Source organism: Colletes gigas, unplaced genomic scaffold, assembly GCF_013123115.1.
Source record: "Colletes gigas isolate AHSC1104 unplaced genomic scaffold, ASM1312311v1 Colletes_gigas_Sc00047, whole genome shotgun sequence".
NCBI classification, from domain to species: Eukaryota; Metazoa; Arthropoda; class Insecta; order Hymenoptera; family Colletidae; genus Colletes; species Colletes gigas.
In genome coordinates this window covers 453,591-1,026,207 of record NW_025106676.1, presented here as the reverse complement: position 1 = coordinate 1,026,207, position 572,617 = coordinate 453,591, and the positions used below count along the sequence as shown (strand labels likewise).

The 572,617-nt window shown below is 35.9% G+C and overlaps 25 protein-coding genes, 1 long non-coding RNA gene and 1 pseudogene across 65 annotated transcripts; 14 read left to right on the top strand and 13 right to left on the bottom strand.

Annotated features, from left to right (window-relative positions):
• The first annotated feature begins 25,902 nt into the window (after positions 1-25,902).
• Positions 25,903-27,945, top strand: LOC122403202 (CWF19-like protein 1). The gene is made up of 3 exons (XM_043406565.1): positions 25,903-26,715; positions 26,806-27,460; positions 27,530-27,945. The coding sequence occupies exons 1-3, from the start codon at positions 26,102-26,104 to the stop codon at positions 27,827-27,829; spliced, it is 1,569 nt and encodes a 522-aa protein (XP_043262500.1). The 5' UTR covers positions 25,903-26,101; the 3' UTR covers positions 27,830-27,945.
• Positions 27,859-29,152, bottom strand: LOC122403203 (probable methylthioribulose-1-phosphate dehydratase). The gene is made up of 5 exons (XM_043406566.1): positions 29,011-29,152; positions 28,760-28,854; positions 28,418-28,686; positions 28,157-28,358; positions 27,859-28,080 (listed from the first exon to the last, which is right to left on the bottom strand). Exons 1-5 carry the CDS (start codon positions 29,035-29,037, stop codon positions 27,960-27,962), a joined length of 714 nt encoding a protein of 237 aa, XP_043262501.1. The 5' UTR covers positions 29,038-29,152; the 3' UTR covers positions 27,859-27,959.
• Positions 28,768-30,334, top strand: LOC122403205 (COMM domain-containing protein 10). 2 transcript variants are annotated; one of them, XM_043406569.1, is made up of 3 exons: positions 28,768-28,866; positions 29,634-29,997; positions 30,072-30,334. In XM_043406569.1, the coding sequence occupies exons 1-3, from the start codon at positions 28,862-28,864 to the stop codon at positions 30,270-30,272; spliced, it is 570 nt and encodes a 189-aa protein (XP_043262504.1). In that variant the 5' UTR covers positions 28,768-28,861; the 3' UTR covers positions 30,273-30,334. The 2 variants fall into 2 exon arrangements, with proteins under 2 accessions (XP_043262504.1, XP_043262503.1); XM_043406568.1 differs by lacking the exon at positions 28,768-28,866 and adding an exon at positions 29,396-29,526.
• A 173-nt stretch (positions 30,335-30,507) lies between these two features.
• Positions 30,508-56,606, bottom strand: LOC122403235. 2 transcript variants are annotated; one of them, XM_043406621.1, is made up of 11 exons: positions 56,475-56,606; positions 52,755-53,160; positions 41,427-41,738; positions 39,874-40,098; positions 39,325-39,633; positions 38,832-39,131; positions 38,033-38,338; positions 37,643-37,945; positions 32,536-32,680; positions 32,307-32,467; positions 30,508-30,842 (listed from the first exon to the last, which is right to left on the bottom strand). In XM_043406621.1, the coding sequence occupies exons 2-11, from the start codon at positions 52,822-52,824 to the stop codon at positions 30,508-30,510; spliced, it is 2,466 nt and encodes an 821-aa protein (XP_043262556.1). In that variant the 5' UTR covers positions 52,825-53,160; positions 56,475-56,606. The 2 variants fall into 2 exon arrangements, with proteins under 2 accessions (XP_043262556.1, XP_043262555.1); XM_043406620.1 differs by lacking the exon at positions 56,475-56,606 and adding an exon at positions 56,192-56,324.
• A 9,376-nt stretch (positions 56,607-65,982) lies between these two features.
• Positions 65,983-68,489, top strand: LOC122403225 (NAD kinase 2, mitochondrial). Its single transcript, XM_043406595.1, has 6 exons — positions 65,983-66,114; positions 66,545-66,842; positions 66,952-67,275; positions 67,509-67,590; positions 67,674-67,938; positions 67,997-68,489. The coding sequence occupies exons 1-6, from the start codon at positions 66,009-66,011 to the stop codon at positions 68,227-68,229; spliced, it is 1,308 nt and encodes a 435-aa protein (XP_043262530.1). The 5' UTR covers positions 65,983-66,008; the 3' UTR covers positions 68,230-68,489.
• Positions 68,490-69,939: 1,450 nt separating this feature from the next.
• On the top strand, positions 69,940-78,327 carry LOC122403207 (steroidogenic acute regulatory protein-like). The gene is made up of 11 exons (XM_043406570.1): positions 69,940-70,249; positions 72,603-72,880; positions 73,065-73,145; positions 76,164-76,241; positions 76,322-76,375; positions 76,446-76,578; positions 76,652-76,875; positions 77,075-77,230; positions 77,305-77,409; positions 77,485-77,660; positions 77,745-78,327. The coding sequence occupies exons 2-11, from the start codon at positions 72,638-72,640 to the stop codon at positions 77,944-77,946; spliced, it is 1,452 nt and encodes a 483-aa protein (XP_043262505.1). The 5' UTR covers positions 69,940-70,249; positions 72,603-72,637; the 3' UTR covers positions 77,947-78,327.
• A 3,583-nt stretch (positions 78,328-81,910) lies between these two features.
• LOC122403240 lies at positions 81,911-85,560 on the top strand. Its single transcript, XM_043406630.1, has 2 exons — positions 81,911-82,426; positions 83,617-85,560. The coding sequence occupies exons 1-2, from the start codon at positions 82,258-82,260 to the stop codon at positions 85,551-85,553; spliced, it is 2,106 nt and encodes a 701-aa protein (XP_043262565.1). The 5' UTR covers positions 81,911-82,257; the 3' UTR covers positions 85,554-85,560.
• Positions 85,561-85,668: 108 nt separating this feature from the next.
• On the bottom strand, positions 85,669-89,647 carry LOC122403220. The gene is made up of 3 exons (XM_043406592.1): positions 87,500-89,647; positions 86,409-86,606; positions 85,669-86,028 (listed from the first exon to the last, which is right to left on the bottom strand). Exons 1-3 carry the CDS (start codon positions 89,645-89,647, stop codon positions 85,669-85,671), a joined length of 2,706 nt encoding a protein of 901 aa, XP_043262527.1.
• An 11,282-nt stretch (positions 89,648-100,929) lies between these two features.
• LOC122403242 lies at positions 100,930-102,493 on the bottom strand. Its single transcript, XR_006259599.1, has 4 exons — positions 102,077-102,493; positions 101,911-101,971; positions 101,478-101,720; positions 100,930-101,243 (listed from the first exon to the last, which is right to left on the bottom strand). It is a non-coding gene; the product is annotated as an uncharacterized LOC122403242 (long non-coding RNA).
• Positions 102,494-105,518: 3,025 nt separating this feature from the next.
• LOC122403241 (hrp65 protein-like) lies at positions 105,519-117,196 on the bottom strand. The gene is made up of 9 exons (XM_043406631.1): positions 116,866-117,196; positions 114,528-114,689; positions 114,187-114,405; positions 113,694-113,995; positions 113,156-113,451; positions 112,885-113,075; positions 112,488-112,608; positions 111,462-111,481; positions 105,519-108,318 (listed from the first exon to the last, which is right to left on the bottom strand). The coding sequence occupies exons 1-9, from the start codon at positions 117,058-117,060 to the stop codon at positions 108,097-108,099; spliced, it is 1,728 nt and encodes a 575-aa protein (XP_043262566.1). The 5' UTR covers positions 117,061-117,196; the 3' UTR covers positions 105,519-108,096.
• Positions 117,197-118,368: 1,172 nt separating this feature from the next.
• On the bottom strand, positions 118,369-136,186 carry LOC122403248 (WD repeat-containing protein 7). 10 transcript variants are annotated; one of them, XM_043406639.1, is made up of 27 exons: positions 136,080-136,176; positions 135,769-135,933; positions 135,034-135,212; positions 134,721-134,953; positions 134,497-134,639; positions 132,641-132,831; positions 132,422-132,567; positions 132,165-132,185; positions 131,029-131,055; positions 129,717-129,807; positions 129,213-129,627; positions 128,904-129,124; positions 128,360-128,579; positions 128,120-128,234; positions 127,802-128,007; positions 127,586-127,723; positions 127,403-127,471; positions 126,656-126,757; positions 125,737-125,949; positions 125,394-125,658; positions 125,108-125,327; positions 124,795-125,020; positions 124,174-124,499; positions 123,698-124,021; positions 123,528-123,620; positions 123,115-123,312; positions 118,369-122,738 (listed from the first exon to the last, which is right to left on the bottom strand). In XM_043406639.1, the coding sequence occupies exons 3-27, from the start codon at positions 135,196-135,198 to the stop codon at positions 122,553-122,555; spliced, it is 4,554 nt and encodes a 1,517-aa protein (XP_043262574.1). In that variant the 5' UTR covers positions 135,199-135,212; positions 135,769-135,933; positions 136,080-136,176; the 3' UTR covers positions 118,369-122,552. The 10 variants fall into 10 exon arrangements, with proteins under 10 accessions (XP_043262574.1, XP_043262576.1, XP_043262577.1 ...); XM_043406641.1 differs by having other exon boundaries at positions 126,662-126,757; XM_043406642.1 differs by having other exon boundaries at positions 134,518-134,639.
• A 167-nt stretch (positions 136,187-136,353) lies between these two features.
• LOC122403244 (methyltransferase-like 26) lies at positions 136,354-140,617 on the top strand. Of its 5 annotated transcripts, none has more exons than XM_043406636.1 (5): positions 136,354-136,414; positions 136,656-136,851; positions 136,914-137,029; positions 139,666-139,727; positions 139,863-140,617. In XM_043406636.1, exons 4-5 carry the CDS (start codon positions 139,693-139,695, stop codon positions 140,506-140,508), a joined length of 681 nt encoding a protein of 226 aa, XP_043262571.1. In that variant the 5' UTR covers positions 136,354-136,414; positions 136,656-136,851; positions 136,914-137,029; positions 139,666-139,692; the 3' UTR covers positions 140,509-140,617. The 5 variants fall into 5 exon arrangements, with proteins under 5 accessions (XP_043262571.1, XP_043262570.1, XP_043262572.1 ...); XM_043406635.1 differs by having other exon boundaries at positions 139,662-139,727; XM_043406637.1 differs by lacking the exon at positions 136,914-137,029 and having other exon boundaries at positions 139,662-139,727.
• A 69-nt stretch (positions 140,618-140,686) lies between these two features.
• LOC122403247 (ATPase WRNIP1-like) lies at positions 140,687-143,000 on the bottom strand. Its single transcript, XM_043406638.1, has 6 exons — positions 142,865-143,000; positions 142,425-142,715; positions 142,152-142,336; positions 141,282-142,089; positions 140,990-141,211; positions 140,687-140,903 (listed from the first exon to the last, which is right to left on the bottom strand). The coding sequence occupies exons 2-6, from the start codon at positions 142,705-142,707 to the stop codon at positions 140,791-140,793; spliced, it is 1,611 nt and encodes a 536-aa protein (XP_043262573.1). The 5' UTR covers positions 142,708-142,715; positions 142,865-143,000; the 3' UTR covers positions 140,687-140,790.
• LOC122403243 (protein O-mannosyltransferase 1) lies at positions 142,991-146,707 on the top strand. The gene is made up of 7 exons (XM_043406632.1): positions 142,991-143,215; positions 143,441-143,619; positions 143,735-144,036; positions 144,607-144,781; positions 144,856-145,942; positions 146,028-146,329; positions 146,417-146,707. The coding sequence occupies exons 1-7, from the start codon at positions 143,096-143,098 to the stop codon at positions 146,601-146,603; spliced, it is 2,352 nt and encodes a 783-aa protein (XP_043262567.1). The 5' UTR covers positions 142,991-143,095; the 3' UTR covers positions 146,604-146,707.
• A 484-nt stretch (positions 146,708-147,191) lies between these two features.
• Positions 147,192-150,197, bottom strand: LOC122403239 (BTB/POZ domain-containing protein 2-like). Its single transcript, XM_043406628.1, has 5 exons — positions 149,835-150,197; positions 148,729-149,719; positions 148,071-148,238; positions 147,816-147,992; positions 147,192-147,729 (listed from the first exon to the last, which is right to left on the bottom strand). The coding sequence occupies exons 2-5, from the start codon at positions 149,620-149,622 to the stop codon at positions 147,565-147,567; spliced, it is 1,404 nt and encodes a 467-aa protein (XP_043262563.1). The 5' UTR covers positions 149,623-149,719; positions 149,835-150,197; the 3' UTR covers positions 147,192-147,564.
• A 306-nt stretch (positions 150,198-150,503) lies between these two features.
• Positions 150,504-159,866, top strand: LOC122403237 (rho-associated protein kinase 2). 5 transcript variants are annotated; one of them, XM_043406625.1, is made up of 14 exons: positions 150,504-150,651; positions 151,525-151,850; positions 152,064-152,224; positions 152,308-152,646; positions 152,719-153,852; positions 153,937-154,237; positions 154,322-154,345; positions 154,770-154,930; positions 154,988-155,185; positions 155,272-155,913; positions 155,984-156,394; positions 156,520-156,736; positions 156,879-157,101; positions 158,695-158,828. In XM_043406625.1, the coding sequence occupies exons 2-14, from the start codon at positions 151,670-151,672 to the stop codon at positions 158,780-158,782; spliced, it is 4,080 nt and encodes a 1,359-aa protein (XP_043262560.1). In that variant the 5' UTR covers positions 150,504-150,651; positions 151,525-151,669; the 3' UTR covers positions 158,783-158,828. The 5 variants fall into 5 exon arrangements, 2 of the variants coding, with proteins under 2 accessions (XP_043262560.1, XP_043262559.1); XR_006259596.1 differs by adding an exon at positions 159,792-159,866 and having other exon boundaries at positions 150,505-150,651; positions 154,770-155,185; positions 158,695-158,845; XR_006259597.1 differs by having other exon boundaries at positions 150,505-150,651; positions 154,770-155,185; positions 156,879-157,183; positions 158,695-158,829.
• Positions 159,867-164,713: 4,847 nt separating this feature from the next.
• LOC122403238 (ras guanine nucleotide exchange factor B) lies at positions 164,714-197,826 on the bottom strand. 2 transcript variants are annotated; one of them, XM_043406626.1, is made up of 12 exons: positions 197,582-197,826; positions 191,433-191,504; positions 188,198-188,487; positions 187,428-187,765; positions 186,331-186,681; positions 184,032-184,569; positions 183,224-183,321; positions 176,458-176,569; positions 175,258-175,607; positions 174,746-174,957; positions 172,221-172,362; positions 164,714-164,783 (listed from the first exon to the last, which is right to left on the bottom strand). In XM_043406626.1, exons 2-12 carry the CDS (start codon positions 191,489-191,491, stop codon positions 164,721-164,723), a joined length of 2,553 nt encoding a protein of 850 aa, XP_043262561.1. In that variant the 5' UTR covers positions 191,492-191,504; positions 197,582-197,826; the 3' UTR covers positions 164,714-164,720. The 2 variants fall into 2 exon arrangements, with proteins under 2 accessions (XP_043262561.1, XP_043262562.1); XM_043406627.1 differs by lacking the exon at positions 164,714-164,783 and having other exon boundaries at positions 166,177-172,362.
• A 2,313-nt stretch (positions 197,827-200,139) lies between these two features.
• Positions 200,140-203,126, top strand: LOC122403251 (cysteine protease ATG4B). Of its 2 annotated transcripts, none has more exons than XM_043406656.1 (10): positions 200,140-200,281; positions 200,390-200,566; positions 200,632-200,802; positions 201,046-201,223; positions 201,293-201,372; positions 201,468-201,619; positions 201,716-201,794; positions 201,878-202,032; positions 202,114-202,279; positions 202,838-203,126. In XM_043406656.1, the coding sequence occupies exons 2-10, from the start codon at positions 200,464-200,466 to the stop codon at positions 202,903-202,905; spliced, it is 1,152 nt and encodes a 383-aa protein (XP_043262591.1). In that variant the 5' UTR covers positions 200,140-200,281; positions 200,390-200,463; the 3' UTR covers positions 202,906-203,126. The 2 variants fall into 2 exon arrangements, with proteins under 2 accessions (XP_043262591.1, XP_043262590.1); XM_043406655.1 differs by having other exon boundaries at positions 200,141-200,281; positions 200,358-200,566.
• Positions 203,127-204,804: 1,678 nt separating this feature from the next.
• LOC122403250 (protein phosphatase 1L) lies at positions 204,805-210,686 on the bottom strand. Its single transcript, XM_043406654.1, has 8 exons — positions 210,458-210,686; positions 209,861-210,106; positions 209,580-209,777; positions 207,188-207,478; positions 206,965-207,121; positions 206,761-206,891; positions 206,355-206,662; positions 204,805-206,269 (listed from the first exon to the last, which is right to left on the bottom strand). The coding sequence occupies exons 1-8, from the start codon at positions 210,491-210,493 to the stop codon at positions 206,185-206,187; spliced, it is 1,452 nt and encodes a 483-aa protein (XP_043262589.1). The 5' UTR covers positions 210,494-210,686; the 3' UTR covers positions 204,805-206,184.
• A 959-nt stretch (positions 210,687-211,645) lies between these two features.
• Positions 211,646-223,196, top strand: LOC122403249 (dedicator of cytokinesis protein 9). Of its 4 annotated transcripts, none has more exons than XM_043406651.1 (29): positions 211,646-211,884; positions 212,422-212,538; positions 212,825-213,003; positions 213,328-213,397; positions 213,891-214,334; positions 214,411-214,905; positions 214,990-215,156; positions 215,246-215,407; positions 215,474-215,553; positions 215,635-215,888; positions 216,013-216,254; positions 216,564-216,663; positions 216,739-217,110; positions 217,280-217,477; positions 217,559-217,705; positions 217,780-217,966; positions 218,043-218,072; positions 218,750-218,928; positions 219,204-219,409; positions 219,494-219,901; positions 219,978-220,278; positions 220,347-220,506; positions 220,629-220,789; positions 220,916-221,245; positions 221,343-221,484; positions 221,771-222,033; positions 222,113-222,470; positions 222,546-222,837; positions 222,895-223,196. In XM_043406651.1, the coding sequence occupies exons 1-29, from the start codon at positions 211,786-211,788 to the stop codon at positions 223,127-223,129; spliced, it is 6,378 nt and encodes a 2,125-aa protein (XP_043262586.1). In that variant the 5' UTR covers positions 211,646-211,785; the 3' UTR covers positions 223,130-223,196. The 4 variants fall into 4 exon arrangements, with proteins under 4 accessions (XP_043262586.1, XP_043262585.1, XP_043262587.1 ...); XM_043406650.1 differs by having other exon boundaries at positions 221,343-221,493; XM_043406652.1 differs by lacking the exon at positions 218,043-218,072 and having other exon boundaries at positions 221,343-221,493.
• Positions 223,197-228,523: 5,327 nt separating this feature from the next.
• Positions 228,524-231,545, top strand: LOC122403213 (spliceosome-associated protein CWC15 homolog). 2 transcript variants are annotated; one of them, XR_006259595.1, is made up of 4 exons: positions 228,524-228,752; positions 228,903-229,215; positions 229,762-230,647; positions 230,893-230,904. XR_006259595.1 is itself a non-coding variant. In XM_043406580.1 (3 exons), exons 1-3 carry the CDS (start codon positions 228,622-228,624, stop codon positions 230,002-230,004), a joined length of 687 nt encoding a protein of 228 aa, XP_043262515.1. In that variant the 5' UTR covers positions 228,524-228,621; the 3' UTR covers positions 230,005-231,545. The 2 variants fall into 2 exon arrangements, 1 of the variants encoding a protein (XP_043262515.1); XM_043406580.1 differs by having other exon boundaries at positions 229,762-231,545.
• A 7,738-nt stretch (positions 231,546-239,283) lies between these two features.
• Positions 239,284-282,023, top strand: LOC122403228 (protein 60A). Its single transcript, XM_043406613.1, has 6 exons — positions 239,284-239,734; positions 257,838-258,024; positions 264,409-264,563; positions 278,621-278,809; positions 278,997-279,073; positions 279,586-282,023. The coding sequence occupies exons 1-6, from the start codon at positions 239,284-239,286 to the stop codon at positions 279,844-279,846; spliced, it is 1,320 nt and encodes a 439-aa protein (XP_043262548.1). The 3' UTR covers positions 279,847-282,023.
• A 3,821-nt stretch (positions 282,024-285,844) lies between these two features.
• Positions 285,845-357,757, top strand: LOC122403226 (patronin). Of its 15 annotated transcripts, none has more exons than XM_043406605.1 (26): positions 285,845-287,225; positions 325,570-325,665; positions 332,015-332,230; positions 332,860-333,314; positions 337,040-337,155; positions 338,323-338,433; positions 340,302-340,383; positions 341,224-341,443; positions 341,522-342,026; positions 342,105-342,271; positions 345,333-345,509; positions 346,504-346,637; positions 346,727-346,880; positions 346,955-347,153; positions 347,231-347,463; positions 348,170-348,344; positions 348,437-348,717; positions 348,828-349,112; positions 349,173-349,409; positions 349,470-349,647; positions 350,157-350,276; positions 351,102-351,197; positions 351,626-351,724; positions 353,378-353,569; positions 353,723-354,005; positions 354,171-357,757. In XM_043406605.1, the coding sequence occupies exons 1-26, from the start codon at positions 287,004-287,006 to the stop codon at positions 354,313-354,315; spliced, it is 5,178 nt and encodes a 1,725-aa protein (XP_043262540.1). In that variant the 5' UTR covers positions 285,845-287,003; the 3' UTR covers positions 354,316-357,757. The 15 variants fall into 15 exon arrangements, with proteins under 15 accessions (XP_043262540.1, XP_043262536.1, XP_043262534.1 ...); XM_043406601.1 differs by having other exon boundaries at positions 353,336-353,569; XM_043406599.1 differs by having other exon boundaries at positions 341,152-341,443; positions 346,739-346,880; positions 353,336-353,569.
• On the bottom strand, positions 354,752-570,006 carry LOC122403219 (laminin subunit alpha-1). Its single transcript, XM_043406591.1, has 45 exons — positions 567,951-570,006; positions 567,617-567,896; positions 567,129-567,532; positions 538,508-538,815; positions 506,117-506,359; positions 501,682-501,912; positions 495,183-495,419; positions 494,500-494,661; positions 491,642-491,938; positions 489,452-489,712; positions 488,328-488,575; positions 488,011-488,245; positions 478,098-478,324; positions 477,756-477,943; positions 476,204-476,485; positions 381,302-381,408; positions 380,796-380,979; positions 379,957-380,312; positions 377,478-377,675; positions 376,938-377,108; positions 376,647-376,810; positions 376,400-376,552; positions 375,613-375,868; positions 374,167-374,338; positions 373,353-373,574; positions 371,931-372,184; positions 371,575-371,686; positions 371,319-371,463; positions 370,736-371,048; positions 370,459-370,619; positions 370,081-370,219; positions 369,493-369,733; positions 369,091-369,264; positions 368,850-369,016; positions 368,304-368,462; positions 368,087-368,235; positions 365,655-365,942; positions 365,395-365,563; positions 364,596-365,015; positions 363,502-363,690; positions 362,874-363,208; positions 362,176-362,482; positions 361,332-361,770; positions 360,383-360,751; positions 354,752-359,282 (listed from the first exon to the last, which is right to left on the bottom strand). Exons 1-45 carry the CDS (start codon positions 570,004-570,006, stop codon positions 359,140-359,142), a joined length of 12,315 nt encoding a protein of 4,104 aa, XP_043262526.1. The 3' UTR covers positions 354,752-359,139.
• Positions 417,556-420,937, bottom strand: LOC122403229 (dentin sialophosphoprotein-like). Its single transcript, XM_043406614.1, has 2 exons — positions 419,170-420,937; positions 417,556-417,652 (listed from the first exon to the last, which is right to left on the bottom strand). Exons 1-2 carry the CDS (start codon positions 420,374-420,376, stop codon positions 417,633-417,635), a joined length of 1,227 nt encoding a protein of 408 aa, XP_043262549.1. The 5' UTR covers positions 420,377-420,937; the 3' UTR covers positions 417,556-417,632.
• LOC122403230 (histone-lysine N-methyltransferase SETMAR-like) lies at positions 465,980-466,911 on the bottom strand. Its single transcript, XM_043406615.1, has 2 exons — positions 466,338-466,911; positions 465,980-466,303 (listed from the first exon to the last, which is right to left on the bottom strand). Exons 1-2 carry the CDS (start codon positions 466,798-466,800, stop codon positions 466,272-466,274), a joined length of 495 nt encoding a protein of 164 aa, XP_043262550.1. The 5' UTR covers positions 466,801-466,911; the 3' UTR covers positions 465,980-466,271.
• LOC122403231 lies at positions 506,605-507,133 on the top strand (annotated as a pseudogene).
• Positions 570,007-572,617: the final 2,611 nt, after the last annotated feature.

The following is a 572,617-nucleotide window of genomic DNA, read 5'->3' as shown; positions in this document are numbered from 1 at the left end:
ACAAACGATTTACAACCTGAAATTTAGGTTAATCGGAATGGAAGTTCTTTGTAACGGTTTCGATCGGAACTTTTCTGTTCGAAAGTATTATTTTTCGGAAGCTTTTTAAGCCCTGCTTCCAGTGTTTCAACGCTCGTTCGAGCGCCATTGAACGAGCTTCGACGTAAATTAGGTATTCTTGTGTACAGTATTTTTGAGAATAATAATAATGAAACAAAGCATCTTTCATCTTAGAATTAGGATCAGCGGTAGGCTCGTCGATCGTCGCGCTTTGAGAGGCCGATCACCTTACACGAGATAAAATTTTGATGGTTTTTGTATTCATAGAAACGGTCACCGACAATCTTCTGTTACCAAACTTGAGTCTACCGCTTTACGCGCGCGCAAGTATAGTTAATTGGAACAAATATAGCGAGGTACTCGAAGGCACGAGAGGTTTGTTAAGCGATAACATTAACAAACTACTAGTCGCAAACCCTCGAATGTGTTTTTCCCTGTAATTGTTCGCTCGGGCGCGAATGCGTGATAAACGAATTAAATTACAAGAAGCAAATTACGAGTCACTGTTAATACAAGTAACGATAACGCAACGTGAAATTAAAATAAAACTAATGCGATCAAAGAAACGCTTGTCGCATTCTCGACTGAACGAATAATTTTGCGACTCACTGTACTTAATGTATGTAAATTAATCTCACTTTTATTTTTCGTCTGAGAACTACGGCTCTTTAAAATTGATATGCCCTTGCTATGTTTCTTCCATTAGGTATACAAACCTGTACTATCGCGATCGGTCGTACCAACACGACGGATCAATACGGTATCATGCAAAAGAGAATAATCTCGTAGATGATGCTACCTATAGTAGCTGATATAACGATGACTACTTTAATCATTGTTTTTCTTCGTACAATACGTAGAAATGTCGTTAGTGTTTCGTTTCTCCGTCGACATAAAATTACGTTAGGATAACTCGAGGATGAACAGATCGTTCTCTTTAGATAAATAGAATTTTGTTGCGGAGACAAGGTGTGCAAAGTTGGTTAAACGTTTAAATGTGTACCAATATTATACAGGGTATTCGTCCACCCCTGGGAAAAATTTTAATGGGAGATCCTAGAGGCCATAATAAGACGAAAATCAAGGATACTAATTTGTTGATTGAGGCTTCGTTAAAAAGTTGTAGAAACATTTCCGGCCACACATTAGATTTTCGGTAAGGAATTTTTTTCTCAAAAGTGCGTACGATTTCGGGGGTAATTGACCCCGCAAACGATAATAATTTTTCCAGAACGATTTGAAATTTTTTAATTTTGTCGACTGTCCACCTTCCTAAATTTTTTTTTCGAAAGTACAAAGGATTTCGAGGGTATGTATATTCACCGAAAATGATTGTAATTGACCCCCGCAACCGAAAATAATTTTGCCAGAATGATTTGAAATTTTTTAATTTTGTCGACTGTCCACCTTCCTAAATTTTTTTTTCGAAAGTACAAAAGATTTCGAGGGTATGTATATTCACCAAAAATGATTGTAATTGACCCCCGCAACCGAAAATAATTTTGCCAGAATGATTTGAAACATTTTGAAGTTTCAGGGGAATCGGAATGTCAGGATCAGATATTGTATTTACGGTATAGAATTTTTTTCTTGATACTACGTAGGATTTCGGGGGTATGTCTATTCACCATAAATGATTGTAATTGACCCCCGCAACCGAAAATAATTTTTCCAGAATGATTTGAAATTTTGTAATTTAATTTTTTAATAACTTCTTAACCCAGGCTCAATCAACAAATTGATATTCTTGATTTTCATTTTATTTTGGCCTCTAGAATCTCTCATTAACATTATTCCCAGGAGTGGCTGAACACCCTGTATAGTGTTTATTTATTTTACATTCGTTAGTCACGATGGACTGTACATCCTCGATACCTTGTCACCGTTTTAGTTTCACTAAGAGTCTGTTCGTGGGGATTGAAAACTTGTCGATTTCCGGTCTCGACACGGAAGAACCGAAACAGTGTCGCGACTGTCATTGAAACAACGGTCCATTTCGGTTTCAGTTATAGTTCCCATCGGATTTACTTTGATTCTACGTATAATAATCACGCGACGAGTTAGAGTGAAAGTTATAATGGCATTCATATTTAAAAAAACGGAAATAGTTTGTTAATTTTATATATTTTTGTTGTCTTTACTTTATTATAGATCCACTTGGTAACCCAACATCGCTGTACACTATATTTGTTTAACGTGGGTATTTTAAATTAAATATAATAAATTTGGAAAGACGAGAGTATACGAAAACGACCGAAAATTAATTATAATATTGAGATTGATGTATGGATACGATAAAAGTACTAACGAAGAATATTCATTATGATGGAATATAATTATAGCAATAACATTAATAATAAAATTGTAGCTAAACTTTTAATTTTTTATTAATTGTAATTAATTTTTGTTAGAATTTAAACGAATTAATAACCATTCCCGCCTTTTGATTCCAATAATCTCGCTTAACTAAAATTTGTATGTATTTAGAAATGTATATTATTATAGCCTTCGACTCAATCCTTCATCTATTATATGTAAAATTAATAGTAAACCGATATAGAGATTAATACTATTGTAACCGCGCCTAAAACTGAAATGGAACCGAAGTAGAACCGTGATCGACGACAGTTATGGCATTATTTCGATCGTTTACGACTGTTTCGCTTAGAACCAACGTATGACAGTTATTTCCAGTACCTTTTCGATCTCTGGTCTACCGAAAGGCACACGAAACGATTTCAGATCGCTCCTCTTTTTTGCACGACTCCGTCCAACAATCAAAGATCTTCTACTTTCCTCTCTTAAGATTAGGATTTTTGTACGAAAGCTTAGTCGTAAATGCTTAGATGTAAATCGTGATCGATTAATTTATTTATTTATTTATTTGTCAGACGTATTTATTTATCCGACGGCCCCCGCCGGCCCAAACAATATATCGTGAGCATATCAGCAAGATAGTGCGCGCGTACGAACTATGATTCAGTTGTTCAGTGTTTCTCCCGCGCATCGAATCGCGAAGACGCGCGTCAAAACGAAACTTGACCGTGCATTCTCGACTCGATGCAGTTTGTAAGTGCAACAACAGTTGCACGCAGTTACGTTTAGACATTTAAATTTCCTTTTGTTTTATTATTTATCAGAGTTGGGCAAATTTTACTCAATTTGTAAATTCGTTCATAAATTAACGAATATTTTAAACCAATACCGAGATAAACAAACTCCACGAACGAATCTGACATTTTTATTCGTTATTAATCATAATAAAATTTTCTCAACTCTGCTTGCAATTACTTTTTACACGTTGGCCGCCCTTAACGACGTCTGTGTCTTAACGAGACAAAGTGTAAATATTCACAACCAAATCTTGACATTCATACTTCTTGGAAGATATAAATTTTTTAAGACGTTTATTAAAATTAATGCATTTGTTCTAGAAATGTATATAACTTTACATTTTCCAGTAAAGTGTATTACCAAAGGAAAAGTTTATTTTGGTTACTGAAAGGGTTAAGACACAGAAGTCGGATCACTTAATACATACCACGTATTGTTAGATTGTAGAGACAAGGTATTACCGAATTTAATTAAAATCGAATCGGCCAGCGTATTAGATTATAATCAATATTGCAAATTTCGAGTTCACAAAGATTTTTCATACGATTCTTCAGTTAATATAAACACGCATTTTCTCATTATACGTTTGAAAAGGCTTTCCTGAAGTTTACAGTTTCCTCACGGCGGGGTTAGGCAAATTTTATCAAGCGACCAACGAATAAAAATTTTAATTCGCCAACTACGATCGTGCGTAAATTCATTTTCAAACTACAGCTCAGTAATGGATTTTCCATGTCGATATTTATTTTATTCGTTATTAGTAAATAAAATTTGCCCAACGCGGCCTCGTTAATCGTGCATCGTTCACACGGGTGCTCTGAAATTAACATAACTTTGTCTCCGTTTCCTTTTATGTGCCTATTATTATATGTATTTATTATACGCACTGTACAAGATTTTTCCTTGTATAACTCGAATAATATATGATAACACGTTTGAAACGATTATTGTCTCGTCGACTTTTATTTTCTTCGATTCATCGTACAGGAAAAGTTTTTTAAAAATAAATAGTAATTTATTCGTTTCGGAGCACTCGTGAGGCACGTTTGTTTACGCGCTCTGAAGTGTCAATTTTTAAGAGAGATCGTAACGAATATGTATTTTGACAAATCATCGTAGCAATATCGAATAGCGCGCTTCGATCATTTTGCAAATACGAATTTGTAAATGAAGTAAGTGTAAATCCATTTATACCGTTAAGGGGGTATTCCTTTATATCTCCATTCGGGGACGTCGATTTTAAACAACGTTTAAAATAAAGTATTACTACACAATTGTATAGCAAGAATTTTAACATTTATCTCGCGCGTTTAGTTACTTTTCGAAGTAACACGGTATAATTTTCACGCAACAATCTTTATTATTACTCAAGTTACTGCATGTTTCCAGCAATCTATCGTTTCGAATGACGGTTCCTTCGTCCTGTGAATCAAAATTAGTTAAGAAAACTATTTTTCTTTACTTAGATTTGGTTCGAACGATCCTGACTTGAGTAACAATAAGGACAATCGGTACAAAAATTTATCTGCGTCATCTCTAAACACGACCAAAGATGCACTGTTACGAGATTATTCGTGTATAATTATAATAAATATTTTGTACCGAATATCGCTCCGAAAACGATAGCTCCTAATGGGAATATATACCCCCTTAAAGTGTCTACTTCGCTCGCGTACGTCACAGACGTGTCTCATGCTTTTATATAAAACGAAAAAGAGTATAATAAACGAGTACTCTAATTAACATCCCGCAGGGACCATCTCATCGTTGAGATTCATTTAACGATTCAGAATATGTAATTCTAAATTATATCTCCTAGCTGCGACGACCATGTATTCGCCTTCTGTAACGTTTCGATTCAGCGATTTAGATTCTACCGTATAAAGTAAACCTTATACAGGGTGTTCGGCCACCCCTGGGAAAAATTTTAATGGAAGATTCTAGAGGGCAAAATAAGACGAAAGTCAAGAATAGCAATTTGTTGATCGAGGCTTCGTTAAAAAGTTATTAAAGTTTAAAGTTCCGCCTATAGAACGGCAATCTGCGAACAGCTGCGTGCGCGCGATAGTGGTTCGTCGTTCTACAGGCGTAACTTTAAAAGTTAATAACTTCTTAAAAAAGACTCAATCAACAAATTGGTATTCCTGATTTTCGTCTTATTTTTGCCTCTAGAATCTCCCATTAAAATGTTTCCCATGGGCGACCGAACACCCTGTATACCTTAAGTTGACACGTTTTTGTCCTTCGTTCGCGAATTTTTGCGAAACGCGTTCTATTCTAGACATTCTATTTCCGTAGAAGTTCGCGTACAATCTCTTCGTCGCATAATAATTATCGCCTTCATCCTCTCTACGATCGTTCTGCAGAATGTTCGGTTGCTAACAGTGATCCTTAATGGAAAATAATGGTTCGAGCAAACGTTATTCAGTTCGATGAGAGAAAACTAATGTCGCTTTACATTTTAAAAGATCTGGGGGCCCCCGTTTTCATCCGAAAGATTGGTTCCCGTGGCCCCCAATCAATTTAAAAAAACGAGAGGAAGTCAAAATATGCTAATAAAAGAAAATTAAAAGCTACCAACAATTGTCTTTGCTTCGCGTAGTTCGTCGCAAAATAAACGGTCGTTGAAAAACAATTGTCTTGAGACTGGAATACTCTTGAAGATGTTTCTCTTATCGATCAAGAAGACTTTTAAAGAAAATCTTAAACTCTTTTTATTTTGTTATTCTTTTCTGTAGAATCGCCATCCCCTAAAAGGATTTCCGTTAACAGCCGAGCCCCTGTGTATATATAGTTACTCTCGTTAGACGAATCGAAATATTACGCTTACGTATAATGATACGATCATTAAGGTCTTAATCGTTAAGTCGTTATTCATTAGCGAGAAATTTTTGACGAAGGAGAACGACGACGATCCACGTGAATCAATCGATAATAATAATAACAATAATAACTTCGTCGTGCCCCCTCGTCGCGAATCTGTGAATACTATCGGCACAATAATTAAAAATATTGTTTTTCTATCGGATCGGCGCGGTGTCTCGGTGTGCTTGTCGTTGTATAATGTTATGGTATAAAGAGAAGACCCAGAAAGAAAGAAGAACAGGTGAAAAATGTATAAATACAGGCGGCAATGAAGAACCGTTAAACGACTGAGGACGGAAATAAAATTTTTTTTTTCCAAACCTAATACAAAGATTTCCAAAATGAACGACCCCTTATTTATTATATCAATTGCTCGCCGGAATTTAACAACTGTTGGAGTATGCATTTTTCATTGGAACGCGGACGCGGAATATTCGCGGTTGAGAGATTTTAAGAACGATTCAGGGTCGTTTTACTTATTTTTAATGGCACTTGGCGTATTTTTCAACCCCGATATTACAATCGTTGTACGTACTTGTAATTGTAAGCACTTATAATTTATTGAAAATTATATTATTTAATATCAGCCCTTTGCGAAGACCGTATTCGACGTCGATGCTTCTATAGTTCTAATAGTTCAATAGTTTAAAAAGTGTATTTTATACTCGTATCGCCCTCTAATGTATACAATGAAAATTTTATTATTTACTATTAACCCTTTGCGGTATCTAGATATACTGAACGATGCTTCTATTGTTCTAACAGTTCTAATAGTTTAATAAGTATATTTTGTACTTGTATCCTCCCCTAATTATACAATGACACTCTTATTAAAATTTCGTGCCAAGAATCTTCTCTAATACAAATAGAGTGCAGCAGCTTATCTAGCGATGATTCATTTCCGTACACTGTAGGAATTTTTTGCAAATTTTTCTACCGTAACGTCCAAACAGATACTGCAATGTCGAAAACTGGAGCGGACGACGAATTTCACATTGAAAAGCACGAAAAAGTATGTTAATAAAATTTATTTCTGTATAACTAATAAAACGAATATCTAGAATGTTTAGAAGTAATCTTTAGATGCATGTTATTCCCGTCCGCAAAGGGTTAAATAAATAATATATCTCGATTCCGTTCTAAAATTTTCCATAGTGCCATGTTTTTCTTTGTAATGAAAAGTGCGATGTAACGTGCATTGAGATTGACAATAATGCTCGTCAATTATCTCTCACTTTTTCTTTTCTTATTATACGCGATTAGGTAAGTAACAAATAAGCGGACATCGTTGTTACTTTCAGTGAAGAAATAAAAATATCTTTGTAACCAAAGAAACGTTTGACAATTAAAAACGCGATTAATACTTCGACTTCGAGGGAAAGATTATGGTGATTCGATCAACATATTCGAATTAAGTGAATTTACTGCCACTCTTCTTGGGTCTATGTATGCTTAAGCACTACTGCCATTTTCCAAGTATGGGGAAAGATAGCCTGTCTATTATAGTGTAATATACAAAATAAAGTGTAAATTACGATATATAATTTCCTATAGGTTCTCGATTAAATAGGGCGTTCTCTATTTAATCTTTTTTCAACTGAATAATTGTTTTCGTCTGATTGAACTTTTGGACAGTAACTTACTAAAAAAAATTACATTATTCTCCTCTCCATCATCCCATTTACTATATTAGCATCTACTATCCTTCCTACCATCCTACCCCTTTACCTATTCAAACAAATGCCAACAGTTGATAATAATTCTCTCACATATTTTTAAGAACTATTATGAATTCGAAGACATTAACAGCTGTGCTCGGACAAGCGAAACGAAAATCACTGTGCTCAGCCAAGAGATGACTCGAGATTATATTGGTCGGTATACATACTTACAATAACTAGTATCGTGGGGCATTTCTCTACTGCAAAGTATACTATTTCAAATATGCACGATACTAGTTAAGGGTTGTTGCTTATTACTTGTAGCTTACACATCTACGAGTAGACCTTACACCTTATGGACTTTCGTGGACCAATCTGACTGCCATACCGACCTGAAAATTCGGAGCTGATTTTAGCACAGACGAGATATATGAATAGACGTTTCACCTTATGGACTTTCGCGGCCGAATCTGACTGTCATACCGACCTGAAAATTCGTAACTGATTTTAGCGGCCTCTTCTCATGGATGGCGGTTAGTTGAGAAACTAGGCACTGAATTAGTATTGATGGGCAGCCAGCTGAGTGAGTACGTAAATACATGTGAGTTGATTATGGGAGGGATTGGAAAAGACAGTGGAGTATTATCAGACGGCAGACCCGTGCCGAAAGGGAACTGCCCCACCACTCACACACACTAATGCCAACCACCTTGTATATGAGTTCTGGCGTTTCGTATAGCTTCGTAGATTCGAGAAAGGCGGCGAATGTCAGTCTATCCTTCTTGCTCTCAACACAGCTGAAATTCCATCTCGCATATTCTCGAGCCGAGATTCTCGACTGCCTAGGCATTTTTGACTTTCCGACCTGTGTAGGCATATACAATGTATAAGCAATATACCATAATGAAGAAAAAATTACAAAAATTTGTTTTTACGGAAATACACGTTTTAAAACGATAATATTTTATGAACATATTTTAACCCTTTGCACTCGGTTGTCCCCTCTGAGGGGACATGAAAGTTTATTAGTGATTAAGGAGAATGAACTGATTTCACCGCAATTTTTTAAGAAACACATGTTTTCCTGTACTTTCCTATTAAAATGGGAAATATTCTATTAAAATGAGAAATATATCAGCCGTTTTTACGTTGGAAGTGGAAGGATTGTCGAGGATGGTCAGAGGCGTATGGTCGGATTCAAACACGTGGACAATAAACGTAACTATATAAACTATATTATTTAATGTTTACTAAAATTATTTAACATAAAGAACATAAAACGTAAACGTAAAAAACTATAAACGTAAAATCGAAACTTCATTCAAAGTCGAACCATTCCTATTGCTATCTTCGTTATAATCTAAATAAATTAACGTTCTTTGTCGGACAATAGAATGAATAATAAGCTACATATTCCAAATGTAGGCCAAAGAAACCGGGACTGCATTATTTGTTCCGACAGGAAAACACCAGGAGAAAGACGTCAAACAACATTTTATTGTGAAACATGTATAAATCAACCTGCTATGTATATTGGGAATTGTTTCAGAATTTACCATACCATAGAAAATTATGAGAAATAAATTTTTATTTTGTATTGTAAATATGTGTTCTTCAATGTCCATAAATACATATAAACCAAATTTCAACACAATGCCTTACTTGGTTCCAAAGTTGTACCATATAATATCACAAATATCGCTGTTACTACAATGAATTCTATCTACACTTACGTGCCTGTTATATATATACGACTCGCCGATTGTTGACAAAAAATCTGCAGTATGTATACGACTCGCCGATTGTTTATTGTTTCTATAGATACATCGAGGCGGCCGGCAATGAATGCGTATAACAGCTGTGCTTAAAAACTCGATTTGTGTAGCCGGCCGCCTAACGGCGGCCACGCATTCATTTTCTATTTCAATTTTCTTTATTGATATTATCAGAAGTGGGAAAGATTTCAGCCATTATTTCGACAAATTTAATTATTAGATCATTAGCATGATATTGTCGACGGAAGAAGAATTCAACTAAATACCCTACATAATGTATTTGGCGAGTTCCATACGTCAGAATATTCGAACCTTTGACAACAATGCAGAACTAGATTTAGCTCGACACATTATACATTATTTGTCGTCGGTTGTCATGCCGACTAATACAAACAAGAGAAAAAAGCAACGATCGTGGACTGATGCAATACAGAGCCACAGATATGTACATATAGACAGAATTCATTGTAGTAGTAGCGATATTTTGAAGAAAAATCTCGGAAACTAAGGCCGAGCGACGGTTATATGTATAGGAAAAAGTTGCTCAAAATGTTGATTTCTACAACATATTCAAAAATCATCGAAATCGGTGAGACCCGGCCTTTTCTAAATAATTACCTCATTTTCTTTCAATAATTCTCCATTGCAAAAATTCTACAGTATTCTTACATTTTTTTATATTTTAAAATTTTCCCATGTTATTAGAAAGTAGATATACAACGAAAGTTATACAATTTATAGTTCCTAGCATGTATAACATGTATATGTATATAACGCATGGTCGCTTCGTATGGAAAGTCAATGAATCTTCAAAAAGCGCCCAGGTCCGATTTCGAGAAATGTAAGGTCTGTCAGTCACGATGGCTTTTGTCGTTTACTGACGATTCGAACGGTTGGCGATGCCAGGCTTGCTTTCGAGAAATGTAAACGACGTCAGCGATGCAAGAGCGAGAAGGAAAGCGAGTATCAGCCTGTTCTTCTCGGCTCTTCCGAAACTCAACGAGCTCACGTACACGCAATTGAGCATAGTGTGCGAAAGCGAGGAATGAGGAGTTTCCGGGGCCCCGATGCACAGTCTGATTAAACTGATTTCGAGTCGCAAATACGTTTCTGCCGAGTAATTTTTTTAATAAATGATGTATTACAATTTAAAATAAAAAATAGAGAATTTGCGGTGTACGTATCAATGAAATACATCCTTATGAAGTTTAATAATCTTGAAATTTTTAAATACTCTTAATCGATTGATTTCTCCAATGAAATTAATCGATTAATGTCCAATGATGGACCCTACAGCTTTAATTCCGTTAAAAAATAATAAAATTTATGTAATTTTATTTTCTGTCTCACTTCCTCTTGTGTTAATTTCTGAATCTGTTGATAACGTAGCGAGTGACACGAAAATGGTAATGGGGTCCCGGGACCCCAGAAACTCCGGCCGAAAAATTACATTACGTGAAACGTCTATTCATATATCTCGTCTGTGATTTTAGTATCCTCTTCACATGGATGGCGATCGGTTGACAAACTGTTCATTAAATTAGTATTGATGGGCAGACAGCTGTACTATGTGCGTAAATACATGTGAGTTGACTATGGAAGCATAGACGAGATATACCTCGTCTGTGGTAGAATTTAGAGTTTGACATGTTAGAAGAATTGGAGTTAACATTTTGTTTATTGCTAAGATACGTTTAACGGAAATTGTTTAAACATTGAATCAGCATAATAAAAACTTCTCGAGACACAAGTTGAGTTCTCCCGTATTTTCTAAGATCCGCGCTTATAAGCATAACGGCTAAAAGGTAGAAAAATGGTTGCCATCTAGCGTCGAAGACAGCGAACTATTTCACGACAAACTTGGACGTTTTCCCACCAGGTTTTTTTACATTGTATTTTCAAGAAAAGAATTTGTTTCTCGAAAATACGTAGAATTTCAAGAGTATGTGTATTCATAAAAAATGATTGCAATCGACCCTCGCAACTAAAAATAATTTTTCAAAATGATTTGAAATTTGTTAATTTCGTCGGTAAAGTCCACCTACTAATTTTTTTCTCGAAAGTTTGATTGTCCAGGCGGTAGGGGAGGTGAACCTACGTAGCGCGTCCCCAAGTAGTGGATAGGGGCAGCCGCTGAGACAGGATGCGGGGATGAGGTCATCAGCCTGAGGTTGGAGGTTGGAGCGAAAGCACAGACGAGATATATGAATAGACCTTTCACGTAATGTAATTTTTCGGCCGGAGTTTCTGGGGTCCCGGGACCTCATTACCATTTTCGTGTCACTCGCAATGTTATCAACAGATTCAGAAATTAACACAAGAGGAAGTGAGACAGAAAATAAAATTACATAAATTTTATTATTTTTTAACGGAATTAAAGCTGTAGGGTCCACCATTGGACATTAATCGATTAATTTCATTGGAGAAATCAATCGATTAAGAGTATTTAAAAATTTCAAGATTATTAAAATTCATAAGGATGTATTTCATTGATACGTACACCGCAAATTCTCTATTTTTTATTTTAAATTGTAATACATCATTTATTAAAAAAATTACTCGGCAGAAACGTATTTGCGACTCGAAATCAGTTTAATCAGACTGTGCATCGGGGCCCCGGAAACTTCTCAGTCCTCACTTTCGCACACTATGCCCAATTGCGTGTACGTGAGCTCGTTGAGTTTCGGAAGAGCCGAGAAGAACAGGCTGATACTCGCTTTCCTTCTCGCTCTTGCATCGCTGACGTCGTTTACATTTCTCGAAAGCAAGCGCCTGGCATCGTCAACCGTTCGAATCGTCAGTAAACGACAAAAGCCATCGTGACTGACAGACCTTACATTTCTCGAAATCGGACCTGGGCGCTTTTTGAAGATTCATTGACTTTCCATACGAAGCGACCATGCGTTATATACATATACATGTTATACATGCTAGGAACTATAAATTGTATAACTTTCGTTGTATATCTACTTTCTAATAACATGAGAAAATTTTAAAATATAAAAAAATGTAAGAATACTGTAGAATTTTTGCAATGGAGAATTATTGAAAGAAAATGAGGTAATTATTTAGAAAAGGCCGGGTCTCACCGATTTCGATGATTTTTGAATATGTTGTAGAAATCAACATTTTGAACAACTTTTTCCTATACATATAACCGCCGCTCGGCCTTAGTTTCTGAGATTTTTCTTCAAAAAGATCGCTACTACTACAATGAATTCTGTCTATATGTACATATCTGTGGCTCTGTATTGCATCAGTCCACGATCGTTGCTTTTTTCTCTTGTTTGTATTAGTCGGCATGACAACCGACGACAAATAATGTATAATGTGTCGAGCTAAATCTAGTTCTGCATTGTTGTCAAAGGTTCGAATATTCTGACGTATGGAACTCGCCAAATACATTATGTGGGCTATTTAGTTGAATTCTTCTTCCGTCGACAATATCATGCTAATGATCTAATAATTAAATTTGTCGAAATAATGGCTGAAATCTTTCCCACTTCTGATAATATCAATAAAGAAAATTGAAATAGAAAATGAATGCGTGGCCGCCGTTAGGCGGCCGGCTACACAAATCGAGTTTTTAAGCACAGCTGTTATACGCATTCATTGCCGGCCGCCTCGATGTATCTATAGAAACAATAAACAATCGGCGAGTCGTATACATACTGCAGATTTTTTGTCAACAATCGGCGAGTCGTATACATATATATGTATAACAGGCACGTAAGTGTAGATAGAATTCATTGTAGTAACAGCGATATTTGTGAAGAAAAATCTCGGAAACTAAGGCCGAGCGGTGGTTATATGTATAGGAAAAAGTTGCTCAAGATGTTGATTTCTACAACATATTCAAAAATCATCGAAATCTTTGAGACCCGACCTTTCCTAAATAATTACCGAAAATGAATTGATTATAGTATACATACAGTTACTCACAAAATTGAGCGTACACCTATGTAGTTAATAAAAACTGGTGGGAAAATGAACATAAACGGACATATTTAAAAGTAAAAATATAATATTTATTTTGTTCATATATTTTGACGGACAATTAGTGGAAAAAGTCTTAAATAAAATTAATTATTCATTTCTATTTAGCAAAAGCAACAAAACTGTTCTTGTTTTAGTGTCACAAAATTGAGCATACAGCAGATCAAATTAAACAAAAATAACTAACAGATTTTATTTTAATATTTTGTTGCAAATCCTTTTGCATCTATAACTGCTCTCAAACGTTTTGGGATAGACTCGACTAACGTTTCTGTAGTCGAACACGGAATACTATTCCATATTTCTACTATTTTGCGTTTAGCATCTGTTTTATTACTATAACTACATTTATTTAATTGTAATTTTAATTCTCGCCACAAATTCTCAATGGGATTAATATCCGGCGATTGTGGTGAAGTGTGTAATAATTTTGGCACGTTATATAGCAGTCACTCTTTAACAATATACGATGTATGTTTAGGATCATTGTCCTGTTGGAAATAATATATGGCTGGCATGTTTAATTTTAGAGCTGACGATTTCAAATTTTTTTTCAAAATATCAAGATATTTTAGTTTGTCCATAGTTGTTTCAATAAATTCGTTATTACCAACTCCACTTGCTGCCATACATCCCCACAGCATTATTGAACCTCCGCCGTGTTTTACAGTAGGAACCGTATTCTTTTGATTGAACTCTGAATTCAGTTGTCTCTATACTATTATTTTTCCATCCGAATTAAATAAATTAATTTTAACTTTGTCGGAAAATATTACGTTCTTTCAAAAATTTATATCACAACTTACATATTTTTTTGCAAATTCCAAACGCTTGATTCTATTCACCTTAGAAATATAAGGCTTCTTCCTTGCTACCCTACCGTGATAGCCTTTATCGCATAGCACCCTACGAACAGTTTCTGTCGATATCGATTTTCTAATCCTCGATGAAACATCTGTTGTTAATTTTGGTACACTACTTTTTGGATTAATTTTAATTTGTCGTATTATGTACCGTTCGTCAGTTCCAGTCAGAATTTTTTTCCTTCCGCGTCCTGGCTGATTATGCAGTGTACCATTGTATTTGTAATTGTTAATAATTTTTTGTACAGTAGAGTGGGCTCTACCTATTGTTTTTCCAATTTGCCTTAGAGATTTACCTTGACAATACAATTTGACAACTAATTTTCACACAGAAATATCAGTTTCTGAGCTTTGTGAAGCCATAGTGCAAATTTTCGCTAATAAACAATGACAAATAAAAATCAAACGTATCATAGCAACGGAACTATGTTATTAGATACAAACGAATGAATTGTAAACCATGAGAAGTTTTACAAAAGTTAGTCTTCTAGTTACTAATAAACTGTACGCTCAATTTTGTGACGATAAAATAAGCATACTTTTACAGTTTTTGTTAAACATAGATGAACAATCAATATTGTTTAAAAATTTCTTCACGCATTATCTGCTGAAATGTACAAGTAAAATGTATAATGCGTTTTTACTTTTAAATATGTCTGTTTATGTTCATTTTCCCACGAGTTTTTATTAACTACATAGGTGTACGCTCAATTTTATGAGTAACTGTATGTTTATATCGGACACATCCCTCGTCATTCGATAGCTTATCCAAAACAAACTCTGTATGCAAATTTTTAACTTGAAATCTCGACCGTGGGGGCAATAATGTCGTGAAAACGAAAATCATGTTTTTGTACAATTTCTGTTGACCTATTAAGTAAAAAAATGTAAAACAATACAGAGACATTTCTTGTACCGGGGCACATATTTTGGGAGATTTTCAGATTTTTTGATTGAAGAACTAGGTAGTAAAAAATAAAAAACTGTAAAAAATGTCGAAAAATGCCGATTACGTATTGAAGAAGGTTCGGAATTACTTTTATACTTTTATAGTAAACAGGTATTGTTGTTACTATTATTCTCAATTTTTTTCAGATTTTTCATTCTGGTGCGCCGCAGTGAAAAAAAATAAAAACCGATTTTTTCCTCATTTTCTGCGTATTGGAATAACTTACACGTTGAATTTTTATGAATTCTTCAATATATGAGTGTTTTCTAGACTGTTTAATGTTTGTACACTAGGCAGAATTATATAAGAAATGAAACACAATTTTTTTTCTGCATTATTTTTTTCCAAAATCTAACTACATAACAATGCTTTATATTTATTTGCAAATGTTCTAAAAGCAATTTACAAATATTTTAACGTGAAATGTATATAAATATAATTTTAGAGCGTTTTTATTTTTTTTTGTCAACAACAGTTATTGTAAGGGGATGGCCGGGATTCAGGGTAAGTGCAGAAGGCAGAGTTGAAATATATATGTATGCGGTTCGGGGGTAATGGGGGTCCGGACGAGACTGACCGTTGGTCGTCCGAATTTGGTCATCGCCGGTAAATCGGCATGTCTTCAAAGAATTGCGTCGCGATCGCGCGGCGCGACATAAAAGCCCTTTTGGCGGCTCGCGGGCGCCTTTGACCTAAGGCCACGTCCATGCCACGTGTCCAAACGCTGAACGGCTAATATCTTACATTATTGTTTAACATCTCTTACACTGAAATTAATGTGAAATGTTAGTTTTCAAATCTCTTACCTTTGACTATTGTAAATGGAGGAAAAATGATTACTTGTCCTACCTGCGCTACGAAGGAAGTGAAGGGGTGAGGTCTGGGCCTTCATTGGGTGAAGGCCCAGACCGTTCAGGTTAATGAGTGATTGTCGCGTTCTGGTTCCATACTGTATTTATGATACGGCAATGGCTATTGAGCATGAAGGAGCAAAGCACTGAAAACATGTAATGAGGATTAGTTATCCACAATAACGTTTTTTAAAAATAGCGGTGTAGACGTACTCGTACCGTAAACTTTAGTGCTGAAAATTCCCAATTGAGGATTTTAGATATATCTAGAATTGATGGCTTCACTGATTGTAGTTCTTTATAACTGCTACGGGCAATAATAGTAGCAGTTTTCAATCTCTGTAAAAGAGTCACAATAGATTTATTTTTTAATTACTCTGTTCAGGCTACTATATGCGATAGGATTTATACATAATTACTTGGCATGGTCCGTAGAGGGTGGTCCTACAAATGTTTCCATTACCTTTAAAACCAGCCAGTAAGGAAAAGATAATGACCCTTACATGTCTACGTTAGATACTAAAGCCGTAGCAAACATTCATATTTATCAAAAAAAGAGAAAAAGAAGGAAAGATCTGCTTGATCGAAGGGGGAGAAGACGTGATAATGAGCCAGTATACAATCTTCTGCTCCGATTCATTCACAGTAGTCAAAGATGAGAGATTTGAAAAGTAACATTTCACATTGTTGTTGAAAAAAATAACTATCACCCTGGGTCGAGAATTTAAAATTAAAGAGGTCGAAGGACCGGTGGAGGTAGAATTCGAAAAAGAAATTCTCCAAATAGATTATTCAGATAATTCTACGAACGCCACAACCGAGTTAAGAATCGGGGTAGAATGTTCAAGCACGATTAAAAAATTAGAAACATTATATAATCAAGAATATGTAAACGCTGATGCCGCTCCCGAAACAAGTTGTCCGATAGAATTAGAAATCAAATTAAAAACGGAAGATCCAATCAGTTTCCGCCCGCGGAGACTGGCCTTTAGCGATAAGGAAAAATTGCGATCGATTCTGGACAATTTGTTAAAGGAAGGCATAGTAACGCCTAGCAATTCGCCGCTTGCGAGTCCAATTGTTTTAGTTCGGAAAAAAACGGGCGATATACGCTTATGTGTAGAATATCGCGAGATCAATAAAGTAACAGTAAATGAAAATTTCCCTACACCGCTAATTGACGATCATTTAGATCAATTGAGTGTGGAAAAATATTTTTCAAAGCTTGATCTTCGAAACTGTTTTCACCATGTCAAAGTGTCCAAAAATTCAGTAAAATATACGTCTTTTATCACCCCTCTAGGGCAATTTGAATACACAAAAATGCCTTTTGTTTTAAGAAATGCATCCCGAGTATTGCAACGTTATTTGAACGAAATTTTTCAAAAATTGATTAGAGAGAATCGTATTCTCTTATACTTAGATGATATATTGGTAGCTACGGTAACAATAGATGAACATTTAGAAATATTACGCGATATTTTTTGTTTAGCTAAAAGATTTAAATTACAATTTCGACTGGATAAATGTTTCTTTTTGAACACAGAGATTACATATTTAGGATATATAATTAATCATAGTGGCCTTCAGCCATGTAAAGAAAACGTAGAATTAGTCTTGAAATATCCTATCCCGCGAAACGTTAAAGAAGTTCATAGGTTTCTAGGATTAGCAAATTATTTTCGCTGATTTATTAAAGGGTTTTCTGTCATTGCTAAACCCCTATACGATCTATTGAGAAAGGACGTTAATTTTCGATTTGGACCGGAAGCAAACCAAGCATTCGAATGCTTAAAAAATTGTTTATCAGATAGTCCGGTGTTAGCGATATACAATCCAAGTTTTTATGACTTTCTTTCTCTGTAGCTATATTTTCCGTACGCTACGTATTTCCCAGTTTCGTTTTTTCCGTCTTTCTGTCCTGTCTCTTTTTCTCTCCCTTTACTATTAGGCTTTGGAAATGTATACAGGGTGTCCCGTAAATAGTGCTTTTTCAGTATAGTTTTTAATAACAAACGGTTACAAATGGTTCTTACCGTATTTATTTTAATTTTCTGATAATAATTATTATTTTAATTTTAAAACACTATGGCGAGAAGCGTCACTCGGTTGCGCAGGGTTAATTTCCTAAAAATTCCGAGATTTTATTCCTTCTTTCTCGGAAACAGCAAATACAAATAATTAATAAATTCGATTTAGTAATTTACGTACTAATTACGTATTTATTAACGAATTCGGTAACAATTGCAGTGGCAGTATTTTTAATTATTTGTATTCGTTCCTCGATGTATCTTCAACGTGCATCATGCTACCTACCCGGCGCGGTAGCTCTCCGATTTCGGACGGCCCTCAGCGCGCGGAAGGCGAGCGCCGATTTTTGCAAAGGAAATTGTTGATTAGAATCATCTCACATACCGCCCATTTCCGGATCTTACACTATTTACGGGACACCCTGTATATTGAAGGGAGGTTTTAAGAAAGCCACTCAGTGTGTTATAGTCCTATTAGGGACGCGTTATGCTGAGTTTTATAAAGACGTTGTCGTGGTAAGCGGAACAATATTCTATAAATCGGGCCGTCCGCAACCGATTAATAGGAATCGGGCCGGGTGCAAAAATCAATAGCGGGCACGTGTCGCGGAATAACATTCTCGAAAAATCGAGAAGATTCCGCGGCACGCGCGCGCGAGAGTTTTGCATCTGACTCGACAAAAAGTAAAGACGATCGGCAAGCACCTATAAAAAGACAGGACCGCGATCGCCCGGAGGTCAATCTAAACACAACAAGACAATCGGAACGTCAATCACTCAAATCGAACTAGTTATTTAAAAATCCGTGCGATCACGAGTGGTGAGGTCGCGAACACAGTCGGGTCGCGACACCGGAGTTTATATTAACCTACGTGTGGGTACGTGTACCCAGCCTGCGTAAGTAGAAAAACTTAATAATTGTTGGGGGTTGATAGTCGAATCGTTAATTGAACCACCAGCCCCCTCATTACTATAATATAATTGTATAATGGAACATCATAAAGACGCTAGACTACATTATAAGAAGTGTTCTTATTATAATTGTAATAATAATAATCGTCACAATGTTCAGAATACTCGGTTTTTTTCTTTCCCAATAAATGACAATGAACGCTGTATAACGTGGTTGACAAATGGCGGTTTGGACGACTGGGTGGAAATGACAAACACTGAATTACGAAAAAAATTTATATGTAGTCACCATTTTTCTGTACATAATTTCCATAATTCTGGAAGATTAAAAAAGGATGCTGTTCCTTATTTATATTCAATAGCTAGCAATACTAGTAACGAGCCGGTCGTTGTACCTCCAATAGAAAATGCCATTTCTACAATAGAAAAACGCGATGAAATACAGAAACTTGAGAATGAGTTAATGCAAGAGAGGAATAAGTCTAAGATTCTTTACTCGCAATTACGGGCAAAGTGTAAAGTAGTGGACAGATTAACAGAAAGAATTTCTTCAGGCAATATCAGTGATGCATGTCTGAAGAAAGCAATCGCACGTAGAGTTCGAGGTTTTATTTTAACATTTATTTTAATGCAATTATTCCCCTTAAGAAGGAAAGCATATAGTGAAAGCGAACATCGTTTATGTTTAACACTGCATTATACTTCGCCCTCGCTGTATAAAAAAATGCGCGACGTTCTCAAGTTTCACCTTCCAAGTCCGGCCACAATCATTCGTTGGTTCGGTAAAATCGACATTTGGCCTGGAATTTGTCCAAATTTATTTAATGTCTTAGCGATTAAAGCAGCCAACATGGATGCTTTTGATCGGAATTGTGTTCTATTATTTGACGAAATGGCAATTAAAAAGTGTTTCAGTTTCCATCCCAGTAAACAAATCATTGAGGGTTTCGAAGATTTAGGTTTCTTGGGTAGAAGCACGAACGTGGGAACACAGGTACTCGTTTTTATGATAAGAGGTTTATTCGGGAATTGGAAACAACCGCTTGCATTCTTTGTTACAAAGAATGGTATCAAATCGAAAGAATTGTCACAATTATTAGATGCTATTTTAGACTCTTTACATAGTGTCGGTTTGATAGTCAGAGCTGTTGTTTCTGATCAAGCAGCAAGCAACCAAAGTACAGCAGGAGAAAGAGTAAATGTAGAAAATCCTTTTTTTATTCGAAATGGCCGTAAAATTTATTTCTTATTTGATTATTTACATTTATTTAAGAGCATCAGAAATAATTTTTTAAAGCATGATTTTTTAATTGAAGGCCAAAGAGTATCTTGGTGCGATGTTATATCGTTATGGAATCTAGAACGCGATAAAGGCACAAGAGCGGCTTATAAATTAAGTGATCAACATGTTAGGCCAAATTCTTTTGAAAAAATTAAATGTAAGCTCGCTTTACAAGTATTTAGTAAAAGAGTTTCTTCTGCTTTATTTACTGCTTGCGCTACAAAATGCATAAAATCGAGTACCGTACAGAATACAGCATGCTTCTTTGAAACTCTAAATGATTTGTTTGATAATTTGAACAGCAGATGTGCTCACGATCCTAATCCAAACAAGTGCGCTATTTCTGATTTATTTCCTAATATTGAAAGCAATTTGCAAATCCAATCAAATAACATATCCAATTGGTATGTTATCGTGGGTAATAATGAACTTAAAACTCCGCCTTGTTTCTTAGGATTGCAACAGTCAGTAAATGCTACTGTGCAACTTTGGCACGATTTACAGAGAGAGGGTACCGTGTTTTTGATGACCTCTCGATTGAATACGGATGTTGTAGAAAATTTCTTTTCAATTCTTCGAATGCACGGTGGCACTTACAACCGAAATCCATCTGTAAAAGCGGTGCGTCTTGCTATTAGGAAGAATATAATATTAAATTTGACCAGTAATTCTTTAAATAGTAATTGTCTACCTGATGAAGACACAACGCTTTTAGAAGAAGATGTTGCTATAGCACAATATGCTGCAGCATCATCAAGCAATGATGTTTCATTTAACAATGTAGAAATAGAGGACAATGATGTTGAGAATGATGACATACAGTTAGGAATTCATTATGAATTGGAATCATTGTCGACATCAGTGTACTCTTTAGAATCTTGTGCAATAGAATACTTTGCAGGATATATTGCCAAAAAAAGTAGGGAAAAATCGCGATGCGACATGTGTTATAATGATTTAACAGACAATAGCAGAGAATTTCAGCGAAACGATCAACTGCTAATATCCTTTCGCGCGTTTATTGTAAGTGAAAATGTCGACTTTGGTCATTTATTAGTGCCGTCACTCGAATTTTCAAATATTTTCAAAATTATTAATGTTGTATTTGATCACTTTTATCCGGCCTTGCGCAGCGAAACATTCATTTTGGATAAACTATTTCGGATTATATCTGATGCTGTACATAAAAAATATCCGAAGTGGTTTATAGAAACTGAATGTGCTACACATCGAAAAGATTTAGTTTATTTCACAATGATCACGAAGATACATAAAGATACAGTGTGGTTAGGTCAAGAACTGAGATTCTCTGTTAATAGAAATTCTCGTATTTCCAGACTGCGTACTTTGCAAAATTTGTAAACGTGCTTTTTTTATATAAATTTATTCCATTATTTAATGTATACATATAATATATTTGGACATATTTTGAATACATTCAAGGTTTCGTGTTTTGCAAGGGAATTTGTGGGATGTCATGTATAATAGTAGAATCACATTATAATTTGTACAGCCTATTGGCATGGTTCCTACTTTCAGAAACGTTGAGTGTATTCCGGGATTGTAAAGTCCTTTCTTCACGCCTTCACGTGGCCAATCCTGTTAACATTACTACACATATTAATATTACATTAATATTATTGTATACATACATAGTAGTAATGGAACTAAGATGAAAGAAAGGCACTTATAATTATAATGGTAATTTCTCATGGATTCTATTTTTTAGGCCTTTATATATGAGCAAGTCAGTCGGAGAAATCATTCACCGAAGAAGAAAATTTATGCGATGCATCTAGGAAATTACGAAACTTACGTTCTACATTATTGATCTCGTTTAGAAATCTTGTGTATAGTATACTGTAATTTGTATATTTTTTGTTATAGTTATATTGTATAAGTTGCTCGTCTGTATGCACGCTTCCTTTTTGTACATGTATGACTTTTGAACCCATTTATAAATAAATAAATAAATAAATTTTAATTTATTGGTTATTACCTAATCATTTTTTATAATTATAATTTTATTACTTTACATTTTTTAAATTTCTTACAAATAACGTGTATCAAACCTTGAAATGAGAACACAAAACTTAATGTAAAATTACATTGAAATTCATTTGGTTGTTTAGACTCAATCGTATTAATAGTATAAATATATGAACGCACGTCCATAAGCGTAGTAAAAAAATGTCTTTTTTAATAGTTAACCCTTTGCACTCGGCACCTTTTCGGACGTTAGCTATCAGCAACTCGACGCTACTTTCTCGCGAAAACGAAAACCCTTGAGTCGTGATATTATATGGTACAACTTTGGAACCAAGTAAGGCATTGTGTTGAAATTTGGTTTATATGTATTTATGGACATTGAAGAACACATATTTACAATACAAAATAAAAATTTATTTCTCATAATTTTCTATGGTATGGTAAATTCTGAAACAATTCCCAATATACATAGCAGGTTGATTTATACATGTTTCACAATAAAATGTTGTTTGACGTCTTTCTCCTGGTGTTTTCCTGTCGGAACAAATAATGCAGTCCCGGTTTCTTTGGCCTACATTTGGAATATGTAGCTTATTATTCATTCTATTGTCCGACAAAGAACGTTAATTTATTTAGATTATAACGAAGATAGCAATAGGAATGGTTCGACTTTGAATGAAGTTTCGATTTTACGTTTATAGTTTTTTACGTTTACGTTTTATGTTCTTTATGTTAAATAATTTTAGTAAACATTAAATAATATAGTTTATATAGTTACGTTTATTGTCCACGTGTTTGAATCCGACCATACGCCTCTGACCATCATCGACAATCCTTCCACTCCCAACGTAAAAACGGCTGATATATTTCTCATTTTAATAGAATACTTCCCATTTTAATAGGAAAGTACAGGAAAACATGTGTTTCTTAAAAAATTGCGGTGAAATCAGTTCATTCTCCTTAATCACTAATAAACTTTCATGTCCCCTCAGAGGGGACGACCGAGTGCAAAGGGTTAAAATATGTTCATAAAATATTATCGTTTTAAAACGTGTATTTCCGTAAAAACAAATTTTTGTAATTTTTTCTTCATTATGGTATATTGCTTATACATTGTATATGCCTACACAGGTCGGAAAGTCAAAAATGCCTAGGCAGTCGAGAATCTCGGCTCGAGAAATGCGAGATCGAATTTCAGCTGTGTTGAGAGCAAGAAGGATAGACTGACATTCGCCGCCTTTCTCGAATCTACGAAGCTATACGAAACGCCAGAACTCATATACAAGGTGGTTGGCATTAGTGTGTGTGAGTGGTGGGGCAGTTCCCTTTGGGCACGGGTCTGCCGTCTGATAATACTCCACTGTCTTTTCCAATCCCTCCCATAATCAACTCACATGTATTTACGTACTCACTCAGCTGGCTGCCCATCAATACTAATTCAGTGCCTAGTTTCTCAACTAACCGCCATCCATGAGAAGAGGCCGCTAAAATCAGCTCCGAATTTTCAGGTCGGTATGGCAGTCAGATTCGGCCGCGAAAGTCCATAAGGTGAAAGGTCTATTCATATATCTCGTCTGTGGCGAAAGCTTCCGCGGACCAAACACCGGTATAAATGTGTTGTATTCAGTTCCGAACGTTCATGCATTCGGAAAAACATTATTCTAATATTCGAAATACACGTTTTAAGACCCCCTGATCATATTTTAACTATTGATAAAAGAAATTTTTTTTTTATTATTTCTATGTATGAGCGTACATATGTATATTATTAATACGATTTTTCAAAATGAAAATACTTTAAGATGAGATGATGAAAAAGGATATTGTTCAAGAATTAATTCATCAGATAACCATGGCCGAGAAATCACTCATGCTTTGGCCACCACGACGCTCATTGGCAGCACCTCTCGGGCACGCTTTGTGCACGAGCAGGATAGCTGGCCCAGCTACCTGCGCGATGCGCCCTATGTCGATTTTGGGCATTTGCACATAATTGATGTGCGCGAGCAACGATCTCCCCAAAGAGGCGGGAGGGAGTCTTTCGAAGATTTTCCCTACGACAAAAAAAAAGTGCCCTGAACATTTCCAAAATGCTCGTGACCTTGACCCACTTTTGAAACTGGGTCAAGGCCAAATCCGGATTCCCAAAATGTCCAGAACATTATCTGAAATACCGATGACCTTAACCCACTTTCGAAATTGGGCTAAGGTCGTCCGGATTTCCAAAGTGTCCGGAATTTTTCCAAAATGTTGACGGCTTTGCGAATAGGTGGCACGTATCTTATATTTATTGCTATAGATTTACATTATACAAAGCTTTAATACATATATATGATGTCAGAAGTTGTCAACAAAGGTCAGCAGTGGTCAGCAGGAGCCAGCAGAGGCTAGCAGAGGCAGGCAGAGGCCCGCATATGCTGGTAGAGGTTAGCAGAGGCCAGGAGAAGCCAGCAGAGGCTGGGAGAGGCTGGCAGTAGCCAGTAGTAATGGTTATACGTTGCCAGATATATCAGAAGTGATATCTAAAATAATATACATACATATGTAGCTCATATATAGGAATAATAAAAAAAAATTCTTTTTTTTCAATAATTAAAATATAATCAGGCAGTTTTAAAACGTGTATTTTCGTAAAAAAAATTTCACAAAATTTTGTTTTCATTATGGGTATTTTGCTTATGTGCGACTTCATATGTACATAGATTGGAAAGTAAAAATGCCTGGGCAGTCGAGAATCACGACTGAAGATTCCAAATCGTATGCCGTTGGCGGGAGGTCGAATTTTAGTTGTTCAAGAGCGAGAAAGCAAATGTGATCGTTTCTCTCTCGACTCCCACGAGGCGGTCCGAAATTACTTCGGGTAGCTTCGGAGAATCGAGAAAGAGAGCATGTGACTGTTTACCTTTGTCGACTTTCCAAACTCTACGAGCTCACGTACGCGTGATCTGGCATAGTGTGAGTAGTGCACCCGGTGCTCAATCTGGCATCTCTGATTGGTTGTAATGTCTACTTATGTATCCCGCCTGTGTTATGCCTGTTCTGTAACTACAGACAAGTATGGTGACAAAATAGTACATAGCAGGAATGGCATACTCATCCTCATCCGAAGATGAATATGAACAACCATTTGTTGCAGCCCACTCTTGAATCTGGCCTACCAATATTTCATCTTTAAGAGATCCATAGTGGATACACAAAATATTAGCAAATCATAATTCCTACTATAATCTGTTTAACTACCAAGCATTTATTTGTGACACAGAAATTACATTATTATTCGAAAAATAAAATATTTTTAGAGGAGATATACGATATGTTGGAACAAATACTTGAACTTTCATTAAATAACATCTATTATTCATAGAAATGTATTAAGCGAGTGAAATATTAAAGCATCGAATATCAGTTTCCACTGTTTTTGAAATTAAACTTGAGCAAAGATTGTTTTACATAATTTCTAATCTTGTTGCTAATAAAATTTATCACAAAAATCACCACAGTATTTAGGAGGTTTATAGCACCCGATAAATGAAACTAGTTATCTAGTAACGATTCTAAACGTTTCGTGGAATTGTTTACGTTGAAAGCGGTAACATAATGATATCATAAAATCTAACATAACTATACATCTATTTTAATATCGAGAACGGAAAATTATTATAATTATACGATTAATACGGTTTTAAAGTAAGTTTGGAATTGTATCGGTTACGTATATTTTCCGTTGATCGAAGTGTAGGTTATATTATTATAAATGAGTGAGAAACAAAAGGTGTTAATTTGTGGAGATGTGGAGGGACACTTCAAATTTTTGTTTAACAAAGTTGAGGCTATCAATAAGAAAAGCGGCCCGTTCGACTTTCTGTTATGCGTCGGAAACTTTTTCGGTGAAAATAATATAGAACTCGAGGTGTATAAAAATGGCGCAAAAAATATTCCTGTTCCGACGTACATTATTGGCGCCAATAGTGAAATTGACTTGGAGAATTATCCAGACGAAGATGGTTGTGAAATATGTCAAAATCTGACTTATCTTGGGAAACGTGGAGTTTATACTGCCAGTTCTGGGCTGAAAATAGCTTATGTCAGTGGTACAGAAAGCAATTCATCCGAATCAAAACCCACTTGTTTCAGTGAAAGCGATGTTATATCGATTAAGAATTCTTGCTTAAGAGGTCAACCCAGTTTTCGTGGTATTGATATATTGTTGACTTCTCCTTGGCCCATGGGCATTACAAATTTAGACCCTAATAAACCAAATTTTACATATCGGGGTTCTAAATTGATTGCATGGCTGGCTGTACAAGTAAAGCCAAGATATCACGTGTCTGCATTAGAAAGAATTCATTATGAAAGACCACCTTATAGGTGATTGAACGTTTTATTAATATTAGAAAACTTGTATGGTTGTAGCTCGATGGAAAATTTTATTTATGAATTTAATTTCTTAACTTTTAGGAATCAAGGTCAACAAGAAGGTAACATTGAAATAGCAACAAGATTTATAGCACTTGCCCCTGTAATGAATAGTCAAAAAAAGAAGTGGTTATATGCATTGAATTTGACACCTGTTGATAGAACACGTCTATCTGATTTAGTTATGAAAACTACAGATGAGACGGATAGTCCTTATCCAAAGTCAATGTTATTTAACCAGCCTTCATCACAGAAGGCAGAACCAAAACGTACACAGTTCTTTTATGACATGGATTCTAAGGAAGTCACAAAAAGGTCAAGACATGCAGATGGTCCTATTAAGAGACCAAAACCAGAATTTGATCAAGCAAAATGCTGGTTTTGTTTATCAAGTCCAGAAGTTTCAAAGCACTTAGTAATATCTGTTGGATCAGAAGTTTATGTTGCTCTTGCTAGAGGAGGATTAGTAGAAGATCACTTTTTAATTCTACCAATAACACACCACCAGAGCCTTTCTATTTTACCAAAAGAGGTGAACGAAGAAATGGATCTGTACAAAAATGCTATAACAAAATACTATGCTACTATGGATAAAGTACCTGTATTCTTTGAACGCAATTACAAAACGTCTCATTGTCAACTACAAGTTATACCTGTTCACAAAAATCTAACACCTGCTCTGAAAGAAATGTTTGAGGTAAATTTTTCTACTATTAAAACGCGATAAATGTAGATTAATAATTAATTTTTAATGTTTTCATTTCAGGAAATGGCAGAGTGTAATAATTTTAAAATAACCGAACTGCCGATGCATACGGATTTGCAACAAATTGCAAAACCGGGTATTTTATATTTCTATGTGGAACTGCCGGCCGGAATAAAATTGTATTACAGAATTAAAAAAGATTTCCCGCTCCAATTTGGAAGAGAAGTATTAGCGTCTGATAGAATCTTAGATATCAATGACAGGGTTGATTGGAAAGATTGTCAAATGGATAAAGAAGAGGAAATTGAATTAGCAAACAGAATTAGAAAAGAGTTCCAACCGTTCGATTTAGATACGTGAAAATGTATGAAATTGCAACAAATTGGTACTGTAATATATGTAAATACATTTATATGCGGTCGATTTTGTGAAATATACAAAAAGAGTAATTTATTACAATTTATAAAAGAACAGAATAAGAATAGTGTTGTTAATTCACTGTTCCATTCGTTTGGTACTTTAATTCATGGTCTTCTGGAGTTGCAAGAGGATCTAATCCACTTAATTTCATTTGTAATGCGATATCAAACAAATAATCATAACATTCCGTCCTGCACAAAAAAATATTCAGCAGATAAAAACAATAAAATTATACTTAATGGTTAAAGTAAAATAGAAAATGCGTACATAGTTTTTGCCTTCTGCCATGATTCGCCCCAAACATAAACACCATGTCTTCGTACTAATACCGCGCACGCTTCCGGATAAGCTATAATAGTTTTATCCAATTCATCCCTTAAGTCTTTCTCGAACGGAGTATTCTCGATTATCGGCACTATTAATTCTTCGTCGTAACGATATGATCGTTTTAGTTTCTGATTCCATATACCTGTGTATACATTATTTTTATAAACGATAGCAACAATTCTATATTTTTTAAATTTATACCTTTTATCATTTCAAGATGAGTAACACGAAATTCTTTCCCAGGCCAATGTAATGTCACCATTACAGCAAATTTTGAATGAGTATGAATCACAGCCCCAGCATTTCTTCTTAAATATGCGCACATGAATAATGGTGTACACTGTGATTTTTTTAACTTTTTCTCAGCTGGTGGTAATTCTAAGTCTTTGCCATCAATATCCTGGACAAACAATTCATTCGGACAGATACGTTCTTTTTGAACACCGGATGGGGCAATGTAAATTTTATCTCTACAAAGATACAAAAATATTAATGATACATGAATATATATTAAATACAATAAATTGGTAAAACAGTACAAACTTGTGTTTGATGGATATACCACCACCTGTACCAGTGACCCAGCCAAGATCATAAAATTGTTTGCACAGTTCAGGAATCAAATTTTTTGGGTGTTCCTATAAAATGAAGTAATTTTCATTTAAATGTCCACACGGAAATACATCATATTTTTAAGTACATTATTAAGGATTAAAGCGGAGAACAATTAGAAATTAAAATGAAATAATATCCTGTTTGTGAATTGAAATTAAAATTGTGATAATAAATAATACCTTATCATACTCTTCGTACGAAGCCATTTTTAATACTTATGATCAACTTCTAATTGTACGAGACGTTTTGTATACGAGTATAAAAAAATTCTTATCAATTTCAATTCAATAATCACGGCTGTGAACAGTTTTTGCGCACGTGCGTTACCTTCGTACAATAAATCTGGTTGACACGCAAATTGTTGTAATCAGGAAAGATAAGACTGAATAAGATCCGCCTCTTTTAATCGTCATATGCATTGGCATATATTATAAATATAATACTACTTTAATTGTTGTAAATAATTCAAGTGTAAAATTCTATGGGTGGCACGTCCATATATACATACATATGTACATAATTCGTGATGTAAAACCGAATGTGACTTATTGTTGAAAAATTAAGTGTTGATTAATGAAATTCACACTAGTCATGATATTTATGTTTTTTAATTTTATCAACGATTCATGTTAAAATCGCGCTTAACCTATAAATGTATTGAGTAACATGGCTACTTGGATATCCGTAACACCGCGGTAATATTTAAATTTTATCATTTTTGTTGACCCAACTAGAATTAATTCGTTTAGGAGATGTTAGATATTTCGTAAACGTAAGCGAATATTTGCATTGTTTGTTTTAGGCTTGAACGTGGCCTAAAAATAGCAAATCAAATAGATAACAGTAAATTTCGATTACTCATAAATCGTATTTGTCAAACACTACAGTCTAACGTAAATCCGAAAATATTCAGTGAAGAAGAGGAAGAAAAGTTATTGATTTCTCTGGACTTAAATAAGGATGATTTAGTTTCACTTTTAGATGCAATAATATCAATTTATAAGCAAGCAGCATGCAACATAGTAAAATCACAAACTTTGGAAAACACTTTAAAGGATACCTTTAAAACCAATGAAGATAAAGTTCAAATATTTCTGAATGCATGGATTACTTATGGCAAATGCATAATTGATAACTTTAGACAGCAGTCTATATTTCCTGTTCAGGTACAATATAAAGATAAACACTTGTAATTTCATGAAATGTAAAGAATATGACTCTTTTTTATATTTTGTTTCAGGTTAAAGATATTGATTGGTGTCTAAATATTCAAGCTGCATCTTCCACTATTAAAAAGGATGTGCGTCCAATGACATTGTTGCAACTGAATTTAACAGGAGAACAAGAATCTAAATTAACTGTTGAATTTGATAAAAAAGAACTAACAGAGTTGTATCAGAATTTGGAAAAGTTGCAATCTCAATTAGATGCTCTTAAATAGGCCTTGAATAGTTAGCATTATTTATAATTGTCACTAAACTTTGTATATTACAAATAAATATATTTCTTAATTTTGCCTATTTATTACAATTGCATTTCTGTATTGTTTTTAATATTTGTAGGTTAAATAAGTATTATGTCTAATTGGAAGTTACAAATATTACATATATTTCGCTAAAATTCTATTTACATTTATAACTTTATTTTTATGATAAAATTTCTAAATAAAAGTGCTTTCACATTCGAATATTTTCATATACTTTCGACGACCTATATTTTTCTACCCGTTCGTATAAATGCGGACTTCTGTTAGGTAGAATGTTATCAATATTTAATGCAATTTGATTATCTTGTGCAGAAATTTGTATATCTGCTTTTCTCGGATTCTCGGAGTACCGATTGCCGTTTAGCCGTGCATTTTGTTTCTTTTCCGACGGACTTGCAGTTTCCAGAATTCGTGACGACTTTCTGACAAACAGACGCGCCTTGCAAACTACCAAAACAACTACAATAATCATCAGGAACAAAATCATAGCCGTCAAAGCGCCTACTATCCATCCCAGCTTCTCGTCTATAATATACAAATAAATATAAGGAACACTGTACAGGGAATTCTTATACATATATTCACCTATAATTACAAGCGAATAATCACGTTTGCTAGTTACAGTGAAAATTCGATAAATGTCACTACTGAAACATTTATGGAATAATAGTAGTAGCTAAAGAAGAAAGAGGAACTGAAAACCGGATTTATTGCTCCAGTCTAAATATCCGTTACACATTACATTTCTGAAAATATTTCAATTTACACAAAATCTGAAATTGTGTGTCAAAACGTGTTCAATTTAGAGTGAAATGTCTCAGTGGAGTTAGGGAAAGGTATTTTAATGACACCTCCAAAACATGTATGTACTCGTATATTCGCAAAGTCAGTGCATAGTACATTTATCGAACAGAGGTAGCTAACGAAACCTCCTATCTCATAAGTGTTGCAGTTTCTGGTCATTTACGGAACAGTGGAAGCGTTCCGTTTGAAAATAGCTACCTCCTATTCGATAAATGTACCCAGCACCTCGATACGTCGTTCTTTGATGTTTCCGAATATAGAAAAGGACAACACATATCGTGTTTAGTCTCATTTTAATCAGAAAAATCTCCTCCACATGATAATGAAATTTTTATTAACAAAATGTAAAAAATAAAAAACTTTCTTCTGTGCAGTAGTGTGGTCACATTGACAGGGGCATTTAAACGAAGGTGACGAAGGCAATAAAAATTTTTAGAGAAAGCCACTACGTCTCCGGTTACACTTTGCCTCACTGGTTCAAGGGGAATCCCTCTAGTGGTGGGGATAAAAATGTATCATTTAAGGAACAGCTCTTGAGGATATTTATCGAGTTGTCACTGTACTTCTTTTTATTGGGTTGAACGGAAATTTTGTGCGTTTTGTTGTGAGACGTTGTCCAGAGTATTTTTTGTCAGTAGCACAACAATTTTATGGACTAATGTAAATTATATGATCGATTGAATAAATTTTGTGAGAACAATATAGTCGAATTTATTTAGAATAAAAACGCAGAAACTTTCCATGCAATCCGGAATATTATACATATTGTACAGGGTGTTAGGCCACCCCTGGGAAAAATTTTAATGGGGAATTCTAGGAGTAAAAATAAGACGAAAATCAAGAATTCCAATTTGTTGATCGAGACTTTGTTAAAAAGTTATTAACGTTTAAAGTTCTGCTGCGTGCGCGTGATAATGGTTCTCATTCAGTATGACTCTACTTACTGACGTATCGACAGTCTTACAGTTTTGTAAGTGAGATTCACTATCACGCGTATGCAGCTGTTCGCAGATTGCTGTTCTACAGGCGGAACTTTAAACGTTAATAACTTTTTAACGAAGCCTCGATCAACAAATTGGTATTTTTGATTTTCGTCTTATTTTTGCCCCAAGAAGCTCCTATTAAAATTTTTCCCAGGGATGCCCGAACACCCTCTTGTATGTGCCCAAATTTAATAATACACACCGCCTAAGCTATTCAATAGAACGAGAGTCGCACTTCCCAGTTCTTCGTCAACGTATCCGTTGGCGACGATGAATTTACACGTCCATTGTCCTAAATCTGAATGATCGGGTTTGAATTGTAACGTACATATCCCCGTACCATAGTCCATCTGTATATTATGCCTGGAATATCGAATAACATGAAGAAACATTTAAATAAGCTTCAGGCAGTTTCGCCGGAAGTTAGTTACCTTTTGTTGCCGGTCATATTTTGATAAACATGGATCTTCGACGCATGGAACCAGTGGCATTGCACTTCCGATAATACAGTTTCCACTTTACACGCTAGCGTAACCATTTGGTGGGGCGTAGCCCACAGTGCCATAGTCACTGATTCTAAAAATGATCAATCCATTCTGTAATCAATGAGATCTCTTCCATCTTTTTTTACCCAATCACCGAAAGCGTCGATGATTATCTTCTTCGGTGCAGGTCCTTAAGAAAAACCGACTGTGCATTCGAATGTGCTTGAATTGTGCGCAAGCAATGTGACACATTGTTTGCCAGGAGAAAAGTGTGTATTTAATGTATGGCAAATGTTCAGTGTGTGTCTCTTGCAGCATTTTACATTTTTTAGAGATCGGAAGAAACGTTACGAGGCAATTTGGTGTCAGAGCGAATAGCGTGAAAGATGTGGTGTTAATAATCATACTTAGGAATATATGTAGAATGTTCAATGTCTAATGACTGCCATGATTTCCAGAAACGTGAAAGTTCTTCGACTCTAGTCGGATAGAACTTAATCGACTGTCGATTTAAAGAACGCGACATTTTTTAAATATTTTGAGACAGTCGTGGAAAGATATTTAACAATTTCAGCTCTGTTATCGCTTGTATTGTTTTAGTTAATTAGGATGTTCCCAAGTGATTCAGACACGGAATGTATGCGAAGCAGAGCGTAGTCAAACGATATGGTAGGGGTTATTCGGTGGCCTTGAGCAGCCAATTCATTTCGTCCAGACTACGGTAAAGCAGCGTTCACACTTTTCTGCATTTTCGTCACATTCAGCTCTCGAGCGTATTAGTTAACCGATTCACCGTGGTGTGTACAAACATTTATATTCACGTTTCATTAATAGTTTTTACTGTCTTGTCTAATACCATATACACCGCTGGCTAAAATTATAATTTCAGTTCATGTTTAGCTCGTTAATCGGGTTAATCATGGTCAGAACCATTGTACTTTTGTCATCTACGTGATAATACATGATAAATAAAATCGTAACATTCAGATATACACTGAATTATTAGTGCTTTTTAGAAAAATGCCGTTACAAAAAATTATTTATCTGCGGACTAATGACAATATACATGGTTTTATATACTCGACAGCAAATTCGTGAATTAATTTCGTAAAAATGCTCGTTTTTCTAGCAACGTGTCGAAGACGGTGACAATGAGAGAGGTCGCAGTTTTCGTATTATCATTTATTCAAAGAAATCGTTTACAATGCCGGAGACTGACGCTGAAACGCACGATCCGTCCCGATGCAGATTCACGAATTGCTTGCTCACTTTGGAAACTTAACAGTAATTCAATGGCACATGAAGATATTAATTAACTTCGAACGAAGCGTTCTAACGTTTGATTTATTGCACGCATTGTGTGCCCGAGTTTCCCTGTTCCGTCGCGACCGGAAATCGCCTCCAGAGATGGTCAAAATTCTTGTCTGTACGCAAAACTCCAAATAACGAAAACATTTTATCCATCGTTATTAGAATGAAAATTAGAATTTTTACGGTACACGGTTCGAATGGAAATTTTGTCCATCTTTGGTCATCCTGTGGAAATGGCGGGAGGTCACTTGTGCCTTGCCTAATTGCGATGATTCGCTTCGAATGCGATTATTATTACTTCGTAAATAATATCCGACCGATTAACGACACCGCCGTGTCGTCTACTTTTTTGTAAACGAGAAGCTTAACAGTAAAAATTGTCTACTTAGCGTTAATTTTAGCATGTAGTTGGATATAATGAGTATGTATATAGTAATAAGTGCGTATCGTAATATTCTAAAATCCTGCTTTATTATGGGCCATCATGTGATCATGCATGACAGAAATTTTTCGTAATATCGTCGGTTGGGTCTGGATTCGATTCGAACCTAACTGGTACTCAACCCCGAAACGGGGTACAAGTTATTTCTAGCACACTGGAGTCTCTTAAAGGACCTACTTCGCTTAACAAATAAATATTCTTAATCTTAACACTTTGATGGCCGGCATGTTATTCATAAAAATAAATTCTGAGGGTATTATTCCCCGATGGGAGTAAATTTAACGTTTTTGGTAGACTTGGACGTAATATATGTATAACGGTGGATAATTAGTTTGTGGCTGCAACCTTGTGTTATTTCAAACGAATAGCTTGATACGACTGTTTGGAGTAATAAACATTTAATATATCACATCGGGTATGCTAAGAATATTATTACGATGAACTATGGATGCAGAGATACCATATTGAACATCGCGAGACTGATAAAATTACAACCGAAACAGTGAAATGATGTACACATACATATACGTGACAGCGGCCGGTTAACGGTTGCCTGATGAAGTCACGTACGCGTGACAATGGCCGTCAAAGTATTAATGCTAAAGTTCCTTGCGTAGTCCTTTAAATAATTATTAGCTAATACGCTCCGAATTACGTACGAGAACGTACGAATCGATTTTCCCGGTCGTTTAACTGGAAAATCGTACTGCTGAAATATCTCTCGGGCTCCCGATTCGACGAGGAAACGTCGCTAAGGCTATTGGATTCCTCGATTGCGTCGATCGCCGAGTTCGGATCTCAGAATTAACGCAGACCAGCCGCGAGCGAGTATTCTCGAAGCAAGGCCACGCGAAAACTTTCCCTGTCAACAGCGGCTTTCGACAATAAATAATACGAAGGAATGACATCTGACTGCAGCCAGAGCGCTCGCGATCGGACTTAATACATACAATACGTTTCGCGTGCCTAACGCGGCTACTAACTATTCTAAATGCGAAATCATTTGAGCGTAGACCTGCCGTTGAGCATATAAATAAGAAAGGGTGAATGACATTTAGCGATAGATGTTATTTGACGAGAGGTGCGCGATTTTCAAAGCGTATCCGACGAAATACGCTCGAAACATTTTTTTTTTTTCTTCTTCTTATATAGGAAGTACAGAATTAGAAACACGTATGCTCGAGGGACGATAAACGAGCGAATCGTACAAGGAAAATAATTGTGGTATCGCTGGTAGCGTTATTAAGCGTTCCCCCTAACGATACGATTTCTAAAGAAGACGGTCGGGGAATTGTTTATCGCTCGTTAACGATCAGATAAATCGTCGACGCGACAAAAACAATAATACGAACGGCAAAACAATGGTGGAATCGAGACGATCTGATAATGTTAATAAATGCAAATGCGAACGAGTAGCAGATGCGCCGTAACGCGGAAGGCATCTCAGGTACTTTCCTTTTTTTTCCTTCTAAACATAGCGGATTCTTGGACGTATAGCTAATCGTATCGAAGACTAAACGCTGAATTCTACTGTCGGATTGATCGATAGATTTTTGCGAGTCACAGGATATCGATTTTATCGTTTTATTAATGGAATATTAAATATATTTCTGGCCTCAGTGTGTATTTTATATGTCATATGATATAAAAAATTTATGCAGCGGACCATTTAAAAAAGTGGCCGCCTTCGTTTCTCTAAAAATATTGTAAATAAACAAAATTGGAAAATACAATCTCTTCCATTTCCATTTTCTCTAATGTTCACTTTTAAATCGACTTTTAGTACTTCAATGTGGGGCATAATAACTTGCAGTGAATAACGTATTAAAAAATATTCTTCATTAGTAATTGCAATGCATAAAAGTTAATTTTTCTTAATCATTGTATTTTAAATAAAAATTTCTAGAATTTTTCTTTTAAAATTTAATGACGACTATGTGATTAAAAAAATTCTCAAACTCTGTCGAGGAATGTTCTACATATAAAAAAATACTCTGCCCTGGACGCATAACCTTCACTTTTGGATCCCAAACCTTCTGATCGATAAACCTAATAAAAAAATAATAACATCCAGAATGAAAGTACAATTCTCGGTTGATCGTCCCTCGATAAACATTGAACAGCAAGCTTTGTGAAATGTTAAAACGAACGTATTTCTTGTACGTCCTTTTACACATACGTGCACACGTGGCTGATGACTGATTCTCAAGAGACAGGCGTTCTGCATAGATGCACACGATCGATACGAAAGTTTTAAATGGCATGCAGATTCCATCACCATCGCGATGCCATCACCCACAACAGTCTTCGAGGAACCTAGACGCGATATACTCCGGAGTCCTACGACGTCGAGATCCGTGATCGATCCTCTCGTCCTTGCAACGAGTATTCTCTTACCGATTCCGTCCATTTGTCCACACTCGGTCATCGAATTTCTGTCGACGGCTCGGTAACGTCCGATACCGATCGTAAATGTTAATATTCGTTGCACGACACGAATCATGTATACGTCGGACAGGCTGAGTCCTCGCTGGAATCGAAATATTTTGCGAAACGTAAATGTCACAGAGCATCGAAGTTCACCGTCCATTTTCCAAACTGTAACTTCTGCTAATTGCAGTACTCGAGATACAAAAAAAAGAATTCTTGCCTCCTGACAACAAATTAAAAGAAACATATTTTTGGTTCTTCATATTTTCTATATTTATTACTCACTAAATTTGTAATAAGCTTCTCTACCAATCAACTATACAATTTCGTATAGTGCTTAGCCAGTGTATCGTTACATTTTCTACAGACACTCCTCGATTAATGAATTTAATAGACTTCGGTGTTACGAAGATCTTCGACGTGGAAAAACAAGACGACGCTTAGAGATATGCATCGACGAATAATCGCAGAGGTTATAAATATTATGACTCCGTAGGAGATAATCGTTGTTAACGGATGCGACCTTCGACGAAGAATGCAACGATTCTATTAAAAAGAAGAAAAAAAAACGAAGGTGACCTTCGCGACGAAGAGTATCCTTCGACGCTATTTTCTGTAACATCGACGGTTGGCGAAATGATTCAGATCCCGCTGCTGAGTGTGACTCATCCCGTACAGTAACGATATATACATAACACACGCACACTCTTTAGGATCTATGGCCGATCTATGGGCCCTCGTAATAAACAAACACTCGACGATATCGCGACCGTTGCGTCGTCGACCACAGATCGATGATCGATCGGATAATGCTTTACACCCTCACCGTGGGAAGGAATGTCGCGAATCCGTCTCAAGATTTGATGATACCTGGTTCCAGGAGGCTGAGCTTGGCCGGCGGAGCGTCCGTGTAGTTCTGTTTACCGCGTATCCTGGCGCCGCAGGTCCAGAGTCCTTCCTGTTCCGCGAGCGCGTAGCTCAGCCTGACGCTGCAGTCCCTGGCCTCGCTTCCGGCTGCTGGAAACTGCTTCACCACCACCGTGGTGTTCGAGTTCACCGGGGTCAGGGACCATCGACACTGCTCCACGGCCGAGGAGGTCACGCATCGAAGGAGAACGGTCGCACCGGATGCGATTTGGAAGTCCTGCGACAGCTCCGAGAACTTCACCTCGTCTGAAAGACGGGAGAATTCGGAAATCGTTGGTAGATTTTAATCGAAAAAAATTCAGGAACGATTCGAGGCACCGAAAACGAAGTTACCTTGTTCGAAGACGGTCAGCTTGGCGTAGGGAGAGGTCTGCACCGTGTTGAGGGAGCTAATCGACACCTGGCAGGCCCACTGACCCTGTTTTTCGGCGTACACGCGCGAGAGAGTGAGGGAACAATCTCTGCCAAGGTCACCGTTGCTTGGGAATTCCTGAGCAACGACTTCTGGATCGTTTCCGTGAAACGGTTTCCACGTCCACGTACATTTCTCCACGCGGCTGCTCGTTATACATTTCAACGTGGCCTCGGTACCGACTGGCACGGAAGTGTCCGTCGGCGTTTCAACGATGCTGACTTTGGCTGAAATAATGGAATAATGTATCCATCGATTGATCACTAGATAAATGTTTCTAATAAGAAAATTGTAGTTCTGCTTGTAACACACTTTCCGTTAATTATAATTAATTTTTCGCTGCCACGTCTAAATTATACGAAATTATTCCTAATGCCATCTCTCTGTTTCGAGCGTTAGTGTTTATCAAAGTTCCATTATTTCTTTGTAAGTACACATGTTTGTATAATTGTTTAAATTTCCAGCCATTCTAAACATTTCGTTATTACCACCTCGTAATTTTACTTAAAGAGGGAACTCTGTTCAATAATCCGTAGTTCGCACAATTTTGATTACGTTCGGTTGAAAAAAATTCTGTGTACGCCCGAAACATCGGTAAATAAATGCATCGAAATCTCAATACAAAGCAGTTGACGGATTTCTTTTTAAAAAATCACAAAGAAGACCTAAAATTTCGTGTGTAGATAAAAGATATCCTCTTCAAACAGTCGAGTCTGTTACCTGTGGGCAAGAGACTGACGGTTGCAGGAGGTGCCTCGTGAAGAATTCCTTCCGGCGATAATCGAACGCCGCACGTCCACAGGCCTTCCTCTTCGTACAAAATATTCTTGAATCGCACCGAACAGTCGTGGTCGGCGTCTTTGTTCGGATTAAACTTCTTTACCAACAATGGCTCCTGGCTGGAGTTCGAGGACCTCCAGGACCATTCGCACTGAACCACCGGTTTGTTCACCAGGCATCTGAGCAGCACGGATTCTCCGGGCGCCACTTGAATGCCTCTGGACAATTGTACGAACTCGACTGTGAAATAAGAACGGCAATATTTTAATTCGTTGCCTGGAGACATCAGAAATTCATTCTCCTAAGCTATCATTGATTTCAACTTAAGTACTTAAAAACAACTCCTTGCTAATGATTCTTTCCACAACAATTTTTAGAATATTATTTTTGGTTCCTGATTCGATAGGAAAAAATAAGCTTTTGGCTCCCTAACCTTCCGATATCAGAAACCGAATGGGATTCGACTGCGTGAACGAGGAGTTGGGGTCGATTCTGGCGCCGCAGGTCCAATAGCCTTCTTGCTCTGGCAATACGTTTTTAAATTTAATGCTGCAGTCCGTGGTGTCGTTCCCGAAAGCTGGGAATCGCTTCACCTCGAGGTTCCAGGGCTGCGATTGGTTCAGCTGCCGCCATGACCATTGACACTCGCGAACAGGCGACCTCAGCTGGCACATTATTTGCGCCGATGATCCCGCTGGCACCTCAACGACGCTATCGTGTTTTGCAAACGCGACCAGAAGACCTAGAACCACGCGTTTTCTCACAATCTTTAATTAAAAGCCAACTTTTCATAGCATGGCTTTTATTTGAACGAAAATAAAAAGCGACAAAGCGAGAATTTCTATCGGGATCGAAAACAATTTAGCGCTACTTTCTTGTCCGTTGCGATCATCGATCATTAATTTAATCGTTCGATCGAGTCGAATGGTACTTGATCTTGAATCGTAAGAATGAGAAGAGACAATGGGGGAACATTCCATACCCTTATTCTCATTGACGATGCTCAGCTTAGCAGGTTCCGTACTGGTGAAAGGATCGTTCGTGGAAGTTCTCGCGGCGCAGGTCCAGTATCCGGTCTGCTCGTGCTTCGTACTCGAGAATCTTACGGAACAGTCGTTGCTATTGTTCCCGAAGGCAGGAAACAGTCGTACCGGCAACGGATTGGTAGTCGGCGCGGTTGTCGTCTGAATCACCGAGACTGTGGTGGCTATAAATTACAAATTTCTATTGCTTATAGAATTTTCGAATCATAAAACAACGTCATACGAATTCTATTTACTATTTCTAGAGCTACAGTTCCGCTTCGAAACTCGTAAAACTATACTCGTGACGTACAGTCGTTCTTAATGGATTTTTTAATAACGAGAAAAAAAAACGAAACGTTGAAATTGAATTAGTAGTTAAGACAAAAGATGGAAGAACAATTAAGGGCCACTGTAAACCGCCAAAAAATTCGATTTTTCTTTTTTTTACATTTTTTTAAAGGATATATGTAATCCTAGAAATATGTATATGTGCAAAAGCATATCACCGAACTCCTAAAATGAATGAAATTATATGTATACAAGTTTGAACGGTCTGACCCTTCTGTTTAAATGCGTTTTTCTGAAAACTGTCTTTTCTGAACTGGCTTCCATGATATTTCAAGATCAACTTGACCGATTTCGTTCAAATTTTGCATGTACCTTCAGTACATGTGTCGCTATAGTCCGCAGTACAATGCAATCAACAACATTATTTTTTCTATTTTTATTTAGCCTGCTAAAATTAAACACAACAACAAAAGTCGATATTTCAACTTCAAAACGTTGCCATCTTTGTAATCATTAATTTTGTTCTGCTCTTCTGTTGTAGAACGATATAGTATTCTGATTGAGAATCTCTTTCGTTTTTTTCGTTTTAAACAAACAAAACGGCTGAAATCGTGGAAGCCATTAAAACACATTTTACTACGAATTTTCGATCGAATAATTAGTTTTGACGTGGTGTTAAAAGAAATATTGATTTTGTCACAGTTTTTAGAGATTCTTCCTTCAAAGTTCCACCATTTTATAATAAAAATCCGTACGTACAACTGAACCTACTGTCTTCTAGTCTAAGAAAATTGCATGATTTCTTGTTTAACAAATTACACTTTCTCACGCTGATTCCTATTATGGCTGTAATAATTAATATTTTTATATGAAATTTTTACAAGAAGTAGTTCAAGTAATGTACTTTCGAAAACATTAAACATTTATAAGAAAAAGTTCCATAGTTAGGCTCAAAAAATCCTTGAAAATTGCCTTTATTTTCAGCCGTCACAGTGGTTTCCCCCCTTAGGGCTATGAAAACGAATAACTAAAAATTAATTTAGCAGAAGGATATAAAGACGTCTCGTTAAAAGCATACTTTTCTGTGTGGGTGGGGGGTAATTCGAAACGGTCCTATCGAGAGAGAGGACTGTACAACGAAGGTTACTAGTTTATGGTGCGATTCGACCTTCGACGCGCTATGAATTTGTAATAAAAAGAGCGATCGTGATCGATAACTGACACGTCGAAGTTGCTGGGTTTTCACTGATGTCCGGAAGCGGCAGATGAACAGGCGGCAATGGCTGCCAGGACCATTGGCACTCGGCCACAGGATTGGCGGTTCTGCACGCCAGCAGCACCGACGAGCCGAGTTCCGTTTCCGTGTGGACCGGAACATCCACGAATGTCACTGGATTTGACGGCGGTGCCTTCGTTCCAGGAAGTATGTCGTCCATCGAGTGACCCTGAATTTCAGGATCGACGACGACCGTCGAATTGGTACCAACTGTTTTGACCGTGGCCGTTTCATCGGGTTCCTCTGTAACCGGTACACCTGTAAACACATCACCGCAGTAGAATTATTAGTTAAACAATTTCTTTCAACTCAAGAAACATATTTTTTACTTAAACGTTTGCTTTTCACTCGATTCTTAAATTCCTTAACGCATTGCACCGTTTTAATCGTTAATTCTTCTTTTTCCTGTAATTAGATCAAGTCTCAACAATCTATTCTAGATCGAAATTACGATCAGATAACATTGATAATCAGAAACGAGTCGAAAGAAGGCGGAGACTACTCTTAAAGCATAATAATTTTAAGTTACATTAAGAGGGCGAAAGTTATGCCAATATAGGACAAATAATTGGCATAAGTATATCAAACGAACGTGTTTCAAGATCAAAAACTTTACTTATTTAAGAAAACAAATAACTCGATCGCTGCTGTTCGTTAAAAGTTAAAGAAAATACAAAGAATCCTGTAGATTAGGATATGTATTATAGAAGTCTGGTTTCAAAAAATTCCTAATAGGGAAATCGCTCGGAATGTGGTCTGTTTGAGCAACGATGAGAGGCTTCGTAACTTGTCGGACACGTTTGACAATTCAAGAACTATTCTGAATTACTCGACAGTAATCCGTAATTAGGATCACGTTCCCCTAAATTGCCAACTGGCCATCCATAAAGAAGCTTTTCAAGATATCTCTGAATCGAAGGATTCATCGGGGATTGAAATGCGAGGAGTGTGACAACGAGAGCCGTTAAATAACATTTTTTGTTTGGCATTTAAATTTAAAAGCTTGCGACTTCGAACAGTCCGCATATTCGATTATCAATTTTTTACTTCCATTTTTGTTGTAACTCGTTCCAGTCTAGGTTCTAGTATTCTCATTCTCATATTTTATTTTGATCCTAGATATATGTATATAATGATTTGGTGAGCAGTTGGGGCCAAGGTTATATTGATATTTATTATATTATTCGGTGTAATATCATTATACTGTTCCAATTTTATAATGATGTGTAAGCATTGCAGCGTCACGAAAGGTCTAACAGAGAATTCACGTTGGTACCAAAAATAAAAAGAACATGGCGTATACTCTAATCGAATTCGAGACATGAAAGTCCCCTATTCGTTGCTTAACGTTAGATTCATGAACCTAGTCAATTTGACGAGTTTCACATTCCCCATACTTCAAGTCACAGAACTCACAAATATTATTCGCTAACAATTTATAATAAGGTATGAATATATTTCTTAATTCTACTTAAAAGGAGAACAACATTTCAATGTAACTGCCGATGTAACGGATTTCGATAAAAATATGTGCAATCTATGTTCGTTAATCTAGTGTTAAAATCAGTGTTCCGTTCACAGTTCTGCTACAATGTGGATATGCTTTGAACTATAACCATGATTCGAGGGAACTCAGCTGAACATATATGTAGGACACATCGGGCAGGAAGCTACGACAGTCACGTAGACAATCGCCTTGCGTCGCGCGTCACTGTGTGCAAATAGACACAGGGACGGATCTGTAATGTAATGAAATATTTCTGAAAAAAGGGGAACCACAGGAAATTCGCGAGCACCATGATTCAAAGTGAGCAAAGTGATTCGCTTATCGCACTTTTTACAATTTTAGCGTCAAAGGCACGGATACAAAGAATTTCTAAAAACGTTTTGCGTCGGTTAACCATATTTAAAAAACAATAAAATTCATATAATCCTAAGAAAGATGTTCACACTTTTTGTATTGAATTTCAGACAAATTTAGAAAACAGATGTATTTTCCATAATTACCTAAGTGGAAAGTGAAACAAAACTAGCTCAGCTTTCCACGCGTTGAATAATCTTTCATATTCCTTGTTTAGTTAAATTTAAAAAACGAATGTATCCAAATAAATGAAAATAGGTTAATATTAAAATTAATTAAATTGGAACGTGACATGAACGGAACAGGAAGCATTTTTCGTATATTAATTTTTGGATGTAGAAATTTCTAGTTTGAAAATAACCACTCGCGGTGTGACTTAAATTTATAATATATAATTTACTAAATTCGTTAACAACTTTTGTTGTTAATCACCTTTTTTCTAGGTAAACAGGACATACTGCATAACACGCACGATGTATAATGTATAACATCTGCTATAGTGTTGAAGATGTGTGGTTTGCGTAACGCCATCGAGTCTTTCATCTTATACAATAGGTCGCATCGCATTCTGCTGCGTTGTTCCGTAATTGGATTCTTTCATTTGTTTTCATATTCCGTTGTGGAAGGAATTCTTAGTAGATATCCATACTTTACTAGCATTTTGTCGGAGAATTTCACTTTCTTTAGATGATCCGAACTTTCGACACGCGCCGTGAGCAGAAATCCAGCGATCGCATTCATTAATCGTATTCATTGGACGCGTAAAAGCCAATCCATTTAGAGCCGTCGTTTTTATAGCGATATTTAGCGTAAAGTACTTTCAAGTTATAAAAAAGAACTTGTAGATGTTGACATAATTTCGGTTTCCAATATAATATTTGAAATCGCGTACGAAAAATATTTCTTTAATCGATTACAAATATTGATTTCTGGTTTCTAAACTTTTAGGGGAGCGATCCCTTCAAAAATAGATAAATTTTGCATTTGAAATTCACGGAAAAAGAATTCCAGTTGTTTTCAATTCAATTTTTACTTACTTTCATCGGTTCAAATTTTGAATGTAATCGAAACATCAATATACTAATTTCCTTTCTTATTGTATATGGTTTCGAATAAATATTGATTTTTTTTCGAGAAAGGAGGTCGAGAATCGAGGATACCAGCCGTTGAAGAGACTTGCATCTGGCAATTAGTGCCGTAAGCTGTTAATTGGCCGGAAAGACGGTCGTTTTTGTTCCGACGAACAATCACGGTCGAATTTCTCTCGACGAATGACCGTCCATGCACGTTGTTCCATACTTTCTACGCGACCAGTATGTAATACGCGTCCACCGAACTTGGTCCTTGGTATTGTCTCGTAACGTTCACCATCTGTCCGCGTGGTGCTCGTCCTCAAGACGAGCAAAGTGGTCGCTGACACTGGAAGGTCGTTTCCACTTTGCATTGACACACTCATCGACTCGCAGTTTATGGCAATACGTGCCTGGCTCGGATACACCGGTAGCTGGGCACATACAATGGCGGCCATTTATTTACGTACAAGCAGGACTTAAGGGGTATTCTACTCCGGAGACATAGCTTTTATACGGTTTATGATATAACAAATCATCGGTTTTTAACAGGTTAAGAAGTTTAATATTTTTCATGCACGTTGAAATATATTTTAAGAAAGGGAAGTATCATTTTTATGTACTTATATTTCCTACTTCTTACAGTATTACACGTTTAAATGAGTAATCAATCGCAAAAAAATAGTAAAAATAATCGTTACTCGTGAGTCATTAAATTTTTGTTTATTTTGGATTCGATTATCAAAGTTTACTTTACAAATTTATGGTTTACCACTGCAAATAATAGAATTTTTGGCCCAAGTCACTGATGACCAGTAACAATGATGGAAAACGAATAAAAGAAATCCACCAAAGTATACAATGTTTAGGTGAAATCGGTGACCCTGAAAGTTCTTGCACCCACCCTCTTCGTTAGTCTTTCTAAGGATTAAACGACTGTGACTTGTTTGCAGGAAATTACCAAGTTTCTCAGCTACCTGGAGCAGTAGATAATAGAAAATCCTGCTTCCTTGTCTCCCCGTTTCTTCCAGGTACGGAATACTCTTTTCGTAAGAATCTCGTCGTCATATTTATGGACACCATAAACATGACCAGCATTTTAAAACGTTGCTCGGAAGTGTGACACGACTAACCGGCATCCTTCGACGCTCGACTTCGCGGCAGTCAGCCGTGAGAATTATTGCATAAGATGATATCGTGTGTGCAGGTGTTACCATCGAATATATTAATAGACAAGCCGTAGAACGAACTATCGTGCGTGAATTTTTCTCTAGATCTTCTAAACATGCCTAGTTACGAAAACAAAGAGACCATTCACCTCATTTCGCTCGATATAAATCTCAATTAAATGAAAAACTCTTGACATCAACATGAAATTTAGAGTAACAATGATCTATTATTCGTTTTATTTCTTTTCCGAGCAAAATATATTCCCTGTCCCCTATCCGCCACAACTGGTTTTATATTTTCGAATAAAAATTCCGCGTTTTCCGTTACCGTTCTTCCTCGTTGGACTTTACGATTTCTATATTTTCGGAACAAATATGGCGTCGTCCAGGCGTCTGGCGGAACGACAGTCGCTGATGGACCAGACTCGATCGAAACTTCGGTATTTCGAGTATTCGACCTGGCTCGACCACATCCCGGATGTATCTTCGTGGGCCTCGGCGTGACTAATTCCACAACAATGGAATCCTATGCCTGAGATTATCGACCGTGAGACAAGGCCAGCGGTTTCTCGTGACTCGTGGCGGCTGAGGACGGAAAAAAGGAGGATTCGACGGCACCAGGGAGGATTTCGTTCCCGTAATTAACAACGGGCCGATACGGGCGTGCACGACGGTCGTTAACCCCACGATGTCTCCGGGAGGACAATTAGAGACAACGGCCGATTTCTTTTCCCACGTAGAGACGTTGTGAAATTCAAAATACGCCGGCTGGGCGTCGCCTCTTTGGCCATGGAGGCGGAAGGAACGTCCAGATCTCCGCCATTTTCGTTTCGTTTCGATCAATCAAGGAATTAATCCGTTCGCAACGACGAGAATAGATAGGCAGTAATTAAATAATTAGAAAATACAATCTGTAAATGTAATGTTTTCTATCTACATAATTTACAGCATTTTCTAACAATCATATTTAACCCTTTGCACTTGTACGACGCCATATAGTCGCCATTTTGCATTATATTGTTATACATATATTTACATTAGTATTTCACTCTAGGGACCCTGGTTACAATATTTTCTTTTAGTTTCTGCTTAAATGTGTGTATACAGGACTTTCCCAACCCTGGGAAAAATTTTAATGGAAGATTCTAGGGGCCAAAATAAGACGAAAATGAAGAATACCAATTTCTTGATTGAGGTTTCGTTAAAAAGTTATTAAAAATTAAATTAAAAAATTTTAAATTATTCTGGAAAAAATTATTTTCGGTTGCTACTTCGGGGGATACTTACAATCATATTTGGTGAATAGACACACCTCCGAAAACTTACGCACTTCCGAGAAAAAAAAATTCAAGTAGGTGACTTTTTTGACAAAATTGAAAAATTTCAAATCGTTCTAAAAAAAATATTTTTAACTGCAAGGTTCAATTGCAATCATTTTTGGAGAATACACATAACCCCGAAATCCTACGCACTTTCGAGAAAAAAATTCCTCACCGAAAATCTAATCTGAAGCCAGAAATGGTTCCCCGAAATTTCATGAGTATCTTTAAAATGTCGTAACACCTGAACGGACTGAAGGATTTTAATGTCTCAAAAGGCAAATAACGCGTATTTTGGTGGAGAATATGTAGAAATTCTAACAATGTTGGAAAAGTTGTTCCTTGACTCCGTAAAGTGAGAAAAACACCATAAAAATGGTCCAATCCTCAAACAGCCATAACTCCTACAATAGTGAATATATTTCAATGAAACTTTTTCCTAAAGTAGAGTTCATGAGTACCTATAAAAAAAGTATTATTATACAGTTTTTCTGTAGGGCGTCAAACAATTTTACTAAAAATCAAAAACGAATTTAAAAAAAAAATCGACAATTCGGTGCCTACATTTTTTGGCGAAAAAAAAAAATTTCAAATCGTTCTGGAAAAATTAATTTTGGTTGCAAGGATCAATTACAATTATTTATCGTGTATACACATACCCCCGAAATCCTACGTACTTTCGGGAAAAAAATTCTTTGGGGTGAAATGCAGATTAAATTTATGTATTTTTCTAATTTTTTCTACTAAACCGACAAGTGAAATATGTTCCCATAAAAATGTTTTCATTTTGATCGCATATGAAAAAAAATTCCGAGTTGATTGGGAGCCTTCTCAAACATGAATACAAGTGCAAAGGGTTAATGTACAATACATACATATATAATCTCGCTTCATACGTGATTATTACAAACAGTACATCTGTTTTTTAATTTTGAGGGCTTACTTTTTTAGAGAAGTTTATGTGATTTTTTAGATAGACCAAAGTTTCAGATACTTCCTGTTTCTTCGTTGTTATCGAGAATTAAAAATATAAAATTTTATTCGTTCCCATTGTCAATAGCAATATTTTATGCGTCTCAAACAAATTAATATCCCAAGTACGTTGGAATCCTCGGCCGCAAACTTAACTTCCGATAATATTAGAAGATAAAATATTCGAGAAATTGTAAACTTGCGTTTGAAAATGATCGACCGTGCTTGGGACGGAATAGGAAATCTACGGAAGCGATTAAAAAGCGAAACAAATTATTCGACAACGAACACAAGCGTTACGTAAAATTAAAAGAAAAAGTTTTTACGTGAACTAGATGGAGACGGTTGCATCTCGAGGAATATATAAAATTCAGCGTCGTGGATCGTAACCCAGGACGATATGTAGTTCCCATGCAAGAATCTACCCTTCCCCACGTGTTTGCATTCCAGAGCGATGTTTCACTAAACGCACGCATTGCATCGAGTTTAACCACCCTCCGCAGAAGAACCAGTTCTTTCGGGCAGCCAAAGCACGCCGTTCCCCTGCCATACTACGAATTCTTTACGGGAAGACATCGAAAAAGAATCGACAAAACTCCAAACCCGCCGAAACCCAACGATACGAGTCTCTATCATCGTTTCACGATCGATCCTCCTCAGGATAATTGACGTTCCTGCACGCGAAGCCCGATCCAAATTATTGACAATCTCATGTCGTTCTTAAATTTCTAACAAAACGTTTAATACAAATATAGAATGACAGTGGAGTCACAAGATATTAATAATTATTAATTTCATCAAGTATATTGAGTCTGCAACGTCTCGTTTATTTAAAGTCAATCGCGGTGTAAAACCAATTGCATTCAAAAAATTTGTATTAAGCAAAATAATAATAATTATACGACCTTGGGTTATATACTCAAACATTGAAAAAACTATTATTTGTGTTAAAATTCCATCTGTTCAGATTTGTTTCTTATTGTATGTTTCACCATTAGGTCCAAAAGTGCTTAACTGCATTTAAATGTGAAAAGAAAACATTGTAAAAAGTGGTAGCGTAAGCGTTAGTCGGTTCACTGTCCTTTACGTTACGAGTTCTCGGGATTTATTACCAGCGATCTCCAGTTTTTGTAATGTGAGAATGCGGCGACCGGTGAGAGAAAGATTTGACATTGAACTGGTTTCGATCGCAGCGATATTATTACACTTATGTGCAAGATTCCTTCGAGTTCAAGTATGATCAATTTTACAGGAAGCGTACGATGTTTATTTCAGCGATAATAGTTGAAAGTTAACAGTACATATACGAAGAACAAACCTTCGCGAATCGACATCCTTTCCTTTCCATGATTCACGGTTCATGGTCCAAGATCGTCTCGAATTCTTTACGCTCGATCGTTTCGATTTCCATCGTTCTAAGATGCAAACTCTATTCAACGTATGAACGTTCTCGTGTCGTTTTAAAATCCTACTTATTTTTCTTTGTACGTTCCTCTCGATCTTGCCCCGTTTTACGTTTAAAATCTTCCGAATTTTGAAACAAGAGAATATTCTGCAAACATCAAGTTAAAAATTTTGAAGAAAGAAAAGAAAATATTAAAATTCTCGGTCCTATTAATATTTTCTTTAGGCATTTCTCTAAATTGTGCCTAGAGCTCGATTTTACTGCGATGCCTCGGCGTTTCGCTCTGATTCCGTTCGAGATCGCCGTGATTTCGCTCTGCCGTCGCGTTCCCTTTGCCGTTCGCGATGACAAATCGTCGGGAATTTGTTATTCTAACGACACACGCTCCCGACGAAAGTGAATTCAACGGTCGACATAAATTTTTCGCGCGGGCGGACGCTACGGGACACAATATTTTCGATCGTACTTTCATAATCTATCAAGACACCGAAATTTCAAAAATACCTTTTATATTTACCCGTAATTTTTCCGGTTTATAAATTTGTATTTGTAAGAATATACAGGTAATCCAAAAATGACCGAAAAACATCGTCGACAATGGGAACAATAGCAAAAGAATTGAAAAGATCAGCATAACTTGACAATTACGAGGCGCGAGTTTAATGCGTTTCTACGGTTCGAAAGTTCTGTAAATCCACCGAATTTATATTTCATTTCATCCAGGGACGGTAAGCGGAAAGTTTCTAGAACGACTGCGGACGAAGTTTTGACAAGTTAAACTATTAGGTGGTAGTAACAGCGAAAAGTCCCTCGTCGCAAGTCATTTCGAATGCAATATGTGTAAAGACATTTAAAGGCTACGTGGCCCTTGTCGAGGTTAAGGCCTTCGAAGACGTAAAAATGATGGTTCGTAGCATATTAATTCGATACCGTATCGCGCCGGGCCAATTTATTACGCCCTGCGATTCGCGGCGAATTGCTAAGGTTACTAGAGGCTACGGACAACGTACGAAACTGAACCGAGAGCTTCCGGCGTGACACGATCGAGGATCGGAAACGAGTTTCTTACTTTAACAACATTGCAATTGAGTGGAAGCAGAGTTATACATACATACATACAAATATTAACTGACATTGTGTACCAAAGGAATATTGTTGTAAGAAATTATAAATGTTAGGGTACCGTAATAAGCACTTGAGATCAAATTTGAATCTCGAGTAACGCAATCACGTACACGTGACTGCGGCCAATGATGGCTGTTTGGCAAAGTCAAGTATACGTGCTGTTAATATTATTAAAAAAAGACGTTTTGCGCTAGAATAACTCTATAATGGAGTGGAATATAATTAATAATAAAATACGTAATTACTCTAGTGCGGACAAACCTGATTTTCAAATAGGATTGAAAGAGAAACGGTAGAATGTCAAAAACTATTCGAAACACGGATATCCAGCAGAATGTTAACTATAATAAAACATTTCTTTTCCGTGCAGTTATCATATTTTTGCCTGTGCCAATAATTTTCTGATCCTTCGTTTAATACCGGTATGGTGTTTAGAAAGTAAACGATACATCTAATAAAATGTTAAATAAAAACTGTCTGCCTTTAGAGGAATGTCGAGCTCGAAGAATTGCGACAAGTAATTATGACTCTGACTGCATTTAATCGACAATCTTACGTGGACATTATCGGTGGACCACTTATCAATTGTAATTCCATTGTTCTTCGATAAGAGCAGCGTGCGTTATTTCTCCATTCTCGTTCCAGGCATTTCTGGCACGTAAATAATCGGTTTCAATACCCGTCGTGGAAATCGCAGAATTTACACGGTTCACCGTTTGGAGTAATCATCAAGTAATTTCGGCGAAATTTTGAATAACAAAGGTCGAAGGGAAGCCTATCGAAAATGATATAAAAATGAATTGCATCGTTCAAACTTTTCAACTAATTGCTGATTATCTTAATGATATCCCTCTTTACAGATTTCGTTAATTTTTAACAGTAGACCTACCGGAAGTGGTCAAAATGATTTGTAATTTCTAATAAAAATTATAAAAGTTTACTCGACTGGTTTTTGCAAATTTATCGCAGTTTTCTATAAAGAGAACAGGTAAACATTTATTTCTATGGTATTATATATTTCTTCGAGTTTCTATCGTTTTAATTTCTTTGGTGCAAATAAATACACTATAATTTCGAGCAACTTTTTCCGTTGAAATAATTGGAGATCGGGTTCAGTTTCCAAGATACTTGCAAAAAATTATTGCCACTACTACATTGAATTCAGAACCACATTTTAATATACTATGTTCCCAAAGTCTAATCCTAACTCTTGTGGACCTCTTTTAGTTTCCAATCATCGACAACTTTAAAAGAAAAGGAATACAAAATGTATAAAATTTGTTAACCACTGGTAAGAGACATATTATTGTTTTGCTCGAAGTACAGGTTTCATCGCGTAATTATATGAAGTTCCAATTGCCATTACTGTTTTGAGTGTTATCGTTTATCCACGTTCTATTATTTCTTGATAAGTACACACATTTCAATAATTGTTTATACACATAAAATCACACACGAGTATACTCCTGGTTGGCAGTGGGAACACTTACATATTTATGTCCGTGGCCATAAAAGGTTTGCAAATTCAAAAGGCTTTATGTGATTTAATGGTACAGTCAAGATTTTTTGACTCATTTTCGTTTTTATAGCGATAAAAACAGTCGAAAAAATAGTTTAGCAGAATTATTCTTTTTGCAGCTTTTGAAGATCAACGATAAGGTGTTTAAAAATAAATTTTTAAATAATTTACTATTTCTCAAATAAAAACTATTCAAAAAAAAACTATAAAAATAACAGAAATACAAGTACTTTGACATTTTTAGGGGTAAAATTTTGTCGGGGAATTTGAGGAAGCATCTTGTTTTGTAATTATAGTTTTTTTGTATCTCAATGACTTCAAGATAAAATAAAGAATCGAGTGATAAGAATATTCGCCGCGCAATTGCTGCGGAAACAGATGTCGGTACTGATTCGGATGAAGATGATGCTATTGATAATGATTATCATTATTATTATATTTTCTTACTATTGCAGAATCGAGGAAATAATAAACTATGTATTACAAAAATTTAAAGTATTTAAAAATTTTTATTCCCAACTGTTTTAGTACGATTTCAAATGACGAGTCTTTTCCAGTCTTCTATACGTTCGTGTCACAAAAGTGTAGTATCTCGTTAAAGGTTAAAGTACCCCGAGTATATCGATGCGCCACTAAAAGAAAACTTGGACGAAGACGAGATCAACAACCTCGTCCCTAATGGAAACCAAGTTGCTGACCGCAATAATATAATCGAACAACAGACAGTCGCTGATAACTGAGAAGTAGTCGAGGCGACTTAAAGGCAGTAGGGGGGGGGAAAAAAGGAATAATTATAGCCAAGCCTTCGAGGGGTACGAGAAAGAATGTACTCACCGTGGCACGCGACGACGAGGCACACCAGGACCAGCCGGGTGACCATTTTGGAGAACGCGGAGGGCGTCATCTCCGGCACCGCATTTATCACTGTGCGTCCTTGAAAGAGGATCTAAGCCCCGTGTTCCGCAGGACCGATCGAGCGCGTCGTCACGCACGTGTACTGCCGTCGAAACGTTTCGTCGCGTGCGATTTGTACCCGCACGACGATGACGCATGTAAAACCCCCTCCGTGTCACCGTTTCACGAAGCGTGTAAACGTAGATCGTTCCACCGTTGCAAGAACGGGCTTCTCCACCCTTCTCTCTCAACGAAACGCCGAATTCTCTAGTCCTCTCTTCTCGATCCTCGCGATCGTTAAATCCGCTGCTCTCCCCTCGAGCTCTCCTCGGTCCGGTTTCTTTCTCTACACCGAAGAACGAAGGATTTCATTAACGCGAGGAGAAGCTCCTGTCACCGAGATCGCGAACGAGCAACGTTAGATCGACGACGGAAGAAGGATCGTTCTAAAAGCACTTGACCTTCTCGGATCGCGTGGAAGGGAACGCGGCGAATCACGGTTAGAGAAACCGGTGCGACGCGAGACGGCCAGGAAATTTTTATCGGCCCACCTGGTCACGGAGCTCGCTCGCCAATTTATGACGTAGTTCCGTTATTGCAACGTGACGTTGATCCGAGCAATCTCCAACCGGCACTGAGATTACCCACGAACTTACAATACTGTTCCCCCCGAATTACCGGACGAAAACTGAGCTCGAGAACCGATTCTCCGACCGAGTCGCCGACGACTGTTTACGACTACCACCGAAAAACGGGCCTATCGATCGCGACGAATTTAAGGGCACGTTTCGATTTATGACTGTACTTAACATCGGTTACAAAATAGTTGTACAGGCTGAGTCGTTTAACTCTTTCGCCTTAATTTTTCTCGTAAACAACATGTAGTATAAAAAAAAGAGTTTTCGTTTTTTATCAAAATATTTATAGCGATATTTATAACAAATATTTCAATTATAATGTATCTCGATTACATGGTTCAAAATCTGACCAACGAATGAATTTGTCAGATACCCCTCTTTTTGTTCATTTTTAACAGTAGAACTACCGGAAGTGGTCAAAATCATTTGTAATTTCTAATAAAAATGATAAAAAATTTACTCGACTGGATTTTTGCGAATTTATCACAGTTTTCTATAAAGAGAACAGATAGAAACATTCATTTCTATTGCATTATACATACATTTCTTCGAGTTTCTATCATTTTAATTTCTTTGGTAGAAATAAATACACTATAATTGTCGGTAATTCTGGTGTTAAATATGTTATAACAGACGATATTTCGAGCAATTTTTCCTCTAGAACAAATTGGAGGTTTGAAAATTTATATTTTTTATCAAAATATGAAGAATACCTTGAGCTTTATAACTATGATGTGCAACATTTAATCATGCCATTCGAAAGTCTATTGAATACAGAATACAAAATTATTAAGGTGCAAGGGGTTAGAAATTTGTTTTTTAGTTGATTTTTAACGCAAGAAATATTCAAAATGTTATCCATTACAATCAATGCAAGCATGTAGGCGATTAAGCAATGTGAATAATGCATGTACAAGTGTTTCTGCAGTTATAACACCACATGCGCCTTAATAATTTGTTATTCTATATTGAATAGACTTTCAAATAGCATGATTAAATGTGTCCTTCATATTTTGAGAAAAAAGGAAAACGGCAAAAAATTAATTGTTGCCGAGTATACCCCTCTTTATACCGAACAACTTTCGTTCAAAACATTTTTTTGTACAACATGTAGTTTATAAGAAAAATTAAGGTGAAAGAGTTAAATTACTCACCTTGCATATTCCAATCGTTTCGCGTTTAACTCATACGTTATTAATAATACACTAAATACGGGATTGAGTTATAATAAACAACGAGTACATTTGCAATTATAAAATAAACAAATTAATAAATGCTACGGAATTATTCTTTTATTAACAAGAGGAAAGTTTCTTTCTTCGGTCAAGTAAAAACAAAATACTTATACGTCGCGCTTGAAAATGTTTACACATGCATATTAAGAATTATGTATGTATTATATATGACCGATATTATATCTCAAGTTCAGCGCGAATGTAAACTCAAGATGTTAACTTAAGCGCGAACGTCAGAGACGTAATTATGATTCACCAGGCTTATCAGGAACATTCGTTTATATATTATCTGTAATTTGTTATTTGTCATCGAAAGTGACGTTCTTCGAACATTAATGTGACTTTGAAGACCAGACGTAAGCTAAAACTAGGACGAACGTCGAGGCTACCTCCACGAAAGCCTCGTCGAAAGGAATTAATATTTCGTATCTCGAGAATTAAAACTCTGCAGAAACCAATTTGTCAAGAGACTCATCCATTAGCGTCAAATGTGGGGAATTGTATACTACGACTAATTTCAGCGTATATTGCACTCGGAATATTCGAAATTTAATTCAATATGATAAATGCACGGTAAACCGTTGGTTACAAAATGAAACACAATGAAATCTGTATTTGTCACGCGGATATTAAACGTAATCACATAATTTAAATTACGCGGTTATACTGTGAATAACAAAAGAAAAGGGTGCTGGAATCGAAACAGAAATTTTGGAGACAAGATGTGTTTCAAAAATCTCGTGTTATTAATCCCTATATTCTAGAAGTTATAGAAGTTTAAGTTTCTTCGTATAATTTATAACAAATCTGCAGTTGATAAAACATTAAACATAATTATTCATGGAATAAATGGACTGTTGACAGTAAATCGTGGTCCTCTAATAGAAATTTCACGTTCGCGTGCACCAACGTTGAAATAAAATAACATTTACTCGGAATAAAAGTTTCTCGTAACCGTCTGGAGAACCGAAATCGACATCATAACAGTTTTCAACCCCCGTTTGGAAGGCCAGCGTGAAAGTTGGACGGCCGAATCGGAATCGCGCCGCGTTCGGGCCAATTATGTTCTCGATATGTCAAACTTACTCGACCGTGAAGGAACACGGCTTGTCAAATATGCATTTACCATATAATGGTCCCGCGATCGCGCTAAAAATACCGATTTAAGAAAGCGGACTCCTTGAACTTTCCGCGAACGCGCGTAACGGAACCCCGCGCGAAGGTACCGGAAGCGGGGCCGACGAAAATCTTCGAAAATATTTCGAAAGTCGAACGGGAACACCGCGCAGAGAATATATCGCTTTCCCTCGGAATTATTCGGACTACGGCGAATAGAAAACAAACTCGAAAGCGATGCCCTCTGACGCTAGCGATTCCAAAAATTCCCCCTCCCGCGACTGTCGAACACATACATCCCGTTGATCATCACAGACATCGCCAGATATCCTGAGCACGGATACCCTACTTCCTGCTCGCGCAAGAATTCACGGGCAATGTTACTCACTGTCACTTCTCGATACCCCCACCCCTCTCCTTCCGCAGTTAACCTCACTGTCTTCACACGAGAAGTCACTCTTAAGGGTCACGGGGCGAGACGAGAACTGGCAGGAGATATACATATAAACAAACGACCGAGGATATTCGCGAATCGATGAATGAAGACGGATCCTGCCAATTCTCGTCGACACTGTAGTTCTATCCCCCCCTCCTTCCCACACCTTCTCTCGCGGGGAAGCACTAATCCCGACGTTGGATTTAGCCTGCACAGCATGGCACCTGTGACTCACCGTCTACGTGCCCTGGCGCGGCCGAGTGGCTCGCGAACGACGAGAAAACGCGTCTAGAGACCAAAAGGGAAACGCCGGGAATCCCCCGCGAGCCGGAATGTCGCGTGCTTGATCGTAAGCACACCGTGGCTGACTGCAACTGCAGACGGTGGGACGTACTATGGTCGCCGGTCGGCGTCGACGTCGCGTCGGTGTCAGGTCGTCGTCGTATGCGTCTTCGACTTCGGTAGCCGCAAGTGGGGGTCCAATGTTACCAGGGTACGCACCGGTAACCCCCCTACTCACGGACAGAGCCCCACCGAGTCTCGTCACCGGTAACTCCACCTTCCACCTCCCACCTGATTTCCACCGTTCGGTGGGAAACCGGCTACCTGGGGGAATCAGGTGTATCCGGGGAATTGTCTCGATGCACCCGTTTGATCCCCGACCCACGCTGGGGATTTTCTGGCCCGAAATCCAATTTTTTCACTGTATTTAGGAAAATATTTCGTTGCTACCAGAGATGATATTCGATCAGAATCTCGAAACGCTATTGTTTAAAAGTTTGGGTACGCTTGAGTTTTTGTGAAAATCTGGACATCGTATTGAAATCAGAATTTCTTTTCCGTGTATTTTTCTACGAAATACCGCTTTTCAGGTCACCGTGCGACACCGAGAGAACCCGGTTGCGTCGCGACGGCCTGGAATGCTGCAGCGTCTGGCGCGGAGCAGGATTTTGCGGCTCACTTGAAGCTGCTTTACTCGGGGAATTTGACGACGGTGAACGTTCGCGAGAACAATAGTACACGATACCCATAGTGGTGGGATAAGAATTACCTATTTAAAATCTTAATTCTAAGTCAATGTCCGGAACTTAAAATGTAGCTCTTAGCAAGTTTCTTTTTATCAAATATAATGTTTATTATTCAAAGCAGGATCCATTGTGATTAATAAAAAAGCTGTGTTTTTAGAGATTTCATATACTAATAGAAATTTTATTTGGCAAAAGATACGACTTTCTATAGATTGTGTACATAATGGGTTCCCCAATAAAAGCGATAGTAGTACTTTCTTTTTAGTTAAATCTACTCTGGGGGAAAAAACTTAAAAAATATAATATTTTGCTTATAAATTGTATTTTAAGTTTTTTCTGTGTTAAACCTCGATTATCCATATTGTCTGAATCCCGACGAAGCCGGTTAATCGAGGTTGGACTGTATAAGCTTCCGAAGACCTCGGACGTGTCAATCGGTTGGTCTGTGAGGAATCCTTCGAATCATTGGCGGCGTTACTATAATATAAGCGCCGGCAATTGTATCTCTCGAAGCCCCTCTCCGGTGTTTGGTAATTCCCCGAAGGTATTGCTCAATGGAAATAACAGAATTAATCATCGACCGGGTATTACTCATTCGACCCCAAAATATCTTGCACGAGCGAGAGAAACAGACTATGGCGATAAGATTCTTCCATTCATAAACCGCGAAACTAGCAATCTAGGTGCGCAATACCGGTTTTCGATCACCTAAACTTTCTCGATCTTTATTTTCCTTTTTCTTTGATAGACTTTTACACGAACTTCGATGACCACTTCTCGCAGGTTATTTGGGTTTTCCCCGTCAGGGACTTTTAAACTTTTTAAATTAGATTGCCTGGAAGAATTTTAACAATTGCAAACCTTGCAGCAAAAGGTATGCACCTCCATTCTTACCAGCTTTTTCCATATTTGATTAAAAAGCAAGAATAAATCAATAGATTGTGTTCTTGTAATATGCGAACAGCTGCGCGCAATAGTAGTTTTCATCACAGACGAAATATACGAGCAGACCGTATACCCAGTGTATTTTTACGGCCAACTTTTCTGAGACTCTAGGGCTCTATTAATAAGTATTGTTTGACTTTTGATCCATTAAAATCCGTCAATCTGTACAGGAAACATTTCTGGCCACACCGTATATTTTCAGTAAAGAATTTTTTTCTCGAAAGTACGAAGGATTTCGAGGGTATGTCCATTCACCAAAAATGATTATCATTGACCCTCGCAACCAAAATTAATTTTTCCAGAACGATTTGAAATTTTTTTTTTCGCCAAAAAATGTAGGCACCGAATTGTCGATTTTTTTTTTAAATTCATTTTTGATTTTTAGTAAAATCGTTTGACGCCCTACAGAAAAACTGTATAATAATACTTTTTTTATAGGTACTCATGAACTCTACTTTAGGAAAAAGTTTCATTGAAATATATTCACTATTGTAGGAGTTATGGCTGTTTGAGAATTGGACCATTTTTATGGTGTTTTTCTCACTTTACGGAGTCAAGGAACAACTTTTCCAACATTGTTAGAATTTCTACATATTCTCCACCAAAATACGCGTTATTTGCCTTTTGAGACATTAAAATCCTTCAGTCCGTTCAGGTGTTACGACATTTTAAAGATACGCATGAAATTTCGAGGAACCATTTCTCAGATTAGATTTTCGGTGAGGAATTTTTTTCTCGAAAGTGCGTAGGAATTCGGGGGTATGTGTAATGACCAAAAATTATTGTAATTCAACCTTGCATCCAAAAATAATTTTTTTAGAACGAATTGAAATTTTTTAATTTTATCGAAAAATTTGTCACCTACTTCATTTTTTTTCTCGAAAGTGCGTAGATTTTCGGGGTGATCTATTTATAAAAAATGATTGTAATGGTCCCTCCGAAACCAAAAATAATTTTTTTCAGAATGATTTGAAATTTTCTAATTTAATTTTTTAACGAAGCCTTAACCAAGAAATTGATATTCTTGATTTTTGTCTTATTTTGGTCTCTAGAATCTCCCATTAAAATTTTTTCTATAGGTGGCCGAACACCCTGCACACCGCGTACTGATATCGCCATTTTAAATTTGAAATGTTTGATTTCAGAGTCGATATCAGCAACTTCAATCCCCCTAAATTACCGAGTTTTAAAAAGATTCGATGAAATCTTGAATTTTAGCCACGTTTCCGACGCTTTCGACCCACTGTACATTGTGGGGTGTATAAAATTTCTAAAAATGAATGAAAACCGCGATGGCGAAAGAGTGAAACAATTATTTCGAGGTCATGGTCGGATCGCGCGATGAGGAAAATGTATGCCGCATCGATTGTCTTCGACTCATCGTAATGGACGGGGGAACATCGACAATAAACCATCGTGTCCGATGACGCCGATAAGCCGGATAGAAATATCGACCAGAGTGGTACCGCGTGTAATTATGCGGACTATTCGTTTCGCGGGTTCCGGTACCATCGCGTATCACTTTGCAACTATTCGACCCGCCACGGGTTCCCTATTGTTCAAACGGTATCGCAGCCATTTGTAAACGTCCCCTTACGCTCGTTAGTAACTGAATTTCGTGTTGATTCTCTCTACACGAAAGACGCCATGTTAATTGCCCAGCACCGAATCACGGAAATTCTCCGCGAACTTAGCACACGAGCCTAATCTTGAATCCAACTTTAGTCCTGGGTTGAAACTTTAACCATTGGTATACTTATCATTGCATAAATTTACTGCATCGGAACACGATCGTCTTCGCGTTTCGTTTTGTATGGATCGAATTCCCCGGACGAATAGAATTCGTCGCGAACTACGATACTATTTTAAGCTGGAAGCTCAATCGCGTCGATATTTTAACAGAAATATTTTCTGTTTAAAATCTTTTGACTTTTTCTAAAGTAACTGTTACGTAATGTTATGGAACGCTTAAGGGGGTGACTAATAAAATGTTCGAACGTCCATGATGGAATGTTTGAACACCTGGATTAAAGTAATATCCTAAAATAAAGTATGAACTATCTCAGTTAATCGTCTTTAACACTTGTATACGCAGAATGACGGGGAGTATTGATTTATGTGAAAGAAATGCATAGTTTCTTTTAAAGAACAAGCGCGAATGCGTATTCAAGAAAAAAAGTTAATAAAAGGGCCGTCGGTTTAAATTGTTATTAACGAAAATCCGTGTGGATGATTTTAATGGAGCCCTTGTTCTGGGAAGCGATTTTCGCGTAGAGATTCGGCATCGGATCGAACGCGCCGTTTACGTCAGCCAGCCTCATCTGCCGACAATGAGAAAGCTGCTGCACCTGTACGCGGCTATAATCACGGTATTTGCACACTCGGTGACCTTGCAGGTATCCGTATCGCTCGCGGAGCCTTGAACTTGTACGCTGAAGAATCTCGCACGAACTTGCTGGAGGATCGAGTCGATCTTGCTCCGGCGTCTCGGCGAAGGGCGACGCGCTTCGAGATTTTCGATCGCGATAATGGTGTCTCTCAGCATTGCATAATTCCGTTCGAATATTCGATCACTCTCATTGACCGTTCTACGATCCATCCAAGTGCGATACAAGGCTCTAGTAGATTTAAAAGATCTATTCTTACATTTCAGACATCTAATGAAAAAATATTGATTTAACAATAATTTTAAAATGACATTTTAATGTTATTAAATTTAACTAATTTTTTAAAAAATTTATAAATATAAATAAAATTTTTATAATATTATATTATAAATATAATATTTCTATTAAAATTTAATTAATATTTATTTATTTTTATTAAATTAAAAATTAATATTAAATTTATTATAATATAAAAAATTATATAATTATATATTTATAGAATATAATCAAGATATAAAATTTTTATGATTAGTTCTTTCAATTGAAATTGGTATAAAACTATGATTTGTTCCACAAATTTCTGAACATTGACCAAAAAATAACCCTGATCGTATTGAAATTAATGTTATTTGATTAATTCGTCCTGGAATTGAATCTATTTTTACACCCAAAGAAGGTACTGTTCAAGAATGAATTACATCTGAAGATGTAGTTAATAATCGAATTGGAATATAAAAAGGAATAATTATTCGATTATCTACATCTAATAAACGAAATAAATTTATATTATCTAAATCTTTAATTATATATGAATCATAATTTAAATTTTTAAATTCAGGATATTCATATCTTCAATATCATTGATATATTGATATATAGACTTGCATAGAATTGCAATTTAATTACTTCAGGAATTATAACTTTATCGTAAAATAAGTTACGAACAATTTTTTACTTTAAAAACGAAGAAAATGGCATTACGGTGTTCTCCACGCAAATTTTTTTCAGTAATATTGTTATCGTTCTTTACGAAAAATTAGAAAGATAGATATTTTTTTTATATCTATTATTTAACTCTTAAGTGGATTATTGGGGCCTCTGCGACCCTCTGCAAGTTAATAGTATATGTAAATGTAATTCTTTCAAAATTTATGTTATCCTTCATTAGTTTATTATTTTTTAAATGCTTTAAAGGAAAATTGATTTTTATTTATCAATTTGATCAAAATCAACATTAAATAAAATAATTTGCGTCGACAATAAAATAAAATTCAGCGGATTAGAGTTTGTGGATAACGTGTCCTTTACGTAGTTCGCGACTCTGGTCAGCGTTAACGTTTTGACCTCCGAGTTCAGACTTTCGCAAGGTGAAGAGCAAAATCGAGGCGATTGTCGCCTGACGCCAAACAGGGTTTTTCTACTTGGCCGCTGTTGCGTCGCGAGCACCGACTCGAAACCGATTATCCGTAATGGCGCTTCTGCGAAGCAACAATTGCAGAGCCGAAGACGGTGATCAACGCTTATCGTTGCTTAATTCGTATGAAATCGTGTATTACGCAATGTGGATCGCCACGATACGATGGGCGCCGAGCTACGAGCTCTTCCGATTCTTTTTCTCATATTAAACGGAAAAGGATGAAGGAATCTACGTTCGAAAACGTCATCGAGATAAAAATAATTGTTTCTAAAAGAAATTGTTAACAAATTTTAAATCTCAATACCGTCTTTAAAAAAAATACTCCTGTCTAAAAAGATCTCTGTCTCTATCTATCCAGCAGCTTAAATAAGAAAGTTTATAATTTCTCTCTGTATGCCCTAATTGTGGGTCCAGAACATTGAAATGAAAATTTATTCTAGTCTAATGGTGCACAAGAATTCTTGAGGAACAATTTGTTTGTAAGTTCATATTTTTTCGAAATTTCAAGGTCAGCGATGTTTTTTTTAAATCGAATTACATATATTTATTATTATATCATGATGGTAGAGGTTGAGGCAAGTCTAACATCGTAAAATACTGAACCTTAAAAATTAAGAACATTTTGGAAATTACGCGAACAATGAAATAACTACTATATGTAGAGAGAACATTGACAAGAATAGTTAAATCATTGAATCTAACAAAACTAGAAATAGCGCAGGACGAAAATAAAGAACGTAATAAAGGAAACGTAAGGCCATGATCCGGGCAAGAAAAATATCAAGAAAGACAAGAACAGGGAGCTCAGGCTCCGACTCGTTCGCGATTTTCTTGTTTTCCGACTGGCGCCAGCCGGGAACGTCTTTGTATGGGATTTGTGCAATTAAAGATTCAATTCCCGCACGAAATTATAGTTATCGTGTCTGTGGAAAATGACGTGTTATTATAGGTCTGCGAGTGTTCCCGTCGTCGACGAGTTCCTTCGTTCTTCGTGGTGCTTGCAAAAAATTCCGACGATCATTGTCGGAACGTGGAAGAGTAAAATTTAATCGGAAACTTCTTTTTTTTCTTGATTATTATTTTTTTTTTTTTTTAATTGTGGCACGCGAACTTTTTCCTGACATCCACAGATTTATTTGTACTATGCGATATATGAGTTCGTAATGTATTTCGAACGGAACATCCGTTAAGTCTGCGTTAAAATCGTGATTAACGAGTTCTAATAACATTGTCCGAAATAGGAGGCTTCAAATAGACCAACGCGAGACATTAATCTTCGCGCCTTGCATAAATTAACTTTGTAGAACGATTGAATGCAATGCGGGTCGAAAGAAGATTCGTCGTATGCAAATTGACGATCGATTGTGGAGCCTGCGGGATAAATTATGCCCATGTTGGACGATGTTATGGCTGACAAAGGCACGTTTGGTATACGTCGTCATCCGAATGTTTTACAAGCCAACGTGGTAATTAAATGATTCAAAGTTTACGATACGCCTGCGACCGTTCGAGACCACTGATTAGATTGTTCTATTCGCGCAGAAATACAGTGATTAACGACGCAGTATTTTGATGTTTTTGTGATTATCAGGTTGTTTCTAGATCGTCGATATTTATGAGATCAAGACCACGAAGGTCAAGAACGATAAAAAAAAGAACGCGGATCTCTTCGTTTCGGTTATTATACCAAAGCGAAAGGTGGATGTTTTTGATCGAACCTTGAGTAGTTCATACAAAACAATTTTCTCACACACTCGGTTACACAACCTGCCCGGAAACGCCTTATTGGTGCTTAATTATTTGCATTGTTATCTCGCGCCGACATAACGGTTATGGAAATTCCGTGAAAAAAAAATAAAGTCGTATTTCTAGCACTAATAATCCGCAATTAAATAGAATGGTAGATAAAGAGCATTTGTTTCGTTACAGAATTTTTATTTAATTTATATTGAAGCAGAATTATGAATTTAATAAATTATATCATCTTTACGGGCTTGGAACTACGAAATAAAATGGCCACCAAAATTAATTGGCATTCCATTCTCTCGACAATAATTAAATATCGGGTGGTTACTAATAATTCGTGCAGCTTTATTCGAAATTACGCCTGGCAACTTCGATCGACTGGACTATTTCATTAAATCGTTAACGTTGATTGCTGATTAGGTGTTACGAGTATTCGCATTCATTGAAACCAATCTAATCGAGAGGCACGCGCGACAGGCGTTAATAATCGCTTTATGATTGCTTTTGCACGTTAATTGCTTTAATTCCCGACAAAAACTGCACGCGTGAATTATTCTGTAATTTCTTTTCCCCGATATGCACGGTCGACGAGCAACAGAAAGGATTTCGTTTCGTGGAAACGCGCTCCCTATGATTCAATTATGACGTTATAATTGCGAGATCCTTATGACTCACGTGCGAGGATAGGTTTCGCACGATTAATTTCACTTTCAAAACGGTTCTACGCACGGCTGTTTTAGCGTTTGCAAAGATAATCAAAACTATAAAGAGTTTTCCAATAAAAGCGATACAACTTTCAATTGATATAACAACCATTGCAACATTATTTTAATACATAGGTTAATCCTTTTTTGAGCTATACCACCAGTTCGGAAATACCCTGTATAATACTGTTACTCACAATTCACGATCACATTAAAATTTTATCGAAAATTTTTACGTAAAAAAAATGTTTTTTAAACTTAATTTCTAACAAATTGTTTTATAAATACTTTTACTATAAAAGTAAGTATAAACAAGATATCGTACATTTTATAATTTACATTTGCCTTAATTATTTTTCGACCTGATATTTTTCAATTAAAAATTTTATAAATATTCAAATATTAATTCTATTGATTTACAGCTGTTCGAATTGCAGATCACAACGTTAATGGGCTGAGTTTAATTTGTTTATATGATATCTTACGAATGTATGCTTGTTTCTTGTCTAAACAAATTCATTTTCGGCCTTTTTACGGTAATTCTAATGTACATTTATAAATAGTCAAATAAAATTTTAAGTATCAAAATAATCTTCATTAGCATCTAGTAATTGTACCAATTCTGAGATAATGTTATACTCAATCTCTAAGTAATTATTCCCTCTCTAAAACAAAATGGAGGTTTCGCGCCAACAGAGCCAAGAATGTTTTTTTTTTATTTTTCGGATGATCGAGAATGTGAATCGATTTGGTGGTGTCATAGCGATCGGGAAAAATAATCCTAAGGGGAAAAGGTCCTAGGAATAAGCTCTATAAGGAAGAACTTTCAAACCTAATGAAAAAATAGCAGTTTTACCCAGGATCCAAAATGTTACTTGTCAAAAATATTGAAATTTCTTTTAAAAAATCTTTAGTATATACTTTTAATATGCGTGTACTAAAGATTACTATACATATATATTGCTTTTTGAAGTTATGTCGGTTGCAGAGTTGGGTATTATGCTTCTAAAGTTGGTATTTCTACTCAATGACACCGCTATGGCGGGAAAAGAAGTTAAATATGAACAAGTATTATACATGATTTAATTCAAGAATTAATTTATAGACCTAGTATTTAATTTTATTTATATATCGATTTTGTTAAATGAGTCGCATCAGAAAATTGCTGTTATTTTCCCCTGTAATATATATTACAACCTAGATAAAATAGGGACGTATTGTATTCTGGTCATTTTTCATTTTTGCAATAATTATCTTTGAATTTAGGGAAAATACAATATAGACTTTATTTCTGTTACGATATTAGACATTTATAATACCCTATACGTCACTTACAATAATTGCGATCTATTTGTAATTCTGCACAACTCGAACTCGTACAAAGGACTGTTATGAGATTGTCCCTGAGTAACACCCATTTATCTGTCAGCCGATCACGTGAACTTTTTGTTTATTTTTTCTGACTCTTCTTCGTTTGTACAGAGTATAGACTACAGAGTCGAATGTGACTCAAGCATTGACGGAGAGGTTAGGAACATTTTAATGCTATCTCATGTCTTTTTTTATATTGTTGCTAGTATCCATTTATCGCATAAATTATTCGAACAGTATGCAATGACGACGTTCAGTCATTTTCGAAGATCTGTCAGTAAGTAAATTTTAACCGTTTGATTCCTTCGATGACAGCATAATGTCAACAGATTTCTACATATGAAAACACGCGAAACAAAAGACAATTTGCCGCAATAATTTTTGGTGTGCATTTTAGTTTTAACAGCTTTTCGTATCGGTCAGTCTCAATTGTCAATCATTCGTCAATAGATGTATTATAAACGAAGTATCAAAGTACAATGTTTCGGTTATTTATTCATTTATGGAACTTTAGAATCGAAAAATTGGACGATTGTTTATATTTCTAAACACATGAACAAATAATAAATTATAGAATAATTCGAACGTTTCTAAATAAAATCAAAATAAAAAGATCTAAAATTATTTTGTTAATCTGTACAATATTTTTTACTATAATTTTTAAAATAGGTTTTAGTAATTTATATTAATATTTTGTACAATTTCAGGATCCTTTCAATTTTTGCAACCATGCAAATACAATGTTTGCACTGGTCTTCGATCATTCCTACGAAATGAATCAAGCTTTGTACCAAAGCATGTACTTATTGTGGCAAAATTGTCACGATACTATTTTGAAAAATTGAGAGAGCCTGACTTAACTGAAGCACAGTTAAAACAAAAGCTATTGGAAAGAGGTTCTAATTATGATGCTATGTTGGCCAGTCATATTGCAACAAAAAATGTGCAACATCAAGTGATTGAAACCTTGAGAAAGTTAAACATAGAATATAAATTAATAAACAGGTAGATATCAGGTTTACAAATATTTTAAATCAAATCTTGTACAATGAAAAATAAACTAATACGATTAATACATTATTCATTCATACATTTGACTAGCAATGTGTTACAGACAAAATCTTGACCAATCAAACTTTAATTGGGCTGATTTAATCCTCCCAATTGGTGGTGATGGTACATTTTTGTTAGCATCAAATTTGATATTTGATAGCCAAAAACCAATAATAGGTATTAATTCGTATCCAGAATGGTCAGAAGGATTTCTTATGTTACCACCAAAATATACAACAAGAGCACCTGAAATTTTCGAGAAGTTAAAAGCCGGCCATTATCGTGTAATAATGAGGAGAAGAATTCGAACAACTTTATGTGGAGATGCCATCTGGGAAGCCCCTTTTCACACACATGAAAAAGGTCGTGTTTCGGGTGGTGAAAAGTAATAAAACCAAACTTTTTTTTTTTTGTATAAGTACATTCCGTGCGAAATCGAATACCTTTTAAAATATCGTTAAAATTATAGTAATTAATAATTAATAATAATAATTATCGTTAAAATTATAATATCGTGTAAAATTAATAATTTTCAAAATTCGTAATGTTATGTTCGATTTCTCATGGAATGACTCTGTAACATAAATCGAACATATTTCAATTATTTCTTATTTATAGATTCTACATGCAGGACATGAACAAAGGACCACCCAATAATTTACCAAAAGAGAGGCGTCTGCCCTGGTTGGCATTAAATGAAGTAAGTTTTAGTTTTCGTCAGTTCTTATTTTTAATTTACGAATCGTTAAACACTAACAGAATTTAATTCTTTTTTATAACTAGGTCTTTATAGCAGAAACGTTGTCAGCTAGGACAAGTGACTTGCTCGTTAAAATAGATGACGAGGAGAAGTTTCATATGTTAAAAAGCTCTGGATTATGTGTTAGCACTGGAACAGGATCAACATCCTGGCACAAATCGATAAATAGTGTCAATTCGCAAATTGTACGACAGATATTGAATCTCGTAGGAGAAAAACAAGATATTAGTAAAGAAGAAATTAACAAAATTTGTAACACCTTCAATAGCAGCCTACATTTTGATGCTGGTAAGTGTATTGGGTAATAGCATGATCATAGAATGTTAATTTCTGGTTCGTATTTCAGAGGAATTTAAACTGTGTTATGCTGTGAGAGATATGATAGTAACCGATCACTGGCCTATACCAAAGTGTTTTCATTCCCGCGGATTTTGTCGTACATTAACAGTCAGATCACAGTGTTTCGATGGCGGACTAGTTCTCGACGGTGGCATAGCTGTTCCTTTTAATTTTGGAGCAACGGCAGTAATGGAAATTCATGCTGAAGACTCATTGAGATCTTTGGTCCTTCAAGATTGAAGGTTATTAATTACTCACAAGGTGTTAAGAGGTCATGAATGTAGATGACTGAAATGAAGAAATCAACGAAAACCAAAGTATACAATAGTACTTTTGTACCTTAAACAAAGAAAAAAAGATGAACGTTTTTCTGTATTTTAAATGGGCGTTTAATTAAGTAAAATTAAAAGATTATTAACGACTTTTAAATGTCCATAATAAATAAGCAACACTATCGAATATACGATTTTTTCGTACTGCATTTTATCAGAACAGTAACAGAACCAATGTAATAGTTGTATATAATATAAATAAATGATTATACTTTTTTCTTTAACGTAGTCTTGTCGTTTTCGAAATTCTTAATAACCATTTACATATCGGTTGTTTTCAAAATATGTTTATGAATAATTAACCTTTAATAAAACGTGATTTCTAAAAGGATCGTGTCTTTCATAAATCGATACTGATGTCGAAGTGCGTCTTTGATGATCGATACGAACATATATGTAGAATGTAGATACATATACAGTCCAAAGGAATATCGATTGCAAGATCCTTTGCCATCTTACAATTTAAAAAAAAATAAAAATAAATTATTAGTCACATGTTGCTACAATAAATTAGATTTTATCAATACCCTAATAACCTTATATGAATTTCTTGGATTCCGAAATAATTTCCCCAATATCTAGTTTCAATTTTAAACGCTTGGAGAGTGGAAATGCTATTCCGAATAATGCTAGAAGTGACACGGAAATGATAAGGATTCTCACAATCTCTTAATCTTTATGACAACAAATCCCTCTAAATTGTCTAATCTACTTTTTCAAAATGATCACTCTTAAACGAAGAGATCTATCAAAAACTATCGATTTTTATGATGTCGGTATTTCAGTTCAATACCAACTACACAGACGAGATATATGAATAGACCTTTCACCACAGACGAGATATATGAATAGACGTTTCACGTAATGTAATTTTTCGGCCGGAGTTTCTGGGGTCCCGGGACCCCATTACCATTTTCGTGTCACTCGCTACGTTATCAACAGATTCAGAAATTAACACAAGAGGAAATGAGACAAAAAATAAAATTACATAAATTTTATTATTTTTTAACGGAATTAAAGCTGTAGGGTCCATCATTGGACATTAATCGATTAATTTCATTGGAGAAATCAATCGATTAAGAGTATTTAAAAATTTCAAGATTATTAAAATTCATAAGGATGTATTTCATTGATACGTACACCGCAAATTCTCTATTTTTTATTTTAAATTGTAATACATCATTTATTAAAAAAATAACTCGCAGAAACGTATTTGCGACTCGAAATCAGTTTAATCAGACTGTGCATCGGGGCCCCGGAAACTCCTCATTCCTCGCTTTCGCACACTATGCTCAATTGCGTGTACGTGAGCTCGTTGAGTTTCGGAAGAGCCGAGAAGAACAGGCTGATACTCGCTTTCCTTCTCGCTCTTGCATCGCAGACGTCGTTTACATTTCTCGAAAGCAAGCCTGGCATCGCCAACCGTTCGAATCGTCAGTAAACGACAAAAGCCATCGTGACTGACAGACCTTACATTTCTCGAAATCGGACCTGGGCGTTTTTTGAAGATTCATTGACTTTCCATACGAAGCGACTCTGACTGAAATGATAATGGGTCTCTAGATCTAGAGTCTACTTGTGTATTTCGTCTATGGTGTGTCAGAAAATGCACTATTGATATAAATTGAATAAAAGCATGTTAACATTTGTTGATAGGAACCTAACCGAGTGATGTTAGTTTGCTTCACGTATCTCGTAGCGTCGCCCTCGTCTAAGTAAAGAATTTACAGATGACTCGAGTACCTAGATAAATTACTACTATTGCTTGTGTTTACCCCTGCTACAACAAAAGTGACATTGGTGGTGCTAATTAAAATTTTTTAAATCCCTTTAAGAACTGTGTTTAACGAAATAATGCGCGAGTGTAACATATTGACTGTTGGGTTTTCGCTACTGGATTCGGATTTATGACTTACAGGAATTGAACGGTAAACAATAGTCCAGCGGTCGCACAAAATTTTTGTAAAGCAATCGTAATATCATGATTCATGAGTTTCGTCCTTGTTAAACAAATGGATCCTTTTTTTTTTAATTTAATCGTACAAGAGTAGCACGATGGCAAGAGGAAAACCGACAGTCTCAATCGTCTGAATGTCGTTAATTTTGAGGTTAGGATGTATCATTATGAACCAACTACAAAAGTTTTTTCGTTATCAAAATGTTATCGATGATTTTTCCGATTTTGAATCATTAATATAAATACCGATATGAGAACATTGACGCAAGACAAGGAAATATATAATGTTTCTTACTTTATCAGCTATCATGTATTTCACGTTTTTAATGCTTAAAATTTGAATAGTCTCTCAATTAATGCAAAATGTTTTCTTTTTCTTTCAGTATAAATTTGTATTTTAAATTTACAAAAAGATTAATATGTATCTTTTATTATTTGTTTATAACGTGACTTATAATCGAAAATAAGCAAGATCAAGTATTCAGTGAATTGTTTGCATATTAATAGTCTTGATTAACAAATTACCGATCGATCAATATTAATTATTATAAAAACCAAAAGAGTAAAGATTTCGTTCGAACTTTTTTTACCATCGCGGAACGTAAAAAATGTCGAGACTTAAAGGTTTAGACAAGGAACGTTTACGATAAATAATTATTTGTATTCATTATTAGTATTATCGTAAACACAATCTACTCGATATAATTCATAGTTTATCGCAGTATTCATTATTTATTTCCTGTATTTAGTTTATCACCATATATTCAAAATGTAAGTATCTTTTTATTATTATTCGATTGAAGAAAATTCTTGTAAATTATGCTGAGAATCGTAACTTTCGTTGTACGCGAAAACTAAAATGCTCGCAGTTATAAAAAGAAAAAAAATCAATAATTATAATTATAATTCTTGATAAACAATTTTTTTTTTATACGAATAAGCAAATGTAATTCAAAAGAGTTCATTTTATTGTTGAAATAAAATGTCTGTAAAATGTAAATATGCAAAAGTAAAAAGTATTGTGAGCTGTTATCTTACATTGAAGCTAAACGAAAGCCATCAAATAAATCGCTTGTTCACAATAAGTGTAATTGATTAAATTGTAGGCTTAATGTACTGCGAAGCAGTTTTTTTTTTATCACTAAACACAACCCGTTCGAAATATTTAATCAGTTTATTTCATTGTTATTGTTTCATTATACAATATGTTTCTAAACAAAAATTCTGCTTTTTCGAATTGTACCACCCTTATCGTGAACTCTTATCCAATATTACGCGTTGGGACGAAAATATTGTCGTAATATTGCGTCAACTTTCGTTTCATGAATAATTCAGATTTATCGTTTCAGCAAAAAATTGAACTTTCAATTTATTAATACGGTCGACCCACAGTTGAAGTTAAAGGGAAATGAAACATGTTTCGAGTCGTAGTTGCAACTATAAATGTATTAAACTTGAAAATTACTTTTTTTAATCGCAATGAAAATTAATTTACAACTTATTAGTGATTTTGCTAATTAATTTCCGGTCATAAATAATAATATAGATGTAAAACTTCTCTGCAAATATTGTAATGATATTTTAGACAGGAAACTTTATAAAACATTTAAAAACTGAATCATTTAGTGACATCTATCAAGATTGTCCACGATCGTATTACGGCAAAATATTCTTAAAATGGTCTGTTTTTAATACAAGAAGCATAAATTGTCAAATTAATCTATAGAAATGCAATTTTCATTGAAGAATCTCGATTATGGTATCTATTTAAAGCAATTTTGTTATAGTATACAAAAAATTATCAGACAGTATTTTGAATAGAACTACACATTTTTATCACCGTGACGTAATAGTGGAGGTCAAGACTAATTTAATGATGTAGCTTAACGTGACCTTCAAACGACCTTGGATACGGAAAATTCGTCCTCCAGCATCTTAACACTTTGATGGCCGCTGTCACGTATACGTGACTTTGCGAGCTAGTAAACGTTGGCCACTGTCACGTGTACGTGATCTACTGTATCAGTCACCATTTCATCATACATTTAACTTATTACATTTGTTAAGGTTACATTTATAATTCCTTGTTAATAATATTCCTAACATCTTCATGTATCTTACTTTGGTCTACAATATTAGTGCGGCCATTAAAGTATTAAGTATCTCTATTGCTTTTGATGGTAGAAAGAGATGGAGGAAATCTGGTTTGAGAAATATAAAGCACAATTTATTTAATTCAAGTGCAATTAAAGTATATATAAGTTTGGTCAACGCGTGAAACCGTTCGTGGTATTACTAATCCGTGTTTTAATTGTTACTGTCAGGCCATTGTTGGGGATATCGAAGGTACACTGGTAGAATGGCAGAGGATGAGCGGCAAATTAGAGTGGCCGCAGAGTTATTGTTAAAGAGTTCTATTAACTCTCAAAGGAGTTCGATCACTCAGCGGAGCATAAACCGAACGCCAGATTTCATAGTGAGCGAGGATCTTATCGCTGGTGTGATGCAAAACGGGAGGATGTCGAGCATTAGGCGATTCTTCTGCCTTTTCGTCACCTTTGACTTTCTGTTCATTTTTCTCATGTGGCTCATTTGCACCATGGTAAATCCAATATTCTGATTGATAGAGATTGTTTTCACGGTCGTTTGAGTTACGACTATAAAATCAGTGGTTGAAACGGTTCCGAAAATAACTATTTCAAAAAATTTAAACCGATATTATAACCGTTTTTACCCCCTCTGTAAATGCATACAGCGCGTATTTACGCTCGAAACGTTTTTTTCAGATCGCCGGCGAGAGTTTGAAGTCCGCCTTCATGAATCAAATTGTTCATTATCACATTAAAACTTCGCTTTTCGACATTGTGGTGAGTACTCGTGGCTGTTGCTATGTTCGATCAAATAACACTTTGACGTGGCGCATCTCTCCATTCTACTGAACACACATACAGTCAGCGAAATTCGTACAAACGCACTTACAGAAATATGATTTTTGGGACTATATTCGTTGGTAGATAACAGCTTTAGAAGACTAAAAGTTCATTCACAATTTCGGAATCGTACCAAATATCAAGTTGTTATTTCTCATATTCCCAAAAATGAACTGGAACTAGAAGAGGAAGTAATAAATGGTTACTAGTGCATCTGTCAATCCGGTTTTAAGGTTTTTAGGATTTGCTCGTCATCAAAGGCATGTCAAATATTCGGATGGCAATCTTCTAAATATGACCAGAGATGCCGCTAATAGAGATCAACAAGACAGTATGAATGTTGAGATTCTTATGGTCGAATACATAGAAAGAACTATAGAAACGGCCCTCTTCAGGGCCACATGGTGTGGAAAATCCGATTGAGCAACCTTCTTGTGGTGCACACTGGGTAATGCTAATGTCGACGGTGCTTCATGTTTGTACAATGAAAAAGAGAACCATTTTTTACCTTTTTGGCGTTTTTTTATTTTGACTCCCGAATGGGAGTCAGAGGGTCAGGGGGTCAAAGGATAATATTGGATTGCCGCGTTGTCTTGTTGAAATATAAATTCACGTTCGCCAACTGTATCTTCCAAAAATGGAATTAACGCTGCATCTAACATGTCGACGTACTTTTCTGAATTTATTTTGCTCTCAATAAAACAAAGTTTTAGTTTTCCGTATGAAGAAAATGCTCCCCAAATCATTACACTTCCATCATGGAAATTTCTAGATAATTTAGGGTCATTTTTTTGACGTAAATCGTGTCAGTAGGAATTGTATCCATCTGGACCGTCTAAATTGAATTTCTTCTCGACCGAAAAAATAATTTTCTTCCATTCATCAATTCAGTGCATATGGTTTTTTGCATATTCCAGTCGAGCAACCTTATGATGCGCTTTCAACATCGGCTTTTTCTGTGGTTTCTTAAAAACTACGTTCGGCTTATTATGTAAAGTTTGTTGAACACGGCGCTTTGTGATTGATAATTGCATTTTCGCAACAATTTGACTTGCAACTAATCCATTTTTTGTAGCTTCATAGAAAATAATATTCTTCTCCCGTTTCGTTATTTTAGAATTTTCTGTCGTAACACATTTATTTCCATAATTTTCTTTCAGTTTTAAGAAATTTCGTACTACACACTCTGAACGATGAATTTCCTTTGCTATTTTTCTATTTGATTCGCCTCTTTTATTTAAAATTGCTATTGTAGCTTTTTTGCCTTCGCTAAGGAAATTTCCTCTTGGCATTCTTCTCCTTCTTATTAAAACAAATGTATTATTAAATGTATTACTAAATACAATTTAATACTACGCAATTCAACAATATAAAGTACTTACCACTTTTATTTCTTTCAATATTAATCGAAACAAAGCACTGCGTTTATACGAATTCCACGCTTGCAAACACTATTATGAACGTTTTACTCAGCTTCTTGACTATAGTATAAGTAAGTTAAACAAATTGAAACATAGGAACGTTGACAATCGAAGCTATGTAAACAAAATAAAGCTTTCTGACAACGTTGTCAGTTTTCTACTTTCAAATAAGAGGAACAATTCGTAAAATTTGAAGTGCGTTTATATGAATTTCGCTTACTGTACCTCTCAGAAACGAAAGGCGATCTTATTCATTCGAATACGAACGACTTTCACACTTGTTTGTAAATTATGTAGCCTTTGTAGATAAGGCATAACTTTTCCGTTCGTGCGTTGTTGCTTTTTCTTTTGCCTTTTATAATATATTATAATATGATGAGAGTTTGGAAGCTGTTAAACTGTTATGTTTATAATAACACAATAGTCGTTGTTTATATCGTGCTGCGGATCTGGGTTAGGTCATGACGAGCATTTCGGGCTTCGTAGAAAACGCGTTCAAAATACCTTTGACGCTCAAAGTGTTAAAAGACCTTATTCGAAATCTATATGTAGCTTTTATCAATTTCCCCCTAAATCAAAATCAAATTAAATTTATAACTTTTCTACGATTAACACTATTTCTACGGCGGTTTTATTAATACCAATTTAATACCAAATATTTTTCTTTACATTTGGATGCAAATAACTGTGGAAATATAATTATCATGTTAGCGGGAAAAAATTATTAAACTTCGAATATAACTTCATGCTAAAATTTTAAATAGTGTCAAAGATAATTTAATGCATCTTGTGCAGAGCTGTATAAGATTTTTAAGGTCCCTAAGGCTGGGAAAAAATTGAGCTGTGCAATTTTGATACTGGTCATGTCCGTACTAAAATATTTTCAGACATTCCACGATTTTAGTTTTTGAATATACAGGGTGTTCGGCCACCTGGGAAAAATTTTAATGGGAGTTTCTAGAGGCCAAAATAAGACGAAAATCAAGAATACCAATTTGTTGATGGAGGTTTCGTTAAAAAGTTGTTAACAATTAAATTCAAAAATTTCAAATCGTTCTGGAAAAATTATTTTCGGTTGCGGGGGTCAATTATAATCATTTTTGGTGAATAGACATACCCCCGAAATCCTGCGCATTTTCAAGACAAAAATTCAGTACGGGCGGAACTTTAAACGTTAATAACTTTTTAACGAAACCTCAATCAACAAATTGGTATTCTTGATTTTCGTCTTATTTTGGTCTAGAATCCCCCATTAAAATTTTTTCCAGGGGTGGCCGAACACCCTGTATATGTATATAGCAAAAATTTAAAGAAGAAGCATTCAAATTATAGTACAAAATTTGTTAATTACTACGAGATAAATTAATAAATTTGTGATGGTTAAATAGATCTATAAACGCTCAAAAGATAAAGTGAATCCATAGAAGATTTTATCGACTTCGAACAAGGTCTTTTGTCGAAGATCATATTCAGTTCGTCATAATGTTTCATTGTTTGTCAAGGATCAAAGGTTTTATAGATTTTGTCTCCTCAGATGGCAGCGATTTGCAGGTTTACGATCTTATTGATGTCCTACTCGCTGCTCCATTTGAATCATTGGATCATCGTAGCTGTAAGTGCGACGATTTTATTAAAAATTGCATTCCTGTTAGTCGTGCAACAATATACAATGTATTATATCGTTTGTTATAGTTAACCACCGCTATCACATGTGCTTTCTTAATTGTCAAAGTGTTCCTTTTTGATGTAAGTTGTGAGATATGTAAAATATAAATGTAAGACGATGAAATTGTTATTTCACGGCTCTTATTTTCAGTGGTCAACGAGCAATCAGCCAGTATTTCAAGTTCTTCTCATCCTCACATCTTTTGTATTGCCTTGGGTGGAAGCTTGGTTTCTCGATATCCGCGTTTTACCCCAAGAAACGCAAGCTAGAAATTGGTTTAGCAGTACGCCACTTTCTTAATTTGTTATTATGAAAGTTCCTAAAAATATTAAACGATCGTTACTATTTATTTTCAGATTTTTCAGAAAATGAAAGACAACCGCTTCTACGTGGCGTTACTTCAGAGACACAGTACAGTAGCATCGAACCCCCTACTGGTACATTTTTTACGCCTATGGACTCCCCAAATCATTCTGATGATGAGGATGAAGGCTCAAGAAGACAAGGGGTTTCTAGAAATATGTTAAAATCGAATGACATGCTAGTGTCTAAGACGTTAACGCCACTTACACCTGCAATGGTAAGTGAAAATTATTTCTAGACACAAATTTAACATATTGACTGCCAACTATATACAAGTTATTTAGTAATAAGTGGTGGCCATTTTCTTGTTACAAGTCTTATTTTCATTTTTAAACTCTGTATATTGATCTGGGAAGCTTGTGTAAATATTTAAACTATATTATTAAACAGCTTGAACTTTCCCCTATTATCTACAGATAGAAAACTACAAGAGAAAAGTATTTGTATTAGTGCAAAATTGTCACGATTTATTGCAATCTAAAAATTGGCAAATTGAAAGTATAATGCCAAACAGTGACATTATTTTTTACATGGACCGTCCCAAGCCAGAAGGAAAAATTTTAAAAATAGTGGTGAGCCTCGTTGAAACATTAAATTTCAAATTTCTATATTGTATTTAACTAATTTGATTAAATATCACTTTTAGGGAGAGGTCGATGCCTCTGCCACTGTACTTGTAGATCAATTATTCGATGAGATTGAATCGCTACCGTCGTGGAATAAGCTCGTCACAGAGTCGAAAAAGATACAAGTAATATGGATTTAATTTTGATCTTCTATTTCCCATTGCAGCTACATTGTTTTATTTTACTTGTTTGTTGATTAGCATATTGATAATAACACGGATATTGTTTACCAAGCTACGAGTCCTCAAGGTGGTGGTATTATTGGTGCTCGAGATTTTGTTATTCTGAGACACCGTGTTCAGTATGGTAACTACTATATCAACACTGGTACATCGGTACCATTTTCATCGTTACCAAGTCGCAGTAATGTTGTTAGGTAAATTACATAAAATAAAATAAATATTAACGATAAAATACTACTTTCTTACATCGTAATTGATCATCGAATATTTTGTCACAGAGCTGAGAACAATATAAGCTGTTGGGCCGCAGAAGAATTGCCTAATGAACAAAATAAATGTCGGTTCACGTGGATTATCAATACAAATTTGAAAGGATGGCTACCACAGAAAATAGTAGATAAATCAATGTCTACTGCATTAGTGGATTTCATGACTTATGTAAGAAAGTACGCGGATGAACTGCAAAGACCGTCCGCTTAGCGTAAAATTCACTTCGTTGCCGATCAGAAAAGGAAAGTCTTTTATGATCATTCTTTGTATTTGTGTGATCGAAGAAATTTCGAATTTGTATAGCATTTCTGATGTGTTGAGAAATACACAAAATTCTAACAAAATTCAAGCACAGTCTCTGCAATGTTTCCACATGCGGTATGTATATTAGAGAAAATTAAGTGACAAAAGTAGAAAGAGTCTGTGAGTGTTTTATGTTGGAAAACCGAGAGACTGACGGAAGGAAGGCAAAAGACTTTTTTTACACGCTCTGTATTTAATAAGCAAGAATTCTTGAAGTTAAGACACGAGCGCTATGTATAAAGTATGCAAAAAAATTAATGTTTTTGTTGCAATTATATAAAATGATGAGAAACAAACTAATTCTTTATGCAAGGGAGAATCACAAAGTTCTGTTCCATTTTGTGATCGGGGACTTTGTTACCGAGGTATAAGTGGTTTAAATTTACGCCAAAAAAACACATACTTTTAATCATTCTTTGCACACTAAAACTACGTACTGTAATTGAAAATGATTTCTACTACGATTACTTAGAATGTGATTATACAATGAATATGTTTACAATTACAAGGTACAAAAAATATGCGGTTTCAATGTACGAAGAATTGTTGAAATTAGTATAAAACCGTATTAAAGTCTACATGCCTGTAAATTTGAAACGTTTATATGTATCTGAACAAACAAGTCCCAGTGCACAAAATGGTATAATTTTTCAATTTCCCTTCACGTGAAAGTCCCATCATTTAAAAATATCTCGTATATTGAATTAATGCAAACATTTAAACATTCTAATGGAATCGAAACAAAGTGGTAGATGTATTATGTTTCCCAATCACCTTGAAGACGTGATTTAATACATTCTTTTATTGTTCATTTATATATCGTTCACATATAATTTTATCGTAATAAAATCAATATATATTTTACAATTAGCCCGAATTATTCATGATACTTATGGCATTTGAATGTTTTATTATTTTATATAGCCTAGTTTCGTAATACGTGGATGCATTTGTATACAATATACTTGTATACAAATTCCCTATATTCTCTGTTTACTTAGTAAACTTATCTGAAATAAAAATATTCTAAATGTAAACGTAAAATGATACTGTGCAAAATTATCTTTGTTAAAATAATTGATAAATGTTATTTTGAAATATTCGACTTAATTAAGGACTATGTAGCTAAGAAACTATTACATAACAGTGTACATATACACAAACGTATATTGATGTATAAATGCTTCGTGATTAATACAAATTCACATATCTAGAGAATTTCCAAAATTCAACTATATGTTCATAATCTACATTTAATCGCGATTTATACTCAAACGTAATTAACTCTGATTTCTTTTATTATAGTTTCGACCGTAAAATCATTACACTGATGCGTATAGAAAATATAGCAATTCCATGAAATGTATTACATCATAAAAGCAAGAAACTTTGCTAAACGAATAGATAATTATAAAAATAATTAGAGAGGCCTTTATATTGTTTTATATTATTGAAACGAATAAATAAAAGTTACTATCTACATTATTAGAAAAAAGGAAATATATATTAAACTAATAACATTTGTTTTCATTTTTTATCAATGTACCAAGCTTTATTAAATTTGATAAAATATATTGTAATGACTCTTTTATTAGAATCTTTCTTCCGACTTCTTTTATAATGCGCGCCCGAAAATAACGGGCACGTATTATAAAAGAACTCGCACAACCCTATGACGAAAACGTTATTATTAAAGAAAAATTGTTCTGATTAAAATGTAATTATTTAAGAAAAAAGACTTTAATCAAAACTTCACGATATAATAATTTACTTTGAAAATTTAAGATAAATTGAAATAAGTTCATTAAATTATTAATTTAAATGTTTTAACTACTCTTGGGCGATCATTTATTTATCGTATTAAAAACGTGGACTATAAGAGTACTACAGTCTGAATTAAACAAATAAAACAATGTAAATTACTACTCACGCAAACGTTGCATGCAGCTCGCCCATCCTCGAGCATGATGAGGTATGTAGTACCATCAATAATGATGCAGTTTTCCAGAGAAAGACTGTGGAAGTCATCAGCAGAGTTATTATGGTTCTTCTCGATTCGTGGAGGATGAGATCCAAAGAGTCTGTAAAGAAATAAAAAAAGAATTATTATCTGTTCTTCTAAACGTATATAGAATAAAACACGATGATACTTATATATTTTTTTTCTTTTTTTTTCTAATTTTGTATTTTTCATAGAAAATATTCGATTTCCAATTCGGCTGATTCGAAATTTCGCGGGATCAGGACATCGATTGCGTGCCGGTAGCGTTATTTTCATTCGAATTCCACTCAAAGTCTGTAACAGAAATAAAACACAAATGTCGATCGAATGCATTAAAATAAATGTACCTATATTGTAATTAAATGATAATTAAACACGAAATATGTTCTATGAGACTTTAATTTCGTTTTGAGATATGATAATCGATACCGATTAGACACGAAAGGGAAGACGTGAAACTGATTCAACTTTTTTCGCAATCCTGACTGAATTTATAATAGAAACATATGTACTAATATCCAATAACGGCACCGATAGAGAGTCAGGGACAGTGCTAATAACGCTTTAAAACATTTAGATAACAACAAGTAAAAAGTACGTAACTCATTAGAAGCGGAACTATCAACGGCGTCTTACCACGCTTATTTCCAGGGAACGAATGACTACCCTCCCCGCACATCAGCCGTTGTCGTTACGAATTATTGAGAGAGGCGGGCGGGCGGGGGGTGATCATGGCTTCGTACTCCCGAAGGAAAGGTTAAATCTTGTATCTCGAATAATATTATTAAATGTAGTCAAAGGTGACCTAAGTGAAAACTGTGGCTGTATATATGTATAAAGATTTAAGACAAACGATTAATTATTTAATAATTTATTATCATTGTACTTTTGTAAGCTCACAGAGCGAAATGCGATAGCATAGCTTTCCATTCTGTTTCAATTCTTGAGGCGTGAATTGGTAATTTATGTACACTGAGTGTACTACACTTGCTAAGATAAATGTCACCAAACGTTTTTAATTATATTTATTCGGGTTATTCCAGTACTGATGGTACAACCGAGAAGGGGATGATTTTACATGGAAAAACAAATCAAAAATAAAAAATAAATTTTTTCATTCAAGGCTTTGTTTCCCAGAAAATCGATTATGAAAATTTATTGTACAGCTTCGATTTCAACAAAAGTATTTAGAAATAATAGTGATGGCCTCCTTCGATTTACTTTAATTGTTTATTTTGATTAATATGTATAATCTAAACTTACCTGATTTCGGAACTTTGTTTTCGCTCGCAGCAAAAAAGTTCTTCATGGGTAACACCGAGCTTATGGCTACGAATTTAGAATTGTTCCATAAGATTCCTATGAGAGAAAATTGTTCATTCATTTTTGAAAGATTCAAAAATGTATTTAGCTTAGAATATTTTAAGAACTAAAATCTCTATAAATATGTTTAAATGTTTAGCAAACTTATGTTCAGTAACACGTGTCTTATTTTTATTCCTTCCTTTCCCTACTACTGAAAATAAGATTTCATTTTAATGTGTTGTTTAAAATTAAAGTTACAAAACAGCGTGTTAAAGCTCTCTTTGGGAAGAAACTTAGGCCACGAAAAAGTATAACTTGCGAACTAACTACCAGACATCAATTCGCAAAACGATACCAGACTCTAAAATGGCCTGTTAAAGATATACATAATGCTTCTCTTCCCTCTGTTTCTATGTCTGTGTCAGTCTGTGTGTGTGAGTAGAGTGGATGAGTGGTGTCACCTATGAAGAAAAAAAGACAGAAGACGCTCGAACAGAAGCGACGGAAAAAGAACGAATGTAAGGAAAAATTATAGAGAGAACAGAGAAAAGTGTGTTAAGATAAGACAAGAAGTTTAGAAACAAATATATGTATAATTAATATCTGACAGAGATATAGTCTTGCTATAAACCAAAGTAACAACAGGTTATGGGCCCAGTCTGCCCGATTTGAGTGGATGGAAATTGAGGTTAACCGCGTGGCGACGCAAAAGTAAAAGACGGGTGGAAAGTTTCTTTCAAGCCGGGGAAATGGCTGTGAACATTAAAAATTATTTTAATATTGATCCGTTGCACAGTGGTCCCAAATCGTGAAATCGTGGCCAAAACCCCAAAAAATAATTTTACGGTATGGAGGTTTTACCTGTTGGAATCGGCAGTTTAAGGATGTCTCTTTAGGGTAGGGAAAATGAAATGAGTCATATTTTTATACCTGGATGGCAATTGCGATCCAAACTTCGGCTTCGTAAGTCAGTCATTTGTCGAGAGCGTAAGCGTCAATTCGTACCACAGAGTGAAAAGTGCATAAGTTTTTTTAGAAGACATCAATTTCAATTCTGCAAAATGGATGCTGTTCCTGGAAGTAAGTAGAACATTTCTGAGTACTAACATATTAAAAATTGTTATCCATTAATTTTTTAAACCGGTACATTCATTACTGAAAATAAAATGTAAAATTTCATGCATGCATCGCAAACAAGTAGGCAAAAAGTTGCTCATCCTTCAAGATCCCACTGCAAGTTTTTGCAAGTAACGTCGTACCACCCTATTTTATAATGGAGGGTGACCGAGTTACTAAATCACGCGGTTTTTTCTTGGAAACTGTGGCAGATACAACAAATTTTTTAAAATAAATAATGTATAATTTTGGGTGGACTTATTATTAGATTTAATAAATTTTTAAATTAATGCATAAATAATTTTTCATTATTAAATATTGTATATTTTTCAATGAACCAGTTGATCTACTTCATTATTGACTATAAATCTGCATTAAACTATTTACATGAAAAATTATTTATTTCGAAAATAGTTAATAAAATTTGAGAATTCCAAACTAAAACATTTTTTCGCATTTGCCATGTAAAAGCACTAAGAATCAAATAATATGAAGGCACTGCTGTAAGCTGTAAATTGTGCCTTATACCTGCCTGACTTTATGACAGACATAAAACATTTGTGCGGTATTGCCTTTCGTTTTCTCTTCCTTTTGTTTTCATTTAGATTTTTTACTTATACAGGGTATTCGGCCACCCCTGGGAAAAATTTTAATGGGAGATTCTAGAGGCCAAAATAAGACGAAAATCAAGAGTATCAATTTCTTCACTGAGGCTTCATTAAAAAGTTATTAAAAAATTAAATTAAAGAATTTCAAATCATTCTGAAAAAATTATTTTTGGTTGCGGGGCTCAATTATAATCACTTTTGGTGAATACACATACCTCCGAAATCCGACGTGTTTTCGTGAAAAAAATTCTTTACCGAAAATATACTGTGTGGCCGGAAATGTTTCTATAACTTTTTAACGAAACCTCAATCAACAAATTAGTATTCTTGATTTTCGTCTTATTTTGGCCTCTAGAATCTCCCATTAAAATTTTTGACCAGGGATGGCCGAACACCCTATATAGCAAACCAATAGAGAGCAAGCAAAAAATAGCCTACAATGAATAATCTTAAAGCTTTTGCTTTAATTCTTGAACAGTGTGTTTTAAATATATTGTAATTTATGTATAATTATGTATAATATATTGTAATTTTATTTATTTACAGCATCTTCCAATAGTGAAATAATTTTGACCAGAAAAGAAATTTATTTCATGGTAAAAGGCCATTTAAATCACCCAACGAGGGATATTCTTCAATGTTTAGAGGAGCAGCTAAGTCAGAAAACGTTACACATGATCAAAATAATCGAAAAGGAAAGAATTTCTTTCTTTGCCAAACTATTTTCTATCATGAAGAAGAAATGGATCAAATCAAGTAGATGCGAGAAATTTTTTTTGGAGAAAAACACAGAATGGCTCAGTGTTTCACTAGCGATCCGCATACCAGCCGCAATTACAGAATCATCTGAAAAGAGACCTGGTCGACCTTTTTCACAATTCGACGGCTTAAGTGAAAGGTCTAAACGAAGAAAAACCGAGGAAATTCGAAGAAACTTTTCTCCCGAACAATTGTCTTACGCTATACAGATGAGTCTTCGAAGTGCAGGAGAAGTAGACGCTTCGAAAGTTATAAAAGATATAACTTCACCGAATACATCAAGAGCTACAGTTTACAGAAGATCTGTGGAGAAAGTTGTTGAAACAACACTGTCCGGTGATGCTGCTCTGTCACTGATAATTGAAAATAAATTATCTAAGAGGCAATATCTAGGATTGCGGACTACAAGTAAGGAAAATAATTGCAATTTATATCCGCCATACAACATGGTATTAGAAGCCAAAAGAAAATGTTATCCGTCCGCAGTGGATATTACAATTACAGAATATAGTGCAGAGGTAAAACTGCAAGCTTTATTGGATCATTCAATTCAACGGATTTTGTTAATTCAGAATGACATTATTAAAATTTTGACCCCATCAAAGGTACGACAAATGACTTTGATTTGCAAGTGGGGATGTGATGGAAGTTCCAGTCAAAGTATGTACAAACAAATATTTACTGTTGATGGAAAATCCGATTCAGATATTTTTCTGACATCACTTGTGCCACTACAACTTACATCTGGAGATAAAACCATTGTATGGAAGAATGCAAAGCCATCATCCCCTCGATTTTGTAGGCCCATCAAGATTCAGTTTACTCAAGAAAGCACGGAAGTAAATATAAACGAAACAAAATATATTGAAGAACAAATAAAAAAACTTGTTCCCTTCGATACGATAATAGATGGGAAAGAAATTTCAATTTCGTATAAACTTGCGTTAACCATGATTGATCGTAAGGTATGCAACGCGATCTCATCCACCTTGTCCACTCAACGCTGCTATTTGTGCGGAGCAACAGCAAAACAATTCAATGATGTTAATAAAATGCTGCAACAAGAAATTAATGAATGTTATCTTCGCTTTGGATTGTCAACGCTACATGCATGGATACGCTTTTTTGAATGTTGTCTGCACTTATCATACAAGCTACCAACAAAGAAGTGGCAAGCTCGCAGCACCGAAGAAAAACAGATAGTGAAAGACCGTAAAGAAATTATTCAACGAGGTTTTCAACTACAACTGGGGCTATTAGTAGACCGTCCGAAACCTGGATTTGGTAGCACCAATGATGGTAATACGGCTCGCCGTTTCTTTGAAAACTACCAAATATCGGCATCAATAACTGGAGTTGATGAAGATTTAATTAAAAGTTTTTTCGCAATACTGCAAGCAATTTCAAGTGGCCACGATGTAAATTTGGTCGAATTTAAAAAGTACGCTGTTGAAGTGGCAACAAGATTCGTCGAACTATATCCGTGGTATTACATGCCAACTTCGGTGCACAAAATTTTAATACACGGCCCAGAAATAATAAGTTACGCATTGTTACCGATTGGACAAATGTCTGAAGAAGCACAAGAACACAGCCACAAATATATTAAAAGCTTTCGGAGAGATTTTCCACGAAAATGTTCTCGTACAAAAACAATGGAAGATGTATTCTTGCGGCTCTTACTATCATCAGATCCATATATATCAAATTTAAAAAAAGAATAAAAAAAAAATGCAAGAAATTCACGCCGGACGCTCTGCAGCTATTACTTCTACCAATTACCTCTGAAGAAAGTACCGATGATGACACTGATGTGTCATCAAGTTCAGATGATACTTTTTAATAGTTTTGTTTTATTTGTAAGTGGATTTGTGGCAATTTTCTTAAGCTGGAGATATATGGATCGGATGCAATTAACAGCCGAAAGAACACATCTTCCACAGTTTTCATTCTCGACATTTTTCGTGAAAAGTCTTCACGAAAACGTTTTATGTATTTGTTTAATGTTTCTTGGGCGTCCTCAGATAACTGTCCGATGTGTAATAATGTAGAAGCTATGATGGCTGGTCCATGGATTAAAATTTTGTCAATTAAAATAGGCATACAATACCATGGATATAATTCAACAAATTTTCTTGCTATTTGTATGGCATATTTTTTAAACTTCTCAACGTTAATTTCATGTCCACGTGATATTACCTGCAATAATACGTGAAACCGTTGAATTAAATTTTTGGCCGACACCTTGCACTCGTCGATGAATTTTCAAAAAAACGCCGGAGTGTGTTGCCATCATTGGAGCTTCCAAACTCAACTTTTGGTTGGCCAACAAGAAGTCCCAATTGTAAACGAAATTCCTTTTGGATTATTTTTTTTCTGGTTTCAAAATCCTTCTTTTCTTCTTCGAAGCTAACTTGCCACTTTTTAATTTCTAACTTCTATGATAAATGTAAGAGGCATTCCAAACTGCAAATCCATGCGTGTAATGTGGATAGCCCAAAACATAAATTTTCCTCATCAATTTCCATTTGTAACATTTTATCTATTTCATTAAATTGTTTTCATGTTGCTCTACATACAAAACAACGCTGAGCTGATGAAGTAGCGGTAACAGCATTGCAATCTTTGCCATCTGCCTTTGTAAAGGCAAGTGTCGGCGTTATTGAAATTTCCTTTCCATCTATAAGTGTGTCGAAAGGAACAAGCTTTTCTTCTTGCTGTTTGATATTTTCAACTTGTAACACGGTGTTCTCTGTACTTTCTTGTAAATTAATGGCCTACAAAATTGTCGAGATGAAAATCTCGCATTTTTCCAAACAATAATCTCCACCTTTGTCTCTGGATGAACAGATATAAGTTGTAATGGCACCAATGACGTAACGAAGATGTTCGCATCTGGTTCATCATCAGCATGAAATTTTTGTTTATAAATGCTTTATCCAGAAATTCCAACACAACCCCATTTGCAAATCAGGCTCATCTGTTTAACTGCCGTAGAGGGCAAATTCTTAATTATATCATTCTGCGTGTGCAAAATTCGTTTTGCGGTGTGGTCAAATAAAGCCTGCAATTTCATTTCGGCAGAACATTCTGTTATTGCAATACTACTTCTATCTGGATACTACTTCTTAGCTTGTAACACAGCTTTGTATGGTGGATACAACTTGCAGTTATTTTCTTTAATTAGAGATCGCAGTCCTTGATATTGTCTCTTTGACAATTTTTGTTCAATGAGAAGTGATAGAGCTGAATCGCTTGAAAGAGTCGTTTCCTCAATGAATGATACACATCTTCTGTATTTAGAACTTTTCATTTGATTTCCTAAAGTTATTTCTTTTATTGAGCGTTTTAGGTCACATGCACCTTTTAGGTTATTAGTGACCACAGTTGGGTTACTTAGTGGGGCTAATCATATTTAGAGCAATTGGTATACATTGATGTCTTTTAAGAAGTTTAAAACTTTTCTGCAGGAATCTGTTTCTCGTAAGATCGTTAGTGAGTTTTGTAACTTGTGTTGGATCCTCTTCATATTGTATTTAGGGCAGATTGTCAAGATGTGTTCAATACTATTTCGTACGTTACAGGTGTCGCAGGAATTTGGTTCGGTTTTTGTGATAAGGTATGAGTGTGTCCAGTTCGAGTGTCCTATTCTTAGTCGGGTTATTTTCACTTGGTCTTTTCTATTTAGTAGTAGCGCCGGATTGAAGTCATGTATATTATTTCGAACTTTATGTAGCTTAGTTGGTCTGCTATTTCTCCATTCTTCATTCCACACTTCCGTTTGCGCCTTGGTGCAATGCTTTTGGATGTCTTGATGAGTTGCCTGTTCACATTTCGTTATAGCTGTACTGGAGCTAGCCAGTTTTGCTGCTGTATCAGCCTTTTCATTACCTTCAATACCAATATGGGAGGGGATCCAGGAATATAACACTTCTCTTTTGTCTCGCTTAAGTGTTTCATTTAATTCAATAATGTTTTGGATTACAGTGTTGTTTGTTTCCAAATTTTGTAGGGCGAGTAGGACGCTTTTAGAATCAGTTAGAATGATGGATTTATTGTGTGTTGTTTCTTCTATGTACTTCAAGGCTTGTAGAACAGCTAACGCTTCACTAGTGAATATTGTGAATGTTTCCGGGAGCCTGAATAGGATCTCATGTTCGGGAGTGCATACCGCACATCCAGTCCCCTGTCCTGATTTTGAAGCATCAGTGAAAATTTGCGTATGGTACGGGTATTCATTCGATAATTCAGTATATAGACTTTTGAGAACGTTTGGGTTAATTTGTTTGCCTGCTTTCAGAATTTTATCGAGTATGGAAGGAGGATCTATCGTCCATGGTGGAATTTGATACTGTATTCTTGATATGATTTTTGGTGTATCCATATTTAGTTCTTGCCAGTATGTTTTGACTCTACTATTTAACGGTTCCGGAAGTTTGGGTTTTTCCTTAAATTCATTGAAATGGGCGATGTTAGTTAATTTCTCGTAGATAGGATTTGAAGGCGTTGATAATCTGGTTGCTGCATACGATAAGCTCAGTTGTTTTCTTCGAGTTTCCAGTGGTATTAGACCAGCTTCACATAGAATTGCATTTACCGGACTCGTTCGGAAAGCTCCAGTGACTATTCTAGCTCCGGCATTATGTATAGGTGCTAATAATTTTAGAACGCGTGGTTTTGCAGAATCGTAGACGATTGATCCATAATCTAGTTTAGACAGAACTAAGGCCTTATATGTATTAATTAGAATTTGGAATTCAGCCCCCCAGTTTTTCGAAGCGATGACCTTCAATATATTTAATCTCTTGACACATTTTTCTTTGAGCTTTTTAAGGAATGGCGTCCAAGTGTATTTGTTATCAAAAATTAGACCGAGGATTTTTGGAGTGCTTGTTATCAAGAGTTGGTGCTGGCCTAAGTGTAGCTGTAGTTGGTGGTTTTGTGTTGTTCTTTGTTTTGAAAAAACTGTAACGGTGGTTTTGTTTTTTGAGAATTTAAATCCAGTTTGTAGGGCGTATTTTTGGAGTCTATCTAAATTGTCTTGAAGGATTTGCTGACTGGTGCTTAGACTTTTCCCGGTTATAAAGAAGGTACAGTCGTCAGCGAATATGGTGTATTTAACTGGTTTAGAGAAGACTTCAGCGATATCGTTTATTGCAATCAAGAATAAAATTACGCTTAGTACAGATCCCTGCGGTACCCCATTTAAGATTTCAACTTTCTTGGATAAATTGCCGTTGACACGGACATATATAGATCTGCTTTTTAGGAAATTGTATATAAATTGTATCATGCTTCCACTTATGTTCCACTTTATAAGTTGTTGTATTATTCGGTGTCTCCAAAGCATGTCGTAAGCCTTCTCAATGTCTAAGCATATTGCTATTAGATGTTGTTTTCTAAGGAAGGCTTCGCAAATGTTTATATCTAACATTGCAAGGTTGTCCATCGTCGAACGATACTGTCTAAACCCATTTTGATTTTTTCCTAGTAGGTTATTGGTCTCCAAATACCATCGCAGTCTTTTGCAGATTACTTTCTCTAGCAGTTTGCATAGGCAACATGTCAGGGCGATAGGTCTGTAGCTGTCGATTCGAAGCTTGTTTTTTCCAGGTTTTAGAATGGGCACTACTATTGCTTCTTGCCACTTGGTAGGGAAGACACCATTCAGCCATATGCAGTTGTAGATATCTAATAAATAATTTATTCCTGCTTTTGGTAGTTGTTGTATAAAAATATTTGGAATGTTGTCGGGTCCTGGACTGGAATTTTTAACAGATTTTAGCGCCGATTTTAATTCTGTAGGCAGAATTTTCATGTTAAGGGGGGTGGTTTCTCGTCTGAGAGATGATATGCTCGTGTCTTGAATTCTCTTCAACTCTAGCTTTAATTTTGAGAAAGTTTGGGTCGAAATTTTTATTACTCGAATTATTTGCAAAAGTAGTAGCTAGAAGGTTGGCAATTTCTTTAGCGTCTATGGTAATTGAGTTTTCAGAACTCTTGATTGCAGTAATTTGGGAACTTACTTTCTGGCCATTAATTTTCTTCAGTTTATTCCATATTCGTTCACATGGAGTGGTCTTTGTTAAGGATGCGATGTAATTTATCCACGAATTCTTTTTTGCTTGTTTAAGGACTTTTCTTGCTTTGGCCCTTGCCCGCTTGAACTCTATTAAATTGAAATCGGTTTTATGTTTTTTGTATACGTTGAAGGCATGTTTCTTTTCTTTAATTACATTGCAGCATTCATCATTCCACCAAGGGATATTTTTTTTCTCTGTATTATTTGATGTTTTAGGTATGGATTTTGTGGCAGCATGGATGATTAATTCTTCAAACTCTTTTAATATTTGGTTTATTTCCGTACAGTTTGAGGCATCAGGCGTTTGTAATGATGGAAGGTTTTGATTTATTTCGTGGCGGTATAGCGGCCAGTCGGCTTTTTTGAATTTCCATCTAGGTTGTATTATATGGTTATCAGCATTATTGTCTATTAGTTCAATGATAATGGGAAAGTGGTCGCTGTTATATAACTCGGTTGAAATTTCGTATTTAGTGCTGTTGAAAATGTTGGGGCTGCAAAAGGTTAGGTCTATTGAGCTGTAAGAGCCATTTGACATGTTGAAATGAGTGGGTTCGGAATTATTCAACAAGATGATATCTGATTTGAGTATTATATTTCCAATTAGTTTTCCTCTAGTGTCTGTGTTTGCAGATCCCCACATTGTATTATGGCTGTTGAAATCTCCCATTAATAAGAAAGGTTTGGGGAGTTGCTTTATAATGTTGATTAATTCGGCTTCTTGAAATTGGTGGTTATTTGGAATATAGACGTTGCATATACATATTTCTTTTTGATATAGAATGATTGAGACCGCAATTGCTTCAATATTAGTGTTTAGCGGTATTTCTGTGTAATTTAGGCTTTGTTTCATGTAGATTGCTACTCCGCCGCTCGCGATCAAGGCATTCCTTCTATTTTTTTGGACTACTTTAAAACCTTTAATACTGATAGTTTCATTTGCTTTGAAATTGGTTTCCTGCAGGCATAATACACATGGCCGATGATCCTGGAGCAATTTTTGTAAGAATTCAAAACGTGCTTTGAAACTATTAAGATTCCATTGTATAATCTTCCTTAGCATTTATACTTATTGAACGGTATTTTTTTGTTTGATATTTAATTGGTGTGTTCGTCTTCGGAGCACTGAGGAGTATCTGAGCAATCCGAAGGAGTAGGAGAGCTCATTGAGTGATCAGCCTTGGTAGATTTAACTAGCTTTCTCGTGATTCTTGTGAATCTGTTTTTGATGCAACGGTCTGTGAGGTAAGGGTATATCTCTTTCATAAAATTCGCTAGAGCTTCTACGTCGTCTGTGTATTCTGTTGCAATCTCTCTAGTGTTGGGAGATCCAAGTGTGTTTTCAATAAAGCTTTTAAGTTGGTAGAAGTTTAACATTTTACCAGGTTCTTCTAGTACGTGTTTAACTGGTTGCAACATGTCATCTATGCTTTTATCGCTCTTTGTTGCAACATTTGGTTTTTTCTTTGGCTGCTTGCATTTCGATTCAGTTTCCAGGATTTGTTGAAGACTGATTGATTTTTCTGTGGCATGGTTTGAATCGTTGGTTCCTTCTGTGGTGAGGCTTGAATCGTCGGTCATTTCGGATCTTGTGCGTTTTGAGGTTCTGATCAATGGATCTATGTCCATGGTTTCTGTTGCCGTATTGTCCCTAGGGTTTTCTGATTCTTTTGCCATGTTTGTACTATCAATATTTGATACTATTGGCGCTATTTTGGGGTCTTGAGGTTTTATAAAGACACTTGTTTGTGGAGATTCAGATAGCAAGGGTTGGTTTTTTTCGGTTTTGCAGTTTTTTGCGACGTGACCCTCTTTATTACATATGAAGCATTTTAATGTATCTGTGGAAGGATAAATCCAGTATGTGGTTTGTTCATATTCAATTTTGATTGAGTCTGGGATTTTGTGTGTGTCATCTGGATGGACATATAATTGACGACGAAAACTGAGGATGTGCGTAAAACCCTCTTCTGCCATGCCAACTCTTAGGAATGATACAGCTGATTCTCTTTTTACTCCAATTTCATCAAGTATTCCTTCAATTATTGAGTGAGGGATTGTTGGGCAAACGTTTGAAAGTATTATACGTTGAGCTTTGCTGATTAACAGCCTTATGGTTACATCGATACCGTTAACTTTAATGTGTTTATATTTATCGGTGAGGTCGTCCGCGATTTTCTTACTCGCCAAAAAGACACAAATTCTACCGTTGGATACTCTTGACATAAATCTAATATTCGCTGGATTGGTAATTCTGCCTAATGCATGAGCGTAATCTCTTAGTTGAATTCCATCTTTGGCTTCGATTATGATCGCTTGATCTTTTTTGGGGAAGCAATCACTTTGTACTACCTTATTGTAGCTTCGTCGTGGTGCGTTAGAATCATTATTAACAGTTTGGGGTACCAAATTTCCGTGGTCAGAAGCCATTTCGGTGAATAGGTTGCACCGAGAATGGCGTAGAAATGGGTTAAGAAGTTGGTTTATAACAATTTAGTAATATTCACTAATCAACAGTAACACAGACTATCATGAATACCTATAAGATTTGATTGGCACTGTACTTGGCACTCGCGTTCACAGCACGCTCGGTGTTGACAAACACGTCAGCTCAGTATCACGGTTCCAACCGAACTCCTTATTTCTTTTATAACAGCTGCAGCGTCCACTTTCCCTAAAGCACGGAGGCTCATTTGAGTAGCGTAGGATAATTCTTCTACGGTTGAAGATGAACAAATTTCTGCTGTTCTTCTTCGCTTAGACCTAAAATATAAGGGAAAATCAAGAATTGAAATAATAGAGGAAGGAGAATAATAAATGATTACGCAACTATACGTATCTGTCACTGCAAAATGCGAAATTCTGTTCAGGGATGACCACTTTAACTGTATATATCATCCTGAGGTGGTTGTGACGGGAAACAAAAAAGAACGTGAAGCACAATTCATTACCGGACTTTCTTTATTCACGATAGACGGTCGTACACCCGCGTAGCCCGCGTGACCGCTCTCGACCAAATCCCTGACTGAACTCTTTACCAAACTCATCGTTCGCACGCTCACGCATTCTCACGAAAATCATTCTTTCTCACTCACAGTTCGCCTTCACTCGAAATCAAACCAAACACACTCACCCTACGCGACACTCGACCCAATCGTCCAAACATCCTCTCGACGCTGGCGCACAGCACGCAACCCGATCCATTCATTCAAACATACCTTAGACTAAAACTAAACACATGGCGGAGACGTGGCGCCAGCTTGTCGCCGCCACAATCCTAAATTATTTTTTACCCCAGTTTAATCTTTCCAGCAACAACGTAATGTACACGCACGTACAAACGTATCAACATATCTTGTATTCATAATGTTACATTTCATAGGCCGATATATATTATATTTTTTTAATAATATTTATAGTAATTGTGTGACGCCTATTTCAATGTTCATAAAAAGTTATGAAAAAACTATTGCTGGATATTCGTAAACAGAACGTTTATTTGCTTAACTGTACTTCGGAATTAGTGTTTGGGTGTCAGGTATACCTGCATATTGACCTCTCCCCGACTTGTAATTTGTAAGCAGGTATGAAAAAGGGAAACAAAAATGGCGAGTGAAAGGGAGAGAAGAATTGAGAGACAGAGAGAGAGAGGCGAACACACAGGAATCAACGACAAACACGAGCATTTACATTTTTAAACATTTATTAAAACTCGAGAGGCAGACATGGGCAGCATTTCTTTGCTAATTCTGTTGCATAGCAGTGTCAAATATTTACTCCAATTGGTTTTTTTAGCTCAGCTCCACTTAACTCATAAACTTTTTCCATTTATTGTAAATTCCGACGTCATTCTTTACTTGAATTTTTATAAAAAAGCGTTACTAAATTATTATATGTATTTTGTATGTATTGTATGTATTATTGTATGTGCTTTGTAAGCATTAATCTTTGCAATGTATCTGTGAATTCTACTTACCTTCAGCTGTATTTTACATTTTGCCGAATCGAAATTGATGCACTACGAACTAAGTTACAGGTTTTTTTAATGAAGTCTTTCTTCGCTGGGTTTGCGAGCTAGGTATTGCTGAAACGAAAGTCAATTTTCTATTGACATACCAATGCAGGTAGATGCGCTCGGCCCTCTACCCTTTGTAATTAAACGTATAAACTATCAGTAATAAAATTCGATACTCTTTTGGCCAACTTTACGGGATTTGGGACCACTGTGCAAAGGCGTTAAATTTATTAGTTCAACCGGCAATGTTAATAACAGAATCCAGCACAGAAAGCGACATATCTGATAATGAATATGATTCCGATGATTCTGCTTGAAACTTAGCAGTATATGTATATGTAATTGGCGTACGATGTTTTGGAGTCATTTCATTTAATAAATGCAATTGATTATTTATTTGTAATTTTTCCTTTAATTCGTAATCAGCAACCTCTATAGTAACTATGCATCAAATTTCAGGTGATTCCGACATTTCTTTCGCATATGTGTGAGCTATATCGGAGCCGCCATTTTGTTTTTTTAAATTATGACTTTTGATTCGTAATCAGCGACCTCGATAACCCCTACCTACAAATTTTTAGCTAAATTGAAGAACTCCTTCATATTTTGGCCAACTTTTCGGCATTTGGGACCACTGTGCGTTGGTGGGAAATAATTACCACACGTGGAAATTCAGAGTACTGATAATTCTCACCGAACAAGAGGTAGTCGAAATGATAAAAAAGGAATTCGACGAGAGGGACTACACGTCGACCCCGGAAAGGGAAGAGGCGAGAAAGAAAAACAATAAGTGCAAATCAATTATTGTTCAATGCATTGATAATAGCCAGATTGATATTATTCGAGATAAGGAGACTGCATATGGAATGTGGCAAAGTCTGAGAGAAATGTATGAGAAAAAAGGTCTGCCAGGGCAGTTGTTCCTAAAAAGGAAACTCATGGGAATGAAGTTGAATGAGGGTGAGGAATTGGATGAATTTATTCTAAAATTTGAAAACACTTTGCAACAGTTGAAGGCTGCAGGAGCAGAAGTGAATGATGAAGACGCAATATGTAATCTACTTCTCACACTACCCAAATCATATGAAACGGTTGTAACAGTACTGGAGAATATGCCGACTGAGGATCTTACATTCAATATGGTCAAATCAAGACTAAGAGCAGATGCGGAGAAATGGGCTGGAGGACACGGAAGTAATGTAAGGGGGACACCAGAATCAACTGCATTTATATCAAATAGACAGAGTGTGTGCTATGGCTGCGGAGAACGAGGACACTTCAAGAGAGACTGCAAGCGACAGCATGCAGAGGAGCCGAGGAGGTACGAACACTATGGAAGAATGACAACAACCAGAAATGGCCACTCAAGAGGTCAGTTTAGGGGATCAAGCCATCGGGGGAGCAGTGCAAATAGATATCAGCATAACTATCCAAGGAATCTGAGAGGAAGGTTCAGAGGTTATCAAAATATAAGAAGGGGAAACTACACCGAACAGATCCAAGGGAATGAAGAACAAGAGAATAACAGCATATGTTTTATGAGTAATGTTAAAGATTGGAAGGAGACTGTAAGTTATAACAAAATTACATTTTTTATTGATTCAGGCTGCACCGATCATCTAGTGAATAGGAAGGAGTGTTTTTCAAACTTAGTTATGTTAAAAGAACCTATAAAAATAGCAATTGCAAAAGATGAGAATTATTTGGAGGTGATAGGTAGAGAGAATATTCATGTACTGAGCCAGGTGAATGGAAGGTATTTTAAATGTACTATTCAAAATGTTTTATATGTACCTGTTGTGGTTAGGATATTAAATAAATGAACCGAAAGGTAAAAGGTTTGATTTAATTATATAAAGAAAATAAAGACCGTGATCATTACACATTCGAGGCTCTGGAAGGACTGCCGGCGCGTGCCACGCTGCAGCCGCCCGGTAACCTTATTTGGAAAACAAAAACCTAACGGGGACTTTCCGTCTGCATGGTTCCCCGATCGATATATCGACGAGAACGTTCCAGCACACACATACATAAGAAAACTATAACGGTCGAGGATAGACATTGTAATATCTCAACAGTACCTAATTTGCGGAAAAACTTATTATCGGTAAAGAAGTTAGAGATGTCTAATGTGAAAACTATATTTGAGAAAGGACAAGTGCGGCTAGTGAATGATAAGGGACTGATCGATGTAGGCTATAGAGACAACCTATATAATATTACCTTTGAGTTGACAGAGAATGAGTGTTTGAGTATAGAAAAAGAGAGCGCAGCAGCAATTTTGTGGCACAGAAGATATGGTCATATTGGATACTCAAGCCCAAGTAAATTAGTTAAGGGGAATATGGTCGATGGTATGCCAAATGTGGAGATAAGTAGTATTGAGGTTTGTGAGTCTTGTATAAAGGGAAGGATGACGAGATCGAGCTTTTCCCAAAGAACCAGGAGTAAGGGAGTACTAGAGATTGTGCACTCGGATGTGTGTGGCCCAATCAGTCCAGAGTCGCACGATGGCTGTAAATACTTTGTAACATTTATTGATGGATACTCCGGGTTTATATGTATACATATATCTAATTAGATTTAAAAGCGAAGTAGTTGATAAGTTTAAAGAGTTTTCAAGGATGGCGCAGGCGAAATTTAATAGGAAAATATCCGTGCTGAGATGTGATAATGGAAGGGAATACATTTCGGAAGAGTTTAAAAGATACTGTATGGAAAATGGAACAAGTATGGAGTACACTGTTCCATATACACCTCAGCAAAACGGTAAGGCTGAGCGATTTAATAGGAGTCTACTTGATAAAGCTAGGTCAATGATAAACGATGCGAATATTTGTAAAACCTTTTGGAGTGAAGCTGTCAGGGCAGCTGCGTATATTATTAACCGAAGTCCCAGCGCAAACTTGTCAGATGTAACACCAGCAGAAGTATGGTATGGAAATAAACCAAATGTGAAGAACTTGAGAATCTTTGGATCAGTAACGTACTCTCATGTACCGAAAGAGTTGAGAGGGAAGTTTGATTCAAAGGCAAATAAATGTATTCTTGTAGGTTATGCTCAAAACGGGTATAGATTGTGGGATCTAAGCAAAAGGAAGATAATTATATCTAGGGACGTAGTAGTGCAGGAAGCACCAATGAGTATAACAGAAGATTACATACAAGTGCTGAATGAAATCGAGTCAGGAACAGGATTAGAATCTAGAAATGTAGATGAGGTTGTAGAACAACAGATAGAAAATGTAGATAAATGTATAACAGAGAGTGAGACTAAAGGTATAAGTAGAAGGGGGAAAAGAGATAGGAAGTTACCTGAAAAACTGAATGATTATGAAATGTACATGGCTTTCGATGCGGTATCGTTCGTTGAGAAAACCCCAGAAAGCTTTGAAGAAATAAAGCAAAGGGATGATAAGGGTTTTTGGTTAAGTGCAATAGAGAGGGAATTAGCTTCAATAAATGAGAATGACACGTGGAAGCAGGTGAGAATGCCTAATGATAGTATAGTTTTAGATACAAAGTGGGTATTTACGTTTAAACCATTTAAGGAAATTAAAGAAGATCGATATAAAGCTAGATTAGTGGCGAGGGGGTTTGCTCAACGAGATACATTTGATTATAGTAAGATATACTCTCCAGTGGCTAGGATGAGCACTATAAGAACTTTGCTATCAGTGGGAAACCAATATGATTATTATTTTGAGCAGTTAGATGTAAGAACCGCATTTCTAAATGGTAAGCTTAAGGAAAATGTATATATATATCCACCTGATGGAGTAGAATGTAAAAAGGGTCATGTGCTAAAATTAAACAGATCTCTCTATGGACTAAAACAAGCCTCTAAGTGCTGGAATGAGAGGATAAATAACTTCTTGGAAGATTTAGGGTTTAAGAGATCGGTGAATGACTACTGTCTATATTGTGGGATTTTTAAATTAATTCAACAGAGGTAAATTATAAGTAACAGTAGTTTAATGTTATAAATTATTATATATACATATATACTTTACTTGCACTCACTGACTCATATATTTTACTCACACTCGCTGTCTTGCTTGTACGTAATAATCTCTCGTTCTTCGTAGCGCTTCGATTTATATACAAAATCTCACACACGCTTGCCGATACACCGATTTTTGCGGCTGTTGGCCTTTTCGTGGGTTTTCTCTCTCGCACACATGGTCTCTCTCTCGCACTCGTTTTTCGCGGTCGCTCGCCTTTCGGTCATGTTTACGACTACGGTCGTTGACAATAGGCGAGCGACTTTCACATGCGTCCTAACAGCTGATTTTGTACGCGTTCTTACGCTGCTCCTAACCGTCAGCGTTCGGCAACGCTTCCTCGAAGCCCTTTTTTGCCTCCTACAATATACAAAATTGACAGAGAGGGAAGGAATATATTTACTATTGTATGTCGACGATATGATATTAGCGGGTCCAACATTAGAAAGTATTCATAAATATAAAAGTCACCTGACCAAGGAATTTAAAGTAAAAGACAAAGGGAGATTAAAATATTTCCTTGGTTTAGAGATAAAGCACGATCGTGACAAGGGCTCATTAAATATTAGTCAGGAAAGGTATGCAATGGAACTGCTGAAAAAGTTTAATGCCGAAAAGGTAAAACCATGTCCAACACCGATAGATCCGAAAGTTAAATTGTGTCTTGAGAGAGAAGACGTAGAGTCATGTAAACCGGTACGGGAGCTAATAGGGTGTTTCATGTACCTGATGTTGGGGACGAGACCTGATTTAAGTTTCGCCATTAACTATTTCAGCAGATATCAAGACAAAGCTAATAATGAGGTATGGATCTATCTTAAAAGGGTATTAAAGTATTTGAAAGGAACTGTCAGTCTGAGTTTGATGTATAGGAAAGAAAGAGACAAGGGAAGTCCATTAAAGTGTTACGTGGACTCTGACTGGGGAGGAGACCCTACCGATAGAAAATCGGTCTCTGGATGTCTAATCAAAGTATTCGGAAACACAGTAGCATGGAGTACTAGGAAACAGAATTACTTCAGGATTTAAATACAAAAATTGATAATTTCATCATCCTTGAAGATAATCAAGGCTGTATAGCTTTGATTAGAAACCCAGAGAAAAATCGTCGTGTGAAGCACATAGATGTTAAGTACAATTTTGTATGCGAGTATTTAAAAGCAGGCGTTGTTCAAGTCAAGTATGTCTGTAGCGAAGATCAGGAGGTTGATATTCTTACCAAAGGTTTACCTAAACTAACATATTATAAACTGCGAAAGGAATTAGGATTAGACTTGTACGAAACTACGAATGTGTGATGATAAGAACTCATATATGTACCTTAGAGTATTAATTGAAACCTGTGATTCAGAGAGGGAGAAGAGTACAAATGTTCATTATGTTTTATTGGAAAGTTTTATTTTTTTTTGTTAGACTGCTGAGAGAAGAAAAGCATTAAGAGAGGGTGTTAAAGATATAATGCTTCTCTTCCCTCTGTTTCTATGGCTGTGTCAGTCTGTGTGTGTGAGTAGAGTGGATGAGTGGTGCCACCTATGAAGAAAAAAAAGACAGAAGACGCTCGAACAGAAGCGACGGAAAAAGAACGAATGTAAGGAAAAATTATAGAGAGAACAGAGAAAAGTGTGTTAAGATAAGACAAGAAGTTTAGAAACAAATATATGTATAATTAATATCCGACAGAGATATAGTCTTGTTATAAACCAAAGTAACAACATGGCCAAATCTCATAAGGAATACAAACGGGTAATTTACGAAATTCGTTCGATTTTTATTGTTTTTTAGCTGATTACCAAAAACAAATTATGATTATCTATTTATGTCTTCTTTCCGCCTCACCATGTCAAACATAGTACGGGATCGAGGGGTAGGTCACTCAAAAAAAACGTTTTTAAATGGTTTCAAAATTCGAAGTGATTTCGAATAGTGTTATGTAATCGATTTCATGCACAAAATTGTTAATTTTAATTCTTGAATTATACTATTAGCAATAAATTAGTAAATGCTAGACAATCTAAATGAATTTTTGTTGTCCTACAGCTTAAATCTTATAATTCTAAACATAATTTAGAAAAGTCATTAAATCTCTAACTTCAATTATAGTTCCTGTTGTTCTATTAGCGCTGTTATCTTGTTCTTTTCTAGACTTATCAGTATCAGTCAAACGCACGTTGTTATTTATGTTAACAGCAACTTTCAGTAAGGTGATCCAATAAAATTGTACCCTTTCAAAATGATTTATCGAATATTTATTTTACTAGGCGCGCAAACATGTGTTATGCATATTCTAAATTTTTACATTCCTCGGATCATCGAATGTCTCTGTGTCTACCGTAAGGCCTACTAGGTTGCTTATTGACGAGCCCACTAGTAGATCCCACAGCGAAACCCTCCACTTTCCTTTCCAAATGGAGCGATTTGCAAAAATGTTGTCCGCACTAATTTCGCAGTGTTGATAAAATGAAAACGAATTTAAACAAGCTAGTTTCGAGTCAGATTTAACTAATTTGAGTCAGTCTCGTATTGTTGGATACTAAGGAGACTTATTAACTATGAATTATTTTTGAAGAGAACTCATTGATCGATTTGATATGAACAGCTCGACATAATTTTCTATATCAACATTGTAGATACATGAAGCACGTGAGGATAGTGCGATTATTATAAAGAATTGTATGTGCACAGATACCATAATAAGGGCACAACATAAGATCTGAATAAACAAACATTACAAGTTGATAACATTGAAACTGAAAAATAAATTTTTCAAAAAAGAATAAAAATTAAACAATTTTTGTATCATTTAATTTAATTAACAGTGTTTCACATTAAAATTTAAATTTTTTGTTCTTTATTATTAAATTTAATTAATGCATGCAGTAATATTTTTTATTATAAATATATACTAGAACAATTATAAACAATATATTATAAAATAAACGAAGAAACTTATTTGTATACACAGATTAAATTATGTGTAATTTGATATCTGTATTCAGCACGCACTATAACAAAGAAAATGTTATTTTTTTTTTTTATAAAATTCCGTTCATGTTACTTTCTGTATTATTTAATTCAAAATATCAGCATATATATAAACAGAAGTTGTCATCTCTTTATTCAGGACTCTAGCCGAAAAATCATCATAAAAAAGTTGTGTAAAGTATTGAACTATTTTTTAAATTTCAGCTTTTAGTTTATTCTGATGTTAAGAGTAAAATATGTTAATATTATCATAATGAATTTTATTTGTCAATCACCTTGAAATTATAATTTGAAATTAAAGTGACTCCTCTTCGCATTGATTCTTGAAGTTCTGAAAGAAGAATTATATCTATTTACTAAGAGAATACACATCAATGAAAGTTATAACAGTGATCGTTGTGTGTGTATCAGTTAAAGGTACGTTGGAATTTTTAAGCTTCGTCACTAAGTACTCAGCCCCGAAAGAGAATCATCATTAAATATTTTATGTATTTAAAAAATGTTTAATCAGATATGTGAACATTTAGTTTATATTAAATAAGAAACAATTTAAAAAATTGCTTACCTTAAATGAAGAAGATCCAATAGCAGTAGTATATTGTAAAAGTGCAAAATTGAATATCTGATTTTATATTTTTATATTCAATTGGCTGTTTAAAATTTTAAGAATTTAAAGTCAAACCATCGTTAGTGAATTAATTACTAATTTATGATTTTCGTTTAATTTTAAATCAAATATTCACGCATGCATAACTTCATGTATCTCTTCGGGAAAACTGGTTTCTCTTTATCCTCGAAATTGCTCCGTCTACGGATCAAACAAATTTTCTGTAAGTATTATATGCAAATATCGAACGTGCACACATTCTTTAAATAATATGTTCAGAACACGTTGGGTCTATCATCGAGAACTCATATTATTATTAGTTATCATCGTATAAAGAAATATATTAAAATGTATTAATATTTACTATTTAAAAAAGGTAAATGAAACAAACCTTTATTACTCCAAGGTTCACACGTGATTATGTCTCAGTTCATACAGGTGGAAGTTCAAAGCTATAAAAAGAAACTATTGTCAAAAAGGTGAAAGTTCTTGCAATTGTATTAAATATTTTGTTACAGTTTTGCAAAACGAGTACGATAATGTTTATTAAAACTAACCATTTCATTTTCCAATGAGTTTCATTAGTTTTCTCAGCCCCCAACTGCTATCAGTATCTGTAATCACAAAAAACGATTTAAGTATTTCATTTAATAACATTGTATTGATTCTTCAACTTTTAATGTGAAAATCAATAAAGTGACGATCGATAAAAACTGCAAACGTATTGAGGTTTGCTAAATAAAATCAATTTGGGAACTATTATTAGTAACGTATTTTATTAGAATTTTAAACTCCAAGAGTATGTTTGTTCAATATAAAATATCGCAATTTTAGTTACGTCATAAAAAACCAAACTTTTATCCCTCGAAAAACGCTGGTCAACGAATTATAAGTAATAGTTTGTATTCTTTACGATTAAGCTATCTTCCTATTTATTTATGTATATGTAGGAAATAAAAAAAAACTTATTTGACTCTGGTTTGAAATTTGTAAAGCACTAATAAATAATACAATTTTTAAATTTCTTACGGAGTTTTGAGAACATTAAAAAATTAGCGAAATTATATTATTTTCATGACTGTTAACCTATCACAGATTATAAAATTATAAATTTACCAAAATAATGCAGCTAAAAATACTACGTTTGCAATAATCTGCTAAAATTGTAGATCAGGTAAAAGACTGACGGATATAAAACGCAAGTCTTCAGTTATTACAAAATTTCTACTTTTAGATTGTGTATTAGAGAAACTAGAGTTAATATTTAAATTTTGTTCTCATGATTAAAGTAATAATATAAATTAAAATTGATTGCTTAAATAAAGAATATGTATTTACTGTTGACCAGTGTAATTAACACTGTGCAAGTAAAAATTAGTAAAAAATATACCCCAAAGAAGCAAAAGGCCTGTGGACAAAATATTAAGATCTGAATAAACGGGTGCAAAACTGAGTACAATATATATCTGTGGTAATTACATCATAAGAAATATAATAAACCATCAACTGGTTTCATCAAACTATCAATTATCTATGTTACAATGTAATTTTTATATTACAATGTAATCATTAACAATGTTACAGTTTCAAAATTATATTTACAAAAATGCATAAAGTGTGTCCAGTTTTGCTCATCACTGTACATATTTTTCGACAAATGAATGAAGTCCGGAAGAAACTGTTCGTAACTTGCTTAAATAATTATAATGGTTCTTAGGAGTGAAAAATTGCTTGTAAGAGCATTTGTGGCCTACCGAATTTTAGGTGTTCAATATTCTAGTAGATCATTTTTTTTAATATATATATATATATATTATATATATATTGTAGCAATTTTAATAAATTGTTATGCGTATAAAAATGCTTAGAAGATTCAGGTATCCCAAATATATTACCACCCAGAGATCAAGTAAAATTAATAAAGAATTCCAAGGTTTTGTTGTTAAGGTAGTAATTAGTTATAACAGCCTAGATATCAATAGCGAACCTAGACAACCTTTTGCTAAAGTTGATACATAAATACATTTGGTTGTCGTAGGTAAAAAACAGTCTAGGCTGGTAAATTTGCACACAAGTATTTAGTTCTTGTAGAACTGTGTAATATAACGATTAGGTTCGTATAATTACGCAGAAATATCAAATCCCAGGATGGAGTCAAAGTACATCAAATTCAGTCAACGAAATAAACCATTGTGGATTATAGCTCCGTTATTGTGCACTTTTCTTTTGCTAATAGCCTGAAGCTTTGCAACGTTACATATTCAAATTCGATGGTAAAGATTACAAATTAGAATGTCTGCGAAACAACAAATTGAAAAAGCACAGAGTTCTTCAAAATTGATGCGAAGTTACCCATTATATAAATGGTACAAAAAGAAAAATAACTGGAACTGTATAAAATGTATATGGTCAAAGTAATTCACAAATACTATTGTAAATTATTGAAATAACATTTTTTCGTCTATCGGAAATGAAATTGCGACTCGGTATTAACCAAAATGAATTTATGCTTTTTTTATAATCTTTACCAAATGCTTGTATAAACGTCCCACCCGAAGATTAAAATAGAATTACGCATAATAACAGTTTTACAAAATCTACTCACCTCGTACCAGTAGATTCATTGACTAGTAGTTTTCAAGTAAGTAAGCCTATATCTTGTCATTGCTGTCTCTCCTCCGTTAAAAGACTCTTGATTAATAAACGTTTAGTTTATATTGTGCATTATTTCGCGATCGCAGGCAATCGCGTACACTCGAACGTAGTTGTTTTCTTCAAGAAAGAAGATTTTGTGAGAAATGCACGTATGCAACGGTATCTGCGATGAATGGTCCACATAGAAATTCTTGAAAACGATTATGGTCAGACCATAACGTTTTCATAATCAATTTAGTAGCTCGTGCCGATATATATTTATATTGTTCGCTCACTCGCCAGGAAAAATCCATTTAAAGAAGTAAAGATTCCTGTTTATTAGAACTCTTTTTGGGCACACGCAAACCGTATGCGTTAAATATAATGCACACACATATTTTTGTAATGTGTGTGCAGGGTATTATAAGTGTTCGCTGAATGAATGTTCTATCACATCCTATCAAAAGGATCGATTTTCATTCGACGAATACAAAATCTTCTTGTAAGTACCTAATGATAAATATAATGTAATACATATTATACACCATTATAAAATAGTGATCGTCACAATTATCTACACTACAGACACACAGTTGTAGGTGAAGTTAATTTGGAATTCGTTGGGAGATTTTCATAGAATTGTATGAAAAAGAGAAATTAAGTTTAGACAATTGATAGAATAAAATTGGATAGGCAAGATACGTTGAAGAGTAATGCGAGTTATTAAAAGAGAACTTTGTTAAAAATGTTCCGCGATTTGATTTACTTTAAGCTTTCAAGCGAAATATTAACATTTCTTTGACGAAAAGAAAGTAACTATTAGTTGTATTGAACTAATACCCGATACTATATATTTAATCAAGTACTTTTCACCCAATTTCTATAGATATAGAATTCTTAAAATTGCAAAAATAATAAAACGTATTTAGGTCTGTTATTATGTTTAATACTCCCTGAAAAATGTTGCGATTCTTGACAATTATAGATGTGCAATATAAAACATTGAATAGAACACCTTTTCAAATTTTAATATTCAAGCCTTGAAAGAACTAATTAATTTATTATACTGCATTATTTCAAGATTTTTAATTAAAATTATATTTTAGTTTTTTGATTTATAGCATGAAATTATATTTAACTTTGCAATAATTTTGCAAATATTACTTTTCTTAACGCATTACAAATTTCAGTTCATCTAAAGATGTTCTTTAAATATTTTAAGCACTTGCCATTTGCTAGAAAGAAGTATAAAGTATTAAGTATTATAAAAATAATTAAAAAAGAAAGAAGTTCTCTTATGAAGTATGTTCTATTTTACAATAATATTATATAAAAATTAACTTAGTAATGTTAAAAGTAACTCTCTGTAAATTTTGATAATTATGCTTTGTCTTTAAACATAAAGTTATACTATTCATAAGCATAGATATTCATTTGACAAATATGTCAACGTAAGTATATTTTCGTTTAGTTTATACCAACGGTGACCAAATCGTGGCTTCTAAATAATTATTGCATCTCTCGTATACTTATTCAATTTATGAAATCTGGACAATTATTTATATAAAAAACAAACAAAAATTATGCATTACTAACCCCTTCGTCTACAAGAATATATGAGACTCGGAGTAAAGAAATCGGGCCAAACATAAAAATTATGGGCGAGAATAGTAATATGTCGATCAGGCCAAATGTAAAACAGTATGTACCAAGTTTGCAATTTTGAAAACGATAAAATATGACTGCATCATTAAAAAATACATCGTAAAACGTGTGCAATTGGCGCAACTTTGAACACTCGGCTAAACTATAAAACAAATGACTCGACGCGTGATCAATCTTGGTATTAACTATGGCTGGGGCATCAGAACTTAAATCGTAGGGTAAGAGGTAAATATAAACAATGGAATCTAATATAGCATTATATATATTCTAACAGATGATGCAACTTCTAAAATATTTCTGATAGACTGTATATAGAAGGTTTGGCCACCATTGGTTTAATACCCACAATACGTATCACGAGAGAATGTTTTTTAAACCCCTATCTATTGTTTTAATTTAATATGTTAAACTTTTGCATGCTTAAAAATACAATCATCAGAAATTCGGAATGTTTCTGTCAATATGTTCAATGTTCCCCAATAAACCAGTTTTAAGTAGTTTGTCAACATATTTCTATAATTTTCAGTCTATAGTTTTTGTTAAGTAGAAAAGCTTAAACTTTCTCTGCTTAAAAACTATACAAAGAAAATAGCAGAAATTATATTGTATGTAAATCACAAACTCATTGGTTGAGTGTTCATTTCAACCAACGTTACATTGCATCATGAATGATCAACAAGAAAAGGCCTTCCTAAAAAAAATTAATATGTAATTGCTGCAGAAATATAAACTGTCTATATGCGAAGAATAATTTGATTCCACGCAATAAGCAACTTGAAACCCCTAAGAATAATGTTTCAGTAAATGTATGACAGATATTGGATTCAAACTTCCGATTGGTTTTCAGTGGATATAATTTACACGCTGAAGCGCTAAAAAAACTTCATAAATTTTCGCATTATCCTTCAAGCACACATATTTGGAATGCTTCCACAACCATGAATATTAATTATTTAAATAAATAGTTCCTCTACATATAGATGCGTGTATGTATATATATATATACATATACATATACATATACATATACATATATATATAGACCTTTATTCATAAAATTACTTTTTGTCAATGAAGTTCCTTCACAAAGTTTCAGTAACACAATTGCAGATTATTCTGCTGATATACGTCTTATTCTAGCATAATTACTTTTATGAAGTTTCAAGTAATGAGGAAATTGTATATATTCTTCAATGGTGAAATTGTTACACCATTTATTAGCGTAAAAACACGAATGTACGAATACCGATAATGCACTAGCTAAAATTGTCTTTAATACAGGCGTATCTGCGTAACTTTTCCTATAGAAGGGTAAATTGCCGAGTGAATGATACTGATTTCATTCAGAGTAACGCAATCTCACTTATAAACTAATGTTCTAATTTTTTTTTTGTATTTGTGAAATACAAAGCGAAAGGTACGATTAGAGTATAATATTATTACTTTCATCTTGGAAAACTATTGATTCAAATGAACGATAAGCTAAGCTATGAATAGTATACTATGACAATACAATAAATGACAAATACTAATATATTACCGTCGTTTTGAATATTTACAGTTATTCACGAAATCAAACTCCCACATGATGTTTTTTCATTAAATAGTAATTGACAATGAATATACTTCGCATCTACATTATGATATATTATCATGACAGCGTTCATAGAAGAGATACCGTGAATTCGAAGTTCATTTCTATTTCTTTAGAAAAGAACAGACTCTGAGAAATAAAAAAAAATGATATACGATTTGAATGTAATATTTCTTATGCTAAAAGAAAATGATTGAAAAACGATATATGATTGGATTCTTAGTGGCCAACATTAACTGTACTTCAAGTATCGATTTCTGGTTCATATTTCACCAGGGAAAGTTTCACCAAAGCCCGAAGAGAATTCTCGTCAATGTATAATTAGTATTATAATCCATCCGAAGCAATATCTCTTTGCACTTAATTGCGCTCGCAAGTTCGGTAATATTCTGATAACTTAAAAACTGTATAAAAACACAGCAGTCTCGTATCCGCAAACGGTGCACGATGGTTACGATGTCAGATCTAACACGGAAGATATCAAATCACTACTAACCCCTTCCCATTTCTGCCCATTCAATTTTTGTCAATATTCGCCCCCTATATGATATAAAACGTGAGAGACGATCGATAGCAGAAGTTGTGGAAAAATGACTGAAGAATACAATGCGAACTATCAGGAAATATAAATTTTCATCTTGATCGATTAAAAAAAAAAAGGCTGTTTTAATACTGCGATATTTTTTAATAGCGTCTCCTCTTGTTAGGATAATCGTCCTGACGATTTCGATCATTTCCACCTTGCCAACGTCCACTACCACCACCACTACCACCGCGACCGCCACCCATGTTGCCCATGTCGACCCTCATGTCCATCAAATCCATTATTTGACCACGATCATCATTGTAACCCCCACGGCTACCACGATCCATACTGTTATAAGCATCCATGAAAGATTTTGGGTCCTATTCATCACAAAAGGTAGAGCCGTTATATCGCGCATAAAGTAACACGGTATTTCAAGTCAGAACAGTCGGGAGTGTGTTCGATAATCATTGAAGTAAATGCCACGATATTCCCGTTTAACACGGTGACCACACACATACACACACACACACGGTGTTTTTGTAGATTTTGGATGTACCATAAATACATTTCACGGTTCAGGGCGACCATCCATGTTTGACAGCAGCACAGGTCATCGTCAATTTTCGTCAAATCACATAGAAAAGAAAGGGGAAAACACAATGTTAGATGTTGTTTGCATTGAACAACATTAGAATGGATTTTGCGTGTATACACGCGCTAAAACAAACTTTATACGAATAAAATGTCATAGTGGCTTGAGAATACGCAGATTTCTCGAGATCGATTAATAACGTTATTTAACCAAGCAAATGCCCAACATATAGATTGTCGAAGATAAATCACCATCGGATATCAGTACACCTGTTACAGAATATTAGAACGTGTTTTTTAATATGCAAAATTGTTGCACACAGTCCGCCCTTCTTAAATCAGTCGTCATTTCCCGTTACATTATATATTTGGGTTAAATCAAAGATTCAAAATTATATAGCATAGTGGTACTTTCGGAATTTTAATTCGGAACCAATTTATAAACGCGAACATACAAATAGGTTCCTGTTGAAATGATTTAAATAGAACGGGGTGTTTCATTCGATGCTGTCAAGTTCTCAGAAATTCTTTCAAACTATTTCCTTGAAAAGTCTTCAGCGTACGAACCGACATCAAGCTTGATATCGTGAAAATATTTCATTGCTAATATTGCTAAGTATGTCAAATTTTGTTATATACAAAATGTATAGAGTACGTGTAGAAGCAATTGAGAAGCTTCTCATATTATTTTCTCATAACCTATATATGCCTAATATTCTCATAAAATCCTATAAATGTATAATGTATTTTTGTCATATAACGACAAATAAATACTTCAAATTAGTCGTATTCATAACTTTTTAATGACAATATTATTCAACATATTTTGTAGTCGAGTATCGAGGTAATGTTAGAATTTTGTATGACTTTGAAGTATAAATATTGCGATACAAGCAGCAAAGAGGCGTGATCAAGGTCTCTGAGCAAACTTTACACAATACTCGTACTGCAGAATTATATACATACTAGATAAATATATTTGGATGTTTCGAAGAATAATGCATATAGAAAGGTTCACCATAAATGCTATTATGTTACTTCCCCCAAATTTGATGCATAGAATAAAAATCACTTTAAGCTCGGATGTTTATATAAATCATTCATAAATTCGAACGGATGTTGCTGTATTCAGAAACTATACTTCAACTGACGTTTCGTTTCAAAATGAACTCCAACATATAAAATAATATCGCATTTACAAATAAAAGCAGTTTCTGAATACAGCTGATTATGTATGAGTAATATTTAATAGTTGGGCATTTCTTGGTCAATAAATATCAAATTATTACCATGGAACTATCTAATGAGAAGTTAAAAATCTACTACTGAAGTAAGAATATAACATCCATATAGAAAATGTTCGGAATCGTAACATTCTTATAAATATGTATGAATATGTTAGTTCCATAATAAATAATACTCCTAATCCTTAATGAAACTAGAGAAAATAGAAGACAGAGCCTCCTGTCTGCAAGCACATGGAGAAATCAATGTGGCAAAGTATTAATATAGTTTTGGTTATAACCACTTCGTATGTTAATGCCCACAGAAAATAATCTGTACAGTACATAAACAACTTTTTCAGTTCCTTATAATTTATAAAGACTATTCAAATTGAATAACCAAGTTATTCTTGTTTTATTGTGTGTTTAATGAATTTACGATATTCGCTTTCCTCTACAGTTAAAGCATATCGTTGATAAAAGCAATAAGAGAGTTCTTAAGGTAACCATGAAAACTTTGTACTATTGTTGAATAGATAAATTAAGGGTATAAATGAACAATGAACGATAAGTATACGTAGAGTAATTTTGCAAGATTCCTCTCCCCAAAGATTTGCTCTAAAATTTCGGATATTCCTTACAAATGGAAAGTTCAAATGCATGAAGACGAATTTATCAAATTAAATCAACCTACCTACGTATTTTCTTATATTAAAATCCCTACACAGTGTACGAATTGTAAGAAAGTTCATTATTCGAAATTTCTCGTTGACAGAGCACAATTTAAACTAACACTTTTAGTTCAATTTGCATTGTTATTCCTCAATCATCCGAGGATAATTCCAGAAATTTTAAACAATATTGAAGATAGTCAATATGACGAGATCCTCCAACAGATGTATGTTTTGAAGGAATCTCAAACTTATGGCACCACTTTCGATCGAGTAGAATGCTCATTCAGAGATAGTTTTATGAAATATCAGATCAAGTCTGAGAAATAAATAAAATAATACCTTAATAATTGCTTGTAGAAGTAGATATCATGTATGTGTACGGTTGCAATTAATTTAAAACGAAGACAACATGACAATGGATGAAAACTCATGGCAATATTTCATTTCAATACGTGTGAAAAATTTGCAACCAAAGATCTGATACAAACATCCTCTCAGTGACTAAAATACCTTATTTCAGTTATGGCAGCGTAAGCCACAAATTTATATTGTAACATTTGTCCATGCCATAAAGTATCACTAAAAGATAACTAAGGACAAACAGAATGTTTCGATATATGCCCATTGACACCTCCATATGTTATAGCCAAATGAATAAAACTGAATCGTTTGATTAATGTATAGATATAAAATTAAATATATAATTAAAAGTTGGCATTATTGCAGACATAAGAACTCTGCTACATTGGAAAGCATGCTGCATGGGAATATTTGTAAAAAAAAGCCCTTTCGCGCATTTTTCGCAAAATTGTTCACTGACATTGGTTCTTTCGACATGCAAGAACACAATTCGATTCATCTAGTAAAAATTTTCGTATATGGACCCAATAGTTTCGGAGTACCACCACATAGAAATATGTATACAAATGAAAGGTCCAAATTAAATATTTTGGAAAAGAATATGTAACTGTTTTTGTTGTGAAAAATTAAAATTAAAATTAAATAAAATAATAATTAAAAGGGATACATTACCACTGGCATGCCGCTTCCACCTGTAACGAAGCACAATTCTGAAATTAAAAACTGTCACTGGATAAATAATTTTATATCAAACTAAATATGGAAGATCTGTATCCATTTAATATTTGTAATATGTGTAAGTTTTTCTTAATACAGTGTTGTCTTTAGAACTAGCAGTTCGTACTACTCTAGAATTGACCGATTGTTATCCCACTCAACAGAATGAGCACAGCGATAAGAGATGGAAGCAGTCAATAAATATCTCAGTCACTCTTATTTCCTTCGGTTCACCCTTATTCTTTTTCATTCGTCCTCACTCAGTCTTACACTTTCTTTCCTTGTCATCAACGATAAAACATGAGAGTCAACGTTCGAGTCGTCGAAGTCGAGCGAACTCTAAAAGGTAGATTGCTCCCACGAAAAGAATCGCGTGTTTTCATAATTGGCACTCAGCGGTCCAAAACTACTGCTAATTCTAGAAACACCACAGTATTACAAATCAACATATTTAAAATAAATAAATTTACTAACGTTTAAAAAACACAATTAATAGATTAATAGTATGTTGGGTAAGTGTTTACGAAAGAGTATTATCCGCCGATTACTATTGTTTTGATAAACATCTTGGAGGAAGTACATTTTTTTCTAATGTAAAAACTAATTGAAGAGTCTGCTGCAATAAGGCACCCCTTTCCTTTTGAACGTAAAACTAACTATTGAAATCGGCGGATAGACTTGTTTTGTAAATAATTATCGTACTTTTGTGGATACAGAATAGATATATCTTAATTATTTAGTACATTACGCACAAACGGATTGTCTTTTTAAAGTCAAAACTGTGAAATTTAGGGAACCAAAAATATAAAAAAATACAGAAAAATTTTGCTAAATATTGTGAGGTATGATTTCCACTGGTAGTGGTATTAACATGTTCTTTACAGTATACAGTTTTCGGTACAAAAACACGAATGAATTTTGTATAAACGTCAATAAAAGCTAAATAATTAATATGCAATTATTTAAATATATTGAACTTACCATCAGGTTGACCATATCCATCGCGATCACTATTACTAACGGAATCGTAATTCTTCCCTCCCATTCCACCTCCACCGCCTCCACCTCCGCCGCCACCACCACCTCCTCTCATTGCCTGCTCCTTAAATATAAAAGGAACATGGCCCTAGATATTATTAAGAAACGATGAATATAAAGTAATTATTAAATATTATTAAGATGTGCAGTATTGTTATCTAAAATTATAAATAGAAAAAAAAAAGAATAATTTATACAAAACATAAATACGCTAACTATTATACAAGAAACAATTGTATGGAAAAGAATTAAATTATTGAAAAACGATTGTTGCAAAAAATCCCTTAAAACACTAAAGGTTGGTTATTCTTTTCAAAACGTATTTTTTTAAGTTAATTACCTGCATAAATAGATTATTTTCTTGTTGACGCCTGTGAAGTTCTTCTTCTTGCCTTCTGATGCGTATTGCCATTTCTTCCTGTTGCCTTCTTCGTAATTCTTCTTCTCGTGTTCTTTGCTCTTCTGCTTGTCTTTCCTTCATTTCCCATTCTCTTTTTTGCCTCTCTCGGTCTGCTTCACGCATACGCAGTTCTGGAACAAACCGAAACTTGTTTATAAGTAAATTGTTTTTACCTCATAAGTTTTAAAATTAAGCATAATCAAATAATTACGTTCTCTTAACAATTCCGTTTCGTGTTCGTAACGTGCAAATTCCATCTGAGCTTCTAACTTTTCCTCCTCCATTGCCATTTCTCTCTTTAGTGCCTCTTCTTTTTGTTTGTACAATTCATGCAGTTGCTTCCATCTTGTTCCATACTCGTGTTCAAAGCTTCCTATCTGTGCAAATCTGGGACCAATATCGCGAGCTTTGAAAAATTCAGGATTTTTTCTAGGTAAATTCTTATCCGGATAACCATCAACGTCGTCTTGTTGTTCGAATGGTTCAACAACGACTGGACGCAAAGAACTGTAAACAAATACATTTCACATAAATTTTACTTACTCGACACGATTATGTTTTACATAAAATTAAATTGTATTCCTCTGTTCGGCACACAGTACAAATAATTATTGCACCATGCTTCCATTGGGAACTAATTTCTTTCCCCCAGTCATATTAAATTGGCACTTGTTGATTATTTAAATGCATCGAACAAGCGTGGCGTATTTTCGGGGTAAATGGTATTTATGTTCACTATAAGAACTTACGCGGTCAAAAAATAACATCCTTCAGTGCATTTTCGTAAAGCAAGTTGGGCTGATGGTTTCCTGCAGAATTCTACGATTCCTTCACCGGTAGTTTTTCCTCTGTCATCCACTATAACTATCGCGCGTTCAATTTCACCGAAAACACTGAATGATCTCTCAAGCAATTCATTTGAAATCCAAGGTGTAAGATTTTTAATTTTAATTGTGGACGAATGTGGAGCAAAACGCACTTTAAGCGCGCGTCCTTTACGCATTGTGCCATCCAATTCGTGCTTTGCTTTCTCAGCATTTACCCTGTAATCCTATGAAATAAGAAATTTACTAAGTTTGCAAATCAATATTATATCAATATTATACGTATGAAATAGTTTATCATTACTAAAAAAAATAGCAGCCAATAATTAGTATCATTATCTATCAAACGGTAATTGTTTTAATCATTTATTTGATACGAATAAAATATTAAACTTAATAAATGTAAATTTCAATTTACCATTCTGAGAAATGCGAAATTCTTCTCTTTATTGACAAAAAGTTCTGATATTTCTCCATATTGTTGAAACATCTGTTGGATTTCTTCTTCTGTAACATCATTTGTCAAATTTCCAATATATAAACGATTTCGACCACTGAACTTCTTTTCTGTAGTTTCTTGAACTGGCAAATCATGAGTTGGTCCACTAATAGCCATAATACGTTCCATTAAACGATCCTAATTACATGAAAATAATAATAATAGTAATTTAAATAAATACAACTCGTATTTTAGTATACTAAATGGAACATGTCAATGGATATAGTTATATATGTTTGTATCAGATAAATATTGCTTACATCTTGAGAACGATTTCCCATGTTTCTATCACCACCTCCTCGGCCACCTCTACCTCGCATTCCGCCCCCGCGCCCCATACCCATTCCTCCCCCCATACCACCGCCCATTCCTTCAGACATTGTGTTATCCATTCCACCATCCATGGAATCGCTCATCTTCATCTGTAAAAATATTTATTCGTTTTTTGAAATGTTGAAATCTATAGAATTTGGAAAAAGTATTTTATAAAAATGAGTTAAATGATTTAAATTACTACGTATTGAAAAAAGCAAGTTATTCCGCGTATTTCATTTCCGATCACACAAGATGTATGTACCTGGATCACAGAGTACTTTTCACTTCACTTAGTTAAAATTTTAATTTTTCTACGTAAAATAATGGAAACAGATATTTCCCGTTTTACGTATATCATCTACTATCGACTGACCTCTGTTTCTCCCACGTTTATTAGTAAAAGATATCCGAATGATGTATTAATTGTTGTCGACTTTATGCTAAAACTGACCGTGATTTCTGTTTCTACCATTACGTGATAATTATACTTTAACATAAACAATATATGCATAAGTAGTCAAAGCTATATCATGTGATATATCCTGGTTAGTAATGTATAAAATTTAGAATTTTCACAAATCTCTAAATTCTTTTTAAATTGTTCATAAATTCACAAATTGAAAAAAAAATTATAAATTTTAAATTAATGATTTAGAAATCAGAATTTAGAAGCTTTTAAATTTGTGAATTTTTGTTGCAAGTGTATCTTTTATAAGTTTCTGGTGCATTTTTCTGTTTCCTTATAAATACTGATAAATGTTCAATAAATAATGGAACTGATATAATCCTATATGAAATCCATATAAAATTGATAAATTTATAAATAAATCATTATTTCAATGAATTGAGAAAAAACGTATAACAAAAATGGGAAGAACTGATTAATCTACAAATCGTTCATAAATATTAAAATTTGTAAATTCAGATTCTTTTTCAATCATTTCTAACTATACAATTACAAGTATAAATGAATGGGCACACAACAATCTTTTTTAACATTCTATTTTCGAATTAAGAATAAAAAAAGAGGGAAAAATTAATACAGGCATGATTTTCATTGCATTATAAGCCTAAAATATAAATCGCTGGCAAACATTGCAGGACTCAATACTTTAAATACAACAAATTTGTTTTAAACTCAAATATAAAAGATATATAACAAGACAAATTAACCATTAAAAAAAAATTTCAGTTTAATGTACTCAGTAATGTAGTTTAATTAATAGAAAAAAATATATGCTTGGCAGTTTCAATTAAAAATGATTATCAATATACGTATATATACACAATTTGTAGATGCTACATTTAAAATCAAAAAGTCCAATAATACTTAGAAATTACAAGAACTTAATTTCCCTCAAAATCGCAGACAAAAAATAATAAATTTGTATTTTTTATCAAATATTATTATTATGATGGTTTACGATAGGTTATCGTTAATAAATTTTATTATATATTAGTATTTCATCAAACATTTTTTGAACGCCACGTGTTCCTACGTTCGATAATACGCGTTAGCCATTTTACTTTCCGTATACGCCATTTTGTAATACTTTGTAGGGAAAATCGATACGTTTACTAAAACCTTTTACAGTGCGGTTCATGTTAAAATAAAACTCCATGCAATATAACTCTTAATACGTGTGGAATTCTAGGAATTTACACTAAAAAGCAAGTATCATATTTATTCATGATGAATATACATACATGAAAATATATATTATATACCTTTGAATCTTATACTACGCGTATTAAACATTTTTGTGGCTTTTAATAAACCCAACGAAATATAAACTTAAACTTTATTCTACTCCTTCGAAAAACATCAGTTAATTTCATATTTGCTAGTAACAGATATTAAATCGTTTAATGCACAATGCCAATAAATATGCTATGAAATAGCCACGAAATAGCATATTTAAAAATTCTAATAATAAATACATTGGCCTATTTTACAACACTAAAATTTTTCCTTTACAGCATAGTAAAATTGCTACTTTGTATAGTTTAATTCTATCGAAAAACAATACATATTGCGAGAGTACAATATGATGAATCATAAAGATATTGAAAATTATGTTTGCTTCGTTTGTAATAGGGGAATAAATTAAAGCTTCAAAGCTTGGATTTTTTTATGGGAAAAAACTGTACGAGGACGGAAAATGAAAATTTAAAACTACTTCGAGGTATTACGCATCAGTTTGAAGAAAAAATGGCGGACAAAGACAAAGCGTGTTTAAATGTATTACAATTTCTACAAAGATAATATGGGAAAATTCTCACCGGTCCATCATTATTTCTGTTTCCACCGCCCATTCCGCCACCGCGTCCACCAGAAAATCGTGTGCCGCCTTTTCGACCACGCGGACCACGGTTTCCGCCACCCGGTGGATTTCGTTCTCGTGCATTTTCGTTACTATTTTCTACTGTCGGATTTTGCTGCTCCTGTTTTACATTTGGCGAATCGGCTCCTGCCATCGTTCGCTTAAAATGTACGTATACTCGTTTCTACCACTGCGTACAAAGACCACAAGCTTTTCGCAGACAACGAGTCTGGCTCACTTTCGACCGTCCTCTGCAACGAGGCGTCCACTATGGCGTTCGACAACGAAGAGAACGAAACCGCCAAGTAGGAGACCTTCTAGAGAAATTGCCCCCACTATGTGTCGTCATATCCGGTAAATCTTTCAAAGTCTATAATTGGTTGAAGCGGTTAGTGACAAAATCTCGTGATTGGTTGGTGCATACTAATGCAATGTTGCCATGTTTAACCAAAAAATTACATAGAAGAGATTCATATTAACATTTTATAAGTATAAACTAAATTTGACAATACTTGTGATATTTACTGTTTAATACATTTATACCACATTAAAAAATGTTTTATATTTACGTTAATCATGATATCTCAATTATAAATATTATATCTTGAAATAAGAAAGCAATTCCACAGAGTTGGAGTCCTTCACAGTCAGAATTTGAACTATTTATTTTTTATTAAATTTTGTAAAAGAAAAGGCAACTTCAAAAATATTTGTAATTTAAAACGATAATTAATCAAAATTATATTAATAGAATATTAAAAAATACTCTATAATAATTTAAAAAGCACAATATGTAAATTGAGAAGCATATGCATAGATTAGGTACAGCATAGATCCATCATTGAATGCATTGCCGTGTCACATGCGACGTTACCCACTGATCTTTATAGTCTATATATACATCAGTGACGTTTTATCACAACTGACTTATGGGCCATGCTGAGCAAGAGGCAATAAAGCTATGAGAATCCGATTTTGTACTAAATAGACAGAGATGCACAAATACCGCGTACTTTTTCTATCAAATGCAAAATCAGATTCTCACGGTTTTATTGTTTCTCGTTTAACATGGCTAGTACTGGAGTCGGCTGTAGCTATATTTTAAACAAAATTGCATGAAAAGATAAAACCTGAAAAAGTTTTGTCATTGCATTAATAATGTAGTTTATCTCCTTACCCAGGTAGTTCCTTTATATGTATATGTTTATGAACAATTCCTACAAACACGACATTGAATATTTATTATTTAAATATCGTGTATCATGTTTTATCTATAAGAATTTCCACCATTAAGGCTTTAATCAAGTTTACAATTTATATCTGTGTCATTTGTCTTCTGATACTAATAAAAAATATCTAATTTATTGTATAATTCTTGGTATAACAAATAAAAATTTTGATATTTTCTCTAATACAAATGATTGAGTTAGTAAAATTTGTCAAGGTAGAAACGATTTTCGTCTTCATTGTGTATATATTATCGGATTTTCAACGCAACGCGTTTGACATTGATTACATTTAAATACATTCGATTATTGCATAACGATTAACAACACGTGCGGTATACTTTCCTTTGCATTAAACATTACTGTTAGTGATGGAATCTAGAATTACTCGAAATGTTTCGAGTGAACAATGGAAAACATCGAGAGATCAATTAGTCGAAACAATTAGAACGCTATGTAGTTCTTAAGAAATCAAGCACTTACGAGTAGGCTTTCTTGGTTGCCTTCGTACGAGAGAAATATAGGAAATTTAGCTTATTATCATTTTCAAAAAGAAATAAATTTTTTATAACAATTTTTATTCCAAAAGTACATTTATCATATTCGTTGAACTTTGAAAATGTTACTTGATTTAAGAAGATAGAATTATTCGAAGTTTTCCAAAAATTGATTCACTTCGAAGACTGAAATATCGAGTATCCATCATTGACCATTTTCTCGATCGAGTTTCGTGTAGTTCAATCCTGTCCATGGGTGGAGTCCTTTACGAGATGTTATCTTTGTTTACGCGTCGTATCGTTACTGTGCTTAATTAGGCACGTATACATAACACAGAATATTGACTTATGTGATGTTCATATTGGTAACTGATCGGAGAGAGATACGATTGCTCTTAAGAGTATGTTTCGGACAGGATTGATTTAACCATAAGCAGGGCACGATAAAGTACATAATGTACACATAAATAATTACATAGATACAATTAGGCATAGTTTGGTTTTATATACAAGATACAAGTAACGCATAGTAATCGTTCGATTCGCCACGATGAGATGCTATGTCGGGGAGCAGATCCGTCGTCTTATACTTCTTTTCTGCGTTTACTAGTATTTCGTTTCGATACCGGCCGTAGACACGCCTGCGTGACATATTCTTGCGGTACTAATATTTCTTCCTTCTCACGATAATCGAAACAATAATATCACTTAAATTTTGTTATCAATAAGATTTGATTTCGCATTTTCCAATCCATTCGCCTACCTACACCCGTACACGAAAATATTATAACATTCAACTAACGGAATACGTACGTGAAACTGATATTTGATATAATATAATACAAGGAATGGGCTCTAAGATCACATAAACGAAATTAGAAAATAATTCAACAGTATATCATGTTCATATACTTTTGTAAGCTACTTTTGGTACATGTTTACAATAAATGAATATTATAAATATAAGCATTCGAATACTTTCGTGTATAGGTGTGTATCTGGTTTATTTATTATTTATTTGTCGAACGTTTTCAAGGGTAACTTGAAAATCTATATTTTTATTTACAGATTCGTATTCTACGCAAAAAAGGACAAACTTTTGTATGGAAGTTCTTTTACTTATAAAATTTCTATCCTTTTGAAGTATCATGTGGTAAATTTGCACCATTCCTTTTTAGAAAAATTTCTCTGCTACAGTTATCACGTTTCGAGCAATTACTGCAAGAGGCAGAAGGAATAACAGCGAATGAATTCGATGAACATGTCGAAGTATCGATAATAAAAATTATTTTGGCATTAACGTTTGTTATATTCTGCTCGATTAACGCAACTCGTCGTCCCTGATATGAGAACTGCATAACATTCGTGCTACTGATTTGGCTTAACTATTGCACAGAGTGTACATTTCTGTATAAATTATTTAAACTATTGTTAATCACTGATATTTTAATTGTCAAAAAAAAAATGTATGCTTAAGAAAAGTCGCATGACTAAATTTAAGTCCATAGCACTGTTTATGTTTTCACTGTATTCGATCAAATTTGAGCCAATTCGTTGACCTGCATGTTGCACAATCCCCTTGTAAGATCTTTTGTTTTTGACTCTAAACACATGGTATTTAATTACATCCAAAAATTTGTCATGTGTTGGAAGATACACTCGTGATTTTGTGCGATCCATGATAGACGTAACTAAACTGCAATGTTTAAACACACAATTGCATACTTCCGTTAACGCGTCTGTAAGAATCTGGACAACGAAGTCGTCATTTCTCTAACCAAAACAGTACACACATACGCGTATATGTTTACCATGCTTATATAAAACATTGCACTAAATTTCCAAGAGGGAATAACGATAATAAATTAAGCTAAATGAACTTGATATCATCTACAAATCTTTATCGCGTTATCCGTTTGCTTTACAAATGGAGACATCTTAATTCTTCGAAATCGAAAATAACAAAGGAATTACATTTTACGTTTGGACGACTACAGATTAAATTCAATCCCTCACTTTTCGGAGTCTAAACAATGAAATAAATATTATTACATAATTGTTTTCGCGTGGCATATTTATAAAAACCATTAGGTAACTACAGAGCGTATTGAAATCTCGGACAACTGTCACAAAAGTTACACACTTTCGATTCTTTCACTAAAGAATTTAACCATTCATCTTCACTGTCATTTCGTTTTTAGCCATAAACAGGGATTGAAAATTGTTGCAATTTCGATTTCTGTTTCGTAAACAGTTAAGAAGAACCGAAATAATCTTATAACTGTTACTGAAATAGCGGTTCTGATGTAATAGTAATGAAACTAAGCCTGCAAGATAATTATTATTTTCAATAAGATAATAATCCAAAAAATACTGTTTACAATCATTTATCATATTCTCAATTATTTATCTACACCTCAGAATGAAAAATATGCAAAATCGATTAAAGCATCAAGGTAGACTGACGAAATATTAAGTAATAAAACTATTGTAATATACGTTTTTTTTTTTATAATCATCCAAATGCAAAATCATCGAAGGATATAAAATCCGCGCAACGGCACAAGGTGTTAAAAGAGTCACCCAAGAACTTAGCTTTTGTTCTATTTAAATTAAAATTAATATATTTTTGCTATTAATTACTCAATCTTGTTAAAATTTAGTATACATAATCTTTATATGTGTCCATTTATATTAAAAAAATTCATTGCAAAATCTTACACGCCTGGTTTTTCAACAAATTTTTTTTATAAATGATGAGAGTACAAATATCTATAAAATACTTCAACCGAAACTGATATTACATCAGAACCGTTTTCCCAATATAGTTATGGTATTATATAAACTATATAACAGTTATTTTCAGAACTTTTTCAATCCCCGGTCATAAATACTAAACATGTGCGATCGAGTGGTGATTATGAACGGATCTCGATACACAGTTCCTTTTATAGAGAGTGTCTTACAAGACACGGGAATATTTAACTTGCTAAATGGTAAAAATCACGTGGCAGATAAACACGTGTAAAATTCGTAAAACAGGAATTCATTTGAAGCGTTTAACTATACATAAACCGATTAAACATAAGACGATTCGTATAAATTGTTACACTGACCTATGGGTTCGCCACTGTATTATGTATGTACAAATCCTTGGGCGACAATTCATATTTTTTTTCTTCTTTTTTTGGTATGTATATATACACATGTATGTACTTTCAACGCGAGATTCCGTAAGGTAACCTTTCAACTATTATATTGGGGTTTTAGGAATAATGAAAACGTGGCTTAAATAGCACACGCGGTTGCGTAACATTGCATAAATGTACAGTACGGCATACAAATCCTTTTCTGTAGAAACATTTTCATTACAAAATTCCATTTTATATATTTAACTGCGACCTAGACTCGCAAAATTTGAATGAAATCAGATTAGATAGCTACGTAGTTAATAATCAAATGATAGTGCAATTAAATTACTGAGTAAAAAGAATACTTTTTTCTTAATGCGTTACGACATTCAACTATCTCTGAGTGCTATAGCAACGCAAATAATCGAGCGTGTCCGTGCGGAACCAAGAAACGAAAAAATTTCAATTACATAAATGGAAAGAAAAAAGATGAGATAGATTGAAAAGGAACAAATTTTCGTACCATACTCGACGATAATCGCTATGCCATATCCTGCGTCGTAGAACGATGAAATTCATCACTCAAACATATTCCGTACGATACGGTATCCGATTATTTAGCACTAGCACTATGAAGTACCAATAAACGCACCAACATTCACGACGGCACTTTCGGTTATTTTTTTTGCCTACGATGATTCCACGTTTTTTGCTTATACTGATCCCACTTGCTGTACTGTTCAGTTTTATCATTGTTTGCCCAGTACTGGAATAGGAGAGGTCATCTGCGGTTTAGACGTTGAATCGTGTTTCAGATCCATCGGCAAGCATTAACGTAACCGTTCGATTGTTTATCCATATCAATCGAGCTAATCGCATTGGGTTTAATCGTGCCACGTCGTTAATCGGCGCGGTACTGTACGACTTAACGCAACGCGTTTGCGAATTACCTAGGCCGAACATACCGCTATTTGTTTGCTGAAAATTTTTAAAGTTCCCAATTAATATTATCGAAATAGTCAAACTGCAAAGGAGGATGTTAAAAAAGTGCCAAATTTGTACCCCACCAGGCACATAAAATAACTATAAGGCATCATTTTACAAGCTTTCTACAGCGATAGAATGGTTATGTAGAAATACAGTAGACTCCTAGTTATCCGGTCCTGTTTGATAATTTCGGATTAATTGGTCATTCGTTTATCTGGCCAGAGGCCCAGCCCCATAGAGGCCGGTTAAGAGAGAGTCTACTGTACAGTTAATAGTTTAGAAGATGCTTGAGACATTATACAATATTTTTAAAAACATGTTGATATCTATAAAGGTTTCAGCGTTAACGAGGTAAAAAATCTCTTACCTGCCAGAAACACAATTTGTTTTCCGCACAAGAATAACTAACCAGGAACTTGCCCTCGGGTGAAAATGCTAACGCGGTCACAGGTGCTGTATGCGCAGGTACTGTCTGGCATTTAACGTTTCCTCGCAATTCATAAAGAGCGAGTTGACCGCTACGACTACCTACTGCTATCCTGCGCGTTGCTGGACAATGACTTACCTGAAGAAATAATCTATTTATTACGAGCTAATACTTAACACTAACGACACTTTTACTTGCTCATTTATGGACGGATAGCCCCTGTATACATATATGTAGCTAAACCTTTCTTATTAATATACAAGAGCAAGTAAAAATACCTTCTTCGTTTACTGAAGAACAATCAATCCTATTAGATACTAATTTTGATTAACTACCAGTATACATTGACTTACTTGATTGAATCTGCATACTGCTGGAAATACATCGTTCAATGATTTAGTTTTAAGATGACCTGGGTCCAGACAATGTAAAATAATATCCATGACCTGTAAATACTTATTACATTATACGTGCAAAAGTGTTTCAGATTTTCTCAGATCTCTATGAATACTGTTATTTTTACCTCGACTAAAAGATCGTTCATTTCACTCTGCATTTTATCAATTAATTGTTCAACGATTCTGAGTATTTCTGGTTTTGCCCTAGCAAGAACACTTGCACCTATGTTTACATTTAGTGTTTGCGCGTTTTGTTGCAGTGTGTTGAATCTGGCCACCTCTCGTGCCATTGTAGTAATGAATGCCGCGGGTCTGACAGTTGCTATCAAAGTTAATGCATGACGAGCTGTACGACATGTGTCGGCTTGAGGCGTAAGTGGAAGGCCGTACGTCATGCTTGGTACTAATTTATCAGCATCACAACACATTTCCAGTAGTCTCAATAATACCTACATTATAATATCACGAAATTAATAAATATTTTTTTTTAACTAAATCAGTTCAATATAACTTAGATAAGAGATCAATAATTTATATGATGCAAGAAAATACCACAAAGGGTAATGAAGATCAGTTCATTAAGATAGTAATTTTCTCTTACTTTTGATACGTCGAGATAGGGTTCCCAAACGGTGAAACCTCTACCAATGAGATCAATTGCCGCTCTTCGTAATGCTGTGTGTAAAGGCAATTTTGGAGAGTGTGGCGCATGTAGTAGATGTGTAAGCGCCATACTAGTATGCCTGGCAACATTATTATTTCCTATTCCAAAACCTTCTACAATCGAACTCTTTCGTCTCTGTTCATTATCCCTTTTTTGATTCATCGTAGTAACGTCTTGCCCAAATTCGGCTCCTATCACGCCTAATAATACGACTGCTGTCGTTTGTTTCTGTTTCAATTCCGCTACGCTCGATGGTTTCCTGGCTACATTTATTTTTGTCGATAGAAATTATGTACAATTTCTTTTTATCCTAAAATTATTAGGTGTGCAAATTAATTCAGATGCTTTTTCATGAAATTCAAAGTTTATGAACATAATGTTATAATTTCCTTATTGAAAGACATTTTTTTGCTGCTATTATGAAGAATTATGTCGCGTTATCGATTCTTTTAATATTCCTTAGAGTCTACTGTTGCTATTTCCAAATCACCATAAAAGCAACGAATTAATTTCCACACCTAATATACATATACGAGTATAATTGTATACATAAATTACCTTCCACTAATTCCTCCTCTTCATCTTCTTCTTCCGGATGTGATTCGGTTGGTGGAATTGGACTATTGGACGCTGGAGGACTTTGGTTTTGTACTTGTGGTGCAATAGGCTCTTGAACGCTGTACATCGGTAGATATTGCGACCAACTATCTACTAATGCTTTCCTTCCTTTTGGACCCATTCTACCCAATTCAGCGAGTAATAAAGCTTGCGCCGCTTCGCGGATCTAAAAGTCACCGAACAATAATGTTAACCCCCCGTGTCCGTATGTGTCTTTAACTACAGTTATGTATGTTTGCATGCTATTGCTAACCTCAAGACATTGATGTTGCCATCGCCGTGCCATCATTTCGACTAAAGGTCGTTTGAATGTTTTTGCACCACCTTGTACAGCTACTTTATCAGGGAGAAGCACACAATGCAATGTTGCCAGGAGGGACCAACCTTGTTTAATCTGTGCTTGCTGTACTGTATAAATCTCTTCGTTTTCTTCTTCCGCTTTGTTCCAATTAACCGCCGATCTGTTACCCGGCCTGCATTAAATATATTAATAAGATCTATCCTACGTCCTAACTTTTTCTACAAGATAGCTGACTGACCTATGCAGTTTTCGATTTCGTTCTTGTTCAGGTACAAATGTTGCATTGTTCATTGACATTAACGTGTTCGCCAAAGCGACTACTGCCAATAAATGATTACTGGTTAATGTGGTAGACAACTCCCAATGTGCTCTTGCCGTGAACGCTCTGGTGAGTCTTTCTTGCCTAACTAATTCGACTGGCAAACGTTGTTCCAATTGTGTTATAGGTTCGCCGGCTGGTTCCAATTGCGTTTGCCAAGTTGGTAATAACAACGACATATAACCTATGGTAAATAATGTTGATTTAACAATACTGATACAATGAACAGTAGAATTGGTCTTCTGATATTTTCTATTTATACCTCCTTTCGACAATACGCCAAAAGAAACGGGAACCATGGGCCTTAATAAACCCAGTTTTCCTTCGCAAACACGATCTAAATCTGGGTCCATGCCCCAGGCATGCAATAGACTCAATATAAGCTGAGCAACTTCCATAGTTGCATTCGGTTCGTTAAAAGTTCCGTTCCGTTTTAAATTGTTTTTTGCAGCATCGCTGTTATTCCAGTGGTCCCCTGTGAAGGGTTAAAACTTCTTGAGTAACTATAACTAGGAGAATTTTTAATTTACACAAATGTGCGTCAGAGAAATGAAACTATAACATCAATGTTTGAAATGTTTCATATTTGTACAAGAATTTTCTAAAATAAAAATATGAAAAATGTTTCAATAATCAGATGCTAATACATTTCTTAAATATTCATTGTGTAAGATATGTGGAAAGTCTTACAATAACATACACAGATAAGGAATCTATAAATAAGAACATGAATATATAAAGCAAAAACCTGAAATGTATAAAATGTATGTACATAACATACAAAATAAACGAAAGAAATTAATTAGGAGAAACACGAATGATTCCCTAAAATATGATTTACATTTCCTATACTAAAATTTTTCATTTATAACTCGCTTTTGTACATAAAAGTACCACATTATATAGTGTATTTATAGAATAATAGCCTGAAATAAATTTGTATAAAAATGAACGATTGTTCAAACTGTAAATCGATGTGTAAGTGCATCAAAAGAAAAGTTAGCGATCACACTTGTATCGTAAAAATTGAAATAAAAAATAAATGCATTTTATATACAAAATGAAGAAACTGAGAAGCGGAACGACAAATCTGAACTAACAAAAGAAAAAAAAACCATGCGATGTGATTATAGCAACAGAAAATACAATGACTCAGCCATCCTCCTTAAATCGTGGCTAACCTTTACCGTCGAGAGTCGACGGCTTGAGGCCAACGCTTTCCACCTTGGCCTGAATTTTAGTGTGTACGTTCTCTGCTCCCTCCTTCATTTTAGCCAATATACCTACAGAAAGAAATCTGCTTTAGACGATGTCAATAAACGAATACGTTCTCAACACGAGTCTTCTAACTAACGACTACAGCTGAAGTATGGATTACAGGCACTATGAAATCTGTGATGAGTATTATATGAAATAAACATTCCAAGAAAGAGCGTACTTGAGTTATATCCGTGAAACAATGTATCCAGTATAACAGAAATGTAATCAAGCGTTAGGAGAATTAAGAACACAAAACATCGATTCACTATACCAAGCTTCTCTCTCAAACGTGTTTAACGAATGAACATGAATGAAGTAAATTTCGATTGATCAAACAGGTGTATAGGAATACTAATTAAATCGAATTAACACTGCCTAAAACTTTCCGAACGCTCAGTATAGACTTTGAGCTGTACATTGTATCTCACAAATATACATAAAACCACCTACGTTTGTGCACATGCAATCACACGAGAAGAATTTTATATGTGCATTGATTGAATAATGAATAGCTTGTGCAATAAGTAATATATGTATAAAGAAAATCTAATGATCTTGCATGAGATCCTTATTAAACCTTCACTCTACAAGGTGTATAAAAAATAAACAAATAAATAACCAGAAACAAACTACAATTTATAAAATGAAGCAATAACAGAGAACAATACCGTGACGATCCTTTTCCTTTAAAATTCGTTCAACGTCGCCTGCCTTATCCTTGACGCGACCGAAAAAGTCTATAAAGTGGCATGTTAGTATATATTTTCTTTTTTAATTAATTCGAATCATATTAAAATGTTCAAAAGCAATATTTTTATTTATATTACGGAAAAAATAAAATTGGTCTTAACCTGCAATTTTTTTATGTGCATCTGGACTAGCAGACTGCGTCAGTGCTGCAACTTTTTGATACTCCGAAGCTGAAATCAGACCTTGTGATTCCAAAGAACCTGGTGACATAGCTCCATACTCGTCGCTAAGTAATTGTACTATATAAAAGAAAAAGAGAAACGCCTCTATCAATTTGTTATTACATACGTTGTAAACAAAACAGAAGTAACAAGTACCTATTAATGCTTCTATGTCAAAAAATAAAATATGACTTTCTGGGTCTTTAGGATTACTTCTGAAGCCTTGAATTAATAAAGGGGCGCCCTTCGCTTTTATTTGACTTCCGTGATCTGGTCCCTGTCCACCATGAAGTTGTTGCAGCTGATGCAACCCTCTTTGCGTCGCGTGTCTTATAGCAGAGAGATTTCTATGCCTTAAACCTCTGAAGAAATAAAATACAACAAATATGATCAAGAAGAAGAATTGCTTTTCAGGAACCTTTCCCTAAAATTCACACAAGTTTCTCACCATCCATGTTGCAAGATTTCATTTACCTAAAGAAATGTACAGCAGGATTAGCTAAGCCCAGTTCGCCACCAGCGACCGATCCTCCAGCTGCAGCTATAGTGTTTTCATCACATGCGTAAAGTACCTCCTCTGCAATAATACCTGTAATTATTTTAATTAGGTTTAATAAAAAAACATGCTGTTTTTAGTCTTTGTCTGGGACACCTTGCATAATAGACTTTAAACGAATACATAAAAGAATATGAAAACTGAAAAATTATGCATACCATGTAATACACGATCTAGATGACCAGTTTCCATTTGCCATACGTACACAGCTCCATCCGAACATCCAACTATCATAAAATCATCTAATGGCCTCCACTTTATCGTGACAACTGGAAACAGGTGTCGCGACGCAAGAACAACACACTTCCTTTCTGTTAGCGACAATAAAGTAACACTATGATCTGATGCAACACTGCAAACACACTTTTGTATTCTAGGCTGAAAAGAGACGAGATTACAAATGCATGGATAATGAGAAAGTATAAAATTATGAAAAATATATTATGAAATAACTGTTACAAAATTGTATTAAATGGTAATGTATTAGGTTGTATGGAAAATTTGTTTCAAATCTTTTATATGAATGAAACACTTCAGAATTGTTTCGTCAACCAGCTAAGATCGGCCAGACTGAGTGAAACGAACTTTCGAAACAATCTAACACTCAGAAAGAAACTATTTTTTCATTGAAACTTGAAGTAGTATAACAGTTGTTTCGCAAAACATTCTGTTTGCTGTAAACGATTAAAAAATGTAGCGTACACTGCAATTATCAGGTGGCACCATCAATTGTGTAATTTCACCAGCATGGACACAGAATCTATGAATTAGTGTACCGGCATAAAGATCCCACAAACATACAGCAAAATCAACAGAACCAGAAACAAGATGTATTCGGTCATAACGCGGTGCCGCTCCGTGTGGATACAACAGGCAATTCACTCGGCCAGAGTGACCCAAAAGTACTTGGTGCGGAGGCCAATCTATGGAACCACATAATAAAATAGAGAGAAAAATGTAGTATAAGTTTGTTATTCGATAGAAAAGTTCCGAGGTATAAATTTATTGTACCATCGTATTGTTGGTGATGGCCATGAAGTAACTGAAGCATGACTGTTTGCGTTGCAGGAACAATAATAATACTGCCGTCTTCACGACCAACAACTAGGCGACTTTGTTGTGGTAAATAAATACTAGCTGTTAACTTTATACCATGTCCGTCCCCACTGTCCAACTGATCTAATATTCCAACCGGCGGTGGTTTCATTTGTGCCCAAGCAGCCATAAGACTTACTTTTACTGCCGGCGACAATGAAACAGGCATTGAGTGCTCATTCTGACAGATTTGAGACAATTGTTGAGTAGTTACTTCTGGTACTGTCCAAAGAACAACAACACCTTCGCTGTCACCGCGTAGTAAATATTTTAACGTTTCATTTTGTCGTTGAACTGTAACTAATCGCATTGCTGGGGGACACGACAGAGGCTACAATAAAAAGTAAAATAGTACTTGATAATTTTGATTTGTTCAATGTATTTAAAACTAGTTTTATTGATTAGAAACTTTAAAATTACCTTGTCTCCAGGTTGCGTTAAAGTGCAGTATAAGTAAGGTTGATCGTATTCAGCACCCGCGGTATGAAAACTTTTATTGTCTGCTACACTACTATATAATCAAAACAAACAAGAATAATATATCATGTTAGTATTTTCAATTTCTTGCCCTACCATAACACCATTTATGGACATTAATCCACGACAGATTCAAATATAACATATTGTAAACTATGAAATTGAAATGTTCTATAATATAGTCCATAAATAGTATGTAATTATCATATTTGGTGGAGGCTCACATGTATTTATTAATTTTAACAGCTTAATTGATTGTTTATTTAATAAGATATGTATAACTAAGCAGTAAAGCATTGCACAATTTGTTTAAATCAATCTGTATAATCATATATCTTTTATAGTAATTTGTTATAGTATAGTAAATTTGTTAAGTCAGATGTAAATCTAGTACAAAATCTTTAATTACAAAGATTTACTTGCATGATGAGTGCAAACAACAAAATTTAGCATGAGTAACTAAAACTACATAAGCTGGCATAACACTACTATTTTTTATTTAAATAATTATTTTCACCATTCACCTAATCCAGAAACTATTGATACATGTAAAGCAACTGAAATGCATATTGCCCTTATTTGTAATGTCCTCATTCAATATGTTTTTGTATGATACTTTTCATAATTATGTTATGTAGAAAATAAAATATGATGTATATACTGATAAGTAGACAGTACACGAAAATTGAATAAATTGTTGTTCTTTTTAATATCTATTACTACTAGAGAAGTACAATTTTTATCAGAAACATAAAATTTGGAGTAGAATATTTCCTTTTTATTAAATCTTTGTTTTGTGTTTAATATTCTAGTCTAGAAACTTTTCAATTATAGTCTAATCCTTGATCATAAACTACACTATTCATGCCTATTTGCCAGAAACTGAATACAGTGAAATTCTTATACTGTGCTGTTCGTGTTAATTAATTCGTGATTTATAAACGGTCTGTGACTCATTTAGAAAATGTATAGGAGATAACGTACAAAATGATCAACCACTGAGGAGTTACTGCATTTTTAAAGTATATTTCACTGTATTTACCTTTCATTTACACACGTATATAAAAATATGTAAAACGGCACCTGATTTATGACATTCAGTAGGAAGAGGAACAATTGACGATGAAAACTAAATCAGTAGAAGAGCAATATGATTAACAAAACGAATACATGAGAAAACGCAGGTAAGGAGACAGAGAAATTACAGTGGAGAACACAAGAACAAGAGTGTGTAATAAAGATAATGCAGTGTTACCTGCTGAGAGCCTTGCCCTTCAGCTTGCTAGAAGAACACCAGATCCACCGTAGAATGAAGTAGATGTGTATTATATGAAAAAGACACATCACCGTAAAAACAAGTTGCAGTGTTAATTATATGTTAATTGTTCTCGAATATAAGAATTTTCACACTTTTAATAACAATTTTACTTAGATCATAGATACACTGCTTTTGGTGTTCTCTTCTCATTTATTAAGAAAACTCATTAAATTCGATCTCATCAATGGAATGATTAAAACAATTAAACATGAACTTTGTTTATCGACAACGTAACAAATATATGTTAAAATTTCACGTATTCATACTAGAAGTATAAAATTGTTAGAAACAAAATGTACTAAATATTTTACAAAAATCAATATTATAACAATTCATAAAGTGTGTACTATGAATATAGTAAATAATATATATTTCTTTATAAATGTTAAAACTTTGTTAATATAGTTTCTGTGTAAAATAGGTAGATTAAAATTTCTATTTTCAACATAATGATCAAATATGAATGTTCATGAAAAATGGAATAAAGAAACATAAGGAGAACAAATATTAAATGTGTGCATTGCCAGCAAGTGCCTCTACAGAATAGCATTCAGACTTAAAAATTAAAGCCTTTGCTTAATTTAAAGATTGGTGCTTCTGACTGATATGAATTTACCTATGTATGTATTTAAATAAAATGTATCGAAAAAAGAACATTAAACAACTGCAATTGCATTTGTAAAGATACAGTAATTACATTAGGTGTATTCTATGTTACATTTCAGGTCAGATACACTTGTAATGATATCTCGTTTTTAATTTGAAGTTATTTAGCAAATGCTATATATTGAACTATTACAAACATATTTCTAGCATGTATTTAAAATGATATGTTATTGAATATATTGTATGCTACTTTATTAAACTATGTAATTAACAAATTCTTATTATATTCTTAGTTTTAGATTTGTTAAATTAGCATAACAATTGATTACAACAAATTAGAGCAAACAAATATATGTATATTAGTATTGTTTGCTATGCCATAAAAATAAGCAACTCTTAATTAAATATCACAAATTTTTTTCTTAGAAATCTGAAAAAATTTACAATACTAATTTTCAAAAAACTACCTGTCAAGGTGTACCAGAATTCTATAAGCAACAAATGAATAATCTATTTAATAAATTTATAAGTAAGATGTATTGGATAATATGATTACGAATGTTTTGTCTTAAAAATATTTGATGTTATGAATTATTTACAAGCTCTTCTACTATATAATGAAATAATAAAATTGGAATATTTCGTAAGACTTCTAAAGTGTAAAATATCCATGATTAAAAAAATAGAGTAACAAGAAGGAATAGCGTTTTATTTAAAAACGTACTTAGCTGGTAATTTATAGAGATAACCATGACCTTTGTCATTCCATAAAATGACTCTGTCTGCAGCTAGAAAGTCTCCAGCCATCCAACGTTCCCCGCGCGGCGCAGAAATAGAACACAGGACCGAGAAATCACCAGCATCGTATATCTGATTTAAATAATGCATTAATAAAAGCAAACTTAAACAACATCAGAAAGATGATAGTAATAAGAAAATTTACCTGCCAATCTTTGGAACACACAATTAATACTGTCCTTAGATTATATGGACAACAAGTCATTGCAAGTGCATTTAGACATCGTATCTGTTTGCTTTCATGTTCATAAAGGGGTTCACAATGACGATTTTCATATCCGAGAAGAGTCCACACCTTGACCGTGCCGGTTGTTGTTAGTGCCAGTACAACATCGTCTTTAAATGAATGGAAGCGCCTGTTGCGCGTTAACTACATCCAAGTAAGTGTCATAGCATTTTAAGCAAAAAAATTTTCAGTAAAAGAGTAAAGTAACGCTTCACAAGTATTATAAATGCACTCGAAATTATAATTTCTTTGCAAGTAATACTGTCAAATAAATACACTAATATAAGGGGGAAAAAATATTCGAAATAATTATAGCTGTAATTAATAAACCCATGTAACATAGTACATATTATAATTTCATGCAAAATGAGACCTTTCATATTATAATAATGAAATAATTATATCCACGTGGAGAGCTCGATTCATGCTTACTTGAATCATGCACAAGTTATCTTGAAAGTTTAGAGAATAATTGTTAATATTCCAAATATAGACATATTGAATTTTGTACTAAACTTAAAAGATTCCACATATTAAAAATTAACATACCTAAGATTTCTATATATGTCTTCACTCAAGCTACAATTATACCTATTATATAAATAAAACTATTTTTAAAATTTAAATTCTAAAAAGGAAAAGAAAATTTCTCATCGCAAATATGATATGTAATTTGATTAAATAACATATAGTTTAAAATGCAACACTGAAAATGAAAGTTTTCTACATGTTGATTAAAACATAAAACATCGAACACACTGCTATAACAATAAATAAACACAAAACTGAACAATATTCCTTTTGAAATCATAAAAAAACACTATCAATTGCATTCATTACATTCAAATATTGAACACATTTTAAACATTCATGAGTTTACAGTAATATGGTATGAATGTGATTAATGAATGTAGGCAAATGCAATGTATGCTTTAATGATTGAGTTTTGTGATATGAAAAGCAAGTGTAGGGAATTAGTATAAAAAGGAAGATTAATTAAAATATTAACAATGGCTGTTCATTTGATTTGACTTATTGTTCAAAAAAATAAAAACTTAAAAGACCAAGAGGAAGAAGGTATGAAAGAAATGATACAGCCTTGACTACTAGTGAAATAATTCTGATGTACCTTCACATGTAATTCATTAACATGCTGCAACAATGTAACTTTTATTAAGATTTCAATAATGTATAAATTATTATCATTAGAGAGTAAAGTATATTATTATTATTAGTACTACTACCAAATTACATTATTATCAAAAAATACCTTTACAGAGAGAATTAATTAGATGTAAAGTCCCTAATATACCCAAACCACAAAGCTTTTTTAAGTTAATTGCTTAAAAAATGACTAGCAGACAATTCAAAACCCTGAAACAATATAAAATCTATATACATAGACCTTCCTGTTAAATACTTTACCAAAAGGCGAGAAGAAAATCTATAAACGTTATAACTACAAGTACCCCAAGAAAACATACTACATTAATGACTTTAATATTTGAAAAAAGACGTTCCGAACAACAAGGTTGTTTACAAAACATTGGTAAACCAGGAAATACCAAACATATTGTGCGATTAAATGTCAGTTGAAATTTAAATTGAGTAAATTATACTATGACAAATATTATTTTATTACAGTAGTAAATTTTTGCACAATATAGATTGGTAGAGAAATCAGAGAGTGAGAGAAAGAGAGGGAGAGAGAGAGAGAAAAAAGAGAGAGTGGTAGCTTATGGTATAAAGTGTAGGTGTGATGGAGTGTAACTAACTTGTATACACGTAGAACCGACCTTTCCGTTTGGTCGGCCGCAAAACGTGCAAAGCACTGATCCAATCAGGATTCACGCGCGAACTTAAGGTGAACAAAACTTCTAAGCTGAAAGGGTCCATCACTAAAACCTCAGGGTAGTACCTAAAATTATAAAGCAAATATTCTTTTATGTGAAACTATGTATATATTTGTTCAAAAGAATATTATGTAATTTTGATATACCCAGAACAAAAAAGTCTAACATCTTCTGCATCAGCTGAGACATAAGGCAACATCTGTGTATGAACACTGCTAAGTTTTACAGCTTCTCTGCATTTTCCATCGACTAAATCCCAAGTGCACATCTCTCCGCTTTCACTGCTGCTGACAATATAATTCTGTTCCATAATGACGCTTGCTCGACTTAGGCACAGTATTGGAGCAGTATGGCCAACAAGCAAACATCTTGGTGTCATCTTAATATATAATTGACAGATAAATTATTTAAATTTAATATAATTTAAAACATTCCCTACTTTACATTTAATATATTTACATTTAGTGTTTCAGGATCCACTTGCCACAAACATATCTGCCCATCGTAACATCCTGTTACCAAAGTTTTTTGATCTCGAGATAAATAAATACAAGAAATGCAATGAGTTGGAGCTATACGACCCCATAGCACTATGGGTACTACCAGGCTTGTACCTGCTGTCATTTTTAAAATTCAACCTATAATTTATTTTATAAACCTTGTAAATACACATTAATCCTAAAAGATTTATATTAATTCATTTATTTTATATTATTAATAAATGCATCTAATGGCTAATTAATTCAATAAATGCCAAACCATTTAAACATTGTTAATACAAGCAATTATTATATGTATTACAAATACATACAATACTATACATAATATTATTATCACATTTCAATATCTCTTTAACATAAAAACATTTCTATATGTAATTATTGTTCTTATTATATAATGTTCATTTATTCTCATTTTAGAACAACATATTACTTTTAGTTTACAATGTGATTGAAATATTTGTTCTCGATTTATCGATTTGTTAACAAATTGTTTGTTTTGACAATACAGCAATACATATACAGGCTAAGCACATGTTTCATTTGTGAAGATATACAGATGGAAATTGCAGCTACAATATACGTTTCTCTTACGACACATGAAATAACAATAATTCAACAAAATATATAATCCAACATAAACTGTTAATTAACAATGCAATAAAATAATCCCGTAATAAATAAATGACAAAACCTTGTTATAGAGTAGTCGAAGAATAATCAGCGTTACATCGATATTAACAGCAGGTATTTTCGTTGATAATAAATCAATTCTTCATCCGTAGTAAAAAGGGCTTGACAAGCATCTACCACAAAGTCCATCGCAACAACGCGATACACTAAGGCTCTCGAAGAAAACCTATTAAAAGCAATTAGAGGCGTCTGCTACATCACATTCACGAGATGTCACTGACAATCTGCAGTATTTTGATTTTATCGCATTTATATGCAATTACTTCAGCAAATCAACGCGTGTCCTATCTAACAAAACAAAGAAATATTTACCGAAAATACTGAATATTAATGACAATGGCCCCAAACGTCGTAACTGGCGATCTATGCCAAAAATCATACAATCCTTACTGCACTCTCACGATCGTAGCCATCTTGATGTTGAGAATAGATGAATACACATACAATCAGCTGTTCCACGTCAAAAGGTTCCTAGATAGTTAAATTCTGTTTAATATGGCAGTATGGCACATGGGCAAAAAGTAACAACTGTTACTCTGATCATGGCCCTCGCTAAGTAACTAGAATCTTAGAATTAGAGATGGCTGGAACTGCTAACTGCTACTTGTGAATTACTCGTGATTTGATCATGTTCGTCCCCAATCACGGTGATTTTTCATTATTAGCGAAAGAGTATAACTATTCTTTGCACACGTCATCAAAATCATCATTTTAAATACAAATACACCCTTAATTTGTATATTTTATGCACAGAGAGTTTCTATTTTGGATGACTCATTTAAATTTATTCAATCAAATATTTTCGAAACTGTTGATTATACCAAAAACTGTTTCAAATAAAAGTTGAATAGTTTCAGGGGGCACGTAATCTAAGTAAGATTTTTCTAGATGGACAAATGGAGGTCAACTTAATTTTGTTAATCCACCAATCGATTCAACTTATTATTTTCTTTTGCAATCACTGATGTTACTATGAAACTGTTATGAATTACATTGACCAAGTCTTGATTTTTGAAAGAAAGAATGCGATTGATGATTCGTATTCTACCAATCGGAAACCTTTTGATGCATTTGAGTAATATAGGTAAGTCTCTTTACATTACATCAATTATAAATTATACCTATTTAAATATTTTTTAAATATAGGTCAAAAGTTTCTAAATAAATGCGACAAGTGTATGGTAGTTAACTTATCTATGAGTGACACCTTACGTGTGGCATAACCTGAAAGTTAAAGTTTCACTTTGTAAAATGTACCTCTGGTAGGTAAATCATTTATAAGAATTGTTAAGATTGAATGTACTGACACTACAGATTATAATAAGTAATAGTTGCTAAGTGACTTTTGGTAAGATAAATATGCAACTTACTTATTTAAACAAGTTTTAGATTATGTGCGATTTGAGAAAATTTAGAAAAAAATTTTTTTTGTACGCGCATATAACATTCGTGCTTGAAACATAAACGTTTCTCGTTATTCACGTGTTAATTTTATTTTTTGTAGCACCTGACTTATATTACTTTGTATTACGTGAGTTTACACGAGAATTTAAACGTCGTGAGTAAAAAGTACTATTCATCACAATGAAATGTCATTATGAGGTATTAGGTGTATCAAGAAATGCGTCTGACGATGATTTGAAAAAAGCTTATAGAAAACTAGCACTGAAATGGCATCCTGACAAAAATTTGGACACTGCAGAACAAGCAAAAGAACAATTTCAAATTGTTCAACAAGCTTGGGAAGTGCTAAGTGATCCTCATGAACGTGCTTGGTATGATAATCATTATGAGGCCATCTTAAAAGGTGGCATTGGTGAAGATTACAAAGATGATTCTATCGATCTCTTCCAATATTTCTCAACCACTTGCTTCAAAGGGTATGGAGACAATGAAAAAGGATTTTATACTGTTTATCGCACTGTTTTTGAAAAACTGACAGCTGAAGATGCAGAATTTGCAAAAGATGGAAATTCGGATGAAATTCCAGGATTTGGAGATTCTCAAAGTTCATACACCAATGTTGTACATAATTTTTATGCATATTGGCAAAGTTATAGTACGAAGAGATCGTTTGCTTGGTTAGATTCTTACGATGTAAGGAATGCTTCTAATAGAAAAGTTGCACGATTTATTGAAAAGAAAAATAAAATAATTAGGGATAAAGCTAAAAGAGAAAGGAATGAACAAGTAAGAAATTTAGTAGCTTTTGTACGTAAACGCGATGAACGTGTACAAGCTCATGCAAAAAAACTTGCTGAACGTGCAAGAGATAATTTAAAGAAAGTAGAAGAACGGAAAAAACAACAATTACTAGAAAGACAAAAACAACTGAGAGAACATACAGAATCCGAATGGTCGAAATTTTCGAACATAGAGGCTGAACTTAAAAATATAGAAGCTAATCTCGCTCGTGAATTTGGTGAAAATTTATCTTCAGAAACAGACATAGAAGATGAAAACACTGTACATGATAATACTCTTTACTGTGTAGCTTGTAATAAAATATTTAAAACACATAAAGCATATACAAATCATGAAAACTCCAAAAAACATAAAGATAATATTGTTACAATGAAGGCTTCTATGATAAAAGATGATAAAGAATTTGAAAGTTCTCAAGACAGTGATATTAGCTCACAATCAGCATCAGAAAGTAACAAAAAATTAGCAACAGATTCACAAATGCCTGACTTTCTACTAAATCCTGTTCAAAACAGTTCGTCATATAATGAAGACAATACCAAGGAAGAAACTTCGGAAGAAGAGTTAATATCGGATGACGATGATGATGAGCATTCTGAAAACCCAGCAAAAATTAAACAAAAAAAATATTACGCGGAAAGCACTAATGCTGCAGTAGATTCTCAAATGGATAGTGCTATTTATATCCCACATAAGGTAACTGAAAATGACAATGAATGTGTAACTTCTGAAGATGAGCTTATTTCTGATCAAGAAGATGAAGAAGTTCCTCAACCTAAGAAACAGAAGAAGAAAAAACGAAAGAAGAACATTCAGAATTCATTAACAGAGCAGGCTAGTGAAGAAGAAGATACAAGTATTAATGAAGATGCAATGTTATCAAAGAAACAACGTAAAAAACAACAGCAGAAAAAGGCACTATTAAGCAAAGTTATAGAAAATAATCAGCAAGTGTTTAATGACAAAAAAGAGATTGAAGATCAGACAAAGAAAGAAAATTTAAAAGAAAATAACGTAATTGATGAAAAAAATAAAAGCAAAAAATCTAAAAATGTAAAAAACCTAGGTACACCAACAGAAAAAACCAGCAAAAGTAAAAGCAAAAATATTTGTATTAGGTGTAAAGTTGAATTTCCTAGTCAAAATAAATTATTTGAACACTTGAAAAAAACTAACCACTATAAATTCCGCGGAGCACAGTGAAAATGAAAATAAATCAAGAAAGATCAAGTAAATGCAAAGTAAATAATGTCAAACAAACTCGTTAATCCTTAAAGAACTTATCTATTGTAGTTTCATTTATTTGTTAAAGAAATGTGAAGGATATTTGATCAATAAACGTATCCTACAAATCAATGTGTTTTCTTGTACCATAAATACAAAATGTGTTATACATTGTCTAAATTAAATATTTAGAAAAAGAAATTATTAAATGAGCAAATATTATTTGTAATGCTGTTAGTATCTAGTAAATAAACAATAGCTGTACAAGTTTTGATTAAAATTAATTTGTATTTTATGCAAAGACCTTTTTTTGCATTGTATTAAATTAGAAATATTATTTAGAATTATGCTAGATTTAATACTAAAGCATATAATACATGCAAATTTAATTTGTATGGAAGTTATATTTGTTTCTTAATAATATACACTTTAAGATTGCAAAATGTTCATATTTGAATTTTTCAGGTAGAAACCAAAATCAAAGTAACAATTAAGCATGAATACAATTATCCAATGTGCTAATACTCACAGGTAAGATTTGTACTGTTTTTTCTTTTTATCCTTAAAAGTTTTCTAAACAAATATATGTAACAAAACAAAGCTCATTTTAAAGTAAATAAAAAATTTCGGTATACATAATTTAAATATATTTGACTTCAATTTAAGGTCTAAAATTATGGCTGCCAAAAAACTTATTTATCCTGCAGCTGATCGTAACAAGGATCCAATACTCTCGGTTCTTCAAAAATATATTCAACGTGGTTCAAACCAAATATTTTTGGAGATTGCATCTGGTTCTGGACAACATATAGCCCATTTTGCCCCCCATTTTCCAGATATTACATTTTATCCTTCGGAATATGAGCGAAGATTGCTAGAAAGTATCGCGATGTATGCACATGGTTTAATAAATATAAATCATGCATTGAAAATAGATATTACCACAAATTTTCTTACTTGGGGTAATGGTATTTTTAAAGAATCAAGTATTGATTATATCTACAATGCAAATATGATGCACATTTCACCTTATCAATGTACTATTGGTTTATTTCAAAATGCGGGTAAATTATTAAAGAACAATGGTTACCTGTTTACATATGGACCATATGCTGTAGATGGGAAAATAACGCCAGAAAGTAATATTAATTTTGATAAATCTTTGAAGCTTCAAGATCCAAGTTGGGGTCTTAGAGACATTAAAGATTTAAAAGAATTGGCACAAGAAAATGGTATTCAATTAATAGACATTGTTGATATGCCTGCTAATAATAAAACTATTATATGGAAAAAAGTGCTAAATCAAGAATAAGACTGCACCAACATGAACAAAATGCACATGTAACCGAAGTATTAATTAATATTTGACTATACCTGACTTACTAAGTACATTAGGTGTTGTTTTAAAATATTTAAATTTCACATTATTAAATATTATATTACATATAGTATAAAAACTATACTTATATTTATATGTATTTTTTGTTTAGGTTTGATAACTAGTACAGTTTATACACTATGTTTTCCATTTCTTAAGTAATACTGTATATGTAATATAACAAAAACTTACATATTCTCATTCAAATGAAAATATTCATACAATACAGCTTTCATCAAAGTCAAAAAAGTTTACATTTTCTAATCCTTCTGGTAAATAATTTAATCCTGATTCATCTTTATGTCTCATGTTATAACCCTTACTGTATCCTAAAATAAAATTTATATGAAATACATACATTTCTATAGTGTAATATTTGTCCTTTTAATGTTAATGAACAACATAAATCAATTACCAAGATTTTTCATCAGTTTTGTTGGAGCATTTCTTAAATGTAAGGGTACTGCTGGTTGAGAACCTTTGTGTTCGGCTACTACTCTCTGAGCAGCTCTAAGAGCATCTTCCATTAATCGTGATTTTGGTGCTCTTGCCAAGTATATTGTACATTGTGTTAAAAGAACATCACACTCGGGCATTCCTACCATTTTACAACCATGCATTGTATGTACAGCAATTCCTGGAAATAATTTAATGTATTAAACAATTTTTTACATAACAATCAGTGTCATATTAAAATTTTATACTACCAAGTGCTTTCGGGTCTGCTAAACCAATATCTTCACATGCCATTCGCACTAATCTTCGTGCAATATAAACCGGATTTTCGCCGCCTAATATCATTCTGGTCAGCCAATAAAGGGAAGCGTTTTCATCACTTGCTCTAACAGATTTGTGTAGAGCAGAAATCATATCATAATGTTGTTCACCTTTCTTATCATATAACATGTGAGTCTTCTTAAGACCTTCCTTAATGTCATTCAATGTGATTGTCACAGGACCAGTTTTTAAAAAATCTTCTCCTGATACTTTACATTGTATTGCTAATTCAAGACCACCTAAAGCTATTCGAGCATCGCCATCGCATGTTCCTGCCAACCATTCTATAGTTGGTTCATCTATAATAAATTTTGGTATTTTTGAAGCATTTTCTAATGGTTCTGATGATTTGTATACTATTCCATCTACTGAGGATACAGCTCGATTTAATATAGATATTAAATTAAGTACAGTTAGTTTTTCCAAAACGATGACTCTACAACGACTTAAAAGTGCAGAATTTAGACTGAATGAAGGATTTTCTGTTGTAGCACCAATTAATGTAATGGTTCCAGATTCAACATGAGGTAAAAATACATCTTGTTGGGCTTTATTAAAACGATGTATTTCATCCATAAATATTACTGTCCTTCTGTTAAATTTTAATTCATTAGATGCTATGGTGATCATTTCTTTTATTTCACTGACACCAGCCATTGCTGCAGACAATTTAACATATCTCATTTTACCATTTGATTTATTTTTGCATATATGAGCTATGACATTTGCCAGAGATGTCTAGAAATAAATGAATTTGTACATATATTTGTGTAAATAAAGTTATAGCATTTTCTAAGTACCTTTCCACAACCAGGTGGGCCCCATAAAATTATATTTGGTACTTCAGATTTATGTAATAATTGAAAAAGTATAGTGGATGGCCCAAGAATATGCGTTTGTCCAACATAACCTGTAAGTGTTGTAGGTCTCATCCGTTCGGCAAGTGGTACATGATCGTTTCCAAATGACTTTTTAATTTCTGTATCTATCTAGTAATTATTATTGTTGTTAATGACTATTACAGATTCAAATATCATAATTCTTTATTTTGTGAAACGAAAAAATGTAATTACTTATACTGCTATTAGACGAAATTTTTGAACTTTCATCATTTGTGCTTATTGAAGTTGATTCTATTAAATTGCTTTTCCTTTTCATTGTTCCTAAATTAATCCTTTTTGCTTTTGTGTCATCTAATTTTATTAATTTCCCAATAGGACTACCATCTTTAAAGGATGTTGAAGATTCATTGCTTGTTGATTCGTTTAAAAATAAACATTTACTAACATGACCTTCTATCGTTGAAGAAGAAAATTCTTTAAAGCATATAGGACAAGCAATTTTATCACTGCTCATGTTTAAATCTGTAACAGACGCAATTCGTATAAACACAATTATATTTAATAATTATGAGACTAAGCCACAAACATCAAAAAGAAGGATTTGGAGTCTTTTGGCGTATGAAAACATTTAAATGATTTTTAATATAATTTAACTTAGAAAAGCTTCTTACTTTGTGAAAGGATATGTTGTAAGTACAAGATAGCTACACGTGTTGCGCAAGAAGGACGATAAAGATGGACTTTCGGTAACGGTACCGTTATACAATATTTTCTCTATAGAAGCGACGAATCCCTATCATTCCGTTAGATGCTAAGGAAGTTCGTCATTACTAGTGTCGCCGTCGATGCACTCAATTATGCCAACTCTGGTCGCACTACTTTAATAACTGTTGATTCTCGCGATGGAAGTTCGACGCAGGCGAACAAAGATTGAAGATAATAAACAGTCGCAAGCTCAAAGCGCCAAGTTTGATTATGACCGTACTTTTGCCAAATCTGCCGAAAACATTCAACGAGACAAGGTGAAAGTTTAATTAAAAAACTAACATGAGGACATGTTATATTTATCATTTTATAGCTTCTCCAAAGTTTACATTTTCACATTTTGTTCGATATTTCGATACAAAATGAATTGATTTAACTAATACCTACTACAATTTAATAATGATTATTTGGTGTTTATGTCTTTTTTTTTTAATTTCACTATATTTACATCGCCATTAATGTATTAATTATTTTTTTAATAGAAAAATGGAGAAATTGCTTCGAACACGTTCGACAAATCTAAGCTGGAGGAACAGTCGGAAAATATAGGAGCACGAACCCGGATTAAAATAAGCTTCGAGATTGATATAATTTCAGTTATTTTACTGTTGGCTGGAGTTATCACTCGCCTTTATCGTTTAGAGGAACCACGAAGTATAGTGTAAGCAATTTCCGACATTTATGAAAATAACAAAAGTTAAAAACAATTTTGTAGTAAATATAACTTTTTATAAAATGAATTAAAAGAAAATATTAATCGGTTTTACTTGAAACAGATTTGATGAATTGCATTATGGAAAATATGTGGGACTCTACATGAAGAAGACGTTTTTTTTCGATTCACATCCTCCTCTAGGAAAGCAGATTCTTTCCGCAGCTGCATATTTTGCGGATTTTGATGGACAATTCAAATTTGATAGAATAGGAAGTCCGTATACGGATGCTGTTCCTTTGTTCGCATTACGATTAGTACCTGCGTTATGTGGCAGCCTTCTAATTCCAACAGCTTATTACTTGATTTCAGAATTAGGTCTAAAACAATGGACCGCTGCATTAGCTGGAATATTACTACTATTTGGTAATCCATTATATTATATATTACACTTGAGGATGAAAAGATAGCACATCCTATATTTTGTTGCTTGATTTGAATGGATCTAATGATTTTAGTTACGAACGTTCTTTTGTTTTTCTATCTTCTCTGTTGGAATCTCGCTCATTGGACATAGTTGGTTTTTTGTCCTTTTGCTTGAATTTTCTTTGAAATTTTTATTCTAATTTTCGAGGATTCACTGTACTTTTCTTCTAAAACATTCATGTGTTAGAATAGCCAACAGAATCTCCCAATCATAACTTTATCAATAATAATTAAAAAATATTAATGATTTTAAACAGTACATTTAGGATGTGTGGTGAAATCTAAAGCAAAAAAAATATTGTAAAATTATATAAATCTTTGTGAAAAAGATTAAATGTGTGCAGTTATTAAATGTAGAGGCACTATAAAATATTAAGCTTTGAGTATTATTAATTAATTGTTTTATACTTCAAGCTTTTAGTTAAGTGTGCTATCATTTTGTCCCTGAGTGTATCAGTAGAGTTATCAGCATGCTTGAACAAGCTAAGTTTGTTTATTATTATATTTTAGATAATGCACTTTTAACACAATCAAGATTTATCTTGATGGAAAGTATTCTAATGCAATTTTCATTATTTGGATTTATGTGTATTATAAAATTCAGAAAAGTAATGGATCGACCAACAACTTTATCCTGGTGGATATGGTTAATTTTGGGCATTGTAAACTTAACATGTGCATTATGGTACAGTTTTAAAAATGTTATGCAATTTTGATACTTGGGTTTATTATAGTAAACATTAAAAGATTTTTTTTCAGTGTAAAATATGTTGGATTATATTCATTAATCCTTGCTGTATTTCTAATCAGTTATGATTATTGGACTCTAATACCAAGGAAGACTTTATCTAGCACAGTATTATATATTCATCTCATATTGAGAATTTTTGTAATATTGGGTGTTATTTGTACCATTTATTTGTCAGTATTTTATATTCATTTATCAATACTCTCTAAAGCTGGACCACATGATGCAATAATGACAAGTGCTTTTCAAGCAAGTTTGGATGGAGGTCTTGCTAGCATTACAAAAGGCCAACCTTTAGAAGTAACACATGGGTCACAAATTACTTTAAGACATACATATGGGAGAGCTTGCTGGCTTCATAGTCATAATCATATCTATCCATTAAAATATGCAGATAATAGGGGTAGTTCACATCAGCAACAAGTTACATGTTACTCTTTTAAAGATGTCAACAATTGGTGGATTGTAAAAAGGCCAGATAGAAATGATTTAGTTGTTACAAAACCTAGTGAACCAATAAAACACGGAGATGTGATACAACTGGTGCATGGAATTACAAGTAGAGCATTAAATTCGCATGATGTTGCAGCCCCAATGACACCTCAGAGTCAAGAGGTGTCTTGTTACATTGATTATAATGTGTCCATGAGTGTTCAAAATCTTTGGAGAGTAGAAATTACTAATAAAGATAATGTTGGCAATGTCTGGTATGCAATACAAAGTCAAGTGCGTTTAATACACGTAAATACAGATTATGCATTAAAATTTAGTGGAAGACAATTACCTGATTGGGGTTTTAATCAACATGAAGTAGTGGCAGATAAATTTGTGGGTCAAGTAGACTCTATATGGAATGTTGAAGAACATAGGTACACTAGAAGCGAAGATCAGAAACAAAGAGAAAGAGAATTGATCAATGCTGAAATGATTCCATTGCAAGCTACTACTTTAAGTTTTTGGGAAAAGTTTGTAGAATTGCAGATAAAAATGCTTTTCAGTGGTCAAGAAGGGCAAAATAGTCACATGTATTCTAGCAGTCCTTTAGATTGGCCACTAATGTCTAGAGGAATTGCATACTGGGTTTCAAATGATAGTAATGTAAGTAGAAATTTAATTACATTTATATAAGTTTTTCAAATTCCGTAATATTCGTTAGTATTAGTATGTTTCGTTTTTATTACAGGCACAAGTACACCTTTTAGGAAATATAGTAATCTGGTATTCTGGAACAGTCTGTATAGTCATATACACACTTCTATTAATATTTTACATGTTACGAAGGAGACGAATGTATTTTGATATCTCACATGTAGAATGGAACAGATTTTCTAATATTGGAAGAACCTTATTAGCTGGATACTTGTTACATTTCTTACCCTTCAATTTCGTCGAAAGAACTCTTTTTCTTCATCATTATTTACCGGCATTCATTTTTAAACTATTACTAACAGCTGCAACAATAGAACATCTGTACTACTTAATTGCGTACGTCGAAAAATCATTACATACAATTCTCGTTATTAAATAAGGTTATAAAGATTAGTTCACTAATTCATTTCTTTCAACTTTCAGAATTCGATACCAACAAAAGTTTTTATCATATGCATTCAAGTGCAGTATTTTTATATGGATATTTTGTATTATTTATGTATTTAATAAGTTTGCTGTACTCAGTTATGGGACAACACCATTAAGTGCTAAGGAAGTTTTAAAGTTAAGATGGCGAGATACATGGGACTTCATTGTACATAAAACGTAAGAAATTATTTAAATTTAAAATATTTTAAATATTGTTATTTATTTGTATCGAAAAGTTTGATTTAAAGTGTATCAATCATATTATAGCAATAAGATATATGTATTTTTGTCTATGTAGTATATGATGCACAAATTTTAATTATTATTGGATATACTTTACATTATCAAGATACAAGTATAGGTGACATAGATTTATTATTTTTTGTACTGTAAAGTAGGTACTTAATCACATAGACTGGTTACATTTTTTAATCTATTTGTTAATTAATATATGTCTTTATATGAATAATACATAAAGTTAAGCACAAAATCTGTAACATTTATGATAGTTATATATTAATGTTTAATACAAAATGTATATAATTTGGTAAAAATTTGTACGTTCAGAATTTATATTTAAAAGTCCAATAAATCAAATATGATAAAATCATAAATATAATAAAAATTTTGTATCTTACACCTGTGTTTTTATATATTGAATGAAATATTACAGATGAATAGTAAATAGTATATGATATGTGATAAATAGATAATTACATTTTTGTAAAATAATAAAATTGTTAGAAGTTTATAAATAATTTTAGAGGGAGAAACAGAAGTAGATACATATGATATTAATGTGCAATGTTAGTTTTAATAAAGACACTTAATTGTTAAAATCCAGGTTTCTTATTTGTTTTTCAAACCTTAATACTTTTATATAAATTAAGAACTTCGTTTTTTACAGGGCTGACTTTCATTATAACTAGAACCAATGAGTATAATTTTGTACAGTTGTTTAGTTTAAATTTGTTATAAAGGATAGCACCAATATAATTTGAAAAATAAAATAATGCACTAATAATATAATATACAATAGTAATAATGCATATTGCAGACTTCTGTCTTATCACAAATTCAAAATACGTATTTAAAATTCTTTTATGTAAGACAATTTTATTGTTGGTATGTAATACCAACAATTAATGATGAATAAATACTATAGATCGAATAAGACCATCTCGCACACTATTTACATTGTCGCCGATACCAAACGAGAAATATACATTATCACAGGTTACATTTTGAGCACAGACTCCCATTGGGTACCAACCGATTTTGTTAAAAACGACACCAACTCGATAAACCTATAGTTGAAAAAAGAACAGAAACAACTTCAGAAACAATTTTTAAATTAATAGTCTTCTATAAGATTTAATTTTTGAACATGTACCGTATTTTCCCGAATGTAAACAGGTCGATTAAACGTAATTTCCACGAGAGTATTAATATTTACTTTTGTCGATAAATGTGTATAAGTTAAACGAGTACCATCAGAATCAAGTAGGTGAGCATACAAAATTTCAGTATATGATGTATCACGATTAACAACATGATTCATATTACTAGCCTGTAACGGGTAGATAATATATAGCAATTAATACCAAATAAAATCTAATAAAATTTAATTTTTATACATGGAACTTACTGCACCCATAATTTGCGTTGGTACTTGTACACCCAGTATACAAATACTTTTATCTACAATAAAAGTAACAGATGAATCTAATGTATCTGCATTGGCACAATCTGTTTGTTGAAGTATACTTCTCATACAGTACTTTGGTCCTTCCATCCTACATCCTACATGTACATTCTATACAGGAAAATTCTGTACAGAATATCGAAAATGCAAAGTCTAAACCAATGATGGGCAAACTATTTTAGGGATAGATCAAAAAAAGAAAAGAAAAATTTTGGTGGGCCAATATAATTTAGTATAAAAAGCAATACATTTTTCTTCCAAAATCTTGTTTCTATTTTTTTTTTTTTTAATTTAAACATAAAAGCAAATAAGTATATTTTAATAATTTTATGCATGTTTCTTAGGCCCGATTTCTATATAAATATTCACAGCTATATTTTGTATATACAAAAAATATTCAAATTTCTATGGAAATTTCTACATATGCAAAAAATGGAACGTCCTTAAATGAATTTGTTTAAAACATTGAAATTGAAAATTTCTATACAATTGTTTTAAAATCTGCAGTGAGCTGGATAGAACCTTGAGGCAGACCACATCTGGCCCATGAGCCTTAGTTTGCCCATCATTAGACTAATCAAGGAATATTTCAGTAACTTACCAATGCATACTCTTTATTTGTAGTTGGCATTTTTAATGGTTTAATTCTACTGTGTGCATTAGTAGAAAATCCTTCAGGCATAGGTGCTTTATTACTAGTACACAGTATATTCATAAGAATTGCAAAAGATTCATCTTTAGTAAGCAATAATGACATTCCTGGCCCTTCTGCAAATTCCTGAGGACTTAAACTTAAAAATCTAATCTCGAATAAAGCATTACCAATTACAGATCTTAAAAATTTTCCATCATTGGCATCAAGAGATTTCCTTACGCATTCTGCTTTTGCCCAAGATTCCATAGCATAAAATAATTCTATTTCAGAATTTATTTGTAAATTTTCTTGTTCTAATACGGTTAAGACAGTTCCTAATTCAACATCTTTCCAACTAGATTCTTTTAAAACTTCACATGTCTTTGTGCAAATAATTTGGAGGCATTTTTCCATAAGCACAGGTTCCTCAAACAACTTAGCAAATTCATAAGCTCTGCAGGCTTTTTTTGGTGATAAATCAGACCATAGATACTTTGTACATTCTTCTACCAATGAAGGAAGCATATATTTCTTGCCACAATAGCATAATTCGCAAGCCAACTCAAAAGAACCCAAATCAACTCGGTCTGTGTATATATATTCTAGCAGAGCCTTAAATGCTTCTGGTTGAATATCTGGTATCGGTATCGGATCATTTTTTTCTGCCATGCCTCCAAAAAACATCACTTCGAACACAGGACTAGACATAGCCAAAAATAATTTATGTCCTTTTAGTGTTTGTTGATGAGGTTCTTCCCCAACAATAAAATTGCAGTCTGACCATTGTCCTGTCTCCAATAAATATTGGATGCGTTCTGATATCTTTTGTTTATTTATCTGCCAATCATAAGGCAGACCCATTTTCACAGAATTTGGAACACAAAATTAATTTAGATTCGTAAACTTCACGCAGAATAAAATTATAATGATGCAGGCAAGGAACAGAAGAAGCCAAACCCTTAAAATACAAAACTTTCATGGGAAAAGGTGTAAAAGAACAATATATTAGAAACGAAGGTTTAAATATCTCTAAAGCAATAAACTGACGTATTTAGCTTAATAACCATACATACCTATCTCTCTACGATACGTATTATCGCTATAAATACAAAATATGACATAAACGGTGCCAAAAAAATTCGTAGAATGGTCCAATGAACATCAAAATACGCGCGGGAAACTAAGGATTTTACTATGTTACAGAACCATGTAGCATTCCGTGTGTATTTCAATTGTGTAGCTCACTCAGAATTTCACTTCTGGTAATGATTTTTCTGTTAATTAAAGAAATAACGAACAACAAGCAGATTGCACAAGTGTAGAAACACGCATCTCGTTCGGTGCGTGAAATGCTACGCCATCTTGGTTATTCCCGCACTCCATTACATCGTTTTTTCTGAAGTCGTTGATACTCCGTCTCAACAACTTTAACGTAGTTTTCGATTATACGCGCGGTACTTTCTAAGGTTGATCTGATTCAAATAAATGTATATTCATGTAGAGAAGGGTGACTTGTATGTTGTTAATTTCGAAATAGCGAACATTCGAACGGTGTAGGGTACAGTGCAAATAACCAAAATATCCTCGAAGATGCTAGTAGATTTTAAAATCGAATAACGTGAGAGTTCGCGTCTGGTATAGACATCAATTTTCTTCAACAAAAACTGAAGATTCTTCATCGTCATTTTACACGAATCGAAAGACGTGTCGAATGATTTAAGTTTTCCGCGGATTTTTCATTGGCTTTGATGACCGTTGTAAATTTTCCTAATGGCGCATGCACGGCTCAGCTGTGTGCAATCGCGACCAGTTTACGTAGAAAAATAATGTATTTTATAGTATTTTTATCTAATTAGACGGAGTACTGGGGCATGGTATTCGTGATATTAGGTACGTTAAAGTGGATTTTTTTTGACATTAATTAACCGATCCTGGAAAATACGGGATTCGTAGAGAATCTTTTGTGACGGGTTCAGAAGCACCTGCATGGGATCCACCTTAGCTCTACGAGCTTCCTGACAGACTTCTTCACCTTGTCAGTTTATAAATTTGTCACTTTCCACTTAAATACTAAGACGCAGAAATACTATTCAGCTTTGATTTTGTTTAATAGTTTCTGTGACTGGCATTCTTCATATAAAAATGCTTTCAACAAAAGTGACAAGAAAACAGTAAATTTTTGTTTGCGTTTTAATATTCGATTTGAAATGAAAACTAGATATATAAGAATTACTTGGAACATTCCACTTTTTAAAATAGTTCAGTAATTGTTTCTTAACGATCGTTTCCTATATATAAATCGTTTTTAATAATTATATATTTCATGTATTCTAGTGTTCAACAAATTTTTTTATACTTATTGAGTACAACTTTGTTTTGTTTTATTTATACCTATTTTTTTTCTTTTAGTAAAAGGTGAGAGACAATTTTATTTTGAGCTTTCACTGTGAGCTTTTTAATTTAATGTTCTTTTATTTATTTCTATGATATTTTGAATTTGTTCTTATATTTATAATGCATAAAGTAATACAAACATATGCTATAAATTAGTAATTAAATTATTTTAAACATACAATAAATTATGTACATGTACATTGTTTTCTGTAATTACTATCTATTAAAGTACTTGTGTATTTTATTTTAACTTATACAAAAATAATCGTACTGTTATTTCTATGCAATAGTCTTTTAGTATTTAAATATATGAATGTAAATATTTTTATGGAAAAAGTTAATGTGATTAATATACTTTTGTCATTTTAGGAAACATGGACTACCCATCCAGTATTGCAACAGTGCATAAATTGTGCTTACATTGCATGTAGCCTTTTGTTTTGCATTACTTTTGATGCATGAAGAGGAACAATACATTTTTGAGGCAAATTATTCCTAGCTTCTAATAGGAGAAATGGATGCAGTACGAGATGAGGACAGGCGCAGGCGCCTAAGAGGGCTGGAGGAACGTATAAAAGATCCAAGGAGCGTTACAAATATTGATTGCCTATTGGATACAGTCCAAGCTTTGGTGGCTGATTGCGAGCATCCCAGTGTAAAACGTATGAAAAATATAGAAGCGTATATGAATAGATGTAAGTATTTAATCAATTGTTAATGAAAATATGTATAAAAAAAGGTACATAATACTATAAAAGTAATGTTTTAAATATCAGTCCACCAGTCTTTGGAAAGTATTTTGTATTACTAATATAAAACAAAAATTTGAATACATTTGTTATGCTAATGTGATGACAGCATTGATTTTCTAAGAACAAGTACTTAGATAAAACTGTTTATAATTTCAGATGACTCAGTGGCTCAAGATATTAGTAAAATGCGAATGCGTACAGATGACTTCACTCTAATAAAAGTGATAGGTCGTGGGGCATTTGGGGAAGTACAGTTGGTACGTCATAAGTCTACCCAAAAAGTGTATGCTATGAAATTACTCAGTAAATTTGAAATGGTAAGAAGTATATGTAATTTTTAACAACCAATTACACTTTTGTATATTTCCTTCCTCCTGTTTATCTTTTTTTTTTTATGTAGATTAAACGATCAGATTCTGCTTTTTTCTGGGAAGAACGTGATATAATGGCACATGCCAATTCCCAATGGATAGTTCAACTTCATTTTGCATTTCAAGATCAAAAATATCTTTATATGGTGATGGATTATATGCCAGGTGGTGATTTAGTAAACTTAATGTCAAATTATGATGTGCCAGAAAAATGGGCGAAGTTTTATTGCGCTGAAGTGGTGCTTGCATTAGATGCAATACACCTTATGGGATTTGTTCATAGAGACGTAAAACCGGATAATATGTTACTTGATAAGCACGGTCATTTAAAACTTGCAGATTTTGGCACTTGTATGAGAATGGATGTTGTACGTATATTTATATATTTTTCGGTCAAATTTATTTAGTAAAATATTCAATCATTATGTTGTATTTTTTAGGACGGACTTGTTCGATCTGATACTGCAGTGGGTACACCTGATTATATATCGCCGGAAGTACTACAGTCTCAAGGCGGTGAAGGTGTATATGGAAGGGAATGCGATTGGTGGTCAGTTGGTGTGTTCTTGTATGAAATGCTCGTCGGTGATACTCCTTTTTATGCAGATTCATTAGTCGGAACATATTCAAAGATCATGGATCATAGAAATTCATTACACTTTCCTCAAGAAGTTGATATTTCTCACTCTGCCAAGAATTTGATATGCGGTTTTCTTACGGATAGAACTAAACGTTTAGGAAGAAACGGTGTAGACGAAATAAAAAGTCACCCTTTCTTTAAAAATGATCAGTGGACTTTTGAAAATTTACGAGAATGTGTGCCGCCAGTAGTACCAGAACTTTCTGGCGATGATGATACCAGTAATTTTGATGACGTTGATAAGGAGGATGGGCCAGAAGAGAGTTTTCCGGTACCAAAAGCATTTTCTGGCAATCATCTACCATTTATTGGTTTTACGTATTCGGGAGATTATCAATTAATGGCTTCTAATGGTAAAGAATCGGTAGATGGATTAGAAAATCATATCAATAATGGTACAAGCGATGATATTAAAATTTCTCAATTGGAAAATTTATTGGACCGAGAGAAAAGACAAGTAGAATCCTTGGAATCGAGGCAAAAAGCTTTGACGACACAGTTAGAAGCTATGACGCGTCGAGAAACTGAATTGCGCGAAGAGATAGGTAGAGCGGATAAAGAATTGACTTTGCTGAGACACAACTACAAAGAAGCACAACGTAGGGTAGAACATGAGACAGAATCGCGCAGAAAAGCAGAGTCGTTGTTTGTGGAGTTAAAAAAAAAGTTTGACGAAGAACAAACAAAAAGAGCGCGCGATGCAAGCAATTCGCAACAAACTTCTGAACGCGTCACAACATTAGAAAAACAAATTAAAGAAATGCAATCAAAATTAGAAAGAGAAACGGAAGCCGTAACGAGGTTACGAAAACAAGCTACAGAGATTACTGTGGCTCGTCAAGCTGCAGAACAAATGGCAAACGAGTTGCAAGTAGCAAGAGCACAGCTACAGGCGCAACGAGATAACTTACAGCAAGAAGTGGCAACGTTACAAGTGTGTATTTAAGTTTCAAATTGATCATTATACATATTCAATATTATAGGTTTCATCGACTAAATCTACCTTTTCTGAATATAGGGGCAATTATCGAAGGAGCGTAGTTCACGATCACAGGCGTCATCTTTAACCGTTGAATTGGAAACCCGTCTTTCTGCTCTTCATCTTGAACTCGAACATAGTCGCGAAAAAGAGGAAAAAGTGATCATGGACAACAGGCAATTGACTGAAAGAATTTCGGCGTTGGAAAAAGAAGCTGCTAGTTTGACTCTTGAATTAAAGGCTGCGCAAGCTAGGTATAATCAGGAAGTGGTGGCGCATCAAGAAACGGAACGTTCGCGTATATTATCAAAAGAGGAAGCTAATTTGGAAGTTGTTAAAGGTAATTTAATTTAATTTTAAATTAAGTAGCCGCAATAACATAATTTTGATAAGTTATACATTTTTATTCCAATATGCATAACAGAGCGAAAGAATAAAATATTTGAAGGTAATGTACACTAATTTTTACAAATTCATAGTTTTGTTATGCCATTTTTATACATTTACTCTAAATAACTGTCAAAAGATATTTTAACTGTTGTTTTATATAAAGTAAATTATGTTACATCATGCGTATATGTGATATCATAATATGTTCGAATACTGTTAAATAACAACATAAACCTCACGTGTTACCGAGACCCTGATTTTTGCAAATTATGTTGCACTCATGTACGTACATATTATACAGTTACATTACATTTTTATTTCTATATTGTTTTACTACTAATTGCAATTCTTTAAATTTTCCGCTTACCGTGCTAAATGGTATTTCTGTTTACGTATGTACACTACTGTACTTGAATTTGTACACTTGTAATTGATTGTTTAGGAGGCAAAGTTATACTTATACGTTGATGTAATATTAACAGCGCTACAAGCAAAACTAAACGAGGAAAAAAGTGGAAGACAACGTGCTGAATTGCTCGCGCAGGAGAAGGAGCGGCAAACCTCTATGCTCTCCGTGGATTATCGTCAGATACAACAACGATTACAGAAACTGGAGGGTGAGCATAGGCAAGAGGTAGAAAAGGTAAAAGTATTACAGGGTCAGGTAGAACAGGAACAGCAGAAAAGAAACGTTCTGCAGACTGAATTGGCACAGCAGTCATCCGAAGCAGGACGGTTACGTGCCAGGGAACAGCAGTTAGTTGGCGAGGTTGCTCAGCTCAGAGAAGCTAAACGGCAAATAGAAGAAGAGCTACATCACTTGAAAACTCAAAGAAATGTGGACCAGTTGCAAACCAAGGAATTACAAGAACAGTTGGAAGCAGAAGCGTACTTTTCGGTAAGTTTGCATTTTAACTCTGATGTTCTATTTGGGGCTATTTGACCGTTTCATGACTTTGTTCTATATCGTTTTTTTATTTACAGACTCTTTATAAAACACAGACACAAGAACTTCGAGAAGAGCTGGAAGAAAAAATTCGGTTGCAACAAGAGTTAGAAGAAGAACGTAGTTCTTTAGTTCATCAGTTACAATTGTCGTTAGCTAGAGGAGACAGTGAAGCTTTAGCAAGATCAATAGCCGAAGAAACTGTGGCAGATCTCGAAAAAGAACGAACAATGAAGGAGTTGGAATATAAAGACGGAGTAGCCAAACATCACCAAGAACTAAATGCAAAAGAACAAATTATAAATCGACTTAAAGACAGTGAAGGTGATCTTAAGAAGAATGTTGATCAATACTTTAAAGAAAAGGAAGATTTAAGTAAGCGGTTTAAAGAGTTGCAAGATCAACTTACTAAAGCACAATCTAATGCCGAAGAAATAGAAAAACTCAGTAGTAAACTGAAAACTGAGCAATTATTGAAACAGCAGGCGGTTAATAAGCTAGCAGAGATCATGAACAGGAAAGATTTATCTTCAAGCGGTAAGACTAAGAACAAAGCATCTGCAGCGGATCTAAGGAAGAAAGAGAAAGATTGCAGACGTTTACAACAGGAGCTTACTCAAGAGAGGGAAAAATACGGACAACTGGCAGCTAAATGGCAAAAGGATTTGCAAGATTTACAAGTAAATAAAATGTTAACATCATTAATTTTTACAAATAGTTATAGTTTTTTATGTTAATTTATTCGTACAGGCACAATTGGTAGAAGAAAATCAAGCGAAATTGAGGTTACAAATGGAACTAGATTCAAAAGATTCAGAGATAGAAACGTTGCAAATGAAGATCGCGTCGTTGAACTCGGAAACTGCTAGCGTCTCATCCGTAGAAAATGATGGGGAAGATTCTGTTTTGTCGGAACATGGTACGAGGAGATTGGAAGGCTGGTTAAATGTGCCAAATAAACAAAACATTAAGAGGCACGGCTGGAAGAAGCAATACGTTGTTGTCTCTTCGAAGAAGATAATATTTTACAATAGCGAAAACGATAAACTAAACGCGGATCCAGTTTTGATATTGGATTTAAATAAAGTCTTCCACGTTAGATCTGTTACTCAGGGTGATGTCATCCGAGCCGATGCCAAAGATATTCCGAGAATTTTTCAGGTAAATAAAATGCCCAGTAATAAATACAGCAACGCTTCTTTAACATTCACCGTTAGGTTAGGTTAATTCTGCATCACTCTACTTATAGAATGGCTAACTCAGTTGCATGCTTTCTTTGTTTACAGTTATTATACGCTGGTGAAGGCGAAGCAAGGCGTCCGGGCGATGAAGGAAACACACTGCCTGGAGTGGAACTGCCACAACTTACGGATAAACCAGGAACACAATCGTTAAAAGGCCACGAATTCGTTTCAATATCGTATCACATGCCCACAACTTGCGAGGTATGCTCAAAACAACTGTGGCATATGTTCCGACCACCACCTGCTCTCGAGTGTCGAAGTAAGTATTGAACAATAACACGAATAGTACTATTCTCAAGAAATAAATAAATTTAAGATTCCTGTAAGAAATTAAAGACTCTAGCTTTTTTCAGTGGCCGTGACAACGTAGTCACATTATTAAATTGTCATGTTTTGTTCAGGGTGTCGTATAAAAGTGCATAAGGAGCATTTGGACAAGAAGGAAGATACCATAGCGCCGTGTAAATTGCACTATGATCCGAACAGCGCTCGTGAACTTTTAATCTTGGCTGGTAGTCCTGACGAGCAGAAGTACTGGGTTGCAAGACTGTCTAGACGTGTACAAAAATGTGGCTACAAGGCGAACTCGCATGTCGACGGCACGGGGCAGCGTGTCTCGCCAAGGTAGCGTAGCCATGCGACTCAACCTAACCAGAGACTAAGTAGATCTCTTGTATTGTGGCATCGCATGATTGGGTGTAGCGAGGTTAGAGCCGTTTGATTTTTTTTGCTCTTCCATTTTCCCACATAAAATCGACGCTCGATTCTCTTATCGAACATTAGAACACAAAACGTGATACCGATCTGTAGTAGTGACTGGGGATGGCAGTAACACTTTGATTTTAGAATACGATCATACAAAAGCTATCGCATTCACAACAACAATTTCTAGGCGAACATGTTACATACTTATTTGATGTTATCGAGTCACAGCCATTTTTCTGCGCATGAAACAGTATCCAAGTTATTAATAAAAAATGGAAAGCTGAGAAACTATTACAATCGTTTTAGATTCCGGGTCGGTTGTAACAACGTATGGGGGTCGATAGTAACACAAATTTAATTTTAAGAAATCATATTTGTTAAATTAAAGTGTAATAACGCACAGAGAAAAGTAAAATTATTGTGTGCGATCTTTCTTAATTGAAATGTTTTCTGTAATAAAATATAGTTATTTATAGTCATTTTTTTTTTTTCTTAAAAAGACGATTATCTTACATAATGAGAACAAAGAAGAAATGGTTTCAAATTGTTTATAACTAAATATAGGCAACATGTTTTCAATTCACACTTCCTTTCTATATACGTATAACCTTATATTGTTACTATAATGTTATTTACTTTTTCAGAAAGTTCAAGTTAGTCCATCAAGCGATGATTTATAGTTATTAATTGCTTTGGTTTAATCTTAACAAAATTAGAAAGTTTTAAAAATGAAATCGATAGTACAAGTAATAATTAATTGATATCTGTTGTTTCCTCTATTTAAAATGCATTTCGTAATGTGCTATACTACTAAGTGATTTTGCATAGCTTTTTGTGTGATGTTTTTGTATCGGCAGATTATATGTTAATGATTGTGGAATGCAACGTGTTGAACAATAAGATGTGTGTTTAGTATGCACGGTAAAATATCGGATTTCATAGTGATTTCAATTCATTTACGAGGATTACTTTTTAATTAAAGAACCTTTTAGTCTAATTATCACAGATCAACAAATTTTAAATCATATTCTGTTAAAAAAGAACTGAAAAATTGTTATACTTGCACGAGTATTATAAATATTTGTCCATCCGAACAGTTCCGAAAGTAATCCCTGTAAACTAATCTAGAAATCAACAAAGAAGAGCGATAAAAATAGGTCGATTTTTGATCATAGTGCCAACGAAAAGTTTTCGTTTTAGCTTGTGATACATGATTGGAAATTTGTTTGCAAGGGGTTGTAGAATTATGATAAACTTTTTCATTGACAATATGGCATAAGATCTGTCCATTTTCATCATCCTCCTTTCGGCGCTTTTTTTATTGAAATGGGGCTTTCATAATTTTATTCCTACACCTTTCATAAATTAAAAAACCCGCTGTTGCGCTTTCGGAGCTTTATATTTTTTGCATTAATTCACACACTTGATGTTTTGATATTATTTGCATTCAGACGAGTTGTACAATTATTTTGCATCGCGTGGCCGTGTTTTATCGATAGCGTTATTTTTCAGGGAGTCTACGAGATCTACCTTGAAGCCATACTCATCGGTGCAACAACGATCCGCGACTCTGCCAGCGAATGCCAGCATGGGCAAGTGACCTTAGCTAGCATTGACAATACCTGGTTGGAATTCGTTACTTCGACGTCCTTCCTAACGATCAGTTGAGCGAGTACATTATATTAGTTACTTGAATTTCGATTTCGTGCGTTTTGAAAGCATCTAATCCGCTTTCAAATAAGACAGGCGCGAATCAATCGAGCGAAAACGCTAATACTATTCGTATCGATCGTTATTTGCAGTTAGTTCCTTAGCAGCATCGTGCACGAATGTCGTGTACAGGATTTTTGTATTATTATAGTTACTCGTCGCCATCAACAAGGAAAACGCAACGAGATTAGTCATTTTAACGATACTTTGTACAGTGGTAGATTTGATCCACCTGTTTGCGAAGACAGGAGAGCGAATAGCATCATAAGAACGGAAACTCAACAGCTCTTTTTAGATAATTATAATTAATTTTAATCGCTATATTAAAATTTAATTACAATGTTGAGCGTGATACGATTATATAAAATCGTACACTATACATAATAAATTCATATTTCATTAAAGAAGTCTAGAAATAATTTGGAAAACAAAATCATAACGAATATATATATTGTAATGTCAAAAGGAATGAAATTGAAAGACATGTACAATATTAATAATACGAACATCCAGTACACAATGATGAAACGTGATCGCTAGGATGTTGTAAAAGTTCTGAATGCTATAGACGAGAACGTTAGGAAGGAAGACAGGCGATTTTATTGAGCGAAAGCGCGCAGCTGTTATTTACAAGTCGTTGATAATAATGTTTACAAACGAGCATAGGGGTCGTAATAAATTAAGAACGTGGCCCGTGTTCCTCGGACTTGCCGGACTCTGTACGGAGTCGTGTTCGACGCGCGTGTCCGTCGATAATCCGTGTAGCGTTCCCAGGATCACCGTGTTATTTTTTAAATGTCTTTTTCCACGAGAGATCGAATCGAGTTTTTATAGTGACTTTTTCCGTAGACGCTTAAATATGATTTCCACCCTTTGTACATACACTAAACTGTTTTCAGTCGATAGCAGTTCGTTCGTTACTTTTGAAACGATTGCGTAGAGGAGATAAGACACCGCGAAGCTCTTAACCCCTCAGGTATGGCACAACTTTTTACCTTAATCGATTAAATTTTTTATTTAAATTCTAGCGATTTTTCAAGGAGCTATGGCACGGGAAAGATTTTGAAAAATAGGACCCCATTGAAATCATCAACTCTGTTTTGTTTAATTCGGTTCTTTTCTTTTTGTCTATCTAACAATTTTGGGACAGATTTAGATTTTAATGAGTACTTACCGTTGTAGATGAACCAGACGGAAGTTCTAACGTTACTTTCCCGGCAATAATAAATTCAAAATTTAACTACTGTTTGTACTTCTTAAAAAACTGATTGATTTGTCGACCAGAAGAGGACCACTTTGATAACAAATTATTATTAAATCTGAATTTTTCAAACGAATCACTTCATTTTTCCTACACCATATCATAATTGTTAAAATCACTCACTTTGGAAAAGTCACGATTTCACTAAATATTCATGATCGTTCTTACAATCAGAATGAAGACCGGAATCGACCTCGAAAATACAACACCGTGAACGACGCTGGACGCGATACTAATCCGCGACGACTTCTTGATTGGGAACGGACCCAACCGAACAAGTCTAACATCCCCTCCCCTAAATACTCGAGTACCCGCTTGAAATAAGGAAAGCATACCTGTCGATGAGACCACTTATTTTTTTGGTGGGTCTGGAAAATGTTTAACACTAGAACTACCGACAAATATAGTGCACTTATTTATATCAAAGTGATTAAAACGATAGATACGTGAAAAAATATATAATGCAATGGAACTAAGCGTTTATTCATTCTCTTATAGAAAATTACAGTAAATTTTCAAAAATTTAGTCGAATAAATTTTGTACAAATTTTATTAGAAATTATGAATGGGTCATTTTGACTGCTTTGGTAGTTCTAGTGTTAATAAATTGAACAAAATATAACAATCATCTGTTTTATTAGAGTTGAAACAATTATGATTCGGTAATTAATGCGACGATAATAAATTCAGTTTCTGGCGAGAAAACAAAAAGTACTTTGGTTTAGGCTAACCTTTTAAATAATGTTAAACAATTTTTGTAATTGAAAATAGTGTCGATTTTAATGGGGCCCGAAAAAAGATAGACGTCCTTGAGCGATCAAATTTAATTTGTAAAAATAGATCAACGAAGATTTGTGGATTGGTATATAGTATTTGAAATCGCTATACATGAAGGGTTAACCCATTTGCATCCGGAAACAAACTGCGTCGAATCACCGGTATCGCCGAATGCAGAATAATTCTATTTAAAATGGTGTCAGTAATTAAAATATCCGCCCTTATTACTGACAATTTTACTTTCTCCGAACCGTTGTTTTTTGTCAATTATTTCGCATTCGGTGATATAGTTATGGACGTTTTTTGAACATAACGATAGACTCGGGCAAATTGTATTCAAGAATAAAACGAGTAAAGATTGCAGATTCGTTCGTGAAATATCCATTTACGTTTTGTTCATGAAATTATTCGTAAATTATAATTCGTTGACAGGATTCCTTGTAAAAATTAATTTACGAACGAGTCTAAAATTTGTTATCCGTTTTTCATTGATCAAATTTGCCCGACTCTGATCGACGATGTGTTGCTCGGCTCTTTGCGGTTATTTAAAAGTGCGCTTTGGAAATACGTAATACTGTGTATTTACTACGCCAGATCGATAGTATTATTATTTTTATACGTTTCGAGATTAAAGTATTTAAAGTACCGCCTTAAGAGGAGGATCGACCGCGTAGGACGCTGAATATTGAAAGTATTTTACCAAGAATTTACCAATGGGAGATATTAATTGAGCTTTGAGACTCGTGAAAGTCTGAAAAAAGCTTCCGAACAAAGGAACTCTGTGCTCCACGTTCTTATCTTCTATACTTTTCGGCAATTCTTTCTTCTCTTTCATTTTCATTCTCGAACGTCTTGTTCGTTTACATTGGAAGACTTTCAGAACGTTTCGAAGGTTCAACCGGTGTTTTTGTACATTGTAAATTCTCCTCCCCATTGCCATGTATTTGTAAAATGTAAATGCGGTGAACGAAACCGTGTGGACGGGACGTAGATGGATGAGTCGTAGAACGGTGAACACTAAGGAACAGCGCCACGAATGAGCTTGATTGTATAGTAGAGATAATATTTACAGTTGTAATTTAAGAATTTTTAATACGATGTACGATATTCGCTATTATCTTGAAAAGAGGAAACGCGCATAATCGAGAGGCTTAAGGTGTTTTGTTGTCGGTGCCGAGTGAGAGAATTCGCAAGCGAAAGGCATTGATCGAAAGTAAAGAAAACAAACTGTAACGAGCGTAGAGAACGTATTATTAATCGTCGTCGCCGTTTGTGTTCTTACCATGGTACCTCAGTGACGTGTATCGGCCACGTCGCTTCGGGACGAACGGGAAACGAAATTTCAGGGATCGAAAACAGTTATCAGTTCTGGTTATAAGAACCCGAAATCATGTTGTAACGGTTACGAGTAAAAAAGGTTCTGGTCCATATCGGTTATAATTGCATTTTGTATCGATTCTAAAACGGTTCTATATCAGTTCTATAGATTTTGGTCTCCAAATTAATCCTTTTGCAAAAGTCAAGTTTTTCTATAGATTCGGTTACTTAAAAGGGTATTCTAGTCTACGTCAATCTTTTATGCGTTCTATAGAATTTAATAACAAGGAAACTATGATATTTTTGTCTCGGATTCTCGTCGCATGGTTTTGTTCTATATTTAAGAAGTACATATATACAATTTTTTTCATATAAAAATATTTAAAATTGTTGAAGATACCAGCTGTTACAATGGAGACTTGTTGAACATGCTTTCTGGCTGGAAACCATTTTATTCAGTACAAATATATGGGTGGCTATAATCGGTATTAAAATTGTGCAAAAATATCGATAAATAAAATTTTAGCATCACTTTAAAACCGCTTTATCTATTATGTGTTAAAAAAACATCGGATTTTGAAAGTTCTAGACTAGAATACTCGCTTAAACCATTGTAATAAAAATAAAAAGACAAAGAATACTTATTTAATACCGAAACCGATATACTACCGAATACCAAAATAAATACCGATATTATTTAAAAGTAATATTCCGTATATTGGTTCCAAAGTGTTTCTATGTCAATTGTGTACCGTTTCCGCAGGTTCTTGAAATTATGTATATAAATTCTGTCAAAGTTTTGTGTCTTGGGGGTATCAATATTAAATCGGCATCCGCTGGGTCTTTTTAATTTATAATTACTTTATTAATTACTTTATAAATTACTAAATGTACAGCATCTTATCTTATTCTAATACTAATCACTGAGTTTTTATTTTAGTCTTATTATAATTCAATCGAATGAATAATTGACAATAATTTTAGAGGATAAATTATACCATTGCGGAAAATAATTCCACAGTGACCTACGTAGGTAGAACGCCCAAAAGCACCAAAACTATTTTATGCAATTCGATATCCCAAAATGATAAAATATTTGTTTTAAACGTGGTTGTCTTAAAAAATTACGTCTCTATGGAACTATCATTTAGCAATTTTTGGTAATGATTTTTCCCATTTCCACTTGTTTCAGCATTTTTTATTGCAATGTTATAATTACGATTGAAAAATTGAAATGTAGATTTGTAAATAGCAAATTAGAGTTTAGAATTTTCTTCTCATATACATGCATGTATCATTATTTATACTTTGTCCGATATGAAGTGCTTCAATTGTCGTGATAGACTTAATTTTAGAATTGATATGATCCCGATATAGAACTGATACACAACCATTTTAAAACCAACAGAGAAAAACGTTGTAGAGTAGAGATGCGCTGCTATCGATATTCCAATGATTAAAGAAAAAATGAGGAATCTTTTGTCATCAGCAATAGATAAATAAAGAAAATTGATAGATCCAAGTGATCGTTTAGCAAAATGAAACATACAGGTACTTCTACCATATTAATATATTTATTCTTGTTTAAATTTGTCTTATCGATATCTTAACGATATTATCGATAGCAGCACCTCTATTATTGAGCCCATGACCGATTTGGACCAGAACTTTTTCGCATTCGTAACTATTATAGCATAATTATGGTTCTTATAAAGGTTCCAAGCGGAACCTTCATGTATGGTGTCCCGTACCATGTGGTAAACGCTTCAGCAATAAATTCTACATATGAGAAAACACAAAACGTTCACAAAACATTCTTATAAACGTGTGTTTTATTTGAACTTGTTTTCGAGTTATGGCGAGTTCATCTTCACGAATGATGCTTTAAAAAGGCCTCTTTCAATAGAATGGCCCCAACATAAAACTTACAACTCGAAAGCAAGGTGCAATAGGGTATATGTTTATACGAACTTTTTTTATTTGTTTTCATTGCTGAAGCGGATCTCACGTGTTACGGGGCACCCTGTATGACTTTTTCAATCTCTGTTCGTCCCATACCCTCTGTGTGTAGGTCGCTACGTGTTCCCGCGTGAGACGTCTTTTTAAATGGTGCTCCCTCCCCCATCCTACTTTGCCCCTAGAGTTGGACATATTTTATACTTAAATATCGAATAAAAATATTAGATTCGTTCGTGAAAATCATCTGAACATTGGTTCAAAAAATTCGTTATTAGATTTTAATTTATAAATGAAACCATAGAAGTTAGGTGAACAAAATCTGCCCAACTCTGTCCACCCCCCCACCCCCCCCCCCACACTTTCCTGCCCATCATTCTTTTCTTTGGTTCTCGAGGAAAGGGAGCTTTCATAAGCTGAAAGGAAGCTCGTGACGTCGTCGTTCATCGATTTAACAGACGAAGCTTGCGAGAGTTAGATGCACGAATCGATCATGAAAATAGGAACATCGTTTCGACTATTGCCCCGTGCCTTCTTCCCCGTTCTGGCTTCCTCCGTCTGGATTTTTCCCGGCGGCGGGCTGGAAAATAAATTGACAATGCAAGATAACGAAAGAGACAGAAGCAAGAAGCGGAAGAACTTGTTAGAGCATATTTTATTATTGTTTAGTTATTTACAATCTGTATATTATTAATTAATATTACGATTAAAGTATTTTGTAGATAATAACGCGAGTCTAGACGTTTCCATCATTGCCGAATGATGAATTTTCGTCGCCGGATACCACAGATATCGTCGCGATCTCTTTTTATCCGGCGACCTCTCTCCTTCGCGAAGGGGCCCCGATCGATATTTTATCGTCTCTATATAGTATATATACAGGGTGTTCGGCCAATCCTGGGACAAATTTTAATGGGAGATTCCAGAGTCCAAATTAACACGAAAATCAAAAATACCAATTTGTTGATTAAGGCTTCGTTAAAAAGTTATTAACGTTTAAAGTTCCGTCTGTAGAGCGGCAATCTGCGAACAGCTATAGTGGTTCTCACTCATAAAATTATAAGTTTGTCTATACATCACTAACTAGTGTTTCTCATGCTGAGTGAGAACCATTATTGCATGCACACAGCTGTTCGCAGATTGCCGTTCTACAAGCGAAACTTTAAACGTTAATAACTTTTTAACGAAACCTCAATCAACAAATTGGTATTCTTGATTTTCATCTTATTTTAGCCTCCAGAATATCCCATTAAAATTTTTTCCAGGAATGGCCGAATACCCTGTATACATACATATATTATAAATATATATATATATGTATATGTATATTTATAATACTAACGGTAAGACAATACACAAAACAGAGTCAACGCTCGACTGCCATTTTCTTTTTTTATGCAACGAACGCACCAATCTCGTGGACCTGTTACAGATTATGTAGAAGTACAAAGGCTCTATGCGATGATTTTGATTAAATGTTTTATTGTTAGATATATATATATGTATATATATATATATATAGATATACATATATATATATATATGTATCTATACATATACCGTACGTTCTACTCAACCTATACACGCATCTAGCGAATACTGAATACAGTGATATTTTCTCCTCTATTTTATAATTCTCGTTTTTTTTTCTTTTTCTTTTTCTTTTACTCTATCTTTCGTTTCTTCGTAATCGATTTAAGTACAAAATGATACCCCGTACGATTTACATTTTTCTACGTTCGAATCTAATGTTTAGTTTCGTCTGTAATCAAAGTCCTGAGATAAAATGTTTCGCAATCGAATGTTTTATTTCTTTTTTTCGGCAGAAGGTGCGAACAACCAACATCGAGACCGAGCCTGAGTGAATCCCACGATTGTAGATATTGTAATAAACATTGGAAAAATTGTTTCTGAAGATCTTGAACTTCCGACGAACCGACTTTAACGGCAGCTTCTGTTCTATGCAAATTACCTGCATTGTTTACGAAAGAAATCACCCTTGCGAACGTTGTCTATTTTTCTTCGAACTTTCGAGAACACGATCTCTAATTAGAATACGATCGATGGTTAATTAGCGGCTCTTGCTCGTTTACAATGCATCAACGAGCCGTGGCGATGTCTCGAATTAATGAAAGGGTCCTCCGTTGCTACGCGTCGACGACCTTTTAATTATTTCCTGACTGTGAGATCGACGATCTAATCACCGTTCTCTTCCTCTTCACGAACGATTGTGCGACGTGGATGAATACGACGCTTTATTTTGTACAAATGTAAACATGAAAGGGGGTATTCTAATCTAGAACCTTCAAAAAAGCGATATCTCTTTTTATTTCATTTTCTAAAACTATTGGATCGGTACAAAAGTTTTGATAGATCCTCGATAAATATCTGTAAATAAATTTGTTTAAAACAATAGACAATCTATTAAAATTCCTTGTGGGCGTGGCAACTGTTGTCAATTGTTGTTTAATACTGAAGAGACATCATTTGCGTGTTAAGGTAAATGTCCCAGTATTTAAACCTGTAAAAAAGCTGTTTAAATTAAACAAATTATACTCTAATCATTTAACTTTCATTGGTATTTATTGGTATTTGTTTAAAAGGGCCTAAAAGTATATATATACATATATACTTTTGATTACTTTGCTAAGTCTTGGTTGTTTTAATGGGCAGTTGACAAAGGAATTTTACTCAAAATCGTCTAATCAGTCCGTTTCCTTTACTTGAATCTCGAATACATTTTTAAGGCTAGTTCGTGTACTGATCGTTATTTTTTCTTTTCCTTTTGCGTATTTGTTCTCTTCCATCTCTGGAATTTACGTTGATGCATTTACAGAGGAGCGAGTAAGAACTGTTTCATCTGAAATTTATCAATTAAATAGACGAAACACTCAAACGATCGTAAATACTTTACTAAACGAATAATGAAATAAGATCACAAGGATTGAACGATCATCGGTACAATATAAATAGAGTATTTAAATAAGACGTACTCGTTTGCGTTGTTTTAAGATATAAAAGGAATGTACTCGTTTCTTTGGTAATATTAGGTGAGCAGGTATCGATAAATCTATGTATTGATTTCCGTAAGTATAAATAGAACGATAATATTAGATAGATTTCCGTTGTTTCTAAAACAATTCGATTTGTTTTTAAATACATTTCATTACTATACGATTAGTAACTAATATTCGATGCCGATAGTTCCTCACTACTGTATGTTTTGTACAGAGCGGAGTTCATGAAACACAATTGACAAAATGTGAGATCTGCAGGAAACGCTGTTTGGTTCGCGAGTGGGAAATTCTGTGAAAAAACGCATGAAATGATCGAACGACACTGTTCCCCGACGCGTAGAGGTTTTTACAAAATAATACGTGTATATACAAACGATCGAAGCTGCTTTTTTTCGTAACAGTAATTTCTACGCAAAACTGGCATTTTTCACAATGTCGTTTAACTTCCATTCGTTTACGCTTTTCATTGATCTTTAGACGACCACGTGGTTTTCATATGCCGGGTCTCATTTTGACAAACGTCAATATTAATCTGTTTATTACTTAGACGACGGATCAATACAAATTGGTCATTAGAAAAAGTAATATCACAAATGCTCGAGAATAAAGATATTTATAAAAGCGAAAACTGAATTCTTATGTGTGCTTCGTAAACGAGTGACTAGAAACATACGTATTTATTAATTTATTCTCTACAACTATTATTTGTAATTATCCTTAATCGACCCCAGCTCTGAATTATTTCGTTTCAATCGGTTTAAGATTATTTATTTTGAAATGGTATAACGTTACAAAGGTTAAACGAAAGGATTAATTAAAGTGGAATTAATTCACTTCGTCAATTAGTTATTAACGAAATAATGCGACTGGGGACCCCCGTGGTCGTCTAAGGGTGAAATTTACAAGAAGAGGTCGCACCTGTGGGGTCGTTGATTTTTCTGGTGTTTCTACAGCAAAAATGAGCAGACACGTATCCAAGCTTTTTCCCCAGTGCTCATTATTTACAAAGATATTTAACATTTAATTTCTAGATTTCTGTATATATGTATACACAGCATGAGTCCGTAATTCATGGTACAAATTGAATCAGACAGATTTTATGGTTCAGAATAAGAACGAAATAGCGTGGGAGGCTTCGTTTTCGAACTTTGAATATCATTCAAGTACACGTGTACTTAATTAATTAACCCATATCGCGGATTTCATTACATAGTTGCGTCTGTTTTTAGTCAAGATATTGTTCAAAATGTACGTTTTCTCGTATGCAAAGTAAGTATTCTTTTAAATAAGTTTTGCGTTATGCTTGCTTACTGCGTGTCTGGTTTTTATTTGTCCCTTGTTCTAAATGTTCCAGACTTGTGATATTTTCAGAATAAACTATACTTTCATGTTTCCCCACAGATTAAAAATATTTAAGAAAATCAAATATTTTCTTTATTTTTGTACTTACAAGGAAGGTTTTTTAGGTGTCCGCCTTCGATTGTTCTGAATTTTGGATATGTTTTAAAGGACCGAAAAATAAGATATACGTATTTTTTTATATCGGCCCGTTTTCATATTTAGGGGGTGAAACGACCCCCTAAAATTTCAGCTACGATAGGCTATCTCAAGAACAATAGCAGTGTATCAAATTATGAGTTATTTTTTGCGAAGCTGTGCTCTATACATACATATACATATACCTCGATGATTGGTTAGTTGTAAAGTCATATACGAGCGTTCGACGTGATCACTCACAGCATTCATTTTGTAATACAGTGATTAAAAATGATTATCAATCCGATGAATGTGATTAATTTGCTATTAGCAACATTTCAAACAATGTATTTAATGGATACTCCTGTAACAAGAGAGGAAGTACAACTCAAGGAAATCATTTAAAAATGTTGCTCGATAGCATATTTGAATATAATGAAATTGAAGTTTCTGAATTGTCATTGGACTTTTTGGATCAATTTAAAGAATGTGAGGTTGAGGCTATTGATGAAGATGATGCAGACGAAAATTGGTCTGGGGAGACATATATTGGAGTTTGTTCGCAGCGTGACGAAAACGTTGATGTTGTTTATAAACGGAATGCAGTTGCGTTTTGGAAAGGTGGAGAAAAAAGACGTAGACATGCTACCGTTCATCATAATTTTAAACTTGTTTCATCTGAACGACAATTACGAAGATGGATTCATCAAATTGAAGCAAGAGGAACTAGAAAAGAAAGATTGGCTCAAATTTCCGAGTTCGTGATAACAAATTTGAAGAGAGCTATTGATTCCGGTTATATTTTGCATGATAGAGATATTCGACGATGGGCTTTACAAGCATATAAGGAACAAGGTAACGATTATATGACATTTAAAGCTTCCAAAACATGGCTGTATAATTTTAAAAAAGCTCATCGTATTGTTTCTCGAAAAGTAACAAAATTTGTAACACGAAAGAAAATAGAAGACGATGAAGTATTGGAAGTTAAAGCTACGGATTTTGTCAATGAAGTAAAACCTTTGATTACGAGATACGGACATGAAAATTTGTACAATTCAGACCAAAGTCTGAGAGAGAGAGACTGCATCAAAATCTGGGAAACTCACTTCTGGTAACCAGTATCTAAAAATTATCTTTGATTGAAATCATTTAAAATCTGGTTGGAAGAGGTCTTTTTCACCAATACTAAAACAACGTCTGTTTTGCTATTAGACTCCTGGAGTGGACACTGTAAGCAAGATGTACGTAATGCGAAACCAACTGGTAAAGAAATTATAATTAAGACGATATCAAAGGGTACCATTGGACGAATCCGACCTCTAGATGTTTATATATTTAGGGTGTGGAAAAATTATGTTCGACGTTTTTCCGATGATGTACTGTTACGTGATTACGACGTTAATCTTCATTTAAGGAATAATGTAATTAAATTACAATCACTTGTACACAGTCAACTGTCTTCACCAAGATATAAAAATCTATTCCAGTATGCTTGGTACAAAAGTGGGTATACAGAAGAAAAATCAGATTTTGTGAATCCTATAAACTTTGCTTTCGAACAGAACACAAAAATGAAATGTGCACTCTGTGATGAAATACCGATAGTTAGATGTTCTTGGTGTAACAAAGCATTTTGTTTAAAACATTTTTTTCATGAATATTACTTCTGAGACAAATTTGAATATTAAGTGAATCATTTTATAAATTTCATACATTATGTAAAAAATTCAGGTGATAAATGTATACTATGTATACATACATTTGAAATATAATTGCACCAATCATGTTAGTAGTACCGGAAATTAATTTATATTAATTATATTCCTTACCATATGTACGTATCGCATATTAATACGTAAATACTAAAGTAATTTTTATTAATATTGTAAGCTATAAATAATTTTACTAGTGCCTAGTATACATAGTAAACACCAGATATTATAATGAACATTAACCATACATTATATCTGGTATGACCGCCATCCGATGTTTGTGCGCATCACTGTATAATATTGAAATACGCAAAATTGTAAGAGGCAAACATACTATGTGATATATCAATGGATTCAGAAAAGAAATTGTGTTCTTTTTTGTTATTATGTAAATTGTGATTTCTTTTAAAATAATGTTATAAACAAATTATTTTTTACAAAATTGATGACCAGCATTTATATGTACATAAAAAACCATGAAACTTTTCCTTAAGAAGTTTTCTTCTATCTATGATAGTTTTTGATATAGCCTATTGTAGCTGAAACTTTAGTATATTTTATTTTTCGGTCCTTTAAAACATATCCAAAATTCAGAACAATCGGAGGCGGACACCTAAAAAACCTTCCTTATTAGTCTTGTTTTATCTTCAAAACGATGCGTTGAAGAGTTTGTATTAAATTAGTAAACGAATTTCACCCGACTAGGAGAGAAACCAAAGTAAAAATTAATATAAATTATTCTCGAAAATATCAGAAATCAGATACCCCTTCAACTAAATCAAACGGAGTATGATTTAAAGGGCTGTTTTCCGCCATGACTGAAATTTTTTAATTGTTTTTTAGAAATTTTTGTTAAAAAACAATTTTACCTCTATGTTTCAAGAGTATTCACAAATTTTTTCGTGCAGAAATATTAAAAATTATAGGAGTTACAACGAATCCAATCGGTCAATTGTATTTTTTAAGGCCTTCACTGGATTCGTTGTAACTTTTGCAATTTTGTATATTTTTGTACGAAAAGAAAATTGTAGACACTCTTGAAATGTAGAATTAAAGCTTTCCGTTCCCAAAAATTTCCAAGAAATCGGCGATAATCCCTTAATCCGATTAATAATTTTAAGAACCCGAATTCTGTCGGCGACGGAAGAACGCGTGTTGCAGACTCGCTGGTCTAACCGCGTTCGTTTATTTACAACATAGAGAAGAGATCTGCCTACCGTTTAAACGCTATCATAGAAAGGCGATACACTCGGGAAACACATGCATGCATGGTCGCAGGATATTACCAGAACGGAAGGGATTCGTCCCGTTTAGGACTTACAGGAAAAGGTTATTGGCTCGTTGCTACTTGTCCGGCTATCTATATATGCACGTACGTATATTATACTTTCACTTGGTAACGACGAAGCTGTAAAAACATTGGAAATTCTGGGAAAGCCTCTGTCCCTTCTTTGACTGTTGCCTGGAGAAAAGAAAGAGGATCCGCGGTATCCTTTTTTGTTCGAACCTTCTGGCAAAACCGAAAACGACTCTATCATACTCTCGTTTATTTTTCCAGGCGAACGAAAAGAACTCGTTTTCATTCTCAAGAGAATCGCGCTCGTCTACCACGAGATAGAAATTTTTAAACGGGCCGACTCAATTGAGAGAAAATCCGAGTCATCGACGCCCGATGCGTTTCCCGTCGAGTCTGGCGTCGACCTTGGCTTCGATGTGATCTACCCTACTAATCGCGTCTTCTCGGTGCTTCCTGCTCGTTTAATTTCCGACGAGACCACGCAGTCTCGTGGCCAGGCATTATTTTCTCACCAGGGAGACTAGACCGCGGTGCGTTAGCTTCGGCTTCATGGTCAACTTGTTCTGGGCGGCTGTCGTTTGCTGATGATTTCTGCTGGCCGTCTGTTGCTCTCTCGTGTTCTGCTTCTTCTTCATGGACTCCTGCTTGGCACCTCTGGGTATGGGAACATTGTGTTATTACTACGACAGACCGTGAAATATAATGGCCATAAAAATTGCACAACTCCTTTAAAATGCTGTTTATCGAATATGTAGACACACTGTAAACTTATCAGTTTCTCTATAGTGTTTTACCATTGTTTTAATAGGATTACATAATCTGAAGCGAAACAGAGTCAGCCGTGAGTTATATCATATGTTTTAACAGTTAGTTTTTAATAAGCAGCTCGCGCCTTGAAAGAAGAGTGTAATTGTTACACTAAATAAGTAAAATTTATCTAACCGTGATATAGCAAGCAGAAACTGTGTCCTGGCTTCGTCATAAAAATTGAGAAACCGGAAATATTGATAAAAAACAAGGAACTGGTTACCAAAGGATCAATGACCATTCTGGATCAAAAGCAAGTACTAAAACAATAAAGAGGTGGTTTCAAAATTTTGGACTAAATGCACGTGGATTTGTTAAGAAGTCTCTGCTGACCGCAATAATAAAGAAACATCTAGAATGAGCAAAACAATATGTGAATTAGTCAGTAATATTTTTGGATGAGTCCAAATTTAATTTACATTACTTTTAAGGCGGTGCGATTTCTATGGCCACTTCTGTAACATTTGTCATAGTTTGTAGGGGGATACTGGTAAAGAGAAACAGCTTACGAAAAACGACGGTAATTTACAATTACCGAAGAGAGATTCCATACACTGCAATACGTTCAGTTTAAACAATTCTAATTTTTGTTATGGGAGACTAGTTGGCTGTGAAAGGAACGTAGAAAATTAGGAAATTAACTCAGGTTTCTGATAAGGTTGAAGACTTGATACTGGGACGTTTAAGGTGTTGGCAAAACACCATATCTCTATTTTTGGAGTATATAAGTCAAATTAAAATGATTAATAAATGAAAAAAAAGTGAAAAGACGTCTTCACATTCTAGGCAAGCTGGAAAATATTGGATTAGTAGATAGAATTTAGAAGTAGAAGACACATGAATACTATAAAATAAAATTTTAAAACAAGAAACAGTAAATAAAAGTAGCGATTAAAATAATTTCGCATTGAACGAATAACAGCTTATCTAAACGAACAAAAGTATTGGCACAGTCTGTGTTTTATAATATAATCGCGTGTAAATTGGAAACGAAAAACGATATTTTATTAGACCTTGTTTTAAAATACTGTCTCGAATCTCTAAGTTATTTGTATGTTACCGTGAATGACCGAAATTGGAGAATGTCAACTTTCACCGGTGAATGTCAACAGATACCAAATACGTCGGTGAAAGATCGAATATTTCATTACATTGTTGTACATTCGGACCCTCTCCGGTGTGTGTCGACAATCACAGATATGCTCTGGTGGAGGTCCAAAATAGAAGAGTCAACAAACAAGCGACTGGCTCTCTCCCGCCAAATCCTTTGTTCTGCTCGGAGTCAATCAGCTTTGTCAGTCTTATGCAAGCTTTGATAACGCGAGCAACGTTTTCTTAATTTTTTTTCCGATACCCTAATTTATACTAAATGGATACTGCAGTAAATCGTGATCTTTTTCTAACCCAGACCTAACCCAGACCTAACCCAGACCTGGTATACAATAAAATTCTTATGAAATAATTTTATATGACTCAAAAATCCTATTTAATAATAGAGTGGTCTGGGTTAGGTCTGGGTTAGCTCTGGGTTAGATCCTTTCAGAAAGAGAGGCGAAAAAGTTACGTCACCCTTGTGACGTTTTATAGCGACTGAATTACGGAGAAGAAAATATAAATCTCCAACATGTTCAACACTCACCATTAGTGCATGGTGAATGTCAACATTTACCGGTGTAAGTCAGAAATAAGGGTGTTTAGCAAATATTTCGGACATACACTAAGCGACTATGTGAATGTTGACATTCACCGGTGAAAGTCAACATTCTCCAGATTTCGGTGTTTCACTGTAACATGTACAAAAGAACCTGAAAAATTGAACAATTGCACGATTAGTAATAATAGAAAATATGTACAATAAGCCGTATCTATTAAAATAATAATAATAAAAAGACTCCAGAACCACAGTGTTTACCGCAATAAGCTTCCAGAATTTTGGTCGAGAAAAAAATGTGCACTTTCGACAGGGGTAATTCACGTGGAACGTAATTCGTCGAACAAAGGGGTTAAATGGTAGAAAAAACGAAGTATGGTTGCTCAAGCTCGGAAAAACATCGATTTTTGTGTCGAGAGTCCTCGTTCTACTTTACATTCAGTAAAATGGGGCCATACGTCTTTTTGTGAACATTCACCTTTTTTTTTTTAAATTTTAATTAGCTGGGAGCCGCGCGAACAGGGGCAATAATAAAAGGAACCCAGTTGAATGATATCGCTTCGAACGAGCGGAACTTACAGGTATCGGGTGAGATCTTCGACATCGACGAGCATGGAATCTTGTTCCATGTGCAAGTCGTCCCTTCTCAGGAGCCCCTCGACGAGAGCCTCGTTTAGGGCTGCGATTCTGGCGTGCAAGTCATTTGCTACTACTTGAAGCTGTGCGACGTTTAGTTCTGTTAAAAGCACTCGGGACAATCTGCGTCTGTCCTCACCTAACTGAACACCGACCTGGAAAAAATAATACAAGTGTTCCTTTAGTTTCGAATAATTTTCTGGGTATTCCAATTTTATTCATTAATCTTTAAAAGACAGTTATTTTATGGTGATTATGTAGACTAAGATCCATTTATCAGATTTGAAAGAAAATATTTTGTCAAATCCATGCAACCTGAATATGTATAACTCTTTCCCAAGGTATTCGGAAAAACATGTTGCAAGTTATATTTTTAAGATTTGGAACAGGTTTTGGCTAAGCCAGAGATTTAACGTAGATTTGAAACAGTTATTTTCACAACATTAAGGGCTCACTTTTTCAAGGCTGGATCGCACCATCTCCGTGATGGGACTTTGTTTCAGCCTTTGCCTCTCGACTTCCATTTGCATGTGCGCCATTTCTTTGGCCTGTGCCAGGGCCATTCTTGCCTCAGTTTGCAACCTGGCCTGCCTGGCGAAAAAGTCGGCCTCGTCGATCGGTGCTGAATTCGAGCCTGTATCGAGCCTCAAAGGAGGAAGACTGAGCACCTGAGGTCTAATGGGCGTTTGTTGTTTCTGTTGTTGCTTCGAGATTGGCGTTGATCCAGGCGAGGCGTCGTTCTCCGAGCACGGAGACTCCGTGTCCGAGGGTGTTTCGTTCATGAAGCAGATCTGAAGATTCATTCCTAAACAGATACGAGACTTCTATTAGAATTTTTAACTATTTTATTCCTTTAACACTTTGTCAACTGTTCAAACTGTACACAGAAACATGGCTTTATTGGAACCTCTATAACCTTTGGAATATGGGGACTAATAGAAATTTTTGAAAAGGTATCTTGGAAAACCAATCATAGAGTAAGGTTTTTGAAACATTAGATTATAATTAGTTCCTGATTGTTAAACGACTATTTTCTGCGTATGAAATTATCATGAAAATATATTGAACTTTTTATTCTTTCCTTTTAAGATTTCACCCTGGTAAACTGATTGCAAAAATAAGTGATTATTATGAATTTTTCTAAATCCGCTTAGACTCAAACATCGATTAAGAGTGCACTTCTTGATACTTCCTAATTAAAATAATATTTTTAATCAGAAGGATATTAGTTCTCGTAAAAATTAAATGTCGCAAGACCGAATGCAAAGAGATCGATAGTAAAAACTACTGTTTTAATAAATTTCCAATTAATTAATATTCACAGAATTTGCGTCGTCGTCGCACTGTATTTCTGTGTTCACCAGAAAATTTTTAGTTTCACGATTACACACCAATAAGTCATCTTTTCTAATATTCCTATTAAATTATTATTTTCGTAGTTTACTATGTTTCTGTATTTTGTTTTCTTTTAAAATTTCACTCTGATAAACTAATCGCAAACTGTTATTGTCCATACTGCCCGTCGTACCTTTCCAACGTTAAACGATAACTGTTGCAATGGGATCGCGAGTGGGTATTTTTACGAGTTAGAGGAAGGAGGCATGGTTTTGCGGGCGCAGTGTGCTTAGTGTGTTAAGGGTTGGAGCGATACCAACCGCTTTGTAGCCGCGACTGAAGGCTCGGCTTTCTTCCGCGTTCAGCGCGCAAGTCTTCAGCGTCTGGACCCATCGCCAACCTCCTTCTGATCTCTTCGCGGTCGTTTCGTCGCTGTGGACAGAGAAATCTGGTGTGTGATCGTCCGTTACACGTGGAGAGGGGGGAGGGGAAGGGGTTGGAAACCCCCTCGGTGCATTAATCCCCCTGCAAGTTCGTCTCTCCTCAAGTTCTACCGGAATCGCGTGGGAGTGATATCATTAATGAGATTGACAACGTCTGCGTAATGTGCTACGAATTATGACGTGGGTGCTAATGGATTTCGTTTTAATTCAACGACAACAGGATTTCCATTCTGAAAAATTTACTTTTCAGCACTTAGAGCTACCCCAGAGAAGTATTTGAATATTCAGTTTTTTGGAAATAACTGCCCCTTAAAAAGTAGGACCACGATACAAACAAAACAGTCACGTTGCCACTATAATAAACGCTGTATAATTAACATGTATTTCTTCGATTATAGTTTGTGCTGATCTAGACCTAATTGAATAATATACATATGCTCATAAATATACTGTTTTTTCTTTCGCTGTTCAGATTAATAGATTTTTGAAATATTTGTGTTAAAGATCGGCTGATGTCACACCTGGAGAGTATCATCCGGATTTCCCCGCACGACTCTATCGAATCGCGCGACCAGATCTTCCCTTACAAGTTCCTCCGTTTCGTCGGATTTCTGGAGCAACGCAAGCATGGTCGCTCCTGACTTTGACTGTTCCTTGGCCGGCTCTTTATCGTCGTCCTAATGCCCCAGAAATGAAAGCAAGGTAATCGATACACTCGATTACATTGCTCGAATGGCGACAGAGATATTATTTTTTAAATGACAGAACTATTATGTGGCGTTCGCAACACGTTCCATTATACAACTTTCTTTCATCTTCTTTCAGCAAACTGTGAATGCGAAGAAAGACGATCCGTAACTCGAATTTTCACGATACACTCCTGGTCATTACGTTTAACTATGCGATAAAAGTTTTTACGTATTCCGGGATCCGTACCGGGTGCTTTTTCGTGACATTATCTTTCCAACGAATATTTTATTGAAACATTGTCCGGACGTTCTTTCCTTGAATGTTTTTTATACAATTTAGTGTTGTAAATAATAAGGATATAAAAATGCTAAAAAAGATATCCTTCAGAGCCACTGTTATCATTTAGTTCTGACAAACGAACTCATAGTTCATCGAAGAAACGATTGTTGAACGAGATAAAGGAACAAGATTCGAGCTTCTTCGATCATTTTTTACAATCGAGTCTCGCGAATTTCTCGAAACTTTCTTCTACCTTTGGTGCAATTAACTAGCGCGTGAATGTCAAAATTAACTTTCCGGCACCTGTACAGCCACGACCCACTTTTCCCGTTCTATGTATCGAATCATCGTTGGGTCGTTAACCTTCCATGGAACATCGAGCATAGGAAACAATTTGTCGGACAGAGTCAACGAAGGGTCACGCTTTCATTGCCGATATCTTATCATAAAAACAGACTCCCTGTCGAAAAGACGCGTTGTGCATACTTCCAATGTTCCACAATACGAGGGTCGTTTGGGAAGGTTCACGGCCTCACCGATGTTGACATTGTCTAACTTTTGTTCACGCGCATTGGAGTGTCATTTGTTTCATAGGGAATATATAAAATTTGGTATTGATGCGTGAGTTGCCGAAGAAGTTAATTTTAAGAAAGCAACTAGATTTCTTAGTTTTTACAAAATATATATATATGTATATTGATGAAACTCGATAAAAGAAATGAACAAATATTGAATAAACACTCTGTCGCCATTTGTCTGTTGGTGAAAACCTAATCTTACGAGATCGAAGTCATCGTATGTGAATGTGTAAAGGTCCGTGAGAAATCGGGAATCCTTTTTATAATGCCTTTTCGCCTTGTTCCTGCTGCCCATATTTCTTGGATTCGCTACAGTTCGTCCACTTTCTAGGATCTCGACGTTTGTTTCGCCAATTTCTTTAATACTACGAACAACGTACACTTTCCTTTCACTTCATTTGCACAGTATCTTCTCTCCAAGTCTCCTTAAAGTTACTCCTGGCGATGGCAACACACACGTGAAAGGAAAACCGTGTAGTTATTTATACGATATTTATTATGTGGTTGGCTAAAATTACAAGTAGCACATAGTAGCAGCCAAAACTTGTATGCTTCTTCCAGCAATCCTCAAAGCTTTCACACGAAACAAACCTGTTGTCTAACATATTCTACCATTTTTGTAAAATCCTTCTTAATCCCTAATATTTTTTTAAAGAGAATTAAAACTCTATAATTATATTTAATTATAGTTATTTAGCAGATACGATATCTCGGTTTTAAAAGCTTTCAAAGGTTATCGGTACGTGGAACAAATTTTCTCCAAATTCAAAAATGTACTTTTCGCAAAAAATTGCCATGTTCCAGGCCTCTGTGTCTCTTCAGTTAATAAAATACACGAGGAAGATGTCTCGAGAGGTCGTGTCCGTGACGCAAATGAAGCGGAAGTATGATTTAATTACGCCTGCCTTTGGTGCGAGGTACTTCTCGAAGTGGAAGTCAAGTCTTTCAGAGACTCCAGTCTCTACCATATTCTGTTGTAAATCAATTATTTCCATGGGAAGGAAAGCGTAAATTCTAAATTATAGCATTTCCAACGAAAACGCTAAATTGCTGGCGATCCGAGATATCTTCGCCACAACGTCGTTATACGAGATTCCCTGTATCGCCATAGGGATATCGATGTCTCCTCTGACCCTGATAAAACTGACCGCAACGATGACGAAACATCGATTCGCCAACAATGGACTTAGCTTACATTCGGAAGCCGCAAAGGATGGAATTACCGGAGCGTTTCGAGCAAGATTCTATAATAGTAAATCGATCAACGTGTTTCTTTGATCGATAAACGAAAAACTGAAAGGATTCTCGATCCGGCAATCACTTTCTCAAAGAATATCTTCACTTTTTATGCGATTCACTGTCGTTGACGAACGGGGGCTTCCTCCTTTTCACGCCGCGGTACACCGAAAGCGCCTCGATTACTTGCGTTTTTGCCAACGGACTCGCGCGAGACGAGAACAACACGAGACTGGCGTAAAGCGAGTCAAGTGAGCGGCGAACCGATCTTCCGGTATAGTTTGCTGCTCGAAGGAGGTGGTGGAGCTGGTGCTATTAACCGTCTACGGAGGCTGGACTAGCTCAGGTTTTCGCAGTCCCCGGTGAAAGTGGCTGGCCACCTTTTGACGCGCGTTTATCGATTTGAGGTACGCGATCATTCTGTTAAATTTAAACAAATTGGCGGGTAAACAGTTGTTTATCTACCGGTCATTTTATTATAAAAAGAAAAATATACTAACGCTATGTCCAGAACTTTTTGATTCTTATTGTATCTATCTTCTTGTATTACTGTGACTCAAATATTTCATAACTATTGAATCAATATTTACCCTACAGGGTGTTCAGCCACCCCTGGGAGAAATTTCAATGGGAGATTCTAGAGGCCAAAATAAGACGAAAATCAAGGATACTAATTTGTTGATTGAGGCTTCGTTAAAAAGTTATACATAGAAACATTTTTGGTCACACAGTAAATTTTCGGTAAAGAATTTTTCTCTCGAAAGTACGTAGGATTTCGGGGGTATGTGTATTCGCCAAAAATAATTGTAATTGAACCCCATAACCGAAAATAATTTTTCCGTGAATGATCTGAAATTTTTTAATTTAATTTTTTAATAACTTTTTAACGAACAACCTTAATCAACAAATTGATACTCTTGATTTTCGTCTTATTTTGGCCTGTAGAATCTTATTTTGGCCTGTAGTCTTCGAACAGTACAGTTGTTGGTCATCTGTCAGTGATTGACCATTTTATTTTAAAGAGAAACGAATATTAAGCTGATAAACTCGGTACTGTATTTCGTTCTAGCCGGTCTTCTATTTTATCTCTGAAAATTTGCATTCAGCAGACAATCGATCAGCTTAGAAAAAATAGTTTAAACACAGTATTTCATGTTATTTCATAGAATATTTAAGATACGCAATTTTTTATCTTGTACCTAAGCAATTTAAATAAAGCAATAAAATTGCTAAAGATCGAAGGGTGTTCTAAATTTCCGAGTGACAGTGCAGGTTTAATTTTAAACGTTTATCGGGGAATATCGGCTCTGACGTAACGCGTGTGAGAGAAAATTGGCGAACTCTAATTAAAATTGGAACGGTATAGCGTCGCTTAAAAAAATTGTTATGTCTTACTTTTTAGTCAGACTTCAGAAAACTTGATCAAGTTTGCCCCCCGTCGCTCTCGGCGCTGCAATTACGTTCGCCTCTTTCGTTCGGAATCGTTTCTAAAATACTTCTTCGAAACTCGTTTTCGAACTGCTGCGGCTGGAGATGTTGTATCTCTCGTAAGTTGTACGCAAAGTGTTTCACTTGGCCGCCCATGCAAATCGTTTGACCTACGGCTGCTTTGGCTTTTAAGGTGCAGTGATACGTAATCTCAAGATGTTACAAGCGTCAGCCGTGCTCTTTCAAAACTGTATCTTTCCATAAATATAACGACATTCTGTATATTAATATTCTCCGTAAGCAAAGCTAGAATAAATTGACAAAGAAACGTGAATAAAAAAATTAAACTGCCGTGGAACTTTGAAGTCGGTCCAATTGTTAATATAACCCGAATTGATAAACAATTAATTTTATATTCAGATTCCATACTCACGGTTACAGAACCTATAAGTACTGTTTATTAGCAATTTGAATTCTGCTACAAAAACAAATTTACTTTCTGACCAAGTCCAATAGATTTCCTTTTCATTTTCTGCAGCCCAATACCATGTGTATAGATCGTAGAATTGAGAAAAAAAAAAGTGTGCCTCTTCGTTAGCGATTATTATTGTTCGACGTTAAGCCCCCTTCGAATCTTACGCGTCGAAATGTGTCACACTATATCTGACAGTTGCATTGATCGTCTCCGTGCCGGCATCCGTTTCCTGTTCCCCTATTTCCATACAATGGCTACTGCACTGGCAAATATAGATCGTATGTACAACTTAATGAGACTCTCGCTATCGGGATCCCGAAACGGGGTCGTAAACCTCGTCGACCTTATTTTCTGCGTCAATAATCCAGAAAACACTCGCGCGAAACATCTCGTCGTCATTACAAGGAGTGCTGTTTCTCTTCTCTGCCCGCCGTGGAAATTAAAATTCGCGAGCTGGGAATTTTCTCCATCTTTCCTACCACAACCGGGCAAAGTGCATTAAGATATCTGCCTGCTTTGGGTATGAAAACAATAAATTACTTTCTTTACACGGTTCTTTCAAGCTTCAAATTTAAAATTTGAAACGCTGGCAATACTACAGGTTTTTAAACTGCATTATACAATACAATTTTATTGTATGATAAACGGCAAGAGGTCTGTCTAATTTGAAAGCAAAATAAATGTCTTTTGTTTACATTTTCTTAATGCTATAATCTTAAAAATGTTATATTAAAAGAACTATAGTAAAATTCGAAAACTTGATAATACTATAGAACTTGTTAGAACTGAATTCTCCATTGTAAGTACTTGATGTTGTATGAAAAACTTTAAGATGTCTGCATAGTTTGAAGGTGAATATGAGAACTGATATAGAAACCATAACTTAAACAGATACAGTCTGGAATTTCAATTTTTCCTGACATTCAGTCAAAGTAAAGATTCTTAACTATTTCAAAAACCGAAATCGTTATACCCTAACAGTTTTCAAACCCTGGAAAATGCAAAAAGAGAAATTAATTTTAATTGAACGTAACGTATTGTATAGTATACATATTACTTAATATTTTTATTTACGTTCCCTTATCAATTAGCCCTTGGTAATTGGACTTTTCATGCATTCTCCTTCTATCTTCGAATACGCCCACTGTATCCTTTGCAGCTTAATTTAGAGCGTTCGAGGCAGAGTTTATCAGCCGTGCAACATTTATGATTATGAGCCTGCGTATACGATAGCCTTCGACGAAAGCGATTCAATCTCGTCGCGTGGCTATTCATTCAGTTTTATCGTATCGTTTTATCCGTGAGAACATTGGCCAGGTGGATGGGAAATTGTTATTTCTCCTTGCTTCGCTTATTACGATACTTTTTCTTTTCGAGTGCCACCATTATGCTTTCCACCTTCCGTTCGCGCGCGTTTCTACGGAACACTCGTTTGAGTAATGATAACGTTTATCAAACCGGTGTCCAGCAATAGTTTATGAGTATTTATTAATCCACCGAGTGGCAAGGTTAAGAAAAAACTTGATTGAATAACGGGTTTTCCTAGGAATCTAACGAATCCGTTAAAACTTACTACTACTACCACTACTACTAATAATAATTCTTTAAAATTCTATCGTGGTGATATTTTACCGTTTCGTAGTCCCAACAAAAACATACATTCGTGAAACAGAAATTAATAAACAAAAAATTTCATTTCTTAAAAACACTTCTGTAACTTTGCCTATTAAAACGTTTGAAAACATAGTGGTGTAATCTAATTTTAATTGAATAATTCGCTTCGGAATTGTATGTAACATTTTTTCGTACTTCAACTTTCACAGACGGACATTTTTTAATAGTGAATATTTACAACTTCAATATTGTATATGGAATATTTTTAAAACATTATTGTACTCTTTCCCACATTAGTTTAACCACCGTAACATGCAATTACACATGAATGATTTTCACTTACCCGTCGTTCCTCTTCGCGAGCTGCTCTCAGGTGAGACTCGATCGCGTCCAAGTCGATCTTCGGCATCGCAGTTTCGATATTGTAGACGTCGAAGCCACCTTTAACAAGAAGAAAACGATACAAGATTTTAAAAGCGAAACTAATAAAAATTAATTAGTAGTGTTCGATGCATTTTTTCAATTATATTTGGTTTCAAACGTTTTCCATAAAGGTGAATTCGATTAAATGTTTTATAAATAACTGTTTTGGCAAGTTTGACCAATATTAGGCGTATCACAGTTGCATCGAAATCGAGCCATGTACGGTTAGGTTCGTATGCGCTATTGTCTTCCATGTTCTTGCACCGTAAAATTTCACTTCTATTAAGCAACAGTAAATTAAATGCAATCGCGTTTCTGCGGTGCAAAGTGTAACGAGAGTTTCTTCTTTAACTTCCGTTTCTGTCCAAAGAAAATTTACAACAGATATGTATGTAGCTCGTACACGGTTAATTGTAAATCTATGTACAACGGATTTAGTTACAATGTTTTTGCATATAAATATAAGACAGTTACTTTGCAAAGTTAATTCCAGCAAAAGATTGGTTCCAGTACAATTTCTTTGTTCCTTATAATAACAAAATTTCGTTCAACATTTTCGACTTGTTTTCGCATCAACAACCACCTACTTCCCGGTTTTACTACAACATTGGAACATCCTTGTATATCCTAACGTTGGTAGTTCTAGCGTTAAGCGAGTCAGCTTTAATATTTCAACACTTGGACGAAAACGATCCAAAAATAAATTGTTTTCGATCAGAAAAACGTACCTGGTCCAATGTCCGCATCGGCCCTTCTCTTATCAGGGCGTCTATGCACGTTCGAGGCTCTCAACTGTTGCTGTTGCTGTTGCTGCTGTTGCTGCTGCCTCCTCTTAGCCTGATTTCTAGCCATCTTCTCTTTTTTTCTCGCGTCGGCGCTCGATGCCTCCGGAAGATCGCGATCGAGCAATTTGTTGGTGTCCTCGATGGCGTCTTTCATCATGTTCATGGCGCACGAGGATCGCGTGGAGACATGCAGGGGATCCAGTGCCTCCATGGCAACCACGTCGGGCACCGGTTGTACGTATTTTTCAAGATCGACGCCGATATCCCGGCCGATGCTTGAAAGCAAATCGATCTCCTCGAGCTTTGTGTAGGTGGGCTGCTCCTCCGGATAACTGTCTGTGTCCGTGTTACTTTCCGAATCGTCGTCGGCGGAGCCGTTCGACGTGACGGTCTGACGGTTGCCTATTTTGGAACGAGCTTGGCGAGGCAACTCCTTTGCCTCGCGTATTAGGTCGATGTGCTCCACCACGATATCCTCTGTCTGGAAAGAAACAATGATGATTAGTTCATTCCTTGATGCTGCTTGGAAATCGCGAATACCGCATCGTTGTGTTTCAAAAATCAGTTCTTTATATTGTGTACAGAAATTCCTACTCGACCATGACTACAGCGAGGCGCAAGAAAGACTAAACGTTTGATTTGATTTTTAAGGTGCTAAATAGCAAAATAATATTTTCTGAGTGGCATGTAGGCCAACTTTTACGGAACACAATATTCTCATTCGTCAAGAGGCTCATAATACTGCCCACTATAAGTGTGTACAATATGTTTCACGAAAAAATAATAAGTATTTTTAAAAAATTCAAAAATATGTTTGAAGTAAACATATAATATCTACATATATACACCTTATTCGACGGTATAATTGCTTCAATGAAAATATGTATACTTTCCACGTAATTTTAACTTTATAATAGCCCATGCGTTTGCTATAGGGTTTGCATCAGGCGATTGTGAAGGTCAATCTATAATATTGGACAACGCTCTTGTGAAACATACTGTTAAGAGGGATCCTTTTTAAATTAAAATGACACAGTTTTTTTACCTTCTTGGACTCTAAATTTGGACTCTTTTATGCGTTTACGTCATTTTCTGAACAGAAGCTGATTCGTATTCCTCATAGTTTGACATTAAGTGACTAACTGTTAGTAAGACCGTGGCCAAAGGTCCAGGAAATTTATGATTAACCGTGCCGAGTAACTACACGACGTGAAACAGTCGAGAGTTGCGCTGTTTCAAAACGAGGAACGTACCGTGAACATCGTTGAATACATTAATACGTCATACGAGCGTGTGCGTCTACTATGCAGTCGTTAGCCTTTTGTGTGCATTAGAAGTACTATAGTCGATGCAAAGCAAATTCTCGTTAATCTCGATCGTCCGTGCTTCACCGAAGATACGTTTACATTGCAGATGCTCTCTAATCCGCGTGAAAAATTGTTGCCGTTAAACACGCTTTGAAAATGAATGCAGTTCACACTTGATGTAATTCGCTGCAAAAATAAAATAAAATCCACGCAACACGTTTTACTTTCACTCTGAAGTTTATTAATAGCCTATTAACTTCTCCTTAACTGAAATATTGAAATTGTAATTTTTATAACAATAATAATATGTTCTATTTATGGGATTCCCCTTGTGTGCAAATAATACAACATACAATATATAAACTATATGTATAATTAACGTGCTGATTAATCGACGAAGTTTTAGAGAAGAATTTATTAATAATCATGGAATATTACCGATTACCAATTACGACCAGAGTGGGGCAAAGTGTAATCTCGTTACATTTTTCATGATGAAAATACATGCAATCGCACTGTAATTACGCTATAATAAATAAGACTATAGCCACTTAACATTCATTTAATTCTTGAATGTAAGATGCTAAATAATAGAATAATATCTCCTGAGTGATACGTAGGCCAACTTCTAGAAAACACAATATACTATAATTGTATAAATCTCACAATAATGTAAACAAGTTTTGTAAACAATTAAATTTATTTTCGCCATACATCACATTTATAAAACAAGTTCATATTTAAGAGTATACAAAGGGAAATCAGCTTGTTAAATAAAGAATTATTATTATTGTTTCATCAGGTTTTAAAGATTTATAATTATGATTAAACGATAATTACCGCGTGACACACTTTGCTCAGCTCTGATTATGAAAACTTGGCTCATTTATTAATTAAAAACATAGGTGTAAGGAAGAACCAATGATGATACCTACCTCACCGACTTCGCTGGTCTTCCCCGAGTCCGGAATCTCCTCGATTTGCGGAAACTGGAGGATTTCCTTGACGCTGGTGGTCAGTTCGACGATCTCGACCTCGACCGAGACCTCCCGTTCCTGTTTCTCTTTCACGATTGGCTCTGAAAATGGTGGCTCGGACACCGAGTCGGCGAGCGCTTCTTCCGGTTCCAACACCGTCAGATGCGTCTCCGCCTCGACGACGCCGTTGACGATCTCCGATTCGGGCGAGAGAATCTTTTCCTCCGTCCTCGAATCCTTCACGCTCTTCACGTAGTTTATACACTTCTCCGACGGCGGCACCACTGACTCGTATAATGATGTTACGGTCTAGAAACAGAGCACACGCCAACGATTAGCTTCACCGGCCTTTTCGCCTAGTTTAAGATAAGATTTTGGCTCGTTTAAATAAAATATCGATTTTATAAACAACATTTTCTAAATTTTGGCTCCTTACAATTACTTCCTACAAATTTTATGCCGATATCTCAAAATTTGTTAATTGGAAATCATTCCTTGCAAGTAATGCAAAAATAATGGAGATAATTGTCTACATTATAATTTGCCGCCATTAACACTAGAACTATCCATTTGGTCAAAATTCGTAATTTCTAATCAAAATTGGTACAAATTTACTCGATTGGATTTTTGCAAAGTTACCGTGGCTTTCTATACAAGAACGAATAAACATTTATTGTCGTTGCATTATAGATTTTTTCAAATATCTGTCGTCTTAATTTCTTTGATACAAATAAATGCACTATAATTGTCGGTAGTTCTAGTGTTAAGGCATAAAGATGCTTTATGTAGAAATTGGCCTGGTATCATCCATTTTTTACAAAACGCGTTAAATGGTAAAACATTCGTTGAAGAAAATATCAATTTGTTCTTGGAACTGCTATTTCTCCGAACAAGATAAAGATTCTATCGATTGCGGAATCATGAATGGCGCCTGAAAGATGGTAAAATGTAGTCGAACAGAATGGGCTATATAGATCATTGGTTAAACTTTTTGTTTTCCATGAAAAATTCGTCTTTTCTTTTTCGAAAAATGAGTAAATCTTGCGTGCGTTTACCTGTATATTAAATTTTGGCTTCTCGTAGAAGGATTTCCTCAGGTTCTTCTGCCCGCAAAGATGATTGATGCTGTCCTCGATGTTATTATTGTACTCGTTGTCGTTCTCGACAGGCCGTGCGTCGATCTCGTTGAGTCTGATGTAATCGGGACAGCTCTCTTGCTCGTCCTCCGTCAGATCGGTGTCCGACAGAAGAGAAGGCGCCAGGTGTTGAAAACCCGGATAGTTGGGGTTGACGATACCGCGACAACCTGCCGGTATATTTCCTTCCTCGGACCAGTCGGACCACTCGGACGGTGTCAACTCGTGGGACGAGTCGTCGTGAGAGGAGTTACGCCCTGCGGAATTTCATGCTCGTTGCACATTGCCGGAATACTGAATAATCCGGGCATCGTAACGCCAACACTGACTCATCGCAGCTGCCCAGACACTTAACTCCAAGGGGATCTCATGATCGTTTCATCGAAATACATGAATTGATCGATACGTTGAATCAGTCCCGTACAGATCACGTGCTTCGACACGCGACAGAATACAACAATTTAAATTAATAAATTAACGAAAGTATCATCGTGTGAAATTCTTATTTGAATCGAATGAAATGTACAAAATGGAGCTTCGACACTGACAGATACATTTACAATTTAAACTTTTTTTCTTTGCAATATGCAACTGATGCTTGTCGTAGTTATGAATATCCCTTTGTAAATAGTTATAATCAAAAGTCAAATAAAGCTTTTCGATTATGAAACATGGACGCTACATATTACCTTCGTAATCGGCCAAACTCTCGATGGAGCTATTCCTGCGGATCCTCGGTATCGATAGATTGTTATTCAAATTTCCAGTCTCGTTGTTCGAGCTATCGATCTGCACGTTGTCGCGTGTAATGGCGAGCGAGGACCACGTGGTGGTGTCCTCGGCGACATGGAAATCATCGGAGTCCTCGTGGAAGTCGGTGGACGTCGGGCTTCTGGTCACCGAGACGGTGTTCGTTGGGGAAGTCTCGTTGCAATTCCCGATTTCCTCTGTGTTTGGCTGGTCGCTCCTACGAAGTTGACTACGAGCGAGACAGAGAAATGAGTCCAAGTGGATCGATACGTTCCGTTAGCCGCGGCCCGAACGACCTACGACGATGCAAATATAGGCAACACACCTACGTAAGACGTCTGCGAAATAGCATGAGCTACTCCGATCACCCACACCACTGCTCCGCGAGGGAACTCTTTCATTCCGGGAGTTTACGTTTTCTTATCGCGAACCGAACCGATTCAGCGTTCCTGCTGATACATTGATCCCTGGGGATTTTCTTTTTTTTTTTAATCGAAGACGACTGTCGAATAACTCTTTTTCTTCAGACGAGCACGAAGAATACTTAATTTAACACTTTTGCGGCTGGTGATTAGGGGAGAAGGTGGAAGTATGGACCAAATCTGTAGAACTCCATTTATATGAATCCAATGGGGGAACAAGCAGTTCTTATAACTGGGCACATTCATATAATAGGAGTCTTTTTAATTACCAATTCTGAAACTCTTGGTTGAGCTTAAGCATTCCTATAGAGGATTGATTCACTACTGATAGGTGTTCCAAGAACTCTTGTGAGAATCATAAGCGCAGCATCCAAAAGAGTGTTGTCTGTGGTTAACGTAGTTATCTTGTTGCTTTCAGTTTTTTCCCATTTATTGCTACTCCAATTTTGTGGTTTGTTATTTTAGATTTGTTATTTGCTAGACTGAATACTTTAGAAAACAAAATTTCACCACTTTTCAATGTCCTAGATTATTTCAGGTTTTACTGTTATTATAACTGAGAGTACATTAACAACGACGATAATAAAAAAAGTGGTCGGTATTCCCTCCTTCTCCCCTATTTATTACTTCGACACCTTTGTTCGAATATTACTATTTGGATTTCTGATATTACTATTCTAACATCATTATTCCAATATTGCTGCTCAAATGTCATAACGTATACATTTTTGTTTGGAACAGTGCATTCATTCAAAGAGACATACATATCTAACTGTACAGTATCAGTGCAAAAGAACGAAGTCTTTCTACGAGAAAAAGCAGGCGTTCGTTAAACTTGACTCTCGCAATCGAAACATCCAGCAAACATAGTCAAGCTTGCGAGATCGAGGTCGACGATCGGTACTCGGTAGTGCATGAATGTGCAATTTCGTCGATGGATTTATTAAAATGGCCATATGACGCGTACAAAAGTTTGCAAATGCGATAATTTCGATTTTCGCACACATTGCGATCTGTTGCCAGTTTAGCTGGATAAAAGACACTTTTGATGATCTTCGAAGAATCTTTTTATTGTAATTTTTATTGCACGACGTTGAAGAAGATTTGGGAATGCCCAGAACCCGTGAATTCCTGTCCCAATAACTTGTAATAAAAATTAGAAGATTCTGAGACGGTTCCCAAAAATAACTTTCGTACAGCTTTCGACGCGTCGCATGGCCAAAAACACGCATGACGTCGTGCAGACAGAGCATCATGTATTAAAACACTCGAAAGTAAAATTGTAAATCTATTGTAAAGCTATTTGTGTCTAGTGAAACAAAACGTAACACCACACTAAGAATTTTTAACAACAAGAATCTCGTGTAAACGCTTTCTAAGGGAAATCGTTTCGTTTCAGAAAATAAAAATAACATGAACGTTGAGTTCGGTGAGAAAAGAAATCTGAGTATCGCTAACGAGATAAATCTACCTGTACAATGATCGTATGTTCGATAAACTTGTGTCTTGAAGAGAGGTGGTCGTAGGGTGGCAAGAAGTTTCATGCTACAATCACTTGTTGCGATGTGTGTGCGGCTGTTTGATGCGTTCGACAAAGGATAGATATAAATATTTACAAATGGAATACATCAAGAAAGAAAATGTAGATTTGGGGATTGGTTTTCGATAAACAACATAAGAAGCACGTATACCTAGAATGCATGATGAAACAATAACAATTAGTGTAAACGGCATATTGTATCAAAAAAGGGGACCGTTTAGAGTCAACACTAACCTTCTGGTTTTCCTTTTCAGTTAAATGCCTTGGCATTGCTAATAATAAGGTTTGGAATAAATATTCTACAATTTACACTAGATAAGTAACATCTAAAGCAACTCAATGCTAGATCTCAGTGAAACTACGCGACTGAACGTGAACTAATAGCTAATTCTACCAGTACGGTACTCCTGTTAACTTCGTCAAAGAAAACACTGCTGTAGAACTATCGTTGAACGTAGTGTTTACAAAATGACTTATGACGTTGATCGTGAAAATAAATGCAAAGGGTGATCTGGAAAAATTGTCCAAGATTTTGGAACCGTATGGCGATTCAAAAGTAAGCGAAAAGAATGTCCAATAAATCAACCTTCGTGTAATTATTTTCTGGTTCGCGATAATAAATGTTGGGCAAACGTTATTCGCGAATAACGAATACAAATTTTAGATCCATTTGTAAATTTGTTCGCAAAATTATAATATATTAATCGACATAAGCGAAGACATGATAAAAAATTAGCTTACAAACGAATCTAAATTATTCATTCGTTATTCGTAGATGGAGTTTGTAATTTAAAGTCCCCTTCGTTTCTCGAAACTTATTGCAGATATAAAAATTTGATGTACACTATTATGTTCGTCACAAAAAGACAAAACTTTACGAGAAAAAAAAAGAATACTGGCTAACGCGAACACCTTAAATATGAAACTCGGAGGAAAGCTTGGCACACCTTTCTTGCGTCGAACTAAAAGTAAACAGAAAGATTTCACGGCAGCCACGTCATTCACAGAAAAACGGGGTTCTCGGAACACAGCACGTTCACGAAAATCGCGATCAAAGCCCAACATCCCGTAGGATCGCGCTGTTCGCGGAAAAGTCGCTCGCAAAAAAAGCTCGAGGATGAAAGCGACGAAGAAACAAATCGTCTACGGGACAAGAAAGCAGAACGTAGGCTCGCGATGACTTGATCAGGACTATGATCAATGTGCACTTACTTGTTGTTCAGTCCCCCAGGGTGCAACAGTACCGAGACGACGTCCTCCCTGAGCCGCATATCGGATCCTCGTCTGAAAACAGTCGGAAGAGGATCGTGTGATTCTTCAAGAACGATCCTTGTGTACACGCGAACAGCGTGGCTGGGATTCTTATCGATCCCGCGGGATCATTCTCGCAGATTCAACGCACAGGAACGTTGCAAAATGTGTGACGGGATCGATCGCGACGACTAACTTCCTCTGCCTACCCGAACGTGAAAGGAAAAAGGGAATGGGACTCACCGACCGCCATGTTGAAACCGTGCGCAAGGGTGCTCGCGTTTCCCCTGGTTTATCGACTCGCAACCAACACCCTCGTTCCGCTCTCCTTTCTCTCCCTCGCCTTCCTCTACCACGGTATTTCATTCCTCCCCCTTCTTTCTACCTGCCTATATACCTCCACCTTCCCAACCTAGCCGGTCTTTCTATCCGCGTACAACTTGTCGCTAAACGCTTAACTTTTAGTTTCTAATTTCTCATTATGGGTAATCTTGTCCACGGGCTGTCCATTATCGACAGTGATCGTACAGTACACTCTCGTATAACACGAGTTCTCAGAATACAAATTCCAGTAACACCAAAGATGTTGAAACTACTCTTTCCTTATGATACGGTTCTTCGTACAACAAAGTCTCGTTTAACCGAGCTTCCGCATTTTCCGAGGTGCTTTGAACTTTATGGTAGAGATATTTCCTTTCCAAGACATCTATTGAATGTAATAGAAGAGAAGATTATTAATAAACCTTCATTGAATTAAATAATTATGTAATTAAACTTAAATGCATGTGTGCAAAATTATCAAAATGTTCTTCATGATTTTATTTTGCGACTTATGAACACCCATCCGTATTATCCGAGTTTTCGATTATCCAAAGTAGTCTCGGTCCTCTACTGTAGAAGGTTTTACGAATCCCTTTTTGTAAATGTAGATTGTGTACGTAGACTATAGAACACTAACAATGAATAATGGATATACCACATGTGTGAACGAGAATACTATTATGTTTACTTCTCTTTCTTTTTTCGGTCAGTTTGGTTTCATTATCTTAAATCTGAGATAGATTGAGAATTTGCCTGAAAATCAAGTAAAATTTTGTAAAAAAGCTATTGTAACAAAAAACTCGAAATTAATAAAGATAGATTGATAAATAATTGGTGTTTTTCTCCAATTTTCTAATTTATTTGTTTCCGAGTAACTTTAATTTACGAGGATATTATTTTTTCATTCCTTATGTTGCTGCCTGAAACATTTTATAAAAGTTACAGGTCGTAATCTATTAAAAACAAACATAAAATAAAACGTTCCTTCCGATTGCTCCCTCGTGATTGAAACCGGTAGTGGATTACCTTGTGTATCTGTTTTACTGTTCCCGTAGTTTACTTCTGTTATTTGACGCCTACTTATTTTCTACGGCTTCCGATTTCTCATCCGTTTACCTCGATTTCCAAAGCATTCTAAAGGCACGCTTAACAGCAGAGTTTGTAAATAACGTTTTCGTCTATTTTTATCCGAGGTTCGCACAAAACCAACAATTCTAGTTAATCGATCTGTAACTATTTTAGAATCAACGTATTCATCGTTTTAATTTGAATACCTTTTTGCATGTTGAATAATTTATTCGGAGATAAATCTAACTGAACTTCTTTGAACAAAATTTATTATTAACGTCTCGGTTAACGTTCTGACAAAGAGAAATAGGAGATGTTCCATGACAAGGGAAAAAATTCAGTTTACGTGGCTTTCCCATCAAATATGTACAAAAAAGGGATCGTAATTTTCCAGTATGAGATTGGAAAAATGGAGACTAAATTCACAATGGAGACAGAACTATTTATACTCTAATTATATTAGTTATTAAATTATAAAATAAACTATTGTTACTAGATAAATATGCTACAGTTGTCACTGTGAGTACAATAAATAAAATTATCGCTCAATTTGCTTATTATTTTCAAACATTATTGCGACCTATTTTCTTTTCTAAGCGATAGAGAACCTCGAGTAAAATTAAGGTTACTGCACAGTGCCAAAGATTGCTGACGATTTCCAGTTTACTTCCACAATTGACCCGATCGTCATTGATTGACCCAATAAAATTTTGTTATGTAGAGTGTGAATAATAAATCGATTTTCTCCCCATAAAGAAATCCCTCAAGCATTTATGCACAAGCGATTTCAGCAACGAAATTATGTAAACTGAACAGGTTATTACAATATTTCAAATATTATTACTCTCTCCATAAAAAAACAGTAATTGTTTTAAAATGTAAATATTTATTCAATAATCTTACTGCATCCTTTGGTCATCGTCGAAATTTAATAATTATGAGTATCCTGGTAGTTAATAATTAAAACGCAATATTCGTCAACTACGGCAACAATTTGAAAACGTTAATCTTTATTTGAAATTAAACTAAGAGAAAAATAAATTTAATTAAACTAAAAAGAATACTAGTCTATTTTGAGAATGAAATCTTGGTGCATATTAAATTTCTACTTCAGCTTCTGGTAAAATACCCGTGATCGATAAAAAGATTGTAGATAGTCGCACACTCCAGATCCACGTGATAAGAATACGGTCGCAGCCTGTTGATTAATTCTATATCGTTAGAAAAATCCAATAGATTCAACGAAACGATTTGGTTCATCGTATTTGTAAACTACACCTATACATACTTTAAACATAAAATTTGATACAAAATTTCTTCTTGGAACCTCTATACAATGAAAGTTTTATTATAGATCAAAATGGCCCCGCATTCGTCCATCCTAAATTTTCTAAAGACTAATAATAATGTGTTTCCTTCCTTAGTTACGTAAATAAACCATTTCTTCTTTCTACAATTCCGATACGAGCAGACAGAAATTATTGCGACAATGATTTTTCAAGTCGTTCGAGGCAAGGTCACGAACGTTTTCTCTAATGTAACCGTGAACGTCACAAGCTCTCGAAGGAAGTTTTGTTACTGTCGTTTGAAAAAGCAAAAATGGGAAAAAAAAAAACAAAAGGAAAAGAGAGAAAGGAACGAGAATTGCATATAACGGAGTAGCCGTGACACCCGACTGTTTCTCCCGCGTTGAGGGAGTTTCTTTCGCTCTCTCGTTCTCTCATTTCCTTATTTTTCATCATCCCTCTCCCTCTCTTTTACGTGTTATACGCATCGATCGTACGACGGAGTCCTTTCCACCCTTCGTGGTGGCGGGCTCCACTAAGTAAGGCCACGCAGAGGTTCCCGGTTTAGAAATGTATCAATACAGCGGGTGAAACCATCGATAAGCACGCGAAAGACACGCCGGGCAGCGAACCGTAAGTTTGTGAATTAATAATGAAGAAAGATATCGTTTACTGCTTCGCTCGCGGCTATTTTCGCCTCGTCGCACATTAAATTTTATTCCATATTTAAATCCTTTCATCGCGGAATGAACGTACGAATCCTTTCTGTTATTTATGAGAATAATATACATGTAAGCCAAAGTTGTAAATGCCCGAGTAAAAAGAAAATGCAAGGATTGTACAGGATGTCTAAATTTCGATACTAAATTATATTTTTTCGAATTATTAAATGTTGAAAACTACCACTCGTCCCTATATGTTGTTCCTGCGTGTTGCTCTGTGCCGTCCATTTGCCTCGATCGTGATCGATTTAATGATAGTTCAGTTTCTTAGAACATCTAACTGGATGCGTGGTCCATAATTTTTCTATCGTTTAAAATAATTTGTATAACTGCAAACAAAATTAAAAATATATTAAATATACCAAGTAATTAATAAAATGTAGCAATAAAGTGAAATGTAAAGCAATTGCAATAATTTCAAGAGGATATTTAATCGTGAAACGCGAGTCAGATTCGCGTAGATTCGCTCGATCGCTAAATAATTAATATTAATGGCTCGCTATGATGCACCATCGAATAACAATTTCCTTGTTCATGAGTGGCGTACGTACGGATTGTGGGTTCGCATTCCACCCAATAATTGACGTCGGTTTTGCCCACCCATTGAATTGGATTCTGGTTTTATTGATCGGACGACTTATTGGCGAGTAACACAGAAACAATACCTATTCGATACACACGCTATTGCATCTTCATTGAAATGTACACCTCATCGCAAGCTCGCATAAATATTGCAATACCAGTCGCATAAATAAAACTTTGCAAAGCCACTCGAAGAATACCGACGACAAAGCTTCAAAACGTGAATGCACTTACAGTGCTGGACGAATGTATTGCCATGATTGGTATTATATAAATTCCTATAACTACTAAACAAATTGATTTAAAAAACAAATTTGTTGATATTCAGTTACGAATGAGAAGATAATGGAAGTATTATAATTATAACACATAAATATTTTTTAGGCTAAAAAAGTAGTTCTCTAACGTATCTCTTCTTTTGTTATTGAAATACCCTGAAATTGTTAATGTTGCCTCAAACTGTATGACATTTCTGTTAGGTGCTATATGTATATTCATCTTTATCAGATCCAAAATTAAATTTATTTTTCCTGTTTCTATAAGTATATTGCGTAATTGATGTTTCTTTATTTCATTTATTACGTTTCGCCATGAAAGGGGCATTATTATTATTTATATTCATTGAGTTGAATGTATCATTCAGAAGAATGATTATAGGCTTTTAATAAGGTTTTAACTTAGATGGAACATTCCTATGCGATGGCTTGTGATCTTAATCACTCGAGATTGCGTACTATACGACGCTAGACGTCGCGGCGCCACCCTATAACACACAGCGTAGGTACTTGTCGCTGCGTTCGAGGTCACAGGCAATAAATTTTTTTTTTTGTGTCAAGTATCATGATCTCTGCTCCAAATACTATGTTCCCTCGTCGAACTAAATAAATCACTATTAAAAGTATTATCTTGATTATTATCGACGCTTAACTTTAATATTGAACCTCGAAAGTTTTTGCAGTCTATTCTTTCTGAATCACTTTGTATATTACACCAACATTCAAACCCCATTAATTTTCCTTAGTAATTAGCAAACTAGTCTTCAAAAGGCGATCGACACCTTATGTTATTTTTTGTTTAAATATTATTACAGACATGCAATACAATTCTTATTTTGGAATAATAACTCTACATCAGATTTTATCTTTATTATAATGCCTTAAGAGAACAAATTTCTTAAAAACTTGATATGCAAAAAGGTGAATGTGATCTGGAAATGGGTTAATTTGGAGTGCAAAGCCTGCATAGGTTCTACAACAGTTATTTTTTAAATTTTATGTAGATTTTGAATCTATACATATAGTAGAAATATATATCATAAATATCTTGAAAAGATAATCAAGCTATGAGGATAACAAATATTTATATTGTATAGATCCCGTTTTAAAACCTGTAAAGAACCCAAAATCTAACAGTTATAGAGCTGATGCAAGAACTTAAACCGATATACAGTTCTGGAAAAAATTAAATGGTCTCAGCGCTAATTTTTGGAAAATCTATAGTTTCATTTCATTATTATACACGCACTAAATTTTCAGCATGAGATCATTTTTTAAATATTGGAAGAATCTATTTAGGACAAAGAATTGTGAAAATTATATTTCTATGAGTATTTACTTACATTCATTTACTTAGGTAGCATTTAGACGTTGTACAGAATTATACATCGAAGGCTAAACGTTGTATACAAACATTGACATCATCGTTTATGACGAGAAATGAAGATATTTATCTCAGAGAAGAGAACAAATTTCCATTCAGTCGTGATGTTTGATTGTTTCGGATTGTAAAAATAATGGAAAAATAGCGGAAATGTATCGAAAAATACAGTTTATAAATAATATTTGCAACATAATACCGTGGAAAATTGAACTGGTCGGGAAAAGGCAAATGGCAACGAAGATTATTTGTTACGACTTTTTTTTCATAGGTGTTTCATCGAGTTTGCTAATTTAAATATTCGATAAACTCCGAATTTGCGTAATCCTATCGTTAAGTTAAATCTATTCCTTTTTATTAATTATATGTGTTTACTTAATTTTGTCCAGGACTGTAATTAGGAACTTAGGTTCTTCCTATCTATTTCGCGGACAAAAATCTTTATTTTAATAGTTTCTAAGCCCTTGGAACTCACTTTTTCGCGTTACGTGCCGCTGGTGACGTTCCCAGAGGATGACGCCGAGTCCTTAAGGCTTCACGAAGCTTCCCAGCGTCGCGACGCTGTCCTTTGCATTAGATCCTCCCGGAGAATGCGCGAAGGCGGAAGAAAGACACTGGACTGCGAAGCGAAAACACCGCTTGCGAATTACGGAGCCTGGTACGACCGTCTTTTTTTTCGCTCGACGTAACAACCGCGCAAGAAGGCAGATGCTTTCGGTGCTCGCGCGAACAACAGAAGGAGACTGCGAGAAACGGTGTCGGTGACTCGGTGTTCGATCTACCCCCCTCTTGTTCTCTTTCTCTGACACACACCCCCTCAAAGAGGGTGGTGCATGCGCGTAGACGAGCGACGGGGTTACTGACGCCGGCGTCCGAAGTAAACGGGAGTTCGTTTTTTGGGCGGCTCGATATTGAAACGCGTCAGCTTCTCGAGCACCCTTCCATGGAATTAAATAGAGGCCAAGGATAATGAATATGTTTCTCCGACGAAAATTCCAGGACGTCTCATTTACCGCTTTACTGCTCCTCGTGACTCCGGGAATAAAATTAATCCTCCTGCAAATCATATTCACTCTTTCGTAAATCAGTTCACCCAGAAATTTGTTCTCTCGAGTCGCTGCAATGAAGATAATATAAAGTTACTCTTAAAGAACAGATTAAAATCAGGCTTAAAAAATAATCTACTTTGTTCGTTCATTTGAAACTAATCGATTGAGTGAATTGTTGATTATGATAATTTCGTTCTACAGAACTTGGTCGCACGATTATTAATTGCATATAATAATTATCAACCTTAATTACCGTAATTACGCACAATGTGGCGTAGGCATTTTACCAGCATCTCGTTACGCGTTTCGCAATTAATAGGATAATTGTATACTGTGAGCTACATTTTACGCGACTTGGAATTTCTACTTTTAACTGCTAACGCATAAGCGTCGAGCTTCCATTCTGCGATGCGTAACTCTAAACAATAGTATCCGGGACAATAATTTCCAATTGCTAGCCTAGTAAAATCAGAGATAAGATTCTTGATTTTCGTCTTATTTTGGCCACTAGAATCTCCCATTAAAATTTTTCCCAGGGGTGGCCAAACACCCTGTATACAATGCATCGTGTCGACACAGCTTTATGAGTAATACCTTAAATATTCGCGTAGTATCGCGATTACGTGGCGATATAACTGAAACTCGTTTCTCGGTCATCGGCTTCTTGCAAAACCGCGATAAAGCGCAGTGTTTTGACACGTGAATCAATTCATTCTTTCTTAAGGTATTTATTATTATTTGTTTAATTTTTAGCCAATGAAATTAGATACACGACAAGAATGTGTTCTTGTAAAGATATGTGTCCGGTAATTATGAAAGTCGTGCGAACATCAATTCAAAACTGTTCTAATATCGATTCGGTTCTCAAATTATGGAGAACTTTTACTTTGAGTAATTATTATGAAGAATCGACATTTTCGAGTATATCGGTTTTAGTTTGTGAATATATATACCCATACGTAAAAGAACTTATTTAAACGCTATTTATAACATTCAACTAATGAAATATGTATAATAAACTGAAGTATAAACATACACATAACGAAGGATGAAGCCTAAAGACTATCTAAATAAAATAATTTAACAAAAATATGTAGAGAAGAAATCCTTGTCCTCTTGACGACATTGTGGAGGAAAATGCAACTAATATGTTTATTGGCAATATATCGGTAATATAGTTTCACTGCGAACACAAAACCTCATAACACAGATTGTACTGTTGTGTTCCATTTTATAACCTATTGGTAACGTTGTGGTTTTAGAGCAATCTTCTCATTTAAAGTACGATGGCTTTAGAAATTATAGCCAACGGAAGTACTGAAATTGATAAAGCTAGTAAATGTAGATAAGTCTTTCTTACCTTACATTTAAAGCTACCGTTCTTTAAATAAAAAGATTGCTCTAAAATCATTGATATTTTACAAGGTTGGTGTTACGAAGTCATGTGCCACGAAGTTCCATTTAATGATAGGTCTATTCTGTACCTCGTTTATGGTTCTTTAGGTATACATAGGCCGGAAAATAAAAATACCTGAGCAGTCGAGGCTTGAAATCGTATGCCAGTTGACGCAAGTTGGATTTCAGTTGTTTCGAGAACGAGAAGAAAAGGTACAGTTACCATCTTTCTCGAATTCCCGAAAGTCTCTGAAGTCCGAAGTGGTGAAATTCGGGTACTTACACGTGCCTTATTATTAGTGTACGTAAGTAGTGGGGCAGTTTCCTCTAGGTACCGGTCTGTCGTCCGGTAACACTGGTGCCACCTAGTGCAAGGAAGAGTTATTTGAAATGCATAAAGTACGAAGTACATATAACAGAAAAAATTTCAACAGAGGCAATCAATATATATTTGATTCGATATAAATGATATTTTATGGGTTATCTACTTTTAAATGAAGTATTTTTAGTTTAAATAACATATAGTTGTTTCTCATATGGATTGTTTATACTTGGTCACTGTATCAATCGATTATCAGTCACGTTACCTTCAAGATTCTAGTTAATCAGCTGTGGTACTGTTATGATATTGTTGACGTTTTTATAAAGTGAATAACTAGCGCTATATTTGTCATTTTCTAAAACAATGAAATCTTTAATCGATGAACCAATGCTATTTTTCTAAATTAAAGGTGGTCGTATTGTATAAATGGAATGTTATTCTTTAAAAATACTTAACCTAATTTCAGTCGTTCCCAATTCTTGCAGATAAGAACTTGTACCCTTTCTTGTATTTATAGAGTAAGAGAGCGTTTTATCCATATGTCACATTAAAAGATTAATAATATACATAGTTTTTATGTAAATCGTAAAAATGGATATCCTCTTTACACAAAATATTTTGGATGAACCAGAAGACATACCACAAACAGATGAGCCAGTTTGGATTCTTGGGAAAAAATACAATACCATAAGAGGTTTAATAGTTAATTATAATAAAGAAATCTTCATTAAATTTGATGTATAAGATTTTCAATTTCAGAACTTGATGCGATTCGTAGGGATATACGGTCTAAATTATGGTTCACTTATCGCAAAGGTTTTGTACCTATTGGTGGTTACAATTCTGCATTTACATCTGACAAAGGGTGGGGTTGCATGTTAAGATGTGGACAAATGGTCCTTGCCCAAGCCTTAATCACATTACACTTAGGTAATTCATATTTAACTTAAGCTTAAATATGACAAGTATTTTCTAAATCTTTCCTACTTTATAAATTTTATTCCTCCTATTTAAAGAATTAGAAATAAATGCTCATCAGAATAATGTAATTTAAAAAATTGTTTAATAATACACACAAAATTTTAATTGGTGATTATAGTGACAGATAATATCAAAAGGGTTAAGGAACAAAATGGCTTTGTACTATATTATATAACATATGTATAAAACTAGGTAGAGACTGGCAATGGACCTCAGAAACAAAAAATAGCACATACTTGAAAATTCTGGAACGCTTTGAAGACAAAAGAATTGCTGCATATTCTATTCATCAAATTGCATTAATGGGAGCATCCGAAGGGAAAGAACTGGGACAATGGTTTGGACCTAACACAATAGCACAAGTATTAAAGTACATATTTTTGATATTTCAAATGCTTGTATATGTAAAAATGTCATATTATTGGATCATAATTTTCAGAAAGTTAGTTGTGTATGATGAATGGAGCTCAATCACAATACACGTGGCTTTGGACCATACAATAATAGTTAACGATATCTGTAAGTGTTGTATACATTCTTTGATAATTTTTAGTACACATATAAATTTAATGTTAATTTTGGCAAAATGCTTATCATTTCATGAACATTTACAGTAAGGCAATGTAGAGTAGAAGGAGGTACAACAGCAGAAGCAGATGGTGATATACCATTGAAAGCACCTAGCCAATGGAAGCCTTTATTACTTTTAATACCGCTCCGTCTCGGATTAAACGAGATTAATCCTATCTACATTAATGGGCTTAAAGTAATAAAGAAATAAATGTTCTTGCATGAATGCCTAGAGATGAACTGAAACACGAATGAAATTAAGGATATTCTATTCATACCTATAATTTTTCAGACTTCATTCAAAATTCCACAATCTTTAGGAGTAATAGGAGGAAAACCCAATCTTGCATTGTATTTCATAGGATGTGTTGGTACGTGCAACTTTCCAAGTTGTTTTAATAAATCAAACTACATAAAAATATATGTAAAATATTTACATTATTTTTATTTACAGAAAATGAAGTAATTTACTTAGATCCTCACACAACACAGAGATCAGGTAGCATTGGAAAAAAAATAGAAGAGGAAGAAATTGAAATGGATATCACCTATCACTGCAAGTCTGCTAGTCATATCCCCATTACAGGGATAGATCCTTCTGTAGCACTTGTTAGTAAATACTTAAGCTTGTTAATTATGGGTGAATTAGTTTTTAATGGTGTAGGTAAGTAATATTCTTTTTCTTTTTAGTGTTTCTTCTGCGCATCTGAAAAAGATTTTAAATCGTTGTGTAAGTCGATGCAAGAAGAATTGATCACACCTGAAAAGCAACCCCTACTTGAATTATGTGCAGAGAGATTAGTGCACTGGTCTCCAGCCGATGATGCTGCTTCGGAAGCAATAGCCGCAACAAGTTGTAAGTTACTTTATATGCATATAAGGTAGAAAAGAAAGTAATATTTTGCACATTTCCTTTACTTTAAAGTTTCTACCATAAATAAGACATTTTTTATTATGAATTTAAAATAATTTATTAATACAGTAGTGCCCACTTAACTGACCGCACTTTTGCCCACTTAAGTGTGCGCGGTTATCCCCACCAATCCTTGGAAGCCAAGTGGCTTCGAACGTCGAGCATGTCGAGCGTAACTTGACGCCAGTCGTTATCGATACATTGTATATATGTAGGTACATATATGGTTTCGAGTGCCAGCTATCGTATCTCACTCGCACTTTTATCCTCTTCCCTTATCTCCGTTGAATTCTGAGAAGTAACCATGCCTACTCAAGTGACCTCGACCGGTCCCGAGGGCGGACATTTAAGTGGGCACTACTGTAATATGCAGGGGATCTAAAATGAATTAAATTCTCAATAATAGAGTTCATTTTTTCATTTTGTGATTGAAGATGCTATACAATGTTACACTCAGTAAATTTGATTTATAATAGCCAGTTTAAAAAAAAATTATTGTAGTTTTAGATTTTGAAGACATAGATCCACAGTGTGATTCTTCTGATGAAGATTTTGAACTGCTTGGTTGACATTTAATCATCAATTAAGATCTATCTGCGATATATGAAACATGTATATAATAGTCTGGACAGTCCATTCATACACATATTAAACTAAAACACGACTTTTCATTGAATACGTATATTTGAATTAAACTAGTGCTATTCCGGTACTAGATGTTGAAGAATAAAATAATTTATACCAAACAATTGAAATATTGTATATATTACTTATATTTAAATTTTTCGGACTTGAGTGATCTATGCATTGTTAATACAATATACAAATTTTGATACAAGAAAACTGCTGTTCGTAAAGAAATATTCGTTTTTGCATACAATAAAGTATATGCTTACTTTTGTATACTAACTAAACTAATATTAATGTATACTAACTAAATGAAATAATTGAATTACTTGGTAATTATATGTATATTTAAAAATGGTCTGACAAATAACATAATTTTTTTATATAATCTGTTTTAAATATAATCAACTATAATGCTAAGGAAATAAATTTATTTATTTTTCTTTAAAGTATAAATATAATACATGTTAAGTAATAAAACCAGAATTCATACAAATGGATTTTTAATAGGACCAGATTTAAATAGTAAGTTCATATCTAGATAAACAAATTTCAGAATATTGGGTATAGTTAACTACCAGTTTATAAAAAATATCCTTAAACATTGAAATTATAAAAAAGAAAAACTTGTATGCCAATGTTTTTTATGAAAATATCAATCTCTTTTGAATTATTTTTAATTATATGCGATTTTGAAAATTTTAATGTTTATCATTATTTTTGTTGTAAAAGTAACTGACCAACTACACCGAATATCCTATAGTTCATTTATATTCATTAGCCCTATAATTTAAGCCTGGTATCATTAAAAAAAAATCGTCCGAATTGTTGCTTATCCTTGTAAATCTACGAGTTTGTAATATCTTCTTATATGTATATTAATATTCTCTCGTATGACCTTTTAATTTATGAATTTTTTCTAAAATAATCCACGTTTCAAATATCGTTTACGCTTGCATTACACAGTATGTCGGAAAAATAACGGAACTTTTGAAATTTAATTGTAGGGGCGTAGCCTACTATACACATGTATGATGTGTTGTCGAACGGAGAGTATGACTCAATTAAATAAACACTGCGGTATGTTGTCCAATATGGACGTGGAACACAAAACTCTTTATTTTTACAAACTGTACATGCATCCGTTCCCAATGCGAGCGTAGAAGCAGTTGCCACCAGAGGTGCCAGATCACGTGTACGGGAGCTCGTAGTTTCGGAAAGTCGACAAAGGCAAACTGACGCATGCTCTCTTTCTCGATTCTCCGAAGCTGTCCAAAGTAATTTCGGACCGCCTCGTGGGAGTCGAGAGAGAAAGGCTCACATTTGCCTTCTCGCTCTAACCAACTGAAATCCGACCTTCCGTCAATGGCATACGATTTGGATTCTCGACTGCCCAGGCATTTTTACTTTCCGACCTATGTAGGTACACATAAGCAAAGTACCCATAATGAAAAAAAAATTTTGTAAAGAGACCCTCTGATCATATTTTAATTATTGAAAAAAAAGAATTTTTTTTTATTATTCCTATGTATGAGCGTACATATGTATATTATTAATACGATTTTTCAAAATCAAAATATTTTAAGATTGAAAATTAATAAATTAAAATGAGAGTCCACTCTTTGCCGGTATCGTGCACGCTAGGCATTTTTCAATAAGAAGAGTTCTTATTTTTATAATATAAACGAAACAGTAGAATTAATAGTTGCAGAAATTAATTAATAATGATTTTCCTCGATATGTTTTGAGATAACCGTATCAATTTATTATGACGAACTAAATATTATATGTTTTATTCATATTTACATTATACTTTTATTTTCCACCATTTTTAATACATATAATTATAAACTATTACATTTGAATGTTGTTAGCTATGTAGATACAAAGTATTACACTTCAATGTTTACTAATCATTCAATTTAACATACAGTGAAACCTCCGTATCCGCGGTCAGTAAAAAAAAAAAAAGACATTAGAAAAGTTTTTCAAAATAATTCGAATTGCACAAATGTTAAAGAACAAAATTAACGAATATGAACTTTTCACAGAACGAAGCATTAAAGTTACACGAATTACTATAGAAGTATTAGAGAATTTGCAATACAGTTATAATCAGTTAAAGCAGGGGAAACAATTTTCAATCACTAACTCTTTTTAAAAAATCCCATCCAAAGCAAAGGATTCTTTTAACGATTAGAATTCCGTATCATATTATTATAAGAGAACCTACATTTAAATCGGTTATTTTCATTATTAATTGCATAAGTATAACGTTCGTTATTATACAGAGGTTTCACAGTACTTAAATGTAAGCTACCAGATCACACATTTACAGAATTCATGCATTCCAGTTTATACAAAAATAAATGTCGTGGTCACGTTTGTACACAAAACTCATGTCATTTAAGAATCACATCGTAGTATTTAATTTTATTTACACTACATATATTTACGTCGTTATTACAATAATAATGCATAATATGCACATTTTTTACGTACAATCTTGTAGAAATACGCTGCAAGTGAAATAGAAAAATTTATATTCGGGAACGAAAACAATATTAAAAGCATGGTACACATACATATACTTAGTACAGTAGTGTTGCGTTATATCACCGTCTGTTCGACTTCTCCTTTACACGGATTTCCACATACGTGAATGCCATTCTCCTACCACGGTAGTTGGTGGTAATGTAAGCTTAATGAGGCAGTGATTCATTCTATCTACTACGCTCATTTTTACGTGGGAAGGACATTTAGTGCATCGTTATTTTTAAGAAGTTTCCTCTCTTGTAGCGTGGTATGCGGTGATATAACGCAACTCCACTATTGTATAAGCAAGTTTCAGGTAATATTGCTCTTTATGATAAATGTATTAATAAGTATTAGTTAATAAATGAAGCAAGTTACAGAATGCAATTGCATACAATATTAAATATAATACATAGATACAATCAATGCAACAAGTAACTTTTTAACTCTCGTTCGGTTAAAATGACCCAGTTCTGGCTGAAGGAGAGTTAATAAAATTAAGCGATGCTGCATTCTACAAAAGAAGACTCTTTAAGAATGGTCGAAACATCACATTTTTCGGTAGTATAGATACATTTTAAAGTATATACACTTATTTTTTCCCAGACTTACATAATCGTTAATTTGTAATTATTGACTAGAATATCTTTGGAAAAACATTCTAAATTTGTAGTAAGATTAAAATATTATTCATTCTTTTTGGCCTCTGATGTACCGTATTTACGATCTCTTAAATTGATTACAACCACAGTAATATTGTCTGCAGAACCCCTGTATATTTAAAAAATCCCAAGTACTTGGTAAACGAATTTTATAAATAAACATCTAATATAATAGTAATGTTGCTTTATATTACCTATAATAGCTTTGCAGGGTAATACTTTTCGCCCCAAAATGTGGTTCATTTATACGTTCTTTAATGAATGCCACAGCCTCTTCATTTGTAAAAGTATCCCATAATCCATCTGATGCCAGAACGATAAACATTGGATTATGATCACTGAGATCAAAAGTTAAAATATCTGGATCAGCAATTACTAGTTTTTTATCCTTCAGTGGATAATCTCCCAAAGCTCGAGATGTAGCTAATATACCAGCTACTCTCCATACACCGTTAAATGTTACTAAACCACCAGCTTTGGATATTCTTTTCCTTTCTCTTTCCTGAAAATAATTTTCATTACACAGGAAAACGTATTTTTATATTAGGTGAAACAAATTTGTTATAATGTGAGACAGAGGTTTGCATAAGAACTACATACTTGTTGAGGTTTATGGTCAAATGACAAAGGTATTGCATTGCCTTTTCCATCGCACATTACGCCCCTCGAATCACCAACATTTGCTACAATCAATTTATTGTCTTCTAACAGAGCAATTAAGGCAGTTGTACCTAAATCCACATAAATTTTATAAAATTATTTTGATCTTTTGGTAAATAATATGAGTCTTAAATAAATTATTACCAGCTACATCCATGTTCTTCTTAGCAGTTTTGACTAATAATCGATCGACTTCTAACACTTCATCAGTTAGTAATTTACCATAATTTATTTTATTTCCATCAAGATAATTCGTAATATCTACTTTCGGTGGTTTTTTCGTTGTTCTGCATGGTCTTATCTTGAAATGACAATAAAAAATGTATTTTCTGACACTTCCACAAATGATATCTAATATTAATCATACTTCTCTCGTAATTGGTCTCTGTAAACTATCTAGCTTATCAAGTAACTCTGGATCAGTTACACCGACACTCTTCTTCATAAACTCATCTGTCAATGATGTGCTCAGTGTCTTGCGAAAAGACCTTTTACGTTCAGGAATTGCTGTATCGCTTGTTTCATCTTTCTGTTCTTCTTCAACATTAATTATGTCTTCCGATGTACATGGTTCTCTACCAGCTATCATATCTTTTAATTCAATCACTTTTTTATTAATGTTTGGAATAAGATTATCATATGCATAATTTGCTGCAAACTGTGAAAAAGAATATGTTCTAAATCTATTTTATACTTGCAAATAACAAATACATTCGTAGTATTATACAGGGTATTTCACCTAACTTGACCACCTTAAATATATCGCTTATTTTGTATGATAGAAAAAAAAGTCAAGGGGAGAAAGTATTCTGTTCGAAGGCGCCAATACGGTGATGAATCGAATTTTTTTTTCAAGGTCATTTTTTTCGAGATTTCAAGGTCATCGTATTTTTTTTAAATGGGACCACATATTTTCGCTACAACAGTCTTATAGCTTATAAAAAGACGAATCCAACGATGTGCGATATGTTGACCTTCACGTGACCTTTAGCGAAGGAATTATGAAATGTTTGTCAGTAACTTCAGTACGCGTTCGGAGACGGTAAATGAAGGAATTTCAATTTCATTGAAACAGTGTACCGTGTAATTGTTTCTGGTGCTTATAAATAGATATTCATATTCTCCTTTCAACGGTTGAAGTATGTTTACAAGCATTATTATTGTAAGAGGGGAATGACCGAAGCGGGTCAATAGCGCGTTGTCAAAAAGCCGCGACGTACACAACAAGTTGCGGTATCGATAGCAGTGTAATAAGATTCTCCATCATGTACACTACAGCAGAAAAAGTGGAAATGATTTTATGATCGCCGGATCTTACGCCACTTGATTTCTTTCTGTGGGGGCACCTAAAAAATACAGTTTACAATGATATTCCCACAACAGCAGAAAACATGCGACAAAGGATTCTACATGCATGTAGATCAATTACTGTAGAACAACTGAAAAGTGTTCAGCAAGAATTTATTTACCGCCTCCAAAAATGTATCCAGGTTCATGGTGCACATTTTGAACACCTTCTAAAATAAACCTTTAATTTAAGACTGTTTCAATGAAATTGAAATTCCTTCATTTACCGTCTCCGAACGCGTACTGAAGTTACTGACAAACATTTCATAATTCCTTCGCTAAAGGTCACGTGAAGGTCAACATATCGTACATCGTTGGATTCGTCTTTTTATAAGCTATAAGACTGTTGTAGCGAAAATATGTGGTCCCATTTCAAAAAAATACGATGACCTTGAAATCTCGAAAAAAATGACCTTGAAAAAAAAATTCGATCCATCACCGTATTGGCGCCTTCGAACAGAATACTTTCTCCCCTTGACTTTTTTTTCTATCATACAAAATAAGCGATATATTTAAGGTGGTCTAGTTAGGTGAAATACCCTGTATAGCATGACTTAATATATTAATGTATTTTATATTATTTAATGATATCATTTGCCTTTGTAATCCTTTCTGTTGTAATTAAATACTGACTATACGAATTATCATTTTAATAATTTTCATAGTGCAGTTATCTATTATTTACATATTGCTATATCTTAAAAAGATATCAGTGTATGAAGAAACAGATTTCTTTATTGAAAATACCATGAATTATTAAAAAATACAAATTCTATAATTAATTTTTTATCATACACTGATATCTATTTTTTACTATAACAATCTATTAAGTGTATGCAAAGTGTAAAACACTATTCTTGTAATAAATATCTTATCATCTGTCTAAATTACTTCATGCACTACTATGTTTTTATAGAAATATTTCATGTAATAAACACCATTATGACAATACTCATTAAGTTTTCTATATAAGCTAAGCAATTGTGATTAAACAAAGCAATTGCTAGATAAAAATATTGCGAATACTTTGTATGTTCATGTATAATCTAAGTAAATAATATGAATATATTTAGTTATAAAATAATACACTTATACAATAAATGCATTATACTCTCACTGAATTTGATAATTTTATTTGATGGTTGTTTAATTTAATTGCCACTATTTTGTTATTATTTTCATGTAACTATACAGTTATTAAATATACTTATTTTACCTTATTCCTGATCTTTTTATCTGTAATTTTGGAAGATAATGATCATATAAGATCATAAAAAGGCAATAGAAAATTTATGTTGTATGAATTGTTTAATATTAAAACATAGATTTTTTAATATATCTGGTTTTTAGACAATTGATTAAGTTTATTCGATACTTAAATAAATTATATTATTGAATATTTATGAACTTACGTCTCCTCCATGACCATCAAATACTGCAAACAATGATACACCTGTGTTATTCATGTCTTCTTTCACCACAAAACGATCTTCCATGTGAGCTCTATGACCTTGTACAGCATATGCAGCAATATATCCTTGTTTTAATTCCCAACTGAGTTTTACCCCATTGTTTACAGAATCATTGACTAAAAACTGTAGTTTTGATATCTATTAAAAATGAAGAAATTATAGTAAATATTTGTATTTAAATAAGTAAGATAATTATTAACTAATTTTTATAATTTAAATACTCTTGATGTAGTACGGCCAAGCGTATATTGAATTCTTCCTAATAATGATCGACTCCATACATCAACTGCTTGTATGTAAAACAGAATTATTGCCAAAACTATTCCACAAATTAATACTTCTGGCTTCAATGCGTAAGCTCGCATAATCCTCCAAAAATAGCCCAATGGAGTATTTATCCCAGCATTTAATCCAGTAGGAATACCCACTGCAAACTTTGACACTAGCTTCATGTGTGATACGTATGTCTGTTTCACAATTACAAAGGTGTACACACAATTATTGTTAGTGGTTAATGTTATGATAAAAATGCAAATATTAGTCTGGTACAACATACCATTATATTAAAATCTGTTATGATTATTGTATTTTACTATCTACCATTGTACTGTCAAATAATAAGTCTTATCTATTCGAATCCCTGCTTAAAATGTGCATCGTATAAAAAAAAAAGGAAAGGAGAGCAACCAAATGAGACTATTTTTTAATACGAATTATGCGACACGAAAATTGTAAATCTATACGACGAATCTCTTTCAATTCTAAAGTGATTTTTTATTAAACAAAGAAATAACGTTAGGATTAATTATTTCTGTCACCTGATACAGTATCCTGTCTTCAAACTCGTCATCCATAATATATCGTGTAAAACACCTTGAATCAATCCAGTTTTGGTAGAAATTTGAGAAAACGTGGACGCAACCGAACACGAAACGCAAATACAGTTTACATTAATAAGTCGACAAAATATTTCTACGGGTCGTTCGTTCGAGATGTTTTAAAAAATCGTATTTAGCGGAACTTAATTTTTACAGTGCCTGGCATCTACAGCAGTGTAGCTACGATACCGAATTATAAATGTTGCTATAGAACAACCCTTGCGTTCACGCCGTAATTTAATGTTAGGCGAAGTTTTCAGAATTGTATAAATAACAAATAAAAATGTTAGATTTATTCGTAAACTAGTTTTTACCCACGATTTTGTTCATCTGAATATTGGGTTAAAAAATTTGTTAATTTATTCATGAATTTACAAATGAAACGTATGTGGAAATTAGTTTACGAACAAATTTAAAATTTATATTCGCTGATCGCAAATAAAATTTGCCCAAATCTGGTTTTGTAGTGTGTTATACGTTTTTATTTCATAAGTCACAACTCGAATAATTTTGGCAGCTTCAAATAAGCTATTATTAGTTAAATCATTAATAAGCAAAAACCTTAGATTTTTATTGAGAAAAATACAAAAATTACTCCTTAACTAAATTGTAAGGAATTAACGAAAACTCGCTAACTTTTTAAACGTTTTAAAAAAGGTATTCGTCGATATAATTTTTAGTACATTGTTCCTGATTTATTTTACATGAACTTAATAATAATTAATATTTGAATTCATGGCCAGATTGGGACATTATTTGTTCTGGCCAATTCATGATAATTGGGGTGTTAGTAATTCGGTCAAACACACATTTTAAGAGAAGCAGTAATAGATACCAGAACATTAATTGTTAAGTTATTCGATTTTGAAATTAAAAATAGTGATTTTGAAAGTTGCAGTATTTAATATTAATTAATAATAAATAGAAGGAGAAATTTATGCTTTTGATAAATAAATAAGAAAAGTAGAATATTGTTAGAGTTCATCAAAATGAGAGTAATCAGGTCGTTTGCCTTAGGCCTCGATTAGGCTTATTATATCAGATCTAATACATAGGGTCACCGGATATAGTTTACAGCGATTATATTACGCTCTGCAAACTGCATAGGGAGAGCTGTCATGCGTTGCTACGACGTGAGCTTAGAAGCCGCGTAAATATGGCCGCGGCCATAATGAGCGGTTACCACGATCGTGTGTAATGAGTATGCGTGATGTTTGTGACTATCCTTGTTGGTGTACGGTGATGAGATCGATGTGTCATTGGCAAAGATGAGCGAAAGAAAGTTTACTCGTGGCTTGGGTAAGCCAGGCATGGCCGCTCAATTACGAGAGACCGTCTCTCAGGTAGTACGCGAGAGCACTGTACAGGTAGGTCTCCTGACATCTTCAACCCTACACCTTTTGCCGCTCGATAGTAGCTAACAATTTTTGGCTTGTATTTCAAAGTATGCAACAACAGTTAACACCAACGAATATTTGCTGTTCTGCATATTATTTATTACAGGATTCGTTAATTCATTATTCATGATAATTAGTATGTATTCTCCATTATATTTTTAATCTAAGATTTAGCAGAGTAACATTTAATCAATTTTTGTTTAAAATATCTTGTTGAAATTGTTATTTTTACATTTTTTTCCAATAGACTCGAGGTCATAAAGTTCCATTTCTTTTAAGGATAATGTTATTCGCATTGAAACATGTCCATTTATGGTATCTTGTAATGCCTTGACTCATTAATTATTTCCTTGAATTAAAGATAAATTGTATTCTTTTCGGGTATGCTTGTTTGATCCATTTACCATTGTAACAAAAATCTATAATTTGATCCTTTATTTTTTACAGAATGTTTTGTCTTTGTTGATTTATTATCATTTATTTTATAATACATACATTTATTTTCAGAATAAGCCACATCTAGTAGAACCAATCGATTTTGAAAGTTTTGTATTAAAGAATAAAACTTTATTACAAAATGATCCACAGAGAGAACTTCTACTTTATCCTCAGGATGATGTTTCGGTGAGTTTAAACTTAATGTTTCTTATCTATATCACTGAACCTGCATCCGTTGTATGAGTAGATAAATTGTTATGAATTCATATACAGGATGTTAATAGCTATATCATAGTAGAATTCATTTGCTTTTCATGTTTTATTATTATTTATACAAATGTAACATCTCAAATACTATGTTAATTTCTTTGATTGCTGTTGATTTTGATAATAAATTATAATAACAATTTAATACAATTAGTATAATTGTTTTGAAAAGTAATCATAGCATTCTGATACCTTTTTTCTACAGCAAGTGGTATTGCCTAGAAGATATCGTACTCTTGTACCAACAGTACCACAGGTTTCGGATAATGAGGAAGAAGGAGAAAATCTTCTTACAAAAGAATGTTTGCGAAGTTACACATCTAATTGGAACCTTATACATTATAAATATTCAGCATATAGTGGAACTTATCTTGAATTACCTAAGTATGTTTTTATATCATCGCTTGCAGGGGTATTCATATTAATTTAATATGAATTTCCTTGCAAGTGATGATGTAAACTATCATTATTTAATTCTTATAAACAATGCCTTTATTAAACTTTTACAAATAGTGCATGTTTTAAGGTATTAAATTTATGCAGTAAATTCAATTATAAATATTTTAATTATTCTACATGAAACTTAAAAATTAAAATTGAGGAATATGTTTTAGGCAGATAAAGGGTATTTTAATACTTACATTTTAGTTAAGTAAATTTAAAGTTTCCAGTAAAATTTAGTTTATTTGTATATTTTTATTTTTATAGAATAGCAAAAGCAGATGATCTAAAAGACGAAGTGTATGAAATTGATACAGAAGTAGACCAAGTTGATGAGGTAAAATATTCTGCTTTTAAATATTGCGTAAAAATTAATATTCTTTACTGCAGTGTTTATCAGATTGCATGCTTAGAGCAATAGATTAAAATATCAAATATATCAATATCTGTTCAATAATTTACAATAGTAAATGTATAAATCAAGCATATAAAGGACAATGGTAGAAAGTGGCCAAAATTTGGGTTTGCTTGGCACCTAAAGTATTGATAGAGTATGACTTCCCCATTATTTGCAGGATATAAAATTGTACTTTTACAATATCTTAGAACATGTATCGTAGAACATTGTTCTTTCTAGAAATAGATTTTATATTTTCTTCCTTATACAAGTTGTTCTTTTTACAGAAACAATTTAGCCTACAATATTATTAAAAATGTTTTTTTTTACGTTTTTTAATCATTTTCATTTTCCCTTGCATATTATTATGAAGTATTAGATAAACAAGTATGGTAAAGTATAAAAAGTCAAACGAATTAATTAATTTCATTAGGATTTAACAAAGAGTAATGGAATAACAAAAGAAGGCTATTTAATGAAAGGGCCAGAAATTGGCAGCAGCGATCGTATGTTTGCGAATATTGGTTCAAAATCATTCAAACGACGATTTTGTCACCTCAGACAAGAAGTTGATGGCACCTATATTCTTGAACTATTTAAAGATGAAAAGAAAGGAGAAGCAAAGTTAACAATAGTAATGGACTTTTGCACCGAAGTTGTTAGGAATCCAAAACGTGGAAGGTATTGTTTTGAGTTAAGAATGAGCGGGACTCATAATAAATCATATACTTTAGCAGCAGACAATGAGACAGATATGCAGGATTGGTTATTAAAATTGAGTTCAGTACTACAACATTATAAACAACAAGAAGAAAAGCGTGCTGCTTCGTTAGAAAGAGCATGTAATACACCCCCTCCTTCTCCACAACCTATACAGGTATTTTTAATATAAAAATAAGTGGTAAATAGCGGTTTTTAAAATGAAATTTGTTAAAAATTAAATTTAATCGCAGGTTTATGGAACATTAAAAGGCTTAGAGCAAAGCATGAATCCACAGTTGATTAAATATTCACGCGAAACCGATACGAGTATAGCATTAGCTAGACGTGAAAATCGCAAAAGATTGTTCAGTATTTACCCTCATATTCCACATAGTAAGCAACAATCGGGTAATTCTAACGAGCAGAATATCGATCCGTACAAAGAACAATTTGGACACAGAATTTTTGTAAAATGTGAAAGTCTTAAATTTAGATTACAAGCACCGATAGATGAAAAAGAATCATTGTGCCAGGTGGAACCATATCAAACAACATTAAGTCTTTATGATGCAAGAAATGGTAGAAAACTTACGGAAAACTTCCATTTTGACATTAATCACGAAGTTGTTCAGGGAATGGTAAAAGAATTAAGTCCTGTAGGTATTATGACAGAATCTACAGAAAATTTAAAATTACCAGACGATTTAAAAAACATACCATTAGATTGGATTAAATATCCAAAACAGGTTTGTTTATCAAAAATTTTTTAAGTATAATTAACATTAGCGTTTTGTTGATTGTTAATCACAGTTTTTTTGTTACTTTTACAGGCCATATTTAGTATTAGTAATCCTCACCCTGATATATTCTTGGTTGTAAGAATAGATAAAATATTACAAGGGAACATATGCCAAACTTCGGAACCATATTTGAGAGCTACAAAAGATCCGCGATTAGGTTTGAAAGTGCACAAACAAGTTAGAGCATGTTGCCAAAGGTAAGTACTTATATATTATAGATGTATTGAAAATTATATAAATAATAAATGTTCGGAGAATTCTGCTTAATTTGATGTGTGCTTTTTAGACTGGGGAATTACAGAATGCCTTTTGCATGGGCTGCCAGACCGTTATTTAGATTATATAGTAATGAATTGGATACATCGTCAGATTTTCCGGCAATATATAGACAGGAAGGAAATAAAATTAAAGATGACGAATTACTAAAACTTCTTTCAGAGTACAGAAAGTATGTATCGAAAAAACACGTATTAATTTATGTAAAAATATCTATGAATATTTTTCTTTATTTTAGACCTGAAAAACTTAGTAAATTGACTGTGATACCTGGTTGGTTAAAAATAAAAATTGAGTCAATTACAGAATTACCTGACAGTATGTATTTAATTAATTAAATATTTTTCATATCTACAAACGAATGAATAATATAACGATTAATTTTCTTTTCATTTCTAGATACACTGTCCACGTCCTTAGCAGCTTTAAAGCCATTTCCATTACCACCAACGTCTGAACCGATTCTTGAAGTTGCAGAGTTTGAAAGTACTTCCGAAAAAGACGTTCATCCTTACACAACGTATATTAACCATCTTTATGTGTATCCGCAAACCCTTTGCTTCGACGCTCAAAAGATATTTACAAGAGCTAGAAATATTGCTTGCATCGTTGAATTACGGGATGATGATAGTGAAAATACTACGCCTTTAAGAGTACGTATAATGTGTAAAGAGTACGTGTATTACATTTTTTTTATACATCGAATAAGGTAATTAATTGATTTGCTTTAAAAATCGTTAAATTATTTTTAATATTTTCTATCTGTTCTTGTAATAGTGTATATATGGAAGACCTGGTGCACCACTTTTATGTTTACGTGCATGTTGTGCAGTTTTACATCATAATGCAGTTCCTTCCTGGTATGAAGAAATTAAAATACGACTACCGACGAAACTTCATTCCAGGCACCATTTACTTTTTTCCTTTTATCATATAAGTTGTGATATGAACAAGAAGAAAGAAAATGGAGTGGAAAACTGTGTTGGATACGCTTGGTCTCCCTTGTTGTATAAGGGAAGGTATGATGTACATTTTAAAGAAGTTTCTACAAAATTCCTACATCACAAATTAATATAAAATATCTATTATGTATCTTGAATTAGCTCGATAATATATGAATTAACCCTTTACATTCGAGAGGTGAAAATCTTTGTTTATGTTAGTTTTCATTAAACCTCGAAGCGTTTACAACAATATCGGTTCATGAATAAATTCTTAAGCTCTTTATGTGTTCTACGAAATGTAAAATAATAGACTTTGAAATAACAGTATAGAGAGTTTAATTTACGACTTTACAGTTATAGAATAAGAATATATATTTTGTATAGATTAAACGTGGATATGGATATAAACGTACAAGCATTACCCGTAGCAACATATTTACCTCCAGGATATCTTTCAATACAACCACTTGGGCTTGGAAAAGGGGTAAGAATAAGATCACGTAAAATTGTACATAAAATATTTTTGAATGTTCCAATAATGATTTTTATGTTGCTGTAGAACGCGGGACCGGAAATTATATGGATTGACTATCAACGTCCAGTGTTCACAGTAGCATTTCAATTGATTTCAACCGTATTTACACGGGATGTACATTTGCATAATTTGTTTGCTCACATGGAACGAATCCTGGACACTAAACTGGGAGCAATGCCAGCAGATTCGGAAACGTGCAAAATATTAAAAGCTGCTCATGCAGTACAGCTGGTTACTGTTATCACATTTCTTCCTACGATATTGAACCAATTGTTTACATTATTAACTCATACTACAAACGAAGAAGTTGGGTTATTTATTATAAGAGTTTTAATTCATTTTATAAACATGGTGCACGAAGCTGGGAGAAAAGAAACACTTCAAGCTTACATTAAGGTAAGATTTGCTGATAAATTCAGTTTTTCGAAATAATACTAACAAGGGTTTATATCGCGGTATTAATCGCCGATTTTCACTACGAAAACTGCAGAATTAGAAAGAACAGCATTTATACATATATTTTTAATCTATGGTATGGTTAATATTACATTAATATGTTTTCTAGTTTGTGTTTGTATCGCCTTCGCAAGGAAACGGCAGTATAACTGTCCACGAGCAATTAGGAAAACATCTTCCTACATTATTACAGCCAAGTAATACCGATTTTTTAGTAGTAAATAAATTTATGCATCACTCCAGTTTCTTTTTCGAAATAATGATCAAAAGTATGGCACAACATTTACTTTCGACGGGAAGAATAAAGGTGACGTTTTATTTGAATGAAATATGTATTAATGAACATAATGTATGAAAAAGATTTTGGTTTAACCAAATTATTTAACAGATGCATAGGAACGAAAGGTTTTCTAAGGAATACCACGAAAAAATTCGAAGTTTAGTAGAAGTTATTATGCCTTACCTTATGACCAAATATAAAGAAATGCCCGTTGAAACGCACGAATTAAATAAAAGTCTCGCGCAGTTTCTAAAAGTAAGCAAATTATATGGCATTATACATATATACTTTAATGCATTTAAATGTTAATTTTATATATTCTAAAATAGCGATGTCTTACGTTTATGGATCGTGGGTTTGTGTTCCGTCTCATCAATTCGTATATGGATAATTTTTCTCCCGGAGACCAACGTACGCTGCACGACTTCAAATTTACGTTCTTGCAAATAATATGTTCCCACGAGCATTATGCGTCTTTCAACTTGCCAATGATGCAATCGCGTATCACTTCCAGAGGTAAAAGTGAAACTAGTACCGTTTACATATTCTGTATTTCCAACTTTATAACATAATCATTTTGTGCTTTATTCAGAAGATACAGAGAGTGATCCAGAATGTGATGGTATGTTAAGTCATGTTCATTCACTCCCGTCTTTATTGTGGTTTGTTATTGTAGCCATAGTGAGTGGGAGCTGCACATAATTTTCTTAACATTAATCACTATCAATCACTAGATTTTTATCAAATATTTTTCATGGTACTCGTATTTGTTGCAACGCAAGCCTGGTTTGTTATATCATTGAAATGCACTGATGGCTGTGGAGTGTTTGGAATTACAAAACATTTATTACTTATACAACATAGCGTTCGCATAAAATAATAGTCTTCGCACACAATTCACACGTTTTCTATTATATACCATGTTTTATTACTCAGCCCCAAATTTTTTTAATATTATTTTGACATGATGTTTACTTCTTGAAAATATCTTTATATAATAAAAACTGCACGAACTTGCAAATATTTCAAGTACGATTAGTGGAATAATTATACTATTATTAAATAATAAACAATTTCAGTCAAAAACAATTTTATTTACTCGTTCTGAAAATTAATTGCATATGACATAGTTAAGAGTTTGTAGCAATCTATTAAATAATTTCATTTAAGCTATTTTAATTTCGTTCAATTTATAATGTTTTTAGGTGGCCCTTATGTATGTGCATATTTTCTTGTTTTCATATAATTTAAAAATAATTTAAATAGAACGAACTTATTAATTTAAATTATTCGTTACAGATCTAATGAGCGAATACTGTTTATCCGAAGATTTCTGTAAACATCACTTTCTGGTTGGACTCTTGATGCAAGAAGTTAAAACATCCCTAAGCGAAATTGTACAAATACGAAAAGTCGCGATAGCTACGTTAAGAGATTTAGTAGCGAAACATGAACTTGATGATAGATATCAGAATAAGGTAAGGTTAATTTATTTGTTAAATATTAAATACAGGCGTTTTTAAATTGTCACTAATTAAAAAGAATACAAATACATTATGTTATTGTTCTATTATCTAACATATAATGTTTATTGATGAAAACGGAATTGCTACTTCATTTTGTATTATGTATAATAATTAAAATTTAATATGAAATGCCTCCTAATAAAAGACAATGTCATAATTAACGCGGTTATAAACCAACTATCTTTTAATTAAATTGGTTTGTAATTAAATGTATTTTATTATCGTAGGGTCAATTAAGTAGAATAGCATCTATTTACATACCATGGCTGGGTATTGTATTGGAAAATTTACATCGACTGCAATCCGTACATGATAATAAAGCTGATACTAAACAAAATGGTACCAATAGAATATCAACTAGTAGTTCATTTTTAGCAAACAAGGATACTAGTAGCAATACAACAACTACTGGAACTCCAAAGTCAATTCATAGGTTTGTGTTTCAGCGTTATAACGGTAAATTTTTCATATATGTAAACGAAGAAATGGTATAATTTATATAAAATAATATACATAGGCTCACGTTACATTTGGATACGCAATCTCCAATAAGGGCGTCCATGCATCTGCGAGATTCTACATACTTCGCTGCCATAGCCGGACAAGGTTTGGTTAATGGTTACTCCTGTACTAGTATAGAATCAGATACCTCAACTATGTCTGGCGCCTCTCAGTCAAATATATCGCAAGAAACTACTATAATCCGTGAACCTATCGAAAACGGTACTGGCGAGAAAAAGAGACACTCACGTTCCTTGAGTGTTACACAATCATCGCCTAGATGTGATAAATTGCAATCGTCTGAAGTTAGAGACATATTGCTTTGTTTCCTATTTGTTATAAAGTATTTAGGCGATCATCAGGTCATTGCTTGGTGGCAGCAATGTAGCGATTGTGAAATTTTAAACTTCTTTTCAGTAATAGAGTACGTATTATTGATTATGCTGTATCTTTTTCTATACTATGGAATATTTATTATTGGGGTTCTTTCCTTTTCTTAGAATGAGTCTGCACCATTTTAAGTACATTGGAAAAAGACAAATAACTACAAATGTCGCAAACAATTGTGGGAAACCTCGAACAGTAAAAGCAATGACATTGCCAGCCAGAATGGCACCGCCCGACTTTTCCACCGAAGGACCTGCTACTAGTACTTTACAACCTCATAACACTACAATTAGAGAAAATCTTGTTGAAACTGATAGTGGAAAAGTACATCAAGTTTTATTAGAAGCAAATATGGCAACAGAAATTGGTCTCATTGCGTTAGATTGTCTAGGATTGTTCTGTATTCATTTCAAGGTATAAAATAATTCACATAGAACTACATGTTTTGTTACTAAAATGTAAATTGTTTTTTTTCTTTATAGGATGTACTTTTAGCAGCGGATGGAGATAATCCCATAATGCAAAAAGTTTTCAGTATATATTTGTCATTCTTGCAAGTTGGTCAGTCTGAAACTTTGCTGCGCCATGTTTTTGCTAGTTTTAGAGCTTTTTTAAATAACTATTCTATAATTCTGTTCCAAGGTATGAACTCTAATGATAACTAGCGAGCATATAATTATATTCGTAGAATGCAGTAACTGCAATTGAAAGAATTAAACATTTAAGGATTTTTCAGTGATCCTAATTAATTATTAATCTTATAGGGAACGCAGTTCTTTGTGGACGTTTGTGTTACGAGCTATTACGTTGTTGTAATAGTAAATTAAGTTCCATTAGGCAGGAGTCATGTGCTTTGCTTTATCTTCTTATGAGAAGCAATTTTGAGTTTACTAGTAGGAAAGGTTTGACCAGAGTTCACTTACAAGTAAGTATTGTAAAAGAAATCAGATTAATTGTAAAAATGAACTACACGGCCCATGGAAAAAACTCACGTCACCATCTAAGGACTATAACGGGTCGATAATGTTTACTTCCTTTTATTTACGAATAGGTGATAATATCAGTTTCCCAAATGCTTGGAAACGTTATTGGATTGAATAACTCAAGATTTCAAGAGTCGCTTTCATTGATAAATAGTTATGCTTCATCCGATAAAGTGATGAAAGGCACTGGTTTTCCGGTCGAAGTTAAAGATCTCAATAAAAGAATTCGAACCGTTTTAATGGCAACAGCCCAAATGAGAGAACACAACAACGACCCAGAAATGTTGGTGGATTTACAACATAGTTTGGCCAATTCATATGCCAGCACACCAGAATTAAGACATACGTGGTTGGAAACTATGGCTAGAAACCATGCGAGGGATGGAAATTTTTCAGAGGTACATACTTAAAAATTATCTGTTATATCATCAAAAATAAGTTCCAAGCCCCGGATTTAAAATAAAGTATTCGTATATGATAATATTGTTTTTTCAGGCCGCTTGCTGTCAATTACATATCGCCGCATTAATGGCCGAATATTTAAAATTGAAGAAAGTTCACATGTGGGGAGCAGAAGCTTTTGACAAAATCTCTGAAAACATTTCTAGAGACGAATGTAGCCTTAAACTCGATGCTGGTGAGATTTGTATGTTTGCACATGTTTGTATTATACTATATTATTTCATCAACTTTTCTTTTATTATACACTTAAACAATGCATGATGTTGAATTGAATTTACTTTATTCGAATTAGTTTGTATCAATAAGTAGTAAAATAATTTTCCTACTTTAGTAATTACTGATGTAGTTCATAAAGATTGTTGTTTAAATTTAGTGTTTCGATAGTAATACGCTTGCATGGATTTTGGTTTTTAGTTTTCATTGATAGATAGAAAATTGTATAATGGTTGGCATTATTGTAGGCGTGCAGGATATTCATTACAACGACTATCTACTTCTTGAGCAATTAGAAGTTTGTGCAGACATATTAGAGAAAGCGGAACGATTTGAACTTCTTGGACATTTATATCGATTAATAGTTCCCATGTACGAAGAAAAACGGAATTACGAAGCTTTAGCAAATTGTTATTCGCATTTGGCGCAAGCCTGTAATAAAATTGTTGAGGTTACTAAATCTGGAAAAAGACTTCTTGGAAGATTCTATAGAGTTGCATTTTTTGGTTCGGTATGAAATAGTAAAAATTAATACCTTATATGTATAAATAGTCCTTTATTTTGATTTCTGTACGCACATGTTTTTTTAGGCGTATTTTGAGGATGAAAACGGCCAGGAATATATATACAAAGAACCAAAAATTACATCATTATCAGAAATTTCAGAGCGCTTACATCATTTGTATTCTGACAAGTTTGGCGCGGAGAATGTTAAAATGATAATGGATTCCGTACCAATCAACGTGACTGAATTAGATCCAAAGCTAGCATATATTCAAGTGACGCACGTTACGCCTTATTTTGAAAAATTTGAATTAGATGTTCGACAGACAGAATTTGAACAGAATCACAATGTATCGTGTTTCATGTTTGAAACCCCATTTACTAAAGAAGGAAAAGCAAGAGGTAATCCAGAAGATCAGTGGAAACGGAGAACAATTGTTAAAAGTACGTTAATTTTACAATTTCGCGCCATCTATGAAATAATTTAACGTACAGGTAATGTCAACACTTATATTTTAGCACAATATTCGTTCCCGTACATTAAGAAACGCATCTTAGTAATCGAGAAACGATTAATGGAACTGAGCCCGATTGAAGTTGCTTTGGATGAAATGCGACAGCGTGTACAAGAATTAGAAGACGTTGCTCTAATAGGCCCAACGGATGTGAAAAAATTGCAATTAAGGCTACAAGGAAGTATATGTGTTACAGTAAATGCTGGACCGCTCGCATACGCTTCTGCGTTTTTAGATCCCGCATTATCACCACAATATCCAGATGATAAAGTTGAAGAACTGAAAGATGTTTTTAGGTAAGCTCTCTTCGTTTCTTTTTTTATTTATTATTGTATAATGTATATTATTTTCAGAGAATTTGTTAAGATATGTTACACGGCGCTTCAAATAAATAGTAAATTAATTACGTCTGATCAGCATGAATATCAAGAAGTGTTACGTGAAAATTATCAAAAACTTTGTCAAAATTTATCGTCGTTGCTCGGAGAACCTATCTGGCCTGATGATCAAGTTGGTAATTTTAAACGTAATAGTGCTGCTTTATTTAGTGCTATTAGTGGTGCTAATAATCATACAAGTACAGCCTAAAATAAGACAAGGATCGATGCAAAATCATTTGCAACTGAATTAGCTTTGTTTTTAAAGCAATTTCTTCTGTAAGTAAATGGTACAAATTGACTCTTTCGTTCCAAGGAACGTTTTTAATTGAAAAAGTCAATTGTTCTAATAGTATAATAAAATTAAACTTAGCGAATGATTACAAAATAATAAAAAGTAAAAAACTAATTGTTAGAATAAGAAACCTGTTTTATTTTTATTATAAACAAAATATCACAGTTCAACGTATAGAAAGTTGCATAGGAACAGTCTATTAAATTATTACAAAAAGTATAAAAATTATAATACTATTAATCAATACTTCCACCATTAGGTTTATTGATTTCAAATATTCAATTCTTCACATTACAAACAAATTTTTGCAACATTGTAATGTGAATATTAATTTTATTGCAAACATTCTGGGGCGAAAGAGTTAAATATAGACCATCCTAATATTTTCGCTATTTTATATAATAGGAAGTAGTATCGTTTACAAAAGTTGCATGATTTTGAGACAGGCAGAATATGGTACAACAGATTCTTTGTAAGCGCAGGTACAGTATCAAGGTCAACTTCCTTTTTTTAAAATAGAACGTCTATGTAGTTTCTTTACAGCAGAATTCGATAGAGCAGTCAATTTTAAAAGTTGAAGTATATATCTGTCTCAAAGCTATTAATACTTCTATTTTCAACTACATCCATTATTTCATTAAATGCAGCTGGAAAAATTAGATGTTCCATTTAAAAAAATGAAATTAACTTTTAAAACTATGTCTACCTCAAAACCATATAATTCTGTAAACAATACTTATTATTTAAAATAGCGAAGATATTAAGGTAGCCTGTTTCTAACGGGACATTGTATTTATTAATTTACTTAAGCACAAAAGAAATTCTGTTACTAATTGTGAATTAGTGGTTGTTGTTATTATGATAGCAAGTAAGTTATCAGTACATTTAAATTTTACTGTTATAATCGAACTTCCTATTTTCCTACTGTATGCACTAAATGGTAATATTTACATACTCATTTTTTTTTTTTGTTTAACTATTTCGTGTTGAATGTTTCATATAATAGAAAGGATAAAAATTATAAACAGTGGAAGTGAACTACTCTCTTCAAACAATATAAAAGTATTATGTGGTGGCCTAATGCAAAGATTCTCAATAATTTGACTACTGCCATATTTTCATATATTTAATATATATATATATATACATACATATACTCTTTTTAGTGCAAATTTATAAAGACAGAAAAGTAAATTGCAGAAATAGTATTTAGATATTTTAATTTCGTGAAAGATTTACATCTCTTCTAACTACAAGATTTGTAATTGTCTACATCAGTACACAATTTTTATGTATTAAGAATATTACACATATTAAACCTAGCTGAATGTAGTATATTTTGGTGTTAAGCACCTAAAGGGGCATTTATATATGCGTATATATTGATTTAAGAATTTAATGATTTATATACATATTGGAATATGTTAAATGTGTAGACCTTAATTTGTATATATTTGTATAATTTATTCTACATATATCTATTGTGTAAAGAAGATGTAGCTAGCAATTTATTCTATATTTATGTGAATATTATTAACTGAGAAGGGGAGAATATTTTGAAGTTGCAACGCTTTTAAAATATCAAACATTTAAATTGTTATAGAAATTTATTTTACATATTTTATATGGTAACGAATATTAAAAGTTTAGTTAAAATGGAAATGCACATTTACATCCTACGGAATATTTATCACAAGAAATTAAGATAATTGTTGAACCTCCTTATTTTGGTTCACGATAAAACAAAATTTTATATATTATGTACTTAACTATGATATTCCTTTCAATGAACTTTTTTTAAAAATTATTTTTCTTTCGTATGTTTAACTTCTTTATATAATTGTGTTGTGATACATATAAAATAAGATACAATAATTTATTGTATTTTCATTTTGTACAATTCTTTTCATAGCTTTATGTACATAAGATAACAGATACTGAAATTTTGACAGTGTACATGTAAAATTTAGAATTAGAAATGATGAATATTTTAGAACTTTTAATTTTAACTGCCCACAATATATCTAATTAAAACAAAAAGCGGAATAGAATTTTCTATTTTATAGAAATTTTATTTCCTAGTTAATTTATCAAACAATTTTGAAATAACTATTTGTATAAAAGAAAATCTTATCTCTGTTATGGGGTTTTATGCAAAAAATGTTTGCAAATTTGATGAGCTTTTTTGTATAGCAGAGTGTATAATTGTAATTAGTATGTATAGAATGTTGTGTTCGAGTAACGAAATGTTGTTATTTATCTTTGGCAATATATGTCACTTGATAGAATTTGTTTGGAGGAATGTTTTATTGAATAAATCCATTTGAAAATTGCTTTATACACTTGCAATTTTAGTAGTACAAAACTGCTTATAATACTTATGCAAGCAATAATATAATTTATATTAAATACTTATGGTTATATTCAGTGTTAGGGGTTGATTCAAATTTTTTTTATTTTAGATATTTTTTATCTAGATTTTGTCACTGTTTAATAACAAATGAATTTAAATTTAGCTAATTTAAAAAGAAATGTCTTGGAGTTTATTCGTGAAATAATATGTTTAGTAGTTTTGGCGTTAATTATGTTATTATTAATATTAAAAAATGCGATTTCATTTTCAAAATCTGCAAAATTGATGTACAGCAATTTACTGTCATAATGCTACAATAAAAAAGGCTGAATAAAAAGTATGTATTTCAATATGTAAATTAAAAATATTAGACTTTTACACTAGTAGCATTTAGTTAATGGATAAATTTTGAAATAATATAAATAACATTTGACTGAGGAAAGTGGTAAAGTTTGTGTGCCATGGCATATTATTTCTTTTATTCAGACTTTGTTTTGTAGTCAGTTATAATGCAAAACAAACATCGTATAGAAACATGTCTGAATATGTGGAAATATATGCTACTATTTGTCTCAACTAATACAATTAATGTAATGAACGATACCGTTAGAAATAGAGAAAGTTATGCTAATAGAACTACAAATTGTTTATATGAAAAATTAATTCTAAGAAATAACTATACATCAAACGTATAAAAACACGTTTAGTTCTTTATTGCTGATGCCTATGCTAATTCAAACAAACTTATGTCAGATTCATATTATATTGCAATTTGATTAATTAGAAGCTCTCTTTCATAAAGCTCCCTAAAAATAGATGAGGCAATGATTATACTTTTAATTTATGCATTCTTTCAAATCTATAAGGAAAAAAAATCATGTTTTGAAATGCATCTAAAATTTAATATAAATTTGATTAAATGATCTTTTACAATTGGATTTGCTTCTCAATAATGGATATTTAATAAAAATTATTGCTTTATTTTGTGTATTATATGTACACATACAGTGAGATTCATTTGGAAAGTTACAATCAATATATTTCGAAAACAGTGATTAACAAATGCAACGATTCTATTTATTATTTATTTATTAAGTGTTTTCAAGATTATTCGAAGGTAAACTTTGTTTTTTAAAAAAGGAAATTTATATTTCTATTTTACGAGAAAAAAGAAAAAAACTTTTGTATGGGACAAAAATATAAATAAAGAATATACGTTTACGTTTTAAAATACATAGTTGGCCTTCGAATAACCCTGAAAACACTTGTCAAATAACAAATAAATAGGATAGTTGAACTTTTCCTTCGAAATCGTGACATTTTTGTCTCGAATATTTCTCTCGAAAATGCATTCTTTTCAAAATATATTTCGACTGTAATTTATCAAATGAGCATTCTGCATTTACTCATACTTGTTTATTAACTATCATTTAACAAAGCAGAATGATAAACAATTTATTGAATGCATTTCTGTTTGCAAAGTTGAAAATAAAAGTATTTTCAAATGCAGTGCCTCTTTAGTTGCAAAGGGTTTAATAAATGAAAGTCAGAATGCTGTCCAATATGTTAAAACTAATACTGTCATTTTTAATAACGATAATAAGTCTGACTATGGTAAACATAACAATATCACACAAAATATATTACTTCGATTGTTTAAACTTTTATAAAGAACGGAAAAATATAATAAGAATTGCGCGCATTTGCGAAAGAGAAAAAGCATAATACGTGTTTAAATTCAATAATAGAAATGGATGGTGCATGAAAATAAATGTTGCAATTATATAAGTAACACAAATATAGTCCTAATTTTAATAATTATCGAACTAATTTGAGATGCAATACTGAAAATGTAAATACTGCTTTGTGAATTTAGTTTATATTCATTAAACGTGTACGAATTTTGTAAAGATACGTAACATTTTTCAGTTAGTGTTTGTGTTAAAGAGTAATGTTGTTGGATTACCTTGCATGTAGAGTTCTGTCTAATTTTAACACAATAAGATATTGCTTAATGCTGAGGTTCTTAAAATTTAGAGCACTAAGCAAGGTCATCTTAACCTTACCTAAACGATAAACATGTGCAAAATTGTGAAAACACTAGAAATATTATTGTAGAAATTGCTACATTAAAAAAAAGCATTTACATCAGTTTATTAATTACCTTAACAGTTGTAATTTTTTATTCTGAAGAATAGTCATTCTTTGAGATTATTTCCACAGAAAAATTGCAATATAGCAAAACAATAGTATACGGGCGTTAAGCAGATCTTATTGTATTGTAAAATATTTCAGCAATTAATTTCCTTAATTTATGTATACAGTAATAGGATTATAAGTTAAAAATGTACTAGCACAATGTTCCCGATTATTTCACATCGCATTATTTCGACACTGACACATTACTTGCAACTTAAAATACACGGATGTTATAATTATTAATGTATCACCATTATAGAAACACTGTATTTGTTACTCTATTGTGATTAAAATAATAAAATGATAAATAACTGAAAAAATATTATTGCAATATATTTATCATTTTCTGTTTTACTCTAATAATTTGTTAGTAAGTTAATAATTTTATTATCAAATAATATATACCATTGTTTTGCAGTAACATTATTTCTAGATACGAAATACAATAGTTTTATTTAATTTATTTGCATTACTTAAACTAGATATTCAAATAGAACTATTTTATGCTGGGTGTTCATTTAAAAAGTTACAATTGAAATATTTTGAAAACAATGCATTTCGAATTGCCTAATGAGTTATAAAAATTCAAGGCAGTATTTGTCATTATATTTTAAAAATTTGTTTAAATACAGAAGTTGAAAAATTGAATTTTGGTCGCAAAATCCCGCTTTCCAACTACTGTGATGGTACAATCTAATATCGATCGATAATTTGCATGAAGGACCTCTGGCGAATGATTTAAGTAACGCGAGGGAAAGTATACAATTTGTTGTACGATCAGCTGTGTTTTGAAAATATTTGTAAAACTTACTAACGAAAAAATAATTAACTCGAATCGTGTAGTTTTTTAATAACAATGACTACGGCCGCAAGACCTACGTTCGAACCTGCTAGAGGTGGTCAAGGACGCGGCGAAAAAGATCTAAGTGCAATATCAAAACAATATAGTAGCAGGGACTTACCATCTCATACGAAACTAAAATACAGGTATTTTATTTCATTTCGTATTATTTTTAAGAAATATGTGTGTGTACATATTGTACCTAAAAATATTATGTTGTTTTATGTTTAGAAAATAATCGAACATAACCTATTGATTTCGTTGTTTGTATATACTTTTATGAATTTCCTGTTTAGAGAACATGGTCAAGGAACGACAGAGGAGTTGCGAAATCGTGATTTTCGCAAAGAATTAGAAGATCGTGAACGTGAACGTGAAAGAGAAAAAGACAAAAGTTCTAATCGTCGCATGATAGAGCCTTCACGAGAAATTTCTACGACCAGTGCGAAGAGGCAAAAAATTGATCAGGTTCCCACAGCAAGCTTAGATGCGGATGATCCTCTAGACGATGATGATTCAGAGTCGGAGAGCGATGAAGATGACACTGCTGCTCTTTTAGCAGAATTGCAGCGCATTAAGAAGGAAAGAGCAGCTGAGCAAGCCAAGAAGGTCAGACTTTTATCAATTTAAACATACGTTTTTACAAAATAGTGGATAATGAATAAATTCAAATAAATAGTATTTGAATCATTTATTTTATTCTATTGATATTTGATATAATCTTGTAGAACATACATGTGAAAAAAAAACAATACAATTTTTACATCTTATATTTTATTAATGCGTGGTAACATTTGATACTGATATGCAATACACAGTCATATATGACAAAATAGTAAGATATAAATTTCATAACAATGATAAATGCTTCAGATATGTATTTCCCTATTTACTTATATTTTCTATCTCCGTATTAAGAATATAGTTCTTTAAATTGATTAACACATTAACTGCCACAATGGTTACCAGTGATCTGAATTTTAAACTTACAATGCATTCCAATATTGCTTACACGCATTTGAAACACCATTGAATTATTGAATATTTCTATGTTTCACACTGAGGGCATCTTAAGTGGCAGTTAACTGATAAAATTAAACTGGAGTTTGCTCTGGTTCTTATTAATCTGATATGTCATTATGTTCTAATTTGTAGGAAATGGAAAAACGGCAGGAAGAGGAACGAATAAGAATGGAAAACATTCTCTCGGGGAATCCTTTATTAAACTATTCCTCCCAGAGCGGACGCACGGATATGAAAGTCAGACGTCGATGGGACGACGACGTTGTTTTCAAAAATTGTGCTCGCTCCGAACCAAAGAAGAAACACGATGTGTTCATAAACGATTCGTTAAGAAGCGAATTTCATCGAAAATTTATGGAGAAATATGTCAAGTGAAGAATTCTTGTGAAAATCATATTCTGTCTGTACATAGTTTTAAGTTAGATTTTATCATTTTTAATTGTACAAGTTTGTCGTTGAAAATCCGTACGAAAATGTGACATCTAAAAGTTTTAAAGGTCGGCTTGCTTGGGGGATCGTGTTCCATTAAATCGTATGTTAATTCTGTCCGTTCGTGGTATCGTAAGTGCGTTACTCAATTACGCAAACATTTTGTAATTAATGATCATTAAACAGAGACGTACGAAGCACCGTACCAATTAAATCGAACCCGTTGACGGGTCATTGGCGATCGCTGTCTGAAATCTAAAATAATACCAACAAAATAATAAGTACCCCATTGTGACCATTGAAAATTTCCTCTCTAGACGGGGAAAACTGGTGTTAAAAACAGGAAGGCGAACGATCCGTGGTGTACTCTCGCGATTCGCTTCGAGGAGGGCCCGTTCTAATAACTTGACAAAGAAGTCGTTAAGTGCTCCGTATGTAAAAATAGGGGTAAAAATAGTGGAACGACAGAAGGAAAGAGTAGGACAGATGGAGTGGGGCGAGGCGGATGGAGGTAGCCGTGTATCGGTCCGACGGAGATTGTTGTGTGTGCGTGTGTGCGTGCGGGGAGAGAGAAAGAGAGAGAGAGAGAGTGGCAAGCGTGCTGGAGTTTGTCCAGGCATTGTAGGTACTTACGTGTTTCGGTAGTGGCGCGATCCGGCTTCGGCGGTGGTGCTGGCGGCGGCAAGCGCGTGTAAACCGCTGGGTCAAGTATAACCGGTCTCAGGATCCCCGGAGCAGCTGGAGGCAGCAGGCAGTCTACCGGTGCGACGCGCAGCTGGTTATCGCTGGTAGACTCCCTGGCACCGACCTGGCCAGAGAGAAACAGACAGAAAGAGAGAGAAAGAGAGAGAAAGAGAGAGACGACCGTTCACCGAGATCGCCTCGAGATGATTTCTGGGAAGAGGTATGTCGTACGTTACGGTACGACCGATCGGTACTTCGCACGGCTAAATTCGTCACCTAACCTCGTCGATCCGGTCCGATTTTTGTTGTATCCTCGAATTTAGTTCGATGTGTGACCCTCTGTTCGCTTTAACAGATACAGCGAATGGATGGTTTAAAATAAATATTATTTCGAGTTAAGTAGCTGTTTACAGAAATTTAATCGTCGAATCCGTAACATAATCTCCGTTATTCTCTGTTACAGCCCGTTCGCACGAGTCCCGGTCATTTTATCAAATCGGTAATAGCCGAATGGAGCGTTCACACCATTTTGCATATTCGTCGCATGTTCGTGTCTCTAATACAGTGCTTCCTAACCTTTTTTTTATACTGCAACACGCTTAGGAAAGGCTACTTACACGGTACCCTTTTTAAATTTCCAATATTAACAATAATAATTTAGAACTATATTAAGAAATTTTATATCATCTTTCTTTCATGTCATCTTATAGGAGTAGTATCCTTTCGGATTACGAGGATTCCGTTCCCGCCTTAGATATCAGTAATATATTCTTATGAACTATATTAAAGTTACATACAACTATCAAAAAGAGAACAAAAATAAGATTTCAATTTTTTTTGGTTGTAGTTTCAATTAACATTGTTCATTTTTGACGAGTGCAATTTTAAAATGTATATTTTAAATGGCATAAGTCGTTTGTTTTCCAAGTTCTTAATGGTAAAATAATACTGTGTTTCGACTGTACGTATAAGTTTTAAAAGTAGAACTTTTGCAGAGAATTATTGCGTAGAAATGTAAGTGTTCTGGTAATATCCTATGATTAGTATCAATTTTTATGAATTAGAAGTAAATTACGGTTGGGCTAGTTTTTTTTAACGACGCCATCTTGGATAACACAAAAAAATCTATTCCAACTGATTCAGAACTTTCAAATTTAGTGAGGGCATAGAAAATTTAAACACAGTTGTATTGTACTAATAATAACTCAAAAATGCATGATTACCACAAAAATTAATATGAGTATTAATAATTGGTAAATAGTAAAAAAAATGTTGAGTAATTCAGTAAAGTGTGAAATAGATTATTGGTATGATAACAAAAATAAATCACAAGAATTGCATGCATTAGCAGGGGTATTTTTGGCTCTTTCTCCCACGCAACTGAACGTGGAAAGATTATTTAAAAATTAATTTTAGCGCCAGATCGTGCTAATTTAAATGATTTAATTGAATTTTTGGACTAAATCCTTATGAGGATATAACAATTAACGTATTGTATAATGGTTTTTAATATAGCATTAATAAAATCGATTAAATATTGGTACTGAAAATCGGTAAATATTATATTAAATACATACACATTGCGGATAAAAATCGTCCATTATAAAATTTGTCGGTGATTACTATAGTTATATAAACATTGTCGATGAAACTCAGTTTAGGTGAGATCGATTCATTGTAAACATTGTCGGCGATTTAGAGATAACCTTTGTAAAATCGATATAAAATCGTCTAAGAACTGATATAATATTGGTTCTACAGAACCATAATTACAATCGACAACAACTCATAACAGTTATATAATTTCGGTTCCTTATAACTGTTTTAGTCAATACCTCCATAGAATAATAATTAACAGTTATTATTGAAACCTCTTTAATCCTTGCTCGAAAGATTTATTTTATTCAAATAGCTATGAAAAACCGTTTTAAAGTCGAAAAAATAAATTACGGAATCGGTATGATATTGTAAATATTGATTCTAACGATTATTCCGAATAAAAGTTCTCTATAACTGTTTCGAGAACCGAAATCGATATAACGACAGTTTCCAACCCCTGTTTTGTACCATCGACGCGTAGAAACGAACAAATTATTGCCTTTTCGTCGAGACAATCCTTGCAATTAAGTGTTTCGGTAAATCGATTTTCCGAATCGCGCGTCCCGGCGTCGTTTTTCACCGCGTGTACCGAATAAAAGAGAAACTTTAATCAAGGAGACAATAAAACGGAGCGAACCAATGAACACTCTCGCCTGGACGGCAAACCAAAGCGCGGAGTTGAATTTTCTTCGAGAGGATAATCTCCGAGGGAGGGATTTCCCCGGTGAACGCACCTCTAGATTCTGCAGCGGCCGATGCTCGACGGGAATTCGCCCTGAGGGCTCTCTCCCTTCCTCTCCCTCTCCCTTTCTCTCCTTTCCGCTCCCTCTTTCCCTTTAACTCTCTTTTTCTTCTTGCCTCTCTTCCCTCTCACCGTCCATTCCTCTCTCTTCTGCTGCCACATTTTTTATTTACCTCCTATATTCCTCTATTTACTTTATTTATTCTGTTGCTGTTGGTCGGTAGAGAAAGAGAGTACACGCTGCGAGAAAGAGAGACGGAAAGGGAAGGAGAGTGAACTGCAGCATCTCTTATTTTTCGCCAGAGTTCCATCCACGAACGTGCAGAATGACGAGCCAGGGCTGTAAGCTACGAACGTTTTATTGGGTGAGCTGGTATGCATCGATAATGGAATCTCCGGAGATGCTTTCAGGATTATCGCCCTGGGGAATTAAGACCCACCATCCAGGGAATACGCGCCAATAACCCACTCGTCCTCTTTCGTTCGTCACCCAAGACAAGAATCCCGGTACGTAGTTAACGATCACTGCATGCAACCACGATCGTGAAGCCAATCGTTAACGCATTTGTTAGATAGTAGCCTCCAGCATCCGTCGTAATTTACCAAATACAAACGAATCGAATAAGAAATTGTCCGTAAACGATTCAAGCAATACTCGAGTGGCATTTCAGTTAGGTTCATACAATTTTGGAGGGTAATATTGAAGCGGTAAAAATTTACTATACTATCTGCGTACTCTTAATTTTAAATCGAACAGAATAGCTTGTTTCGGATCGTATATGAGTTTGTGATAGAAGATCGATGAAATTGGCGAGGCTCGATGATATCATAACGTGATATCATGTTTAAAAATATCTGACCAATTTCTATCTGCTCATACATTATTCATGAACGAGAAAATCTATTTAAAAAACCGCCACAACGGCGTCGTGACGTCGGGTTGCACATTTTCTAGTGGACCGAGGGAAACGTGAATTTTTTTTTCTTCTCCTCCGGCTTACGTGTACCAGCCGGCAAGGAAATTGTGTCGAGTAAACAAATATTTCTTACAACAAACTGGATATTATAAGCCTTGTACTGGCTTTTATTGGCAGATTAATGATACTACCGACTCAGATTCGCTTTCACCGTCGTCCGCCCACCCCGGCCCCTTCTACGTTTATGGCCGGTTGCGCATAAATATGACACGTGACTTATTTTTTTCTTTTTTCTTCTTACATTTCTATTAAAAATTCCCCGCGAGAATAATGATCCGTTCGCGTATCGGTGGCATCGATTTCGCGATTTGCACGATAGTTTTTCGGTTTCTAGCTTCATTGGTCATTGAAGACCTCTCTCCTGGTGACTTCAACGCGCGTAAGCTCGACAAAGGCTTTAAAATATCCTACAGAGGACGAAGTTTCTATAGGAATATCGTAATTTATTGTATCAATATAAGTTAGCAGTATAATTACGTATTATTATTGTTAAATTTTATATAAAGGTGTTAGGTAAACTTTTTCTCTATCTCCTCTAATGACGAAAAAAAGAAACGAAATCTTATTTATTACATGCTTAAACCACATCGATATTACTATGGATGGTTTAGCTAGTAGATATATTTACAAAAATATTGTTTTGTTTGAGTATAGAAGAAGAACATTGTGGTTGGAAGGAGTTTGTGGACCGTAATTTAAGAAACTCTGTTTTACGTGAAAAGCTGCGAAAAGAGGAAGACTGTAGGAAAAATATCGTGATCACGTTCGATCGAAAGATTCCACAGATCTCGAAACTTTCAAATTATGAAGTTTTTAGCTTTGTGTGTTATTTTTCGAAATGTCGTAATCCACAAATGGAATATAACTTCTATATATACATTATTCAAGTAATCTGGCGCGTTTCGAAACTTTCTGTTTATAAATATTCCGTTTCTGTGCGCTTATAGTTTCAGTTACTTAAATACACCCTCGTTTAAAAGATACAGATAAACTATATATATCCAAAGTGATTTTTCGTAATTCTAAACTTTTTGGCCAATTTTTGTTATCTAGCAGGACAAAGTTATCAGCTGCAATACTAGTTTCTTTGGTTTTACAGGTTTTTCGACTGATAAAAAATATATTCTATATTTAACGTGAATGTGTTTACAAGGAAAAGATGAAAATTTGACAAATTTGAAACTGTAAAAGTGTACTTCGAGCGAAGTTAATAGCATAACTGTGTTTTCGTGAAAACATCCCCTTATCTTATATACGTGTAAAAGACACGAAAAAAGAGTTTAATAGAAAATTTGATGGTTTCGATATCTTGCAATATGGTGAGAAAGAATTTCCTTTTAATAAAAAATAAAACTTTATATTATATAGTTATATCTACTCCAAATTGACATTCTATAAATAGTCAGACCAAATACTCATCTTTATTATACCTTTTATTTCAGCAAAATCTTTGGAAACGTACGCTATATACATGCATAATTTCAATTTATACATCGGGAAGAATATTTATTAGAGGAATAATTAAATACAATAAGTAGACAGTCGGGCCTGATCAGAAACACGATTTAACGTTCGTGACGTCGGTACAATTTAATTACAAGTAATGTTTCAAACCTATACTATTTAATTCTGTTTAAATGTGTTCGTGCGTTCAATGCCCACAGAAAAGATCCGTGTAACGAATAGCTCGCGAACGTGAAAACGTGTTGATTTTAATATTTCTGAAAATGTTTCCCACAAGTTCTGTTTTCGAAAGTGTTTTCCATCGATCGATTAACCCATCATATGGTGTAATTTATCGTAGAACCGTCTAATTAAACTGTGGTTTTAGCACAATATAGCAAAAGAGATCTTTTCGCCGAAGCTCGATCTATTTTCCTTTAATTCGATCGAATTATTTTTTCCCCGCTTGGTAAGAAATCCGTAACAAAGATTGTTTCCCGTAAACTGTTCGAGAAGGTGGAATCAAGCCGGGGAACGTCCGTTATTCGTTCTCGCTTTTCATCGTTCGGTTTTACGATCACCGGGACGACTCTAAAACTCCGAAAGGAAACTTTCCACTGGTGTGCAAAAAATGTTGCATACCATAAAACGAACGTAATCGTACGGTTGATCGTTGATACGCGGAGAAGAGAAATGGAAGATTCGGCGGTTCGAGGATCAAAGTTTCCATCGGTCGATCCACTGAATTTTCGAAGGCATTTGCACGCCCCTGGGTCATAGAGATAGGACCGCCCCTGCCGAAGAAGTAGGCGGCGTTCACCAGCCCTGATCCTCGACTCTCTAACGTGGTGTCGGTGATCAGGGTTAGGCGAGGAAACACCGTGCGATGGCGGCCGACCGAACTTGGAAATTCTTCCACTTTTTCAACCCCCTCAATCTTTATCAAACTCTGTCTAACAGTTACGGGTAGTTTCCCGTGACAAACGTACGCGAATCGAGCTAGTTGCAGTTAAGGTAAACGTCTCGGTAGTTAAATCTCTAAGAAAGCTGGTTAAATTCTACAAATTATAGTAAATTACGTACTCGGTCGAGCATTTGACGGAAATACTCTTTTGCCATCGAGATGGGAAGGAATCGTTAACGTTAATAGAAATTACATTGTGAATTAAATATTAATGATCAGTATAGAAATGTATTATTTGGAAAACCGTCAGTACCTAGACTTAATATAATGATTCGATTTTCAGTATCTCGTCGGAAACACGAATGATGTTTGCGATGTTCGACCGTTCCTATCCTAGTAGCTCTATTCAAATATTAGTATTCGAATTTTCATTTTAATAGTAATATTCGAATGATATTGTTTGGATAATAATATTCGAATAGTGATATTTAAATGGTAACAATTAGACTGCGGATCCTTATGCAAATTCATGTTTGCATTAATAGAATTAACGAAATGGGAGATTTTTAGAATGTTGTCTCAACCCCTAAATATAACAATTCGTATCTTATTTTAAGTAATTCTTATATTTTTGTATATCAAGTGTATCCAGTAGTATTTTGAAAATTAAAATTTCTCATAAATGCATAAACATCCGCAGTCTGGTAATAATAATATTCGTAGAGTAATATCGCATAGTTAGCAGTCGAATATTCGTCAATTATCCGAATAGTAAACTATTTGACGAGTCGCAGCCCTAATCCCAACTACACCGTGTGTATTTGATTGCGTATTACTTACGTCGTAACACACGTCGGCGAACCTCTTCGGAACCTTGCAAACACGCGGTGTTACACGCTGCATTCCTTAAATGCCGCATTAGGCGTACAGCACCGTTCTACGCAACACGTCGCACACTTGTTGAACAATCTAATCGTGAGCATGCCTTTTCACTTTGCGCGAACTATCCTTCATTTTCGCGGCTCTCTTTATCATGGCCATCTGGCCGCTGCTACGCGTTTTTCTTCTCCGCTATACACTGATCGAATGTAGATTACGTACAAAAATGCCTGGACCGGTGGTACTTAACCGTTTAGCCTAATGGATGTAAAGCCTTTTTCATGTAATGTTTTTAAACATTAGTTAAATCAATGGTTTTCTGACCAGTGTCGAAACTCTTGATGTACTCAAAACTTGGATAAATCTCTCTAAAAAGCTAGGGTAATTTATATTAGGCAGATAAGAGTAATCGTTAAAAGAGTGTTGTAGCGTTCCCAAGTGTTTGGAAAATTCGTTTCTTAAAGACATTGTTATGAAAATTTAAATTCCGGTTTACTAGAGTACTTCTGTCAGCGTTTGAAAGTTTTCCAAGACGTCTGTGCTTCTCTTCCATATTAGCAGCGTGGCTAAAAAATCTTGCAATTTCTCTATACACAGAGTCTAGGACATTGGATCGAAAGAGTCGTTTTAATCTAATAGCTATTAAGGATTAGAAGTTTGGGGTCCAGATTAAAATACTCCCTTAACACGCGGATGTAGCATTAATTGTTATAGTGACGCAAAATGACACGAATGCCATGACATTAAAATTCACAAACCACGTTATCGTGCATTCGATTCTACATAGTTTTATAGTTTTACGGCTAAAGAATAAATCACCCGTCCATTAAAATCTCCGATGTCCGCGAGCGTGCTTAAGTATGGAATCCGAGGTCCGTAAACGTGCTATTAAAAAGGAAACTGGCGACCGTGTACGCGAATTTGAAGCGTTTGAAATCCCGGGATGGGTAACTATACGTCGTTTGGCGAAACGGTCTGCCACCGTGGACGGAAGAAGAAGAAGAGGGTTGGAAGAGAGGAGATGGTTCGGAGTAACAGAAGAGAGGATCAGTATGTACGTACGCGTGGCTACCGGCGTGGCAAGGCAAGAGGACGCGAGACGATGGCTAGGTGCGACGTAGCAGAGGCGAAGCGAGGCGAAGCAAGGCGAGGCAAAGCAAGGCGAGTCACGGCAAAGGGGGGGGGGGGGCGAGGTGACCGAGGGGTAGACAAGGCGATGCGATGCGATGCGAGGCGAGGCGAGGCGAAGCGAAGCGAGGCGAAACGAGGCAAGCAAAAGCAAAGGCAAAGGCAAAGGCAAAGGCGAAGCGAGGCGTGGCTCTATCGGAGGAGCGGTACGGCCCTGGGAGGCGGTGGTGAGGCCTCGCGGAGGAGCAGCGACGACGAGGAGGTGCACGGCACGGGCCAGACAAACAGACTGGCACTGGCATCGCGGGAGTCGGCGGCAGTGGTCACCGGTGGTCACCGAGACGGTCTCGAGACTCGAGAGTCAGCCGTGTGCGCGTTTGGCGAACATGCGCGGCGTGTATCCTTCGAATCGCTGCTCCAGGAAAGTGCGCGCAACGTGCCCGTTCCGTTTTCGGTCGTGCTAACCTGCAGGATTCGGTTGCTTGGAAGTGACAGAGAGACAGGATCGAGACTTTAGAGAACGACGACCGTGCTGGGTACGTGGAAGATAGTCGGTGGGCACGGTTCAACGAGCAGGAACCGAAGAAGGTGTCGGGTGGTGTTTGAAGTTCGACGCTGGGATCGTACGCGGGTTATTGAGTGCGGTGTCTCCTCGCGAGATCGTCGGATCGATCGATCCCGTGGTCGGATCGCGGCTCGATCGCCGAGGCGGCGGTCCCGCTCGGCGTCCACGTTGGTGGTTCGATAGGAACGACGACGACGACGACGACGTCGTCGTCGTGCGAGCGCCGACGTAGGAGGAGGAGGAGGCGGTGGCGTAGGGGAAGGTGGTGCTGGTGGAGGTGGTGGTGGAAGCGGCGGGAGATAGAATGGTGCCTTCCGGGCCGTGTCGATCTCGAGCGGAAAGACGCGGCGTGATGTCGCCGCGCCGTCTCGCGCCCCTGCTGATCCTCGGGACGATCCTCGCCGGGCTGACGAGCACCGCCGCCGCGGATAGGATGAGCGGCCTCTACGTTGACAACGGTTTCGACCAGACGGTGGTGCACAGGGTGGTCAGCCAACGGGAGAAACGCGAGGTCGAGCACGAGATATTGAATCTACTTGGGCTGCCGGATCGGCCGAGGACCACGGCTGGCAGGCCGCCGCAGGTCAAGAGGTCGGCGCCCAAGTTTCTCCTGGACATATACAAGAACGCTCTCGGCGAGGACGAAGACGAGAAACCGATCGCCGAGCAACGTAGGGCCGGCGAGTTTGACCTCACCGGTCAGGATCTCAGGGCCATCGACCAGAGCGACGTCATCATGACCTTTACCGCGCACAGTAAGTCATTATTCCGTTCATTTTATCTGCGTTTCGTCTCGCTCGATCCACCTCCGCTCCGTGTCATCGCGTTCGAGCCCCGATCCTCGGTTGGTCCTGGACCTACCGTCGCCCGACGTACGTCCAAGCCCGGATTCCACTCGACAAATACTACCTAAATACTAGTAAATGCTAGGGGTGTGCGAGGTCTCGAAAATATCGAGACGGGAATTTCTCGAGACCTCGAAAGTATCTTGTTAATCGAGAATACCGGGAATCTCGAAAGTATCTTGTTAATCGAGAACGCCAAGAATCTCGAAAATCTCGAGAATCTGAAATTTTATTATTATTATTAATCATTTATTAACGGGATCAAACCCTTTAGTACAAAAGATGTAATATGTAAGGAACTACAAACGTGGATTTTACATAGTTAAACATTAACGTTTATAAAATTTTAACAAAATAAATTATTGGGATTCTCTAATACATATGCTATTATCAGGCAATATAGAACAATTAGCACTTTTACATGTGAATTCTAAATAAAATATTATATAGTTAATTACATTCCTGACATTTATTTCTTATATTCCTGTTATCATTCATTGAAACTCTGAATTTTCGAGATTTCCGATATGTTCCGAGATTCTCGATGTTCTTGATTAACAAGATACTATTGAGGACTTGTCTTGTCTCAAACGTCGAGATCTCGCACACCCCTAGTAAATACTAATACCCCCTCCCTAGTTTTTTAGATTTCACGTTTGTCGAGGTGCTCTGAAAACTGAGCGCAATTTCTTACGTTAGCGGTAATTAGGTTTGAGGGGATGAAATACAGGTCCTGAGAGTGTGGACCAAGTGACCTAACGCCCAGGTATAACGGGAATAATTGGAATTTTCTGTGAAAATACCGAATTCTGGATTTTAACGATATTCCAATGAAATTGTTATATTAGGTCGTCCTATGAGTTCGTGTCGTTTGATATTCTAAAATTGACGAGGATAAACTTTATCATTTAATAGAAAACAAACAAACTGTGTCAGTGCAGAGAATTTCTGAGCTTTCAACACGCCATTTGGTAAAGTTACAATGTGAGAAATAGAAATATTCGACATTTCAATGGCGTACCTGTTGTTTTTCAGCATTCTTAATAACTTACAATATTACAAGTATTATCTTCCAGCTTTTTTATTGATATTAATATATCATTTGCAAATTTTGTTCGATCCACTTAAACGATTTAATTCTGTTGGTTGACATTACTTTTCTGAAATTTCAAGGATTTGTTTAATAAAATTGTCGAGATTCAACCGTACGTAACTTTATTAATTTCAGCTTTTAGGTTCTTAGAAGTAGGACTTGATTTAGGGAATAAAACAGTTCATACGAAACGCAATAAACTTATTATTTACAATTAATCTATGTTTAATTTGGGGGTAAAATATTAGGTTGTACCATTTAATATTTTGAAATTGACAAGGATAAAATTTGTAATTTAATAGAAAACAAACAGAATTTGTTGGTTCAAGGGATTTCTGAAATTTTAAACATACTAAAGTGTCAAAGCTCTTGAAGTTTAGAATCTTGTTCGTGCTTGAGCCTGATTGAACGAATATTTTTGTTAGCATATAATAAAACTGAACTTCATAAATAGACTGTGGATATTTATTGTATTTATTCGAAATTAAAATTTTCAGAAAATTACAGAGTATACTCAATATACAAAAATATAAGAAATATCTTTAAGTAAAATACGAATAATTATATCTAGGGATTGAGACAACCCTCTACAAAGCTCCCATTTTGTTAATTCTATTAATAAAAATATAAATTTGCATACAGATCCGCAGTCTACTTATAAGAAATAAAATACAACAATGTTCAGGCTTATTAGAGGGTAAACAATTTGAAAATGTCAACGTTTTAATAAACTACGTTTGAAATACATTTTAATAAAAAGTCAAACAAGTTTTGTAGCGATGATACAATGGCTCCGTCAAAGGAAGGAGAAGGAGTTGCCGAACGAGGAGAGGTTTACTGTTTTTCAGAAAGTTTGATTATATATTTAAAATAAAAACGAACATATGGGACGATCTAATATTAAACGTATCTCGAAAACTATGCAAGAGAGCTATTCCTTCTCTTGCGTAAATCTCATTGTTTAGTTCTATCAATTACTAGCATGTCAATTTCAATTACAAAGGTTATTGACTTCGTCTATGCTTTAATTAGAACACCGATACTGACTATAGTCTACGAAATACGAATATTTCTGAGAATTCTTGCTAAATGTTCGTAAATTCTTACGAAATTAGAATTCAAATATTAAATATGGAAACGTGACGATAATTGGGTCAGTGTTGGAAATAGGTGCACTTACTCTTTAGTATATTCTTTCAAGCAGTTTAGTTTTTTTATCTTACGTTTATTACCTCGTAAAGAGTCTCATCGGACTTAACATAATTAATTAAAAATCAATAAAACGGTCGAACGGTTTGTTCTCTTTCAAAGGAATTTTCAGTGGACCTCCATTTGTTAGGACGAAATTATACTCGGTGCATAATGCATAAATATACTAGACAACGCATCAGGGAATTGGTTAAACAACCCATCACCATAAATGAATAAGAAACGATTTCCTTAATACGTATTTAGCAACTCATTGATTCATTTCGAGTAATTGTTTTCTTTCTTTTCCTGACGTTGCTCCAAAGTATCATCGAATCACCTCGTTTAAACGTAAACTCTGGTTATTTAAACTAAATATTAACGGATTTCGGGCACTCTGGTTATCGAACAAGTGTATAAATATATATCAAGTTAATATTTCCCTATAAATTCTTATTAAACGTAATTATTGACATGTCATTACACAAAACATATTAATTATACATGTTACTTCATGAAAAATTAGATTTATTCAAAATTGCTTAAAATTTAACACGTTTAACAATCTTTTACAAAACCTTTTAATAAACATAAACAAAATTGCAATAATAAATAATAGTAACAGATGACATTGCATGTATTCTGTTTTTTACTTGCTCTACTCTTTAATTGTTTCTTTTTATGACTAATTATCTCCGGAATCTTTCATTTTTTTTAACCTTTAAGCCTTGCATACGAATTTTATTTCGTCTATTCAAAGTGGTTACAGTTATGTGCTCAACCTTTATATTTATTTTTGTAAAGTTATTACACGAACTGAAAAGCCACGTGTTAGACGAGGACCTGCAGAGATTACGGTTTATTTTTATAAATTGCCAATACACAAATAAGATCGTTAAGTTCCATAAACGAGTTAAACGGAATATTAAATTTTCACTTTGCGATATTAAATGAGATCTTGCGCGACATTGCGATTTATTAGAGAACGATATGTTCTAAAATTTCGCCTTGTTCGATCTCTCGATGAATATGCATGCGGAAGCACAGATTCGCGAGAAACTCGTTCGAGTTCTCGAACGCAAACTGTGATTCGACGAATGTAAATCTGTTCTTTTTCTTTCCTCCGGGAATCGGCGAACAAACTGCATTCCAAAACGAATACATCTCGACAAACAAACGCCGAATATAAAATTGTACCCATAGTATTTTTAACGAGCAGAAATTAATATTAGAAATTAAAGAAAAAATTAGAAAATGTCGAGCGGTTATTTATTCACTTACAGTTTCTCGTTCCGTCAAGATCTTCTGTTTCGAAATAAAATTTCACTTTTAAACGTTCCAGAGGAAAATATAGAAGGTGAAACTGGTTCGGTTGATTTTTTCTGGGATTAAAAGGAAAGTGTTCCTTGCCAGCAATTGAGATTTCCAATGTAATCCTTCCATATTTTTACGCGTTAGAACGCGTAACACGGATCAATTTACTATTCCTTGTCGGATATTATGGGACAAGAACCCGCAGAACAGCCGCGGAAATCGATGTTCTACTTTTAAACTAGTAGGATCTAGTAATATTGCTAGAGTCTCGTAGGATATCGAAATAAATCGCTAGAATTTCCCGCGGGTTATATTTAGAAACATCTTACGTTTCGCAGACTTGTTTACCACCGTAGTCGAGCACAAATCACTTTTTAAACATTTTTCGTCATAAATGGTCCAGAAGTTTTGTGTAAGGACGAGTTGACGCGTTAAAAAAATATATAATTTCATTTAAGTAAAGGACTCGAAGTTGCACTAAGTAAAATTAAGCACCCTTATTTTGCATTGAAAGTAATAGATTATCATTTATATGCTTAGTCCTCCAATATATACAAATTGATACAAGGAGACTACAGAGGCATAAAAAGCCCCTTCACTCATAAAAAGAATCCATTATCAGGATTTTAATTCCCATCGAGCGATTTCTTTTCGACCAATCGTCAAACTTAGATATTTATATTTCTATCTATAACTTCTAAGTGAAATTAATCACCTTCATTTTGCATTGAAAATAATGGACCATCATTTTTATGTATGTATGTTAGAAAGTTTAGTCCTCCAATACACAAAAATCGATACAAGGGAACTACAGAGGCCTAAAAAACCCTTGTTCCATCTATAAAAAAGATCCATTATCAGGACTTTAATTCAGGACATAACAGGATTTCTTTTCGATCAATCGTCAAACATTGAATATTTATATTTCTATCTATAACTTGTAAGGGTGGTATTCTCCGATGCTCGAACGATCGAGCCATTGTTTGCAATTTTTCCGTTAGTTTAACATTCGTCGCTCTCTTGGAGCAAGTCGTAGAATTTCAGCGAGCCGCGCAAACATCTCGATAGCGATTATTATCGTTGTTTGCTCGATGATATTCGAGATCCGAGCCGAAGATCTGCCAAAGTCACCGAAGAAATGCTAGACGAGCATTCCGTGCCGCAGAATGCACACACCCACGAGAACTGCTTCTAAACCGGTAGAATCCAGTTGGTAAAGCGATTTATAATCCCGTAGTAAACTTATACAGAGTGCATTAATTATATCGATCTGTCTGAAAACATTTTCAAAGCAGTCTCTGAATTCAAATCTGCCCGATTAAGAAACCAGTTTCAGCTCCAATTCCAGCATTTCCCTCGGCCTGCGGTTGCCTGAACGGGACAGTTCTTGTACTATACTTTTCGACGCGATATTCTACATTCGACTCAATTTCGTGCTATGACGCAATTGATTTGCTATTCGAGACTAGTATCTTTTGCTTTGGCGCTACGTTGGAAAAGCCAACAGGACGTCGGTTAAAAACAAAATCGATGCGGCGTAGATCCGATACGACGCAGAAATCGCGATGAACGATCGTACCCGCGGCAATTTAAACATTTTTCAAAATTTCTTTCGACGAGGCGTTTAACACGTTACATTTTGTCTTAGGGTAAAATGGTTACTCTGGAAACATTATTATTTTTTTTAATGTATGATTTTCCTTATTTGTTGTTATTCAATATCTTCGAAGTAAATATGATATTAACGATGAATTATTTTGGCCAAAGCCTGTCGATGACAAGAAACGATCCCGACAGATCCAGTATCGTTTCTATTCTATATTGTCACGTTAATAATTACATTTGATTCCCAGATCGTAACAAGCTCCGTACAGTTAATTATTTTATTTCCTCGTAATCCATCCTTTTAGGCTTCAATCGATACAACAGATTCTGTCCCTCCGAACAAATACTGATAAACGCCGATGAAACTTAAATCGTTGGAGAATAATTTGTACAGTTTAATCAGCTTTCTTAAATGTTTGGGTAGCGGGACATTTACGTTGAGGGCGGTCGAAATTCGTGCGTTTCGGGGATACCAGAAAGCGGAGGCGTACTGGAAAACTTTCTACTCGTGAAAAGATTTCCTGTAAGGTACCGGTAACTGTTCACGCGGACCGCCCATTGTGAAATTCTTCGGCTGACCCTTGACCATAACTCTTCGGGGTTATGTCACTCGCGTACGGATGATCGAAATCGGTGCGGATCTAGTCGAAAAACCGGCGGACACAGACGGTTTCCACTTTCGTTGCCCGTCGACTTATGCAAATACATCTCGTCTACATATAGAACTTTCTATTCGCTCGGAATCCTTTTCGTTGATGTCTCATTGGACGTTCGTGCCGCTCGAGACACCGTGAATTCTTCTAGAAAGTTCAAGGAAGATAAATTACAAGGACACCTCGAACACGTTCCCAACGTGTGAAATCACGAAGAGACGTCAGGCCGGTTATAGCGGATTCGTGATCACGAAAACGATCCGAGTCAATCGAGGCTAACGCGTGAAATCGCCACGTTTCTGGTACGCTTTTAACCGTCGCCCAACGGAAGTCCAACAGTACGCGTATCCGGGTCACTTTTGACCCATTCTTATCTCACGTAAATGATAATTATCGCCACTGGACGAAATTTCGTCACTGGTTATAGTTTTCTTCATTTTTCACCCGAGAACTCTACTTGGTAAACAGTAAAAAGTAAAAATGTTTAACGTATAAGACAAATCTGGAAAATTAGTGACTTCACATATTCCATTTTTCGTGTTGCAAACTAATTTTTGAAAATTTAGTTTCCAATCTCCTTGATGCATACCATTTCCGTATATCGTTTTCGATAAAATTTCCCTTCAATTTTCTGTGAACAATTTTAGAGAATTTCAGAATCAGAGAACCGTCGAAATTAAATTTGTTTTCGTCTGAAAATACGATATTTTCCCAACCTTTTTAGTTTTGTGATCTCGTATAAGATTTAACTTGATGAAATCGTCATTGGAAGCCCAACAGTACCTACTCGTATTCGGGTTACGTTTGACCCATTCTTATTCCACATAAATGAAAATTGTTGCCATTAGACGAAATTGCGCCTCGGATTCTAGTTTTCTTCTGATGAAGCATTGGGACCGAATTTATTCACCCGAGAACTCTACTTGCTTTGTAAAAAGTAAAAATATATAAGAAAAATCTAGAAATTTAGTCATTTCAGATATTTAATTCTTTGTATTACAAACTAGTTTTTGAAACTTGGATTTCCAAACTCCTCGATGCTTTCATTTCTGCATATCGCTTTCGACAAAATTTCCCTGAAATTTTCTGTGAAGTATTTTACAGAATTTCAGAATCTGAGCCGTCGAAATTAAATTTTTTCTCGCCTAAAAATCCGATATTTTTCCAACCTTCTTAATTTCCTGATCTCGTATAAGACTTGTATAATCTTTCGTATAATCTCGTATAATCTTTCAGGCCATTTTGTATCTCCTCATAACATCGCGTAGTGAACGAGAAAACTAAAAGTGAAATGTCCAACTGTGGATTCGCGGGCCATTTTACCGGCGGAAGCGTCCACGGGCCCACCTGTTCGGCCCGGAGGCTTCCGTTTTCAGTTCGGGCACCGTCGTTCCGAAGGTATCGCCGTTCGCGTCGGCAGCAAATTATTCATACGGGATAAATCTCGCGTCTGACACATTCGGTTCAACGAACCTCGCAAAGGGGAATCCCCTGCCTCGGAGGAGAGCTCCTTTCCCGAAAGACGCCACAGTGGCATCGTAAATTGTTTCGCGTTCGAGCGTCGTGACGCGAACGGAGTACGGAGAATGGTAATTTCTGACGAGTGAATGAACGGACAGGTGTTTCTTGGAATCGAGCCTTTCTTCGTCGCGATTCCGTCCTTTTTCCGTGGAACTTTAGCCACGGATCTCAACGGAAATCGTTCGACGTACGTCGCTACACGAGTACCGTTCGAAATTGCTTCAATCACTTTAAACACTTCGATGGTTCGAAACATTTTCGATACGATGAAACTCCATTTATACGAACCCAACCGGTTCTCATAATCGAGCAGGTTCATAGTTCGTGTAATAGAAGTCCATCGATTATCGTTGCTATTAATTTTTCGTTCGCACGATCGCGGTTCTTATCTCCTTTAAAACCCTTTTCAACGTGCAGCTTAGGCATTCTATCCATATTTAGCATATAGTTTAATAAGCTGTTTAATACAAAATAAAAATTTCTTGTCTTGTCAAGTTCTTAAATCAGTTCAAAAAGCAGTTTAATACAGTCAATCATATATGAAACTTTGATTTTCGATTCTGTTAAGTTCTTAAAAAAGAGTTTCGTATTCGGTTTTCGCGAAGCTAGAAATTAGGTTTCGGACCCAGCTTCGATGTTCAGGTGTTTTTTCGATTCCAAGTTTTTACAGTACGTTCTCCGGGAAGGAGGTAGGAAATATACGTTTTAGAAAAGGCGATGTTTCATCGGCTGTCGTAGAGAAGATCTCGGCAAAGATAAGATTTTTACCTGGCGTATAAACCACCGAAACTGTTAACCGCATTCGTAACTGAAACATCAATGGCAGCGCCGCTATTCGTAATAAGAAATATGGAGATTATCGCGTTAGCTATCGCAATTAGTTTCGTTATTTATATAGCTTCGTAATTGTATTTATGTGTCCGTGGTATCCCTGTAGATTTATCATTCCCGTAAACCCTGGCAAACTCGACAGTTTTATCAGCGATAAATCAATCGAAATTTCTGAAGTTTCAAATAAGAATCGTCGTAGTAAAAATACTAGACGAGCGTTAGATTGGAAGGTTCCAGAAAAATGGCGAAATTCGTTAACTTGCTAAAAATACAAAGAGTTCTCAATTTTATCTTCTTTTTTTAAAGAATAATCTGTTACAAAAGGTGTCGAAAAAGAAATTCGTTTCGTCCTCAACATTTGTTTCAATTATAGCTTGAAACATAGAAATACAATATTCTAAACTAAAGTAGTGTTATTTACAATTTTACAAGCATTAGAATTCTTTCATTGTAAACAATATTGCAATACGTAAGGTCAAAGTGACGGTCATTGGTGACCACCGTGGCAATCAACGTATTAAAATCACAGAATTCCTAAATAACATATGTTAGTAATTTACGTTGACTTTGATCGATGCAATGCAGCCTAATTAAAACTAAAAACAGAAACTAAAAAATGGGCTTCGATAAAAATAGGTGCAATCGATTAATAATTAATATTTGCATAGATGGAAGGATTATTTGTTCTCGTCAATTATCGGTACATTTAACCTTTTTTGCCGTGTTTGGCTCTGAGGGGCCACGTTCGCGATATAAGTTAAAGCAAACGGAATTTGTAGAATGAAAAGCGCGACAACGCGAAAGTGACAAAATTGCAACGAGCAGGAGAAGCGAAATCGACGATCGGAGTTGTGGATCTTCGTTACATGACCTTCCCCCTGCACTCGGTGCACATCAAGATGCAAATGCGAACGAGTTTACATGCGAGCGTTCGCTCGAGTTCGAGGTCGCATGAATAAAGCGACGAAGCGAACGCGGAAGGCTGGGAAATTAATAGATTGTAACTTGTATCTGTAAGAAAATTTCGTGAAAATCGCGAGAGCAAAGGGCGTAAAATTATTCACAAAAGAGGATGAGAGTCATATGCGTTTGTTTCCTGGCAAAGTAATTCCGGTTTAAATTAGGGTTGACATTTGGGTAATTTCAATGTGTGTTTAACTTTAACAATTATATATATTACTGAGTTTGCGTTGTTTTGGAAATGCTAGAAATTATAATAAACCAAGATAAATATTATAAAGTAATCGTGACTCAAATTCACTATAAGGGGTTGAATATCGACCTACCGAACATTCGGCTATTTTTCTATCTTTATGCAAATTCATGTTTTTATAAATATAACAGTTCGTATCTTACTTTAAGTATTTCTCATATTTCTGCATACGAAGTTCTGTAGTTTTTTGAAAATTAAAATTACATAAACATCCGCAGTTTAGTAATGATACACATACACATATCGATGGTTGAATAAAAATAGCAACCACTGTACGCGTTAGAAGTTGGCCAAGTATGTTCAAAGAAGGGTGGTTAAAAAGAATTTCAGGTTTTTCTAGATACATCGAAACACAAGTTTACTGTAAATTAGCGTGTTCCCGAAAACCGAACGCTCGGAGAACAAGGCTTCTCTAAATCGTGGCGATAGTAGATAAAAACCGGAAACCACCTCTTCCGTGACAAGAGGTTCCAAAGTAGTTCTCGGAATAAAAGTGGTCCGGAGATTCCAAAATGTCTCGAAGAACGCCATGGAAGATCGGTTCCCCGTAAATCAGCGTTGAAACGAGTACTTTCGACGGAAAAAACGGGTCGATCCCCCTTTATATACATTCGAAAAAGAATTTTATACGTCTCCCGAGAAAATTTGAGCAAACCTTAACCTGTATCGTGGAGCATTTCTCTACCCCAAAATATACTATAAATATAGAGCACAATATTGATTACATATAAAATAAACTGTAGCCTAAACTCATCAATATTTTATATCAGCTATTGACTCTCGATGATCTTGGTATATTTTTAAAATGTTCGATTTCGATATAGCAGCAATCGAATTAACTCAGAACTCGTCTAAGAATAAGTAAAAATTAAGACTTAAAAGTCGTGCCAAAGGGGTCGAAGAATCCAAAATCGTCGAGCAAACAGCGTAATTCAATGACTCCGTGGCTAATAACCGTTGATGCGTCGTTAAGCCAATTATTAAAAAAAAAAAAGAATCTCGAGGATACACGGTGCTCCGCAACAAGAAACTCGGGTTGCTGAAACGTTATCCGACTTTCATCTAATTAAGCCGACCGTCGATGTCCTTGGTGTACCTGATAATACCATCCTGCTACCGAGATGGTTGCCGCGATCAGATCGGCGGTGGCCGATTGCATTCAAATCAATTTTTTTCTCGAAACAATTACTCGCCGATTCAGTTCGCCTCGACTCTCGGTGCCGGCGTAACAAACAATGCCGCAACGAGCAAACGACAAGCGAAAAAGAAAGAGCAAAGATCAAAAAGGGGGGCACGGGGCGAGCAATGGCAATCAATTAAGACTCGCCGAGCGTCGTATAACGTAATAACGCAATTTAATTTATGCCGGTTTTTATCGGACGCCCGGAGTTCCCAGTACTGGGTTGGGTACATATGTCGAATAAGTTATGGTTATGGGTATCAATTTATATGCATGCCGCATATCGCGTCGAAGAGCCTAGAACGTTTCTCACCGCGAGCCACGGCATGAGACGTCTCGGAGATAAAGCAGGAGGGACAGATAAGCGTGAAAGAGAAAGAGGGACCAACAACTTTCCGAGAACCGTTCGAACGCGGTTCTTCTGCCACCCTCGCGAACGACGCGACTCTTTGTACTCCCTGGAAACCGATCTCCAGTCTCCTACGTCTAATTTTTTCACCGACCCTGCCACCGTCAACCACGTCCATCGACCACCAAAAAGTGGCAAAAAGATACCGCGATTCTCAATTTGTCCGATCTCTCTTCGTTAAACGTTACGAGTGGCGGTTTAAACATTTTACATTGGCTACTGAAATCTTTTATCAAGTTTGCTCTTGTAAAAAATGCTTAAAATAACGTCGAACTTCTCGCCCCTGATTTACAAAATCCAGTTGGACGCAAAATTGTTCGTTCATTGTACATCGATTTCAACGAAGTTAATACAAATCCTGGCAGAAAGTCTCCGATCATACACATTGATGCAAATTTTACGAAAAACTGTCATGTTTTATGATTATAAAATGTTATTGTGTATGATTAAGACCGATGGGAAATCTAAGGAAATAATTAACTACAAAATAACACAAACTTCCATTTACTTTCAAAGACACCGTTGAAGGAAAACAAAGTGTTACATGGAAAAAGTTTTCGATCACTGAAAGGCTTGGAAATAAGTTTCACATCATGAATGAAATAATTAGTTTTACGAATGTTGAACCGTGGAGTGTAAGTATAAACACAAGACGAGTCCACAAAAATGTAAACAAACGCTCTTATGTCCGAAGCAGCAGTTAGTAGTCTTTCATTCAATGAACAAGTAAGCCAGAAGTGTACAATACGCCATCGCGTTAATTGTATTCAAAAGATATAAAAACAAGAATAATTGAGCTCCTCAAGAAGGGAAACACACAGAGAAAAGTTGCAAAATGAATTGAGTGTAGTCAAAGTACCATTAGTACCATTAGCCATAAAGTTATCGTGGGAAGAAATTTCATCCATGAATTGTAAAAAGTTAATAACACCAATGTCACAGCCTATTGAAACTGTCATCCGAGCACGAGGTAATGTAATAAAATATTAATGCTACCTTTGATCGGAAATTTTTTCTCATGTAACATTTTCTTTTCCTCCTACGTTGTCTTTGAAAATAAATGAAAGTTTGTGTTATTTTCTAGTTAATTACTTCCTACAAAACTCCCTTACATTTCCCATCGGTCTTAATTACATACAATAATAACATTTTATAATCTTAAAACACGTCATTTTTTCGTAAAATTAGTATCAATGTGTACGATCGGAAACTTCCTGCCAGGGGTTGTATTCACGCCTTCCGTTTCACAACTTCCGCGAGACCTTTCGGGCGTGTAAATATTAATTGCCCGCGTAATTAGTCCGGATGATCTTTCTATTTGTCAACGGGTTCGCGTACATCCCTAAAAAGTATGGTCCAATTTATGGGCCCGCCCCGGGGCCCGATCCTTTCGGTACGTGCATCTGGACGAATGGACTCGCGACGCGGCCTATATATTATACAAAGTTTCCCCCGTGCGCCCTCTCTGTTCCTCCAAATCGTGCGGATACCCGAATGGGGAAGACGAGTCAATATCTCTCCCCACGTGAAGCCGCAGGCAGGTAAAAATGTCTCAACTTGGGTGCCCTGGCTCGTCCTGGCTGCTCCTTTTGCTCCTTTATTCCCAGGATCCTCCTTCTCTCCCTATCTATCTATCTTCCGCCGAGAGCGGCTCCTTCGCGAGCCAGACGAGAGGTGGGGAGGACCGACCACGAAGAAGAGGAACATACCAGAACGAGATGGATGAACCGTTCGTTCTTTCTGCGCTAAATAAAAGTAGCGAATGCGCCGTGCATAGTTCCTAACCTCGTTGTTAGACTAATGATTAGGCCCCGCGCGTGTGACGGCTGTTGAGTTTTCGGTTCTTCTTCGCCGTTTCATTTGTTAATATCCCTCTCTTTCCACTATAGTGTTGGATCCTCTTCTCGAAACGGTGTTTCGTTTTTCGAAAATTCTGTTCTTTGACCGTTTTCGACATTTGTTAAATATCTTTTTTAATCGAAAGCTCAACGTCGCAACGACAACGAGGTCGTTAGTGACATAGATTATTATTTATCGGCGATTAAATAGATGAATTTGAGGATATTTTTCGCATTCTCGGTATTATTGAAAGCTTCTTTTAGTCAATTTGGAAGCCTTGCCTGGATTCGTGAGGTATTCTGTACAGGAGAGCAATATATGTTCGAAATGTCTTGTCAACCAAGCAATTAAAGATGCTTAGGCTGTTATCGGTTGTTATCGATCAGGTCCCGATTAATCGAATATAAAGCCGCCCGTTAAAATCGGATAGGTGAGACCGAACGCGTAGTCAATTAAAGTCTCGTACGATCGATGATCGATGGAGACACGGTGTCGGGGATGGAGATGGATCATTAAGGGAACACAATGAGAGGAATTCCCACGCTGGACGTGTTCGGATGATCCGAAAGGGGGCATCTGGCCGTTGTTTTACTTAGAACTAATAATCCGGGGCCGGAGTCACGGTCGAAAGTCGTCGAAGAGAGAGAGAAAGTGAGAGAGTGAGAGAGAGAGAGAGTGAGTGAGTGAGTGAGTGTGTGTGTGAGAGAGAGAGAGAGAGCCGGGGGATCGACTGATCGTCGATCGGCGGTTCTACGGCCGAGAGGAACAGCTTAGGGATATTTCCAGGAAAATATCGCAAGAACGAGCAGGGCGTTTTAAGAGAAAAGAGGATCGAGAAACGGTCTCTTTCTCTGTTTCTCTTTCCGTGTTCTCGCGTGCACGTTGCGCGGAGGAGAGGAGAGGTTTGTAGGTGTATAAGAGAGGACTGTCGGAGGAGGACCGAGGACGTAGAGAAGTAGAAGGTTGGTGGGGTAAAAAACAAAAGTCCAGTCGGTCGTGGAGCGGTCCAGGATGGTCCCAAGCTATTCGGGACCACCCCGAGAGCCGAGGGGTCCAGCTCGGCTCGCGGCAATCAGGTGCCGTTGGAATGCGACCGTCCGAGAGAAAAACAAAACAAATTTTTATGCCCTCCGTCCCCACCCGTCCCTCCTTTCGGGCTCTCGTTCGCTTTACTCCTCATTCTAGCCCCCCACCCCCGAAGTCGGAGTCGGCCTCCTCGGGAGAAGCATTAGGCATTACTTAAGGGCCCACGGTTCACCGTGGAGGAAGGGTACCTACTGCTGCTTCCCTTTGCTCGCCAAGGCGCTCGCTTTGGCGGCAGAAAAAAGGACGATTTCACGCTGCGAATTGTCCACGGCTCGTTCTGGGGGCCTCTCATTTACGAGGGTAACGATTCCCTTATCGATCTCGTGCCGGAACGAGGATAGCTGGTTATCGGTGTCGGCTACGGCCACTCCACCTACCGGCGATCCTCCCTAACGGTGGATGAGTTTCGAACGAGGATTAAGATACTGAAACGAGCATGCTTCATTGTCTCGGGGGAAAATTGATTTGCTGGCAGTTCGCCCTGAGCGATGGAATTACCTTCTCTGTGAGCGCTTCTACGACGCTAACAAGAGGCCATTATCCTTTTTTTAAACACTCTCGAAAATATTAACCCTTTCAACTCGTATGTCGTCGTACAGGCGACATTATACGTTTTACCGTTGCGCTCGTATGTCGTTATACAGGGCATTCGGCTACCCCTGGAAAAAAGACAAAAATTAAAAATATCAATTTCTTGACTGAGATTTTGTTAAAAAGTTATTCCAAAATTAAATTAAAAAATTTCAAATCATTCACAAAAAAATTATTTTTGGTTGCGGGGCTCAATTATAATCATTTTTGGTGAATAGACATACCCTCGAAATCCTAACCATTTTCGAAAAATACATTCCTTACCGAAAATATAATTTCTGGCCAGAAATGTCACTCCAAAATTTTATGCGTATCTTTAAAACATCATAACTTCTGAACGGATTGAGGGATTTGAATGTTTAAAAATGCAAATAACGCGTACTTCAGTGAAGAATGTGTAGAAATTTTAACAATATTAAAAAAGTTGTTCCATGACCCCATAAAGTGACAAAAACGCCATAAAAATGGTCCAATTTTCAAACAGCCATAACTCCTACAATAGTGAATATATTTTAATGAAATTTTTTTCTGAAGTAGTGCTCATGAATACCTACAAGAAAATACTAGTCAACTTTTCTGTAGGGCATCAAAAAAAATTACTAAAAATCAAATACGGATTTTTAAGAAAAATCGACAGGGGTAGGTGCTGAAATTTTTCGGCGGAAATAAAAAGTTCCAAATCATTCTGAAAAAAATATTTTCGGTTCCGGGAGTCAATTACAATCATTTCTGCTCAATACACATTCCCCTAAAACTTTCGAGAGTGTCTAAACTTTTGGGCGAAAAAAAAAATTTTGAAGTCATTCTAAAAAAATTATTTTCAGTTGCGGGGGTTAACTGCAATCATTTTTGGTGAATAGATATACTCTCAAAGTCGTACACACTTTCAAGAAAAAAATTCTTTACCGAAAATATACTGTGTGACCGGAAATGTTTCTATAACTTTTTAACGAAGTCACAATCAACAAATTAGTATCCTTCAGTTTCGTCTTATTTTGGCCTCTAGATTCTCCCATTAAAATTTTTCCCAGGTGTGGCCGAACACCCTGTATAGTCGGCATCCTACATTTTATTATTATACGCGTATTTACGTTAGTAGTTCATTCTAGGGATCTTTGTTACAAAGTTTTCTTTGACCAGGCAGTCAGAAAATCGATGTTTTTTTAATTTTTCTTTCTCGAAAGTAATACTATTCAGAAATTAAATGCCAAAGTTTCATGACGCGATGAAAAATAAGGATTTGGGAAATGAAATTGTCGAGCTCTGAAGTCACAGGAGACTCTGTACATAAAATAAATAAATGAGAGATAAAAGATTTTTCCTGTTTTGTCCTGGCTAATTGGTTTTGTTCCCGAGGTCACTCGTTTATAAAAAAAATCATTAAAAATAAATAAAAAATTGTAATACAAGATTGTGTTTTCAAGGGGAATATTGGGAACTATATTTCATACACTCATAAAGGCTGGTAATAGAAAATATACCGAAGCCTCATATTTGATGTACAGCATTATTTTAACTATTAGCATTCCTGTGTGCCCTATGTGTTCCTTCTAATTTAGAAATTAGTTTTATTTATTTCTTAAATATTTTGAAAACTTAAAATGTATATGCACATATTATACAGATTTTCACTGTTCAAGAGGGGGTGAAATATAGGTTAAAGTGTATTTTTCTAATTTTTTCTACTAAACCGACAAGTTAAATTGTAATATGTTACCATAAAAATGTTTTCATTTTAATCGCATATGAACAAAAATTCCAAGTTGATTGATTATTGAATATAAATACGAATGCAACGGGTTAACTTGTCCCGGATACGTAGTTCTTTTCGTCGAGCGGTATTTAACCCTTTGACTGGCGGCTTACTTTAATCCAGAATCGTCGCTTTTTCGCATTATGCAACGGTCGTTTACCAAACTGAGTTATTGATAAATAATTTTATAGCTTGTCGACACGATCGAAACCCTTTTATTAACCCTTTGATGTACGATTTAATACCAATTAACTTTTCAAACGTATACTATTTCATTTTGTTTTGTTTGTACGAAGAATGGCCACGGAAAGGAATAGATATGTTTTACGAATGCCTCGTGAATGTAAAAATGTGTTGATTTTAATACATAAAACTTGATGACGAGTTAGTAGCCTCATGATTGTGAAACTTGACATCAAGAACTTGTGACGAGTCAGACTCGTCATCGTATGGCAAGGGATTAAAATTTAGTTTAGGGTCGAAATGGACCCAGAATGTGGCGGTAGAAAGCGTTGTAGTCAGAAGAAGATCGGTATTTCCATCGAACTCGGGATCGATAGCTCGAAAGAGAAACGGTTGTCGAGGAATTCAGGCAACATCTAGGTAGACAATTAGAAGAGGAAAGTTTGGGTCGTTGGTCTGAAATTTATCCTAAATGAATAGGTTACTCAGTTTATAAAGATACTTCTTCGACCGGCTGTATACATTCGAAATGTCTATTCTTCGTCTTCGGATAGAGATAACGTGTAGTGGCGATTTACTCGAAACGTTACGATAATTACACTTCGACGAGGCAATTGCAAATAATTGCGTCGTTCAACTTAACGTTGGAATATAAAAATTAATCGACCGGAACCATTAGATTACATACTTTGAGAACAATTAAAAAATAATTTATCGCACTATTTGCCTCTACAATTTCCTAAGAAAAGAAGAATCAATTCCTAATGATTGATCGAATGACCATTAAATTATAAAGAGTTTCAAAGTTTTCTAATATTTTTATTATGGAAAGTATACACAATTATATAATTACGATTAATCGTTCTACACTAGTTACAAGCATTCTCAACATTGTTAATAAAAAATGAAGGTACACTCAAAATAATGTAAATTAGTCAAAATCTTACCTCACACGATATCTTAATGATAATTAATATTTGTCTCAATGCTCAAATATTGGAACATTATACGTGCGAGATTCATGAAATTTTAATAATATTATTTGTTCTATACAGTTATCGGTACATTTACCTCACAATTGTCCTTGGAATTGACAAGTTTATTTAGTATTCAATACTTTTACTTCTTCGAATGGCAGCAGGAGTTGCTATCGTCGGTACAGGACAGTCCCATACGCGTAACAGGACGATTTATTTGTTCCTCCTCCAACGGCTCGCACTTACAGCCCTCTTAACGCGTTATCACAGAGGAGCATCGGTCCCGATAAAAAAAAGAAAAAGTTTCCTTTTTAAAACGCTTGATGAGAGCCATGGAAATGAACGAACGTTTACAAAAGTTGTGTGTCTTTTGCCGTCGAACGACGATAACGAGTAGCCGATGATTTACTCCTAACGAATGAGCCTAAATGCCGTCGTCAGAGTCAAATTTTTTTACCGAGCATATAACATTTTCATACGTTATACGAGAATAAAATTTACCTGACTTTGTTCGTTGCGAAGCCACGTTATGTATCGTTTTTGCCCGGTTAACGAGACGATTTTTCTCGATCCGTAGATCATCATGTTCCTGGGGTGAGGCACGAGCGCGGCAAGAGGCTCTGGTTCGACGTCTCCGAGGTACCACCTGGAGAACACATAATCGGTGCGGAGCTTAGGCTCTATCGTAGCATGGACGTGAAGAATCGAAGAAACCGTGGATCGTACATGATCACGGCCTACCGAGTCCTGAGAACCGAAGACGGGTGAGTGTCCAAACAGAATTCATTCGCTTCCGCCGCCATTAATTAGAGAGTGTTGCATGAAACGCGTCCTTTCAAATATTCTCTCAGAATTTTGTTCCATAGAGACTACAACATCGTTCACGGTCAAATTTACAAGGTTTACTTATATGCGTTTGAACAACATTTTCGTATTCTTTGGGCCAAGAAAAATGAAAATGGGGGCCACTGAATCCTCTCAAACATAGTCACTTTCAAGATAGTTACACATTGTCCAAGATTGCGACGATTTTATTCATTCGAAATTCGAAAACGTAATTCACGTTTATACACATATTAGGTGTACAAATGAATAAACCAAATTATCTTCATCAGTTATAAAATCAAGTTTAAAGTTAATAGATTTTCCCGCTCTTTTGCGGTCATATAGTGTTGACATATAGCTAGTTAAAACAAAAGATAGTTTAGCGAAAGGCCCAACATAACTTTCAAAAGTATTCAATTCAGTAGAGTCGAAAATGACAACAGATAAGGTGCATATCCGACACTGCATTCTTTACGAATTCCAACAAGGGAAAAATGCTGCAAGAGCATGCGAATTGATTTGTTCCTTTCTCGGTGAAGGTATTGTATCGTATGATGTGTGCGCATTTTGTTTTAAGCGGTTTAAAAGCGGTGATTTCAGTCTAATCGACAAACAACGCCCTGGAGGCCCTCGGAAGTGCGACAACGATGATTTGGAACAACTGCTCGCTGAGAATGCAGTATAAACGCAAAAAGAACTTGCAGAACAGTTAGGAGTAACCTAGCAAACGATTTCCAAACGCCTACGTGAGATGGGAAAGATCCAGAAAGAAGGAAAATGGGTTCCGCATGAACTCACTGCAACCAACAAAAATCAACGAGTGGCAGCGTGTCTTTCTCTTCTCAATAAGCACTGTCAAAAGTCTTTCTTATGGAAAATCGTTACAGGTGATGAGAAATGGATACTCTATGACAATCCGAAACGCAGAAAGTCATGGGTAAATCCCGGCGAAGCATCAACATCGGTTGCAAAACCCAATCGCTTCGGAAAGAAGGTTCCTCTCTGCATTAAGTGGGATATCAAGGGCGTGGTTTATTAGGAGTTGTTAGAACTGGGTGAAACAGTTACTGCGGACTGCTAAAAACATCAATTAATCTGCTTGAGTCAAGCATTGGAACGAAAACGTCTGTATACTGGCAAAGGAGAACGTCCAGTGAAATTGTTGCATGACAACGCCAGGCCACATATTGTTTCCCATACAAAAGACACCATAATGAGTCTTGGCTGGGACGTCTTGCAGCACCCGGCGTATTCACCAGACATTGCTCCATCTGATTATCACCTGTTCCGGTCGATGCAACACACCTTATCCGATATGCACTTTCAATCAGTGGATAAGATCCGAAAATAGCTTGACGACTTTATCGGGTCCAAAAACGTAAAATTTTTCCGAGATGGAATTCATCAGCTGCCTGAAAGATGGCTTAAAGTTATAGAAAGTAACGGTGAATACTTTGATTGAACAATTCAATTTACTTTCTTTTAAAATAAACATTGAATATGGCTGAAAAAATTGGATTATTCATATGTACACTTAATAAAAATTCGCTTACTCATTTATATTCATCTTGTTTTCAATTCTCCGCATAATGCTTCTTATATTCTAAAATATTCGTTAAAAAATATCAGAACTCTTATTAATCGAATACGAAATGTTAAAATTGAAATATCTATGGTAGAATTAAGCTATTAACGTATAAGCTTGACTCCGAAATAAAAAAAGGAATAATTTCAAAGTTAAATTTGATCGTTTCGTAGTGTTCATAGGTGGCAGAATCGCGTGTTTTCTCTCTCTCGGCAAGTTTGCAACGATTCTACTCCTTAATGTCATTGTCGTGTCAGCAATTAGAGGGTCCTGGTTCCCGGAAAAGTTCTTCAGGTATTAGTTTTACCTGCAGCGAGCTCGAGCTGCCATTTCGGAGTGAGTAGGGGTGGCCGATAGTTTCGAGGTGACCTTTAACTGCCGCTCCGTTGGAGAAGATGACCGAAGAGGAAAAACGGTACTCTTCCTCTCCATCTTTGTCTCTTTTCGACGAGGTTTGCTTCCCGGGTGGGTGGCTAGACCAATTTCAGTGTTCCTTCGGGCAGAATCCGTGGTTTTTGACATCGTCATCGTGCCCCTAATTAGGCCGTCCTTAAGTCGCCGAAAAAATCTCAGGTATTTGTTCTACCTGTGAGAGCTTCGGGGACTAACCATTTCTTTTCGATTCTACCTTTCTCATTCATTGCCAGGGCCGTCCACGAATACTGGCAAAACGTTCTCGATCAGACTCCGGGTTCCATCCAAATGAAAACCAAGAATACATTTTTGAGTTATACGATGGGGAAATTAAAGGGGATTTAAAGTAAATAATAATAAAATTGTTATAAACGTACTATTATAGTGTACTTAATTAGAAAGATATTGTTAGAGAATTTTGGAAGCTTCCAAAGACGTGGATCCCTCTATTTGTCTTCTATGTAAACAACTTGAAGACTCATTTTAGATTCTACGCTCGAGTCTAGTGCCATCGAGACTAAATAATTCTTAACAGAGCTCTGGAATTCGCTAATTCCATTTCTTAGGGAAATTGTTAGAGTTTTGGATCTCGTTATCGCGTCAATAAAGTATTTCTGTCAAGGTTTCGAAGTTTGCAAAGATGTCTCTAGTCATCTGTGTTGCTAAAAATATCATTCAAATTTTATTAGGGAATTGGGTAAGTGAAAGAAATTTATTGGAAGGTTCAGATAGTCTTTTGAAAGAGCTAAAATTAGTTTGGAAGTTTGCAAAGATGTCTCTAGCCATCTGTGTTGTCAAAAATATCTTTCAAATTTTATTAGGAAATTGGGTGAGTGAAAGAGTTGAACACAATTGAGACTTGAATTCAACGTCATATCTTTAATACTAATGAATTCGACTGAAGAAATGCGCCTGGATAGGTTCAGTATAGCTATTATTGAGTTGTAGGATTAAAATGGATCAAATATAAGTTAGTATTAACAAACGAATAAATATATATATAATAAATCTTAAGATTGTTGTTCGAGCTCCACTTCTTATTTTCAGTTATTAAGTGGTTTAGGAAAGCTAACAAAAATGTTCATCCTAGTGTCGATAGTTTCAAATTTCTCTAAATTATTGGTGTTGTATATATATATATAATTTATAATATAATATATTTAAAATTTCGAAAATTCCCTGAACCGACAAAATTTTCGTTCCGTTCGAAGTTGCAAATTTGATCCTCGTCGATTTACGAATGTCGACAACCCAATCTCCGACACTTGAGAAAATTAGTTAGCCTTTCCCCCGATTTGGACGGTTCGTTTGCAGTTTTGCGTTCTATGAGTGGTCGTTTCGTGTCCCGGCGTGCCGGGACGAGGAGGATGTGGCGGATGGCGACAGCTTGTCTAGAGCCATCCCTGTCTACGGATACCTCCGTAGACTTTGGCACCGCGACCTGACCGATATACAGGCCCCGACAGGAAACGCTATTCCGTAAATTGAGGTAAATTAGCCGTGGAGACGGGCTCTGAGCAAGGAGTTAAGAGCACGAGTTACTTGCCGTGCCTACGCAGTTACACGCACGCATCAACTCCACCTCCTCTTCCTTCTTCTCCTTCTCTTTTTCGTCCTCCACCTCCTCCTCCTGTTCCTCCTTCTCCTCCTCTTCTTCTTCGAGCTTCTTCCGTCAAACTTGATGCGTGACGCATTCTCCTCCACCTCTTTATCCTCCTCCACCTTCTGGTCCAGCCGAGACAAGCTGGCGGCTCTGGTTTCTTACGTGTGCGCGCAGGTTTCCATAAGAGTTCCCGTTGGTAGGGGATTCACCAGCGGGTCAGCTGTCTCTGGCCCTCGAGATTCCTCTCTGACGAAAGTCAGACAGTGACATTTGCCGTAACGAGCCTCAGGGTCTCGTGCTTTTAGACCCAATTAGGGATTCATGAATTTTTCTTCTCGGTCGCGTTTATTAGACGGTCGTTCAGCGCGCTAGACACACATTATTCCCTAAGCACCGATTACATTACACTACTTTTCCTAGATCGACCTCGAATCCTTCGATCAAAAGCCCCAATACTTACATTGTAGTAAATTACACATAACTTATATTGTTTCACAAAAATTGAAGAAAACGTCCTAGGTGGGTTAAAAAATCTACACTTCTTAAAAGAGGAAGAAACATTCCAAAAATGTCAAATAAATTTACATTGCAAAACTAATTAATTTACACCAATTTAGACGCATAAAAGTTACCATACACGGTCTTTTGAGGTCTCGTAATGTCTACATATTTAGATTCCTCAAATCCTTGGTTGTGCTCTGTTTCGTACCTCGCTTGAACCGAAATCGTCGTCACGGAAGACGGTATTTATGTTTCAATCACGAATATTCAATTACTTCGATAAATTTCGACCGTCGACGATAAAGTTATTGAAACTTATTGTTGACTATAAAACGATCGATCAAGTTTTACTTTTCCAGCGAGCATAATGATGTTGAAACGCAATTATGGATACAATACGATGTAGCGTAACGTTCGACGTGCCGAAGATGTAATTAAATTAACGACGATTATTTTTTTTTTACTTTGCGGTATGTGTTATTGCTTATTCAGCAGAGACTCGTTTCGCACTATCCTGTTTAGTTATGTTAACACACACTCGACGGCTTATTGATATTCTTCGAGTCGTTAATTGACCGAACAAATTGAACGGAGATATGCGTTTAAGAAACTGCTAACATTTAATCACTATTGTTCCGCGTATTACGATGTAACAGCTGTGTTTTGAAATTGAAATGCATATTAGCTGAAACTCGACTGTCAACCATGCGACTGCCGCTGCTTCATGAATTCTTGTTTCGCTAATTCGTATGCGAGATTATTTGATCGTACATATAGTTCCTATTAATCGTACAAAATTGTTAATCGGTTCTGCGGGAAGAAAATCATTCTCGAATCGAAATGTTTCAAAATGTAGGAAAATGGTGTACTTGGAGTTCTATAAATCGTACGAATTATTTATTTATTAGTAAATAAAATTGAATTCCTCCAGGAATTATAATAATATTTCGTCGATCCGTCAATATGTGAATTAAGAATTGCAATTAAATTACTACAGAATCTGAATTAAAAATTGTAACTGAATTACTCCGAGAATTATAATTACAAAATGTAATTGTAAATATAAAGTTACGATTTAAATCAAAATGTAATTACAATTCCCGGAGTAATCGAATCGTGATTCCTCGCGACTCTGGCTCCGAGCCGTTCGCGTGGAAGCAAATAAATCAAACGATTCAGATAGGAAGACTGTAAGCGAAAAGAAAAAAAAAAGAAGAAATATGCATATTCATTAGCAAATAGTGCGCACAATTTCCAGCCGGGGAACTGTGCGTGCTGGAACATCGGAGATTCATCTCTTCTGTTTAACATTTGAACGTTTTCAATTATTCAATTACGAGAACGGTAATCAATCCCGGGAAAAAGATAAATGCGTCGTTTAAGAAGTGTCTTCGTTCGTGGGGATCAGAGGTGAGCATATCTCCTCAATGAACAATGATTAGTGTGTTTGACTGAAATCTTATTGACGCGCGAGTCACGTGCTGGATGGATTTGCACGAATCGTCGAGTCACGACGCTACAATCTATGGAATCGCGGCAAATAGTCGCGCAGTCCTCTCCTCTCGTGTTGTTATATCTCGGTTAGAAGCGATTACGTAAGGATTCAGTGGTTTCCTATCGATCGATTTTATCGACGTGCTGTGCGATTCAAAACTGTGAAACGATTCCAGTTACAGAGACAAAACCCTCCTTTCAAAAGCCCCCTCTTCGTTTATTTTTATCGGACGGTTCTTCTTAACCCTTTAACTACAACGCACTCTAACCCAGAACCGTCGCCTTTAAGCGATTAAGTAACGAAATTAAAACTGAGTAACATTTATAATCGACTAGATTATACCTGGCTAAGAGATTTTTCCAAATTTCACACTTATTATTTTCGTAACTAACTGTCCACCTACGGCTATAACTCCGGTTATGGTTGTCGTATCAATCTATAAGTTTGTAAAATATTGGTAAGATCGATGAGGATCCGACATCCTCCTTGGAAATGTTGAATATTATTGAATATTATATTTCCGAACCTTTGCAAGTACTTAGTGTACTTTAATTGTTGAAATCGCGCAGATTCCAAGAGATTCCTGGCACTTGTACCGGGCTCCTCGATTTTTATAATTGTTATACCGATCACTTCGATAACTATCCACTGAGTTATCACTGTATCTTCGAATAGATTCTCGCGTGAATCAGGCGTATGCTTAGAATTGTGTTTCTATGTTGTAGAACGAGGGAGTTGCAGTACGTAGATGCCGTTAACACGACAACGGGGAAAGAGGGGTGGTTGACTTTAAATGTTAGCGAGCCCCTCGCCCATTGGGTGAACAATCCCGAGGGAAACAAGGGATTGTATCTCTCGGTACATCCTGCGGATCGTTCCGGTGAGTCAAAACTTATTACAGTGTTCCCGCTTTAAATGTGCAGTTACTCGGAACCGCGTAGAGTCTCATTTAACGTGAGGGGATAATTTATATTTTACATTGTTGCAAATTGTTCAGATCAGAATTAACATTGTTGTAATTCGTTCCATTCGGGAAGGAGGGTAAAGGATTTCGTCCTTGGCTTGCTAGTAAAGGAAACCAGAGCACAAGGTTTCTCCTGGCTCTTTTAGCAAAAGGAAGGAGGATGGAGGGCTTTCGTTTCGGCTTTACTTTACTAGTAAAGGGACAGAGAGTAGAGGGATTCGTTCTGGGTGGTGATAGTAGAGGGATGGAAAGTACAGGCTTTCCTCCTGGCCCTTTCAATTAAAGGAAGGAAGATGGAGGGGTTTCGTTTTGGCCTCACTAGTAAAGGGAAAGAGATTAGAGAGTTTCGTTCTGGGTGATGATAGCAAAGGGATGGAAAATAAAGGGTTTTGTCTTGGTCCTTTTAAATAAAGGGAAAGAGAGTAGAGGGTTTCGGTCTGGGTGGTGATAGTAAACAAATGGAGAGTAGAGTGTTTCGTTCTGGATCGTGGTAACAAAGAGAAGGAGAATAAAGGGTTTCGTCCTGGCCCTTTTAGTGAACTCCATCGACAAGGCAACCCAGCAGTCCCTGCCTCAAACATCGCCTCAAACACATTCAACGATCAGTTAAGAAGCTTATTCGTAGGATTCAGAGGCTACTCGAGAACTTGCGAGAAAGGTGGAAGTCGAGCGTGTCCCTCTGTTGGCGAGCGCGGGAGATGGCACACATTTTTCGTTCGCGTAAAGATTAGAATAAACGTGAAACGCGTGTGCCTATCGAGGTGGCTTGAAGACAGTTTCGTGTCTTCGAATTCATTTTATTTTTCACGTTTCAATACTAATTTCATTCGGTCACCTCATCGACGACCATCGTTAAAATAAATAACGATAACCGACTAAATAAAATAAAACTAACACTACCACTTTTTCGCACACAGTCTTATCGACTGTATTCGAGTACTCTTCATTCCTGGGGTCGAATTTGCTTGGAGAAATAGTGTTTTGGTTAGTTTCCAGTGGAGGTGTTCAAGCGACGCGGACGGGACACGGTTTGTATTGAGCAATAGATCGTGACTAATAAACGCTTCGGGGTCAGGAGTTCGACGCGGTAAATTCCGGGCGTTCCTCGTACACCTGGCTCCGAGAAGCCAGCCTCCGCGGACGTATAGGTATATGCTTTCTCGAGCCGTACACCTGTTCCACGTTCTCCCTCCCATGCTGAAAAGCGTTCCTCGCTCGCACACGGCGTCTTCGAGTGTATGCGACCGATCGGCTAGCGATGGATTGGTACCAAGACTTCGGTTCCCTTTCCGGTCCATCTCTTTTCTCCGTTGCAGTTCGAAACGTCGGAACGGCGTCGATTATTTCCTAATTGCCGTCGCGCGAATTTCGCGAACCGACGATAACAAAGGTACAAACAGACGAACGATATTTGCCCGCTATTTTTGGAGTACTTGCGCAACGAGCGTTAGCGCGTATTTAAATAGGGAAGAGAAGGAACAACCGTCGATCGACTCGTTTACTATCCTCGAAATTTTCTCAAATATTTCTGGAAAATAGAAATATCGAATATCTGGCGTATCCGTCGGTTCAGAACATCGCCGATAACGCTGAATTAAACGTTTCGAAAGCTTTAATATTTGTTAAACTTGAAAAATTCGGGATCAGGGGTTTTCCAAATCCGTGTACCTATTTTTGTAAAAATTGGCTTATTCTAGATACAGATACAACAGCCTGTAAAATTTTTACAAACGCGATACATTTTCGAGGTATTGTATTCTAAAATTAGCCGTGCTTGTGGATTCGACTCGAATCGGAAGAAACAATAGACATTTATCGCGAATGTATGGCGACATTATTTTCATGTCAAAGTTTTCGTGCGTCGCTCGAGGTCTTTCCTAGCCGGGGCACGAATACATCATCGCCGAGAGGCCGAGCTCTGGCGTCGTCTTGTCTTCCTATACGAGATCTGCGTGCGTGGGATTCGGTCCGAGAACGAGACGAAGGCAGACAGCAAGACGACGTCGGTAGAAAGGAGAGAGGACAGCATGAACGAGCGGAGACCCAGATGGTGAGATAAAGACACCCCTGAATCCAATTCTGCCACCGAATCTCAGATGGGAATCGTCGCGAGGAAAGATTACCTCGATTCGATCCTTCGGATAAGATACACCTGTTAACCCGGGCCCAAACCGACGAGCTTTAGATCATTCATGATTTTCGTTGCCATCCACGGACCGTCCTAGCGGATTGTTTCTGTCCTGGGAACGTGGTAGCCTTGGCCGATTAAATCTCATCGGGATAACGCGCCGAAGAATCAACCAACCGTGGAGATCTGAAGCTAATGTTCCTGGTGAACACGTGTTTTCGGTTGTACCCAAGTGCCAGGAAAGCGTCAAGATCCACCGATCATCGGACTTCCAACGAATCTCAACAAACATCGCCGCGACCCACAAGTTGGGACGAATGTTCCTATTATTGGAGGAATTTTTTTAAAATGCATAGAAACAAACTTCTTAAGAAAATTTCTACTATTCACCGAAGATATCTTATTTACATTCTTAATTACAGTGTGGTGCAATTAATCGTTGAAATAATTAGCTGAAAAGTTTGAATCGTATAATTCAAGTAAGGTTAACAAGTCTCTTTCGATATAAATTATGGTGACAAAAACTCTATTCTCTATGTATCGCTTCGTTAATTTCTGAATCGTTCGCTTCTAGTTCCATCGTCTTTTAGACGTGCAAGAAACTGTCCAATCACGTCCGACCGATCGCAAATTGAATCGTAAATCGAGCTACGTCCTCCCGAGCCGCTCGCGTTTATCGGGCGCTCGGTTCAGTTCGGGAACCGAAGTCTCGGTTAGGTTCGAATATTCGATTCATCCAACGCCTGTAGCGCGCGACCGTCGAAGAACGGCGCGTGTCCAGCTTGTAATCTTCGTATCCTGGCGCGATACTCGTCGGTAACACCCGAGAGACTGCCATAACGACATCATGGATATAAACAAGACACGTTTCAGCCCGAGAACGAGGGGCTCGCGTGTGTGTTCGACGGTGGCCGGTGTACGTGAGCGTACAGTTTGTTGTTTGCCGCGCCTAGATCATTTTGTTACTTGCCTCTCTCGCCTCGTACTCCTCCTCCTCACCGGTTTCTCTCTCCCCGTCCGATACCTCATCTCTTTCCAACCCGTCGACGATTCTGCTTCTCTCCTTCGCGAGCACAACCGGTTTACCTTTGATCATTCAATATAAAACACAAGATCGGAGGTGCACACCTCGTCGCGCGCGTGCACGTACATAGGTATTCGTTGCGTACACAGAAAACCACGATTCCGTTCCTCGGTAATTCCTCCCTCGGTTTTCTTTCTTCATCCTTCGTCCGGTCGTCTCATTACCTCTCTCCGACCCCCTCTGGAGACGCGTCCCTCTCGCGACACACGCATTCGCTCGCATACTCCGCCCCGGGGATCCTTTTATCCTCTCTTTTCGCCTCTTCTCTCCGGTTAAAGGTCCATTTATACGAACAAAATTCGAATTCGAGTCGATATCGTCTGTATATAAACAGAAGATTCTTTTATCGAGGTACATGCCCAACGGTCCCCATTCTTGCCAAGTTTCTGGGACTACTAGAACACTTGCAGCCTGTCCAGAAATCCAAATGACATAGCGTAACCCGCCTAACCGGCTAACCCAAAGCCATCTGGACACGGATAATCCGCTCTTAGCAGGTTACGGGATCTGTTCTCAGAGCGGGTTACGTGATCCACTCTTAAAACGAGTTACAGTAATGTAGCAAAAGTTACTGGTTAACTATTAGGTACATTTGCATATTAAAAATCTAATCTATCTGGGTTCCACTTTTTCATGACCGCCATTTACAATTTCCAATTTGAAAATATTTTATTGCCTCTAGCATTTATCTTCGCTATCCTACCGTGATCGACGGCTAAAAGCAATAAACGAATGCCTTCTGGGCTCCTTAGGTACTGAAAACACGGTTCAGGTGCACGGGCTGTGTACAGGTACAAAGCACAAATTCCTACGTAGTAAATGATTCCCATTTAGTTTGCAGTCAGCTTGACTCTAGTTCGCGCCGTTGCTCGTAACATCGAGCCACCAAACTGCTATTCACTTGTCGTTCGTTTGAGTTTTACGTAGAATTTCATTTTTCAAAGTGCTTTTTTGTATTAATATACATAGAATTGTAAGGGAACCTCCTGTGCGTAAACACTTTCGATTCAACGTGAACGAAAACTAGTCTAGCATTATTAATCGGTGCAATGTGAAATTAGCAGTATTTATAACAGTTTAAGTGCAAATATAGTAGACTCTTTATTAACATGTTGACTGCTATACCAGTTTTCTGTGTTTAAAAATAGTCTCGGTAGTTTTTCAAATTATAACAAATAGAAATATTCAATAGTTCGATGGAGTACTTGTTATTTTGTAGTATTCCTAATGGAAATGATATTATTAATAAATATATAAGTATTCATTTATTGTAAGTGTTTTAAAAATGTGGTATTGAAGCGCCGGTCACCAGTGACCGCCATGACTTAACTTGAGTACGTGACATTTTTACGTGTTAGGTCGAATGTTTATTATTAAAAATTCATTATTCAATTACACTGAAAATATATCAATGAATTTCAACTAAAAAATAAATATCTTTTACTCTATACTAGACGTAAAAATATTTAGTGTGTAATTTGTTGTTTTGTAGTATTTGTAATGGAAATGACATTATTAAAAAATCTATAAGTATGAAGGTTCATTTATTCTAAGCGTTTTAAAAACACTTACGATTGAAGTGCCCGTTACCGGTGACCACCATAGTAGTCAATGTGTTAATCGTACACGTTCAGTTTTTCGTCGAGCAAGAACTGACTAAAATTTTCATAAATATTGGAATTATATTATAAAAATATCAATGTAATAGGAAAGATCAGGGACACAAGTAATGCGATGCGACTATAATAATAACTTTCCCAAAATTCTGTCATACATAATTCCAGATAAGATCCGATGTGACGAGTTACTCATAATTTTTACTTATAATTCCTCAAGTCGATTGTTTGATAGAAGTTCTACGAGGCGATAGCTCTGTGTTTATTTAAACTGATTTACAGACAAATTGGCATACAAGCAACAGACAAAACAGAATGGAGACTGTCCCAAGCAAATAGTGGTCTGCAGTTTGTCCCAGTTCCATCCAGATTGAAAAGTTCGTAGAGTCTCTTTGGCGATTTCTAGCTAGAGTCTATTGCCAAACGATACTCGTGAAAAATAGTCAATGTGTACGGAGCTAGGACAAACTGAGAATCACTATTTCTGTGGACAATTGTCTGTCAGTCTGTACAGGCCTTAAGAGTCGTTCGAGTTTGTTTTTACTGGTTCGCCGTCACGCGGACGCGGGCTCCTCTCCACCCGTTGCCAGAGGAAGTTTCCTCCGGTTGCAGAAAACCAGATGCTTTCGAAAGTACCAGCCGGCTATCTCTCTGCCTCTAAAGACCGGCTACACACCTCCGCGTGATACGCCCACGCATGCCTAACTGCGTGTTGCTCAGCTGGCTCGCTCACTTGAGGCTTGCGACACCTCGCTATCGCCGCGAAACGAGAACCTTTGTCAGATTATGCCTCGAGATTTACCGAATCTGTCCGAAATTCCTCGCCACCCGAGTTTCTCGAACGATGCTGGAACGATTCTCTTCGGATCGGTGAACCGTCAGCTACTCGGTGCGCTAAATCTGTAATGTTGTCGCAATGCCAAACATTGTCACGATAGGAACCATCCATGTATCGCTTATCGGAAGTACATACATATAGAAACATTCCTGATCGTAACGATCCTACTAGAGATTTATACAATTATAGTAAGCAGTATGCAAGTTGACGAATGAAAATGATCAATGATACTCTTGAACCTCTACGAAATAGGTTCGAACCCCCTATAAGTGCCCCAGCATTAAAAAGGTGACATGTAGATCGAAATTGCTTCGAAAATTTATTTACACTAATTATTGTGAGATTTATAGAATTATAGTAGACAGTTGACGGATGAGAATATTGCGTTTTCTAGAAGTTGGTCTATGTGCCACCAAACTAATCGTCCGTCAGTGTTTGAGGATCTTTGTATCCCCTGGAGATGGGTAACTGGAGGCTGTGGTTAGCGAAGATTCAAGAATACCATGCTCGGTTTCTCTCTTCTTCCGGTGATCTTTTCTCCGTGCCGAGATAGCAGATTTTATACGCCGTTTGAGAGAAATGTCCACGATCGTCGTTTTATTGGACAATCAAGATATTGAGAGAGATTGTACCGCGAACTCTAAGGAACTCTACAGGACGGACGATCGCGACGATAGTACTAATGCTGGCGTGCTTCAGTCGTACTTATTGCAATGCTAATTCAGTGGTAATGGAGTCGCTATCGGGATGCTAATAGGGCAGTAACAAAGGTATTTGACTTGTGTCTGGAAAATCCACGTCCCGCCGTAAGGATTATGCGCGAAACTATTTTTCGCGTCGTTTTAACGTTTCCTCGAGACATAAAAATACGTCCTTTATTATTCGAATGCATTTACAGTACGTACAGTGGCCATTAAAATCGTTGTTAAATGTTTTTAATAGTAAAAGAAAGGATAACGAGTTTTTCGATTTATATACTTCTGTCCTCTGCGTTGCGCAGCAAAGAAATTTCGCGAAACTTTAGATCGATTTTTGAAAAGGTTGTATAAAAGTCGAAGGTCGTCTATTAAATTCGACCATTAATATAAAATTTCACTTTTATTTACCCCTTTTTAGTACTTGTTCAAATCGAATTTCTTTCGAAAATTTCGACACCATAGACTTGACAATTTGCAAAATAAGTGCTAATATTACATTATGAAAATTTTTTTTTATCATTCTTGCACACAGCACTTACCTTTAAATTTCTAAAGGCAATCGTAAACGTAATCGAAAAGTTTGTAACAAAGACAATCCTTACTAAACAGATCGAAAATTGAGTTGTATTTTTCAACTGTTCAACGTAATACCCACGATTACTTTCAAAACGAATCTGCGTCACGCATTATATTGTGTTAAAGTTTCGGTGCGATAGGAGATTTGAAGGCCAACTTGATTTTCTTAAATGGAATGTCCAGCTCTTTTATGACAGGGAATAACTTCTCCTATAGAATAATAAACTGCAATAATACAGTAAAGTTCTGATTATCCGACATATTTACCCCGACTATTCTTCGGTAAATGTTACGAACCATATTTCACACAAACAAAGAAGTCACAGACGCATGCATACAGCAGTGATGTCGATAGTAAACAGTTGACGAATAAAACGTAGGAATTTTATATATTTTATTCTTTATTAATAAATTGTATTACTACATTACCCATGGTTATGTTTATTAAAAATCAGAAACGAATTTTTAAGAAAAATCGACAGGTGGTAGGTGTCTAAATCTTTCGGCGAAAAAAAAATTTCAAATCACTCTAAAAAAATTATTTTTAATTGCAGGGATCAATTACAATCATATTTGGTCAACAGACATACCTCCGAATTCCTATTCAATTTCGAGAAAAAAATTCGTTGTCGAAAATATAATTTCAGGCCAGAAATGTTTCAAACGTATCTTTAAAAGATCAGAACTTCTGAACGGATTGGACGATTTTAATGTTTCAAAATGCAAACAACGCGTATTTTGATTAAGAATAGTTAGAAATTCAAAGAAATTCCGGAAAGATGTTCCTTGACCCCGTAAAATAAGAAAAACCTCATAAAAGTGGTCCAATCTTCAAGCGACCATAACTCCTACTATAGTAAATGTATTCCATTGAAATTTAGTAGGGAAGTAGAGTTTATAGATACCTACAAAAAAGTATTAAACAACATTCCCGTATAACGTCAAACAAATTTATTAAAAATGAGAAACCAATTTTGAAAAAAAATCGACAGACGGTAGATGCCTAAATTTTTCGGCGAAATTGAAAAGTTACAGGGGTCAAATACAATCATTTTTGGTCAATAGACATACCGTCGAAATTCTACGCATTTCAGAGAAAAAAAAATTCTTTACCGAAAGTGTAATATTTGACCAGAAATATTTCCCATGCGTAAATATAAAAAATCATAACTCCTGAATGGATTGAAGGATTGTAAGGCTTCAAAATACAAACAACGCGTATTTTGGCGAAGAATACTTAGAAATTCTAAGAATGTTGAAAAAGTTGTTCTTTAATTCCATAAAGTGAGGAAAACCCCATGAAAATGATCCAATTCCTTGTTTTTATCACTTCATATGTAGGTATAGTCCACTTACCCGACATACTTGATTTTCTATCATTGTCCCAGTTTCGAGTATGCCGGATAATCGGAATTTTACTGCAGTAGGAACTATTTTGGAGCACGTTACTTATTCTCGAAGCCAGATAATTTCGACCAGTTAAAATAAATCGCGAGACGAATAACGTTACCGGTTCCACGTCCTTGACTGTCGGAAGTATTGCGAAACCGTTGCCGCCTGATCTAGGACTGCCCCTTTGTAGGAAATCATTTCATCCTTGAACCTTTGACCGCAGAAAGGACACGTCGAAAATCACCTTCTATCGTTTCTCATCTTATTTCGTCCCATGGTTTTTACAAATGAATCTCCCCCACTGTATATTCAATGCGCCATTTTTAGAGACGTCCTCGACATTTGGTCAAATTATAATGCGAAAAATAAAAATATTCGACATTTGTTCAAATTGTAATGCCGAGAAATAGAAATATTCGACATTTCGATGGCGTACGTGTTATTTTACCTAATTCTTAATAACTCACAATTTCACAAGTATTATCTTCCATCTTTTTCATCGATACGTCTAGAGATGTGCCCCATATTTGTTCATTAACCCATTATTAAGAATCAACGTTACTTTAATTTTGTTCGATCCATTTAAACGTTCGAATTCTGCTTAACATTGCTCTCGTGGAAATTTCAAGGATTTGTTTAACAAAATTATCTAGCAATTACCAGCATGTCAACTTCAATTTCAAAGGTTAATAATTTCTTCTATGCTTCAATCAAAACATCGATGCCGGCCATAGTTTTAATGAAATACGAATATTTCTGCGAATTCTTGACAAATGTTCGTAAATTCATACGAATTTAGAATTCACATATTAAATATGGAAATGCTACGATAATTGAGTCAATGTTGATTCATAGATGCAGTTATTCTTTGATGTATTCTTTCAAAGTTCAGATGACTCTTTTACCTTGCATTTATTACGTCGGAATTTTAGTGTTTCTTATAAAATTCCATCACGTGTTTAAAATATTGCTTCACGTTTTAATATCTAATAATTCAATATGTAATAGAATCGGTAATTGAAATTTGTGGAAATCGGAGCGCGATTGGTTCGAATTAGCGGTGTGGACTCGTCTTGGGGTAACATGGTGGAGAAGTTCGTCGCCAGTCGATTCTATAACGGCGCGCAAAGTGCAGCGGCAGGTGTCCGCTGCAATCACGGCAAATGCGCATTCCTGCGAGCCAATTTACTAGCTTTCTCGAACTCGGCACGGTCGTGCTCGTAAGACGGATCATTTGCATACGCAGCAACGCTGCCTGCAGAGACGAGTCGCCAGTCACCGAGGATACAATGAGACCGTTTGAATTGCTCGCACGTACGCATGTCCTTTCGTTCGAATTTCGATATTGCGCGAAAACTGCGAGCTGCATGCGAATCGATTTCTGTTGAAAATCCTCTTCCGTCGTACTTGGCGATTCGCAACTGCGCCTCGGTTTTTCCTAACTCTTTATTGGAATAGTTTTCACGCGTTGACCTTTACCCGTGAAGTGTACACATTCCTCGCGATACTCCAACTTCCTGTTAACGAAGGACCAACGTAATTCCACGGTGTTAACGAAAAAATGTTTCAGGCTACTTCTAATTGGATTTATCGATCGTAATATTCTAGTATTTCTTCTTTTCTCGGAAGAGTATTCTGGTTCGTTGGAATTGTTGAAAATACGCGAACTTCTTTTTAATGCGTTCACTGCCAGACCAAACCTTCCCAAATTGTCTACGAAAACGATACTCTTTTTTTGAACAATTGGAAACTAGCATATCCACAATTTGTCGTAGAACTTATTTTTACAGCATCTTCAAAATGTAAGTGTCCTATTAAGATTTATTTTCTTTATGATCTAATTTTGAGAAATAATTTTTTTAGCTCATCAGTGAAAATTCATATCACCCATATATGGGTGACGTGGCAGTCAATGTGTTAATAGAAGACCAAGATGATTGCATAATTTCTGGACGTAGAAGAGAATTATTTAACGAAAACAAATTCTATAACGTGTACAAGTTATACTTGTCTCAATCGTAATATTCTAATATTTCTCCTCTTGTCGAAAGAATATTCTGGTTCGTTAGAATTCTCAAAAATACGCGAACTTCTTGTTAATAGAAGACCAAGATAATTGCCCAATGTTTAATGCAGAAAAAAATTAATGAAAAATGTTCCAATTAGATCTCTCGATCGTAATGTTTTAGTATTTCTTCTTTTTTCGAAAGAGTATTCTGGTTCGTTGAAATTCGCCAAAACACGCGAACTTCCTATTAATGGAAGATCAAAATAATTGCACAATGTCTGAATGCAGAAGAGAATTATTTAATGAAAACAAATTCCACGACGTGTACAAATTATTCTTGTCTCGATTATAACGCCCTGTGTTTTATTCGCGTTTCATCATTTTTCAAACGAGTATGAGTTTACAGCGAATCCCAACGAAAGCTTTTATCCTCCACAACTTGGTTTTCCTATCGGAATAGTTCATTGGAATAGTTTTCACGCGCTTCCCTTTAGCCGTGAAGTATCGCCATTCTTCGGAATACGTGAACTTCCTGTTAACGAAGGACCAAGCAGACGATCGTACAAAGTGCGATATAACAGAGTATAACATTGCAAAGTTGTGTACCTAAACGAGTGGAAATTATTTTCGTCTCGATTACAATACTGTGTTTCTACTATAATCACCGAATCACAGGAAAGTTAAGAATCTTCTATGGTTTCCACAACTATTTTCTAATCCTCTAGAAAACCATGGAAGGATCTCAAATCCTCTATAAGCTTGCAAAGTTGTGTTTTGAAAAAGAGTACAAATTATTTTCGTCTCGATTACAATATTGTGTTTCTACTATAATCACCGAATCACAGGAAAGTTAAGAATCTTCTATGGTTTCCACAACTATTTTCTAATCCTCTAGAAAACCATGGAAGGATCTCAAATCCTCTATAAGCTTGCAAAGTTGTGTTTTGAAAAAGAGTACAAATTATTTTCGTCTCAATTACAATATTGTGTTTCTACTATAATCACCGAACCACAGGAAAGTTAAGAATCTTCTATGGTTTCCACAACTATTTTCTAATCCTCTAGCAAACCATGGAAGGATCTCAAGTCCTCCGTAACCTTACAAAGCTATGCTTGAAAACAAGTAAAAATTATTTTTGTCTCGATTACAATAACGTGTTTCTACTATAATCGCCGAATCACAGTAAAGTTAAGAGCCTTCTATGGCTTCCACAACTATTTTCTAATCCTCTAGAAAAGGAAGGATTTCAAGTCTTCTGCAAGCTATGCTGTAACGATCATTCATGTTCCCCGAATTAGTTGTAAGTTCGATCGGGTCACGATTAAAGTAGTATTGCTAACGTTAATATCGTCTTGCGCCACACTATGCTAACGCATGTAAATCAGCGCTATTGTAGTCGCACTGTATACTGTTAAGAAATATAATTATTACGGCATGAATATTAACGCGGCTTCAATAATTATAATAAACAAGTGTCACAACTTCTTCAAGTTCCGATTACATTACGAAACGTTCGATCTGTCGCGTTTGCACCGAACGCTGAAACTCGCGATCCCCTGTGTCGTTATGCATGCCGCGTAAAGATAATTAAGAATAATCGAGCGATCGGTATGCCAGCCGACGGAACGATCAATTAATTAAACGTGCAACGGTGTAGCGGCAACTTAATTGCAGGGCCAACGCGTTGGGAAACCATGAACTGTCGCCTATATCGACAAAGTGAACGGCTCGGTACGTGTGTATCGGTCTAACACAGGCGTTGAGATTCTTAAATAGTTAATATTGCTGAAGGTTGGCTATTAATAATTCCAATCCACGGCCTGGTCAGGCCATTCTAATAAACACGCGCGCAAATCCGATCGTCGTTGCGCGCATTCCGCTTATGGGATCAAATGAGTAATTAGGAAACGCGAAATCTTCCTTTCCATTCCGTCTTGGTTAGACACCCCTTCAACGCGCTCCGCCATCTCTGAATTTCGATGCAGGGTGCTAGTTTGTTTATCAATTCAATGTTTATGCATTGTGACGCAAAATTACACGAATGCTATAACATTCAAATTCATAAAACACGTTATCGTGCATTCGATTCCACGTAGTTTTTATTTTTTGAAATTATTATACAGTTTAATAATTATTTAATATATGAAAATGTAATTAAAAATTTATGTAATCCTCCTTTTAGTTCATTATTTTTTAAATGCTTCGAGGGAAAGTTGATTTCCATTTACCAATTTGATAAAAATCAACATTAAGCAAAATAAATAATGGCTAATTCATTGAGTATTTTCATTTTATTTTGTTTTTGTGTGTTCAAAAATTTCTTTTAACTAGCACATTGCGTAAATTAAACAGAACTGCTACAATTGATGTAAGTTTCCATTTTTGCAGATGATTTACATTTTTACTGTCCGTGAACATGTTAAAGAATCGAGTGACTAATTAGGAATCACCGAATTAAAATGTTCTTTTCGATCGCATTCCAATACTTTGTCCACTTAATGTTAGGGCAGGGTTTCCGTGGTTTATTCGTTAGTTCAAAGGTCATTTAATTCAACTAACACCAACAGTTTCTTACGACATAGTGGCAAATGAATCGTTCCAAATTAAACGATATAGGGCTGGAATTAATTATTTTATTAAATTTCCTTTATAATTTTATAGAACTTATTTACTTAACAAAACTTTGAAAGAATCGTTCCAAATTAAATTATATAGCGATGGAACTAATAATTTCATTCGTTTGATATTTCCTTCACAATTTTATAGAACTTATTTACGTAACAAAACTATGAGAGAGTAATTGAAATTTGTATATTTTCATCGAAATTAAAAAGTTAATGTAGTCTTCCGAATAGAAAAGAAATAATTTGAAAGTTAAAAGTTTACCGAGTAACTGTTACTTATATACATATTACCATTTCGTTCGACCCCTGTACAGCCTCTGTTAATCGATTCTGGTTGTATCCGCGTCGACCAAAGAAGATGACTTGATCTATAATCTGTTATAAATAGAATCGTTGTAGGCGTATAGTACTTTGCAAATGTAAACACTACTATTTATGAACAGGAATCCCATCTGTTTTAATCCAATATTTCTGTACTGCGTATACAGAGTGTGAATAAACTATAGACACAAACTTCGGGGCAGTGGTTCGCAACCTTTCTTGATCCTGGATCAGATCAGAATCGGGAAACAATTTTATAACCTTATATAGTTCGTTCGTAAAATATTCCATTCTATAATTGAAATTTTTATTTTTATCCGATGGGTAATGGATGAACAGTTCTAACATTCATTTATTCGTAATCTTTGTTTAGATCAGAATTTTGGCCATCTTTGAGTCAGATTGGATAAACAGTATTTTTTAACGTACTAATAAAATTTAAATTATTTGCCATAGTAACTGTGTTCAAGAAACAAAGCTAAATTAGATAGTGTATCGTAATTGTGCAAAAATTATTTATTTAGAGACTGGACAAATCAATATTTCTGACGTTTCTTTTCTCCTAGTGAGTTCGGTCATAAATATCTATAATTTATTATTGTAGAATTCTGCGTACTTGTACCGAGCAAAGATTAAAAATGTGATTTTCAAGCTTCTAACGAAGTTTCTTCGTCGTGTCTGTTTCAGTGCACGAAATGAGACCGGAGGACGTTGGGATCGTCGGATTCAGGGGTGATCCCGACAAACAGCCCTTCATGGTAGGGTACTTCAAGAGCTCTGGCATCAGGGAGTCGAAGGTTCGACAGAAACGGGACGCCAGGAGAAGAAAAAAGAGCGAGTCCTCGAGTTTGGATTATCGGAATAATCCGTACACCGGTAAGTCCGGAAGGTAACGTCCGATGTACCAATATTATACATTATTACATCCAGCTGCCCTATTTCGTTCGTTTGTAATCGTCTTTTGTAACTAAAAACGTTTCGAAAAATAATTGGTATACTATGACTATTACTCGAGTTGCAAGATTAGAATCTTTGGATATTTATATTGATATCTTTCTTCTAGATCCTGGTGTGCAGTATAACTCGAGGACCTGCAAAATCCAAACGTTGTACGTCAGCTTCAGGGACCTCAAGTGGCAGGTGAATTATGCTATAACGTGTTATAATATTTATCGTAAAATACAAAGGGAGGCGAAGCTGATTAAGAAACAAGTTATTTTAAAACATATTTCATGCCCAGCAAAATATCTGAGGCACCACACTCTATTTTATTCTGTAAACCACCAACATATGGATCTCAAAATTGTATAAATAGAATGATCACTCATGCTAACACGCGCAAAAACAGATATAATTTAACAATCCTTAGGAAGTCTAAAATTATCCTTGGAACGTATAGTGCGTTAATTATTTTACAAAATTTTGTAAACGACAATATCTTCTCTCTATAATTTATATTTTCTTTTTCCTTACATATTATTTCTTCTTGTACTAAAGGGTTTCTCCTGTTAATAAATGAATAATCATAAGAATTAATTTAAAAATAATGTATTTCGAAGATAATTTTAGATGTATCTTATAAAATCGACGATGCTTAGACGGTGTTCAAACGTTTACGGGGCAGAAGTTATGAATAAATATTTGTTTTGCAGGACTGGATCATAGCACCGGACGGGTACGACGCATATTATTGCAGCGGTGAATGCAATTTCCCTTTGAACGCTCACATGAACGCGACCAATCACGCGATCGTCCAAACGTTGGTGCACCTGGTGAGTCCTGGTAAGGTACCAAAGCCATGTTGCGCGCCGACCAAGCTCTCACCGATCTCCGTGCTGTATTTCCTCGACGAAAGCAACGTTATACTGAAGAAGTACAAAAACATGGTCGTCAAGAGCTGCGGTTGCCACTGATCGTCCCGTGATTAGCAAGCGTGCGCGGACACCGCACTCGAATCGAGTAGAACGTACGTAAACGACACCGATTCGACTGGATTTTCATGTCGAATCGACTAATAACCATCGGTTCGGAAATCCATTCGATCGGCGAAGGGATCGAGTAACCTTTAACGACGAAGAACCGAATGTCTAACGTTTCCAACTACTTGATACTTATCATGATATTACTGGAACACGGATTCTGTTCTCGTACGTCGCTGGCAGTCTATTATTAGATAACGGAATTATTTATTGAACTCGTCGATTCGTGTCCTCGAGCGATTTTCAATCGTCCAATATTTCAATTATCCTTTCTTAATACACGACGTTTCCTGGGAATCGTTTAAATTAGTGTTTTCCGAACTTAGCCGGGCCGTTTTATCAATTTTAACCGAGATGCTTCAGTTTCAGCCTCGAAGAAAGCGTTAGACAAATTTCTCACATCCGAGGAGGTATTCTACTATACTATTTATTGTATCGTAAACATTTGGAAGAATCGACTCCCTTTTACGTTTTCAAAATCTTAGTTTCTTTCATTTATTGTAGCCCACGAAAAGAATACAAATCTTTTAACGTGTTTTACTTGAAATTATATTGTCTCAAGAATGATTGGCACAAGATTTCGTCCACATATTCAGCACACATCATTACAATACTAAAATCCCCTGGAATAGTACTAGAGTACCCCATGTATTAACACGTTAACTGCCATGTTTTCTATGTCCAAAGATGTCCCCGACATTTGTTCAAATTAAAACATAGAAATATTCGATAATTCAAATGGTGAATTTGTTATTTTACAATATTTCAATTTAAATTATTATGTTATTTACAATTTTAGAAGTATTAGGGTAAACGATATTGCAACACGTTGTGAATTCAAAGTGTCGGTCACCGGTGACCACCGTGGCGATCAACGTGTTAATACATTTATCTCCGGAGTTTGACAACTCTAAAAATATATCTTTCTCCTAACACTTTAAACATTCTCTCGTTTACCTAAATTTCGTGCAGGAATTGAATTTGGACCGAGATATTTTCTAAAAAGCTCTTTCGAACGAATTAAAATGAATGGTAATAAAATTTTGTTATCTGGAAGGCACAGATTTAAAGGTTCAGCGCCGTCGCCATTTTTCCCGAATTACGTTTTGATACCAAAAGGAACGATGACGACAGCGTTGATTTCGTAGCATTTTTCTCCGTTTCAAATACGAGCTTTTTTTTTGTTTATTGCTCTCGATTGTTCAACGTTGTTAATTTTATGGGCAGATGTTTGGACTTAATTGGAGCATTGGGACGATGTCGCGGTTAACTTTAATTGCGCTCTTGTCCTTAGAAGAAATTAAGAATATTCGGCGACGTTTCGGTTCGAAAAGTTGTAAAAGTCGACGAAGACGATTTAACTTCAATCGCGTTAATTTTAAAATACAGTAGACTCCCGTATGCCTTATAGGAAATTGTTTGGTCCAAGAATTTTCCTCGTGTAATACGAACAGTATAAGAGTAACGTGGTTGGAATGATTATTGTCAATTTTTATTTTCTATGTTTTATAAAACAAGGGGGTTTTAAAAATAAACAGTACAATTAAAATGTTTATGGCACTTTCTATGTAAGCTACTGATTTCAAAAAAAAATTTTCACTTTATATAAATTCAACGATAGAAACAATTTGGCCAACAAAAGAATTTATTGTGTAATTATAATTAGTTTTATACGAATTCGCGTCACACGGGAATCTGCTGTAGGGAAATATCGAGAACATCGAGGGTTCGAATTTCCAATGTTCGATAGCGTTGCCAATCGCTCGAACCGTCCAATGTCGATTGTTAAACGATACGTTATTAATCGAATTGGCTCGATTCAGTCCGATCGAACTTAATTCCAATGTCTGTTCGCCAATGCTCGACGCGAACGACAAGTTGATCGATGGCGGATTTAAACGACGCAGAGATACATCGGTCGTCTGGTGCCAAATTTCGACTAGTAGATAGTGTAATTCTCGAAACAAGTGCTTCCGTACTAACGATCGTAATAATTTCGTGTTTCTAAGGTGAGATGGGAATTCTGATCAATGAATCGACGTGCAATCCGATTTTAGTGGATACATTGTAATATACATATATACGTAAAAGTCGGGGGTCATTTATCAATACTCCGGATCGTTTCTTAAATTCTTTATTTTATTTGTTATCGACTCAAAAATCTCATCTAACGTCCAAACGTTCAGTCGGTTAATATATCGTTTAGTGATATTAATTTAATGACTCGAACTTCCGATATTATAGTCCGAGAAAAAAAGAACATCTCTCTCTCTCTCTCTCTTTCTTTCTCTCTTGTTTTGTTATGGCGGGAAACACGCGTGCTTGCGTTTCCCGCTCGTTGAAGGTATCTATGCGAGCCGGATAAAAAAAAAATATTTCTTGTAATTAGTCTTATTTATGTTTGTAAGTAAAGCGTCTCATCGTGTGAGTAAGAACATTGTATGTAATACTCGTAGCAGATTCGTGCGTGTACAGGCTGTTTCATAAGGTAAATCGAATCCAGAAGGTGAAAGATTCCTCGAGCGAAAGTGACGCGATTCTTGGCATTCTCGTAACCGTTCAGTTGTTGTTAACCGTTGTACGAAAGTAGCAAGAATCAATTTTTAATCAGAAATCTTTCGATTTACGAAACACCACTTATCTATGAAACATTTTACAGGGTAGTAACGGTTGCCACTTTAACACGAAATTGTGGAAGTCGAAGAAAATTCGATAATTATCATTTAGTGTAGGCAGGACTATCAAATATATTTTTCAAATATCCGTGCAGTTTCGCATTTTCCAATATTTACAAAAAAAAAACACTGCAAAATTTTAGAAGTTACTCGACTAATAATTCGTATGAAAAAATTTATTTAACCATTTATATCTCGATACTCGAGTTTTTAGAGATTTCAATTTCTTTAATACGATTTTAAATTCAGTGTCTCGGAACAAAAAAAAAACAAAATGGAACCTAATAACTGATTACGAGTATTTATTTAACCGTTTATATCTCGACAATCGAGTTTTTAGTGATTTCAATTCCCTTAATATGGATTTTAAATTCATTTTCTCGGTACAAAAAAAAAACAAAATGGAACCTAATAACTGATTACGAGTTCGAAATACATGTTTGCAAAACGCTGCAAAATTTTAGAAGTAACTCGACTGATAATTCGTATGAAAAAATTTATTTAACCGTTTATATCTCGATTCTCGAGTTTTTAGAGATTTCAATTTCTTTAATACGATTTTAAATTCAGTGTCTCGGTAGAAAAAGAAACAAAATGGAACCTAATAACTGATTACGAGTTCGAAATAGATGTTTGCCATGCATAAATATTATCTATACTTATTATTTATCTACATTCTTTATACTGTTATAGGTACATATGGTTGTAAATAGTATAGTGTAAATAATAATGGCACAGAATTTCACAGAAACCAGCCTTTCGAGAAATAACGCTACCGTGGAGGCACTTATCGAACGTTTTATGAACAGAAAATCGTTATTGATGCAAAAACATATTGTAATGATAAGCGAAAGGTTGAAAATGTAGATAATAGAAATCACAGGTGAAATAGGTCTTCACGCTTGTGTCTAAATTTCCGATCGATACTGTATTATTTAACCCTTTACGGACGGCTATTTTGGATCACGAAAGTTAGGGAAACTATGCGTGTCTGAAAATTATTTTAACACTGTTCACAAAGAGTCCGCCATCTTGGAACTATATTTTCGTCGCCATGATCTTCGTTACATAGAAACTTTTCTTTCTCCCCGAGTCCCTAGAATTTCGATTATGTTAAGACGACAATCGTTACCGGACCATTTTATATTATACAGATACGTGTAATTCTACTTTCTATGTATATTGCAATGTGTAAAGGCACTCATTAACGTGTACGTAGAAAGTAGAAAGTTCGTTAGCACGATTAAATAGTATCGTCATTACCATACGAGGGGGGATCAAGATCGTCGAATAACATCGATGATCCTGGATCACGACGGAGTGCGTATCTTTAATCGGAACAAACGTTACGTGCAATACAGCGAGAACTTTATATTAATTAATTAAAACGTAGTCGTACAGCTTTTATCCCTTTTTCTTTTTTCTTTCTTTCTTTTTGTATAGATTTATATTTTTTACAAAGTCGTGAGAAAGAGTACGGGAATTCATAGTCACTTAATCAAAACTCGTGAGATTAAAGTTTAAATTATTTTCGACGCGTAATAGGAACGTGCCGCTACCCGAGTAATGTGTCAGCGTTGTTTCGAAGGAGTTTTAACGAGCGTTAATCGTGTGAATGGGAACGAAGCATAGTTTATTTTAGCCATGGGTGCGTGAATGTTGTATGCGGTAAAATAAATCGATGAATATATAGTCTGTGGTATCATTAACACAACTTTTGTAATGACAGTGTAAATATATCGTTGTAAATACGTTCTATAATACATACTATATAATGTGTACAACGTACTTGTGCAAATTTCTTTCTTACCATGTACAGTTTTCAGTAACTTTTCTTTCTCTCTTAATGTTAACGGCGAAAGGTATGCAAGGAACAGCGAATATTCGAATATTACATTAACTTTGTTACTACTATTGTTAAATCACGTTCTTCAACTGACATTAAACGTTCACCTCTTGTACAGAAATAAATAAAATTTGAATTCTTTTGCAAGAATTTGGAAATTATAAAATTAACTTATTTAACGAAAACGTTGGATTAATAAATTATTATTCCGTTGAAAAAGATTAAAATGTAATTACTCCTGACTTTGTTAAAACTTCTTGAAACCATAACTGGATGCAATAACGAGGCCTAGCAGTGATCTGATTATGTTAGCCACCGATTACTTCTACTTAAATTCGAGTATTTCACCCGCAGAATAACTTTTTATTATCCGTAACAGATTATTTTCTATTTGTACGAGTAAATTAATGTTAAAATTAGTAAAAACAAATACTTATTCAATTGTCTTCAAATATGGACGTCGGATTTAAATTATAATCTGTGGCTTTCGTAGTTAATCGAATCGTTGAAAGGTAGAACTACGTATAAGGGACCATAATCTAAAACTGTACTTTTCATAAGTACTATCGATTAGGAGAATTCCAGGGATTAAAGTATTAGATAATTTATGTGTACTATACGATATGTAAACACAGAAATATTATTTATGTATTTAATAAATTAGGTATTCGTAATTTCTACTTTCCTCTGTGCGTGCACACAGTTTAAAAAGCATGCGCTGATTTACGAAGGATTGCACCGTCATCTACGGCAGAACGTCCAAGTTTGTTGAGAAGTAGTTCGCTGTCTTCGACGCTACATGGCGCCTCACGTGTATACGATCGAAATACAAAAAATTGTATAGCACATGCTTGATGCGTCATGTAGCGTCGAAAACACCGAACTATTTCCCGACGAACTTGGACGTTCCGTCGTAGATGGTGGTGCACTCCTTCGAAAATTATTATTTTTTTATTATAAAAATAATCGTACTATATCGAGAATCCTCTCGCAATAAATAATTCGAAGCAAAATTATTGAAAGTTTTTAAAATTGATTCGTAGAAAATCAAGTTGTCGATAGAATGTTTTTCCATTCGATAATCGAGCTTGCTACATGAGTGCAATTTATATCTCAACCAATCATATTCGTTCATCCTCGATTTTAATACAATTAAAATTGACGCCACTTGAATCGTTAGACGAGTTTTAAATATTCCGACTCTTGATAGATCGAGTCTTACTAATGAAATATTTATTAAAAATTGACAATTGTTACATTTTCACGTCACAAAACTAATGAAGCCGTTGTGAGGTAGATGTAATCGACTTGACCGGGAGAAATATGGCCGTCGTTCTCGAACGCCGTCTCGATATATCGTTCGACGATACTCTCGCTTTGAATCGATGATCGTTTTCACGATGGACGGCGAACGTGCCGTGGACTCGATGTTAGTGCGAAACGATGATTTTTCGTGCTGACAATTCTTCTTATTCGAGAATTTTTGCGCATCGATACGTAGGATCGTGATTTACGAACGTTGGCGTGGCGATTAGGCGACAAAGTTCACGTAAAGTCGTCGAATTGTGGATGGTGCTAGTGCGAATTCTGTGCTGTGTACGATCGTGGTCTTCTCGTGTGCATTCGTGCCGCTGTCAACGAGAGCCTGGAATATCTGGACCACAGGATAATTATACGATAGAATTCTACGAATCGCGTTAGAAACACATTGCGAAACTGCGATTCGAGAAACGATAAGATGCAGTATCTACGCGAACGAAGCAAAATCGCGTGAGGTACGCCCCTTTGGCAGGTGCCAATAACAGTTTTGCGACATTCATCGAGAGAATCGACCACCGAAGACGCACAGGCTCTTGAAGAGGCTTATTCCGGAACGCGTCCCCGAATCCATCAAGGAGACCCACTTCTCTAACTTTGAATTTATCACCTCGCTTGGTTTGTCCACTGTTTCGCGCAAAATCGATAGAGAAGCTCGCACATTGTTCGTGGATTGTGGAACGCTCTCGCGAGGAGTGTTACCGACAAAAATAGCAGAGTCCTCGGCAAATACGATTCGAGTGTCCTTAGTTCTCGGTGCTCGTCCTTTGCTGCGTCTTGTCGCGATTAACCGGCGTTATTTCCTGCGACTTTTAACAACGCTGCACTCGGCGCTGCTTGTCGAACGTTTATCGTGGGTTTTGAAACATCGTGTAGTCTGGTACTGGCCGTGCAGTTTTAATTTCTGTGAATATTCGGGATCGACGCGAGAGTGCCAATCGGGGCTAAAATCGACGACGGTGTCGTAACGTAAATAATAAACTCGTAGCCATCCCGAGAGACACTCTAACCTTACTCCGAAGGAAATTCGCGTTCGTTGCGCCTAACCTTCGCGTTGTCGATCGTGGTGCTTTTATTTTTTGGGACAAAGTCGTGTGCATGCCCGATGGCACCGTGACACGCGAAAAATCCGCGCGTCCGTGGGTAAACGTGAAATTCTTTGAACGAACATCGTCTCGCCGGCTATGACGAGAACAAGGACCCGTTCGTACGAATCGTCGCTGCCACCGTCGCGGATGCTGTGATTTCATTGAATGTGGAGTGCGATCTCGCGCCTTTTCGTTAAGGGCAAAACCGAGGAACCTGCCCCGTGGACGGAGGATCGGACGTGTGACAGTGTGTCCGATACGGTCGTCCATGTTTTCGACGCAATGGATCGTAACGTGGGTGACGATCGACGAAAAGGCCCTGTCGGCGAGCAACAGCACGCCGCAGCCGAATCTGAACACTACTCCGACGCCTATGACTCCCGACAGGTAGAAATTCCTTTTCTTATTTGACCTTCTTATACAGAGTCTATCCTACATACTAGCAGTTCTTAACCTCTGAACTTGCACATAGAAATTTTCAATATTTGAGGTCTTGTGCAAGTGCCAAGAATCGAATTTTTTAAGAGCAGAGCACGACATTGTTGACTCAACTTATTTCTGTCAGTGCGTGTTACTAAGACAGCGATAACTTGAACACGCTACAAAATCTTCCGTTTCTAGGATTATTGATATGCAAATTTGTGGGAAAAGAAAGAATTGTGTTTGTATAAAAGTCTATATGTGCCAGGTGTTAGTTGTCGAAAGGACCAGAGGTACTGTTCGTTTAAATCTGTGGGCATTCCATGTGCCACGTCTTATTGTTTGCAAATTACTTTGGAATATTGGAATATGGAAAGTATACAAATTCAAAAGCATATTTCTTTAGTATAACCTTTTTATTTTCTGTTAGGAGAGGATCATTTACTATCTCATTGTGTTAAAATAAGTCCCGAGCTTACTATTATGTCTTATATACAGAAATCATAAGCTACTGCAGAATGGAAACTGGGACTTTTGCACGGTTTTGCACACTTTTAAATGTTGATAGAAATATTTTACTAAGACAGTGTTCAATGTTTCTTTTACAATTTCTTTAAGAATTGGAACATGTGTACACCTGGAGAATTTCTCAGAATAACGTTTTTAAATTGTGTTGAGAGTCTTAACATAATGCAACAAATAGGATGAATAAGCTTACAAGGAATATCTCTCATTTAGTTTCTTAAAAACATGTTAGAAAATTTTGAACGTTTCTCTTCAAAGCAATTGAAATAAATGTTCATGGACCCGCGACTAACTTGGGGTATGTAAATCACTTTTAAGAACTGCTAATACAGTGTGCAAAAGGACTTAATAATTCAACGAGTGGGTCAATCCAAGGGAATGGAAAAAGTTGGTTGTGTGCTAAATACCAATACAATTCCAGCAACATACAAAAATAATATATAAAGATTTTTTTAAATTTCAGTTATTGAAATAGATATTGGTAGTTCTTCTCAACAACTGAAATGTTTGAATGCTTCTGATGCAAATATATAGCTCTAATAGCATATCGTCTACTATTCCACGCTATGTACTTCTTTCATTTTTGACTCATGGTTGAAGTAGTCTTAATAATCGCTTTCACATGCCTTGAAAATGTTTCTTGAAAATGATTGCAAATATAAAATATTATACTGTTACACCCTCCATGATCCATTTTGAAAAAAGAAGAAAATCGAAACAAATAACTTTAGAAATTTAAATAAAAAAGAACAGATATTTCAGCGTTCATAGCGAAAGATGACTGTACTAAAGTTTGCTCGGATGCATTCGTTCGTGCTCCCGGTGCCGTTCACACCGAACGATAAGCGTTCGTGTTCGTGATCGTTCGCGATGCTCGTCTTAGTCTGGATATACCTTTAAGATAACGCGTCTCCGGTCTACCTGACATGGACTTGGCGTTCGTTTTACGGGGTAAAAAAAAAAGATTATGCGTATCTCTATATGGTCGTTCGAAATGCGCACGTTCTCGGGTAAAACGGCGACCGCGCCGCGACGCTATGACGAATACGGCGTTCGTTTCCTGTACGCAAGGTCATTTGTCGCACGGCGAAACGCGACTGTCCCTGCCGAGCGTGTGGAACTCTCGAGACTTCTTTTGGCACGACGTTCAGGATCTCCGGGAATTGCGATACACGTTCGTAATTAGCCGTTTAATTACGCTGCTTCACTGACTTCGGATGAAGCTCTCTGAGAAGAGGCTCTCGTACACTCCGGGAATACAACAAATCAACGATGACGCGCCGATACCGTTTCCTGCGCACGCATGCAGGACTTGAAAACTATTGCAATAAAGGTTTACGGTAGCTCAAAGTAAAACTTGTACATTTACATTTTTATACTTTACGAAGGGATTTGTAGTGCAAAAAAAGAATTTAAACAGAAAATAAAGTTATTTTTATTAAGCTTTCTCCAAGGTTATATGAATTTATTAAAATTACGTCCACTGTAGAATTACTTCTTTGGCTATTTTGGCAATATTTTTTACTGACAATCCATCTTTAAAATTACTTATAATTAGCTCCCGAATTTCTAATAATATCTGTTCAGATTACCATTTTTATATATTAAAATAAGTTTCACAAAAACTGACATATTTCTATCGCTTATTTCACACTTATTCAACATAAAATGAAAACAATTGTAGTTATCAAATGACAAAGTTACCGGTGACGAAACTCACAATGTTTTCAACTGTTCGAGTTTTAGTTTGATGTTAGTTTCCATTACTTTTGAAACGTTGTTTTTTATGACTTAATATAGATAAATTTTGCCTTTGTTTTTAGTAAATTTAACTGACCTTGAATAAAGTTTAATAGTAATAACTTTATTTTCTGTTAAAATTTTTTTCCTGCAATACCAATTGCTTCATGAAGTACAGGACTGACTGATTGTGTTCGAGTTTTACTTTGAGCCATTGTAGGTTCTTTATACAGTCGCGAAGGACTAATTCTGGAAAAGAAAAATCTACATTTCTGAGGTTCTATAACCGTTATTTTTTTATTACTGGTCTCGAATCCATACATTGTAAATATTTGCCCTTCTCGACGGTCAGATTAGTGCTATTACTTTGTAATTCTCGTTTTGAATCACACCTTTGAAACATACAAATTATATTATTAATTTCACGACAATCGTTTGTAAATAAATGAACGAATTTGAGGTTAGTTTTCATTACTTATTCGTTGAGAATGAATTTTGCTATAAATTTCTTGCAAATTATCTTATTTACAGGAGGTTTTCAAAGTTTTGGTTCAAATATTTTAGATCAAAGACAAATTTGAGAAATTTTGTGGGACACAAATGTTGATTTGAAAAGCCATTCCAACGATTCGCCAGCATTGCATAGCTGCCTTCATAAGGGAGTCAGATGACACACTGTTAGTGATGTGTGTCTTGTGGTTATCATCTATTTAAAGCACCAATGCTCATGTCATGGATCATTGGTCGCCAACCACAGGTCTTTAATTGGTCGAATGAACGATTAAAAAATGGCGAAACGTCGGTAGGCTTTTCCCAAATAGATACGGTTCACTATTAAATCTCAAGTCACCGTCTCCTGTATAAAATTTAAATGTCAGACGTGAATTTCGTACAAGTAAAAGTTTCTATAATGATTTTTACTAGAGAACTCGTTTCGTACGACTTATTTACACGTTGACTGCTGTACCAGTTTTCTCTGTTTAGGGATATTCTGGGTATTTTTTCAAATTATATCGTAACAAATAGAAATATTCGATAGTTCATCGAGGTACTTGTTATTTTGTAATATTCCTAATGACAATTACATTATTAAAAAATATATTAGTATTAAGGTTCATTTATTTTAAGCGTTTTAAAAACACGTCGTACGATTGAAGTGCCGGTCACCGGTGACCACCATGGCAGTCAGCGTGTTAAAGCGATGTTTTCTTTACGAATAGCATATTGTGCTTTAAAAAAATAATTTTATTAAATAAATCACATCTTCGCCGCGTAGCAAATTATTTAAAAATTGTTACTTTTTTTTCTATAATTAGATGAATCGTGAAGAATAGTTGTATGTATTGTATTTTTTAAAAGTGATATTAAACAATTCACGAGTAGTTGCTTTACTTCCTAACTCCAGCGAGGAAGTCCTGTGTGGCAAGATATGTTCAGAAACATAAGAGTTAATACAATTGTCCCTCGAATAATGCAAGGTTACAGGACGTCGACGTACAGAGTAGTTGAAAATTCGCATAACTTTTAAACTTTCCTCCCTCCTTTTCAAATCTTTATTGCACGCATAGCTATTGCCAGAGCTGGCTAAATTACTATTTTAACGTGAAGAAAAAAAGATTTTAATTAAGAGAAATTTTGATATATTGTTTTATTAGTTAAATTTTAGTTTAATTCATTTTAGTATAACACTTGTGTTTTAAAGAGAACATAGTTTTCATTTTATTTCCAAAATTATAATCATAGTGTGTGGGTGAATATTCACAGTAAATCGTACTAGTCGATTAGTAGACATTAAATAAATATTTTATTTTTGATTATACATGTACTTAAAAATAGTATTGAATATATTTTTATATTAATAAACTACGGTTTACAATGTCTTTTGTTTTATCTGAAAATAATCAGAGTCGATTGTTAGTGTTTCTTTTTATCGAATTACTGATTCCATTCGTTCGTGACAGTGAACGTTGTCATTTAATTCGAGATTCCAGTTGCACCGTTAATCTTGGCACATGGCAGCTTGCGCAAACCCGTAGCAATAAACAATCAATATGTAGGCATCATAGCGACCTCGTTATCGATGGTCAAGCTTGGCGTGTGGCCAGCCAAAGAACTGTTCGTTCGATTCTTTCGAAAAAGGTGTCGGAAGTCTAATCGAGTGCAAACAAGAAAAGTATCGCGACGAAGACGGGAATCTTTGCCAAGTAATAATTCGTTCGTTCAGTAATTATTTTAAAAAATCGCTTTTTAGCGCTCCGCGGTAGGGTATTCGGTCACCAAAAGAAGAAATGGTTGAAACCAAAAAAGCGTAAATCCGGTGTTGGCTACAAGTTTTCATAAGGAAACTAGAAATTGATCAGTAACACTTACGGAATACACTTGATTTGTAAATAACTTGTGGTTCCTGATTCATCCGAGTATTTAAATAATTTAATAATTACCGTGCAGAGTTATACAGGGTGTCCCACGCAACTGGAACAGGCTATACCTCCTAAACGGTTGGGAATAGAAAAATATGTTATAAGTCAAAGTTAAAATAGTATCAGACGATGCGTAATATGCAACTAATTTTATGCACTTTTGTGCATTGGTGCATCAGACAAATGCAACTGCACCTTTTTTTTAAATGGAAACCTCCATTTTTCCTTATGCCCTAAACTTATTCGTTAGGAAGTTATCGAAGATAAAAGTTCTCTAAGTACTTACGTTAGCGTTCCGGAGTACTTACGTTACAACAAGTGTTCGAACGGTCCTCCATTGCAGTCCAAGCATTTTTCCATCCGTTTCTTCATGTTGCGCAATGCGTTCCTGATGTTTCTTTCCATAATTTTGGATATTTCTTGTTGAAAGTATCTCATGTTTTGCCGTACACTTAGAGGAATCTCTGTATCGTGGAAGAGTTAAAGAAATGTGGACCGATAATCCATTTGTCAAAAATTCCACACCAAACATTTACACTGTATCGTAATTGATTTTTAGTGATCCTTCTGAGGTGTGGAATTTTAATGGACCATGTATGTTCATTATTTCGATTGAACATTCCATTGTTTGTAAATGTCGCCTCGTCTGTCCACGGAATTTGAAATACAAAATGTTCATTTTCCTGAATACGCCGTAAGAAATATCGACAACAGTTCATTCTTCGGATTTCGTCTCCAGGCCGCAATGTTTGCCCAACGGAAAACCGATAGGGATAAAAGTTCTGTGTTCTTAGAATGCGTTGAACCGAGAATTTTGAAATTCCACATTCTCTAGCCAGATCTCTCACAGACGCATGTGGATTTAATTCGACGTTCGCCAGCACTACTGTTACACTACCTTCATTTTTAACAGCTGGTTTGGGCACGTCGCGTTTTGGTTTATGGAAAGACTCGTCTTGACGTAAATTGGACTTCAGTTTGTAAAAATATGAACGCGAGGACTGTTGCCGATTGGGATACGTTTCTCGATACAGCCTTGCGGCTTCGGTACCATTTTAATTGCATTTGATAAACAAAATGAACATATTAACTACTTCACTATTCGTAAATGGCATAATTTTAAAAGACTGGGGCAGCAAACGATCGCATAGGAGTAGTAAATAGTTACCGAAGGAAATCTTAATCTTACAGTGACTAGTATTAGCAGCCGCGAAACATTGTAAGGCAGCACAAACATTGTAAAGCAACAGAAAATTGTAATGGATTCGGAGAACTTTTATCTTCGATAACTTCCTGACGAACAGTTTATGGCATAAGTATGTTAGTACTTTTATGTAGAGCATAGAAACTACATCGACTGGTGCAGTAAAAAATGTTGGTTTCCATTTAAAAAAAAGGTGCAGTTGCATTTTTCTGATACGCATAATCTAATACCATATAACTTTGACTCATAACATATTTTTTTACTCCCAATTGTTTAGGAGGTGTAGCCTGTTCCAGTTACGTGGGACGCCCTGTACTATATATTATTCAGTTTCGTTATTCCAGGCGAAAACCGATGAGAAAACGTGTAGACACCTGTATAGAAAACGTGCATAATGCAACGCGCCGATCGTACTCTGATTTTACATGCGAGCCACTCTAATCGAGACACGTCAGGAAAGGAAAGCGATTTTTACGAGACACTTTTCGAAATCGCGAATCTTTCTTATTCGAAAATTACGTTAATACAATTCACGATGCAATTAACCAAGAATCGATTTCTTCTCGAACTTGGATACGTATTTAGAAATTAGGTATTAAGTTGCATTTTATAGTATAAATGGATAGACAGATAAAATCGAGACAAATTCCAAGTATCACAATTATCTGGTAAAAAATTTCTTCTAACATCTTTTATGTATTTTTGTTTTCAGAGAAACTGGGACTGTGTTTAGAAATACTCTGTATATTTCATATAAATTTCAAGTTCGTCTCTGCACAGCTTTGGGAATTTTATTATTTTTTGTCAAAATGCAGTACAGAAACTTTAAACGTTACTCTTCTTCTTCGTCTTGTGTTTTTGCACTATCGCGTGTAAAAATACATATACATACATATAACACGGTACGGAACGTTGTTATCGAAACAGGATCTTTGAGTCTCAATTGTTTCCGCCGATTAATGTTGCGGAAACTAAGCACCTAATGCGTGTAAGGTGTGTCGCATAAATCTGCGTTGAGTTAGTTGAAGCATTCTAATGATAGCACGAAGCACAAAGGAATATGTAGATTCGATTTTTAAACAAATTAGGAAGAAAATGTATCGAATACATAACGATATTACCGTTTTCCGTAATATTGGATTGGATTTAAATAAATTTGAATTTGAACGTGGGAAATCTTATATTAATTCGATTATTACACTAATTAATGTTTCATTCGAGTCTACGAGATTTTCATTACTTGAATTCGCCAAGTGTATTTCACTCCGGGGAAACTACGAAGCCGCAAACACGGAACAACGCGTTGTACGAGGTTAACGCAGTGCAATAGGTGTCCGTACAACCGAAGTTACCAGGAAATCAACGTGCAAGTAAAACACAGGGCACTTGTTTCGACGAATAGGAAAAGCTCGTGCACCGGGAACGTACGTCTGGTATTTTAAGTTGCAATATCTCACGCGCGACTCCGTAGAAGTAGCAGTGTAATCTAGGTCATCGAATTCGTAGGAATCTGAGCAGCTTTCGCCCCGAAACCGGGCAAAAATGTTTCATATTAAAGCGAAAGGAACGCTGACAGTCCGCGAAACTTCAACGGTTTCCGGCGTGGTGCTTTCAGAATTTTTTTTGTTCCATAAATCGGTCGTTCGTATTCTTTCGGCGTTATAAATGTTAACGCGGTTGCAAACAATTGCAGAATTTAAACCGGGAACAAATTCCTCGAAATATATAATAAATATTAACACAAGTTTATATAGCACGATATTAGACAACTGTATAACGAAGAAAATAACTTTTCGACACCCGAAAATTAAATCTTACTATTTTAAAATTGTAATTAAACGCTCTTTTAGCAAACTTAATCCACTTTTCTTGTTTGAAATCTTCCGTTTAGTGTTTCATAAACAAATGTTGATCGTTGCAGAGCATTTATAAGCGTACAATTACTGAAAGCTTATAATTAAAGTTTATAAGTGCAGTCGAAGACAGTTGCAACACCAGTAGTCGGTGAGATAGAATATTATTGCATTATGTGTAAGGAATCCTATAGCACAAGTAAACCTAATGAAAAATGGGTTCAATGTTGTAATTGTCAGGATTGGGCACATGAGAAATGTACTGACCAAAATGATTTATACAGGGGGAAATTTTAATGGGAGATTCTAGAGACCAAAATAAGGCGAAAATCAAGAATACTAATTTGTTGATTAAGACTTCATTAAAAAGTTATAGAAACATTTCCGGCCACACAGTATATTTTCGGTAAAGAATTTTTTTCTTGAAAGTACGTAGGATTTCGAGAGTATGTGTATTCAGCAAACATGATTGTAATTGATCCCTGCACCAAAAAATAATTTTTCCTGGAGGATTTGATATTTTTTAATTTTTCCACCTTCCGAAATTTTTTTCTCGAAAGTGCGTAGGAATTCGGGGGTATGTCTATTCACCAAAAATAATTGTAATTGACCCCTGCAACTAAAAATAATTTTTCCATGAATGGTTTGAAATTTTTTAATTTAATTTTTTAGTAACATTTTAACGAACCCTCAATTAACAAATTGATATTCTTGATTTTCGTCTTATTTTGGTCTCTGGAATCTTCCATTAAAATTTTTCCCAGTGGTGGTCGAACACCCTGTATATTTGTCGCATTTGTGACACCTGATAATGGAGAAAGAATAATATAATTTTTCATTTTTCACCTTTCTATGTAGCACAACATTAATTTTGTCTTTCTTCATTATAATTTCTTCTAGTACATATCTTCATTTTCTAAAATTAGACTTGCGTTACTATCGTCTCCATTTTGATTCAATAACTTAGATATTTGTTAACATATGTATAACAAAATAGCTGTAATTCAATAATTCCAGTTTTATGTAAATATTGCAAAATTTTTTTTCGTAGGTTTATCTTTCGTGTATTTTTACGTAATACTGCGAAAAGAAAAAAACAATAGTTCTATAACAATAAACGAGACAAAACTGAAGTGAACTTGCAATATTGGCCACCAGTATACAGTATCCGACGCTTTGTTCGTGGTAGTTAACATGAATTTTTCCTAAAAATACAAAAATATTTGACCATTTGCAGCGATCAAAGTTCAAAAATTGTTTAATGGCTGCCAACACTATGTATACAGAAATGTTCAGAAGACGTTCCTTTATTTTTTGACACTGAATTATGGTCGAGATTAAATTTGCAGGATCGTAATCATCGATTCGCGTTTAATTGCGAGCCAGCGATGTCAGTGGACTCGATTTCTAAATAAAGCTTACTTCAATGATCTTGACAGATTGATCGCGTTTGGTCACGACCGGTGGTCTCTCTAGAGTAGGCTAGATATCGAGGTTTTTCCGGGATGCTTGCATTAACATTGGTTCCACGGTCGACAGAGAGGAACTATCTTTCCAAATGGAAAACCGCCGCGGCTCACCTTGACGATACCTTGTACAGTAATCGAGACGTTCATGATTTATGCTTCTGGTACCTGCTCTCGATTCGCTGATTATCAGTGAAGGTATGTACAGACCAACACGAATGCGAATATTAGAATCTATGTATGTACATACTCGTTCGAACACGTTCCACAGGTACTTTCACAAGCATCATTTTTAATTTTATAACAGGAATTAGTAGCGTCTCATAAAACTGGGCGATTGTTCTATTTCTTTGATTAATTTCTTGCGTTACGATTTATTTTTAAGCAAACATGTTTATTCAGCCTGTTTAATTGAGATTGGATTAATTTCATTAGGGTACAACAAATATTCTACATTATTATAGGTTAGAAGACCAAATACAAGGTGTTCGGCCACCCTTGGGAAAAATTTTAAGGGGGGATTCTAGAATCCAAAATAAGACGAAAATCAAGAATACCAATTTGTTAATTGAGGCATCGTTAAAAAGTTATTAACAATTAAATTCAAAAATTTCAAATCGTTCTGGGAAAATTATTTTCGGTTGCAGGGACCAATTATAATCATTTTTGGTGAATAGTCATATCCCCGAAATCCTACCCACTTTCTAGAAAAAAATTGGAGAAGGTGTGAAATTTTTTGACGGAAAAAACAACTTCAAATCCTTTTTGGAAAAATTATTTTCGTTTGCGGGGTTCAATTACAATCATTTTTGGTGAATAGACATACCCCCGAAATCTTGAGCATTTTCGAGAAAAAAATTCAGTACGGGCAGAACTTTAAACGTTAATAACTTTTTAACGAAGCCTCCATCAGCAAATTGGTATTCTTGATTTTCGTTTTATTTTGGTCTCTAGAATCACCCATTAAAATTTTTCCTAGGGGTGGCCGAACACCCTGTATATACTTTTTAACGAAGCCTCCATCAGCAAATTGGTATTCTTGATTTTCGTTTTATTTTGGTCTCTAGAATCACCCATTAAAATTTTTCCTAGGGGTGGCCGAACACCCTGTATATGTATGTATGTATTGCAAAATGTAAGATATAGGTCTAAAAAGACCCAGTGATCGCCGTGCGAGTATTTATGTCTTTGTATATAATCTTTATCCACAGAGTTCTCTTAATCTTTTGAGTGCTATGGACGCATACATACATATGTATATGCGCCCTACGGCAGCTATCCGTGTGGACTGTGACTGCATATGCAGTTAGGAACAAAAGTATTGGCATACCTGACTCTTTATTATAGAAACGCATATAAATCAAAGAAAAAACACAGGATTAGATTAACTCTTTTTATCAATTATAACTATTAAGTTTATAGTTTGAGAATATTACAAATATATTTATACTAATTAATTGCAAAACAAAAAAGAATGATAAAATGCACATTAATGGCAGTTTTCAATGAAACAAAAGTATTGGCACATTGAAATAAAATGCTTTTGTCTAGGATCTAGAATGAAATTTTTATAAGGTTGGTACATTGTTCCTTCTCGGGAAACCCCCTGATTTCAATAGCATTTATTTGTTTTCTCGTTATTCAATTGTTTACAAAATCTAACGTGAAAACGTGCAAAATGGAGCGCAAAGGCAAAGAAACGACTGTTGCTGAGCGAAAAATTATTTTACATTTGTTTAATGAGGGGCATTCATACTCGTCTATAGGAAATATAGTTAATAGAAGTCGTTTTACAATTAGAAGTATTATTAAACGGTTTTCTAACACAGAAAATTTTGTAAGTGCTCCGCGATGTGGTCGACCTGAAAAATTGAGTGCACGAGAAAAGAGAAAAATTATTAATATTGTAAAAGGAAAACCATCTAGTTCTGCGTCAGAAATAGCGGCAAATATAAACGAAAGTTTTAATAAAGAAGTACATAAAATAACTATTCGACGAATATTAAACAAGGTAGGATACCGATCGCGAGTTGCTAGACGAAAGCCTAACTACTATAAGTAAAATTAATCAAGAAAAAAGATTAAAGTTTGCAAATGATTACATTAATAAAGAAAACGAGTTTTGGGATACAGTGCTCTTTTCTGATGAGTCTAAATTTAATATTTTTCAAAATGATGGACGCACTTTAGTTTGGAGACAATCTAATACCGAACTAGACCCAAAGAACATTCAGAACACTGTTAAACACGAGGGTGGTGGCGTGATGGTCTGGGGTTGCATGAGCTCAAGTGGAGTCGGTGAGCTTGTTTTTATTGATAATATAATGGACAAATATGTCTATTTAGATATCTTAAAAAATAATCTAAAAAAAAAGCGTGGAAAAATTAAATCTTGGGAGACAATATGTCTTTCAACAGGACAATAACCCCAAGCATACCGCTTATTTGGTACGGCAATGGATAGTTTTTAATACCCCACATTCCTTACCAACCCCACCGCAATCCCCAGATTTAAACCCGATCGAACATCTCTGGGCTCATTTAGGAAAATGTATTAAAAAACATAATATAACAAATAGACAATGATTGAAAGAAATATTGATGACAGAATGGAATAAAATAAGTCCCGAAATTACAAAAAAACTAGTGCATTCCATGCCAAATAGATTGAAAGCCGTTATAAACAATAAGGTATTACACACGAAATATTAAATTATATAAAATACATAATAATATACCATCTATTTGTAAGCGTGCCAATACTTTTGTTCCATTAAAAACTGCCATTAATGTGCATTTTATTATTCTTTTTTATTTTGTAATAAATTAGTATAAATAAATTTATAATATTCTCAAACTATAAACCTAATAGTTGTAATTACTAAAAAGAATTAACCTAACTCTGTGTTTTTTCTTTGATTTATATGCGTTTCTATAATGAAGAGTCAGGTGTGCTAATACTTTTGTTCCTAACTGTACATATATATTTATATGTATATGCGTTTTGCAACACAGTTATCAGTATTTTAAAAATAAATTTTTCTATTCAAGTTAAGATACGTTTTAAATTTTGACGTATTCAATAAAATAATTCATTAATAGAGTTCACACTAATGTACAGTATTTCGTCTCTAACAAGTACTTCGGTAGTATTTAGCATTCAAAGCGTTAAGCAATTTATTTCCACGCATCGAAGGTTCGAGATAAAATTCGTTTGGGTCCTGGAACCTTATCTGTGTTTATGCAAACATCCGGTCCTCGGTATTATAGTATAGTATATCCCATAAACAAAACCAGAAAAAGTATGACGCTGAACGATTTTCAGCGTGAGTCACTGTATACGCGATTATACAGATGATAATCGAGCGAATGGAAAGAGGGTCTACGAAAAATAGTGAAAGGGGAATCCTCGGGCATTCAGGATGAACGTGTCCCCCAGAATTGTTCCTCGAAGCACAGTGACCCGTGGTTTATTACGCCCTCAATTAAGGTCGATTTTCTTATTATACTTATTACCTCTATGCACGTTATCGCACAAAAGGAAGCTCCGGTTCTCGTCTAGTCACGTCCCTTCATGAATGCTTCGCCGCGGGGACTGACTTTACGCGAATCACAATGATTCGCGTTACCCTTTCCTTTTCTACCGTCGACCTAACGATCCCGAGTTTGCACGAGGAACATATACAAGCGAAGGCCCAGCTGACTCATGCACCCACCACGAGTCGCCATCTCTTTCTCCCCCCCGAACAGAACGAAGCCACGTTTCTCGCCTCTAGTCGCGTTCCAAACTCGGAACACTTCTGGCATTCGCGGTCAGTTCCGTTCTCCCGACGGCTCCTCGATCAACTCGATCGATTTCCCTCTGGAATTGATCGGTGATACCAAAACGGAACTGTCGGTAATCGGGAAATCGAACCGTGATCCTCCGGTATAACGGTTCTTCCGTTCGAGATGTATTTGGTTAACAATGTCCTACCCACGCGGGCAACGATACAAAGTTGCAACGTTCCCATCGTTAAACTTGACGGGGATTTCTTGAAGCTACGATTGTTTACTTTCGGTTGCAACGACCAGTGATAAAGGAAACGCAAATTGGTCACGGTTTTGTCGAGTGTGTTGTGTGTACAGTGCATGGAAACAGGAAAGAACCGCGAAAGAATAGTTTTAATTTGAATCCGTTCGAACGGAAATTATGATCTTCGGTGCTTTCTCTTTCACTGCGAACTCTCGAGCTGATAAGTCAGGAAATGAGTTTTGGTCGAAGAATCAAGAGGCATGGTCGTTGCCGAATCGAGTGTAACGTTGAAAGTGGTTTTCGGGAACTATAATTTCAGTGTGTTTTCTCGCGGTGGAACGGTACGCGTCGCGATGAATCTCGGGAAACATAAATTTTGTATCGTGCAGTGATATTTTCTGGGATGGCCAGCGAAGTGATGCTGGCGCCTGCCGCGACGCCTGGGACGTCCAGACGAGAAATAGACGACGTCAGAGACATGGTTAGAAACGCGACCGTCACCACCGTTTACGTAAGTCACGAGATTCGTCGCGATACGTTGCTACGATTAAACGATATCTAGGACACGTAACACGCATTAATTTCCACTTGTCTCCTTAGTATCTACCCGGCGAAAAGATGCTCGAGCAGGTCGCGCATTGTAAACCGATCGATGAAAAATGTCCCTGTTAACCCTTTCTACCTGACACGTTTTCCTTTGGATTTTTATGGATTTTCCCGTAGAAATCGATCGTACCAAGCAGCGGATAGGTACTCGTCGAATTTGAAAGTCGTATGTCGATTTTTATAGTTGGGACACGTACAGTGGCGTAAAGTAAAACTTGGACACCTACAGTTTTTGTACTTCACGAAGCAATTGGTATTGCAATCACAAAATTTTAACAGAAAATAAAGTTATTTTTATTAACTTTTATTCAAGGTCAATCAAATTTACTAAAAACAAAAGCAAAATTTATCTACATTGAATTATAAAAAATCAAAGTTTCAGAAAGAATGGAAACTAACCTTAAACTAAAACTCGGACAATTGGCAACATTGTTAGTTTTTCGCCATAGAATACAAGGAATCATTGGTAATTACAATTGTTTTCATTTTACGTTGAATAAGTGTGAAATAAACGATAGAAATTTGTTTTTGGGAAACTAATTTTAATGTATAAAAATAGGAAGGCGATCTGAACAGGCATCAATTATAAATCATTTTAAAGTTGGATTGTTAGTAAAAAATATTGCCAAATCCCTTCATAAAGTATTTATTTAAAAATTTAATTTGATCCACTGTATGACCCAGCGGTTTGTTTACATGAAATTTTGTTAACACGTTGACTGTCATGGGGGTCACCGGTGACCGGCACTCAATTAGCGGCAACGCCGTGAGATACATCGGTGACCAGCAATGCCAACATTAGTAAAAATACATAGAATAAATGCCAATATTTATAAATTGTTCAACACTACCATCGTTACTGCAATGGCATGCAGAAATTAATGCAGTATAGAATATACAGGGTATTCGGCCGCCCTGGGAAAAATTTTAATGGGAGATTCTAGAGACAAACGAAGACGAAAATCAAGAATATCAATTTGTTGATTAAGGTTTCGCTAAAAAGTTACTAAAACATTAAATTAAAAAATTTCAAATCATTCACGGAAAAATTATGTTCGGTTGCGGGGGTCAATTATAACCATTTTTGGTGGATAAACGTACCCTCAAAATCCCGAAAATATAATTTCTGGTCAGAAATGTTTCTATAACTTTTTAACGAAGCCTCAATCAACAAATTAGTATCCTTGATTTTCGTCTTCTTTTGGGCTCTAGAATCTCCCATTAAAATTTTTCCCAGGGCTGGCCGAACACCCCTGTACAAAAATAGTTTTATTTATACATACAATGTGACGACCTAATATTCAGATTAAATGTAAAGGAACGATGGACTCCTGGAGAGGAATGGAGTCTTGCCTAGTAAAACCATGTTCGAGCATATCGTGTTAAAAGTTCACCCAAGGAAATAAGTTAAAAGCCAATAAAATAAAGAAACCTGAACAAACATATCGAAACTTGTTCTCGTAGATTTAATACTTCAGATACAGTTTGATCTAGGCCTTGACCGTTACATTGGAAGATAGTGTAAAATTTATTTCAGCTAAGTGAATACGTTAGCTAGTACTTTATGTTGTCTGGCGCTGATTACCAAAGAGAAACGAGGTCGTGTAGAATATTAATATGCAGCCGATAATGCGATCTTAAAACGAAAAGCTCGTGGTATCAGCTGGTTCGCGGAGCTCTCTGTTATTGAGAGTATCGAGTGAACGTGTCTCTAGCATTCGGTTACATTTATCGTTAATCGATAAAAAAATGGTGGACTATATAGTGGCAATGTCGACTAGCAACGAATCGTGAACGCAGCCCCGTAGCTCGTACATATTTCGTTGGAAAAAGAGAGCTAACATCGACGTCTCGAAGCTATTCTTACAGACGTATATTAAGCTGGCGTAGCCATTTGAAAAGGCCAAAGCAAAATTAATACGATATTTTTTTGCTATTTATTTGCTAATTATTTGCCAAAGAATTAATTTTTTTGCTCCAGCCGTTTTTGAGAAACAATGGCTACGCTACCGTAATATTAAGCTGGCGTAGCCACTTATTGTATCTCTGTACGTAAGACAGATATCAATACCATTCTTGCGGCATCTTTTGTTGCTAATTTATTGCTGTTAATCCACTGAATATTAATTTTTTTGCCCCAGCCGTTTTCGAAAAACTGTGGCTGCTGTAGGTCAATATTAACATAACGTAGCCACATGTTGTATCACAGTAGGTAACAAAGCTATCGATACCATTCTTGCGGCATATTTTTTTGCTAATTATTTGCTATCAATCCCCCGAATATTAATTTTTTTGCCGCAGTCTTTTTCGAGAAACGACGACCGCGCTGGACCAGCGTTAATCTAGCATAGCCACGTGTCGCGCCTTTGAGCCTAAGAAAGCTATCGATACCATTCTTGCGGCATATTATTTTGCTAATTATTTGCTATCAATCCCCCGAATATTAATTTTTTTGCTGCAGTATTTTTCGAGAAACGACCTCGAAAAAGACTGCGGCAAAAAAATTAATATTCGGGGGATTGATAGCAAATAATTAGCAAAAAAATATGCCGCAAGAATGGTATCGATAGCTTTGTTACCTACTGTGATACAACATGTGGCTACGTTAGGTTAATATTGAGCTACAGCAGCCACAGTTTTTCGAAAACGGCTGGGGCAAAAAAATTAATATTCAGTGGATTAAGAGCAATAAATTAGCAACAAAATATGCCGCAAGAATGGTATTGATATCTGTCTTACGTACAGAGATACAATAAGTGGCTACGCCAGCTTAATATGTATTACGGTAGCGTAGCCATTGTTTCTCAAAAACGGCTGGAGCAAAAAAATTAATTCTTTGGCAAATAATTAGCAAATAAATAGCAAAAAAATATCGTATTAATTTTGCTTTGGCCTTTTCAAATGGCTACGCCAGCTTAATATACGTTTCTTACAGCTTGTTTTGCATAAAGTTTTGTCTTTGTTCTGTTGGGTTTAACATGTAATATACAATGATCGTACACATTTTTCTAGACGATTTTAATTTTATTTTATTCAATTTTTGAGCTTAGTTATAAAATAGATCACAAAATTACAAGCAATATATTTTTAACAATTGTAGAATAGGGTTAAAGCTACAAGTAAACTCATAGCATTGGTTACCTCAGTTATTGCAAGTTTCCAGCCTCGAATTCTTGCAATTATCGAAGTTCTGCTATATTCGAGTAAATCAATACGAAATATAATTATTCTTGTATTACTATTTCAGTTATTCTACTCGAACTATTCAAGTAAACTTTACGAATAACATTGTTGGCAGTTCATTAGCACGTTGTTTTGTGCCCACAGCGACGAAGGACAATCGTGCCAAGGATAAGATTTCACTCTTGAATCATGAAAGTGTCACGGAGCTTGAGCACCGATGGTTCTGGTGAATTACACGCATCCAATCTTTGACAATTCCTCGATCAATCAACCGTTGCAATTATTTAAAAAAATATTAACATTAAAAAACGTGTTGTACTTACGCGTTGCACAGTATTCTTAGTGTGACAGTAGGTTGGAGGATTAAGGATCGGTGTGTTCGATAAAAGTGACACAGTTTTTCTGTTTTTATTTGCTACCGAGCGAGGCTCGTGCCTTAACAGCGCGGCCATAAATCGTTGCTGTATAATTTTTAATATCCCTCCCCCCAGGCATTTCTTACTGGTCCGATGGGTGTTGTCGACTTGTTGCACAAGTAATTAATAGGGTGGTCATCGCGTATTCAATATGCGAGGTGTTGTCGAGCGTCTGCGCGGATCCGATACTTCCTTTCGGTTTTGCGTGGTCCGATGGAAATCGCGTAGGCTCGGAATGCCGTTCAGCTGCCTACTTGCGGGGAACCAGTCAGATGTTAGGAGAAATCGCAATACTTTTGCGAATAAACACATCTGGGCGTGATGCCGTCTCGTTTCGCGCATTGTGAACGATAAATGTCCGAACGGCACAGGGCCCGCGCGGTCTGCATCTTCACAATGGTAGCGTTAATTCGCGTGGGCGGTGATCGATTAACGCTACAGTTCGATATTAATAACATTTCGAAAGGAGAAACATCGATACCATCGAAACTATCGATCGTGAGTGCAATTAAGAAGGTATTTTAGAAGGTCGATTTTCAAGCTTCGTTCGGTAATTTTTTGCAAAAGAACCGTTAGACTTTCATGCATGATCTTTGGAACGCATACTCATTATTATTTTATTGAATTGTAATTTAATTTAAATGTATTTTGATTCTTCAAACAATTCTTATCACTTCAACAAACGAATATGAAAGGCACAACATAGTAAATTGATTCCAGCACAGGCTGTAGATTATACAGAATACTGACTGTACATTGTTAGATATCACAGGAATCAATTAAAACAATATAGTTTCGAGAAAAACGCGTTTCCTTCGATTTTTTGCGGTTTAAAAAAAATGTTAAACAAGGATATACAACATCAGAAAAATTTTAATCAAACAGAATTGATTCTTTGGAAGGTTTACAATAAAAGAACTAAAATTTGTGAAACAAGTCTTAACATTCGTCGATTACAGGTTTCTTCGATAATCTAATAATGTTCAGATGAAGAAAACGTGTAACGTTTACAACAATTACGTAAGTCAGCCCTTGTACGGTTAATTAGAACGTCGAACCATGGAAGATAATAGAATGCATCTGCAAGTTACCCGTTATTATTTTAATTCTATTCACTCCACGCGAGTTCAACCTCGGTTTAATTAAACGCACAGAACGTGTTCATTATTATAAAGTATCGGGAACACGGAAGGATTACGATCCATTTTCTGACTTTCTGCTTTTACGAGTTTCTGGGTTCTGGATTGTTCGTTCGGCTTGTATTTTCATGCTTCATTGTTTATTCTGGAAACTCGTTATTACGTTTAGGTATAAACGCCGTCGTATGAATAAACCATAGTATGAAATATAAAAGATGTCATTTTGTCCAAATACTGGAATATTACATAAAATTTACTTTTGATACTTATTATCTTGGGTTTTCTTCGTAATTAACGAATTATTTATGTTCCCATCCGGTGAAAATTACCTGCATCTTCTTTTCGCTCGGTTTGTTTAAAATTATTTTAAATTGAAATCGTTTCTAAGATTGCTTGACTTTTAAATTAGGTAATAAATCTTGAATCGATCAGACGAGCTGTCGTCCTGCAATCGAAATTATTTCGTAAAACGTTTTAACGAAGACTGCCAGAGAAATCGATTGGCTAGAAAATCAGTGGAATATTCTGTTAAATGTGCCTTAAGACGTGCAAGAATTATGTCACGGATGAATAAAAAGCACTGGAAAGCGTTGATCAGCGTTACCAAACAAGGAAGCGGTTGGTTCTCACATTTCGATCCGCCTACAAGGATCACTAAGGTCTCACGGTGAGAGTGAACGAGAATTCTTGAATGCCTAATATTCTTCTAATCTCGCGAAACCCATAATTTTTTTCGAAAACGGAGCTTTCAATGTTGCTCCACCTTCTTCGTCTCGCGATTTTTCCTCAAATCGAAGCTTCAGATTCGACGTAGAACGTCCGTTGAACGATCTTTTAAATTTAATTTAAGATGCTAGTGAAATTATTACCTCCGTTTATTTTATTTCTTTTTGTACTTCGACGTTGCTCGCGATAAAGAAACGAACTTTTTAACGATGCACACGCTCGACAAAAGCGAAAGAGTAACAAGACTCGTAGCAATCTTGAAACTTTGAATTGGCTCTTCGTCCTCTTTGAGCGTATAATGATTCTTTGACTATCCCCGGTAACGGGGTTTAATGATCTTGCTGAAATAGTGGAGCACTTCGAAATAAATTCCGAAAGTCGTATCGCGATAGACGAGCCCGTTGGAGATGCTTTTTTTCTTACGAGATGCTCTTTCTAGTAGCACTCGAATTTCTCGAGTTCCCTTCGAATCGGTGCTCCATTATCGTTTCCTACACACGCGGGGAATATTTAAACAGCGAAAGCAAATTGGTTCAAGTATCATCGAATCTCCTCGAGGATCTCTCAGACCTAAATTTTACACACAAATGTGTGAAACGAATTGGCCCTAAAGAATCAGAAAAAATGAACACAAATTGATCGAAGAAAATAATTGAATCATTTTTATACAGGGTGTTCGGCCAACACTGGAAAAAATTTTAATGGGAGATTCTAGAGGCCAAAGTAAGACGAAAATCGGAAATACCAATTTGTTGATTGAGGCTTCGTTAAAAAGTTCTTAACATTTAAAGTTTTTTTTTAAAGAATTTGTTTCTCGAAAGTGCGTAGGATTTCGGAGGTATGTTTATTCACAAAAAATAATTGTAATTGACCCCTGCAATCGAAAATAATTTTTCCAGAACGATTTGAAATTATTTTTTTCGTCAAAAAATTTCAGCACCTACTGAATTTTTTTCTCGAAAGTGCGTAAGATTTCGGGGGTATGTCTATTCGCCAAAAATGATTGTAATTGACCCCCGCAATCAAAAATAATTTTTCCAGAACGATTTGAAGTTTTTTTTTAACTTTTTAATAACTTTTTAACGAAGCTTCAATTAACAAATTAGTGTCCTTAATTTTGTTTTATTTTGGCCTCTAGAATCTCCCATTAAAATTTTTTCCCAAGGCTAGCCGATCACCTTGTATACTCCTTAGCATAGTTAACTACGTTTCGAAAAATTAATATAACATAATTTTCTAATTATGGATCGAGTACCGTGTCAACTATTTTACCTAAAACATTGGAATACAGGTTTCTAGAACGGAGAGGCTAGTGAATTCGATTTAGTTGTTTCCATGGAGCCCAAGGACTTCCGTTGCACGTGATTATAATGATCTGTAAAACTTAGCGTGTCTTGAATCGTGTGATTTCTTTCGACGAAGGTCTGTTTGCTCTTCCCTCGGGAAGGAGTTGCATAAATCGACGCGAAATGCTGATCCGGTATGAATCGGTTCCGTGATGGAAGCTAACATGATAGAAGATTGCCTTCGACTTTCGAAATTACCCGTATCTTGTGCAAATGATCGCGTGGGTGCGTGTGGGTGTGCGGACACCGTAGTATCTTTATTCTCATGGCTCGAGCCCGTTTAAAAGTTGACTCCCCCGTTCCTCGCACGTGTGCGCTTTATTACCATTATTTGTAACAATCTGCCTTTCAATCACGTGATCGTATTTCCGATATTTCGTAAATTCATTTGCACGGTTACGTTTATTGAAATTTCGGCGCGAGAGGTGGGCTCCCATAATATTTACTTTATCGATTCGTTCGATATATTTATTACAATTTTGTCGAAATGAAATGGAAGCTTTGTAGAGAGTTGTCTCAACCCCTAAATATAATAATTAGTATCTTACTTTGAGAATTTCTTATATTTTTGTATATTAAGTGCATTCTATAGTTTTTTAAAAAGATATAAATTCTTTGTTTTCTCAATGTTATTTGAAAACGGAGTTACACAAGTTTCAAAATGAACGATCAATGTATTGGAATATTGTAATAAGTGGAAAATGCAAAATAAGTTACTGCTTGGATCGCGGTTTGTTTGGTCTCGAACAGCGATTATCGTTTGAATTTTAACTGGATTTGCATACGAGTGTGCAACGAGCATAGCCAGTAGTTATTTGCAGGGTATAATCTAATCTTATCTCCCTAGAAAGGTTTATCAGGGGCAAAATACGACGCGCCTTATGGGCGGTGGCGTGATACAGTAAAGTCTTTGAATAGGTAAAAGTCACGGGGCTGAACCGTTCCAAATACAGAATACCTGACACGGTTTTTTTCCTTCGCTTGCAGTGTCGAATGCAGAAAAGGACAGTGAAACGAAAAGAAAGAGAAAGGACGAGCGTTCGAGATATCAAAGACGCATTGATACGATTCATTAATAATCGAGCTGTAAAATTTTCTTATTATAGATTATTTATCAACGACAATTTCAAAATCATATCCACGACTCCTCACCAATCAAAATAAGTCCAAACATGATATAGTTTGAACTATACTTTACGTATTAAATTAGTAAACACATTTATTAAATAATGTTAATAGTATATTATGTTTAAGATAGTTGTATTATTGTATTAGGATTGTTTCACTGACAGATGTTGACATAAAATCAAATTTAGTGTACCAACTCTGTTCCAAGTAGAAGTACACACATCTTGATCGTCCGTTCGAGTAATAGTGAACAAATATAATATTTCAGTTCTCCCGATATCCATTAATGAAAGCACTTCAGGAAATAGGATTTCAGAGAAATGAGGGACAATTACGAAAAATTAAAAATTATATTTTTACCATTGAATTGCTGATTTCGATGCATACATTTTTATAAGAAATTTCAAATTAAAGTGAACATTAACTAGAGTACTCCCTTTAAGCCTATTTCACTAACACACGCTGATGTATAGCCAAATTTGGTATACCAATTCCTTTCCAAGTACAGTAAATGTCCGTTTATCCGGCATACTGGGAACTGGGGCAATGTTGGAAAATCAAATATACCGGATAATTGGATTATACCTACATATGAAGTGATAAAAATGAGGAATTGGACCATTTTTATGGAGGTTTTCTCAATCAGTTACTTTCGAATCCGTTTAAAAGATATGATATTGTAAACATACGTATGAAATTTCGAAGAAACATTTCTGATCACACATTACATTCTCGGTAATTAATTTTATGCGGCGATGTAAATATGCCGGTTATTCGGACAGTCTGGATAACCGGGTGCCGGATAATCGAAACTCTGCTGTACAGTAAACACATCTTGGATTTCCGTTCAAGTAACAGTGAACATGCATACTGTTTCAATTCCCTCGATATCCAACAATGAAATCACTTAACGAGACAGAATTTTAAAGAAATGGAAGACATTTATGGAAAATTCAAAATTATATTTTTACCACCGATTTGCTGATTTCGATGCATACATTTTTATAAGTGATTTGAAAATAAAGTAAACTCGAGACTAGAATACTCCCTTTAAGCCTATTCCACCGTTTGTTCTCGACGCGATCAGTATCGTTCGATGGCAGATTTTATCCGATCCATCTTACCCATTTCCTCTGGTCGATACATAGCTATCGATGAGTCAATGACCTGAATTACATCATGGCAAAATGCAACTGCACACGGCGCGTGTGCAACCGCACTTACGATTAACCACGAAGACTCGTCGGTTGGTGAAGGCGCGCGTGCGCACGCAACACGCATCGTAATATGCATATCGCGTATTTATACATATCGTGCATACGTATAAAGATCGGTCACGCTGGGATGGAATAACTTCCTTTGTTAGACGGCATAAATTAGTCAACGGGCCGGCGATTCTAGGGAAAACGAGCGACGATTAACCGTGGCGAAAGAAGAAGCTGCCCGTGCCGCGGATGCAATAATTAATGAAAACGGTGAATCTGCCGTGAAGATTCGACGGCCAGATACCTGTCGATCGCGTTAAGGACGATCCCGCCGATTATCTTGCATTAGATAGAAGAGATCGAAGCCGGAAGGGGAGTCGCCCGTTCACTTCGTGGCAAAAGCTCGTTTTAAAAGCTTCGACGGTTTATTTATACCTCAAAGAAGCTAACGAACGTTTCTGCAAAATGGATCTCCTCTTTTTGCCTGACACGTATTAAAAATTTCGATTTCCTAATATCGATGTTGTTGGCACGTTGACCAACAAAAAGACAGAATGGTTCCCCGAACCCCTCAAATTGTCCACGAAAACGAAACTCTGTTCTGAGACAATTGGAAACTAGCCACAATTAGTCATAGAACTTATTTTTAACGTCTAATCTTGAAAATTAACTTTTCTCGCTGCTTAGTGAAAAGTCATGTTACCCATACACATCGTCAATTTTTTATGTGTTCTTTGGAATTGAAAGAAAAAGAAACTACTGTACGGTTGTATCGGTTTGTTGATTTAAAAAAAAAATCCCTTGTATGTGAAAACTGAACAAAAATAGAAGCATTTGAATTTAAAAAATTTTTGTGGGGATGATGGAGTCGCGCACGCTGAATGTTTCCTTCAAGTTTGATGCTGATCGGTCAACTGGAACTTGAGATATCGTGGCAAATATTGGAAAAACGTGGTTTCGAGAAAATCACGTTAACCAATTCACTGACAAATTTAGAGCATCTTGTCCCGGACGCTATTCTATTTTACAGAAAACATGGAATTTCACTAAATCTAATAATATTTATTAGATTTGTTTATAGTTTCGTAAAGCAAAATACAAACGCTAACTTCTTCAGTTATGTGAAATCGAGTACACTCGATTCCGTTGTATTTAATCGAGGACTCTTCTATATAAGTACCATTGAATTGACAAGGTTAAATCCTCGAGTCAGTGAGTATTTCCAAGCGTTATTTATGACTTCGTGCGTTATGCTAAAGAAATGTATCTATGGATTTATCGACAGAGTTAAATAGTTGACTCTCCTTTTCGTATCGTTACATTAAACAAATTCAACATAAATCGATAACAAGTAATATTTATGAGTTTTGTAACTTCAAGAATAGAAGTTAAAATCTGTAAACGAATTGTTTGTATTTGCATGGCGCCTAAATAGAAAACAAAACGAAATTAACTCCGAGTTTAACGCGTTAATTGAAGTATTTAACAAAAAATTACTGTTGTATGAAGATATTAAATGAAACGATAATTCGGGCGATGAATTAAGAAATTAAGTAGAGTAATTGAATTATAAAAAATATTGTTCGTTCGTAATTTTAGCGTTGCTCCATTCATCATCGATCACAGCAAGATTTATGTTGCCATTTCCTTCGTGATCTTGTACGCGGTCTCTGATTATCTTGTTAGTGAAAAGACGAATAACCGTAGCGTTACCATGTGTTAAGAAATCCAGAAGACATACTTCTTTACTATGGAGTATGAAATCGTCGGTCGTTAACCCGTTGTAATTAACGAAGAACTAGCCATGGTCAGGCAGTCCTGACTTTAAACGATCATTGCGTTCAACGAAGGAGGAGAACGAGAATCACAGATATGATCAGTTAGAATTTCCGGTCATTTGTTCGCGATCCTTTCTTTTTTTAACTCCGTTGCAAAGTCTGTGCATCTTCGTATAATTTCTACTTTTCGAAAAATAAACAAACAAATCATCTCGCGTTCACAATAATTTCACAGGTATCCATTCACGTCTTTACAAATTTAAAACAAAATACCATTATAATTACCTTACTGATTCTTCCTTTTTTTAACTTCCTTTAAATTCCTTTTTTTTTTCATTTCATTGCAGGTTTTGTATCTTCGTGTAATTTTTATTTCTACAAAAAAAAGTAAATAGAGTTTATGTTTTCGAATTTACTGCGAGATATCGACGTGCGCGTGATACTAGTACTTTTTGAGAAAGAGAGACGGGACTTTTCGGAAGATCTACTCTTCGATTTGGGCCAGTTTCGGTCTCCGAACGTCGACCAATATCCAAGGCACTACCCGTACTCCAGTAATTCGACGAGAGGAAAGTAGAAAGTTGCCGACCAGATGCCACATTTACAGGTTTTACGCGTTAATCGGACGTGAAACGCATCGGCACGCACGCGATTCTCTCGGGCGAGCCGATACCACCGAATGTGAGTTCTCGTTACGCGTGGATCTCTATGCATTTATCGTAAATCGCGGGCGAGCGATCGTTTGCATCGCTAGATCGTCCGCCACGCGCCTTTATCGTCTACCAGGTAAAATCGATTCGCTGAAAATCGAGATTTCGCTGATTCTTTCAAAGATACTAAACTTTGGATTATGGGTATTATGATCTATGGGATGTAAATTGGTTGCTATTTTACAGATTTGTCATTTTTTCTTCACGAAACATAACTGCAACATTTGTTTTGAAAATGAAATTTGTTATAAAGGGCTTCCAGAATCCATTTTGCGTAATTGTAGCAAGAAATTTATATTTCCCACGATTATTTTTGCTAAAATTTTTGTTGCGTTTTCCAGTGCATCAAAATAATCTGTTTTCACCTTCTTTTTTCACAATTGCCCCCGTCACTATACTGAAGATAGCCTGAAGTTAGGATAATAGATAAAATAGTGCAATATTAATTACAAATACATTATTTTGTTTAAAGGTATAATGCTTTTTAATATTATTTAAGAATCACTGTTTCGCATAAAGTTTGATAAACTTTTTTATCCGCGGCTTTTATGGGCGCAAATAGTATTATGTGCACATTTAGATGACATTGCGCAAGGCAGAATTACGTTTCTCGCATAATTTCCTTCATTTATCGACTGTTGTCGTTTTGGGCGTAAAACGGTGCCACAGAAGTTGGAAGAGAATCAGAATTTAGATAAAATACGTTTCATGAAGTTTGATTTACTAAACCGGCCCATGAAATATACGCGTCGAAAGTGGAACATTTTAGTTGCTAATGGCATGTAATTTTGAAAATGAAATAAGAATGGAAAAAGCTAATTAATCCCGGTGCACTGAAACTTTCTAGACGCGCGGTTAATTGGAAATATATTCAAATTTTTTATTTTTCGAGACATAGCCGACCATCATCGGCAAAGTAAATCGTTGTTGTATCGTTCAATATATTTAAATAATTATGTTTATATTGAAATACAAACGGATCAAGAGATATTATAACGCGTTTGTATTTCACTTTTTTACGCTCAGGCTGTTTAAAACTGTTTCGAGCGCTTTTACGCTCGAAATATAATTAGATTGTGGTACTTCGCATGATGCTGTTCCAATTAATATTCAAAAGTAAATCGTTGTATACTCGAGGGAAGCCGTAATGTATTCTTGAACATGCTCAAGTTCTTTTCTTATGTATTAAGAAAATACAGAATTACATTCGATCGTTGATATTTATTTTCCATTTTAATTGGTAAATATCGTCCAAATGGAATTCTTAAAATTAGAGCGTGATTATACATGCAACCGAACTTATTTACGTTACTTTAATTGCATATAAATTGATTTAGGTAATAAAAAAGGAACAATCGAATATTTTTCTATTCGATATGCTACAATTTAAATAGTCGAGGATGATCTATTCGAACAAACGTTGAATTTCTGACTCCGTAAGGGTGGGGTGGGGGGGGGTTACAGAGACGCGTCCACGCGTCCTGTAAGTTTAAATAAAATTGCAGAGTTGAACTCTCCTCGTAAAGTACTTTTCACCCGTGGAAATAATCGGAGCGCGCGCATGGTTGCCGAGCCAGGGCAAAAGATCTTTCTTTGCCCGATGCTCGTTGTGTAATGCGCTTAACAACTGGACGTTAAATAGTTAAGGTGGCCATCGGTGCGTGAATGACGATCCACATACGAAACAGTGCGAAGTTCTTTCGTTGGCTCGTTCGTGGAACAGCCAGCAGTCTTTCTCCGGTCTTTCCTCCGGGTTTATCCTCTCGCGTTCCTCGCGAGCGATCGAGGAAAAACGGGCCCGTCACGATGAACACGCAGCCGATCTGCCGCGATACGGTCGCGATCCACGGCAAGTAATGGCCCCGGTTGTGCCGAGAAAACGCGAAATTCGTCTGTGCAATAAGCCCGGCTGAATGATTTGGATACCCCGGCTCGTTTTGGTAAGGACGTTCAACCCGATACCCGGGAAAGTCTATCGTTGGAAAATTACGTTAACGTTTCAGGAATTCGTTGCGCAATTCCCTTTATGCATAAAGATTCTTAATTTATGCGTAAAGCGAAAAATGAATTGCGCAATGAATTGTTGATCCGCGATCTGATTCGATTCGCCGCCTCCCGTTCGTCGATTATTATCTTCTAGAGGCGCGAATGTTGAAAAATCGACGAATTCGGGACTTCTTTACTCCCACGCTACGGATGGTTAGGCCTCTAGAATACCACAGAGTTGAATTTGTATCGCGTTTGGTCTCGCGGAAAAAGCATCGATGCATTCTCTACCGGAAACGTTACGAGTTTGGTGACCCAAGCGTCTCTGGATGAGATTCAGATTTCTGGCGGAAGGTTGTTTCACTGTATTCAGGGTGAACTAATGAATAATAGTAGCATTACTTACGTGAGAATGCAATTTCTCTCGCGTTGAACATTTCCTATGGGGGCATTGAAGTCTCCTTTTATGGGAATTCCCTTCCTGATACGCAGGTCTTATTTATAGTTTGACTCGTTTAGAAAACCCAGTATTTTGACCTAGTGTATGTAATATTTGCTATATTGTTCCTCGACTGTTTCTAAAAATGTATTATATTTTTCATCGAAGAAACTCGTCGCATTTGCGAGACGATTACAATAGATTCTATGTTCCTTTTTGATTAATGGTGTCAATAGTGACGGTAAGTTGTCGCACGTATGAAATTATTTAATATTCAAAGCTGGTCTCCGCCAACCCACGCCATTGTCTTTTTTCTCTCCCGAGTAACGTTGTATGTGATACATAAAAGGAGCGCTGCGTGGCTACGCCAGGGACGGCTTCGGGTTCTTTAGTTTCGTTGCCCCGCCATCGATTTTGGCAATACGACAGCTATGCAAATTACAAAGTCGAGTTTACCTTACGGTTGCACGCGTCCGTTGAATATTCGTTTTTTTCCCCGACGAACGGAGGAGGAAAAAAGTCGCATAAAAGTTCGCCATTACCATTCGTCTTCGTTTCGTGAAAAATTGGTACGAAACAATAGAGTCGACTGTCTCTCGAGGATTTATTCAATTTTCGTTCGTTCGATTTGTTCGAATTAATGTCCTCGATTTCGCGTATTTCTCGATCTAATTATCGGTACGTCGCGTGGTCGTGTAAAAAATTGTCCAGGTGTAAATTGATGCGTTTAATCGATCGAATCGTAAAGAGCATCTTTATTGTCTCGCGACTAATTGTTCCGATCGATCGACCATGATGCTCGCGAATCTGTAGATGCAGTTCCAGACCAGGGACGTAATTATTGGGACTGAAAAAGGACTCGTTACCGTTAACCGCAATCCTCCATTACTATTTTGCAGCCGTGCTCAGCGAATTCTTTTGGTTTTGTTAGGATTCTGAGCAGCATTCTATACCCTCTCGCATTAACAGTTTACTCGTTTCTTTTCTGCGCTTCAGAATCGACGAAGCCCACGGGTCCACACTTTTTAAATATCGAATCAGATTATTGCAATATACATATATGAATGGAAATTTCAGTTTTTATTTCTACACCAATTATTTCGTTGGTATTTGTAGTATAATATTTAAAAATCTATAGTTATGCAACTCGATTAGGTATAAATGGAAATATCTTAATTGCGCGCGGATCTACCGTAAAGAAATATCAAAAATATAAAGTTAGAAGGGTGTTCTATTAAAATCTACGATCGAAAAACTTTTGTACGATACTTCTACCGGTACCCTAATCGAAAAATGGCAAATTCCGAAGGCGTATCGTCTATTTTTACCCGTTCGACCGGTGGCAAGAAGCTCGGGGAAATTTCAAAAGCGGCTCTCGAAGGTGTTTCCCGAGTCTTTCTTCTTGGCGACCATAATTTTAATCCGCGGTTGCGAGGGAAGCCTCAGATTACGAAGCTGCGTGCATTAGCTAAACGTCCAACGTGAAACAGGTAACTGACCTACAGCAATACGAGGCATGAAAGTTGTATGCGGTCAACGTACTCAGAATTTCTAGGCTTGGATCTCGGTTTAGTGCTCCGATTTGCTCTTTCGCGGTTCCCTTTTTGAATTTTCGCGAGAAGAGGGGAAGGATGAGGAAGAAGGAGTGTAATTGCGCCATGAACGTCGAAAGGGAAAAAACCCTCGACGAGGAGGGAGAATTTCTTTTCTTCCTGTTTTGAGACGCTTAACCGGCGTCGGTTGTAATTTACCATCGAATCGATTTCCATTTTTCGCGGCTACCGGATTCCGACGATTCGCGAAACGTTTACCGAGGAATTTCTTGTTACATAATACGAGAACATTGCGTGGTTTCTCGAGAAACAAGCTACTATGTAACGTTTCGAGGTCGCAATTTGATATTTTGGTCAAAACTGTTGCACTTTTCGGCCAAGTTAAATGTAATATTGCAGAATTAAGGAGAATAATTGGGAGAAGTAATTATCTATATCGTGGAAATAAAGCGAGTTTCGTCGAAAGTAAAATTAGTGTATGCTTTCATAAAAGGAAACTAATAATCAATTTCTCGAGGATCGTTCCTAATTACCGTACGGAGGTATGCTATAAATTATGATCGCATGTTGACGATTCTCGATAAAGAACGGGTTCTTATCGCGCGTTGTAATTCTATGGAGAAAAGAACTGAATTTTCGTTAATTTACATTTTTAAGATCAATTAGACGCCGGATAAATTTGCATGAAATTTTTCGATATCGTGCTGAGTAATTTATCCGCTTGCTGTATTCCTAGTTTGCAGAAGGGATTTCACGGCCAGATGCAATTTTCATGCCGCGCAGAAACCGCCTGCAGCGAAGTGAAAGAGCTCGAGATTTCTTGTGCCGGAAAAATCGGGAGATTTCTTGATATTTTTATACGGGGGACGCGTTCCGTCGTTTTTTGTAATATCGTCGCCTACTCCCGCGAAATACGATTCGTTCTATGAATTTCCATCATCCATCGGGAGAATATTTTCCTGTCGAAACGTGGTCGGAGCGACGGGAATTAAATTCGTATGTTTACACAATCGTTCAAAAATTTTGAAGCATTTTAAAATGACGTTACAGATATTTTATTACAATAAAATGGGTATTCCACGCAATTGGGGAGAAGATATATCTTTACAACGGGGTTAGAGATACAAAAAAAATGGCATCGAATGATATTTGGCAGAATCTGAATAGGATTTTATTAATTTTGTGCATCGATGCGCCTAAAAGCAACTGAATCCTTTTTTTTAATTTGAATTCTATTATTTTGTTTGTACCGTTCGATTCAGTTTTTTAATCTTTACGACTAATCATTAAGATACTTATGCCATAAAGCTAATAGTTTAATAGTTACATCATTTTAATGTGACATATTTTAGTGAATTTTGAAGTGCTATAACTCTTGAACTATTGGGTTTAGCGCACGAGGCCCTGATTACTTTTCTGTAGAAATTAAAATACTTCATGGAACGGTTCAATCAAAATTATAGAATTCTATTCTTTTAAAAAGTGCAATTGCAATTTCTTCGGTGCATCGATGCAACTGCATACTTTTTTATAACAGTAAATCTATAATTTTGTTTGCACCAGTCGTTGCAGTATTTTAATCTCTACGAAAAGTATTAAGGTACCTTTTCCCTAAACCGAAGTGTTCAAAAGTTATTCCACTTGAAAGTGACATAATTTAGTAAACTTTAAAGTAGTATAACTTTTGAACTATTTGGTTTATCGCACGAGGCTCTTATACTTTTACGTAGAGATTAAAATGCTACATCGAACAGCCCAATAAAAATGATAGAATTCTATTCTTTAGAAAAGTGCAATTGCATTTCTTCGGTGCACTGATGCAACTGCATCCTTTCCTATAATTGGAAATCTATAATTTTGATTGCACCATTCGATGCAGGTTTTTAATCTTTACAAAACGTATCCAGGTGCTTGTGCCTTAAATTTAATAATTCAACAGTTATTACACTGTAAAGTTTATTAAATTAATAAAGATGTTTTAAGATTTATTTAAGACAATTGTTATATAAATTAATTAAATTAATGTTCCTACACTTCTAGATTCGAACTATGTTTTGCTATTTTTACGAGTGAGATGTATCAGGTATGTTTTAAAAAATAGAATAGTTAAAAATTTATCAACCCTGACAAGAATTCGATAATGTTTTAGCAACGTCGTAAAGTGTGGAAGTTGAACCAACTTGTCTGACCCGGATGATTGATTAAAATGTCCATTTGCTTCCGGTACGGCATTGAGAACGGACCAGATTTAGCAATATGTAATTTTAATATCGCGTCAAACATTCGGCTTCGATTTACGACAGTACTTTCTATTTCGAATCTTAATTGCGTCCGCGACAAATAACGGCAGCTCCAATTGACCCGCCTCGGACCGACCTTTCAAGCAAAATGACAGTTTGGAAAGTTTATAACAGAATCTAGAAAAAACTCGTCTTCCAATAAATTTGCAGGTGAAACTTTAGAAATAATATGCAAATCCATATCGAAATTCCTATTTCACAGAAAGTTATGGCCCATTAGCGCGAGTGTTACTCGCGACTGGTTATTATTAGACCGGATGTTTATGCACGATAAATATGCAACCATATACCATTTGTGCTTATAAAATATACGAATATGCATGAAAAATATATAGTACATTCGTGCAACAATATACATACAGTATGTAATGTAATATATAGAACTTACATTAATAATATATACTTTAGATTACTTTTGGCAAATATTATAGTTCCAGTTACAATATATGTATATTCCTAAGTATGACGTTATTGGTTGGTCCAAGCTATTCTTTCATAACGTCGAATCGTTCGGAATACATAGTGTGATTTATACACGGTGTTCGCCTACCCCTGGGCAAAATTTTAATGGGAGATTCTAGAGTCCAAAATAAGACGAAAATCAAGCATACTAATTTGTTGATTGAGGCTTCGTTAAAAGTTATAGAAACATTTCCGGCCACACAGTATATTTTCGGCAAAGAATTTTTTTCTCGAAAGTACGTAGGATTTTGAGAGTATGTGTATTCACAAAAAATGATTGTAATTGACCCCTGCAATCAAAAATAATTTTTCCAGAACGATTTGAAACTTTTTAATATTGTCGACAAAGTCCACCTACTCGAACTTTTTTCTAGAAAGTGCAAAGGATTTCGGAGGTATGTGTATTCACCAAAAATGATTGGAATTGATACCCGCAACTAAAAATAATTTTTTCAGAAGGGTTTGAAATTTTGTAATTTCGTCCAAAAATTTGTTCACCTTCTTGAATTTTTTATCTCGAAACTGAGTAGGATTTCGGGTGTATGTTTATTCACCAAAAATGATTGTAATTAAGCCCTGCAATCGAAGATAATTTTTCCAGAACTCTGTGAAATTTTGTTTTTACGCCGAAAAATTTCAGCGCTACCCTATCGATTTTTTTTAAAATTCGTCTTTTATTTTTAGTAACTTTATTTGACGCCGTACAGAAAAGTTGTCTAATATTTTCTTGTAGGTACCCATGAGCACTACTTCAGAAAAAAATTTCATTGAAATATATTCACTATTGTAGGAGTTATGGCAGTTTAGAAATTGGACCACTTTTATGGAGTTTTTTGCACTTTACGGGGTTAAGGAATAACTTTTCGAATATTCTTAGAATTTCTACATATTCTTCGCCAAAAAGCGCGTTGTTTGCCTTTTCAAACATTAAAATCCTCCAATCCGATCAGAAGTTATGATGGTTTAAAGATTTGCTTGAAATTTCCGGAGGACATTTCTGGCCATACATTATAATTTCGTTTAGAAATTTTTTTCTCGAAAATGCGTAGGATTTCGGTGGTATGTCTATTCATAAAAAATGATTATAATTGACCCCCACAACCGAAAATAATTTTTCCGTGAAGGATTTAAAATTTTTTAATAACTTTTTAACGAAGCCTCAATCAACAAATTGATATTCTTGATTTTCGTCTTATTTTGGCCTCTAGAATCTCTCATTACAATTTTTCCCAGGGCTGGCTGAATATCCTGTACAGAAATAGTTTTATGTATACATAAAATATGACGATATTTCAGATTACAACTCTTAAATAGGAAGAGACAGAATGAACTTTAAAAGAATTTAAAACAAATTAAAATCCACTAACATTGGATGATACATGTTTTGGCGCGTGTATCTATTCTGAAAGCGGCGGCGTTTCAATGATTTCAAGATCCCCCTTTTTTTATGAAACAGTTACGGAATACAGTTTTTATGCTCTAGCGGATGCCAAAATACGTTTTCGAAGAGTATACTGTTGCGAATTGATCGTCTGATCGGATGTTATATTTGTGTTTCGGTTCTTTTCTCAGCGGAGAGTCATGTGGGCGAAGTTTCCAAGTGACAAAGAATAGAATTCCCGCAACGGGAGGAAGTCAGACGTTTATTTGATCGAACGACAGGGTCTCGACAAAAAGCTTCTGTCTGTCAATCCCTTTTCGTCCTTGCCGTTTTCCCCATACAAAACCCTTTCTGCTTCCTTTTCACACAGCACTCGTGTGCTTTCGTCAAATTGACCAACATGAAAGCTACAGACGCGTTTCAAGTTTTGTTGTCATAATAAACCTTTGGACAAAAATAATGATTCGTAATGTTTTAAGTTTCTCCTAGAATTAAAAAAATTACACAAAATGGAACGAAAAATAATTACAGAAGTTCCTGGTTCTCAAATTATTTATAGATATGATATTTGCAATACTACCGTTCATAAGTCAAAGGACGTTTTGTTCGTTTTGGGATATGCAAATGAAGGTACAGATACAACTTTGTAAAAAGATTTTATTATCTCGTTTTCTCACGTTCAGTCATTTTAACTTTTCTATAAATTGTATAATTTGTATGAAATTAAAATAAATATGGAATGATAAAATTTAAAATTGAAGGACTCGTGGACAATATTACAGAAAGTTTTGAATGGAATTAATGAAAAGAAATACTGAAAAACGATTGTTGATTGAATCTTACCATTAATTTTAAGGATCATTTTCAAACCAATCGAAACTATTGAAAAATTTTGAATTGTTCGCTGACATTTTTGTAAAATCCATGACACACAATACGAGTTACGTTTCCATTCCGTACACTGTACTGAATTTCGATTAAACGCTGCTGGAAATTCGGTCATGCCACAAAACCTAACCGTGCCACGGTCAAAGGCAGAAACTCGTTTTATCTCGAAGCGAGCGACCATTTTAATAATTTAGAAACCGACGAAATCTCTGTTCCCGCGAAACCCGAAGCTCTTTTATTCAAATTCGTGTCGAGATGCACTTTCACGTTCGGAAGCGACCGAAAAGATGCGCGTTAAGAGGGTGTGACGAGGGCGCCAACGCCCATTTTAACAATTTCTAAAAAAAGAAAAACGATTCCTCGGCTAATACATCGCGACAGTTTCGCGTAAAATAATTTTTTTTACACGAAAACATAAAAAATACTTACGTGTTACATTGCTGTGTTACGATCTCATTGTTTCGCCATGACACATTCCACGCGAGTTACTAAACTTGGTATAGGAGCCTTATGTCGTATGTTTATAATGCTACGACCATAGCTCGCTGTAATTGCATTCTTGTGGACTTTACTTTGATCTACAAACAGCAAGTTAACCCAGAAATCCGTCTCACGAGAAAAAGTCATTACTTTGTTAATTTGTACAAGTTAATTACAGTGTTCGGTTTTGTGGAAATCTAATTTAGAGAAGCAATTCTGATACTTTACTAATATAATCTGAAATTACTTACACATTGGACTCTTCATTTTGAGCCAAAATGTTTATTCCAGAATTGTAAGGTTCTGATTTTTAATGAATATGTAGAGAACTGGGAAGGTGACAGGAAACTTTTGTACTTACAATTCAGGTTGAATGTTCTTTATTTGAGCCGTTTATTTTGAAAGTGGCCTAACTCCATTTTTCAATTTTTTCCGGTTACCATGGTTACATGTACAACTTCATGATATTTATCAGTAAAGCATTTCAGGTTGCTTATATTCCGAGCAAATACGATAATTCTTGACACATAAGTTTTCAGAGTTGGTTCAATAAAGAATTCAAGAAGACACAGCATCAAAATCATTATTTTGAAAATAAACTAGAATTTTTAGAGTCGTCCTTAATGAGCCAGGATAATTATTCTATGGAGTACCAGAAAATTTTGAAAACAAAAATTGCAACTTTGAAGTCCCGTTTCAGGAGAAGATGGCAATTAGCGAATAGACGGCACGACCTTTACGAAGAGAAAACGAAAGAATTTATGAATCTATGAATGATTCTTCATCTGATTTTTCATTCGTAATTTAAATACGTACTAAGTACATTTAATTCAATTACTCATCATTTACTTTGAAGAATCAAAGCAACAATAAACGATGATTATAATTTTTGATGATTTTAAGATTGAACGTTTCAAAATCATGTAGTCGTATCAAAAATCGACAATTGATAAAAAAAATCACACTAAATCATGGCCCATGTGTCCCATTAACTATTAGTGAATCATTATTTCATTGTGGGTATATTTGTATAAAACCACTTTTTGCCGCGTTTGGCATGCAATGGCCCCACTGTGCGACGGATAAACTGAATAGACAGACTCCCTCGGGCGATCGAGGCCCTCGCTTATACATACATATATGTATATACCCCAGGTCCCGATCGTCCTTTGGTTTTTCTTTCGCACCGGGTTGCAAAACTTCCCAGCGCGTGCCATGGAACATTCTTGGTCCTTCGAACGATGTTCCATGACACATGCAGCCGATCGATTTTTGCACCCGGCCCGAATCGGTTGTACACGGCACCGTTTCTCAAATATGCGGAACAAAAAAAATAAATCTAACGGTCTACACATAAAATAAATCTAACGGCTACAAATAATAATGATAATTAATGAATTAATGTTACTTGATACCTTATTAGTACTATCTAACGTTAGCTGATGTCTCGTTAATATTATCTAATGTTACTCGATGGCTTATTAAAATTATTCGAGGAGTTGATCGCGATTGTTTGGCGCGTTTAATGACGATCCATGACTCGAGCGATCAGTCGAGTCACCGACGGTTATGTAGATCGTTATTCCACTCGAATAATCATGCCTATAGGTAAAACGATTGTGTAACAAAAGCAAGGTACGCCTTTGAAGTGCGCGTTGGCTAACATTGGCTTTCAAGGCTTTTCTTTTATTACGCGCCATATTTTCTCCATTTTCCATTCCCAGTAATGTCCATTGCCAATTAGATATTACGAAATGAATAAACGCAGTAGGCAAACAATTTTTAAAATAAAATACAATAGCATTAAAAAAGGGGCAAAAATTGTTCGTATCATTTGCATAGTCGTAATTTAAAAATTCATAGCTGGTTTCAGTGATTCATATTTATTCAGAGTATTTGTCTGAAAAATTAAATAATGGAAAACGGTGCTGTGTCAGGATCGAAGTCTCACTTAAGCGTGTTTTGTTAACTATTTTATTTATTTACTTATGAGAAAACCAAGCACAACACGCAAAGTTTATCTAACCTCATGAGCCTATTTTACAGCGTTTCTACCGCGTTGACAAGTAAATAAAAGATACTAATCGTCTGTACGACGGACACGTTGTGCAATTTACATACGCCAGATATGCATTTGCAATTTCTTATTATTCCATCGTTGACGTAATTCTACGTTTCTCGCGTCGCAATTTTCGCAGACTCTCGTTACAAAAAACGAAGAAACCTTGGAACAGTAAAATTTCGAAAACTGCATTTCACATCGAATTATTCTCGCGGTATTTTTAACTGTTTCGTCGCGGTATCGTTTTTGACCCACATTTCTGCGTCTAGAGTAATACTCTAAGCGAATCTTGGTGCAATCTTATGCCCGGCGATATGCATTTTCACGGTTTATTTAACAGCACTCTCGTTTCAGAATAAAACTGATATTTTCCGGGAAATTGCTCGGTATCTTATTGGATCGAGCCACACCTCCGTCGATCAGAGCGCGTTGAAACTACCATCTAATAGTGATTAAATAATTGCTTTTGACGTTCCATCGTGTTTATCAATAGTTTTAATTTGTTTCGACTTCAAAAGCATCGAGCCAGCAGAGTATGAAATTTATCGGTATTTAATTAAAGTAAATGGAACTCGCCTGTTCGAATTGGGGACAGTCTTTTTCTTCGAGTGTCCTTTTCTCTTTAATTAATAGCGAGCTTAATTGCCTCGGTACGTTCGTGAAAAACAATCACGCGTTTGTTTTTAATGCACGTTTAATCAAACGAAATGAATTGTTTAATCAAGCAACGTTTTAGATTAACGAAACGGAAACAAAGATGCTTTTTGTGGCAAGTGTTAGGCAGTCTTTGCTACATTTGAACAATACCATCGAAAGCATTAAATTAATTTATTATAATCAAAGTTTGTTAAATAATAAAGGAAATACATACTGAAACGTGGACGATGATAAATTAGAAGTAAATTTGTTTCTGATTAATTCTATACAGAAATTCTAAACATTCTATCTATCCATTTTTCAAAATAGTTTTTATTTAATGCACGTTAAATTATAAAAAATTATAAAATGCCAAGTGTTCGATTATTGAATATTAATATTCTTTATACTATAGTTTTAAGGAAGTAGACTTTCCATTCATTTGGAAGTAACTGGAAATTTTAATTGCATTGTGCAAGATTTTTGATCGAAAGTTTACTTTTATTTAAAGCATTTTTTGTAATTTTTACAAAAGAACATTATTAAACTGCATAATTCTTTGCAACTAAGATTCCATGCGAATTAAAACTTTGCCCATTAAAAATGTACATAAATATGAAAATATTATTGTGAAATCTAATGTGGTACACTTTTATTGTTTCAGGCCAAACAACGTGCCTCCGTAAGATGGCTCCTGTCAAAGGCGTACAACAACCGAGTGCCAGAAAATCTTCGCGAGCCCTATTATGTCGATCATGAGGTACATAAGCTTGTGATTCTACACAGCAAGCAATACAATTGGCAATTTAATTCAAACAGCTTCCATAGCTAATCTAATAATTATTTATCTTCTCCCTGTTTCATTTTGCTAATTCATACGAGTAATTTCCATTTAACAAAATTGGGAATGTCAGTTAACTTGAAAATTCAAATATTTAAATATCCACATATTGCTATTTAAATAGTAGAATGGCTTGAAACTTGGTCCCGTGAAACTCTTCAGCGCGGGAAATATGGGAAACGATATATCTTAAAACAAAATTAATTTTGAAAGTCTTAAATTGGCAAATTTGTTCGAAACTCCAAAGTGCTGGAATTTTATCGAGTTTTTCTTTTGTCCTTCGGAGTTTTGGGATCGTCAAGTGGCATATATTTTTGAAACTATTGTGCAGCTTGGTATGAAAAAATGCGTGGCAGGCCCCGAGCGATTTAAGGATGATCCATTTCGATGAAATTCTCATTTGCCTAAGTGCGTTCGTTTCTGTCGACGAGAAGATTGCATACTCGTTTCTTCGCGCAATACCGTCGACAGAAAGTCGATGCTTAAAAGGAGGCATCCTCAGCTTTTTAAGGTATCCTGAAAACTCTTTTGTGGCGCACGTCATTATTTCGCAATGGAGAAAACCGACCTCGTCGTGAAAGGCGTACGAGAAGTTGTTGGGGCGTTTGCTCGAGAGACGCTAATAAACTTTGGCAAAAAGAAATCTGGCCAAACTTTGATAACGAACGCGCGATACTCGCGGAAACTTCCTTGAAAGGAACTGCATAGAGATTTTATGTTTAAACTCATAGAAATCCGCGATTTATTTTCATGCGGTAAATAGAGTTTCTTCAGATTATTAATTTCGTAATCGATATCGATGGTTTCATTTAGAACTTGTGCTAAAATTTTTATAAATTTAAAGATTGCACTCAAAGTTTATATGCTCTTATCAATCCTGTAAACTTTAATTTAAGAAAAGTGTTCAATACAAAAATTCCTATCGTTTAACAATCTATTTACTTGAAACAACAATGTCTTTACTTGGAACTTGTCGTGCCAAAATTTATATAAATTTAAAGATTGCACTCGAAGTTTATATACTCTTATGAATCCTGTAAACTTTTATTTTAAAAAAATGTTCAATTTAAAAATTCTTATAATTTAACAATTTAATTACTTAAAATAACTATGTCTTCGTTTGGAACCTGTCGTGCCAAAATTTGTATAAATTTAAAGATTACACTCAAAGTTTATATGCTCTTATCAATCCTGTAAACTTTCATTTAAAAAAAGCGTTCAATTAAAAAATTCCTACCATTTGATAATTTAATTATTTAAAATAATAGTTACTCCAAATGACCATTCGTTATTTCAAATAACGCTGATAGAAATGATGAAAGACCGAAGTGGATATTCCAAAGATTTGTTTCTTTTTAAAATAAAATTTGTCTGCTGTCAGGTATGTTTGACGTACCTGTATGTGTGTGAAGGCCTCGGTTGTGTGGTTGATCCAGTTAAACCAATCAAATTACACTGCTATCGGCCGCGTCCGACCTCTTTTGACTTGGCAGTAAATCACGGAGCTGCCGCGACGAATGTTCCCGTTCGGTATTTCGTTGCTCGTCGCATCGAAATGTATCTAATCGAGGACCAGTTTCCTCCGCCGTGCTCTCTAACAAACAAATTGCAAACCTGTCTATCCCGTGTTTCGAAAAGTCCGCGACGATGGCACGAGGTAAGACCCTCGAATTTCTAAAGAGTAATCAAAAGTTATTCTTGTATGACATTTTAATTATTTAACCATCAAAGGTTCAAAACGTGAAAAATTTGTGCATTTTTTAGTGCCTTCTGGTTCTAATCGTGAGTTCTCTTTTGCTTGTTCGGTAGAAGCAAATTACTTTTTCTTTTATATTCGTGAACGCTTTATTTTAAATAAATATCGAGGATGTTGAGTAACGAGTTTCACAATTGGTGAAAGTGAACGTTTATTTAATCTTCGGTGCAGCTTTAATTCGAATAACGATTCGAAAGTATTTTGTATTCAATAAATAGCTGGAAACAACTGTTGTTTCAATAGTTGTAGGTTTTTCGTTCTTAGTGTCGTAGAATAAATAGCGTGCATCATAGCTGTTTTAAATTGAATTTGTGTGGATACTGGGCGCTCTAATGTGCTAATAATACTAACGTAATAGTGTACGTCTTAAACTGTACGTTGCATATTTTTTTTTTATATGTATGTAGAACATAAGAAGTTGTATCGAGACAAATTTATAAAGAAAATGAAATTTTTCTAAGATCACGAACATCCAAGTGTGTGAAAGGCATCAGAAAATTGAAGTAAAAGTTTAAGGGAGACTTTCTTCTGATCAGAGAACGAAAATATACCGACTCGTGGTAAGACAATGGATCTCGATCACAAAAGATTTCAGTATCCTCGGTGATTGCTTAATTAGCTAGCTGGAGTTCTTCCTTCCATTAATCATTCTCTCTTGCAAGAGATGATCCTCTTCAGGAATTAGGCACCCGTAAGCGCCAGGGGAACCTTTCGTTCATTGTATCCTTTTCACACTTGAACTTTCGTTCGAATAATCAGTCTCATAGTCTTGACTTTCCCCTTAAAGTCGAAGGTGCAATCCGACGATGATTGCAATTCTTCTAAAAACAATGGAGAGTCTGGCTCGCCTCCAGGATCTTCATCATGTCGTGGCTTTCTTCGCAAAAGAGAACCCGGAGTGTCTAATTGATCGTTTACGTGTCTTTCCCCGTCATTTTTCAGTCGATTCTATTGTCTCCATAATGCATCCAACACGTCGTATTAACACTGTAATGGATTATTATTTCACAAAAATTAACTAGTTCACCAGGGCTTGAAAAAGGTTAAAAAAATAACTGTTTCAAAATCAGTGAAATGATTGTAAAAATCTGCCATTGCACGAAGTAACTGTAGTACAAGTTTATTATTTCGAAAAATAATTTCTTTCTTCTCTTGTACACTGGAAATAGGTTTACTAATAGTAACTCGTGTAAAATATTTTTTTATAAACGAACGTAAAAAATTTGATTAATGAGACGAAATCATTTTTTACAACGAGGATGATCGAGATTACGTAATTAACAATATAATTGGCAATAATGGCATCCGTGCATAATACTTTCTAGTTATTTAGTAGGAAACGATTTCCTTGTTCGTTTTCAAGAGATTTTTAATCACGGTCGGTTTTCAAGCTAGTTTTTTTATGGATCAAGAGCAGATTTAATTGGCCACTTCATATGCAACCGGTAGCCCATTTAAATGACTATATAGAAAGATTAATGTACCATAAAACCTAACGATGGCAATTATTTTTTCCGTTAGTTATTTTCCGAGGAACACAGAATTTCGCAGAGGAGATTGTAAACATTCTTCAGAGTCTGCCTTTAATTTGTGTGCTTTCAAATATTTTTTATATTGAAACTGAGCACTACTGACAATAGTATAATTTTTCAGATTCTGAACATATAAGAACATTTACTATTTCAAGAAAGGAAATCAATTTAATTAATTTCCATTCGTGAAACTTAAATGCGGAAGTAAAAGAAAAAGTTGAGAACCACTGTCTTAGCCTATTCGATAAGGCTAAAAGCTATCATGTTAGACTTTCAGGCACGTTCAGTTACAGGTGGAAGAGAAACCTAATTATTGAAAAGTAAACTGCAGTGTTTAGGCTAAGCGAGTCAAAAGTAGCCGGTTTATCACGTTCTTGTCAATTTTGCCCTAATTTTTTTGCTCAGAGACAGAGTTAGGACTTGTAAAGAGAGAAACTAGTTTTCCTGTCGCTGTAGATCCGCCTCGAGTTGTCGATTTAAGCACAACATCTATTATAATTCCCTGGGATCTGGGTAAATAAAAATTATTTTCATCGTTTCATTGGGTTTATAATGTCTTTGTCTACTGATTTATCACACTTTAAGTCAATCATGGTCTAAAGAAGTATATTATAAATAGATGCATCGAATAAAAAAGAAAAGTAGTGCCTGAATGAAAACTTTGAAATTGATTTTCTCGGAACGTCTTAATTTTTGTTGGAAAACAATTATAAATAATTGTTTTTAATTTTGGTCAGAAATTTGCGGTCTCCAGACCACTATCCATCGACGTCTCCGTGTATTTCCGTTACTCGTATCGTCTCGAGTTCTTCGCATTTCCGCCGCCGTGCCGGAAATTGCAGAATACTAATATTTGCCTGTCGCGTCTGCCGGATATTCTTACGCGGTTGCGGCCAAGGTATTGTGTTTCGAACTTGCAAGTAGATCTATTTTGACAGAATCTGGCAGAAGATTATCTAGAATTCCAATACAAAATTTCACTTTTTTTTCGACGAGCAATTATCATCGAAACAATCAAATTACTTTCTTAATTTGATAAGAGCAAAGAAATAATAAAAGTTTGGTTTACGCTTTTTACGCCAAAAAAAAACGCAATATTTGGAATAAGTGTGATCATTTGATCGCCGAAAAAGAAATAAATTTCGTTTGTATGGCCCAGTTTGATAAAAAAATGTTTCATGCAAAAGTTTCTTTCTTTTTTCCAGTAGAGAATAAGAGTCTAAAAGTAAAAATGTACTTTTGTATTGAGAATAGCAAAGTTGAACTTGAAATGATCTTTAAAATGCTTGGCAAGTAAAAGATAAACAAGAGAAGTTGTGTATTTCCCTCTTAGAATTGAAAAAACTTTCGTATTGATGAATTAGGTTTACGTGTGTTTATTAGAAGTATGCACGACGAAGTACGCGCATGGTTTACTAAAACAACCTAACAATCGGAAGTTGGAAGTCTTCGAGTCCCTCTTTCTGCTTTTCAATAGTGATTGACATATGGGAAACTCACGAGAATGTTAAGCTTGCTAGAAGTCTACCTTTAGATTTAATCTACTCCTTATACGTATAATTATATTTCTATCTTTTGATAGACAGAGACATTATATTTATCACAGAGTACATATGATAAATTAAATTAGAATCTATATTTAATAATGCCTATTTTAATTTTATCATTTAATTTACCCTTAATACGTATAATTATATTTCTATATTATGATGGCATTGTAAGATGTTTAAGGGAAGAAACCACTGTAATAGCTGAAAATGAAGGCAATTTTCAAGAATTTTTTTAGCGTAACCATGAAACTTTTTCTAATAAATATTTAATGTTTTCGAGAGTACATTTCTTGAACTACTTATTGTAAACATTTCGTATAAAAATATTAATTATTATAGCCATAATAGGAACCAGCGTGGAAAAACCTCCAAAAATTTGTTAGAAACGGCCTCACGTGTAATTTTCCACTGCAAGTTGTGAAACAAGAAATCATGCAATTTTCTTAAACTATAAGACAGTAACTTCGGTTGCATCTACGGATTTTTTAAAATAATTATTTATTATAAACTGATGGAACTGATGGAAAAATCTCAAAAAACTGCGGCAAAATCAATATTTCTTCCAACACCACGACGAAACTAATTATTCGATCGAAAATTCCGTACATGCAACTAAAGAGAATAGTATTAGGAATCACCATAAAAAATTTTAAGTAAATCGGATGAAAATTGACTGACTTATCGAGCCGCCCAGTTTGAAAAATGTGGTTTTGAGAAAAACGCGTTTAAAATTTTGCACTAAATTATCTATTAAATAACGTTGGAGTTTTTAAACTTTCTAAAGGACATCCGCTTTAGGACACTAAAACGTATCTTCTGTAAAAAGATCATCGTCATCTTCATCATTTATATCTCCTTTCTCCCTCAACCGAACGTCATGCGTCGCTGTTACGTGTTTTCGCTGAGCAGCGGAAATGCGAAACGTGTCCTGTTTGTGTCGATGTGCGTTTGCCTGTGGTCCAATTTTAATATCGGGGACCTTAATTATTTGTAATAATCCTGAATAGCCATCGTTAAATTGGATTTAAGTTGCCAGTTGGACTACTTTAGTCGTGTATCGGTACATTTCGTTCACATCACTTATCGCTCTAGACCAAATACTCTTGATTCCCATAGTTATTTCGATCAAAACACTTCTCATTCATGTGAAATCTTTATTTCAGTAAAAATAATAAAAGAGTTTTAAAGTAAAGAAGTAAAGAGCAGTTAGTTTCAAGGGTTACGCGTATTACATGCTCTACATCTACTAAATCTTTTGTAACTTTGTCATTTTTGCGAATTTTATTTTAATATTTTAGGGGGTTTTAAAACCATAAGCATTAAAAGGAGATAAAAAAAATTTCGATTTTTTCAATCCGTCACAGTGGTTTCCCTCCCTTAATCGCTTAGTTTGCATTTATCGATAACAAGTCTGTGCTTTGTTTTTTAAGGATCAAGAGCACCTGAAGCCGCAGATCGTCCACGCACTTTCCAATGCAGAACTATACTGTTTGGCATTGGCTAATATTTATTCGGATCCAAATTATCACAATCAGAATCATTGCGGTATTCTGCAGGCTCTCGCCAGAAAGGGTGTTTATCTTGCGGAGCCAAACAATACTCAACTCACCGAAACGATCCTCATTCAAAATTCACCTCTCAAGATGGTAAGTCCAATATTACGATTGTTTTTTAAAAATTTATACACATTTTACACGCCTGCCCCCGAAGCATTTAAATATCTCCAGTCACTAAGTTACCAAGCCGGGGAAAAATTTTTAACCCCTAATTGGTATTGCGTGTTTTCGAAACGTAATTATTGATCATGGGGCGTTCAAAAATATACTATTGAAAAATAAAAAACACCGACTTCCTTATAAAATAATAGCACAGTATTAATAGCGAATAAAATAAATGTGGTTTTTTGGGGTGTCAAAATTTCACCATTCAGGATGGTAATTATTTTTACGTATTGAAATATTTTTAATCCTCAAATGGGATCATCTTTCATTATTGCAGTCGAGCGTTTCCTCTGCGCTCTAAAAATATTTTTAAATATTAAACAATCAGAAGGTGTACCGATTCATTGTTATAACCCGCTTCAGACAGATCACACAATAAATTAACAAATATTGCGACGGACAATAACCATTTGTCTATACAAATGTTACTCAAACAAATGAATAATGTCAATAGGAAGTTCTGTCGTTGTTATTCGTTTCCAAAGAAAATTGATTTAGAAATAGGAGGAGGGCTGCAACCTTGGTTATGATTCCACCTTTAAATAACGTTACAGTCCGCGCATATGGCTGTGATAGAGGGCCTGATGGTCCTGTACGCGAAAGAAGTGGTGACCGGCGACCGCGTGGTCTCGGCTATTCGACGATTCGACCCCCAGGCCGACGTCGACGTCCCGACGGACCACGAAAAGGGTCTTCTCCTTTGGATAAGCCACGCGTCGCAAGCGTTGATCGCAAAAATCCAAATCGAGGAGGGGGCCGGTGATAAAACGCGACTGCCAGAGCTGCCCGCTGCCAAGGACTTCCAATCACTATGCGATGGCGTCGGTCTAGCCGCGGTCGTGGCATTTTATTGCCCCGGCGAACTGAACTGGATGGACATCCGCGTGTCGAAGAAACCGTCGGTCGCGGACGCCCTGCACAATCTCTCGTTGGTTCACACCTTTTGTAACAGATGTTTACCGTATTCCATTTTTCACACGCAACCCGAGGACGTGACGTACATGAGGGGGTAAGAATTGCCGAACTATCGGTCTTTACGAAGCATAAATTTCGTTATCGTCAACCTCTTGACGCACGATTCGATTCCTAATAATTTTTCAATCGTATACTATTCAATTTTATTGAAATTTCTTCGTACAAGAAATGGTTAAAAGAATAGATTTATTTAATCCTCAAGTGGACTCTCGATCTCAACCGAATTAATAAATGGAAATCAACTTTTCTTCGAAGCATTCAAAAAATAATGAATTAATGGAGGATTATGTAAATTTTTAAATAATGAAACTTGCGGAGGCCCCAATAATCCACTTAAGGGTTAACGAATATCTCGTGAATGCAAAAATGTGTTAATTTTAATATATAATTAAGTAATTGAACGACAAGGGGTTGATATTAGCCCTCAATTGGTGGGACCAAGTACTGTGCGTCCGCGAGAAGTTGACTAGTGAAAGGAACGCGCGTCCGATTGGTCGAAACGACGATGCACCATTGGATGAACGTGGGAATAGGCGGGGCAAGCACTTCCCTCCAAACCCTGTGCCGTCCCGTTAGCCAACTTCTCGCGCACGCAGTATACTTATCGCATAATTGCTAGGCACGATTCATGAGAAATTGAGAGAAATACGCGTTTTAAACGTTTTCTACCACGTCAAACTGAACGAAAGTTTGCGTGCCTCGTTTTACTTACAAGGGAACATCCCGAGGTGTAAATCTCCAATCTTGATGAAACTTCGCAATTTTGTAGTTCTCATAAATCTATTAGACCCGTATTTTTTTGTAGCTGCTAATATTCACTTTAGGGGGTTGAAATCAGCCCTCAAAGTTGGGGGTTCAAAACATACTTTGTTGAATATCTCGGAAACTATGAGAGATGGGGATGTGCTTTCAATTGACGAAATTAATGTTTTTAAACGGCGAATTTGATGGTGTAAAGAGATTTGCAAAACTTTTATTTGTTTAAACAATATGTTAAAAAATAGCACATTTTTTCATTTTTCTCGTTGGATATTAATGATTTTTTTTTTTCCATTTGTACAGAGAAACTACACATCCATGTACAAAATACGGATAAATTGGAATTTTGATTTTTTCACAATAATGAAAGATTTTATATTTGTAATTTTTTTCGTATTTCGATTCGTTATACGAAGTACAAGATCGCATATAATACGACAAATGCTATGGTTTAATGACTTTTGTTTAATTATATTATAGTATGCTTTGCTGGCTGATCCCAAAATGGTAAAAATTTCGGTCTAATGACAGGTATAACGTTTACCTGCGCTGCGCTGCGTACTATTTTGGGGTCAGCCAGCAAAGCATACTATAATATAACCATCCCGAGGTGTAAATTTCCAATTTTGATGAAACTTCGCAATTTTGTAGTTCTCATAAATCTATTAGACCCGTATTTCTTTGTAACTGCTAATATTCACTTTAAGGGGTTGAAGTTTTCGGTAAGGAATTTTTGTCTCGAAAGTGCGTAAGATTTCGGGGTTATGTGTAATGACCAGAAATGATTGTAATCGATCCCTGCAACCGAAAATAATTTTTTCAGAATGGTTTGAAATTTTTTAATTTTGTTGAAAAATTTCACACATTCTCGAATTTTTTTCCCAAAAGTACGTAGGATTTCGGGGGTATATGTATTGAGCAAAAATAATTGCAATTGCCCCCGCAACTGAAAATAATTTTTTTAGATCGATTTGAAATTTTTTTTTTCCGCCGAAAAATTTAGGCACCTACCTGTCGATTTTTCTTAAAAACTCGTTTTTCATTTTTAATAATTTTGTTTGACGCCCTACAGAAAAGTTGTCCAATACTTTTTTGTAGGTACCTATGAGCTCTACGTCAGAAAAAAGTTTCATTGAAATATATCCACTATTGTAAGAATTATGGCCGTTTGAAGATTGGACCATTTTTATGAGGTTTTTCTCATTTTGGGGGGTCAAGGATCAACTTTTTGAATATTTTTGCGATTTCTACGTATTCTTGATTAAAATACGCGTCGTTTGCATTTTTGAAAATTAAAATCCTTCAATCCGTTCAGAAGTTATGACATTTTAAAGATCCGCATGAAATTTTCGGGCAACATTTCTGGGCATAAATTACATTTACGATTAGGAATTTTTTTCTCGAAAGTGCGTACGATTTCAGAGGCATATGTATTCACCAAAAATGATTGCAATCGACCCCTGCAACCGAAAATAATTTTTTCAGAATGGTTTGAAATTTTTTAATTTTGTTGAAAAATTTCACACTTTCCCGATTTTTTTCTCGAAAATGGTTAGGATTTCGGGGGTATGTCTATTCATAAAAAATGATTGTAATTGACTTCCACAACCGAAAATAATGTTTTCAGAATGATTTCAAATTTTTTAATTTAATTTTTTAATAACTTTTTAATAAAGCCTCAGTTGGGCAATTGGTATTCTTGATTTTCGTCTTATTTTGGCCTCTACTATCGCTCATTAAAATTTTTACTATTAGTAGCCGAACTCCCTGTATAGTTTCAATATGATTGCAGTACTGGTCACTTGTATCCCTATCCTAATTATCGTAACCAACCAGAAACGTTTATAAAGTTCATTTTCCGAAAACAGAAGGTCTAAAAGCTGTAGAAGGACTTTCCTAACAGTTTAGGAATGTGAACCATCATGGCAGGGTTGGAACAATTGGCAGTAAAAGATCGCATCGGTCATATTTTTCTACCTCGGGCAGCAATTACGATCACTTGGAAATCAGCAAAGGTCGAAAATGAAACAGTTCTTTTCAGAGCTACCTGACGTTAAAAAATCAGAACATAAGATACAACCAACTAATATTTAAAACGACCCTCATTCAGTAAAGACTCCTTAATAAAAGTATCACACTCATAAACAGGTCCTGCAATCGTTAAGCCGAAACCTTACTTACGCTTATACGCTGCCCTTTAGTACGCAGCGCAGGTAAACGTTATACCTGTCATTAGACCGAAATTTTTACCATTTTGGGATCAGCCAGCAAAGCATACTATAATATAATTAAACAAAAGTCATTAAACCATAGCATTTGTCGTATTATATGCGATCTTGTACTTCGTATAACGAATCGAAATACGAAAAAAATTACAAATATAAAATCTTTCATTATTGTGAAAAAATCAAAATTCCAATTTATCCGTATTTTGTACATGGATGTGTAGTTTCTCTGTACAAATGGAAAAAAAAAAATCATTAATATCCAACGAGAAAAATGAAAAAATGTGCTATTTTTTAACATATTGTTTAAACAAATAAAAGTTTTGCAAATCTCTTTACACCATCAAATTCGCCGTTTAAAAACATTAATTTCGTCAATTGAAAGCACATCCGCATCTCTCATAGTTTCCGAGATATTCAACAAAGTATGTTTTGAACCCCCAACTTTGAGGGCTGATTTCAACCCCCTAAAGTGAATATAAGCAGCTACAAAAAAATACGGGTCTAATAGATTTATGAGAACTACAAAATTGCGAAGTTTCATCAAGATTGGAGATTTACACCTCGGGATGTTCCCTTGTTAGTAGAACATTTTTCTCTGACCGTGTCTCTCACGACAACCAAATTTTACGAAACAGAATTTCTGAATTCGAAGTGACTTGGCTCGTCGAAAGAATTTTAATGCGTTATTTTAATTATATTTTAATCGTCGCGAATCGAGGCGGTTGCGCCGCGTTTGGAGCTCTCGTTTAAACAAATTTCTTTGTCCAACCAGGTCTATGAAGCAAAATTTAGTCGTTTTCCTGGCGGACATGTACAACGTGTTGGAAATTCATCCTGCAAAGTGCGTACGTTACCCCGGCGAGGAGAGGGCGATGCAATTCTTAGATGGTACGATAATTATTGAACACTCGAACGACATTCTCGATTAATAGCGTCGGGGAGATTTGTTCGACACTATGAACGCACCCTTTCATCAGGAAGGGCTCACGAATATTCGTATTGGATTAATGCGATTGGTGAAGGCTGCGTACATTCTGTATTGGACTTACCCGTTCTATAATTTATTTTGTTATACTTTATTTCCATGGAATTCCGTTCCTGGCGCGGGCAACTGTTCCCCTGCAAACGCCGTTGCACTGAAAATTGTCCACCACGATTTTTAAAAACTATATATAAACTTACTAAACACAGGTGTAGGCAGGTAAAAAAGAAACTGGACAATCTTCTGTGCAAAATAGTGTAAAATCGTCTAGCGTCGTGCGAAAATCGTCGTCGGAGGAGGAACAAAGTTCAGACGAAACGTTACAAAATATTCCACGCCCACAAGAAGAATATAAAGATCGTGTAGTATATTCTAACAGAAAAATTCGAGGCAGAAGCAGATACATTATGTGAAACACGTAAAAGAAAGCCCTGGACGTTGACAAAAATATACAAAACAACTGTGAATCATATTTTCGAGTTTCTTCCGAAGTTTTCTCTGGACGATATTCATTGCGACCGACTGCGTCACATCGCGTGTCTGCGTGAATCGCCTTTCTATCGAATATTCGAGTATAAATATTCAAGTACCTGAAATTCCAAACAGAACTCGTTTTGTCAAACTGAGAAAATTCTGTTCAAATGTTTTCCAAAATCAAATGTTTAATTTTTTACTTGCATTTTCAAGTATTTGGACGCCTCCAAGTGTCGTTGACTTCCGGAAAATCGTGAGGGTGCAGGATTGCCCGCGGTTGGAACGGTATCACGCTTTTTATCAGTGTCAGTACACACACTCGTTCCCAGTCTCGAGATCCAGGTCCCTAGCAGCGACTAATAAACGCATCTGTTTTTTAATTAAGTCGAACATTTGTAAGAGTTATTAAGAATGGAGAACAATGAAAAAAAAGAAACAGCGACGATCCTCCACGTATATCACTTAATGTAAAACTGTAATATTTCCATATATTTCTATGGCGTAACCTTCTTGATGCTTGACAACAACGCTATCCTCGCCTTCTTCTTTCGTCAACTTCCGGTTGCCAATGAACGAATACGGTGCGGTGACGGGTGCAGCCTGCCCGCGCAATAGTCATGGCGTAGCTCATAAAAGAAGTCTGCCACAGTCTATAGCTCCGATACCTGATCTGAGAAGCAACCTCTCCGTATCCGCGCCAGGCTTCACAGGTACCCACACGTTACCAAACAACCAAATCATCAAAACTAGGTGGTCTTCTCTTGTGAAACGCGTGAATTTTGCAGACCGATGTGTCGTTAAAAAAAAATAAAAAAAATAAATTCATGGTCTCCCGTCGGGAGCAAGAACCTCGCAAGTTTGTCGTTCCGTTTCATGGGTGTTTTTACTTTCTTTCTTCTTTTTTCTCGTTTTCTCGTTTCTTCTCGTTTTCTTTATTTACTTTTTTTTTTCTTGGATTACTGCAATTCTAAATGTGACATGATTTTTTACTTTCGACGAACGTGATAGTTAAGATTCTTCTTTGACTTTTCCGTTTCTACGATTCGTTCTTCGCGAAGTTTTATGGCGGGCCTGACGCGATCGCTGGCGACATTGTTGATAGTCTTTCACTTGAAACAATTCCAGCGAAATCAAAGGTAAAGCTTAAAACTTCGTCGCGACACATGGAACGCTATCAACGATTTTGTTGATCAAACTAGTTGTTATACGTAATATATCCTCATGCATTTGCAATCACGTTTTAAATAGGATTGTTGACCGAACTAGTCGAGAAGAATATTTTTGAAACGCAGAAATTCTGCATTTAAAACGTGGCCCGATGTTTTAGATTAACTGTGCAAGAGAACGCAGATATTATTAGGCGCACCGCTTCTTACTAACGATATTATTTGCATAATAACGCCATGACACATAGCGATCCTTCGAATAGAATTGCATGGAAATTCCTCGTATCTTTGCTGTGCGTTTTTTCGGTTTTGGTCGATCGCACGGTGGATCAGAATTGAATTTTAGCTGTTCAGACGTTCAACTCGGTACACTTTTCAATCATTTTTTAACAAACCAGTTTTAAAAACGTAAATATATCGTTAATTTTCAATAAGTATCCTATCACAATAAACATAAACTTTCAGATAAAGCTTCATTTTCTCGGTTTAAAAAGTCTTTTAAATACTTAAATAATCTGTCGATTACTCGAGGAATTAAATTTCTTTTAAATTAAAATGTTACTCTTCATTCTGAAAGCAGCCATCGATATTTACAATGACAAATATTTCAAAACAAAAAGCAATAATAAAAGAATAGTATTATTAATAGTTATCTTTGTACGGATAATTATTTGGATTAATTCTATACTGTTTCATAGCCTGTTGAATTTGATTGTCAATTCGTTAAAATCTTGTTTGAACCGCTAAATTTCCTGGCCCGCCGTGGATCGGTTTGCAGCTTTGACGTTAGCTTTTGGTTTCTTTTGTTTTGCATGCGATTTGTCTCTTGTCTTGTATCATTCAGTGATGCAGGGTGAAGTCTGGACGATTCATTAATATATCCACTCCATATTGAGTTAGTATACTTGTTTTGCAGCGTACATTGTCTACGTTATTGCGTGTTTCGTGTTTTCGTGTTCCGTGTTTTTGTGAACCCCCCTTCCTCCATTTCTTTTTTTCCATTCTTAATGGGTTTACCAATTATTATGAGACCGTTACCACGACGATTAGAGATGCTAGACGTTAGTTTGTAGAATTAATTAACGATTTGCCCCCATCGAACGGGTGTATATTTTACGAGTGTACCATAAACACGAGCTTCTGCCCATAGATTTGTGTACCGAAGATTTGTCCGTGTCTGCGTCGAAGTTTCCGTCTCGGTGACGAATCGCGATTACACGCTTCTCTTTAAAATATTTCAACGGGCGTAGAAATCTCGCATGCAAGTCCCGTGCGATGGGAAATTATTCCTCACCGAGGAAAGAATTCTTTCGAGCCTCTATTCTCCCGTCGAAACTGATTTAGATATCGGTACTACTTTTTTCCTGGACGCGGTGCGTAAACGATCCATCCAACATTTAATTATTTTCTAGTTGCGAAAGCCTCGCCGTCACCATCTGTGAAGAAGTCGCAATCCTTACAACAGACTGCCGAAAATTATTCTCACGACGACAGGTACGTGACATTCTCATCGATATTCCTTCGAATCCGCAATGTCAATTTCCTTGCAGCGTTTCAGTGTAGTAAATTTACTTTATCCTTTCGTTTTAGTAATAGGAATTTTATAAAATCGTAATTCTTCACTCCTTTGTCATTTTGGGAACTTCCAATGTATTCCATAAAAATAAAACCTAAAAAGATCAATTGGCCCAACGAAAGCAGAGAAATAATTATTCTCGAGAATATTTCATCGTTTCTGGGCGTTCGACAACGTGTTTGATTTAGATCGTTTGACGAAACAAAAGAAAATTAAACCTGGCACACGAGTCCAATGATTTCCAATATTATCGGATCTGTGTCTCCTGATCTCCGATTACGTTCAAAGGGGAATTCAAACGTCGACTCTGTAACGATTTGAGCTGCTTTCGGTTCCAGTAAAGTCCGTCTCGTCGAATAAATAATTCAGTATTGGAAAACCACTTAAAGCCCTATTTCTTTGGATTTTTTAACAACCAGTCTGGTATTTGAGTGTCTGGAAACAATTGCCAAGTGATCTGGACGATCAAGACTAAATGTTTAATTATTTATTCGACCCAAAATTTTAAATATTCGAAAAGAGATTACTGAGAGTAAATAAGAAATATAACATCAGCTTGTGTAAACCTTTCTTCTTTTAGCCTTTTAACTTATAGCAAAGTTAGTTTGTTCCCTAGAACCTCGTAAATTACCTAGAATTCGAAATAAATGCAAATAGATTGCACCAGAAAGGAACCGTTGTTCCAGAGTCGGTAGGCGATTGCTGAAGCATTTCTCCGCGATTCCTCTAGAGAAGTCCGTTTCGTCGACTGTTTGCAGACGTACTGGTAGCGAGGAGAGTTTCGTAGTCCATCGCGGTAAAGGCATTCCTACGTTAAGCTCGGTGGCTGACGAGAAATCGTTAGCCAGAGCAGACGCCGCTGGTCGGCCAAGTAACTGGGAAGAACAGAGGAGAAGTTCTTACGCTGGCCGACGATCTAGACGCAACAGCGTCTCGGACGATTCTCAGTTGACCATAGAAAACTTTGGAGGATCTCAGGTGAGCACTCATAAAGTGTAGAAATTATTCGTTAAATCAATCTGAGGAGCACTCGAATGACGAATCCATTTTCCGCAGGATAATTTGCACAACTTCGGTAGAAATCCGGACAAGGAAGTTGGGGGTCACATAGGCAAACAGAGTGCCACCGAGCCTACTTTGCCCGCTAGATCCAGCGTTCAGGATGTTTATGGGAGCGGCGTGCAACATATACTGTCCGACAACGGTTATGGGATCGACGAGCCCCCAAGATTGAGACGGCAAGCCTCGAACTCTAGCTTGGACAACGTGGCACTCAAGCAAATTTTACATTCCAGTGAGAACGATAATTCGGAGGGTGATTCCTCTAAGCTAGCGAGCTTCGCGAATTTGAACAGGCAAAGCTCGGACAAGGGTATAAATCTGAACTATACGGAGTCCGACGATACCAATACCAAGTCGAATATTTCCAACAAGAAGCATGGACAGACTAACGGGAACGGGAACGGGGAAAAGAAAACGACGTTCGCCACTTTACCGAACACCACCACGTGGCAGCAACAGAGCAACCAGCAATCCCAGCAAGCTGAACAACACTCCGCCGGTACGTATGTCTTATTTAAGGAAGCTGTTTATGACAACGCTCTGAAACTGATGAGCCGAATGAAATTCATGCGAGCAGATGAAAACGGTGGTAACACGTTTATGGCCTCACAACTGAATAATATTAGATTGAAGCTGGAAGAGAAACGTCGTCACATAGAGAACGAGAAGAGGAGAATGGAGGTTGTTATGTCGAAACAGCGTCAGAAAGTGGGCAAAGCTGCATTCTTGCAAGCTGTTACAAAGGTAACCACGACGATTCCGTTACAAATTTTACTACCATGGAATTCGAATTTCCCATTTCATAAGCGTCTTTCAGCCAGATTATCCCCCACCATGGCCATTTTAATGATTTGTTTCCTCTGTTGAAAATGCATTAAAACTAATTTTTTTTTAAATATACTAGGGGCCACTGGCAGTTCCTTACAATATACCAGTTATAGTTTTATCGTTCTTGATGTTGGATTTACGGGACTCGTCAATTTCACCGTACTTTAATTCACGGAACGCATAAATATTTTTAACAATTTACGTTGAATTAGTGACGCGAACAGAGGCGGATTTAGGTATGGGCCGAGTAGTCAATAAAAGATCTTGGCTTTTGGGAAATATTTCAAGTACATTATTTTAAATGCATAACATCTAAATACAGAGATTAATTACGTGGAACATTTAAAAACAATTTTTATTAATCAGTAATCTACTATTTAGGCTCCTGAACACATTAAATGTAATAAATATTTGCGTTAATAACACTATTTGCACACTTTCTGTTATTCCTATACAGGGTGTTTCGCCACCCTGAGAAGAATTTTAATAGGAGATTCTAGAGGCCAAAATAAGACGAAAATCAAGGATACTAATTTGTTGGTTGAGACTTCGTTAAAAAGTTATAAAAACATTTCCGGTCACACAGTATATCTTCGGTAAAGAATTTTTTTCCCGAAAGTGCGTAGGATTTCAAGGGTATATGTATTCACAAAAATGATTGTAATTGACCCCTGCAATTGAAAATAATTTTTCCAGAACGATTTGAAATTTTTTAATTTCGCCGAAATATTTCAGCAGCCTCTGTCGATTTTTTTTTTTAAATTCGTTTTTGATTTTTAATAATTTTGTTTGACGCCGTATAGAAAAGTTGTCTAATACTTTTTTGTAAGTACCCATGAGCTCTATTTCAGAAAAAAGTTTCATTGAAATATATTCACTATTGTGGGAGTTATGGCTGTTTGAAAATTGAATCATTTTTGTGGGGGTTTTCTCACTTTACGGGGTTAAGAAACAACTTTTTCAATATTATTCGAATTTCTACATATTCTTCGCTAAAATACGCGTCATTTGCATTGAAATCCCCCAATCCGTTCAAAAGTTATGACGTTTTAAAGATACGCATGAAATTTTAGAGTGACATTTCTAGCCTGGAATTATATTTTCGGCAAGGAATTATTTTCTCGAAAATGGTTAGGATTTCGGGGGTATGTCTATTCATAAAAAAGGATTGTAATTAACCCCTGCAACTAAAAATAATTTTTTTAGAACGATTTGAAATTTTTTAATTTAATTTTGTAATAACTTTTTAACGAAGCCTCAATCAAGAAATTGATATTCTTGATCTTCGTTTAATTTGGCCTCTAGAATCTCCCATTAAAATTTGTCCCACGGGTGGCCGGACACCCTGTATATTATTCAATTTACTATTAATCGACCTGACAAATGAAGAACCTAAGATGAATTAAAATAATTTTTGTTAAAGTTTCCTAGGTTTTTGAACAAAATTTCAAGGATTTTAAAGCATTTTCCTTCCATAAAATTCGCCTCTGGGATATGAATATGCATCTAATTAAAATAAAAACGCAATTCGGACGTAACCGTCGACGAGTTTCGATAAAAATATGTGAAATTTCTATTTTTCTCGTACGCGAATGCGAGGAAAAAAGATACAGGATTTCTTGAAACGAAACAGAACATTGAATACAGCCATGAGAGTTTGAAATTTAGCCACGGGTGTTTAGTATAGAGCAATGCATAATTGTTATTCTATATCGGGCACCGAGCAGTTTCTTTTTCTTCTGCAATAAAATATTGTTTAAATTCTCTTGCCGTTCGATATTTATCCCATACTTGCATATATATATTTCGTTTAATTTTTTATCTGGCTGTTTTACTATATACCATTATTTTTCGAGTAGCTTGCAAGCGAGCTTAGAATAATAATTTTTCATTTCAGGTAAACGCAGCATCTTTTTTCAATACCTATTCACTTTTCTACTCTTACATATAATTAGTTTATCGAGTAATAAATTTGTGCGTAGTTGCAAATGCGACGTAATGTCGATGCCTATCATGGTTAACGCAGATAATCTTTGTTGCCAGCAATATTATTGAAATACGTATTTCTTTCTCACCTTTCAGCTGTACTTAATGGTAAGTGCATGCTGATTCGATAACACTATATTACTACAGAATGACAAAATTCTATGTAGGCACTTTGTACAATAAAATAGACTATTAACTACTTGAATGCCACTTTTTTTCTGCTTTATACGTTTTCACACACAGTTACATTAATATTCGGACGCAGTACTCTATTTGTTGCTTTGTATAGAATTTACATACATTGCTCATTCTACGCAAAAATAAATCATTTATTCTAGATTAAACAACAATGCACGAACTGTTTCTAAGAATAAATGGTGTATATATTTGCAGAGAAAGCAGAATACGTAAATCATACTCTCATATGCAGAGCAACAAATATAGAATATTTGCGTTCAAATATGAATGCGAGCGACTGTAGATGGTTTCTACGTAAATAAAAGTCTGTATATTAAATAAAAAAAAAGTGTTGAAATTAATCTGGTGGTGGTGTGCATGCTTGGCATTAGTTATTGGCAACTTTTCAGAAAGATTATGTTGAAGTATGTAGTAATTAGAAAGAATTACTAACAGTCGGATACGTTGTTCTGTACAAGAGAACTTGGAGTGTAACAAAAGTATTGTAGTCCGTTTGCGAAATTGTCAAATCGTCGAATAGATGTTCACATTTTTCGCTTTAGTCGAGAACATATTCTGCACTGTGAGATTTACATATTTCGCGTACCGCCGAGAGGAAAACGATGCGGAAATACAGCCCATTGGCAATGAAGTATATGCAAGTTGAATTGGCTTTGGCATTTAGAGCTTGAACGTAGCGTTTAATTTCGCTGTGGAGACACTCCGACCATGATGTGGTGGTTGGTGACATATTGGACTCGGCATATGCGGACTCCAAGTACTTAACAAGGCACGGTGCTTGGGCTGGTTGCAGGGTAAGGTTAAATCTCCCTCTTCGTCAACGTCTGGGGGGGACAGTCCTGCCGAAATTGGTCCCCCCACTCCTGTAACCTCCGGATCTTCGGGGGAGACCCCGTCAAGCGTTTCCGAGACGACCCCCGTACCCCAACAAACCTTTCAAGAAAAACCACAGAGACCCTTCTCGCTCAAGGTACGATATCACAAAACAGCCTTCCCGTAGATGAACAATTTTTCTTTTTTTTTTCTTTTTTTAAATTTGCTTATATATGGCTTTCAGACATTTACTTTTTTATCTTTGTACCTTTGCTGTTCGTGGCGCGAAACGAACAGAGCAGAACGGTTTTCATATTAGTATACGAGAACATTTGAGAAATAATACGCTATATAATACGCTGCAAGTAAGATAGACGACTATGTGCTTTACATAATTTTTTGTTTCTCGTTAGTGGACAATCACAGTTTCTAACAACGAATGATTTTATTCGCTTTTTGTCGCTTACGTTTTAGCCATAGAGGAAAACGAAACAGTCCCAATGCATTCTGTGGTATTCGATAAACGTTCCCGTTTCGATGAAGTTTGCAAAATATGTCGTCCTCGGAATGCATGGTACAGTACTAAACACTCCCTGGATAGGAATGAACAAAAAAAAAATCTGACATTTTCTTTACGATTCTTGTTTTTTGCGGTGATGGTACTTTTTCTCTTGCCTTCTAAACTTTGGCACAAAACGTTAACAAAACCACTCTTATATCTCATGTATACTTTTAAATGGATTTACTTAACATTTTACGTGTATATATTCCCCCTGAGCAGTTCATTAATACTTACGATTCTTAATATTTCTATACACAAAGTTTTTAGATTCTCCGCAAATACCAGGGCACTATGTCACCGAGCATAGGGGATCCTAAAATCAGACGATCACCTAAAATATTCTATTATTTCACACGCATTAGACATGTAATTAATTGTATATCTACAGGTAATATTCTAAGTTAGAAATTCTATTTGTTCGTGTATCGCATAATGTTCAACAATATACGTATAATAGAAGGCATGATGTAGTAAACAATCGTACGGTTAAACTTGCCTGTAGATGTATAATACATTGTATCGATAACGTTAATGAAAATTTTGTGACTAGTTTTGTGAATAATTTCCCGTAATTGTACCGATGATATAGGAAATTAGTGAGGATGTTCGGGACGTTGAGCATAAGTGGTTGGAGCACGATGGTAATGCACCGTTTATTGAAACGAGACGTACTCCAGACATTGAGAATATGGATCTTGACCAATACCATCAGTCCATATCACAGTCAGTATTTAAATCGACGCAAAAACAGTTATCGAAACATTTAGTTTCTGGGATTCGTTCGAGCGGATACTCATAATATCCTTTCGCAGGATGAATAGCAGTCTTAGCGAAATACAAGCCGATATACAACGTTTAGCAAATCAACAAAATCAGATACAACAGCAACATTTAATGACACACCATCAGCAACAAATGCAACATCAATTGCAACAGTTACAGAGTCTCAGTCAACAACACATGCAAGTGCGTGTATTTTATTTAATATCGTATCGTGTTTTGTATTTCCTAATATCTGGTTGCTTCGTTTCATTGTTTAGAGTTATGGAATGACGCCTATAAGTACATTAACCCCAAAGTTGCAAGATTCCCAACAGTCTCAGTTTTATTTACACGACCAACCGCAACTGCAAAGACGAATGTGGGGTCAGCCGCCTCCCACGCAAAGTTTGGCAAACGAAATGGCCGCGGTTGGGTACCAGCAACAAATTGATACGAGATATAGTTCTCCGTCGCCAGGTGAATATGGACGTTCGTTTTCGTTCAAATTTAATACAGATTTATAAATGTTTACTTTTTGAAATACATTCTTATAGTTTATCATCAAGATTTGCGCTTGTATCAAGACACACGGAATTGGGGATCGCACCCACCTCAACAGAAAGGGTTCGTTTTGCACGATACTTCCCAAGAACCGAGGTACCTTAATGGCGGGGATCATAGTCTTTGTAATAATCAAATGAGTCATCCTGGTTCCACATATCCCACATCTTCGTCTATCTTTAATCAAACTCCACCGTCTTCTGCTAGTCCACAACATCGTAATGCTGTGAGTAATTTTTTATATACGTAGTAAATTATTAAAATATTTATATTCTGATTCGTCTGGGTTCGTCTCGTACGTTCGAAATTTAAGGAAAAGGAACTACAAATGTTATTTATTTTTACTAAATTACTCACCTTTAGCATGGAGGAACTTGAAAATATTTACACGTATTTCGTATTCAATGAACTCGAACTGTTAAACGAACTCGTGTTTAACAGCTGACTTAGGAATGGGAGAGGCAATTCACCGATCGTTGAAAATCATACGTTCCACAGGTTTCCTACCAGAGATGATTGCATAGTTTTTTGTTTTTTGGTCACATAAGTACCGAATGTATTACTTCATACATATAAGTATCCAACGGTGATGGAACCAGTTAGTGATGTAATGTACATTTATAGATACTCTTAACAGTCAGTATGGCAGACATTGTCCGTATCGAAGCGTCACGTTCGGGCGCTCATACTTCTCGCGTATTATTCTCAACGAGGTGTTCGAAAATATTAACAATATGCGTTTTTTCTACTCGTCTACCACCACTAACTCGTATAATTACTCTTACGAGGTTTGTTTCTATACATATAATCTACCAGTGAGTGTATTATTAAGACAGTGTTTACAATGTGATACTCGTCAGTGAAGATATAATTCATTCTGATGGATAAATTTTCTTGTACAGCATTAAGTCACGTATAAAATTTTCATTCAGGTTCATCGAATAAGTCAGTTAATGAGCGAGAGCCCCGAACCAAAAAGGCCGACTGTACACCACATACCGATTAAATGCGAAAGTCCAATCGAAAAGAGGCAAGTTACTGCGTTGCACGCGCCCGTTCCAGCTCCACCCGTCGACGATATGAAACCTCAAAATATTTCGTTTATTGGTAAATACATTTCTTGAGCAATTAAAAATGTTTACATAAGATTTGCGTGGACATCCTGTTACGATTTCATCACCGCTGCGTATGTTTTAAAGGAAACGACGATGAGCTTTCACAAGGCATAAGAGGTTTACACATCACGTCTGGCAACCGTACATATAGAATTCCATCGCCGACTAGACCTTCTATATCACGTAATTCGTTTCAACCCCATCCATCGTTAAGAGAAGCCACACCATCTCCGTCTGGTACACCGGAAGTTACGCCCCTCGATCCAACCGACGCCGGGGAAAAAGGATTTTACATTTGCTTCGACAACGACGCGCCGAAGAAGCCGAAACCCACTCTCAAAGTGAAAAGAACATCTCCCAAGAAGGTAACGAACCAAGCCCCCAAATTAATATTCTATCGAACGTTCGAGTTTCCACATGCTCGTCTATCGCGAAATATTTCGTACCGCCGAGAAACCCTAAAATTTATCCCCAGGAACGAACAGTATCCTCCTACATCGACAACGAAGATTTCATGGTACGTTCCGAATCCCCGTCCACCATCACTGACAGAAAGCTCCTGGAAGCTAGGCGGGATTCGGATCGAGAGAAGCAGCGTCAGCTAGACGAAAGGGAATATCATCGACAAGAAATGAGAGATAAGGAGTTGCAAAGAGAGGGGGAAAGAGAGAAGCAAAGAGAGCGACGCGATGCTAGCGCGGAGAGTCGACAATCCGGAGTCGGACTAATAATTGGAAATCAGCTCGCGAATCCTGATCCAGTAAGTTTCTATGGAAGTCAGAAGTTGGACGAACGAGTATTCTTTAAATTTGCTTTGTAGAATTCCTTGGACGAAATGGAGCGAAAGAAAGAGCGCATAATGCTGCTGTCGTTGCAAAGAAGGCAACAGCAAGAGGAAATGAAAGAGAGGAAAGAAGCAGAGGCACAAGCGCGCAGGGAACAAGAGAAAATGAAAGCGGAGGAAAGAGCTCGTAAAAAGGAAGAGGAAAGACAACGAAGAGCATCTATTTTAGAGCAACATAAAGTTAAGAAGGCAATAGAAGAGGCAGAGAGAGAAGTGGGTATCTCGAGTATGCTATTTGCTTCAGTTAAATTAATCATTGCACACTGCGTTTAGGGCAAGGTTATCGATAAGGAGCTTCTAAATGCAATAAAGCCAACAAAACTGCGTAATAAGACTGCAACGACCCGGCCACGACCCAAGACGATTCACGTGGACGCTGGCGCCGAGTTGGACTCCGGGGCACTGACGCCCAGTCGCGGGAAAAAGGGATCTTCTTCTAACCTAAGCACAGGTATGACAGTGGATGCGATACGGTTCAGTAGTGTAACAATTATCGTTGCAATGATCAGTGTTTCTTGGAGATTAATCGTACACAACAAAATGATTGTCTAGAATTCGTGTTAAAAGTAAAAACCGTTATCTCCAAGATAACAAATACCAATGCTAACAAGTGTACTCCTTTGTTATAATATTCTAATAGTTTCTCAATGTTGTAATGTAATTGCATACATCTTTGCATGGCGAAGGTTCGAGTCGGAAAAGTTTTCTTTTTTCCCTTTTAGTAATGCCGTCTTTCCATACTGATTTTCGTTGTTATTTTTCTTTTTTTTTTTTTTATGATATCTCACCCAATCACAATTCACAAGCTCCAGATTTTCTCACCTATGCTAGTTTATGCCCTCGGCTGTCCAAAAGCAGTTAACGAGTCGTGACAGTCACACGTTCTTAGATTTATTTGAATAAACTAGAATAGCGAAGAAATTTCGAGCTGATTGTTTTGCACTAACACACTTACTGTAGCGTCGCTGACCTCCCCGACGATGAGGCGAGACTACTACCGAGGCTCGCAGGACAGTCTTACTGCTGCCCATTTTGATGACCGACGTTCCGGCCCTCTTTATCGGGGCGGCAGTCTCAGGGGTACGCACAACACACATTCTCTGACTCGCATTTTACCTGCAACACCACACACACACATACGCATATACACAGGCATGTGAGATTCTTCACTAGAAAACAATAACAAAAGTTCGTATAAACATGTGTTCTATTTTTTTCAACACATTGCACCCTTCACAATATGTAGATGATCAAAATAACCTCTGAACATAAGCCTGGGGGAAACCTACTATTCGCTGCCTTATCCCATCTGGTTGTCAAGATATTATTTATAATAATATACCATTTATTGACACCTAGTATTCTAATGTTCACAGAATTAAAATACAAGATTCAACGCCAGATACTGGACTTTAATATTCTTATCTTAAGACACACGTTTATACGAATTTTTGTTACTATTTTCCTGTGTAGAACCTATGATGACATCTTGTTTATGCGTGTACGCGTGTGTGTATTAGCATACGAAATGCTAACCGAGTTATAAAACTAAGATTATTAATCGTTTTTTCTATAACTATTAACATGCTGATTTGAAGTTTTTCGCTTATACTTGCCGCTTAACGACGAAGTTAAAAAGATCCGCGAATTGATTTCTTGTATTGTTTTCACTTGACCGAAGAAAGCGCGATATACATATATTGTATGGAAGTCTGTGCAAATTATTTTAACGTAGAAATGATTTTGATCTAGCACTTGCCCCTTCGTACAATTCTGCATGCTCAAATTTATTTTTTATATCTGTGAATTAGTGTAATGTCGTAGCAAAAAAAAAATGTCTTAAATAATATCTAGTATCAACCTGGGGAGGAACTAATTGATTGTAATAGAGGTACCCTATTTTAGTATCTTCCGTAGATTCGCCCGACGACGGTAGAGGATCCTCGCCTTGTCGAAGCATGAATCAACTCGGTCGACGCGGTTCCTACAAGACATCCAGAGGTGGGTTGATTATTATTGTTCAAAAGAATGCCATATAATGTTCCTTAAACGTTTGGCTTGATGAAAGTAGACTCGTTGCAGGATGTATCACTGGTATGGGCAGCTACGTATGAATCTTACAATGTTGAATATTTCATTAGCGTTTGATTATTCTCCAAATACCCGAAGTAAGGGGGTATGACTTTATTTGAGGGTATGAGTTTATTTTTAAGTAGCGCCTTATAGTAGATATCTTTCAGTTGGAACGCAACATTTTTCTGCACCAACCTGCACCGGCTACCTTGAGTTTTTGATGTTCCTAGTGGACATGGCTCGTAGTTAGACTCTGCCCCTGATGCAATGACGTACGATTGAAGCATCCCCTACTATTAATCTTTGATCGTACATAGCGTTTGGAATGTAACAAGGTAAACATTGCATTATTGCAGATGTGCAGGAGCCTCAGCAACAGGTTAGAGGCAGGCCTAAATATCCGAGTTACCAAAACTTTAAGGGGAGAAAGTCTAATTCCTTGATGAATTTGTGTGGTAAGAAGCACCAGTGACTTGGAATACGTTTATCCCCCCTCTGCCGTGCAACAATATTACGTGTCCTGTACACCGTTCCAATTTTTCCTAGGCTATAGCATACACGTAGTCGCATGGTGGCAGATCGGAGCACAGGTGGCAGTGAATTTACACGCACACAAACAGCACATTATTTATTTCGAAATTCTGTCTACCACGTTCGTAATCCATACATACACTAGAAGTCGGATAAATGCCCCGAGCCAAGCACTTATGGAGTAGAAGATCGATTCTAATTACAGAATCAAGGGGAATCTTCTCTGAATAGTGGGGATGAGTAACGGGTACTTATGGCATAAATCAGTTTAGACATTTATGAAAATTGAGACCCCAAGTCGAGCATTCATGCTGTAGAGGATCGATTCTAGTTGTAGAATCAAGGGGAATCTTTTCTCAATAGTGGGGATGAGTAACGGGCACTTATGGCATAAACCAGTTTAGACATTTATGAAAATTGAGACTCCAAGTCGTGCACTTGTGGAGTAGAAGATTGATTCTAATTGTAGAGTAAAGGGGAATCTCCACTCAGTGGTGGGGATGACTAACGGGCACTTATCCAACTTGTACTGTACTCAGAAAATGATGAGGTTCAATTGCTCTATTATGTTTATTGTACCATTTCTGTAACGTACGCGGCAGATTCTATCGAGTCAGATGGAATTTCGACTCTCATTCACAGGATAACTCATTCACTGCAGTAGATACGATTCAGTTGACGCTTGTTGGGCTTACTGTTATACAGCACTGGTTCTGGGTACCGATATATTTAGTGTTTTTCAGATTATTGTTGGTGGTTCCAGTTTCCGTTTAATAACCTTTCACTCTGACTCACATCTAGGTCCTGTATCATACGGTTATCCTATCACTTACGTTAAATATGTATTTGTTCTGTCATTCCTCTCTGTTTTTATTTCCAGGTATTATGGTAAAATGACACGGCAAATTCATCTAAAATGATTCGTTCTAAATTATAATTATTGCATGTATCGCACGCATATCGTCACATTTAACGAACTCTATGATTATCGGATGAATTTGTCGTCTGTCATTTGTCTGACTTAAGATCGCAGTATTTGTCACTAGCAGTACGTTTCGTTACGAGCGAATTTATCCATTGTTCCTGGTCGCGCGTTATGATATTGTAGAACAATAGAACCAGTTATAAAGTTATTAAAATCGTCTCGTGTCTTCGTTATCAATTATTCCCGGCAAATAGTTCCTTAGATCATCTTAGAATCGCAAGAAGCTTCTCTCTGTTTAACGATAAAATAGACAAGCAGATAGTATGAGAATACAAATATTTTGAATTCGTTTATTGGACGCAAGCTATGAAGATGGATATTCTTGAAGGTCTTTCGTAAGTCTAACAAGTGACTAATATCTCTCGGTATTATCAGGAACTAACCGTTAGTAATTAATACAAGTTACTTTTGTTCGGATTCCTCTTGCTTGGATGGGTAAACGTTACAAGACCGACTATCGAATGTCGTACTGTCCTTTATCGTGAACGGACACGTATGTTTGGACACTTTTTCTTATTTCTATCTTCATATACCGAGCTTGCGTTCGCAGGTTCGAGTAGTGATCAAGACGGTATGATGTGTCGATACACAGATACGGATAGCGGTCTGGGCAGAGCAACGCCTCCGAGGAGAGCTCCGAGTCCCGGAATGGGCAGCATGAGGCATCTTCCATCCCCGTCGGGCCCTGGCTCCTTACCTCCCGGTTTGATGACGAAGAGAAGAGTATTCGACGACGGCAGCAGCGACATCAGCAGCACGCCCAGTTCGATGATGGACTATAACGGTATGCAAAATTAATTAGAATAATTATTCTGGCTGGGATATTCGACCTAAACGATTCCCTTATTTTCAGGGATACGTCTCAAATTCTTTATAGCTATTATAAAACACTATTATAAGACACCGTCTAACGTCTGTTATAATTTTTCTTTTGCAGGTCCAAGATTGTATAAGCAGCCAACGACAAAATCGAATCGTGGTATCATGTTAAATGCTGTGGAATATTGTGTGTTTCCGGGCACGGTAAACAAAGAGGCGAAAAGGAGAGTTTTAGATGAAATCGCGAGATCGGAAAGCAAGCACTTCCTTATTTTATTTCGAGATGCTGGCTGCCAATTCCGAGCTCTCTACTCATACTGCCCCGACAGAGAAGAAGTATCGAAATTATACGGCACCGGGCCGAAACAAGTCATCGATAAAATGTTCGACAAATTTTTCAAGTAAGTTCGCCATTCTCCTATTTTTATTATCCTATTCTTTCTCGTAATTTATAAATCTACCCAGATGGTTTGGGTACACTTTGCATCGTTTGAATAACGAAGGCATCATAATTGATTAATTATTAATAAGGTGAAACGTTTTACATGACGTTTATTTCTCCTTAGATACAATTCGGGAGGAAAATGCTTTTCACAAGTTCATACAAAGCATCTGACTGTAACCATAGATGCCTTTACAATACATAATAGTCTTTGGCAAGGGAAAAAAGTGAATTTGCCGAACAAGAAAGACATGCCTCTCGTCATATAGTTTTACACAAGTGTCACACTTAACATTATGCTACTCTATGCCCTCTGTTGTTCATAGTTACTATTTTAATACAGGCCCATATTAAATTAATGCAAACGTTGCGTTCTTAGTCAATTTTATAAGGACAAATGATTGATGCTGACTCGCGAATTTAAGTACTCTCATTAAATATGATTATACGGTTACAATTAAACGGAGCATTGTTACCATACGTTTCCCTTTAATTTGTCTTCTGTTTTCTTCCCCCCTCCCCTCTCCCCCTTTTTTAAGTTAACGTTGGCATCAATCACTGTGCCGTAAGATTACCAATATCTACCATAGGAACGGTTTGTTGTCAGTATCTAATATCTTTGCGGACTAACTTTCGACGTGTAACCGCCTTGTAATCATGTAAGCTGCTGTGTTGTAAATGAAAGATGTGACTGATTATATTATATTATATTTCTTATATTCTTTTTTTTTCGCTATGAGAGGCAGGGCTTTCATGAATGTTACGTAATTCGCACACGCGTTAATTAAAAAATTTCTTAATTATTATTATCGTAGTTGTCTTTTATCGATCGATCGCCAAACGCAAACGGAGGATCGTTTCTGACAGAGTGAAAGATTTAAATATTCGATGCGATTTTTCTATTTCATTAATTTCTAATAGAACAGCGAATAGCAAAAAATTCGCTGTGCGTTAAATTTTCTGCTTTAGCATCGTAAGTTCTACGGTTTTTTATTAAATTTTTTCAAGCTCAAAATTATTTTGAATTCCTTGAATTGTAGTGTGTGTCACTGTCGCTATGTAAGGCTAATTAATGATTCCTCGTAACTGTTGACAGTTGCAACAGAATATACAGGCTCGGAGCAAACTATAGGTAAGAACTTAGGGATCAGTGGAGCACAGTAGGAGAAACGAAAACGCCATAATAAACATATTAGCAAAAAATTCGTTGTGAACGATAATTGTGAACTGTGATTGGACAAATTTCTTTGTTAAATCTGGTTTTGGAGGTTATGGAAATTAATTCGTATTGTAAACTATTACAGATATATATATCTATATCCATTTTAAAATTAATCGATACGTCGAATTTTCGAGGTTAGATTGTCTAGAAAAAATTTAAATAATACGGAATAAAACTCCAGTACTCAAACAGTATTAATCCAACTATTAACCAGAACTGTTGCCTTCGAAATTAGAAAACAGAATGTGTTCGAAACGATATTTTTTAAAAATCGTTTGGTGCCGTCTGACGACTTCTATCAACCCTAAAATTTGAACCTATAGTTTCTCTACATCCTGAATAGTGTAATTCGTCGAGTAAGAAGAACCAGCTCACGGACAAAAGTGGATATGTACATAAATAAGTTGATTTTGATTAGTGGAAGAGAATACCAAATCAGCCTTAAGATCAATCCGAATGTAATCGATGTGCGAGGATGATTTTCTTTTTTTTTTATTACTGTGTAGGTACGTGATAATTTATAATACGCTGCGTTGATTTCAATTGTTTGAGTTTTGTGAAGCGTGAATATAGAAATCGCAAGGATTTGAGAGGAGAGAATGGGACCGTACCAAACAGTACCAAAATTAAAATCTCCGAGGGAAAGATATTGTCGAGGAGCGTAAATATGGCAACTGGTGTGAGATTTTCGATCGAATTGTTCTATTTCCTGCGCGCATTACATACTTATCTTTTTGTGACATACGAGACCGTACGAAATCTTGTATCGTTTTCTGTTTGTAAGAGGAAAGCAGATGGCATGGAATTTACACCGTTAAATTTCCCGGGCCTAAAATGCGATTTTAATCAAACGTGTCTGCATTCCTCGCAACCCCTGGCGGCGTGTTAGCAATTTATTTATGAACGTCTTAGCGTAAATTTTAACGAAGCGGACTAAAGTCTGACCGGTTTGATGAGTTGGGCAGTCCCCTTTACGAGTTTTGACGGCAGCATGGATTTATTTTCAGATGTAAATTGCTCCCTTTTAGTATGGTTCTTATTTCCTAATGGAACGTGTCAGTCCAATTTCAAGCGAACGTAATAATGCGGCCCCCGTACTGTACATGATGAATAATTAGCATAATAATGTAACGGAAGAACTATTTATTGTGCCATAAATTTAATGTCCGCCCTTCGTGTGGGATTGGCACTGACCTTCCATCTTGACAATTCGATCTTTTTAACGTATATACAATTCGTTTGTCGTAATATGCTAATAGGACGAATGGATAGTAATAGATAGAAATACATTTTTGTACAGAAATATGGAGGGTCTGTCCATTGTAGAATTTTCATTCTGTTCGTTCGTTTAATTAAGTTATATCGTAAGGTTTAATAATTTTCGTATTTTATCTTGGCGGGCATGTGCATGGAATTTCGAGCAATGATGTTAAAGAGAAAAAAAATAACGAAAAAGAAAAAAAAGAATCGGTTCACTTTAGACCCCCTATATTCTGCAATGGCGTAACACACAACCGTATTGATTATTACTAAGTAATTAACATATCGAATTTCATGTTCTCCATGATTAATCGCGGAAAATATATTTTTAATTCGCAACGACAAAACTTGGTTCGATCGTCCCGAATTATTTCGATAGCCTCGGTGCACGAGACTTGGGGTAAAAGGAAATTTAAAAAAAAATCCGTCGATTATAGTATCCAAAGAAAAAGTTCATTATTCTATTCTCGTCTATTGTAAACTATCGTCGTGAAATATGGTGGATAGAAAAATTTTCGCGAGCTTCAAAACCTTGAAACAGTCCGACTTGACAATATTGAACGTGAAGTAAAAACGCCATAAGATGAATTGTGAGACGTGGTAAGTCGAGTACAGTGAATGGGGGGAAAAAAAATTATGATAACGATGTAGTCACTAATCTTAAGGGTCAACGAGGAGAGTATCGGGCTTGAGATGGGATCGAACACAAAGTTTAAGAAAAGGATGTGTTAACTGTGGGTGGAAAAGTGGTTGCTTGTGCTTGATATTTATATTTTTCGAAGCAGAGAATATTATTAGTGAGCTGGCACCGGCGTGATAAATAATGAAACAAAGACAGAGATACGAATGGAATATAAATAATCGCGCTTACTAATAATAAACGATTACCTTTTATGTAACAATCCTTCATTTTTATTATCGCAAGGAAAACGGAAACTGAAACTTCGTAAAATCATAAATGTTCGATTTATCCATGTCTGTAAATATTATGTTTTTATATACGCATAAATGAAAACTACCACTCGATGATATATATTTATTGAGTACGTCAAGTAAATTTCGGTCATATTTTACTGTTAGCATCTTGCAGTCATCAATAAAATTTAATAACCTACTTTGCAATAGACTTTTATTCTTCTGCGAACGATAATATATCGAACTAAGTGTATTATTCGTATTATTGGGCTGTAATGTTAATGTACATAAATTTTTGGAGTACAGAAGAGGGTAAATTAGACGACCATACTTTCTCATTGTTATATATTTTATACACAATAGCGGAGGCGTCATTGTTAATTTTTTCTGCGTATGTATAATATATTACAATTCAACGAATAAGAAAAAATACTAGACATAAATATTAAAAGTATTTTTGTGAAGAACATTTCTCCCTACACGTACAACTTAAGGACACTTTACAAGGCTATTGACTTTCTCCCGTGTTTCGAATCGCCTTAAATATTAGATCGATACCTTACTATTGCTACAAAAGTACAAAATAATTTCATTTTAATACGCGGTTTTGATCGAGCCAACGCACACTGGCTCTCGATCGAAGTCGCCCGTTGCACTTACGATTAACGACAATAAATAGCATTAAATACTGATGTACATTGTTTCATGACTTACAGGTGAGTTACAATTAAACTATATATGGCAGTGATCTTGCTACTTACATGTATGTTTGTTTTACGATACGATCGGACGCGAATATGTGCCATAATTTGTTCACGAGAAAAGTCGTTTCTCAAACTATGCCTCGCAAATAAAAAATATACGCGCCATCGGAAAATTATTCTAACGACGAATCACTACTTCCATCTTTACTATTTATTACGTTTCGCTTCTCGAGACTTTTATCGAACAGTGTTTCTTTTTTTTTTTTATGTATATATTTCAAGTTTGTACTATGTTGTACGTCGCAAGATTTAGTAGAATGCGGAGATATATGTAAAATACAAGATCTTCAGAGTACTTTTATAAATATTATTATCATTAAAGTATCTATTGGAATGGCAATATGAAGAGCAACGAATTATTTCTATTTTACGTTAGTACTTCGTCAATGGTTCTCGAATTTCATGATATAGCCGGTGTTAGTCAATTTGCAATGGTAGAAAGTACAATGTTTCTCGTTTATTTTCAATAAAGTTAATTACTGCGTAAGTTTTAATTAAAAGCGTTGTCTGTCGTATGTACAAATTAGTAGTTGCTATCGATTCGTCTTTTTACATTGCATTCATAGCGCTTCCATTTTTACAAAAATGTCGTTTCCAATGATAATATAAATAACCCCCAGCGTTTGCAGGACTCCCGGATAACTGGTCGCAAGTTTCGCCCCGGGTATCTGTTGCTACGAGACCAGACGTTCTGCCGTGAAAAACAAGTTTGAGAAACACACGGACGTAGACATTTTACACGGTTCGTATGTTAGCATCTTTTGGCTTGGTTTAGTCTTAACGATTACAGATTTACCATCGCGATATGGCACTCCAAGTGTGCTGTTGCATTGTATACAGTTCACGGAAAACATTTCAAGCACTGTGCTCGTCCTTTGAACAGTCTTTGGAACTAAATTTAACGACTCAGAGTTCACGTGTTGTACTGATCATTATTGTACTGGGCAGGAGCTCAAATGAATATTATGCAACTCGTCCATGTCTGTCCAATCGCGTCTCTCCCCCCCGATCATCACGTTTCTTATGCATCCGTTGAAGTGGTCTCTTGTTATTAACGTTCCTTTGGGAGCTGAGCCTGCAACATGATCGTTAATTGATCATTTTTTAATGCAACTCGCATAGTTGCTTGTTAGAAAAAATAAAAAAACGTTCGTGGCCCTGTCGAGCATTATATTCTGTAAAATTAATGTTTGAGAATATATTGGGGAGACTGAAAATATATAGGATGTTCAGTCACCCGTGGGAAAAATTTTAATAGGAGATTCTACAGGCCAAAATAAGACGAAAATCAAGGATACTAATTTGTTGGTTGAGACTTCGTTAAAAAGTTATAAAAACATTTCCGGTCACACAGTATATCTTCGGTAAAGAATTTTTTTCCCGAAAGTGCGTAGGATTTCAAGGGTATATGTATTCACAAAAATGATTGTAATTGACCCCTGCAATTGAAAATAATTTTTCCAGAACGATTTGAAATTTTTTAATTTCGCCGAAATATTTCAGCAGCCTCTGTCGATTTTTTTTTTAAAATTCGTTTTTGATTTTTAATAATTTTGTTTGACGCCGTATAGAAAAGTTGTCTAATACTTTTTTGTAAGTACCCATGAGCTCTATTTCAGAAAAAAGTTTCATTGAAATATATTCACTATTGTGGGAGTTATGGCTGTTTGAAAATTGAATCATTTTTGTGGGGGTTTTCTCACTTTACGGGGTTAAGAAACAACTTTTTCAATATTATTCGAATTTCTACATATTCTTCACTAAAATACGCGTCATTTGCATTGAAATCCCCCAATCCGTTCAAAAGTTATGACGTTTTAAAGATACACATGAAATTTTAGAGTGACATTTCTAGCCTGGAATTATATTTTCGGCAAGGAATTTTTTTCTCGAAAATGGTTAGGATTTCGGGGGTATGTCTATTCATAAAAAAGGATTGTAATTAACCCCTGCAACTAAAAATAATTTTTTTAGAACGATTTGAAATTTTTTAATTTAATTTTGTAATAACTTTTTAACGAAGCCTCAATCAAGAAATTGATATTCTTGATCTTCGTTTAATTTGGCCTCTAGAATCTCCCATTAAAATTTGTCCCAAGGGTGGTGGAACATTCCGTATGGTTTTGAAATATTGTAATTATGTGTGGTCTTTATTAAAAATAATAATTCCTTTACCTGGCAAGCCACCGATGTACAGAGGTCCAGAGACTGTAGAGTCCATTATATGATAATTGACGTTGGCCGGAAGCCCATATATTTGATCCATCTCGTCGACTTTGAGCGTCAATTCTTCGTCGTTGTAAACCGCCCGTATTTTGTGCCATCGGTTGTCACAAATCGTGTATGGACTAGTAAAACGTTGCTCCACGTACAATGGATTGTTATCTCCCAAATCGCCTGACATAATCACTTTACCATTGTTCAATTCCAACGATAATGATGGCGAATTACCGGGCGCCGTTATGGTAAGCAAAACGCCCGATAGTTCCGATGTTCTGAATTCGAACTGAAGCTCCAACACGGCTCCTAATTCGAAATTCTTCTCTGGAAAATTTATTATATTCATTTGAGATTTGAAAATTTACCTTATGAGTAATATTATGAATATATAACACTATTTATATTTATTCGCAAGCTTCCCTTATGTAGTATGGGGGTTTCAAACCTTGAATCACTATAGTGTGAAGTAATAAAAATAATGGAAACGTTCACATTAAAAATTTTATTCTAGCTTGAAATCCTCTATTGCTAATAAATTGAAAATGATTACTGTTCTTGGAAAAGTTAGAAATGATTAATTTTAAAAATCTGAGGTTTCAACAAAATTGAAAATTTTATTCCAGAAAGTGATCTTCCTAAACAACAATATTTGATAATATTCGAGTTTGACTAATACTTTCGACTACTGTTAATAGTTCTTAAATTTCGTAATTATGGTATGTATCCTTAAATCCTCAACTATGTATGTGCACCTAACTACAAGATTTCTAATAGACTCTGGTCTTATAAGTACATATCTAATTTTAATCTTGAAAGTAAAATAATAATGTGCATATTGCTAATAACTCCAACAGGGGGTGCCCATAGCTTAATAAATAATTAAAAATTCATTAGTTTATCTTACTGTATATTGCATAGGCTACGTCTTGAAAATAGGCCCCACTTTCGACGTTTGGGAAGCACTGGCCCACTTGGTAAGCTCTGCTCGTGGAACCCACCATATCGTACACGTTTCCATTTACCCTCAAACCTCTGATGCACCCTTTTAGCGTTTCAAGTTTGACCACAACCTGCTCGGGAATAGGTGTCCCGCTTTCAGGAAGTCCTCCTATGTACATCATGGACGCCAATCCGATTTTTCTTGGTACTTTAATCGTGCGAGGAGTTTGGGAATCGACGAGCAACGTTAGTTTTCTTTCGTCGTGACTGATCACCACGTGGTGCCAATTACCATCGTTGAACGGTGTTTTAAACAGTATCTCCTTCTTCTGTTTACTTTTCACCAGAAGCAACAGCTGCCCGTCCCGAATCACTATCATAAGATAATGCTTTGGTCTGAGGCCCTGCGAAACAACGATTCAAAGCTTTCAAGATCATTTTTAATCTTGTTCTTGTTTGTAACATTTAAAGATATACACATTCTTTCCATTTAAATAATAACAACGTTAATTTAAATAGAAATATTAAGAATTGTATAAATGACCCATGATACTATGTATGATACTTCAGCAATAATTCATCTATTGCGTAAAAGTGTTAAAACAGATTATAGTAGAAAAAAAAAGTATTGTAATTCATTCATCATTTGCACAATTGCCATGCAATAATTGCAACGTTCTTATTAACAAGTTAGAAAAGGATGTATATAAATAAATTGCAAAATATTTGTCATGCATTGTATGGTACAAATCACCAAACAATTTTTACGATTGTAACGATTAGAAGTGGGAAGTATAATAATCACATACTGGAGTAATAAACAGCAGGCCGTTCGGATAGTACGTCCTGAAGTCAAATTCTATCGCGTATTTCTTCTCCCAGAATTTTTTAAAATTTAAATAAAGCTGAGTGTGGCTATTTGGCTTGTCCCCGAATTTCAGAGCCCCGGGCTCCAAGGAATAATACGGCACTTTTTGACATCCTTCCGGTTCCGTGGACATTCCTCTCGATAAGGATGCAGACAGAGTATAAACAGGGATATCTTTTCCCATACTTGGCCCAGGACGACCAATTAGCGCGTGCTCGAAACTGACCACCTCGTCGAATCGAATGATTCTGGAAAGAATAAACAATTATTAAATGTCCTCAATTTCTATTTATCTATTCTTTATTAGAGTCTTGTGACACATTGTCTTTTTCGTAGTTAATATTTCTCCAAATTGAGTACCGTATACCTTTCGATGGAACATATAGAACAACTAAATAAAATTTGAATAAAAAATTTAGTTTTGTAAAGGAAATTTAAAAGATTGCCCTTATACGAATTTTTACTTTTCTTAAACTGTAATACTTTATAATACACAAATACACTAGTTTTCTGCATTCTATTATTTCTCAATTATTCCTTTAATGTTATTATCGGTAATGCTTGTTATTCTTATTTGAAATAGTCCTTACAGAAATTTTGTCAACTATTTTAGAAAAGGGATTCGTTCGTTTGACTTACTCGTCGTTAAATATTGCGTCCTTGATGGCGCCGTACAAAGGAGTGGTTGTAGCGATCATTTTAGTATTGTTAATAAGTACTGGCAGGCCTCCAAAGAATAATCCTCCGCCTCCTTCGGGAGCTTTAATGGCGGCACTCGTAGGCAATCTCCCTGTGCTTTGGAAAGCGTCGTCTATTCGTAATGCAACGTCCTTTCTTCGTTTGATAATTGTTACAGAATGATATCTTCCATCGTTGAAAGTGTCGTTCGATTGCAAAACGAGTTCCCCTTTCCCGGCGTTCAATCTCACTTGCACTTGCCCGTTAGTTACACACACCGAGTAATAATTTTCTCTCTGTGAAAACGAATAGAACATAATCAAGTGTTTGTGAAAACTAGTAATAAATTTGGGAATTTCTTCCTAACATCCAAATAACTTCCTCATATTCTACGCTCCTATTAAAGATACTAGAAGATAATATAATAGAAGATCCTATCAAAGAAACTTTTTTGGTACTTTTCGTTTATTATATTTTCTATGTTTCCATATCGAGATACGAGAAAAACTCTTCCTAGGTGTAATATTAACGATTCTTTCCTTTTCTCACCGGGGTAGAATAATTTAAAGAAATGTGTCGTCTCACGTACATTCGACTCTTCGTTTGCATGGCGTATATTGTTCATTCGTTCTTCTTGTCCCTCGAACGTGGAAAGAAGAAGCACAGCTTCTTCCTGCATCGTTCTGAAAGAGAAGCTCACCACGGAGTTTATTTTACGCAGCGTGTATGGCGAATGTTCCAAGTGTCCATTCCCGTAGAATCCAACTATTTTTAATGGCTGCAAAGAAAGAAATTCAATCTTCATTTATAGCCTTTCGATTATCCAAAATGATTTTTAACAAACATAACCGAATAATTCTGCTAATTTTGAAGATTAATTTTTCTAAGCCTCTTAGGAGCTAAAAAAATTAATCCTCAAGATTAGACATTAAAAAATCTAAATCCAGATAGGACTCTTGAATTTTAACGAGGCTGTAAAAATAAGTTCTATGGCAAATTCTAAGTATGCTATTTTCCAATTGTCAAAAAACAAAGTTTCCTTTTCGTGGACATTTTGAGGAACTTGGCCGGGCAGTCAACGTTTTAAAAAGTTAAAATTCAGTTTAGAACTGAATACAGGGTGGCCCGTATTATGTGGGGCCCACTTCAGTGATAGATTCTAGACAAAAAAAAATAATAACAAAAGTTCATATAAACACATGTTCTATTCGAAACCATTTTCAAGTTGTAGCGAGTTCTGTGTTGAAATAATACTTCTGAAAGACGAGGATAGTTGGACTGATGAACTCAGTATTTCAATTTTGTATTTTAATTCTGTAAATACTTTCTATAAACATTACAGTACTATGTGTCAAATCATTGAAATACATCATCTATGAAAATAGAAACTTTGTCTAGTCAATAAATAGCAAATATGAACCATGGGGGTTTATTATTATAAATAATAGCTTGACAAATAGACAGGGTAAGATAGTTAATTGTAAGACGTCTCCAGACTCATATTTATACAAGGAGGTCATTTTAAATACCTATTGTAATGTGTTCAAAAAGAAACTTGCTATAACTTGAAAATGGGGTCAAACAGGACACATGCTTATACGAACTTTTGTTATTGTCTCCTTGTGTAGAATATATTTTAACGGTACAATTATTATCAGGAAAATCACGCAATTGTTTGCTTACTTTATTTCCGCAAGTAGGCTCGACGCCATAGTACTGTTCCGCCATTGGATCGTATCCCTCCTGGATGTTAATATTGGACATACATCCGAGGAAGGACACCTGAGAAGGCAGCATTAATTTCTCCGCGCGAAAACTCGGCGGTATTCCACCGATGTAATATTTAGCTTGAACCAGGTCAGGGATATCCTCCTTTTTGGGCTGAGGCGTGGGCGCGCCGATCCTTTTGTCCGCCTCTCCGCCCACGCTCAAGCTGCACTTCTCTATATTTTTCCGTAGCTGGTACTGCCTGAACGCGTCCACTTTCGTCCAGTTCCCGGTATTGTACTTGTGCTTCGAGGACATTTCCATGCTCACGTTCCCGCCGTAACCGACGTGCAGGATCACCTTTCCCTCCCGCAGGAATATCATGATGTACTGGTTCTGTTGCAAGCGAAAATAAAAGCTTCAAACGTGTCGAAAAGTAGAAACGACTTGAAATATAAAAATTTGTCTGAAACAAGTGGAATTCTCTATTATTTGGCTGAGCGTGTCTAACCACTAACGTGTTCACTGTCCGGTCTTTTGGCGGCGTATCCAAAAGCGTGGCGTTATGACCCGTATACGGGCCATGGACAATGAACGTGTTAATTAATTTTTCTATTTGTCCTCAATTCTGTATATTGAAAAACGATGAAAGTAGTGATTCAATCGTCGAAATAATAATTAATTAAAGATTAACTTTTGAGAATTGAATGATGCAATAAATAATTCCAGGGATTCCTAGAGAGGTATCGTAAATAATACGGTTGATAATATGTACATTGAGTGGATTGATGGCTAGGAACAGCAAAGCATTCTCATCGTAGGTTCGGAAATTGATGGAGACTCCGAAGGTGTATTTATTGTACGGTCCTGATGAAACCCTGCTCCTAACTGCATAACCTTCTCCATTAAAACTGTAAGCTATATCGTCCCTGGCATCTTCCACCCTGAAATATCGAGATAAAAATAAAAAAATTTAAGTTAACATCAACAATGATGTTTCTGTGCGAATTAAGGGAGCTTTTATAGTATGTTTACCCCTCCACGCATGCTCTGCACGCCATATCCGGTGCAGTTGTAATGAAATTCCAAAGGCCTATAGGCTTCCCGTCCAGGACAACCTGGTGGATGCAACCTGGCAGTCCGTTTGTCGCGATTAACTCTGCTCTTCTTCGTTGAAACTTTGGGATTCCTCCAATCCACACGCGATCGGACGTTGTGATGTCGAAACGACCGTATTCTGAGTCCGTAGAATTCTTCACGGGCAGATATCCGCCGGATGTCGTCGCCTGCTTTCGTACTTGCAGTTTACCTATGTGTCGGACCCTGGAATTTCGGAATAAGTTCTATCTATGAGACGACGAGCGAATATTTTCTAGTATAAACAAAGATAAAACTTTGTGCTTGCTTTTATTTAGTAACGAATAATTTGTCCAGTGATGGACTTACGAACAATTCTTAATGCGAAGTATTTCTTTTTTACGAGGTAACGTACTTCTAATTTTTGAATTATATGTACAGAAAGTTGCCGTAAGATATTTGTCTCTTTTATGTCGCGTATTTTTAAAATCTGTAGAAAAATATACTTTTACTCAAAATGTGCATATTTAGTGCTTTAACTTTGTATAGAAAATTTACAAACTACGTCGCTTAATTTTCATCGGATAGAAGATAAAACCTTGAAAACGAATTTTGTTTCAAGTCGATATTATAATTCATTCGGAGAAAACAATTATTTACGAGAAAATGGCACAGTAATTATGCAAACATGCTGTATACAAATTTAAATTCATTTACAATTAAATAAACAATTTATAATCCAGTTTTATCGCACATCAGTTGTATCATCGATCAATAGGAATTGCTGAAACTTTTTCAGGTATATAACGTCAAAGAAAATGTCAAAATAAACATAGAAGATAGCATAAATTATAATATTTGGTTTATTCATTGGATAGAGGATGAAATGCCCTTTAAAATGGGTGGTCGAACAAGTCGATAGCGTAATTAGTTCCGGAGATACGAGGGTCCGAAGTTTTTTACGTTTCATAGTTGCGCGCCTGCGCGAGGTCAACGACCGTCAGCATAAATAGTAAGCAACGCGTAGTAAATTCTTGGAAACACGACAGTCACATTCGTGGGATAGATTAGCACGATGCAGGTGCGAGAGAAAGATCCGACGCGCTAGACGGAGACAGAGATAGTCGAATTAAAAAAATTACCATTTACATAAATTACGATATCTCGAAAACGAAAAGTTCGATCGACATAAAATCATTTCAAAGAGGAAGATTTGCCGCTTCTGATAATGTTTCAATTATGCAGAAAACCTAGTAGTTTCGGAACTGCGCGTGTTTAAAGTTGTAATATTTTTAATACGCGCTAATAGACGATTCAAACGCAAAGAGTGGAATTTTAAAAATTACACTTTCATTTAAATTACGATATCTAGAAAACGGGAAGTCGGATCGATGTGAACCAGTCATGGATGAAACGCTAGTAATTTCGGAATTACACGCGTCCAAAGTTTAATTATTTTTAATAGGCGTTGTTAGACCGCTCTAAGACAGTGGAAACTGAAGACACTCCTTTCATTTTTGCTATACATTTCCTATTTACATCGGAAGTGTTGGAATGAAAAACACCATGCAACTGCATGTCTTCCGTGCGCGGCTCGGGTAAGCTCGGGAATCTTCGGCGCGAGTCGGTTGCCGACTCTGCGAGCGTGGCGCGAGGACAAGGCAGTCTTTTGTCGGTGATCGGTAAAGGAGCATGTGGAATGCCTTCATGGCTTGTTATACAAATAAACTCTTGTTTGTTGTTAACTGTTAAGTACAGTGCGATATTTGTGAAGCTCAATAAATCCTACAGGAAGTTAATTTGATACCGAATTTTGTCCGGTTTTTTACAAAAAAATATAAATAAGTAAGATAGACTATATGTATATTTCTCTCAGTCAACGAACAATAAGAATAAAAATGAGTATTAAAAAATTCATTGTACGTATACTATAAGAAAATTCGTGAAGTTAAATGGCGTTAAAACAACATTGTATGTTAGAAATTCTAAACATAAAAATAGTCATTTGACCGGGGCGTGGTAGTTTTAGTGTTAATATAGAAACGATATACTTCAGTAATTTATTAATAGAAAATAAAAAGTTCTCCACAAAATTCGAAATTTCGTTCGCTTTGGTAGTCCATTAGCCTCTATTTGACAAGACTAACATGATTGTAATCGATATTTAGATATACAGTCAACTTTTCGGATCAAGAGTAAGTTAAAATTGAAAGAAACAAACCAGCACAATTGTCAATGGAGGGAGAATGTTTGTTATTTTTGAATAAAATTTTTAATTTTTAAATAGTTCTGTCACGATGGTAGTTAGATGCTTAAAAATAGCATAAATTACCAAAATCCGGACTTAACTATCGTTCCAAGTCATTTATCGGTGTATTAAATAACTGTACCTTTCTGCCTCGATGCGGTACCAGGATTTATCGTCCTGGAAATCGCCGCTCTCGATCACTTCCGGGTGGGTGAGGAACCCTGTGCCTCCGCCGACGTTCCAAACGAATCGAACTTTCCTGTCGTTGATCTCCAAAGCAATGAAGTCATCCTATAACATCGAAATATTCGTATAAATTTAATAAAAGCTGTCAAATTCGCCATTATCTTAATACTTACGTTTATACTGCTCGGTAGATAGAACAAGGAACCCTCTTTTCGACCTTTCGGAAGTGCAAAGGTCATCACGATAGTGTTCGTCGATGTTGGCTGCAACGTAGACGGTCTGTACGACCGGATGCACTCTTTCCCGTCCGCTGATTTCAAGGAAACTCGAATCTATCGAATAGGGGACAAAACTTTGTTCGAAATTTTTATTCTATCCAACGATCAAACGAAAATTACCATTCAAAATTAAATTAAATTGCAGAAACAATTTTTCTGAAAACCCGTATTCGACCAAAGGACTACAATGTCGATTGAAAATGGAATTGAATTGGGGAAACAATTTTTTTAGAAATCTCTATTCGTCCAAAATATTAAAATGTCGATTGAAAATGGAATTCAATTGGGGAAACAAGTTTTCTAGAAATTTTTATTCGACCAAAGGATTAAAATGTCGATTGAAAATGGAATTGAATTGGGGAAACAATTTTTGTAGAAATCTCTATTCGATCAAACTACTAAAATTACGATTAAAAATGAAATTGGAACACTGGAGATTACCCCGTCGGCGGTGTTCCTGGCTTCAGCGATTTTGTCTTTCAGATTCTGCAACTGGGAAGCCAAAGTATCGTTCCACTTGTCGAACGCATTCTTTCTCTTCACAGCAGCGTTCGACAAGCTTATCAATTTCGCGTCCGCCTTTTTAATGTTGCTCAGTGCTTCCGTCACTGAAATAATTTGGATTCGTTATGTGAGAATATTAAATGGACTTGAAAAATTGAAAACAAAAAATGTATCGTACGTTTCTCACTGGCTAAACTGATTTTCGAGTCGCCTTCTCTCTTCAGTTCGTAGAGTTTTGGCTTCAATCTGTTCGCGATGCCATCAGTGTAATCGTCGATTAGCTTTTGCGTGTCTTGTATATCCTCCGATACTTGATCGTTATCGTTCAACACGATTTGAATATTTTCACGCACTGAAAACAAAAGAATACTTTATTTTATACGATTCTTACTTGTATAATTAACGCTAGATTCACAGAACTCGATTTCAGTTCAATACAATCGACAGACAAAAATTTATCAAATTTTATTAATATATTATCTGTTGGAAAAAATTCATTAAACTTCGTTCCACTGTTTTTATTACTTATTTATAAAAAAACATCGTGTTTATAGCGTTGTACCATAGTAGATGGACTTACATTTTTTGCTGTCATCTTGCAAGTTTCTCAAATCTACGTTGATACGATTGTCTCTGATTCCAGTGTTGTTCAAAGTGTGTTTCAAAACGTTCACAGCTTCCTTTTGGACTTCCATCTCGTCGTTTGCATTTTCCACCAATTTTCCGTGTTTTTCCGCGCTGTCCAGCTGCTCAGACGACGCCATCGATATTTCCTTCGCGCTGTCCAAGAGCGACTTCGATTCGGGCCCGTTGGGAAACGTCTGACAAATTTATTTAACCGTGAAAAAGTAATTAAAAATCATAAGAAATACAATTAATATTTCCATAATTAAAAATATTAACGTTTTAAAAAATCTTTCGCAGACTAAGACTGCTAAATGGGAAAATCGAATATGGAATTAAAACTCGATGTGAAATGCATTTATTTAAATTGATGTATTAAAAAACTCTTTTTTTTTCAATCCATTTGAACACTATATGTATAAAGAATCAAAAAGAAAATCGAGCATGCAATAATAAATTTAGTCGATTGATCAAAGAAAGATGTTGAAATACGAATTATGATTTTAACCCGATTGAAAAATTATGTCATTGACGTTTTCTTTACCTTATTGTATATATCTTCTGTCAGATCTTTAGCTGCCATTGCGGTGACAGTTGCAGCTCTAATGCTATCGGCGATATTCTTGTACGCTTGACTGGCCTTCAGCGGGCTGGCTGCAATGTCTCTCGTCTCGGAAAACAGACTGCATCAAGTTATCGATCGTCAATTATATCAAGCAACAACGCAAAGGCAAGATTAATCGCGACAGAGAAGCATTTTTTATTTTCCCAATTCTTCTCCGAACACATTTTGCTTTAAATGCTCTGCGTTAACTTGCAATTACTTTTAAATTCTAGTAATTGAATCTCAGTAATAAACTGACAAAGAACACGTGGATAGAAATAAACTGTTTCGTTTTACGTGGACCGATGATTTCCTTACCTGACATACTGATCGACATAGTTCGACAGGTTTTTTGCGTGCTGTACGGCGGGCACCACGTACTTGTCGTTGTATTCGTAATTTAATCTGTACAATAATTCTTCCTTCATGCTCAATTTTTCAAACCAGTACGTCAATTTGTTTTGCAATTCTGGGAGATCCTAAAATCCAATGAATTCTTTTATTTTTTTCCAGTACGATATTTTACAATGATCGTGTAATATTGCAAAATTGGAGAAGAAAAATTCGTATTAGTAGAAACTTTAAAAATACGTACTTGGAAATTATTTTGCATGTCGACGATGAAACCTCGCGTTTCATCCGTCAGCTTTTCACCCGTTGCAATCGATTCGTTGATTTCGTTGCTTAGAACATTTATCTTGTTGCAATCGTTTTTAGATTCCACGAAAGTATGGTTTATATCGTTGTATAGACTGTCATAATTGAAGAGTATCTCCATGGTGTCTTCTATGATCTTTCTCATGTCGTTCAGTTTCACGGAATATTCTTCCGCGTTGTCGCGAGCTATTGCTACAGGTTCTGTCGCATCGTACAAAGAATTCAACGACCCGGTATATTCGTCTACGTCCCTGTCAGAAATTTCAAACGATTATTATGCGTTTTATTTCTGATCGGATTAATTGAAATAATCAGATTTTATAAAGCTCTCAAAACCAAATTATAATATTATGTTTTTTATTTATCGGAGCATGCACGGTGAACAGAAAATTTCTGTAAAAACATATATTTTTTTTCTATATAATTTTGTATAATTTTCTGTCGACCGTTTAAGCGCCAGTAAAATTCATATTGACGATAAAAGTAACTTTTTGTTCAAGAAAATAAAAGTAACCACTAACTCGAGGAAGCTTTCTATTTCCATCGTCTTCTTCGTCAAATTGACGGTTTTCAAACCGTTTAAAATCATCTTGGCCGTTTTCAAAGCTTTCTTGATTTCTATCCTTTTGTTGTCGTTGCTGTACTGCGACAATTGCATAACTGTTCCTGAAATTATATAAAATCATACGCGCGTAATGTAGATATTGTATATTAGTGAAAAGTTATTTTAAGCAATCGATATTCTAATGTATCCAATAATGAGGATATGTACCTTACCTTCAATGTGTGTTCGCAAATTTTCCGCTTCAATTTTTGCGCTGAATATATTGTTCTCTAAATCGTCGCTTTTCGATTTTAAAGTATCCGCGCGTTTTGCTTGCTCGTTTGCCTGTAAACGCATTATTTATTAGCTTCTTCAACTCGGATGGAGAATAAAACTTATTAATAAAAGGAAACAGAATTACGTAGAGTGCATAATAAATTATATATGATAGAAACAATTGAACTGCAAGTTGTGGATCTGAGTTTTAAACGAGGAAATTATAGATAACGATAAAGATAATTAGTATTACGTTAAAACTAAATTATGTTGGATGCAAGTGTGAATGATTGATGTAGTTTAATGTACGTACGGTTCTGAGCAACGTTTCAGTATGTTTCATTAGTTTCTTGTACTCGTGCCACGGGATGTTTTTCATTCTTAGTTTCAATTTATTCTGATGGTCTATTTCTTCGAAAAATGCGGTAGTATTGGAATCGATGTATGATAAATCTTCCCATGGTGGGGGAATATAACCATCGGCTATGTGAGTGGTGCCGTCTGCCAAGTTTAGGGAAAGTTCCGCCACAGTATCGAGCAACACACCGGTGCAATTGTCGTTGCATGCTAGAGATATACCACAAACAGTTCAACGAATTAGGAGTCAATTTTTTATAAATTTTGAATCTGTGTATTAAAAACATTTTTTTAATCGTAAGTAAACAAGTTGTGCAACGATTTAATTAATTTTTATATTGTAATCGTTATTAATCTATAATAATTCCACTGTTTTACTAGTAGAAGAAGCCATTTAAACCTTAATATTCAAATTGAAATCAGTTGCAGTTGCATTGATGCATATAGAGATGCAACTGCACTTTCTTAAAGAACGAAATTTTAGAATTTTGCTTGAGCCATTCGATACAGCATTTTAATCGCTATAAAAAAAGTATAAGGTATTTATGCCCTGAACTTAATAGTTCAAGAGTTATGCTACTTCAAAGTATATTAAATAATGTCACTTTAAAGTATTATAACTCTTGAACTATTAGGTTTAAGGCAAAAGTACTTAATATGTTTTTCTAGAGACTAAAATACTCCATCGAATGGTATAGTAAAAATTATAGATTTCCACTTATAAAATCGAATGCAGTTGCATCGATGCATCTAGACATGCAACTGCACATTTTTCAACAACGGCAATCTAGAATTTTGATTGGGCCATTCGATATAGTATTTTAATTGCTAGAAAAAAGTATAAGGTACTTATGTCCTGAGCCCAACAATTCAAGAGTTATGCTGCTTCAAAGTTTATTTAATTATGTCACTTTAAAGTATTATAATTTGTAAACTATTAGTTTTAAGGTAAAAGTACCTAATATTTTTTTTGTAGAGATTAAAATACTGCATCGAATGGTGTAATAAGAATGATGGATTTCCATTTGTAAAATGGAGTCCAGTTGCATCTAGAAATGCAACTTTGCATTTTTAAAGAATGGAATTCTAGAATTTTAATTCAGCCATTCGATAGAGTATTTTAATCTCTACAGAAAAGTATAAGGTACTTACCTACTGAGCCTAATAGTTAAAGAGTTATGCTACTTTAAAGTTTGTTAAGATAAGCAATCATTATAAATCTATAAAAGTGTAATAATCTGTAGTATAATAATGTGTAGTAATAATTCCACTGCTTTACTAGTGGAAGAAGCCATTTAAAGTTGTAATATTGAAATCGAAACCAGGAAATTTTAAATGGTAGAGAATTAAAATATAAATATTTATGTTTCTTACTTACAAGTGCAAACGTTGTTTATGAAAACGTGTCGATGGGCAGTGCACTGGGAGCAATCCCGTCCTGTGGAACCGACTCTGCATCTGCATTGTCCCGTTTCCGTGTCGCATTCATCGTTTAAGCTACCGGCAGGGTTGCAATTGCATGGTATGCATTTTCCTTCAGGCAGACCCGGGAACCCATAGTAACCGTACGAGCATTGCTCGCATTTTCTGCCCTTGTAACCTATGAAAATACCAAAAGAGTAGATTAATACAAGTAGAGTTAGAATCAAGCACATATCTGCTTTAATAAAGATATCTTTTAAAAATATCTTTGCAACTATTAACTTAGCCTTCTTTTGAGTAGAACGTTCAGAGAAAATGTTGGTGTATCGTTAAAAAAAATGTAACCCATGGAAAAACTATTTACACTAGCTTTCAAACCCCTCGAAACCCTTCATGTTTCCCCCTTAATATTTGCTCCTAACTCCAACCATAACAGAGGTGTAGCTTGTTGCAAATCAAAAGAAAAAGTTCATATGTGTCGTTCTTGCTATTGTGGAAATTTCTTTAGGTAAAATTCTTCCTCAACAGCTTCAAGTCGTAAATATAAGTATTTTTTATTATACACAGTACCTCATTAAGTACAATCTTTTCTATGGGATACCAACTTTAGTACTGCAAGATAATTGGAAATAAAAAGTTTCTCTAACTCTTTGACGAACATTCGAATTTTGTATGCGTTTCAACGACGGAAGAGTTAAATTAAAAGAAGCATTGCTGTACTATCTTTAGACCGTTCGAGAAATATTTAGTAACACGTTGAAAGTACAAACCAGGTTTACAGACACATATTGGCTCGGTGTCAGCGCGAACCATGCAAGTGTTAGAGAATCGTTTGTCCGTCTGTGGGCAAGGACATGGTTTGCAGCCGCCGAAATCCGGATGCCCGTAAAAACTATCTGCGCAGACGTCGCATTTGGGTCCAGCGCTGTTTCCGCTGCAGTTCTGCAACAAAAATTTAAAACCGTTAAACACCAGCGAAGTTTCTGTATTCCGTACTAAAAATATTCATTTTTGTCTCGTTTATTTTGATAGTTAGAACTATTCGCTTTTCCCTTTACAGTATTATACAGGGTGTTCGACCACCTCTGGGAAAAATTTTGATGGGAGATTTTAGAGGCCAAAATAAAACGAAAATCAAGAATATCAATTTGTTGATTGAGGCTTCGTTAAAAAGTTATTAAAAAATTAAATTAAAAAATTTCAAATCATTCACAGAAAAATTACTTTCAGTTGCGGGGTTCAATTATAATCATTTTTAGTCAACAGGCATACCCACGAAATCGTAACCATTTTCGAGAAAAAAATTTCTTACCGAAAATATAATTTCTGGCCAGAAATGTCACTCCAAAATTTCAAGCGTATCTTTAAAACGTCATAACTTTTGAACGAATCGAACGATTTTAATGTTTCAAAATGCAATTAGCGCAAATTTTAGTGGAGAATATATAGAAATTCGAACAATATTGAAAAAGTTGTTCCTTGATCCTGTAAAGTGAGAAAAACCCCATAAAAATGGTCCAACTTTCAAACTTCTATAACTCCTACAGTAGTGAATATATTTCAATGAAACTTTTTTCTGAAGTAGAGCTCATGGATACCTACAAAAAGTATTAGACAACTTTTCTATAGGGCGTCAAACAAAATTAGTAAATATCAAAAATGAATTTCTAAGGAAAATCAACAGGGGGTGGTAGATGCTGAAATTTTGCGGCGAAATTAAAAAATTTCAAATCGTTCTGGGGAATTATTTTCGGTTGAGAGGGTTAATTACAATTATTTTTAGTGAATTGACATACCCTCGAAATCCTACGTACTATCGAGAACAAAATTCCTTACCGGAAATATAATTTCTGGTCAGAAATGTTTCTATAATTTTTTAACGAAGCCTCAATCAACAAATTAGTATCCTTGATTTTCGTCTTATTTTGGCCTCCAGAATCTCGCATTAAAATTTTTTCCAGGGATGGCCTAACACCCTGTATAAAAGTACACGAAAGATCAAGGTACGAAAAAAATTTTGCATTATTTACATAAAGAATAACTTGTTAATGTAAATATGTTTACATTTGTGTTTACGTAAAAATTGCCATATTTTGTCCCATTACTTTATGTTTCGCGTATTTTATTAGTAGCTCTAATAAACGAGCCAAAAATGAAGTGAACTTATAATGTAGATCAGCAGTGTAACTGTAGAAAATGATGTTTATGAAATTTACCAAACAGTGTCCCGTTTCCCTATCGCAGACCTCGGATCTTCCGCTGCACTGACAACGTCTGGCTTGTCCGATAAGATCGATAACGATCGTCGATGTAACAGTCGTGTTTTTGTACCACCTATAGTACCCTATGCTTGGATCTTGACAAGACGTGCTGTTGTATTCCGGTGGACATTTGCAAATCTCGATGCCCGTCGCGAAAGACGGCGTATGCGTGGGTGTCAGAACCGCCGCGTCTACAGAAGCTTCCACCAAACTGGAATTTCACGCAATTACAATTTAATTAAAAAGGTTAAACTTTGGGAATTTTCAACTCGACTCTAGATCCAATTTGCTAAATTTCAGACTTTGTACTTAAAGTTACAGAAATCGTAAATATCATTTTATGGCCTTGTGCGATCCACAGTCGTTGATGCTATTTTTTGCTTTTAATCTAGCTCAGTGGTAAAAGTTTATAATAAATTATTAAAATACTACGACCCAATAGATAGACTTCGTACTTAAAGTTGAAAAAATTGTAAATATTATATAATAATAATTTTGAGAGTACAACACCCTAAACAAGCTGGAATAATTTTAAAAAAATATTTGGAGTCATAAATAACGCTGGCCTTATTCGATCCCCAGTCATCAATGTTATTTTTTGCTTTTAATCTAAAAGTTTATAATAAATTATTAAAATACCACGACCCGATGGATTGAAAAAAAGACACATTTAGCTGAGTTTTATAATTTCACGAGCGATACAAAGCGTCGATAACTATCGAAGATGTTGAAAATGTCGAACTAGGGAAGTTCCACGTACGTTGTTTTCGTGAATTCAGCATTATCGGAAGCCCTAACGAGAATGTACTGCAAGTTTTGCAACGCGACCATGAGCACTTCTCTCGTGACTTTGTAATCGGGCCTGTTTTGCAATTGCCACAACGACTCGTGGAACCTGAAAAATAGAATATGAAATCATGGAAGGGACTTCGTCGGAAATTATTGTCGGAATTTTGGGTTACCGGATCGAAAGATTTATTAAGTGGTACCTGATCTCATAACGATTGTTATTCACAGGTAAAGGCAAATAATATTCCAGGACGATCTTCTGGTTCCCCTGGAGCTGCACGATTGGGTATTGGAGTGTCGATCTTAGAGGTATTCCACCTTCTGTCAAAGTTGTAAATCTTAAAAATCCTCCGTAGGAAACGACCTTGAATTATAAGTTACGCGATGTCATTCGTTTTCTACGCGTGGAGGGGTATGGTTATACGTTAAAAGTGATATAAAGTTGTCAGAAACGCACGTGGAAGAACAGTTTTCTGAATGGATGGAGTTACCTTGTCGCCCAGGAAGGTTTCGGGCAGCATCCAGTAAAGTGGATAATTGTAATATAAGTTGGACGGTATTGTCACGTCACCTTCGATCTCAGGAATCGTCGTGAGCCCATTGGTTGCGTTCAAACCACCGTTTATGGGGGATAAAAAAATTTGAGACCTGAACTTGGAAACCTGCAAAGGAAAAAATTCACTTTCCTTATTATAAGCGAGGACAAATTTAAAAGTAAAAGTTGAATAGGGAATTTATGTATATCGGTATATTATTCCTGCAAAGCTGTAAAATTTATTATACAAAGTAGTAAAAAATAGCTTATATAATAAATAATGGTAAATAGTAAATTAATTTATATCGGTATTATTCCTGCAAAGCTGTAAAATTTATTATACAAAATAGTAAAAAATAGCTTATATAATGGATAATGGCAAATAGTAAATTATGTAGTAAATAAGGAATTTATATAGATATTATAATTGCAGCAAAGCTTTAAAGTTTATTAAAAAAAATAGTAAAAAATAGCTAATATGATAAATGCCACTTACTATTATGTCGTTGCTGGTATCGTTGACATAAAGAGTTCGAGGTCGCGTCAGTCTACGTTGCCCCCAGCTAAGATCTGCCTGCTGACAGGAAGTTGTTCTGCCAAAACAGAAGCATTCGGTGCAGCCTTTCGGATTGTCCACAGCCAGGCCAAAGGTACCTTCTTTGCATTGGTTACACTGTCTTCCAAATACGTGCTCCTACATTCAAAATACATAGTAATTTAAAAAATAATGATAATTATTTAGAAAAGGTCGGGTCTCACCGATTTCGATGATTTTTTAATATGTTGTAGAAATCAAAATTTTGAACAACTTTTTCCTATACATATAACCGCCGCTCGGCCTTAGTTTCCGAGATTTTTCTTCAAAAAGATCGCTACTACTACAATGAATTCTGTCTATATGTACATGTCTGTGGCTCTAACGACAAATAATGCATAGTGTGTCAAGCTAAATCTAGTTCTGCATTGATATCGCCTTAAACGCATTGCTGTCAAAGGTTTTAGAATGAAGTTGTATGAATATTTAAGTATATGCAATAATTATGATACACTAATTGATTTTTTAATTGAACAAAGAGTGATTCATGGTGAGATGTATTGTAGTAAGTGTAAAAGTACAGAAGCAATGAAATTTAATCGCAAAGATTTAATATTCAATTGCTACGCAAGTTATATTTCAAAAAATCGAAATAAAAAACGGGTGAGAATATATTGCAAATCAAGAATTAGTGCTCTCCATAATACGTGGTTTAATAATATACATAGCTATGTGCAAGATATTTGTCGCTTTATCGGTTACCATTTAATGATGAAACCACCAAGGCAAACATTTTTGCAAAATGAGCTGGAAATATCGTCGACAACGGCAGTTGATTGGGCCAGTTTTTGCCGCGAATTATGTCTTTTATGGATAGAAAAACATTCTGTTCCAATCGGGGGTGAGAATGAAATTGTTGAAGTGGATGAGGCGAAGATTGGTAAACGGAAATTTAATAGGGGAAGACTTTTAACTGGTCAGTGGATATTCGGAGGAATTGAACGTTCGAGCAAACGTATATTTGTTATTCCAGTTTCAGATCGATCATTTGAGATACTACTTGAGGCGATCCGAAATTGGATCAAACCTGGCACTACAATTATAAGTGATTGCTGGAAAGCGTACGATTGCCTTAATAAAGAAGGTTTTAGGCACTTAAGAGTCAACCACAAAATCAACTTTGTAGTTCCGGAGACAAATACACATACGCAGAACATCGAACGTGTATGGCGAGAAGTAAGAGCGAATATTCCGAAGTATGGAACTCGCCAAATACATTATGTAGGCTATTTAGCCGAATTCTTCTTCCGTCGACAATGAAAAAAATTTCAATTTTTTGAAATAATGGCTGAAATCTTTCCCACTTCTGATAATATCAATAAAGAAACTTGAAATAGAAAATGAATGCGTGGCCGACCGCCTTACGGCGGCCGGTATAAGAAAATCTAACCAAGACCTAATTTATTATATTAGTTACTAGGTAGAATAGTTAGGTTTGTGTTAGGTCTGGGTTAGATTTTTTTATACCGGCCGCCGTTAGGGGTTTTAAGCACACCCGTTATACGCATCCATTGCCGGCCGCCTCGATGTATCTATAGAAACAATAAACAATCGGCGAGTCAACGCTTACACACACGCTGCCACATGCACGTACGTATAGATAAAATTCATTGTAGTAATAGCGATCTTTTTGATGAAAAATCTCGGAAACTAAGGCCGAGCGGCGGTTATATGTATAGGAAAAAGTTGTTCAAAATGTTGATTTTTACAATATATTCAAAAATCATCGAAATCGGTGAGACCCGACCTTTTCTAAATAATTACCCAATTCATAATCAAATTATGAGTCTCAATATCAATTCGATTTTATTCTATATCATATATTATATATTATTTATTTTTAAGCATTGTTTTCTACCTCAACTGTAAAAATATCATTATATTTTCTCCCGTACATGAAGTTTTACTCGTATAACAAACAAATAAATAATGACACTTTGTTTGAAGATCAGAACCACTGTATATATTCACGTTTATTAATATTAATTGAGATTACAATATTTATATACCAATTATTCATTCGGTAAATCCATAGATAACTATTAATGTACGTCTTCTGAACCAAATCTATTTTTCACTAAGCAACTACCATTCGACAATTAACCCTTTGACTCAGACAGTTAACTGCGTGCGTTAAACGCCTATGTGCGTTCAACCAGTGCGTTGTTCAAGGCATGAAAAAGCTTTCCGCACAGAACTTGTGTTTACGTCAAAATTGACCGTAGTCAAAGGGTTAATTATTTAGACTTATTTAGATTCTTTAAAAATCGTGTGCCCTATTTACTCTTAATTACATGTACATTTACTGTCGTTGGTGAATAATGAATAAAATTTTAGAAAACTTATAGCAGCTGATAAATTTGTCTTAATCGTAGTGTACCTTGCAAGGACACTGTCCTTCGTCGTTGCAGTCGCAGACTTCCTCGCCACATTGAAAGGTGCCTGCTAGGTTGCAGCTGCAAGGACGACACCTAGGATAACCGTAGTAACCTTTTGCACATTTCTCGCATCTGAGACCATCGTAGCCTATTCTGCAAGGGCACTGGCCCTGGTGGTCACACTGGGGCCTCGTGGAGCCCAGGGTGCAATCGCAGGCTCTGCAACCAATCCCAGGCACCAGGTCCCAGGAACCTGGTCTGCATCTGTCGCAGTGTTCACCGAACGTCATGATCGGGCACACGCAACGACCAGTGTCCGGGTCACAAATGTGACCTGGTCGTATGCATGGATCACACACTGCAAGAACAGATCCAATCGAATTACCGTTATGAGAACCATTTTTCAGCGGCAGAAATTAAAAATATGTATTATGGAACCTCAAAGAATATATAGAATTTATTATAATGCTTTATAAATTGTAATAAAATACTAACAAGAGCAGATGATAGATAAATTTCTAATCTACGGAAATATGAATCGAACGGAAAATACGTAAACTATCGTAAAAGGCTGACCATCCATATAGATAAATTTCTAATCTTCAGAAACATGAGTCAAACTAGTAAAAAAACATAAATGACAATTGAAATCAGACATTGTTTCGTTTGATAAACATGAGAGGATAAGTGTTGGAGTTTGTGGACATTATTTTTGTGCTCCCGCTGACTACGTGCTTTATATTAATGTAATACATAATGAAATATTTTTTATCGCGATGGAGTGAAAATTGTACGTTATGCTCCGGAAATATATTTGATTCGATCTATATAAATTATTTACCCTGGCATCCGTTTGATGAAAATCCATAATATCCGGGCAAACAGGTTTCGCAATGTTTGCCACCGACTCCCCGTTTGCAGTAGCATTGTCCTGTACTCTCGTGGCAGGAAGAGTTGTACGATCCTATTGGGTCGCATTCGCAAGGAGCACATCCTGCTCCTGTCATCAAACCCCAGAAGCCAGTCTTACGAAAGAAAAAACGCCCACGACTCGTTCGAATTAAATTATTTACGCAAACGATAAAGAAATTGAAGCTTCGCATCCAAGATCGTGAAACAAAATGATACGAGTATCCAACGATACGAAGCAGAAATTTAAAAATCGTAAATGTTGAAGTAAACTCGATGCAAATTCGATGGTATAATAATGGATAATAATGCCAATGAGTAATGAAAAAATTTTTAAACGCATAAAATACATTTTGTGAAAAAAAAGAATCAATAAATGGATGGAAACAAATTTTAATATTTTAATTCGATGTTAGACCTGTTAATTAATTCACTCACCGGACACTGGTCGCATTGTCTGCCTGTCACGCGTGGTTTACATTGACACTGCCCTGTCACGATGTCGCAAGCAGTATTTATGGAACCAATATGGTTGCATCGACATCCTGTGCATATTAAAAATAAAATAAATTATTATTACGAAGTGTCTGCACAATTTCTACTATAATGTATTACTTATTGTTACAGAATGACATTTATGTCACGTTTAAAAAGGAATAGCTTGTTTTTATTCCGCTGTATATTTATCAATTATCGATTAGAAGTTTGTGAAAGGAAATAAAGTCGAGGTTCCACGAATATCTTAATCATACTCGATGGAAACAGTTAGGGGTTCGTTACTGCGAATATAGCGAGCAAGTGACATATGATTAATTCAGGCAGCCGTAACTGCCAGCCTAACTCTCGCGCAGCAAAGCCAAAGCATAAGTAATGATCTTGCGTCGCTAATCCTACACGGCATTCAAGGCTCACGGTCGCAGATAAATAAATAATTACTCTCGTTACAAAGCCTCGCGGATCAGCTGGAAGCTGACTATGACGCCGCATAATCGTGACTAATATCGATCATCCTTTAAAACGATAACTCGACGTCAGGATCCTTTATTAACTTTACGGTTCAATTACAGTTCGCCTCGTTGAATCTCTAACGAAGCTCCTTGATATTGCAGATAAGAACCTTTGATTAATTTACTAGAGAAAGTGCATCGATTATTTATTGCGAATTTATATTGTTGTAATTTTAATCGGTAGTAATCGAGATACCGTTGCTTTTAATCGATTGCTATCTAAAAACAGAATTCTTACCTCAGCCAACGTGGGGCAATTTAGTTAGGGCAATAAAGCAGAATTCATTTACGATCTTTATACTGGGAATTAGCAGAAAGAGTTAAATCCTCGTCCACTATTAATCACCAGTTTCGATGACTATTGACGGTCGACCAGTCTTCAATTTATTAGTCGATAAATCTTCGGTTGTTATGGCACCGATTCAGTGAACGTCATTAAACGGATTGAAGTGTCGACAGGCAGAAGGAGCCGCTATTTTCAATTTGAAATTCCTCGTTACCGTCCACCGGCCAGTTCGCTAATAGGCCGGAAGCCTCCAGTATTATACTTTGTAATAAAGATAAGCGTCAGGGCTATAAAAGAGAATTTACATCTATCGAGTATACCGTACCCATTGGATAAATAGTGGATAAATCGTAAATTTGGAAATACTTTTAACCAATGAATTAATCTACATAGTTCAAGAGACGTAGTACTTTAAAGTGAAATAATTTAGCGAACTTTAAAACAGCATAACTTTCGAACTATCAGGCTCAGGGCATACGTTCCTCAACACTTCTTGTATAGATCGAAATACTGTAATGGATGGTGCAATCAAAATTATAGGTTAACGTTTGAAAACATGGATGCAGTTGGATCGATGCATTTCGAAATGCAATTGCACTTTTTTAAAGAATGGTATTCTATACTTTTGATTAGACAGTTCGGTGCAGTTATTTAATCTCGACAGAAAAGTATTAGGTACTAGTACCCTGAATCTAATAGTTCATGAGTTATATTACTTTAAAGTTTAAAACTAAATTATGTTACTTTAAAGTATTATAACTCTTGAACTATTATGTTTAGGGCAAAAGTCCCTTATATGTATATATTTGTACAGATTAAAATACTGCATCGAATGGTGTAATAAAAATTATAGATTTCCACATGTAAAATGAGGTGCAGTTCCACCGGTGCAGTCAAAAAATGGAATTGCACTTTCTTAAAGAATGGAATTCTAAAATTTTGATTGAACAGTTCGGCGTAGTATTTTAATCTCTACAGGAAAGTATAAGGTCCTTGTGCTTTAAACTTAACAATTCAAGAGTGATAGTACGCTGAAGCGAAATAATTTAGCAAACTTTGCCTTGCGTGAAATAAAAACGGATGGTTGTCACTCTGTTGATTGTCGTGGGAGGTAAAGTTGCTGGAAAGCTCACAATACAGAGCATCGAACGGCTGGTACTTGTAAGGATATCTCAATGGGGGAACTATTTCCGTTTCAGGTGCGTGCATAAACGCAGACTATCGTCGTATCAAAACCATTTGGAGCGCACGAGAGTGCGGGTAATGAATGCCACGTTGATGAAATCGCGGCCAAACCGGCTGCTCGAACTGTCGATGCAACGATTCTAGAACCGCACAGTGCATCCTGTGTTTCAAAACCGTACGCAATCTGCTCCAAACCGATTGGTGTTTCACGTATCCGTTTGTTACACTTCTTAAAATGTCAATAATTATAATCGTTTGCTTTGAGGAAAATTTCCCGTGATTCATCGACCTTTATCATTCTGTGAAACAATTTTTTCCACAAATTTTATGGATAAAGATACAGATAAAATGAACTAAAACACGTCGAAAGTATATTGAATCAAATTAGCGCTAAGGAAACGTTTCACAATTTTTACGATAGACATTTTAAACTTTGTGTAAATTTTTTAGTGTAGCCAGTGTCAAGTTGAATCGAAACAGAGATCTCGATTGTATATATTTCTTAAAATATCTGGAACTCGCTTAACTATGTTTATTTATCAATGATCCCGCTGTGCCTGTTCGATCTACATTCTTCCTAATACCCTCTTGAAACTTCAAATTTTTCACGTATTCGATGACCTGTAGCACACACGATTAGCATTACTTTTACTCGTAATAAGTACTTCGAACACTCCGAATATAGGTAAATCTATGCGTGTAATTCCACTATGAAACAATCTATAGTTTGAAACAAAAAAAATCGCAACGAAGAAGAAATTGGAAAACATACTGTCGTATTGCATTACGTCAAGTTGATCAACTTGACGTAAAACGAACAGTGAAACCGTCTATTTCCAGTCGGACGCCAGATGCCAGAACTCCCTCGAGAGTTAAAAATTTGTTTTTAGTAATCGCCCCCGGAATGATTTGTCTTCAAGGACTTGAAACCGCGCCGCCACGAATCTTTTAAGTGAAACGAAAACAGATCCGCTGACAGAACGTACTGATCAAACAAGCTAAACTTATCCAAACAGCTTCCAGTGCAGAGATGCCAGACGGAGTGCCCCGGGAGCACCGAGGACACCTCATTCCACTTTCTCACACTATGCCAGATCACGCGTACGTGAACTCGTGGAGTTTCGGAAAGTCGACAAACGCAAACTGATACATGCCCTCTTTATCGATTCTCCGAAGCTGCCTGAAGTGATTTTGGACCGTTTCGTGGGAGTCGACAGAGAAAGGCTCACATTTGCCTTCTCGTAATGTGCATAACAATCATATGAAAAAGTTAAATGAAACTAACAATTTTTCGATCCATTATATTTGGCACGTCAAATGTACGGAACGAACTACTTCTCGACAAGCTTGCGCATTCTGGTCGACGATAGCGGTGTAGTCCATTATAAACTAGCATGTACTTTTGAATTTTCCTATAGGCCTCTGCTGACCACTGATGACCACTCCTGATACTTCGGACAACGTATTACGATTACTACGGGCTACTGCTAGTCACTCCTCGCCTCTGCAAGCCTCTGCTGACCACCGTTTATATTTCTAACAACCTATAACGATTACTACTGACTACTGCCAGTTCCTCCCAGCTTCTGCTGACCGCTGCTGACCACCGCTTATTTTTTGACAACGTATAACGATTACTACTGACTTCTGCCTGTCTTTGCTGGCCTCTGCTGACCGCTGCTGACTACTCCTGATACTTCTGACAACGTATAATGATTACGATTGACTACTGCCAGCCCCTCCCAGCTTCTGCTGACCTTTGCTGACCACCGCTTATATTTTGACAACGTATAACGATTACTACTGACTTCTGCCTGTCTTCGCAGGCCTCTGCTGACCGCTGCTGACCACTCATGATACTTCTGACAACGTATCACGATTACTACTTGCTACTGCTTGCTCCTGCTGGTCTCTGCATGTCTCTGCATCTCTCTGGTGCCCTCTGCTAGCCCCTGCTGACCACTACTGACCTTTGTTGATAACTTCTGACATGATATATATGTATTAAAGCTTTGTATAATGTAAATTTATAGCAATAAATGATATAATTTCAAAGAATTCTATGTGTTCTGATCATTTTGACCCTTCTTTTCCACTCCAAATCATTCCCTTAGTTATAAGAAACCGTTTTCTAGTTAAACTGAAATCCCAAAGCGTACAGAACATTTGAAAAATGCTCGTGACCTTGACCCACTTTTGAAACTGAGTTAAGGCCAAATCCGGATTTCCAAAATGCCCAAAAACGTTATTTGAAATACCGGTGACCTTGACCCACTTTCGAAATTGGGCTAAGGCTATCCGGATTTCCAAAGTGTCCGCAATTTATCTAAAATTCGAATAACCTTGACCTTGACCTTGACCTTGGCCCAATTTCGAAATTGGGCCATCCGGTTTTTCAAAAGTGACCGGAATTTTTCTAAAATGCTGGCGGTTTTGCGAAGAGTTGGCACGTATCTTATAACTAAGGGAATAATTTGGAAAGGAAAAGAAAGATAAAAAATGATGAGATCACACAGAATTCTTTAAAATTGTATTATTCATTGCCGTAGATTTACATTATACAAACGTTATTACATATATATCATGTCAGAGGTATCAGCAGTGGTCAGCAGTGGTCAGTGGAGGCCGGCAGTGGCTGGCAGTGGCTGGCAGTAGCCAGTCGTAATCGTTATACGTTGTCAAAAGTATCAGGAGTGATCTGTAGTGGTCAACTGAGGCACGCAGAGACCAGCAGGGGCAAGCAGTAGCAGGTAGTAATCGTTATACGTTGCCAGATATATCGAAAGTGGTCAGCAGTGGTCAGCAGAGGCCAGCAAAGGCATGCAGTAGCAAGTAGTAATCTTTTTACGTTGTCAGAAGTATTAGGAGTGGTAAGCAGAGGTCAGCAGAAGCAAGTAGAGATCAACAGAGGCCAGCAGAGGTCAATAGAGGCTGGTAGAGGCTGGCAGCAGTCAGTAGTAATCGTTATACATTGTCAAAAGTATCAGAAGTGGTCAGCAGCAGTCAGCAGGGGCCCGTGGAGGCCAGCAGGGACAAGCAGAGACCAGTAGAGGTATGTACAGACCAGCAGAAGCTTAAATAGTTATCTCAAAACATATCGAGGAAAATCAGTATTAATTAATTTCTGCAACAATTAATTCTTCTGTTTTGTTCATATTATAAAAGTAAGAACACTTCTTACTGAGCAATGCTACAGCGTGCACGATACTGGCAAAGATTGGACTCTCATTTTAATTTATTAATTTTCAATCTTAAAGCAGATTTTAATTTTGAAAAATCGTATTAATGATATACATATGTACACTCATATACGTATAAGTCGGAAAGTAAAAATGGCTGGGCAGTCGAGATTCCAAATCATATGCCGTTGACGCGAGGTCGGATTTCAGTTGTTCAAGAGCGAGAAGGCAAATGTAAGCCTTTCTCTCTTGACTCCTACGAGGCGGTCCGAAATTACTTCGAGCAGCTTCGGAGAATCGAGAAGAAGGGCATGTATCAGTTTGCCTTCGTCGACTCTCCTAAACACTACGAGCTCACGTACGCGTGATCTGACATAGTGTGAGAAAGTGGAATGAGGTGCCCCGGTGGCTCCGTCTGGCATCTCTGTTCCAGTGGTCTGTGAACGTTCCGATTTTTGGCCAGAAAAGAATTCTTTCGCGCTAATTTTTTCTCCTACGAATTTCTAACCTTGTGAAACTTGGAAACCGAAATATTAACTATCAATATTAACTTTCTGTGTATCATTAATCTCGAAATAAAATTGCAATTCTTTGTCTAACCACTTCTTTTCTCGCTTTAAAAAATTCACAAACTTTACAAAACTGAACAACGCTAGGTTTACTTTTTAGTTTTACATATGTACAATTAATTGTTATTTCGATTAAGCGAGCACGAAACGAAACTGGTGAAAATGTTGATCGATATTTGCAACAGTTTGCATTAAAAGCCCCGTGGCCGCAGGAGGCCAACCATGTTTCGATCGTCTACCCGCGGAAAGATTTCTTATCGAGTCGATCGCCGCGTAGGAGGATCGACATGATCTACGAGCCACCGTAGCGACAGCATTAACGTGATCTATGGATTCTAGCGGTCCAGCGACGGCTTGAATGTATTATTGCATGTTGTTTGATTAATGCGTGCGAAACGGAAGGTGTGTTGCGTCAAATCGGATCCATAGATCCTCGCAATCTTTTTGCCTTCGACCACGAATTTTTCCTGTTCGTCCAGGAACTACGAAAGAACCATTGTACAAATTCTTCCTGGTACTCGTAGTACAACTGTTACAGTTTTTCATACAAAAATAAATTGGAACTTTTTCGTAGTTTTCGAAAATATCTCGAGCATGCGTGTAACGATTCTAAATAAATTCTTATTTGTGAAATTATTTCATATATTATACAATAGTAATTGTCTATGTTTATTTGCAAACATTAACAAGAGTAACACTTATTAAATAAAGTAGTGAATTTAATTTTCCTAAATGCATTTAATGTATTGCAATTTTATTTTGAGAAAATCACAAATTATTGTCCATTTTAAACGCAATGGACTGATATAATTACTACTCGTAGGACGAAATTAAGAAGTTTTCTAAACGTTTGCAGGGAAAGTTAAATTCCTAATTTCACTGTTATTATTAATCTACGTTAAAAATTCGAAGAATCGACAAATGGATCGAGAAGCTTGTTCATTCTGTGATCCATAAATAATACTTGAAAATTCTATAGGCGGTACCGATTCTATGGAACAAAGTTTCCTTTAATTCTCTGAATGGGCAGTGAAAATGTCTATTCCTAGAGAGTGTTGTGGATCTGGGGTTAGGAAGACTTCCTTTTGCACGCCCATACGAAACGCCCACGCGCAGAGTATCGCACAGGCGTCGTTAAAAGCTGCGCCAACCTTTCGTTTCGCCCCAAAAAAATGTCAAACTACTTTCGATCGCTCCAACATGTGGGATCTAGCTCGATCGAAAAATTGCAATACCCAGCGACGAGAGGTTTCTGTTTCGCCCACGCGTGACCAGTGACGTACGCCGCGGGATTCTAATCGGAATGCGATAACTATGTCGATAATCCCAGCCGGGTAATTCGAGAACAAAAAGTCGAAACTCGGGTAAGAGGCGAATATTAATTAGTGTTGCTAAGCAACCAGCATTTGCATTGCTCAGAATTACTCTGAATTGAAAACAGAAAAATCGGTAAATTTCAAATTTCAAAATCTCTCAATATTTTGTTCGATTCTTGTTTCGAAATTTTTCGTACACATTTATCGATACTCATGGAAAGTCTACAAATTTTTTCAAAGTGAAATAATGTGTCTCAAGTATCAATAGAAAAAGTCAATATCTTTTAATTGTTCCAATTAACCTTTAACGGTAGAGACTTTTTAACTAATTTTTATTTCTATAGTGATAAAAGTAGTCGAAAAAATAGTTTAGCGGAGTTATTCTTTTTGCAGGTTTTGAAGACCAACGATAAGGTATTTAAAAATAAATTTAAAAATAATTTACTATTAAAAAGTATAAAAAATAACACGAACGTATTCAAGAGTCTAAAAAAAAATCTTCTATACGCTTGTGTTATAAAAGTATACTATGAAGGTTAAAATTCGATTTCATTTTGATTTCATTTTTAGCTTTTACGTCATGGAACATGTGCAGACATTTAGCGAATCAGTCCAACAATTCGTTTGGAAAGTATTTGAACTCTCATCGAATGCTCGCGGAACGTCGATTTTAACATTTAAAGGCCCTGACAAAGTACAAAAATTTGAAGTTGAAAATCAATTCTCTCGAAGTTCTAAGCTGGAGTATCCGTAGAATCTGATACTCAATCAAAGCTAACCGAGATTGATTAATAAATAAACTAGGAGTGAGATGTGCTCGAATCAAAGGTTAGAGACTCGTCAAAGTGTCCTCCGGGTAGTTGGCCGTTTTAATTAAGCTTGTTGCTCATTGGCGCGTTCCCACGACCCGCGAATTTTTCTAGAGTTACATCGGTACTTGCACGATTGTACTCTGTACAGCGAGTACCGTGAGTACCACGAGCTCTGTCGGAACGAGCGCGCAAAGGCCACGGCGGACGTAAGTACGAGCCTCCACAAAAGCGTAAATCTGCCCGCTTCCACTCTCTCGCGGTTTCCAAGTCCTCTTTGACTGATTCGTCGGCGATGGGCCGTCTTAAATCTCTGGTGCAACGTCCTGGAAATACCATTGGATCCCGCACGACCAGCGAAAAAATACCCAACGCAATTCCTACTCTGGATTTATGGACATTAATCGTATACTTATTCCTATCAAAATTTTTTTATTTATTCTATTTATTAAATTTATCAATTTTTCACTATTTAATTTTTATTTATTAAGGACGAAAATTCAACGTAAATCGTTAAGAAATAATATTTATGATTTCTTTTTTTGATTGAGAGCAATTTTAAAAATATTTAGCAGACTCTTAAATTTTAAACATTTTGTCGGGAATAAAATTATTTGCAAATGTAGGTTCAGGGATTTTAAAAATAACTCTGGCAAGATCGATATGCGAGATGTTTTCAGAAAGTTATAATAATTGGCAATGTTTTGGCCAAATGTCTTAATAAAAAAATAGTGATTTTCGAATTATAATATTTTTTGTGGACCAAGTTTGATACGCTACTATTTTTTCGAACGACTGATCAAATGGTCGATTTGTTTTAAGCGATTGGGCGAATTTCAATCGAAAGTATTAAATTTTTGTCGGTGTATTCGCCTAATTTCTGCTTCTCACGCAGGCCTGTGTCAGCGTATGAATAGGCGCGCGCGTGTTTAAAAGCGACTGTTTGTGTGTTCTGCGAATTTATCTCTGCTGACAGCTCATTACCCGATAACGATAGACAGCCTCGAGAGAAGCAATTATGAAATCGAAGCGGATGGCCAGGAATTCCTCTGCGGTTGCTTCTTTTTATTCTGTAACAACGTTTCTGTGAATATAATTACTTGGGAATTATCGTGGTGCTATTTCACGCGTAACATGTTTATTATAACGTGGCAATTCTAATTATTAGACGTATTATACTTTCTACAGTCTTTTAGAGGCTGCTCCAAAAATGCTAATCATTTACATTATAAGAAATGAAAAATCCCAAAATTGAAATTTGGACATTTTCAATTTATTCAGCAGTCGTTCCATGCTTTCATTATCATGTATGTATAATAATAGAAAGAAATTTGTTTTCATGAAAAATTTAATTTTCCTATTTAATAAAGAATTTGTCAATACAACATTCAGAAAATAGACGTCGTATACGAAACATTAATAACTTCGTAATTAATGGAGTAAAGCGTGCAATGTTCGAAACAATTTCTTTTTAATTGTCAACCCTAAAGACTCGTGAATGATAGAATTTGTAATAAACTGCACACAGAAATGATACAAGAATACTACGATATTTATGTTGAATGGTGTGTTAGAAGTAACGTTAAACAGAAAAATAAATTTTAACTGTGAAAACGGCGGTTACAAGTTTCATTTTTTTCAAACATTAAGGGTTGAATCGTATAATTAAATCTATACAAAGACTAACGAACCCGTCAAGTAAATAATTATTATTCTTCTTATAAAATTTAAACAAGATTTAAAATTTATCGTATCGAGAGAGATTGAAAGTTGCACCCTGAAGGGTAAATATATTTTATTTTGATAATTCCGTGAAGAATTTTTTAATACAACATACAGAAAATAGACATAGTATACACATATGAAACATTTATAACTTCGTAAGGCGTGCAATATTCGAAACAATTTGTTTCTAATTTTCAACCCTGAACACTCGTGAATTGTAAAATTTGTAATAAACTGCACACAGAAATGATACAAGAATACTATGATAACGTTAAACAGAAAATTAATTTTATCTGTGAAAACAGCCGTTACAGGTTACATTTTTTCAAACACTAAGGGTTCAATCGTACAATTAAATTTATACAAAGAGAAACGAACCCGTCAAGTAAATAATAATTATTTTTATAAAATCTAAACCAGAAAATTTAAAATTTATCGTATCGAGAGAAATTGAAAGCTGCATTCTGAGGGGTAAATATATTTTATTTTGATAATTCCGTGTTTCAAGGGTTTGGAACGTTACTCGATACTAAAGTTTGATTCAAAAGAGCAGGGGATAGCGGACGAGACGATTCGATTTCCATTCTCGAGAGCGCGGCTCGGACAGGCCTTTCTCTCCTCGCAGACAGTTCTTTACTTTTTATCGTTCCTTCTTCTCCTTCCGCCCACGTAACGCTCGGTTCGTATACGTATAAGTGCCAAACGTTCAACCGCGAGCACAAGATACAACCGTTCGCGGTGCACCTTTATTGCCGCGTGTACACCGTTGTCCGAGCGGTTTGCACGTGTGGGATACTCGTTTTTCATTCATCCCCGCGTGGCACCCAATACCAGAAACGCGCAGGTGGTCTCCCGGTTCTTTCGTGTCACCGTTATCGGCCCTCGAACCAACGCACACTGGGCCCCACAGTTCTCCAAACGCCAATTCGATCGGGATTCGTCGAGAAATCTGTGTTATCTCTGCTGGGGTTCCTCAATATCCGTCGAAAACGAAAGCACAAAAGGACACCACAACTCAAGGGGGACCAGCCAGTCAGAAAATCGATTCTTTTTTTCGAAAGTAATACTATTTAGAAATTAAATGCCAAAGTTTCATGACATTGCACAGTGTGTCGTGTAAATGAGAATTCGGAACAAAAATCATAGCTTCTAAACTACTCAATTTTCGACATAAGACCTTTTACACTTGTTTAAAGAGAATACAACATTTCTTGTCAAGTGATTGCTGTGTAACTTTCGCTCAACAAGTTTTTTGATTGGTTTAGAGGAAGTGCCTAAAATATCGTAACGATCATTTCGAGTATATGGGTGTTCGGGAAGAAAATCATAACTTTGCATCTGTGTAATGTTTCTCCTTTACTTCTTTTTAATTAAAATATAAAATAGACACAGAACCAATTTCTTATCTTGTAAATAAATAAAAGAACATTATTTATTAGATTAATTTCGATTCTGATTCGGAACAGGTATCAGTACTTGCAATAATGATTTTGATTATTTTCTCTGTCTCTTAATTAATAAACGCCGTTGATAATCTCGTAGTGGATATGGCGTATTAAATAAAGACTTCTTTTTTCTAGGAATGCCCAGACGACACTAATATTTTCTCTCCGTTTTTATATTTTTTTAACGCAAAACTCGCGTTAAGAACTAACATCACCAACTTAAAATGACTATTCATAATGCGTTAAAAAAATAACATCAAATGGGAGCAAAGAACATCGTAAAAATTCATTGCAAGATGCAGGTGGTCCCAAAATTTGTACAAATTGAAATATTTAACTCTACGAGTATGCAAAAAATCATTTTATATTTCGTTTCAAATTACAGTAAATTATTGCTGTTTGATACTAGAAGTGATCAAAATTCGTAATTTCTAATAAGCATGGTAAAAAAATTACTCGACTAGATTTTTGCAAACCGTGGTTTTCTATAAAAGAAATAAACATTTATTTCTATTGCATCACACATTTCCACGAGCATCTATCGTTTTAATCTCCTTGGTACAAATAAGTACACCATAATTGTAGTTCTAGCGTTCAGCGACGAGCTCTCGAAACTATTTAGAATCTTGTTTGGAACGTATTTAATTTTCCCTTTGCTTTTGTCGCGATGCCAACCACTGTGCTCGAATGAACATTTTCTAATCGATCCAACTAGACATCGCGTTATCGTGGCCCTCGGAGAAAGCGGAGGTGTCGCTTTAATTAAACGAGCGCGCTAAAACCGGGCGTTCCGATTCGCTAGGGAACACTGTTCGACAGTCGTAACAATAGAAGGCGTATTTGCTGCTTCTTGGAGCTCAGTTTATGCACAAAATTTGCGTGGGCGGGCACAGGGCGTACTCGAACTCTTGGCAAAGTCTCTCGTTAATAGAACTCGAGACTTGAAACGAAACAGCCCGCAGACTGATCGCTTTCATGTGACATTAAGCTTTTCATTCTATAAAAGTTTCTTTCTTTTTATATCAATGTTTTTCAAAACTCTAAGGATCCCCTAAGTTAATAGTTGAACACTTTTCAACCCTCGACTGGCGAAGTAAAGGTTTCATTGTACGTATTAACCCATTGACTTATGATTTAATTCCAAATAATTTTTCAAACGTACACGTAATTTTGTTTAAATTTGTTCGTAGAAAAAATGGGCACGAAAACAATAGATTTGTTTTACGAATACCTCGTGAATGTAAAAATGTGTTGATTTTAATTTATAAGGCTTGATGACGAGTGAGTGGTCTCATAATTGTGAAACATGACATCAAGAACTTCTGACGAGTCAGACAAGTAATTGTATGACAAGGGGTTAAAATTATTTTTTATTCAATATGGTACTTTACTATAAATTGCGAAGAATTACTACGTGACACAAAATATTCGAGTGCAGGGAAGGTTTTCAATCGAATTTTTTTGTCTAGTATCTGTAAAAAAAAATTCGTAAATTCGTAGTAAAACTAGCGATCAGTTGAAATATTTAGCTAATTAAATCGAATAAAATAATTAAGTTAGCGTCGGCTCCTATAAATCGACTCGTTCGCCTAACCAGTTAATTCCAATGTAAAATGACTCCTTATTTAACCATTCCCTCGATCAGTTAAGAACGAGTTAACATTCCTCTAATGTCGCGCGAGTAGAACAAAATCCTGTTTATGTAACAGATATGTTCGTATAGTTTTCCGACCATAAGAACTAAACGAGCGAAGCAATCGACCGGGGTAGAAATTATGATTGGTCACCAGATATGGAAAATTTGTATCGATTAAGATGGAACGATTAGAATCATCATCAGCCCGTAATCTGTATCGTAAGAACAGTGTAACTAGGTGGCCTGGCAATCTTACGATTAAGTCACGATCGAACGATCGATCCTCGCTGTCGCGTTGTGAACTCGTTTTGCCGGAAGTAATTATATTTTAATCAATTTTTACCCTATGCCATAATATCATTATCGAAGATTACGCGTATTCCGTTAATTTATCGGTAATACGCGTTCGAGTTATAGTAATTTTCGACCATTAAATTATCCACCATTTCGATATTTCCAAACTAAATACGTAACATTTTTCGATCGAATAATTGCAAGTTATGGGAACACGTGTAACACGTGCACGCGTTACGAAATTTCGAAGTTTTACAAATTTATTACGACGCATTTAATGCGAAGCAATTATTACAAAAACATTCCTCTTCTTGCAACGAACGATGTACATCGAAATAATAGAAATGGTTTTCAAATTGTTTGTTCATGGCAACTTTAATCGTTTCATTGCGTCTCATTATTAATTTCTGCTGGTATTTTTATAAATACAAGCGTGTTCCTGATAGAAGCACTAAAGTTTCTATTCAAGCAATGTTCTTTTTCTGGTTGCAGGTAAGTTTGTATTAGAAAATATTTCTGCTACTCCACGAAATTACGTGGCTGACATTTATGGGGTCCGCAGTTTCTTATTTTTCAATTATCCGTTAAAATGCCGAAGAGCTGCAATCCAGCGACGACTCTGCTGCCTTTCGTCATAGTTTATAGGCGATAGCCATTAAATTTATGCACGTTTAACGATTCATTACGTTATGTAACGATAAATGTGTTTCGCTACGCAACGGCTTCTAATACTTTCGTATCAATTTTTTATGGCATTCTAAGTGCAACGCGATTGTTGGTAAAACTGGCCAGTTATCGGTACATTCATCCTTTAAATTGAAAATTTAACAATCATCGTGTGTGCCTAATAATAATTAATATTTCCATCGATGGACAGATATTGTTATATTATTAATTATTATTAGGGAAATTAGTATGTTTAAACGCGTTGAGATCGAGCAAAAAGTTAATTTCTTCAAATACAATGAAGTGATTTTCAAATTGCATAAATCAAAACAGGTGAAACTTTATTGTCAATGCAGTATTAGTTTTATAATATTTAAGAATTCGTTCTGGATTCAATTGGATTATTGCCACTACAGTATTAGTTTTATGATATTCAAGAATTCGTTCTAGATTTTTTCACGAGTTCCAGGAAGACTCAAATAATTTTTACTAAAAGAGTTTAAACTGAAAAGTGTGGAATTTTAAACGAGTTCTTGTTTTTAAACCTCGAATAGAAAGGAATTTTGAAATCTACCATAAAAATAATATTTCCTATTCTAAGGGGTGTTACAACAAATTGCCCTAATTGAGGTGTATGTTGGGGAGTTCAAATTTGAGAAACACTGTGACATTATTGTATTCCTCGAAAAGTTTTTAAAACTCGAATAGAAAGAAATTTTGAAATCTACCATAAAAATAATATTTTCCATTCTAAGGGGTGCTCCAAAAAATTTTTTGTGTTTAGATAATATAAATTAGTGAAAGTATTGCTTCCATAACACGCGTGTGCCTATTAATAATTAATATTTCCATCGATAGACAGGTATTGAGGAAATTATTTGTTCTGGTTAAATATCGTTAGCCTAAAGCCGGGTCTCCCGTTTTGGCATGATCGATAAGAAGTGTTTTGAACACGTTTAATCGTAAATGAAATATCCTGCGTCGGTCTCTTCTCCCGGGCGTTAAGTAATCGAAACTTATTACGGGGGAAAATATCTTTCAGTTGAAGCAACACATTAGCCACTTGTCATCCTGACATATCAATTAAAATTGCTCGCGGATAAGGAATCTTATTAATATTATCGCACCTGTGCGACACCTTCCGGAGCACGTCGCTGGATACATGATGTATTATCTAAATGGTTACTAAACGCGCATATCCAGCCGCGTTAAGGATCGTTATGCGAACGATCGTTAGTCGGAAACTCGTTAATATGAAATATTTCCTAATGGACCGATTACCGGATTATTGAAATTGAAATGTTGTTGCGATCAAAACGGTCGCCGTTACTCATAATATTTCACAATATTCGCAAAATAAACATTTTTTAACGTTGAAACGAGTACAATAGATCCTCGTTAATGGCCGCGTCTTTGCCCCTCGATATTGTTCGCGGAGTCATCCCCACCAACTCCTGGAACTGTATCGACGAGTATTCTATTGTTATCACTTGGATTTATAGTTTCTACGTTAAATTAAAACACTGACACATATATTATATTTTTAATAACACAAGCAAATACAGTATTTGAATAAAATTTAAAAAAATACAAATAAAATATTAGCAATGTACAAAGGAAAATATAAAAAACGATATCTACCCTTTACAATTATTATTTATGATCGCTTCCCACGAATGTGTAACATCTACCTCATTTCTAGTTTGTAACGTTATTAACAAATAAAACATCACTATTTTTAAATCGAAGTACCATATAAAAATCATGCAGTTTGTAAGAAAGTTACGTACTTTGATTTCTGAACGATTTTAGAATCTGTAGAATAAACAAACATTAAATATTTCCCTCTATTTCACTTTTGTTTACGATGCGATCAAGCTTAACTTTTTTAACATCTATTAAAAAATAAAACTAATGTCCAGGCAAATAGATATACATAAAGAGAGGGGGAAAGGATGATTACGACGGAAAAATTTCCCTGTGAAATGTTTAATCAGCAAAACTAAGCGTTTCGAATGTCAAACGGATCCACTGTAGCACGATCGTTCGAGAAGACACCTCGTGGCTGGCAAATTGTGGCGCGATTAATCAACGATCATTATTCGCATCCCAGAAAGCGATATTTTTAAGCGTTAATGAGCTTTTCAATTCCTCGTCGCGTCTTTTGCTTTCCACTCGACGGAACTTAACGAGCATACGCGCGGCCATGAAATATCGCCTTCATCAGCTTCTGGTCTGCCTCGCGGCCATTCGTCGAAATTGATTATCTTTCATTAAATGAGAAGTGCCAAACGTTATTGATCTAAAAGTGTTTCTTTAACTTTTTCAACGTTCACGAACTTTTTCACGATATTTAAAGAATGAACTTCAAAAATTATTCGGGTCTGATTTGCAACGGTAACGAAGTCACAAACTATTTTCTAAGACGTGTCAAAAATGGCTTCTTTAACAATTCTTTTTCACTAGACTCAGAGTTCGATAATAATATAATCAAATGTTGAATATCGTAAGCAGTACAAACGTTTAATATAAATGAAAATTGAAACGATCGTTTAAGGGAGCTGTTCAACACATTGACTAGTACGTCACCCATACAAGGGTGACACGATTTTTCACCGAGGAGCTAAAACAATTAATTCTAAAGATAGGATTTATGATTATTAACGAGGCTATAAAAATATCTATAACAAATTGTGAGTATCCTAGTTTTCAACTGTCCAAAAACAAAGTTTCATTTTAGTGGACAATTAGAGGGGTTTAGTGTGGTAATCAACGCGTCAACTAGTGGAAAATGTATTTTGGTGGGTTATTTGTACCCAGACGTTTAATCGTCCGTTAAGCATAATCGGAGGCGCCCGGAAACTTCAAGATGGCGATACTGTTACGGTTTAGGCTCGCTGGGGACTGGTCCAGCATCCCTTTGTGCCGCACCTTGCGGTCTCGCAGATTCTTTCGGTTCAATTCCTGGTAATTCGATACCTGGAAACGATTTCACGTGTCGTATTACGCGTTTACACGACTAGGGCATTTCCTCTCAGCTTGTTCGTCGGCGTGTAAGTGCATACGAGTGCAACCGAGGGTGTGCAACTACCGAGCACGAGATTGCAATAAAGGCGACCACCTGTCGAGCGCTCGATCATACATTACGCGGACTATTTTCTGCGGTCCGCCTCGTTTTACCATTGCGTGGCTACTTGTAGTTACAATAGAAAGCGACTACAGTACGTTAAACGATCCTCGGTGGACATTTACATACACACACTATTCGAAGAATTATGGTAGTTTGAAAATTGGACCACTTTTATGGTGTTTTTCTCACTTTACGGGGTTAACGAGCAATTTTTCCAACATTGTTAGATTTTCTAGATAATCTTCATCAAAATATATAATTTACATTTTCAATTATTCTATAAAAGTGACCACTTTATCATTTCATTAATTAATTTTATATTATTCGCGTGTAAATAATTAAAACAGATAAGAACTATGCAGACCAAAGTTCCGCATTAAAAACAGTCAAATTGAAAATGTTTGTGTTATCATTATTTGATAAAACTCAACAAGTATTCTATTGGCGAAATACCACAAATATTATAATTAATACGGAAAGCTTCGAACAATTTTAAATATTTAAAAATCTCCTGTATAAAAATATTTCACAATCGACTTCATTCAACTTGTCACGGAGGCGATAAGTTTGCAAATTTCACCGTAAATTAATTGCACGCTCGAGAGCATAAAAATGTTAATTGACGGTTAAAGTTGTCGGGCAATTTCGTCGCCTCGTTGAACATAATTGATAGCGTTACTTGACCCAATTGCACGATTCGATGAGAAAGGTCCCTCTCGTTGACCCCGTGATTCATAAATACAGTTTCACTTTGCGCAGATTCTATTCGTCGTAGTCTCGATCACGATGACATTTTTGACGGTATTTCAATGAACGTAAAGTAGAGTGGCGCCATACCGGTGTGGAAAGCAACTCTTCTTTGCGCGATAACCTTCGACTGACGTCGACATAAACTAAATGTTTGAAATATACGCGCCAGAGATATCCGTACAAGAGAATAGCTTCTTTATGGACTCGACGAATCATACTTCTTGCGAGGAATCTATATGAAATGACGCAGTGTTCCAGCAACTATTTTTATACTTCGCCTAATTCATTTTTTAATTCGTACAACCGACCTACTGTCTCTCCGTTTCGGTCCACCTTATTTTCTGCAAAGAATTTCAACCGGAACGAAGAATTTCAAATCGTACGATACGTGTTAAGGAGCATTACATATGTAAAAATCTAAAGAAATTATAACATATAACAAATAGAAAAGTTTAATCGGACGAAGGATACCGATAAATTGTTATATTTTTTATCGTTCATTTTATCGATTATATATTATTCGAACAAAATTTTACGCTACAAAGCGAAGAAGTAATTTGATTAAGAAAATGTAAATTTAGCATTTGAACGTGGCGTATAATAATTTCTGAACTTTCGAGCGTCAACTGTGGAAGTCAATGTCCACGTGGAGATTGGCACTGTTGAAATAGCGATAGCAGTAAATTGCTAAATCGATTGATAACGACTGGTTCAATTGAGATAGCCTAGAACAGTTTACTGCTCCGCTGGTAATAGATAACTTAATTTCTTCCTCTGTACGCTATCAATTTGCGGGACATTGTAATTTAAGTTGTTGCGCGTAATTCAAGTTCTATCTAAATAACCTAAGTACCTCGTTAAATAGCCGCTCTATTCAATAAAACGTTTATAGTGATCGATCGTTGCGCTCAATGTTAACTACTTTTAGCGCTCGCGTAGTATTTAGGTTTTCTGTTTAGATTGTCGTATAAATGCAAATTCCACGGTATCGATAAATTGGTACTCGTGTAACGTTTAAACTTTCCATTCGGCATATAATTCAAATTTTAATGCTGAATAGTTTAACGCGTTGACAAATCCTAATTCGAGTTAGAGTGATTTCAAATTTTATTTGAAGTATCGATTAACTCCTACGCAATATAATTTAGTGAAATTTTAAAAGGTTCGATATAAATGGCTTTGGAATTTTTTTGTCGAATGATTCTTGCTTTAAGAAATTATCGACAAAGAACTGAAAACATTGTTTTTCAATTTCGATCGTTAATACAGTTTCATTGAAGATATTTAAAATAAAATTTTATTTCTCATTCGATTTAAAACGGCACGTAAAATGTGACTTATAATTAAACCGTGCATCTGTTGGAGGATTTTTTGTTCCTCCATGTTTCCCAAAGAGTTAACAACCGTTCAAAGTGTACTTGCACTGTAGATTGCTTGCGTTTCAGAGGTCTCTCGTGGCGTGTACATTATGTATTCATGCACCGCAACGAGGCTACTCGTAATTTCGGATTATGGGAACCGGTGCGCGGAGGAAGGATGAGAGAAAAAGCATAGCTGCAACCTTGGGAGAAAGAAACGCGACGCGACTTTGATTAAAAATTGCTAAGACCCGACGGTTTCCTATCGCCAGATTAGCGTTCAACTATCTTTGGAACAAAACTGACTGCAGTAATCTTCCATGTTATAACAACCGACGCGGAAACTTGAGATCTGCAAACAATAACTGATAATTATGTTCGTAAACTAAATTGTACTTGAATTGTCTTCAAGGTTTGCCTTCTTCAATTCAACGTTGGAGAACAGAGATTAGTTATTTGCGAATTAATTTTCGAACACTAATAAGGGGTTTTTCATTAAGCGTGTCTGAACTTTAAAATTGAATAAAAAGAGTTGTGTACGACATATGACGGAAACCTTTATTGCGGATTAAAGTACATTCAATATCATTATGTTTTAAAAATGATATCATTCAAATGGCTTTCACGGCTTCGTTTACAGGACTCGATCCGAGAGATCCAATTTTGTATGACTCTGTTGCATAAGTCGGACTGGATCTCACCAATGCAATGGTTTGAATGACATTGTTCTCCAGTTGGTCAATTGTTGTTGGTTTATTACCATAAACCAGCGACTTAACGTAGCCCCAAAGAAAAAAGTCTAAGGGCGTTAAATCGCATGATCTTGACGGCCATTCCACATCGCCTTTTCTGGAAATAACGTGTTCTGGAAACTTTTCTTGCAACAAATCTAATGTAACGCCCGATGTGTGACATGTTGCGCCGTCTTGTTGGAATCACATGTCGTTCAGGTCCATGTCATCTAATTGAGGCCACAAAAAGTCTGTTATCATGGCACGATACCGTTCGCCATTGACAGCCACCGTCTGGCCATTCTCGTTTCGGAAGATGTACGGCTGAATGACGCCGCCTGACCAAAATTCACACCAAACAGTAAGCTTTTCCGGATGCAATGGAGACTCTTGATACTGCTGTGGATTACTCTCTCCCCAAATGCGGCAATTTTGTTTGTTCACGAAGCCGTTTAACCAAAAATGTGCTTCATCACTGAAGATGATTTTTTCGCCAAACTTTGGATCCGTTTGCAACTGCTCCAGAGCCCAATCAGCGAACGTATGACGAGCATGGTAGTCTTGGGGCTTCAATTCTTGTGTTAATTGGATTTTATACGGATGCATGCCCAAGTCTTTTCGTAAAATTCGCCAAGTTGAGGTCGCAGAAAGACCAATTGTTTGTGCTCGACGAGGAATCGAGAGATTTGGGTCTTCAGCCACACTTTCAGCAACAGCATCAATATTTTCCTTTGACCGCGCGTTTCTCCGTCGTACAGGAACTCCTCGATCAGCAACCGAACCGCTTTGCTGGAATTTCGCGATAATTCGTTGAATTGAACGTAGCTCGCGAAAAGTTTGGTGAACAGAACACGAATTTTTATAATAAATTTTAACAATTTCGACGCGTTGCTCAATCGTGTAGCGCTCCATGGCAAAATGGTAACTATGACAAAATACAAGCGTCAAAGAATGATAGTGCTGCCACTTGAAACGTCACAGCAATATGCTGTCAAAGTTCGGACATAGCTACTGAAAAACCCTTTACAATTTAGAAATATTATTACAGTATTGTGACGAAAATTTAATCTGCAATATTATATTACGTTTTATTTTATTACAGTATTGTAACAAAAATTTAACCTGCAATTTTATATTACATTTATTTTATTTCTTTATGAATTTGCTGTAAAATTTGTCGAGCACTATAATGTCCAAAAATAAATAATAGATTGAATTTCGATGAAATTTTATACTATTACACAAGAAACTAAATACAAATAATGAGTGGAATTAAAGACGTTAAGGGGCCATTCTACCTTGTAGGCATGAAAAATACGTGTTTCTTTGTGATTTTTTTTTGCGGGTTATTAAAGAGCGATTAATTCCGGATTTTGTAGATACATTTATTATATATTTAGCTATATCTACGAATTTTTGCAACGCATAATATCTATTGATTACGCTGTTTTTGTTGATCATCAAACAACAGTTTTTACGAACGGCACCCGACTGCGTACGTGATATCTTGCGAACAAGTTATTCGAAATCCTAAAACCAACGATATTCTTAATATGGATGAGTGTGGTTATAGCATGAACTAGGAACTTTTCAAAAAAACAAAAAATAGCAAAATGGCAGCTATTTTACGAAAAAATACTGAATATTTTCATATATTTAGTTGCTTTTTTGTTAATAAAAGAAAAAGTATTGCATATATCGCAATTATCCTAGTTCATGCTATAGGGAGACCAGTTCTGAAGATACTGTATAAATTTGATGTTGATATCTTGAATAGTTTTTTAGTTATCACGCACGCAGTGCCGAAAGATGTAGTTTCGAGAAAAACAACTTTAAAGTTTCACGTCTAGTTGTTATACCTACGCGCGGTACATTTCAGCAGGCTATAACTTCGTTAGGTTTCCGAATTTCAATTTAATATTTGGTAGACATATTTTCGAGACTACATACTAAAGGAAAATGCAAAAAAAAAATATCGATTTTTTTAATCCCACAAGGTAGAAAGGCCCCTTAAGGGGGGAGTGTCATGTGAGACCTCAAAAATATTTTCTTTACTTCATTTTTTGAAAGTATATATATTTAAGAATATACTGTTAAATTTTGAGAGATAAATGTCAAGTATTGTGGATTGTAGAACATTTTTTGTATAGCCCTCGCAGTAATTACCGGAGTCATTGCTTCGGGTGATTACCGTGTACAGCCCAGACATTACTGTTTCGAAAGGTTTACGACAGGATCAAGAGACATCTGCTGTTATTAAAAGTTGAAATTTGAGCGTTGTTGTCATCTAGGTGGTAATATTCTGGAAGGAATTTTATATGGAGCTGAGATTGATGAGTATGATTTTGCAGACTTTAAATGCGTTTCTCTCGAAACGTTACTTTCTTAACTGGCGTAGATAAAATCTCAAAAACTATACGTTCGATTGCTTTGAAATTTTTACACGTTGTTCCACATACTAACAGTTCTCGCCCGTACCAAAATCAAATTGTTATAATGAGTTTATCATACTTTTTTTATTAAAAAGTTGCAAAAGAAACGACGAAATTTTGCAATTTTTACTTTAAGCTTTCACCATTTTGTCATTTTGCAACATAAATTAATTATTTTGGTACGAGCGATAACTGTAAACCTACCGAATAAAAATCTTTTTGATTTTTTTGATTTAGTCAATATTGAGAGCTGCAATCACCTACGCCAGTATTTAAACACATGTTTACTGCGGACGTGATAAAAATAAATTTAAAAAAATTATCTTGTATTCCCAAAGGATAGCTAAGTAAACTGCAAAAAAAGAATCATAACGTCAGATGTAACATTTCCTTAAAAAAAATTAAGAAAAATAGTTCAATTTTCTATCATTCACATGAGACTCCCCCCCTTAAGATGGTAAGATGTACAATTTTATTTAGGCAGTTTCATAAGGATTTAATTTAGAATCCTTTCTATATCATGAACTTCGTCCTTATATTTTCAATGGAAAACTGTATCGAAGAGGACAAGGAGGATATGTTTATGAAGTACTAAAATAATTAAATGAATAAAGAATGATGTTTTTAAAATTTTAACAAAACAAATACGATGCAAACGTGATGAAAAGTACGACTGTGATTCGAGATTAAGATTTTGGCAATATTGTCGTTGTTTGACTCGAACAATTATACGTGGGAAGTTCCTGGTTGAGCGTTATCGTGCCACACGTTCTCTGTTATCAGTCGTTTCGGGTCCCGTGAATGGCTCGTAGGTGGAACACTCCCAGTCGTTGGCAAAGGAGAACCGTTTATCGATTCCACGAGGACGGCAATAAAATGTAAGCCCATTGATCGTTGTTTCTATCAGTGCTAATATCAGGGTAACCGCGAGTTGGAATACATGAAAATAAATACCCATTTAACTTTCTATCACATTTTTCTTACAGACAAAGTAATCGTTCGATTAGACACAAATAAATTAAATTCTTCGTTGTTCATTTTTCTAAGACAGTTTCAGAAATTTTATTTCACCTTGTTGAAAGGAAATTATTTCATTTGTTTCAGAACAATTTTCACTGAGAACACTCGTCTTCGTTTGTATTTTAATGTTCATCTATTTATTAGTATTTTGCAACGTCCAGTCGGACGAGGAAAGAGAGAAGTTTCTTTTTTTGTTTTGATGTTACAAACAAATGTAGATATTTGTAATTATTTCCAGCCCTGTGCATTCGTTTCATAATCACGACGATTTTCGATCGAACTTCTGAAACTGTTATACAGGAATAGAAAAGAATCGTTGTCTCGAATTGTTTGATCAGAATTTAATCAGTTAACCTCGCGCTATGGCTTAAGCGATTAAATACGCAATAATATCTTTATCGAGCGATTCGTCGCGAGCGGAAGAAACGCAATAAAACGAGCTCTAATAAACGGCAGGTGCTTACAGATGGTATTCAAGATCCACGATCGCAGAAGTCAGCCTGTAAATTACCTGGATTTTCCGTTCCGCAGGGAATCGTTGATAATGTAATTAATCGCCGGCTGGAATTCAACGGTTATCTATGTTTATTTAGAAGAAAGAAAGAAAGAAAAATACTTTAATGCGCTGTGGTACACGACGTGCGTTTGCACGGCGCGGTGTTTAATTACTCACACTTAATTACGTTTGCTCGTCGCGGGCCTGGTGGCTCGATGGGAAATATTGCGATCTTCGACACCATGAGATACACACGCGGAATTATTTATGCGACGCGTATCCGGTTAATTCGTGTTACTGCTCGTAGCATCCTCGCTTCGATTGAAAAGAACACGGAGATTGAAAATGAACCTCGGTGAAAATTCATTAATTACTGCAGGAGGATCCAAAGACAAAGAAAAATGCGAATTGCATGATAAAAATGTAAAATACGCGGTCATGCTGAGTTTTAGTGTGTTTAAACGCGTCGAGATCGAGCAAAAAGTTTATTTCTTTAAATTCGATGGGGTGGTTTCCAGTTTGCATTAACCAAAACAGGTGGAATTTTATTGTCAGTACAGTATTAGATTATTTTAGTATTTTAGATTATTTTGCTATTACAGTATTAGAGGATTTAATTGGATTATTGTCACTACAATATTAGTTTTATGATTATTACTAATTTTTACTAAAGGAATTTAAACTGAAAAGTACGAAATTTTAAACGAGTTCAAGTTTTTAAAAGTCGAATAGAAAGGAGTTTTGAAATCTACCATAAAAATAATATTTTCTATTTTAAAGAGTGCTCGAAAAAATTGCCCTAATTGGGTGAGTCTGTTGGGGAGTTCAAGTTTGAGAAACATTGTGACATTATTACACTATACAAGAAAGCCATAAACCGCAATTTTCTCCTACTTTCTGATCACATTTCCTGTTCCATATCATTTTTTTTTCTATCTGTGTACTATTTACCTCCGTATATGTATCGTCGAGTCTGCTTGCGATAGTTGCTCAGAATCTAAATTCCTAACCCACAGGACGTTAACGAGAAGAGTTCAGGACTCGCTGTCACTTAATACTCTGAGTAAACAATGTTTATATCATAATTGTATAAATAAAATTGACGACCAATCGATTGAAATTGTTTCCCTTATCATGTTCGCAGTAAAAATTTTAAAGAGTTTGAAAAATGGACAGGTGATTTACGTCGAGTGTTGCAATTCTACTTAATTTACACAATATGCTAGCTGAAAGAAATTTTTAAATACACAAAGTAAAATAAAACGAAAATACTCAATTAATTAGTTAGCTATTAAAGTCCATAATAATTCCAAAAAATGCATGATAATGTGTAATTAAAATTTCACCATCAAACTCCAATCAAACGCATTCAAATGGTGTATTTCATCGAACGCCATGAAAATGAAACAGTGACCATCAGATTTTGTAGTTTTCATTTCGTTTCTATTCAAATTTCTATTCTGGTTGGATAACCTCTGCGTTTGCTCTGCATGCCTTTAATTATTTGCTTCGTTGCATAATTATTTTTCCGTTTCCTCCTCCACGAGTTCTTTTCGTCCCATGGTAAACCGCGATAAGGGAATCTCAAAGCGTAGACTGTCTATGGCTTACAGCATCCTCCAGAGCCCTACGTGTGCGTCACCCTATACACTATCGCTCAAAAGTTTCGGCACACCTTATCAAAACCAAGTTTTCGTTAAATTTTGGGTACTATAGGGGATAGGATTCTTGCTTACGCCTCGATTCGTTGGATATCTCAACTCTGGATTCACAGATTTAAACTTGCAGAACTCATAAATATTATTTGTTACCAATTTATATTGAATTAGATTGATGTATCTGTATCCTGATTAAAAGAAAATCTTCATTTGTAATACTGTTCAATAATAAAACATACAAATAAGAACAAATAGAATCATTTTTGAGATGATTATCCAATTCAGAAGAAACAAATTATTTTACAGAATATACTAAGAAATTAATTATTTTGCCTCGTATTGATTCTAAGATGAAAACGTGGCGGATGTAGCCGACATAAATTATTTTGAATTTAATTGGTGTACCTTTATTCTAATTAAAAGAAAGTCCATATTTCAATGAATTTGTCGTTTCCATAAATCTACTGTTAAATAATAAAACATACGAATACGAACAAATACATTAACTTCGAGATGATTATTCAATTTAGAAGAAGCATATTATTTGACAGAATACACTAAAAGATATTAATTATTTTGCCTCGTATTGATTCTAAGATGAAAACGTGGTGGGTGTAGCCAACATAAATTATTTTGAATTTGATTGTGTCTTTACTTTAATTAAAAGAAAATCTATATTTCAATGAATTCGTCGTTTCCATAAATCTACGATTATAATAATAAAACATACGAATAGGAATAAATACACCACTTTCGAGACGAGTGATTATTTAATTTAGAAGAAGCACATTTTATAGAATATATTAAGAAATTAATTGTTTTGTTTCGTAGTGTAGGTATTTGCTTTTGAGATGAAAATGTGGTAGTTTTAGCCAAACTTTTGAGCGATAGTGTATGTACCCCGTAATACATATACACACACAACACTCTGTGTGCGTACTCATGTATGCAGATAATACCCAGTCGTGGTATCCGGCGGTGTATCTACGTTTTGTTTGCTTCGCACGCACCTGGATTAGAGACCCACACCGCTAACTAGCATTACACCTGTTATTGAATAATAACACAGTCGATCCGATCCTGCTAGAACGTGGTCAAACTTAGGATCGGTCGTTAGGTGCACGAGTAGACAGCAGCAAACGCGAAATAGAAATATCGACGTCCATGGAAAGAGGAACAGGGCTAGTCGTGTTGGATTCTGAGTTACGGACTAGGAAACGCTGCTTTTACCGTGATCTCTGCCTTTTCCGGCATTCAGATCACCCGGAAAGGACGCGTGCCATTTGCACGGATCCGTTCACGTCGACAACGACTGGATAATTCACGAAATTTATTAAATACCCTTCCCTCTATTATAATTTTTATTGAACTAATAAGTTGCGTTGATCTTTTATTTTATGGAATCAATTCAATGGATATATTCAATGTTCTTTTATAGAATTCTTCGTTTCTGTTTTATTACAAAATTCAAGTACGTGTAAATTCTTGCGTTTTCTTAAACAATCCTGAAGAGAATTTTATAATGAAAATCGGATAAAAGGTTCCAACAAAATTGCAATAATTTTTGTCGTTTTTCTTGTTGTGAACACTATAGCACTATCGATCATTTGGTTGTGTAACAGAAGTTAATGAAAAATTTCTTTTTAAAGTTTCAAAAATTACAAAATTCACTATTATCGTGGCTCGAATATAAATTGTTTAACACTTTTACTGACACGTTACACGTAATATGGTTGTCAGGGTTCGTGAATTTTACTGAGGTTACAGACATAAATATTTCCCAAATAAATAAATAAATATGTAACTCTTGAGCAAAAATAATGGTTACTCTTTATTTCGACAACGTTATCGTTTCCTCATCTTTCAGCTGTCTTCCTTTTTCACATCAATTGTTTTACAGATCAATTACAATATTTTCAAACACATATACAGTGGCTCAAAGTGAAAAACATTTACATTTTTATATTTTATCAAGGGATTTGTGTTTGTTTCTTGTGACTTAATGTAGATGAATTTTGCTTTGATAACAAAGCTTAATAAACACTACTTTATTTTTTTCTCGCACTACAAATCTCTTCATAAACTATAAAAATGAAAACGACCAAGTTTCATTTTAAATCACTCTACTACACGTTGTCACAGACATTATCTTTCAGTTAAAATTGTCTGAAATCAAAGTGTCGGTCCTGCGGGAAATTTTAGTTTCGTTCAATGTATCAATGAGACGCAGCGATAAAATATTCATGAAATCGTCTCTTCCCAGGCGAGTCTGATCCATCGACATGCGAAATTACCATCGTCCAACGAGCCATTTATGCAAAAGTTATTTGAATGCGAAAAAAAGCATCGGTACCGACAACGAGGATTCGAAAGAAGAAAGTCGTGCACGGAGGGAAGGAAAAAAGAGGAGACGAGCCGCTCCGGGAGGTTCCTCGAGAAGAGCTGGCTCGTTTTCCAGGATACAATGCATCTCGCGAGGCGTTGCAGCGATGCAATTCGCCCGCGGCGATGCAACTCCGTCGCGGTCGCTTTGAACCGCTCGACGAGAATATATATCTCGCGGTATCTCCAACTCCGTGTCCGGCCAAACACGAAAAGGCGAATTTATCCGCCCCCTCTCCTCCTCTGCTCCCCCTCCCCCTCTACTCCTGGACCCGTGGATCACTTTTTGCAATCCTTTGCAATCATAAACGAAACGATTCTTGAGACGACAATGACCACTTAACACGTTCACTGGCAGTAAAAATTTTAACCAGCTGCAAAAATGGATAGATAGTTAAGTATTTCAATTGTATTATGGTAATGTGCTAGATAAAAGAAATTTTTAAATACACGAAGACAAAATAAAATGAAGATACTCGATGAACCAGTCAGGCATTATAGTGCATAATAATTTCGAAAAATAAAAACTATGTAGAATTGAATAATGTAAAAATTTCAATGTTATTTTGAATCACGATGAAAATGAACTAGAAAAATAAATGCTCAAATTGAGATGTCGAGGGAATTAAATTTGGAAAAGATTTATGAATTTTAGGAAGGTGCTGCTGTACAAAGATAAGTACTGAAATAATTTTTGGGTTATGCAGTTTGCAATGGTCTATAATCAAAATTTTAATCTTGTAAAATATTGACAAGTGAGGAAATTTGCGTATTTTGATAAAAAACGCTCCGATACCATTATCTCCAAGAATTGAATGTTGCTCATGGAAGTCGTTTCTCATTTTTCATGGACCAGCAGTGCCTATTGCGAGTATCCAATTGTCCACGGTTAGTAAAAGTAAATTCATCCGTAAACAGAACGTCGTAAAAAAGACTTTTATTTGTTTGCGTCGCGCTGCTCGTTCGTAAAAAGTAACACGAAGCTCCTGACTCAAGAACGCGCGGAACGAATGAAATTTATGGCGTTGAAATATTTGTCGCGCTTGTTTTAGGGATACACCGTTAGTAGCGTGGAATTTTTCGACGCTTACATAGAAATTATTTTTTTCTGCTCGATTGCTTCCTTCGGAGCGTTACGACGCGAAACTATTTTAATTTGGAGAAAAAAAGTAAAGATAAAAGTGGACAAAATGGTCTTTGACCATAGTTGAGCACAATTTGGCTGATTCTGCGAATCTAAGAGATTCTACATGATTTTTGACCAGAGTTGGGCAAATTTTGAGTTAACTTTTATAATTTGTATTCGTCGTTGAACACAATTTGGCTGACGCTGCGAATTTAAGAGGTTCTAAATGTCGGCCCTTTGCAACTAGAGAAAGAAAAATAGATTTACAGGTATGCGAGTACCGTTAGCGAGCTCTAGTCTTTTCTCTTTGTCTTCGATCACGACCATTGTATTACGTGGTCCGCGCTCATTGTAACCGGGACGATGGAAGAATAAACAATGCGATTAGGATGTATTAAGACGCGTCCAAACTTCTGCGTCGAATTCGAGTATTGTTATTACTGGTGAAATTTAAAGGACGATTGCGACGCGAGATACGAAAATAACACGCGTGTCTCCATTCATTCTTTCCCGAAGGGGGAAAAAACCGACAACGAGATAAAACGAGACGCGGGACGCGGGAGAATGCGATTTCTCTCGTTTAATCGAGGCTGATTTACATAATTACAAATGTCACTGCCGGGGCACGATTCCGAGCGTTAGAGCAGCCATTGTGTGCTGCAATGTTTACGAAACCGTTTCAATTTGCAGTTTTTTAAACGAAATTTCTCCAATCAACAGTCATTCTCGACACTGAGTTTTCATTATCTTTTTCGTGTAATTAATTTTAAAGCTTATTGTAACTTTTTGGTCATCTCTGAACATACGATGTAATGCAAAGTAATCTAAAGGGAAATTAAAATTGCTTGAAATAAAAAGAAAAAAACTTGAATACTTAAAGTAGTGATTGGCATACTTGCCACAAGTTTATTGTTCAGGCTTTAATACGTTTTTCTAATACATTTTCTTATAATAATGATGATGAATTTGTTTTTTAAATGGACAATTTCTTGTTTCGATTGATTCCAACGAATCTGGGAATTTTTCTGACCAGAATATTAATTATAAATAATATAAACGTCGTTTGCTCCGCGTTATCAATGACGGGTTAACATATCAGATAAGGCCAACTAATACTATATAAAAATTTAAATGTACTTTGTTAGATAAACCAACGATACACGAATTTTCTTCTGCATTAACAGCGCGACTCGAATCTCGTGACAACGGTTAACAAGACAGGTACATACAACTTCATCCGTTCAACTCAACCTTATTTCAAACATAAACAAATATCACCTGTCACTGTTCCAAACGATACGGGCGAGCAATATCGTCTCCATTGAATTGCTAATATGCCGAGTAATTTCGATTCGATGTTTCCATCGAGAACATGATAAATTGCATTTTTTTCACGCTTTAATCGCGCATTAGCGTAACGCCTAATCATCTACCACGCGTAAAACAGCTGTTACCATTAACGGAGACCTCGATAACAAATCAATGTTACATTCTTAACGTAATTCAAGACTGTCAGGACGATATATCAAACTTCAATACCAGATTACCGTATCGCACGTGGGCTACAAAAGCGACACGACCCGGAAAAATACATTTCTCAGAAGCTGTAAGCCGTTACTGAACTTGACAAATAATTTACTGTGCGAGGTGATATCGAGAAATAGGCTTCACAAAACATTTTGCGAATGATTTATTTCTAGGACTCGTTGTGGATTAAATCGCTCGAGTGGACAGGTGTTCCGTAGTATGACCTGGGCGTTTGTTTGCGACTCGTTCAATTTTCCATCAAATGCTATATAAAAATTTGTGATAATACTTTAAATATGTATAAATATGTGTGTAAAATTAAAGCATCGTGGGTGGACTAGTTCTCTTTTAATTAATTCTCAATTGTGGATTAATCTGCTCAATTGATCAGGTATTCATTACCTGGGCGATCATTTGTAACTTATTAAATTTGGTATGAAATCCAATATAAAAATTTGTGGTAGTACTTTATATATGTATAAATATGCATACAAAACAAAGATATCGTAGCTCTACTAGGTTTCTCTCAATTAATCCCCAAAAAATCACAATTGAAAACGTACGATTGTAAAACTCTACTACGGACTTCTCCTAAGTACGAAGGTTGAAAAATTGATTTTTTGCTAGAAAATGGCTGCTTTCTGGACTGTTCGTGGCCCCATGTAGGAGAGGGGAGTGTCCCGGGCGTGTTTTACAGAGCGTTTCCGAGGCTTCTGACAAATCTGCGTGTCCCGAGCGCGCGAGGAGAAAGCACGGAGCCCCGGCGAGGCGCGGCGCCGCGGCTCGACTGGTTAATCAAGCCGTAAATCACATTTTCATAAGAGTCCCGTTGTACCTGTTGCACGAGGGGGGCGGCCCTTCTTGCTGAAAAGGTTACAGGAGGAAGCGATGAAATACCGCGAGCATGGATCTCGTGCGCGAGAACCATGCACCCGGCAAGGAAATAACAGAGCCGGACACCTTTGATGTGTGCGTGCAACGTTTGAGCAAACCGGGCGATGAGATACAGCGTGAAACAAGAGCAAACAGAGGCCGTATATATTCTCGTCGTGGACGAAGGGCGAACGGGGGAGTTGTAATATCGTTGTAAATTAGCTTTATCGTAGGCACTCGCGCGTTTTGACGACCCGATGCGTATCGTCAGGGAAAGAATGCGGTTCGCGCGGTGGGATTCAACCGTTTCAAGCTTCTTTTAAATGTGTCTCGAATGGGAGTACCGTTAGCGAATTGCGTTGCTTGATAATGCATAATGGAACAGGTATGTATGATACAAATGAGAGGTCCGAGAATCGAAGGGCGTGTTGCGCGTTGTTTCACGCCGATCGCAAGTAAACGCGATCGAGCACTCAAGAGCCTCGATTATGGTTACTAATAACGAGACGAAGCTCAAAGTGTTTCAGCAGAGTGGAATCCTCGACAGGGATTCGTGTATCAGCGAGAAAATAATGTTAATATTAATATTTGCCTTTAACCAGTTAACTGTTTCTTACGAGTATACTCGTCATGAAAAAAGTGCAAAATTTTCTCTTATGACGAGTATACTATTATAGTGAAAACTAAAATATATTCGTAAACTTCAAGATGTTTGAAATATTTTCAGGCCCGTCGATATAAAAGGAACAAATAAAAGTTTATAAATAATTAATATAAAAAAACCGCATATATTACAAATTAGTTTTCGTAAATGTATCGTTGTTTTTTATTAGTTATTACAGAAGCAATTACGGATTCATATATTGTTGTAAACTATGTAATAAGTAGCGCGCCTGGTAATAAAAAACGGGATGAGGATCCTTTCGTTTTCTTTTTACATGTATTCAAAAGGCGGTGTTTTTTATGTTTTTTTTTTCATTCATGTACAAAATATTTATATTAATTTAAGTAAATAAATACATGTGAGTAATGAAACAAAAAAATAAAAGTCATTTTATTACAACCTAATTTCATCTTACACATACTCTGTGTTTGACGAGTATACTCGTCATCGCTAAATTTCTGCGACGCAATTTAGATACACATTTTCCAAAGAGGTCGAAACAGTTACCTGGTTAACAATCTTCGTTTAAGATCGAGCAAAATTTTGTACTTTCTACACATTTTAGTTCAGTAAAAAGTTTGTTAACCATTCAGGAGAAGTTAGAATTGAAAAATTTGTTAGACTAACTACTTCTTGTTAGTATAAATGGTTTGCCTAAAAATATTAACTTAGAATCGTAAAAGTAGAGGGTACGATGTTTAAAGTATACTCACGAAGTCTGTTAAGTACGATTTTCTTTGACGAATATATGACAGTTCGAATATTGATGTTTCGATCAATTGTCCCAACGCTAAAGTGATTCAACTTCTTGAGTTTTATTAATGAAATTTTTTGAGTTTCGATAAGATTTTTCCGTTTACTTCATCCACACCTAACCCAGACCTCGTCTACATTATTGATAATTCCATCCAAATTCAAGAGAGGAATGAATCAGTATTTTTTACGACGTTCAAAATATATACACGAAGTCTGTTAAATGGGTTAGAGGTATCACAAATTTCTGGTTTGAAAATAAAACGTATTTTATTTGTCTGTATTCATTGTTTACTAGATTCTCGTTGTGGTGACACTGCTATTACCTGCCCACTTTCAGTGTAATCAACAGAGCTGCGGTTTCCCTAACGCGGTAAAAGGAAATTCGTCAATTTTCCTATTCGGTAAACCTCGGAATCTAATTTAACTAAGATTGCTATCTAAACGCAAGGAATATTAAATTATGGACAATAGCAATTCTGTGTTTCTAATTATATTTTTCATACCCCGAGAATACTTTTACAGTATTCTTGCAAACTTCCAACGAGGACAGATAAGTAAACTTCAAAACGAAAGTCGAAGTTTGAGTAATATTTTTAAAAAACGAAAAATGATACTATTTCTGTGTTTCTAATTATATTTTTCATACCCTGAGAGTCCAAACAGCATTAGAACTTTTACAGTATTCTTGCAAACTCCCAACGAGGATAGATAAGTGAACTTCAAAACGAAAGTCGAAGTTTGAGTAATATTTTTATGAAACGAAAAACAAAAGACTAGATAAATATATTCTTACTCCCGTTTGAAAATAAATTCACGTCCCCCACGCGGTCTCATTTAAAAAACCGCTTCGGCAAAGTTTTGCAATTTTAATTCGCTAAAGCAACCACGACGCGTTTAATTATAGATCTTCCTACGGTAACTGCACCGCGTCGTATCTCGCTCTATCGTGCAGTGCAAATAACAGCATCAATTTCAATATCCATTACAAGATAGCATCTTAAATCTTTTTCCGTCCAACGAGATACGTCTGAGACTTTGTATCGTACCGTACAATTAATCGTGTTCCGCGACAGCAATTCGAGGAAACGCGGAACAAAAGTATTGGCTAAAAAGTTCATGCGGTTCTTTGAAACTTCAAAACGAAAGAAATGTGTTTCGTAGATGAAGAAATATATTGATTGAAATAATGAATTCGCCAGGTTGCTCTATGATCTTAACCTAACTTCATTAATTTAACTTCGTAATATTCTTCTACCCTCCCCCTAAAACAATTAATTTAAGTGTCGTTTTATGATCCTTTCAAAGTCAAAGCTTTTCCTACTTAACGAATGTTGTGGAGAGCGAAATATAATATTTTTCAATTATGAACAGGCGTATCAGAAATTTGTGAAAATATTTTTTTTAATTTCGAAAGAGAATACTCGTATAACTCGTGATCGTTATTGTGAATGCGTGCGATCGCTGCGACAATTTTGATAGTAATCGATGTTATCGTTGCGTAGATCTGAATGGAAAATTTAATGGACGTCGCCCGACAAGGACGGGCGTCAATTAAAGGACGCGCTAGGAGGAGCAAGATCTACATCGGGGGCCACCCTGAACGAGCATTTCCACGCACGATCACGGTGGATCGAGTTCGACCCGATTATGTTATACGTTCTTGTGATTGATACCGGTCATTAACCGCATTCGTGACGTAATTAATGGGAGTTCACGGTGGCGTGTGTGCAACGCGACTAAAAAGCCGAGTAATGATACCGCATAAAAATATTTTAATAACGGCGATGTTGGTGGCTGCCCATGAACTAAGAAGATAGAACATGGCTTTCAAGTTACTATGAAATCGTAAGAAAAATACTGTTCGTTCGATAAACTGCCAATCGCTAGAATAATTTTTACTTTGGAAAGGTCAGAGTTTGTTTATTTTTGGTCAAATTAAAAAGAAACTTCTTCGATGGTTTTTGATGCAATTTTTGATTATTTAAAAATTAGTGACTTTTAAATTCGAACTTTGGGTTTTTATGAGTAATGAATAAACTGAAGAATATATATAAATTATCACGTAAAGTTGCATTAATACAGTAATTGTGTATGATTATTGAAGACATAAATTCAACTAGTATATACGATGTGTTGATTTCATATAAACTTGACATACGGAAAAGTCAAACTGGTGCATTTCTAATGAAATTGAAAAGCAAATTTCGTAACGGTCTTCACAATGATTTTGGATTCTATAAATATTAATAACGAGTAAAATTAGTGAGTACTAAATTCAAACCTTGTATTTTTATAAGTAGTGAATAAACTGAAGAATATATATAAATTATCACATAAACTTGCATTATTATAGTAATTGTATATGGTTATGGAAGACACAAATTCATCTATAACATGATATGTTCATTTCATATAAACTTAAAAAATAGAAAAGTTAAACTTGTGCATTTGTTATAAAATAGAAAAGTAAATTTTGTAATAGTTTTCGTCACGATTTTGGGTTCTATAAATATTACTAGCGAGTAAAATTCGAATATTTGAATGAAAATTGGTCCAAGGTATCAGTATTGCTTGCGATACTCTTAATCCCATCCCTATTCTCACTTAATCCCGTCCCATCACGAACTTTCGCTACGGCATCACGCACTTTTCTGCGTGCGAATGCACGCGTACATCTGCCAGCACGTTGATATGCTGATATTTTTAGTTTCTTCGTCGTTTTTCAATGGATCGAGGTACGTGCCTACGCAAATGCCTTCCACGGAAACGTTCTTCCACTCTTAACTTAGTCACTTCCTCGCGCTGCTCGTTCGATTTCTTCTAATACCTTCCCACTATCTTTATTATTATATTCCCTGAGTGCTAAATAATATCAAACACTTATCTCCGTTTTCCATTAGAGCAAAAGATACTTTCAGGTAGCATTGGAACAATTTTGTAAATAGAAAGAAGAATTATGGGCCTTCCAACAGAACGGTGGTTCAAACAAACAAAAAAGATAATTAACCCCTTCACGTACGATTCAATCACAAATATTTTGTTTAAATTTATTCATACATGCAATGCTTACAGAAAAGATCAGAATACCTCATGAATGTAATAATGTGTTCATTTTAATATATTAGATTTCATCGCTTCGTCGTTCGTGTGAAACTTATCACAAAGAACTTACAACGAATCAGACTCGTCATTGTACGGCAAGGAGTTAATCTTTAATCATGATAAAAATAAAATCACTGACCATGTATGGTTTTATATCAAACATCGATTAACTATCCAAATACAAATACAGTTCGAATGTTTACAAATGGAATTTCTGAAGAATATTTGAAAAGTTTAACGAACCATACCGATTAAAAGTTACGCTAACGTCCAACGTAAACATTGATTAACATTTTTTAATCTGCTGACAAACGTAATTCGTTCGAACGAAATTTAAAAAAACGCTCTGGAACTTGAAACGTTAACCAGAAAGATCGAATCGCGGAGTTGGGATCGTCTATCACCGGCGAATCGAAACGATCTCTCGATGGCGGTGCTTTGGACGATGGACGAGAAAACGGAAGTAGAACCGTGAGCGTCGTGTTAGGTCGGAGATTCGACCTTCGTCCTCCGCGAAGAAGTTGAGGAGCTTCGGATGCTGCTCATTAACCGAGCAATGTTTCGTCGAGGTGCTTTTTCTAGGAGCAAACCGCGCGGCCATAAATTGCAATCAACGATGGGGGATGCTCTAGCGATGTTTTATACGTTCAGCGAATTTCACGACCCCCTTTAACGCAAGAAAAATCGTAATTAAGCTCTGGGTTACCAAGATACGAACGATTTTCTGCCCCCCCCCCCTGCCCCAGTCACGCGTATTTCCTCCCCGTATTTAGAAGAAAATTATTTCTGGACTTGATGACGTGTTTTTATTTATCTCTGCTCGTAACAAGCTTCCTTATTTACCCTTCAATGGGCAGGGTCTAATTAATTTCAGGAATTTGTAACTTTATCTTCTGTGGGGGAATTTAAGTTTTACAAACAGAAGATAATGCGGGAGATCAAATTCCGTGGAAAGATTGTGGTATTGAATTATTTTTCAGTCTTTGTGTAAATAGAGCAATTAAATTTAACATTAATTTCCGTCCCTTATTCGAGTAATCTTCAATCTGATACTTAACGCCATCTCTATTGCAGTCTTAAGCACACTTATTTTTACCAAAAGTTAACGCAGACAGCGATTGAACTTGGAAAATAATTTCAAACTAAAATTTCAAGTGTCTTTCGACACCTAATAGGCAAAATAGTCGAATACCTGAATTGTTGAATGTTTCACATTTCCATAAAATAAAATTCCAAATCAGAAGTTTACATAAAAGTACAAAACGAATTATTCCAAGAAAGTTAGAGATACCGTCTGATGCTTGGGCAATGCTGTTAGAAAATAAATCAATTGGTGAATGTACTGACTCTGACAGCGAATAAATATTATTTTTGGTTAAACATTTGTTTATTATTATTTATCTGTTTAATTAAACAATATCTGTTCCTGTTTTTACAAGAAGTAGTCAAAGAAATGTACTTTCGAAAACATTAAACATTTATCAGAAAATGTTTCATAGTTACGTCCAAAAAATTCTTGAAAATTGCCTTTATTTTCAGCTGTCCCAGTGCTTTCCTCCCTTAATATCTGTTTTTTACAAAAATTTGTAAGAATATGTCATATTTTTTTCATAAACACGTTTGAAACAAAAAATATGTTTTAACATGAAAAATAAACATTATAAGTAATTCTCTTTCAAAAAAATAACAAGGAAAGCAAAGTGGTAACAACATAGTCTTCATGACTCATAACACTAAATTCTTCATTAATGATTGAAACCGTACTTTTATTGTTATTTACTGTTATATGTTATACTATTAGTACACATTAAAACATATCTATACGTATATGTAAATGTATCTTTTACGTATATTTTATACATTAAACAATACCTGTTCTACGTAGTTATGGTTTAAGCAACTAAACTATGAATATTATTAGTTTTTCAATATACTGTTTGTTTCTCAATTGTATCATGTTGAGCAATAATATCTTATTGATAAGGAATTAAAAAATTCATTATTTCATATTGAAAATACTTTTGATCAATGAACGGTTAATTCAAACATTAATTTCACATTAGACTCGTAATCAGCCACCCCGAGAACCATAATGTACTAATTTTTGTAAATCAAATCAAAGATCGATTTCATATTTTGTCAGCGTTTTGGCCACTTTTGCACACTGTTTAACGCAGAACTCACCGTATTTGAGTCCGCGCCAGTTTGAGGCAGGCTCCTGGTACTTGTAAGTCGGAAGGACGATCCTGGGCGGCGGTCTGGGCGCCGAAGGACACGGCTTGTAGACGACCATGCACCGTACGCACTTCCGGTTCGCGGGTGGAGCCGCTGGGACCGGATACGCCGACTGTATGTGAACGTACGCCATCGGGGTGGCGGACTGTGGCGAATAGTAATTCGTGTATCTCTTTCTGCGAGCCGGATCCTCCGCCACACGAGAGATCTCCCTTCTCACGTTCACACCAAACTGTTCGTTTGCAGATTTATCCGATTTTCTCGAGAAAGATTCTGCCCCGTTTCGATCCGTTATTCCGAATTCGTCGTGGCCGCCGTCACTTTTATTGCGTTCCAGGGCGATCGAGCGAAGACGCGCCGAAAGATCACCGGCCCCGGGCGATCGATCGAGAGATCCCTCGCGTCTTCCTCTTTCAAGGACCTTCCCGAGGTCCCGTTCTTTACGGCTTCCGAACGTTCCCGATATCTTCGCGGAAGGCTGGTCTGGCCCATGATCCACGCGAAAAAAAACATCTCGATTCTCCGGTATTCCATCCACTTCCACGGATTTCGAAACGGAATCGTCTTCCTCCTCGAGATTTTCTCTATTGTCGTTACGAACATTGGCGAACGCGCGTAATAAATAATCCTTCGCGTCCACGGTACGATCTTTGTTCCCGTAGTCCTCCGTGGAATAGAAATACTGTTCGAGCGGGTCTGGAGTCTCCGTAAGGAACCTCGGCTCCTCGTCGATCCTCAAATTGTTCTCGACTTCATTCATCGGTTCTCCATTCACCTCCCGCGAGAAATTCTCATCCGAGTCGCTCCTTTCACCGATCTCCGAACCATTCAACGCGCCACGGGTCTCGTCGTCGTTCGAAAACCGATTTTCGCCCTCCGAGGAACCGCCGTCGATCGTTTCGTCCGACGGAGTCGTCGAGTATGTCCCTAGATCGGTCCTCGACTGACGATCCTCCTCCTCGTCCCGGTTCCAAGCAGACACGGACGCGTCGATCGCGGCGAAATAGTCCGAGTCCCGCGCGATCGAGTCGATCGTTGGGGACCCGGAGGCAGAGGACTCGTCGCCGTCGGAGTCTGCCCTCCATCCAAGCAGAAACAGGGCCCCTACTCCGAGGGCCACGACGCCCCGGGTCCAGATTGACCTTCCTAGGTGCATTTCTACCCCATGCTCAGAGGATGCACTGGCTCGCTCCGCGCGTCTATCATCGCAGGACGCCAGGGACCTTCGAACTTTGATCTAGGCGGCGATCTAACGCGATCGTTTCACCGTCGATTCGCGTAGAGAGCTTTCACAGTCTTCGTGGGAGCTGGGGGACAGTATCACTCCAAGACTCGTCGTTCACTGTTTGATCGAGATCACACTGTCACTGTGCCTGTAAATCTTTGAGGACGTTTGGATCTTCGGATTTTTCCAGCGCGAATTGCTCGCCACGATTGTTGGAGGAGGATTTTCGCGACGTATGAAGGAGAAGGTGTACGAAAGATGGTCTCGGTAGGGATCGTTGGAGCGATCGCGAAGGGAACGCTTATGGCGGAAGAGAAAAAGAAGGAGGCTGGGTGAGCCCGTAGAACTCGTCCGCGGCGATCGACGAACCGCCAATTCCCCGAGGTTACGGCATCGAGGCGACTCGAAGGTTGAAACGTCCGAAAAGAAGTCGAGGGGGGAAAAAAGCGAGCACACGTGGACCACGACAGGAAGGGAATATATGTACCGGCTTCGACGGCGGCCCGAGAGACACTGGCTTGCTACCATTACCATTAGCTGCCTTTGCCCTCTCCTCTCTTCCTCTTCTTCTTCCTCCGTGGCTCGCTTCCTCCTCCTTCCTGCGGGAAACCCGAATCTCCGACGTGCTTGCTATGCGGGGCACGTGGGTGAGCGAGACTGGCTCTGGACCAAGGATATATCGCGGGAGGTGCTCCCGTTTTCCATCTCCTTCCTGTTTCGTAAGCGTCCATCTTTTACCAACGATTAACAATCACGCTTTTATTTGACTGCTTTCAGTTTTCTACTATCGAATCGGAGATTTTCTTTTCTCCTTTTTAGGTTATCGTACAGTTTCCCGTTCTGTGATAATGATAAACGTTTGTAACTTTCGACTTGCAGGTTAAGGTTGTTCGTTTGCTTGTACATAGTATACCTAGGTATTGCAAATTAAGTTTAGAAATAATTCAACGTTCTGTGATAGTAATAAAAGTTTGTTTGTAATTGCTGACTTGCAGGTTGAGGTTGTTCTTTTACTTATCCATAATATACTTAGATATTGGAAATTAATTTTCGGAATATTTCCCTCCATTTTGTACGACGTTCTGCCATCTTTCAGCCTCCTTTTGGCTCATCAAGTATCGTCAAGTTTCCTGTTCTGTGCTAATAATAAAAGTTTGTCTATTTTCTTTCAACTTCCACGTTAAGAAAAATCTACATATTTTAATGTGGGAATTTAATCGTGATTTGAATGCAATTGAAATTGCTTGGAAGAAGGTTATTTTGTTAACAAAGTACTGTATTGGTTCTTACGATTATAGGAGTTTAATTTTGCCATAAATGAAGAGTTGCCTTCGATTGGAGAAGGTATTAGGTGTGTAGAAAAGTTTTAGTCTTTTTTTAAAAATGTTCTTTTACCTATGTACAGTATACTTAGGTATTGCAAATTAATTTTCGAAATATTTCCCTCCATTTTGCACGGCTTTCTGCCATCTTTCGGGTTATCGTTAAGTTTTCCGTTCTAGAAATTTTAATGAGCTGCAAAAATGGAAATTTACCTCAAGTGTTGCAAATCTACTTAATTAACGCAATGTGCTAGCTAAAAGAAATTTTTAAATGCACACAGATAAAATAAGATGAAAATACTCAATGAACGTGTAAAGTCAATACATTAAAGTGCATAAAAACTATATTGAATCGAAGAAAAATTTTCGATATATTTTACTGTGAAAATTTAATCGCGATTTTTATATGATTAAAACTGCTTCTAACATTTATACCATCCAGAAAGAAAGTCATGTTATTGACAATGTATCCCACAAACAGTTTTTACGATTCCAGGAGTTTAATTTTGCCACAAACGATGAGTCTACGAACAAATCAACGAAAATTCTAAAATTCAAATTTCAATATTCTTGTGACATTACATATTTATTTAAAAATTTTGTGACCCTATGAAACAGGAAATATTTAAATCTACCATTTTTGTAGCACGAGTTAGTTTTATAACTAACAATAGAGGAGAAGTCGTATATAAAAAAGAGTATAAAATTGTTTTATAAATCTGAATCAAGAATTATTCAATTAACCAAGGAACTTACGGGTTATAAATAAATTTTCCATTTGTAACGTTCAGTGTTGATACTAGGAATGTAGGTCGCAGTCAGTTCTGCAATGCCTTCTTATCGATTGTTTAGTCGTTAGATAAGGAGGCTGTTTGCTAACTATGACAAGGACAGGTGTGTTTGGTAATGCTCGCGGAGGGGCAGGCAACAGATTTCTTTACAGTACAAGTCGTAACGATGTCGGTAATCTCACGGAAAAATTATAAAGAAAACACCGAACAGACGGATGCAATTTTTAATTTATGCAACCAGTTTTGAATTACTATTCTACTAAGCGTCTTTAAAACGCTATGAATTCTTCATGGCGCAATTTTACTTTCAAATATCCCGCGAGGATAGCTTGTCTGGGTGCTCTGATAACAATAAACAATTTCTTCACTGTTAACTCAAAAAATGAATAGAAAAGTGTGAATAATTATACAATTTTATTTTTTAAACACTAAGAATAACATTCAATTTTAATATAAATATCTTTAATTACATGCTTTTGAGTAAAAATTATAAAATTTTATTAAAACAGAAAGAAATTAAATTTTAAATTTTAATTTAAATTAAATTTTACAATTTGTTGAATGAATAAGCAATGATGTTTCATGAAAAAAATTGTGAAACAATGTTTTCGTGTAAAAGGCTCGAATTTTCGATGAAATTAAGTTGGAAAATTCATTTTATGTTAACAAATATAAATCATAATTAACGCATCTAGCTCTAATCGATCTCTTTCGCTCGTATTAGTGAAAATTAACGCTCGCGTGATTCACTTCCTCTCGGATTCTATCATCGACCTTAAAATTTATATTTACTTTCAGGATGGGTTATTACGGCGAAGCGATAAAACCAAATGTCAGAGAACGCTTCCTCAATGAACGCCATTCAAATGAGCAACAAAGACAAAGAGCAAGACTAGTCGAGAGTGAAGAGTCACTGGGGGAATAATAAAAATCTTTTTTACGATTAACTCTATTAGGATTAATAACTATATATCTTCTGAGCGACTCGAACCACTTCACAGTAAAATCGTAATTTATTACTAGTTACGCAAAACTAACGTTAAAAACAAAACAAGATGATGTAAAATAAACCAGGATATAATAAATATAGTAGAACCTTCGCTACATATACAGGGTGTTCGGCCACCTCTGGGAAAAAATTGTAATGGGAGACACTAGAGGCCAAAATAGATCGAAAATCAAGAATACCAATTTCTTGATGGAGGCTTCGTTAAAAAATGATTAACGTTTAAAGTTCCGCCAGTACTGAATTTTTTTCTCGAAAATGCGCAGGATTTTGGGGGTATGTCTATTCACCAAAAATGATTGTAATTGACCCTCGCAACAAAAAAAAAATTTTTTCAGAATGATTTCAAATTTTTTAATTTAATTTTTTAATAACTTTTTAACGAAGCTTCAGTCAAAACATTGATGAGAATCTCCCATTAAAATTTTTCCCAGGGATGGCCGAACACTCTGTATTAATAGGAAAACAAATCTAATCGTATTATTAATTAACAGAGAAATCACACGTTAACGACAGGTAGTCGATAAAAATATTTGCAATCTGAAAATCTAGCATTAATTTCACTATTAAAGGAATCGTAAAAGTTTCGGTCGAATTATACGCTCGTACGAGAATCTTGGGACCGATTTCTTTCATTGTCGAGCCTAACCATTCGCGGCACAAGTATTAATCATTTTTTTGCTTTCAGTAATTAATCGTTCGATCCACGTGCGCAACCGTTGCATATTTATAACGCGTCTTAATGGCGCATTACAAATGCACCTGGCGAGATCTTATTTCGTAAGATGTTCTTTTCGTTTCCTGTTTACATATTCCACGGCGAGCATAGTCGCATGGAGGTCGCGAGATATCGAACGTCAGTCGATATTCTCCCTGGAGGAACTCCCGTTAATTGCACGAGCGTTGGATCCCGCTCGGATTTCGCTTCCGGCATGTAGACAGGGAAGAATTTCAGCTGACGAACTGGCTGGAATGCGATGCGTCCGAAAGGAGATTCCGTCTGCTTAGGATAGACGGGAAAACCGCGTCACGCGTGTCTACGGACCTTATACATAGATCCTCCATTATGGATCATAGGCTTCATTGTCCCTCATACAATGCGGTGCATAAATATAACACCACCCAAATATGTTACTGCATTGGACTTTTGAGTTGGAATGCAAGAAATTTAATTGCACAACTTTGAAAAGTATGTTAAACAATGATTGTCATGTAAATATTAATGGAGTTACTTCTGCATAAAGGGTTAGGCAACTAAAAGAGCAACTCTCAGCTGTTGCATAGCAATAACACCAAACGGTAGGTGTGAAATATAATAATAACAATAATTACGATATTTTTTTAATTTTAGTAATTAAGTAGGCCCTTCTTTATTTGATATTAATTAAAAAATGCCACTCTGCATGTCATCAATAAGTATTTGATTTTCTTCTCGAAATTGATGACATATTGTAATTATTGAACTTTTTAATTTCGATATGTGAATAGGGATATTTTCGATATTTTTTTAAATTGTAGCATAATAAATAGAAATATTCAATAGTTCAATGTTGTGCTTGTTATTTTGCAGTATTCCCAATGGCAATGTCATTTACTGTAAGCGTTTTAAAAACACGTTGTAGAACTGATGCGCCGGTCACCAGTGACCATCATGTCAGAAAACGTGTTAACGAAACTCGTAAGAAAATGATCGTGGAAAATTTCAATACAATTTTCAAGTTTAATATACCTCGAGCTATTTAGGCTCAAATTAGTATAAAATATTTAAACTTCTTTGTACATATATGTATTGAGAAAAATGAACATCAAAAAAGGCAAACATTATTATTCCATTTACTTGAAATGCCTTTTATACCATAAAATGGTGAAATTTAGAAGAAATAATTTTTTCAATAGTAATATTATATAGATTGAAATATATATGAAATTTGAAATTTTTATCAAACGTTCTATTTAATAATTTCGTACTTTGAATCAAACTTAGAAAACTTTTAAAAGTCTTTTCACATATTTGGTAAAAATAATGTCAAAATCGACGCTGTATATTAAAAATTAAATAATATAAATTAAATAATATAAGAATAATATCTAGAAGTTTTCGATGACTTTGCCCACAAACAACGCGCTTATTAATACATTTCTCGTTTGAAAAGCTAAATAACCTTCCCAGGAATAAAATAAAGAAATATAGCTCCTACTATTATCGAACAAGTGTTTCTGATGTAAATATAAATTCAGCTCGTAAAATATAATGAGGGACGCCAAGGAATGATTAACGTTCGGATTCGCTGGCAGCCGGATTCTCTAGCAGGTTTTCAGAACCATTTTTCGCCTACTTCCACTCTTTGTTGACAATTACGCGACGTTTGGACATCGAGGAATTTCCGGCTTCGTACTTTATCGTAAACTATCGCCAGTTATTTTGTGGTTCTCGGTTTCCGTGTGCAAATCGACGAACTTGCTCCCCTAACAACAAATAGAAAGCTGGAAGGAATGTTCGAAAATATTTATTTCGCATTAAATAACGACTAACAGCTATCGTGGAAACTGAATTTACGAGCCAAAAGGCGAATTTCTCTCGCATCGTAAACAACATGGACGGAAAATTGTTCTTTCCTTTATTTTACGACTTTGTTCGACGCTGGGGCGAGGCACCTGTTCGAAACCACCTCGATAATCTCATAAATATTAATCTTGGCGAATTTTGTTTACTTTATCGTGCTCGAAAAATGTTCATTTAGCATAATTAGTTTAGTAGGAGACAGAGAACAACGATAGAGGTAATAGGATCTCGAAACAAGTGAAATACACGAGAAGTAGATTTTAATTTTTTCAAAGATCGTTGCACGATCACCGATAAACGTCAACGATCGAACGCTCGAACAAGAAGAATTTGCACAAGACCATAGATTCCCGATCGTAGTGATTCACCGTTGGTGATCGACGATCGAACGATTCCCCTTTGGTGTCGGTTACGAGCAGAGAATCGGAAATGGCGAACGCTGACACTCCCAGAGCAGCGCGTCACGAAAGAAAACCGGTGATTTTATGGGATATTCATGGTGACACAGGTGGCCTGGCTACGTGACGATGAGTATCTAGCGGCGGCCGATGAAACATAATGGACACACCGCGTGGGCACGGTTAGTTTTATAGAGCCCACACGTCCGGAATACAAAATCCTCGCTTTACTTCCGCGATGAGATCACCTGCGTCTCCTTTCTCGCTCGCGTGTTCGGCAACTCGTACGCAAAGGTTATGCGAACCTATGAATTACGGGCCGACCACACTCGAACGAGACACTCGACGACCATTAAGGCACACACTGTGTGGGAAAATCGTAACAAACACAACGCAATGAACCCTTTTAATCTCACACGATACTTAATTTTTACTTATTCTTACAGAAGTTGTACCACGGAAAAGGTATAAACTTGTTAAATTTGGGAGATTGTTTATTGTTATAAAATGAGACTATACTCGACAACAAGCCTTATACATATACTAAAATCAACACATTTTTAAATTCGAGAGGTATTCGTGGAACAAGTGTGTTCCTTTTTGTGGTTATTCCTTTTACGAACAAACTTAAATAAAATTAAATAGCATACGTTTGAAAAATGATTTGAAATAAAATAATACGTAATTCCATGCCCTACAATAACAAGTCTGACTCGTCTTATAAATACAATAAAATCAACATATTTTTAAATTCGAGGAGTATTCGTGACACAAAACTGTACTTTTTCGTGGACTTTTATGAACAAATTTAAACAAAATTAAATAATGTACGTTCGACAAATAATTTAAAATGAAACCGTAGGTCAAGGAATTGATATCCTGAACATCATGACTGTAACAATTTTATAGTCTACGATTAATATTGTCACTTCTCGATCTCGCGATCTGGTAATGCCAGTTTCGGACTCGTAGAGAGCATAGAACTTTGTTAATTCTAGATCGAATGATCGTCACACGATTCTTAATCAGACGTGCAGGTCTTCGATTAGCTCGAATGACAACATCGATTGAGTTCTATTAGTACGAATGCACGGAAAGAAAGATAAAACGCGAGAAAAATAGAAAAAGAAGCCAATCAGCGGGCAGGTGCATCAATATCACTCCAGAAGACAGAAGCTTGAACTACCCGCTCGGTTAACAAGATGGAGATAATTTTTATATCGTGTAAATACCGGTCGTACGAAAGCTGGGCTTGGCCGATCATACGATTCCATTAATAAGGAGGCGGGGTTCGTAGATATGGTTGATTTGTCTTCCAATATCTTACCAAAGTCGACTTGGGTGTATTAATTAAATTTCCCAATGCGCGTTTGATCGATACGTTCTCTTTAATTTAACTGAAATTAAATAAAAAACGTGAAAAATCTAAGTTTCCCACCATCGTCATTTTCAAATATTACTTTGGAGTTTTCGTCCTCGATAAAAAGCGAACGAAGAAAAAGATGTTCGGAAATTGAAACACGTCATCGCGATTTTTTTTAGCACTCATTCTGGTACACGCAACGCCTCCGTGAGTTTTTAGTTATAGAAAGCGATCCGCGTGACCAGTCGAATTGGACAGGCCTGGTTTAAATGATCTAAAACAGGCTCTCCTGGACAAGCATTACTAAAGAGTCTGACTAATAGATCCGGAACGAAACGGAGCCATTTATTATTAGGTCGAACGCGAGGTTTGCGAGCTTCAGCGTTATTTTTCAAGCACAGTGGAAATTGCTACGCACTATTTTGGAAATAATTACTGCGGGTACGAAAGAAGATTGTACAGTATGATCTATGCAACTTGTGCACCTCTGTAAATTCCAAAGTATGAGTTGCTCAAAAAAATTTTGTACAAAAATGTTGGATGGTTTGAAGAAGTATAGAGATTTGAAAGTTAAACATTATTTTTTTTAATGGAATATTATATTTCTTATATCAAAATATGAAACAATATCAAATTCTGAGTAAAAAAGTGTTGTTCTGTACTAGCCTTAAACCTAACAATGAGTAATTTCACTTTGTTTCTTGACAATTTTCACTGTCCTATAGAAATCTGTCGGATCTCCAATTTGATATTACGCGAAGAAAATTTTCAAGAAATAAAGTAACATTATCCATCAGTTATTAGGTTTATGCAGCACTTTCCTACTCAGAATTTGATATTCTTCCATATTTTGGTATAAAAAGTATACCTAGTATTTCATTTAAAAAAACAAAGTTGACCTTCACAATCTTCAAATTCACCTATAAAAAAGACAAATGCACTACATAGCGTACCCCTTCAAACAATGCAATTTTTTTTATAAAAAATTTGTTTGAGCAACGCATAAAGTGGAAGGTAATAGAGGAGCACAAGTTGCATAGACCACCCTGTATATTTGAACCGTTCCAACAGAATAAATTAATTGATAATCAAGAGGCACTATTGCAACATTTCGGGGAAAGTTTTCTCGACGGCGGATCGTCGTAATGGCGGCTGGTGCCCGGAGAAATTAGCGTTCGTTCGCGTAATGGGAGTTCGTTGGAGTAATTATATAGCTTCGTGTCGAATCGCGATTCCCCGGGCCGTCATTAATAAACTTATTGATAAATACGCCCGATGGACGTGCTTACATCCTCTCCCCTCTGTTTCCTCCCTGTTGCAGTCGCCCACGTGCATCTGCATTCCCGCTGGGCCGCGCCGATAATGCAAGTAATTACGCCTGCACGTACCGCGCCGTTATTAACAGCCGCGTTTGCATAAATCCGCGATCTACAAATCCGTCTTTTGTATATTGACGAACGGGCTAGCGAGCACACGCGTGCTCCCGCGATTATTTCCTTCTGATTAAGATACGAGCCCGCAGAGGATGCAATTAGACCAGACTTAGCATCCACGCGACGTATTAATGATCCTCGTTGCGACGCAATTTAAACCACCGACCTCTATGAAATCAATTACCGGCGACAGAATCGTCCGCTGGAATCCATCTACGTTTTTTACCTTCACTTTTTCGATAGACTTGCTTTTTTTTGCTCGACCCTCAAGGGGCCTTTCTACTTTAAGGGATTAAAAAAATCGAATTTTATTTGCATTTTCTTTTAGTATGTAGTCTTGAAAATATATTTACCAAATAGTAAACTGAAATTCGGAAAACTAACGAAGTTATAGGCTGCTGAAATGTACCACGCACAGGTATAAAACTTGGAAGCTGTTTTTCTCGAAACTACATTTTTGGACAAAGGCAATTTCCAAGAATTTTTTGGGCATAATTATGAAACTTTTTCTGTGGAAAGTAGCAAAAAGTTTCGTCAAACCCTTATGTTGTAAAAAAATGTGCAAATATCACTTTTCGTTTTACCATTTTACATAAGTCTCCCCCTTTAAAGCAACCTTGTTCAATTATATATAATTCAGTCAATTTTGATTATTTTCATTCGAAAAAAATTCTGAACATTAGTAAAATATAAATGAATATGTATGTAAAATTTCGAAATTAAGAAACGTATACTTTTTTTATAAAAAAAATCCCTAAAAAGACCAGACAAATGAAACTTTAGAATACCCCTTTAAGGGGGGAAACCACTGTGACATTTGAAAATAGAGGCAATTTTCAAGAATTTTTTGGGCGTAATTATGAAACTTTTTCTGATAAACATTTAGTGTCTTCGAAAGTACATTTCTTGAACTATTTCTTGTAAAACTTTCATATAAAAACATTAATTATTATAGCCATAATAGTAACCAGCATGAGAGGCCTCCAAAGTTAGAAACGGACGGATGTGTAATTTTGCACTGCAAGTTATGAAACGAGAGATCACGCAATTTTCTTAAAGTATAAAACAGTAGCTTCAGTTGTGCCAAAAAAAATTTCGATTTTGTTCAATCCGTTACAGTGGTTTCTCCCCTTAAGAGGGGACTTTCGTGTAGCAGCATTATACTGAAAGTTTCCTTTTTAATTTGTTTTGTAGCGAATTAAAAGTTCTAGGAATACAAAGAGAGAACCTTAAACTATACGAAAGTATTTTTTTAGTCCATTTTTGGTTCATAATTTACAATTTTTTTAATTATAGCATTTTGAAGAAAAAATTGTTATACGAAAGAAAAATTTCTTCTTCAAAATGCTACAGTTTTTTAAATTTTCCATATTTTTAGTTTAAAATAAGTTCAGTATCAACGAAACTAGCTTTAAGAAAATTTTTCGTTTGTTGCTTTCTGATCTCTATGATGGATACCAGACTGTACAGCAACTATGGTTACACCATCGGATAGGATTAAAAGACTTAATTACTATTTAATAAAACATAATAAAAAATGGACTAAAAAAATATTTTCGTATAGTTTAAGGGCCTTTCTTCGTGTTCCTAAAAGTCTAGTACAATAAAACTTTTAATTCTTTGCGAAAAAAATTAAAAAAGAAACTTTAATATAAAATAATATTTATATCAGAATTATAGTTTTGGAAAAAGGGTACGAGTTTTTGGTAAAGGACGACGCAAGTTCTATTTGTTGGAATCCCTCGTATTTGTGAAGCAAAGATCGACTAAACGGTCGAAACTGCGATCGTTTCGAAACGACGGTTAGGATTTCGTAAAATTAGACACTCGAGGAGCCTCCTGTAGCGATGAAGCGATCGAGGATCGATAGCGATTCTAAGGTCCGGTTTCTATAAGTGCGCCTGTTACGCCACGTTGGTCTTCCTTTTCGTTAACGAGCCATCGACGATCTCTGGAGAAGATCTCCGACACGTGGACTCGAATTAGCGCGCTCTGCTTTTTCATTATGACCTTCTAAAAGCACAAATTTGGCTCCATTACGAGACGTCTGGCACTCTCGTGCCCCCGAGTGTCTTGGCTCGCACTATACTATAGGGAGTCGTGAGACTGCTAATATAATCGCACGACGGCGCGAGAATTTTTCAAATAAATTTTTTAACGTTTTAACAATGCACGATTGAAATATCGAAAAATTTTCCACACGTATCCTTCATAAGTCACCTGACATTTTGCTCATCTGTCTTGGAAAATGCAAATTAAGGTTCAGTTTTCATTTAGTCATTTTAACTGTGCTACAAAGGGTATAGCCGAATAAGGGGGTCAAATGTGCCCCCAAACCGAATGGAACGAGCCACGGGTCATTCGATAGCAAAAAAAAAATAACCCCTGTGTGCAAATTTTTAACTTGAAATCTCGACCGTGGGGGTAGTAATGGGGTGAAAACGAAAATCATGTTTTTGAATTATTTCTCTTGACCTATTGAGTAAAAAAATGTAAAAAAATTCAGAAACATTTCGGGTACCGGGGCACATACTTTGGGAGATTTTCAGATTTTTTGATTGAAGAACCAGGTAGTGAAAAATAAAAAACAGCAAAAAATGCCGAAAAATGCCGATTATGTATTGAAGGAGGCCCGGAACTACTTTTATACTTTTACAGTAAACAGGTATTACTATTACTATTACTCTCAATTTTTTTCAGATTTTTCATTTTGGTGCGCCGCAGTGAAAAAAAATAAAAACCGAGTTTTTCCTCATTTTCTGCGTATTAGAGTAACTTACACGTTGAATTTTTATGCATCCTTCAATATATAAGTGTTTTGTAGACTGTTTAATGTTTCTACACTAAGCAGAATTACATAACAATTGAAACAAATAAAATAAAGCCAACCATTGGGTGTATATATCCTAAAAAATCAATGATATTTTCAACGGCGTCGATGGCGCAGCGTTAGAGTATCCGACTGCTGAACCGCTGGAAGTTTTTTTACCGTAGGTTCGAGTCTCTCTTCTGGACTTAGTATTTTTTTTTCTTTATTATTTTTTTTATCAAATTCTAACTATATAACAATGCTTTATATTTATTTATAAATGTTCTGAAAGCATTTTACAAATATTTTAACCTAAAATATGTATAAATATAGTTTTGGAGTGTTTTTTGCTTTTTTATTTTTTTTGTCAACCACGATTATTGTTTAACATCTCTTACACTGAAATTAATGTGAAATATTAGTTTTCAAATCTCTTACCTTTGACTATTGTGAATGGATCGGAGCAGAAGATTGTACATTAGCTTACTATTACTTCTTCTCGCCCTTCGATCAAGCAGATCTTTCCTTCTTTTTCTCTTTCTGTGATAAATATGAATGTTTGCTGCGGCTTTAGTATCTAACGTAGACATGTAAGGGTTATTATCCTTTCGTTACTGCTGGTTTTAAAGATAATGGAAACACTTGTAGGACCAACCTCTACGGACCATGCCAAGTAATTATGTATAAATCCCATCGCATACAGTAGCTTGAACTGAGTAATTAAAAAATACATTGTGAAACCCGAACGCGACAATCACCCATTGACCTGAACGGTCTGGGCCCTCACCCAACGAACCTTTATTTCCTTCGTAACGCAGGTAGGACAATTAATCATTTTTCCCCGTGGTTTCCATCGAGCAATGATACTTCATTCAAAAATAAGCATGAAACGATCAAACTGGTACTTAAAAATGGGTTTATTAGAAAAAAGTATCATTGGCAGAGAGTGGGTTAATAGATTTGGCGTGGAATGGCCCTTACATGTCTACGTTAGATACTAAAGCCGTAGCAAACATTCATATTTATCACAGAAAGAGAAAAAGAAGGAAAGATCTGCTTGATCGAAGGGCGAGAAGAAGTAATAGTAAGCTAATATACAATCTTCTGCTCCGATCCATTCACAATAGTCAAAGGTAAGAGATTTGAAAACTAACATTTCACATTAATTTCAGTGTAAGAGATGTTAAACAATAATCGTGGTTGACAAAAAAAATAAAAACGCAAAAAACACTTCAAGACTATATTTATACATATTTCAGGTTAAAATATTTGTAAAATGCTATCAGAACATTTATAAATAAATATAAAGCATTGTTATATAGTTAGAATTTGATAAAAAAAATAATGAAGAAAAAAAAATACTAAGTCCAGAAGAGAGACTCGAACCTACGGTAAAAAAACTTCCAACGGTTCAGCAGTCGGACACTCTAACGCTGCGCCATCGACGCCGTTGAAAATATCATTGATTTTTTAGGATATATACACCCAATGGTTGGCTTTATTTTATTTGTTTCAATTGTTATGTAATTCTGCTTAGTGTAGAAACATTAAACAGTCTACAAAACACTTATATATTGAAGGATGCATAAAAATTCAACGTGTAAGTTACTCTAATACGCAGAAAATGAGGAAAAACTCGGTTTTTATTTTTTTTCACTGCGGCGCACCAAAATGAAAAATCTGAAAAAAATTGAGAGTAATAGTAATAGTAATACCTGTTTACTGTAAAAGTATAAAAGTAGTTCCGGGCCTCCTTCAATATGTAATCGGCATTTTTCGGCATTTTTTGCTGTCTTTTATTCTTCACTACCTGGTTCTTCAATCAAAAAATCTGAAAATCTCCCAAAGTATGTGCCCCGGTACCCGAAATGTCTCTGAATTTTTTTACATTTTTTTACTCAATAGGTCAAGAGAAATAATTCAAAAACATGATTTTCGTTTTCACCCCATTACTACCCTCACGGTCGAGATTTCAAGTTAAAAATTTGCACACAGGGGTTATTTTTTTTTTGCTATCGAATGACCCGTGGCTCGTTCCATTCGGTTTGGGGGCACATTTGACCCCCTTATTCGGCTATACCCTTTGATCTCGAATGAAATTAAAACAAATATGCAACAAGCAAAATTGTATGAGAAATTTTTAAAATCGAACAAGTATTACTAGACAATGTTACAGAAAAGTTGAAACGGTATTAATGAAAGGAATTTTAAAGGAATTCTAATTCTAAATTCTAATTTGAGCGATCGTCGTAGAATGAAAATTTTGAATAGTTAGCTAACATTTTGGTAAACTAGTACAATATGAGTTACGTTCCCTTTACAGCGTAATAAATAAATGTCATTTAACAATTTAATACATCGTTTTAGTATTAATTCGTTTTTATTCTATGTTCGTAAATTTTATGATATTTTTTTGTAGTTTGACATCTAGAGCTTTTGTTTCTTTTTGTTTAATGGAAACATATGCTTTCTAACATGAAATGTGTTTTTCCTTTTAATAACCTCCACAAAAATGTATATGCGTTCATACCGGAGAAACCATTACCATTTCATATTCAGTTAAATGTCATATTACCTATTTATAACGAAATTTGATAGAACAGAGTGACACGAAGGTTTCCATGCGTAGAGATAATGGATCGAAAGTCTCTATAATTGAACGTCAATGTTCTTCAAACATCTGAAAACCTGTTGACATCCGCAAACATCCGTTGCGTTATTAATGTAATGGTGCTCATATACCCAGAGCATAGAACGTGTTTTGCAAATAAGGGAGACCATTCTCTCTATGTACGGCAACTTTTGAATTGCCGTGTAATAATATATAATTGAACTTCGTATAGTCTTGTAACTGATATTCGATATTACGTACACACTTCCACGTTCGGTACGAGAGAGAGGAAAAGATATTTTACGTATTCTGGACGCTTCAATTTATCGAGTATTCCTTTCCACACACCGACGAACCCAGTTTATACGTGTAATATTTTCAAATATTTTTTATCGTATTCCATAACCGATTATTTATTATTAATTTTCAAGGCAAACACCACAGAGGATTCCAGACGCGTAATGATTTTTTATTCGCGACGAAATGAGAGTTCTTTTTCAGTCGTTGCAAACTGTTGGGAACGACAGTACGAGCTATGGTGTCTATGCGATTAAAAGTCTGCACACGAATGGCTGTCTCGTCGAAAGCGAATAGTCTGTGCACGAACAACATTCTCAGGCTTCTGAATTTTCGTGTCCAGGAAAATTTTATCCGGGGTCAATATACACGACGTATGCAAATACTCGATAGAATCGCAGAGTCATTATTTTTTAGTCCATGTCATTGGTTAACGTTGGTTTCAAATTTGTCGAAATTATTCCTCTAGCGTAAAAAAATATTTACTTATTGCCTCCCCTGTTGGGATTACACAACGTTAAATTTTCATAACGAGATTTCGTTCATTCAAATGGTTAGTTTCATTAGACTTGATTAACGACAATATTCATATTTACTGCCAATTTTTATGCTTCCACAAGAACATTTAGACTCTCATATTTCTCTCTAATGTCGATAGATCCAGGTTTGGACCCACTATTGCATCATTCAAAGTATTCACAGTACATTTAAACTTTTTTTAACATTTTGTTCTTATGTTTATCTAACTCGAATTAAAATTATCTTTGTAACCTTATTTTGATTATCATGCTCTACTACGTTGTACACTAGTAGGGTTTCCCGTTTATTGAATAAATAAAAATAAAATAAAAAACAACTATATATAATTGAACAATCCTCAGGAAGTCTAAAACTATCCTTGCAGCATATTATATATTATTTTACAAAACTTTATGAGCAATAATATTTCCTCTATGCGATCTTCACTTTGTTCTTCCCCACATATTTTTATACTAAAGGAGTTTTCCCCAGTTAATAAATGAATAATGTGTTTTCTAACGTAGAATATTTACCAAAAATTTTTAGAATCATAGACTGCGAAAGAAAACAGTTATCTCGCCCCTTAAACGGTCAGATTGAAGATCGTAACAGGAAATCCATTCCAAGAAAGGGTTGAAAACGCAGCAGAAAAATGTGTTCCATATTTTTTACGGGGCAATCAAAACCATGGCGAGAACTTCGATCGTCTAGGCTTTCAAGATACCATCGAAAGATGCGCAGACCGTTGGTACGTCTCGCGTTAGACGTTACGGTACCGAGTGCGGTTTCGTTTGAAGCAGAAAAACAGGAAAGGATCGTCCATTTTTTCCCCCCGTGCGACAGGAGATATTAATCCAGTGAAAAGATCGCGATGATACCCGGCGAAGCGTTACGAAAAACGACCGCAGTCTTGCGGTAGACTGGCCGAGATCGGTGTCAGCTGATGAGAAGGCGAAGAACGACCTTGGTATCCCTTGTCACCTTTACATCGAACCGATATTTACATTTCTTTTCGACCTTTGCCCCCTCCCCCACTCATCGTGAACGGAATTTGCGTTTCGTTTCTGCGTTGGATCGACGACCGTTTATCCGACGTTTCGATCTAGTTACAACCTAATACCACGGGGGAACAAATATCGTCGTCGATAGCCCGATGGCCGAGAGACGAAGGAAATGCTAACAGAAGATCGCCAATACGGATAATCGCGGCAAATCGGGCTTATTTATGCGAAAGTATTTTACACGATTATCAGCGTCCACTCGAACGCGTGCTAATTTCATATTTGCGCAACGACGATTAAACCAAACGCCTGACAAACCCCTCGCGACACGCGTTTTTCACGCAATTAAATGTTCGTTTTTCGTTTAAGGCGATGCCAGCCAAAAAATATCGATATTTGTCTTTTAGTTTGTTTAGTGTTCCTTTCTGAGATATGTACGTGGATTTTTCTTTTGTTCGTTTGGATTTGGAACTGTTTGACGGGCTGGACTGATTAGAATATGTTTATTATACTGCTTGTATTTCACAAATTGACACATGCTTTTCCTTACTTTATTCTGCACACGTACGCACACATTGTTTCGCGAAATAAGAGTTGTCCTAAAATTCGATTTCAATTTAAAAATTTGACGACAAGTATAACACGTACCATAGCTCGATACAAATTTCATTTATGATAACGAAAATTTATACTATAAATGCATTTTAATTTTAGTTGCAGGTGTTTAAACATTTTTGTGGGAAAACGAATATTTTTTTGTATTTAAAAGACATTCACGAAATTCCAGGTGGTATTACTAGTTGTTCAATATTAATAAACAGACATAAAGGGTTAATTTTCGAATTAGAAAAAATTCTCAGTAGCATCGAATACTCTGTGTCTAATTTCCAAGCGAAAAAATATTTATTTCTGATTTTTAAAAGCCGCATCACAAAATTCCAATTTATATTACTGGCATTTTCGAGTTTCTAGCAGTACTAAGCTTGTTCTTAAAAGGCACGTTCAAGATACGATCAAAACTTTCGCGAGGCATTGGTACTTTAAGTACCAATTGGTACCTTCAATATTATGCTTTTAAATATGAAGAAGAAAATGATATTCGTTATTCTAACTAGGGATAGAAAGAAAATTAATGATTGATCTCATTAAATTACCATGTTATAGAAAAGTCGTAGCTTAAAAATCGTTAAAGATACATAAAATATCATGAAACAAAATTAAACAGAAATCCACTAATAAATAAACTGAGTTTCAATGATTTTTATGCATCGCAGCTGCAGTTTCTTAAGGAATGGAAATCTAGAATTTTGATAGGGTCGTTTGATACAATATTTTAATCGCTACAAAAAAGTACAAGGTATTTTTTCCCTGAACCTAATAGTTAGAGAGTTATGTCACTTTAAAGTTTATTAAATTATATCACTTTAAAGTACTATTACTTTTAAATTATTCAGTCTAGAGCATCAGAACTTTATACTTTTTTATACAGATTAAAATACTACAATAAGTGGTGCAATCAAAATTATAATGTTCCGTTTGTAAAAAAGAATGCAGTCGCATCGGTGCATTTAGAGATGCAACTTCACTTTGTTAAAGAATGGAAATCTAGAATTTTAATTCAGCTATTCGATACAGTATTTTAATTACTACAAAAAAGTATGAGTGGTTTTTCCCCTGAGCCTAATAGTTCAAGAGTTATGCTACAGTGAAGTTTATTAAATTATGTCACTTTAAAGTTTTATAACTTTTGAATTATTAGGTTTAAGGCACCAGGACCGTGTGTTTTTGTACTTGTTTTGTGCTTGTATACAGGTTAAAATACTGTATCCAGTGGTGCAATCAAAATTATAAAGTTCCGTTTGGGAAAAAGGATACATTTGTATTGATGCACATCGAGAAATTCCAATTGATATTACAAATTGCTAGAAAATGACAAATATCTCGATACGATAGATAGAGTATTTCACTGAGTGATTTCCATGCGACGAGTGGATAATCTCGGGGTTTCTCGATTCGTAATTCGCCGCGAAACAAAAGTGCAAACGTACGAATTAGCGAACGAGCGCAAGAATGAACGTTAGAGCGCGTACACGAGGCCGGCTGAATAAACACAAAACTGTAACCGAATGCAAAAAAGTATCGAGCGTGACAGGTAGGACAGACGGGTTTGAAAGACTCGGGGCGAGATCCGGCAAGTTTTCCGTCCGATGGAGGACGATCTAAGAATGCGGCATGCAGAGCTCCGGCACTATTAAGCACGTAGAAGGCAATGTGGCTCCGTAGATAGATCCTCTCCACGGCAATCACCTCTTGGGTGGCCTGACGGATCGCCACGGGCCATCGTATGTTCGTATTAAGTCATTTTCCCGCGTGGTCGTCTGGTCGTAGCAGTGCTACGCTTCGTCAATAAGTCCCCGGAAGGTGCATGTCATTCCGTCGAATTTGTCCTCGAGCTAAATCGATTTGTCGTTGCACGGGGGTCGGTACTTAACCTCTGTCAACAATGAAACACGCTGCAACGCCAACCATTAGTATCCATTGTTCGTTTTGCAAAAATTACCGAATTGCCTTCTCGATACCAAGCTATTTAATTTAACATTAGATCTAGTAGATATATTTATACTTTAGCATCGAGAACATAATTATATATATAGTAAATAAGGAATAAAGTTTTAAATCACTCAAATTGGCTGAGTATATTTATATATAAAACTATATTATTATTTTTTAAATACGTACGTTGGTTTTTGGTTACGTAATGAAATATATATTTAAATATTAATCACTCCCCTTCGTCGACATTGCCGAATGTGGTATATCTATTTTTACGGTTGTGAGCCAATTTTACTCATTAAATGTTTTAACAGTCAATCTGTTTAATGTAAAAAATGTTTTGAATTTTTATTTTTTTAAATTATTATGCACTTTATGTTGCATTTATGTTCATTGAGTATTTTCATTTTATCTTTTTCTCGTGTATTTAAAAATTTCTTTTATCTAGCACATTGAGTAGCAAAATTGCAACACGTGACGTAAATCACCTGTCTATTTTCGAAATTTATTAAATTTTTACTATCCGCGAACGTGTTAATATTATTGTAAAAATTCTGGGCACTTTCGTTCAAGGTACTAGTGTTCTAACAGAAAAAACTAATGCCACCATGTTTATGTACAATTTCTGGCGAATAAAGGTCGTCATATTTATATGCCCCGGAACATACCTGGAAGCGTACGAAGGGATACAGAGGAATTAGGCCCAGAAAGTGAGGTTATTAATCGCCGTGGGTTTACGATACCGTCAATCGTCACTAAAGACAAGGTACTAAAACGTTAAAATCGCTCGGACACGCGGAGGACCGAAACGGTGAACCATTTATTATAACGGACCACCTTTCAGAACCTGAGTATCTTAATTACTGGACTTACAGGTGGATATTTTCAGCGGATCGTACGAAAATAATTCTCGAGTTTTTGTCGACCACTGCTTAAGAAGGATCTTCAAAATTTGAGTGAATCCAATAACTGGAAAAGTTAAAAACATTCCTGAATTTTGGCTTCTATAACAAGTATAAAGATACAATCGAAAAATGTCAACAAATAAATTAAAGAATTCCAGTCCCATTAATTTATCACTAAACTGCGGACGTTTGTGCGTTTATGGGAAATTTTAATACTCAAAAAATTACAAAATGCACTTAATATGCAAACATATAAGAAATACTTACAGCAAGATACCGATTTCATTAATTCTATTAATAAACATATAAATTTCCATTAAAAACAGTCTACTTATCACGCTGATTTATAATAACAAAAAGCGTATTAATTTACAATATAATAAACAATTATTACTTTCTATGTAAAATCAGAATTACTCATATGCAAATCCTGCAATAAACTACTATAGAATATAAAATCGAAGTACTTAAAATTTCCAAACAATATAGAGTTAATGTTCAACCTGGAAATGAATTTTCCAAATTAATAAATCCAACTTGTCGGATAAAACATAAGTTTAAAAAAGAATTTACCAAAACTTCCAAACAATATGGAGTTAATATTCAACTCGACAAATGAATTTTTTAAATTAATAAATCCAATTTGTCGGATAAAATTTAAGTTTAAAAAAGAATTTACCAGAACTTTCAAACAATATGGAGTTAATATTCAACCTGAGAAATGAATTTTCCAAATTAATGAATCCAACCTGTCGGGTAAAATGTAAGTTTAAAAAGAAATTACAAGGAAGCTCACGGAATCCAGCGAGCCGATCGATTGATTTAAGATGTCGTTAAGACATCGTAACTTTCTAAGCTCGCGTATCGAGCGATCGAGAGGAATGCGTATCTATTTCGGTGGAAAAATATATGATCTCTAAAACCGCGGTCGATTTTATAGCGCGTCGTTAAGCAGAAAAAAGTTACGGGGAATTTACCCAACGGCGATCGGGCGAATACACGTATGATATTTCCAGTTTCGTGACTGGGTAACCGGTCGATGTCGATCGCGGACCAGCAACTGAATTCGAGGATCCACTGGTGGATGCCATTTGCCTCGTCGACTCGTTATTGGCGCTGGTGTTAACGGTAATGACAGCTATTGGATTGTAACGACAAGCGGGGTTTGTCGGCGCTCGACGGCCGTACGTTGATTTAACGACCCGTTCCTTGCTCGACATTAGTCGCAGAATCAATTAACAAGCGCCGCAACGTTCCTCGATTAACTCACTCGCTGCCAGAAGCAATTTGCGAGACCACACGCGATTTTAGAGGGATCCACGCTCAATGCTGCACCAACGTTTCATCCAACGAACGTCTGTTTAACAATAACAATAATAATTCTTTATTTAATCGATTCTCTCTTTGAATACATTAAAAAAAAAAACAAGAATTTAAAGATGGATTAATACAAAATTAATTTGTTTCATAAAGGTGACTAAATTCTCGATTAATCCCTAACATTTCTTTGTTAATATTGCACCATAAAATTTCTAGCCTACAAACTACTCCATTATTGTTCGTTTTATACGTATCTGAGCTCACAAATTTTTCAATCTTATGTTTATATTTTTTTTCGAACGATTAAATTAATTTTCTTGAGTTCCTACTCGAAAGTTCGAAGCACTAAAAATATGGGGGAAGCTATATGCTTCCTAATCTATAGTGTAATTAACATGTTAATTATACTATTAACAGTACACAATATACACAGTATACAATTAACAGTGATTAGATAATTCGGTACAGTCCTTCTATCGAAACAGAAATAATTATTTCTTCGTTTTGTTCTCGATCGATTAAGTTCCAGTCACGGTTTTAGTACTCGTACGCAATAAGAATAATCATAATTCAAACGACTTCTCGCCATTAACCGTCGCCATTAATTTCAGCAATCGAGCGCTAATGATTGTTCGATGCGACTCGAGATCGATTGGATCGCGTCTAACGATTGATCCAATTTCATTAAGCGCTTATTCGAACCAAGGACAGAAATACGACGCGAGCGATTGAATATCTCGAGAGCGTCGGATAGAGTCCGGTTTGATTAATTTGCTACAATTAAAGAGCAATATTTCACGAGATATACCTTGATCTATTAATTGCGAGCTGTGCTAGTTTCTGGTGTGTACGAAGCGATTCGAGTGTATTTTTTCCTGGTTAGCTTGCGAGATTCGCTCTGCAGCACCTCGTAAACTTCCCATTAATTGCTCGTAAAGAGTATTGGTACTGGACCGATGATTCTGTTAACGGATACCGTCATTTCTTTCGGTGATGACGAACGATCGATAATGATCGGTTCGATTACTGATTTTTCACCAAATTTTTCTAGTACTTCCACCGATCCCTCTTCTAGCATTACTAAGCTTGTTCTTAAAAGGCACGTTCAAGATGCGATCAAGGGTTTTGCGAGGCATTGGTACCTTAAGCATTAATCAAATGTTTTAATATTATGCTTCTAAATATAAAGAAAAAGATGGTATTCGTTCTACTAATTAGGGATAGAGAGAAAATTAATGATTGATATCATTACATTATTATGTTATGGAAAAGTCGTAGCTTAAAAATCGTTAGAACTACATAAAATATCATAAAAGTAAATTAAACAGAAATTCAATAATGAATAAACTGAGTTACAATTATTTTTATGCATCGGTGCATTCAAAAATGCAACTGCAGTTTCTTAAAGAATGGAAATCTAGAATTTTGATAGGCTCGTTTGATACAGTATTTTAATCACTACAAAAACGTATAAGATATTTATGTCCTAAACCTAATAGTAGAAATGTTATGAGGCATTGAAATTTATTAAATTACGTCACTTTAAAGTTGTATAACTTTTGAACTATTAGGTTTAAGGCACTAGGACCTTACACTTTCTTGTATAGATTAAAATACTGCATCGTGTGGTGCAAGCAAAATTATAAAATTCTGTTTGAAAAAAAATGGATGCAGTTGCATCGGTGCATTTGGAGATGCAACTGCACTTTCTTACAGAATGGAAATTTAGAATTTTAATTCAGCCATTCGATGTAGTATTTTAATGACTACAAAAAAGTATGAGGCATTTATGTCCAGAGCCTAATAGTTGCAAAGTTATACAACTTTGAAATTTATTAAATTATGTCACTTTAAAGTATTGTAACTTTTGATGTATTAGGTTTAAGGCACCAAGACCATGTACTTTTTTATACAGATTAAAATATTGCATCGAGTAGTGGAATCAAAATTATAAAGCTGCGTTTGTAGAAAATGAATGCAGTTGCATCGGTGCATCTGGAGATACAACTGTACATTCTTAAAGAATGGAAATCTAGAATTTTAATTCAGCCATTCGATGTAGTATTTTAATCACTACAAAGAAGTATAAGGTATTTATGCTCTGAATTTAATAATTCAAGAGTTATGCTATTTTAATGTTTATTAGCTTAATTAAAGTTATTAAGTCACTTTAAACTATTATAATTCATGAACTATTATCAGGATCTTATACCTTTTGATACAGATTAAATTACTGCATAGAGTGGTGTAATTAAAATTGTATAGTTCCGTTTGTAAAAAAGGATGCAGTTGTATCGATGCATCTAGAGATGCAACTGTACTTTCTTGCAGAACGAAAATCTAAAATTTGAATTGGGCCATTCGATGCAATATTATAATCACTACAAAAAAGTATGAGGTATTTATGCCCTGAGCCTAATAGTTGAAGAGTTATGCTATTTTAAAGTTTATTAATCTATATCACTTTAATGTGAAACACAGAAATGAATAAAATTACTAAAAAATTATTAAAATTACTAAAATAATTAATGGTGCTTTCTGACACTTTTTTGTATCTCTAAAAGTTTGGAGGAGTTTTTTCCCAGTCGTGTAGTGTACCCTTGTGGAAGAAATCAGTATTAAACAAATGGTGGGGATGAAATTATGTTTGGAACTGAGTGGCCAATGAGAATGGCCCTGCAAACGAGGTATTGTCTTTTCGCGGTATACTGAAAAGGAACTGGGCTAGCGGGGAATCTACCAAATGAATCCCTTAACCGTTAGGTTTATTGGGGTATTAGGGGTGGGGAAAGTCCGACTGATTTTACAATTCTCTAATTGAACCTAAGAAACGGCATTGTCCCAACTCTTCCTTAAAAGCGACCTGCTTCGGTTTTGCTTCACCATTTCCATACAGTTTTGCACGGATGTAGCATGATTTTTGTATTTCTCAAGTTCTCCGTCGCATCGTGACATTAATTTACTGAGAGAAGATTGCAAATTTGTATTATATTAGTTTCGTCCAGCATGCTCGACGATAAAGAATCTGCAGAAAATGAGGTAAGTATTCAATTAATTAATATCAAATTATTTTCAACTAAATATTACATTAGAAATATTAGAAAACTGCAGTATAAAAACGGGAGTGGTTTAACATTAAACTTTTCTATGCACGTTTTAACGAACGAAATAATTAAATTAGAAGCTCAAGATATTTTTCTAAATTATACTCAATATCAAGCATGTTTATAAGTAATAGAAATTTATATATTTTTATTCGTTACTTCTATTACAGAATTCCAAAATCCTATCAGACGATTCGAACAATGTATCGTTGGAAGTGATGAGAGAACGAATCGCAGTGCGTTACTTGCTGAAGAAATCGAAGAGATTCGACTACAGAAAGTTTCAAAAACAATACCAAATGCCACAAATGAAAATCCCCGCGTGCAAAGAGCCGGTACTGATGCCGGTGCCAGAATTTTTAGTTTACTTGGGCTTAGCGTCGAACTGCGTGGAAACTCGCGACAGAGATGAGCGAAAAATGCAGGAAGATCGAAACGATTTCCAATTCCCGAAGCCGACGATCTACGAATGTGTCTATTGCACGAAGATCTTTTTCCACAAACTGCTCCACAGAAGGCACAATATCCGTCACATGAGAAAAATGAATTGCTGCATTAAGTGTGGTAGAGGATTCACGTCGAAAATATCGAGAAAGAGACATCAGCTCCACTGTCGGTATTGAATTTATTTTGTATGGAAATTCGTTGAAAATTATTTGTACAATCATGTTATTTTATATCTCGGTGAATATCGGTCATTGTTGTAAATATATATGTATACATATCGTCTAAGCTGAATGTAACATTCATATAAATTTTGAATGTTTCTGGAAAATTTGTGGCGATGTGTTGTCCAACAAATTCGTCTGCAATGTAATGCGATATATTATGTACTAATTTTAATAGCTTTATTTTTACTGTTTGTATACGTTTTATGATGTAAATATACCAGTTTGCGTTTAATAAATTTATTGTATAAACGAATTAGTGTCTCTAATATTTTACATTGAGTTGCCTTTGTCGTTCATTTTATCGACAGTTTCTTTAAAGAAACGCCCGGAACTCTGGATTTTATCAGTTACGGTTATTTGTTTGCTTTTCGTCCCGAATGACTCAACGAAATTCACGTGATCGTGCATGGCGCCTTTAAGATTCAGTATAAGATTTAGTAATTCGAGAAATTTCTAGTTTATTATATTCATAAATTATAATAGTATGCGTGCATATTAAATAGACAAATAATTTTTTAGATAAATTAATATACAAGTTTTATAAAATACTTTGCACGTTTAAATAAATACAGACTTATCTTACATAATATTTAAAATGATGGAAACGCGATTTTAATTGCCGTAGACATGAGAAAATTTACTAATTAATATAATTTTGTAAATATATAACGTCTTAAGCTTGAGAATTAAGTAAATCACAATTCTATAAGTCTACGTAATTCTCACAATTATTAAATTAATATTTTAAAATATTCTCTTACATAAAACTTAACTGTAATAGAACGATATATCACATACAATTTATTTAATATAGTTCTTCGATTAAATAACTAATTATACAGTTTGCAGCATAAGATTTTGCTGAAATATAATAAGAAATAAATTAATTTAATAATTATTTATTCGAATTAATTAGTATATATTTCTTTCGTTTATTTCTAATCTTCCTTCGATAAATTGTCGCTGCAAACCGCATTTTTAGTTATTAAATGTCATAACATTCTCCACAATTTTTATATTTTTAAAGGCAACGATGGTCCAACAATTACACAAAATCCTTGAACAATAAAGTAAAATTCTCTAACGAAACATGTATTTAAATTAAAACGAATAAGTTAGGAATAAATACTTAAATTAATTTAGGCATAATAGAAAGAATTTTGAGTAACTTTATATAATCTCCCAAGATTTACAAAATGTCAAATTATTAATAAAGACAGAAATGAAATACTTTTTTTTTTTCTTTCTTTAACCAATGTTTATCTTAACTTGCTTCAAATATTCCAATGAAAATGTTTCGGAGGAAAAATATCATATTTTTGTTAAATCTCAGATGAATGTACAAAGTTATAAATGAAAAAGCCACGAAAGAAATCCATACTAATCCCCCGCTAAAATTAAGAAAAGTTTAAGCAAAACAGACCATAAATTTTAAATATTTAAATTGTTACTCTGTCTACTCTCCCATAATAATAATAAGCTGATGCTGATATTTCTAACAATGAAGTTGCTATCGATTTTAAAGAGTAGTGATTTAAATTTAAACGTAGCCACGATAATTTCTGCGACCATTCAGCGCGATTTGAAACTGGTTCGTCTGATGTATCGGCCATTATATTTCACGCATCAACTTTATCCGCCGCGAATATCTCGATTATAACTCTTCCGTGGCCGGTGTTCATGTAAAAAAATTTACAATCCTCAATTTCATACACTTTTCTCACATTCAAACGAGATACTCGATATAATTTTAATCTGCTACTTCCTCGACGTCGATTAACTGCCGCAATAAATTTTACGTCTTTTCGTTCCTCGATTGGGGTGTTCGGTGAAAATATTCAAAATGTCTCTGTAAAGTACTCACACTGTACGATCTCGTTTTGCAATAAGGGCATCGCAGTTGTTTCTTGGCGTGGCAGACCTGGTGCCTGCGATTCGCGGCCATACTGTAGAATCTTTTAAAGCAATACATGCACGTATACACTTTTGGCACGGCGAACACATCCTTCGTCTCGTCCCGATCATTTTTCATGTAAATTGCCCGAACGTCCTTTTGTTTCTCCCATCGATCGTCGATCATCGATCGCGGCTCGTCGACGAAATTGTACCCGAAATACGACTGATCAAGACAATTTTCCAAGTGAGACAACGCCGAAGCATCGTCGAACAACGCCAGTAGCTGCAAAATTTTATGTTCGACATTCAGCAGACCCATCATTCATATTTCGATAATTTAAACGACGTTTGAAAAATATTTCCAGCGATTTCAGATTATTTTTACTATTTCAGATAGCTTTTACAGTCAATATTTTGAGCCTATTAAACGAAGTTCGTAAAATATTGATTTGATAAATTTTTTACATTTACTTTGTGTACGATTTTTTATATAAATATTTTAGTTCCCTACTATTAATTCTTGAAAAGCTTCGATACTTGGGAGATTACACCGATAGGAAATTAAATATTCTTAAGTATTAAATTAATAAAAGCATCGGAGCAACACGACGATGAAACGCGAATTTTCACAAACTTGGAATAAATGTTGGTACGTACCTCGTAATCAATGCTATACTTATTCCCGTTTTCCAGATTCGCCATAACTGTCACACAGGATGATTATAATTACTGTGCACGTGGTGAAATAATATTGAAAGACACGGAACAGAGGAAACTCAGGGAGAATCTGTACTTTTCTGTTCGCGGGCAATCGGTAAATGACAAGTCCTAACAAAGGTTTCATTTGCTGTTTACGTTTCAGGCTTCAACTACCCTTGTTCACGGTGGTGGGGGTATCTCATTATACCTGACAAACTTCAAGAAAAACAGCTCGGGTTTGGTTACTCCAATTTAAGGAGAGGGGACAAGGCTTTCGGCGACTACCAGTCATACCTAAGTACAAACTCTTACTGGTAATAATTTCTACATCTTATCTACGACTTGGGTCACTATTCATCGTGCCCGTTCCTCACAGTATTAATAATGCAAACTGTTAATATACGAATAATTAATCTATATTAGATATAAATGTTAAATTACTTACCCTAAGCTTAATAGTTCAAGAGTTATGATACTTTAAAGTTTATTAAATTACGTCACTTTAAAGTATTATAACTTTTATACTATTAGGTTCAGAGCATGAGGACCTTATTCTTATACTTTTCTACACAGATTAAAATACTGCACCGAGTGGTGCAATCCGAATTATAAAGTTCCGTGTGTAAAAAAGGGTGCACCTAGAGATGCAACTGCACTTTCTTACAGAATGGAAATTTAAAATTTTAATTGAAACATTCGATGCAGTATTTTAATCACTACAAAAAAGTATAAGCTATTTATGCCCTGAATTTAATAATTCAAGAGTTATGCTATTTTAATGTTTATTAGCTTAATTAAATTTATTAAGTCACTTTAAACTATTATAATTCATGAACTATTATCAGGATCTTATACCTTTTTATATAGATTAAATTACTGCATAGAGTGGTGTAATTAAAATTGTATAGTTTCGTTTGTAAAAAAGGATGCAGTTGCATCGGTGCATTTGGAGATGCAACTGCACTTTCTTACAGAATGGAAATTTAGAATTTTAATTCAGCCATTCGATGTAGTATTTTAATGACTACAAAAAAGTATGAGGCATTTATGCCCTGAGCCTAATAGGTAAAGTGTTATGCTACTTTAAAGTTTATGAAATCATGTAACTTTAAAGTGAAATATAGAAATGAATAAAATTACAATCGATGCCGTTTAATTGTGCTTTCTGGCACTAAAAGCAAAACGTAATATTAAATTACTGATAGTTACGACACAACGTAATGTACTTTTATGATAAATTGTAATCGTTACATTATATTAAAATCCTAGAATATAAAAATTAAAAAAACCACACACACGCAAAGGAAATAAATTCAATTTATCTTTGTGTTTATGCATTCTTTATTCCAGTTTCCACAAACGATTACGCTACGCGAATCAATTAAATTCCAATCCTCGGGATTATAATATCAATCCAATTCAAACTCGGATTCGTGCCACGTGATAAATTAAACGCGATCCGGGGACGATCCCGAAGTCTTCTTGTCGCGAAATAAAATTCGTCCCATAATATTTTTACTCGCCGCGCCTGTAAAAATCCACAAGCTTTCGATTCGACGAGTAATTATGGCGCATTGAGTCCGGGATGCGTGCCATTTATCGAATTTTTCAAACCTCGGGTTCTCGTGTCGCAAAATAAACAGACAATTGAGCAGAGGGGGAAGCAACCCGACGGCGACGATCGTTTCTTCTTGACGCTGAGATCTGCATATTATGCCCATATATTTGCCGATATTTTAAATCGCTGCGAGCATCCTATTACGGTGTTGACAGATTTGCACCGAAGCAGTCGGCACAATCTTCCCGTAGCAAAAGGGAGATCAAAAAGAAAAAAAAGAAACAAAAAAAAAAGAATAAATCGTTAAAACACCGGCAATCAACTCTTCTTCTCGCTTGTTCGTGTTTTATCAACGTTCTAACGTGAGGAGCACGATACGGCGTGATTAACGAGGATATTCTTGAAAATCGACTTGCCCGGAATACCCAGCGTCCGAGCTCATGGATTAATTAGCAAACAAATTTTTCTCCAACCACGTCGTACCCGTCATTTTCGGTCCGTGGTCTGGTTTTCAGTACCCGTAAACCACCCTATATAAAATCTGTTCGATTCCCCGTAATTAATACGAGGAGCGAACGTCCGATTTTCTGGTCGAACCTCGCGTCGCGTATTTTTCTCCCCCGTGTATTAGAAGACTCAATAAATTCACGCGTTATCTGGTATCTCTAATTCGAACTGAACGCAGCTGAATTAATTACACGGGCGTAGCAAGACGGCCGAAGAAAACGAACCCGTCGACCGGGCAAATAAAATAATAACGGTCGAGTGGTAGCAACAGTGACTCAAAACCGGTGATTTGAGAGTCACTGAGATGCGATCGGATAAGATACACCCGATGAACGGTCCATTTGTAAGCGGAATGTTATTACGGCCGAAACGGTATACAGGTATTAAGTAGTGATATACAATTATTGGTACGTATCGATAATTATTGATTTGATGGAAACCAGCTACCCACGTAGCTGCTCGATATCGATACGATGAAAGTACTCACCGATCGACCATCGCGCAGACACGCTCCCGCGTGTTCCACGTGGGTGGATCGAACGCGTGGACGATGATATTGCAAACTGTACGAGCAGCTAAACGCAATTATAGACGAGCAAACAGTGTGCACGGCTATCCAAGAACGATGCCTTTTCCTTTTAAGCGCTCTTTACGGTTCGTGGGCGACTCGGTAGAAACTAAGAATAATGATCCATCGGGTACTGCAAGCAGCTAATTCTACCTTCTAAATGCTCGCAATTTTGTCTTCATTACAACAGAGCGAATATATGAAAAAGCAAGTCTAATATGAAAATAACATTTAAATAATCTCTTGTTTTTTGAATAGATATTTTGCTGAAAACATTTCAGTCTAGCATGAAATATTTTATTCCTTTAATGGGTTCTGCAAAAAGCTAATTCTACTTTTTAAATGCTTACAATTTTGCCCATATGAAATATATGAATATATAAAAAATAAGTCTAACATGAAAATAACATTTAAATAATATCTTTTAAATAGATATTCTATTGAAAACATATTTGTGCAGCCCGAAATATTCCATACCTTTTATTTATTACCATGAACATGGAAGGAGGCAAATAACTTTTGCAAATATTATTTCTTTCACAAGTATTACGGGGAATATATAAATAATAGACAAAAGGACCTTAACGACCTAATTGCGAGGAGACCGCGTCATCAGCAGTTGCGAAGGCGTCGAGGCGCCATAAAATTCGGTTGCTCGGATAAATTCTGGAAATTCTAAAAGGAGAGTGACTCATTTTGTCCTCCACCCCCCCCCCTTCCTCTACTCACGGAGCAGTTTCCTTTCACGATGACACTGGTTGTTTTGCAGAAAGGTGTGTTTTCTGGTTTTACTGCTGGACAAGATTTACAAGTGCGTTCGAGGACCAAGCAAGCTTGCATAAATACCCTGTAAAACCGACCAACGATAATGGTGCTCTTGAACGTTTCGCGTTAATAAAGTGATTTACGAGGGTAGCGTTTAGGGCCAGGTTGCCGAAAGCTCGACTACTGAAATAAAACAGAAACGGGAAGCTCCGAATTTAAAACGTTCGTGAAACGCCTGCGGTATATACAAGTCTGAATTTTTTAATTTTACTGGTTTCTCTGGAACTTTCGTTTCCTATCAAAAATGTTTATTTACCTAATTATTTCCTCGCGTGCAGACCGGATGTTACCTTTACAAATAATCAAATCTTTTAAAAGCAAGATATATGATAGGAAGAATAACTGGTAACGTGGGCTACTTTGACACCCAAAAAATTTATTTAATTTGTAATCAATACTGTGCCCTGTTATTCTGCATAAAATAAAGACAATTGTGAAAGGAAGTAGGCTGATTTTTATCTTTTAATAGTATAATTTCCAGTGTAGAAGTGCCCCACGATAGTTTGGGATTAATATACATATTAGGAAACTGAAAATTAATCGTATTCACTCAGGGAAGCCTGAGATGTAACTGTAAGTAGTTTTAACAAAATTTTGTAGAGTGGAAGAATTATATCCATGATTGTGTACAAGTTAAGTCGACAAACACGACGAAAGAGTAAAAAAAATAAGAAACCAATGGAAATGAGAAAACGTCTCAATCAACAAAGTGTTAAAACAGAGTAAAACAATTAAACTACAGCCGACCAAAAAAGGTCCAGTAAATCTCCGTCTGTTTGCTTTTCGAAACGAGTTTTCCTTCCGAGGTCTCGGAGCAGGGATCGTTTATTTAGTTAGATATCTCGTTGCGCGTAGCGCAAAACAAATGACGTAATTAAAGAGAGAACAATTAGGAATCAATATTACGGAGAGATGTCAGCTTCCCTTCCGGCAGGCTACCGGGTTGCCGACCTGCAATGATTTACTCCGATCGATAATCTGATATGCAAATTATATTCGTACGGTAGGGATCAGTTACCTCTACCGCAACCAACTTAAGCGGTCTCCACACGGAATATTTAAACTGGCTTGTGTCGGTTAATGTGTACATTTTGTAGCCATTATACAATAGCACATAGATCGGAAGCAATGTAACATAGAATTGATAGGGAACCTCGTAAAACGTTCAATTATTTCTATTGGAATTGTAGGGCTATGGGTTGTATGATTGAATCAAACAACAATATTTCACTGTAGAATATTTAGTCTTTATTCTTAACCCGAAGATATAGATTCGTTCGGTCTGAAATTGGTTTCTAAACTGTGCAGAAGAAAGACGAGAGTGAAGAACTAGAACCAGCGACGAACTTTTATTTTTGTATAATAAACACCATGAGTTCGTATAACCCAAAACGGGAAAGAAACTTTAGACATATACAGTCGTCGCTGGAGATGATTTTTGTAACATCATGAGACGGTTAGGAAATTCAACAATTTCCAAGTCGACGGAAAAATCGTCGAAGCTCGAACGAGGGTGGAAAAACAACCAAGAAACGTTCGAGTGACAGGCTGATTAATAATCTACGCGAGATAGCGGGTCGTTTAGCGGCCATTAATGAATTTCGATAGTGATTAATCTCTATTAACTCGCTCTGGTTTCGATTGGGGAGCAATCAACGTCCGCTAGTAGATCCAAAATGGCTACCGTCGGGCGCGTGCACCGAAACGGCGCGACTGATAAATTTTAATCAATGGTCCGCGGCAAAACCAGCCGCGTATTTGCATCGAAATGGTTTATCGTTCGCGCAAAATAAAATTTCGCCGGCTGGCTCGCGTGTATCATTAAATCATTTCGCTGGATGTTACGGAGTGAATTTATCATCGATCTGATAGCACCGCGACCCGCTGTACCCCTCGTTTACCCCGCTCTGTACGCTGCCGGGGTGCCGGGTAGGCCAACCAACGAAGAACCTTCCAGCCAGGATAAAAGAAAAGAGAAAAGAGTAGAAATCACGACATTCCCCGGCTACTTGATATACGCCTTTAGCCCCAAGCCGGAGTCGCATTACGCGGTTCACCTGCGACGATCCTCGGCACCCTGACACCACGCCGCTTTCTGCCTCCCCTCCCCCTCCCCCTTCACGGAATTAATCTTCAAGAACTACCTTTTCGAGCCTTTCCAACAAGCGCCCACGTAGAGATCTTTAAACTAGTTCACAAGCTATTAATACTTAATTGTCACTTGCACGATGCCTAGATTGTTACCAGCCCTTCCGCGGTTTCTGTCGACCGATAACTGGGCCAATTGCTCATTTTTTACGTCGGCCAGTGTGACCAGCAATGGACAAAAGTCAAAAAACTAAAGTCTATGTTTTATAAATTCTTATATCCACAAAATGTTAATAAAGGAACGTAGATTTTAACACTATCCATAACTTTGACTGAATTTACCAATTTGTTGTTGAAAATGATGCCAGAAATTTATTGGTCGAAATCATTGACAGAGTATGCAGTGCCAACAATTTCAACTTCCATTCGCCTAAAAAATTGTAGAATATCACGGAAATATCTATAAATAAACCTTGTAAATTTGACTGCAAAAAGTGTTACTGTTTATTTGCAAACAATTCTCCAAGAAAGTCTCACAAAATGCGCTTCACACAAGTATTCTAGTCTACAGTTTCGTTTCTATGGTTTTTTCAGGGATGTGTTTCACAGAAAAAGTATGAGTTTTCTAATTTCAACATTCTGCATACGTATTTATGTATGTTTTATGAATGATCACAATTTTTTTCAAGTGAAAACTGAAAAAAACTGACTGGATTATTATGTGACCTTCAAATACGTTAACAATTAATTATCTGTTGCATGATACCTGAATAATTAATTCGTGAACGAATTTAACGAGAAGTCCTATACAATTATATTACAGCAATAATAATCTACAAAACACATTTTCCTCTAAACTTCTCTCTGTTTAGTTCTGCTTGGCAAATAAATCTTTACCTATTAAATACGATTCCTAAAAAATGTATCAGAAATAAAGGTATTTATAATTCGTTGATATTATTTAAAATAAGAACTGCCCGATCCCAGTTTTAAAGTTTGTCCCGTCCATTTTCCAAGCATCGTACGCAATTATAAGAAGCGGGAATTTAAAAATGGCGCGACGGAGAAAGAAACAGATTCCACCGTTCGACACTTAGAAAAAATGGATTATGTGAAAGAATGCAATCCGGTTGAACGTTATTTACCGAGGTTGTACACGTCTTGGTGGCACCAATGGAGTAACAAGTTAAAAGTCGAGCGGTAAAAACCGGATTCCGTGTCAACCTCCCGCATTGTTGATCTCTTCTACTTCTGTATATCCGAGCTCGACGGCGCCCGCCATCGCCGCGTGGGCGGAATTATTTTCTAGTAAACCGTGCTACGTTACCACCCCGTAAATTAACTATCGGCCGACGCGTGGGTGTCGCCAATCGCATTATTATATTCCTCGGTAGTAAATCGAGCGAAACTTTCCGCCGTAACGTTTCGATCGGCCCTGCGTACGCTCTCGGTTTCGGTCGTTGGACCCTTATTTTTCTCCAGGATCTGCATTCCCCCGTCTAGCGACGCCAATACGATAGGACAGTTCGCCCGTGTATTTCTATTGGGCGCCACACTGGGGCCATTGCACGCCAAACGCGGTAAAAAGTGGTTTTATACAAATACACCCACAATGAAATAACGATTCACTAATAGTCAATGTCATTTGTCGATTTTTGATACGACTACATAATTTTCAAATGTTCAATCCTAAAATTATAATCATCGTTTATTGTTGCTTTGGTTATTCAAGGTAAATGATGAGTAATTGAATGACGTATTTAAATTACACCAAAGAACACTTTTATATCTCTAACATTTTTTGAGTTATAACTATAGAACATGTTCAGTTTTCGTTTTATTTTTTAATTGTGAATGTAGTGTGATGCAGCGATCATTTTAGTTGCTTTTTGTAGAGTGAAGCTTTACCTTCTTTTTTAAAAAAAGAATTAGCTGCTACTAGCTGCTACTGCGAAAAATACAGAGATGATCATCTATTTCGGCACGTGCGAGTGTTACTCGATCGCGAGTATTGTTTTCATTCTCAAAAATACATCAAAACTAGAAAACAATGTATACATTACATTGCTTTCGCGAGTATTGTTTTCATTCTCAAAAATACATCCAAACTAGAAAACAATGTATACATTACATTGCTTTCGCCTCGAATGCTATAAAAGCATAAAACGACCACGAATTTGGAGCATCTCTCGTCTGACGTTCCTAAGTTGTAAATTGTGAGTGACATATTTAGTGTTAAAGGAATGGAATTTCCAAGTGAAGCAGGTAGGTACAGATATACAGGGTATTCGGCTACCCCTGGAAAAAATTTTAGTGGGAGATTCTAGAGGCCAAAATAAGACAAAAATTAAAAATATCAATTTCTTGACTGACAATGAGACTTCGTTAAAAGTTATTCCAAAATTAAATTAAAAAATTTCAAATCATTCACGAAAAAATTATTTTTGGTTGCAGGGCTCAATTACAAACATTTTTTATGAATAGACACACCCCCGAATTCCTATGCACTTTCGAGAAAAAAATTCGAGTAGGTACTGAAATTTTTCGGCGAAAAAAAAATTTCAAATAGTTCTGGAAAAATTATATTTAGTTAGTTCTTAGTTAGTTATAGAAGTCGTTCCTTGACACCGTAAAGTCTGAAAAACCTCCTAAAACTGGTCCAAGTTTCAAACGGCCATAACTCCTACAATAGTAAAGGTATCTCATTGAAATTTTTTTCTGAAGCAGAGCTCATGGATGCCTACAAAAACGTATTAGACAACTTTTCTGTAATGCGACAAACAAAGTTATTAAAAATGCAAAACAAATTTTTTAAAAAAATCGATAAGTGTAGGTGCCTAATTTTTTCGGCGAAAAAAAAAATTTCAAATCTTTCTGGAAAAATTATTTTTAGTTGCTGGGGTCAATTATAATAATTTTTGGTGAATAGACCTACCCCCGAAATCCTGCCCACTTTCTAGAAAAAAATCCAGTACAGGCGGAACTTTAAACGTCAATAACCTTTTAACGAAACCTCGATCAAGAAATTAGTATTCTTGATTTTCGTCTTATTTTGGCCTCTAGAATCTCCGATTAAAATTTTTTCCCATAACATTCTGTATTTATTTGAATTTTGCCACTTTTCTTCGATTTTAAACGCATTTATTTTCGAAATTTTCTTCCTCGAACAATTCTACTTATTGCATATTTATTTTTATTTTGTACGTGGAGTATAAAATTTGTAGCAAAGTTAACACTTTGACTGGCACTAGAAAAATTAATTCTCAAGTTGAGACGCCGAAGGAAATATAAGGTAAGATTTATGAATTTTAGCATGGTTACAAAAATAAGTAAAACAAATTTTAAATTATGTAGTTTACAATGATCTAAAATCAAAATTCTAGTCTTGTAAAATATTAAACGATATTAAGGATTTTAAATGTCAGTGAATGCGTTAAAATGACTAAATGTAAGAAAACGAGATAATGAAGTCGCTCCAGAAAATTATATTTGCACCTTAATTTGCATGTTCCAAAACGAGAACAAAATGGCCGGTGACTTATGAACGGTAGTGTATATCGCGTGCACCACGAGTCTTTCAAACTACGAAACTGTCTACGTCCACTTTTGAAATGTCTTAAAATACTGCAATCTGATTACTCAGCGTGGCTGATTTTATTACATGAAAGGCCATTCCGATTATCGACTAAAAATCCCCCGAAAGTCCAGTTTGCCAGTCATAGTTTAGAATCAAGAGAAAGGTGTTTCAAACGTGTACATTAGATTCTGACAGAGTTGAGTGAAATGTAATCAAACTAATGATTAACGATCGCGATCGCCTCGTGTTCAATAATCATTACGGTGGTTGTGATTAATGCTCGGTCAATAATTGTGATTAATGTATAACAGAAACAACTGTAGCGAATATAATGAAACAACCAGAAGGAGAAATTCTCTTTTTAAACCACGAATTTGTTTGAACTACCATTTTGTAGTATTGTGTATCCCAAATGCGTCTTTTACATATACTTTATACATTGAACAATACATATTCTACATAGTTATGGTTTAAGCAAATAAACTATGAATATTATTAGTCTTTCAATATACCGTTTGTTTCTCAATTGTATTATACTGTGCAATAATATCTTATTAAAGACAAAGTAAATAATTTATAAATATTTTTGCTTGATGAATGGTTAATTCAAACATTAACTTGACATTAGATTTATAATCAGCAACCCAAAAAACTCTAATGTACTAATTTGTCGTGGAAATCAAAGATCGATTTCCATATTTTGTTTGCATTTTTGCTATTTTTGCGCACTATGCGTCGAATCGAGAGCCGCAATAATTTAAGTAAAAGGTCGTCGCCGGGTCGCTGAGATGCCAATCCCTGCTCCAACCGTAATCATCTCGTTTATAAGACTTTCCATCGTTACCATAAACGTCCCAAAATTATCAGTTGGCCACGATACAAACGCGAAGTCTCGAATGGAAGTTTCCCGGCGGGGTTTTGCTCCCATTATCGATACTCTCCGGAACAATGCGGCTGGGTTATCTCGCGGTAAATTGCACCACCGTCGGAGCTCAATCTAAATGGGTACGACAAAGGGCAGAGTGAAACTACGCTAGACATAAATCGTCCAGTTCAAGCCAGGGTATAAATCCTGCACTGTTCAGACGCGAAACCACCACGAGGAGATATGGCACGGTCTATGGGTTCCTTTCAAATTCCCCCGGACCCTAACAATGTAATGAGAATACTGTAAAACCGGGGAAAACGCGACACAATAGCTCCGTTGATAAACTACACGTAAATAATGCACCGACGTATTCCTGGATCGATTGGGAAATTCGTTTTCGCGTATCAACCAGTGACGGATCCATGAGAAGTTTGGAATTTAAAATTATTAGCTCGTGAGAACGTGAACTGCTAATTTTTTCTTTAAAAAATTCGATTTTTATTTTTTTATTAATTGTATTAATAGGATTTTTTTCTTGTATGTGAGTTTGGAATTTGAAATTATATTTTATATTAATTTTATTAATAGGATCTTTTCTTCTATGAGGGTTTCAGGCTGTTCGTGCTTTCCTGGCTGACGAGTTTGTTAAATTTAATAATACACTTAATATCTATTTTAATTTGTCTTCAATTAAATTTTAATATATTGGAATACTTTCAAGGAGACTGCAAGACCTTCGGATTTAAGGATGAATTCTAGTCTAAAAAAAATTTCTATTTTAATTTATATCTTTAACTGAACTCCAATATATCTAGAATACTTTCAAATTGACTGCAAGACTTTCGGATTAAACTTTTATTCTCCATTTTCATCTAGCTCAGGATCTTAAAAATATGACAACTATGTCAAAATTCATAAATATAACGAAAATTAGTGTTGTAAAGAGGAACGTAGCAGGTGAAAAAGTAAAGCTAGGCTCCAAAGTACTGACAAAAGTAACGTGTTTAATGGAAATAAATATTTAGGCGATAGCTGGATCGAACGGACATAACCAGTAATGTAAAACAGCGAACAATCGCGTAGATCTTCGACTGGTGTCCGGATTGTCTCGAAAGCGATTTAAATGTTTGCCCGTCGGGCAAAATACTAATACGCATCGTCGAACCATTACTTTGTTCGCTGGGAACGAAGCATGATTAAATACAAGGTATTTGTACGACTCGAGTATTTATTACTCAGCCTACTGTTGCGAGCTGTGCATCGATAACAAATCGAATTAGCCTGTAAATCGATATCTTCCGCGAGCGGTGGATGCACGGCGATCTGTTACTCCGATTGGCTGCTTTATCGGACTATCTGCGCGCCGCTGTATGGTTAATGAGAGGTAACTTTGATAGCTCGAGTAATAACTACGACCGGCTCTTATTCAAATTAATAATTCAACCGTCGCCTCGTCAATAGCTTTTTCTCGTAAATTATGGAATCGATGACTTAATTAGCCTCCATGGAGAATTCTCTTATCGATTTCTAAATGTTCTGCGAAACGTTGATAATCACTCTTATGCTAAATTTCCAAGCATGGACTATTTCTGTATGGATTGTTCCAAAGACTGTTTGAGATCGTGTTCCAAAGAGTAATAAATAAATAACGAATAGGCATTCTGACAGTCATTCCAATCAACGTAATATTTTATTTCGATTGTGTAATTTAAATTGTGACTTGTATCTATCGATTGGGATGTTTACCTTAATCTAGATGGGAATCCTGCCCATCTCTGGTCACAACCAGTTCGCATTTTAAAGAAAAGATACATATGTAGATAAACTAATGGTCGATTGTTAGTTTGTCTAGATTTATCATCTAGAAGACATTTATATATTTATCTTCATCAAAATACGTGTTTAACTTTCAAATTATTCGTAATATAAAATAGCCAGAAAAATAAAGACTAAAATTTTGATTTTAGAGCACTGTAAATTGTATAACCTGAAATTTGTTTCAATACTTATTTTTATAATCTTGCTGAAATTTATAAATCTTATCCAAATTTATTTCCCTCGACATCTCAACTTGATAATTAATTTTTCTAGGTTTATAATGGAAAATCCTGTCACCCAAATATTCTCATATAGTTTTCGATTTATCGGTGTCTTTCGAACCCCGACGAAGCTCGTAAAAGCCTGGGACATTAAAAACCGTATCATAATTGACGAAAATCTCAGCCTGGAAAAAGATCCAGCAAAGAAAAGCTATCGTTTTAGTAAAAACTCTGAAAATTAATGGAATGTGTCGAAATTAGAAGCGTTTAGAAAGGGTAACGTAATTAATTACTGGACGCGGATAACAATCTGGCTAAAAGCCCCGGCACGGCTGGAACTAATCGCAGGCCAACTCTGGGAAGTTTCACCTCGGATTAATACACGACAAATGAGCCAATCGCGAAACTGCTGGCCGTGCGCGTACCCAACGAATGGAATGCTAGGTTCGAGATAAAACGAAGCGGATATTTACTGCGACGAAGCAACGCGTATAGGTGTCTTCTATGTATCCGCGTATCTACATTCACAGAAGATCGGTAAGCGAGGGAAGTACCGGTCCAAGTTGCGTACACGCGGCGCGTAATGCAAGCAAAACGACGGAACAGCAGCAACTTCGCCTTTAACCGAGATCAACGGCCAGTTTATGGAAATTGCCGGGATGTACGGATATTGATTGGCTACAAGTTCGCGGTATGCGGGGGACCACCCGCAGGTGCCAGAATCGCTTTTAACTGTAGTTACACGCATGAAAGCTCGCGAGATCGTATAAATACAAGTGCTACGGGAGATTCACGGCCGGCTACTTCAACAAACGCTGCCCAATCAATGAACGTAACAAGGCAAATATTTAAACGATACCTCATCATCTTTGTTAATTTATTTTTTATCCCTCGTGAATAATAATATCCTTCATACTTCTACAAACAGGTTGATTAGCACTTTGTACTTACAACGTGGTGCAATATTGTTTACAAATGGAAGAATCTTAATACTCGTCAAATTGTAAATAACGCTACTTAAAGTTTCTGGAAATAATTCAGTGGCTCGAATCGAAGTTCATTTTAATACTTTGACAGTTGGAAATTATTCTTAAAATTTGTCTTACTTACAACCTCACTAAAGTTCATGAAACCTATTCAAATTTATTTCCTTTAACATTTTAATTCCAGAATTAAGTAATTATTTTACTTTCATACTGAAATGTCCTGTCACCCGTCACCCGGATGGCAGTCAAAATGTTAAAGGAATTTTATCCATTTTTTAATATCCCATTTCTGTTGAATTTATTGCTGTATAAAGCAGGAAGAATTGGCTAAGCGAGAATTGAATATTTTAATATTTCCTATTTCTCAAAGATTTAATTTCGAAAGTTTTCTAAAAGTCACCATTGTCTTCCAGGCGATTGACTAATTGGTCAGAAATTCGCAGTTCAAACTATGCCACGCGTATCGAGCTCAGTGAAATATTTTCAACGATCGTATCAGACCCGTGAGTCAGGGATTTGTTTGTACAAGACTATGAGATTCGATCGGTTAGATTGTAAACTGCGAGTCAGCCCATTGAAAATAACTATTTATCGCGTATCCCGTTCGGTTGAAGATACAGAAAAGATTATTGTATTTACATAACTGCATATTTTCGATCGAGTAAATCGAGTCGTTTGAATATTTTGTGTACAATAATAATATTAGAATAAGATATTCCGGGGCCGTATAATCGCGAATGTAATGCTGGCATAAACGTCGCGACGAGTCGCCCCGGACTCTCGGGAGACTTCAATGCACGGGTAATAGTGTCATCGAAGAATTCAGAGCGTTAATGTCACGATCGAAGATAGGAGAATGGGTTATAATTTGTCAGAAGTAAAGGGAACGAACCTGAAAACAACTGAATTTATCATTTATATATTTTCTTTCCATAAAATATTTAAAACAATTTTCACCGACACGTTGGGAATTTTTCGAACAGATTTTTTGGAAAGCATCGATTCTCGAGGAGCGCTGAGAATGCGTAACACATTAAAACGGACGCTAACGTGTGTTGTAAACGGTTGGAATTAAAAGATAAACTGCCGCGGATCGAGACGATACGAGTCAGATAAGCCGCTAATGGTGCTTTAATCCACCTTTAACTAATTGCTAATAGCCAGAACGAAACGAAGCAGGATTTTCGCCAACAAATTAAGTCAAAGATGTTGCGAGGCGTGCCCACTTAGGCGTTGCGTTCGATGTTTCCGCGTAATCGAAAAGCTAATGGACGCGTACAATTATCCGAGAATCTTATCGACGCGCGATTTCTTTCCCGCCGTACGATCAAGCTTTTTATTTAATTATTATGGCTCCCGAAGCCGTGAACTGGAAACTATAGTGCGTACTCGAGCGTTAGAACAAGGTAATACGCAATCTTCTCGCATTTACGAGAAAAGTAAACAGATATCTCAAGAATTTTCTTATTTGAAAGGCGACATTGTGAAATTTTTGGAAACATTTTAAACAACACATACCTCTAGAAAATTCCTAATATAAATATCTGCATGCTACATTTTTCGTTATTATCATTAAATTTGTTTAAAATGATTACCAGAAGGTATTACACATATGTATTCTTAATAGAATCAATAAATATACTTATAACAGAGAAATTTCTGAGTATATTTCCATAGACAAAATTAATTTCTCTTATGGTCTTGCATGTATGTATGAGAAAAGGGAATAGATATCTTGGGAATTTTCTTATTTAAGAGGCAACATTGTACAATTTTAAACAACGCGCATATCTCTACAAAATTCCTAATATAAATATCTACAAGCTGCATTTTACGTTAATTATTATTTTCGTTATTATCGTTTTTGTTTAAAATGATTACCAGAAGGTATTATTCATATGTATTCTGAATGGAATTAATAAATATACTTATAACAGAGACATTTCTGAGCACACTTCCGCAGAAAAAATTGATTTTTCTAAACGTTTCTGCACATATACTTGAAATCTGGTCACGTAAATCTGAAATGTCCCGTGTAATGCAACTAAGAGCAAAGCAATTTCACGCGCAGTACCACAACAAGAATGCATCGAAACTTTTTGCATGGATTTCCCGTCGACTTCGAAAATATTGCACGGTTTCCACAGTAATTTGTTACTACTTTGCACGATTTTGCTTGGCTATAAATAAGTCACGAGTCCGAATAAATAGCGGCAGGTATAATTAGTCCGATCGCGGTGCCCCGTAGTCGTTTACAAATTAATCGCTGCCCGTTTCTGCGCGCTGCGATTTTAAGAATGAAAATCCCTCGCGTTTCATCGATCTCTTTCTCTTTCTCTTTCCTTCCACCGTCCAACTACGGCTCGTTTCTTGGCTAATCATTTACAAGGGTTCCAGGAGATTTCATGAATGAAATCTCGCAATCGTCTGACACGGGGCGATACATTAACGTTTATTCGCCGGGGCTTGGTTCTCTACCAGGAATCCTGAACGTGTTGCAGCCAGGTGTTGAGATACAACAGCCTCTACCGGGTGTTTCCAAGCAGTACCGATTACGTAATCGTTGTCTGGCACGCCACGTACTAGATTTTTAACGTCGAACAAAATTAAACGCGACGGAAAGCATTTGTCAAACGCACGCACTCATTTTGTGTAATATCATTATTGAGGTAGAGTTTAATATTGATTAATTAATGTTTGTAGGAGGGGACGATGTGTTATTGTATATTATCAAAATAAATGTTATAAGCGGATACAAAAAGAGGATACACGAGCTCTAAATACCAAAATTGTTGGGGCTGACATATATCTATAATACTCTCTTAAGGATAGGAAGAAATTGATAGTGAAAATGAGAATATTTATGAAGAAACTAAAGAAATATGTATGAACGTTTTGATAATATACAATTAGATTCAGATAATTCATATGTATTTATATTGCTTCTCATTTTATTATTTATTTACTTTGTTGTATCTGTAACATAGTATTCAACCTTTAAAAAATTAATTTCCATTTAGTGTATACATATTGCGAATTTTAAGAAATACAAATAAAAATAAAAATATGTGATTCTTGCATAATACAGTATATTACGTTTCAAAACTTATTTTCACATTTAGTATATAAATACTGCGAATTTTAACCCTGAAATCCCCGTTTGCTTATAGAAATTATTTTCTTCCACTATTTTACTGTAACATAAAAGAAACAAAAATAAATTTGTGAAGAAAGAAATAAAAATAAGTGTGACTATTACATAAGAGAGTATTCTACCTTTAAAAAATTAATTTCACATTTAGTGTATAAATATTGCAAATTTTAATCCTGAAACCTCCTTTCTTTATAGAAATTATTTTCTCCCACTATTTTACTGTACCATAAAAAAAAAAAAATGAATTCATGTAGAAAGAAATAAAAACAAGTGTGATTATTACATAATAGAATATTCTACCTTTACAAAATTAATTTTACATTTAGTGTATAAATATTGCGAATTTTAACCCTGGAATCTTCTTTTGTTTACAGAAATTAGTTTCTTCCATTATTTTACTGTACCATAAAAAAAATTTGTGTAGAAAATAATGAAAACAAGTGCGACGATTAATTTCAGCGATGATTTCGAGACGATTGGAATGAATGGACCGAATGGTACCTTGAAACCAAATCGAAAAGAGAAAGAGTGGTATGGAACCAAAGGTCCACCCGTTAGAGATCCGGCCCACGCGTTCTAGACGGCCAGACTAGCACGTTCTAGACGGTCAGGTGAGTATATAAGGAGTTAAGAAGCGAGCAGCGCGGAAATAAGGAGCAAGAGGAGGAAGGCAGCCGGTCTAGGTATCTGATGGGCCGATTGCATCATTAGCGAGTGTACGTGCTCGCTAGTAGAGAAAGCTAGATCTCGAGCAGCGGACGGTACCAGGGGGAGGAAGGCGTAGAAACGATCGAGAAACACCAATTAAATCTGATAGCAACGGCTTTCCGATATTCAGTGCAAATGACATACGAAATCGATGAGCTCGGGCTTGCTAGAAATGATCGGGAATCGATCGAGGAAGCTTTCAATCTTCGATCTCGATAATAATCGTAACTATTTTCTGCTTCGCGGGGACTATCGCTCTCCTTGATAAAGGCTGCACGGAGCTTTCTACGCCGATAAGAAACGTTTGCTGCACTTTTCGTACGCGCTGCAACTTCCATAGTTGAGGAGAAAAAAGCTCGCGAGCATCGAGATTCGCGAAATTATGCAAAAAGTATGTTTTCGTTCGTGCTTTCGACCGTTTGACCCTCGGATCGAGCGTCCATTTTGAATCTCAATTTCGTTTATTTTTACTGCAAAGTTGCCTAATCGAATTTCTGCATTATAATATTAATATCGTCTGCTTTCGTAAGTTCCTACTGGAAATCGAAAGGTCAAACATTACGGTTCTAAAACAAACAGTTTCTACGGGTCAAAATTGAGTCAGAGTCCATCGAGTATTCAAACACAATCGCTGTTCACACAACTATGACAGAACATAAATCGCGTGACTTACTTTGATTATGAAAGATGACGCAGCTATTACAACTCAGATAATCTACAAAATTTTTGTACCCACTGCCGGCGCCAGTTATTTTGTAGAAAAATGTCACTTCTGTGTTTGAGTATATAGTTTGTAAGATTCTTTTATAGATATAATTTTGCATACTGTAATATTATTGTTTATATGCATCATCTGTGTACAAAAGAGATTCTAATCCATATATAATTAAATAAATAAAATTCAGATAAATGGAGTCCAGAAGTTTAGTAACTGGAGAATCGTGATGCAATAAATGGAGTTTCTATGGTATTGTTCTATACTGTAATATTACTATTTCTGTGCATTATTTGTGTACAAAAGAGATTCCAACCCGTAAATAAATAAATAAATAAAATTTGGATAAAAGGAGCCCAGAAGTTCAGTAAATGGGGAATCGTGATGCAATAAATATATTAGGTTGTCCGGAAAGTTCTTTTCGTTTTTTTAACAGGTATTAAGTATAAAATATTTTGGGTTCTGTGTACTATTCTTGAATAATATATGATCCGTTCTGTTCTACCACCTTTTGCCATCGCTCCGGAACCCTCATAATGCCGCTTTTCCAAAATTCCCTTGCCTTACTGTTAAAATATTCTTCGAGGCCGTTTTTTATTTCATTAACTGATGTGAATTTTCTATTGTGAAGAAAATTTTTGAGGGAAAGGAACAAATAATAGTCCCATGGTACAAGGTCTGGAGAGTGTGGAGGATGCGGTAGAACATCCCAATCAAGCTCTAAAAGTTTTGTTCGCACAGGTAAAGAAACGTGTGGCCCCGCGTTGTCGTGATGGAACACGACGCCACGTCTATTCACCAATTCTGGACGTTTTGCAATGATAGCCTCTTTCAGTTTTTCGAGTTGGGTGCAATATTTCTCACTGTTAATCGTTTGCCCTTGCGGAAGTAACTCGTAGTAAAGAACACCCTTCCAGTCCCACCAAATTGAAAGCAATATTTTCTTCGGGTGAAGTCCAGCATTTGCTACCGTTAAAGAACTCTTATTTCGACTCGACCAAGATCGTTTGCGTGCAGTGTTGTCGTAGAGGATCAAAGTTTCATCCCCAGTAATCAAACTTTTCAAAAACGGCTCTCTTTTGTCACGTTGGATGAGTAAATCGCATGTTGAGATTCGGTTCAGAAGATTGCTTTCCGTCAGTTGATGAGGGACCCACACTTCGTAGCGTTTAACGTATCCAAGCTTTGTCAAATGTTCATGAACCGTTGTTCGCGGGATGTTTGAAGCATTTGCTATCTCACGAACACTAGATCTTGGGTTTTCATCGAGGTAGGCCTTGATAAGGTCAGTATCAGTGGTGGATGGACGGCAGCTGCGATCTTTATCTTTAAGGTTAAAATTTCCGGCTCTAAACCTTCTAAACCAATTACGGACTGTTTGAACAGTTATAGACTGGCCCCCATAAACGTCACAAATCTTCTTTGCAGTATTTTCAAACGTACTGCCTTTTTTAAAGCAGTAAAACATCACATGACGCAAATGCATCTTTTGGTTTTCCATCTTTCACAAGGCGAAAAACACTCGACAAACTTTCTACTGACGTCAAAAACTGTTCTCTTGTACTGCCAGAGGATGACTAACAACCATACAGTTGACGGTAGAGTGCTCTGGTTGTTTGTTTACTTTAACACAGCGAGACAAGGCCCTGAGCGACGAACGCGAAAAGAACTTTCCGGACAACCTAATAGTTTCCACGTTATGAAAAACAGATAAATCCACAAAGTTCTTAAAATTGTCCAGTGGATTGCAGATGGTCGTTAACGAGAAATAGCAGCGACCGGAAGGATTAATTACGCAACGGAGAGTAAGTGTGCGGCCCTGAGAGCGGCGATGACGGGACGTCGAAAATCTATACACCAGGGGATAGGTTTGAGGCAGCATTCCGCGGTTTCGTCGAGTTTTTGCGGCGACCGGAGAGAGTGAAAGACCGCGGGGCTAAACATCGTCCACGTCAAAGGGGAAAGCGCGCGAAGAAGAAGAGGCGGCGGCAACAAGAGTCGCGAAATGTCGCCTCCGTGTCAGTGTCCGTAAGGGTGCCGTATACAGGGCTTATCGGGACTGTGGATCGCCGGCACTTCGTATTGTATATCGGCGGCGATTTAAAAAGGGAATGACGTTTTATCCCGCAGTACGATCGATAAGGCATTCGAGAATGGTAGCCCGCCTTTTCTTCTGAACCCTCCGTGCCGCCTAAGAAATGACTTACTGCCGATTTCACCCCCACCCTCCGTCGTACTGAAAACGTGATTTCGTCCTGACTGCGCAGGGTTTTATAACCGCTCGACCTTTAATGGAATTATCGCTGCGATTGTCAATGGACGTGATTCGTATTCTGGTCGCGATCCCTTCTTTTTAACCCTTAAGTGGACTCTCAATCTCGACTGAATTATTTTACTTAACGTTGATTTTTACCAAATTTGTAAATGGAAATCAACTTTTCCTTAGAGGGGAAACCACTGTGATGTATTGAAAGAGTCGACATTTTTTTTTTATTTCTTTTCAATGCTTTGGGGTTTTAAGAATGATCTTCTAAAATGTTAAAGTAAAATTCGCAAAAATGACAAAGTTGTAGAAGATTTAGTAGATGTAAATATTAATTTTGTCACAGTTTTTTGAGATTTTTCTTTCAAAGCTCCACCATTTTATAATAAACAATTATTTTTAAAAATCCGTACGTGCAATTGAAGCTACTGTCTTATTTATAGTTTAAGAAAATTGCATGATCTCATGTTTCACAACTTGCAGTGAAAAATTACACATCCGTCCGTTTCTAACTTTGGAGGCCTCTCATGCTGGTTACAATTATGGCTATAATAATTAATGTTTTTATATGAAATTTTTACAAGAAATAGTTCAAAAAATGTACTTTCAAAAACACTAAACGTCTATCAGAAAAAGTGTTATAGTTACGTCCGAAAAATTCTTGAAAATTGCCTTTATTTTCAGTCGTCACAGTGGTTTTCTCCCCTCAAAGCATTTAAAAAATAATGAACTAATGGAGGATTACATAAATTTTCAAATAATTATATCGACATATATTAAACAATTATTTGTTTAAAATTACAGAGGGCCGCAGCAACCTCAATAATCCACTTAAGGGTTAATTTACCCTTTATTATTTCTGACTTATAAAAGAAACTATAAAGCGATTCTAATAACTTCGAATTGTATTTTGCGTGGTTATTTTTAAGATAAAAACTGGTTGGCACAGAAGTGGAAAAGATACTAGAAGAGAATAAAGTTACAGGAACGAGATTCTTCGGATCTGCATATAACCGTGAAATACCTAATAGAAAAAATTTATCCGCCGATAGGGAATCGCTGTATCTCCGTTGATGTCTCCATCGTGGCCAGAGTCGATCGACCCTTTCCCAACCATCGAATATCTGTCCATCTCTGGACACCCATAGTCCCACGATAGAGAATAGGAGATTTATTTCGCGCGCGGGATCGTAGCTTCGAAACGATCCGCGTGATCTGGTCCTCATCACCGAGCGTGGGCACCTATCTGCTCTACGTTCGGAGCATTACCGCTTATTGCGCTCTAAAGTATCTTATCGTGCTCGTAGCGGCAGAAAGATTCAACTGCCAGCAAAAATCACGACGAACACGGGGCCAGCCAACGACGCCGCGGCGAGTAGCGATGGGATTCAAACGATGTCAAACGTTTGAATTCTGCTTTGGTCTGTAAACGGGTTCAAACTTCGCGCAAACGCCCTTAACTATCGAACAACACTCTTCGAAGCTCGTTACTACTATGTAATTCCTGAATTTTAAACATCCAACGCTTTGGAGTTGTTCAAACATCTAGCAACGGCTTCAAACTTTCTCTAACACTTGCAAACAGGACTCACGTAGATTCAATCCTACTAGTAACTCCTGTTAGTCCCTGGATTTGAAACAAGCAACACTTTTAAGTTCTTCAAACATTTAGCAATGGCTTCAAACTTGCCTGGAAACTTGCAAACAAAACTCAAAATGATCCTTTACTACTATCAACGTCTTTCAATCCCTGAATTCGAAGCAGACATTATTTTCAAGCAGTTCCAACATCTAGCAACAGCTTCAAACTCACTCTAAAATTTGCAGACAGGACTCAAGACGATCCATAACTCTTATCAACGTCTTTCGATCCCTGAATTTGGAACAAGCAAAACAATCAAGTTGTTCAAATATCCAGCAACGTCTTTCGACTTACTCGGAAAGTTGAAAACAAGATTCTTGAGGGCCCATCGCTAGGTTGCGAGGGATTGGAACGAGGAAGGGAAGTACCGGGCGCGAGGGGAGAGTCGGGAGAATAAATTTCGACCGATAAGTGATCGTCTAGCGTGGAGGGCGTCGTTTCTTATCGAGTCGGATCGTGTTTAGCGCCGATCGACACGCTCGGACGAATCCCCGGGACTTCTTCAGAGAACCCGCGAAGCGCGAATTCAAAATAGAGAGGATGCGTTTGTGATCGAACGAGACGATGCGAGGAAAACGAGCGAACCAGTTCGAGCGTTGAACTGCGACGAACGACGAACGGTCTCGTGTCGAACAACCAGCGCCAATCCTTCAATTTCCCTGGGCTCGATTGTAAAACCATGTTCTTTATTTTCGCGGCTGTTATCCGACGACGCCGCGTCTACATCTGCTTATGTAGATTCCCGGCCGCGATTGCCGTGGACCACGTGGGCGGACCGCAACTCGCTCTGGGAGATCGACTTATCCGTGAAGAATGGAAACTCGAGAACCATCAGCCACTTCTACGGGAGACCCTAGACCTCGAAGAAGCTCAACGAGACATCGAAATATAGATCATGTTCAGCTTCGTCTATTAGGTAGGATTCTTTTTATTGATAGGAAATTTAAATCGATGGCCAATCTAGTGAAATCCTCTTGGCTGCCTATTAGCCCCTCAAGCATGTTGCAAGTTTTGACCTGAAACAATGGAGTTCAGCTTTCTGCCTAATTTCTACTTAATTTTAGAACATTTAAGTCACAATGAATTTTTATTTATTGCAATGCAATTTTCATGGGTGATCACTTTAACGAAATCCACTTGAACACCTATTAACCACTCAGGCATGATACAAATTTTGATCTGAAGCAATGGGGTACAGCTTTCTGTCTAATTTCTACTTAATTTTAAAAGATTTATGTCACAATGGAACTCTACTTATTGTAATGGAATTTTCATAGATGATCAATTTAACGAAATCATCCTAAACTTCTGTTAACCCCTCAGGCATGACCCAACTTCTAATCTGAAACAATGGTGTACAGCTTTCTGCCTAATTTCTACGTAATTTTAGAACATTTATGTCACAATTTAACTCTATTTATTGTAATGGAATTTTCATGGATGATCAATTTAATGAAATTCTCTGAAACCTTTTAGGCATGACACAAGTTTTTATCTATAACGATGGTGTTCAGCTTTCTGCTTAATTTCTACATAATTTTAGAAGATGTATGCCCCAATCTAACTCTATTTATTGTAATGGAATTTTCATGGATGATCAATTTAATGAAATCCTCTGAAACCCCTTAGGCATGCCACGAGTTTGGATCTATAATGATGGTGTTCAACTTTCCAATGCGGTAAAAGAAGATACATAATACGGCAACTAACGATTGAGAGCAAAGAATCCTGAATCGGTGGATCGAAGGGTTAATGTGTTGAGACATTTAACTACTAGCACGAGAAATATTCTGATACCATTCGTATACAATGGGACCCGTTAGAGTCGTGCTTACAGCGGTATTGCAGCTGTATCAGCTGTAACTTTGTTCACGCATCCGGAAACTTGAAACTCCGCGTACTGGTAATATTTTCCAGAAATGTGAGTACAAACATGAACGAACGACGCTGGTCCCTCGGGGCAACAGGCTCGAATATACATATAATAAGTTGAGATCTTATGTTTGGAATTTGTCCGTAGAGATTTCTATTGCACTCTTGCTAATCTCATAATCAGTTCTTCCGTTAATTAAAAGTGCATACAATTTTCTGTTTAAATACGAGCATTCGGTATTAATTTTAAATTATCACAATACTATTCAACGATAATAAGTTATGTCCCGAAGGAACATAAAATTGGCGAATTAAAATATCATTTCTATAAAATTCAAATCAGACATATTTTTTCGTAAGGTATAACTTAGGGCGACGACATATGTAAATATCTAATAATCAGAAAACAAAAATAAAACGTTCGATATACATATACTTATAATCGTGGCAAAGAAGAATAAAATTGAGAACGAAAGAATAATTTCAAATAAATGATTTTCCATTAGACCCAACGCATTGTACACACATTTTTCATTTATGTTCTACGCTGTGTGCCATAAATGCACAACCCCGCGGTCTAGTAATAACAGAGCAGTTGCAATAAATTATCATACAAAGCAAATCACCGATACTATTTACTTTCACTTATCCCATTCGTAACGACCTTAACTCATAACTTACGGGCGCGTTATGTTCACGATCGACAGTTACAGTTGCTCTGTTCTCTGTATATTCTACCCGGTGGAATGCCGAGGGCGCAGAATCGTGAAAGTTGCAGGAATACCGGCGATAAAGTTCGCGGTACCGCCAACATTGCATGCATCGCTACGGGAAAATCCACGTCCGTTTCTAAAGTTCAGCCAGAGACTCGGGAGATCTCAGTCTTCGAACGCAGCCCTAGGCTCTAACGCTTTGTGAAAATGATCTGCTGTTTGCCAGCACACGACCAGCGTGCACGAAACGTTACGGTAGTCGATTCTCGGTAAAATCTATGCTTCGAACAGAGTATAAACACGTGCACGATGCGGGGAGAAATTTCGATCGTATCCGTGAACGGGAACGCGATTCAGAAAGACTTCTCTGACTATGCTACTTCGTCTGCGACAGAGCTATATCGGTGCAGACTAAATTGGCCAGTCAAGGTCACTCAGGGTCTACCCTCATCGCTTGGCTGGCCGCCGCCTCAGGTGTATTCCGGTCTAACTTGCGATAGTATTTTTTTCGAGGAAAAATAATGAAAATTGCATATGCTACAAATACACAAAAAATGCTATTATAAGGGAGGGCTTCTGTATCGAGGTACGATTTCTAGATATTCACTAATTTTTAAAAAGAAAACTGGAGGTTGGTTTGTATTGGGATTTTACGTATATGTTTGTCGATGTTTGAAGTATACACAGTATTTTTTTCGAGGGAAAATAATGAATGTTGCAAGTGCTACAAGTAAAAAAAAAATAATTGTAAAGGAGTGCTTCTGTGTCTGCGACTTTGAACGGATCCGTGTCCCCCGAAATTGTACACGAGGAACGAACGCAAAAATGCAGCGACACCCATTACCTTGTCCCGATGACGCACGCCGAAGCACGCGCGACTCGTCGCTTTTCTCGTTCCTCTCGCTTCCCAGGCAGGAAAAAACATCCAAGTACGTTCGTCCTGGACGACGCGACGTCCCGATTAAGACACCGATGTGCTAATTGCATCCCGGTTGCAGCCTGCGTGGCAGCGTCTATTTTCATATACGACTGTTACGGCCGTCTCGATATAACGCGTATCTGCTCGACTCGCAGGTGAACCGAGAGTCAGACACGCACCCTGACGATTTGCATACGGGACGACATATGGAAAATAAGGTCTTATTACGCCTTTGATTATCCTATCGCGACCTATGTGCCTACGGTTAACGTTAATTGCTTCGTTAGGCTTCATTCTCAAATACGTTTTAAAAAATCCAGGTGAAAATTCCATGACTTTTCGAGTAAACTTTTTCTAAATTATTTGTTATTGTATTGTTTGGAGTAACTACGCAAAAATACTGAACTTATGGCGCAATAACAGTATTCGTAAGTAAAGTATTAATGTAATACAATCTTATTTATGGCAGTTTTAGATTGGTGTAGAATTTTTTTTAGTTTTTCAGGGGTGTTTGAATTTGGAATCATTTTCGACGTAGAAATTGTAAAAGTGGAAGGTTTTATCCTAGGAACGAAAGGGTTAATTCATTTGATTCTAGAAAGTTTATCAATTTCGTGTAATAATCCAAAGTGTATATGCAATAAAAACTAAATACTATAGATTATGTTTCCATGTGTCACTTAATATCGAAGAAAATACAAATAACTAATTTCCTCTGTGGTGTTTTAATAGTTCAAGGAACTAAAGGGTTAATTTATTCGAGCCTAGAAAAATTATCAATTTCTAATAATAATCCAAAGTGTATATGCAATAGAAAACAAATACTATAGATTATTTCTTCATGTGTCATCTAATATCGAGGAGAGTACAAATAACTATTTCAATAGTACAAGGAACGAAGGGGTTAATTTATTGCGTTCCACGGAAGACCAAAACATTTACGAAAGTTATTTGGCTAGGATCGAAGGGAACGGTGTTAAATTGAAATCGGCCAATTACGGACGCTCGAGAAGCCCATGGAACGAACAGTTTCGTTTTTCGTATCGAACAGTATCCCACTAGATCCGGGGAACATCTATAAGTTAAATCGAGCGGTCCAGATTAAACGAAGCGTATCATTCGAAGGCGAGAAGGAAAGAAGCGGCGCGTTCCCGTGGTCGCAGGAAGTTAATTAACATCTCAGACAAGTCGTGGCACGGCTGGAATGAGCTAAAGCGAGCTAGAGCCTTGCCGTATCTTATGATATCTGTCCTCGTATCTCCGTGCAGTTGTGAGATACGGTGTCTCGAACGCTGTTTCGACCAATCGTAAATAAGGATTCGATCTCGCGCTTTCTTGCGCGGAATAAACCGCAGGGGTATAAAATAATGATCCGTTCTCCTGCGTAGGTTCCGTCTACGAGTGGAAAATCTACCAGAGAGAATATGCAGACCTCTCTCCCTTGGAGAAAACAATCCCCAAGAATATTTTTTTATTCTTTGCATTTATAGAAAATTATAGAAATAAAATGTGTCTTTCGTTTCTTTTCTTTCTACCCCCATAAATCAATAAGAATTACAAATAGTAAAATTTACAATAAGTAAATAAATGAATTTGGGACGGAATTTAGTGACTCCAAGAGAGACTGGCATATCTTGTCCGATCAAATAGTAAAGAAAAGTATAACAATATTTGAAAATTGACCGCGTTTCCGGGTTTCATAACTGGCGTGCAACCCCTTGGATGGTATTGCACGCGGAAATCGCGATCGTAAATTAAAACTAAGCTAACAGATTATACGTTAGAAGTGTTCCGGTGGGTAAGGGTGGTTCGACTCTTGTAAATCTCGAGTAACATCGTGAACTCACGACTCCTGTCCAGCCGGATAAGTGCCCCATACTTAAAGAAGCCCCGAGATAAACATCCACGGCTTAGTTAGAACAAGACGAAGCGTTGTGCATTACTCTTCCTCGCGTTCCTCGCGGTACTCCGCGCTGAAACGCCGTTTCCTACGTCCAGAAACCTGCACTTCGCATTCTAACCGGCGAAACTATGGCTGCGCGCAGGGGGTGATTTCCCGTCGGATTTCTTTAGAATTGCAAATACTTTCCGTGAGACTTAGAATGCCGTTTCTGCGCGGCGCGCCATTTACTGAACAATTTCCATCCTAGGACGGCAAAAATCGCTGCCCATTTTTTAATGATACTTATTTAAATTATAATCTCTATTCTAGTTTAGATTTTTATTCGAAGAGATCTATCTTCGTTTAGAACAGAGCTCTAGCCTAACTTTGATTTTAGAATTAACATTCGGTAGATTATACAGGGTGTTCGGCCACCTCTAGGAATAATTTTAATGGGAGATTCTAGAGGTCAAAATAAGACAAAAATCAAGAATATCAGTTTGTTGATTGAGGTTTCGTTAAAAAGTTATTAAAAAATTAAATTACAAAATTTCAAATCATTCACGGAAAAATTATTTTCGGTTGCGGGGGTTAATAACAATCAATTTTTGTGAATAGACATACCTCCGAAATCCTACGCACTTTCGAGAAAAAAATTCGAGTAGGTGGGCTTTGTCAACAAAATTAAAAAATTTCAAATCGTTCTGGAAAAATTATTTTCGGTTACGGAGATCAATTACAATCATTTTTGGTGACTACACATACCCCTGAATTTCTACGTACTTTCGAGACAAAAATTCTTTACTGAAAATATATTGTGTGACCGGAAATGTTTTTAGAACTTCTTAAGGAAGGCTCAATCAACAAATTAGTATCCTTGATTTTCGACTTATTTTGGCCTCTAGAATCTCCCATTAAAATTTTTCCCAAGGGTGGCCGAACGCCCTGTATAGTAGTTTTTATAATAGCAATTTTAAGACTTTTTACTTAAATCGATTCAATATTTCATAAATTTCGTGAAACGTTCTTCGACGTGAATATGCACAATCTTTGGAATATTAAACTTAAAATTGATCTTCTGAAAAGCTTGCAGACGTAATTGTCTGATCGATTCCAAGGGATCAGAAATAAGATTATTAATATTGAAATTTATAATATTAATTGTCAAGGTGTGTCTAACTATGGGCGATGATGATTCCAAGTCCAAGAGAACAGATGGAATTTAGTCTTTTTGACTGTACTTTTTGTAAAATTACTCTCCTATAGTAAAATTCATCTTTCGAAAATTTGCAGTTATCTTATCCATCAGAAAAAAGATTAATATTGAAAATAATAACATTAATTTTCAAGATGTGTCTAACTGTGGACGATGACGATTCCAAGTAAAAAGAGAACAGATGGAATTTAGTCTACCTGGAAATGTATGACCGTGCTTAGAGTAATGGTCCATCTAGCCACGAGGTAGGAGATGTAAGATGCAGAGATGCAAGATAGGATTCCAGCGAAGTTGTGTTGCACGGTATGGAAACTCTGGATTGACCCTTAAACTCGCGCAAGAGAAGACATTGGCCCGATGACGCGAGATTGGCGAAAAATTCTGAAACGGTACTTACCTTTGCAGCCTCCCACGGACAGCCCGTAATGGTCGACGTCGCAGCGATCGCACCGGAAGCCAAGGACGCCGTCCGCGCACCTGCATTCACCGGTTACGGGATTGCAGACCTCGTCGAGGGCACCCACGTCGCAGTCGCATTCCCGGCAACCTGCAGTCACGTTCCCGTAACCTTCGATACAGGAGGAGCAGTCACGACCTTCGAACAAAGGCTTGCAGGGACACTGACCGCTCTTCGAGTCGCATTCGACCGAACTGCTGCCGAAGGGGTCGCAGCTGCAACCTGGAACGATGCCCTTTTCATTTTTACCACCGCTAAAACGATCAATTTTCATTTGTACTATCCTCTTTTAGAAACAATTCCTGGATGTTTAAGGGGGGAAACCACTGTGTCGAATTGACAAAATCGAAATTTTCTTTATCTCTTTTCAATGTTTAGGGGTTTAACAATTACCTCCTAAAATATTAATGTGAAATTCGCAAAAATAACAAAGTTACTGAAGATTTAGTAGATGTAGAATATGTAATATGCGTAACGTTTGAAACTACGCTAATTAATGATTATGGTACTATTATGAACAAAATGTCGTTCGATTTTTTATTCTAGATCAAAGGGAAAAATATTAGACTTGAATAAAAACATTTATTATTTCATCCAAAGTCGATAAAACGTAACGAAAAAATAATAGCTGTATCTTGAAATGTTAAATATACATATAAGTGGAAAGCGGAGAAAAGTTTCACCAAACTCTTATGCTGTAAAAAAATTCTCAAATATCACTTCTCGTTTAATCATATGAGTCTCCCTCTCTAAGAGGGTATTCTGTGTGAAATGCGTTTTTTCTTTGGAAATTTTTTGCAAATAAACTATTACTATTACTATTTTTTGGGCGAAAGAGAGTTAAAATTACTGGCACTGCATACCTTCAAACACAGTCAAACATAATCAGAATCACACTAACCAAGAATCCTTTTGATATTTTCAACCAGTAGAACACTTTTTCAAAGGAACTTTATTCAAAGACATATAATTCAATCATATTTTATTATTTTCATTTGAAAAATATTGTGAACATTCGTCAAACGTAAATAATTATGTATGCAAAAATTCAATACTAAGAAACTTTTACTTTCGTTTGAAAAAATCTCCAAAAAGACGAAAATAACAAAACCCTAGAATGTTTCCTCAAGGAGGTACGACAATTATACATATACTGCTAATTTTGTTGGCTTATTCGAGACATAAAATGTAAACGTTGGTAAACTCATACCAAAACCGAAGTAAAATTAATAACAATATTTCATCTTTCATTTTAGTTAAATATACGAAAATTGGAGAAAATAATCTGTTTTAATACAGTTTTGGACGTGAAATAGTACTGAAATTATATTTAAAAAATCACGCTAACAGATTCGAAAAACTCCCATCCGAAAAATGTGACAGAAATACTAGTGATCTAAATTGTTGACATCCCATAAAACTATAAACAGTAAAAAATTTACAAACAACTCCTAGCTTGTCCTCGACTGTGAATTAAATAAGAAATACTTACGCAAGCAGTTCTGTTCGAGCGGGTTTCCGTAATGAGCTTGCTTGCACTTTTCGCATTTCCAGCCTTCTGTATTACCATGACACTCTAAGCATCGTCCTGTTTCCTGATCGCAAGGACCTCCGCCGCAAAGGCACGGCTCGCAAGTGTCACCAGGAATCAAAGGATTCCCGAAAAATCCTACATCGCAACTGTTGAAATAAAATACGATCCAAACGTTATAATTTTTTCCTTCAAACTTGCAATTTTAAATTCCTTTCAAAATCACTTAGCTTTTAATTTTGAGGGAATCGTTTCTAGAAATTAGAAGTATCGCTTATTAAAGTTTCGATCGTTTAAACTTACCTTTCACAATGGTCGCCGGTGTATCCATTAGGGCACTGCGTGCAAACGTATCCGCTGTCGACGTCGGTAGGATCGTCGAGCTGACAATTTGGACTGAAGTTGTTTGATTCGATTAAAAGCGGACAGGAGCATCTCTTGCAATCGTTCTGCGTGCCCTTAAGGGCGATGCCATAAAATCCGGGGCCGCAACGATCGCACTTAGGCCCCACAGTATCGTGCTCGCAAGTCTATTGAACAAAATTTCAATGACCATTTTAAATCCCCCACTTTCACTAAGTTTCGTCCACGAAGAAGAATCAATTTAACACGGAATTGAATTAAGGACAAAGTTGAACAGTTTACAGTGAATTTTTGTTTGTAAAATTTCGGTTAAAACACTTTAAATATGTATCGAATCAGAATTTTAATTTAATTTTGTAAAAAATGGTGGGTAGATAAAATACTATACCTCAAAAGCAAAATTATGACGAAGAATATTGATACTGGCAATTGGTAAATGCAGAAGCTTTAGTTTAAAGGTGTCCTAAATTATGCGAGAAATTATCATCACATGGCTAGATATGTTTATATTTTTAAATTTGCACTATTTTGTTTAAGAGTTTTGAAAATCGATTCAAATTACTCCCGGGGTAAATACTTTCTAAGTTATCTTGTCACAGACGAGGTGTACGAGTAGACTTTACATCCAATGTATTCAACAGGTTACAGAAATGAACACAAGAGGAAGCGAGACAGAAAATGAAATTACAGAAATTTTATTATTTTCTAACGGAATGAAAGCTACGTAAAATGTTAAACTTCTACCAACTTAAAAGCTTTATTGAAAACACACTTGGATCTCCCAACACTAGAGAGATTGCAACAGAATACACAGACGACGTAGAAGCTCTAGCGAATTTTATGAAAGAGATATACCCTTACCTCACAGACCGTTGCATCAAAAACAGATTCACAAGAATCACGAGAAAGCTAGTTAAATCTACCAAGGCTGATCACTCAATGAGCTCTCGTACTCCTTCGGATTGCTCAGATACTCCTCAGTGCTCCGAAGACGAACACACCAATTAAATATCAAACAAAAAAATACCGTTCAATAAGTATAAATGCTAAGGAAGATTATACAATGGAATCTTAATAGTTTCAAAGCACGTTTTGAATTCTTACCAAAATTGCTCCAGGATCATCGGCCATGTGTATTATGCCTGCAGGAAACCAATTTCAAAGCAAATGAAACTATCAGTATTAAAGGTTTTAAAGTAGTCCAAAAAAATAGAAGGAATGCCTTGATCGCGAGCGGCGGAGTAGCAATCTACATGAAACAAAGCCTAAATTACACAGAAATACCGCTAAACACTAATATTGAAGCAATTGCGGTCTCAATCATTCTATATCAAAAAGAAATATGTATATGCAACGTCTATATTCCAAATAACCACCAATTTCAAGAAGCCGAATTAATCAACATTATAAAGCAACTCCCCAAACCTTTCTTATTAATGGGAGATTTCAACAGCCATAATACAATGTGGGGATCTGCAAACACAGACACTAGAGGAAAACTAATTGGAAATATAATACTCAAATCAGATATCATCTTGTTGAATAATTCCGAACCCACTCATTTCAACATGTCAAATGGCTCTTACAGCTCAATAGACCTAACCTTTTGCAGCCCCAACATTTTCAACAGCACTAAATACGAAATTTCAACCGAGTTATATAACAGCGACCACTTTCCCATTATCATTGAACTAATAGACAATAATGCTGATAACCATATAATACAACCTAGATGGAAATTCAAAAAAGCCGACTGGCCGCTATACCGCCACGAAATAAATCAAAACCTTCCATCATTACAAACGCCTGATGCCTCAAACTGTTCGGAAATAAACCAAATATTAAAAGAGTTTGAAGAATTAATCATCCATGCTGCCACAAAATCCATACCTAAAACATCAAATAATACAGAGAAAAAAAATATCCCTTGGTGGAATGATGAATGCTGCAATGTAATTAAAGAAAAGAAACATGCCTTCAACGTATACAAAAACACAAAACCGATTTCAATTTAATAGAGTTCAAGCGGGCAAGGGCCAAAGCAAGAAAAGTCCTTAAACAAGCAAAAAAGAATTCGTGGATAAATTACATCGCATCCTTAACAAAGACCACTCCATGTGAACAAATATGGAATAAACTGAAGAAAATTAATGGCCAGAAAGTAAGTTCCCAAATTACTGCAATCAAGAGTTCTGAAAACTCAATTACCATAGACGCTAAAGAAATTGCCAACCTTCTAGCTACTACTTTTGCAAATAATTCGAGTAATAAAAATTTCGACCCAAACTTTCTCAAAATTAAAGCTAGAGTTGAAGAGAATTCAAGACACGAGCATATCATCTCTCAGACGAGCAACCACCCCCTTAACATGAAAATTCTGCCTACAGAATTAAAATCGGCGCTAAAATCTGTTAAAAATTCCAGTCCAGGACCCGACAACATTCCAAATATTTTTATACAACAACTACCAAAAGCAGGAATAAATTATTTATTAGATATCTACAACTGCATATGGCTGAATGGTGTCTTCCCTACCAAGTGGCAAGAAGCAATAGTAGTGCCCATTCTAAAACCTGGAAAAAACAAGCTTCGAATCGACAGCTACAGACCTATCGCCCTGACATGTTGCCTATGCAAACTGCTAGAGAAAGTAATCTGCAAAAGACTGCGATGGTATTTGGAGACCAATAACCTACTAGGAAAAAATCAAAATGGGTTTAGACAGTATCGTTCGACGATGGACAACCTTGCAATGTTAGATATAAACATTTGCGAAGCCTTCCTTAGAAAACAACATCTAATAGCAATATGCTTAGACATTGAGAAGGCTTACGACATGCTTTGGAGACACCGAATAATACAACAACTTATAAAGTGGAACATAAGTGGAAGCATGATACAATTTATATACAATTTCCTAAAAAGCAGATCTATATATGTCCGTGTCAACGGCAATTTATCCAAGAAAGTTGAAATCTTAAATGGGGTACCGCAGAGATCTGTACTAAGCGTAATTTTATTCTTGATTGCAATAAACGATATCGCTGAAGTCTTCTCTAAACCAGTTAAATACACCATATTCGCTGACGACTGTACCTTCTTTATAACCGGGAAAAGTCTAAGCACCAGTCAGCAAATCCTTCAAGACAATTTAGATAGACTCCAAAAATACGCCCTACAAACTGGATTTAAATTCTCAAAAAACAAAACCACCGTTACAGTTTTTTCAAAACAAAGAACAACACAAAACCACCAACTACAGCTACACTTAGGCCAGCACCAACTCTTGATAACAAGCACTCCAAAAATCCTCGGTCTAATTTTTGATAACAAATACACTTGGACGCCATTCCTTAAAAAGCTCAAAGAAGAATGTGTCAAGAGATTAAATATATTGAAGGTCATCGCTTCGAAAAACTGGGGGGCTGAATTCCAAATTCTAAGTAATACATATAAGGCCTTAGTTCTGTCTAAACTAGATTATGGATCAATCGTCTACGATTCTGCAAAACCACGCGTTCTAAAATTATTAGCACCTATACATAATGCCGGAGCTAGAATAGTCACTGGAGCTTTCCGAACGAGTCCGGTAAATGCAATTCTATGTGAAGCTGGTCTAATACCACTGGAAACTCGAAGAAAACAACTGAGCTTATCGTATGCAGCAACCAGATTATCAACGCCTTCAAATCCTATCTACGAGAAATTAACTAACATCGCCCATTTCAATGAATTTAAGGAAAAACCCAAACTTCCGGAACCGTTAAATAGTAGAGTCAAAACATACTGGCAAGAACTAAATATGGATACACCAAAAATCATATCAAGAATACAGTATCAAATTCCACCATGGACGATAGATCCTCCTTGCATACTCGATAAAATTCTGAAAGCAGGCAAACAAATTAACCCAAACGTTCTCAAAAGTCTATATACTGAATTATCGAATGAATACCCGTACCATACGCAAATTTTCACTGATGCTTCAAAATCAGGACAGGGGACTGGATGTGCGGTATGCACTCCCGAACATGAGATCCTATTCAGGCTCCCGGAAACATTCACAATATTCACTAGTGAAGCGTTAGCTGTTCTACAAGCCTTGAAGTACATAGAAGAAACAACACACAATAAATCCATCATTCTAACTGATTCTAAAAGCGTCCTACTCGCCCTACAAAATTTGGAAACAAACAACACTGTAATCCAAAACATTATTGAATTAAATGAAACACTTAAGCGAGACAAAAGAGAAGTGTTATATTCCTGGATTCCCTCCCATATTGGTATTGAAGGTAATGAAAAGGCTGATACAGCAGCAAAACTGGCTAGCTCCAGTACAGCTATAACGAAATGTGAACAGGCAACTCATCAAGACATCCAAAAGCATTGCACCAAGGCGCAAACGGAAGTGTGGAATGAAGAATGGAGAAATAGCAGACCAACTAAGCTACATAAAGTTCGAAATAATATACATGACTTCAATCCGGCGCTACTACTAAATAGAAAAGACCAAGTGAAAATAACCCGACTAAGAATAGGACACTCGAACTGGACACACTCATACCTTATCACAAAAACCGAACCAAATTCCTGCGACACCTGTAACGTACGAAATAGTATTGAACACATCTTGACAATCTGCCCTAAATACAATATGAAGAGGATCCAACACAAGTTACAAAACTCACTAACGATCTTACGAGAAACAGATTCCTGCAGAAAAGTTTTAAACTTCTTAAAAGACATCAATGTATACCAATTGCTCTAAATATGATTAGCCCCACTAAGTAACCCAACTGTGGTCACTAATAACCTAAAAGGTGCATGTGACCTAAAACGCTCAATAAAAAAAAAAAAAAAAAGAGCTACGGTCCAGAATTGGGCATCGTTCGATTAATTTCATTGGAAATATAAAATCATTCTATTTCACTACTTTCACCCATCATATTAATTTCATTGGAAATATAAAATCATTCTATTTCACTACTTTCACCCATCATATTTAGGTCTTATGCGTACATAAATGTATTTGTCTCCTTATTTTGTTCTTGTCTTTAATGTTGCTTGTTGCACATGTTATGCTCTTGTCCATATTTATTTTATGTCACTGCTTTATCCATGCCCATTTATTTTATTTCATGCATTTTACGTATCCTTGTCAGAATCCTGTACAATTTGCTGATAACAAATGCAACGAAGATAATAGGATAAGAATAAACACTGTTAGAGTGCGAATAAATCGTAATAGTAATGATAGAAAGATGAAAATTTATACAAAAGAAAGGATCGTATAGTGGACTAAAGGTCGAAGAAACGAATACGTTATGTACGACCTTAGTTCTCGATAGAAATTCAAACGAACAGTCTCCTCGAATTTGTTCATATTTTCATTCCTATGGTTTGCAACAATTATTGACTAACATCAGACAATAGTTAAAATAATGCTCAATAGTAGGTGTTGTATAAATAATTGTTTTTAATACCATTTTGCGTAGAATATTCAATTTTCACTCTAAGAAACGGTTCATTGTTAATTGATTGGTGAAGTTGTCAAGGACGGGTTTCCCCACCCCTTTAACTCTTCTGCCTCAGGATAAGTTACACTGCCGGTCACGAACTCTCTTTGTCTCCTCGGGGCTAGTGGGCGTGATGGAACCTCGTGGGGTTGCGCTCTACTTCAACTGACCATTACTGACTCTGGTGACCAATGCTGACCACTAGTGACCACGATTGACCACTCGTGAGAACTCGTGAGAACTATTGACCAATACTGACCAATAATGACCAATGCTGACCAGTGGGGAGTAATATCAGAATTTCCCGTCTATGATTTCTTTTTTCGAAATTCTGAATGTATCGTTTCCCCCCAATTTTGTATATTTGGTCAACTTACATATTTGATTTCTTGCTACTCGCTTGATTTGTTTGGTGCATATTCTACATTGCACATACAAATTTGTTTCACTGACCATTACTGACCAGTGGTGAGTGATTTCCGAATGCCCCGTTTTTAATTTCTTTCTCGACCTTCAAGCGTCTGCTGGGCTTGAATGTGGGATTTCGTCTCGCTTGTATTTCTCTGGTCTTCTTCCATATTTCACTGCTTGTTCCTTTATTTGATCGATGCATATTCTAGATTGCATGTAAAAATCTGTTTTATTGACCACTATCGGCACAGTGGTGAGTGATATCTCAATGTTCTATTTCTCACTTCTTTCTCGACATACAAATGTCTGCTGGGCTAGAATCTATCGTTTCACCTTGCTTTCATTTGTCTGGCCAACTTACATATTTCACTTCTGGCTCCTTGTTTGTGAATATGTTTGTTCCCTTATTTTATTCTTGTCTCTAATGTTGCGCTCTTGTCCATGTCTATATTTATATCACTGGTTTAACTGTGTCCATTTATTTAATTTCAGGGCTTCGTGTTTCCCAATTTATTATATTTAATTTTTTTACTGATCGCAAATGTAGCCTTTTTTAGTTGTTTCAGCTTATCTACAGGTCTCCATCATCGTGGGACATCAAGGGACATCGTGGGACGACAACGCAAGGACATCGAGGGACTTTATTAAATTGATTTTTAAGTCCGCAATACCAAGCAATTATTAGCTTAGCTTCTCGTTCATTCGTTCCTTCATTTCTTGCTTCGATCACCGCTGTTTCGTCAAACGAAACATGTGATTGGCCGTGCAATTGGTCCGAAAGATCTAAACGCCTTCCCTTGGTAACTCGAGTGAAGGAAAATGTTTCTTCGCTGAAAGGTGTGGAGTATCTGTTTTCTGCGGAAACTTGCACCTTCCAGCGGAAGTCATCCTTGTTTCAGGTACTCTCTCTTTGTCAGACAGCCTATGTCTGGTCCTTCGGGCTCCCAGCGGGTTGCGTTGGAGAAATGGAGACCTCGATTCAGGGGCGCAGCATCCGTTTTCCTATTGAGATCGAGTTAGCAAGGGCAGTAGGTTCGATCCCAAGATCCGCTGCACGGTTCAGCATCGCGTCGCGTCGCGTCTCCCACGATTTAGCTTCATCCCTCGTTTAAACCAAATAATTACTTGGCACAACTAAACTAGACGATGAAGGGACTTTGGTTCCTTCTATCTTTTTAGTTTAGTCATTCAGATTGTAAAATTGCGAAAGGGAGATCGATGGACCTTGGATTCCATCTATCTCTCTTTGGGTCTCCACTCGCAGCAAACTCCATATGGTGAGACCTGGGTAATATTATTTAGCGTTTAATTAATAATCGTATCACTTTTAGCTGGTTTTGATTCTCATTGATCCATCAAAAATTGAAGAGTATTGTCTCAGGCGAGGTATACAAGTAGATCTTTCACCCAATGTATTACATTTTTTCGACCCATTTTTATAGGGTCTCGAAACCCCATTACCATTTTCCTGTCATTCGTAACGTTACCAACAGATTCAAAAATGAATTTTAATTCCTTCCATAGCCAATTCACATGTATTTACGCACACGCTACACCTGTTTCTTCTCGAAACTGAGTAGGATTTCGGGGGTATGTTTATTCACCAAAAATGATTGCAATTGATCCCTGAAATCAAAAATAATTTTTCCAGAACGATTTGAAATTTTTCAATTTAACGACATTTGTCCACATACTCGAATTTTTTTCTCGAAAGTGCGTACGAATTCGGCGGTGTGTCTATTCACTAAAAATGATTGTAATTGATCCTCGCAACTAAAAATAATTTTTCCAGAATAATTTGAGATTTTTTTTTCGGCGAAAAATTTAGGCACTTGCGTCTGTCGATTTTTCTTAAAAATTTGTTTTTGATTTTTAGTAATTTTGTTTGAAGCCTTATAAAAAAGTTGCCTAATACTTTTTTGTAGGTACCCATGAGCTCTACTTCAGAAATAAAGTTTAATGAAATACATGCACTATTCTAGGAGTTATAATCGTTTGAAAATTGCATTTTTTCATTCTTTCATAGTCAAGTCCAATATATTTACGTACGCACTACAGCTGTCTGTCCATCAATACTAATTCAGTGAATAGTTTCTCAACTGACCGCCATCCATGGGAAGAGGACGCTAAAATCACCTCCGAATATTCAGGTCGGTATGGCAGTCAGATTGAGCCACGAAAGTCCATAATATGTAAGATCTACTTGCATACCTCGTTTCTGGTGTAAGGTCTACTCGTATTCCTCGTCTGTGACCTTGTAATATCTGTGATACCACTAGATGGTTAAGTAACTCAAGGTAAGGAAGAAACCTATTCAAACTGAGGTTTGTGTCCCTGCTACACCCACACGATTCAATTCTATATATTTACAATTATTGCAAAATATTAACGACTTTAATACATTAAAGTAAATATACTTCTAACACATTATCTCCTAATTTTTTAATCGAGCCTCCTACGTTCTATATATTAACCCTTTATTAGTACACTGGGGGTTCCCGTAACCCTGGCAAAACTTCATACGCAAACAAATAAAAAATTAATTCTTCTAATCGTATAGACAAATCATAGAATGCTAATAAAAATCAAATTAACACTAAACCTACAGCGATCAGTCAAATGATCGTTTTTAAAACTTCGTTTAGAATTTCTAACACGCAATATTATTTTAGCGCCATTTAACTTCACGACTTTTCTTATAGTATACGTACAATGAATTTTACGATATTCACTTCTATTCTTATTGTTTGTTTTCTGAGAAAAGTATGTAGTCTGTCTTGACTACCACGACCGGTTAAATAATTTATATTTGTTTGTAAAAACTAGACAAAATTTGGTATCAAATTCTGGTTAGCTTTCGATGTAAATAGGAAATATATGTATGTATAGCAAATACGAAAGGAGAGAATCTACAGTTTTCACTGTCTTAGAACAGTCTAACAACGCGTATTAAAAATAATTAAATTTTAGACGCGTGGAGTTCCGAAACTATTACGGTTTTATTAATTATTGAGACCTTGTTAGAAGCGGCAAGGCCTCCCCTTTAAAATGGCTTTTGGTTTATGTCGATCGGACTTTCTGTTTTCGAGATATCGTAATTTATCTAAAAGGGTATTTTTCATAATTGAACTATGTTTGTCTCCGTCTGACGCGTCGCGCCGTACCTCTCTATCTCGTACGTGACTCGTGACTGAGTGACCGAGTGACCTAGTTTCGGCGTAGTATTTCCAAGAATTTACTACGCACTGTTTACTATTTTCGCGGGCGCGAGTTCATTGATCCCAATGAACGTAAACAAACGCTTCGGATCCTCGTATCTCTGTAACTAGCCACCGCATCGACTTGAAACTAAAATCGCTATATCTCCGGAACTAATAAAGCTATCGACTTGTTCGAACGCTCATTTTAAAGGGCATTTCATTCTCTATACAATGACTGCACCAGCTACTATAATTTATGCTGTTTTCTATGTTGTTTTTCACAATTACTTTGACGATAGATACGCAAAGAAATTTCAGCACTTCTTATTGGTCATACGACTAATGTGAGATAAAACTGGACTATAAATTGTTTACTTAATTGAAAATTAATTTAAATTTGTATACAAGGTGTTTGCATAATTATTATGCCATTTTTTCGTAAATAATTGATTTCTCTGGAATTAACTACGGTATCGACTTGAAAGAAAATTTGTTTTCCAGAGCGTTTTATCTTGTATCCGATGAAAATTAAAAAATTTTTTAACATAAAAGAGAAGGTTATCTTAGGAATAAACATCAAAACACAACTTTCTATACATATAATGGAAAAATTAGAAGTACGTTGCCTCGTAAAAGAGAAAAAGAAAGTCATTTGACCGGTCATAATAGGAATGGGTGTACATGAAGTACCGGTAGGTTTGGTGTTAATACAACAGTACTTACCGTGCATTCCCCCAACACGAGATCGCAAGTACTCGCGTGTCCATTGCAATCGCATTTCACGCACATGGGATGATCTTGAAGATCCGTCCCATTCTTGAATACTTTCACGTATCCCCACGCACAATCCTCGCAGGAGAGTCCTGCGTATCCATCGGGACACTCACATAATTCGACTAAACCGCTGTTCTCGCCGCTAGCCGTCACTTCTCCAACAGACAACACCGCGGACTGCAGACTGAAACAAAATAACGACACCAAAGTAAAATCAGTTTCAAATCTTAATTAAGAAAACATTCGTAATCGTTTATTCGTCGTACCTTCCTTCGTTCTGCACAGAATGATACTGCGCCCTTATCATGAGGAACTTCAAATCCGCAAGGATCTGCAGCATTTGCACCCTCGTAACAGGATCTCCGCGAAATTCGGTTCTCCTTGATCTGGTAGAAATATCTTGAACCTCCCCGCGTACGTGATACCAGCCGTTTTCGCGTAGAGGAACGGTAATCTCTGCTTCCTTGCCATTATATTGTTCCTCGCCGTGAGCTATTCGCATGCCATTATTACCCTGAGAAACAACGGTACGGCAACATTAAGTTTACAAACATACCAATCATTGCAATTTGCCTTTCGGAGACCCACGAATAAAGAAGAGCGAAATAAACATACAGGGTGGTTCGACAACTACTCGATATCCAAACAAACCCCCAAATACAGTATTTTATTTAATGGGGCAAATACAATCGCAAGGATTTAAATTTTTATCGTTCGAACGCTAAAATAAATCCACTTGTCCAACGTACTAATAAATTCCAAATTTCGGACTTCACCTAACTGAATAAGAAAAAAATATTTCATAAAGAGACATAGAGGGTGGTTCGACAACTGTTCGATATCTGGACAAATCAAAACCACCAAAAAACGGCATTTTATATAAAATTTGTATCGTTCGAACGGTAAAATAAATCCACTTGTCCATCGTCCTAACAAATTCCAAATTTCTGACTCGATCTAACCGAGCAATAAAAAATATTTATGTGGGATAATTTTAATACAGGAAAAATTCTAATACCTTTTCGAAACATTTTAAAACTGTTTTACATTAATTCTGTTAAACGCTTTAGAAACAGTTATGCAAGAGAAAGCAATAGCCACGAGACAAGGTAACATAAACACGACAGTGCAAATATCTGTCTATAAGTAAACTATTAAGAATTGGTAACGGCTGGTTTCGAGGAATTTAGCGTTAATTCATTGTGCACGACAGTTGGAAGACAAATAGAATCGTAAAAGGATCGAGTAATAATCTGATTTTACGCGTTTAAATTTTAACGACTGAAACGCAAACACTCGAAACGGTCGTATTTTCCGATCAACGTCAAAACGATCTCTGTTTCTCCACCAGGAGACTAAAATATCTTCTCGTAATATGCTGGATACTCACAACTAGAATAAGATTGGGTCCCGTGGTTGGTTCGCCGCTGTTGTCGCCGCGCATAAAGTCCCAGGTGACGGAATAAGTAATATTGCTGTCGTAAGACGAGAGACGATTGCCGCAATAAATCGACGGAGCCAACCAGAAGAGGCTATCGTATTTGACCTCGAAGGTTGCCACAGTCAGACAACCATTATCCGTGTCCAAAACGGGGACAATGGCGTTCGACGCGTTCATGTCGGTCACTAGCCAATTTTCCAAAGACGATATCTAAAATTTGATCATGAAATACTTGGAACAGTGTTTCCTAAAATATATGGGCTTTTCAATGCCTTATTAGGAAGATATAATTAAAATATATTAACTTAGAGAAATAAAAAATGGCCATTCTCTAGCATCCTTTAAAAGGCTGTTCTTATAAAAATTTTATTATTCTTCTTAAACTGCAATATCTTTGTTCGTAGCAGGAATAAAATACCATTTTTCAGATTCTTATTATACCACAATTATTTCTTTAATATTATTATCAAAATTTTGGGCATTTTTGTTCAAGATACCAGTGCTCTTACAGAAAGAACCAAGTTATAATTAAAAAATATTAAGGACGAACTCTGTCGATATTTGTTTTTATACAAGGTATTCGGCCCCCCCTGGGAAAAATTTTAATGAGAGATTTTAGAGGCCAAAATAAGACGAAAATCAAGAATACCAATTTGTTGATTGAGGCTTCATTAAAAAGTTATTAACAAAATTATTGTTGAAAATTATTAATAAAATTTGCCCACCTACCCGAATTTTTTTTTCGAAAGGGCGTAGGATTTCTGGGGTATGTCTATAATGACCAAAACTGATTGTAATTGACCCCTGCAATCGAAAATAATTTTTCTTGAGTGATTTGAAACTTTTCAATTTCACCAAAAAATTTAGGCACCTTCAATTTTTCTTAAAAATACATTTTTGATTTTTAGTACATTTATTTGACCTGTTATGGAAAAGTTGTTTAGTACTTTTTTGTAGGTACCCGTGAGCTCTACTTCCCTAAAAAATTTCGTCGAAATTTATTCACTATTGTAGGAGTTATGGTCATTTGAAAATTGGACCATTTTTATTGGGAGTTTTCTCACTTTATGGGGTTGAGAAACAACTTTTCGAATATTAGAATTTCTACATATTCTTTACTAAAATACGCGTTATTTGCCTTTTGAAACATTCAAATCCTTCGATCTGTTCAAAAGTTATGTTTTAAACATACGCATGAAATTTCGAGGAAACATTTCTGGCCTCGCTTTAGATTTTCGGTAATGAATTCTTTTCTCGAAAATGCGTATGATTTCGAGGGCATGTGTATTCACCAAAAATGATTGTAATTGACCCCCGTAACTAAAAATAATTTTTTTAGAACGATTTGAAATTTTTTAATTTCGTCGAAAAAATTTTCCAATTGGCATGGAACTTTAAACGTTAATAACTTTTTAACCAAGCCTCAAACAACGAATTGGTATTCCTTATGTTCGTCCTATTTTGGCCTCTAGAATCTCCCATTCATATTTTTCCCCGAGGTGATCGAACATTCTCCATAAATTGTTACTTTTAGAGAATAGTAGAACCTAGAGGAACCAAAAATGGCTACTTTCTATCATCCTTTAAAGCTATATTCTTCTAAAAATTTCATCATTCTTCTTAACACTGTCAGAACAAAACCGTACAATTTTTTATAATAGCAAATCTTTGATTTCAGACAATTGTAAATTACACAAATTAACCCGTTGCACATCAAGAATTAATTTTAATAAAAGCAACTGGCTACCTAAATGCCATTTCAAGGAATATTAAAATTGCCCTTTTTCCCCAGAGAAATTTATGAATGTTTGTAATTTAAAATTTCTTCATTTGTTTCGTTAATTAGTTTTGTTACTACAAATAAATCTTAAATTTAGTTGTGATACATATTATGTATGTCGCCGTAGCGACGTCATTGGAGTGCAAAGGGTTGAAATTTAGTACTTATTTTTGTAACCTAAAATTCAAATTAATTTCCCTCGACATCTCAACTTGAGAATTAATGAAAAGTCACCCACATTTGGCAGTCAAAGCGTTAAAAGAAATTTTTAACAAAGTAGATAAAATTCTAGTTCGCGTTTCCGAACCTGTAATAGTAATATAAATTCCGAACTGTAAATAATTTCAAGAATTTCTTACCGAGGAATAAGAGAGGCTGGCTACGCTGCAACGGTCGCTGACACCAAAGCAGAAGCACGGAAAGCATCCGTCGAGATTCTCCTTCGTTAGCGCGAAATGTCCAGGTTTGCATTTGTCGCAGAATTCGCCGGCAACGTTCGCCTTGCAAAGACAGTCTCCCTCGCAGTCGTAGGACGGGAGAATCCCACGGGAATCGCACGGACAGGGCATGCAATCCGGGAACTGACGATATCCAGCGGCGCATTGGTCGCATTTGTATCCGGAATAGGCGGGTTTGCAATCGCAAGCACCTGCTACCTAGAACATGATAGGTGTTTAACCCCTTCGTCTATCATTTAATTACTGGTAACATTTTGCAAATGAATTTCATTTCTTTTTTTTTTAATTTATTCGTCCGTGAAATCTGCTCGCAAACAGGAACTTCTGTTGTAAGTGCAACAACACCCTGTATACAGGGTGGGGCATTTTAAACAGGTCACCTGAATAACTCGCTTGTTTTTGAAGATAGGAGAAAATGCATTAGACCAAACTTACTTGGTATCGGGGGGCTCAGAGTCTGGTATTACCAATTTTTCTGTAGGTGGAGGCGTCAAGGAGATATGAAGGTCAACTCTGTTTTTTTAAATGGAACAGTATGTTTTTTTACTTACATTCTGATAGAATGTTTCAAGGCGAATACAATGACCTATTTTATTTTATTAAGGTCATTCAAGGTCACCCAAAGTCAACTGCAATAGAAAATAAATTGTCTCAAAGCACTCTTTGAACACTTGGATACTTTGATACTGCTACTACAAGTGTTCAAAATGGCAACCTTGAACATGGATACATAGTCTAAATTGTTGCAATACTGATGACACTGCCTGGCAAATTTCGTTTGTATCTATTACAGAGCAAGCTCTTCTTATACGTTCTTGCATGTCAAGTTTGTTAGTTGGTTTTTCGCGGTACACATCTGCCTTTAAGTTTCCCCACAAATAAAAATCGAGAGGTGTCAAGTTTGGGGATCGTGCCGGCCATTTGTTACTTCCTGATCGACCTATCCAACAATCTACAAATTTTCTATTTAGAAATTCTGTAACATTGCGTGCTGAATGAGCAGGACATCCGTCTTGCTGGAACCACATGGATTGTCGTATATTCAGTGAAGTGTCTTCTAACAATTCTGGCAAAACGTCTTTTAAGATTCTCAGGTTCTTACTACTATTTATCGTGCCATCAATAAAATATGGACCAATTATTTTATTATGAAGAAGGCCGCAGCAGACGTTTACAGACCAAGGTCTCTGTTTGTCGACTTCTCTCAACCATCGTGGATTATCTACTGATCAGTAGTGCATGTTGTGACGGTTAATTGCTCCATGGTTTGTAAATGTGGCCTCATCGCTAAATAACAATTTACTCAAGAACATTTCATCGTCTTCTAGTTTTCGTAAGCCCCATTCACAAAATTGTAAACGTTTTGTATAATCATTTTCAGTTAATTGTTGATGAAGTGATATGTGGAACGGATGAAATTTGTTAATGTGTAATATTCGTAAAATACTTCGTCGACTGATCCCACTTTCGCGTTCCAGTTGTCTTGTGCTAACATGTGGATCTCGTATTACAACTGCTACAATATTTATCGAGTTTCCATCATCAGTTGCTCGTTTGGCAAAATTACGTGTTTTCTTATCCACAGTTCCAGTTTCTTGGAACTTTTTCATAATGTTTGTAAAGACAGAAAGTGAAGGTCTATTATTACGATCGGGAAATCTTTCATCATACACACGTACCGCTTCCCTCATAATTTTATGACATTCACCATAAATAAGAACCATTTCTACTTTCTCTGCTATCATGTAATGTATTTTAGAAAACTGAACACTTAGACTAAATAAATATTACGAAGTTGTACTCTAGTCGGTAGTCAAATTACCAATAATGTTTGAGGATACAGATAAGCGTACAATGTGATTGAATGTTTGTTTATCTTTTGTGACCCGTGTCACGTAATACACATACGTGATACACAAGTATTCGAAAAGTACTCTGAGACAATTTATTTTCTATTGTGGTTGAGTTTGGGTGACCTTGAATGATCTTCATAATAGATCATTGTATCCGCCTTGAAACATTCTATCAGAATGTAAGTAAAAAAACCATTTAAAAAAACAGAGTTGACCTTCATATCTCCTTGACGCCTCCACCTACAGAAAAATTGGTAATACCAGATTATGAGCCCCCCGATATCAAGTAAGTTTGGTCTAATGCATTTTTTCCTATCTTCAAAAACAAGCGAGTTATTCAGGTGACCTGTTTAATATGCCCCACCCTGTAGATCCTTGGTGGAACACGATGATAAGAAAGTGTCTGCATTTTATTCGTAAATTTATTATTATTCTAGAGAAAAAAGTCCCTGTTATTTTATTCGTAAAATTATTATTCAAGACAAAAAAGCCTCTGTCATTTTATTCGTAAATTTATTATTATACAAGACAAGAAAGTTTCTGTCATTTTATTCGTTTTATTAGTCGAATATCCTGGAAACTGTAACACGTAGTACAAGTTTGACCCCAATTTTTTTGAATACCCTGTATAGATCCTTGGTGGAACACGATAATAAGAAAGTGTCTATTATTTTATTCGTAAATTTATTATTGTTCAAAAGAAAAAAGTCTCTGTCATTTTATTCGTTTTATTATTCGAATATCCTGGAAACTGTAACACGTAGTATAAGTTTGGATTCAATTTTTTTGAATATCCTGTACAATCGCGTTTATTGTACATAGATACAATCGGTCTGTCAAATTTAATTTAAATCGACACGAACTGTGTTTAGCGGTTCTTTTTTACGTTCGTGAGTGTGTTTCTACCTTTCCCAGGTGCGTGAAGGAGTCATCAGGAGTGCAGTAACCGGTGCTACCGTGCACGTTACAATTGCACGGCAAGCAAGGCTCGGGTGCATCGGGGGTGAGGCCGTTCGGTCTGTAATATCCATCTTGACATTTCTCGCAATTAATTCCATCCGTGTGCTCCTGCAACAAATCGTTTCAAACGATCAATTACCATCTACGATTACGTTTCGAAAATTCACTACGATTACTTTCTCGTATATAAACTTGAAATATTAATTCTAACGTTATTTCTACCACGATTTTATTTCGACCAAAAATGTGTACATTTGACACGTTTAAGCGTGTGGAGATAATTGTTAATGAAAATCGTGTTATTAAATGTGTAATTGTTGCGCGTTTTATTTTTCTAAAGTCGTCGCAGCTCGACACTCGAAAAGGTGGTAATTTTTAAAATATCGACCACCCTGCTCGAATTAGCTTAATTCGATGAAACCGTCGTTTATTCCATCGAATAAATTGACAAATAAATAAATGCTTGAATAATATTACAAGGGATAGTTCGATATCCCATCTCAAACAGTGAAGTTAATTAATTGTTTTGTGTCTCTTGTCTAGTGAAGAAGTTGTTCTTTCGGTAATAATTCGTTTCGTTAAATCGGTGACGGGTTAATTGATTTTTTTTTTCAGAAATTTGGGCTTACTGTGCAATTAATGCAGACACCGCCGCCGCGAAATTTCCCACGAATGTCCATGGACATTCTTCCATCGGCCACTTCCCGATCATATCTGCATGAGGTTGCATGTCCATTGCAGTTGCATTTCTCACAGTGAAAGCCCTTCGCAGCTGTGCCAGGTTTCCACGGAATCTGATTGTACATGGGACAGCATTTTTCGCATCTTTCGCCGCACGTGTGGCGCTCGCATTCGCATTCTTGATGCTGAGAAACAATACGACTATCTTAATGGAACCTTATTAATCATTTCCGTGCAACCGTCATGTAAATATTCCACCTCGTCATCGAGTCAATAAATTCTATATTTCGTAACGTCGCTGATCGATTCGTGTGCTCCCCGGCCCCCTCCTACTGCACGATTGGTTTCAAACATATCGATCAAAAAAGTAAACGTCTACAAGATCGAAACGTATCGATTTTATCAACAACGAAATTAACGCAGAAAGAATTTTTAAAACGCCTGATTTCATTACGAATTGTTTCGATCTCCAAAATTCGACTTTGAATTAGACCTTGTTTTTATTTTATTTTTAATTTTTCGATAAATGAGAAGCCCCACTGGTGTACAAAGTAATTTTGACGTGAATTAGGTAAACAATGCGAGGTCGAAATGTTAAAAAAGTTTAAATATACAGTTTTTGAATGATGCAATTTAAATAAACGAAATTAACCTTAAACAAATAAAAAGATATTCAAAATTTTAATAATTGCAAATCGAGTGGTAACGAACAAAAATGATAGATTTTGAAAACAAAATTTTCTTTAAAATAACGAAAAGCGAGAAGGATATTACACTTTTGGTCTCGAATCCTTTTTCCGTGGCTATTGGATCAATTAAACCCACAAGGTTTATAAATCGCATAAGCAACGTGCACCGAAGATGCTTCTTTATGTTTCGCGATAGACATTATCTGGCTGCACTCTACGCGTGCAATCGCCCCCTTGTGACATTTTGAAATTTATAGGAACGTTAAGATAACCGGTGTCGTTATCGAGGACATTAATTCGCATGGAGTTCAATTGGCCTGCGAATTTTATGCGATTGAGTGTAATGGATCAAAGATGGATACCCGCGAACGCGGTGGACGCTGACGTTTCATAGATTAAACCGTGAAATTGTTGTTTAGTGTACAGCCAAGTCCAAGGCAAATGGAGTCGCTCGTATAGAGGTTGAATAGAATCTTATTTCAATCAAAAGAAATATCTAGTATGTTTTGGAAATGTTTGTAAATATTCGACACTACAATTGTTGACGATTATGGTGTATTTGTTTGAACCAAAGAAATTAAAACGACAGTTACTCGAATAAATATGTAATGTAGGGAAATAAATGTTTATTTCTCTTATAGAAAACTACGGTAAACTTTGAAATTTTTTACAATTTTTATTAGAAATTACGAATCATTTTGATCATTTCGGTAGTTTTAGTGTTAAACACCAATAATTTACTATAATTTGAAATAGAAAATGATTTTTGCATAATTATGGGGTGAAATATTCCAATTTGTAGGAATATCTATCTAAAGTAAAATATATCATTGCAAAAATAATGAAAAACGTGTGATCGTAAATTTCGAATATACTATTTGCTTGTTAAGATCGTATGTTATAAAGCACTTTCTTACAATTCCACAATAATGGATTTTTCAAAAATTTATTCGCATTATAACGCGACGCGTTCGATAATTGATTACTAGTTTGTTCGTTAAGTGCAACTTTAATCGTCGAACATAGCGTTGGAGGAAGACTATCGAAAAGAGAGCCTTGGCTATCTGTTGCAGCGCGAACGACTTGCATGCGGTTGCATGCATGCACATAGGATAACCATTATCATGCCAATAAATAATATCGAGCACTCTGGTGTGGAGCCTGTGATTCACTAGATCAGTGTTTCTCAAACTTCCCTTAAATAAATAATCATCGACGGATCCTCCACATAGAAATTTTTTTACCAAAATCCCTTATTACTACTTCTTTGATGTCCACCAAAATTGCATTACAAAAAAAATGTATTCATGTTTAAAAATTTTAAAAACGATTTATTTAGTCGTCAATGATTACTAGGGAGTTTTTTTTAACACTATTTAATAATAATTCTATCGAACGATGTCACGAAATTCTTATTATTTGGCTTACAAATAAAACTGTCTTTGTATTACTCCTTTAATTTTTATTCGTAATTAAGGAGATCTATATATTAAAATTTACTATTACTCAATGAATAAACGAACAAACGAAGGAAATTTCAGTCGTGCCAAGCTTCTGAGCTTTCCAGCCTCTTTATGAATGTTTTTAATTAGCATAAAATGCTTCGAGCATTCTATTATGTACGTATATTTAAATGTTTGTTTTTAGAGCTTGCAAAGTCCCTGTTAATTTCAGTTTGAGAAACACTGCGCTAGACGACGTATGTACAGTTCCCCTTTTATGTGACGCAACATAAAGCCACAATGAAGCCACACGCGTTGCTTTAAACTCGTGTTTTCTATCTTTAAATTTATCGGGCATGCTTCTCCATTTATGTTTTGACAGAAATTCCAGGCACTTCTTCCGCGATATACATTACCAGCAAAGTTTGCACCCCTTCATTCCATTTTTTATTCATTATGCAATTTTCGAATTTACTACCATCCCTAAAAAGACCCTTTCAAATTGTTTATCTTTAATTACGAACTAGAATTTTAGTAACTAGAATGATTCTATAATTAATAAATTAAATACACAATATCTTATGTATCGGCGAATGTTGGTTAATTTTTTAGATAACAATTTCAATTGTAAAATGTGTAAAATTGAATTGATCTCCAATTTCTGCACGAATAAAAATAAATAAAATAATTTTAATCGATCGAAGGGGAAGTGGTCGTAATATTTCAGTAAAATATTAACGATTTCCTGTGTGTAATAATAGTACAACTAGAGTTACGAGTCCATAAATGATAAGACACACGGAGTCGTGTTTGCATTATAGCTCGGAGATATTCTGCAGTCACAGATGAGAACAGCCAATCGTAACACACACTTTTTACGATATATAACGAGCCTATTGTATTTTCATGAATGACTACCGTCATTCATAAGAATAGGCGCATTGCGAGAACAATTAATAAGTACATCTTTATTATCGGATGATTTAGTGACATCGATGTATCAGCGAGTTAATTAATGCTCTCGTTCGTGTATGCAACGAACAATAATTAGACACCTAGTTCGACGAGGATTTCATTATGAAACGTTCAAAATTAGAAATATAATATTATAGTTTATAACATCTGATTAAAACGCGATTGAAAATAAATTGTAAAACAATAAGCACACTATTGCAACGCTCAACGCGTTGATATACATGTATGTATATGTATTTTGGAGTACCGATTGGGGATTCAAGGAAAGAAAATTAACTTTTTAATACTATTTAATAATATATTAATTTCTTTCATTGAACTGCGTTACAACTAAAATATATATTATTGTTTTATTAGTGGGAAAGCTTTATTTTCAAATTTTATTTTTATAATATTTTCGAATTGGAGGTGCAATTTTGCTTCTAGAATTTTTCAACAAAATTTCAGAGACAGTGTTTCCGATATAAAATATAGTAAACTTGGAAACGTTATGATCGACGATGACAGATCGATTGAGACATAACTGGAAATATTTGAAACACTCCGTCGATGGCTCTGTATTCAGCAATGCGATCGCAATTCGGTCTACGTGCCAATCCTCGGATGCATCGCGCACCAGACCCGCCCAAAAACTAATTCAATTTACTACGGTGAGCATCGCCAAAAGTCGATTCTAATCGATCTGGTATAAAATCAACGATCCCGTAAAAACGTTCAATCGCCACTCGATCACAACCCGGATCAATTTTTTAGATGATCTCGGGGCCTCGTTATTCGTTGTTCGAAATCAAAGGCGATCGTTCGTCGCTCGAAAACATTAGGACAAGTGGAAATTGCGTTTAGGCCGATCAAAACACGAACAGAAGAACGTTTATTCAAATTCAAGTCGAGCAAACTCACATTGCTTTCGGGACTATTTTATTTTTCTAAACAAAATTATAGTTTGTAATAGATTTGAAATTAATTAAATTTATCTCAACAGCCAGATACGTGTTTGGAAAAATAAGGTTCATCATAGAATTGATTTTAAAATATTTCAAGTACGATTCAAGGTTTACGATTGTTTCTATGGTTGCGAGATCCTTGAACTAAAATTCTGTTCGAGCGATCGACTTGATAATGTCTCGAGTTCAACGAGCATTCATCACCTGGAAACAGGCGACTCGCGAACAAGAGGGAAAACTATGAGAATATCAACGGGTCCTTTGACGCGAACACCGACCAATAATTTTGCAATTTTTACCGCGTCTCAAAGGCTATCGCGAAGCTGATTAATGCTCGACGAGGATGCCATGAAAACTCGACTTCGCGAATGTCCATTCGAGGATGCTAATAGTGTACGGGGATCCTTATTTCAGCGATTGCGCGATCCTGCCATCTCGGGAAATCTCATCCGCGAAAAAGATAACGTCTCGCGTCCGACATTGTCTAATCTCAAGTACGCAATCGTGGTTTGAAACTTGCTATTAAGGAGAAATCATTTTCCATAGCAGAAGATTACCTGCAATAGCTTCTATTATTGCAAAAAAATACAAAAAATTTGTTCTGATCGATTAAACGATTCATATTTTATATACACAGGGTGAGTCTCGTAATATTACAACTTAAAATAACTCATGAATTATTTGTGAATAATAGTTGCATCGTTTTTAAAGGTACTTGTAATACTTTTTTATCAATGGTCACTTTCAGTTTTTAAAATAAAATGATTTCTCTGCGAATTTGAATAAAGTATTAAATTTTGAAGAAGAAAGTATTATATTAAACGAAGTTTAAAATATTATCTGAGACAAATAATTTATAAGTTACTTGAAGTCGTCGTGTTACGAGACTCATAGAAAATTGTGAACTTTTATAATTGCAAAGTTGTAAACAAAATTCGTTAATATTATTTTTGATTATTTTCCCTTTAAAATTGGATTGTTGCATTCAGAGTTAATTTTTTGTCGATGCTACCAAATTGGGACAAGTTTCTTTTCTTCTCTTCTTCCATTTGGCACAAAGATCCTCGACCTTTCGTCGAAGATCTAACATGGGCCACGAGAGAAAAAACTAATGACATTCGAAAATCTCGATTGACTTTAATGTTGTGTACGCTAGTTTCTGCGCCGGGGAATTTGGCTTTCTAACGTCAGCTTCGAAGCAAAAGGCAATCCGGCCATTAGCAGCGATGGCGGACAAAGGTCTGACAAGTTTATGGCACTTCGGACGGATTTATTCCCTGGTCCTCGGAGGCTGCCCCTTCGAATCGGAGATATTCGCGAAATCTAACTTTAGAGCTCGACGATTCGTTTTATACATTTTTCGCTTCCGTTGCACGACATGTTTAATTAGTTGTTCCGATTATCGAGTAAAGTTCTTTTTTTAAATTTCAACCTTTCGATCGATGAGGGTATCTGCGCTGAGTTTCGAGACGATAAAACAACGAATTATCAATATATCACTTTTATGAAAAAGACACGTTTCTTTATGAAACGTTGTGAATATTTCAAAATTTATTAAACTGATTTCGAATTATAATCTTTGCGCTCAGAAGAGATAAGTAATGATAACGCTAACTTGATTTCGTCGTAAACATAATAAATTGCACAGACGTTATCAACGATTTGATCTGGCTAGAACAAGTTGCTAATGACCATTAGTAATTGATACGACTGTAAATATAGAACGGGGAGAAAAATTCCGTGGAAAAGTAGACAGTACTAAATAGGTAAGGTTTCAGATTAATTGCTGTTGCAAGACCCAACCCTAACGGGATACTGTACTGTTTCTACGAGACGTGAAATTATGGCACCACTCCTAACTAATAACGCGTACGTAAGAATCCTGCAACTCGCGATCTGTTAAAGGTTTCCTAATCCGGACTTCCAACTATGGATGGGCAAAATTCTTATCCGAATAAAATTTCCGTATTAGAAATATTTCGAAAGGAAGCAAAATTTTAACCGTTCGATGGAATAAATTGATATACATTGGTCTGATCTATTATTCAGGGCGAAACAAAATGTTTAAGTATCAAAATTGCAGTTTTAATCGAAATAAATTTTGGGTGACGTGAGATTACAAACTTCAAATCTTAAAATTTGGTGTTTGTTCGAATTATTTGTTAGGAAAATTGCTACACGTTGATCTGATTGGATATCTACAATTCAGGGGGAAACAAAATGTCGGTTAAAGTATCGAAATTACAGGTTGAATCGAAAGGAATTTCGGGCGATGAGAGATTAAAAATTTCAAATTTTTATAATTTAGCATTAAAAATTTCAAATTTAAGAATTTAATGTTTTTTGCTATATTGTTTGGATATTAGTTACGAAATTTGAAGGATTTGTTCCACTTACTCCGTGTTGAACGCTGTAGCGACACCGAGCCGCGTGTCCGGAACACAAACACCTTCCACCGATATTAATTTCTTTTATCGAGTAGAAGGCTCGTTTTTTATCCACGATCGCCTCTCCGCTTCGTCGAAGACCCTGAAGCCGTAGTCGTACGTATTTAGCCTTAGTGAATTCTTGAAGGGTCGTGCTGTGATTCAGGGCACCAGGTCTGCCGTTCACCAGGTGAGTATGGATCTACAAAGGAAAATCGTTGTACGAGCCTACTGTTTCATAAACACAAATGTCACAGGATCGCGTTGTCGAAGCGTCCAATTACTCTTTAGAAAATCTAAAGGAGAACGTTCGAACCGAAACTGCCTTAAAAAATTCTTTTTCACACTTCTAGATCTAGATCTTTGCTCGCATTTTTTGTGAATTTTTATAATTCCTGCAATATTTTTGGACGATACTATTTAACAAAACTAAATGTTTCTTGAAATATTAGCTCTAATCCAAAATCTTAATGTATATGATTTTTTTAATTAAAAAAACAAAGGAATTAATCATAATTAATTCTATTCTAAATAAAAATAATCACGTAGTAAATGATATTGTAGGTTTTAGGTTTATTATATTTGACAAGCTCCGATGTTATACGCTTATCGACGTAAATTACAGCACGAGTGATTAGCGCGTGAGCAACGAGCAGCGAGAAATCGAAACGCTTGGTTACGGTAGTAAATTCTGAAGAACACTGACAATGAGTCCGAAGGAGTAAATCATTCGCGAATGGCGTTGTGCGTTAAGAAAACGAGTCCTATAAATGGGAATAAGCGGCTCCTAATACGGAACAATTACACGGCTTTCGGAATGCACGAACCTACACTTTCCTACACTTAATTTTTTTTATCAAACGTTCACCTTTTCGCGCTTATTTTACTCGCGAAGGCGCCAGACATCGTTCTATTAAAACTCTTTCACAGATTAAGTCGCGATTTAAATTGTAACATACGATCATTAAGTATATAATATACGGGTTTAAACTATTATTCAACGTCTGTAGCATGAAAATGTCCGAGGAACCGGTATAATCAAATTTCGTAATAAATCACAACTTTTCGAATCTTTGTTATACGTATTTCCAAATAAAAAATTTCAAAATGTCGGATCCTCGCATGAGAGAATAATTTTCTGATTCCACTGCGGTACCAGAATGGAACCGATATTACAACAGATCTTAGAACTGTGACCTAAACCGATTGCAATAATAGTTTTAAGCTACTTTCAAATAAAAATTTCAAAATGTCACAACCTTTACTGAGAGAATAATTTTCTGATCCCATTACGGTACCAAAATGGAACCGATCTTAGAACTGTGACCTAAACCGATTACAATAATAGTTTTAAGCTATTTTCAAATAAAAATTTCAAAATGTCGAAACTTTGACTGGCAGAATAATTTTTTGGTCCCACTGTGGTACCAAAATGGAACTGATATCAAAACCGATCACAGAACCGCAACGTAAATCGATTTTAAATAATAGTATATAAATAGACAGCGGATCTTTATGAAAATTCGTATTTCTATTAATAGAACTGATGATTAATTATATGCATAACGTATTAAAATTATTAAATTTCCTCAATGAAGCCAAACCTAATCTATTTCTGATTTTATATTACATTAAGTTTTAATTGAAATTTTTATTTTTCTTCTTTGCTTCAAACTTTCATAGCCAATTTGAAAAATATCAGTGGTAATTGAATTGACAGAATTAAATTGAAGGTTTGCATGGGTTTGCCTCAACCCTTAAATACAATAATTCGTGTCGTAACTATTATAATTCTCTTTAGGAATTAAAATTTCTCATAAATGTACATTTGCATTCTGGTTGTAAACAATTTCGGATTTTCGTAGGTATTTCAACCGAAATCGATATTACGAGAGTTTTGAAATCCCTGTTGGGCTGGTTCTCGAACTCTGAACACCGATTCCTCGGTTGTCCGTCGATTCCCCGTTCCTCGGGTACCGATTTTTTCCCCCCTCGAGTTCTACCCGCGTACAGAAGCGTAAAGCTGGCAAAACCCCCCCTAGAGGTGCGTACGTGATAGCACCATATAAGGTCAGCCTGAGCCATACATGGCCGGAATGTAGGGATCGCCGTTTTTGTATCATCGATTCCTTCTCCCTTTTCCGCTACATCCACGACCGATACCTCCGTCCTTCTCCTTTTCTCATCCACCTTCCAGTTTGCACAAAACCGATCTCGGGTGCACGGCTATAAGCTCTAATTATCTGCCGGTCTTCCGAGAAATCCGCTAATTTCCCCCCACCGTGAGCTCTTGACTCACTTTCGCGGACGGTTTATGGTCTTGCGACAATGAAATTCGACCGGATCTTGCGTAGACGTTGCACGACGAACCTAACTCTCGATCGACGCTTCGCGACGCCAGCTAGGGCCACCGCCTACGAAATTAGCATCGTCGATACGTTGCCTTCGCCTTCTTGCAAACGTACCATATCGATGGTCGTTGGTGACTAAATTCGCTTCAAATTTGCTTTCTATGAATTTTTTTATAATATCGATTATAATGTTCATCGAAATAATTTTAGTTGAAAGCCAAGATACGAGGTTTTTAAAAATATGATTTAAGACAAAAGGAATTATTATACAATTTTAACAAAATCCCATGATTTATCTTTACGAGTAGAGGAAAGCAACTATTAAAATTTAATAAAAACTACAGAAATATAATTCTTTTAAAAATACTTTTTAATTGTATCCAAAAAATAGGAATTTTACTCTACTGTATGTATAGAAAATGATCATTTGTTTCACCATTTTGCTATAGTACCATGTTAATGGCTATGGTGACCAAATTCACTCGAACTTTGCTTTTTATAAATATTTTTATTATATCGACTATAATATTCATCGAAATAATTTTACTTGGAAGCTAAAACACGAAGTTAAAAATGTATAAATTTGAAACAAAAAGAATAATTCTATAACTTTAAAAAAATTCCACGAAAATTTTTTATATTTTTATAAGAAGAGGGAAACATGATACTATTAAAATTGTATAAAAACTACCGAAACATTGAAAAACATTTTTCAATTGTATTTAAAAAATAGAAATTCTACTCTTATGGATCCGTTAAAAATGATCATTTGCTCCACCATCTTGATAAAGTTCCATATTAGTGGTTATGGTGAATAAATTCGCTTGAACATTGGTTTCTATTAATTTTTTTTATAATTCCATCGATTATAACATTCCCGGAAGCTAAAGGAACTATTAAAATTGAATAAAAACTACCAAAACGTAAATATAATTCTTTTAAAAATACTTTTCAATTGTATCTAAGAACTAGGAATTCTAATATTGATGGTTATGATGACTAAATTCGCTAGAATTTTGCTTTATATAAATATTTTTATAATTCGACCGATTACAACATTCCTGGAAGGCTTAGAGGCTTTAAAAATATAGTTTAACAAAAAAGAGAGTTATTGTATAATGTAAAAAAAAATTCCACGATTTATCTTTGCGAGCAGAGGAAGGGAACTATTAAAATTGAATAAAAACTACGTAAATGTAATTCTTCTAAAAACACTTTTCAATCGTGTCTAAAAAATAGGAATTCTTTTGAACGTTGTCATCGAATTTACGAAGGGTTGAGTAAGAATCGTCGATTTCACGCCGATAAATCTTCCCCCGATTCGTCGATCCAGATTCCAATCATCGTGTCATTGTACCAAGTGCGTTGAAATTACTCTATATCGAAGGGACTATTGAAGACCGACAAAAAGCCACTGGTTCGCCGGAAATACCATGGAGGAGTCGTTTCCGTCGAGACGTTCCGCGCCTCGACGCGTACAGCGTTAAACGATCGGCCAGCTAATCATCCAATCATGTAATTATACGAGCGGCCGCACAGAATGCACGGTAATTAATGATCTCGTTTCGAACGGCTGCCACAACATGGCGGCCTAACAGCTGTTTTCGTGCCTGGGATTTTTGGCGAGGAACGCGAATAATAACACACCGCTACTTCTTAACGGGAACGGGCAATGATTGACAGTCGTAAAAGATCCAGGACGAGCACCGTTGGGCTTTCTCGTCTTACGATTCTACGTTTTTCAATCAACATTCCCTTCGATCTTGTGTATGAGCCCACATACTGACACATATTGTTTGCTCGCCAGTGTCACCGATTATGTTATTAAATCAACTTGGTGCAAAACATACACTTTCAGATTTATGAGAAAAGAAAAAACATGAAAATTGTTTATCATTTTCGAAGGTGTACATTCTATATTGACTTTTATCAATGTAGAATGGTAGAAGAGTGGTCTGTACTACACTCGAGAAAATGTAACGAGAAGAAATTAATTCAGAAAAGCGTGTTAGGATCGTAACCGTGCATTACGTATATCGTAAACAATGGAGTTACCTCTCCGTTTTCCATAGGCGTTTGTCTGGAATAGAGGCTGGTGCATATGACTTCGTCGTCGCCGATGTAAACGGGTTTTCCGGAAACTGGCGGCGCGGAGTATCGCGACCAACATTCCTCGTCGCTCGGCGCGTAATACTGCCACGGCTGATAATTTTCCCCGTCGAGGGATCTCTCCAAAATCCAAGCTGCTGGTCGCGGGGAATTCGCTGCTTTCACTATCACGTATTCCACTTGATACACCTGAAACAAAAATCGTCCGAAACGCGTTAGATTATTTTCTATAAATCGAAATTAAATGTATTAGGTTGTCCGGAAAGTTCTTTTCGCGTTCGTCGCTTAAGGCCTTGTCTCGCTACGTTTAAGTAAACAAACAACCAGAGCACTCTACCGTCAACTGTATGGTTATTAGTCATCCTCTGGCAGTACAAGAGAACAGTTTTTGACATGAGTAGAAAGTTTGTCGAGTGTTTTTCGCCTTGTGAAAGATGGAAAACCAAAAGATGCATTTGCGTCATGTGATGTTTTACTGCTTTTAAAAAGGCAGTACGTTTGAAAATACTGCAAAGAAGATTTGTGACGTTTATGGGGGCCAGTCTATAACTGTTCAAACAGTCCGTAATTGGTTTAGAAGGTTTAGAGCCGGAAATTTTAACCTTAAAGATAAAGATCGCAGCGGCCGTCCATCCACCACTGATACTGACCTTATCAAGGCCTACCTCGATGAAAACCCAAGATCTAGTGTTCGTGAGATAGCAAATGCTTCAAACATTCCGCGAACAACGGTTTATGAACATTTGACAAAGCTTGGATACGTTAAACGCTACGAAGTGTGGGTCCCTCATCAACTGACGGAAAGCAATCTTCTGAACCGAATCTCAACATGCGATTTACTCATCCAACGTGACAAAAGAGAGCCGTTTTTGAAAAGTTTGATTACTGGGGATGAAACTTTGATCCTCTACGACAACACTGCACGCAAACGATCTTGGTCGAGTCGAAATAAGAGTTCTTTAACGGTAGCAAATGCTGGACTTCGCCCGAAGAAAATATTGCTTTCAATTTGGTGGGACTGGAAGGGTGTTCTTTACTACGAGTTACTTCCGCAAGGGCAAACGATTAACAGTGAGAAATATTGCACCCAACTCGAATAACTGAAAGAGGCTATCATTGCAAAACGTCCAGAATTGGTGAATAGACGTGGCGTCGTGTTCCATCACGACAACGCGAGGCCACGCGTTTCTTTACCTGTGCGAACAAAACTTTTAGAGCTTGATTGGGATGTTCTACCGCATCCTCCACACTCTCCAGACCTTGTACCATGGGACTATTATTTGTTCCTTTCCCTCAAAAATTTTCTTCGCAATAGAAAATTCACATCAGTTAATGAAATAAAAAACGGCCTCGAAGAATATTTTAACAGTAAGGCAAGGGAATTTTGGAAAAGCGGCATTATGAGGCTTCCGGAGCGATGGCAAAAGGTGGTAGAACAGAACGGATCATATATTATTCAAGAATAGTACACAGAACCCAAAATATTTTATACTTAATACCTGTTAAAAAAACGAAAAGAACTTTCCGGACAACCTAATATAATAACTAGACTGGGAATCTTCATGCATTTATGGGAAATTTTAATTTTTATAAAAGTATGGAATTATATTTAGGGGTTCAGACAATGCTCTACAAAGCTACCATTTCATTAATTTTATTGATAAAAATATGAATTTGCATAAAGATATGCAGTCTAGTGATAACTGTAAATCGAAATAAAGGGGACACTGCATAATCTGATGCACGTTGTTTCATTTTTACGTACGTTCGATTATACACGACAAAATTATATTCTATGTGTAAAAATAAGTCGAACAGAACGAATATCATTTTTACGTTCGAGCTTTCGTTTTCGAGATAATTGAATTTGATACGATATGATGCGTCTGACCATTGATCGCCTTTTCTACTTGTCCTGATATCCTGGATGATATTAACCCTTTGACTATTAAATAATATGTGTGACTTATATATTTTTTCCACTTAGAGACATTTACTGTGTTATTAACACTAGATTTACGGAACCACCGATGATTCACACTTTTTAAATGGGGGCCAAATAACTGTTATTTTTTGCAATTTGGGTGGAAGAAAAGCTTGATTACAGAGGCAGAAATTGTTATTAAAAATTTGTTGAGTAATTTGTCCGAAGCAACGGTAACTCACGAGGACTACCGAGGACGCGAGTCGTGTCAGCGGACAGACACGCGTCGGATCGACAAGACAGGAGTCCGTTCTCTCGTCGGGTCCGTCTTTGTCGTTGTCGTTGTCCTCGTTGTGTCGTCGTTACGCCGGCATTGTGAGGCCGGGGCCGACGCCCACTTTCGGACCATAAAGACAGATCGCATGTCCGCGATACCAGCGGGGTCCGTTTCCTTCTAAGGACTTGGGCCGGAACGCTCGATCGGAGTCCCGGGGAAGCGGGCTTCAATTATCCGATCCTTTTACTCCCTCGATAGCCGTGCGCATGTAGATATGCTCCCCGATTCTTCTAACTAGTCGGAACATGGAAATCTGCTTGTTAATATTAAACCTTGGGGGTCCAGATTCCCTCCACTCTGCCCGAACAATCATCCCAGACTCTTCTCCGAACAGACTTTGCAGGACCTCCTTTAAAGAGGGAAATGGTTCCTTTTAGGTAGAAAGTACCGCATTTTTTAGGAATTTCTTCCAAGCAAACCGTTCTGAGGGTTTCACCATTTATTTAGTGTACTTTCGCGGCGTAAAAACATTTATTTTGAGTGAGATGCATAATTACGTTGATGTTGTCTCTTGGTCGAAGAGAATTTTTCTGAATGGTCGCTAATCTTGATTTTTCCATCAAAATAACTCAATTATAATTTACAGTCAATTGAACCGTGGTTAACTTACGTTCGAAATCTTTGTTCATTTTCTAAAAAATCGAGGTAACTATGTTAATTAACAAATTGTTAAAACGTTGGATGAAACGTATAAAAATGAAAACCAGATAGCTTTTGGAACGTAAAAGATATTTATTTTGCGTCGATGGGACGAATAATTTCGTTAATGTCGTGACCACGATAGTTAATAATGTATAATAATAAATTATTCAAAGGATGGATAAAACGAACAAAAATGGAAACACGGACCGCCAGAAGGGATCTAATCATTTCGTGCAAACGTAATCGAAAGACGCCGTATATATTTGTAGACTCGGCGTAGAGGTCGACAGCTCGGATCTTCAGAAGCGGAATAAAGAGGAAAAGTAGAAGCACGACGTGCAAATGTTCCAAAGGCTAAATATTTACACTGGCTGCACGTGTTCATCTGCTTCGACTCGCTACCAGCATCGCGTGCCTCGTCATGGGGTAGGTCGTGTACAAGCCAACAACGTATTCGGAGTTCAAGGTTAACGTTTTTTAGTAACAAAGCTATCGAATTTTCTCGCCGACCGATTAAAAAAAAATGAGAACTCGCTTGCACGGTCACTTTCATCCAACAGTGAAAAACGTTCAAAAACATTTTCATCGACATTAACTCGAGAGTCCAGCTTCGAAGAGGTGTATTTTAAGAGTATATCGATAATTTTAAATATAGAAAATTGAATGTTTCCATTAATTTTAGTAGGTTCTTAAAAATTTGTAACTATATAAGAATGATGTTTTTAAGAAAAGTAACTTGTTTAAAATATTGTCTAAATAGTGGTTTTAGACCACTGTCTTAGTCTTTAAAGTTTCCGGATTAAGGTGTTATAAATTTCGATCGGTACTCGGAGTTGAAACGTTGTGGAAAATGTCTCTGAATAACACTCGGTTAAATTAAAAACGAAATACGTTTGTTAAACACTCGTAGCGCGAGGCTTCATGAAGTCATCGAGCGAACGCGTCAATTTTCACAACGAATCGTGTGAAAAATGTACCGAGAACCGGTCTTTTCGGTTCAAGGGGCACCGCGTTTATCTTCGATGGGGTTGTCTCGTGTAAATAGTAGGCTCGATTGGATGACCCTGCAAGAAAACACGTCGAGAGCCATACTTGACGCACCCCAGCACGACCTTTCTGTAGTGCAATAACGCGGAGACCAGTCATGGTGCACTTATGGTTTGATAGAGACTGCATTTCACCAGTTCAGATCCTATTATAGATTCGTCAGTGCTAAGAACTTCTTTCGTTTCTTTTAACACTACCGTTAGTACACGATTCTTGCAATTTTTTACGCGTATTTTTTTTTTATCGTTCAACATGCATTTTTAGAGGGTGAAAATAATCCCTCCTCAAAATTTGGAAATATGGAATTCTTTGGTCAGAAATACAGAATTTGAAAAATAAGTTCTCTCAGATAGTCCAAAAATATTTTTCCAGCGCCTCCATATTCTGATGAAGTTCCCTTCTGATTAGATACGTAAGGAACGATTCAAACAAGGAAATTATTCTATTCAAAATTACTTTTTTGAATAAAGAGATTTTTTTTTATTGCCGATGACCATTATCGATGGGGGAAATATGTTCTGTTCCAATGTTACTTGATGTTTGGTATTAATTATTGTAACATTTGGTCTTATGCTTACAGTAACCATGCTCTAATTTCAGGCTCCGGTCACAACCATAAATACATGCCTCACCAGTTAGGTTATTAAAATAACTAGTCTAGACACACATGATCAACGCATAAAACTATTGAGTTGGACGGAAAGTGCGTTTTTATTACGTAACAATAATTATACGAAAATATACGAGAAAGACAATAAAACATAAAATACAATTATTCGTATTATGAACTCATTTCTAACAACTTTCCTATCGTTGTTGGGATAAAAGGACAATTTTTTATTCCTTAGGAGACATTAAAAGATTACAATTTATTAACATAATCGAATCGAAGCCAATCAGTATCGCTTAAATACTTCCCTCGGTCGCTCAAACTTTATTAATGACTCAAAACGCGAAGAGGCGGAGGAAGGCATAAATCATGTAACACGGCAACGGAAGACTCCTCGACCAGAGACTAAAATTAATTTAAAATATCTATAAAATGAAATTGCAATGTAGAAACGATAGTCGCGAAACCGAACATTAGCTCGTACCTTCTCTCCTTCTTTAGAGAATGCAACTTCCACGTATATAGCAATCAGATATTACCGAACCGAAGACTACACAACCATAATTTACATCAGATACTTATACAACGCATTCATTTCACGCTTGCAAGCTGAAATGAGCCTCGTTCGGGACGGAAGAACTAATTAAGGTTAAACTCCGAACGAAGTCTAACGAAAAAAAAGGTTTGATAAATTTCGCGTACCATTGTTTGGCAGCGATAGAAATTGTTTCGAGGCTGTAAATCACGTTGTCTAATAAATTTCCGCGGAATTTCTGAAAGAAGTCCGGACATTCTGAGGTTGGCGACGCGTCCGCAGCTGTAAGGGAAAAGAAACAGTTGCGTTCGTGGTAAACGCGCGACCGCTTCGAGGAAAATTAAAAGTGGTCGCAACTGCAAAAGTCACGCTCGATCTCGCTCGGAGCATCCGATGGAACACGATTTTTTTGCGTCACCGAGGAGAACAGTGGCGGAATTCTCGTTGCCGGGCCAGGAGAAGGCTCCCACGATCAACTCGACGACTAGTCGCCTTCTTCCAACCGCGAACCTATCTCAGAGCCTTGTAAGGACGCGGCCAGCATTAGCATCGAATGACAGAAATGGCTTTATAGTAGAAGCTCCGGAGATGAAGAAAGTCAATAATGACTGGACTCCTCGATGAGCTTCTCTAGAATTCCAGATCGTGCGTGGAAAAATGCTAAAAAGTAGCTAACAGACATTTAATTGTGAATTATAATTTTGTATTTCTGCAAGCTGTTTAACAGTTAATATCGATTTGTTAAGTGTTTCAGTCACCAACGATCTCGTAGAACACTTTGAAAGAGAAGTTAATCAAATAAATTTCTGATAATATTTTCTTTTAGAGGTTTTAGATTAGCGTTTCACCATGACAAATATGACCATACTCAGACTGGGAAGCTTTTTTCGCCCTCGGAGTGACCGCGAGCGATTCTTCAGAAGTTGCCACATCCGAGAATTCTAATAAAGACAAGTGTCGCCCTTTCTTCGGTGAAGCTCCTCCGAGGCCGAAGAACGAGTCTCGACGCAAAGAGGAACACTTGAAGCCTTACCGACTCCGAGAACCGTCTGTCCGGTAAACTTTCTTGCCGGTGCACCTCCGTGCACCCCATTTACGGTCCTTGTAACATAGCACACAATGCCAATTTATTAGTGGTGCCCCTTAGCCTCGGTTAAACGGGGCCTTACGGTCTTCCAGCGCGTCCATAAAGGGCGACACTTCGGTCCGTGAGAAACGCCATCGCGGTCACCTATTTTGACTTTCACGAACCTCAAATAACCTTTCTATACTATTCTATAAGTACAGTTTTGAAAAATAAATAAATAAAAAAAGCACGTTGCCCTCATAATTAAATCTTAAAATACCAATGCGGATTGATCTCTGTTCTTTGCCCAGGAAAGTCGTGAAAGGATCAAATTTATATTAGTTAGTATTATAGTATATTTATTTTAACAATCATCCTACTAAACGAAAATTCGATACTGTTACAAAATTGTGACTTCTGATTCGTCTCAATGTTTAGTAGACAATATTGTTACTGCAGTTAACAGAATATTGCATTTTCCATATAATATATGAGTTTGATGAATCAATATCAAACATAGTCAAAGGTTTGGAACTATGGTAACATTAAGAATCGCGTCTTTGAATTCTCCTCGATGTTTAGTAGATAATTTTATGTCTGGAGATAACAATATCAAACATAATCAAAAGTTCGATCCAATATACGAAAATCCATACATGTTTCTCCTCTCTCTTTCAACATTATTGCAAAGAGACTTTTCTCTCTGTGCTTACTAATGAAGATTAGCAACGAAACGCGTCGAAAATTTAATATCGAGCATGGAAGTAAAGTACTCGAGGCACTTGTTAACATTCAGAGGAAGAACAATTTTGAAAGAAATAAACAACCTGTTGTCCCGTTTTTGCATCAGTCTGGAGCCCCCAGGGACTCTAACGAGAAGGATTGCAATCGCTTGCAATCCTTTGGACGACCGCCTCGTTACAAGACGATACAAATAGTGGCGGTGGTAAACGATTGTACGGTCGCTTATTGTTGCCGACACACGTGAAACAGCGCAACGTTCGCGTGGGACAACCCTAACACAGCGTATCTGCATTCTGTGTGTGCATGCGTGCTTTACGAGCCAAGGTGTCGCTCCTCGAGATCCTGTCGCCGATAGCGACACGACGCGAGATCTGTTTAGGATACAACCTCCTCTAGTTCTTCTGCCGCCTTCTGCTTCTTCTCTTCTTCATTGTACCGAATGGAACCGACGTTTATCGCCCGACGGCGGCGAACGTCGTTAGAAACAACGGTGAAAGATGGGACAACGATTCCAAAAAGTTGCACAGAAAATGGAGTCTCGAACAGTTTCTTGAAAATGGCTGTGAATTATTGCCGGACGTAATAATTTTTAAAAAAATGTACATATCTAAATATCTTTTGCCTAATCGGTAAGTTCTAATTAATTCCCGTTGGTGGAAAATTTAAATTCCGCGCTAATCGAAGGTGGTGACGCATGGGATTTATTAAGAATTAAAAGAAATTTTAGGACGACCACGCCTTCAGAACTTTAACTCTGGATTACAAATGTGTCTTCGATAAATTATGTAATTTGTTCCGGGGTTTGGAGCTGGAAATGAAAGAGTTACAAGAATTAATTGACATTTCGTCCATGTTTTGCCAGTGAACTCGTTAGGCGAATCTTGAACGCAACTTTTATTTCGAGGCTCCAAACCCGAAACGAATTATGAAATTTATCGGACACGTCACTGTGGCCCTAGAATTAGCATTCTGAAGGCGTCGTTGGTAAAAAATATTCTTCAAAAGCCGTGTCTTTTGCTTATTGATTTATTTGTATAAAAGAGCAACGATCTCTGAAGTTTGGAGCATATTGAATCCTTAGATTGATGTGAATTTTGATTATACACAACTTCTATTGAATTTTTTTCGGTATAGACAAGTCAAAATGTAAGTCGAATATCTACATATGTTTTATTCGCAAGTAAAATTTTTCAAAATCTCCTAGAAATTATTCCACGTAGAAGAATTAAATTTGTTATGATATTCTAAAAATTACATTGTGATAACGACCGAAGCATGAAGGTGGAAAACTATCTAAATATTGCAAATTCATATTTTTATTAATAGAGCTAATGAAGATTCATATTTTACTTGATATTTCTTGTATTTTTTTATATTGAACGCATTTGCAGTTTTTTTTGAAAATTTAAACTTCTTAATAGCATAAATATCCATAGTTTGTTAATAACCATCGTGAACCAAATGCAATTGAGCGGGCGTTGGTGGCTGTTCGAATAAATTTCGAAAACTCTTAGGGTAAAAGAATGTAAATTACGATAGAAAAAAGATGAGACGCGAGAAGAACGATGCAGCAAACCACAAGATCTCGTAACTCTATATTCACCAGAAATCCTGGTCGGTCGTCGAATCTGACGTCTAGCCGACATGAGCCTCATAATCGGATTATGTCGTCTCGCGTTACCTTAAATCCATCTGCAATTAATACGTCCACCTTCTACTTGGTAACGCGATACCATCCTAAGTCCGGTTGTTTCATGCTTACACATACGTCCAGTAAATCGAAACGTGGTAGCCTGCAATATGACAACCCCATCACAATAAGGTTTACTACGAGTCAACTGGCACCTAAAGGGTGGCCCAATAACGTTTCTCACTGGCCATCGATTACCAATTGTCCTCTAACATCCCCCTATAATTGACCTACATGTTCTTCGACTATAAAAATAATCTAAACTTTAGTATTTTATATCTTATCCCCTGTTTTTATGAATTTTACAACGAAAGAAGAGCCACTATAAAATTGGAAAAGCGGAAAGAAATATTTAAATAATCATGTACATTTATAAAACTGCAACACATAGTATGTTTGATACTAGAAACTTCAAACATTACTACACCAGCGTGTTAATTCTTTTTTCGAACACGTAGACTACCAAATTCTGAGAATATCCAAATTTAATCCTCCGGCTCTCGAATCGTTCTGAAACGCTCACGACAGCTGTCGTCTCCTTAATACGGATTTCCGAGAAACTAGCAAACCCCGTGCATCTTGTAAAATCATAATTAATATTTCCGTTAAGAGCTCCGTATCGTTCCCCACAATATCTTTCGTGTTTATAAATACACAAAAAGAGTCGAGCGTGTCTTTATTTAATAAAATTCACGCTTCTTTGCGACACCCGTTACATACGATCCAGATAGAGATCTACAGTGGCGCCTACAGGCTTCCAAGGTAATTATGTAAAAAATTCGTGTTGGGTTCAATGTACTTTTAACATCACTAAACGATATCGAAAATTTCGTGAAGGAACAAAATTGGAAACCTATTTATTTACACGATAAATCGAATTAGATTCACGGAGCTCAATTGGGCGAAGAATTTCAAACGAAACTTCGGGTTGTGGAGCTTCGGTAGATCCGAAGAATCGTTCGAGCGGCGTCTGGCGGGGCAAAGAGACACGTCGCGACGCCTGGACAACTTCTTTAAGACTTCCTGGAGTTACCGTGACACGTTCATGCGTTGTTACCGCGCCCGTGGAGCTCGTATGTGGAAAATCAACGAGCGGACACCGCGCGGTCTGCCATAGAGATTCCGAGTCCTGGTCTTCTGCCAACCTGATCTTGGCTTGGTTCGCGTTTCGTACCGGCGCGATCGCCAAAATTAATTCACGTGCGTGTGTGGCGATCGGGCAAGTGTGCGACGATCTGGACGTTAACTAGAAACCCCGATGCGCGTGGTAGTGAAATTAGTCTAGAAGCGAAAACACGAGGAAGTGCGCGCACCTCGATCCGATATAAACTTCCGTCGAAGAAGGGACCAAATGGTGGCTCCCACTTAGGGCTATTAATCTTTTGCGGTGCGCGGCGTCGCGTATAATATCGGCCCCTTTGAACATCCACGGCGGATGATACGCCAAGACTGGACAGCAATTTCCTCGTAATTATCGAAGGAAAACTCCCATACGCGAATTCTTTCGCGGAGGAATCAGAGTTTTGCAAAATCGAATTGCTCCAGGAATTATAATTACGAAACGATCGAATTACGTCGTCGTTTAAATGGAAATTAAATAAACAGTGTACAGGAGCAGAAATATCAATATTTATAAGTGCGAAGATTATTTTTAAATTACATACACTGCGGAGCATAACTATAGCACCACTAACATTTTTAACATTTCCGACCTGTAAGAAAATAATTTGAAACAACCAATTATATGGTATGAAAAAGCATTGTAAATAATGGATTTTAGGTGAAATTCATTGAAGTTGTCTACTTATATGTCAAGATTTAATCGATAAACGTTTGACGATCGGTGCAAAACGATAGAACCAGTTCATTTTTAACGCACTTCAAGGGTTTCTGTTGGAATTTTTTTAGTAAACTCGGGAATTCTTAGTTAATTGATACAATGCCACGTGGCAGCTACCTTAATGAACAAGAGCAAGGTGCAATTTCAGCGTACAGAGAGCAACAAATGGGGATACGTGTGAAATCGCACGTGAACTCGGCCGATCTCATAAAGTTGTACTGAATTTTTTACGCGATCCTACTAAGTATGGGGAAAATAAGAAAGGGGGACCTAAGAAGAAGTTATCCAAAAAGTTGCGAGCAATTCGTTAAAAAGCTGTAAACAAATTGCGAAGGAATGTGATCTCGGCGTTTCTCGTTGGACTGTTCAACGTGTCCTTAAACATGATTCAAACATTATAAGACAAAAAATGATGTCTGCACCTATACTTCTGAAACGTCAGAAAATAGCCAGGCTTGAATACGCGCGAGAAAACATGAACAGAAATTGGAATAATGTAAGTTAAGTTTAGACATTCGTAAATCGAGATTTTAGCTTCATATTCGATATTCCTTATTTAACTTAGGTTATTTACTCTGACGAAAAAAAAATCAATTTGGACGGTCCAGATGGATTTAATTCATATTGGAGGGAGCTTCGTAAAGAACAAAAATACTTTTCGAAACGTAATTTCGGTGGAGGGACACTTATCGTGTGGGGTGCATTCTGCTCCTGTGGCAAGCTCAGATTAGCTTTTCCAACTACACGAATGAATAGTGCGGAGTATATTGGAATACTCGAAAATCATTTATTGCCTTTTATTTATGCAAAAAATCACATTTCATGGACTTATCAACAAGACAATGCTCCAATCCATAATATCCGACAAACCACAGTTTGAAACGTTTGATGTCAATGTATTGAAATGGCCTGCATGCTCCCCTGACCAAAATCCAATTGAAAACTTATGGGATATCATGGTACGGCATATTTATGGAAATAATCGACAATTTTCGAACATTTCGGAGCTAAAAACAGCAGTTATTGAAGCGTGGAATCAAATTAGCGAAGAAACTTTGAAAAAACTCATTATAAGTATGAACAATCGTATTTTTGAATTAATACATAAAAAAGGAGGTCCTACTCATTATTGAAACTACCCACTTTAATAAACTGAATTAGAAATTTAACACTTTATAGCCATTTAACCTTATTATTACGTTCCAAATACATTGCTGCTATAGTTATGCACCATTGCAATATTTCATTTATTATTATACTTCATGTTAAATAAATGTTATTTTTGTATTTTTTCCATTGATTATAATTTTTTTCTAGTCCTTTTCACGTGGTATTATTAACATTTAGAAATCATTAGTTACAACTACAAAACTCTTGAAAATTATAGTGGTGGTATAGTTATGCTCCACAGTGTATTTGGATTTCTTGATTAATCCATTTCAGCAAACAAATAAAATCTCGTTACAGAGTATACGACTTACCGTCTAAGCGAAAGCTAAAGAGGAGTTTACCCTCCCGGTCAATTACCAAAGATGACGTTGTCTAATTTATTGCATGCATTGTGCACGTTTAAAGAAGTGTGGGATCGGGAAGATAATGACTCCGCTCTGTTCCGTTCCGCACAATTGTATTGTTGCTGTCGTACAACGACGTGACTCGTGGTGCGGGTTACGCTCGACTCTCTGGTACGATCATCGCCACCGTACCAAGAGGCCTTCAAAAACAAAAGACGGTCAGAGACGACGACAACGGCTTTTCGGCTCACGCGGCTCTGGTCGTCTCGTGTGCAACCATCGTCTCGTGTGCAACCATACATTGTAGCGGCTTCGAACGGCTAAGGCGTATGTGGTGCCTTGGCCGCCACACTACCCCCCTGCCAGTAATTGGCACAATTACGAAAAATTGACCGACTACATTACCACTACCATTTACTCTACTATATAAAATACGTTATCCTAACTAAGATTTACATTACAGTATTTGAACAGAGTTGAAAAAAAAGGAATTTACATGGAGTTTAATATATAATACGTAATACCTAAAAATACATGAAAGTACATAAAAGTGATGGATAAAAATAAATGGTATATGATACTTATTATAATAATGCGCAAGCCTTAAGTACTACCGCGTAATTTGAAATCGATCGGGAAAACGTACGCGTCTACCTGAACGCGTAACACGTTGCTGTATAACCGGCGCATTGTCAGGTACGTTTGTTTGTGTGACCGGCTGATTTTCTATGCTCACGGGATCCGGTCTGTTTTCTGCTAGCATATAAGCAGGCTTTAGCCTTTCAATTGATATATTTATTTCCTTACCTCTAATGTTTATTGTAAATGTTTTTTCGCCTCGGCGCACTACGGCGTATGGACCTTCATAAGCGGGTTGTAAAATAGTTTTGGCTGAATCTGTTCGGATGAAAACATGTGTTGAACTGCTAAGATCTTTGAAAACGAATGTACGATTAACGGAATGGCGTGATGCATTAGAGGGACTCAATTTAGAAAAATGGTTGCGTAGTCTATTAGTAAAATCGGAAGCATTTTCTGTGCCTTCCGCTGAATGCGAAGACAAGAACTCTCCCGGTAATCTTAATGGCTCGCCATAAACTAATTCCGCTGAGGTAGCGCCGAGGTCTTCTTTCCAGGCGGAACGAATACCGAGTAGAACCGTCGGAAGTATTTCTGTCCACCTGTCGGATCCGTGGCACCTTATAGCCGACTTGAGCTGTCGGTGAAAACGCTCTACCATCCCATTGGCCGCTGGGTGATACGCCGTTGTGCGAAGGCGTGTGGATCCAATTAAATTGTTCAGCGCAAAAAATAATTTGGATTCGAATGCCTACCCTGATCGGTGGTAATCCGTACGGGAGCACCAAACCGCGCTACCCAACCGTCATAAAAGGTTCGAGCTACGGTTTGGGCCTCCTGATCGACCATGGGGAAGGCTTCCGGCCACCGCGTATATCTGTCTACACAGGTCAGACAATACCTGAAACCTTCGGACACCGGTAAAATTACTATGTCTAAATGAATGTGTTCGAATCGCGCAGAAGGTTTAACAAATGTAGCCAATGGTGCAGTCACATGACGGGAAATTTTTGATCTTTGGCACGGTATACAGCAACGTGTCCACGTGCGAACATCTCTTTTAATCGACGGCCAAACATAACGTTGCGTTATGAGCTTGATCGTCGCGTTAATACCTGGATGTGATAATACATGTAACATATTAAAAACTGCACGTCGGAAAGGAGGGGTGACATAAGGTCTTACATTCTTAGTCGAAATATCGCAAAAAATTTCGGAAGACGTGCCAGGCAAGGAGACTTTGCGTAATCGCAGGCTAGATTCGCTATTCAACAACCGCTGCAACTCCTCATCCTGGGCTTGCGATTTTGCCAATTCTTCGAAATTAATCGAGTGGTTAACCGTTTCCACTCTGGACAGTGCATCGGCAACGACGTTGTCTTTACCGGAAATATGTTGAATATCTGTAGAGAATTGCGCAATGTAATCTAGGTATCGGAATTGTCGAGGAGAGCATTTATCTAATTTCTGTTTGAAAGCGAAAGTTATGGGTTTATGGTCTGTAAAAATCGTGAAATGTCTGCCTTCGAGCATATGTTTGAAATGTTTTATTGCTAAATAGATAGAAAGTAGTTCCCGGTCGTAAGCTGAATACTTCTTTTCGGCAGATCCTAATTTCTTAGAAAAGAATGCTAATGGTTGTCGTTCGTTGCCGACGCACTGATGTAAAACAGCTCCTACGGTGTAATCAGAAGCATCGCAGGTAACCGACAATGGAGCGTTGACCGCAGGATGAGAAAGCAGGGTTGCGTTTGCTAAACTATTTTTGGTATTTTCGAAAGCCTGACGCGCTTCCGAAGTCCAGGCTATCGGGGTCTTGCCCTTTAAATTGCCGGCTAGAAGGTCGTTCAAGGGTGCTTGAAAGCGAGCGGCATCTGGGATAAAACGGCGGTAAAAATTAAGCATTCCCAAGTACTGCCTCAAATCCTTCGCGTTTTTCGGAAGGGGAAATGACTTTATGGCTTGTACCTTGCCGGGCAAAGGTTGAGTGCCGCTTTCATTTACCCGATAGCCTAGAAATTTAACTTCTTCCTGTCCGAACGTGCATTTATTCGGATTAACAACAATGCCATAATCTTTTAATCGTTTAAATAATAATTCTAAATGGCGCAGGTGATCGGCTTGGGATTCTGAGGCGACCAAAATGTCGTCTATATACGCGTAACAAAAATCGAAACCGCGTAAAATTTCGTCGATAAAGCGCTGAAATGTTTGCGCGGCATTTCGTAACCCGAACGACATGTACGGGAATTCAAAAAGCCCAAACGGCGTTGTAATGGCCGTTTTTCCGACGTCTTCCGACGCAACCGGAATCTGATTATAAGCTCGGACGAGATCTATTGTGGAAAATACCTTTTTGCCACTCAGTTGTTGCGCAAAATCCTCAATGTGACGCACGGGGTATCGGTCGGGAATTGTCCGTGCGTTTAACGCTCTATAGTCACCGCAAGGCCTCCAAGCTTCTTCGCCCTTCTTCGGAACCATATGAAGGGGTGCTGACCACGCGCTCTTCGAAGGACAAGCGATGCCCATCTTCACCATCGCGTCGAACTCCTTCTGGGCAGCCCTGAGCCGGTCCGGTGCAAGCCGCCGCGGCTTGCTGGAAACGGGTGGTCCAGGGGTTGTCTCGATGTAATGCACCGTTTGGTGCGTAGTCCTCATCGGGGTGCCGCTAGGCCGTGTAAGTTCCGGCATCTGCATCAGGAGCTGGTGGTAAACGGTAGTCCCTGCTACTGTCTTCACCGACGGCGTTTCATCCTCGGCTCGTGTTCCGCGGACCGTTAACGACGTGGTCCGATCGACGAGGCGACGATTGCGGATGTCCACCATAAGATCGAAGTGATCGAGAAAGTCTACCCCGATTATGGGTTTTGTAACATCCGCAACCACGAATCGCCACACGAAATCCCGTCGTAGGCCGAGGTGCAGGTTTAACGACACTGTCCCGTAGGTGTTAATTACACTCCCATTCGCCGCCGCCAGCTGGTACTCCGATCTTTCTCGCAATCCGCCTAGCAGGCGGCGCGGAAAAACGCACAAATCGGCCCCGGTATCCACTAAAAATTCCGTCTTCGAGCTGTTGTCTAAGATGAAGAGGCGGCGTGATGCTGGATTTGTGTCGCTGGCCGCCATCAACGACTCCCCAGGTCGTTTCCCTGATCCGTGGCGTTCCAATTGCACGGTGCAACGCACCTCTGCGCGGCCGGACCGAACCGCCAATGGTACCAGCATTTCCCTTGATGGTCCATTTGTCCTCCCGCGGGCCGCTCTCGCGATCGCGATAGAGATCGTCTGCGGTAGCGCGAGTTTGGATGATTTCGGTGGGTCCACCTGCGACGGGAAGATTGCCCCTGGTCCACCAAGGATTCACGGATGGCAGAAATTTCCTGCCTCAAGGAAAGAGCCAATTGTGACATCTTAATGTTTAACATGGCCTCGATGCTCGGGCCCGGCGGGGGTATTTGGCAGGATGCAGATACGCTCGTAATCGCGGCCTCCGTGACGTGTACCCGCGGTGTCATCGTATCCGCGACAGCGTCTGCCAACTCTGCTACCTTATCCAGCGGGGTGTCCCGCTGCGTGGATAAAATCACCTGCATATTAGCAGGTAGTCGGCCCATCCAAAGCGTCCGCAATACACCGTCCGAAAAAGCCGTACCGGCCAATCCGCGCAGGTGACGAAGAAATTGGGACGGTTTTCTGTCCCCGATTTCCTCGTGTTCCAATAACCGTCGCGTTTTCTGTTCCTGCGAAGCACTAAGCCGGCGAATGAACTCATTTTTTAGCGTCGTGTACGGATCCGCGGCCGGGGGATTCATGATAATGTCTCTTACTTCCGCGGCGTGTCGCGCACTTAACGCGCCGAGAATGTACCCGAATTTCGTGGTCTCCGACGTTACATTGGATACCTCAAAACTTCTCTCTACCATCGAAAACCACATCTCCGGGTCTCCCGGACAAAACTCGGGTATCCGTACAGCGACGCGATCAACTGCCAACGGCACACCCGCGGATGTCCCTGCGTTAACGTTAGGGTCAGTCATTTTACCAGTCTTAGTCACAAAAAAAAATAGTTTCACCGCACACACACACCGCGCTTACTATTTGTCAGACCGTGTCCTTTTCTTATGTCCTTAACACTATACACTTATTTCTCTACACTAACTAATATTGTCCGTATACAAAAAATGTCCAAATTTTCTTAAAAAAAACTTTACTTGCGCGGCGAGATCACGTCGGGGTCACCAATGTGGGATCGGGAAGATAATGACTCCGCTCTGTTCCGTTCCGCACAATTGTATTGTTGCTGTCGTACAACGACGTGACTCGTGGTGCGGGTTACGCTCGACTCTCTGGTACGATCATCGCCACCGTACCAAGAGGCCTTCAAAAACAAAAGACGGTCAGAGACGACGACAACGGCTTTTCGGCTCACGCGGCTCTGGTCGTCTCGTGTGCAACCATCGTCTCGTGTGCAACCATACATTGTAGCGGCTTCGAACGGCTAAGGCGTATGTGGTGCCTTGGCCGCCACAGAAGGATGGCTGATAGCTTTGTGGTACGAACGCGTGTATACATAGCTCCGATACGTTCAAGCGGTTTCGGGGCACGATTGCTCGTTACGAGTGGAATCGCCTTCATCATCCAAGAAAGTCCGAAGAAACGTATTATCGAATGCTTTGGGTGGTCCAAGACCGTCGATTTTACAGCTCGATTTGCTTACTCGAGAATTCTCCTGTGAATCGTCGACCAGCCAGCCTGGCGGCCATTAAGAAAGTCATCGTTCCACCTTCCGTTTCTATAATACAATAATTGCGTCCCTCGTTTTGCAATTCAAAATTAAACTACCGAAATTGTTTACTTATTGTATTCTTTACACCCTGCATCCAACAGATTTCAATTCGTCTGCAGTAGAAAATTTCACATAGAATTGATTTGGATTACAGTAAAAATTCGTATGTATCTTCGTTGAATTTTAAAAATCCACCCCCTCGTCTGAATTCAAACAGAGTGAAAAGCAGGTCGATCGAAAGTTAATTTCTCGCGTAAAATCAAACGGAGTCTCGATGAGGATTTACCTCGAAGCCCCAATCGATCTCTAGACTCGAATCAGCATCTCGGAAGGAAGGGAACCCTCTGAGGGGTCTCTCTCATGGATCGCAGAACGTTTACTTTTTTTTCTCGTACCGTTTCTTTGCTTAAGGAACCACGCCGCGAATACTTGTACGTACGATTGGCTCGGTGCCGGAGGAGCCGAAAGTATGCAGGTACCGTGTACAACCTGCACAGGTAAATACCTGCTCCACTATACCTGCGGCGCGACATAAGGCCGCCTCCATAAACGGTCCGGTTCGTACTGCGTTTATTCTTTCTCAGCCCTTTGCCCTTCCTTCCTCGTGCAACCCCTTTTCAAACACTCGTGCATCAAATCGCACGGAAAACAAACAATATAGTACAGTTACTCCACGCTCATACTTGTACACTATAATGGTGGTTCGCTAATAAATGAAAAGAAACTTGTTTCTTGTGAATTCTTTCCATTTATTACTTCTATTTACGAAGTAGTTTTTTTTAAATATTAGTAAGTTATTAATGCTCAGTTACAAAACCGATAGGGATAATATAAAGAGTACAAACAATATACAAATTGTAGAAACATGTAATGCAAACTAAGCAGACTAATCGCGACATCTATTACTATAAAATTCCAATTATCTGGCATACTTGGGACTGAGGCAATGAAGGAAATTCAAATATGTTGGATAATTGGACTATACCTACATATAAAGTGATAACAATATATTTTTTCAGCCCATCACCAACAGGTTACAGAAATGAACATAAGAGGAAGTGAGACAGAAAATGAAATTACAGAAATATTTTTAGTCACACATTATATATTAAAAATGATTCTAATTAACTCCCGGAGCCGAAAATATTTTTTTCAGAATGATTTGGAACTTTTTATTTTCGCCGAAAAATTTCAGCACCCACCCTGTCTTTTTTTCTTAAAAATCCGTTTTTCATTTTTAATAAATTTGTTTGACGTGCTACGGAAAAGTTGTTTAGTACTTTCTTTGTAGATACCCATGAGTTCTAGTTCTCTCCAAAATTTCATTGAAATATATTTACTATTATAGGAGTTGCGGTCGTTTGAAAATTAAACCATTTTTATGGGGTTTTTCTTAGTTTACGGGGGTAAGGAACAACTTTTCGAATATTCTTGGGATTTCAACATATTTTTCACTAAAACGCGCGTTGTTTGCATTTTGAAACATTAAAATCGTCCAATCCGTTCAGGAGTTATGACATTTTAAAGATTCGCATGAAATTTCAGGGAAGCATTTCTGTCCTCACATTAGATTTTTGGTAAAGAATTTTTTTCTCGAAAGTGTATTCGCCAAAAATGATTGTAATTGACCCCGACAAATAAAAATAATTTTTTTAGAACGATTTGAAACTTTTGAATTTTGCCGAAAAATTTAGGCACCTACTCGAATTTTTTTCTCGAAAGTGCGTAGGATTTCGGGGGTATGTATATTTACCAAAAATGATTGTAGTTGACCACTGCAGCTAAAAATAATTTTTTTAGAATGATTTGAAATCTTAATTTCATCCAAAAATTTCAACCCCCTGTCAATTTTTCTTTAAAATTTGTTTTCGATTTTTAATAAACACAACCATGGGTAATGTAGTCATACAATTTTTTAATAAAAAATTAAACCTTATAATTAAATGACTTTGATTATTAACTAAACACTAGAAACAGTTAAATCGTTTTCGGCCATAATGTCCATTATCGATGACAGAAATTTAATTTTGATAATAAATTCAAACATTTCAATGCGTCGAACAATTGTGCTTATTAATAAATGCCTAATTTATAAAACACTACCGAATGCAAATGTTATCTCGAACAGGGGCCAATACGACGGCCATGATAATTGAAGGTTTCTATTAACGAAAAAAGAGTATTTCTCCGATTGGTTATTAGCGCGTCGAAAAAACTATGGCAGCGTCCAATTACTCGGTTACCTTGGTATTGTGCTTCTCCGAACAGAGTCTCGAATGAAGACATTCTGAAATTGTTGGCGGAATGTTGAAGTTATGAAGTCACCGATGGAATGTTGTCGGAAAACAAAGCGCCCCGGACACGTTCGCTTCGTGGCGATTAAAGGGCGAAAGCCCGAGGAACAGGCACCGAACGTCAGGTGAAATAATCGCTTCGTGACGTCGCGCGTTCGCCTCCTCCGAATGCAATTATTTAATGCAACGGAACGTTTACTTCCCCCCGTCGTGTGCACGTGCACCGCTCGTCCTCCCTTGCACCCGTTGGGTGAGTTCAGTTTAAAAATAACCAGAAGCTGTGCGGTGCGGTATGGGCTTAATTGCCGTGAAGTCGCCCGACCGTGTTGTATATGCACGACCCAGCAGGAAGAGATCGCGTTAAATATGGAGGGACCCTGGAAATTGCTAGATCAATTCCTTCAACAACGGTACTGTCGCGTCTAGCGTTCCACTCGTGGCATTCAAAGCAAATTACGAGGTCTCTGAACCGACTCTATAAAACTAGCGTCCATATTTCTATACACAATAATCTAAGTCATTTTTTCTCGTTTCGTGGGGCCCCGATTGGGAGCAATGGCGACTAGCAGAGGCTAAACACGGCCCTGATTCCAAGTATCCCGTTCACTCTGCTCGTCGAACGGTACAGAGTTACGCTCGATCACGGGATCGTACGAATTCGCGACTTTTATCGACGATTCGATGATGAGTAAATACTTACGAGCGAACGATGGCTCTGGACAATTCGCGAAGATCGGGCCTCTCTAGCGATACGTACCGGTTCGCGCCCTCCATTTTCGCGCGGAGGCAAGTCACGACCCTCTCCGTAGGTAACGGTGCCCATTTCCACGGAACCGTTTATTCCACATAAACAATCCTAATATCCATTATAAATCAGCGTAGCCTCGAATTATATTTAGACGCGGAATGGTTCGAGCGCATCGGCCGGTATATTTCACTCGAAAAGTTCCCTTTATCGCCGCTACCGTGTCTCCCTGAACCCAGAAGGTTCCCGTTGATTTATCGGTCAGCCTGTTCTCGCCCTCGATTTTCTCACATTTCGACGCGACCGGTCACGACACCGGGTCCAACGTGAGTTTCCTTGGGGCTCGCGGGGCTTAAAAAGTTCTCCCTCGCGATCGACGATGTCCAAAGTGGGTGGCGTGCCACTTCCCGGCCAGCCCGTCTCTTCTCAGGTTATTACGAAAACGAATGCTCGGTCATCGAACAGGAATTTATAGCGCTTTCGGAGACGCTAATTGGACGGTTGTTATGGTGGCCGGTAAGCCCCCGCTTCGAGAACCTTTGGTACTGCTCGGGAACTCGACAAATTTTTGTGAAAGTCCCGGGTAATTGAATCTGGCGTCCTTCGGTTGGAGTTTCGTGTCGGGCTTCTGCCAGATTCTTGACCTCTTCGACACTACGCTTCAATAATCGCGATGTCGAATCGAAACGAAAAATAATTGGACTGCGTATCGCGTTAAGCACGGTTGTGTCTGTTGAGATTTTATTCCACAAATATGTTTTATTTTTAACGAGTTACGGACAAACTGATTAGCTGTACGAAGCGTGTTACATTACGTTACAGACTGATGATCAATAGGTGATCCAGCAGGTGGCGATCGATTACCTGCTCTATTTCATCGACACAAGTGAGATTTACGATTATGGGTCACAGGAACAAAATCACACAGGAAGGAAATCGAAAGAACGCCTCACAAAATACTAACACACTTATAAATCTAGAGTTTCGTTATACTTCACATATTACAATTCATTAGTTTTTCTAGTAAATTACAATTGTACTGTTTCTGAATATTGATACTTTTTTTTTTTATTGAAAATTGTTCTGCAGCCATTCAGGAATATGTGTGCCTTTTCCATTCATTGTCCTTAATAAACAAAGTTATGTTCTTGCTACAACGAAGTACATACTGTACGAATACTTTTGACACTAACTGTAATATAATACTTAGTACTTATTCCTGTAACATCTCAATTTGAGAATGAATTGTTCTAGTTCCATAGTGGAAAATCCAATCATCCATATGTGATAAGGAAAACTTTAGCAGACTATTGCTGGAAACTATCAAATCACACTGAACAGAGTCAAACGTATGTAAACTTAATATTTTCAGCCCCATTATTTTAGCAAATTCACGATTTTATAATTTGTAATTAACAAAACAATTTCATTAATTTTAAATCTCATATTTTTCAAACCAGAGTAAATAAATAGGAAAATAAACAGAACAGTTTCGAATTGCGAAGAAACGGAAGTCGCGTAAGAGCTGTGTTTGAAATTTCGAAATCAATGGTCCCAGGACACTCCGTCTGTTTCCTATCTTTGACAAAATCACCCTGTTTACAAACGTCGTTTCCTTTTCTCGTCGGGAACTGCAGAGGCCAGGCATAATATCACGGGGCACCGAAATATCTTAATAACGAGGTCTGGCTCGGTTCGACCGCGGCCCCGAGATAATAATTCACGTCGTTTCTGCGCCGGAGCCCCGGAGAGCCGGGGGTACAGTGGGACAGGAACTCTTAACGAATAAGAAAGCCCTAACAGAAAGAAAGTAGAAAGAAAAGAGGCATTCGCTTACGGTGCGCGCGGAGAATCACCTGTTCGCCGCGGTGAAAAAGCAAAAAATATGGCGGTACGCGAGAGGTCCTGCGCAGCGCGGTCTGTAATTATCGCCAGTGGCCGTGGGAATTGAATTACGAGTTAAATTCGTAACGTGCCACGGCGTCCGCGCACCGACAAAAATCAAAGTACCGCCGCACGGGCTTTCGAACCGTTTCCACCGGTAAAAAAGTCTTCTTCTGACGGATCATCCGGCATACTTTGGTCACACGAACTCTCCGTCCACCAGGAAGCACTTTCCTTTTATTAATGGACAAATAAAAACCGTGCTGATTGCAGTTTGGGCTTGCGTAAACTACTAACGAAACTCCCTTTTCGACACCAATTTGAAATACTCGGTGTTTCGAAACGTTCTGGATTCGAATATTATTCATTTCCGAATCGTACGTTCGTATATCGTAGACTCCATTAATTTCTTGTTTATAATACAAATCGAAATACAGTATACAGTGAGTGTAAAAAGTATTCGTACACTAGTCAATTTGAACAAAAACTTTGCAGAACTTTGTTTATTACAAAAGTATGTTAACAAAAACATACATACATATACCTAGAAATCTCTAGAACAAATGTCATTAACAACAAATTATTTATTTATATTTATTATGAAAATATTAACAAATTTCCAGAAATTGGCATGAAATATACGTGTAATAAGTATTCGTACAGTCTTTGATTCGTAACATTCTACATAGAACGATTACAAGATAATTCATGATATATAAACATACTTAGCATCAGTATGTCTGGAGACGCTGTCGGTATAGGTAGTATCCTGAATTCAAACATTATCAACGAAATTATCAGTAAAATGGACGGAAACGCAAGGAAACCTCTGAAGAAGAAAGGAAAATTGTTATAAATTTACATAATAAGTGTAAAACACTGAGTGAAATTTCTAAAGTTTTAAATAGACCGAGGTCCATGATTCAAGGAATCATTGACAGATATGGCGATCGAAAAACTGAAAAAATAATCCAAGAAACGGACGTAAACGAATAATAAATGAGTATACCGGTCGATGGATAATTCGAAAAATAAAGCAAAATCCAAAGATAAGTGCGGTGAAAATCACAGCTGAACTTAAAAATGATCTGGACATTAATGTATGCAGTAGCACAGTGCGTAATTTTTTACGGAATAGAGGATATTACGGCAGAGTAGCTCGTAAGAAATATTTCGTAAATGTAATTAATAGAAAGAAACGATTGCAATTCGCGAAAGAGTACGTTAATGTTCCTATGGAGCACTGGAACCGTATTATATTTACTGATGAGAGTAAATTTAACATATTTGGGTCAGATGGACGATTTACAGTATGGCGGAAAAAAAATACTGAGTACGAAAAAAGAAATTTGAAGCCGACCGTAAAGCATGGAGGAGGATCAGTCACAGTTTGGGGCTCTATGAGTGCGAGCGGGGTTGGATCCCTCCATTTTATCGATGGTATCATGGATCACAAAATGTACACCGATATTCTAAAAGAGCATCTTCAGGTTAGTGCAAATAAAATGCAGTTACAGGGCAATTATATATTTTTGCAAGATAATGATCCAAAGCATAATGCTTATAATACACGTCACTGGATCCTACATAATGTGCCGCAGCAATTAAAAATCCCTCCATAGTCTCCAGACATAAATGTGATAGAGCACTTATGGAGTCATCTTGAAGAAAAAATTCGAGACCATCACATTTCTTCGAAACAAGATTTAAAAAATGCACTTTTAGAGAAATTGAACAAAATTTCTAGTACTATAACCAAAAAATTAGTATATTCAATGCCGCAAAGGCTTAAAGCGATTATACAATCTAAAGGAAATCCCACTAGATACTAAAATAGCAAATAGACTGATTTTTGTTACGTTTATGTACTAAAATTTATAGTTTTTGTTGTAAAATTAGAAGTGTACGAATACTTATTACACGTATATTTCACGCCAATTTCTGGAAATTTGTTAATATTTTCATAATAAATATAAATAAATAATTTGTTGTTAATGAGATTTGTTCCAGAGATTTCTATGAATATGTATGCATGTTTTTGTTAACATACTTTTGTAATAAACAAAGTTCTGCAAAGTTTTTGTTCAAATTGACTAGTGTACGAATACTTTTTACACTCACTGTATATCTGCATTACATAATACACATATGAATTAAATAGATCTTTTTAATGCATTTAATGCTAGTCAGCCTCAAAATTAGAAACGAGTCTTACAAATGGCTGAGAAATATTGTATTGTTGAGTTATTTTGTATTTACGTGTCTGTTCTAGCTGTATAAGTTTATAAAAAGGGCATTATGTATTCGTTAAATTGTATTATTCAATAATACTAATAATTTGGTTTCACAGCGCAATGTAAACTTTAAGCAAGTTTGTCGTTTTGATCGCTGTTAAAAAAATAATTAAAGAAATTCGTGTGATCTTTTTAATACACCTCTAGCCAGCCTCAAAAGGAATCAGCAACGAGTCCTACGAATGGCTGAGGGATATTGTATTGTTGATCTGTTCTAGCTGTATAAGGCCACTGCTCGTTAAATTGTACTATTCAATAATATTAATAATTTGGTTTCACAACGTTAGAAAATTTATAATTTCTTTCACTACAATCCCTGTTAAGAATAACTGAAAATCGATAAGGTAGTACGCGATCTACGTTAAAATGTACGAAATAAATAGACGCGTGACATCTATTGTCTTGAGACAAATATATCTACCATGTACAGTGACTCGCATTAATATTCGGACACCATGCTGTGTGCGAGATTATTGCTCTATATATTTGTTTACAATAGTGTTATTGAATTGTTTTTTTCGTAATATATTAAAACACTTATTGTAGTTAGTAGAAACATAAACTTTATTTATTTCACACACATAGTTTTTTGCAAAATAAGTGATAAAGTCAAGAATGTCGACATTTAACATCGCAAAAATATTTGGACAGTGAATAACTTACATCAATTTTATATAAAATATACATATTTTTTTAACAGTATTAATATTTCGTAGGTTGACCCTTTTGTCTTATTATTTCCTGTAATCGTTTGGGCATATTGGATATAATTTTATTTAAATATACCTGTGTTATACATTTCCATTCTTGTAATAAACGTTCTTTTAATTCTTTTATTGTTTTTATGGGTGTTGTTCGAATTTTACGATCCAATTGATCCCATAAATTCTCAATAGGATTTAAATCTGGCGGTTGAGGCGGAGGGTGTAACACTTTAGGACAGTTATAGTAAGTATTCCTGTACGATTCTCGATTTGTGCTTAGGATCGTTGTCCTGATAAAACTTAAAACTATTGCGTATGTTCATATTAACAGCACTTTTGATAAAATTTTGTTTCAATAAGTCTAAATATTTCATCTTATCTAAAATGCCGTCGATAAAAACTAGTTCACCAACACCTGCAGTTGAGATGCAACCCCCACACCATTACACTGCTGCCGCCGTGTTTCACTGTTGCTCTCAAATTTTTTAATTTCAATTCTTCGTTGACTTTACGCCATATCGTTCTTCGTCCATCTGACCCAAAAAGATTAAATTTGCTTTCATCCGCAAATATTACATTGTTCCACCATGTTTGGTCTTTAGAAACGTAGTCTTTAGCAAAATTTAATCGTTTCTTACGATTCACTTCGTTTATGTATGGTTTTCTTGGTGGAACCCTGCCGTTGTATTCATGGTTCTTTAATACCCGACGCACTGTGTCGGAATGCACTTTCTTTCCAGATTCTTGGAATAATTCGGCAGCTAGTTTTATAGCACTTTCTTTAGGATCATTCTTTATTTTTCTAACAATCTTGCGTTCTTCGCGAGAATCTAATAATTTTGGACGTCCCGTTGGCCGAATTGAATCGATTCGATCTTCATGAATATACCTGTGTACAATATCTGCTACAGTACTCTTGCTTACATTTAGCAATTTGGCTATTTCTCGATATGATTTTCCCTTTTTTTTGTGGTAAATAACCAGTGATCGAATTTCAAAGAATGTATTTTTGCCTTTTCGTCCCATATTCACTAATAATACGTCTACTACTAACGAAGTCAATAACAGTACTGATTCTTGGATGCACGCTAGACGTTATGTTTACAAACAATGTACACTAGCAAAATAACCGACTGGATCCAACGACTTACTACAGCCAGTAAACTGTTGTATCCGAATATTTTTGCGATGTTAAATTTCGACATTCTTGACTTTATCACTTATTTTGCAAAAAACTATGTGTGTGAAATAAATAAAGTTTACGTTTCTACTAACTACAATAAGTGTTTTAATATATTACGAAAAAAACAATTCAATAACACTATTGTAAACAAATATATAGAGCAATAATCTGACACACAGCATGGTGTACGAATATTAATGCGAGTCACTGTATGTTCGCATGTATGCATGTAGGTAGGTAAGTATGCATGTATGTATGTATTATACATATATGTACGTATAAACATGGACCGTGCTATGAGGAATGTTCTAGAAGAGAAGTGTGAGCCGTTGTCGAAGTGATAAAGTAATTTCTAATACATAATCTGTGAGTCATCTAAAATAAAAACCCTAATATAAAATTAACAATCCCAATGTAAACTTTAAGAAAGTTTGTCGTTTCGATCGCTGTTAAAAAAATAATCAAAGAAATTTGTGTGCTCTGACAAACTTGAGTCCAGTATCGCGTTTAAGTATTTTAAGATTGGAACGATCCGACAATTATCCTGATCCGCAGGCATAACAATCCGGTTGGCCAGGTAACAATGGCCCCGAATGCCGCAGCTTTCATTCAAACATTTCTGTTCAAGGTTCGCACGAGGTCCGCGATTGTGGGCCCCCGATAAAGGAAGGCTCGCTCGTGTTACTGGCTCCATCATCCTCTGTGCCGTAATGCGATGGAGTCGACTCGAAAAACGAGCAACGAGCTGCCCCCTGCTCGAGAAGCGATCTTCCACCCCACGGGGTATTATTTACGCGACTTCGTCTTCCTCCATTCTTCTCGACGGCCGTAGGAGATGATTCATTCAGTGGTTTCGAGTCGACGTGGCAGGTTCGAGGACCTCGAACAACCGCAACTCGACTCGTTAATCCGTGAACAATAAAAGATTTCGTAGGGCGTTCGCGTCGACCTCGGTCGAGTGCCACTCGGTGCCTCTTTTCACTTTCGACTTTGCCGCTGAGACACCTCCGACCCTACCGAAGGGTTACAAGTTCCTCGTTCCGACCGCTGATCTTTACGTTACCCCTGAAATTGATTCCCCATCCGCTACCTTTCCTTTCACCTTCTTATTTTTACCGACATTTCAGTCCCTTCGATGCTATTATTTATTTATTCGCAGGAAACATCCTTGTTAGAACACAGAAATTTAAGTACTACACGAATGTAATTAGTATTGTTTTATGAGGGAAGGACACGAATTGTCCCGACTTCGATTTAAAGTGTACTTTTGCAGAATGATAGTATGTAAAATATTACATGTAGATATTCAATACCCTTAATATATGTATAAATGTTTAAATTCGAACAATTATAAGTTTCGTATAACCACATCTATTCGCAGAATGTCTTGTGAAATTTAATATTAGTACGGTTCGTAAATTTTTGTGCATATTATGCAATAGATTGAATTATTTGTAAGTATCGTTATTTTGGTCTCTAAAATTCTCAAGTTTTTGACATATTAATACCGAACACCCTGCATATCATGTGCAAGAGTCTAAATAAAATAAAGTGTTTAATTTACCTATACAACACGACAACCCTTCTGTATCCTATAAAAAGAAGTAATACACAAGAAAAAACGAAAATGTTATCGCTAATAAAAGTTAGTAAAATAATTATTGTTCCATTACAATTATTATATATTTAACCCCTATTACCATGTCCAACAAACTAAGATCTGTTTTTTAATTCAATATCCGGTTTCCATTGGCTTACGAAAACATTATAATAATATCGACTTAATTTTCAAAGTTAATAATATTTGCAAAAATTGTCTAAGATTTGAAGAAAGGTCGTTCCGATGGATTCGAGTCTTTTCGTTGCTTTTAAGCATCTCATTATTATCCTTTAATTATAAAGAAATGTCCAACACATGATTTTGCAATGCTCGCCAGCTGCGAAAGTTTTGATCGGTGGTGTGTATATGGCTGAACCGGTGAAAAGATTCGTATATTAAGAACGGCAGGACGCTTCCCTGTCACCGAAATTAACGACGGTTCCTTTACGGAGATTTTGATAACCATTTGTATCCGTCTAGCAAGTGTGCAACGTGTTCTACTCCAGGCGAGGTAGGATAAAGGTAGTCCATCACCATGACCATTTTAGGTAGGAACAAATTAATTTATTTCGCCGTTCGTGGTTGCGTGGGCGGTCGACTCCGATCCCTGGTGTCTCGTCATGCCAATCAGTAGCGCAAACAGAAGTTAAATTTAAAATGAGCCAGCGACTCGCACGAAATGCGAGGAATGCTCGCAGGCTTCGCGACACTGTAAATATATTAAGAGCCGTTCGTCGCTACTTCTATAAAAGAAAAGGGTGTCACGACGCGAGCGTCGCTCTTAAAAGACACGCTAATCAAGCGAAAATGGCGTCTTGAAAAATACCTACGCAGGCCAAACATGAACCGTCAAGTCCCCGCGATGGATAAATAATTTTTAAACCGATCGGTGAAAATTACGTAGAGTTTCGACAGCTTCTTCAAGCTAAATCACTTTCTTACATTACATTGAGAACAAATTTTTTTACATTTTCATTTAAGAATTTCGTTGTAAAGCGTTTTTTAAATAAGAAAGACTTACATTAGAGCTCAAAATACTAACGTGTGACAAATAATTCGTATACGAGAAAGAGTGTGCAAATAAAGATTACACTGTGCATTAAGAGAAGAAAATAAATTTTGACAGCAGAAGAACTATAATATTTATACTCTATATAGAACTATATTTCACAATTTTATATCTCCATCGAAGAGCAAATAAGAATGAAAAATATTTTAAATATACCTATCATTAATTAAACTATGCCTATTTAAATCAGAATGAAATCTCAATAATTTTTAATCAACGTGCGCGTGAATTATCGGTAAATTAAAATGTTTTCATTTAAGTAAAGCATTCCTTCCAATTTGTGTTCTGTTAATTAAAGGCTGAGCCCCAAAATATTAAACTCGTTAAGACACGATTAGCATGATACCCGACGACTGTAACAACGAAGTGATACAATATCGATTCAACGTTGGCGCGCGATATGAAAAAAAAAAACAATCACGAACAAACGCTGACCGCTCGTAAAATTAATAAGCGCAATGAACGTTAACGAGGACCATAAATATGGCCTCCGCGGCTTGCTTATCCGTCGATTAGCATAATCACCCCCGATACCCTTAGACCATCGTTTAAAAATATTATGATGAATCGCTGTGCATGCCCACTTTATAACAGGCTTGACAGGACCTAGAGCGCATTCAAAAGTTTGCCACTCTAATCAAACGTGGGAACTTCTTCAACAATATTTTAATTTTGAATATCGATTCTGTTTCATTAAACGATAAGGTAAATTTTACGTTTTAGTAATGAGAAAAAATCTGATTTTTTATAAATTGTTTGGACCAAACTCTTTCATTAGAATATCTACAATTTCATAAAAGAAGTTAAAAATATCCCGACGAATGTATAATCAATTCGTAGTAATTTACACGCGATACGTTGCCCATCGAACGAAAAAATTAACATTACCGAGGTAGTTTTCTTTATTACGCGCATAAATAATCCGACGTTCATTTTTCATTGCAACATTCGCGATTAAAAATGTGCTTAATTAGGACGGTGCTCCAGCCAGATGCGTGGAAAAATTCATTAATCACCGTTGTATTTTTTTCTACACATGCAATTGTTAATAACAACGCGATATCTGCTAGCACCGTAGTAGTAAGATCGTTCGTCAACGAGGCTTTTTAATTAATTATTAACGAGAAATCACTTTCTACATGCGATACGGGCGCGTCGCGATTATTGGCCCAAGATATCTCTGCGCGGTAAGGAATAACCATGTAATCAGTATCCAATTAGAGACCATGGCTTCGACCCATCCTCGACTTCCCTAATTACACGCCGAGATTTCGTCTATCTTAACGTATCCATTATACTCCCGCCAACGTTCGATTTTGCTCTCGTATTAACGTAATAATTACTCTGCAGATATTGTGTGGGAGCACCAAGTTGACGAGACGCTTCCGACATAATTGTTTACATCAATTTTCCCACAAACAATTACTTTCACGATCGTGCAATTAATTCGAGACTGCCGCGACGCGTTTTCGAAATATGTATCTCTGAAATTATTTGAAAACCAATTTATTTTTCGACGAAAACAATTGATTTTGCAATTTTACAGTTCAGAATGGAAGCAACAAATATTATTTGAATTAAATAAACCTTATATTTTTCAACGCAAAGTCGAGCAATTCCTTTTAATCTTTAAAATTTAATAACTTTAATATCGCGTAGGAGCAGTTAATTACGACGATGTCGGACAACTTTGTCTTTAACGAGGTCGGTTCTACATATTTTACAATCCCAACAAGAGCAAACTGCACAATGCGAGCCGCGGGGTCGCCTAATTGAATCGCAGAAAAGAAAAAAAAGCGTGGCTAACCGACCACCGCTAACTAGCCTTATTAAATGTAGAAGGGCACAATTAACGGAAAAGTTCCTCGAGGACGCGTGGCCTCGAGACGGTCCTCCGGACTCCGTCGTCCTTATTATTTATCAACCCTTCAGAAAAAGGGCCGCGACGCTCGTTAAAACGTTTTTCGCGGGCGGCGTTCGCAATTTGTTGGAGACCCACTTCGGGTATACCTGTTCGCCGCACGCGAAATTCCAAGAAAGGGGCCTAAAGTACCCATTCTCCTTCTCTATCCTCCCCTCCCCCAACCCGTCGTCTCTATCCCAGTCTCTTGTGTTTTGCGTAATCAGGTCCCTCGGTCCTCTCTTTTCCTCGTCGTTTCCGTTCTTTCCTGACCCCCTTCTTCGCGGTCCCTTTTCGCCGCTCCGTCCGCCCGCAAGGCTCAACGGACGATAAATTCGAACCAGAGCCAGCACAATGCGTGAAACCAGACTTAACGAGTGGGAAAAAGGAGACTTTACGATTTTTCGGAAAGGGTCCGGACTCTTCGCGTTACACGGACCCTTTAATGGCGACATAATGTAAGGCCACTACGGTTTAGCCCTCCAAAGGGCCCTCGAAGGATAAATCAATTCGAATACCAGCGCTCCCTCCAACAACGAAACCATCTTCTCACGGAATTCTACATTTTACTGCGTTTATTTCATTTTTATCGTCTAAACTGGACTTTACATTTATTTCATTTTTGTAAATGATTGGATGATGTTCTTTCTTCTGTCAAAATTTCTGTTAGACGGCCCTTACAAGATCGTTTTCTCCACTTTGGGCCCTAAGACTACTATAGGCATACAGGGTATTTCCAGCTTAAATGCTGAAACTTTCCTCTGAAACTAGACTGCGAAATTCATATTTTTAGAATTAATGAAATGGAAGCTTCATAGAGGGTTGTCTTAACCCCCAAAATACAATGATTCTAAATATAGTAGTTCAGGGTATTTCCAGGTTAAATGCTGAAATTTTCCTCTGAAACTAGTGTAGGGGAAAGAATAGTTGAGATTTGGAAGACTGGGATAAGAAAGGCGTGGTCGGAAAAGAATTCGTTACTGTCTTTACTTTTGTTTCCTGTTACAAGGTTTCGCACGCACTCTCGATTCCATCGAGAATCCACGCTATTTACATACTTGTTAGTTGTACACATATCACCACCTATATTATAACTTCGGCTTGTTTCCCCCGAAAAGCGAGGCAAATACAAAATTCGCCTTCACTAGACTGTGAATCTTTATGCAAATTTATATTTTTAGAATTAACGAATTGGAAGCTTCGTAGAGGGTTGTCTCAACCCCTAAATATAGTATTTCTTATATTTTCTCTTACATTTCGTAAATTAAATAATAATAAAAAAATTTTATCTCAATTTTTCGCATTTAACTCTGAAAGAGACTCGGTGGAAGTAAAGTGACTCACTTGTTTGAGGTCCAGAACTATAGTTATGTACTCGTAGTGTTCTCCTCTGGCTAGCGTGGGACTCTGCCACCACCTGCTAGGATTCGTGTCCAAGATGTTGCTAATGTTATGCCTTTTGCCAGGATCGGGACTCCTTGCGTCACAAACCGCGCATCTTGATGACTCGGAGGGTTTGCAAAATGTCTCCGGTCCCTCCTCGCCGCAAGTCGCGTTTGCGTAAACGTCTGCCTTCGCGGCGACGTTGAAAGTCGACGGAAAGAGGCCGCTGTTTTTTAAGTTTTTGCTCGCGCCATATTGCCCGGACGGCCCTGGAATCAAAAGAAATCATTCTAATTTCTCGTGACAACCGAAACGTTAAGCTTCCCTAAGAAAACACTCAAATGCAAATATTCGATAATTTAATAGAGTTGCTATTTTGTATGTGGTTCTTATTAATACGTTTATTACAATTCTGAATGAAAAGGTTGCAGAACAAATATTCTAGAATACATAGAACTGTTACATACACTAACCAATTGCAGATAATTAACGTTTTCCCCATCGACACCTACATGCAGATATCTTGCGCAACATTGTAGTATTCCTAATGTCAATGTCTTGAAATATGAAAATCCGAGCATGGGGCTAATCGCGACATCTGTTATCATACAATAAATATTGTATTGGTGTAAACTAGGCTTTATAAAAGTGCTGTGCACGTTGTCGACTTCTCCGTACAGTCTTATGTCGGCAGTTAAAGCGAACACGTCTTTCTTTGTACACAAAGTATTCTTGTCGAATATTTATTTCCTAAATAAATACGACAGAGTTTCGACCCAAGTATCCATTCAATTAATGTAGTTTTATAAAACGAAAATGCTGTTCTTGACGGTTTTCTGTTAACCAAGCTTGAGGCTCGGACAAAAAAAAAGAGACGCTCAGGGGGTGCAATAAACGAGTATCCTCCTCAGGTAGTACTGACCTTTGCAAGGGACTGCACCAACGGATACAAATTAAAAATACGTGCATGCAATGCTTATTCTCAACAGTTGTCAATATACAATTGTGATCTTGTCAATTATTTCAACAACCAACACAATGACCTAAAAAAGTTTCCCTCTATTATACTCTAACTTAACTATAAATTCATCGTCCAGGAAAGTTGTTAAGAGGTAAAACCACTGTAAAACCCTAAAATAAAGCGTTTTCGTCCGATTTTTTTTTTGGATGGATGGAAAAATAAGAGGATAATAATATTCAAGAAAATTATTAACCATGTCGATAAGTGTTTAAAAAAATAAATTTATTCAAAAATAATGCAAAATAACGACACTGAAACCATTCTCGCGAGGCGTGTTGAATTTGAGGCGGTCTGCGGCACGCAGTGTAACAGACGCAGTATCTGGAAGAAAACAAAAAATTTTTCTTTTAATCTACATAAGTATAGCTAGAGAAATACGTGGGGGATCTTTGATAAGTTAATTTTAACATTATTTATTGACAAATGATTGCCCCATTTTTTGTACAAAATTGAACTTTTTACTTCAAATGCGCGCCAATCACACAAAAATTAATATTTCAAAAATCCCCTACGTATTTCTCTAGCTATACTCATGTAGATTAAGAGAAAATTTTTTGTTTTGAAGGTTGATCGGCCCCGAATCGTAATCTTCTCGACGAAAGAAAAAAAAACTACATAGCTAAATTGCTCCAGCGCCGGTGCAAATACCTCAAAACGTTTTCGCGAGTTTCGTCCCGTTCGTTGGAAACGATCAGGGTCAATACACCCGAGCACCGCCCGGAGTGGTGGTAAACATAAAATTTCACGAGAAGCGTATATCGAAGGCTCACGCAACGAACGGTCCCGGAGATTTATCTGGTAATTTCCTTCGGGTACGTACATCGACAGGTTTTGACAGAGCTCAGCACGAAACCAGTCGTCCGGGAGCGAGCAAGTTGCCGCGGAGTCGTCTATTGTATGGCGGCAGTATGCACGAACAGGTTCACCGGTATCCCCGGCCACCCTGGCCATCTGAACAGGTTAAACGCGCGTAATCGACACGTGAGTCCCGCGCCACATCAAAGAAACGTGACGAGTTATCGGCAACTGCCGCATCGGACAACCGACGACGAGATAAAAGGCATTCTACGACGCGTTCGCGATAATTAATCGACGATCGTAACCACGAAAATTACACGCGGACAAGCATGTATCGCCGTCGGACGATTCCTATCCGAGCGGAGAAAACGCGACGTCCGACTTTCGCGCGCTAATATCCGATTTGATTTAGCGAGTACACCCACGAGGAGCGTTTCTGTAACATCAGACGAGGCTAGGGGTATTTTTTACGTTCTCTGGTTGCCAGTTAATGATGCTGCCTGGTGTGAATTATGCACCGTGCACAGCGTGCGCCGCAATGCTCGGTATATCAGATCGAATGGGAGCTATTGGGGCCGAAACGAGTTGCTTTCGGATGCAAATGTGCATTCGCAAATTATGTTCTTGGGAGTTTTTCATAGAATTCGCGACGATGTGGAACGAGCTTGTAAAATTAGAGATGAGGTGGTCTTTATTAACGGACTGCGGATGTTTATGCGCTTATGGAGAGTTTTAATTTTCAAGAATGTACAAAATTAAGTTAGTATGGAAAAATGTAAGAGACAGTTCACTCGTTAATGTTCGCTACTTTTTCTTGTGATATTTATGTCATCCCTAACAATTTCTAGAACTGCTTCGACAGAGCGTCTATGTTATCTATGATGTAATTTATAAATATGAAAGTAGTTTAATTGCATTGCCGAGCTTTTTTCAATGGAAACGATACTAAACACGGCCATATTTACTTTCGCGAGTAAGAATTAAAAAAGGAATGTAAAATAAATTAGACACTTTTTATAATAGTAATGTAAATAAGGTGAGATGATAAAAATTGGATTGTAATGCAAATATAAAAAAATGATTATATACAAAAGATATGTACATAACATTATACAGTAATAGTCTGATTATCCGGCATACTCGAGGCTGGGGCAATCAAATATGCCCGATAATTGGACTGTACCTACATATCAAGTGACAAAAATGAGAACTATAATCACGGTCGAGGTATACGAGTAGACCTTACATCAAATGTATTTTTTCGGCCCATTTTTATGGGGCTCTGGAGGCCCATTACTATTTTCGTGTGACTCACAAATATTATCAACAGGTTACAAAAATAAACACAACAGGAAGCGAGTCAGAAACTGAAATTACTGTAACATTTCTGGCCACACATTATATTTTCGGTAAAGAATTTTTTTCTCGAAAGTGCGTAGGATTTTCGGGGTGTGTATATTCACCAAAAATGGTAGTAATTCACCCCCACAATTAAAAATAATTTTTTTAGAATGATTTGAAATATTTTAATTTCGCCGAAAAATTTCTCCACCTATTTCCTGTCTGTTTTTTTTTTAAATTCATTTTGATTTTTAATAGAGAATACGCGAGGTAAATATTTCGGTTATTCGGACATTCCGGGTAATCGGAACTGTATTTGATGATAATAATCTATTGAAACCCTAAAAGAAACTCTTATTCAGCCTTTCTATTTTAAAATTGATCAATTCGAAAATCATCGAAAATCATGCAGTTTGTAAAACAAAACTACATACTTTGATTTGTGAATGATTTTAGAATCTGTAGTATAAACAAACGATGAACACTTTTCTCTATTTCACTCACTCTCGATGTTTTTCACATCGACAACAGGCGTAACAATTGACAATTCAATAGTACCTTCCTTGATAACGTTCGCTTCCTCTCTAATACTCGATCCAGCGGATATTGGAGAGGGATTACTGTATTGCATTTTCCAAAAGAGCGGCAGAACTTTTGATCGAGGCGTTTTGGACATGTGAAATTTGTTTTTTTAGAGTTTGTCCTTACAGAAAATTGATCTTTAGCGGTACTGAATCGATAGTATATAGTTCTTTCCTCGACACTGAACTTCGTACCGAGGAACAACGATGAACTCGATTCACGGCGAACAGCTATAATTGACCGATCTGGGTCGAAGCGACGGTTAATTTCTCGGTCCCGGTGTTTCTTTTCCCGTGTCAACGAGTGTCACGCCTACGCATAACGCTTCCCACTTGCGTTTCGATCTTATCGAGTTGCTCGAGCACAGCCCGGACACTTCCCTCTGGGATTCCCAACACACGTCGTTACCGCAAGAAGCTGCACCCGGTATCGGGATAAAATCACCGATCGAGAAACGCAACCGCGATTCACGATAATCGACGAATGCCTTCCAGACAACGGCCATCATACTCGCTACCATCTTCTTCGATCGGCTACCATATCTCGGATCACCAGTTAAGCATCGTTTATTTCGTCCAGTTATCCGGGGATCTCGCTTTCGCTGCCCAATGTTCAATTTATCGGGCAGCCTGAGCTGATAACAGGTATTGGGATCTCTGCTTGGCAATCGAATATCTCGCTTTCGGGTATTCCAACTTGGGTATACATTGAAAATGTGAGGGATTGTTGTTGTTGGAAGAAGCGAGCGAGATAGCAGGAGGAAAGTGTTGAATCGTGGATACTGTTGAAGCGGTACTAATCGCTCCATTTGTTATCATTAGACTGCAGATCTTTATGCAAATTCATATTTTTAGAAATGGAAGGTTTGTAGAGGGTTGTCTGAACCCCTAAATGTAATAATTCGTATCTTACTTTAAGAATTTCCTATATTTTTGCAATTTCAATATTCTATAAATGCATAAATATCCGTCTAGTTGTCATAACTCGAAAGGTGTCTTTTTATTGTATATGCAACACAGTACAGTTTTGTTATAAGTCTGCCAATTTTATTTAAATTACCCACTCGCCATTGAGTTTTATATATTAAAATCAACGTATTTTTACATTCATGAGGTACTCGTGTGACGGTATTTGCCTAACAATTAAATAAATATACAAATCGATTACAACATTCTCAGAAAACAAATGCCCAAAAAAATGTAAAAAAAATTAAATAATACAGTGGGGACAAAAGTATTCATACACTTGGAATATAGAAATAAAAGCAACAATATTTTCTATATTATTAATTATATTCAAACATATGTTGCTGTATATCATACATAACACTTATATCAACAAATGAGTAAAAAATAAAAGTAATAACATCATTTAGTAACTTAATATGGATTGAAATTCACACGACGGGCAGAAATCGCTGGGACAAAAGTATTCATACATTTAATTTTTTAAATTAATATTTTGTAGGATAGCCCTTCTGGCGAATTACTTCTTGTAATCTATTAGGCATTGACAACACTAAACTTTTTACGCAGTCTGGTTCTATATTATACCATTCTTTTTTTAATATTTCGTTCAGGTGTTCTTTACTTGTTATATCGTGTTTTTGTATATTTTTTTCAAGTTTCGCCCATACATGCTCGATGGGATTTAAATCAGGCGATTGTGGAGGAGTTATTAACATGTGGGGAGTATTATATAACAACCACTGAAGCACTATGCTGTATGCTGTATGTTTCGGGTCCCAGTCTTGCTGAAAGTAAAATGATCTGTCAATACTTAATTTATCTGCACTTTCTTGTAAATTTTCTTTTAAAATGTTTAAATATAAATGTTTATCCATTATCCTATCTATTATCACTAATTTACCGACCCCAGAAGCAGCAATACATCCCCACAACATCACACTTCCACCTCCGTATTTCGTCGTCGGTTGCATATTTTTGGGATCCAATTTCGTATTAGTTCTCCGCCACACTTTTTTATTACCATCCGACTCAAAAATATTAAATTTTGATTCGTCGCAAAATATTATATTCTTCCAGAAGTCGTCACTAGCGTTTATATATTCTTTTGCAAATTCTAATCTCTTTTTTTTTATTTACTTTACTAATAAGGGGTTTCCTCCTCGATACTCTGCTGTTGTATCCTGCCCGATGCAGCACTCTTCAAACAGTTTTCGGATGTACTTCCTTGTGTATATTGCTGAAGGTTTGATGCAATTTCCGATGCACTGGTATTTGGATTTTGTTTAATAATTCGAACAATTTTACGCTCTTCTCTAGTACTTAGTTTTCGGGGTCTACCAGTTCTTTCTTTATTCCGTAATGTTCCTTCTTTTTTATATTCATTTATTATACTTTGTACGGTGAATCGACTTCTTTTTAATATTTCTGATATATTTTTATATGATTTCCCTTCTTGGTATAACCGAATAACAAGTTTTTTTTCTTCTAACGTTGTTTCACTACTTTTCCTCCCCATATTGCAAATATCTGATATTAACGTTTACCCGTCAGGACTAGTACTAACCCAGCCCAACGTGAAATCTACTAATGTAATATTTACATTAATCGGGAAGTCCTGATTTCATCGTAACTATCGTATTTATCAACATAAATGATAATGCATGAATACTTTTGTCCCAGCGAATTCTGACCGTCGTGTGAATTTCAATCCATATTAAGTTACTAAATGATGTTATTGCCTTTATTTTTTACTCATTTGTTGTTATAAGTGTTATGTATGATATACAGCAACATATGTTTGAATATAATTAATAATATAGAAAATATTGTTGCTTTTATTTCTACATATATTCCAAGTGTATGAATACTTTTGTCCCCCACTGTATATGATCGACGAATTATTTGGAATCAGGTCGTACGGCAAAGGGTTAATTGCCCATTTTGGACAAGGTGTCTTCGACCGTGAGCAGGGAAACGAAAATAAGAATTGGTTTGAATCATCGCGACGATATTAGGAACGGAGACATTAAGAAGCAGAATTTCACGAAAATAAACGAACCGCTCCGAAATCAATATTGTGACTCAACCAGATACATTTCCGTCCGCCCAGTTTTCTCCAGAGCTCCGTGTCCCGAAAATCCCCAGCGAGACAACCTCCGACTGCGTCAAAGCCACGATTCGCCCTTCCACGGCCAGTGACTAATCCGCCTCCACCGGCAGGGCAGCTTCCAGTTTCGAAAATAACGAGAAGACGTGCTACTTACGACAAGTACAGTGGAAACGGATTGCGTGCACACAAAAGCTCCGGAAAAGGAGTAGAGCCTCGAGTAGCATTGTGTTGTGTCTCGCCGGCGAACTGGCCTGTTTCTCTCCCTTTCTCTTTGCCCGCGTGCCGGAGACTTAAGCCCACCACGAGTGACTGATGACGACAGAAATAACCCTGTTCCATCTTTCCGCCGACCGACCGGCCGACGCACGTGTCCACGTTCGTGAGTAAACCTACGCAACGCGTCGAGGAAGACGACGGAACCAGAAGGGGACGAGCCATTGGCCAGACCGCGTCATTTGCATCCAAAGACGACGATGCATCGAGAACCATACGCCAACGAACCTCCAAAAACTCAACGAACCTCACGAAACATCGATCGCGAAGTCGCCCTTTGACCCTCGCGGTATTGGGTATTTTCCGACCCAGAGCTGCAGGCCTGCCTTGACTAACATTTAATTAAAAAGTACGATAAAATAATCATGATGATGGTAAAATTTAAGTTTAAAATATTTGTATGTATACATGTCATGGGTCCGTTTGGACCCAATCATGGACTTTGGCACGAACGCCAAATCGTCGGTTTTGGGGATTTTTTTACAAGAAAGGTATAAGATTTTTAATTTCGAAATTTTGTGTGCATGTTTATTTGTGTTTTATGAATATTCCGAATTTTTTTGGAGTGAAAATATCAAAAATTGATTGAATTATATGCTATTGGATAAGGTTCCTTTAGGAGGGTATTCTAGAGTTCCATTTGTTTGGTCTTTTTAGAAATTTTTTAAATGAACTTTGAACAGTAGGACACTTTTTTAAATGAACTTTGCTCAAATTCATATAATTTAGTTATTTTTGATTATTTTCACTTGAACAAAATCGTAAACATTCATAAAATATAAATAAGTATGTATGTATCATTTGCAAATTAAGAAACTCATACTTCCTTTGTAAAAGAAATCCCTAAAAAGGCCAAATAAATAAAACCCTAGACTAGAGTATCCACTTAATGGACGATTCTAAATTCCGTCCAAATTAATTTGTCATACATCGGTAGAATAAGTCGTCCCTGACTGTGAAGACACGAACAATGTTGAACGAAAGATTCTTTATCGAAATAACTGTACCTTCCATAATTTAAAATATTTTTACCCGTAAAAAAAATTGTGTATTCTGAAATATAGGTAATAGCATCTTTCGTTTTTAAATTCCACGGAACACAACAAAATTGACATATAGAGTACCTACTGCAATTACACAAGTTTTATGAGTAGTTTTACCGGAAAAAATCGGAGTAGGAGTGTTTCAAAAAATTCGTTACCATGTTTGAAATATTGCTCCAAATTTTAGTACAAAATTCGAAACGAACGTATGAAATTAAAAAAGCGTCTAATTTTAAAAATCTTTAGGTCCATTACCACGCGTCACGCTGGCCTGAATCATCAAAAATACTAATGGCGCTGAAATATACCTGGTCATAAGCGTAGGATATGAGAACAAACGTACTATGAGTCACGGTTACGGTTCGTTTAACTGGTTCCCGCTCATTGTCTTACAAGACGTTGTTCCGTATAAATCGAATCGATGAAAAAAAATAAATAAAAAAGCAAGAGAGAAGTTAACAGAATCTCGTGTTTGATGTTATTCTTGGAAAGAGTTCGTGCACGAAAAAGGAAAAACGCGTGGGACCCGATTCTGTTCCGAAGGGTTTGGTCGGGGAAGCCACTTTTTCGTGTTCACGATAACGTGTTTACAAAATATCTAGCAGAGGGTTGGCCCACATGCCGATGAGCCACGAATGGGACTCCCATGGTGGTCCTTATGACTAATAGTCTCGCTACCCGTGGGTTCTACTGTTCAGTGTCCTCTCGAAGAGACGAGGACCGAAAGGAAACAACATCTCCAGTCGATGATCGTCGCACAATGGCACGGATACAAGATTTTTAAATCGTTCAAGATACCAGTTAAATAAATCTGTTCTCAATTTTTTAAATGTTAAAAATTTTAAATTGGTAATGTACTATTAATTAATTAAAGATGAACTGTTATCAGGGTGTTCTTCAGGTAAAATTCTATTAATTTTTTCGTCTTAGTAAACAGTAAAAATTCACTTGGTGCGACGCCCACGAATTCGAGGATCCATCGCTGACGCAATCGTAGGTCTAAAACGTGGAAACACGTAGTTTCTCCATTAAGTTATCGTACCTGAAGCTAGGGGCACTCTGTTATCGCATCACGTGAGCTCGAACGATGTCACGTTGGATCGAGGAGCTACCAGTGTTATCATACTGTCACACTTACGTTTCAGACGATACCGTTACGTTCTTGTAAAATTTGGTTGGCTTCGTCGATAGTCTTCGAATAAAAAATTTTAAATCACGTTGCACGTCCAGTTTCAGAAACCGTGATCGAAGGTTCGGTTTTATGATCGAACAAATACTTTCTACGTTGCACGCGTGATTACTGAAATCAATTTTTTTTAGTGCATAAACGATAGTTTCATCATGTAATAACGGGGACTGCGTGAAAATGAAAACCCCGGGCATCGACGCAATGTTGCAATGGTAATTACTCATAAATAATGTAATAAATCACGGATAAATGGCATTGTTGGGCCGCGGAATAATATGCTGGGAGTATGTTACAGGCACCGCGATACTTTATTGTTTCGTTATGCTACACGTCATCTCTAGCTACCGTAAAACCCACTCGCTTTTAACTATCGGCGCTCCCATGCATTCATATGAATGAAAGTCATGAAAGTGTCGAGGATGTGCGTAAGTCAACACGTGAACCCGTTTTGTCGGCTCGCAATAACCGCTACAATCACCTTCGTAAACAATCTGGCACTCGCTGTATAACAACCAACCAAAATTATACGCAATTAAATTAGTATTTATTAATTCTCGAGATCAGCGATTTTCCAACGTTTCGATACTACATAAAACAATTTTCGTTTCCAAAAGTAACGAACGAAAAGTTGAAAATAGCAATTGCAATGTCTGACGTAAACAAACGTTGCTAGAAGTCATATAACCGCATACCATACAGCTTTCAAATTTTATAAATCCATAACGGGGCAACCCTTCTAATTTTACAAGTCGTTCGCCTCTCGTTTCGCTAAGACCAACAATATAAACGAGTAATTTACGCCCGACCTCCTTCGTTAAAACGCAAAATTAACAGCAACGATCGATTCTTTTTCATCCGCTACGTGGAACCTACGTTACGTGCCACCTCAAAATAAAATATTCAAATAAAATACATAAACAATCATCTTTACGTTTCGAGTTGTCAAACTACATTCGACGCCCGTTACGAAACGTTTCATTGAACAATAAAACCCCGTTCCGTGGCAAGCAGGCGTACCACCACTCGCGAACCTCGATGCTAGATCGTCAATGAAAACGCAATCTCGTAAACGCGCGGCGCGAGTGTCACGCGACCGAGCGACCGTAAAATACGAATCGAGCATACTTTACACGCCAATCTACGCACACATCGCGTTTCCACCATGCAAAATGCCGTGTGCCTGCCCACTCCCGTCTGCTATGTTAATTACCAGACAATGGCGCCGCCAGGAAGAACCGCTATCGGCTATCGGGGGACCCCAGACGCCTCTCACCAACCGATCGTCCATCCAAGATCGGTCTTAACGAACGCAAAATATTATTCGAGTCATCTAAATTTACACGGATAGAGTATATTTGTATTATTCAGAATCTTTTTGACGATATTTGATAAACCGTTTGTCTCGGTTACTTTTTCGCCACACTATATTAATTGAATCTGGTTTTGCTCTGTATTTAAAACTAGCTTTAAATCGCTTTAAGGGGAACTTTTGGTCTAGAACTTTGAGAAATTGTATTTTTTACAAAGTTTTTTACTTTTTTAATGTTTGGAAAATATGTAGCTAATAGGAAATTTCAAAATTGCAAAGATTAACAAAGTTGGAGATAAATAAATTTTAATTAGAACTTTTCTCGAAGTATAATTTTTCAAATTGGTGGGATAAGTATCCCAAAATCTTTCTTTAAATTATAGATTATATGTACTTCTTCACAGGCAATGAACCTCTAATATCTCGAGCTTTTTCAAATTTTCTAACTTTTGCACTATGTAAAATAGTGAGGCAAATAATAAAACAACGATTTTTTACTTTAAAGTGTCAGAAAATAATAAACAAAATTATTTTTCCCCACTTTTAAAGGTTCACTGCTTCGGAAATTTCATGCAGTTTAATAATATATGCGATTTTTTTGCTTCAAATCCTCAATCGAGGAGCTAGAAATCCGTTCAAAAATTACAATATTTGTATAAAATAAAAAATTGTACAACTTTTTATATCTAACTTTTAAAGGATGCACAATAAAATGCCAAACCCACTGTTATCTTGTTTCTTATAAAAAGTAAACATAAAAATTACCTTTCTCGAGCCTTCTAAACCAAAACCATCCCTTAATACTAGATTTTAATTGTAATTCATTGCGCGGACAATTCCATTAAAATGCAGTTTTTCTTTTAATTAGAACATATGTATATTCAAAACATTACATCAATTAAATTGCTAACAAATAATATTTACGAGTTCTGTAGCGTTAATTTTGGGATCTGAAACCCGTCAAATGAAGCAAGTTAATTCTGTATTAATCTTTTTTTTTTAAATATACACAAAAGTGACTCAACCCGATGGGTAAGGATTATTATTAAACGAACAGGACCGCCCAGGAAGAGTGGCCGAAAAAAATATTTAACAGACGGGGCGTTAAGTCGTACAAACAGCGTCCAACAAAGAGGACCGTGTGCTCGAATCCAGGACTCGACCGCCATGAGAAATTTCGTCTTCCTAGACGTCTCGATAGCCATCGTACATATTTTTTTTTTCTTCTCTTTCTTGGTCATCGACTGTGAGATCCGGAGCCACGACCAGCTCGTTTTTACAGACAGCCTATTGACAGTGAAAAGAAGTGGTAGCGACCACTCGAGACTGACAAAGTCAATTTCTTTCATTCAGAATGCCCTGTACACTATCATCGAGCAACTCGAAACGCTTTTGTGCGCGTTGTCGCGTTAATGTATCCCGATGTTTATTAAAGGTAATTTGTCGACTCGAGTGCGTGCATATGTCACACATACCGCTCCCGGAGTTTCGGTTCGACGGCGTCACATGCATTATCGTGACACGCGGTGATTTACAGTAATTTTATCTATGCAATGCTCGCTCGATACGGAAATGACAATAAAAGAGATTTGCAACCACGGTTCTGAATAAATAGGAAAGATTGGAACGTTCGAGGATAGGAATTCTAGTTACTAATTTATGCAGGGTGTTCGGCCACCCCTGGGAAAAATTGTAATGGGAAATCCTAGAGGTAAAAATAGGATGAAAATCAAGAATACCAATTTGTTGATGGAGGCTTCGTTAAAAAGTTATTAACGTTTAAAGTTCCACCCGTACTGAATTTTTTTCTCGAAAATGCGCAGGATTTCAGGAGTATGTCTATTCACCAAAAATGATTGCAATTGACCCCCGCAACCGAAAATAATTTTTCAAGAACGATTTAAAATTTTTTGTTTTCGTCGAAAAAGGCACCTACCCCCTGTCGATTTTTCTTAAAAATTAGTTTTTCATTTTTAATAAATTCGGTTGGCGCTATACAGAAAAGTTGTTTAATACTTTTTTATAGGTATCCATGAACTCTAGTTTCCGCCAAAATTTCAATGCAATATATTCACTATTGTACGAGTTATGGCTGCTTGAAAATTGAACCATTTTTATGGGGGTTTTCCCATTTTGCGGAGTCAAGGAATAACTTTTCGAATATTTTTGGAATTTCCACATATTCTTCACCAAAATACGCGTTATTTGCATTTTGAAACATTAAAATCGTCCAAACCGTTCTTTCGGGGAACCATTAGGCCTCAGATTATATTTTCGAGAAGGAATTTTTTTCTCGATAGTGGGTAGGATTTCGGAGGTATGTCTATTCACCAAAAATGATTGTACTTGACCTCTGTAACTAAATATAATTTTTATAGTATGATTTGAAATTTTTTAATTTTGTCAAAAAATTTCATACTTTCTCGAATTTGTTTCTAGAAAGTGCGTAAGATTTCAGGAGTATGTCTATTGACCAAAAATGATTGTAATTGACCCCCGCAACAAAAAATAATTTTTTCAGAATGATTTGAAATTTTTTAATTTAATTTTTTAATAACTTTTTAACGAAGCCTCAATTGAAAAATTGATATTCTTGATTTTCGTCTTATTTCGGTCTCGAGAATCTCCCATTAAAATTTTTCCCAGAAGTGGCCGAACACTCAGTATGTTATAAAATTACATTCTCTGCTCGTTGTTTTTTGTTTAAAACATTTGTACGAGAGATAGGAGATTTCGAACGCCTTACTTCGTTGATAAAATATAGATAAACGATGGAGACACTATTTTCCAATGGGGGCGACGAATTTTCTGAACTAAGAAATTTGCAAATACAATTCTGAATAACTAGGAAAGAAAGATTGGAATCTTCGAGGACAGGAATTCCACTTACTAATTTATATACAAAAATTTGTATATAAGATTTTGTTGTTTAAAACATTTGTACGAGAGATGGGAGATGTGAAACACGTTTCTTGCCCAGACGCATTTTTCAACGGCGTCCACAAATCTACAGCTAATTAAATCGTTAAAATCGTGGGACCGTTTCGCGGCGCTCAAGGATCGTCGCCATCAATATCGTCGTCAAACGTTACCGGCACGATTCAAGTTATTTATACGCGCGACAGCTGATTTACGCGTCGTATCCGTGATACAGGTGCGTTCGCGCCGCGAGAAATCGATTATCGTCTGGTGGAAGTCGTGTAAGTGGCATCCCGCGGCGAATATCGGTCCGAAAATGAAAAGCTGTCCGTGAGAAATAATTAATGCTGCCCAGTCGCCAAACCGTTCGTTCGATTAATCAGCCAGGCACACGGCAAGATTAACGAGGCGCTATATTAATGGTCACGCGGTTCCGCGGCGGCTAGAGAATCCACGAAAGAATCAATAGCAACCTTGCCACGCAAGACGGTCTCGTAAGAGATGCGATTTTACGCCACGGACAAATAAACCGTCAAGGATCCAGGAGCCCTTCGTTTCGATTACGCTCGCGCTCACAGCTATGTATGTTTTTAATTATTGTAGCAGTGGTCAAATAGAAACTGCCAAGATTAATCGATCCTACGTTGGAGTAATTTTAAAGCCGACCCGATGATAAACGATATGTAAGCTCGCGAGCGTTCTTTGAATTGAACGTAGGAAGTGACGACAAGCAATTTATGCGACCCCAGAATTTGTTATGAAGTCGGAAAGCGCCGACGGATGTTCCTTTAATGTGCCTGTGCAATTTACGAAACATACCACGCGATACAAATGAAGTGTCAGGAACTATTTTCTCGAAACCCAATCTATACATCGACTTCATTTTCAATTCTTTCAGGACCACTCTTAAATGGAAAATGATATTTGGATATCTCTTTTTAAATTGAATAAAACTTACTTGAATTATACATTTCATATTTCTCTAATGTGTGCAAGCTACAAAATATATCACTCGATCCAAATAAATTATCTCGAGTTATTTTCTCGAAGCCCAATCTACATATCGACTTCATTTTGAATTCTTTCAGGACGACTTTTAACCCCTTGTTTTACGATTTAATTTCAAATAATTTTTCAAACGTATACTATTTAATTTTGTTTAAATTTGTTGGTACAATGAATGGGCACGAAAAAAATACATTTGTTTTACGAATGCCTCGTGAATGTAAAATTTATACTGTACATTAATACTACTTACATTAATAAACTAAAATGTAATTTTAATTTACAAGACTTGATGACACTGGTGAACTGCCTAATAACTGCGAAACTTAATATCAAGAACTTGTGACGAATTAGACACGTCATTGTATGCCAAGGGGTTAAATGCAAAATGATATTTAGATATCTCTTTCTACATCGAATGAAGTGAATCACTTGTTTTGTCGATTGCTATTTGAAAAATCTGGTAAATTTAATGATTTATTGCTGAAACGTTTCTAATTAGTTTAGGTCTCTAAACTTATAGTCGAATCCACAAGTTCAATATCGAATCGAAGGAAAAATCTTGTTCGTTCGTACGATTTCTAATCGACCCACATGATTTACCGGGTGGATTAAAGTGGCTGTAACTGCCAGAGCAATGATTCGTTTCGTTCTTCGCGGTGCACGAAAGATCAGACAAAAGGCATCGCGCGAGCAATTTAAATGCCGCGAAACTACCGTACTCACGTGTCTCCGCTCCCAATCGTGGCGAACTCGAAACGGTATGACGATCTCGCGTAAACTATATTCAGAGTGGGCCGCCAAAGACAACAATGGCGACAGTAAAGTTCCGTGAATATCGCTTCCTGTTTCGGCGACCTTTCTCGCCGAGAATGCCAGTTTTTTCAAAACCACATTCCTTCCTCCATCGTATCTTAAACGTATTATTTAAAAATTATAATATTAATTAAACGGAACATTATATAAAATATCAAAAACTATCAAGTGTCGTGTAAAAATTATTTTCAACAATTTTAAACCGTACGTTTAAACGAAATCTTAAATCTACATCCTCTACAATTTATAAATAAAAATTGTTTTATTAATCTGTGTTCTATGAATAGCTAAAAAAATAATTAAAATTTGAAAAATCTTGCGAATCGTTTACAGTAATAGTGATTGTACAGGGTGTAGGAGCGCGAGGTAATTTAGGAAAAAGGAAGACCGCGAAACAAAAGTGAATTCGCGGTAATTGCATTCCTTGGGTAATTGAGTACGTGCACTGTGTGACAATCATTCTTCATCTCGGTTTTTTTCTATATTTATGAGTGTGTGGAGTGTTATCGGGCACGATAGCGACCGCCAGAGTTTTTTCTAGAGCAAGTGTTTCTCAGGCTGATAAGTAAACCACCCTTACGAGTTTTCTATGAAGAAATTACTCACGGAAACGATAAGCGTGGCGACGTCTCGAGTGGCCATTAAAGTTTTAACAAGTACATAAACGTTCACACTACTTATTGAAGATATTAAACAGCATTGCAAGAATTATTGTATTTGAGAGCTCTGAACTTAAAAAGTTATCGTAAAAGAAAACATACTTTCCGTAGAAAATATTAAAATACATAGAAGAAACGTAATTATTATTATAGTATTGACAATTATTTTTAATAGATAGAATGAATTTAATTACTGTTGATACGAAAATATTGAGCTTTCTTTTACTATTGAAATTTCATTAATAATTTTGTTATAAACATGTATTTTTCAACATTATTTTATTACATTGCAATTTTATTTGGATCATTCAAAACATTAATTAGAGGAACGAATTCGTCTGTAGCTCTGACGGTCGACGATGCATCGAGAGTTAGGCGAACTCGCGCATGACACTGCTCTACCATGCATTGAAGTCACCACAGCAGCGCCCGTTCATGATTTTATTACTCCAAATCCAGACACACTATCATTCTAAAATTTTTCTACACGAATTCTAAGTTCGTCCTTTGTGCGTAGAAAAATTTCAAGTCCTCTATTATAAACATTAACAGAGATATTTACAATTTAAATATTCACTGCCGCACAGACTGGCGACCGTTCGAGGCCGGATTTCGATTGGGAATATTTAACAATTTAAACTATAAATTCGTTATAAACAAAACAATAGACCCAACAATTAAACTAACTAAGACAAAACTAACGAGCTAAATCAGATTGCAATATATTTATCATTTCATTACCTACGTATTCATTTTCCCAGTTAATTACGATCGTCGATATTAATTAATTTAGCCGCTATTGCAATAATACTTACGAGCACGATAAGATATTATTTAACCGTACAATGTTTAAACGCACTTGGCAGGTCGCGCGCGCCTCCCTCACCGAACGACTCAATCATCTTGTAATAAATCTGCTTCGTGCGAGCGCAACACGGTCATTCATGTTCTGACGGATTATTAATCACGCCGTCGCTTTGTTCGACAACTGTTTTAATTCAATTCGTACCCTCGTAACGCGTTAATATCGGTCCCTGCGTTCGACAGATTGATCGTCAGATACAAATCTCGATTCGGTGTATCGTTTCACTCCGGATTGCGTAATCGGTGCAACTGGTTCGCGTGCACTCCGTCGCGCGAATTCAACTCTTTAATATTTCTGCGTCGACGTACATTTTTACGCGGATACGTTTGACCACGATTTCTCCAGATATTAATTTATCGACGGCCAATGAAGACTTCCGGGAAGAAGCAATTCGTACTTTCGCGAGCAATATAAATGGTTGAACGGCGCAGGAATGTCTACTGATTCCACTAGTAACACTTTCGGACACAATTACAAAAGAAATAATGAGACAGATTCCTGCCAAAGTTCAAAAGATACTATGTGATAGTGAACATATTTGTCAGAATCCGAATCTGACTAAAAATAAAGGCTGTAATCAGTAAAATAGCAGTTTTCATTTCAAAGTTTAGTCATTAATTTCAATTTTAATTACAATATTACCATTTTTGTCAACATATTCGAACGTCCAGACCTTGTGTTTTGACATTCTGCTTTTAGATTTATAATCAGCGATCTCGAAAACTCAAGGATACCAATTTCTAGGCCATTACGATACTTTCATAATATATCTGTCCATTGAAATTTTTACTTTAGATTCGTAATCAGCGACCTCGAAAACCCTAGAATATCAATTCTCATAGAAATCAAAAGACGTTTTCACATTTTGATCAGCTTTTCGGCAAAATAGGCAACGTGTCTTATTTCTGTATTAAATTGTTTCTGGATTTCATAAATCGAGAAAAAGAGAAATTTAATAAAAATTGTAGAATATTGATAGGAGGGTCAAAAGATGTCCATGAAGTTAATATAGGGTTATCTTATATTATTTATAAACTATTTGAGATATTTTAATATAAAGTCCACTTTACGACATTAATCGTGGAACACAATGTCATCCAAATGACAGCCTCGGCTTCTTTTCACGAGCTTGACCAATTTTTTATTATACTATTACATAATTGGGATTCTGTTTCATTAATGACGGCTATAATATTGTTTTTAGCTCGTCAATCGTTTATGGTTCATTGACATAAGCTTTACTTTCTAAAAAAAACGAAAAAGTCTAACGAAATCAGGCGTCGAAGACAAGCTCGAATAAAACTTGTATAACCATAATAATTTTCAATAATTTGTACACGTTGTTGCACAGTGTAGCGTTCCACGACGATTTGTTTATGTTTAATGATGACGTGTGTGAAATGTAACAGAGAACAAAAGTGACACTCAATTTGGATAATCCTATAGTTTTGCAATAAACAGAAATTACGATTATTTCGTTGGTTTTCAAGATACTAGAGACGAGAATGATCTTCGCGAAGAACGCAACAGCGAAACGACGATCAAGAAGTTTAATACACTCGCTTAGCCTGAAGCCAGTCAATTGACTTTTCAACGCATTGTCCCGTTCGATGAAAGGAAGCAGTTCCCTAACAATTTTCTCTTTCATTTTTCTTTTTTCAAATTGCATCTTCGTTAAGTGGCGTCCCAGTGTGACAGGATCGAGCGAGGTAGAACATCCCCCTCGTCGAGCCAGGACTTTAATTGCAGATCCGACAAAGGGTCTGATCCTTCGGCATGAGTCGCGACTTCTTTTCAAGCGTCAGAAAGCTGTCAGCCGCTGACGCCTTTACTACAAAATGTATTCCACACCGAAGGAGACACGCTGTAAGTCGCCAGTTTAAATCTCGCCTCACCGTTCTACATCCCGAGCGTAGCTTTGCCGTTTCGCAACCGGTTTCCGGGTTGACTGCGGCCACGTGCTCACAATGAATCGTGATTGGCCACCGGGTGTGGATAAATATTTTCGATCACGCGAGGATGCGTTCCCAGAAAAAAGAAAAATAATTGAACCGTTCTTCTGCACGCAGAATAATTCAACGACCCAACTGTCACGACGCACCGACGATAAATATTCTTTTTACAATTTTCAATTTACCTCCTAACAAACGAAATTAGAATTATTGGGCGGATATGTAATAAATATCTGCAAGGTATCGCGTTTTCAAATAATTGCGAACAATCGTCAGTATAATGAGGCACTTAAAACATCGTAATAACTTACATTATTATCGTAATAATAATTATTAGTCGAAATAAGAATTTAACGACTCGGCTCGTTCATCAATTTCTTCGGCCTCGGTACTCGCGAAAAGATCGTTTATTTTTTCAGAAACGAAAGGTCAATGGCGATCGTTTAAGAAACAATAAACAACGCGAATCATATAAACGACCATTTGCTGGAATTTCACGTTTCAGAAAAAACGTTATTGCGAGCACTTGGGTTCGACAGAGAGGGCCAAGCCTTCCGACGACTTCTCAGCGTCAATTAATGCTCTTAATTACATGCTTACCAGAAGTCCATTCACTCTTAATTACCGCATCGATACCAACGCGTACCAGCTCGCAGCTCGACGTATTAAAGAATTCACTCGACAGATAATATTTATGTGGAACGGGAGTGATAATTTTTATCGAGCGATATTATTTTTACCAAACGAATTACGCTTCGCCATAGAGCGAGTAATTAAATATGCAGCGTATATTAATGTTTCGAACGTCGAGAGCTTCGGTTCTGCATGCAAATCCCCGTCGAATTACACGAATTGATAAGCAACGGCAAAATTAATTATGCAACGACGGTATAATACATTATTCTACCGTTGATAGGCAATCATAAATCTGTCCAAACAACGAATGAAATTTTATTAAATCGTCAGCACAAGTAAAAACGTTTAATTAGCATTTGTTCGAATACATTTTAATTCAAAATTTTAATTTATTACTATATTTCCGCACAGATATGTAGTATTTGTGACTACAGACGCGTTGAACGCTGGCCCAGAAACGTTAAATATGTCATCGGGATACTTATCTCAACGCAATTTACTCTGTGGAGGTAGCTTATCATATTTATGAGCTATTCGAAAGCCGAGCTTTACTCGTAACTTCAAAATTTCTTGTAGGGAGATTTTTTTTGTTACAGATACAGTGGAAATATTACTTTGAAGAGCAACATATCAACAGAAAGCTATTTTGCCTGTTACCACTTTCACTAATGAAGAGGAACTGCATAAAACATTCTGTACGTTTATGTAACTCGTTACTTCAAGAATATATGATTCCATGGCCCACGAAAATAATATAATTTGGAACGAAGGCTGAGATTTATTATTTGTCGACACTCACGGTTCCGTGAAGTTAGTCAATTATTATTATAAAATAAATATTTAATAAAAACTGATAGATAGAGAATTTTGTATTTAATTTTAGAATTTAAATGAATGAAATTTCAGAGAGTGGTTCGAAATTCTAAATTTCAGTATTACGAATACGAATACTTTGCAAGTTCTGTTAATATTTAATCGTAAATTCGAAGAATTGACAAGTCTTGCGTTGCTTCACGATCGATAAATCGATTACAACGAGCGTTATTCTCGGTTCACGATATTTTCCTAAAAGTCTACTTACAGATAGATATTTTACTGCCACTCGATGAGGAGTCTTTCGTAAAACGCCAACGATTCATTTCCTCCCTTCGAGCATGTCTATGTTATCGAGAAATCTATCCAAATCGAAATCGACATGTTTCGAGAAAATTACAACGATCATCAGTGTCGTGAAAGTTGATAATTGATTCATTAAATCGAATATCCCTCAATGAATTATTATTGATATTATCGCTACATTTTTCTTACTTGGTGACAGAGAAACTTACGATACGTTTATCTAGTCACATAAGTCACACAATTCTCGAGCCAATCTGCTATCTTTTTAAGAAAAGTCATAATTTTCAATTAAAAGAAGGATAATATGAATTAATTTTTATAATGCCAATTTGAAATATTAAGCTATTTTATTATATTTACAATTTGAAATATTAAGACTCGATATAGAGTACTGAAATAAGAAATGTATTTTAAAGCTCTACCACAGTGTACTAAAATTAGATGAAAAGCTACAAGTAAAAATGATTAATAGAGTAGTTACAGCACGGCTGTGAGAAGCGATTAAAATTCCAGAATATGGGAGAGACAAGTAAAAAGTTTGCAGGCGTTTAAAAACCAAAAACTAAACAACTTACGTGCTGCAGTTTTCTAACGTTACTTGTTTGGTTATTTTCGCGTAAGGCATGCAGCATGCAAAAACTCCAATTCCATTATAATTATAAGCTTCGGTTTAATGTTCTGCTACACCGGAATAAATTTAATAATACGTTCTATTATAGAAAGTGCCAACGAAGAATACAACGCGAATGCTAATCATCGACCTCCGCCATTATTTCTAAACCATCTGCTGAAGTTGGTTAGTTATTAGTTATTATAACCTTCGTTCCCTTAAATCGCTATAGATTGGTGGACATAATATACGTTAAAAAATAATAACTGAAAAGACAACAAACGATATAGTTTATTTCGATTCTACTTCTCATTTGCACGTGAACACTGGAATTTTACAATATTTCACCAGCAGTAATGGCGCGCAGAACCTTACATTATTTACCAGAAATTACAACCAGGAAAAATTCTACCGTTACATAATTTCCCTCGCATTTACCTGTGTGTTGTGACCATATTCCGACTTACGTGAGCAAATTGAACTCGAATTACAAGCACTTACAATGCTTAATGCTGCATTCAACGCGTGTCGATCTGTTCATGCTCGCAGTTCAAGCAAAGCAACCATAGGTTGGACGGTGTACGCGATCTTATCTCACCAATCACTGCGATCTTATTTACATTCACTGACACCGCGGACTCTATTAATTAACACTGCTACGAGGATGCTGGGCGTAATTATCCCTGTAACGGAACACTACGATCCTTGCGCCAATTTCCTTTAAAAAAAAAATACTGCCCTTTTTATCGTACCAACTGCACTTGTGCAAGGTTTATTTAAAATAATTGAACAGGTGAAAATATCCCAAGTTTTATATTAGCTGTGTTCGATATTGCTGCTTTTTTTCGTATCTCTTTCGTTATCTTACAAGGAAATTTCTAGGAACAAGATTCAGCGTTAATCAATTCTTGAATATTTTAGTAAAAGAATATATCATCCGCTGGTGGTCCAGATTATCTGAGAATATTCAAGTCTATTATTTATAATGAACCGTGCAATGCCTTAAAAATCACCTGCTTTTCAAACGAACTTTTATAAAAGAATATTTTAGTACAAGAATATATCTCCGTCCACTGGTGGTCCAGATTTTCCGAGGATATTCCAGTCTTTTATCTATAATTAACTGTAGAACTGCCTTAAAAATCACCTGCTATTCAAATGAATTTTAATAAATTTCTACATCTACTAAATCTTTTGTAACTTTATCATTTTTGCAAATTTTACTTGAATATTTCAAGGGGTTATTCTTACCCCCGCCCCTCCCTAAGCATTCAAAAGAGATAAACAAACAAATTTCGATTGTTTCAATCCGTTACAATGATTTTCCCCCTTAAGATAATTAAACAGATGAAAATATCCCAAGTTTGATACTAGCTACGCGTACCGTCCAGAAGGTCGTTAAACTTTTCTTTTTCTCTTCACTTTCGTTACTTTACGAGGAAATTGCCCGGAAGAAGATTCCGACTCGCAGAAAAGCGAGAGGCGTTCATCAATCCTTGCCGACAATTTCATTACACGCGTCGCGAAATGGTGAAAAATTGAGGGTCCATAAATTAGTGGCCACTTGGCGAACGAACCGCGGGAACGGATCTCAGGAGCCAGTGTTAATTAATAATTGGCCGTCGTCCCGGGGAACGGGCAAAAGGAGGAACTGTCCGGTTTTTGTCCCGCGGACGATCCACCGGGCGCAAGAAAGGAATATCGTCGGTTCTCTGACCGTAGTTGGCATGTGGAAGAGAAGAACACATCGCTCTGTGACTGCCTTAAACAGCCTTGGCCTTAGCCTTAACTTCAGCCTATCGGTTTAACGCGCAGCCTTCGTTCCCTCCAAGGAAAAACCGGCCATGTTTTATTCGACCGTGGCGGTAAACGGAACGGGCTGAACCGATTGTTGCGCGTGCTGGCGCTAATAAGCGCAAGCTATTAATTGCGGGAAGAAACAGAACCCGTCCACGAAATTGCGATAGAGGAGGATAATGGCCGGGGGATACGACGGGGGCTAGTTGGAAACTTGAGTTACAATATCGTACGTACCGCAGCAATTACTTTGTTGATTGACGCGGGAATACAAAACATCGCGGGGGGAACTAGTTGCGTGCCTCAACAAATGCCTCGAGTATGAGACAAGCGTGTGGAACAGGGAACGGTCGATCGCATTCCTCTGGATCGTGTCCAGCGCGAAATGAACCTCAATTTTCGACTCGAACGGTGAAATTTTCCCGATTTTTTCGCTGAAGCGAATGTCGAACGAAAGCTCGAGCTCGAAAAATAACGGCAAAAGAATGTATCTTCGTTCACTAGTGGACCAGATTTTATTTATAATTAACTGTAGAAATGCCTTTAAAATCACCTGCTATTCAAACGAATTTTAATAAAAGAATATTTTAGTACAAGAATATTCTTCATCCACTGATGATTCATATTTTCTGAGAGTATTCCACTCTTTTATTTATAATTAATTATAGAATTATCTTAAAAATTATCTGTTATTCAAATTAATGTTAATACTAGTGAAAAATAGTTTTCTATGCTTAACCCTTAAGTGGATTATTGGGGCTGCTGTGGGCCCCCGCAAGTTTAAACTAATAATTGCTTAATATATGTAAATGTAATTATTTGAAAATTTATGTAATCCTCCATTAGTTCATTATTTTCTAAATACTTTAAGGGAAAGTGGATTTTCATTTGCCATTTTGGTAAAAATCAATATTAAGTAAGATTATTCAGTTGTGATGGAGAGTCCACTTAAGGATTAAATTTTCTCTTTCCTGTATATTAGAAAATACCTTTTCAGCAGTTTCTTAGATCAGATATTAATACTTATAAACTCACTTCCGTCGTTGGAAAGTTATGTATTATTATTTTTTCCATGAATATCATTGTCCTATCTTCTGAATAATAAGTAATGAAATTGATTTTGAGACGTTAATTTTATGACTGATTTCTCCAAATTGTATTCTATTTGCGTGTATTTCACACGTATAAATTAAGACGTGAAATTTCTGTTCGTCATTTTGTAAACATTATCTAGAATAACACATTACGTAATACATCGGAACTGAAAAATGCAATTACTTTCTTCAAATTTACTTTCATTGCTTACAATTTACAAGCATAACTGCTATAATAAAATTATAAAAATCTTTAAAAAGTCGGCGATGCTATAGTTGTGCTCCACAGTATAGTGGTGACGGGGGTTCGCGAATTATTCATGGGGCCAACGAAAGAATTGTCGCGACGAACAGGACCGATAGCGACCAACAGACTCTCGCACGCTTTCTACGTGTGCCGTAAAATTAGGAGCAGTTATCTTTTGCCGGGCGTTTCCGGTTCTCCGGCGAGTGGCGCCTCGAGGAAACGAGGGGAGAGAAAAAAAAAAGAGGAACGGAGAGCGCGAGTAGGCGCCCGATCCCCAAGGTGCAATTTCGGATGAGTGGGCGGCCTCGCGAAGGCGAGGAAAAAGAATAGAAATGAAAGTGGTTGAACGACCCAACCGAGCAATCGAACGAGCATTTTTTATTCTGTTCGTTGCGTTCAATCTTCGCGATGCCCTCCGATCACGCCACAAGGTGCCACATTCCGCACTGACGCTCTTCACTTTCAAATCCTACTAGGGTTTCTTAGAAATCTGGAATACCGGTCTACTGGATGAACAATTTCTTATTAGTTCGAGCACATTACTCTTTAGGGAACTCCAACAACGAATAGAGAACCTCTCTAGTTTGTGATTCAAAGCACTCACACTGTTACTGGATCTCTGATATCACACTTTTTGGAAAAAAACGTGCTTCTACAGTGGATTTAATAATCAAGCAATGAAATATTGGTTTGGTAACTACGTAACTGTGGATTTCACTGATAGATGGATTTAGTTGAATTGTTAAGTATTTGTATGTATTCGAAACGTCAAACCTATATTGAACACGAACTGTACGGATTCTCCGATAGAATGGAACGGTAAATATACTCTCACTCAATTACAATAATGCTTTCAGCCGTCCAAGATAGAAATTAAAGTCTCTCGATAGATCAATAATAGGAAGTGTGCACCAGAAATGTCTTTCGGTCATTCTGTGTTTGACAGAGTATTTTGGTCGTTAGATAAAATTGCAATCACTACGAGAAAAATTATGGTAAAGTTGTCACTGGCACCCATTTTATAGATTCCATACAATATAAATAATATATAAATAAGAAATGAATGAAGACAAGACATTATTAAATAAAGTTATTTCATTCCATGAAAAAAATTGTTTTTTATTTTATTAAAATTCTTATTCTCAAGCTTTGTATTCTCGATTGCATCGAACCAATTTATTTATTTACTTATACTGAAAGTTTTGCCTAGTACGTCGTTCCAGGGATTATACAGAGAGTTCGACCACCCATGGGAAAAAATTTTAACAGGAGATTCTGGAGGCCAAAATAAGACGAAAATCAAGAATACCAATTTGTTGATCGAGGCTTCGTTAAAAAGTTATTAACGTTTAAAGTTCCGTCTGTAGAAGAGCAATCTGCGAACAGCTGCTAGTGGTTCTCACTCAGCATGAGTCGACAGCCTTACAATTTCCTGAGTGAGAACCACTAACAGCTATTCGCAGATTGCCGTTCTACCGTTGGAACTTTAAATGTTAATAACTTTTCAACGAAGCCTAAATGAACAAATTGGTATTTTTGATTTTCGTTTTATTTTGGCCTGCAGAATCTCCTGTTAAAATTTTTCCCAGGGGTGGCTGAACACCCTGTATATTCTGTTCGATTACTCCGAAACCAGTGTTCGAGATAAACGCAACACGCGTATTCAGGACGAACTAAAAGCGTTAGAAACTTAATAGTTTCTTTTAGCAACAAATTGGAGGTTCTGCTTGGATATCCTCTATTTTTCTACGATATCGTTCGTTATCGTCGTTCTTTCCCATTCCTCTGGGCAAATTATAAATCACCGAAGTAACTGTGCTCGCTACGAGCACTTCCTCTGACATCTTGATTGCGAATAAACGAAAGACAGACACGCGGATGCTACGGTACCATCAATCGTCGCAAATGCTCGCATACCGAACTCCGCGAGTACTCGCCATTATGGATAAAAAGCACACTACCGCGGATTCCCGATGTCTTTGAAGCACTGGATGCCATTGATTTTCATATTCGTCATTCCTTCGATTCGAAATTTCGATTTTACACGAACCAGACAATATTCCAATTAAATATAGAAATGACAAAATGACTATCGTAAATATGGAGAATGAAAGCTACCTCATATTTCAAACACACTTTATCTACTATAAAATAAGAAGCTATAACAATCGTAACATTATATAAACCATTTAAATCACAAATAACAAATTAATGAGATGTTGTTTACTTTGGAAGAAATAAATGCTTACAGACAAATGGACACTGTATAATGTTAAGTATATTGTTGTCTACATAATACGTAGGGTATATAATTATAATAGTCGTTTCGTTAGAATATTTTACTAAAGTTTATAATCTGCCTAGAATATTTTCGAACCCGTTTGCTGATCAAACAAACGCAATTATAATAGTGTGAGAAAGACCATCAGCATCTGGCAAGACTTCCTGTCGCACGACGATGCCTATTTATGAACCGTGCCTCTACGAGTTTTACGCACAAGCAGCCCCCCTTCGTTGCTCTCACCCACCTTCCACTTCCGGTGGATTCGAATAAAAAGCAACGCGTGATTTCGTACAGAACGAACGGGCCACCTTGTCTCTTCACCAAACTAGCTCGACTACGCTCGGGAACAAAAAATACACCCTTTGATAATTTTTCAATCTTCACCCAACATCTTTATCAACAATTCACCAACTCAATAATTCTTGTTCGATCGAAATTCCTGACTAGAAATATAGGAAAAGGTGCTTAATATTTATCAGAGAAATAACGACTATAGAAATGGTTATAGTTTCAACATTTTCTACTAGCTTTTTATGTTCATTAAGACCGATCTGGTTCCAGTTTCTAAATATCTTATTTTAGATCGTACTTTTGAAAATAAAATATTTTATTTGTTGTGACAGAATTAACACACAGTATATGCTTAAATAAGTAATATATTTAATACAACAGGAAATATATAAATATGAACGAGCGCATGTTAGCTGTTGCAGCTCGAGATGCCAACCAAACAACAACCGAGTAACGTCGTGTGAACGCATCTCAAAGACGAAAGAAACAAAACATTCAACGACATGAACAACGCCCATCTCGACGGTCTATTTAAATTAAACACATATAGATCGCTTTCTCACACCCCCTCTATCGATATGTGTTCTAAATTAACTAAAACTAAACTTTATTTTTAACATAAGCTCAACATTTCAATACAACGTTCGTGTTTCGCTCTACTTAACGCCTTGGTAAGGATATCGGCTAACATAGAATCTGTGCTTAAATAGTGTATGATTATTTCGTTATTTTCCACCAACTCACGCGTAAAATGAAATCTAATATCAATATGTTTACTTCTCTTATGGAAAACAGCATTTTTTGACAGTTCAATAGCGCTTTGGTTATCGCAATAAACATCAACGGGATCACTTATTAGTTTTTTTAAAATCCATGTGATTTAGCAATCTTTTAATGTAGACAATTTCTCGCGACACTTCAGCAAGAGCAGCGTATTCAGCCTCCATCGTAGATAGAGCGACTGACGATTGCTTTACGCTTTTCCAACTTATTGGACCGCTAGATAGCACTAGTAGATTTCCCGTGCACGACCTTCGATCGTCGGTGTCTCCTGCCCAGTCTGAGTCCGAATATGCTTTTAATTTTTCGTTACTTTTTACGTAAGTAATGCAATATTTCGATGTCGCTTTAAGATAGCGAAGTACACGTTTCGCGAGGATCCAGTGCATTTTTCCTGGGTTGAGGCAAAAACGACTTAATGTCGCGGCTGCAAAGGCGATATCAGGACGCGTGGCATTTGCGAGATAAATTAGCGCTCCAATCAATTCCCGGTACGGTGTATGTTTCATCTCGTGTATTTCTTCAGGCGTCTGAGGGCACATCTCCATTGTAATTTTTGTATTTGATTCGATTGGCGTTGACACACTTTTTGCTTCTTGCATACCGAATCTTTCAATCGTCTCTTCAATGTATCGCTCCTGGGATAGCCGAATTTTTCCTACTTCTCCATCGCGTTTAATGCTAATCCCTAATACATTCCTCGCTGGTCCTAGATCTTCCATTTTAAACATTAATTTCAACTTAGACTTAATTGCTTCGAGTTCTTCTATTTTTCTAGACGACAAAATTAAATCGTCGACGTAAATAATAAGAATTACACGGTTTTCTCCCGCTCCGAACACATATACGCATGGATCTGCAATTGTGCGCCTACCTCCACTACTTAATATAAAATTATCTAACTTTTTATACCACTGGCGCCCGGATTGTTTCAAACCATATAATGGTCTTAATAATTTACACACTTTCTCTTCACGTCCTTGACTAACAAACAATTCCGGCTGCTCCATATATACTTCTTCAATTAGTTCGCCCTGTATATATGCTGCCACAACATCCATTTGATGAACGTGCATTTCCTCTTGCACAGATGCAGCGAGTAGGGTGCGAATAGTCTCATACCTAGCCACCGGAGCAAATACTTCAGTATAATCAATACCAAATTTTTGTGTGTGTCCACGCGCAACAAGTCTGGCCTTGTATTTTTCAATTTCCCCTTCTGGAGTCATTTTCTTTTTAAAAACCCATCTGCTCGTCAAGACTTTTTTATCTGTTGGTCTGGGTACGAGTTCCCATGTTTTATTTCTTAGCAAATTTTCATACTCACTTTCCATTGCTTCTAGTCACGCTTTTTTGTCTGACCGACTTAAAACGTCTGACACAAATATCGGGTCGAAATCTTCAACGTTGCTTTGTTGATATATTTTTCTAGGTCTTCCTGTTTGGCCCGTTCTCTCAATCTTTGGGCGACCTGGCCCATGTTTTGCCACACGATTCTGTGTTTCATCCATCTTACCATCATCCAATGGTTGGTTAGATTCTAGGTTTTCATCATCTTTTTCTGGCGACTCAGGATTCTTATCATCTCGTTCCTCGATAGTAGGATCGGGAATAATAAATAATTCGTTTTGCTGTCTTTTACCTGTAAGTATTTCAAAAAATTTAATATCTCGAGCTTTAATTACCTTCCTCGTACCTCTTTGCCACAAACGGTATGCCTTTGACTCTTCTGAGTATCCTACTAATATGTACTCATCGCCCTTTGGCTGAAATTTACCCCTATTTGGTCCCTTATATAATGCAATTGCTTTGCTTCCAATAATTCGTAAAAACCCTACGTACGGTTTCCGTCGTGTCCATGCCTCATATGGAGTTATTCCATCAAGCGCCTTTGTTGCACTTCTATTCCTTAAATATGTCGCTGTATTAATGGCTTCGGCCCACAGAGAGTCAGGTAAACTAGCTTGTGTCATAATACACCTCGCCATCTCCACTAGCGTGCGGTTAGCGCGTTCCGCCACGCCGTTTTGCTGTGGCGTGTACTCGACACTTAATTGATGGACGATTCCCTCTTCTTTAAGAAAGTTTTTAAAATCCTTTGAAAGATACTCTTTCGCATTATCCGTGCGAATTTTCTTGATTTTACGACCCGTTAGTCTTTCAGCTTTTCTTTTAAAATCTTTAAACGCTTGGAGTATGTCCGATCGGTTCCTAAGCACTACTGTTTGAGTATATCGCGAATAGTCATCAATGAACGTTAAAAAATATCTCGCGCCCCCGAGAGATTCGCATTTCATAGGCCCGCAAATGTCTGAGTGAACTAAATCGAGTGGCCCTTTCTCGCGATTTTCGGATCTTTTAAACGGTAGTACATGAATTTTACATTTCGCGCAAATTTCACAATTTAAATTAGTAGATAGTGTCGCAAAATTCATACCATCGACCATTTTGCCATCTTTCATATTTTTCAGATCGTTAAAATTAATATGTCCGTATCTTTCATGCCATCTTATTAATTTTTCATTAATATCAGAGCTTGTTTGCATCGCACGTTCATTTTTTTCGTCTACGATATATAACTGATCACGCTTTATGGCTGTCAACACCTTTACATTATTTTTATTTCTAACCGTCGCGCGATCTTTTTCGAACGTCACTGTATAGCCGCGATCTGTGGCACGAGAAACTGACAAAAGGTTATTCCGTAAACTCGGTACATACAACGTGTCCTCTAACTTAATAGATTTTGGCGAGTATCTACCTGTTTTCGCATTTAAATTTACATTACCTATACCGGTTGATTCTACCCATTGATCGGCGGCTGTATACACCTTGTATTGCTCATCATTGTTTACAGTCTCGAATTTATTTCGCTCGTTACACATATGCCTTGTCGCGCCACTATCTAGGCACCATACACTCGACCTTTTAACCGGTTCCGTATTGTACGCAATCGCAGTCATCGCTTCGCTTAAATAATACGAATTTTCACGTTTCTCGATTGATTTTGATCTACATTCTATAGTTTTATGTCCGTATCGCCCGCAACTGAAACACTTACCATTAAACTTTCGCGGCTTCGCTTTATAGTCTTTCGCGTACGCTCGTGTATATTTTTTCCGATCGAAATTGTCCTTTACATGTAACGCATCACTTTTGTTTTCTCTCTCACCTGACTTCACATCGCGTTCATTCTGTCTAGCCTCTTCTTCCTTTATCTTCGCCATAAGATTATCCAATGTAGGTATATCGTCCCGCGATTCAATTGCGATGCTGAAGTTTTCAAATTCCCTCGGTAACGAAATCAGCAGCATTATGGACAATAATTCGTCCGAAATTTGAATACCGGCTTCCCTGACTTGATCTGCTTTTTCAGAAAACTCGTTTAAATATTGAACAATAGTCGTACCTGGTTTTCTTTCCATTCGTAGAAGTTCTTTGCAGAGAGTCGCCTTCCTCACTGGCCCACGAGATTCAAAGACAATTTTCAACTTGTCCCATGCTTCCTTTGATGTATTCGTTTTTTTTATGTGAAGAAGCTGACCATGCATAACACTTAAATTTATCAACGCCAAAGCCTTTCCGTCCTTTCTTAACCATTCTTGAGGGTTTTCAACAGGTTTTACTTCACTACCGTCGACGTATTGCCATAAGTCGTTATACGTTAATATGCTTCTCATCTGTATCTTCCACAAATCATAATTGTGCTCCTTTAACTTCTCGATGCTCGAGAACATACTAGATGCAGCCATATTCCAGTACGAATTTTTACGTATTAAACACTTCGACACTTATTTTTTCCTTTATATTACTTAAGAGGCATGTCTGGGCCCATAACCTGACAGAATTAACACACAGTATATGCTTAAATAAGTAATATATTTAATACAACAGGAAATATATAAATATGAACGAGCGCATGTTAGCTGTTGCAGCTCGAGATGCCAACCAAACAACAACCGAGTAACGTCGTGTGAACGCATCTCAAAGACGAAAGAAACAAAACATTCAACGACATGAACAACGCCCATCTCGACGGTCTATTTAAATTAAACACATATAGATCGCTTTCTCACATGTTGGAAAGATTCTTCAATATAGTATTTAAAGCGTACTAAAAATGTTATTTAATTGATTATCAGCAAATAAATTATTTTTTTTAACCCGAGTATAAAATTATGTTTCTCTATGACTAAAATAAATAAATTTAATTTGCAAGTATCGGTCAGTGGGTTGACAGTATTTTCCAAATAAATTAATATATTAATCTGGCGTGAACCAGTCTTTATTTTCTTCACCCCGAGTATAAAATCAAGTATTTCTTCCTGACTAAAATAAATAAATTTAATTTGCAAGTATCAGTCAGAGGTTTGACAGTATTTTCCAAATAAATTAATATACTAATCCGGCGCGAACGAACCCGTCAGAAGCGTCGTAGTACTTTTGCACGTTGTAAATTTCTTTGCAATAATTTTATTTAATTGCAGCCTGCCGAAAAGTAGAACGATGGAAAAGCAAGCAGGTTCAACACCTCGAATGACGAAGCGGTTCTGATATAACACAACCCGACGCGGGGACACATCTTCGAGGCGTATCTCGTGTTAATTGCACTGTACTCTCATGGTATACCTTGATGACACTCGCAGGTAGTTGTCAGAACGTGTTTCACTTCCGGGTTCTAGCTTCGTCTTTCTCCCGCTGCATTTCAAGCGAAATCCTCTCCGATGGCAGTGCCATAAAGGAAGTTCGTCCAAAAAAAAAATTCACGATATATTATTAAGCATAAGATGGACTAACTACGGACAAGATCATATTAACCGTACTTCGAGTTAACGGAATTTTAAACGACGTTAATAAATATTATCCACGAGATATTAAAAGCAACGGTATTAGGAGGCCGATTACTAAATTATACTGCCCTTTAAATACACTTGTCTCACGACATTTTCAAAATAATAATGTACCATTCATTTTAAATAAAGTTTCTTTTAAAAATTCTAATGTTTTTCGCACGATTTAACGTTGTTCTTTGTTCTTCATTTTTTATAAGATCGTAGATTTATTGTACTATTCCATAAAAAAGAGTCGAGGGTTTAATATCGAAATTACATGCCTGTTTTCGGTTCTGTTTACTTCGAAACGAACAATAAAATCGCAGGAATCCATTAGCCGACTGCATTGTGAGTCGAAAAAATGAAGATATTCGACCACCAACGTAAACAAGGATTACAGCACACGAACCCTGCCACTGGGCGGTAAATCCCATAAATCATTTAGGCTCAGAATGTAGCCAGACGACACGAATACCGGGACAAATCTATTTGAGATCTATGTGAATACTGAAAACAAACATACATTTTTAATGAAAACAAACAGGCTATATTTCCGATAAAAATTTCTATCGACTCTAATTACGATTTTTTATAATATGTTACACGTTCAAACATAATACTGCTCTTGTAACCAGTAGTCAGTAATAAAGGCATATTGTTCATTTTTTGTTTGTACGATGCATAAGCTATTATATTATAGCTTTTTTATTTTGTTCCATACAATTTTACCTATATAATAACATATAATATTCTCTATTAGGGGAAATTAAAGTTCACACTTATATTATAATAGTTAAAATTGTATGGAACAAAGTAAAAAATTTAATGTAAGAATAAAACGATTTTTCAACAAGCGTCGCTTTTAATTTCCTCTAATCGAGAAAACCGGTTAGTCAATTTAGTAATAATATACATTTTTAATTTTATTACCCAGATTCAGATTTGAAAACGAGGTCTAAAATTGCATTTTCCTCAAAATTTACTATTTAATATTTAATAACGTTCTAAGTATCGCAGAGTTTCACGATAATCCCTTAAACATTCAAACCGCGTTTGACGCGAGCAAGAGAGATGCAAATGAACGGACATTAAGGCCTCGGAACAGCATGTCGCGGTTCTTGACGTTGTAATGAAAGCTGTGCAAGAACAAAAGGGACAAAAGTAATCTAGACAATCACTGTCAGCGACCCTTCTCCATTTTCACATTTTATCGTCAAGGTAATTCACCCAGCGGACAGCGCATAAACGTTTTCGTTCTGCCGATTCAATTGTTTTCACTCTTCCGTTAATTCGAACTATCCGCACCGATCATCGTCGTTCGAGAGAAACAATTAAAGGCCGATGTGCAAATTAAACACCGTGGGAGTCTCGGAGTCGAGCATTAAAGCACCAAATCGAAAAGTCGCGAATAATTAAATCGATAGAAAACGTTCGAACAGGGTATACATACTCGTATAGTCTCGAGCGACCATTCATTTTACCTTAAGCGTGGGCGAGCCCTTGTGGTGCACGTAATCAACCATGATTCTCT

Excerpts from the sequence above, each read along its gene's own strand:
- LOC122403205 (XM_043406568.1), top strand. The coding sequence starts at position 29,498 with ATGGCTACTTGGATATCCGTAACACCGCG. Across the intron at positions 29,527-29,633 it reads TGGATATCCGTAACACCGCG|GCTTGAACGTGGCCTAAAAA; the intron begins GTAATATTTAAA and ends TGTTTGTTTTAG. Across the intron at positions 29,998-30,071 it reads AGTCTATATTTCCTGTTCAG|GTTAAAGATATTGATTGGTG; the intron begins GTACAATATAAA and ends ATTTTGTTTCAG.
- LOC122403243 (XM_043406632.1), top strand. The coding sequence starts at position 143,096 with ATGGAAGTTCGACGCAGGCGAACAAAGATTGAAGATAATAAACAGTCG. Across the intron at positions 144,782-144,855 it reads AACTTAACATGTGCATTATG|TGTAAAATATGTTGGATTAT; the intron begins GTACAGTTTTAA and ends ATTTTTTTTCAG. Across the intron at positions 146,330-146,416 it reads CATCTGTACTACTTAATTGC|AATTCGATACCAACAAAAGT; the intron begins GTACGTCGAAAA and ends TTCAACTTTCAG.
- LOC122403213 (XM_043406580.1), top strand. The coding sequence starts at position 228,622 with ATGACTACGGCCGCAAGACCTACGTTCGAACCTGCTAGAGGTGGTCAA. Across the intron at positions 228,753-228,902 it reads CATACGAAACTAAAATACAG|AGAACATGGTCAAGGAACGA; the intron begins GTATTTTATTTC and ends TTTCCTGTTTAG. Across the intron at positions 229,216-229,761 it reads CAGCTGAGCAAGCCAAGAAG|GAAATGGAAAAACGGCAGGA; the intron begins GTCAGACTTTTA and ends TCTAATTTGTAG.
- LOC122403235 (XM_043406621.1), bottom strand. The coding sequence starts at position 52,824 with ATGACGCCCTCCGCGTTCTCCAAAATGGTCACCCGGCTGGTCCTGGTG. Across the intron at positions 37,946-38,032 it reads GCTGACCGTCTTCGAACAAG|ACGAGGTGAAGTTCTCGGAG; the intron begins GTAACTTCGTTT and ends CCCGTCTTTCAG. Across the intron at positions 32,468-32,535 it reads AATATGACCGGCAACAAAAG|GCATAATATACAGATGGACT; the intron begins GTAACTAACTTC and ends TCGATATTCCAG.
- LOC122403228 (XM_043406613.1), top strand. The coding sequence starts at position 239,284 with ATGGTGCCTTCCGGGCCGTGTCGATCTCGAGCGGAAAGACGCGGCGTG. Across the intron at positions 258,025-264,408 it reads GTCCTGAGAACCGAAGACGG|AACGAGGGAGTTGCAGTACG; the intron begins GTGAGTGTCCAA and ends TCTATGTTGTAG. Across the intron at positions 264,564-278,620 it reads ACATCCTGCGGATCGTTCCG|TGCACGAAATGAGACCGGAG; the intron begins GTGAGTCAAAAC and ends TGTCTGTTTCAG.
- LOC122403225 (XM_043406595.1), top strand. The coding sequence starts at position 66,009 with ATGCTATCTCATGTCTTTTTTTATATTGTTGCTAGTATCCATTTATCG. Across the intron at positions 66,843-66,951 it reads GAATATAAATTAATAAACAG|ACAAAATCTTGACCAATCAA; the intron begins GTAGATATCAGG and ends AATGTGTTACAG. Across the intron at positions 67,276-67,508 it reads CGTGTTTCGGGTGGTGAAAA|ATTCTACATGCAGGACATGA; the intron begins GTAATAAAACCA and ends TCTTATTTATAG.
- LOC122403239 (XM_043406628.1), bottom strand. The coding sequence starts at position 149,622 with ATGGGTCTGCCTTATGATTGGCAGATAAATAAACAAAAGATATCAGAA. Across the intron at positions 148,239-148,728 it reads CAAATAAAGAGTATGCATTG|AATGTACATGTAGGATGTAG; the intron begins GTAAGTTACTGA and ends TTTCCTGTATAG. Across the intron at positions 147,993-148,070 it reads CAACGCAAATTATGGGTGCA|GCTAGTAATATGAATCATGT; the intron begins GTAAGTTCCATG and ends TACCCGTTACAG.
- LOC122403240 (XM_043406630.1), top strand. The coding sequence starts at position 82,258 with ATGAGTCATATTTTTATACCTGGATGGCAATTGCGATCCAAACTTCGG. Across the intron at positions 82,427-83,616 it reads AATGGATGCTGTTCCTGGAA|CATCTTCCAATAGTGAAATA; the intron begins GTAAGTAGAACA and ends ATTTATTTACAG.
- LOC122403250 (XM_043406654.1), bottom strand. The coding sequence starts at position 210,493 with ATGGATGACGAGTTTGAAGACAGGATACTGTATCAG. Across the intron at positions 209,778-209,860 it reads TTGGCCGTACTACATCAAGA|ATATCAAAACTACAGTTTTT; the intron begins GTATTTAAATTA and ends CATTTTTAATAG. Across the intron at positions 207,479-209,579 it reads TTGATGGTCATGGAGGAGAC|TTTGCAGCAAATTATGCATA; the intron begins GTAAGTTCATAA and ends TCTTTTTCACAG.
- LOC122403237 (XM_043406624.1), top strand. The coding sequence starts at position 151,670 with ATGGATGCAGTACGAGATGAGGACAGGCGCAGGCGCCTAAGAGGGCTG. Across the intron at positions 154,238-154,769 it reads TAATTTGGAAGTTGTTAAAG|CGCTACAAGCAAAACTAAAC; the intron begins GTAATTTAATTT and ends TAATATTAACAG. Across the intron at positions 157,102-158,694 it reads GGGCAGCGTGTCTCGCCAAG|GGAGTCTACGAGATCTACCT; the intron begins GTAGCGTAGCCA and ends GTTATTTTTCAG.
- LOC122403248 (XM_043406640.1), bottom strand. The coding sequence starts at position 135,198 with ATGACAGCAGGTACAAGCCTGGTAGTACCCATAGTGCTATGGGGTCGT. Across the intron at positions 131,056-132,164 it reads ATTCTGGTACACCTTGACAG|CAAGCTGAAGGGCAAGGCTC; the intron begins GTAGTTTTTTGA and ends GTGTTCTTCTAG. Across the intron at positions 126,758-127,402 it reads AAAGGAAAAGGATCGTCACG|GTATATTGGCTAAAATGAAG; the intron begins GTATTGTTCTCT and ends TTCTTTCTGTAG.
- LOC122403203 (XM_043406566.1), bottom strand. The coding sequence starts at position 29,037 with ATGGCTTCGTACGAAGAGTATGATAAG. Across the intron at positions 28,855-29,010 it reads CGTACGAAGAGTATGATAAG|GAACACCCAAAAAATTTGAT; the intron begins GTATTATTTATT and ends TTCATTTTATAG. Across the intron at positions 28,359-28,417 it reads TCATCTTGAAATGATAAAAG|GTATATGGAATCAGAAACTA; the intron begins GTATAAATTTAA and ends ATGTATACACAG.
- LOC122403238 (XM_043406626.1), bottom strand. The coding sequence starts at position 191,491 with ATGCGGCTCAGGGAGGACGTCGTCTCGGTACTGTTGCACCCTGGGGGA. Across the intron at positions 184,570-186,330 it reads AGACCAGCGAAGTCGGTGAG|ACAGAGGATATCGTGGTGGA; the intron begins GTAGGTATCATC and ends GTTTCTTTCCAG. Across the intron at positions 164,784-172,220 it reads ACCGCGGTCTAGTCTCCCTG|CCCGCCGCCGGGAAAAATCC; the intron begins GTGAGAAAATAA and ends TTTATTTTCCAG.
- LOC122403202 (XM_043406565.1), top strand. The coding sequence starts at position 26,102 with ATGAGTGAGAAACAAAAGGTGTTAATTTGTGGAGATGTGGAGGGACAC. Across the intron at positions 26,716-26,805 it reads TATGAAAGACCACCTTATAG|GAATCAAGGTCAACAAGAAG; the intron begins GTGATTGAACGT and ends CTTAACTTTTAG. Across the intron at positions 27,461-27,529 it reads CTCTGAAAGAAATGTTTGAG|GAAATGGCAGAGTGTAATAA; the intron begins GTAAATTTTTCT and ends TTTTCATTTCAG.
- LOC122403220 (XM_043406592.1), bottom strand. The coding sequence starts at position 89,647 with ATGAAAATTCTGCCTACAGAATTAAAATCGGCGCTAAAATCTGTTAAA. Across the intron at positions 86,607-87,499 it reads TACTAAATAGAAAAGACCAA|GCCATTAATTTACAAGAAAG; the intron begins GTGAAAATAACC and ends ACAATTTTGTAG. Across the intron at positions 86,029-86,408 it reads CATCAGCTCAGCGTTGTTTT|GTAATATCACGTGGACATGA; the intron begins GTATGTAGAGCA and ends GTATTATTGCAG.
- LOC122403229 (XM_043406614.1), bottom strand. The coding sequence starts at position 420,376 with ATGCACCTAGGAAGGTCAATCTGGACCCGGGGCGTCGTGGCCCTCGGA. Across the intron at positions 417,653-419,169 it reads CTGGCGCGGACTCAAATACG|GGGGTCGTGAAATTCGCTGA; the intron begins GTGAGTTCTGCG and ends CTTGCGTTAAAG.
- LOC122403230 (XM_043406615.1), bottom strand. The coding sequence starts at position 466,800 with ATGGAAAACCAAAAGATGCATTTGCGTCATGTGATGTTTTACTGCTTT. Across the intron at positions 466,304-466,337 it reads TTTGATTACTGGGGATGAAA|ATCTTGGTCGAGTCGAAATA; the intron begins CTTTGATCCTCT and ends TGCACGCAAACG.
- LOC122403241 (XM_043406631.1), bottom strand. The coding sequence starts at position 117,060 with ATGGCAGGAGCCGATTCGCCAAATGTAAAACAGGAGCAGCAAAATCCG. Across the intron at positions 113,996-114,186 it reads ATTTCGCATTTCTCAGAATG|GATTACAGGGTAAATGCTGA; the intron begins GTAAATTGAAAT and ends CTTATTTCATAG. Across the intron at positions 112,609-112,884 it reads AAAATAATCTATTTATGCAG|GAGCAGGCAATGAGAGGAGG; the intron begins GTAATTAACTTA and ends TTTATATTTAAG.
- LOC122403249 (XM_043406650.1), top strand. The coding sequence starts at position 211,786 with ATGAGCGAAAGAAAGTTTACTCGTGGCTTGGGTAAGCCAGGCATGGCC. Across the intron at positions 214,335-214,410 it reads CTTCTCCACAACCTATACAG|GTTTATGGAACATTAAAAGG; the intron begins GTATTTTTAATA and ends ATTTAATCGCAG. Across the intron at positions 219,410-219,493 it reads ACTCCAAAGTCAATTCATAG|GCTCACGTTACATTTGGATA; the intron begins GTTTGTGTTTCA and ends TAATATACATAG.
- LOC122403207 (XM_043406570.1), top strand. The coding sequence starts at position 72,638 with ATGGCAGAGGATGAGCGGCAAATTAGAGTGGCCGCAGAGTTATTGTTA. Across the intron at positions 76,242-76,321 it reads ATCATTGGATCATCGTAGCT|TTAACCACCGCTATCACATG; the intron begins GTAAGTGCGACG and ends CGTTTGTTATAG. Across the intron at positions 77,410-77,484 it reads CAGAGTCGAAAAAGATACAA|CATATTGATAATAACACGGA; the intron begins GTAATATGGATT and ends TTTGTTGATTAG.
- LOC122403219 (XM_043406591.1), bottom strand. The coding sequence starts at position 570,006 with ATGGCTGCATCTAGTATGTTCTCGAGCATCGAGAAGTTAAAGGAGCAC. Across the intron at positions 506,360-538,507 it reads TAGTTCTGGACCTCAAACAA|GTGTATCAAGTGGAATACGT; the intron begins GTGAGTCACTTT and ends TTTTTGTTTCAG. Across the intron at positions 501,913-506,116 it reads CGCCTATGGAAAACGGAGAG|ATCCATACTCACCTGGTGAA; the intron begins GTAACTCCATTG and ends TTTCCTTTGTAG.
- LOC122403226 (XM_043406597.1), top strand. The coding sequence starts at position 287,004 with ATGTGGAGTGCGATCTCGCGCCTTTTCGTTAAGGGCAAAACCGAGGAA. Across the intron at positions 341,444-341,521 it reads AAAACTTTGGAGGATCTCAG|GATAATTTGCACAACTTCGG; the intron begins GTGAGCACTCAT and ends CATTTTCCGCAG. Across the intron at positions 346,638-346,726 it reads TACCATCAGTCCATATCACA|GATGAATAGCAGTCTTAGCG; the intron begins GTCAGTATTTAA and ends ATCCTTTCGCAG.
- LOC122403244 (XM_043406633.1), top strand. The coding sequence starts at position 137,352 with ATGAAATGTCATTATGAGGTATTAGGTGTATCAAGAAATGCGTCTGAC.
- LOC122403251 (XM_043406656.1), top strand. The coding sequence starts at position 200,464 with ATGGATATCCTCTTTACACAAAATATTTTGGATGAACCAGAAGACATA. Across the intron at positions 200,803-201,045 it reads CTTAATCACATTACACTTAG|GTAGAGACTGGCAATGGACC; the intron begins GTAATTCATATT and ends GTATAAAACTAG. Across the intron at positions 202,280-202,837 it reads AGCAATAGCCGCAACAAGTT|TTTTAGATTTTGAAGACATA; the intron begins GTAAGTTACTTT and ends AAATTATTGTAG.
- LOC122403247 (XM_043406638.1), bottom strand. The coding sequence starts at position 142,707 with ATGAGCAGTGATAAAATTGCTTGTCCTATATGCTTTAAAGAATTTTCT. Across the intron at positions 142,337-142,424 it reads TTCGTCTAATAGCAGTATAA|ATACAGAAATTAAAAAGTCA; the intron begins GTAATTACATTT and ends ATTACTAGATAG. Across the intron at positions 140,904-140,989 it reads AAAACTGATGAAAAATCTTG|GATACAGTAAGGGTTATAAC; the intron begins GTAATTGATTTA and ends ATTTTATTTTAG.